Here is a 495000-nt window from a genome sequence, read left to right as displayed (position 1 = left end):
CACAATCACAAAAGACACCTGAACCGAGTCCGTCTGTACCGCAGTACGCGCCCGTGATACCGCGGTAAAGCGAGGACAAGTCCTTCATCGCAGGGGGTCAGAGAGCGACACCCATGTGTGAAAAACCCTGCGGTTTACAGCGCTTTAAAACACAATAGAGAAAAACAGGACTAAAGTGCAGGAATGTCAGACAGAAGATGAATGAGACTTAAGACATTAGATGTGAGGTGTTAAAGGAGGACAAAATAAAACCCTTTAATCAACCGTCCGTCTGCTGTTTGCTAAATTTGAGCTTTAATAACTACTGACACTGATTCAGGGTTATAAGAGTTAGAACTAAAACCATTAAAACACACTTCGTAACTTGAAATAAATGTTTAGGCAAGGCAAGTTTATTTATTTAGCACGTTTCATACATAATGGTAATCCAAAGTGCTTTACATAAAAGGAATTAAAATAATCATTAAAACAAAATCATTACAATAAAAACAAGGAATTTAATATTTTTAAAATAATTTAAAATTTGATTTAAAATGAATGAAAACAGTTAAGAATAGAAAATTATTATATTGAAATCTTATTGAAACTTTAATATAAAGTATATCAATCCATGTTATTTCATTTCATTTTCATTATAGTAAAAGTATATTAAACTATTTGAATATTTAATTGCATATTTATTTATTTTTAATTTATTTTCAACTTATAAATATTTAAAAAAAAAACACACACAACAAAATTACTTTAACATGTAATATTTAAATGTGTTATTTTTTATTTTTATTATTTGAATATTTATTTGTATTCATTATAAATATTTATCATATGTATTATTTATTATTTACAAAAGGGCACAAGCACACCAAAAAATTACTAAACCTTTAACTAAAGATGAAAAGAAAACAAAAAATAAAATAAACTTTAATAATAGAGAAGAATACAATAGAAATGATTACAGTGCATCATTTCACTTATTATTTAACTTTGGTAAAATAAATAAAATATGACAAAAAAAGGTAATTTATTTCAGCTAACCCAAATAAATCTACACACATATTAAAATAATAATAATAATAATAATAATAATAATGACACAACAAAATTACAGAAAATTACGTTATTTATTTAATTTCATATCCATTATAGTGAAAGTATTTTTAAAATATTTATACATTTTATCATATTTTTTATTTACTTAATAAAAATGAGTAAAACTAGACATTTTTATAAATACAAAAGACATGCACAACAAAATTACTAAAACTTTAACATATAATATATAAATATGTTAATTATTTTCATTATTTTAATATTTATTTGTATTTATTATAAACATTTATTATATGTATTTATTAATATTATAAATACATATTAATATTTATTAATTATAATTAAACCTAAAGCTAAACTTAAAAAGAAATAGAAAATAAAATAACTTTAATAACAGATAATAAAATAACTAAAATGTAAAAAATAATAATAAAAGTAAAAATGACACAAATTACTGAAACTTTAATATAAAATGTATAAATCCTTGTTATTTCATTTCATTTTCATTATAGTGAAAGTATATTAAAATATTTAAATATTTATTTATTTTCCATTTATTTGCAACTTTTAAAAAAAAGAGTAAAACTAGACATTTTAAAAAATACAAATGACACGCACAACAAAATTACTAAAACTTTAACATAATATATAAATGTGATTTATTTATTTTTATTATTTTAATATTTATTTGTATTTATTATAAATATTTATTATGTGTATTTATTCTCAGTGTGTAATCTATATAGTGATATTACAAATGCACATATACACAAAAAAATTACTGAAATTTGAGCTAAAATTAAAAAGAAAACCGAAAATAAAATAACTTTAATGACAGATAATACAATAACTAAAATTAAAAAAATAATGTTAAAACTAAACTTGACACAACAAAATTACTGAAACTTTAATAGAAAATATATCAATCCATATTTAATTTAATTTTCAAAAAAAAAAAAGAATATTTGAATATTTATTTATTTTCAATTTATTTTCAACTGTTAAAAAAAAAAAGAGTAAAACTTTTTGTAAATTTTTAAATACAAATGACACACACAACAAAAAATTACTAAAATGTTAACCTAATATATAAATATGTGGTTTATCATTATTTGAATATTTATTTGTATTGTAAATATTTATTATATCTATTTATTCTCAGTGTAAAAGCTACTTAGTGACACTAACTAAAATTAAAAATAAAATAAAACTTTAATAATAAAATAGCTAAAATTAAAAATAAATATTAAAAACTGTTTGTATATACATGACAAAATAACAAATAATAAGTCTGTTTTTATCTACTGTGATGATGTTTCAGAGGTTTCATTCTTATATTAATAATTAAATGCAATAGTTCATCTTAAGCATTTCATCTTATCCTTATGTTCACAGGTGTTTTTGCTTTGTCTGATCATTGTTGGGTTTTGTTAATAATCTGAGAGTGTGATGCTAATCCCGATCTGAGGACAGAAGACCTGCTGAGACAAAACCACATGAGAAACCAGAAAACAAAGAGGTTAAAGATGCACTAATGACTTTATAGCTCAGGAACCTCCTCAAACACACGGTCTCAGAAGCGTGTGTGTGTGTGTGTGTGTGTGTGTGTGTGAGTCAAGGCTGAATGTAATTCATGTGTAAAATGAGAACAGAGGGCTTCACAGCAGGACGGGCGATGATGTCATCGCAGGTGCTCAGAGATCAGCAGCGTTTGTGCATTAGCGTTTGAATGGAGCAGATTATCAGCGCAGCTTAGAGGTGACGGAGATTCACTCGCTGCACTCGCTGCACTCCTGCCATTCAATGCGCTGGAATGCTGATGTTTGTCTGTAATGACCGGACAAAAATTCACAAAGCGTCTTACTTCACTTCAAGGAATAAAGAGAGAACATTTGCATGTACTTTCCACTCTTATATTCCTTTGAAACGTATTTTGTTTCACAAGTATTTATCTTGGCAGCTGTATAGGAATGAATTTTTTTAAAGAAATGTCCAGGTCAATGAATTACGAAATCACAGTCAAATAATTATAAATAAAATACAGTATTTTTCCTTTTAAAAAATGGAGACTGCACTGGAAAAAAAATCATAAATTTCACAATTAATTACAAAGAAACTGTAAGTAACACTGAAATAAACAGGAAAGAAAACATATCTATTAATTTGGATTATTTGGGGGGATTTTTAATGAGAAACTTTTCCAAGCAGACAAGGATTTGCTATATCTAGCTTAATGTAGTTTTAAAGTAGCTGAAGTTTTTGTAACTTTTGTCATTTTATTAGTTTTCATTTATATTTCTGTTTAGCTTTAATTTCATTGCAATTTTAGTTTTTAATTAGTAATTGATCTGAAGATCATTTTATTTCAGGTAGCTGACAAGGCAACATTTCTCTTTATTTTTATTTTTATTTTTTAGGTTTGTCATCTGATGTTTTTATTGATTTCAGCTTTATTTCAAATGTAATAATAATTATTATTATTGTAATTGTTATTATTTTGTTATTTTATTCTTAAAATATGGCTCCAACAGTGTTTGTTTGTTTGTAGTATTTACTATTACAGTGTTTAGAAATATTTTGAAATTAGCTTTCATGTACAAATTTTTAGTGTATATTTAATTTTGGTGTTTTGGCAGTTTTTTTATGTGGCCTTGTCATTTATTTATTTTTGGGTTTTTTTTCAACTTTATTTTTATTTCACTTTAAAGTCATTTTAGTTACTTTTAATAATACTAATAACTTTTAGTAATAATTTAGTTATTATTTTGTTATTTTATTCTTAAAACATGGTTAGGTTCCACCAGTGTTTGTTTGTTTGTTTGTAGTATTTTCTATTATAGTGTTCAGAAATATTTTGAAATTAGCTGTTATGTTCAGAATTTTAGTTTTTATTTAATTTTGGTTGAAGTTTTAGCAGTTTTGTTATGTGGCTTTGTCACATTTTTTTTTTTTTACTTAGCTTCAATTTATTTTTTATTTCACTATATTTTTATTTCACTTTTAAGTCATTTTAGTTACTTTTAATAATACTAATAACTTTTAGTAATAGTTTATTTATTTATTTAGTTAGTTATTTTAAATGGCTTGGTTCCACCAGTGTTTGTTTGTTTGTAGTATTTACTATTATAGTGTTTAGAAATATTTTGAAATTAGCTTTTATGTTCAGATTTTTAGTTCTTATTTAATTTTGGTTAAAGTTTTAGTAGTTTTGTTACATGGTTTTGACATGTTTTACTTATTTAAAAAAAAAAAAAAAATTGTGTTTACATTTAGTAATTTAGTGCTCCAAGGCACCATTTCTAATATGTGACCCTGGAGCACAAAACCAGTCTTAAGTATCACGGGTATATTTGTAGCCATAGCCAAAAATACATTGCATGGGTCAAAATTATCGATTTTTCTTTTATGCCAAAAATCATTAGGATATTAAGTAAAGATCATGTTCCATGAAGATATTTAGTAAATTTCCCTCTGTAAATATATCAAAACTTATTTTTTGATTAGTAATATGCATTGCTAAGAACTTCATTTGGACAACTTTAGAGGTGATTTTCTCAATATTTAGATTTTTTTGCACCCTCAGGTTGCAGATTTTCAAATAGTTGTATCTCAGCCAAATATTGTCCCAAATATTGTAGAAACATGCTAACAAATATAAAGCTTATTTATTCAGATTTCAGATACGTATATATCTCAGTTTTTTTTAAAAAATTACATGTATGACTGGTTTTGTGGTCCAGGGTCTCATATATATTATTGTAATTGTTATTATTTAGACATTTTATCTTTAAAACATAGGTCCCGGGGTTTGTTTTTTTTTTTTTTTTTTTTTTTTTTGGTTTGTTTATTGTAAGATTTTCTATTATAATATTTAGAAATATTTAGAATTTAGCTTTTGCACTGTAAAAAATAAAAAACACAATTTGTTGAGTCAGCTTAAAATAATTTGTTACCCTTCTGCCTTAAAATTTTAAGTTCAGTCAACTAAAATAAGTTTATTCAACTTGAAATGTTAAGTTGTACTAAGTAACAACTGAGATATTTGTGTTTGCTAAACTTAACAGATGGGGAAGTAACCCAGCTGCCTTAAAATGTTAAGTTGGTTCAACTCAAATATCTAAGTCACTTAGTATAATTTAACATTTCAAGTTGAATAAACTTTTTTTGAGTTGACTGAACTGTTACAAATTATTTTAAGTTGACTCAACAAATGGTTTTTTACAGTGTGTGTTCAGATTTAATTTTGATTGAAGTTTTAGTAGTTTTATGTGTTTTTTTATTTAGCTTTGATTTTTTTTTATTTCACTTTTAGTAATTTTAGTGCTGAAAGGCACCATTTCTAATATTTCAATTCACTATAATTCTCATTAAGTTTTTCATTTAGTATTTTTATTTAGTTTCAACTTTAATTCAGTAAACAAAAGAATTTTTAAGAATTTTATTTTCTTATTTATTTAACTGTAACACCGTTAGACACACACACGAATAGAGTTAGAAGAGCAAAAATTGATCCAAAGAAAGTTTTCATTTGAAGCACTTTGGAGTAAACAAGCGCAGTCTGCAGGTGGAGAGTATTGAGCGTTTGGGGAGATGAGGGGATATCGTCTGTTTATGCTTTATTCTGCGAGGACGCTCTCTTTCTCTCAGCTCATATTTGCAGTTGGCCATAAATCAATATTGCTGCTTTCATCTGCCTCCTCAGGACACGCAAACACACACACACACACACACACACAGAGCTGGAGGAGTCCAGCTAGAAGAGATCAAGGCGTTCATCTCTCACACGTCTCACATGATTTAGCTTCTCCAGCAATTTCTGTTTTGCGATAGAGTGTGTCAGAATGCCATTAGTGACCACACATGTAATATTAATATATGTCAGAAGTTTCCAACTGAAGCGCTCGTGCTGTTCATGTAGTACAAAGTCAGACAGATATTCTTCTGGAAACTGCCCGAGGCCTCAGTAACTGATAAAATCCCAGAAAACAAAAGATGAAACCTCATTTAGATCAAACGGGCATCAGCTATTGATTGAGCTGATGGAGGCCGAGCGGGTCAGCAGAAAGCGCTGGCTGTTTTCAGAAGTCCTGAAGGATCCCTCATCAGCATGTGTGGAGATGCTGCAGATGCTGCTCTCTTCTTCTTCTTCTTCTTCTAGGTCTGAACATCAGAGGAGATCACAGAACTCCAGCTGAGTTCAGATGAAAGACGCCAGCAGAGCAGCGACACTCCATGAGCTGAACATCTGAACATGTACTCTGAGTGAGTTTGACTGTGGAAACACCACCGCGCTCATGCTAGAGCAGCGCTTTTTTAGAGTGTGAAGCAATGAAGGGGTAAAAATAAATAATTATTAATTAGTGATGAATAATTTCAGTCAATACGTTATACAGGCAATAATACTTCAAAAGTTTTTTGGACAAGAGACGTCTTGTTTCCGCTCTTGTGTTTGCAATCAAATCATTATAAACCGGTAAACTCCTGCACTGCGTCCGAAATACTGAATACTCCCCTACTATATAGTATGCAAAAAACTGAGTAGTGTGTCAGAATTCATAGTATTCGAAAAACATGCAATGTGGATGACCAAGAACATGCTAATCATCCTAACAACATGTTAGCAACACATTATTTGTGTTTCGAGCAACATATCATGCTCGAAAAATGCTAGCAGCACATTAATCATGTTGGAAACCTTCTAGAAACATGCTAGCATCATGCTAGCACTACTGTACTCATGCTAGGAGTACGCTAGCAACATGCCAGTAAAAACACATTAGCAACATGCTGATCATGCTATCATGCTGGCAACATGTTTAATCATGCTAGAAACATTCTAGAAACATGCAAGTAACATGCTAATCATGCTATAAACATGCTAGCATAAATTTAATCACATTAGGAATATGTTAACAACATGCTAATTATGTTAGAAACATTCTAGAAACATGCTAACAACATGCTAGTAACACTTTAATCACGTTAGAAGCATGCTCGCAACATACCAGTCATGTTGGAAACATTCTAAAAACATGTTAGCAACATGTTCATGCTAAAAACATGCTAACAACACTTTAATCGCATTAGAAATATTAGAAACATGCTAGAAAACATGTCAATCATGTAAGAAACACAATTTGTTAATAGTACTGAAAATGTTCTAGAAATATGTTAGCAACATGCTAATCATTCTAAAAACATGTAACATGTTAATCATGTTAGAAACATAATCATACAGGAAACCTAGAAATATGCTAGCAACATGCTAATCATGTTAAAACATGCTAATAACACTTTAATCTCATTAGAAACATGCTAGCAACATGTCAATCATGTTAGAAACACATTAGCAACATGCTAATCATGCTAGTAACATGTTAATCATGTTAGAAACATTCTAGAAACATGCTAACAACATGCTGGCAACACGTTAAGTGTGCTAGAAACATTCTAACATTCTAAACATGTTAGTAACAGTAATCAAGCTAGAAATATACTAACAACATGTTAATCATGTTAAAAACACATTAGCAACATGCTAATCATGTTAACAACATGCTAGTAATGCATTAATCATGCTACAAACGTTCTAGAAACATATTAGCAACATGCTAATCATGCTAACAACATGTAAGCAACACATTAATTGTGCTAGAAACATTCTAGAAACAGGCTAACAGCATGGCAATCATGTAAGAATCATGCTATCAACACTGTAATCATGTTAGAAATATGCTAACAACATGGTAGCAACACCGTAATCATGTTAGAAACACATTAGCAACATGTTGATCATGCTAACAACATGCTAGCAATACATTAATCATGCTAGAAACATGTTAGCATAATACTCATCAGGTTAGAAAAATGCTAACAACATGCTAAATGTCAGAATATTAATTTACAATCCAAATATTTGGGGACAAAAGCACCTGTAAGTCAGTTATAGAATGTATGAGATGAATAATTATACAAATTACTAAACACTGCCAATAGTTAAAATCTGGAGGTTGTTACCATGTCATTCCTCTTTGTTTTTTGTTTTTGTTTGTTTTGTTTATTTGTTAAATGTCTGTTCATGTCATGCAGGTATTGCCAGTCAAACCCCTCTGACCTAAAATATTTCCTTGAAATCTTTCAAATTAATATTTCATTCAACAACACATTTGCACGTTCTCTGATGTCGGTTAATTGTCATGTATATATTTTTTCAACAACAATCAAAAGTAAATGTAAATCTAAAAGTCATCCCAAAGTAATCAGAATACATTAACTAAAATGGGTGATCTAGATTACATTAGTAACTATGATTTTCATCATGTAATCTATAATCAGTGAAAACACAAAACGTGCTCTTGGTTCACTGATCACTATAATATCGTCTTACTGCATGAACACAATTTAAAATATCTGCTTAGTTGTCAAAATCCACCCTAGTGGTTACTAGAGTACTGCTGTGTGGGTACCATGGTGTGTGTGTGTGTGTGTGTGTGTGAGTTCCATTATTTGATTTTACTGGACTTCAAAGCATTTTTCTGATTCTTAACTTACTAACCTCATGGCAGAGTTTGATATTTTAGACCTGGCAGCATGAATCCCTCAACTGTGATTATCTGTCCAGATTTGCTTTCTAATTTGTTGAGGATTTAATGTGTTGTAAGACTGGACCGTTCGTGTGTTGAATGTGATGTTTCCTGAGGTGCGGATTAACGAGCGAATCATGTGAATGTGTGTTTGCACACTGATGCGCTTTGATGTTGGGTTTATTTGCCATCAGCGCGTCTATCGATCGGCCGTTAGATAGTGCAGCTCACATCAAAGACTAGTTAACAGCATCACCTCATCACCCAAGAATGGGGTGAAACGCTGGTCAACGCTTGCGCCACACACACATAAACCACTGTTTCCCTAATCACACTGACTTTGTGTGTGTTGTAAAATTTACTGCTTATTGTTGAGAAGACAGCAGTGAGACTTGCTGAAATATCTCGATTTAGATGTTTCAAAAGAGAAGCGTAACTCAAAAATTTTAAACATTTAAAATAATAAGAATCAATCAAAACTTTAAACACATTTATAATTTTCTTGTGCTAAAGTTTTTTTTAGGTGTGCTAGAAACATTCTAGAAACATGTTAACAGCATGCTAACCATGATAATACATGCTAGCAACACTGTAATCATGCTAGCAACATGTTAACCAATGCTATAAACATTCTAGTAACATGCGAGCAATATGTTAATCATGCTAAAACATGTTAACAATACTACCATTCTAAAATTATGTTAGCAATATGCTAGCAACATTGTAATCATGCTAGAAATATGTTAAAATGATATCAACATGCTAATCATGTTAAAAACATGCTAGCAACATTAATCATGCTAAAATATGTTAACAACATGCTAGCAGTGCATTAATCATGCTAGAAATATGTTAGCAACATGTTAACCATGCTAAAACATGCTATCAACACTGTGATCATGCTATAAATATGTTAGCAACATGCTAATCATGCTAAAAACAGGCTTTCAACATTGTAATCATGCTATAAATATGTTATCAACATGTTATCAACATGCTAAAACACGTTATCAACAGCAATCATGTTAAAAATGTTAGCAACATTCTATCAACATGCTAATCATGCTAAAACATGCTATCAACACTGTGATAATGCTATAAATATGTTAGCAACATGCTATCAACATGTTAATGTTAAATATAGTATAACATTTAGTGAGTTCTTACTTAAAACAAGAACAAATATCTGCCAATGGGGCAAACAAACAGGAAACAAGATTATTTTTCTTGCCCCATTAGCAGTTTTTTTTTTTTTCTTGTGCTAAAGTTTTTTTTAATTGTGCTAGAAACATTCTAGAAACATTTTAACAGCATGCTAATCATGATAAAACATGCTAGCAACACTGTAATCGTGCTAGAAATGTGCTAGCAACATGTTAACCAATGTTATAAACATTCTAGTAATATGCTAGCAATATGGTAATCATGCTAAAACATGTTAACCAATGTTATAAACATTCTAGTAATATGCTAGCAATATGGTAATCATGCTAAAACATGTTAACAATACTGTAATCATTCTAAAATTGTTAGCAACATGCTAGCAACACTGTAATCATGCTAGAAATATGTTAACATGTTATCAACATGCTAACCATGTTAAAAACATGCTAGCAACATAAATCATGCTAAAATATGTTAGCAACATGCTAGCAATGCATTAATCATGCTAGAAATATGTTAGCAACATGTTAACCAATGCTATAAACATTCTAGTAACATGCTAGCAATATGTTAATCATGGTAGAAACATGCTATCAACACTAATCGTGCTACAAATATGTTAGTAACATGTTATCAACATGCTAATCATTCTAAAACATGCTATCAACACTGTGATCATGCTATAAATATGTTAGCAACATGCTAATCATGCTAAAAACATGCTTTCAACATTGTAATCATGCTATAAATATGATAGCAACATGTTATCAACATGCCAAAACATGTTAGCAAAAGTAATCATGCTATAAATGTTAGCAACATTCTTTCAACGTTAATCATGCTAAAAACATGCTATCAACCCTAATAATGCTAAAAAATGTTAGCAACATGCTACCAACATGCTTATCATGCTACAAACATGCTATCAACACTGTGATCATGCTATAAATATGTTAGCAACATGCTAAAAACATGCTATTAACACTGTGATCATGCCATAAATATGTTAGCAACAACATGCTATCAACATGCTAATCATGCTAAAAACATGCTATCAACCCTAATAATGTTAAAAAATATGTTAGCAAAATGCTACCAACATGCTAATCATGCTAAAAACATGCTATCAACACTAATCATGCTAAAATATGTTAGCAACATGCTATCAACATGCTAATCATGCTAAGATTTGTTATCAACATGCAAGCAACACAGAAATCATGCTAGAAATATGCTAGGACCATGCTGATCATGCTAACATCATGCTAGCAACACATTAATCATGCTAAAAACATGCTAGCAACATGGAAATATGCTAGCAACATGCTAGTAATGTTAGAAACACATTAACAACATGCTTGATCATGCTAACGTGTTAGCAACATGTTAATCTAATTAAAAACATGAAAAAACAACAGAGTAATCATGCTAGAAATATGCAGCATTCTAGCAAAAACAAATACCTGCCAATGGGGCAAACAAACAAGAAACAAGATTATTTTTCTTGTTTTAAGCAACAACAACAACAACAACAAACTCTTAAAACTGAAAACTATAAAGTAAGAACATCATTTTTTGAAGTGTGGTTCTGCTGAGTAATACAGTTCTCTTAATTTTAGGCAGGATGAGTTGAACGAGTCATAACTTCCATTTCGCACGTTGAGACACTAAACCACAGCGTAATTTTCCAAAAGAAGTGACATTTGGTCACACACGCTTTACTGGAGCGCAGCAGGTGATGTCATGCATCACATCACCGCTCGTACACTATGCAATGTGGTTAAATGTTGATCTACCACCTCATGCTCAGCATCATCCTGCCTGACACACGGTATTTCCCCTCGCACACATTGAACTACGGCTTGTGGTTGAAGTCAAACTCAATTCAGCAGAGCGTTTAAAAAAAAAAAAAAAAAAAAAACTCCTAAAGAGTGTCTGTTCACCTCAGCCACCTCAGGGAAAGTGAAAGGTTCTGACCCCACTGGCTGATATTCACGTATGTTCTCATTTTTTATATACTGTATGCAGAGTTTATTTACAAAAACAGAAAACTATTTTTTTATGTTATCATGTGTTTGTGTTTTATTGTGTTAGTTAACTGTATAATTTAGTTATTTTTACTTAACCAAAATAACTGCAGTTTAACTAAGATTAATTGGAATGAATGAAAATTGTTAAAAACAGAGTTATTTGTTTTTCCAAACTTTCTCTCTCTCTCTCTCTCTCTCTCTGTATATATATATATATATGAAGAGTTCAGATGCAAAACTAGCTAAAAGCCATCTTGGTCAAAAATGAGATAATGATGAGTGAATGCTCTCAACACATATTATACATCCATCAAATACTTTTACTTCAAACTTGCTAAAATACCAGCCTCAGCCCAATCAGAAGTACCGGCACTTACATAGAAACTTATACTGTACATCTGAGCCTGATAAAAATGTAATTTTTAAAGAATGACGTCAGATGGATTTAGCTGGTTTTGCATCTGAGCTATATTATATATATATATATATATCTGTGAAAATTGATCAAAATATAGTGCTCAAAAACAAAACAAAAAAAAACAAGAAAAAGCAAGAAAATATGACTCATGTACAGTGTCGAAAGAGGCAGAAAACCCATAATTCACACTGTGTTGAAATCAGGTTACAAATTTATGTTGGGGTCAAAATTACCCACATTGTTTTCCATGCAGTTTGCCAAAAAATTACACTATGGTAAAGAATAAAAGATTCATATAAAAACAGAAAAGTTCTGTTGTAGCTTGTCAGGGACAAAATTCTGAAATAAATATCCATTATAAATATCTGAAATAAACATCTGTAATATCTGTTGTGTTAAAAACAAAAGTTACACCCTTTGTGTTCAGAATCAATCTGACACACTTATGTTTGTTCAAAATTAACAAAAAAAAAAACACACACACAAGATAAAAACATTTAATTATTTTATTATTTATCTATTTATTTATTTATTTATTTTGCCATGATTATTTGTAATGACTGTTTGCACAATATATCTATTATTATTTGTACTTAAAGTAGTATTTATTCCTTTCACTGCCTTTTTGTCAATTTTTTTGGAATTTTCTCAATTCCTTGTGAGGGTAAAATGAGTTTCTCACTTTTTTCAGTGCTATGACTTTAGCAATTGAGAAAACTAAACAAAAACACAATTTCACAGATTTTTGGACTGTGAAACTCATCTAGATACAGAAACTGTGAATTTTCCATGGATGATTCAAAACACGAGTATCAATTTCGAATACACTTTGAGTCTTAAATTTCATAAGTATTTTAGTGTCTGACAAGCTACAACAAAGGTTTTCTGTGTGTTACCTCACAGTCATTTTGATTCTGACTCAAAACTCTTAATTATTGTACAGCCTTTCCAACACATTTATGTGTCGAAGCTTTACATGCACATTCATGACCCTAAATTATTATCGTCCCTGTTTGGATTTTAGCAAATCGGTTCGAGCGAACGCAAACAATGTGATTAATATTCATGAACCCAGCAGCTCATTAATCCTTAGTGCGTTTTATATTGTTATTAGTAGTTTTATCTTATCAGTATTATTTTTAGTTTTTTTTCCTCTTTTATAGAAACACTAAAAGACAAACAATATCTTAAGCACCACCAGTCCTAAGTTCATTCAACATGACCAATATACATTCATACATGTATGAATTACTAAAGTTCTAATTACTAAAGTTTAATGCTAAATGATCATAATATCATATTATAATGCTCGACTGACTGATGCTAAATGTACTTTAAGATATTGAAAAAACTGTGCCATTAAGCTTATATATAAAAGTATATCAGATATTGAATATTAGTCTGGTGAGTAAAAAAAAAAAAAAATTTACTAGCCAATGGCAATTCTATTGCCAAGGTTTCCATAGAGGGTTGATAATATTTACAATAATGTGTTGAATTTGATAGGTGTCTCTCACATTGTCCCACAGCAACATGAAATAGTGTAGATTACTGTACAATGTTTTATAATAATAATTTATTCTCTTTAGTGTCCATTTAATTCATTTAACATATTTAATATTGGGGGCATCCAAGTTATTTGACATATTTGAACTTTTCTTTATTAAAAAAAAAAAACTAAACAATAAAAATCAAGAAAATATGACTCATATACAGTGCCGGAAGAGGCAGAAATCCTATAAGAGCTTATTTAACTTATTTACTATGTTGAAATCTGGTTACAAATTTATGTTGGGGTCAAAATTACCCAGATTGGTTTCCATGCAGTTTGCCAAAACAATTACACTAGATTCATATAAAAGATTCATATAAAACAGAAAAGTTCTATTGTCGCTTGTCAGAGACAAAATTCTGAAATAAATATCTGTTATAAATATCTGAAATAAATATCTCTAATAACTATAAAATAATCAGTTTGACACACTTATTTTTGTTCAAAATTAACCAAAAAAAACAAAAACAAACAACAAGCAAACAAATAAAAAAAACACACACACACACACACACACACACAAAATAAAAACATTTAATTATTTTGTTTATTCTTTCTTTCTTTATTTATTTATTTTGCCATGATTATTTGTAGTGTAGTATTTGCACAATAGTCTAATCTATTATTATTTGTGTCAATTTTTCGGAATTTTCTCAATTCCTTGTGAGTATAAAATGGGTTTTTCAATATTTTTTGTGATGCAACAGACTAAAGCATTTGAGAAAACTAAACAAAAGCACAATTTCACAGATTTTTGGACTGTGAAACTCAACTAGATACAGAAACTGTGACTTTTACATGGATAATTCAACACGAGTCTCAGTTTCGAGTACACTTTGAGTCTTAAATTTCTCTAAATTTGAAGTTCTCATGTATTTTAGTATCTGACAAGCTACAACAAAGGTTTTCTGTTTGTTATCTGACACGTTGCTGTTTTTCAAAGTGTTGATTTTTGGCAAATTGCATAAAAACCAATGGGACTCAAAAGTCAAAAGTCAAAACACATTTATGTGTCGAAACTTTGCATGCACATTCATGAGCCTAAACGAAGAAAAAGTCACAAAATTTTGATGAAATAAATTTTTTATATTTTCAACACAACAGAAGGGGTTAAAACCTTTATCTGTACAACATTAACTGCAAAGCTTCTAGTTAAAATCTTGAGTTTGTAATCCATAGTAACGCTTCAGTGAAAAAATGGTCTTGTCTGAATCAGGAGAGAAGTCTGCACAGCTCAAGCACTGTTTACAAACCAAAACAGTCCAAAACAGCTCTAAACAAATGGCTGGATTTTGATGTGAGAGACAATAGGAGATGGACTTTTTCTATTGGAGGAAGCGTTATTGTGGATTATGGACTCTTAATGATGGATTTGTTTCAGCTTTTGTCTTCTCAAGATGTTAACTGATGGACTGGAGTGGTGCGGATTACTTGTGCATTATTGTGATGTTTTTATCAGCTGTTTGGACTCTCATTCTGACGGCACCCATTCACATGCATTGGTGAGCAAGTGATGGAATGACACATTTCTACAAATCCGATGAACAAACAAACTCATCTACCTCTGGGTTGGCCTTGGGGTGAGCACATTTTCATTTCTGAGTGTGCTAACTATTGCTTTAAAGGAGTTGGTTTACTCTGTCTAAACGGAGCTCATCTGAGTTGTTGATGATCTGTCTAGCCGCAGCTGATTGACAATACTTTTGTTTTCCACGTGTTAAAGAATCTGACATCATTTCTTTGCCCTACAGGTCACTGCAGACCAATGACCCTTCAATAACGTCTGTCTGACCAGCGGCGGGTTGGACGAGGACGCACAAACATGATCAACACGTCCTCGGCATGAAAACCCAACTCCATCACTAACTAGTCTAGGGATCTTGAAGGGTCTCTCAGCTGCTGGTTTGAATAATTAATGCATATACATTAAGAAACCTTCACGGAGTGAATCCCGCTAATATTTCACTGACTCCTGATTGATTTTCCCTCTCCGTCTTTATTATCGACAGTCGTTCGCAGATGAATAATTCAGCGATATAGCGCCCAACACCTCCGCCATATTCATTACAGTAACTCAAGCATGTTTTTTATCGTTGCAGCATGATAATATGACCATTATTTGAAACTGAGCGAACTGAATAAATGAACAGTCTTAAGATCATCAGCGCAGATAAACGTGCATTATACATGGCACATACTGAGTCGCTGCGATTGTGTGTGAGTGTCTGTGTGTGTGTGTGTGTGTCTGGCAGGGTGAGTGACTTTCTCTCTCGGCCTGTCGGCAGTCGTCTTGTGATGGTATTACTGTGGTGAAATGAGAAGCGGCTTTACTGAGGTCAGTCTCTGATTACCTGTTCCCTCCTCGGGTCAAATGACACTTAAATGTGTTGTTTACACTTCTACCTCATCTGACTTTGGTCTGAGCCCAAACATCTCATACGTACCTGTCCATCTGATCCAGACGTTTGCATAACTGAAATGACGTTGAAAGTATTATTGTAACTTCATTTGTATGCTGATGTAGAAACATGCTTTTTTTGTGAAATTGTTTTGAAACAATATGTGACTCTGGACCACAAAAGCAGTCTTAAGTATGGGTATAGTTGTAGCAATAGCCAACAATACATTATCCATTTTTCTTTAATGCCAAAAATCATTAGGATATTAAGTAAAGATCCTCCCATTAATATATCAAAACTTAATGTTTGATTAGTAATATGCATTGCTAAGAACTTCATTTGAACAACTTTAAAGGTGATTTTCTCAATATTTTGATTTTGCACCCTCAGATTCTAGATTTTAAAATAGTTGCATCTTGGCCAAATATTGTCCTTATTTATTCAACTTAAGGAAAATTTCAGTTTCAAAAAATGGACCATTATGACTGGTTTTGTGGTCACGTATGTAACGATATGTATTAAAACAATGATTATTTGAGTACATTTTGCAAGAAAGTCTTTCTACATCAGAATTTTCAGGCTTTCTACATAAGAATTTAACATTTAATTTAATGTTACTTGCAGGGTAAATTTTAGTAAAATTAAAAATTTTAAAAACTTTTTACTTACTTGAAATAAAATAAAAAAGATCTGACAATAAAAATAATAAACATTTTATTTCACCTAGTTGCCAGAGGAAACATTTGTAATTTTTGTATAGTTTAAGTTGAAATACTAGAAAAAGTAAAACTGTTGCTAAATTTGAAATGAAAACAAAAATTATAAAATTAAAATCAAATTTAAAATATCAACAAAATTAATAATACTACACTGTAAAAAAACAAAAATTATTGTTGTAAATTTTACAAAAAAAACTAATTTTTAATTACTTAAAATAAAATAAAAATGAACTAAAATGTATATTTTAAAATAATTTTTAAAAATGTAATTTCACCTGGTTGTCAGTGGAAACATTTCTAATTTTGTTTAGTTTAGACTAAAATACTAGAATAAGTAAAACTCTCTCTCTCTCTCTCTCTCTCTCTCTCTCTATATATATATATAGTTTTTTAAAATAATTGTTCAAAATATAAAACAGTAACTTTAATTTGAAATGAAAACAAAAATTAAAAGATTAAAATCCAATTTAAAATATCAACAAAATCAATAATACACAGTAAAACAAATATATTTTTTATTTTTGTAAATAAAATAAAGATTACTGTAGTACATTTTACACAAAAAAAAAAAATACTAATCTTCACTAATTATTTTCAAAATTATACAAAAATTACCAAGTGATAATTTTGATAAGTTAAAATTATGAGATATAAAGTCAAAGTTTGCATAAAAAGTCAAAATTCTAATGTCAGTAAAAAAATAATAATTTTGTAAATAAAATAAAGATTATTGTAGTACATTTTACCAAAAAATACTAATCTTCACAAATTATTGTGAAAAAAAATAAATAAATAAATATATATATATATATATATATATATATATATATATATATATTGGAGTATGGAGTATGAATTTACTTGCAATTTCTGAGTGAAATTTACTCACAGTTTCTAAGTGAAAATAGTTTCAAAGTATTCTTTTTTTCTCAGTTTAAAATAAAATTTCTTTGTAATTATTTGTGCAGCTTAGTAGCAATTTCTGAGTGAAACCAGCTAGCAGTTCTTACATTTGACCAGTCTAATTTTTTATGCAGTACCAGTCATACAGAAAAAATGATTGTTCAGAGTTGTAAATGAAGATTATTGAAGTACATTTTAAAAGAACTATCATCACTTATGACTTGTACAGTATTAAAACAGTTGTGATTGAATGACTTGAGATTCTAAGGGGAATGCTGTCACGTTTAACTTCAGTTCTCTGTAGAGGAAATGAGCTCATCCGTCATCCGCCACAACACACAAATACATGACCTCATCATGAATGAGTGAGGTCTGTGTATGATAATCACCTATGATTAACAACAAAACGGGAGTTTAGTGGATGCATTTATTAAACAGAGATGTTTGGAAAAAATATTTATGAGATCATTATGTGTAAATCAAGCTGTAAGAGATCAGTTTGTTCCCAGAATAAATTCTGTCATCATTCACTAAATCTCATGTCATTCAAAACCTGTGTGACTTCATGCACTGAAATAAAAGAATTTTCAAGTTTCCACTCATAAATTGTTACTAAATTTCACAAAGAACACACTGAATTAAATGTGAAATTATTAAGTAGAAGCAATGAAATTGAATTTTCTTTTAAATTGTAGATGAGTAAGCTTTGTTTTATTTCCAACTTAGAAAAATGCTTGTTTTAATGTTACAATCAACAATCAAAATCAATTATATTTTATGTTTATATGCTTGCATATTCAAAATATTTTATTAATTCTAAATGTTGACTACATTTTGATCTTGTCTTTTCACACATCATATGTGACCTGGACCACAAAACCAGTTTTAAGTACTATGGGTACATTGTGTGGGTCAAAATTATAGATTTTTCTTTTATGCCAAGAATCATTAGGATATTAAGTAAAGATCATGTTCCATGATGATATTTAGAAAATTCCTACTGTAAATATATCAAAACTTAATTTTTGATTAGTAATATGCATTGCTAAAAACTTAATTTGGACAACTTTTAAAGGTCTAAATTTTTTCAATATTTAGATATTTTTGCACCCTTAGATTCCAGATTTTTAAATAGTTGTATCTATTTTGAGTTAATTAGTAAATGACAAAATAAACTAAATAAAAATAAACCAAGGCAATATTTCTCATTTTTTGTATAGTCTAAGTTGAAATATGAATAGATTAAAATAAATAACTAATTACTTCTAATTACTTACTTAATAACTGAATAACTAGAACTAAAATAAAATTCACAATATCATGTTATTAATTAATTAATAATAAATTAATGTAATATAAAAAAAACTATAAAAATGCACAGCAAAATAACTAAAACTTTAAAATTAAAATTAAAATAAAAAACTTAAATCTAATTCAATATATTATCAAAAACTAAAATATAATATCAGTAATACTAAAATAACACTGAAGTAGTATGACTTGAGATGACTTTTTATTTTATTTTATTTTATTTTATTTTTTAACTTAAACTTAATTTATTTCAGATAGAGGCCAAAAGCAACATTTCTCATTTTCATTTAGTTTAAGCTGGGATATCAAAATAACTAAAACTGAAAGAAAAATGTATAGGGAAAAAAACTATATATACTTAAAAAAAAATAATACAATAAAATAAAATAAAATAAAATAATAAATAATTAGTAAAAAAAAAAAAAAAAAAGTTGTTAAAACTGAACTAAAATTGAATTGAAAATTTAAAAAAAGGATTCAAAATATTAACAAAAAATACAACACTATAAATGAAGTATGAAAATAGCTAACAATAACTAAAACTTAAATAAATGCTTAATTAAAAACATAATAGAAAATAAAATAATAAAAGAATAATAAAATAAAATAAAAAATCTAAACATTAACAAATTATTACAAATTTGACAAAGTATATACAAATTTTAACTAAAATTAAAATGAAAAGAAAAGTGTAAAAATAAAGTCTAATTAAAAAAAAAACATTAACAAAAACTATAATAGTACGCCAAGGATACTAAAACGACACTGGTTACTTACTGTCTCTTTGTAATTATTTGTGAATTGTGTGATGTGATTGACGTGACGTGTTTTATTTTGTTTTGTTTTTAGAGCTTGGCATCTCTTTAAAATGTGATTTGATTAGGAAAAGTGCAGTGTGAGCATTCTTCTAAGCATCTTTTCTTTTGTTCTCCAGACAAAAGAAACTCCTACAAGTCTGGAACGACATGAGGAACAACATGAGGGTGAGTAAATAATTTTTTTTTTGCATTTTTGGGAGTCCAATCCCTTTAAGCATATGAGGAGGAGAGCTATCTATAGCATATTACTGGGAAATTCCCGAGACAAACACAAGGAGAATATTTGGAGAGCCGGACTGATCTGCTATTCACCACACAATGACTCATCAGATGCCATTAGTATGTGAATATGCCGCTAACCGCAGCCTCTCTTCATTTACACACTCACACACACACACAGATGCAGGTAAACACCCCTGGGACAGGTAAACCTGTTGACTCACAGCTAGAAAGGAGATATTAGAGAGCTTTTTTGTTTAATAGCTCCTGCATTTTTCAGCAGTCGGCTTTGAGTTACTGCTGGCAGAGAGCCGGCATCGTCTGGCCGAGGAAAGGTGGATAATTATTCTCACGGCTGTAAGTACAAATTGCCCAGAATCACTCCGGGAGAAGCTGGCGCTGGCGTCCCGAACACAAACGTATGCACTTATCGTAAGAGTGAAAAAACATTACATGACATATTTAGAGCTTATAGAGGCTAAAAGATCCAAATACTGGGTGCTTCTTTAATTAGGGGTTTTAAAGTCAATATTTAAACATTTAACTCTTTTAACACTAAAAAAAAAGCCTGACATATAAAATAATAGCCATAAAAATATTTTTGGACAAATTACTTTATATGGACTTTATATGGACAAAAAAAGTGATGACTGAGAGATGAACAAATAAATGTTTCTCAAATGTCTGATGATTATATATGACATACTAAGTCATAATTAGGAGATAAAAAGTCAGAATTACTATATACTAAGTGATACTTTTGAGATAAGTTAAAATTATGAGATAGAAAGTCAAAATGATAAAATAAAAAGTCATAATTATGTCAGTAATTGTCAGTAAAAAAAAAAAAAAAAAAAAGTGTAAATAAGATCAAGATTATTGTAGTACATTTTACAAAAAAATACTAATCTTCACAAATTATTTTCAAAATTGTACAAAAAATTACCAAGTGATAATTTTGAGATAAGTTATGAGATAGAAGGTCTAAATTTGCATTAAAATCATGTTAATCATGTTAAAAATCTGCTAGCAACATGCTAGTAACTTGCTAATGTTAATGTTGATAATGTTAGAATCATACTAACATGTTAATTATCTGTCTATTTATCTATCTATCTATAATAGAAAATAAAATAATAAAAGAATAATAAAATAAAATAAAAAATCTAAACATGAAACAACAAATTATTACAAATTTTACAAAATATGTACAAATTTTAACTAAAATTAAAATGAAAAGAAAAGTGTAAAAATAAAGTCTAATTTAAAAAAAAACAGGATAAAACCAGGTAGTACACCAAGGATAGTAAAACAACACTGGTTACTTACTGTCTCTTTGTAATTATTTGTGAATTGTGTGATGTGATTGACGTGACGTGTTTTATTTTGTTTTGTTTTTAGAGCTTGGCATCTCTTTAAAATGTGATTTGATTAGGCAAAGTGCAGTGTGAGCATTCTTCTAAACATCTTTTCTTGTAATGTTAATGTTGCTAATGTCAGAATCTATTTATCTATCTGACATAGATAGATCTGATTCAAACTTTAAAATTTTAAAACAATTTTAAACTTCAAACTATTTCAGACTGAAAACCATCCAAAATTAAATCTTTTTAAAACTTCTTAAACTTCTTAAACTTTTCAAACTTTTTTAAACTTTCTGGTCCGGCTTTCTCAAGCCAACTTAAAGTTTGTCTTTTTTATCTAGTTTTACTTACAACTTAAAAATAAATAAATAAATAATTATAAAATAAATAAATAAATGAATTAGATAAATGAATAAATAATAAGTATATATAAATAATAAATAAATGAACCAGACTACAATAAATAGTTTATTTTAAAAAAATAGTTTGTGTCAAACACAATGTTAATTTTTTTATAAGACATTTTACTGTGTGTTTTAAGCTAAATATTGATGCCACAAAATGTTAAATTCAAGTCCTGACGTAAACCAGAGGACAACGGCTGCTCTAGATGATAATTATCTACATTCCAGAGAACAATAAAACAATTAGAGGACGAATCTACACAATGACGCACTCGACAGCTTTTGTCTGGACGCTTTATAGACCTGTCAAACTCACCTTTAACCTTTCAAGTTCTTCAGTTGCGTAGCTAAAGTTGATCATACAACCCAACCCTCGGGAACGAGACAACTGGTAGACTGCAAACAAAGGTATCAAACAGAATCAAAATCACATGCCTTCTGTTTTCTGAGTGATATGTTTTTTAATCAAGTAAAAGGTCTTTTAGTGTAATTGTACAAATGTCCACATTTGGCTTGTTTTGCTGTCAAATCTCAACTGATTTAATCAAGTAAACGTCTGAGTAACTGTATCATATTTCCAGACGAACAATTATTGGATTAAAGCAGTTTCACTTTACTTGATTCTCCATTAATTAATTTTTAGAAAAATCAGTGTCAAATCTGATCATCAGGATTTTTTGAGGAATGTTTGTTTCCAGAAGCTTTCTTTTCAATGATCTTTCCAAGCCTCCAAAACATCTCACATCTTTTGAGGAGCGTTTATTGGTTCATCTCTCAATCATCATTGGATTGCATTGCATTATATTTTTGGATCACTTCAATCTCATCTAAGACACATTATTGGCGATATAGAGTGACCACTGATATTTACATCATTTTATGTCAGTATCTGCTCTACTGTTATAAAGATCTCATTGATTTACATCACAAGCAGCAGAATTTCTTCATATTCTAGCATGATTAGCATGTTACTAGCATGTTGCTAGCATGATGAACAAGTTGTTAGCATGTTTCTAGTATAATTAGCAAGTTGTTAGCATTTTGCTAGCGTGTTTCTAGCATAATTAGCCAGTTGTTAGCATGTTGCTAGCATGTTTCTAGCATGATTAGCAAGTTGCTAGCATGTTTCTAGCATTATTCGCAGCTTGTTAGCATGTTTCTAGCATTATTCGCAGCTTGTTAGCATGTTTCTAGCATTATTCGCAGCTTGTTAGCATGTTTCTAGCATAATTAGCAAGTTGGTAACATGTTGCTAGCATGTTTCTAACATCACTGACAAGTTTCTAGCAAGTTTCTAGCATGATTAGCAGGTTGTTAGCATGTTTTTAACTTGGTTAGCAAGTTGTTAACAGGTTTCTAGCATGATTGGCCAGTTGTTAGCATGTTTCTAGCATTATTCGCAGGTTGTTAGCATGTTTCTAGCATAATTAGCAAGTTGGTAACGTTGTTAGCATGTTTCTAACATGATTAACATGTTACTAACATGTTGCTGGCATGATGAACAAGTTGTTAGCATGTTTCTAGTATAATTAGCAAGTTGTTAGCATGTTGCTAGCATGTTTCTAGCATGATTGGTAAGTTGTTAGCATGTTTCTAGCATTATTCGCAGCTTGTTAGCATGTTTCTAGCATAATTAGCAAGTTGGTAACATGTTGCTAGCATGTTTCTAGCATCACTGACAAGTTTCTAGCAAGTTTCTAGCATGATTAGCAGGTTGTTAGCATGTTTTTAACTTGGTTAGCAAGTTGTTAACAAGTTTCTAGCATGATTGGCCAGTTGTTAGCATGTTGCTACCATGTTTCTAGCATGATTAACATGTTGCTAGCATGTTTCTAGCATTACTCGCAGGTTGTTAGCATGTTTCTACCATAATTAGCAAGTTGGTAACATGTTGCTAGCATGTTTCTAGCATGATTAGCATGTTACTAGCATGTTGCTAGCATGATGAACAAGTTGTTAGCATGTTTCTAGTATAATTAGCAAGTTGTTAGCATGTTGCTAGCATGTTTCTAGCATGATTAACAAGTTGCTAGCATGTTTCTAACATTATTTGCAGGTTGTTAGCATGTTTCTAGTATAATTAGCAAGTTGGTAACATGTTGCTAGCATGTTTCTAGCATCACTGACAAGTTTCTAGCATGATTAACAGGTTGTTAACATGTTTTTAACTTGGTTAGCAAGTTGTTAACAGGTTTCTAGCATGATTGGCCAGTTGTTAGCATGTTGCTAGCATGTTTCTAGCATGATTAGCAAGTTGCTAGCATGTTTCTAGCATTATTCGCAGGTTGTTAGCATGTTTCTAGCATAATTAGCAAGTTGGTAACATGTTGCTAGCATGTTTCTAGCATCACTGACAAGTTTCTAGCATGTTTCTAGCACGATTAGCAGGTTGTTAGCATGTTTTTAACTTGGTTAGCAAGTTGTTAACAGGTTTCTAGCAAGATTGGGCAGTTGCTAGCATGCTTCTAGTATAATTAGCAAGTTTTTAGCATGTTGCTAGCATGTTTTTAGCATGATTATCAAGTTGCTAGCATGTTTCTAGTATTATTCGCAGGTTGTTAGCATGTTTCTAGCATAATTAGCAAGTTGGTAACATGTTGCTAGCATGTTTCTAGCACGATTAGCAGGTTGTTAGCATGTTTCTAGCATGAATAGCTAGTTGGTAGCATATTTTTAGAAAAAGTCTAGCTTTAAAAATTTTTTCACTTTTTTTAGACCACTTTTTTTCACATATCTACTTTATTAGAGTAGTTTTATTTTTATTAAGTTTTTAATATAAGTTTTGGTAATAATTTGTTTTTTTTATCTCATTTTTATATATTCTGCTTTCATGTTGATTTTGATTTTAGTAATTGTGTTGTGTTTTTGTAATATTTTTTTTGTTTGTGTTGTTTTAGTACTTCAGTATGCACTGGAAAAACTTTTTGTAATTTATTTCTATTTTCTATTAAATAACTAATGCTAAAATAAAAATGTATTTAAAACAATAATACAGCAAAGATACTAACAAAAATTATATTATGCTGATTATTTTTATTATTATTTTCAGTAAACCTAAGACTTTTATTTAAATTGAAAATGAGTGCTTGATTTGTCTGTTTTTTCTGTGTGTGTGTGTTTGCAGTTGGACTTTTAACTACATAATTTGGCATTGAGCTTTTGTGTTTATGTGTGTGTGTGTGTGTTTGTTTTCAGTGTTTGGACTCTTGTGTGGTGTCAAGACTGGGCCCGTCTCCTCCTAACAGTGTTGGCCAATAATGTGCCCCATTAAATATTGATGGTGGCAGATACATGTTTAGTAGCTGGACTAAAGCCTGACACCAGATCCGACAGTCCGCTCCAGCCAGAATAATGAGCAGCTGTTGAGAGACGCTCTCACAGGGGCCGTATAAGCAATACAGAGCCCAGCGCATGTCAGCTCACTTCAGACGTTCACAGAGAATTAACCCATAAATACACTTCAGCAGAGTTACTAAACATGCAGCCTCCACATAATTCACACAAAAACTAAGATGTGCTGTAAATATCCTCACCCTCAAACCATCCAAGATTAGGATGCGTTTGTTTCTTCATCAGATTTGGAGAAATGTGTCATTCCATCACTGTCTCAACAATGGATGTGAATGGGTGCCGTCAGAATGAGAGTCCAAACAGCTGATAAAAATCACAGTAATCCACAAGTAATCCACACCACTCCAGTCCATCAGTTCACATCTTGAGAAGACAAAAGCTGAAATGAATCCATCATTAAGACATTTTTAACTAAAATACCCAGAGTCCAGAATCCATACTAACGCTTCCTCCCGTGAAAAATTGGTCTGGTCTGAATCAGTAGTGAAATCTGCACAGATCAAGCACCGTTTACACAACAAAACAGCTCTAAACAAATATGTGGCTGGATTTTTATGTGAGAGACAACAGGAGATGCACTTTTTCACTGGAGGAAGCAACATTATGAAGTAACAGTTTGAAGGCAAAAACGTAGTATGTTTTTAATCATAAATGTAAAATTAATGTATTCAGACTAGACCACTTTTTCACTGGAGGAAGCATTATTTTGGATTATGGACTCATATTTTAGTTAAAAACATCTTAATGATGAATTTATTTCAGCTTTTGTCATCTCAATGTAAACTTGCATCACAAAAACAGTTGTTGTTTTTTTTTTCATTAATTTCTACCATATTTCAAATATTGTTTGATAACATCCTGTGGTAGAAATGTAATTTTTAAACTTTTTTTTTTTTGCTCTTTTTTTGCTTTTAAATTTTTAACAGCTTTCAGTGTTATTGTAGTAACACTGATATACAATTATAGTTTTGCCAAAAATTTGAATTAAATGTTATTTTTATATTTATTTTTACTATTTTTACGTTTTTCTAATTTTATTGGGGTTTTTTGTCATTTTTATTAGTTTTTTTAAAACATCTATATAGTTTTTTTTTTTTTAACCGTGTTTGTGTGTGTGTGTGTGTGTAAGAAAACAATCTGCCATTAAGACATTGGACTGTTTTGGCTTGTAAACTTTTTTAGTAATTTCCGCCATATTTTAAATATTGTTTGATAACATCCTGTGGTGGAAATTTAATTTTTAAACTTTTTAACTTTTAACTTTTTAACTCCTTTCAGTGTTATTATAATATGACTCATATACAATTATAGTTTTTTTAATATTTTTAATAAAATGTTATTTTTATATTTATTTTTACTATTTCTTTGTAATTTATATTAGTTATTTATAGTTTTATAGTTGTTGTTGTTGTTGCTTTTGTTTGTTTTTGTTTTTTTGTTTGTTTGTTTGTTTGTTTGTTTTTTGTAGTTTTTATTTATTTTTTATTTATTTTTTAAATCACTAAACATAAAACTGGACCCTGCTGTGTTAATATGAACAAATTTTCAGTTTTTTTATTTTATATGTACTGTATATAAATATGTGTGTGTGTGTAAGAAAACAATCCACCATTAAGATGTTATTGGTCTGTTTCGGCTTGTAAGCAGTGCTTGATCTGTGCAGATTTCTCTCCTGATTCAGACCAGACCATTTTTTCATCGGAGGAAGTGTTATTATGGATTATGGACTCAGACTTTAGTTAAAAACCTCTTAATAATGGTTTTTGTCAATATTTGGAATTAAATTTTATTTTTATATTTATTTTTACACATTTTTTTTTCTAATTTTATTATGCATTTTGTAATTTTTATTAGTTTTTTTAATGTCTATATAGTATTTATTTATTTTTCCTTTTTTTAATCCCTAAACTTTATGTGTGTGTGTGTGTAAGAAAACAATCCACCATTAAGACATTATTGGACTGTTTTAGCTTGTAAACGGTGCTTGATCTGTGCAGATTTCACTTCTGATTCAGATCAAACCGCCTTTTCACTGAAGGAAACGTTATTATATATTTTGGACTAGTATTTTAGTTAAAAACATCTTAAGGATGGATTTGTTTCATGTTTTGTCTTCTCAAGATGTGAACTGATGGACTGGAGTGGTGTGAAATACTTGTGGATTATTGTGATGTTTTTATCAGATGTTTGGACTCTCATTCTGATGGCACCCATTCACATCCACTGGTAAGCAGGTGATGAAATGACACATTTCTACAAATCTGATGAAAAAACAAACTCATCCTAAGTTTGGATAGCCTGAGGGTGAGCACATTTTCAGCACATTTTCATTTTTGGGTGAAGTATTTCTTTAATTTAATAAGGATTATGATCAGTATTAGCAGCATTAGTAAAGCATTAGTATTCTGCTGTGTAGTCCTAATTTTAGTTTGTTTAACTCCACTGAACCCTCATGATGGACAGTCCTCTCTGGTGGTCTATTGTTAAAACTCAGCGGTGTGTTCGACACCTTTCATGTGCACACAATACACTCGAAAGTGTCTTTTTAAAGGAGGTTGATGGGTCAAAACACACACACACATTCACACACACACACATTCACACACCCCACTGTGCATCTGATCTTCTTAAACTCTTCAGGCTTCAAAGCATCGCACTTTCCTCTTAGTACTTTCAAGCTCAATATTAGCAGCATGGGTAAAAGTTAAAAGAAACACACTGATTTAAAAAATCGCTTTTTCAGTGTAGTAATTATTTAAATGATTTATTTTGATTAATGTAGTTTCAGAAAAGCTATTCTTCTGTTATGCTTCCTATTGTTTACCGCTGTTATCTTACAATTCAAATCCAAGTGTTTTGTAAATCAGTGTTTGTTTGTAGGATTTAGGATGATTAAAGTGGGAAAAGCTGGAGCGGGAAATCAGGAGCACTTCAAACCTGTAAATCCAGTTCTGATCTTCTCAGGGTCATAATAAGAAAGGAGCAAACAGTTGGTGGTAATTAGTGTGAGTGTGAATCAGATCTGTGAACATGACAGAACAAGTCCGACTGGAAGTACAGCAGAATTAAGATCCTCTACATCACACATGAGCGTCAACCCCCGTCAAAAGACTGAATGAACAAACACATTGAAGAGTGTCAGAGAGAGAGACTGAGGTCAGATATTGACCTTTGACCTGCAGCTGCTTAAACACAAATGCAAACACTTGATTCAGGAGGAGATGCTTCAGTGTCATTTCAGTCAGTATGAGGGTCAATGATAACAGTGACTATTTCTCCAGACGTTTAGAAAATGAACTTGCCTACAGTTTCCAATGACTCACAAAAACAGTCTGTTTATATTTATTTATTTATTTGTAATTTCCACCATATTTTAAATATTGTTTGATAACATTCTGTGGTGAAATTTTCATTTGTAAACTCATTTTAACTCCTTTTAGTGTTATTATAATATCACTGATATACAATTATAGTTGTTGTTAATGTCTGGAATTAAATTTATATTATATTTATTACATTTTATATTATTATTTATAGAAGTTTCATATTTATATTTATTTTTACTTAATTTTTTTGTAATTTTATTGTGCTTTTTTTGGTCATTTTTTATTTATTTATTTATTTATGCATCTTTTAATCCCTACACTAAAAAGAGGGACCCTACTGTGAACAAATTTTATTTATTTATTCATTCATTCATTCATTCATTCATTTATTCATTATTTTTATTTTATTTTATTTAGAAACAAAATTGCTAAGGCAACATTTTACATTTTTCCTTCATTTTTAGTCAATTTGTTGTGTGTTTTTGCCATTGTGTTTATTTGTGTATTAGTTTGTTTGTTTGTTTGTGCTTGCTTGTTTGTTTTAAATATTGCTATTTCGGTTTCATTTATTTTTATTTCAGGTTTATTGTATTTTATTTTATTTTATTTTATAAATAAAGTTACCAAAGCAACATTTCACATTTTTCCTTAATTTTTAGTCAATTTGTTGTGTGTTTTTGTCATTGTATTTAGTTATTTATTTATTTATTTATTAGTTTGTTTGTCTGTGCTTGCTTGTTTGTTTTAATTTGCTATTTAGGTTTACTTTATTTGTATTTAATTTTATTTTTTAGTTTTAGTTTTATTTTTTAATTACTTCCATTAGTAGTTTCAGGACTACTAGGACTTTTAGGTTATTTGCCAAAGTAATATTTTAAATTTTTGTTTAATTTTTAGTAATTTTGTTGTGTGTTTTATTTTTAACATCACTATTTTTTTAATCCAGTTTTAGTTTCAATTTCATTTTAGTTTTCGTTTGTATTCATTTTTTTTTCATTAGTAATTTTAGTGCTGCAACTTAAACTTTTACTTTTAGTTTTTTTTTTTTTTTTTTTTTTAAGTTTTTTTTCATCTGAATTTTATATTACGCATTGCACTCTGTGTTTTTTTTTTAGGTTTAATAAAACTTAACAAATAAAGTCCTGGAAGAAAATGTCCAGTACCATTTCCTTTTTTCTAGGGATTTTTCCTTCCAGCGCATCAATTCAGACAAAAGCATCACACTGAGCAAATGTGATCATAATTTGTGCTGCTCTGGACTGATCAGATTTGGTCCAGAGATGAGTGTAATCAGTGCTGGTCTGCACGTAATCTCAGTGTGTGTGAAACGGGCCGCGTGTTTTCCAGACGGTCGCTGTTCTTCTGTCTGGCGCTCTGTTACCTGCTCAGATCAGGTGTCATTGCTTTAATAAGAGAGAGACAGACAGATCTCCAGCCGCTATCTGTCTGTCTGTGTGCGGGTGGCCGCGGTCACAGACCCACATGACCCTCCCGCCCGCCCGCTTCAATTATTCATACAGCTTCACCCGAGATGACTGACAGCCGCCCGTTTGTCCCGGCCTGATCCGCTCACGACGGGTGTGTTTATGTGTGACCGTCTCCATAGAGTGCGCAGTGCTATTTTTGTGTTGTTTATATACTATTGTAGTTTAATTTTATATATTAAGTTTTCTTTTTGATGTTGATTAGTTTTTAGTAATTTTGTTATGTGCTTTTGTCATTTTCATTTTTTAAATATTACTATTTAGGTTTCATTTATTTTTATTTCAGGCTTAGTTTTAATTGTAGTTGATTTAGTTATTTATTTATTCATTTATTTGTTTATTTATTTGTATTTTATTTTATTTTATTGTATAAATAAAATTGCCAAGACAACATTTCACATTTCTGCTTAATTTCTGGTCATTTTGTTACTATTACTATTCAGGTTTCAATTATTTTTATTTCAGGTTTAGTTTTAATTTTAGTTTATTCATTTATTTATTTGTTTGTTCATTTATTTTATTTTATTTTATTTTATTTTATAAATAAAATGGCCAAGACAGCATTTCACATTTTTGCTTAATTTTTAGTCATTTTGTCATCTTTTTTTGTCATTTTATTTATTTATTTATTTAATTCATTCATTCATTCATTTATTCATTATTTATTCATTATTTTATTTTATTTTATTGATAAAATTGCCAAGACAACATTTCACATTTTTGCTGAATTTTTAGTCATTTTATTGTATGTTTTTGTCATTTTATTTATTTTTTTATTTATTCATTATTTTATTTTATTGTATTAATAAAATTGCCAAGACATTCACATTCACATTTTTGCTTAATGTTTAGTCATTTTGTTGTGTGTTTTTTGTCATTTTATTTATTTATTTATTTATTTATTCATTCATTATTTTATTTTATTTTATTTTATTTATAAAATTGCCAAGACAACATTTCACATTTTTGCTTAATGTTTAGTCATTTTGTTGTGTGTATTTGTCATTTTATTTATTTGTTTTTTTGTTTTAAATATTGCTATTTATGTTTACTTTATATTTATTTTTTAATTACTTCCATTAGTAGTTTTAACACTACTGGGACTTTTATGTTATTTGCCAACATAACATTTTTAATTTTTGTTAAATTTTTAGTAAATTTGTTATGTTTTTTTTTTTTTATATATCACTATATTTTTAATTTTGTTTTTCTTTTAATTTTATTTTAGTTTTCGTTAGTAATTTAATTAGTAATTAGCAACTTAAACTTTTTTTTAATTCTTTCCCAAATAAACATTTCTAATTTTAGTTTAGTTTATTAATTAGTTTAATTAATTTTTTTTTTTTTTTAAATGTTTGGATTTATATGATCATTGGATCATGTGCATTAAATTATATTTAATGAGTGGCCAAAAATCACACAGAAGTTATGTTTCTCTTCTTTTTGTGCCAGTATTTTCACAACAGCTGCTAATGCAACTAATGAGAGTGCTGAGCGCTGTGTGTATTTGTAAAAATGTAAATATTACCTTGCATAATTAATGTTCATTAATATGTTATGAAAGATATAATGATGTAAAAGTATGTGTATAATTAATATTCATGATGTAATAATTCTAACATGCTGAAGGCTTCACACATCTAAGAGCATCTTTAAATGAGCAAACACACCAGATCTGTTCAATATTACACTAGAAATTCATCCACATGTGTGTGTGTTTGTATTTGTGTGATATCTTCACTGAATCCCTCTCTTTCACACACAGATTTCAGCGTATGACGTTTCGCAGAGGACGAGAGTCAAGCGTGAGTGAATGAAGCTGCAGGAGTGTGTGATCAGCGCCGAAGCGATCGGACGGCTGAAGGCTGATCTCAGGTCAGTGTGTCTTCACTCTTCTGCTTCACCTGAATGGTGGATGTGCTTGTGCGGTTGCTATGGAGCTCGACCAATTAGAAGAGCCGAAAAACCCTTGACTGGTCTCCAGGCAGGATTCTTGTGATTTAGTGGCAGCTGAGGAAATGTGTGTGTGTGTGTGTGTGAGACAACCAGCATAAAACTTTTTATTTTATTTATTTAGTATTTTATTGCATTGATTTGCATTTTATTTCATTTGATTGTGATTTATTTTATTTTATTGCATTGTTTGTTTTAATTTAATTTATTTGTTAATTTAATTTAATTTTATAGCATTTTATTTTTGTATTTTTATTATTCATTGCTTTTGTGTGTGTGTGTGTGTGTGTGTGTATTATATTCCATTGCCCCGCTTTGCATTGTACTGCTTCATGTTTTATTTTTTAATCTTTTTTTTTTATTTATTTTTGTATTATTTTATTATATATTAATTTTATTTTTATTTTCATTGCATTGCTTTGTTTTGCTATGCAAGTTTTGTTTTATTTTCGTTTTCGTTTTTTTTTATTGATTTATTAGCATAAAAGCAATAAAGCATCTAGTAACAAACTATTCATTTTTTCAGCTGTCATTGCGTTTTTTATGTTATCTCATTTAATTTTTTTTTTTTGCATTTTAGTGTAATACATTGCATTGCATTTTAGTTTTGTATTTTATTAATGAATTTTTATTTTTTATTTTTTTATTAAATAGAAGATTGTGCCTGTAACTGTAAATGTATATTTAAAGTTAGTAATGATATTTATAATTCATGCTGTTGTATGTTTACATGGATTCCCAGTATTTGGCAGAGCAAGTTTCAATGTCTGTTTCTAAATATTATATATATTCCAAATATTATTATATATTTATGTTTTATTTTTATTGCATTGCAATATAATGTTTTTTGTTTTATTTTATCTTATGTTTTATTTTTTATTTTTTACTGATTTATTAGCATAAAGGCAATAAAGCATCTAGTATCAAAGTATGCCTTTTCAGTTTTTATTGCATTTTTTATTTTATCTCATTTTAAAATGCATTTTTGCTTTTTAGTGTAATACAGTGCATTGCATTTTAGTTTTGTATTTTATTAATTGTACATGCTATTTACATTATTCAAATTATAACATTATTTATATAGTTTTTATTCTGTTTTTTTTTTCAAATCACATTTTAAAATGCTTCAATTTGCATTGCATTACTTTTTTTTTTTGCATTGCATTGCATTGCATTGCATTTTATTAAATAGAAGTGTGTGCCTGTAATTTAAATGTATGATTTCCAGAATTTGGCAAAGCAAGTTTCAATTGCATTTTGACTTTTTTTTTTTTTTAACATTTATTTTTGTTTGTATTGCATTGCATTACTTTGCATTTTTTATTTTATCTTATTTATATATTTTTTATTATTGATTTATTATCATAAAGGCAATGAAGCATCTAGTATCAATGTATAAATCTAGAATTTTTTTGCAATTTGTATTGCATGTTTTATTTTATCTCATTTTAAAATGCTTTGCATTTTATTTTTGCATTTCAGTGCAATACACTGCACAGCAGTTTAGTTTTATGTTTTATGAATTACTTTTATTTCATTATTGTAACTATTTTATTTTATATTTATTTTTATTTTTATTGCATTGCATTTCTTTGTTTTTTGTTTTATTTTTTTGTTTTATTTTATTATTTATTTTTAATTTTATTTTTTTTATTCATTAGCATAAAGGCAATAAGGCATCTAGTATCAAAGTATGCATTTGTATACTTTTTTAGTTTTTATTTTATCTAATTTTACAATGCATTGCATTTTATTTTAGTGTAATACATTGCATTGCATTTTAGTTTCTTTTTTATTAATTAATTTTGTATTTAATTTTTGTATTTAGAGGTGTGTACATGCTAGTAGGTGTGTGCATGTAGTTATTTTTTAATTCTATTTTTGTATTATTTTATTATATATTTATTTTTATTTCATTGTATTGCTTTGCTTTGCCTTTTAATGATTTATTTATTAGCATAAAGGCAATAAAGCATCTAGTATCAAAGTCATTTGAATCTTAACACAGAGTTCAAAGGGTGCACAAGCTGTGGAGGAAGTGGAGCATGTGATGTGTGATGTGTGTGTGTGCGAGTTCTCTCTTCTCTCTCTCTCTGTGGTTTCTGATGCAATCATGAATGATGTGTATAGCCTTATCTGACTGCGCGACCTGCGGAGGAACCGTGTTTACATACGCCGTCCTCCGCCGTCACACCGGACCAATGATGGAGCTGTTGCCATCAGAGCAGAGCGGCCATCAGACGGCTTTATTTCGCCGGGGTCTGCTGTTGCCATAGTAACAGAGTTTAAAAGTGACAGAGTTTGAACAGAGTGAAAGAGGCCCATCAGTGATTCAGCTCAGTTTCAGCTCTAAACTATTAAGGCAAACATATTAATGACAGACATTCAGCGGATTACAACCGGCAAATCACATCAAATCCAACATTCATGATCCTCCGCAGCGTCATCCGTGCCGTGAAATGTATTATTTGTGCTGCTGTATGTTTACATGGACATCCAGTATTTAGCAGAGCAAGTTTCAGTGTCTGTTTCTAAATGTAGTTAATTTTCTTAACCACATTACATTGCATCAATATTTCTTTATTTATTTGTTTGTTTATTTGTTATTTATTTACTTATTTATTTATTTATTGCAGTTTACTTGATTCTATGTAGAGGTGTGCACTTTATTTTAAACATTAACTCTTTTTTATTATTACTATTATTATTTATTTATTTTTTATTTTAATTTTTTTGCCTTGCATTTTCTCAGATTTTTATTGCATTTTTTATTTTATCTCGCATTTTATTTATTGCACTTTAGTGTAATACATTGCATTGCGTTTTAGTTTTGTATTTTATTTTTTGTATTTCATTATTGTATGTAGATGTGTGTACATTTCTAACATTTTTTTCTAGTTTTATTTTATTCTTTTATTTATTATGTTATATTTGTTGCATTTTTTTCCATTTATTTGATACATTTTTCGTTTTTGATTTGATAATGTTTTGCATTGCATTGCTTTTTTTTTTTTTTTCTTTTTGCATTTTATTTTATTTTATTTTATTTTATTTTATTTTATTTTATGTTATTATATATTTATAATGTTAGTAATGCATTTGTAGTTAGTGTTTGTGATTATTTATTATTCATGCTGCTGTATGTTTACATGGATTTCCAGTATTTGGCAAAGCAAGTTTCAGTGTCTGTTTCTAAATGTTATATATTTTCTTAACTACATTACATTGCATTTTTAATATATTTTTTATGTACTTTTGTATTATTTTATTATTACTATTATTATTATTATTATTATTATTTGCATTTTACTTGATTGTATTTTTTATTTATTTTATTTTGTTATTGTATTTAGAGGTGTGCCTATTATTTCTAACACAAACTCTTTATTATTATTATTAGTTATTATTATTATTTTTATTATTAAGATTATTATTATTATTAATATTATTATTATTATTATTTGTTGGATTTTCATTTTACTTGATTGTAATTTTTATTTATTTTATTTTATTATTGTATTTAGAGGTATGCCCATTATTTCTAGCACGAACTCTTTATTATTATTATTATTATTATTATTATTATTTGTTGATTTTCATTTTACTTGATTTTTTTATTTTATTTTATTATTGCATTTAGAGGTGTGCCTATTATTATGCCTAATATTATTATTATTATTATTATTATTATTATTATTATTATTATTATTATTATTATTATTATTATTATTATTATTGTTATTATTCTTATTTGTTGGATTTTTATTTTACTTAATTGTATTTTTTATTTATTTTATTTTATTATTGTATTTAGAGGTGTGCCCATTATTTCTAGCATGAACTCTTTATTATTATTATTATTATTATTATTATTATTATTGTTGTTGTTGTTGTTGCTGTTGTTATTATTATTATTATCATTATTATTATTATTATTATTATTATTATTTGTTGGATTTTCATTTTACTTGATTTTTTTATTTTATTTTATTATTGTATTTAGAGGTGTTCCTATTATTCTAACACAAAATCTTTATTATTATTATTATTATTACTGTTATTATTATTATTATTATTATTTGTTGGATTTTTATTTTACTTAATTGTATTTTTTATTTATTTTATTTTATTATTGTATTTAGAGGTGTGCCCATTATTTCTAACACAAACTCTTTATTATTATTTATTATTATTATTAGTTTGTTGTTGTTGTATTGTATTTTATTGTATTCATTTTTGCATTTTAGTTTTGCATTTTATTAATTAATTTTTATTTTATTATTGTATATAGAGGTGTGTACATTTCTAACATTATTTCTAGTTTTATTTCATTCTGTCATTATTGTGCTTTATTATTTGAATTTTTTTTTTATAATTTATTTTATTGATTTTCTATTTTTGATTTTATCACATTTTAAAATGCTTTGCATTGCAATTTTTTTTTTATGATTTTTTTTATTAAATAGAAGTGTGCCTGTAATTTAAATTCATATTTATTTGTTATTTCTAATGTTTTTAATGTTAATCTCATAATGTCATATAATGTTATTTCAACCAGGGTCTATGGACTTTTGTGTATTTTCATATATTCATATAATCAGTATATTCAGTATGTTTCAAAGTCTTCAGTTGGTTAATTTTGTTCTGTAGTTTTGTATTTATTCTTAAGAAACTTCCTGTTCTAGTATCTTTGTTTGATTTGACTGCTGCTGTTGCGTGTAAAAGCATCATTAAACGTGTGAATGTCTCTCTGTCTCATAATCCGGTGTCTCTAATGACGGTAACCTCTGATCTCAGTCGCCATCTGAAGCCGTTTAATGATTTGCTCAGTGAAAAAGCCCATCAGGATCTGATGTAAACACTGAGCGATTGATCAAACTCTATAGCTGTTGTAGAGGAGTCAGTCTGTGTTTGTTCTGTCGTCTGCCGCTGTGCTGCTATTTCATCTCATGCTTATGAATTTATGATTGTGGTGAGCCAGATAAGACGTCTGTAATAGATGCGTGCGTGACGGCTTATTGAGACGGTCACATGCACTTATTGCACTTCTGCAGTCCCAAATGACCAATGGCAGTCATAAATGACTGCAATACACCTGATGAATGATGACACTTTAGTGTTGACCGAGTCCATCAGCATTTACTGGAGACCCGAGTCGTATCTACAGACCAGAAGACACAGAGACATGGGGATGGACTTTGATTTGAGATCAGAAACACCCTGGAAATCACCTGGAACGTCCTGACAGACGCTTCTGAACAAACAAACACAGCAGATTTTCAATAGAAAATGTTGAAATCTAGTTTCAACTGTGATTTTACTGATTGAGCAAGAGGTACTACGAACTAGGTTTTTACTGTATGTGAATTGTGTTTTTGCAAATAAACTCTTCAAATACATACAGTGTTACAGTAACTTACTATAAGTTTCACATTTAAGAAAGTTTTATCAAAAAAGAAACATTTTATTTGTATTTATTTTATTTTTTGCATTTGCATTGCATGTTATTGCATTGCATTACACTGCTTGTGTTTTTTATTTATTTTTACATGTATTTATTTTATTAATTTATTTTTTTTAATTGCTTTTGCATTTTAACGCATTGCGTTGCTTTTTGTTTTGTGCATTTCTTGCTTTGCATTGCTTTTTTGTTTTGTTTTAGTTTTGGGGGGGGTTTTGCTATGCATTTTCTACAAAAACATTTGTTTTATTTATTTATTTAATTGTTTTTGCATTTTAATGCATTGCTGTGCTTTTTGTTTTGTGCATTTCTTGCTTTGCATTTCTTTTTTTGCTTTTTTATGGGGTTTTTTTTGCAATGTATTTTCTAGTTTATTTTATAGCATTTTTATTGCGTTTTATTGCATTGCATTTCACTGCTTGTGTTTTTTTTATTTCATTTTATTTTTACATTTGTTTTATTTATTTCTTTTTTTATTGTTTTTGCATTTTACTGCATTTCATTGCTTTTTGTTTTGTGCATTTCTTGCTTTGCATTTCTTTTTTTTGTTTTTTTTTTTTATGTTTTTTTTTGCTATGCATTTTCTAGTTTATTTTATTGCATTTTTATTGCAAGGCGCCTAAACTAGAAAGACCAAAGAAATCGACCTGGAAAGATGACGGCCACTACTGTTAAGTGACGTGCCGCTAACCTCAAAATGAAATGTGAAGGCAATAAATAAATGCATAAATAAATAAATAAATGCATAAATAAATAAATAAATAAATACATATTTTAATAAATATGTATATATAAATATTTTAATATTTTAATAAATAAGTAAATATTTTAATAAATATTTAAATAAATAGTAAATAAATAAATATATAAATGCATAAATTAATAAATGCATAATTAAATGCATATATATTTTAATAAATATGTATATATAAATATAAATATTTTAATATTTTAATAAGTTAGTAAATATTTTAATAAATATTTAAATAAAATAATAAATAAATAAATAAATAAATAAATAAATAAATAGCAAATAAATAAATATTTATTTATACATTTATCTATGCTTTCAATAATAAAATTATGCATGTAATGATTCAATTATTTAATTTTGAGTAATTTGGCCCTCCATATTTTATTGCATTGCATTTCTTTTTTGTTTTGTGCATTTCTTGCTTTGCATTGCTTTTTTGTTTTGTTTTTGTTTTTGTTTTTAATGTTTTTTGCTATGTATTTTTTTTTGACTTTATTTTATTGCATTGCATTACACTACTTGTGTTTTTTAAGTTAATTTTATTTTATATAAATTTTATTGATTTATTTATTTATTTTTAATTGTTTTTGCATTTTACTGCATTGCATTGCTTTTTGTGTTGTTTTGTTTGCTGTGTATTACATTTTTGTATTTTACTGCATTGTATTGCTTTGGATTTTTATTTATTTATTTATTTTTTATTTATTTTTTTTTTTTTTTGCATTTTCATGTGAATTTATTATCACTCTAGGTCTACATTTAAGATTTATGTGTTTATGTATTTATATATATATATATATATATATATATATATATATATGCATATATGATTTAACACACAAGATTTTTTTACCTTCAAACCCTTGCTTCTGGGTAAAATACGAGTACAAGTATTCTCTACGTTATGGGGACCAAATGTCCCAACAAGTGTTGAGATTTTGAGAATCTAAAATATCAGAAAGTTTAGGGTAAGGGGATAGAAAATACAGTTTGGACATTAGAAAGACCATTGTGTTTGTGTGTGTGTGTGTTCTATTGAGATCTGTATCTGTGTCCCAGGCATGAACTTGATCAGAGCCCGATGTTTTGGCAGGACTTCAGCAAACTCCATGTGAACTCTGGAGTCAAACCCGCATCTCTGGTTCAGGAGGGAAGGAGGCAGCAGGAGGAATGAACAAAAGGAGTAAGATTTCACTGTGTGTGTGTGTGTGTGTGTGTGTATGTGTGTATGTGTGTGTGTAGGACTGAAAGAAAAGAGGTAATGTTGTCATATGGTTCTTGCACAAATTGAATTTTAGGTCTTTAAATAGCATTGCAGAGTTTGTCAAGTGTAACGATGAGTTCTGCTTAGTCAAGAATGTTTAGTTAACAAGACCACAGCCCAGCGATATTCATTATCGATATTCAGAACTTCAAAACGAAAATTTTATTCATTTATATAATTCAAATAAGAATAACTCAAGCATAAATGATAAATTTGAGTCATAAAAATGAGTTCATTTGCAAAATCAGATAACTCCAATTTTCAAAAAGCATAAAACAATAAAAACATGATAACATAAAAAAACACGATTTAAAAAAAAGAAGGAAAGAAAGAAAAGAAAAGAAAAGAAAAGAAAAGAAAAGAAAAGAAAACGGTTATGTGTTTTTGCAAATAAACTCAGTGCTACAGTTACAGTTACACTTACCGTAAGTTTCAAGTTTCATAAAAAAAAAGAAACATTTTATTTGTTTTGTGCATTTCTTATTTGAATTGTTTTTTTGTTTTTGCTTGGGTTTTTTGCCATGCATTTTTACTTTATTTTATTAAATGTTATTTTATTGCATTGCATTATACTGCTTATACTTACTTTTTTCATTATTTTTTTTGCATTTTACTGCATTGCATTGCTTTTTGTTTTGTGCATTTCATGCTTTGCATTTTTTTTTTTTTTGTTTTTTTTTTTTTTTGCTATGCATTTGTACTTTATTTTATTGCATTGCATTACACTGCTTGTTTTTTTTTTATTTTATCTTTACATTTATTTTATTTATTTAGTTTTTAATTGTTTTTGCATTTTACTGCATTGCATTGCTTTTTGTTTTGTTTTGTGCATGTCTTGCTCTGCATTGCTTTTTTGTTTTGTTTTTGTTTTTCGCTATGAATTTTCTACTATTTTATTACATTTTATTACTTTTTTATTGCATTGCATTGCATTATTGCTTGTTTTTTTATTAAGTTTTATTTTACATTTATTTTATTCATTTATTTATTTATTAAATTGTTACTGCATTTTACTGCATTGCATTGCTTTTTGTTTTGTTTGCTGTCTATGACATTTTGGTATTTTATTGCATTGTATTACTTTTGATTTTTGTTTATTTATTTTGCATTTTTCTGTGAATTTATTACCACTCAACAAAATCTAGGTCTACATTTAAGATTTATGTGTTTAAGCATTTATTATTTTTTTTTTATATTTATGTTTAAACACAGATGTTTTTACCTTCAGACCCTTGCTTCCGGCTAAAATACAAGTCCGTTATTGTGGATTATGGACTTGAATTTTAGTTTTAAAAAAAAATGTCTTGATGGATTTGTTTCAGCTTTTGTCTTCTCAAGATGTGAACTGATGGACTGGAGTGGTGTGGATTACTTCTGGATTATTGTGATGTTTTTATCAGCTGTTTTGACTCTCATTCTGACGGCACCCATTCACATCCATTGGTGAGACAGTGATGGAATGACACATTTCTCCAAATCTGATAAAGAAACAAACCCATCTTAATCTTGGATGAGCACATTTTCAGCAAGTTTTGGATGAACTGCTCCTTTAATGTGTAATAAAACTGTCCTCCGGCTGCTGTTGGAGTTGTCTTTGTCTGTCCAAACACAGCTGATGCAGTGGTGTGTCCCGGCCCGTTCGGGGCAGCAGGGCAGCTGGTGAGTGTTATGATCTGCCCTTCTCCACCCTCGGGGGTTTGGACCGATCAATAAACGCTCGGACAGCTGGGTCACACGATGACCCCACATTCCCTCACAGAAGGCCGTTCCCCGCCGAAACACTGCAGCAATTACAGAAGCGCAAAGACTCGCGACCAAATGAATATTTCATGAGACTTCAGCATGTGTTCAGAAAGAGATGTTGAGAGAATGAGAGTTTGCACAGTGTTTGTTATCAGAATCAAGATTACATTCGTCTGGCCTGATAGAAAACCAAACAAACGTGGCTTAACAACCAACAAAACAAACACTCATGGCTGACAGGGTTTACACAGGTCAAACCGCACAATCGCTTAAATATATTAAGTTACTTTTACCTGCGCTTACACGAGTGACGTGTTTCAGCAACAAAACAACTCTGGCGTCATGTGTTTTACATAATGCATTACAGTATTTCACCATGTTTTAAGTTTAGTTTTACTCTTAAACATTACGCTCAACAAACATCTAGGCCTAAATTTAGGATTTATATTTGAATTGCATATAAAATGTCAATGCATTTGGATTAGACTGTTTTAACATAAGCTAATAAACTTCATGTGATTCATATTTGTCAGTCATACATCAATAAAAGATTTCTGTAATAGTACTAATAAACTGAATTTATTATGTATATATAAATACACACATGCATGTATATATTTAAGAAAAATATGTTATGTTTATATATTAAATATATTTATATATAATATAAATTATATGAATATAAGCATGTAAACGTAAATATTTTCAAAATATATACTGTATGTGTCTTTATATATACATAATAAATATGCACAGTACACACACAAATATTATATAACTTTATTAAATTATATATACAGTGTATGATTGATACACATAATAAATCCTTTACATTTAGATAATGTTTTTCTATACTGTTTTGTTTTATTTTACATGCATTTATTTTTTAATATCTTTTATACATGCATTAATTTATGCTTTTATACGTGCATTTATTTATTCTTTCATGCATGCATTTATTTATGCATTTATTTAATTTTATTATTTAATTTAATTTAATTTATTATTTACTATGTACCAGTACATCAATAATGATAATAATAATAATAATAATAATAATAATAAAAACCTTCAAGTTGGAAAAAAATACAATAAAAAATCCAAAAGATATTTTTGAAAAGGTAGTAAAAAAAAGTTACCCTGTTTGCTGGCATTATTTTTTTATGATAAAGACTGACAAACTGTACATTTTTTTATTTTATTTTATTTTATTATTTTATATTATTTTGGATGTGATTAATTACGATTCATATTTTAAACATTTTTACTTTTTAACTGAATCATTTATTTATTTATTTTATTTATTTATTTTTTTTTACAAAAATTGGATTTATGTTGATTCTAAGTTGTTTGAATAAGTGCATTTAAAATTTGTTTCAAATAAATGTACATAATAATGTTTTTGTTTTTATTTGTTTGTTTAGTGCAGAAATTTGGCTAGTTTTGTTTATTATGACTATGAATCATTAATTCTGTGCAATCCAAATGGATGGAAATTATATTATTAATTATTATAATTATTATTATATTTAATACAAATAAATTATACATTTATAAAATAATTTATGTTAATATATATATATATATATATATATATATATATATATATATATATATTATTTATTTTATTTTTTTTTTTTTACTTACGTACTTAATGTCATAAAATTGTAAATATTATTGTAAGCTTGAGTTTGTGCTAAACACGGACCTTAATTCAGGCATTGAACCAAAACCACTTGACACTGCAACTTCTTGGTTTTGACCTACAAAATACGTCATCTATTAAAGACAGCCTCGTTTGTAAATAAACCTTAACCCTATGAGAAATAAATTTGGATCTATTTCCTGAAACAAAGACGATGAGAATGGGAAAACCTTCCACGTGTCATTTCAGGTGACACCTACATGACTTTCACAAACCCACCGCACTACTTTACTAGCATCATTACATTTTTCCTGTTATGGAAAAAGAAGCAAGATGAAGTGACGTTTAACCACAGACTGATCTAGAATGTCAAAGCATCTAAAACAAAAACTTTGGTGCATTTCCTCCATTGCAAAACCACTTTTTTTCACTGTTTTACTGTATGTGACCAGCAAAAAAACCCTGTTATTAAGTTGGTTTCCCAAGTAAAACTGATTCTGTAGTAGTTTTTTCCGGTGTAGTGAAATCAGGCAGCTCATATGAAGTCTTTTGTGTGTCGGAGTAAAACATCATATGATGAATTCACAGCAGCGAAACCGCAAACACTACAGCTGTGGGAATTTCCCATCCACGTGTGTGAATACAGCACAGCAGGGCCGGACCAAAACAAACGCTCTGATTGGCCGCAGATCACATGATTGACAGTCTTAAAGGCACATGTGCAGAATCTTCCTGAATGATACATCACAGTATGCCAGGAATGCATGTCCTCAGTAGAAGTGTAATAATCAGTTCAGCTGTTCGTCTTTCTAAGAAGTATTAGAATAATGACTAAGGAGTGTAACTTATAGTAAATAAATAAGACTTACAGTTGCACATTAGATTATGAATTAAGGAAATAAAAGCTCCTGTCAGCAAAGTAATTACACAGGCCATTTGTGAATAATGCATAACAATAGCATTGCACACAAAAGCACAGCAGGATGGCAATTGTGAACCCACTCTTACAATGACATGAGTTAAGTGTGTATTTTAACACTGTTTGTCTAAAGTAACACCTTTGTGTCAAGTTAAGCAATACTCCAAATCATGAGTAATTTAACTTGTTAATCTGCACAACATATTATTGGACATATCACAGATTTTCTATACAAAAAACATCACTGCTCTGTTTTCTTTATTCGCTCAGTGTCTGTATATGTCTAAAGAGGAGTATGATATTAGTGCTCATTAAAGCCTTGTTTAATTTGCATTAATTTATGCATTCAGATATTTTTGCACTAGTATTAATGCACTACAGTGTATAATTGATCTCACATAATAAATCATTTACACTCAGATCATTTCCCCCTTTATTTTTATTTTTATTTTATTATTTACTAGGTGCCAGTGCAATCAACCAATAAATAAATACATCAATAATAATAATAATAATAATAATAATAATAATAATAATAATAATAATAATAGTTTTTGTTTTAATAATAAAGATTGACAAACTGTACATTTATCCCTTATTTATATTATTTTATTTTTTATTTATTATTTACTATGCACAATCAATCAACCAATAAATAAATACATCAATAATAATAATAATAATAATAATAATAATAATAATAATACACCTTCAGGGTGGGAAAAAATAAATAATAAAATTTTTTAAAAAGACATAAAAAGGTAAAATAAATAAATAAATAAAAATAAAATTAAAAATCCAGTTACCCTGATTACTGTCAGTATTTTTTTAAATAATACAGACTGAAAAACTGTATGTTTATATTTATTTTATTTAAATTTATTGTATTATTTACTATATACAATCAATCAACCAAAAATCCAGTTACCCTCATCTTTGTCAGTATTTTTTTTAATAACAAAGACTGACAAATTGTACATTTATCCCTTATTTATTTTATTTTTTATTTTATTATTTACTATGTACAATCAATCAACTAATAAATAAATACATCAATAATAATAATAATACACCTTCAGGGTGGGAAAAAATAAATAATAAAATAAATAATAATAAATAAATAAAAATAAAAATAAAAATCCAGTTACCCTGATTACTGTCAGTATTTTTTTTAAATAATACAGACTGAAAAACTGTATGTTTATATTTATTTTATTTAAATTTATTGTATTGTTTACTATATACAATCAATCAACCAATAAATAAATACATCAATAATAATAATAATAATAATACAACTTCAGGGTGAGAAAAATAAATAATTAAAAAATACATGAAATGGTAAATAAATAAATAAAAATCCAGCTGTCCTGATCACTGTCAGTATGTTGTAATAATAAAGACTGACAAACTGTACATGTAACTGTTATTTATTTTATTATTTTATTTTATTTTATTTTATTTTATGTAATTCTGTATTTACATTTTGACAATGTTGTGTATAAAACACACGTCTTTAGAGCCTCTTCAATAAAGTGCTCCTGTCCCTTTTAGAGAGTGTGTGTGTGTGTGTGTGTGTTTACACACAGTGCGTGACGTGGTGCAGGAGGCGGGGCCACGCCGCTGGAACACGAGAGCAAGTTCGACGCCGACAGCAGAATGAAGTGAACCGACGGAGAGCGTACAACGAATGAGCGAGTGGCTGTTATTTGTGAACTAAATGCGATTATTTTCACTTAAACATTTTTATTGAGCTGGAAAAGAGACAGACACAAAGGTAAGACGCGCTTACTCATCATGTAGTTTGTCAAAAGGTGGTGCAGTAGGGAAATACCGTAGTATTTGTTTTATTATTGATTAGTCTGGGTGTAAATACAGTATTGTTTGTTGTTGCTGATAAATGTATTTGTGTAGACACTCGCGTTTATGGGGAATATTTCATGTGAGCTGTCATATAAAGTGTATATTGTATAAACAAAGCATCATTTAGCTATAAAAATCACTGAAGCTGTTGTTGTTGTTGTATAAACCGGCACATTGGTGGTGTTTCAAATCCTAGTGAGCTCCCTGTTTAGACAGCAGCGTGATTGGTCGCGGTCTGTTCACTATGTTTTGAAACTTCTGGTTTTAACACAAGTCTGTGAGGACCAAAACTGCTGCTGTCTAGAAAGGTAGCACGCTAGGATTTGAAACACAGCCCTGTAATTCTCATAGCATATTTAGATTACATCTCAAATGTGATTTTTATTAATAATGACAGTCAAAAGTGCTGAAGACATGTGTCATAAACACTTCTTTATCCATGTCAGTGTGTTTTATTGGTATTTAGTGTCAATTCTAATGTCTAACTAACAGACTTTATGATAAGATAACAGTGTCATAATGACATAATGGTGTTGTTGAACTACTGTAATGTTATTAAGATATGGATATGAGAAATATAATAACAAGAGAACGATAAATGTGGATGGTGATAATGGGAAGACTAAGAACTGAACATCTGAATACTAGTTATAGTCACTCATTCCTCAATTCTGTTGGACTTCAGTTTGTTTTCAGTAAGAAGTCATGCAGTATTGAAGCAAGGCAGTTTATAGCTGTGCTGTGCTGGATAGTGTGCGAGTGTTTTGTGGTGTTCAGGCTGGTGTGTGTGTGTATGTGTGTGTGTTTCCTCACTGGGTCAGTAGTGCTACAGAAGCTCTATGGGAGGCGTCAGTCACCGACTAACAAATCACTCCACCACCACTGCCGCCAATAGACGACTTAAAGTCGAAGTTTATTGGCCAAGTCTGATTGCTCTTATAAAAATGTGTCTTAAATACACCATACAGTACACTACAGAAAAAAAAAACAGCATGCAAAATAATAAGTAGCATAAATTCCACTGGTTGATCCTACATTAAGTACTCTCAAATGTAGTATTTCCATGAAGTTATTTTTTTATGCATTTATTTATGCTTTTATGCATGCATTTATTTATGCGTTTATGCATGCATTTATTTATGCTTTTATATATGCATTTATTAATGCTTTTATATATGCATTTATTTATGCTTTTATGCATGTATTTATTTATGCATTTTTGCATGCATTTATTTATGGTCTATTTATAACATGGTATTTACATTATTGAAGAGTAAATAGCATTTTAAAGTTAAACCTAGCTTTTTGTCATGTTCAGAAATGCATGGTGCATTTTGTTAGTGGTGGTAGATGTGAAACTGTGGTTTTAGTCTCTTGTGGGTCAGTTTTGGTAACATTGTTGGAGTTGTTTGTCGAAGAGGTCAGGTGGAGTTGAATTAGCAGGGCCGTGGTGATTTTGGACTGATTCCACGCTGCGCTCATGAATGGATTCTCGATTGTCTGTTTGTGTGTGTGTGTCTGAAGCGGTAGAGGGAGCTGCGTGTTGCTCTGCTTTTCGCAGCGTCATTTTTACTCTCATTGAGGAAATCAGATGTGATAGTTTGTGGTGTGTGACATGTTACTGCTCATAAACACACTCGACACAGGACGTTCACACGCACCTCTGAGTGCTACACTTCCGACTGATGAGATACTGTATGGCCTGAGAGTATTACTCATAAGTGACATTTAGGATTTATTTGGAAACTTAACTCAAGGTTTTAAAGAGAGTACAGGGAGGTTACCGGGAGAGGTTGACAAAGAAGATACCGGTATGTACTAAGTTGTTACTTGGCTGAAACTCACATAAAAAGACCTGGGTTGACAGAAATAATTGTATTATTATTATTATTATTATTATTATTTTGCATTTGGAAATTTTCAAATGACAGTTGAAGCATATTTTCTTCTAACAGTTCCCAAATTAAAATTAAATAAAAGTTAAAATAAGGAATAAATTAAATACTATTCATATGTCTGATTAATATGTATATATACTTATATATATATATATATATATATATATATATATATATATATATATATATATATATATAACATAAGTGTTTATAATAATACAGTGATTTGCGGCTTTGTTTATTTTCAGTATCCCATCCTAATGTGCCTATAACACTGGCTGGGCAAACATTATGAGCTCCTGACTTTCAGAGCCATGGTTTTTTTACCAACCCCAATGCTTCACCACAGAACATGGAAAGTGTAGGCGAGATGGTTTCTGTCTTTGCCTCGCCAAACCTCGTCCAGGTTAAATATAGCAAACCAGTCGTCTAACCGCAGCCGAGCGTGTGGTTTCATCACTGCTATTTATCTAAATCAGTACGGCCAGTGGCCACAAGCGACACTAATCTTTACTCTAATTATCCCGCTGTTAACGGGCCATAATCGGACGCCTGGTTGGGATGAAACACCCCGTTATTACTCTGAGATGTCATTTGTGTAAGTGTGTGTGAGCGTCTAAGAGCACGTATTCACACATCTTTTGTGTGCTGTTTAGCGAACCGAAATGGGTTTTTCATTGGCTGATGCTCTTGACAACTGGTTTTACTTCAGATTTTACACTGAACATTCAGTGTTGACATACAATAGTCCAGCAGTTTATTTATATCACTATGAACTGGATAATCCTAACCACATGCAAAGTGATTACCGTGATAGAAGCTGAAAAGAAAGTTTGCCTGAACTCATAAATTTGTATTTAATGTCTTAACTCTGAGAAACTTACAAAGACAGACCTTTGTTGCCGAAAATAAATAGGAAACTAGATAGTAAAATTCGTAGACAAACTTTAAGTTGGCTTGAAAAAGCCTAGCCAGAAAGTTTGAAGTAGTTTTAAAAGCCTGTTTGTTTGAAGATTTCCAGTTTTAACTAGTTTGAAGTTTAAAGTTTGAAGTTAGTTGCTAGGCTACCTGGGGGGTTGCTAGGGTGTTACTCTGTTGTTGCTAGGGTACCCATGGTGGTTGCTAAGGTGTTGCTATGCAGTTGCTAGGGTAATCAGTAGTTGCTATGGTGTTACTAGCACGTTGTTAACATGTTTCTAGCATGATTAGCATATTGTTAGCAAGATTAACCAGTTACTAGCATGTTGCTAGCGTTTTAAAAGGATGATTAGCAAGTTTTTAACATGTTGTTAGCATGATTAGCTAGTTAGTAGCATGTTACTAGCATGATTAGCGGATTACTAGCATGATCAGCAAGTTAGTAGCATGTTATTAGCATGCTGCTAGCATGTTGTTAGCATGATTAGCAAGTTACTAGCATGATTACCAAATTATTAACATGTAGCATGATTAGCAAGCATGTTGTCAGCATGGTTGACAAGTTAGTATCATGTAGGTAGCATGTTAGTAGGGTGATTGGTAAGTTACTAGCATGTTGCTAACATGTTTGTAGCATATTGATAACATGATTAGTATGTTACTATCATATTAACATTATTAACGAGTTACTAGCATGATACTAGGATGATTAGCAAGTTAATAGCATGTTACTAACATGATTAACAACTTACTAGCATGTTGTTAGCATTATTAGCAAGTTAGTAGCATGTTACTAGCATTATTAACAAGTTACTAGCATGTTACTAGCATAACTAGCAAGTTACTAGCTTGTAACCATGATTAGCAAGTTACTAACATGTTTCTGACATGTTTGTAGCATGTTGATAGCATGATTGGCGAGTTACTAGCTTGATTAGCGAGTTACTAGCATGTTACTAGCATGATTAGCAAGTTGCTAGCATGTTACTAGCATTATTAGCAAGTTAGTAGCGTGTTACTAACATGATTAACAAGTTACTAGCATGTTGATAGCATGATTAACAAGTTACTAGCATGTTGTTAGCATGATTAACATGTTAGTAGCATGTTACTAGCATTATTAGCAAGTTAGTAACAGGTTACTAGCATGATTAACAAGTTACTAGCATGTTGTTAGCATGATTAGCAAGTTAGTAGCATGTTACTAGCATTATTAGCAAGTTAATAGCATGTTACTAACATGATTAACAAGTTACTAGCATGTTGTTAGCATGATTAGCATGTTACTAGCATTATTAGCAAGTTAGTAACATGTTACTAGCATGATTAACAAGTTACTAGCATGTTGTTAGCATGATTAGCAAGTTAGTAGCATGTTACTAGCATTATTAGCAAGTTAGTAATAGGGTACTAGCATGATTAACAAGTTACTAGCATGATTAGCAAGTTACTAGCATGTTGTTAGCATGATTAGCAAGTTAATAGCATGTTACTAACACGATTAACGAGTTACTAGCATGTTACTAGCATGATTAGCAAGTTAGTAGCATCTTACTAGCATTATTAACAAGTTAGTAGCATTTTACTAGCATGATTAGTAAGTTAGTAGCATGTTACTAGCATTATTAGCAAGTTAGTAATAGGGTACTAGCATGATTAACAAGTTACTAGCATGATTAGCAAGTTACTAGCATGTTGTTAGCATGATTAGCAAGTTAATAGCATGTTACTAACATGATTAACAAGTTACTAGCATGTTACTAGCATGATTAGCAAGTTAGTAGCATCTTACTAGCATTATTAACAAGTTAGTAGCATTTTACTAGCATGATTAGCAAGTTAGTAGCATGTTACTAGCATTATTAGCAAGTTAGTAATAGGGTACTAGCATGATTAACAAGTTACTAGCATGATTAACAAGTTACTAGCATGATTAACAAGTTACTAGCATGTTGTTAGCATGATTAGCAAGTTAATAGCATGTTACTAACATGATTAACAAGTTACTAGCATGATTAGCAAGTTAGTAGCATCTTACTAGCATTATTAACAAGTTAGTAGCATGTTACTAACATGATTAACAAGTTACTAGCATGATTAGCAAGTTAGTAGCATCTTACTAGCATTATTAACAAGTTAGTAGCATGTTACTAGCATTATTAGCAAGTTAGTAGCATGTTACTAACATGATTAACAAGTTACTAGCATGTTGATAGCACGATTAGCATGTTACTAGCATTATTAGCAAGTTAGTAACATGTTACTAGCATGATTAACAAGTTAGTAGCCTGATTCTAGCATGATTAGCACGTTGTTAACATGATTAGCATATTGCTAGCATGAATAAATAGAAGGGAAGCTTGTGGCTTGTCAGTGAGAGTTTGACTAGTGTTGCTTATTTGAACATTCCGTCAATGTAAGTCTATGTGATTTTTGGTGGTTTTAATAGTCTGGTTTAAGGAAACCGTAAGGCGGATCAGTCTGAAAAGATACAGCACACCGAGTCGGACCAGTCTGAAGGTCTGGGCCGAGTTGGTGGTTGTAGCTTTAAAAGTCCAGGAGTGTTTTTCAAGCCAACTTAATTATGCACTTAATCCGTGTCGTTGTTTTGATTTCGCGTGACCAGCGTCTTCTGCTCTTGTGTTCAGGTGAGGAGCTCGGCTGATGGATGAGGAGGAGGATGATGTGCGCAGGAAGGGTGTACAGCGCTGGCCTTCCTCCCACCTTCAGATAAAGCAGACCGAGACAGCAGGGCGACCCCCTCTATCGTCCAACGGCATGCTGCCCTGCCGGGTGCGTGTCGAGCCCACACGCTTTCTCTACGGTAAGCCGCGAACACCCTAGACAGGCGTCGCATCTGTGTCACATATTCCTGACCTCAGTGGCTTCATCACCTGTGTGTGTAACCAGTCGCTTTGCAATGCAAACCACTTCAGCGTTCACGTGTGCTCACACAGTGCATGCCTTATTTGATGAATATGAATGCTGAATCAGTGCTGGTGGGAAGTCAGTAAAGCACGGCGCTTGCAACACCAGATACGTGGGTTCGATTCCCACGAGCTGAACTGTTGAAACTTGAAGTTACTTTGGATAAAAGCATCTGTCAAATGCATAAATGTAAACATAAACAAAGCTTTCAAAATAAATGAAAACGATTGTATAATATAAAACTATTTTGTTTTATAGTTATTATGAAAATAAAACTGTATATTTTATATTTTTAATATAAATATATTAAAATATATTTTAATATAAATTATTATATAAAATTAATTAAAAATATTTTTATAATAAATAAATAAGAATATTAAACTATAAAAAAATAGGTCTAAATTCAATGATACAAATTAAAAAAAAATAAATAAATAAATAAAAATAAAAACAATGTATTTTATACTTTTGATGCTACTATACTTCAGTACCTAAACATATTTACATATGATATTCATGTATAAGTACTAATTATATTTAAGTTGAAAACACGCTGACTTATCAACCCCAGAGCTTTGATTTAAACCAAAAAATTACATGACAAAAATCTGAGAAAAAAAAAGAATAAAAAAGCAATGACTTCATTTTGATAGTTATTTATTATAATAATAAAAACAATATATTTTATGCTTTTAATACATATATACTTCAAATATATTAAAATATTTAAAATAATAACTCAGAGGTTTGATTTAAAGCAAAAAATAATGATTAAAAATAAATACATAAAAAGCGATGATATATAATTTTGACATTTATTATAATAATAAAAACAATATATTTATGCTTTTAATATGTATATAGTTCAAATATATTAAAGATATTTAAAGTAATACTCAAATATAAAAGTCTTATTTATTTTTAAGTTCAACCTCGGAGGTTTGATTTGAAGCAAAAAAATATTAAACAAAAATCTGAAAAAAAACAACATAAAAAAAGCAATTATATATAATTTATTATTTGTAATAAATAATAATAATAATAATTTATAATAAATAACTATCAAATTCGAAGTTTGATTTGAATAAAAAAAAATATGACAGAAATCTGAAAAAAAAAAAAAAAGCAATGATATTAATTTTGATAGTTATTTTTGATAATAATTTATAATAAATAACTATCAAATCCAAGGTTTGATTTGAAGCAAAAAATTATGACAAAAATCTGAAATAAAAAAAGAATAAAAAGTGATGATATATAATTTGATAGTCATTTATTATAATAAAAAACAATATATTTTATGCTTTTAATATGTATATACTTTAAATTGATTAAAATATTTAAAGTAATACTCAAATATAAAAATCTTAATTATATTTAAGTTCAACCTCAGAACTTTGATCTGAAGTAAAAAATTATTAGACAAAAATCTGAAAAAAAAAGAATAAAAAAGCAATGATATATAATTTTGATAGTTATTTATTATAATAAAAACAATATATTTTATGCTTTTAACATGTATATACTTCAAATGTATTACAAATATTTAAAATAATACTCAAATAATAAAATATTTAAGTTGAAAACACTGAGTTGTGGCCTAAACTGTCACTTACCAACGCTCATCAGATTAGCTTTATGTATTGTTGCAAAACAGGCAGTTCTTTTTGTAGAAACTGCCTGTGATTTTAGCGCCTCTTTCTATTGCACCTGATCAGTACGTGCAGCAGAGTCGGCGCATGTGGCGAATCTTCAAAAAGCACTTTGTTTCCCAGACGCTGTGTTCGTGCCCGGCAGCTTCAAACAGCGACTTCCTGTTTGACTTCTGTGAAAATCGACGTCACGACTTCATGACTCATGGCTTTCAAACCGCAGAGGCCTTTTCTCTCTCCGCTGTTTATTTTTAAACATCTCTGGTTTTTTAGCACTTGTGCCAAATCGTAGAGAACGTCTTTGGGGAAGGTGGTTGAAAGACACTTTCAGCACTTTAACATGATCAAAACATAAACTTCTTTTCTTTGAGATGCTGTTGTGAGATGGAGATGTACAGCATTATATGAGCTTGTTTTATGAACAGAATAATCTTTTCATCAGGGATGCGAACGCTCAATAACACTCGCTTGTTGGCAGTTATGTGGGAAGTTCATTATCAGCATTGACTGTGGTGATGAACTTAAGTGTCACTTAAGGCAGCTGTGTGATGTTGAGGTGTTTCTGAAGTGTCTTGATGTTAATCTACTACTATCAAATTTTTTTAGTGAACAACTATAAAGTCTGTCAATTAAAAAAAAAAAACAATGCAAAAAAGTGCAATTTAGGGTAAAAACCAGCAGCTGTGGTTTACCGGGAAAAAAAATGTTTTACAGACTGAACTTACATTTGCAGTTAAAACAATACAATTCATGTTTGTGTTTTATGTTTATATACCTGTTTTTTTTCTGACAAATTACTAAAAATCTTCTACATTTTGTAAAAAAAAAAAAAAAAAAAAAAAATATATATATATATATATATATATATATATATATACATGACACATTAAAATGATGCGATAAACATTTATTTAACAACATTTATTTAAACCTTAATGTACATAACTCATAAGAATATTGTACTTTAAAAAATAAATTAGACTTCTAAAATTCATCTTCTATTTTTAAAAATTAATCAAGGGTTATCAACTAAAACTGAAAGTATTAAAAATGTTTTTGAAAACCTAAAAAAAAATAAATTATAAATATCAGATGAAAACGTCACATTTTTTTTTCTAAAAAATATGTAGTCTTAAGAAAAAAATAAAAAAAAAGACAAAAATGTTAAAAATCTAAAATATTTAATATAAATATTTTAAATATTTTTAAATTATTTAACAAATTACACAAAATGTATAATATAAAAATGTTTCAGTTTCCATTTAAAAATATACAATATTACAAAAAAAAAAAAAAATATATATATATTTTTTTTTTTTTTTTTTTTAATTGTAATATTGTATATTTTTAAATGGAAAAATTACACTACCAGTCAAAAGTTTTTGAACAGTAAGATTTTTAATGTTTTTTAGAAGTCTCATTTTTTTTAAATTCCAAAGTACAGCAAAAACAGTAAAATAATGCTTGAATTTATCTTTGATCACAGGAATAAATTACATTTTAAAATATATTTAAAATTTATTTTAAATGGTAAAAATCTCAATATTACTGCTTTTGCTTACTAGATACTATTATAGTTTTTATTTTATTTTTTATTTTTTGGCTTTTTTTTACATTTTTATATTATACATTTTGTATAATTTGTTAAATAATAAAATTTTTGTTTTTTTTTTTTTTTTTTTAACTTAAGACTACTTATTTTTGGAAAAAAAAGTGTGACACGTTTTCATCTGATATTTATATTTTATTTTATTTTATTTTAGGTTTTCAAAAACATTTGTAATACTTTTAGTTTTAGTTGATAATAACCCTTGATTTTAATAACCAGCTCTATATTTAAGTTAATTTTTAAAAATAGAAGATGACTTTTTTCACTACAGTTTTTTATTGTACATTTAACAGTATTTTACTGTAAAATTACACTACCAGTCAGTAAGTCATACGTTTTTGGACAGTAAGATTTTTTAATGTTTTCCAAAATACAGCAAAAACAGTCAAATCATGCTGAAAATTTTGCTTTTATCACAGGAATAAATTCCATGTTAAAATATATTAAAATAGAAAGCAGTTGTTTTAAATGGTAAAAATATTTCACAGTATTACTGTCCAAAAACGTTTGACTGGTAGTGTACATGAAATGTCCTGGTGCCACTGGAGGTTCAGAAACGAAACATTTGATGTTTAAGTGTAGTAAAATAAACATTCTTTGTGCTGTATGTCACCTATGATGATCTCTGTAATATTGTTTTCCGTGAATAGGTAACGCAGGACTGCTACTGCTAGCGCCGCCCGGCCGCTCTCAGCCTCCAGACGTGGTGTTACGGCAGAACCTGCGGACGATGGATCCAGTGGCGCCGCGGCCCGAGCAGAGCGTGGAAACTCTCATCGGCCAGAAGCTCCAGCTGATCGGAGATCAGTTCTATCAGGAGCACATGACGGTGAGTCTGCGCTCGGTTAGGAGAGACTGTTTTTGTGCTCTGGATCATAATCGCATTATGTCTTGCTTTAGTGCTCGTTTACACAAAAGCGGTTTCCGTGTCCAGTGTTTGTTTTGGCCGGACTGTTTCCTGACTGTAGTCTAGTTGTTTGACCCCAAAGACACTGGGGCAACCCCTCTCTCACTTCCTGTTTACTGCGCTCTTTTCCTCCGCTGAGTCTCCATGTGTGTGTGTGAGTGTTATTGTACTATCATTGAGATACTATTATACTATTATAGTTTTTATTAATATTTTGACATTTTTATCTAATAAAAAAATCTAAATAATATGTTGTATAATTGGATCATTTAAAATATTTACAATATTTATATTTTTACTATAAAATATACATTTTTAAATATATATATATATATTATTTAAGTATATTTTTATAATATAAAAACATTAAAATATAAATATTATAGTGTACTAGCATTGAGATCCTATTATACTATTACAGTTTTTACTCATATTTTGACATTTTTATATAATTAAAAAAATCTAAATAAATGTTGTATAATTGGATCATTTAAAATATTTACAATATTTATATTTTTACTATAAAATATACATTTTTAAATATACATATATATTATTTAAGTATATTTTTATAATATAAAAACATTCAAATATAAATATTATAGTGTACTATCATTGAGATACTATTATACTATTATAGTTTTTATTCATATTTTGACATTTTTATATAATTAATAAAATCTAAATAAATGTTGTACAATTGGATAATTTAAAGTAGTTTAAATAATTATATTTTTACTATATTTTTTAAATATATACATTTATTTATTTATTTATTTTTATTTAAATATATTTTATAATATTGAAACATGATTGAGATACTGTTATACTATTATAGTTTTTATTCATATTTTGACATTTTTATATAATTAAATCTAAATAAATGTTGTACAATTGGATCATTTAAAATATGAATATTTTTACAAGAATTTTTTTTAAATAAAAATTTTGCCATTTTTATATAATTAAAAAATCTAAATAAATGTTGTATAATTGGATCACTTAAAATATTTACAATAAAATAAAAAAATTAAATGTATATTTAAATGTAATTTTTGAAAATGAAAAATAGAAAAACATTCAAATATAAATATTATAGTGTACTGTCACTGAGACACTATTATACTATTATAGTTTTTATTCATATTTTTATATAATTAAAAAAAATCAAAATAAATGTTGTATAATTGGATCATTTTAAATATTATTATTATAATACTATCTTTTGTAATAAATATTCTGGTATTTTTATATAATTAAAAAATCTTTAAAATTCTATGAAGTACATAAAAAATATTAAATATTATTATTTATTATTTCTGGTTTCTATTATTTTTATATTTTCAGTTACACACGTGATCTTTTTGTTTTGTATTTATATTTAGGTTTTATTATGTTTTAGTTCATTTTTAGTTTTTATTTATTTCCACTTAGTAATTTTTAGTGCATAAAGGAAGCGTTTCTAATTTTCATTCCATGTTTCATATTTCAATTTATTTTATTTTTGCTTCAGTTCAATTTACAATCATTATAATAGCTTTAATTTGAATGATAATAACCCTTGATTTTGTTCAAGAGGAATTGAATGGAGGGTGAAAGTGTCTTATGAAGCTGATTCATTAATAACAGGATTGATGATGTTAAACAGGAACGTAATTTCATTGCTTTTTTCTTAGTTTACATTGAGGATCACAGACCAAGAGCATGTGTTGAATCTAGTTTGTTTTGATTTGATGCTGATGAGCAGCTACTATTAGTCAAGATGAGTCAAAACACTCTCTGTGATTATCTTGATGCGTCTTTCCCACTTTCTACGTCTCAGTCATTCATGCACACACATAAACCCACACAGTCTTGAACAGAAGTGGCCTGACTAGGTAAACATGCTGGTGCGGGAGCCCCGGGGAGCAGCGGTGGTTAGGGAGACTCCGGCGAGACGCACCCGGCGTCACAAGCGCCCGCAGGAGACGCACAAATAAGAGGCTTGAGAAGCCACGGGGGTGAACGCAACACACACACACTCATTCAGAGCTGATAGTGCAGTCAATCTGCTGCCAGCAGTGATAATACGACACTATTTCTGCACCGCATCGCCATTAGCATGTCAGTCAAATGCGGTGGATCTCATTCTGTCGTATTGCAGAAACTGGCCTTGTTTGGTAGCTTGTGCCTCAGACTTCATATGAAGCGGTTGTGTTGTGGGAAGTGAAGTGTAGGTGCTGTTTGGTGCTGGTTGGTTTGTGTTTCAGAAACATTAGACGTAGTGTTGAGGATGAAGACTGTGGTTAGTCACTGGATGATGTTCAGATACACTTGAGGAGAACTGACTTCGTACTTGCACTAAACAAATCACCAAAACACATGAAATAAAAATGTGACAAAAAACACCCAACAAAATTACTAAAACTGACACAAAAAAATTACAGACAAAAATTAAGTTAAAAAAAAAAAAAATATATATATATATATATATATATGAACATTAAAAACTAATTCAAAATATGAATAAAATATAATAATTTCACAATATAGTAGTTTAGTAAAACTAAAAGCATATATATATATTAAAAAATAAAATTAAACAATATTATAAAAAAAATTAAAAAACTATTTCAAAATAATGGTATTTCTATCATACTAAAATAACACTGAACTAAAACTGAAATAAAAATTCAGAAAAACTATTTTTTAAAATATTACAAAAAACACACCAAATTAATAAAACTTAGATCAAATAAAAAATAGAAAAATATTAAAATATTATTATGCAAAATAGTATAGCGATATTATAGTTAACTAAAACTAAAACCATAAATAAAAAAACATTTTTGTTACTTAACCTAAAATAAACATTAACTGAAAATATATATATCTATATATATTAAAAAGATATTTAAAACTTACTTTATTTTATTTATTATATTTTATGTATTCAAATAACTAAAACTCAAATACAAATTAAAATAAAAAATTTATAAATATATAATTTTATATATACATTACATATATATATATATATATGTATGTGTGTGTAATTTATTTTATTTATTATATTTTATGTATTCAAATAACTGAAACTGAAATAAACATTTATAAAAACTATACAAACATGTTTAAACAACTCATAAAAATGAAAAAAACATAAGCTCTCATTTTATTTTATAGTATTTTAACTTGATGTATTATAATAACTAAAACTGAAATAAAACTTAAACTATATAGACATACTTAAAAATAGTAAAAAATACAGAAACACACCAAATTACTAATACTTTAACAAAAATTAAACAAAAATATAGACACTTTTTTAAAATATTTTTTTTACTTATTAAAACAAACATTAACTGAAATAAAAAAATATAAAATATAAAAGAAAAGCTATTGAAAACTAAATAAATAAATTAAAATGTAAAAAATCATTTTATTTATTAGATTTTGTGTATTCAAATAAGTAAAACTGAAATAAAAATGTAAAAAAAGAATTAAAATTAAAATGCAAACTGTAAAAATAAAAAATAATTCAACATATTAATAAAAACATTAACTGAAATAAAAAAAAAAAATATAAAAGAAAAGCTATTTAAAACTAAATAAATTAATTTAAAAAAATAATTGTATTTATTATATTTTATGTATTCAAATAACTAAAACTGAAATAAAAATGTATAAAAACTATACAAACATGTTTAAACAACTAATAAAAATGGGGAAAAAATTCAAAAGAATTAAAAAACATGAAGATTTCTAAAATTAAAATAAAAATGCAAACTATAAAAATAAAAAATAATTCTAAATATTAATAAAAACTATAATTGACACAGCGGCATAGATATATATAAAATAATTAATTTTTAATAAATAAATAATTTTGTATTTAATTATACATTTTTTTTAACAAGACCTGTTTTGCACGAATGATGAATTTGAAGATCACTTTAGCCGGTTCACATCTAGATGTCGTCATGTTGCGCTGTGTTTCCAGTTGAGATGTTGATTTATCAGGAGACGTTCGTGTGCGTTCGGTGTGTTTGCGTTTGCCGCCGGTGCTGATCGATTGTGTAACTTCATCTTCAGTTTCAGAGCAGGTAAAACACCACAGTCTGCTCTCCTTTCTTGGCTTCTCTTCCTCGTTATCTCTTTTTTTATTTTGTCTTTCTCTTTATCGTGTTCTCTCTCTCCGACCTTGATTTCTTTCTCGTCTCCGTTGCGTAACTTGGAGTTCAGCCTCAGTTGTTGCAGCTGTAGACGCTGCTGGTTATTTTAGGATTTCATGTTGCTAATTATGTTATTTTCAAGCTGTAAAGCCTCTTTATGTGTTGAAAAAGGTACAAAACGGCTCCGTTCCAAACCCTAGTGAGCCGCCTCGCGGTCTAAAGCAATGAAACCTCGTAAGTGGATGATTGATTCCAGTAGAGTTTGATGTTAACAAGAGTCATGTGTCTGAAACTGATGAATATTCAACGTTTCTCTCATTTTTAGTGAGCTAAATGCAGTCTATTATGAGATTTCCTTCTTTGTGAAAGATAGATTTGACCTTGCCTTACAATTTGGCCAAAAACATCTACTTTTGCCTGCTTTTTAAGACCTTTAACTATGATGCCTTATGAGGTTTTTGAACATGATGCTAGTCTTTGTGAATATTATGTGACATTGAGATGAGAACAAGAGATGTTTGTTCAAAGGCTGTTTTACTGAAGTTTAGTGCTTTTCATCAGCACAATTAGGCAAGTCAAGTCAAGACATTTATTTATTTAGCGCTTATATAGAGCTTTTAACAGCTTTACAGTATTAAATAGGAAATAGCAAAGCATAGCTCAGACATAAAAATGCATGTATACGGTATACACAGAGTGTGTGTGTGCATTAAATATTAATAATTGTATATATTTTAAAAATAAAGCAATTTTCAAAAAATAATAATAAATCTTATATATATATATTAAAATATAAAATAATTAGAATAAAAATAAATGATAAATTCAAAAATAAAGATTATTTTATAAAATTTGAAATTAAAATATGTATATAATACATATATAATTTGTAAATATGAATATATAATACTTTTTCAAAAAAATAATTATTTATTATATAATAAAAAAGTTATAAAAATTTTCAATAAATGTTAAAAAATCAATAATGCTATATAATTAAAATTGTAATATAATAACAATAATTGTAAGTTTAAAATAATAAAATACATATGTAATACATATATAAGTTTTAAATAATTATGTACCTTTTCAAAAAAAGTTTAAAAAGTTAATGTATATATTTAAAAAATAAATTATATAATAAATAAAAAAGAAAAATCAGAAATGTATATAATTTAAAAATAGTAATAATAGTAATAATTATTATTTATGTGTATATATATATATATATATATGTGTGTGTGTGTGTGTGTTTGTGTATACATATTTTTAAATATTTGTTATTAAAATACACATTTTTTAATAATTATATACATTTTTAAAAAATAAAATACATGTTAAAAAATTAATAATGGTATATATTTTTTAAATAAATTATATAATAAAAAATCATAATTGTATATAATTTTAAAATAAAAAAATACATATATAATACATATATAATTGTAAAAATAATTATGTAAATTTCCAAAAAGTAAAATAAATGTTCAAAAAATATAATGTTATATAATTTAAAAATAAATTATATAATAAATTAAAAACTAAAAATCATAAGTGTTTATAATTTTAAAATAATAAAATACGTATAATACATATGTAGTTTTAAAATAATTACATACATTTTCAAAAAATAAAATAAATGTTTAAAAAATGAATAATGATATATCATTTTAAAATAAAAGATATCATAAATTAAAAAATAAAAATCATAATTGTATATCATTTTCAAATGATAAAATACATATATATATATATAATACACATATTATTTTAAAATAATTTCATATGTATATATATGTATATAATTATATATATGTATATATATGTATATATATATATATATATATTTGTATATAGTTATTTACAATTTTCCAATTATTTATATTTTCCAAAAAAAAAAAAATAATAATAATAACTGAAAAGGTTGTTTCACTGAAGTTTAGCTTTTCATCAGCACTCAGAGCTCAAACTGCAGTGGTGTTTAATGCCTCGCGGCGCTGACATTCGACTACGGCCCCTCTTTCATCACTGTTGCAGTTTGGCCGATTGATGCAGATCCTGCAGCCGGCGGGTGACAAATCCCGGCGCGCCGGTCTCCTCGCTGCCTGCGCTGCGTCGGGTTCAGATGAAGTGCCTTCAGAGGCTGCGATAGGAGCTGCTCTGCTGACAGATAAATTACTGCCTGCTCTCGAGCCCGCTGAGGCCCTCAGGGGCCCGAGAGTCAGACGAGAGATGACTACTGCACAGGAATCAGGAGACTGATCAGTGCCGCTTTCGTTCATTTGAGTCGTGTGCGTACATTAGGAATGGGTGTTGTGGTCTTTTAGTCTACTTGAGTGTAGAAATCGATCAAGTGCATGTCTTTTTGAGATTTTTTTTAAGCTGAGTTGTCTATAGATGAAAAATACTCTTTTTGGCTAATTCTGGCACATTTACTGTCATGTTTATTAATGTGCATTGCTCCTGTAAACAAATAAACTTAATTAAGCTGAAGATGATCTGTGCAGATTTCTCTCCTGATTCAGACCAGACGACTTTTTCCTGTATTTAGCAATGGGTTGAAGCAGAATTCACACATTATTTACTGCAAATACATAGTAAATGAAACCACGGTGCTTCCGAGTAATCATAGTCTCATGCCCTAATGTGATTTTGTGTGTGTTTGTGTTCGAAGGAAGCCTCGCTTCCTCTTCATTGTCACAAAGATAAAAACCCACCAGCGTGACAGAGTCTCACGAAGGTGTGTATTTATGCAGCGCCGCACAGACATACGCCTGTGTTTACCAGAAATGCAGCGTTACCCGCTCCTGAGTAAAGGGGATGTGTTTTGATAAGACACGTTTCCTGTGAGACGCTCGTCTGTCCGTCGCTCACTCAACCTCACAGAAGCGCAGCAGCGCCTCGAACAATACCTACTGAAATCCTCAAGAGAGCCGCTGCCGTTCCTGCGACAGGAAGGTGACACGCTCTTTATTCTCCAACTTCATTAGTGTTTCCTCATTTTTGGGGGTAAATGGTTCGTGGTGATGGATATGTGGGTCAAACACTGTCAAAACCTCAGTTCCTTGGGAGAAATAAATAAACAAGCCCAAATGAGTCAAATCGTTGTATACATGCATATATGTGTGTATACATTTTCAAACCAAAAATATAATTCTATATAATTTAACAATATGTAAATTTGTAAAAGAAAATATATTTGTAAATATAAATATATTTATATATATATATATATATATATTAATGATAAAGATAATATAATTTTATATAATTGTAAAATATAAAATCAAATTTTCTAAAAATGATATACATTAATTAAAAAAAAAATAAAAAATTAAGAATTGCATGTCATTTAAAAATATTTTAAACATTTGAAAAAAAAAATATTGCATATCATTTTAAAATAATAATATATATAATGCATACCTACTTCTGAAATACACACATATACATATATATATATATATATATATATATATATAAACACATAGACAATCATATATGTGTGTGTACATTTTCAAAAATATATATAATTCTATATAATTTAACAATATATAAATTTTTAAAAATATGTAGTTTTCTATAATTTTAATATATAAAATATAAAAACATTTTTTTTAAATTCTGTATAATTTAAGAAAAATGGTAATATATAATTTAGAAATTAATACATTTAATACATTTTAATACATGCATTAAAAAAAATGTAAGAATTGCATGTCATTTCAAAATATTTGAAATATTTGAAAATAAAAAATAATATAAAAAATAATTGCACATTTAAAAAATAATATATATAATGCTTACCTAATTCTGAAATATATATATATACACACACACACACATAAACATATGTGTGTATCCATTTTTATATATAATAATTTATATAAAATAAATATAATAATAATTTAACAATATATAAATTTGTAAGATTTTTTTATTATTTTAAAATAATAATAATAATATAATTTTATATCATTTTAATATATATAATACATTTTCTAAAAATGGTAATAGGTAATTTAGAAATTAATATATTAATTTTGAAAAAGAAAAATTTAAAGAATTGTGTGTCATTTAAAAATATTTGAAAAAATATATTGCATATAATGTTAAAGCAATAATATATATAATGTACACCTACTTCTGAAACCTACTGACTTCACTCATGCTCATCATATTATTGGACATTCACTGATTTACTCAGCGAATCCTCATGCTGTGTTTATGACTGTTATACTTCATTAACAGACACTGTGAGTTGAGTTTGGAGCCGCTGTCACCTGATAAGCAGTGAGTCTGGGGATTTCAGCAGCTGATTGTTCGGCTGCACGCAGAGCTGATAAACTCTCGCCAGTGACGACACCGTAAACGCGAGCGCGCGCGTGTGTGTGTGTGAGCGTCTGCTTAAACTCCATTTGTTATCTCAGGCTAAATTTAGCCGCTGACTCATTTGTGAGAGTTAGCAGTGAGAGCGAGAGCCACACGCACGCAAACGTCCACACGTTCACACTCAAACACAGCTGCTGTGTTCTGCTGGTTCTTTGGTTCATCAGTTAATCATTTTGGCTGAAAATGTTCTTGATTAGTCGGCTCTGTGATTCCCAATACTTGTTTTTCAGATCAGTGTTTATTTCTGGGTTCTGCTCAAATGTTGGTGTTGTGTATCTGCTTCGTTTATAAATACGGCTGATTTGATCTGAACTCTGAGAGTATGAATGCTGACGCTTGCCCTAGAAAACTAAATATGATTAGATAAGTGATGTTTATTGAGTGCTAATGGTTAGTCATAAAGGCTGCGGTAATTGCCGGTTTTTCCTTATTACTTTAAGGTCAAGATGTTGTTCGTCTTTGCGTAAATATCCTTGAGCTGTGCTTTATAAAACGGGAATAAGTGTGTTTTCTGAGGCACCGTACCAACCTCACGGCTGTTTCTGCTGCTCGGCGCGATTGTAAATTGGTCTACGAGGGCACAGAGAGACGCGTCTCGAGCTTATGCAACGCACTGCAATCTGCAGCCGACAGCCACTGCTATCTGAACTACAAAGAAAGAGATCTTTGTATACCTGACTTTATTCTAGAAACATCATTAGATCAAGTTGCAACATGTAATAATGCATGTTTTGCAAGAAAATGCTCAGTTTTTCTACTTTGTGTTTGTGTTACTTGTCATCTCTGTGAAAATTAATAGCAGTTTCTGAGTTAAAATTGTTTCTACACCAATGCACTTACACTTTCAGCACAAAATTTGTCATTAAAATTAAATTTCATAAATAAATAAATCAATAAAGCAAGTGTGGCATTAAAATTTATTTCATGCCACACCCGCTATATTTTGCATTTTCATGCACATACATGAATTAATTAATTTAGCTATTTTACCTGCTTAATAGTGACAGTTTGAGAAATAAAAAATCTATTTATTATCCACACCTGCTGTATTTTGAATCATTTTAATGTAAAGAAAAAAGCACTTTCATGCACATAAAGAAAGAAAGAAAGAAGTAAATAAATAAATAAATACAGCAAGTGTGGCATAAAAATAATTTCATGCCACACTTGCTATATTTTGAATTATTTTTAATGTTAAAAAAATGCATTTTCATGTACATAAATAAATAAATAAATGCAGCAAGTGTGGCATAAAAATTAATTTCATACCACGCTTGGTGTATTTTGAATCATTTTTAAGGTTAAAAAAATTATTTTCATGCACAAAAGAAAGAAAGAAAGGAGTAAATAACTAAATAAATAAATAAATAAATACAGCAAGTGTGGCGTAAAAATGAATTTCATGCCACACCTGCTGTATGAATTTTGAATTATTTTTAATGTTAAAAAAAATGCATTTTTATGCACATAAATAAATAAATAAATAAACAAACAAAGCAGGCATTATTAAAAATAATTTAAAATACACCAGGTGTGGCATGAAATTAATTTTTGTTTTTTAACATTAAAAATATTTTTTTTAACATTAATAATAATTTAAAATACTAAAAAAAAAAAAAATTAAATTATGTAAATGTAAAAAAATGCATTTTCATGCACGTGTGCAAAAGTAAATAAATAAATAAATAAATAAATACAGCATTTTTATTTTGTTAAAAAATGCACATGCATAAATGAATGAATGAATGAATAAATTTAGCTGTTTTACTTGCTTAAATAGTGACAATTTGAGAAACAAAAGCTAAAAATTAAAATCTAAAACCTTTCTCAAAAACATAGGAAAATATAATGAATATATGTTGTAAAGAGCCTGGCTTAAATCTTATTAAAAATTATCACTGAAAAAATGAACACAAAAAATGCTTTTCCAATTGTAAAATACATTTTGGTTAAATGCAGTTTTATTTTGAACAATATAAATATATTTACACTAAAAGTGCAATAAAAAATAGCCCTGAACAGTCCACTGAAATGTGAAAATATATAGTAATTTTTTTAATAACTGCAGATATATTTTATAATCTGATTTATATATATTTTAAATAATATATAATATGTGACCTTTGACCACAAAACCAGTCTTAAATAGCATGGGTATATTTGTAGCAATAGCCAAAAATACATTGTATGGATCAAAATGATCATTTATATATTTTTAAAATTATATATTTTTCTTTTATGCCAAAAATCATTAGGATATGAAGTAAAGATCATGTTCCATGAAGATATTTAGTAAGTTTCCTACCATAAATATATCAAAAGTTCAAAAGTTTTTTTTGCAGACTACAGATTTTTATATAGTTGTATCTTGGCCAAATATTGTTCAACTTTCAGATGATGTATAAATGGCTTTGTGGTCCAGGGTCAGATATAAAGCATTATGCATATTTCTTCACAAAACTCAAAGTAATTAACATGTGCTGCAGTGGTTTTGACTGCTAGTGTATGTTTTACGGCTCTGAAAGTGCATGTACGTGTTGTCGATGGTGTGTGTTTTTTGTAATGCGTCTGACAGCTTTAGAGAGCTGAATTACGGCGAGGGCTTCAGCTCGTTCTTTACGGCTGCTCTGTGAGATACAGATGTGTTATCAGCCTCTCGTCTCTCTAGAGCGCTGATCCAGCCAAAATACAGCTGTGTGTGTGTGTGTGTGTGTGTGTCTCCACCCTGCCTCGAGAGCACCGTAATCCTATTTAGTGAAATTATCTTATCTTCCCTCCCTCAATGACAGTGCTAGTATTATCCGCTTAATCTTCCCAAATCCAATTCTCCTCAGTGCCAGGAAGAGCGGCTGGAGAGCGTGAGAGTCGCCCATCTATCATCTGTGATATATTTATGATCACGTGAGTCTGATGACATCATGAGACGAAGTGTGACATCAAACTCTGACGGCTTCACCGTCTCACGGGCCAAAATTTACTTTAATGGACACTTAGAGGCGCGAATCGACACACTGGTGCTACTTTGCAGGCAGAGATAGCTTTATAATACTATTTTCCAAAAATGCAAGCATTTTCTAAATAATACTAAATAATGCAAATGTTGATATATTTTGAAATCTTGCATAATTTGAAATATATTTTTAAAAATATATGATTTTTTTGCCATATGATTATATATTTAAAATTCATAGTAGCAATATATTTTGGCCATTTTATGCATAATTAGAAATATTTTCTTTAAAATATATAACATTTTTGCCGTATGATGATATGATGATATATTTAAAAAATCCATATTAGCAATATTATTTTGTCCATTTTTTGTGTGTAATTTGAAATATATATATTTTTTAATTTATGACATTTTTTGCAGTATGATAATATAATATATTTTAAAATATATATGAAATATTTTACCATATGATTATATATTTTAAAATCTATATTAGCAATATATTTTGGCCATTTTATGCATAATTTGAAATATATTTTTAAAAATATATGATTTTTTTCCCGTATCATAATATAATATATTTTAAAATCCATATTAGCAATATATTTTACCCATTTTTTGTGTGTAATTTGAAATATATATTTTTTAAATATATGATTTTTTTTTTTTTTGCTATATGATAATACAATATATTTTTCAAAATATATAAAATATTTTGCCATATGATTATATATTTTAAAATCTATATTAGCAATATATTTTGGCCATTTTTTTGTGTGTAATTTAAAATATATATTTTTTAATTTATGACATTTTTGGCAGTATGATAATATAATATATTTTTTTAAAATATCTGAAATATTTTGCCATATGATTATATATTTTAAAATCCATATTAGCGATATATTTTGCCCATTTTTTGCATAATTTGAAATATATTTTTAAAAATATATCAATTTTTTGCCATATGATAATATAATATATTTTAAAATCCATATTAGCAATATATTTTGCCCATATTTTAGCATAATTTGAAATATATTTAAAAAAAAAAAAAAAAAAAGAAAGAAAGAAAGAAAGAAAACATAATGAAGACAAATGTGTTTTCTAATTCAGTTTAAACCTATTTACTCTTTATACCCCATGGCTATTCTTATTTTGTCGTAGATTTGGATTTTATGTGGTTGTGAACATCCATTTAAGGGCCAAAAATTTTACTTATTGACCTATATTTTGCATTATTTTTATTGTTAAAATTTTTTAAAATAATATTTAAACCCTAAAAACTATTTAAACCTATTATGTTGCAGTTCCTAATAAATGTCTGTATACATATTTAGTCACCAAAGCTTATTTATTATTGTCATTGATGGTGTTAATACTTTGATGTAATGTTGTATTGGTTGTTGCGTGTGAGCATCGTTTCTCGTCTCAGCGTCTGTAAGTGAGGGTGACTGCTGTGTTTGGGATTGCGTGGCCTCCATGCGTCAGGAACAGACAGCGTTTGTTTTGGAAATATGTCGTGTTCCGCTGTCTGGATTTGACTGTGTTTACCCAGCTATTACATCACTGCGTCCTCACGCTAGCCACACGCTCAGCTGCTCACCAATATTACACCAGTGTCATAAGATGTGATAAGACAGATGTTATTTCAATAGATTGTGTCATGCAGCAAACAAATAAATAAATATATATATATATATATGTGTGTGTGTGTGTTGTAAAATATGGCTTTAGAAAATACATGTTTCATCAAAAACGGTTCTATAGGTTCTAGGTGCACAAAAAATGCATTTGTGATTTTAAAATACATTAAAATAAAATCAAATGTATTTTTAATATCAATATGCATATGTTTAGACTGAAAATACATATAAAATATAGAAATATTTATAATAATATATTTTTAAAATATTTGCCGTATGTTAATATAATATATTTAAAAATATATATATTAAATATTTTAAAATCCATATTAGCATGATATTTTGGCCATTTTTTGGCATAATTTGAAATATATTGTTTAAAATATATGATTTTTTTTTTTGCCTTATGGTAATATAATATATTTTAAAATCTATATTAGTAATATGTTTTGTCCATTTTTTGCATAATCTGAAATATTTTTTTAAAATATATAATGTTTTTTGCCATATGATAATATTATATATTTTTAAAAATATATTAAATATTTTGCCATATGTTTATATTTTTTAAAATCTATATTAGCAATATATTTTGTCCATTTTTTTGCATAATTTAAAATATTTCTTTTGCCGTTTGATAATATAATATATTTTAGCAAAAATTTTAAATATATTTTTAAAAATATATGATTTATTTGCTGTTTAATAATGTAATATATTTTAAAATCCATTTTAGAATATTTAAAAATATATACAAATTTTTGCTCTATGATAATATTATATATTTTTAAAAATATATTAAATATTTTACCATATGATTATATATTTTAAAATCTATATTGTCAATATATTTTGTCAATTTTTTTGCATAATTTAAAAGATTTTTTTGCCATTTGATAATATATTTTAAAATCCATTTTAGCAATATATTTTGCCCATTTCTTTGCAATTTGAAATATCTTTTTTAAAATGAATTTTATTATAGATATTTGTAATTTTATATATTTATAATTTTAAAATTATTTGCCGTATGATAATATAATATATTTTAAAATTCATATTAGTGAAATATTTTGCCCATTTGTGCATAATTTGAAATGTGTTTTTAAAAATATATTTTTTATATATATTATATATTATATATATTTTTTACTGCATGATAACATATTTTAAAATCCATATTAGCAATCTGTTTTGCCTATTTTTTTTTTTTTTTTTACATAATTTTTAAATATTTTAATTTATATTTTAATTCTATTAATAATATTTTAATTATTTAAATATTTGTATTAATTTTAAAATATATTTTAAATCTCGGATAAATCACTGGCTCGTATTTTCCCCCAAATAAAAACAAAGAAAATGAGAAAACCAAATTTTTGGGGCATTAAGATTATTTTGCATTATGACATTATTTTAATTCCAAATGTAATTCCAACATGTACCCCCTAAATCTCATTTCCTCCGTAAGTGTCATTGCTGAAATGCTGTTTTTCTGTTGCAGCATCATAGAAACCAAAGGAACCGGGATCCGCTGTGGTGGCGTGTGGCGGTGGCGTTCTACACGCTGTTTTTCGGCAGAGAGGCCGACGCCAGGGCAAACCGCAGGTGAAACGCCTCGCAATCACAAACTGCCATCCGTGTCCCAGTCCTCACGACGGAGCGGGACGTTTAACGGCACTGTCTGAAATCTAACACGGGTTTTGAGGGGGAATATCAGAGACTGAAATGAAGACGTCTCCGCAGGACGGGGACGGTTTTTAACGTATTTTTCCCCCCATGAAGATGCCATGATGTTCTTGAGATTCTAACAGGAATATTTTCATAAACATGAGGTATTTTGTACAGAATGCTGTTTAATTTTCTTTGCACTTCCATACGTGTATATCCGAATGACCTCCACGAGTCTTGGGAACGCCTTACTGTCCCACGCCACCCATAAACGCAGGAGGACGGTGGACGGGATTTTCCTTCAGAAATCTCCCAAGACGTCCAGCAACTTGACAAATCTCCAAAGAGGCCGTTTTTCAGAACAAAGCTTTTTGCACCTCATTTCGTCCAGTTTTCTTGATGTTTTTACTTTTTTAATTACGTATTTGTTGGATTTTTTTTATTGTTCTTCCTAATTTTGGGTTTAAATATTTGTCAGAAGAGCAGGCGAGGACGAGCTAGACGTCTTTGAAGAGGGTTTGATGAAGTCAATGATGAGTTGATGTACTGCTGTTGTTGAGTTTTCTTTATATTTCATTTGATTTGATTTGTTTTGATGCAACAGCATGAAATATTACTGAATTGGCTGTGTTGTTTGCTTCAAAATCATTAAATAATGATCTTATCATCTACGTATGATTTCGGGGAAGCAACGGTGGAGGAAAACTGTTATCAGGTCTTAAAAATTCACCAAATTTTATAAAACATTAGAATAAAAGTTGTAAAAATGTTGACTTTAAGTCTCACTCAGGTACTTAAAGGGACAGTTCACCCAAAAATACACTTTCTGGAATCGTTTACTCACACTCACCAAGTTGTGACATGATTGACTTTCATAGTATGGAAAAAATATATAATGGAAGTCAATGGGTACCATCAGCTGTTTGATTTCCAAAACTCTTCAAAATATCTCCATTTATGTTTAACAGAAAAAATTATGACAGAATTTGTTTACCTGAACCAAGTTGTTCCATCATAGAACCCATTGACTGCCATTGTATGAATAAAAATACTTTGGAAGTCAATGGGTACCGTCAGCTGTTTGGTTACCAACATTCTTCAGAATATCTCCATTTATGTTTAACAGAAAAAAGAGTAAATTATGATAGATTTTTTTTTTTTCACCTTAACCAAGTTGTTCAAAAATGGAAACTATTGACTTCCATGAAAGTCACCATGAAAGTCACCATGAAAGTCAATGGGTACCGTCAACTGTTTGGTTACCAAAATTCTTCAAAATATCTTCTTTTGTGTTCAACAGAAGGATGAAAATAACCTTTCATCATTTACTCACCCTCAAGTTGTTCCATGATGGAACCCATTGATTTCCATTGTATGGATTAAAATATAATGAAAGTCAATGGGTACCATCAGCTGTTTGATTTCCAAAACTCTTCAAAATATCTCCATTTATGTTTAACAGAAGAAATTATGACAGAATTTTTTTTCACCTTTACCAAGTTGTTCCATAATGGAACCCATTGGCTTCCATTGTATGGATGAAAATATAATGGAAGTCAATGGCTACCGTCAACTGTTTGGTTAACAAAATTCTTAAAAATATCTCCATTTACGTTTAACAGGAGACAAAAGACTAAATTATGGCACTTTTGTTATGACAATTTTTTTTTTTTTTAACCTTAATCGAGTTATGTATAGGAACCTATTGACTTCCATAAAACCCGCCATGAAAGTCAGTGGGTACCGTCAACTGTTTGGTTACCAAAATTCTTCAAAATATCTTCTTTTGTGTTAAACAGAAGGAAGAAAATAATCTGTCATTGTTTACTCACCCTCAAATTCTTCCATGATGGAACCCATTGACTTCCATTGTATGGATAAAAATACTATGAAAGTCAATGGGTACCATCAGCTGTTTGATTTCCAAAACTCTTCAAAATATCTCCATTTATGTTTGACAGAAGAAATTATGACAGAATTTGTTTACCTGAAGCAAGTTGTTCCGTCATGGAACCCATTGATTTCCACTGTATGAATAAAAATACTATGGAAGTCATTGGGTACCGTCAGCTGCTTGGTTACCTACATTCTTCAAAATATCTTCTTTTGTGTTCAACAGAAGGATGAAAATAACCTTTCATCATTTACTCACCCTCAAGTTGTTCCATGATGGAACCCATTGATTTCCATTGTATGGATTAAAATATAATGAAAGTCAATGGGTACCATCAGCTGTTTGATTTCCAAAACTCTTCAAAATATCTCCATTTATGTTTAACATAAGAAATTATGAAAGATTTTTTTTTCACCTTTACCAAGTTGTTCCATAATGGAACCCATTGGCTTCCATTGTATGGATGAAAATATAATGGAAGTCAATGGCTACCGTCAACTGTTTGGTTAACAAAATTCTTAAAAATATCTCCATTTACGTTTAACAGAAGACAAAAGACTAAATTATGACACTTTTGTTATGACACTTTTTTTTTTTTTTAACCTGAATCGAGTTATGTATAGGAACCTATTGACTTCCATAAAACCCGCCATGAAAGTCAATGGGTACCGTCAACTGTTTGGTTGCCAACATTCTTCAAAATATCTTCTTTCCTGTTCAACAGAAGGAAGAAAATAATCTGTCATCATTTATTCACCCTCAAGTTGTTCCATGATGGAACCCATTGACTTCCATTGTATGGATAAAAATACTATGGAAATCAATAGGTACCGTCAGCTCTTTGGTTACCAGCAAATATCTTCTTTAGTGTCCAACAGAAGGAAAAAACTCGTACAGGTTTGGAACAACATGAGGGTGAGTAAGTGAAGGCAGAATTGTAATTTTTAGGTGTACTGTCTCTTTAAATCCACTAAACTTCAAATGGCCAATAGATGCAAACCAGTTTTGACATATCATAACGTTTCTGTGCCTACAACACAAACAGATCGACCTAGACTGTGTTTACACTCACATACAGCAAACATATCAGCCTCAGCACCACAAATCTCTTTTCTTAAGTCGTTTTGTTTTTATACATCATCTGAAACTGTGGTTCTCTTGCCTGTTGAAGATAATCCAAGCAATACTGTGTAAATCTGTGAAGTTTTCTTCTCTCAGGACTCTTGGCGCTTTTGATTTTCCTTTGTTTGTACTTTTATACCTACTCTGTAAAGTTACGGTGGTGTACATTTCTTTCTTTCGTTTGCTTTTTGTTTTGTTTTTTTATATGACCACTACTTTGTAGAAGACATAAGGAAGAACTTCTTCTGAAATTTGTTAAGACTGTAATTATTATATTTGAAGACACTGATGCATTCAATGCTGTTCCTCTGATTTGTCTGTCCTGTTTTTTGTTTTTTGTTCATCTTGAAGGAGTGCTCATATATTGTGAGACTTTGATTCAGATTGACGTCACATCTCTGAAATCATGCAGTTCGTTCGTTTCAAATCAGAGATGATGGCAGACGATCAAATGAAGGAAAACATACACTTTTTTTAATGAAAGCACATCGTTTTTAGTCTTTGAAGACAAAAGTCATCATCATTTATTAGAACCGTATCAAATGTTAAATCCACTCTCATTCACCCCAAAGAAATCAAAAGAAATAAAATTATTAAATTGATTTTTAGGACCATTTAGTTTAGTTTTATACCTCGTTTGTAAACTTTAATTGTAGATATACATCATGATAGTAATTTTTCTACCACCTTTTTTATTTTTATGCTTTTAATATTTATTTCTTTTGTTTCTTTATTTTTCTATTGTTTATTTTTCCCATTTTGTTACTATTTTAGATATGGAATAATGTAAAACATTGAAAAAAAACTCAGAATTCTAAGAAAAAGGTCAGAATTGTAAGATTTAAACTTAGAATTGAAAGAAAAAAGTTTATTTCTCACAATTCAGATTTTTTTTTCTGTTGGTTTTCTTCTTTTGTTACTTGCTCCCTATTTTAGGAATAATGTAACAGATTATTTAATTTAATTTATGTTTGAAAATCTTGATTTCATTACTTAAATACATTATAAAGTATTAAATTGAATAGAAAACATGCTTGATTGTCTTAAAAGTAATGGCGATGTCACAATGCATGATGCTCTTAAAAAATAGGCTTCAGTTTCTTTATTGAAAACTAAGATTTCTTCTGATTTTGAGGTGAGATGTGACTGGGATTTGCCGTATTTTTGTAGGTCTGGTGTTGTAAAAGTATTGGTTTTTAGGAATGTAGCCTCAAACTCCACTGGTACATCAGTACGGTACAGGTTCAGTCATTCATTAGTTCTCGTTGAGGCGGAGACGGCGGTTGCATGATGTAGCATGTCGAATGTTGCGCGAGCTGAACGTGTGTTTCCTGCGGATTGTGAACGCTGAGCCAGCGCCGCTCGTTCTCCCGCCTCATCCAGCCAGCCGCTCACGTATGTGCACTCCTCGGCTTTCCTTCATGACGTTTTTAATTTATTTCTTCTTATTTATTTTGTTTCTCTTTTTTGTATATCAGCTCATTGCTACTGTATAAATTTTATTGTGCAATTCTTTTCTTTATACGCCTTTATATGATACTAATGTTTTGTCGTGCATTTCTGGTGTTCGTTGTGTTGCTGAAGGAGCTTTTGGATGCTCAGTCATTTTAATCTCCAGCCGTCTGTGTGTTTCGGTGTCTCTCAAATCGAAATGCCATCAGATGAATTGAGCTTGAGGAAAGTCGGCGATTATGTGCAATCAGGCGAATCTCACGAAAACACGGCCGGGTTGTGTTTCACTCCAAAATCCCAATTTTTTAAAATACATTTTTATAACAATTAAGCACCTACAAATTCTACTGTGGTGTGAAACATTTGACTTTTGGGTTTGTTTGTAATTGTTTGCTTCTGATTTTGGGGTAAAATATATGGAAGCTTGTTTACGCCACAGGATAAAAAATTTAAAAAAAGTGATTGCACTGATTAAAACATTTTATCTCAAATTAGCATGAAAAAAATTGTTTTTTTTCTGAGTTTCTAACACAATTTGGACTTTTTTGCCCAATGCTAAGTTTATGCCTTGCAATTCAGACTTTTTTGTTAGTTACGTTAGTATGACACGTTTCTGATTTTATACGTCGCAATTCTGGCTTTTTTACACAATTCTGATTTTATGTCGCAATTCTGACTTTTCCGCGCGTTTCTGAGTTTATACGTCGCAATTCAGGCTTTATTAACCAATTCTCATTTTATACGTCACAATTCTGAGTTTATACGTCACAATTCTGACTTTTTGCGCAATTCAGATTTTATAAGTCTATGTCGCATTTATATCACTTTTTTTGTACAATTCTGAGTGTATGTCTTGCCATTCTGGCTTTTTGCTTAATTTTTTATTTTATATGTCGCAATTCTGACTTTTTGCACAATTCTGATTTTATACGTCGCAATTCTGACTTTTTGCTCAATTTTTTATTTTATATGTCGCAATTCTGACTTTTTGCAATGATTAAAACATTTTATCTCAAATTAGCATGAAAAAAATTGTTTTTTTCTGAGTTTCTAACACAATTTGGACTTTTTTGCCCAATTCTAAGTTTATGCCTTGCAATTCAGACTTTTTTGTTAGTTACGTTAGTATGACACGTTTCTGATTTTATACGTCGCAATTCTGGCTTTTTTACACAATTCTGATTTTATGTCGCAATTCTGACTTTTCCGCGCGTTTCTGAGTTTATACGTCGCAATTCAGGCTTTATTAACCAATTCTCATTTTATACGTCACAATTCTGAGTTTATACGTCACAATTCTGACTTTTTGCGCAATTCAGATTTTATAAGTCTATGTCGCATTTATATCACTTTTTTTGTACAATTCTGAGTGTATGTCTTGCCATTCTGGCTTTTTGCTTAATTTTTTATTTTATATGTCGCAATTCTGACTTTTTGCACAATTCTGATTTTATACGTCGCAATTCTGACTTTTTGCTCAATTTTTTCTGACAATTCTGACTTTTTGCTCAATTTTTTATTTTATATGTCGCAATTCTGACTTTTTGCAATGATTAAAACATTTTATCTCAAATTAGCATGAAAAAAATTGTTTTTTTCTGAGTTTCTAACACAATTTGGACTTTTTTGCCCAATTCTAAGTTTATGCCTTGCAATTCAGACTTTTTTGTTAGTTACGTTAGTATGACACGTTTCTGATTTTATACGTCGCAATTCTGGCTTTTTTACACAATTCTGATTTTATGTCGCAATTCTGACTTTTCCGCGCGTTTCTGAGTTTATACGTCGCAATTCAGGCTTTATTAACCAATTCTCATTTTATACGTCACAATTCTGAGTTTATACGTCACAATTCTGACTTTTTGCGCAATTCAGATTTTATAAGTCTATGTCGCATTTATATCACTTTTTTTGTACAATTCTGAGTGTATGTCTTGCCATTCTGGCTTTTGCTTAATTTTTTATTTTATATGTCGCAATTCTGACTTTTTGCACAATTCTGATTTTATACGTCGCAATTCTGACTTTTTGCTCAATTTTTTATTTTATATGTCGCAATTCTGACTTTTTGCAATGATTAAAACATTTTATCTCAAATTAGCATGAAAAAAATTGTTTTTTTCTGAGTTTCTAACACAATTTGGACTTTTTGCCCAATTCTAAGTTTATGCCTTGCAATTCAGACTTTTTTGTTAGTTACGTTAGTATGACACGTTTCTGATTTTATACGTCGCAATTCTGGCTTTTTTACACAATTCTGATTTTATGTCGCAATTCTGACTTTTCCGCGCGTTTCTGAGTTTATACGTCGCAATTCAGGCTTTATTAACCAATTCTCATTTTATACGTCACAATTCTGAGTTTATACGTCACAATTCTGACTTTTTGCGCAATTCAGATTTTATAAGTCTATGTCGCATTTATATCACTTTTTTTGTACAATTCTGAGTGTATGTCTTGCCATTCTGGCTTTTTGCTTAATTTTTTATTTTATATGTCGCAATTCTGACTTTTTGCACAATTCTGATTTTATACGTCGCAATTCTGACTTTTTGCTCAATTTTTTATTTTATATGTCGCAATTCTGACTTTTTGCAATGATTAAAACATTTTATCTCAAATTAGCATGAAAAAAATTGTTTTTTTCTGAGTTTCTAACACAATTTGGACTTTTTTGCCCAATTCTAAGTTTATGCCTTGCAATTCAGACTTTTTTGTTAGTTACGTTAGTATGACACGTTTCTGATTTTATGTCGCAATTCTGACTTTTCCGCACGTTTCTGAGTTTATAAGTCAATTTTGACTTTTTGTTCAATTTTTTATTTTATATGTCGCAATTCTGACTTTTTGCTCAAATTTTTCTTTTTATGTCGCAATTCTGACTTTTCCACAAGATTCTGAGTTTATGACTTTTTATTTGCATAATTGCATAACAGTTTATATGTCGCAATTCACAATTTTTGGGGGCAATTTTGATATACGTTGCATTTCTGACCTTTTGGCGCAATTCTGATTTTATACATCGCAATTCTGACTTATCCACGCAATTCTGAAGTTATATCTTTTTTTGTGCAATTCTGAATTTGTTGCAATTTTTTTGCGCAGCTCTGAGTTTATAGAGATATGAAGTCAGAATTGCAAGATATAAAGTCAGAATACAATGTAAACTAACAGAAAAAAAGTTTAAATTGTGAGATAAAATGTCACAATGACCTTTTTTATTACATTGCAGGAAAAAAACAGAATTGTTTGATGTAAATGGAAAAAGTCAGAATTACAAGTTTATATCGTGCAATTCCTACTTTTCTTCTCAGAACGGCTTGAAAAAAAGTTAAAATTGTAATTGTAACATTTTATTTTTTATCCTGTGGCAGAAGCAAACTTCCACATAAACATAACCTGCTCGTGTCCCTGATGGCTCTTATGAGCGTCACGCAATCCTGTTGGAGTTTGTCATGAAACTAATGCTAAATTCTGCTTCTGAGGATCTAAAACCTGGTTTAATCTTTCCAGTATCTTAAAGATCTGATTCAGAATCATTGCATAAAATCAAAATACTGGAGGTTTTGAAGACGTACGCGGTGGACATGGGATGTTGTGAAGTGCTTTATCTCTGATTCTCTTTTTACATGCACTGGAAAGTACTTTGTGTTTGATTGAATCTCAAGGGTTCTCGTATCCCAGTGTTATCGTCTCTCTAACTCTTCTGAAGTTCTTGAGTTGTCAGGAATATGTTTTTGATGTTTTTTTGGCTTCTGACAATGTGTTTTTGACTCATAGGGTAACAGTATTAACCCATGATGAAACCAATGGTGTCTTTAAATGTACTCCAGTCCTTCATTGTTTTCTCGATTTTGATTGTTTTTGTTGGGGCTCATTGGTTTTGGGTTTTCCAAATGGATTTTTTTCTAAAAAAAGTGTGGCTTTTTGAAGGCAGATGTTTTTAACTTTGTAATTTGATCAAATGTTCTCCACTGAATGATTTCAAACTGTGATCAAGGGCTTTTTTAATCTTGAAACATTCCTTAGTCAGTCCGAAATGATTTTAATGCATGCATTTAAGACATTTTACCATGTTAAAATGCATTCTGCACATTCTGCAGATTCAACCCCACCGATTTTCCATCCAGGCCTTCGTTTATCCAACAGTTGATGGTTTTTATTGAAACGATCCCATTGGGAAACACGTTGATTGTGTATCTGAGGTCTCGCTGCCTTTCGTGAAGTCTTGAGGTTCACACACACTCACTGTACACCGAGAAATGAGACCCAGCGATGATGTAGCATGTGTGTAAACATTGACTGTGTGTCTTCGGGACTGTACTGTGCACTTCCTCACCTTGGTTTTGTTTCTCTGATGTTTTTAATATACAGTATGGAAGTTCTAGGTTTTGTTATATAGTGCAATATGCTGTACATAAGAGCTTTGCTCTACGAAATACTTTTCTGAATTTTTTTGGTTGTTTCATTGGTACACTTTTTTTCAATAAAAACATATTAAAGTCTGAACGCTTTTGATCATTATTTTCAAAATTGTGTTGATCAGCGTTAGGGAACACAACGAACTAAAATTAATTGTATTTAATTAGTGTGTTGAATGTAAATTTATTATGTAACGTGACCCTAATTTTGTTTCAGATAAATGTTTTTTTTTTAAGTTAAACTATAGCAAATTTCTTGTTTAGTTCCTTAATTAACAAAATAGTTCATTCTGAGCTCAGATTGGTGTTATTTTAGTTTATTTAGTATTATTTACACATACATTATTAGCTTACATTTTTATATTTTCAGTTTAATTTAAGATAGTTTAAAAATATATATATTTTCATATATATATATATATATATATATATATATATATATTTATTTATTATTATTTTTTTTTTTTTTTTTTTTTTACTTAAACTTATTTCTGTCAGTTTCCAAAACAACATTTGTAATTTTTATCTAACATTTATATTTTGATTTTATTTCAGTTACCCAAAATGTTTTTAATAGTTTTAGATTTAGACAACACTGTCTCAGGTTCAATTTGGCAGGAAATTTCATGGGAAGACAAAAAAAAAAAAAAAAAAAATCCAAAGATTTTTGGAGTATGTTTTACAAGAAAATATTATTTCAGTTTTTTCTACTTCTTGTTTACTTTTTCAGAATTAACAAAATAATTTTAATTCTGAACTGTCAGGTGAGTTGTTTTAGTATTATTTATATAATATCAGTATGTATTAATATTTTAAATTCACTTTTATTTTTATTTTTAATTGTAGTGATTTTTTTATGCACTTTTATCTTTTTATAGGATTTTTTTTTTGTTTAGTTTTATTTTTAGTAATTTCTGCACTTCAACTTATTACAGTTATTTTCCAAGGCAATAATTTAATTTTTTTTTAAGTTTACAATTTTCATCCAATATTTATATTTTATTGTATTTCTTCTTAATTTCAGTTACTGTCATGTTTAATTCAATGTGCTGTTTCTTTGTAATTATTTGTGAATTTTACTAGCAATTTCTGAGTGAAAATGGTCTTTTTTCAGTGTACTCGTGTCTGTTCTTAACAGCAGTTCAACTAGTGTAAGTAATGAGTATGTAGTAGTTTGAGTCCAGCAGCCTGAGGCTGTTTATTGGCGTCATGTTGTGTGGAAGCGTAATGAATTGTTCAGTATTGGGGCTGCTGGAGACTGAAACTAGCCAGGCGTTTGGCAGCGCCACTGCCCGCTGTTTGCCTCTCCCAGAGCGAGGTCATTAATTCAGCCACGCTGCTGCCCACACTAATGACCGCCTGTCACACGCGTCACGTGACCTGAGCCGCTGGCATATTACAGGCCGTTTGGAGCCTCGTACCCATTTATACGGCAAACAGGAAGGTTCTTCCGAATTAATGTCGGTTTTCATAAGGTCACTGCTTTGCTCGATGTGCAGCTGCGGGAGGGAGATGATTGTAATGTTCCTGTAAAATAAAGAGCTGATTAAAACACCAATGACCTTCTGAGAGTGACAGAGGTCTTCCACCTTAAAAGTGAACTCTTTATTTACTAGTATCAGCAGTACTAGTGCTGCTAGTGATGAAATCTCTGACACAAGTCAGTAAAGTTCAGTCCGTCATCAAAAATACTAAAACAACATACAGATAATTGATCCAAAAGGGTATTTTATCTAAATCTTTAACACCTGTATCATATTTTATTTTATCTTAATAAATAATTATTTTATCTTAATCTTTTATCTGTTCTCAATTTCTCACGTTGTTTTCTTTGGATTGTCTGACTACTCAAAAGAGAACATAGGAAAATACAACTTAACTAAATTTCACATACATAAATAAAAATCTGCTTCTATACCTCTCTAGACAATTACATTAAAACTATACAAAGTTCTGTTAATCCTGAACAAAAAAAACAAAACAAAACAAAAAAGCAATATCTTTATATTTGTCCTATGTGTCTTCTAAGGTATAATTGCATTACTTTTTTGGTATTTGTTTAATTTAATTTAATTTATTAATTTATTATTTTATTTTATTTTATTTTATTTGTTAACCTGGCAACACATTGCTTACTCCAAAAAAAAAAAAAAAGGTTAAACCATGCTAACCACAAATTAACCATGCTTGTGCTACACTAACCATATTTTAACAATGGTATTTGTAGTAGCCTATGCAAAAAGAAAAAAAATATATAATATATATATATATATTGTTACAACACTTTTACTATAGTAAAACTGAGGTTAGTTTTCTTAAGGGATTTGTATTTGCATATACTTTCTTAATTTTTTCTTTGTTTGTATAACTGTACAGTGTTGATTTTTTCATGTTTTCTATTGTTTAATTAATTTTTTTTTTTTTTTTTTTTTTTTTTTTTTTTTTTTTTGTGTGAACCCACTGGACTCCCGATCTGAATCAAATGATTCGCGATCCGCGCTCCAAAACCCCTCGAACCCATCATTTCAGGACATCATTTCGGATCGCGAGTCATTCAATTCGCAAAATGACGAATCAAATGCTTTGCGAAGCGCGCTTCAAGGTTCCGATATGAATCAAAAGATTCGCGATCCACGTTCCAAAGCCCCGCGAACTATTTCAGGTAAGGGGCAAATTTAAGGACTCGGAGCGGGGATCGCGAATCCCGAATCATTCAATTTGCGAAATGATTCGCGAAACCGCTCCGATGTTTTGATCTAAATGAAATGATTCGCGAACCCGCAATTCGGTCCCGATCTGAATCAAATGATTCACGATCCGCGCTCCAAGGTTCCGATATGTATCAAATTATTCACGAACCCGCTCCAGTTCCGATCTAAATCAAATGATTCACGATCCGCGCTTCAAGGTTTCGATATGAATCAAAAGATTCGCAAACCCGCTCTTTCGATCTAAATCAAATGGTTCGCGGGGCTTTAGAGCACATTTCAGGTAAGGGGCAAATTTAAGGACTCGGAGCGCGGATTGTGAATCGCGAATCATTCAATTCGCGAAATGATTCGCGAACCCGCTCCGATGTTTTTATCTAAATGAAATGATTCGCGAACCCGCAATTCGGTCCCGATCTGAATCAAATGATTCACGATCCGCGCTTCAAGGTTTCGATATGAATCAAAAGATTCGCGAACCCGCTCTTTCGATCTAAATCAAATGGTTCGCGGGGCTTTAGAACGCATTTCAGGTAAGGGCGAATTTAAGGACTCGGAGCGCGGATTGCGAATCGCGAATCATTCAATTCGCGAAATGATTCACGAACCCGCTCCGATGTTTTGATCTAGATGAAAAGATTCGCGAACCCGCTCTAGTTCCGATCTAAATCAAATGATTCGCGATTCACGTTCCAAAGCCCCGCGAACTATTTCAGGTAAGAGGCAAATTTAAGGACTCGGAGCGCGATCGCGAATTGTTCAATTCGCGAAATGATTCGCGAACCCGCTTCGATGTTCTGATATAAATCAAATGATTGGAACGATTTGAAGTCCCGATTTCTGAATCAAATTCACGATACGCGATCCGTTTGGAGCGCTTCGAAACAGTGAATTATTTTGCGACACAATGATTTAAATAATTCAGAGTTTCGAAAAGTTCCGTTTCAAATCATTATAAGCGATTCATTCGAAAATGATATGGATTTTGCTAGTGAATCGCTTGATGAAAAACACGAGTTTGAATCACTCAGAGCGGTTCCAGCGTAAACGACTCACTCAGTTGATTCGGTTTGTCTGTTTCTCCTCTTTCCGCGTGTTCAGTCATGTTTACACGACACTGTCAGCACTACTACTGTCTTATCTCGCTAGTTTGATGACATTAACTGAAATAAGCGAAACAAGTCTGATGTTTACAAATGAAATATCCATATTTCCAACACAAATCTGCTCCATATTGAGGTGTGGTAACCGGTTTACTGCTAACTAGTGAAACACTCCATTAATATGACGAGCTGCAGCTCAAAATACATGTTAGATGGAAACATTGTGCATTATGATGGAGTTTGTAGCTTCATTCACTAGATTTGAAATAGTTTGAGCTGCAGTTCAGCTGAAGTGTATTACCTTATTGTTGAGTTAAGGAAAGTGATCATGACTGTAATGTTTTTGCATCAAAACATATGTGCTTATTGAAAAAAATTTAACACTTATTTCATATATACATTGTCTTTCAATAATTCAAGCACTTTTCAGGTACCTCTTCAGGAACGTTGCTATTTTCAAGTGTTTTTCAGGTGTTAAATTTCAAATTCAAGTACTTAAAGCATTGTGCGTACCTTGTTTTTATGTCAAAATGGTGATTTAGCATCATAATTACTACTTTTTTTTTACTCATAATTGACATATCATAATTTTGACTTTTATCTCATAAAAGTGACCTTAATTTTTAAAATTGTGATTTAATATTTCATTTAATATTTCAATATTATTTATTGACTTAGTATGTCATAATATAATAATTTTGACATTTTATGTAATTATTTTGACTTTCTATCTCATAATTATGCCTTTTTTCTTTCATAATGACATTTTATTAGTTTGACTCTTGATTTCACATGCAAACTTTTTGAAAATATAAAATATTTTGTTTAAAATACAAATACCTATTTTAAACAAAACATTTTGTTTAAAATAGGTATTTGTATTTGTTTATACTTTCTTTTTTCCTTTGTTTTGTTTTTTATAACTGTACTGCCTTAATGAAAAAAAAGATTTGCTGTATCCTGATCTGAATCAAATGATTCGCGAACACGCACCAATCCAATATGAATCAAAAGATTTGCGAACCCGCTCCAAAGTTCCAAACTAAATCTCATGATTCGCATTCCGTGCTTCAAAGTCCCGAATCCAATCTGAATAATAATTTGTGAACCATAATTTCAGATAAGGACTCAAATCACGGATCGCAAATCATTCAATTCATAAAATGATTCACGAACCCACTCCGAAGTTCCGATATAAATCAGACGATTCACGAACTGAAGTCCCGATTTGAATCAAATGATTCACAATGTTCCAATCTAAATCATATGCTTTACAAGCCCGTTCCGAGATCTAAATCAAATGAATTGCGAGTTGAAGAGCCGATCTAAATCAAATGATTCGCAAACTAAATCCGCGGATCGCAAATCATTCAATTCATAAAATGATTCACGAACCCACTCCGAAGTTCCACTATAAATCAGATGATTCGCAAACTGAAGTCCCAATATGAATCAAATGATTCATGATGTTCCAATCTAAATCAAATTATTTGCAATTTGAAGAGCCGATCTAAATGAAATGATTCGCAAACTGAATCCCGATATGAATCAAATTATTCGTGAGTCGCAGTTTTCCAATCTAAATCAAATGATTCGTGAGCCTGTTCCGAGATCTAAATCAAATGATTCGCGATCCGCGATTTAAAGAGCCGATCTGAATCAAATGATTCCCAGTCCATTTAGAGCGCTTCAAAAAAGTGAATCGTTTCATGACTTATGTCATAGTTTTGACTTTTTATTGCGTAATTATGACTTTTTATCTCAAATTTATGACTTGGTATGTCATAACTTGGACATTTTATCTCATAATTATGACTTTTCATGTCATAATTTCAACTTTTTTAATGACATAATTTCAACTTTTATTTCAAAACATACTTTTTATGTCAAATTTTTGACATTTTATCTCATAACTCAAGAATATGACTGGTCTCATGTCATAACATGGACATTTTATCTCACAATTATGACTTTTTGTGTAAAAATTTCAACTTTTTATTTCAAAATTTACTTATGTCATAGTTATGCCATTTTAGTACTTCATTAAAATATTTTAATATTTTTTATTATTATCATTTTGATATTACTTTAGTCATAGTTTTGACTTAAATCAAATGATTCCGAACTGAATCCCGATATGAATCAAATGATTCGCGATTTGCGATTTTCCAATCTAAATCAAATGATTCATGAGCCCGTTCCGAGATCTGAATCAAATGATTCGCAATACACGATCCGTTTGCAGTGCTTCAAAAAAGTGAATTATATCAACCATATCTATGTTTAAAATTTAAAACCATGTTTAAAATTTCAGTAAACTTAGATTTCTCTGACTATTATTTCATGTCAGGCTTCGCAGGGGTAAAATTAGAAATGCATTTTGTAGCTATGTAAGTGTCAGGAGCAGCATATGAAGTTGTCTGCAGCGCGTTTGTTTCAGGAGAGAGAGACGGCCTGACGGAGGGGGTTGTGGGATTGAACGCCTCCGGCAGCGGCTCTGCTTGGCTCAGCACTTTTCAGTGAGGATGGAGTCTTGGCAGCTCTGCCTCACAAACAATGGCCCCTGTGTTCTCCAGCCGTTCGCTCGCAGAAAGAGACAGCCATTAGCTCCAGCGTCTATCTCTGAGGTCAGGCGCGGGGTCGCCGACAAGTGCCGATCTTGTTTACGTCTGAGGAGCCAATCAAAACACGAGCTCGCCTCCACGTTAACCCTTTACTGTCTCTATCTACGTGTTATTTAGGAGACTGAATGGCTAATGTTTTTCCTGATGCCATATTTAATAAAACAATCACTGTTTTCGCTCGCCGATATGAAATGGCTGTTGGCACTTTAACACGCCTCGTACTGACAAACCACAGAACACACACTGGGAGGCAATTGCTTAATTACTGTCTTTAAAACTTGCACTCGTTCAGTCAGAAGCGCAAATAGCAGTTTGTGACTGACTGTAGCAAATGCTGTTTGATCACATCTCACGGAACTTTTCATCACATGCTTGAGCTCGTATCTGATGTTTCTTTCACTACTAATGTGATTTTGCTGGTTTTTGGTTAGTGTTCGGTTAAACGACTGTTTCAGTTTCAATATAAGAGACTAATAGAGTGTGGTGTGGATTGGATTGAATTGATTTGGACTGAACTGAATTTTATGGAAGAACATTTCTGCCACATAAGAAAAAAATACGCTTTGGTACACCATATTTATGTTTTTTTTTTTTTTTTTTTACTTTTATCTTACAATTTTGACTTTTTATGCCATAATTATGACTTTTTGTGACTTTTTCATATTTATGATAATATATCAATTTCAACTTTGTATGTCATAAATAGGATAAATATAATAAATATCTCATACGTTTCTTTTTTTTGTCTTATAATTATGACTTGGTATCTCTTAACTTGGACATTTAATCTCATAATTATGACTTTTCATGTATATTTAAAGTCATAATTTCAACTTTTATTTCAGAATTTACTTTTTGGCATAGTTTTGACTTTATATCTCATAATTATGAGTTTCTTTCTCATAATTTAAACGTTTTATCTCATAATTATGATTTTTTTTTTTTTATCTCAAATTTATGACTCGGTATGTCATAACTTGGACTTTTTTTTCAAATTTATGTTTTATTATGTTTTATCTCATAATTATGACTTTTTGTGTCAAAATTTCAACTTTTATTTTCAAATGTACTTTTATGTCAGTTTTGCCATTTTAATTATCATAGTTTTGACATGAAAAGTCATAATTTTAACTTTTATAATGACAAAATTGCAAGTTTTATTTTAGAATTTACTGTTTGTCATAGTTTTGACATTTTAATTATGACTTGTGTCATAGTTTTGACTTTTTATCTCATAATTATGAGTTTCTGTCTCTTAATTTAAACTTTTTTTATCTCATTATTATGCCATTTAATCTAAAATGACATTTTGTGTCAAAATCCCAACTTTTATTTCAAAATGTACTTTTAATGTCATAGTTTTGACATTTTAATTATGACTTGTGTCATAGTTTTGACTTTTTATCTCGTAATCATGAATTTCTTTCTCATAATTTTAACTTTTTTGTCTTATAACTATGACTTTTTATCTCAAATTTATGACTTGTCATAACTTGGACATTTTATCTCAAATTTATGTTTTGTATGTCATAATTTGGACATTTTATCTCATAATTATGACTTTTATGTCAAAATTTCAACTTTTGTTTCAAAATGTACTTTTATGTCACTTTTGACATTTTAATTATGACTTGTGTCATAGTTTAGACTTTTTATCTCATAGTTGTGAGTTTCTATCTCATAATTTTGACTTTTATCTTAAATTTGTGACCTTGGTATGTCGTAACTTGGACATTTTGTCTCATAATTATGACTTTTCATTTATATTTAAAGTCATAATTTCAACTTTTATTTCAGAATTTCTGACACAGGCAATTTTATCTTGTAATTATGAGTTTCTCTCTCATAATTTAAACTTTTTATCTCATAATTATTACTTTTAATCTTAACTTTATGACTTCGCATGTCATAACTTGGACATTTTATCTCAAATTTATGGTTTGTGTGTCATAATTTGGACATTTGATCTCATAATTATGACTTATGTAAAAATTTCAACTTTAATTTCAAAATGTACTTTTATGTCGGTTTTGACATTTTAATTATAGTTTTGACATGAAAAGTCATAATTTCAACTTTTATAATGACAAAATTTCAACTTTTATTTTAGAATTTACTTTTTGTTGTAGTTTTATCATTTTAATTATGACTTGTGCTTTTTATCTCATAATTATGACATTTTATCTAAAATTTATGATTTTTGTGTAAAAATTCCAACTTTTATTTCAAAATTTACTTTTAATGTCATACTTTTTGTCGTAGTCTTAACATTTTAATTATGACTTATGTCATAGTTTTGACTTTGTATCTTATAATTGTAATTTAAACGCAATTTAAACTTTTTGTCTCATAATTATGACTTTTTATCCCAAATGTATGACTTGGTATGTCATAACTTGGGCATTTTATCTCATAATTATGACTTTTTGTGTCAAAATGTCAACTTTTATTCCAAAATGTACTTTTTATGTCAGTTTTGACAGATTTTTATGTCAGATTTTAATTATGACTTGTGTAATAGTTTTGACTTTTTATCTCATAGTTGTGAGTTTCAATCTCATAATTTTGACTTTTCTCTTAAATTTATGACCTTGGTATGTCGTAACTTGGACATTTTGTCTCATAATTATGACTTTTCATGTCAAAATTATGACATAAAAATGAAAAGTCATAGTTTTTTAAATAACATAATTTCAACTTTTATTTCAAAATTTACTTTTTTGTCATAATATTTCACTTTTTATCGTTTTTGACGTTTCATAGTACGTCATAATCAGGATTTACCAAAGCATGTTTTTTTTTCTTATGTGGCGAAAATAAGCTTGCATAGAATTTTGACTTTATCTTGATGAAAATGTTCTCATAATGGGTCCTGTGGGGCAAAACACTGCATGATAAACATTAAAACACATGGTTTTGAAAGTATAACCACATTTTAACCAGACTTTTGTATAAGGTAACGTGAGAAAAATGTGACAAAATCGCTGTCACAGAGTTTATATCGTGCCACAACCATGTAAAAGTAGTAAATCAGCAAACTTTTACATGTTACAGAAACCTGATGACTTTCATCATAACTGATAACTAATTTTCCACAGGAATTAACATCATATCACAGATTCTGATTGCTTTAATAAAGCACAGCTGATACGGTGCAGAACTGCAGTTTAGTTTTTTATTTTGTTTTGCCCTGCCGAGACACGAGAGAAAAGCCAAAGCATGGCAGAGGAGTAACAGGAAACCACTTCATTAACTCTGCAGCATCTGTGTGCGTGCGTGTGTGTGCGTGTGTGTCGTATGGCCTGGAGGCTCCGTGAGAAGATCCTCATATAAACACAGTCTCTGTTCATGCTATATTAAGCCGGTAGCGAGCGCCTATCTTCTCCATACTGTTTTGGTGGTGGTGTTTGAGGTAGTGTTTGAGGTGTTGTATCCAAAACAAAGCGTTCGGCAAAGATTTCTGACTCACTCTGTTTGTTTGGCTGCTCATTTATTTGAAACGATCTAAAAGTAGCTGAGAGCTGCAGACGTGCTGCCATCAGCCCAAAACCTGCAGATTACAGCGTCTGAACCAGACCGGCTCAACTGGTTCTGCTCACGTCTATGAACTCACATTCAGAGACAGTCAAAACACAAGCCCTGAACCCAAGTGACATTTACATCATGCTTTTGCCACTTACACTGCATTCAATATGTACATTTGATCAGTTCATGCATTCCTGTGCTCTTCTGTTTGATTTATTTTACAAAATGATTATTATTGAGTTTAATTAGTTTAATATTTAACATTGCAACAGACAATTATCACTCAATTTAGCACTTTCAAATGACATTTTATATTAATTAAATTAATAGTTACAATGCCACTATCAAAATTGCAGTTAAGTAAGATAAAATACACATCAGATATAAAATTACATTCAATTTAGCATTTTCAAATATTTTATAATAATTAAATTAATACTACATATATAGCCTATTATATAAACACACTTGGGTGTGTTACATTTATATTTATTTACAGAAGTCATTCTACCTCGAACTAGATCCCTCTGCGGGACTGTTTTCTTAATTTTGCTATGGCTGACCATTACAGACCACTTCCACAAATATTCAGTTTTTGCGCAATCAATATGCAGACTGTTGAAATCGCTTTTGAATCAGCGCTCGTTGTTTACTTTCACTTTCGATTTTGTGCGCACTCTGTGTAAAGTAGCCCATTTTACAAGATCAGATATTTGTCAGTAAGCTCAGGATTTGTTGAGCAACAAATCCTCCAGCATGGTCTGTCAGTCATCTCTCCTTACTCTCCACCCGTGTTCAGTCAAATCTGCAGGGTTGCCAGGTTTTCACGACAAAACCCGCCCAACTGTTACTCAAAACTAGCCCAATTCCATTTCGAGGGGGATCCCTCATTTTATCCCTTTGTCGGGATAAAATGCACATTTTTGGTGGGGTTCCCCTGGATATCACTTTTTCTGGGTCGCTTTAACCCGCAGACATAAAAAACAACCCGTGGCAACAGAGTTAAAGTAGCCCATTTCTGCAGGAAAACCGCAGACTTGGCAACACTGCAAATCTGACTCCCGCAGCTGGTGTTGCCAAGTTGCCAAGTCTGCCATTTTTCCGCGAAATTAGGCTACTTTTAAACTGATTGTTCCAGTAGGTAAAAAAAAATTGACTAAAATACTAGTTTTGAAATATTTTGCAGTCTACTTATGATAAAACTGTGATAGACATTACGTTTTATTAAGGAAGGCCACTTTAAGCTTGTGTGCCTGATCAATGTGCATAAAAGTGACTGTAAAATATATATTTTAGGAATGGAAATTACATATTTTGCATTTTGATAATTTGAATATGGTCATTGAGCTTTTCAAAAGTATGGGCCAGTTTTGTCACACAGGCCTGGCAACCCTGGCAGTATGGAGCAGAGCAGACACTTTCAGCTTAGAACTGTAGTGTACGTTTTCCAACTAAATTATTTTTATTTCTATAAAAAAGCGAAATGACGGTGGGGGGAGTAGTGATGGTTGCTTTTCAAACTGCCAAAGTCACGTGATTTCAGTAAATGAGGCTTCATTACTTCATAACTGTTGGGGCAAACCATTGAACCAGCATCTATGGTTTTTACCTGATCTCGGATCAGTTTCATCAATTTGTAGACATTTTAAATAAGCCAATTGTGTAATTAAAATGATAAAAACATTTGCAATGGGTTTTTAAAAGTTGTTTTTATGCATGTTTTAGCTTGAGTTACTGTTGCATTAGTACACTTTTGACCAGCAGGCATCACTAGCGTGTGGTATTTCGAGTGCTTTGAAACAGTGAATCATTTTGCGAAGCAATTGGTTCCCATCATTAAGGGTAGTACCGCGGTGGGCGAGTAATGTAATCGGTGTACGCCCAAACCACAGCAAGCCTAAATGATTGTGTAACTCCATCATTGTTATTCACCAAATCACAGTATGGAGGGACTCGCATTATATTTTGTTGACCTCCCGCAAGATTCAGGATTGCCAGGTTTTTACAACAAAAACCCGCCCAATTGCTACTCAAAACTAGCCCAATCGTGTTTCAAAGGGGGTAAACCTGCATTCATGGGGGTAAAATTCACATTTTTTGGTTTCTCTTGTAAAACTCGCATTCAAAGGGCTAAATATCACTTTATTGTGATCACTTTAACCAGCAGACAGTGTTAAAGAAGCCCAATTCCGCGGGAAAACCACAGACTTGGCAACACTGGGTATGGGCTAGTTTTGTCAGGCAGACCTGGCAACCCTGACCGTAGGGCAGACACTTTCAGCTTAGAATTGTGGCTTATGTTTTCCAGCTCAAACTAATTATTTTTATTTCTATAAAAAATGCAAAGCGACAGTACGACGGTGGGCAAGTAATGTAATCGGTGTACGCCCAAACACCATGTAATACTGACTACCTCAACAAGTCTAATGATTGTGTAACTCCAGCATTGTTACGCGCCAAATCGTGGTACACTGTAAATTCTAATTAGTAAACCTTACTTAAAAAAAGCATGCAAACCGATTGCCTTGAAAAAACCAAGTAAAGTGAAATAAGAACAGTATTTTGTACATACAAGGGTTTATTTAGTGTTGTAAACTTACACGCAAGTTCTGGTAACTCAGAATCACTTAGTTGTATTTACTTGAACAGAAATCTAATTTACTTGCTAAAACCATGCAAACCGATTGCCTTAAATAAATCAAGTAAGCGTTACTCTGGTGCTAGAGTAATGCTTACTTGGTTTATTTAAAGCTATCGGTTTGCATGGTTTTAGCAATAAATTAGATTTCTGTTCAAGTAAATGCAACTAAGCACTTAAATTACTAACTATTAATTTAAGTAGTAATAGTAACTAGTAATTTAACTAGTCTAGTAACTTAAGTGCTTAAAAAATCCATTACAAATTAATGAAAACAATGTTCCATTCATATGACACATAAATTTAAGGCAGTGACAATTCAAAGTGAAAGGTAATGTATTACACAAACCAACAACAATCTGATACAAACCAACAACAATCTGATTTAGGGTATGCTTAGTGTAAGAAGTGGAGGTAGCAGTAGGAGGATGAGTTTAAGTATGGCACTGGGTAGGCTGCACACGTTGCCAATGGTTTATATAATTAAAGTTCAAAAAGTCACTTTAGTTTCAGGGTTTTGTTTTGTCCCAAGTAAAGCACCACACTTTGAATGAATCTCCAAGTGTTTTTCATGGTATTAGGTCAATCCAAATGTAGCAGTAATCCAAATGTACCAAATGACATTCCAGAAGCAAACAGTTGATGTAGATTCTACAGACTGTTCTTTGCAGTACCACCCTGAACAATGATGGCAGAAGACACAGGGTCAAGGCAGAGAAGATTTGGAGAAATACATCATCTTCAATGATGGTCAGCAATCCAACACATATTAGTGTCCGGACTGGATCAACATCAGACACCTGCATAAAAAACAAACAAATAAAATATTAAGTAGGGCAATGTGATGGTTATTTGTCAGTGTTATCTGTCCTGCCTGCTTCACCAAAAATTTTAATTTGTTATCATTTACTCACCCATGACTTTTGTTCATTTTGGAATGACATGAGGGAGATTAAATGGCATAGTTTTCTTTTTTGGGTGAACGAGGTATATAATCAACAATAATCTTATAGAAGAGTCTCAGTAATATAAGAGCAAATACACATTACATTTTCACACAATTAAGTGTTTGTTTAAGGTGTTTTTTTTTTTTTTTTTTTTTAGAACTCACAAAGCGGGTTAGTAGTAGAAGTATCTGGGGTAATCGCATAATGAAACAGGAAGGCCCGAGATGGGTGTGCAGTGCTGTCAAATCTGGGTTCTAGAAGAAAAAAAAAAGAAAAAAAAAAAGTCATTCAAGTGTTACAGTACAAATGTTTTTGTCAAAGTGTCAATAAAGAGGTCATTAACTGTTTATTTTAAAAATTTTGAAAACAATTAACGTAGCAACATACATTTTAGGGGTTGTAGGGTGTGAAGTGTCCTCTTAAATCTGCAAAAAAAAAAAAAAAAAAAATAAAAGTGGTTAGAGGTATACTGCATATGCAAGACTTTTTTTAAATGAAATTGTAAATAGTGTAGCACAGTGAATACTGAGTAAAAAAAAAACTGCTGTACTGCTGTGTATTAGCTTGAAATATCTCACCTCCAATGTACTGAGGCCTGTGCTGATGAGACTGCTGTTCAGAGAAGGCAGTTGCCACAAACACTTGTCCTAAATATGACAAATAAAAGTAAGTTACACTAGTGTTGTAGCTTCAAGATTACAGACACATTCATTCCTTGATAGTTGCATGTTTTAGAAGGGTTACATTAAGAAAGAAAGAAAGAAAGAAAGAAAGAAAGAAAGTGTCCACATTTCTATACATATCTATTTGAGGCCACAGTCATAAAATCAATTCAAAAGCAGCATTTCCTCTGTATTACTGTAGAAATAACAATTACTGTGACACAAAGAGCTCATTTAATTTAAACCACAAAGGTTTAATCATGCAATGGCAATAATTGTGACGTATTAAAACATATATGATGATAAAATTGTAAATTGAAAAATTAACTTAAAATCAACATGGGTTTGCGGCATCAACTCTGGGCAAAACAGAAAACTAACTACAAAGTTTTACATTTGTAAAAGTAAAAAAGCATCTAGTGTAAACAGAATCACTTGTCTTTTGTCTACTTTACATGCAGCCCATGCACAAAATAGGGCTAAGTCAGTTAAAATTAGCAGCAGACACAAAGACACATTTACACACAATTATTTTTTTGATAACTTACCTTAGTGTCTTTGTCCAGAGGTAAAAATGCAAGCAGTCTCTGCTTCTTTTCCCAGTTTCAGCAAATTCTTCGCCAATTAGCTGGAGCCAACCGATGTCAGCACAAATTCAAAACATTGCTTGTTGCGCATGCTCTAACTGTCCTAATTTCTTCTTCTGTGGTTTTGTTGCACATTAGCAACACATTAGCGCACTGCTGCCTCTCACTGGTGTATTCATGTCATTGGTTTTGTTGTGACTACTTGAATATTTTAAGTAAGCCTTACTCAAAGCAGCAAGTAAACTGTTTTTTTCGCCTTGAAATTAGCTGTAACTTGATAAAACCTAGTAAGTAGAGCAACTAAGTAAAGATAACTAATTATATACAAGTAAGGTACACTATTGGATTTTACAGTGTATGGCGGGACTCACACTATTTTTTTTTTTTTTTTTTTTTGTCCTCCCGCAAGATTTGCGTGGGGTCCCGCGGAAACCCGGTTGCCAGGTTTTCACAACAAAACCAGCCCAACTGCTGTTCAGAACTAGCCCAATTGCATTTTAAATTGCTTTCCTGGGGGTAAAATCACATTTTTTGACGGGGTTCCCCTAGTAAAACTCGCATTTCAGGAGCTAAATATCACGTTATTGTGGTCACTACAACCCGCAGACGTGAAAAACAACCCGCGGCGACAGTGTTAAAGAAGCCAATTCCACGTGAAAACCACAGACTTGGCAACAGTGGGTATGAGCTAGATTTGTCAGGCAGACCTGGCAACCCTGACTGTAGGGCAAGCACTTTCAGCTTAGAATCGTGGCTTATGTTTTCCAGCTCAAATTAATTATTTTTATTTCTATAAAAAATGCAATGCGACAGTGCCGCGGTGGGCAAGTAATGTAATCGATGTACGCCCAAACACTGTGTAATACCGACCACCGCAACAAGCCTAATGATTGTGTAACTCCATCATTGTTACGCGCCAAATCGCGGTAGGACTCGTGCTTTTTTTTTTTTTTTTTTTTTTTTTTTTTTTTTGGACCTTCCACGAGATTTGCGTTGCGTCCCGCGGGAACCCGGTTGCCAGGTTTTCACAACAAAACCCACCCAATTGCTACTCAAAACTAGCCCAATCGTGTTTAAAATCGCTTTCCTGGGGGGTAAAATCAAGTTTTTTGGCGGGGTTCCCGTGGTAAAACTGGCATTTCAGCGGCTAAATATCACGTTATTGTGGTCACTACAACCAGCAGACATGCAAAACAACCCGCGGCAACAGTGTTAAAACCGCGGACTTGGCAACACGCGACTCGCGTTTTGTTTTGCGTTTGATGACGCGCAGTGTTTTGGTTCTGAATTAAAAGCGTTGTGTCAAGTGAAGAAAACAGCTTGTTATCAGGTAACGTTGTAATGTTTACCTCAGAAAAGACATGAAACTTGAAAATAGCAGTTTGATTAATATATATTCACATATTTTTTATATGCTTAATCTGTTCGTTATTGAATATATCTGTCATGTAAACAAGTTTTTATTACAACCACCATTTCAGTGTTTATATTCCAACAACGAACTGGAGTGTAGAAATGTGATTATATCATTAAAACGTTTAGGTAAACTGTTTTTATTTGAGAGCTGATTATGAAATGAAATTATGGAGTGATGATTAAATAAACAATTTTCAGTTTAATGTAAACTTTAATTTCAGTGTTTTACTAAAACATTTACTTAGTCAGACTTTATTTGCACATCTGTCTTGTGGTGAAACACAAACACACACACACACACACAGTGAATCACTGCACAGTCAGTGTAAAACAATGAAATAGACACAGGATTCAGTGAACCATGATTTATTTTGAATATTTCACTGTCTCTTCTGTATAAATCCATGCGCATGTCTAACACTGATGATTATGGAGTTTCATTACTTAAATAGCTCTTAACTCATTTCATAACACAACGTTTAGTATTAGTAGTATGGGGTCAGTCGAGTTGTTTGAGGCACTGGATGCATCACATATGGAGCGCATGCAGCGGTCAGAGGGAGTCGGTGGGTGTTTGCTGAGTTCTGCAAGTCACTCCCTCTCACAGCTGTGGCAAACACACACACACACACACACACACACACACGCACGCACACTGAAAACCCTCCAGCGGAGCCATTATGAACCCGCTGACCTCCTCCGTGGGACTCATGCGCTGGTGCCATTAGAGATGGCTGATTTTTATGGAAGCTTCTTTCTGCAACAGAATTGAAACTTTTTATCTCACAATTCTGAGAAAAACTAATAATTGTGAGATATCAACTCAGAATTGTGACATATGAACTCACAAGATATAATCACAGAATTTGCAGAATTGTTTTTGCAATTCCAAGTTTGCATTTTGCAATTTCATTTTTTTTTTTTTTTTTTTTTTTTTTTTGGAATTTCAAGATATAATCTCAGAATTGTGAGAAATAATAATAAGGGTAATAATAACTCAGAATTGCAAGAAAAAAGTCATAATTTAAAAAAGCACAACTTTTTTTAGTTTATATTCTGTGGCTGAAAAAAAAAGTCAAAATTTGGAGAAGAAAAGTAGGAAGAAAGTCTTGATTGTGAGATGTACACAGAATTGTGATTTTAAAAAAATCATAGTTGTGACTTGTGAGAAGAATTTTGAGGAAAAAAAGTCTCAATTGTGCAATAAAAGTCCTTTTAAATTTTTTTTTTTTTTTTTTTATTTGTGGTGGAAACTAAAAAAACAGAATTGTGAGATATAAACTCTGTAAACCTGGAACTGCAAGAAAAAAGAGTGACTTTTTATTCTCAAAACTGCACGTTTGTATCTCACAAAGTTTATGTCTTACAATTATTATTTTCTCAGAACTGCAAGATATAAACTCAAAATTCTGAGAAAAAAGTCAGAATTGCAAAATATAAACTTGCAATTGCAAGAAAAAAGTCAGAATTGTGAGGTAAAAAGTCAAACTTTTTTTTTTTTTTTTTTTTTTATTCAGTGGTAAAAAACAAAATAAAAAAACAATTGTGAAGAGTAGAGATATAATCTCATTATTGTGAGATGTTCACTCAAAATAGCGATTTAACAATCATAATTGTGAGAAGATTTTGAAATGTAAGCTCACAGTTGTGAGAAAACGTTTCAATTGTGTGATAAAAGTCACATTTATCTTATTTATTTTTTATTCCATGGTGGGGAAAAAAAAACTGAATTGTGAGATTTAAACTCTGTAAACATGACATTGTGAGATGTAAACTTGGAATTGCAGGAAAAAAATAGTTCTCATAGTTCTGACTTTTTTTTTTTTCCTCAAAACTACGAGTTTGTAGTCGGCTTGACAGCTTTGTGGGAAGTGCGCCGTTGCGCTACGAGCGCCCTGTGTTCGAATCCCGACTCGAGGACCTTTCCCGATCCTGCCCCCTATCTCTCATCCACTTTGCTTCCTGTCCATTCTGATCTGTCCTGTCATAATAAAAGCTAAAAAAGCTTAAAAAAAAAAAAAATGTGAGTTTGTATCTCACAATTCTATAGAAGCCCGTTTCCACCACTGAATAAAACATTTTAAAAAAGGTTATTGCGACTTAACTCGTATTTCTGATTTTTTTTCTCCGAATTGTGAGATTCTGTAAACATATCAGTCTTTTTTTCTCTTCTCAGAACTGGACTTTATATTCTGAGAAAAAAAAGTCAGAATTGCGAGAATAAAAGTCACAATTACCTCTTTAAAAAAACAGAATTGTCAGATATAATCTCTGTATTGCAAAATGTTCATTCAGAATAGCGATTAAAAAGTCATAATTATGAGAAGATTTTGAAATTTTGAGATTTTTGTAATTTCAAATTGAGTAATTTGTAATTTTTAAATTGTGTGATAAAGTCGCAGTTATCTGTCTATTTTGTATTTCATGGTGGAAAAAAACAAATTTGTGAGATATAAACAACTTGAAATTGTAAGATGTAATTCCATGTGAATTGCAAGAAAAAAAAGTTTATATTTTGCAGTTCTGACTTTTTTTTTTTCTCAGAACTGTTGTTTATGTCTTACAATTATTATTTTTGCAGAATTGTGAGATATCCACTCACAAATTGTGAATTATAAAGTCAGGATTGTAATATATAAATTTGTAATTGTGTAAACATATCAGTCTTTTTTTCCCTCCTCAGAACTGGACTTTATATTATGAGAAAAAAAAGTCGCAATTACCTCTTAAAAAAAAAAACTGAATTGTCAGATATAATCTCAGTATTGCAAAATGTGCACTCAGACTAGCGATTAAAAAGTCATAATTATGAGACGATTGTGAAATGTTTGCAATTTCAAAAATTACATTTCAGAAAACGTTTAAATTGCGTGATACAGTCGCAGTTATCTTTTCTATTTTGTATTCCATGATGGGAAAAAAAACAGATTTGTGAGATATAAACAGCTTGAAATTGTAAGATGTAAACATGGAATTGCAAGAAAAAAAAAGTTTATATCTTGCAGTTCTGACTTTTTTTTTAAAACAATTCTGAGTTTATGTCTTACAATTCTTGTTTTCTCAGAATTGTGAGATATCAACTTGCAGTTTATCCTGTGGCACAAACGGGCTTCCATAGATTTCACCGCGCTGCTCTCAAACCCGATCAGATGTTGTGTTTGTGGGAGCTGCAGACACATGTGGATGCTGGAGTTTCTCAGTGTTGGCAGGAGCTGCAGTCAAACGAATCTCTCCAGCAGTAATTAGAGCGAGTTCTGCTGGCGCGTGTCTCACGATTGGACAGATGAAGCAGACGCGCCCGCAGGCCAGAGCCGGTCCACTTCAGCCTGTGTGTGTGTGTGTGTTTGTGAGATTCAGTGAGCAGTACATCACTGATAAGACAAAGGGAATGAGGGGAAGAACAGGAACTGCATTACTGTAACATGTAACTGTGATTATTAATGTTTTACAAGATTTCAGTTTTTCGACGTCACAATTTCACATTTAATTGAATGCATCAGTTGCAGTTTCTTTGTAGTTAGTATTTACTAGCAATTTCTGGTTAAAAACTACTATGGTTTCTACACAGTTCAAATAGAACATGAATAACTAAAGTGTGGAGAACAAGAGTGTGTGTGTTAAATAACAGCAGCAGAAATGTGTTAAATGCACCAGTAAGTTTCAGGATCCTTCATTTCAAACATTTAATTTAGCTAATAATCTATTGCTTTTGACAGTCAAGCCTGTTTCCCAGCTAGTTAACAAATGAAACTTTTTGTTTTCTTTCCTGTCCTCCCCCGTCTCTCCCTCCTAGCTCTCGCTTGGCCGTCGTCCAAAGCTCCTCAAACAATCGCCTGAGCGGCTGCAGCCAAGCCCTGATGGCCATAAACAAGATTGTGGAGCCGTTCGTCTCCACCTCCTGCAGGTCCTGACAGCTGTGGCGCAACACAACCGCTGGCAGCCGCCGCACCTCCACCTGGACGCCAGCGTGCGTGTGCGATTACTGCGATATGAGCCACTTCTCATCTGCGGATCAGGTTCGAGTCGCTTCACGAGCACGTAAAATAAACTAGAGCTGCTCCATTATGGCAGAAATCATAATTATGGTTATTGCGGTCGATACTGAGATCAGGATTATTTCACATGATTACTCATTGACTTTGGAAACATCATGCATGTGTTGAACTTTTAAAAAAACATGCCTTCACAAAAATGGATTTCCTCAAACTTTACATTAAAATAGTGAAATATTTACAAATATTACAAGTAATATTAATAATAATGCCCATTGATAAATAATATAAACAAAGGTAGATCAAAATAAATAATATTTATTAGTAAATAAAATTACACGAAAATACAATTTCAGTTTTTCTACTTAAAAATTTTCTGTCCAATGTGTCACGTTATTTGTTATTTGATTGAAAATGGTTTCAAATAAAAAAAAAAACCACTAAATTTTTATTCAATATAAAAAATAATAAATAAACCTAAACATTAAATATGTTGTAGTGAACTGCTACAGCTTGAAAAGGCTAAATATTTATTAAAAATATAAAAACAATAAATACAAATAATTTAGATCAAATATGTTGTAGTATGCTGCAACAACCTGAAATGACGAAATATTTATTAAAAATATAAAATTATTAAATAAAAATAACTAAGATTAAATATGTTGTAGTGTACTGCCACAACCTGAAAAGAATAAATATTTAAGAAAAAAATATACAAATAATTAATAAAACAGTTAATGTCAAATATGTAATAGTGCACTGCCACAACCTGAAGACTAAATATTTGTTAAAAAAAAAAAATATATATATATATATACATGTATGTATATATGTATATATATATACATATATATATACATTATAATATAACATATAAATATTTTGTAGTGCACTGCCACAACCTGAAAACATTTTTTTAATTAAAAATATAAAAATAATTAATAAAACAATTAATGCCAAATATGTTGTAGTGAACTGCTGCAACCTGAAAAGACTAAACATTTATTAAAATAGTAAAATAATAAAAAAAAAGATCAAATATGTTGAACTGCCACAACCTGAGAAGACTAAATATTTATTAAAAATAGTAAAATAATAAATAAAAATAATTTAGATGAAATATGTTGTAGTGCACTGTCACAACTTGAAAACTACTAAATATTTATTAAAATTTTAAAAATAATAAATAAAATGAATTTTGGTGACGCATTGCCACAACTTAATAAAAACTTCTAAACAATGTACATTCAACCTTTTTCGTAGCCGCCGTTCATCCAGCATGACGTTCTTGTTTTGAAACACCTGCTGCTTTTAGCTGCAGGAGATAAAACAATGATGAAGATGTCAAAAACCTTTCCTGCAAGCTCATGTTTAACATCAGAAGGCGTGTAAGGTGCAGCGAGCGATAACTAACACAACTCACATCACAATGAGATCTTTTATTCGAGTGGTAATTTGAGCAGGTCTATAATGAATCTGTAACTAGAGCCGATGAGAGTTGAAGAGTTCATCTTGAGCTCCTCAGGCTGATTTTGACACATTTAGCAGACCTTTTCATTGGCTGTGATGGTCAAAATAAGAATCAAAACATGATTTATATGCAGGATTACACACCTCAAAACATTCACCTGTTTGATTGAGCAGCCTAATAAGCCAGTACCTGTTCGAAAACAATAAAATAAAAATATCTGTCGTCTTTCTATGCAAATAAAGCTCACTTTGTAGGTGTGAAGCTGATGTAGTGATCAAGCGGCTGAAGCTCTTTCATGTCAGGCCTCAGAACAGCAGATGTGGTCGAGCTGAACCCGTGGCCTCTCCGCACGCCACCGCTGAGGTCGTCTGCTGCGAAACGCTGGTGGTTTTTCACCGAACTTCTCATCAGGGTTTAGATCAAGGACTGCAGAGACTCGATTCAGTGTAAAGACTTACTGAGAAACACACAAGAAACCGCACATGACCTGCAGGGTTGAACTCCAGATTACCTTTATTTATACAGTTAAAGGACTTTTATCGAACCCAGTACGGCTGAAATGTTTCATTTTAATTTGGGAATCTACATTATCTTGCAAGGTACGCAAGCATTCACCTTTGTGGTTGCCAGATTTAATTCAAATCCTCCAATCAGAGCTTTTCTTTTAAATCTGTGTTCTCTGCACTTGCATTGTCACTTTATAGCATAATCAGTGAAGCTATTCTATCTACATCAAGAAGTGTTGAATGTTGCAGGATGTTTCTGGTTTTACAGCGCAAAATAAACAAATGTTGATTATCTGTTTTGTTATTTTGGCTACAGTTACAGTCTGAACTAGATAAGAAAGTTCGTCAAGACAAACTGTGAAGTTGGTTTGACAAAGCTAAAACAGGAAGCTAGAAAAAGTTTTGAAAGCTAGAAGTTTGAAGGTTTTCAGTTTAAAGTAGTTTAAAGTTTAAGATTAGATGTTACTACCATGTTGCTAGCATGTTTTTAACATGATTCACATCTTACTAACGTGTTGCAATCATAATTAGCATACTGCTAGCATGTTACTAGCATGATTACCTTGTTGTTGACATGTTTCTAGCATGATCAACATGTTTTCAATGCGTTGCTAGCTTGATTAGCAAGTTATTAGCATGAGTCTAGCATGGTTAGCATGTTGCTAGCATGATTCTAGGATGATTAACATGTTACTACCACGTTGTTAGCATAATTAGCAAGTTACTAGCATGTTTTTTCTATGATTAACAAGTTGCTAGCATGTTGCTAACAGCATGTTGCTAGCATGTTTCTAGGATTATTAGCATGTGGTTAGGATGAATAATAAGTTAGCATTAGCATGTTTCTAGCATAATTGGCAAGTTACTAGCATGTTGTTAACATGATTCTATCATGATTAGCATGTTACTAGCATGTTGATAGCATTTTGCTTGCATGATTCTAGTATGTTGTTAGCATCATTAGCAAGTTACTAACACATTACTAGCATGATTAACATGTAACTAGCATGTTGCTGTAATGATAAGCAAGTTACTGCCATGTTGCTAACATGTTGATATCGTAATTAGCATGCTGCTAGCATGTTACTAGCATGATTACCTTGTTGTTAACAAGTTTCTAGCATGATCAGCATGTTGTCAATGTGTTGCTAGCTTGATTAGCAAGTTATTAGCATGAGTCTAGCATGGTTAGCATGTTACTAGCATGTTGATAGCATTTTGCTTGCATGATTCTAGCACATTACTAGCACATTACTAGCATGATTAACATGTAACTAGCATGTTGCTGTAATGATAAGCAAGTTACTGCCATCTTGCTAACATGTTGATATCGTAATTAGCATGCTGCTAGCATGTTTCTAGCATGATCAGCATGTTGTCAATGTGTTGCTAGCCTGATTAGCAAGTTATTAACATGCTTCTAACATGGTTATCATGTTGCTAACATGATTCTAGCATGAATAACATGTTACTAACATGTTGTTAGCATAATTAGAAAGTTGCTAGCATGTTGTTAACATGATTAGCATTTTGCTAGCATGTTTCTAGCATGATTAATGTGTTGTTAGCATGATTAACAAATTATTAGCATGTTACTAGCACGATTGTAACATGATTAGCATGTTACTAGCATGTTGATAGCATGTTTCCAGCATGATTCTAGAATGATAAGCATGTTAACATGCTTAACAAGTTACTAGCATAATTAGCAAGTTACTAACATGTTGATAGCATGAATCTATTATGATGACCATGTTACTAGCATGTTGCTAGCATGATTCTAGCATGATTAACAGGTTACTAGCATGTTGTTATCATGATTAGCAAGTTGCTACTAATTTGTAGAGTTAAATCTCTAGGAGTTAGAGTTGATAATTTAGTCTATGATAATTTAACATGTTACTAGCATGATTAGCATGTTTCTAGCATAAATAGCAAGTTACTAGCACGTTGCTAGTATCATTCTATCATGATTATCATGTTTCTAGCATGTTGCTTGCATGATTCTAGCATGCTTAACATGTTACTAGCTTGTCGTTAGCATGATTAGCAAGTTACTAGCATGTTCCTAGCATGACTTACATGTAACTAGCATGTATCTAGCATAATTAACGAGTTACTAGCATGTTGTTAGAATGATTATCATGACCAGCATATTGCTAGCATGTTGCTAGCATGATTACCAAGTTGTTAGCACGATTAGCATGTTACTAGCATGTTTCTAGCATAATTAATCAGTTACTAGCATGTTGTTAGAATGATTCTATCATGACAAGCATGTTACTAGCATGTTGATAGCATGTTTCTAGCATGATTAGCATGTTAGTAGCACGTTAGCATGCTTAGCAAATTACTACTAACTTGTAGAGTTAAATCTCTAGGAGGAGTTAGAGTTGATCATTTAGTCTCAGAAGAAGAAGTTTAAATAGGCTTTCAGTAAGTTGGCTTTCTCAAGACAAAATAAGCATCTCCTGCTCATTTTTCTGTCTGAAACCTTTGTTTTAAACTTAATGCACTTTACACATCCCATGAAGATTTTTGTTTAACGCACCAAAGCCAAAGCACACATTTATTCCTAACTGAGTTGTCATATTTTACTCTTGAAAACATTAAAGTCTTGTTTTGAGAGGAGAGCTGGAGTAGCAAGCGCTGCAAACGCTTATCCAAAACACGAGATAAGACTCGCTGTAAATAATCGTAGGAAAGCCAGACGTAAGACTATTGTTTTGGCAACCGCTGACCTGTCATAATTCTCGGGCTCTGACGGGATTAGCAGACCCTCGATAAGCTCGTTCATGCCGTCGCTGGTTCAGACAATAACTCATATTATCTGTCCACCGGAGCGCTGGCATCTTCCCTCGAGGCCCGGACGAGTCAGATGGCCGAGATTAGCTCTCGTTGACTGCAATCCATTTAGTGACCTGTGGAACAAAGACTGGGGCTCTAGTTTGTGACATCTGATGGGTTCAGAAGCTTTAGGGGGTGATAAGCATGAGTATTTCTTCTGGCAATCAGACCGCTTTACTGTCATGGTATCGTAGGGAAGTTAAAAGGCAAATAACTAATGAAGTTCTCAGACCCGCTTCAGCTTTTTGGTCCAAACACAAGACACTGCAGGAGATGAGAAGAATGCAGTATATGTCAATTACGGCTCACTTCTCTGCATACTGACTGACAGTTCATGAACCGAAGCACAGATGCACATCAGAAAAACAATGACATTTTTGATATAGATTTTTTGATTTGTAACTGCATATGTAATGAAAATCACAGGCAATCTGTTATTAAAGCCAGCATTGTTATTACAGGAGAAGTCCACTTCCAGAACAACAATTCACAAATAATGTACTCACCCCCTTGTCATCCAAGATGTTCATGTCTTCCTGTCATCAGTTGTGAAGAAAATATGGTTTCTGAGGAAAACAATTCAGGATTTTTCTTCATATAATGGACTTAATTTGTGCCCCCGATCTTGAACTTCCAAAATGTAGTGTAAATGCAGCTTCAAAGGCTCTAAACGATCCCAGTCGAAGAAGAAGGGTCTTATCTAGCGAAACGATAGGTCATTTGTTTCAAAAAATAAAAATTAGTATATTTTTTAAATACAAAAGCTCGTATAGCACAGGCTCTGGGATTCATGTTCACGTACTGTTGAATCATGTCGAAAGGTCACGCCGAACGTAGGCGGAACTACAGACCCAGTGTTTACAAAGCAAACGTGCAAAGACCAAGAAAGTGCAAGTAAGTCAAACACTGTTTACAAACAAAAAGCTACAACGATGTCGGACGATTCTGAAGTTGTAGGAGAAAATAAGATGGAGTTTTTCAACATACTCTACCTTTTTGAGCTGGAGTACACAGACGATGAACTTAGATGTGATTTGTAGTAGTGATGGGATGTTCGGATCATTTTACCGACTCGGACCTTTGAGTCTCGTTCAGCAAAATGAACAAATCTTTTTTCGAGTCATTTCGTTCATTTTAGCAAAATCAGCATCACGTGACAGCCCCATAAGATGAACAAACCACTCGAAAAACAGGTGAACTAATTCCAGTACAGAACCTAATAGGACGTTGCGCATGCGCGACTGAACGAATCACTCCCCGAGACGACTTGTTCTTCCTGAGTCACATTAAAGATTCATTCAGAATGAACAAATCATTCAAGAACGCGCATCCCAGAGCCTGTGCTGCACAAGCTTTTGTGCTTAAAAAGTATAACAAATTTTATTTTTCGAAAACAATGAGCGATTGTTTCACTAGATAAGACCCTTCTTCCTCGGCTGGGATCGTTTAGAGCCTTTGAAGCTGCATTTAAACTACATTTTGGAAGGTCAAAATCGGGTATTAATGAAGTCCATTATATGGAGAAAAATCCTGAAAGGTTTTCCTCAAAAACCATAATTTCTTTACGACTGAAGACAGAAAGACATGAACATCTTGGATGACAAGGGGGTGAGTAAATTATTTGTAAATTGTTGTTCTGGAGGTGGACTTCTCCTTTAAGGCCTTCAAAATGTCACTTTTTTGCTGCACATCAAATAAATGCAGGCTTGGTAAGCAGAAAAGATTTCTTCAAAAAATATTAAAATTCTTACTGTTACTGGTATTGTACATTATTATCTGCCAACATCAATCTGAGAACTTAAAGTTAAAAAAAAGTCTCTCAACGAATATTTCGGTTACAACTTTTCATGCATGAATGTAAAATGTAAATTAATAAATATTGACAATTAAAAATAGTGTAAAATTTATTATCAGGACAAATTTTCTTCTTATACTTTCAGTCTAATTTAAACAGTAATTGTTTAGAGAGAGTTCTCTGATCTCACCTGGATTATAAACACATCAAATGGATGTTAGAAATGCACTGAAAGTAGTTTGTGCTTGTCAGTGAAACCTGCCAAAAGCTGTCAATAATGATCTATGGTGCCTGTACACCAGTCAACATTTTTTGAATCATAAGATTTTTAATGTTTTTAAAGACGTCTCTTCTGCTCACCAAGCCTGCATTTATTTGAACCAAAGCACAGCAAAAACAGTAAAATTTAGAAATATTTTTACTATTTAAAATAACTGTTTTCTGTTGTAATATATATTAAAATATAATTTATTCCTGTGATCAAAGCTGAATTTTCAGTATCATTACTCCAGTCTTCAGTGTCACAATAAGAAATCATTCTAATATGCTGATTTGCTGTAAAATCAGGGGATTAATATAGAAATCAATGATCAAAAGTGATTATAAAGACATTTATAATGTTACAAAAGAACTTTCTATTCATCAAAAAACCTGAAAAAATCTACTTGAGTAGCAAATCAGCATATTAGAATGATTCTGAAGGATCATGTGATTTGAATAATGATGCTAAAATTCAGCTTTGAAATCACTGGAATAAATTTAATTTTAAAGTATATTCAAATAGAAAACAGTTATTTTAAATAGTAAAAATATTTCGGAATTTTACCGTTTTAGCTGTACTTTGAATCAAATAAATGCAGGCTTGGTGAGCAGAAGAGATTGCTTCAAAAAAACATTTAAAAAAAAAAATCTTTTGACTGGTAGTGTACATTTTCACCTAAATGCATGAATGTAAAATGTAAATTTATAATTACAGTAAAAAATGCATTGCCAAAACTGCAATCAAATGAACAATAGCATAATCATAACAAAACTTTCAAGCTGTTTTTGTGTTTTCTGCACTGCAGTGATTGTCACGAACCTGTAGCTGGCAGCTAATGTGCTTTTTTTTGCTGAAAAAGAAAAACCAACAATATAAAGAAACTCGTTCCCGGATGAACAGAGCGTCAGTGTTCTCTCAGACTCGGGAACAAAGGCGTGTGACGGTGATTTTCCTGACGCCGGGGGGGTAAAATCAGCATGAATGCGGTTGGCTTGTGTCCAGAGGTTTGGGTTAATCATTAGTGTCCACCCAACACTAAACGTCCCTCATGTGAGACTGAGACAATCCCACAACCTCTGCTGACTTTCTCTTTATGGGACGGCTTTGATTGAGCTTGCCCGCTAAGTTGCTTAGACTTTATTTTTAACTTTCTTTCAGCTGTTTTTTCTTTGGACGAGGCTAATTACTCCAGCGTGGATCACAAACAGCAGTGGAGAAACGTGATCTGGTCGGACGCCACATGGGACAAATTTATTTGTTTGTCCAGCAGGGGTTCACGGTTCTCTCAGCGATACTCGCCCGAGGGATTGTGTAAACCGAGACGAGGCAGAGATGTTTTGTCAAGCGTGCGGACGTGTATTTGTTAACAATTCCACAAGGATACGCCACTTTGCGAAGTGTAATACCAAATCAATCATTTTAACTGTTACTGAGTAAATATTTTGTGCGATTGATAAAAACAAGATAAACAGAAAACTAGATGTCGTGCTGGTCGTCAGTGCAGAAGAGATCCAGGTCAGAGAGATTAGCGTTGAAAACGCAAATATAAACGCATCCGAACAGTGCTATAGCTCAGCAGTTTCTCTTATACATCTCAGAAGACGTTAGGGAGCTCAATGCACCAACTTTGTCTCAGGTGTTTCTCCTAACATTAAGGAAAAACCCCAAATAAGTCACATTCAATACAAGTAAATGGGCCATTCTGCAGAAATAAATACATTTTTTGTTTTCCCAAAAAATGTGTATGTATGCAAATTGTATAATATCCATAATACACATTTGTAGTAATTGCGCAGTTAATTGTATTTTCAGGAAGTTTTGGAATATTTGTCCTCTCCCCAAATTTGTCACTATCGAAACACAGTAATAATAATTTAATTAGAAGTGTTATATTGACCTATAAAGATTTTTGCTTACATCTAAATTGTAAATATATTTTTTTGCTATGTTATTAAAATTTCCTCAGAGGTAAATCCATAACGATTACATTTTAAACAATATTTCAATTGCAATTTATGAGATTTTTTTTTTTTTTTTTTTTTTTGTATTTTGAATCCAAATTTTCTTTATAACGTCGATCATACTGATTTCAAAGTAAAGGATTGATTAGTTTGAATATACATTGCACCAAAAACTATCATAACATCTTAGCTGATCATTTAGTACACAGGTGCATCTCAATGAACTAGAGGAGTAAAGTTTGACAACAAACTTTAAGTTGGCTTGAGAAAGCCTAGCTTGAAAGTTTGAAGCAGTTGTAAAAGTATGAAAGCACCTAGCATGATTTAACACATTTCTTACATGATTTAACATGTTGTTAGCATGTTTTAGCATGATTAGCTTGTTGCTTGTATTTTTATTGGCTAATTACAATGTTGTTATCATGATTAGCTTGTCGTTAGCATTATTAGCAAGTTACTGGCATGTTTGTAGCCTGATTAGCATGTTGATAGCATGTTTCGTGCATGATTAGCATGTTACTAGCATGTTTCTAACATGACTATAGTGTTACAAGTTTGTTTTTAACATGTTTCTAGCATGATTAGCATATTACTAGCATGTTGTTAACATGATTGGCATGTTGATAGCATGATTAGCATGTTACTAGCATGTTGCTAGCACGATTAGCATGTTACTAGCATGTTGTTAGCGTGTTCTAGTATGATTAGCATGTAACTAGCATGTTGCTAGCATGATTACCAAGTTACTAGCATGTTGTTAGCATGATTAGCAAGTTATTAGTATGTTGTTAGCATGTTACTAGAATTTTGTTAGCATGTTTCTAACATGGTTATCATGTTACTAGCATGTTGTTAACATGATTAGCATGCTACTAGCATGTTGTTAGCATGTTTCTAACATGATTAACATGTTACTAACATTGCTAGCATGAATAGCAAGTAACTAACATGTTGCTAGCATGATTAGCATGTTACTAGCACGTTGCTAGCATGTTTCTATCATGATTAGCATGTTACTAGCATGTTGCTATCACGATTAGCATGTAACTAGCATGTTGTTAGCATTTTTCTAACATGATTAGCATGCTGCTAGCCTGATTACCAAGTTACTAGCATTTTGCTAGCATGATTAGCATGTTACTAGCATGTTGTTAACATGTTTCTAGTATGATTAGCATGTAACTAGCATGTTGCTAGCATTTTTCTATCATGATTAGCAAGTTATTAGCATGTTGTTAGCATGTTACTAGAATTTTGTTAGCATGTTTCTAACATGGTTATCATGTTACTAGCATGTTGTTAACATGATTAGCAAGTTACTAGTATGTTTTAACATGATTAGCATGCTACTAACATGTTGTTAGCATGTTTTAACATGATTAACATGTTACTAACATGTTGCTAGCATGATTATCAAGTTACTAGCATGTTGTTAGCATGATTAACATGTTACTAGCATTTGTTGACATGATTAGCAAGCTACTAGTATGTTTGTAGCACGATTAGCATGTTACTGGCATGTTGCTAGCATGTTCGGCATGTTACTAGCATGTTGCTAGCATGATTAGCATGTACAGGTGCATCTCAATAAACTAGAGGAGTAAAGTTTGAGAACAAACTTTAAGTTGGCTTGAGAAAGCCTAGCCTGAAAGTTTGAAGCAGTTGTAAAAGTATGAAAGCAGGTAGCATGATTCACTATCTCAGCAAATTAGAATACTTCATAAGACCAATAAAAAAATCATTTTTAGTGAAATGTTGGCCTTCTGGAAAGTATGTTCATTTACTGTATATGTACCCAATACTTGGTAGGGGCTCCTTTTGCTTTAATTACTGCCTCAATTCGGCATGGCGTGGAGGTGATCAGTCTGTGGCACTGCTGAGGTGCTATGGAAGCCCCGGTTTCTTTGACAGTGGCCTTTTTTGGTCTCTTGTTTCTCATTTTCGTCTTGAAAATACCCAATAGATTCTTTATGGGGTTCAGGTCTGGTGAGTTTGCTGGCCAGTCAAGCACACCAACACCATGGTCATTTAAACAACTATTGGTGCTTTTGGCCGTGTGGGCAGGTGCCAAATCCTGCTGGAAAATGAAATCAGCATCTTTAAAAAGCTGGTCAGCAGAAGGAAGCATGACATGCTCTAAAATGTCTTGGTAAACGGGTGCAGTGACTTTGGTTTACAAAAAACATAGTGGACCAACACAGATGACATTGCAGCCCAAATCATCACAGACTGTGGAAACTTAACACTGAACTTCAAGCAACTTGGGCTATGAGCTTCTCCACCCTTCCTCCAGACTCTAGGACCTTGGTTTCCAAATGAAATACAAAACTTGCTCTCATCTGAAAAGTGGACTTTGGACCACTGGGCAACAGTCCATTTCTTCTTCTCCTTAGCTCAGGTAAGACGCCTCTGACGTCGTCTGTGGTTCAGGAGTGGCTTAACAAGAGGAATACGACAACTGTAGCCAAATTCCTTGACACGTCTGTGTGTGGTGGCTCTTGATGCCTTGACCCCAGACTTAAGTCCATTCCTTGTGAAGTTCACCCAAATTCTTGAATCGATTTTGCTCGACAAGCCTCTCAAGGCTGTGTTCTCTCGGTTGGTTGTGCATCTTTTTCTTCCACTCAACTCTCTGTTAACATGCTTGGATGCAGCACTCTGTGAACAGCCACCTTCTTTGGCAATGAATGTTTGTGTCTTACCCTCCTTGTGAAGGGTGTCAATGATTGTCTTCTGGACAACTGTCAGATCAGCAGTCTTCCCCATGATTGTGTAGCCTAGTGAACCAAACTGAGAGAGCATTTTGAAGGCTCAGGAAACCTTTGTTTTGAGTTGATTAGCTGATTGGCATGTCACCATATTCTAATTTGTTGAGATTGGTGGGTTCTTGTTAAATGTGACCCAAAATCATCACAATTAAAAGAACCAAAGACTTAAGCTACTTCGGTCTGTGTGCATTGAATTTATTTAATACACAAGTTTCACAATTTGAATTGAATTACTGAAATAAATGAACTTTTCCACCACATTCTAATTTATTGAGATGCACCTGTACTTTATTTTTGACAATACATCCCCTGTTTTGGTAGCGACAGCACATTTTTGGTAGTGACCACATCACATTGCAGAATTTTAACTCCCATACTAAAACACTACTAAAAAACTTTGTCCCTTTTTTTTCTCAAAAAACTATTAGTAAGTTATTAGTAGAATATAGAGCTATAAAATTAAGGTCATTTGATCTTCTCAGTTTGATGAAAAATGCGTCATAATTTTGAGATCTCTGAGTTTTGATTACAGACTTTGGGATCAAATCTGAGCAGAGATTGAGACACTGAGATCTCGTCTGAGACTCTTGAGGAGATGCTTGTGAGATTATTGGATAAAGCTAGGAAAAACATCTGAAAAGCAGGTCTCCAGAAGTCTCCATGTGATCTAATTTCATTTAACTGTAGTTATCAACTTTTCTCAGTTGCTTCTCCTAAAATATAAAAGACAGAAATGAGTTAATAGTCATAAAATAAAAATATACAGTAGAGATATCACATCATTCTGAGTTCTGTGTTTTGATTACAGACGTTAGTTGTCTCCATCTGAGCTCATCTGAGGCTCTCGAGAAGACACATGAGATTGCTTGGAGCCTTATACTCAGAAAAAGTCTCCATTTGGTCTCACTGCAGTCTTAAAGAATGATGTTACTAATATGAGATATTAAACAGACCTCATTTGTGTTTTTTTCTTTCTTGTGGGAAGAGTTTTCTCTCAGAAAATGGCAGTTTAGCTTCAGACACAGTGATTGTGGTGTCCATGCTTGAAGAACAAGCATTTTGGACTCAGCCATTATCTTTGTAAGTGTGCTAGCGTGCATCATGACCTCGTGCTGAACCGCGCGTAGTCTGGGGTTTTACGATCTACACATCATGGTCGTTCACCCCAAACCAAACTGAGTTGGCAGAGTGGCGTCGAGGACAAACTACACGAATCCACCGTGAACTCTTGAACCCGGAGAAACACGCTAAACATGCGTTAAATGTCGCTTGTTGACTCGCTCGCGTGGTTTTGAGAAACTGGGTTTTGTGTCTGCCTGTGCTTGTAGGTAGAAGTCCAAAATTATGAGCATCTTTTTGAAGCCTAGGCTTCACAAGCTATAGTTAACTAAAACTTAATCCATGAAGAAACTCTTTTTGTATCTTGAAATAAAATAAATGTTAACTGAAATGGAATATACAAATATTTAAACTTATTTTAATCTACTAATTGCCTAAGCAACATTTCTTATTTTCATGTCGTTTAACTTGATGTACTAAAAAACTAAAGTAAATTAAATATAAATATATAGACATTTAAAAAATAAATAAAGCTAAAAAAAATGGCATCTAATAATAAAAATATGCAATGAAATATAAAAATTAATTTGTTTTATTAATAAAAATTATAACAGTGGTTATTTAGACACATGCACACAGAGGTCAAAGGTCAGATTAATATAGACTGACAGTCTATATTATTATATTATACATAGCTCACTGGGTTTTGTGTCAACCTGCGTTTATAGGTGGACGTCAAAGATTATGAGCATCTGATAAATTTTCATGAAGTCTGGAGGGAGGGTTATTATAGTTAACTAATCTAAATCCATAAAAAAGCACTTTTTGTTACTTGAAATAAATGTTAACTGAAATAAAATATAAAAAGTAAGCATTTTATTTCAGCAACATTTTCATTTAGTTTAATTTGTTGCACTAAACTAACTTAAACTAAAACTGAAATGAAAATAATAAAAAATAGATATTTAAAAATAAAATGAAACTAATAAAGTGACAAAAACGCACATCAAATTTGTTTAAAAATGTAAAATAAGAATAAGAATAATAAAAAATAAACTACAAACAAATTGAAAGTATTAATAAAAACTATAACAGTTGTTAGCAGCTGGTTGTTTAGACACATGCACACAGAGGTCAAAGGTCATCTAGGGGTGCAGGGGTCAGATTAATATAGACAGACAGGAATGTATCAAGGAGTGTATCAAGATAAGTTAAATATTAAAAAAAAATTTCTCATTTTTATTTATTTTAACTTGAAGTACTAAAATAACAAAAACAGAAATTAAAATGAATAAAAACTATGGAATATTGCTAATACAAAATTACAAAAACAACAAAATCACTAAAACTTAAACTAAAACTAAAATGAAAACAGAAATCTTTAAATAAAAACTAATTGAAAATGTAACAGCAGTCAGCAGCTGGTTGTTTAGACATGCTCACAGAGGTCGAAGGTCATCTAGGGGTGCAGGGGTCAGATTAATATAGACAGACAAGAGTGTGTCAGAGCAGGATAAATAAAATAAGAGAAAATTATGTATTGCTTATTTATACAATATAATTTTATTTCTTTTAGAAATATAGTTATAAAATATATAAATAAAATGTTAAAAAATAAATACTCATTTTTATCACACACTCGTCAGTGATGCCAGAAAGTATTTAGACACTTAAGTCGCACTTAAACATGTCTCAATATCTTATCTCTGTCATGTGGGTCAGATAGAGACTATCATGTTTCAGACATAAATGAGTGCACTACAGTTAAACTCTTATGGGGATTTTGCTGAAAGGCAGATTGTTTGATTCTGCCGGTAGATTCGGCCTGTTTGATTGCTGCAACACAAAGGTACAAAAGTGAATCTAAAACCCCAGAATTAAGGCCAGATAGACTCCCTGAACCCACAGTTATAAACGGAGTAATAATAGCTAGGAATAAATGAAAACAGAAAAAACTCCATCCACGGTTCAGAGGTGGCAGCTGTGTGTCTCTCTCAGCACGAATCTTTTCTGGAGTCCGGCCTGAAACGCAAGAGCCAGAGAGTAAAAACGCTAGAAAAACAATCACGGGCTGAACGGTGAAAGCCGGAGTTTGGCGGAGAGCCAAGAGCAACATCTCAAGCGCGGAGAGACGGAGAGAGAGACGGTCAGGGCTGTTTGTAAAGTCAGCCGTCACTAGTACTAGTGCTCGTAGTGTTTAGCGTTCGAACAAACCCCTGACACTAAGTGTTAAACGTCACGCAACACACGCACACACAGACGACAGTGTTTGATCAAGTGCACGATCACTTTGTGCGGACCTGGTGGGCATCGACTCAAGGGGGCGCTAGATTTTCCTTCAAATTTCTCATAAAGTGCTTTTTGTAGCACAAAACCCATAAACGAGTTGCATTTTAGCATTTCCAGTTCCTTCATCCAGAAGTCAGTGGGGTTTTGAATGTTTTTCTGGTTAAATGCCTGAAATAAAGTCTGTTTAACCAACATGATCTCACAATAATTCGTTTGTATTTTGCGTAAAATGTGGTTCTACATTTCAGACAATACGGCCGTAAACGTACAAAAACACTTGCGTATTTTCAGCATCTAAACGTACAATACTGACATATTTTCAGCATTTAAACATACAAATACTGACAGTAAAACTACTGACACATTTTCAGCATACAAAGCGTACAAATACTTCTGTAATTTCAGTGTTTAAATGTACAATACAGACATATTTTCAGCATCTAAAGTGTACAAATATGTATTTTCAGCATTTAAACGTACAATACAAACGTATTTTCAGCATCTAAAGCGTACAAATCAGTGTTAATTTTGACAACAAATTCTGATTTAGTCTTAGTCTTAGTCTTAGGAATAATACACCATTTAGTTTTAGTCCTATTTTAGTCATCTGAAATCTTTTAGTCTTAGTCTAGTTTAGTTGACTAAATATCATAAGAGTTTTAGTCTTAGTTTAGTCTTAAGTCTTTTAGTCTTAGTCTAGTTTTAGTAGACCAAATATTAGCATATTTTTCTCCATAATTCACGTAATTGTAAGTATATTACAATATATGGAAGCATATAGAGAATACAGGCACATATCTAATTGTTGTAATAAAAAACATTAGCCTTTTTCACAAAAATAACCATAAGACCTGCTCTCCCTGAACAATATACATGCTCCCTGAAAAAGATATGCATTGTCCCTGAATTATATGAAACGCATATGACATCCTAGACCAAGCTCTGACATTTCTGTCTGTCTGTCTGTTCATGAGACATACCGCTGCCCTCGGACCGCGTGCACAAAACGTTAGCGTGTTGCTAACGAGAAAAGTCAACTTAAATTAACCAAAGCTTTGTAACCAAGACTGTGCATCCAAGTATAATGTATAACTAAATATAATGTATAACAAATGTCCTCATAACTTGAAAACCACGGCTTTTGAAAATGGCTTTGCCAAGATCAACCTGCCCTCAAAAGATTCGCTCTGATTGGATTTCCCCACAAAAGGGTAGTTCTTATTGGATCTCTTCTCCGTTCGTCCCGCCCCAACATTTTCCTCTCGTTTTTATTCGTTGACTAAAGTGTCAGTTAAATTTCGTCATCGTCTTCGTCATCATATCTGACTTTTTATTTAGTTTTTATTTAGTTTTTGTCTGTAAAAAATGTTCGTTGACGAATATTTTTCGTCATAGTCTTCGTCAACGAAATTAACACTGGTACAAATACATATTTTCAGCATTTAAACGTACAAATACTTACATATTTTCAGCATTTAAATGTACAATACAACATTTTCAGCATCGAAAATGTACAAATACATATTTTCAGCATTTAAACGTACAATACAGATGTATTTTCAGCATCGAAAACATACAAATACATATTTTCAGCATTTAAACGTACAAATACTTACATATTTTCAGCATTTAAATGTACAATACAACATTTTCAGCATCGAAAACATACAAATACATATTTTCAGCATTTAAATGTACAATAGACATTTTCAGCATCTAAACGTACAAATACTTCTGTATTTTCAGCATCTAAAGCGTACAAATACATATTTTCAGCATTTAAATGTACAATACTGACGTATTTTCAGCATCTTAACGTACAAATACATATTTTCAGCATTTAAATGTACAATACTGACGTATTTTAAGCATCTAAATGTACAAATACGTATTTTCAGCATTTAAATGTACAATACTGACGTATTTTCAGCATCTAAAGCGTACAAATATGTATTTTCAGCATTTAAACGTACAATACAAATGTATTTTTAGCATCTAAAGCATACAAATACATATTTTCAGCATTTAAATGTACAATACAATGTATTTTCAGCATCGAAAACGTACAAATACATATTTTCTGCATTTATGTACAATACTGATGTATTTTAAGTATCTAAATGTACAAATACGTATTTTCAGCATTTAAATGTACAATAGACATTTTCAGCATCTAAACGTACAAATACTTCTGTATTTTCAGCATCTAAAGCGTATAAATACATATTTTCAGCATTTAAATGTACAATACTGACGTATTTTCAGCATCTTAACGTACAAATACATATTTTCAGCATTTAAATGTACAATACTGACGTATTTTAAGCATCTAAATGTACAAATACGTATTTTCAGCATTTAAATGTACAATACAGACGTATTTTCAGCATCTAAATGTACAATAGACATTTTCAGCATCTAAACGTACAAATACTTCTGTATTTTCAGCATCTAAAGCGTACAAATACATATTTTCAGCATTTAAATGTACAATACTGACGTATTTTAAGCATCTAAATGTACAAATACGTATTTTCAGCATTTAAATGTACAATACTGACGTATTTTCAGCATCTAAAGCGTACAAATATGTATTTTCAGCATTTAAACGTACAATACAAATGTATTTTTAGCATCTAAAGCATACAAATACATATTTTCAGCATTTAAATGTACAATACAACGTATTTTCAGCATCGAAAACGTACAAATACATATTTTCTGCATTTATGTACAATACTGATGTATTTTAAGTATCTAAATGTACAAATACGTATTTTCAGCATTTAAATGTACAATAGACATTTTCAGCATCTAAACGTACAAATACTTCTGTATTTTCAGCATCTAAAGCGTACAAATACATATTTTCAGCATTTAAATGTACAATACAACGTATTTTCAGCATCGAAAATGTACAAATACGTATTTTCAGCATTTAAACGTACAATACAGATGTATTTTCAGCGTTTAAAGCGTACAAATATGTATTTTCAGCATTTAAACGCACAATACAGACATATTTTCAGCATCTAAAGCGTAAAAATACTGATGCATTTTCAGCATACAAAGCGTACAAATACTTCTATTTTCAGCATCTAAATGTACAAATACTTACATATTTTCAGTATTTAAACGTACAATACAGACGTATTTTCAGCATCTAAAGCGTAAAAATACTGACACATAAAATCTTAACTGCTTGATTGTTTGTATTGTCACAAAATCTAAGCTCTATTATCATCCAGCTCTAATCTGGTAAATATGACTGTAAGGCATGAAAATATGAAGGTATTATAAACATGAATAGCATGATTTTCTGTAAAGCTGTTTTGAAATGATGTATATTTTAAAAAGCTCTGTCCAAGTGATTTGACTTGAATTTCCTTGAGTTTTAATTTCATTTCTGCATCATTGCTTTTAAATTGGAGTTGCAATTCTGCATCCTGTTTGTTCTCAGCGCAGACTGGGATTTAGATCCTGCACATTTCTAAAAATAAAAAGCAGGTTGTTATTCTAGTTTTCGCTAGAGCATGACGGTTGGCATTGGCCTCATAGTTTGATCCCTTCAGCTGCTGTGAGCATCGAGAGGTGTGGGAGATGTTTTACGAGTCATGAATTTCTCACGAGCAAATGTGCAGAGAATAAAAATACCCACTCATTTGCCAGACTTCAGCAGAATTAGGAAGTTGTTTTTGTGGCTGTCTGGTAATGTACAGTAAGTAACATCAGCCTAAAGAGAGAAAAGCATCTCACGCATCACGTTATAAACAGATCATTCTGGCTCTGAAATCTGGTTGGAAGCAGTCGAAGCTAGTAAATGAACAAAATCTGAATTTACTAGTTTGGAAACCGCAATAGTTTACATTTATGCTTTAGTTAAAGTTTTAGTAATTTCATTGTGCACTGTAAAACATGATGTAGATAAAGATTATTGGAGAACGTTTTACTAGAAAATTTCACAAATTCATTGTGTTACTTTAAGTTTATTTATGATTATTTGAGAAATGTACAAAAATGAAAAGTGTTTACAAAATATTTTTTAATGTGAATGTCATTTTTTATTAGTTTTTGATTTATTTTACATGTATTATGTCTACTAGCAGAAATAAAATAAAATATATATATTTTTAGTTAGCATTTATTTGTGTTTAAAGGTTTTAGTTTTAGTGCACAATCTGAATGTAAATATAGCTGTAATAATTAGATAATATATAATTAAAAATACAAAATCACAAAATATATATATTTTAAAAATGTAAAAGGTGCCCTGGAGTAAAAAGCACCTTTGATGGCAGAAAAACAATGCTTTCTAAAACATTCGCTTTTCAAGATGCACGTGCAAATTTGTCTGGTTCTTGACGCGATCGCAGGCAGCAGCGCAAAGTTGATTCTGTGCTTACTTGATCTAATATTTGATGTTTTTTAAATGTTGTAGATTTAAGTAGCAAATGAGAATCACTAAAATGAATACATATATTTTGAGACAAAGGTCTCTTTAATGATTTTCAGTTTTTTCAGTGTTTAAGATAATCAAAGCAACAGTTTTTAAATAGCGAAAAAATATGTAAAAGTATAGTATTTGGGGTAAAAAGTGCCCCTGCTGTTGGGGCTAAAAGACACAATAATTAACATGATATTGAATAAAAGGCTGATTTTTCCATTTGTTGACATAACATTGTTAAATTCAGATGGTAAATATCATATATTATGTTGGGTGTCCATTTTAGAGATAATCACAATGTTTAGAATGAAACCATCATATTTAACAACATAATATTAATCATATCATATAATAAAATATCATTTGCTGTTACTACTGTACATCTATATTAAATTATTATGGGATCTCCTTCAATGCAATGTCAAAATTTTTACTTTTTAAAAAGATTTTGTTTATGCCTTTTAAAATATTTTTTATATTAACATATTTTAATGGCAGTATATTTAATAAATAAAAACAAATCTTTTATTTATCAAAATAAGCAGAAAATATTATAAGTTTTGCTAAAGTGGTTGTTTCAAACAAGTATTAACTTAAAAAAAAAAAAACATTATTTAAGCTAAAGTATTTATATCAATACTGTGTCCCTTTTGCCCCATGCTGGTGAGATTTTTAAACAAAATACATGACTTGTATGATTTATTTTCACACAAAATCTGTGGCTGCATAAATGTTCAATACAGTGTGTGCCTTTAACCCCATTGTACACTATCATTTTTCTTATTTTTTCGCATTTTGTTATGTTGCAGCCTTACGTTAAACTGCTTTAAAGTTTTTTCCACATCAATCTACACTCCATACACCATGACAAAGCACAAAACAGGTTTGTAAAAACTTTGCACATTTACTAACAATAAAAAACGTAAATGATTCCATTGCATAAGTATTCATACCCTTTTCTGGGACACTTAAAATTTAGCTCAGGAACACTCATTCACTTGTATAAATTACTAGACTTCGAGTGCAGTTAACTTGTGGCAAATTTAATTGTTTGAGTATGATTTGGAAAGTTACACACCTCGTAATAAAAAGTCTAGCAGCTGAAAATGCACATCAGACCAAAAACCAAGCCCTGAGGTCAAAAGAACTGCCTGTGGAGCTCAGAGACGGGACTGCATCAAGCCACACATCTGGGGAAGAGTTCAGAAGAAATTCTGCAGCATTGAAGATTCACAGAAGCCATGTAGTCTCAGTTACCATTAATGGAAGAAGTTTGAGAAAACAGGACTCTTCCTAGAGCTTCCTAGAAGAATGGCAGAAAATTGCCAAATGCTGATGTGCAAAGATTTTCCCATCATACTAAAAAAGACTCGAGGCTGTAAAGGTGCTTCAACTAAGTACTGAGTTAAGGGGGTGAATACTTATGCAATGTACTTATTTTTAGTGTGTTTTTTTTAAATTGTTTAAATTGTGTTTTTTAAAAAAAGTTGTCACAAACCTGTTTTGTGCTTTGCTTTTGTTAAAGCAGTTTAACATAAGGCTGCAACATAACAGAACATGGAAAAAAGGGGGGTATGAATACTTTTGTATAGCACTATATATATAATTTGCTTGGCAGTGAAATCTGGTAAAATAGATTTAAATAGTTATTAATACATAAATAATAAATGCATAATTACCTAACTAAAATTATATGTTCTAAATTAATTTTTTGCATTTTTTCTAATGTTGTACAAAGATTAAACATAAACTGTCTAAAATGACCCAAATTGCATAGAAATCTATTCCAACATTCTGCAGTGGTCGCACCACATGATATTTCAAATTCAGTCATAATTGACAAGCACAGAATTGACCGCCTAAACAAAACAAGCTAGCTTCCCACAAAAGGTCAATATAAAATTTATAAAAAAAATAAATATTTATAGTCATTGTTTTTTGGTTTTTTTTGAGGTCATACCACATGATACCCAAATGTGGTAACTACATACCAACCGTTAAAAAGGTTATTTTTCTTCCGAATTTGAAAGAGAGTTACACACCTGCTTGATGATTCCGTGGGATTCATATAAATTATAATTTTTTTTTTTTTTTCAAATTTTCTTTTCTCATGTTGTACAAAGATTAAACATAAACTGTCTGAAATGACCCAAACTGTATAAAAATCTATTCCAAATGATACTAAAATAAAGAATTTTATGTATATAAACCACCAATTGAATATAAAAACACAAAAACTGCCAATCTGAGACATATATCTATAATGGAAAACACTCTGCAGTGGTCGCACCACATGATATTTGGTCGCACCACATGACATTTCAAATTCAGTCATAATTTACAAGCACAGAATTAACCGCCTAAACAAAGCAAGCTAGCTTCCCACAAAAGGTCAATATGAAATTTATAATAAAAATAAATACTTTGTCATTGTTTTTTTTGTTTTTTTGAGGTCATACCACATGATATCCAAATGTGGTAACTACATACCAGCCGTTAACAAAGGTTATTTTTCTTCTGAATTTGAAAGACAGTTACACACCTGCTTGATGATTCCGTGGGATTCATATAAATTATAAATGCATTTTTTGCATTTTTTCACTCATATTGTACAAAGATTAAACATAAAACTGTCTGAAATGACCCAAATTGTATAAAAATCTATTCTAAATGATACTAAAATAAAGTATTATATATGTGACCCTGGACCACAAAACCAGTCATAAGGGTCAATTTTTCGAAATTGAGATTTATACATTATCTGAAAGCTGAATAAATGATCTTTCCATTGATGTATGGTTTGTTAGGATAGGACAATATTTGGTTGAGATACAAATATTTGAGTATGTGGAATCTGAGGGTGCAAAAAAATCAAAATATTGAGAAAATCGCCTTTAAAGTTGTCCAAATGAAGTTTCTAATAATGGATATGACTAATCAAAAATTAAGTTTTGATATATTTACAGTAGGAATTTTACAAAATATCTTCATGGAACATGATTTTTACATAATTTCCTAATGATTTTTTGCATAAAATAAAAATCTATAATTTTGACCCATACTATGTATTTTTGGCTATTGCTACAAATATACCCCAGCGACTTAAGACTGGTTTTGTGCTCCAGGGTCACATATATACCATTAATTGAATATAAAATCACAAAGACTGCCAATCTGAGACATATATCTATTATGGAAAACACTCTGCAGCGGTCGCACCACATGACATTTGGTCGCACCACATATTTCAAATGCAGTCAAAATTTACAAGAACAGAATTGATTTCAACATAAAAGTCCCAACACGGTAGTTTCTTGATGGTCGCACCACATGATATTTCATAAAATGGAAATCAGTGGACAAAATTTCTTTGTGTATTATGATGGAAAGATAAATACAAATGCTTTGCAATTTTATACAGGATTACAAAACACTTTGGAAATCATGCCAAATAGTGCAGATAATTAATCTGAATAAATTAACGGTCGGACGGTCGCACCACATGATATTTTAAAAATGTATATTTTTTGAAATGTTAAAGTGGGTCCATACTTAAGAGAGATACTTCATATATATGGCATCTTTTTAATGCATTTAAACCAATTTTTAGCTGAAAAAATGCAATCGGACACAAAATTTAGACGTCACGTGATTTATCATTAAAACTCAATTCCCTGTGGAGAAAATGAACGGGATTTCTACATCCGGGCCGTTGCACTCTGTGACACCGTGAAAGTTCTCAGTCGTGCGTTATTGTAAAGGACGACGTGTTTCTGTGTGTTTTCCTCTAATAAAAGCCGGAGCGCGTTATTCACTGCAGCTGTGAGCGTCTATTGTCCTGCCGTCTCTCTGACAGATCCTCTCAACAGATGAGACGCTCTCTGACCTCACGCTCAAACCCAGGTGCTGCTGGGAAACTCCTTAGAAACTCTTGAGTGTTTCCTCCTGTTCATCTGATATCAGAGGTGTGAGACTCCATAATCTCATTAATGCTGATGTCTGTCTGACACTCAGTCTGGTGGTATTAGTATAGATGTTGTTCAAGATATAAGACTTGGCCAAGATCACAAGTGTGTGAATTTACATCCGTTTCCTCATGAAAGATGCTTATTTCTGTCCTTAAAGCTGCAGTTGCATTCAGTGTTGTTTTAGCATAATTTTAGTACTAGTATTTTTTTATTTGCTTTTATTTTTTTACATTTTCTGTTTTTATTTAAATTTTAGTTAAAGTTTTTACATTTTTATTGTTTTTTATGTGTATATAGTTTTTATTTATGTTATTTATTTTAGTACAAGGAAATGTGAAAAAGCAGCTTGGCAACTAGCTGAAATAAAATAAGTTAATATTAAATATAATAATAATAATAAATTAATATTTTTATACTTTATTTTAGTTCACATTTAAGTAAAGATTAACTTTTTTTGTATGGTTTTAGGTTTAGATGACTATAATAACCCTAATTGCATAGAAATTAATACAAATGTTTTAAGTTGAAAATAAAACAAATATTGACAGATGACAAAGTAATATTTACTTCTGTTTTGTTTTATTTTAATTTAATTTTATTTATTTTCTTTTTTGATAATGAACTGATGACAGATGACAAAGTAATATTTACTTCTGTTTTATTTTATTTTAATTTAATTTTATTTATTTTCTTTTTTGATAATGAACTGATGCAGAAAACTATCAAATGCAAGTAAAATGAACACTGTTATTTTAGTATCCTTTTATTAAAATTTTGAATTAGTTTTTATTTTTATATTTTTTTATTTTATTTACATTTACCACTTTAGTATTTTGTTTTACATTATTATTAGTTTTTTATGTGTATTTTAGATATTAATTAATATTTAAAGATTAGTAAATGTTTAAAATAAAGAGAAGTAAATGTTTAAAATAAAATCTCACTTTTTACCAAAGTACTTACTTTAAAATATAAATAAAAAAATAAATATTAAAATATTATTAAAATTTGGTAAGATTTTACCAAAGTACTTCAGAATATAAAAAAATACTAATATATGTTGTTGTTGTTGTTGTTGTTTTTACTAAAGTACTTCACAATCTAAATCACCAACAAAAAAAGTAAAAATATTTATATGTATTTAATTTAAGTAAAAATATTTTTATTATTTTTATTTTTTTATATATACTTTATTTTAGGTTACTTTTATTTTAAGTAATGATTTTTTAAAATGTGTTAGTTGGCTATAATAAAAAATAAGTATTAAAATAATATTAACATTTGGTAAGATGCTTTAGAATATAAAAAAACGAATAGATTTATAATTTAATAAATAAAAGTTGTTGTTGTTGTTTTACCAAAGTGCTGCACAATCTAAATAACCAAAAAAAAAAACATATTAATAGATTTATGTTGATTAAATATAAGTAAAAATATTTGTATTTGTTTTATTGGTTTTTATTAGTTTTATTTTAATGCATATAAAGGTTTGATTTTAGTACATTGTTAAAATAAATGTAAATTTTTATACTTTGTTTTCTTGTTTTTTTTTTGTACTTTATTTTATTTTTATACTCTTTTTAATGGTTTTAGTTAACTATAATAACCCTGGTTGCATATATACATTTACTTTTGTGTGTTTTATTTTTTTCTAATGAACTGATGCTGAAAACTGGCAATTCTTAATACTTTATTTTAGGTCACATTTATTTTATTTGAGGTAATGTTTTTTTTTTATGGTTTTAGTTAGCTATAATAATCCTGGTTGCATATATATAATTGACGACAGTTTCATGAGTGAAAATCATTTTTTCTAGCTTTTTATTCAGGGTTTGATTCTCAAGGAAAACATCTCCAGATGTAGTGTTACTTTACATATGATTCATGCTTTTGTACAAACTGAGGGACGAGTCTAAATGATTTTCTGTGGTAATTGATGCTGCTCAGTTGTTTTGAACCCTGAACCTTTCAAAATAAACACACGCGTTGCACATTACACATAAACAACATTAATTATGTTTGTGTTTTTAACTGGAGGTGCTGTTACAGTCTTTTAGTTTCATGCATAATTGTGTTTACATCCATCTAATGTGATAAAGCAACAGCGTAAGATACGAGAGGTCAGAGTTTCCTGGTAAAGCTCTCTCTGTCTCTCTCTCTCTCTCTCTCTCTCTCTCTCTCTCTCTCTCTCTCTCTCTCTCTCTCTCTCTGTCTCTGTGTCTCTCTGCAGTTGTCGAGCGGCAGCTTTGACCCGCCGTGACCTCAGAGCCGAGTTTGCGCTGATCTCAGCAGATTTACTGAGCACACTCAGACACACAAACCCACCCGCTCCTTAAAGACACAGACACAGACTGCTTGCCCGCTCAAGTTTAACCAACAAACCATCAGCACCAACCTCATGGACAAAATAACACCCAAACCACTCGCTTTGACCTCGTTCAGAAGAGAAATCGCATTTGACTTCACAGAAGACAAACCCACAATTAGAAATGGACTATTTTTTCCATATAAAGTAATATAAATATAGTGTAGTAATAACGATTAGAAAGTAAATATTTAAAATAGTAGTTTAAAATGTTTTGACCAAAGCACTTCAAAATCTAAAAAAAAAACTAATATTAAAATAATATTCAGATTTGGTGAGATTTTACCAAAGTGCTTCAAAATATAAAACCAAAAACAAAATTAGTTTTTGGTTTTATACAAAAAAATACAAAAAAAAAAAAAAATTCACAATTGTTTCACAATCCAAATAACCAACATAAAAAGCAAATATATATATTAAGTATCATTTTATAATATTTTTTAAATTAGTTTTTATTTTTATATTTTCTGTTTTTATTTAGTTTAACTACTGTTTTAGTTTTTTTGCCATTTTTGTTAGTTGTATGCATATTTTAGATTAGAAAGTAAATATTTAAAGATTAGAAAGTAAAATTAAACAGCTCACTTATGTTTTTTTGAAAGTACTTCAGAATATAAAACAAAAAATAAATCTCAAAATAATATTCATATTTGGTGAGATTTTACCAAAGTGCTTCAGAATCTAAAAATAAAAAGAAAATATTAATAGATTTATATTTTATTAAAAATGTAAAAAAACAAAAAAAAAAAAAACGGTAATTATATATATATATATGTGTGTGTTTTATTTGTTACATTTTTTAATTAGTTTTTATTTTTTACCAAAGTACTATTTATTATTTTATATAAATAAATAAATATTAAAATAATATTACAACTTGGAAAGATTTTACTAAAGTGCTTCAGAATCTAAAAATAAAAATAAAATATTAATAGATTTATATTTTATTAAAAATGTTAAAAAAAAAACAGTAATTAAAACAGTAATTATATATATATAATTACTGTTTTAATATATATTTATATATATATATATATATATATATATATATATATATATATATATATATATATATAAATGTTTTATTTTATACATTTTTGAATTAGTTATAATTATATGTGTTATTATTATTTTTATTGTATTTATATATGTTTTAATTACTGTTTTTTTGTTTGTTTGTTTGTTTGTTTTTAACATTTTTATTAGTTTTATTTGTATTTTAGATTAGAAAGTAAATATTTAAAAATAAGCAAGTAAATATTTAAAATAAAAGCTTTTTTTTTTTCTTTTTTTTTTTTTTACCAAAGTACTTCAGAATATCAATAAATATTAAATATTAATATTACAATAATATTACAATTTGGCAAGATTTTAACAAAGTGCTTCAGAATATAAAAAAATACTAATGGATTTATAAATAAATAAATGTAATAAATATAAGTAAATATTTATTTTAATAAATTAATTAATATATTAATTAATATATAAAATATTTAAAAATTAATATATAAATAAATACATTATTTTTATTTTTTTTCCAAAGTGCTAAAATTATATTGAATTTTATTCAATATAAGTAAAAATGCTACAGAAATAAAGAATAGAAAGTACAAAGAACACAACTTTTTTGGAATAAAGTGCTGCGCATTTGACAGTAAACATACAAAAAATAAAATAGCACAGAAATAATAAAGAATATAATGTAATAGTAGAACAAAAGTGCTTCACAATATAATTAACCGACATAAAAGTAAAAGCAAAAGATTATTAGACTTACGTCTTATTCAGTGTAAGTAAAAAAAAAAAAAAAAAAAAAAAAAAAAAAAGAAAAATTAATAGATTCATATTTTATTCAATACAGGTAAAAAATATAATTGAAATTGATTTTGTTTTATTTTTTATTGCATAATTAGCTTATCAACATGTTATCAAACTCTTTCCAAATCAATTGTGGGTCGAGTCACAGCTTCAAGTGCTCATTTCTGTCATTTCAAGAGAGAATGAATATCAAATATAAGAATACATTTACAAAATAATAACAAGAAACTCACAAACACCATGTTGTATGGTATTTTAGGTGGTTAACCAGGCCTTTCTGAGCAGCTGTGATGGTCGTCTAAGTGCTTTTCATCTCGCTGCTGACGTTGATGTTTGTGGTTTGAGGATATTGTTACTAAACACCAATAATATTAATAACACTGAGAGCACATCAGAATTTAGGTCGAGTACAAGCCGTGGATGGTGTAAATGTACCTCCAGACACAGAACCCGTCTGACGCCCGTCTGACACTCTGACCAAACACACTGATGGGTGTGTGACGTGTCCTGTGTGTCTGTGGTGAGGAGAAAAACATCACACACATCAGGGTGGGACTGTTAGTGTGAGATCTGCTCAAAAACAACTCGACAACACACAACAACAAGTTTTATGGAAGTTAAAATGTTGCAAAACTCAAGAGCTCATAGATTTGAATCTCAGAACTGATACAATAAACATTCGTACTTGTGTTTTGAAAATTACACTCTCAGTTGTAATGTGAAAACATTAAGGAATAGTTCACCTCCCAAATAATAACCAAAAATATTTACTTTTTGCATCTTTTTTTTTTTTCTAGTGGAACACAAATGCATGGATAAAAAACATAAATGAATCATTAAAAAATAAAAGAATAAGTATGTGATTAAATTATATTATATTATGTGAGTAGCAATGTCCTGATCAATAAAAAGTATGAAAAAAGATAAATCAAAAAATACATTTGAGCTTAAATTATATTATGTGAATTAACAAGTGTGCATTTTTATATATATATATATATATATATATATATATATATATATATAATACATAACAAATAAATTAATTTAATTAATTATAATAATTAATTATATAATATAAATTGTTTTATTTTTAAATTATTTGATTATAAATATTCTGTCCCATTAAATAAATATATAAATAAATAAATGCAGGTTTGATTTGTTGTTGTTGTTGTTGTTTTTACTTAATAATGCTTAAGAAAATATTTATTTGAGTTTAAATTATACTATTTATTTGATTTTTAAAATATATTGTTTGAGTATCAGTATTCTGACCAGTGAAAAGTATGCCTGAATAATGAAATAAATTAGTTTAAGTCTAAACGATATGCACACATATACACAATTTAAAAAAATAAATAAATAAATATATAAGTTTTGTGTGTTTATATAAATATTTTTTGTGTGCGTGTGTGTGTTTAAATGATTTGAGTATAAATATGCTGTCCAATGGAAGGAAGGAATGAATAAATAAATAAATACAGGTTTGATTTTAAATTATGCAAGTATCAATATTCTGAGCAATGAATAAATAAATAAATTAATTAATTAATTATTATTTGAGTTTAAATTATATTATTTATTTGATTTTTAAAATATATTGTTTGAGTATCAGTATTCTGACCAATGAAAAGTATGCATGAATAATGAAATAAATTAGTGTAAGTCTAAATGATATGCATGCATATACAAAAAATAGTAATTAAATAAATATAAAATTTGTTTGTGTTTATATAAATAAATTGTTTTGTGTTTAAATGATTTGAGTATAAATTATGGAGGGCCAAATTACTCAAAATTAAATAATTAAATGTTGAAATATATAAATAAATCGTTAAATGCATAATTTAATTATTGAAAGCATAAATAAATGTATAAATATTTATTAAATATATATGTTTTTATTTAATTAATTATTTATTTATTTAAATATTTATTTATTTATTTCTGCATTTATTTATTGCCTCCACATTTCATTTTGAGGTTTGCGGTTGTCGGCACGTCACTCAACAATAGTGGGCGTCACCTTTCCAGCTTGATTTCTTTGGTCTTTCTAGTTCAGGCGCCTTTTTCATGTTTTTCGCATCACAAACTACGGCTGATCGAGGATGCTACAGTAAAAGATCTGTCGCTGACTCTTGCGGATAAAGTGACATGACATCTGACACAATCCATCGGCACATGTCACGCAAACAAAGAAACGCGTCATCAATGAAATTCGTTCTATCGTTTTATCGTTCTGCCGTTAAGTGCGTGTGTTTCACAGACAGTGTTATACTCCAGCTGTCAACAATACAGTGACATGTTCCGCAAGCGTGTCAGTGGCAAATGCCACTCTCTGCTGATTCATGTCAGTGAAAAGCAGAAGTGTCAGCGGTTGTGACACTGAGCACTGTGGCGTGTGTCAATGGCTTCCGTGCATCAGATGCCGTGTCACTTTATCCAACGACAGATCTTTTACTGTAGCATCCTCGATCAGCCATAGTTTGTGATGCGAAAAACATGAAAAAGGCCCCTTGAACTAGAAAGACCAAAGAAATCAAGCTGGAAAGGTGACGCCCACTATTGGTGAGTGATGTGCTGACAACCGCAAACCTCAAAATGAAATGTGCAGGCAATAAATAAATGCAGAAATAAATGTGTAAATAAATAAATATTTAAATAAACAATTAAATACATAAATATTTAAATGAATAAATGTTTAAATAAACAAATATTTAAATAAATAAGTATTTATGCTTTCAATAATTAAATTGTGCATTTAACGATTTATTTATATATTTCAACATTTATTTAATTTTTTAATTTTGAGTAATTTGGCCCTCCATAATAAATATGCTGTGCAATAAAATAAATAAATAAATAAATACAGGTTTATTGTTTTATTATTATTTTTAAGATACTTATTTATGCATATTATTTATTTATACTTTTTTTTATAAATATGCTGTCCAATAAAAAGAAGAAATAAATAAATAAATAAATTAGGGCTGTCAAACGATTAATCGCATACAAAATAAAAGTTTGAGCCTAATAAATGTGTGTGTACTGTGTGTAATTATTATATATATATATATATATATATATATATAAATACACACAAATTAATGTGTATATTTAAGATAAATGTATTTATGCACAAAATATTTTTATTTTATAAATATAATAATTTTTTATATTTATAATATAAATTATAATAAATACATATACTTAATAAATATTTCTTAAATATATACATGAATGTGTTTGTATTTATATATTCATAATAATTACACACAACACACACACACATATTAGGCAAACTCAAACTTTTATTTTGTTTGACAGCCCTAAAATAAATAAATAAATAATTACAAGCTTGATTTTAAATAATGCAAGTTTCAATATTCTGTCCAATGAAAAATATGCATAGGTAAATAAATATTGATTTGAGTTTGTTATAATTTGCAAGTATCGATATTGTAAGCTTGCATAAATAAATAAATAAATAAATAAATAAATATAGTTTAAGTCTAAATGATATGCATGCATGTACACAAGAAAAAAATAAATAAATATATAAAATTTGTTTGTGTTTAAATAAATAGTTTTGTGTTTAAATTATTTGATTATAAATATGCCGTCTAATGAAAGGAATCAATAAATAAATAAATAAACAAATGTTTGATTTTAAATTATGCAAGTATCAATATTCTGTCCAATAAAAAATATGCATAGGTAAATAAATATTGATTTGAGTTTGTTATAATTTGCAAGTATCGATATTGTAAGCTTGCATAAATAAATAAATAAATAAATAAATATAGTTTAAGTCTAAATGATATGCATGCATGTGCACAAAAAAAAAAATATATATAAAATTTGTTCGTGTTTAAATAAATAGTTTTGTGTTTAAATTATTTGATTATAAATATGCTGTCTAATGAAAGGAATAAATAAATAAATGTTTGATTTTAAATTATGCAAGTATCAATATTCTGTCCAATGAAAAATATGCATAGGTAAATAAATATTGATTTGAGTTTGTTATGTTTTGCAAGTATCGATATTGTAAGCTTGCATGCATAAAGAAATAAATAAATAGTTTTGAGCCTAAATTACGTGAATAAATTGGTTTGGGTTTATATGAATATATTTGAGTTTAAATTAAAATTGTATTATGATTATGTTATAAAGCTATAGCAATATTCTGACCAATGAAAATCAAATATTACAGAGCAGTATGTCATAATCAGGTTTGCGGTGAGGTGATGTATTTGTGTTATCGTTGATGAGTCAGATGTGTGTGTTAGGTGGTGAAAACCCCATTAATGCAGTAGTATTGATGTAATATTGGTGTGAGTGTCATCAGTCTGATTTACTCCATATTTATGTGTGAGCTAAACATTTACTGGCCTCAAGTTCAAGTGTGTTGATCTGGCTCTCGTCCAGCCGTCTTTAATCATTAATCCGTCTGACTTTAACCTGCTCGTAATGAGCTTCGCATGAAATCCTGAACGCAACGATTGGGAAAAACAGGCGCGAGCCGCGTCGACTCGTTTGTGAGGTTGTGTTGGGAAAACATGATGAGGGGATGTCAGTACGCTTGTCTTTCCCTCTGGAAGTGTTTTAGATGTCAGTCACTTCTGTAGCGTTTGTGGAGTGGAGAGCGAGAGCGAGAGGGAAAGAGGGGCTGTTTCTGTTGGCAGAGATTTGGGAAATCTGATCCAAGATCTGGGATGGGTTTGAACAATAACACGAGCCCCGCGAGGTCATTTGAGGACGTACGCACTCGCTCGCAATATGTCCGCTCGCTCTTTGTGTTGTGTATCGGGACGCTGCCCTCAGACCTGACGTGACCTGCGCTGAAGAGCGTCTGTGTAATGGTCTGGCCGTTTTCCATCGCTTTGACATATTCAAGAGCATTGCTGGTGAAATATGAGCGTAAGTGAGAGATATTATGAGTATGAGTTATTAATGACAGCACAAATGACTCGACTGTTATGACTGAATACAAACAAGCTGTCAGTCGGGACATACACCTAGATTTCACAACAGATGACAGAATAATGAAGCGTGTATCTATAAGAAATGAAATGCTTTTTTATCCCACATTCTATCAAACTGGGTTCAGACTTGCCGGTCTGCAATCAGAAGTCGGAGATCTCAAACATTTTCTCATGACAGCTATTCATTTAACAGCAAAAACATGTGTCTTACTCAGTATTTTTGTCTTGTTTTCCAATGTCTAATCACTGTTTAAAGGAGAAGTCCACTTCCAAAACAACAATTTACAAATAATTTACTCACCCCCTTGTCATCCAAGATGTTCATGTCTTTCTGTCTTCAGTTGTAAAGAAATTATGGTTTTTGAGGAAAACATTTCAGCATTTTTCTCCATATAATGGACTGATATGGTGCCTCGATTTTGAACTTCCAAAATGTAGTTTAAATGCAGCTTCAAAGGCTCTAAACGATCCCAGATGAGGAAGAAGGGTCTTATCTAGTGAAACGATCGCTCATTGTTTTTGAAAAATAAACATTTGTATACTTTTTAAGCACAAAAGCTGGTGTAGCACAGGTTGAATCATGTCGAAAGGTCACACGGAACTACAGACCCAGTGTTTACAAAGCAAACGCGCAAAGACTAAAAAAGTGCAAACGCTGTTTACAAACAAAAAGGTACAATGATGTCGGACGATTCTGAAGTTGTAGGAGAAAATAAGATGGAGTTTTTCACCATACTCTACCTGAGCTGGAGTACACAGACGATGAACTCAGACGTGATTCGTAGTAGTGATGAGGAGTTCGTATAATTTTACCGACTCAGATTTTTGAGTCTCGTTCAGCAAAATGAACGAATCTTTTTTCAAGTCATTTTGTTCATTTTAGCAAAATCAGCATCACGTGACAGCCCCATAAGATGAACGAACGACTCGAAAAACCCAAAGACTCCAAACAAGTGAACTAATTCCAGTACAGAACCTAACAGGATGTTGCGCATGCACGACTGAACGAATCACTGCCCGAGACGACTCGTTCTTCGTGAGTCACATTAAAGATTCGTTCAAGAACGTGCATCCCAGAGCCTGTGCTACACCAGCTTTTGTGCTTAAAGTATACAAATTTTTATTTTTCGAAAAAAATGAGCGATCGTTTTGCTAGATAAGACCCTTCTTCCTCAGCTGGGATCATTTAGAGCCTTTGAAGCTGCATTTAAACTACATTTTGGAAGTTCAAAATCGGGACACCAATCAAGTCCATTATATGGAGAAAAGTGTGGAAATGTTTTCCTCAAAATGTTTTCTTTTCTTTACAACTGAAGACAGAAAGACATGAACATCTTGGATGACAAGGGGGTGAGTACATTATTTGTAAATTGTTGTGTTGGAAGTGGACTTTAAGCTTAAGTCCAATGAAATCTGTTTTATTTTTTCCCAAATTCTGTTTTTTCCATTTAAATTTTTTTTTAAATTAGTTTTTTAAATTTTTATTTATTTTTGTTTTTTTAATTTTTAAATTAGATTAATTTTAGATATTAATTAAAAAACGTGTCAATTAAACGTACACAGTTTAACAGTAATTTATTAAACATTTTTAAAAATTAAATTTTTAAGGCTGCATGAAATTTCTAGCATGATTACCATGTTGTTGTGTTTTTCTCAAATTCAGATTTTTGTTTTTATCGAATTCTGTTTTCCATTAATTGTCTGAATTCTATATTGATTAAATTTTAATAATCAAAAGCATCTCTAGTTAATTAATTTATATGATAAATGATATGCATGCATATACAAAAACAAGTCTATAAATATATTGAATTTGTTTGTGTTTATATAAATAAATTGCCTTTTTTTAAATTATTTTAAAAATTTTAAACGATACACAATTTAACAGCAGTTTATTAAATGTTTAACAAAAATTTAATTTTTAAGGCCGCATGAAATACATTAAAATTAATTTTTTTTTTTAAATTGAGTTTTTATTTTGACCAAAATTTTCAATTAATTGTCTGGATTCGATTTTCATTAAATTCCAATAATCAAAAACATCGCTAATTAATTAATTTATTTTTAAAAAATGTTTGTTTTTTTCCCCAGAAATATTGTGTTGTGCACTGAAAATATATTTTTGGTTAAATTAATTTTAAAATTTTGAAACCGTACACAATTTAACAGCAGTTTATGAAATGTTTAACACATTTTTATTTTTACTTTTTTTTATTTTGTTTTACCAAATTCTGTGTTTTCAATTAATTGTCTGGATTCGATTTTCATTAAATTGTAATAATCAAAAACATCTCTAATTAATTAATTTATTTAAAACGTGTGTATTTCTTTTTTTCTTTTTTTTTTTAAAAACCATGTTGTGAACTGACATGTTTCTGGTAAATAAATTCTGGTAAATAAATATATAAAATTTGTTTGTGTTTATATAAATAAACTGTTTAGTGTTCAAATGATTTGATTATAAATATGCTGTCCAATAAAATGAATAAATAAATAAATAAATAAATACAAGACATTTTAGATACTTATTAATGCATAAGTAAATAAATATTTATTTGACTTTAAATTATACTATAACAGTGTTCTTGTAAGAAAAACATCCATATTTAAAATGTTGTAAACATTTTTCTATGGAGCAGCATCATGTTTTGCAGTGATAATGTGGTCAGAAACATCTGAAACAAGCGAATACATGCATAAAACATAAATGAGTCCCCTATGATATGAAAGAGCCACTTCTGAGCAATAACAAGTGACTCCAGTTCACACACACGCACGCACACTCGCTGCTGTATTTATTGGAAATGAAGCTCACATTCAGTTAGAATAATAAACTCAGATGCTCAGAGTCATTAATGAGCTTCAGCACATAAAACCACATAGTGAGTCAGCAAGTGAGGAAGAGCACAAACACACACACAGATGTACAGCACATGTGCGTCAGTCGCTATAGAGTCTGTGAACAAGTACAAACACACACACACACATCATTAGTAGTTGTTTTACACAAGTTTCAGTGTGGGAACATAAATACTCATCCCAAAATACAGCAGAGGTTTGTGTATGAAGTCAAGCAACATTTATTTCTATAGCGCTTTATACATTACAGCTTCGCAATGTTAAACAGGACAATTTCAGTGTGAAATGTCTTAAAACAAATTGAGTTTCAGCTGTAAAGCAGCTCTACAGAAGACAACAGAGTCCATTCCCCTTTGAACTGCGCAAACTGAAATTGTGAACTAGATTTTAAAAAAAGTTAGCAAATGTTAGCAAATTTCCATCATGCTGTTAGTATGTTTCTAGCATGTTGTTAGCATGATTAGAATGTTGCTAGCATGTTGTTAGCATTAGTAATGCTAAAAGACGCTAGCGTGTTTAATTAGTAAAAAACACTAGCGTGTTTCTAGCATGATTAACATATTGTTAATATGTTTCTAGCCTGATTAACCTGTTGCTAGCATGTTTCTAGCATGATTAACACGTTACTAGCATGTTGTTACCATGTTTCTAGCATGATTAATATGTTGATGGCATGTTTTAGAATGTTTCTAGCATGATTATCAAGTTACTAGCAAGCTGCTAGCGTATTTCTAGCATGATTAACATGTTGCTACCATGTTGTAACATGATTAGCCTGTTAGCATGTTTCTAGCATGATTAACATTTTGTTAGCATGTTTTTAACATGATTAACGTGTTGATAGCATGTTTTAGAATGTTTCTAGCATGTTTCTAGCATGATTAACAAGTTACTAACATGTTGCTAGCATGTTTTTAACTTGATTTGCATGTTAACATGTTTAGCATGTTGCTAGCATCATTATCAAGTTACTAACAAGTTGCTAGCATGTTTTTAGCATGATTAACATTTTGTTATCATGTTTCTAACATGATTACTGTGTTTTTAACATGATTAGCATATCAAGAGCATGTTAGCATATATTTTAGCATGTTTCTAGAGTGATTAACAAGTTACTAGCATGTTGCCAGCATGTTTTTAACCTGATTTGCATGTTGCTAACATGTTTAGCTTTTTGCTAGCATCATTATCAAGTTACTAGCAAGTTGCTAGCATGTTTTTAGCATGATTAACATTTTGTTATAATGTTTCTAACATGATTACTGTGTTTTTAACATGATTAGCATATCAAGAGCATGTTAGCATATATTTTAGCATGTTTCTAGAGTGATTAACAAGTTACTAGCATGTTGCTAGCATGTTTTTAACCTGATTTGCATGTTGTCATGTTTCTAACATGATTACCGTGTTTTTAACATGATTAGCATATCGTTAACATGTTAGCATATATTTTAGCATGTTTCTAGAGTGATTAGCAAGTTTCTTGCATTATTAACATTTTGTTAGCATGTTTTCTAGCATGATTAACATGTTGATAGCATGTTTTAGCATGTTTCTAGCATCAGTAGCATGTTGCTAGCATGTTTCTAGCATGATTAACAAGTTACTAGCATGTTTTTAGCCTGATTAACATTTTGATAGCATGTTTCTAACATGATTAGCAAGTTACTAGCATGCTATCATGTTTTAGCATATTTTAGCATGTTTCTAGCATGATTGACAAGTTACTAGCAAGCTTCTAGCATGATTAGCATGTTTTTGTGCATGATTAGCATGTCACTAGCATATTGTTTACATGTTTTAGCCTGTTAATAGCATGATTAACAAGTGTCTAGCATGTTTTTAACATGATTAGCTTGTCATTAGCATGTTGTTAGCATGTTTCTAACATGATTAACAAGTTACTAGCATGAGTCTAGTTGCTAGGTTTGGCTATTGAGATTTTTCCCAGTTTTAATCATCATTTTTAGGAAAACTGTAAGTCGGATCAGCTAGAAAAGATAAAGCACACTCTGTCAGATCAGTCTGAAGATCTGGGCTGAGTTTGGAGTTTTTTAGAGTTAAAGCTCCAGGAGGAGTCACAAATTTTAGTCCCAGAAGAAGAGTAAGTTTTAAGCAAAAAAAGTTTTTACGCTCTCATGAAGTGGTTTTTCAGGCAATTCGAAAAAGGAATATTTTGCAGAAATGCAATGGAAAAGTTTTTCACATTTACAGGTCACATGGTGTATGTGAAAAGTCATATGATCATTCTTTAATGTGCTATAACCTTCAAGAAACACATCATACGTTTAACACTTGAACACTGTCAGTGCTCTGTTTAGCAAACAAAAGCACACTGATCTCTTAATTCATCTGCAGTAAAACGGCAGTAGTTGAACATCTGTTCAGTTTTATTTCTGCAGATGCAGATTTCCTGCATCATTTTCCCTGCAGCTGCTGACTCACACAGGACGGCCATCGAGAGTTCAACAAACTGTCTTCCCGTCTGCGCAGGAAACCATCTGAGGCCGAGCCCACCTGCGAAACCACCACACCTTAGACACTCTGGGAGATTTGATCAAAATGCACCCGTGCAAAACTTTTGCATTCGTTCTGCAGTTTTTAAATGAAAGCATTGCCTTCAGATGGCAACTGCAAAAAAAAAAAAACTCTTTCTTTTGTCTTAGTAGAGCATCCAATCTTGTGACGCCCTCAGCCTGACCTCTGATTGGTTAGAATCATCAAAGTCTCCTGTGATTGGCTGACCTGTAAACAGCAGCGTCTGCTGCGGGACTCATGTCTTCAAACATACAGATACTGAAACGCCTGCGGCGGCGACTGACCGAGCGCTCGTGAGGATCTGAAGTGTGCGTCAGTAGATAAAGACAGCGGGAGTGAGACTAGAATCCATCCTCCCTTAAGCTAAACCCAAAACAAAACACCTCCATACTGATGCAACACCATATTTTAGCTATAAATCGATATGAAAATAAGCATCTTGCTGCAGTTTGTGCCTTTGAGTTTCACAGGAACCTCTGGATGAGCGTGTGGCTGTTGTGAATACTAATTCTGAAAAGTAAGATTGAAACTAAATAAAATTAGTATTAATTTAATAAAGCATTTCACGTTGAATAGCTCCTATATCATATAATATTAGTGGTATTATTACTATGTTATATTCAGAAATACAGCATGCCAATATAGGTCAGATAATTCATCACAAATCATTTTGTGATTCTGTATGTTCTTTGTTTTTTAACAAAAACAATAGTTATGAAAGGAAATAAAGAAATATGATTTCAGTTTGCTTCTTAATTATATTTGATATATATCTGTTTTTTATATAATTTTAATTAAGATTGTTTTAATTATGAAGAGTAGTATTAATATATGTTTTAATAATTTCAATTTATATTAAGTTAAATTAAGTAAAATTTTCATTTTTTGCATGTCTGATCGTTTAAATTAATACAATTTAATTTATTAAATAATTTAAATAATTAGACATGCAAAAAAATTAAATGAAAAAGGCTGTTTTCTTCTCTACAATAATAGGACTAATAAATATTTTTATTTCATTTATTTTATTTTATTCTTTAATTTTAAAAATTTAACATTTGTATTTTTGGCAAACACTGTGCTGCACAGCAGAGAAATAAACAAATATGATTTCAGTTTGCTTCTTGATTATGTTTGTTGTATATCTGTTTTTTGTAGCATTTTAATTGTGATTATTTTAATTATTAAGATTTCATGTTTTAATTATTAACTTATATTAAATGAAATTAATTAACATTTTCTCTTTTTTGCATGTCTAATCATTTAAATTAATAACATTTAATTTATTAAATTAATCATTTAAATGAATAGACGTGCAAAAAAAAAAAAAAAAAAATTTTAAATGAAAAATGCTGTTTTCTTCTCTACAATAATAGGACCCTATTGTCACGGTACGTGCTGGATAGATGAGTCGAGAGACGAGATACGATACAAATAACAATTTAATATAACTCTTAGGCAGGAACAGGCAGGAACAGAACGATAATCCACACACATCCAAATAACGTCAAGGACCGACAGCAAACTCAAATCACAAGCAGACTTATAAAGGGTGGTGATTAAGACACAGACAGGTGTAGTAAATAAACTAATCAGGACAAAATGAGGACAGGAAGAACCAAATATGGGCACAATGGGAAAAACAAACAAACAGTCCAAATGGCACACAGAACTCTGACATTACTCCCCCCTCCCGGAAGGCGCGACCTCGCGGCGTGGAAAGGGAGTGAAAATAATAAAGTCATTGTGGGAGGAGGCTCTGGTGGCGGACGGTCTTCCGGGAGGAGTCCTAATGCTAAAGTCCAGGGTGGTGACGACGGAGGGAGGAGCCAGGGAGAACTCAGGAGGGACCCGGAGCAGGAGGAGCCATGCGAGACCCAGACCACAGCCATCATGACGACCCACGGTGGAGCCGACGGAGGGAGGAGCCATGGTGGAGAAAAGGCTGACGACTCCAGGGGGCGACCGACGGAGGCGGAGCCGCTGGCGGAGGAGCTGGCGGAGGAGCCCGAGGCGGAGACGGAGAGCCGAAGATCCAGGGCGACACCGAGGATCCGGAGGGCCAAGGCGGAGCCCTAGGCTCTGGCGACCGAGGCGTAGGCGGAGATCCGAAGGTCCGCGGCGGAGCCGGAGCGACAGAGGATGGAGGCTGTGCCAGAGGGAGGAAGGAGGTCCACAGAGCCGGTGGGACGGAGTGACGAGGCGCAGCCGTAGGAACAGAGTCCTGAGGTGATGAAGGGCCGACGACCGACCATGGCGGAGCCGGAAAGACGAGGGAGCCCGGTGGAGCTGGTGGACCGATGGGCGACGATGGAGACGAGGGCGCTGAGAGCCGTGGTGAAGCCGCAGGGTCGGAGGGCTGAGGCGGAGTTCTGGACTCTGAGGCTGGAGGCGGAGATGAGGGATCCTCCAGCCCTGACGCCGATGGAAGCTGGCAGACCCGCGGCACACCCACTGCACAGGTGGTGGGCTGAGGGTGAGCAGAGGGGCTGTCAGGGGACAGCGGTGAGCAGACAGATGTTGACATAGGCAGAAGAGGGAGGGTGGGTGGGGATTCCATACAGGCAGGCATAACGAGACAGGTAGATACTTCTGTAAAGAAGTCTATTAAATCCCCAGAGTTATTCTCTAGATCTTCCGTAGAAAAGTCAATCAAGTCCCCAGAGTTATCCTCTAGATCTTCCGTAGAAAAGTCAATCAAGTCCCCAGAGTTATCTTCCAGCTCACCCCCAGCAGTGGTGCAGTGGGCAGGGCTCTCCATAGCCCTCACTTGCTCCATCTTGCACTCCCCGTCATGGTAGATGTAGCCGGCTCTCGCACCTGATCGGATGTGTAGGGCTCTGGCTCTGTGGCGATCTTTAGCTCTGTCGCTCGTGGCTCTGGCTCGTCATCCGCGGTGGGCTCGGGCTCAAACTCCGCGTGTCGGGGTGCTGGTTGGCTGGGCTCTGGGTCTTGAGTGGGGCTGGTGTCATCCTCCGCGGTCAACGAAGATCTACAGGACACCAGCACCCACTCCATGTAGTCGGCGAAGCTCTCTCGTGGACCCTCCCCGGACAGCTGCGCTTTCGTGGCGATGTTCAGTCCTGCACGGTAAAATGTGCAAAGGCTGCTGTCCGGGAAGTGTGTGAGTGGTACGAGGTGGACAAAGTCTCTAGTGTGGTCCATGAGAGAGCGATTCCCCTGCTCCAGGAGAAGGAGGAGGACAGCAGGGTTATCCATAACGAAAAAACAAAAAAACAAACACTGAGAAAGAAAAAAAAAAAAAACGGAAAAAATAAAGCAGGGAAACGTCAGGGATAAACTGTAGGGTCGGTCCTTCTGTCACGGTACGTGCTGGATAGATGAGTCGAGAGATGAGATACGATACAAATAACAATTTAATATAACTCTTATTAGGAACAGGCAGGAACAGGCAGGAACAGGCAGGAACAGGCAGGAACAGGCAGGAACAGGCAGGAACAGGCAGGAACAGGCAGGAACAGGCAGGAACAGAACGATAATCCACACACATCCAAATAACGTCAAGGACCGACAGCAAACTCAAATCACAAGCAGACTTATAAAGGGTGGTGATTAAGACACAGACAGGTGTAGTAAATAAACTAATCAGGACAAAATGAGGACAGGAAGAACCAAATATGGGCACAATGGGAAAAACAAACATAAACAGTCCAAATGGCACACAGAACTCTGACACCTATGAATATTTGTATTTTATTTTTAAAAACTTAACATTTGTATTTTTTGACAAATAGTGTGCTGCACAACAGAGAAAGTAAATAAATATTATTTAAATTTGCATCTTGATTATATTTGTTGTATGTTGTATGTTTTTATAGCATTTTAATTTAGATAGTTTTAATTATTAAGAATAATATTAATATATATTTTAATTCATATATTCATATACATTTCAATTTATATTAATTGAGAAGAAAACAGCATTTTTCATTTAAAATTCTTACATTTTTTGCATGTCTAATCATTTAAATTAATACAACTTAATTTATTAAATTAAAAATTTCTTAAATATTTTTAAAACAATTTTATTTTATTTTATTTTATTTCAGTTTGCATCCTGATTATATTTGTTGTATATCTGTTTTTATAGCATTTTAATTTGGATAGTTTTAATCATTTAGAGTAATATTAATATATGTTTTAATAATTTCAATTTATATTGAGAAGAGAACAGTATTTTTCATTTAAAATTTTCTTAATTTTTTTTTGCATGTCTAATCATTTAAATTAATACAGCTTAATTTATTAAATTAATAATTTATTAAATTTTATTTTGTATGATTTCAGTTTGCATCTTGATTATATTTGTTGTATATCTGTTTTTTATAGCATTTTAATTTAGATAGTTTTAATCATTAAGAGTAATATTAATATGTTTTAATCATTTTAATTTATCTATATATTAGGAGAGAAGAGAAGATTTGTGTGTCTTAAACATTTAAAATTCATAAAACTGTTTAATAAATGTATAAATTATTAAATATTTATTATAATAATAGGGACCTATGAATGTTTTTTTTTATTTAATTTAATTTTATTTTTTAGAAACTTAATATTTCTATTTTTTGCCAAACAGTGTGCTGCACAACAGAGGAAATAAAGAAATATGATTTCAGTTTGCATCTTGATTATATTTGTTGTATATCTGTTTTTTATAGCATTTTAATTTAGATAGCTTATAGATAGTTTTATTCATTTCAATTTATTTATATTAAGTGAGAAGAAAACAGCATTTTTCATTTTAATTTTATTTTTAATTTTAATTTTTATAACCATTTAAAATTCAAAATTTGTTATTTATTTTATTTATTTATTTTTTTTTTTTACAATAATGGGGCCCTATGAATATTTTATTTTATTATTTTATTTTATTTTTAGAAACCCAACATTTGTTTTTTTTTTTTTTTTTGTTTTTTTGGTAAACAGTGTGCAGAAGTTTACCGTTAAAATTAAAACATGAAAGAAAAAAAAATAAATAATTTTATACAATTTAATTTAAATATTAAAAAGAAAAAAGAAAAATTGTGATTATGCCTTAAAAATAACATTTTATTATTATAATTATTTTTTATATTACCACCACTACTACTACTACTACTCCTACTCTGACAAATGCATTTTACTGTAGAATACAGTAAAAGTGATTTATTTGTCATAATTTCTTCAAGTTAAACAAACTTTTATTTACACATGAGTGATTTAATATTCACAAATACTAGCCCATATCTGCTATATATCTAATATCCACTTTGAATGTGCCGCTCACATCTGTGTGCTGATGAATGGAGGTACACGAGAAAACGACACACTTTCTTGAGGGGTGAAAGGTGAGAAGACGTGCGGCGGAAGAGAGCGAATAAAAGCTGATGAAAGCTGATCGCTGGTGTTACAGGTAGACGAGAAAATCAGACAAAGAGACAGACAGAGAAAGGAAGCATGTGAGATCCAGCGCAGGTGAGCGTGTGCAGAAGAACACAATATGTATTTCAGCCGTCGCTCGGTTTGATGTATTAATCTGGTGACAGGTCCTGCGAGAGATCCGCGCTGCAAACAAATCGCTCGTCCTCTTCACTGAAGCTCGAATCCGGCGTCTTCTGTGTTTCTTCGCCTCGGGCCGGGCGAGATCGGCTTTATTCTGCTTCCCTCTGAAATGACAGATGCTTTCATCTGCTGCCCGAGGCTATGGTCTCACAACTCACACTCAGAACTAGTCTAAAAGCCTCAGTGTTGTGAAACTTCAGCGCATTAAATGCAATTAAATAAAGTCTATTTACACTATATGACAGCGGTTCCTGGCAACAAGTTTGACCAGAAAATATTATCTTTTAATTCTTCCAGTATGTCACTCGCACATTATCGCTTCCAATTAAGTAATTATATTATTATATTATATATTATTATTATTAATATTATAGTGTTTTTTTTTTCAGTAACACTTTACAATATAGTCTGGTTTGTTAATGCATTATAGCTAAGATGAACCTACAACGAACAGTTTTGTTTTTGCTTACAGCTTGTGAAAAACACTATAGAGAAGAACTTGAATTAAAGTGTTCAAATTAATATCAAATAATTGAATCTAAAATTAATTAAATTAATATTAAATTATTATTAATTAATATTTCATCATAGTTTTATTCTAAATGTTTCATTTTAATCAATTATGTAGAATATTGTTAATTATAACGGCATTTTAGTGCCACGTTAAAAAATGTAAAAAAAAAAAAAAGATAAGATAACAAGATTGAAGTCATAATATTTCGAGAATAAAGTTGAAATTACGAGAATAAAGTCTAAATATTTTGAGAGTAAAGTCAATATACTACAAGAATAAAGTTAAAATATAAGAATAAAGTTGAAATATTTTCAGAATAAAGTCAAAATATTTCGAGAATAAAGTCGAAATGTTACGAGAATAAATTTGACATGTTTTACGAGAAAAGTCAAAATACTACAAGAATAAACTAAATACTACAAGAATAAAGTTGAAATATTTCAAGAATAAAGTCGAAATGTTACGAGAATAAAGTCGAAATGTTACGAGAATAAAGTCGAAATGTTACGAGAATAAAGACGAAATGTTACAAGAATAAAGTCAAAATGTTACAAGAATAAAGACGAAATGTTACGAGAATAAAGACGAAATGTTACGAGAATAAAGTCGAAATGTTACAAGAATAAAGACGAAATGTTACGAGAATAAAGTCGAAATGTTACAAGAATAAAGACGAAATGTTACGAGAATAAAGACGAAATGTTACGAGAATAAAGTCGAAATGTTACAAGAATAAAGACGAAATGTTACGAGAATAAAGTCAAAATATTTCGAGAATAAAGTCGAAATGTTACGAGAATAAATTTGAAATGTTTTACGAGAAAAGTCAAAATACTACAAGAATAAACTAAATACTACAAGAATAAAGTTGAAATATTTCGAGAATAAAGTCGAAATGTTACGAGAATAAAGTCGAAATGTTACAAGAATAAAGACGAAATGTTACAAGAATAAAGACGAAATGTTACGAGAATAAAGACGAAATGTTACGAGAATAAAGTCGAAATGTTACAAGAATAAAGACGAAATGTTACGAGAATAAAGTCAAAATATTTCGAGAATAAAGTCGAAATGTTACGAGAATAAATTTGAAATGTTTTACGAGAAAAGTCAAAATACTACAAGAATAAACTAAATACTACAAGAATAAAGTTGAAATATTTCGAGAATAAAGTCGAAATGTTACGAGAATAAAGACGAAATGTTACGAGAATAAAGTCGAAATGTTACAAGAATAAAGACGAAATGTTACAAGAATAAAGACGAAATGTTACGAGAATAAAGACGAAATGTTACGAGAATAAAGTCGAAATGTTACAAGAATAAAGACGAAATGTTACGAGAATAAAGTCAAAATATTTCGAGAATAAAGTCGAAATGTTACGAGAATAAATTTGAAATGTTTTACGAGAAAAGTCAAAATACTACAAGAATAAACTAAATACTACAAGAATAAAGTCGAAATGTTACGAGAATAAAGTCGAAATGTTACGAGAATAAAGACGAAATGTTACGAGAATAAAGTTGAAATGTTACGAGAATAAAGTCGAAATGTTACGAGAATAAAGACGAAATGTTACAAGAATAAAGACGAAATGTTACAAGAAAAAAAAAACGAAATGTTACGAGAATAAAGTCGAAATGTTACGAGAATAAATTTGAAATGTTTTACGAGAAAAGTCAAAATACTACAAGAATAAACTAAATACTACAAGAATAAAGTTGAAATATTTCGAGAATAAAGTCGAAATGTTACGAGAATAAAGACGAAATGTTACGAGAATAAAGTCGAAATGTTACAAGAATAAAGTCGAAATGTTACGAGAATAAAGTCAAAATATTTCGAGAATAAAGTCTAAATGTTACGAGAATAAATTTGAAATGTTTTACGAGAAAAGTCAAAATACTACAAGAATAAACTAAATACTACAAGAATAAAGTTGAAATATTTCGAGAATGAAGTCAATTTTTTAAATTATTTCAACTTTATTCTCATAATTTTGACTTTATTTTAGAAATATTACGTCTTTAATCTCGTAATCTTAGATTTCATTTATTTTTTATCGTGGCACTAAAACGCCATCATACTTAATTTTTAGTTCATGTTAAATAATGTAGTTTATTAATGAATGAAATCGTAAAGTGTAAAGTGTTTTTAAAATGATTTGCTAAATGTTGTAGAAATGTTAACATAAATATATTCTAAGATTTTTTTTGAAAATGTTATTTTTGAATGTTCTCTAAATATCCAGTGTTTTAACATATTTAAAAACACATTTTTTATATATAAACATTTTAAAAATCATCCATTATATAATAATAATCCATTTTATAAGTTATAATTTTGGGAATGTTACTTTTGAATATTTTCTGAACATTCTGAAAAAAAAACATTAAATGCATTTCTAAAACATTTCAGAAAAAAATATGAATAAATGTATGTAAATAATGTTTTTTTAAAAAAAATTATATACATATATTTTATATAAATATTAAAATATATATATATATATATTTTGGGTGAAAATAAAGTTAGTAGAACATTCTAATAAATGTTTTTGTAGCGTTTAAATAACATTATATTCACAAGAAGAAAACTGGACATTTTAACATTCTTGGACAATTAAAGATGTTAAAATAACATTATATTTTGGGTCAAACTAACTTTAGTAGAATCTTGTAAGAAATGGTTTTGTAACCTTTAAATGACATTATTGTCAAGAGAAGAAAACCGGAAATTGTAATGTTTTAGGAACATTTCAAAACATTTTATAACCTAAAGTAATTACCTGGGAAAGCAGATCTACATGTTCTCACACACACACACACACACACACACACATACTCTGTTATATTCATTACAGTCTGTCATCAGTACACACAAACACACACTGCAGGGAAGTGAATGATCGTGTCCTGTATTATCCGTGAGTCTCTCCTCATCCAGAGCTCAAGACTGCAATTATGATGAGCTCCTCTGCAGTTCATCATCCACAAACCGTGTGACGAACACTGACAGACTCTCATTACGCCTTACCAGACGCTAATGCACCTCGAGATCTGTGCAGTTTCAATCAGAAAATACTGATGGGTGCTCATTAAATGACAATTGTGATTACATTTCAGTTTCATTTGAGGTTAAAGGAATAGTTCATCCAAAAAAAAATAAAAAATGCTGATTTGCTCACCCTCAGGCCATCAGATTTGTAAAAATGTGTCATTCCATCAGTTGCTCACCAATGAATCCTCTGCAGTGAATGGGTGCCGTCAGAATGACAGTCTAAACAGCTGATAAAAACATCACAATAGTTCACAAGTAATCCACACCTCTCCTTCATTAAGATTTTTAGAAGTTTTTTTTTTTAACTAAAATACCAAATTCCAGTGAAAAAGTGGTCTGATCCGAATCAGGAGAGAAATATGCACAGATCAAACACTGACTTTTATTAAATTAAAAAACGTCTTTATGATGGATTTGTTTCTTCTTAAGATGTGAACTGATGGACTGGAGTGGTGTGGATTACTTGTGGATTATTGTGATGTTTTTATCAGTTGTTTGGACTCTCATTCTGACGGCACCCATCCACTGTCTGACATGTATATTTGTTTACAGTGTTTCATTGTCATTGATGTACTGTAATAGTTTTTGTTCATGTTTTGAATTAGTTTTTAATTTTATACATATATATATATATATATATATATATATATTTTTTTTGCATTCATTTTAACTAAGTTTTAGTAATTTAGTTTTTTTATTACATTTTAGTTACAGTTTTTATTCATATTTAATAATTATGAAGTTTTATTTTTATATTTTCAGTTTAGTTGTAATTATTTGAAGTTTTATTTAAAGTTTTATTAAATTTGTTGTTTTTATTAGATTTTTTAAATGTCTGTATAGTTTTTATTAATTTTTGTAATGATAAATGATCAACTTTATTTTTATATTTTGTTTTTATATTTTGCATTTTTATTTTAGTTAAAGCTTTTGCAATTTTGTTGTTTCTGTATATATGTCTATATAGTTATTTTAAATTATTTTTTGTTTTTATATTTTCCATTTTAATTTTAGTTAATATTTTAATCATTTTGAAGTTTGTTTTTGTTATTTTTATTAGATTTGTTTTTTTGTATGTATATAGATTTTATTTTAGTTTTAATTAGTTAGCTTTAATTTAGTTAACAGAACCCTGCTGTATTATGAGATGTTTTAATTGTCCGTTGTGTACTAATAATAATTATTTGTCGTTTCTGTGTGCGTGTGACTCCAGGCGGATTTCGAGCTCCGGATTTCCAGGTTTTCATTCTGACGGCACCCATTCACTGCAGAGAATCCATTGGAGAGACAGTGATGGAATGACACATTTCTACAAATCTGATAAACAAACTCATCCTAATCTTGGATGGCCTGAAGGTGAGCACGTTCAGCACATTTTCATGATATTTGATGCCACTGACATGGTGTTTTTTTTTTTGTCCTTTTGTTGTTCCCGATTGTTTGTCTTTTTGTATCACTCTCGAAAAAACGTTCTCAAACAAACAGTTTGATTGCATTGCAATTCAAGCTCATATTGTCTGTCTGTGCATCATATTGTTTTGCTCATTAGGTAAACATGTTATGCACTGGTGAATGTTGTGATATTTCTGAAACATTGTGGTTAAACCACGATAAATGTGACTAGAGAAATTTTGTACTGCTGTCAAAACTCAGTCGCACTTCTGGTATTAAATTCCCAGAGCGATATTGATTTTCACCTGCAGTAAACACACAAACACACACATTTGTCAAGCTGTACCTGGTTATTATGGGTTTAATCGCACATGAGGTTTGCTTGCGTTTATGAGGAGGGCGTTTATGCCGCTGCGACAGACTGAATGTCTGACGAGAAACAAAACAAAGGAAATTAGACATTTGCCTTTAATTACGGTCGAAGCGTCTCTGACAGTCTAATTGCTTCCACGGTTGCTTCTCATTGTCGTTCGACCACATCAAAGCTCTGGAGAAGATGTTTTCCTTTTCATCCGAGAACTTCAAAACCACAGAGACAAAGCAATTAATTTTTACATTTGACCTCTAATCTTTTATATTTAATAAGCTGTGACTCATCTTCATGACTCAGTCGCAGGGTCAAGTTGCTCAGAATCATTTCCGTGAACTACAGAAACCTGAGCCTGTGTTTCTTCACAAATGAACTATTGTGGACGACAACTATTGTTTATAGGCACTTTAACGCGCACACGCGCTCCACACTTCATTCAGACACTTAAACACTTGAAGCTGTAAGACAACAATAATGGACTGGCTGAAAAGTTTGAGTATGTGCTTTTTGTTGAGCGTCATTTTTGATCCATCAAGCTGCTGTGGCTCATATAGTCTGATATAGTGAGATATGTTTTTATTCAATTATGAGATAGAAAGCCATAATTATGACACACTAAGTTAGTTATGAGATAAAAAAGCTATAAATTATGAGTCAAATAGGACACAAGTCATAATTATGAGATTAAAAAGTGAAATTTGTAAAAGTTGTGAGATGAAAATATAATTATATACTATGTAATAATTTTGAGATAAGTGTCAATTAAGATAGAAAGTCATAAAGATGAAAAAAGAAAACAAATACAAATTATGAGATAGAAGTCAAACTTATGACATAATTATAAGATTAAAAGTTATTATATACTATGTGATAATTTTGAGATAAGTAAAAGCTTAGAAAGTCATATTATGACAAAATTATGAGATAAGAAGTAAATTATGACACACTAAGTCAATTATGAGATAGTCAAAATTATGGCGTCGTAATTATGAGATAAAGTCAATTATGACACACTATGTGACACACATATGAGATAAAAAATAAAAATTATTAAAAGTCGAACCTATGACATACGTCATAATTATGAGATAAAAAGTTATAATTATTATAAACTAAGTGATAATTTTAAGATACAAAGTACAAATTATGAGGTAGAAAGTCAAACTTATGACAAAAGTCATAATTATGAGATTAAAAGTTATAATTATATACTATGTGATCATTTTGAGATAAGCAGAAATTATGAGATAGAAAGTCAAAATTATGATGTCATTATGAGATAAAAAGTCAATTATGACACACTGAGCCAATTGAGATAAAGTATTACAAATTATTAGATAAAAGTCGAATTTATTGCATAAGTCATAATTATGAGATAAAAAAGTGAATTATGACACACTAAACCAATTATGAGATAAAGAAGTACAAATTATGAGATAGAAAGTCAAACTTATGACATAAGTCATAATTATGAGATGAAAAAGTCATAACTATAAGATTAAAAGTTATAATTAATATATACTATGTGATGATTTTGAGATAAATAGAAATTAAGATAGGAATTCAAATTATGACTTGCTCACATTAGGACAGTCGTAATTATGAGATAAAAAGTCAGTTATGACAGTCAATTAAGATAAAAAAGTACAAATTATGAGACAGAAATTGAACTTATGACGTAAGTTATTATGAGATAAAGTCATAATTATGAGATAACACTAAGTCAATTATGAGATAAAAAAAGTACAAATTATGAGATGGAAAGTCAAGCTTATGACATAAGTCATAATTATAAGATTAAAAGTTATAATTATGATGTACTATGTGATCATTTTGAGAAGTAGAAATTTAGAATTTTGAGATAATTAGAATTTACAATAGAATATCAAAATAATGACAAAGTCACAATTATGAGATAAAAAAGTGAATTATGACACTAAGTAAATTATGAGATAAAAAGCACAAATTATAAGATAGAAAGTCAAACTTATCACCTAAGTCATAACTGTGTGAATAAAAAGTCATAATTATGAGATTAAAAATTACAATTATTATATACTATGTGATCATTTTGAGATAAGTAAAAATTAAGATATGTAGCAAGTTACATGATGACAGTCATAATTATAAGATTAAAAAAAGTGAATTATGACACACTAAATCAATTATGAGATAAAGTACAAATTATGAGATAGAAAGCCAAACTAAGTCATAGTTCGGAGATTGACAAGTCGGTTATGACACACTAAGTCAATTGAAATAAAAAAGTACAACTTATTACATAGAAGTTAGATAGAAACTATTAGTCATAATTATGAGATAAAAGTTATTATTGTTATATACTAAGTGAGAATTTTGAGATAATTCAAATTTACGACAGATAATCAAAATTATGACAGTCATAAAAAAGTAAATTATGACACACTAAGTCAATTATGAAGTAAAGTACAAATTATGAGATAGAAAGTCAAACTTATGACCTAAGTCATAGTTGTGAGATTAAAAAAGTGAACTAAGATAAAAAAAATACAAATTATTAAATAGAAGCCAAACTTATGACATAAGATATAATTATGAGATAAATTTTTAGATAATTAGAATTTAAGATTAAAATTATGACAGTCATAATTATGAGATAAAAAAGTGAATTATGAGATAGAGTACAAATTATGAGATAAAAAGTCAATTATGACACTAAGTCAGCTATGAGATAAAAAGTAAAAAGAAGCCAAATTTATGATATAAGATATAATTATGAGATAAATTTTAAGATGATAATTTTGAGATAATTAGAATTTAAGATAGAAAGTTAAAATTATGACAGTCATAATTATGAGATAAAAAAGTGAATGATGACACACTGAGTCAATTATGAGATAAAAAGTACAAATTATGAGATAGAAAGTCAAACTTATGACCTAAGTCATAGTTAGGAGATTGACAAATCAGTTATGACACACCAAGTCAATTGAAATAAACAAATTATTACATAGAAGTTAGATAGAAACTATTAGTCATAATTATGAGATAAAGGTTATTATTGTTATATACGAAGTTATAATTTTGAGATAATTCAAATTTACAATAGATAATCAAAATTATGACATAAATCATAATTATAGCACACTTAGTTATAATTTTAAGATAAAAAGTCATAATTATAATCTTATAAAGATACCCCGATGCACACACACACGTTTTGAAACTTCAGATAAAATATTTCATACAAATTTGAAAAAGTTTGTCTACATGTTTTTTGTTGAGTGTCGAATTTGATCCATCAAGCTATTATGGCTCATAAAGTCTGATATAGTGAGAATATGGAGAAAGAAAAACAGCTCAATTTCTGAGCAAAAAATATGTATTTACTGCAGATGCTGATATTTCTATGATGAAATTCTGCTGCTTGTAATGTAAATCAATGAGATCTTTATAACAGTAGAGCAGATACTGACATAAAATGATGTAAACATCAGTGATCACTCTAGATCTCCAATAGTATGTCTGCAAATAATACTAAATATACTATAACATCATTTAAAGGCCTTAGAAATGCATCAAATATCATTTGTATGGTTCATATGGAGGTCTTTTTAGCTGTGCAGTAGTTTGTGATTCTTACAGAAGTACTGTGATGTACCAGCAATACAAACGTGATTTATATTGCGCAGGTCTGATGACGGACGTAACGCAGATGTTTTGAGTTCACTTACACTCACATGACATTGTTTTTTAATAATTACTTCTATCTCGAGCGCTTGGATTGCTCGACGGCCAAAGAAAAGACAGGAATCAGTGTTTACCTCAGCGTTCGCCAGAGGCAGAAGTGAGATTAATGGTTTACAGACTCTTATTTTAAAAAGCAAGAAACGCTGCAGCACATAAAACAGAGCCTGGAGAAATTCACAGCAGTTTGTTTTAATGAAGTCTTTTGACACAGTGTTATTCGGCGAGGACGGCTCTGGCCTCCAGTCGTTTCAGATGGCCGAGTGTGATCCTCCCGTCCGCTCCGATAACGTTTAATTACAGATACGGCGCGAAGGCCTCGGGCTGCTGGGATATTAGCCGCTTCAGCGCTGCGGTAATTGATCTGTCTTGAGAATATGTGTCGACACTCGAGCCTCTGGCCGTCAGTTACGGCTCTGAATCGGTTCGCCGTGACCTCAGGTGATTTACTGATGATACGCCACTCATACAACATCGTTCATCGTGGAACATAAAGAGGTGAATGTTTTATGTGAGAGTTCTGCTTTAAAGCATATGGAAACAAAAAGTTGTTCATTTGTAGGTTTATTTGCACTTGTTTTCACAGGTGTTTCATACTACAGTATATAAAGATAAAGCACCTTTAGTGCTAAACTCACTTAGCCAATGGAGTGAGTTGGGGGTGGGGCTTTCTGTTCATCTGACCAATAGCAGGAAATATGTTTATCAAAGCTCATAATAACACTTTACCTGATGCCTTTATGTATAATATAATATAAAAGTATTTTATATTTCTAAATTGTGTCATTTTTAGTAAATTATTATATTTTAATAATTTATTAAATTTTTTAATAATTCAGTAAAAACTATATAAATACATTTTATAATGCATTTTACATTCTAAAAGCATTTTGCTATTTAATAATATAAAAACAAAAAAGCTGCTAGAATGATTGCTTGATATATAATGCGTTATACATAATGTATTATAAAAGTATTTTATATTTTAAAATTGTGTAATTATTAGAAAATTATTATATTTTAATAATTTATTTAAAAAAAATTAATTTATTAAAAATTATATAAATACATTTTATAATGTATTTTATGTTCTAAAAGTATTTTGCTATTTAATAATATAAAAACTAAAAAGCTGCTTGAACAATTACTTGATACATAATGCGTTATATATAATGTACTATAAAAGTATGTTATATTTTAAAATTGTGTAATTTAAGTAAATTATTAGATTTTAATCATTTATTTACATTTTAATCATTTAGTAAAAAAGATCTAAATACATTGTATTTTACATTATAAATGTATTTTGCTATTTAATAATATAAAAACAAAAAAGCTGCTAGAATGATTGCTTGATATATAATGCGTTTTACATTATGTAAAGTATTTTATATTTTAAAATTGTGTAATTTTTAGTAAATTTATATTTTGATCATTTATTTACATTTGTAATAATTTAGTAAAAATCACATAAATACATTTTATAATGTATTTTTACAGTATAAAAGTATTTTGCTATTTAATAAAAACTAAAAGGCTGCTAGAATGTTTGCTTGATATATAATGCGCTATACATAATGTATTATAAAAGTATTTTATATTTAAAAATTGTGTAATTTTTAGTAAATTATTATATTTTTATCATTTATTTAAATTTCTAATAATTTAGTACAAATTTAATAAATACATTTTATAATGTATTTTACATTATAAATGTATTTTGCTATTTAATAAAAACTAAAAAGCTGCTAGAACGTTTGCCTGATATATAATGCGCTATGCATAATGTTTTACAAAAAGTATTTATATTTTAAAATTGTATAATTTTTAGTAAATTATTATGTTTTAATCATTTATTTTGTGTAATATTAAAAATGTAATAATTTATTAAGAATTATATAAATACATTTTATAATGTATTTTACATTATAAAAGCATTTTGCTATTTAACAATATAAAAACTAAAAAGCTGCTATGATTGCTTGATATATAACGTGTTATACATAATGTATTATAAAAGTATTTTATATTTTAAAATTGTGTAATTTTTTGTAAATTATGATATTTTTGTAAAATTATGATATTTTAATCATTTATTTAAAAAAAATAATAATTTATTAAAAAATTGTATAAATACATTTTATAATGTATTTTACATTTGTTAAATTACTTTGCTATTAAAGAATATTAAAACTAAAGAGCTGCTAGAATGATTGCTTGATATACACAAAGAATTATAAAGTATTTTAGATTTTAAAATTGTCATTTTTAGTAAATCATTATATTTTTGATCATTTATTTAATTTTTTAATAATTTAGTAAAAATTGTATAAATACATTTTATAATGTATTTTACATTACAAACAGAAATACTACAATCACAATGTATTTTATTGATAATAAAATTAAAAAGCTGCTCGATTAGGATTACCTAATACAGTGCATTTTACAAATATTTTATATTTTAGCATTATGATTTTTAATAACATTGTAACATTTTATTTGATTTTGTAATAATTTATTAAAAATTAAATAAGTTTAGGTTTTTATATTAATAAATAGTAGTTTAATATTAATATAGAATTATAGAGTTATATTAAATAATTTTAAATTAATTTTACATTATCAGTTTTTTGCTTTGTAATGCACCTTATAAAGTATTGCATGTTCTCCATAATATAAAAAAGCAGAAATAACACTTCACAAACCACAATAATGGAACAAAGTAAAAGCTAAAAAGTTACTAGAAAGATGAAATACCCCAAATATGTAACGTCCACAAACAAAGGCCTCAATGCATGTGAAATATGAGTTTTGCATGCAGTTGTGTGAGTTTGCAGGTTTGGGGAGAAGCATGACGTGTCTGTCTCTGACGCACAGGTGTGCATCCTCACCACTCTGTGGTTTGAGCAGCTGCATTTTCCTGTGAGAAACACACAGTCGAGATGTTTTCTTTGAACTCTTCACCTGCTCAAAGCCACATTTGATTTTCACCGTAACCCGCTTCAGTAAATACAGCAGCTTGAGGTTTGACCTCAATACAGTTTAGACGGGCCTGAGCAGAATTGTGCTTTGTGAAATTACGCTGTTGTTCTTGGAAAAAAAAAAAAAAAAAAACTTGTGGTTTCTGACCTTTGACCTTACAAAAGATGAGAGCTGAATGTTACAATTTTGGATTAGCCTAATATAGTATAATATAATATAATATAATATAATATAATATAATATAATATAATATAATTTATTTCAGCTAGTTGCTAAAGTATTAGGGCTGGTAAACGATTAATTATACAAAATAAAAGTTTGTGTTTGCCTAATAAATGTGTGTCTACTATGTGTAATTATTGTGTATATAAAAACACACAAATTAATGTATATATTTAAGAGAAATATGTTATGTACAAAATATTTTTATTTATATATAATATAAATTATATACAAATGATAATAAATACATATACTTGTAAATATTTCTTAAATATATACATGAATGTGTTTGTATTTATATATAAACACATTTATTAGGCAAACACAAACTATTATGTTATATGAGATTAATCGCAGCCCTGTCATTTTAAGTTTAAGTTAACTAAAACAAAATAAACTATTGCTAAAAATGAGAAAACTTTAACTAAAAATAAAAACAAAATATAAAAATGCAATTATTTTGCATTTAAAATAAATATTGTAAAAATCACTTGAGCAAATATTGTTAATTTAAAGTATTAGCAAAGAAATAATCTTTGTTAATTTGAAGTTGAAATAAAAGACTTTAACAAAAAAAAAATAATAATAACTTTAATAATTGAAAATAAATTAAGCAATTAATTTAAGTAAAATGACAAAATGAAAAAGAATATTAATAAAATTTATTTAAAGATAAATAAAAATAAATACTAAAAATAAATAAATTATTAAATAAAATATTTTTATTTTAAAAATAAATAAATACTAAAATAGTATGTAAATAACACTGTGTACAATGCAAATAAAATAAACAGTATTTATTGCATACTTCAGAATTGTGTAAATAGTATGCTAGTATGTCACTATGAAGTTTTAATCAACACACTTTCATTGCTTTTGTCTTTAAACAATCACAAATGCAAACAGAGCAGCAGCTTGACCTTTGACCTTTATGCCCAGAGGCTTTATCCTGCTCTATCTGCAGTGATTAATGAGCTGTCAATCAAGTGCAAGGCCACGCCCTCAGGCTGATCAGAACAACATAAAGCCGCATTGACTGCAGGTCTGCAGCGAGAGACATCAAGCGCTTTTATCTTCAAATATCAAGGACACTTAAACACTTTTAATGAGTTTTCATGGACACATCATATAGTTGACAGATGATCTTTGTGGGCGATTTGTCTTTTATTGTGTGTGTGTTTTGAGGGTGAGGTTGAGTTCTGCGTAATCACAAACCCACAGTGCGTTTTTACTGTTATTACTGAATGTGGATGTGCCGTCGAATGCAGCTGCGGTCGGTGTGAATGTGAAGGGTTGTGCGGACGAACAATGAAGCGGCTCATCCAATCATGCGCAGCACCACGACGGCTCTCCCAGCATGCCGAGCGGGTCGCCTGATGAGCGGCGTCCAGCGGCGGACAATGAGGAGCCGCGTGCATTGAGTTTGGGACAAAAGCGGCCTGTGCTGAAGGCCTGTGCAGTGAATGTGCTCTTGACCTGCACATATGCAAACAGCGTCTCATGATGAGCTGAGTCACATGCTCACCGTACACACACACACACACACACACACACATAGTCTGGTTTATTATCCTTGTGGGGACTCTCCATAGGTGCAATGGTTTGTATACTGTCCACACTGTATTTTCTATCCCCTTACCCTAACCCTACCCCTAAACCTAACCCTTACAGAAAACTTTCTGCATTTTTACTTTCTCAAAAAAACTCATTCTGTATGATTTATAAGCTTTTGTACCCATGGGGACCTCAAGCCAGTCCCCACAATGTCAAAAATTTCAGGTTTTACTATCCTTGTGGGGACATTTGGTCCCCACAATGTAGCAAAAACAAGTACACACACACACACACACACACACACACACACACACACATATAATGAGCAAAACTCAGCCTTTCAACATATAACACATTAGATTTGATGCACACAATGTGCACTGACATTTCGCATCACTGTTAAAGGGATTATTCACAAAATTACTCAAATTAAAACTGAAATTTAAAGCTAAAAACAAATATTTAAAAAAAATAAAACAACGAGAAAATATTAACATAAATATTAAAACAATTGGTCATAGTTAAATGATCATTCAGCCTAAAAATTACTAAAAAATAAATCAATAAATAAACTAAAGTTAAATCAAATCTTGATAGAAAAAAATAATAAAAATGACATAAGCTTAAACTATAATTAGTCATAGTTAAAGGAATCTTAATGGAAAAAAAATACTAAAAACCAAAACTGAAAAAAATAAAATCTAAAGCTAAAAATACATATTTAAAAAAAATAATAAAAATTACACAAGCTTAAGCTAAAATTAAAAAAAAAAAAAAACTAAAAATTAAAAATTAAATAAAAAAAATTAAAAATAAAAACATTTATAAACATGATCAACATGGTCATAGTTGTTCAAAGTGATTACAAAAAATTACTAAAACAAAAAACAAAAACGGGAAAAAAAATAAGAAGAAGAAGAAGAATAAAGCGAAAACATTATATATATACATAAAACATTATATATATATATATATATATATATTATTATTATTATTATTATTTTAAGTGGTAAATGTTTAAACTAAAATTAAAATGAAAGCAGAAAATATAAAAAAAACAATTGTCCTAGTTAAAGGGATTGTAACTCAAAAAAAAAATACTAAAACTGATAAAAAGAAAATTAAAGTTAAAAACAAATACTTAAAATATATATAAACTAAAATGAAAACATAAAATATAAAAAGAATCAGTCATAGTTAAAGGGGTAGTAATGAAAAAGAAATTAAAAATTAATTAAAACTGGTAAAAAAAAAGTAAATATTAAAACAAATATAAAAAATAATAATAATGGCAAAAGCTTGAATTAAAATTAAAAATAAAACAGAAAATATTAAAATGTTCAGTCATAGTTAAAGGGGTAGCAATGAAAAATAAATGAAAAATTAATTAAAACTGGTAAAAAAAATTTAAAAGTGAATCTAAAAGAAAAGTAATAAGAATAGCAAAAGCTTGGATTAAAATTAAAATTAAAAAGAAAACAAAATATTAAAATGTTCAGTCATAGTTAGAGTTTGTTCACTGAAAAATAATAATCTAAAATTTTTCCAAAATAACAATAAAATCTTTTCATTTTTGCATGCACTCTCCCTTTAACTGTGCATCGCCTTTTAAACAAACTTTTTTGGTGAAAACAAAAGTTTCTGTGGATCTATAATCAAATGAAAGCACTTGTTGTGCATTATCATTATTCTGCCTGAAAATAACCAAATGCATATTTAGTTGTATGCATTTAACAGCAAATGAATCACATTTTGACTGACTTTATAATCTAACTTTTATGAGGCGTGTTGCAATAGCCAAAAGACATTGTATATATAATAGACAAAGTCAAGGATGAACAGGTTAAAAGACAAATTCATGAGTTAATAAGAAAAAAAAAACCTTCTGTTGCAACAAACTTTGACAGCAGTCAAAAAAAATACACTTCGCATTTAGCAATTTGATTCCAGACAGTGATTATTTACAGCAGAGGGTTTAAATGGCTGAATTTGATGGTCTTTGTTGATAATCAGCTAGTTGATTGTTGCGTGACTAGTCAGCTAGTTGACTGACCTGACTCACTGCTAACGTGCGTGTGTGTGTGTGTGTGTGTGAGGTGTTGAGCGCTGGGCTCAGTGTAATATATGAATGTGGATTAAAGTGTAATGTGAGTTGGAGTCAGAGGAGCGTGTTCAGATTACCCATTAATAAGCGTTTCATTTCACTCCTCTGGCCACGGCACGGGTGCGACAGGCTTTGGTTTCACCCTCTTCCTCCGCCTTTATTCCAGTCTTTCTTTGTCTGACGACCTGCGGGAAACACATGAGACAAACCTCAGGAAATAAAGCTGCTTTCATTTTTACTAGTTCTTTGGTTCAATGCGTGTTTTTAACTGTAACCTACAGAGTTATGAGATTCAGTGGAAATTCTGTCATCATTTACACTTTCCTTCATGAATTTTAAAACTGTCAAGCTGCAAAAATGACAAAAAAAACCATCATAAATGGTGTCCATATGACTGTGTTTAGTCTTCTGAAGACAAATCTAAACTTTGAACAAAAGAGACGTGAGCTCAACGACAGAGAGGAAAAATAATGACTGAAAATTCAGGCCTGTTTCTCACACAATGCATCGTATGACTTTAGACAAAACTTATGCAAATGCATTATTGTACAACTTTTTTTTTGGTTGATGCTTTTCAAAAGACAATAAATGTGTTTTGTTTTGATTTGTTGAGATCAGACTAAAAAAGTGACAGATCAAAAGTGATAAAAGCTTAAATTAAAAATGAAAATGAAAACAAAAAATATAAAAATAATCAGGGATCGTAACTCAAAAAATTACCAAAACTAAAACTGAAAAAAAGAAAATTAAATCTAAAAACAAATATTTAAAAATATGTATAAAAATGACAAAATCTTAAACTAAAATGAAAACAAAAATATAAAAATAATCATTGTAGTTAAAGGGATCGTAACTCAAAAAATTACCAAAACTAAAAATAAAAACAAATATTTAAAATATTTAAAAAATATATAAAAATGACAAAATCTTAAACTAAAATGAAAATAAAAACATAAAAATAATCATCATATTTAAAGGGATCATAACTCAAAAAATTACCAAAACTAAAACTGAAAAAAAAAAATTAACTAATTAATTCAATCTAAAAACAAATATTATAAAAAATATATAAAATGACAAAATCTTAAACTAAAATGAAAACAGAAAATATAAAAAGGATCATCATAGTTAAAGGGATCATAACTCAAAAAATTACCAAAACTAAAAAAGAAAGAACAAAAATCTAAAAACAAATATTTAAAAAAATATATAAAATGACAAAATCTAATTAAACTACACTGAAAACAGAAAATATAAAAAGGATCAGTCATAGTTAAAGTGGTAGTAATGAAAAAAAGTTACTGAAGTAATTTTAATAACTCATTAAAAGATAAAAAACAAAAAAAAAGACAAAAATAAGAATGATCTGTAATTTTTATATAATTTGTGCTCTATATATTACAGTATTACACTATTAAATTATTATTCACATATTTTATTATTAAATTACATTATAAAAATATATTATTATATATATTTTATAATATAAATAAATATATGTGAACCTAGACCACAAAACCAGTCAAATTTGAGTTTTAAATTGACATCTATGTGTCATCTTTAATAAATAAATAATAAATATTTTAATAAATAAACTTTCCATTGATGTATGCATCTGGAATCTGAGGGAGCAAAACAAAAATCTAAATATTGAGAAAATCACCTTTAAAGTTGTCCAAATGAAGTTCTCAGCAATGCATATTACTAATCAAAATTAACTTTTGATATATTTACAGTAGGAAATTTACAAAATATCTTCACGGAACATGATCTTTACTTAATATCCTTATGATTTTTGGCATAAAAGAAAACATGTTCATGTTTGTTAATAAATCAGGGCTGCTATGATACTTTTATGTTACTTTTGCTAGTTTCACCATCACCATCCGCTTTCGTCACCTAGAAAAAAAGCTGCATAAACATTCATCTAAACATCTTTGTGTTCAACAGAAGAAAGTAAGTCATACGGGTTTGAGTTGACATGAGGGCGAGGAAATGATGACAGAAAGATGATTTCTGGCTGAACTCCAGATGCTAGAGTTACAGCAAACGCATGTTTGGAAGGACGTGCAGATACACACACACACACACACACACACACACACAGATGATGCCCGTGGTGTAGAATCACTTAAGGAGGCCCCGGGCAGCAGGAGAGCCTGTTTAAGGACCTTTAATCCGTTCCCAGTGGGAGGTTACGGATGGCTGTGGCCCCGGGGCCCCGCTGATAGGAGAGAGAGTGTGACAGCTTCTCTGGAGACACGTCAACAGCTGTGTGTGTGTAGGTTCTTGCTCAAGCGTGTTGTTTTCATGCTTGGAAATACACACGACTGAATGTGGCACGTCTGTAAATGAGTCTGATAGTAGCGTTGTGTTTCATAACATTGTGAACTACTGATGAAATGATGGGAATTACAGCTTCTGCTCTACTGTATTCCTGAAGAGCCTGTTGATTTGATTTGGCATTGATTTTACAGTGGAGTTTATTTGATTTTGGTTGGTATCCAGTTGGACACGGTTAAACAAATCTGGAAAAATCAATACAGGCTAGAACAAAACCAGAGAGCCAGTGAGAGGATGTTTATTATAATAAAACCTGCTGTAAAATCACTGCAGTGCATGTCGGATTACTGCTTTTATAAAATTATGGCGACAGCAGAATGCGTAAAGAAATCAAGGTTCTCCTTGAACTCTGTGTATTCTGACTCAAGACAGTTAGGGTATGTCTCAAAACTCCAATCGTATTTTCTCCTTCAACTTCAAAAATCATTTCTAAATCATCCTACATCGCTGCAGAAGAACAGACACAGTGTTTGCAAAGTGAACATGCAAAGAAGATCAAACACCTTTAACAAAAAAGGTAAAACAGCGATATAGGATGATTTTGAAGTTGAGGGAGAACATGAGATGGGAGTTTTTCGACATACACTAACTGTCATGAACCAGAACAAAAACAGTCCAGGCAGAGTAAGACAAGACGAACGTTTGGCATTAAAAAGTATATAAATTGTATTATTTTTATGAAAATAACCCATCGTTTCGCTAGATAAGACCCTTCTTTCTCAGCTGGAATCGTTTACAATCGCATTTGGGATCGTTTGAAGCTGCATTTAAACTGCATTTTGGAAGCACAAACTCGGGGCACCATATCGGTCCATTAAATGGAGAAACATGCTGAAATGTTTTCCTCAAAAACCATAATTTCTTTACAACTGAAGACAGAAAGGGGGTGAGTACATTATCTGTAAGTCTTTGTTTTGGAAGTGGAGTTCTCCTTTAAAGTAATTTTTTTACTTTAAAACTCGTTAAAGGGGTCATCAGATGCCCGTTTTCCACAAGTTGATATGATTCTTTAGGGTCTTAATGAAAAGTCTATAATATACCTTGGTTAAAAATTCTTAATGGTTGTGTAAAACAACACCCTTTTTACCTCAAAATCAGCTCTGCAAAAATCAACCCATTCTGATGGATTGTTCCTTTAAATGCAAATGAGCTCTGCTCGCCCCGCCCCTCTCTTCTCTCTGTGGAGTGACGAGCCTGTTTACTTTAGCCACATTTAGCCACGTTTAGGCACTAAACTTGCTAACTAGCACATTATAAGGAAAGGCGATCGCAAATGGATTCGCTTATACTTACTTCTGCTGTGAGTGAAGCTGGATCACGAATGATTTGCGTGAACATAGACGAGTATATGTAGATCGGGAGGCGCATTCCCTTCACAAACAAACGTAATCCACTGCATCTTCAGCGGCTCAGATGTCGGGAGTAAATGACGACCACTATGTTCATAATTACATCCAGCAACACAACACCTCAATCACTCAATCGGAGATATTCTTGTCTAACTTACATCCCTGCTCCGGCATCAAAACAAAGAGGGCGGACTGTGACAGCTGGTCTGAGGTAAGACGCTGATGTCAATCAACTATTGTGGGAGTGGCCTCTGTGGGTGTGACGCCACAACGACAGGCATCTGAGAACGGCTCGATTTGAAAAAGGGGATATTATTTTTACAGATTAATTAAAAACCACTGCATGGATTTTACACATTAAACAATGTGTAAAAGTGAATTTTGCATCCGATGACCCCTTTAAAAGATTAAACACAAAAACAAAAAAATAAATATGATCTGACATTTTTATATAATTTGTGTTTGATGTATTAAAGTATTATTCTATTAAACTATTATTCAATAAAATATTTTATTATTAAATGACATTATAAAAATATATTATTATTATATATTTTATATTATAAATAAATACATGTGACCCTGGACCACGAAACCAGTCAAAAGGGTCTGTTTTTTATTTATTTTTTTTAATTTATTGAGTACCCACTCCCTTGTCATCCCAGATGTTCATGTCTTCGTTGCCCATTCCTGGTTTACAGCTGTTCTGAGTTTGGTGAAGACATCTCATTCTGTTCAGGAATTATAGGCATTTTACTAAAAGTGGCCCAAACGTCTTTGTCGAAATTTAAACTTTTTTTGTTAATTATTAATATTCACTCACCAGAGAATCTTTCTACAAGGGTTTTGGTTCGAATTGGTGAAAAACCTAGGACTAGTTCCAAAAATAGTTAAAAAAAAAAAAAAAAAAAAAAAAAAAAAAAATTAGCCAGGCTCATGATCGAATCTGAAAAAAATGCATTTTCCAATGACATAAGACACTTGAGCCTGCGACTGACAATTTAGGAGTTATGAGCCATTTCGTAGGGAAGCGCAAGGCACAACCTAACACTTTTTGAATTTATCAGTTTGTGGGGTTCAGAGTATAACTTTTTATCCATGTTAATTTCACACTTGTCTTGTACAAATATGTAGCTTTGTTTCATAATTACAGTGTACACGTTTTTTGTTATTCACCTCAAAAGAAAGGAAGTGAAAAGTGACAACATGCCCCGTATGTGGGGTACATTGTAACATGTGAGGGGCACGTTGTAACATGACAGCTTAAAATGTTGTCTAATTGAATGAAAAAAATATACACGACAAACTAAAATATTTTGTCAATAAAATAAAATGATTAACTTTTTCAAATAAAATAATGGCATTTTTTAAGAATAAAAAAAAAATCTATTTTTTGAGGTTCGCAACGAACACACCCCAACCATGCGTGGGCCGACCCTGGTCGCAAAACACAGCTATACAGTACAATTCAAAACAATGTGTGCAATAAATGAAACACATTCAGACATTCAAAAAAACACTCCCCTGCCCCCAAACACAGGGGGACACATAAACGAGCCAAAATGCTTTACATTTCTTGAAATAATTTCTCAACATTAAACGTCAGTTGTGAGTCTTTATTCTTGTTTCTTGTGGTTTCTTTTTAAAATCTGTAAAAGTAAATAGTGAAAATTACATCGCTAATGTCATAAAAAAGCATAGTTTAATAATAGCGGGGCAGATTGTAACGCAGTGTTACAACTTTTCCCATCAGCGCAACTGGAATATAAAACTGGTTCGTGTCTTCCGCTGGTTTGCCAAGCATTAATAAACTAATCTAAACTGATAAACAACCGATTGGCGATTAAAATAATAGCAGATTTGTCTCATTTTACATGAATACTAAAAACTGCTTCAGCCAGAAATGTACTTTTACTATGGTAAAACAAATACTCAGCGATATCATCAAAAGGCTTTTGAATTTTGGCGGAATTTTCTCTCTATATAGTGTTGCTATGGCAATTAGTAAATACAGTAAATTTGGTTAAGCTAGCGTGTGTGGAAATATTTAAACCCCGCGTTAGTTTGTGCCCCACACACCCCTTCTTTTGATCGCTGTAGCGCCTCTGTCTGTCCAATCTGTGACATTGTCGGTGGTGTGAGTACTACCATCCCTCCAACTTTTAAGTCTCTACGACTTACAGTTTGGTCTGGGCGACCATTTTTACATGGAGATTGCTGATCCGTGATTATACTAACAATTGCAATAGAGTTTCAGCACTACGTGCTGCAACCCCTAATTATTATACCGAATTTTCAGCATCATTACTCCAGTCTTCAGTGTCACATGATCCTTCAGAAATCATTCTAATATACTGGTTTGCTGCTCAACAAACATTTGATGATTATTATCAATGTTAAAAACAGTTGTGCTGCACAACATTTTTGTGGAAACATGATATATTTTATTTTTAAGGGTTTACAGATGAATTGAAAGTTCAAAAGAACAGCTTTTATTTGAAATAAAACACTTTTGTCACATTATAAATGTCTTTAATGGCACTTTTGATCGATTTAATGCAGCCTTGAGGAATAAAAGTATTCATTTCTTTTAAAAGTAAAATCTTTGGAGCTGATTTGCAGCAGACTTTTTAGTTGTAACGTATTCATTCATATTTGCAAACATGTTTGCATGGGCAGTGCTGCCTAGGTAGGCGTCTCACTATGTTTTGGCACAGAGCCGCAGTATCACCGCTGTAAGATGTTGTGAACCCTGAGTGAAGCTCACAGCTGCTGCAGTGATGGTTTCCAGACGCACGGAGCTGTCAGGATGACTGTTTTAATGTGTGTGTGTGTGTGTGTGTGTGTGTGTGTGTGTATCTGCTATCACGTAAATGCTGAAGCAGAGAAACACAACAGCCAAGTGTAGCGATACGATCAACCCTGGCTAACATCCTCACGGCTCACGCTGCGTTACGCCACTCCCTCGAGCTTCACTTCACTCTCGTACAGCGAAAAACTGCTGTAACTCAATCAGCCCGGCCCTGTGTGTGTGTGTGTGTGTGATTGCACTTTGGCAGTGGACTAATGAGAAACACACCGTCTCGCTCTTTCTCTGTTTCCATCAGGACATGCAATGGAAAAAGAGCCGGTGCCCCGGAGCAGCGGTGATTCATGGACGGGACGGTCTGCATGATAAAAATACGGCAAAGTTTTGGTGCCACACCAAGCATATGATTTATGAGGGGCTGAAGCAGATCAACTGACAAGATCCAGAACAATGGAAATGCATGAATAAAGGAGTCATAGAACAGACCTGAAATAATAAGAATTAGCAGTAGTACCTTGAAAAACCATGACCATGTCTTTGGAGAAACCGCAGAGATGTGGGCAGCATTTGTAGCGCCACCTATGGGTGAAAACTGTTCCTTTGTTCATCAAGGATGCATTAAATTCAGAGATGGGAAGTAACGAAGTACAAATACTTTGTTATTGTACTTAAGTAGATTTTTCTGGTCCCACGATAGTTGATTGACATGAGCGTCTTACCTCAGGTCAGCTGTAACAGTCCAACCTCTTTGTTTTGATGCCGGAGCAGGGATGTAAGTTAGACAAGAATATCTCCGATTGAGCGATTGAGGTGTTGTGTTGCTGGATGTAATAATGAACATAGTGGTCGTCATTTACTCCCGACATCTGAGCCGCTGAAGATGCAGTGGATTACGTTTGTTTGTGAAGGGAATGCGCCTCCCGATCTACATATACTCGTCTATGTTCACGCAAATCATTCGTGATCCAGCTTCACTTACAGCAGAAGTGAGTATAAGGGTTTTTTTATGAATCTTTGCGATCGCTTTTCCTAATAATGTGCTGTTTAGCAAGTTTAGCAGCTAAACGCGCTAAATACGGCTAAAATAAACAGGCTCGTCACTCCACAAAGAGAAGAGAGGGGCGGGGCGAGCAGAGCTCATTTGCATTTAAAGCAGCCTCGACCAGAATGAGATGATTTTTGCAGAGCTGATTTTGACAAGGTAAAAAGGCTGTTGTTTTACACAACCATTGAGAATTTTTAACCAAAGTATATTATAGACTTTTCATTAAGACCCTAAATAATCATATCAACTTGTGGAAAATGGGCATCCGATGACTCCTTTAACTAAGTAAACAAAGACAAAACCACGGCAGTAGTACTATAAACAAAACTACACTAAATTACTATCATCACTCAAAATACTCTATGCTAAAGGACATCATTATTATCTACTGTAAAGTTACAGTAGTAATTTAGCAAAGAAAAATGTTATAAAACATTATGTATATAATACATTCAGAAGGAGCTAGGGCAGATAACGACACAACCCTTACGAAAATAAAAACCAAAATGCATGGTTACTATAGTTAAACCATTGTAACCACAAATGAACCATGGTTTTGCTACACTAACCATAGTGTAACCATGAGATGTGTAGTAAAACTATGGTTGTAAATGAAATCAGATTGTAATAAAAAAAAAAAAAAACATGGTTTCTGTACTTTTACTGTAATAAACCATGGTTAATTTTGGTAAGAGAAAAATACGACTATGATAATGCAATAACATGTCCATATTACTGAAAAATAAAATGCACAGTTTATACAAAAATATTGTGAAGAACAACTGTTTCCAACCTAATAAGAAATGTTATGCAGCAAATCAGCATATTAGAATGATTTCTGAAGGATCATGTGACACTGAAGACTGGAGTAATGATGCTGAAAATTCAACTTTGATCACAGAAATAAATTACATTTGAACAGATATTGACATAGAAAACAGTTATTTTAAATTGCAATATTATTTAACATTTTTACTGTATTTTTGACAGAGTACAAAAATAAGATGGAAGCAAAGGCAGAGTTTCCAGTAGGGGTGGGCGATGTAGCAAAAATATCATATAAAAATTCTGTCATCTGTCTGTCAATTCTGTCACTGTGTTTTATTTTAATACCATTATTTACTCACTCTCAGGTTGTTTTAAATCTGAATGAGTTTCTTTTTTCTGTTGAACATTGTATATTTGATCATTTCTATTATTAAATTCAATGGAGGCCAGCTACTGTTTGGTTATCCACATTCTTCAAAATATCTTATTTTGTGTTTAGCACAAGAAAGAAAGTAATACAGGTTTGGGACAGCATGAAAGTGAGTAAATAATGACCGAATTATAATTTTTTGTTGAGCCATCCCTTTTATTACAAGCAGCAGCATGTTTAGTACAATTAGTCTGCTGCCCTTGTAAGAGCTCTGTGTTTACAATTTTCTCTCAATTGTTTACTTTCACTTTAGACATAAGCTTCTGTAAACTGTTTTTATATGCAAACCTTGTGTGTTTTGACAATATTAGTGTAATCAGACGCGATACATAACTTCAGTGTTTTGGTGCTATTTGACACAGGATTTTAAAGGTGAACTCCACTTCCAGAACAACAATTCACAAATAATGTACTCACCCCTTTGTGATCCAAGATTTTCATGTCTTTCCGTCTTCAGTTGTAAAGAAATTATGGTTTTTGAGGAAAAGATTTTAGGATTTTTCTCATTGGACTTGATTGGTGCCCCGATTTTGAACTTCCAAAATGTAGTTTAAATGCAGCTTCAAAGGCTCTAAACGATCCCAGACATTTAAGCGAAATGATTGCTCATTTAAAAAAAAAAAAAAAAGAAAAAAGAAAAAGTATACTTTTTAAGCACAAAAGCTGGTGTAGCACAGGCTCTGGGATGCGCGTCCACGACGCTACAAATTAGTAATGGGTCGTTCTTAAACAATTCTTTCATTTTGAACGAATCTTTAATGTGACTCGGGAAGAACGAGTCGTCTCGGGGAGTGATTCATTCAGTCGCACATACACAACGTCCTGTTAGGTTCTCTACTGGAATTAGTTCACCTGTTTTCGAACGACTCAGACCCGAAAACTTGTCAGATAAGAGGTGAGGTGAGCTAATCATAGACTAAAGACCCAGGTAAACAATGAATGAATCTTTTCTGTTTCTTATAGCATTATAGTTTTGTCTTGTTTGTAGTGTGATCAACGTTTGTGTAAGCAGTAGATGTGTTCGGGAAGTAACGTAACATTTTAATTATATTTTGCTAAAATGAACGAAATGACTCAAAAAGATTCGTTCATTTTGCTGAACGAGACTCAAAGGTCAGAGTCGGTAAAATGATCCGAACTTCCATCACTACTACGAATCACGTCTAAGTTCATGGTCTGTGTACTCCGGCTAAAAAAGGTAGAGCATGGTGAAAAACTCCATCTTATTTTCTCCTACAACTTCAGAATCGTCCGACATCGTTGCACCTTTTTGTTTGTAAACAGTGTTTGACTTACTTGCACTTTCTTAGTCTTTGTGTGTTCGCTTTGTAAACACTGGGTCTGTAGTTCCGCGTGACCTTTTGACATGATTCAATAGTACATAGCGTCGTGGACGCGCATCCCAGAACCTGTGCTACACAAGCTTTTGTGCTTAAAAGTATACTCTTTTTTATTATCCGAAAAAAATGACAGATCGTTTCACTAGATAAGATCCTTCTTCCTCAGCTGGGATCGTTTAGAGCCTTTGAAGCTGCATTTAAACTACATTTTGGAAGTTCAAAATCGGGGCACCAATCAAGTCCATTATATGCTTTCAAAAACCATAGTTTCTTCACAACTGAAGAAAGAAAGTCATGAACATCTTGGATGACGTGGGGGTGAGTAAATTATTTGTGAATTGTTGTTTTGAAAGTGGACTTCTCCTTGTGCACACGTTTCAGTGGAAACGCACGTGTCGGAGCACGCAAATAAAATGTTTAACCGTGAAGGCTTTAAAGCAAAAAATAACCTTTTGTGATTGTGAATAAGTGCAGTTTCCCGTGAGTGTAACTCTAACACTGAGTTAACACTGGTGTGAATGTATGTCGCGTTGTGCAGTATGAGACGCAGGTGCCAGAACTGCAGCTGATACTACAAGATTTCTCAAAAAGTAGATCATGGAGACATTTTTATCGTTCACGATCAAAAATCAACATATCGCACACCCCTAGTTTCCAGCAACTTCATGCAGAGACAGATGTGTTATGAAGTCATACTAATCAAAGTGAATAATCAAAATCAACATGAGTCTGTATATTTCAGTCTCAGAAGTGATTTGTGTGTGTGTGTGTGTATCCTCTATTGAAGTCGTATGTTGGGTGCAGATGTGCTGGAGTTACGCAGGGATACGGTCCAGCTGTGTCTTGGCATCAGAGAGACTAGAAATCACTGCATTTAATCAGAAAAATGACACTGAAAGTTAAAAACACTGGAGGAGCCAGAATGAACGACAGCTGGAAATCACATTTCAACTCCAGCTGAGCGTCACGTCGCAATTCGGCAGGTGCAGAGCGATTACTGTGATGTGGAAAACATTAAATATAACAGAAGAAGGACTTTAATGGGAGGAGGACAAGATCTTTCATGTCTTCATGTCAGCCTTTCTTCAAACACAACAATGGATCAATCAAACACAGGCAGAAAACAGCTTAAAGGAAAACTACACCCAGTGTAGCTGAGTTTGTTTGTTCATCAGATTTGGAGAAATGTGTCATTGCATCACTTGCTCACCAATGGATGTGAATGGGTGCCGTCAGAATGAGAGTCCAAACAGCTGATGAAAACATTACAATAATCCACAAGTAATCCACACCACTCCAGTCCATCAGTTAACATCTTGAGAAGACAAAAGCTGAAACAAATCCATCAAGACATTTTTTTTTAACAAAATACAAGTCCATAATCCATAATAACACTTCCTCCGGTGAAAAAGTCCATCTTCTGTTGTCTCTCACATAGTTTAGAGCTGTTTTGTGCTTGTGCAAACATTTTTGTATTACAAGTTTTCTAAAAATGTTAGGTTTTAATATGCAAATGAGGCATTATTTATTGAAATATGCACTAATTTGCATACATTTCTAGTACAAAAATCTAAACAGCAGATGAAGTCAGTTTTAAAATTCTTGTTTTTTTTGACATATTAGAGTCAAATGTTTTTACAGAGGGAATTTGTCTCATTTTTGTCACTGTATAATTTAGAAAATACTTGGAACAGACAGAAAACAATACATTTTCACAATATTTGGGGGAAAAAATTGTTGTAAATTATCAAGCAAATTATATATGAACAAATCTCTCTGTAAAAACCTTCAGGATATAGACTATAAAAATGTATAAGAATAAAAATGTAAAGTTTGGTGCGTGTAAATGCTACTGAAATGGAGATTTATGGCTCCGTGTAGGAGAAAAAACTAATTTTGAGAAAACAGTTTTTAAAAATGTGCATTGTAATTGAAATCTATTGACAAAAATAAATAAAGTGCTATAAAAGAAACACTTAACAGGGTCTATTGGATGTTTTCTTTTCATTAGTCTGAAGAAAACACTTTAGGAGAAACCAAAAAGCCCTAAAGTCTCAAACTTGACAGGTGCATGAAAAAACAGCATTTTGCCTTCAGTGTCTCCCCATAATGATGGATTTGTTTCAGTTTTTGTCTTCTCAAGATGTGAACTGATGGACTGGAGTGGTGTGGATTTTTTGTGGATTATTGTGATGTTTTTATCAGCTATTTGGACTCTCATTCTGACGGCACCCATTCACATCCATTGGTGAGCAAGGGATGCAAAGACACATTTCTCCAAATCTGATGAAGAAACAAACTCATCTACATCTTGAATGGTCTAAAGGTGAGCACATTTTCAGCACATTTTTATTTTTGGTGTAACTGTTTCTTTAAGAGAGCATCAGGTTTAAGCATGATTAAGTTTGCGTTTTATCCACTGGGTTTTCAAGGGTGGGTGATTGAACGTCTAATTCGTACACGCATGTAAACACAAGCAGTTTTAGCCCGAGGGAGTTGAGTCTCACGCGAGCCGCTTCACCGTGTGCTGCTGCATGCAGCGGGACCGACGCCAGCGACCGCAAGAGCTTCTCTCCAGAGACACACAGTGAGAGACGGCTTTCAGCTGCAGGTGTTTGAGGGGGGAGAGTGACGTTTGGACGGGGCCAGAAAAATAAAGAAACACCACAACAGACAGACAGAAACTAAAACTGCTCCAACAGCCCCTGACAGTATAAATGAATCCCAGAATGCACACGTACAGACACAAACACATATGATACACTTGACTGCATTCAAATTTGCATTCTACTTCAGTTAAAAACTGGTTTTAATGCATTAAAAAGATTTCATATGAAGTACCTCTCTTATGTATGGACCCAATCTTTCAAAAAGATGAATTCATTATATAATTCTGTCATTAAAAGTGTCAAAATATCATGTGGTGCGACCGTAAACGTCTTTGAAATTATTCTGTATTAATTCTGATTAATTATCTGCACTATTTTGCATGATTTCCAAAGGGTTTTGTAATCCTGTATAAAATTGCAAAGCATTTGTATATATATTTCCATCATAATATACAAACAAACGTTGTCTGATATTTCCATTTTATGAAATGTCATGTGGTGCAACCATCAAGAAACTACTTTTGGGACTTCATTTTGAAATCCACTCAAATATATGATTTTGCATTACATAGCAAATGACCCATGGAAGCATCAAGCAGGTTTATAACTCTCAAATTTGAAAAAAATAACCTTTTAACAGCTGGTATGTAGTTACCACATTGGATATATGCGGTATGACTTAAAAAAAAAAAAAACTATGAATATTACGTTATTGCTACAAAGATTTATTTTTATTATAAATTTCAAAGTGACCTTTTGTGCTTGTAAATTTTGACTGAATTTGAAATATCATGTGGTGCGACCAAATGTCATGTGGTGTGACCACTGCAGAGTGTTTTCCATTTTATGTCCCAGATGTCCCGACTGTGTGTTGAGTGAGACGAACGAAAACGGAATATAATGAAAAGTCTTTAATAAATTCTACAAATGGTAACTCCAGACAAGAACAGAAGGGAAACACACACGCCAACATAACTTTGACATCCGACAACCAAACAATGAACAGAATCCAACTTATAAAGGAGTGCTAACGATACAAAGACAGGTGTGGGTGATTAACCAATAATGACTTGACAAGGAACGGAACAGGAAAAACCTTATATGGACACGAGAGGGAGAAACCAACAAAACAGTCCAACGGGGGTGTGACAAAGGGCAAAACCAACACAAACAGTCCAAGGGGTCTGACACCAGATTGGCAGTTTTTGTGCTTTTTTATTGAACTGATAGTTTATATACATGAAATACTTGGAATAGATTTTTATGCAATTTGGGTTATTTATTCTGTTAATAAATTAATTTAGAGCATATAATTTTAGTTTGGTAATAATGTATTTATTAGTAATTTATTATTCATTTATTAATAACTATTTTAATATATTTGACCAGATTCTACTGCCAAGCAAAGTAAAATAAATGCTTGCCATAGGCAACACATCTGACCCTGCAGTCAAGCACAAACTCCAGATTTCATTTTCTACTGTAAGAAAGATGTTGATGCTGTGATCTCAGAATCTGAGCCAGCAACCTCCCATTACTCTAAACTGACCCTTCGCGAAGACTCGCCCCCCTATAGTTACTGCTGCTGTGTCCAACAAACCATGGCACTTTTATGCCACACATCATGTTCTCATGCAGTGAAAAATACATTAAGCAGCTACTGTTTTGTGGCTCTTTAATGTGTCCTGACAGATCGCCGTAGTGTATCTCTTCATTTGTTCTAGTTATAGCACGAAATAAACATGAATGAACATCAGAAGGTATCTTGTTTCACCCGTGAAAAGATGTCAATACACACCATTTTTTAAGTTCAAATCCACCAAATTTATTCTGCTTTCCTGTCTGGTTTGTTTGTTGGACAAAATGGTGTATTTGACGTAATGATTAGTCAGATCGCCTGTTAATCAAACTCCCAGCGAAGGGTCAGTTGAGCAACCAAGATTGGGCAAAGTTCAGAAATAACTGAGGCTAAAGAAATGCCTGTAGTTAATGCCATGTACTGCATTTTTTTTTTCTTTAAATAGATATTTAATGATATAAGGCCTTTGGGTCATTTGGAGCAACCACTCGTCATGTGGTGCAACCAATAATAGAAATAACTGTATTAAACTATATTAAATCAAAATAAAATATCTAAATATCTGTGGTTGAAATATGAATCACTGCTACAGCAGTAATTTACAGGGAAAAATAAGTCTACATAAAAATAACTACAACTCTGAAGTTATAAAACCAAAATATAAAATCATTATTTAAAAAAAAACTCAAAGTAAATGCAAATACTTTGTTTCTAAACACTTTGATTACTGAGAACATCTTAAGAAATGTTAAACATGTTAAGGAAATGAATTAATTTATATAAATCATGGTCGCACCACATGACCTGTTTTAAGGCTATGGCCTAAAATCACTTCATTTTAAATTTTAATATGAATTTATGTGTACACAACATTCCTAATGTTTGAACTATTACAACAGATATTATTATTTTTTTGTATTTTAATGACCCGTATATATATATGGACCACAAAACCAGTCTTAAGTCGCTGGGGTTTATTTGCAGCAATAGTCAAAAATACATTGTATGGGTCAAAATTATTGATTTTTATTTTATGCCAAAAATCATTGGGAAATTAAGTAAAGATGATGTTCCATGAAGATATTTTGTAAATTTCCTACTGTAAATATATCAAAACTTAATTTTTGATTAGTAATATGCCTTAGTAAGAGCTTCATTTGGACAACTTTAAAGGTGATTTTCTCAATATTTAGATTTTTTTGCACCATCAGATTCTATATATTCAAATAGAGTATCTCTATATTTGATATTTCTATATTTTAATGTACTATACATTAAAGTATAGTATAATATTTAGTATCTCAACCAAATATTGTCCTATCCTAATAGACCATACATCAATGGAAAGCTTATTTATTTAGCTTTCAGATAATATATTAATCTGTATTAATATGTAATAATAGAATATGTAATATGTAATAATTTCAAAATTGACCCTTATGACTGGTTTTGTGGTCCAGGGTCACATATATGCATATAGAAAGGGTTATATATAAAAGGTCTTTAAGGGTTAAAAGTATAAATAACTAGCTTATCTGACTCATTTCTCTCAACTCATTCACATGATTATGCTGTAGTGTTTAAGCTGGTGCGCTTCATTTACTGAGAAACACAATTAACATTGTGGGAAATTCAGTTGCACAAGCCTGTTGCCTAAATGAGTCGTAGAAGTCGAAAATGCAACAAAACTGATTGTTTAATCGACGCCCTTAACTCATAAAGTCAGTGCTAGTCATTTCAACATCATGCTCTGCTTGTATATAGAATCAATGCTGTTTACAACAAACATTGTGTCTTGTGCTCATCTAGAACGCTTACACTTATTACTCATTAAGTTTTGGAACACAAACGCACACACACACGAACCATGAGAGAATTATTTACGCTCTGCAAGGCAGAATAAGCACACACACAGAGACTGTGGTCAGTGGATTAGAGTGGTTTTGGGTGGACGGGTTGTGTTTGCTCAGCAGAGGTTCATCTGAAGCCTTAAAGACACATTCATCTCACAGCCAGCACCTGATAAAAGCAGCTGAGACACACAGAGCCTGGGTGACATGAGAAAACACTGAGTCACCGCCGTCTATGCGTGTCTGTGGGTGTGTGGGAGTGTTAGAGAGAGAAAGGAGACTGCGGAGGAGGCCGTTATTTATATATTTAACCCTTAACGCTGTTCTGTTCGACGACGGTTGAGGAGTTTCCACTTCACAAACCAACTTCACTTTTTGTCACGCGAACACCATAGACTTGAGATATGGTGCTTGTGTTTTATAGACTATGATAAAAATAAATACATACAAAAAGCAGTGAAATATAGGGTTTAGGTTTTATGAATATGTAAATATTTCATGTTTGTAAAATGCTAACCTACTGAAGTGCTAAAATCTGTCCAAAGCACATTAAATGTAAGTAAATGTTTTTGGAGAATAAAATGTCAAAACTTGGTTGAAATAATGTTACATTGTCATTCAGTGTAACAATATTTATGTACAAATTCAAACAGCATGCTTATTCTGACTTGTACATACTAAAATATATTAAAGAGTAAGGGAGCATGTTGCATTTTATTGTTTTAAATTAGTAAAAAAAAAATCTTACTGACAAATGGGCAAAACCTAGCTGCAAATGTTAAAAAATGTAAAAGTATTTGGGGTGAAAGTAATTTGTCATTTAATGTCATAATGTCACGTATCTGGTCGGTGTCCCGTTGTCCACTCACCACCAGATGTCACTCTCGCTTCACCTACACACTCTTGACTGTTACTTTGCATCTCGGACTGCATCTCCCATCCTCCACCGCTCTGATTGCGTCAGCCCCCGTGACCAATCAGGCGTTCTATAAAAACCCCGGTCCTCCCCAGTGCACTTCCTGGATTGTTGTATTATTGTATTATTGTATTCCTATTGTTAGCGTTTCCTAGTTTCTTGTTCCGAGTTCCTAGTCCCCAGTGTCTTGTCTTTCCCGCCTGGTTTTCTCGTTCTGACTGTCTAGCCGCCTGCCTTTTGTACTATCGCTCTCGTTTATTGGATTATTCTCTCCGACTGCCTGTGATATTCCTGTCTGCTCCCGTCTCGACCCTGCCTGTGCGACCATGTCTTTGTCTCGCCCATATAATAAAAGCTCGCGTATGGATCCGCTCGCCTCTCGTCTCGTTCATCCGGTTACACATAAATTGATTTTTGTTGTAAATATGCCTGACAAGATTGTTAGACTCAATGACGTTTTAGTGGGTGTCTTCTGTAAATTAGGGAAAAATGTATGATATTTATTTTTATGCTCAGAAAAACCATAACCAAAATGCATTTAAATTTTTTTATTTTATTTTATTTTTTTATTTTTTGGAAAAACAACAACAATTTAAAGCAGCCCTTAAACCCTTTTTCATCTTTGACCCATGTACATGTTTGCATTTTTTAGAATTTTTTTAGAAAATGCACTAAACATAACTTAACAACATGAGATGTCACGTAAAACCCTAAACTATGTAACTTATAAAAAACAACAACAACAACATTCAAATGTAGTGTCGCACTGGGAATTTTGGGAATGTAATTTTACTGTTTTATCACTGTAAATTATAAAAAAACTGTTCTATAAAAAAACTGTACTTCCAAAAACTGTTAGTTTAACAGCATTTTTACTGTAAAATATATTTTTCTAGACCTTCTCCAGTCTAGATTTAATTCAGTGTTCGACCAGCAATCTCGCTGTTTGCTTTCTTAAAAATAATAAAAATTAAATAAATATTAATTAAATTAAATAAAAAATCAAATCAAATAAATTAAATTTAAAAATTAAAAAAATTTAATTTAATTTAATTTAATTTAATTTAATTTAATTAAAAATCTATCTTTTGCCTATTTTGGACGTTGCATAAAAAGTGTTCAGCTTTTCCAGAGAAGTAAAAAAGTCATGCAGGTTTGCAGTGATATGAGCATGATTAAATGATGACAGAATGCATATTTCAGGGTGAACTATTCCTTTTAGTGTGGTATTTTTATCTGCTCTGGCATGTTTACATGATTGTTGTTATTTGAGTACCTATTAAAATAAAACTAATGAGAGATTTATGACTTAATAAGGCATCTTGAGAGTGCAGTCATGATTTGAGCAGTTCCACATGGATATAATGGCAGGATGAATTGAGGAGAGCTGCTGCTGACATCATTTCCTCTCTAATGAGGGTAATGAGCGCCGCTACACACACACACACAATAACCCCAGGAGGATGCCGTGCCATCAGAATGGGTGTGTTATGTATTAGTTAGTCAAGCTAAACTCATTTCTGCAGATTCACAGCTGAAAAATGCTTGTGAGCACTGAAGAACTTCTTTGTTTTTGTTTTTGTTTTTCTTTCTGTAGTGATTTACACAACATGTTTTGTTTCAAAGCAGCTTTGCATTAATACAGTTGAGGTCAAAAGTTTACATCCCCCTTTTAGAATCGGCAAAATGTTAATTGTTTTACCAAAATACAGTAGGAGGGATCATACCAAATGTGTTATTGTTTATTTTGTATTAAGATGTTTATATATAGTCCACAAGAGAAAATAATCGTTGGATTTAAAGTTTAAAAGTTTACATTCCCTTGAGTCTTTATACTGTGTTGTTATCTGAATGATCCACAGCTGTGTGTTTTTTGTTTAGTGATAGTTGTTCATGAGTCCCTTGTTTAGCATTTGTGTATTTGAACTCTTTCCAACAATGACTGTATGATTTTGAGATGCATCTTTTCACACTAAGGACAACTGAGGGACTCATATGCAACTATTACAGAAGGTTCAAACGCTCACTGATGCTCCAGAAGGAAAAACCATGCATTAAGAACTGGGGGGTGAAAACTTTTGAACGGAATGAGAATTTGTGCATTTTTCTTATTTTGCCTAAAGATCATATTTTTTTAATTTAGTACTGTCTGTCAGAAGCTACAGAAGATATTTACATGTTTCCCAGAAGACAAAATAAGTTAAGTTGAACCTGATCTTCAAATTCCAAAAGTTTTCCTAATGCATGGTTTTTCCTTCTGGAGCATCAGTGAGCGTTTGAACTTTCTGTGATAGTTGAGTCCCTCAGTTGTCCTTAGTGTGAAAAGATGCATGTCAAAATCATACAGTCATTGTTGGGAAGGGTTAAAAAAAAGTCTCTTGTTTGTCCTGAACACTTAAACTGCCTGCTGTTTTTCAGAAAAATCCTTCAGGTCCCACAAATTCTTTGGGTTTTCCACATTTTTTGTGTATTTGAGCCTTTTCCAGTACTCACTGTATGATTTTGAGATTCATCTTTTCACACTGAGGACAACTGAGGGACTCATATGCAACTATTACAGAAGGTTCAAACACTCACTGATGCTCCAGAAGGAAAAACCATGCATTAAGAGCCGGGGGTGAAAACTTTTGGAATTTGAAGATCAGGTTCAACTTAACTTATTTTGTCTGCTGAAAAACATGTAAATATCTTCTGTAGCTTCTGACTGTCAGGCATTCACCACAGCCACCTCCATCTGTCACGTCACCCACAGCTCCACCCACTCGTTCTGCCTCACCGGAGTTCTGATTCGTATCACCTGACTCTCGTTACCACGCCCTATAAATAGACTGCTCCCTCACTTTGTTGTTGTCTGGTCTACCGTTCACTACCCTGATGCTAGCTCCAGACCCTCTCCTGCTCAGAAATCTCTGGTTTGTGCTCCTATTGCTCTACTCCACTCCCAAGGCTACATTTGGACCCTTATTTCAGGAAAGTCATTTCAACTACTAACCATTCCCATTTCATACTTGCTGTTCTCCACTTTCTGTTAAATAAACACTCACTCATACTGTTTTACTTCCGTCTCTGGTCTCTTCTATGTGCAAGCGTGACACTGACAGGCAGTATTAAATTTAAAAAATGACATTTAGGCAAAATAAGAAAAATCCTCATCCTCATTCTGTTCAGAAGTTTTCACCCCTGGCTCTTAATGCATGGTTTTTCCTTCTGGAGCATCAGTGAGCATTTGAACCTTCTCTAATAGTTGCATATGAGTCCCTCGGTTGCCCTCAGCGTGAAAACATGCATGTCAAAATCATACAGTCGTTGTTGGGAAGGGTTCAAAAAAGTCTCTTGTTTGTCCTGAACAGTTAAACTGCCTGCTGTTTTTCAGAAAAATCCTTCAGGTCCCACAATTTCTTTGGGTTTTCAGCATTTTTTGTGTATTTGAACCTTTTCCAGCACTGACTGTATGATTTTGAGATGCGTCTTTTCACACTGAGGACAACTGAGGGACTCATATGCAACTATTACAGAAGGTTCAAACACTCACTGATGCTCCAAAAAGAAACACAATGCATTAAGAGTCGAGGGTGAAAACTTTTGGAATTTGAAGATTAGGGTAAATTTAACTTCTGGGGAACATGGAAGTATCGTCTGTAGCTTCTGAAGGGCAGTACTAAAATGAAAAAATATGATATTTAGGCAAAATAAGAAAAATGTACACATCCTCATTCTGTTCAAAAGTTTTCACCCCCAGCGAGTGAGCGTTTGAACCTTCTGTAATAGTTGCATAAGAGTCCCTCACTTGTCCTCAGTGTGAAAAGATGCATTTCAAAATCATACAGTCATTGTTGGAAAAGGTTCAAATACACAAACATGCAGAAAAAACAAAGAATTCGTGGAACCTAAATGACTTTTCCTAAAACAGCGGGCAGTTGAACTGTTCAGGACAAACAAAGAACTCAAGAACAAATATCACTGAACAAAAAAATAAACAAAAACACAGCTGTGGATCATTCAGGTAACAACACAATATAAAGAATCAAGTGTATGTAAACTTCATAAATTCAGCTATTATTTTCTTTTGTAAACTATATTTTAACATCTTTTATGTGAAATATCTTCAGGATATTTAGGATATATAGCTTATTCAGGATATATAGCTTATTCAGGTCAGTACTAAATAAATAACATGCATTTTGTATGATTCCTTTTATTTTGGTAAAATAATTAACATTGCAGATTCTGAAAGGGGGGTGTATACTTTTGACCTTAACTGTAAAATCTGCATTAATAATGTTGTAAAACTCATCAATTCTGTAAAGGAGACAATAGAGTCATTATTCAGATCAGGTCAATGTTGATTCAGTTCAATAACAGTATTCTTAAACAAGAATGAAATCATATGACTATAGGATATCACAAACAGCAATAAAATTGTATTATGGTAACCACAAATCATAGTTATGAGTTCAGTATTGTAAAATCACAAAAAATTTAACAAAGAAAACACTGTAAAAAAAAAAAAAAAAAAAGTGTTTTTTTCAAACACTGTCTGTCATTGGTCAGTCAGACAGATAGTCCCGCCTCAAACTCAGGTGATTGTTTGAGTCAGAGATTGACATGTTGAGCCACTCAAATATAAAACAGCTTCACTCTTCAGGAAGCCAAACTACTGACTGACTCACAGCAGCTTTAAAACGAAAAATGGGAAAGAATAAACCAAAGGTTTTCATTGTATATAGTTCACCATGTGTGAGGTCAGAGGTCAGCACGGGGTCAGTGTGGGATCATCTGTATTTGACCCCTGTGCAGGTGTCAGCAGAGCCAGAGAGGTTGAGCTGTGTGAATCTCCGCAGCTGTGAGCAGGTGCAGTAGATTAGAACGATGCAGGCCTCTACACGCACACTTACACACACTCATACTGTCTGTCTGTCCTACTCACACGCCTCTCTCTCTCTCTCTCTCTCTCTCTCTCTCTCCCTCGCTCGCTCGAGTGCTTGAGGTTTGGCTGAAATCGGATCTGCTCACTGGAGTAATTCCCCATATTGTGTGAGGAGGTGCTGGAAACAAAATAGCAAGTGTAAACAGCAGGAGACTATGTGTGTGTGTGTGTGTGTGTGTTTGTTGAAAGTTTGAAAGAAAGAGAAAGAAAGACAAAGAAAGATTCGATTTAAAGCAGTAGTTCACCTGAAAATAAAATTGTGGTGAAAATGTGTTCACCCTCAGGCCATCCAAGATTAGGTTTGTTTGTTCAGCAGATTTGTAGAAATGTGTCATTCCATCACCGATGGATGTGAATGGGTGCTGTCAGAATGAGAGTCCAAACAGCTGATTAAAACATCACAATAATCCACAAGCAATCCACACCACTGCTAAACTTAAGTTTTAAAATTTTTCACCAGTTTCAACTTAAAAACTTAAGTTTAGCAGCTGTCTTAAAATTTAAATCAACTTAAAAATACAAGTCATTTTAACTCATTCTGATAAAATAATTGTAAGTTAATTTAACTTGTGAGTTGAAATGACTTGTATTTTTAAGTTGATTTAAACTTAAGTTTTTAGGTTGAAACTGGTGAAAACTTTTAAGGCAGCTGTTAAACTTAAGTCATTTTAACTCATTACAATTTTTAGGTTGAAACTGGTGAAAACTTGTATTTTTAAGTTAATTTAACTTAAAAGCAGCTGTTAAACTTAAGTTTTTAAGTTGAAACTGGTGAAAACTTTTAAGTTAGCAGCTCAACTTAAAACTACGTCATTTTAACTCATTACAATAAAATGAGTTGAAATGACTTGTACTTTTAAGTTGATTTAACTTGTGAGTTGAAATGACTTGTATTCTTAAGTTGATTTAACTTACAATTTTAAGGCAGCTGTAAAACTTATGTTTTTTTAGGTTGAAACTGGTGAAAACTTTTAAGTTTAGTAGCTGCCTTAAAATTTTAAGTTACATCAACTTAAAACTACGTCATTTTAACTCATTACGATAAAATGAGTTGAAATGACTTGTACTTTTAAGTTGATTTAACTTGTGAGTTGAAATGTCTTGTATTCTTAAGTTGATTTAACTTAAAATTTTAAGGCAGCTGTAAAACTTGAAATGACTTGTTTTTAGGTTGAAACTGGTGAAAACTTGTATTCTTTTTAATTTTTAGCAGTTGCCTTAAAATTTTAAGTTACATCAACTTAAAACTACGTCATTTTAACTCATTACAATAAAATGAGTTGAAATGACTTGTACTTTTAAGTTGATTTAACTTGTGAGTTGAAATGACTTGTATTCTTAAGTTGATTTAACTTAAAATTTTAAGGAAGCTGTTAAACTTAAGTTTTTAAGTTGAAACTGGTGAAAACTTTTTAAGTGTAGCAGCTGCCTTAAAATTTTAAGTTACATCAACTTAAAACTACGTCATTTTAACTCATTACAATAAAATGAGTTGAAATGACTTGTACTTTTAAGTTGATTTAACTTGTGAGTTGAAATGTCTTGTATTCTTAAGTTGATTTAACTTAAAATTTTAAGGCAGCTGTTAAACTTATGTTTTTTTAGGTTGAAACTGGTGAAAACTAAAATTAGAAAAGTTGTCTTTAGCTGAAATATAAATAAATAAACTAAAATCAATAAATGTAAGAAATGATTTATATTAATTAAATTATTTATAATAACGCTTCCTCCAGTGAAAAGTGGTCTGGTCTGAATCAGGAGAGAAATCTGCACAGATCAAACACCGTTTACAAGCCAAAACAGATCTAAACAAATATGTGGCTGGATTTTGATGTGAGAGACAACAGGAGACGGACTTTTCCACTGGAGGAAGCAACACTATGGATTATGGACTTGTATTTTAGTTCAGAACATCTCAATGCACAACCAACTGTTACTTTCTTCATCATCAAAACAGATCAAATCACTGAATCGAATCATATTTTCTAAGCATAGCTAAGAGAGCATGACTCCAGCGATGCAAAGTCAAACCTGAGGCTTTGATCTCAGAATCACAATTAATGCAGAGCTTAAATTTACTGTAAGATGTTTTGAATAAGAGTCTGTCAGATAAACACACAACCTCCGAGGATCAGTCTGAACGTTATGTTTGTTTGATCAGTGTCATCCTCTATTAATATTGCTGTACAGTAGGAGCTTGTTTGGATTCCCATCATAATATGACACGCTTTACATATCGAGTGATTTATTCATGCAGATGTTTAGTGTTTCGAGCGTCTGAACTGAGCTGCTTCCCAAAGCTTTTCCAGGAGTACAATAGGAAAACTGCTGAAGTGTGTGTCATCCTGCCCTCTGCTGGATGTCACAAACACGTCAGACACCGATGATGATCACAGAGGCCTACTAGCATACCACTAATACTGTATTTCTGTAGTATACAGTATGCATACTGTGCAATGCATGCACCAATATAACAGACGACACTGTACTCAAAACTGTATCCCACAATGCAATGCTCAGCTTAGCCTATTTCCAGTGAGGTGAATTTTATCTCATTCCACTGTGTCGTTATTTGTTTGGGCTGGCAAAAAAAACATGTTATGACCAAAAATGTAACTAAAAATGCAACTATTATTTTCTGTATAATTGAATTCATATTAATATTTTAGATAGGTTTTATTTTTATGTTTTCTTTGCCCTTTTTAATGAATGGTTTAGTAGTCTTGTTCTGTGTTTTTGTTGCTTTGGTGTACTATTATAACATTTATTATTATTTTGAGTTCTGTTTTAGTTGTAATTTTAATTTGAGTAAATTTTTTATATATTTGCTGTTCTATATATTTTTAAAATATGTCTATATAGATTTTAATTTTATTTAAATGAGAAATGAGAAATGTTGTCTTGGCAACTAGCTGAAATAAAATAAAACGTAAAAAAAGAAAGAAAGAAAATACGATTTTTTATATTTTCTGCATTTCAGATAAAATGTATTTAATAAATAAATTAATTTAATTTATTTTGTTTTAAGTAACAAAGGTTTATGAGTTTTGATGAGTTTGTTTTTGTTTTGTTTTTTAAATTTGTCTATATAGCTTTTAATTTTTTTCGTTTTAGTTTTTTAGTATATCAAATTAACCTAAACAAAAATGGCAACTAAATAAAATAAAATAAAATAAAATAAAATAAAAAAGTTATAAGTGAAACTAAATTAAAATGGGAAATGTTGTCTGAGCAACTAGCTGAATTAAAAATTAATAAAAATTTTATTTATTCATTTATTTATTTTTTTTTTTTTTTTTTTTTTTTTTTTTTTTTTTTTTTCAAGATATTAGCTTTAGTTTTCCATTAACTATAATAACCCTGCCACTCACTGGATTAAGATTTCTGTATTTCAGATCAAATGTATTTAATAAATTAATTAATTTAATTTATGTAGTTTTAAGTAACAAAAGTTTATGAGTTTTTATATTTTGTTTTGTTTTTTAAATTTGTCTATATAGCTTTTAATTTTTTTCATTTTAGTTTTTTTAGTATATCAAATTAACCTAAACGAAAATGAGAAATGCTGTCTTGGCAACAAAATAAAATAAAATAAAATAGAATATAAAAGTGAAACTAAATTAAAATGAGAAATATTGTCTGAGCAACTAGCTCGATTAAAAATTAATAAAAATTGTATTTATTCATTTATTTATTTATGTTATTTATTTATTTATTTTAAGATATTAGCTGTAATTTTGCATTAACTATAATAACCCTGCCACTCACTGGATTACGTTTATAAAAAATATTTATTATTGCATAATGTGTTTTGTTTTGCAATGCGTGAGTATGTCGAGTATGCAGTGCATTACGTTGCATGCTGTGAGATGCAATCGTGTTTATTTTTATCTTAGTTGCACATTAATATATCAAAAAAAAAAGAGAAGGGGTAGTGGGGGGGGATTAGAAAGTTCATATAAGACACAAGACGCGGAAGAGAAATCATTAATCAGACCGATGAGTCGTAATTCTCACGACTGCTTGCGTCTTTGGGCTTGTGTCTTCCTGTTGTGGTGAACATCAGACAGGTCTTCTTCTCGGTGGTTCACCACGACGGGTCATTTTCACAGCTGAGGCATCATTTGCTGATATTCATCAGCCTCCAAAGCAAGATTAGACAACCCAGACCGAGACGAGCCGCCCGCAGCCTGATAGACGGCCGTCTAGACACTGAACGGGCTCTTTTTCCGAGCATTGTTTGCTGGCATTTAACAGGACCGAAAACAGGAAACCTGCCACAGAAACACACACACACACGCACACGCGTGCACAATGAGTTCCCCAAACGCACGTGATGAAGAACCAGAGGGATTGTGTGAAAGTGTTTTCACAATTACTGACATATCTAGGTCAGCTTTTACTTTGAGTGGCACTTTATTTAATTGTTTTTTAGTTTTTTCACTATTAGTGCATATTGTAAATTAACTGTGAAACGCCACTTTACTGCAATCTTAGCTCTTCTGGGAAAAAGCATCATCAACAGCATCAGTGTTAGTGGTATCTGATTACATGTAGTCTGGTTTACATAATCAGATTCCAAAAATTAAGTACTTTTAGTTAGATTATATTACATTTTAAAATACTTTAAAATAATCAGACTACAGATACCTTTTTATTGATTAAACAATTACATAATGTTCACAGAATAACAATAGATTATTCATGTATTATTATGTCTTTGGAAGGATTTTGTCTTTCAAACAGACTGAAATTCATGTTATTTATCATTTACATGCAATGCAAGGTACACAGACTTTTTTTGTCATCTGAACTTCTTTCATCTAATAGATTTATTTGAAGATTTTGAATGTAATAAAGCTAATAATGCACATTTGCATATTCATTGTTCAAAATCTAAAAGTAGTCTGATTCTATTATCTAAAATGTGTAATATAATGCATTATGTGAGAAACTTTCCTAAACCATGATTGTGCTGCAATCTGAGCATCAAATCACCAACAACAACATCCAAAAACATGAGTCAGTGATATTTTAAAACGCCTGTTATCGTGCATCTGCAATAAGGAGCACCAGGGGGCGTCACAGACGCACTAATCACTGGACCCTACACAGGTCAATAGATTTTTCTAAAATGTTATGTTGAAATATGGAAATGCTACATTAATCTAATTAAATATGCATTCATTTGCATGCATTTCTAGAATGGAAATGCATAAAGCCAGATTCACAATTCTTGTTTAATTGTGTTAAAATATATCACAGTTAAAAGTTTTCACTGAGGAAAAACAAACACAGTTTCACCATGTTTTTAGGAATAACATGTTTTATAAATCAGTATTAGTGAAATATGAACAAACCTTCAGAATATAGAGAGGAATAAAACTGTGAGGTTTGGTGAATGCAAGAGAAAACAAAACTCTTTTAAAGAGATGGATTGAGATACATTTACACAAATAAATGTACAAAAATGTACACAAATAGATTAAGTGCAATAAAATAAACTCTTAAATGTGTATTTTGGATGTTTTCAGTCCACTAGAGAAGAGACATCATATGGAAGCAAAACAGATCAGGATCTCAAATGGTTTTGCATGGATTTTACAAGATGTCCTAGAAACATGGCAGTATCAAGGCATTTTACTTTATTTGATTTTATTTAACATCTAGACACCATTAAAATAGCAATCACTACATATATATATATATATATATATATTTTTTTTTTTTTTTTTTTTTTTTTTTTGTCATATTTAACATCTAGATACCATTAAAATAGCAGTCACTTGTAATAACCATATGCATGCTATTTATTTTACCATGTAATTTTTAATCAAGAAATACTGTGGTATTACTATGGAAGATGGGATTTTGATGCTGTTTTCAGTAGTTTTTAAAGTTAAAACACTTAAACTAGGTCTTTTGCTAGTCTTTCCCAGGAAAAAATTATAAAAATGTGGTGGGAACATCATTTTGAAATGTTTGTTTTTTATTTATTTATTTATGTATTTTGAAAATTATATATATAATTTTGAAATGTTTCTAAAATGTTTCTTTTATTTTTATTTTTTATTTATATATATATATATTTTATTATTATTTATTTATTTATTTTTTAGTATTTAATACTATATTTAATACAAGAAATACTGTGGTATTACTATGGCAGATGCGATGTTCATGTTTTCGGTAGTTTTTCTTTGCTTGCATTGATTTATTTAGTATTTAAAGGGAAAACGCTTAAACCAGGTCTTTTGCTAGTCTTACCCAGGTAACAAATTTAGGTTATAAAAATGTGGAAACATTATTTTTAAATGTTTCTAAAATGTTTATTTTATTATTTTATATATATATATATATATATATATTTTTTTTTTTTTTTTTTTTTTTTTTTTTTTTTTTTTTCATATTTAATACAAGAAATACTGTGGTATTACTATGGAAGATGGGATTTTCATGCTGTTTTTGTTTTTGTTTTTCTTTGCTTTCTTCGTTTCTCTACCCGGTCATTTGTTAGTCTCACCCAGGTAACAAATTTAAGTTATAAAAATGTTGTGGGAACATTATTTTGAAATGTTTCTAAAATGTTTCTTTTTTAAAAATAATATTTTAAATATAAATAGTTTAGAATATTTTTTATAATATATTTTATTTTGAAATGTTTTCTTGTCGTGATTCTAATATTATTTAACGTTTGCTAAAACATGTCTTAAACATTCTACTAATTTTATTTTAACCCAAATTATGTTATTTGAACATTAATTTTTTTAATATTCTAAAAATGTTAAAATGTAGTTTTCTTGTCATGATTGTAATGCTATTTAAGTTATGTCAAATACAAATGACATCATAAGGACGTTTTGATAATGTTGTTTTTCTCAGCGTTGTAAGAATGTATATCAAATATTAATCAAGTTGTACAAACATTAGGAATGTTTTGTTCTAACTTTTGGGTAACGTTGTGAAAACGGTTCCTGTTAGCTGTGTTGTTGGCCTCTGCTGAGTCTGGTTTGATGGTTTTTAAAGGGATTCGGGTATTTGTCAATTGACTGTGTTGGGATTAAACTCATTCTGAGTGTGTCTGAGCTCAAGTTTCAATAGTTTTTCATTTAGTTTGCACAATAAACCAGTCTAAGTTTCACTCTCTTGAATTTGTCTTAATCATGAATATTGGCAGAAGAGTATGTTTTCCACAGAAGCAAAATCATCATCTGCTCTGGTCCTGGTAAAGTGCCGGTTTCACCTTCATACTTGAGCTGATGACACTATAATTACGGAGGGTTTTAACCGCCCTCAAACGAGCCGATTGGCATTCCTGAAGCAGATGGGAGCGCGGCTGTAAATCCGCTACTTTACCTGAGGCTGATTCCTGAAAAATGAGCCTTTACTGACCCTCACACATTCCCTCATCGCTGTTTACAAGTGTTTAAACCATCAGTTTCGGCTCATCTCAGCATTAACTGGCCACAGGCGACGGCGATGTCGATCTGAGAGTTTAACGCCAAACGTTTCTCCAATACACATTGGAATTTGCGCCTTCAACACGTCGGAAAGATGTTGAGATACTGAGAGGACCACTTAACGTTCCTCAAGTGTGAGGCGAAGGACGAGGGCGGACACTTAAAAAAACGTCAAACAAACCGAGTTCAGACAAACTCAGTCAGCGGATACTAACATGATGCTCAGTTGAGATGAACACGAATGTTTTACTCTTTTACAAAGAGTTAAAACATGACCTGTGTAGCCTGTAGTCTTTGATTTTTGTCTCTTTTCATGGACTTTCTAACAATGCACACAGCATTGCTAGTGCAGTGGCTCTGAATTTCCACATTCCATTGCAAATTAATGTAAAGTTTCAAAATTGCTCCATTTCATCCATTTATTTACATATGAGTGAAAACATTTCATTTCATCATTTGAAACAAGTATGAGAATGTTACATTTAACTGTTCTTCCAGTGTTCAAAATGTTTTTTTTAATGCATTAAGAACATTTCTTCTTGGTTATTTGAAACATTAGAAGAACATTCCATTTAATCATTTTTAAAAAGTTACAAAAAATTTTTTAAACTTGTTAATATGAATGTTAGAGGAATGTTTCATTCTATCATTTTGAAACATTATGAGAATGTTACATTTGAATGTTCTTTCAACACCCATTGTTTAATATTTAAAGAACTATTTTTCTTTATGTGAACATTAGAGGAACATTCTATTTTAACATTTTGAAAATGTTACAAAAACATTATTTCTTAATTTTTAACATTTGAAATGTCCCGTTTTTTAACGTACTAAGAACGTTCTAAGTTATACAAACGTTAGAGAAACTTTTCATTTTATTATTTTGGAAAACAGTATGAGAATGTTATATTTGACAGTTATTCCAGTGTTCAAATTTTTATTTTTTTTTTGTTTGTTTGTTTGTTTGTTTGTTTTTATGGATTAAGAACATTTCTTCTTGGTTATCTGAAACATTAGAGGAACGTTCCATTTAATCATTTTAAAAAAGTTACAAAAACGTTATTACTTAATGTTTTTTATACATTCAAAACATCCAGTTTTTAATCTTGTTTATATGAATGTTAGAGGAATTTTTCATTATATCATTTTGAAACATGATAATGTTACATTTGAATGTTCTTTTTGAATGTAACAGCATGGTTTAATTTTTAAAGAATGTTTTTCTTTGTTATGTGAACATTAGAGGAACATTCCATTTCAACATTTTGAAAATATTACAATAACGTTATTTCTTAATTTTTTTAAAAATTCAAAATGGCCCATTTTTTAATGTTCTAAGAATGTTTCTTCTTGGTTATACAAACATTAGAGAAACATTTCATTTTCAATTTGGAAAACAGTATGAGAATATTACATTTGACTGTTCTTCCAATGTTCAAAATGTCTTTTAAATATTGTTTTACAATACAGACATTAGAGAAACACTCCATTTAATTATTATTAAAAAGAAACAAACTTATTGCTTAAAGTTTTTTAAACCTTCAAAACGTTCGGTTTTTAATCTTGTTTAAATGAATGTTACAGAAATGTTTTTTGATTCTATCGTTTTGAAACAATGTTACATTTGAATGTTCTTTCAACTTTTGAAACACCCGTGGTTTAATATTTAAAGAACGTTTTTCCTTTGTTATTTGAAAATTAGAGGAACATTCCATTTTAACATTTTGAAAATGTTACAAAGACGTTATTTAAAAAAAAATCTTGTTTTTTAATGTATGTTAAAGAATGTTTCTTCTTGTTTATTTAAACGTTAGAGGAACATTCCATTTTATCATTTTAAAAATGTTATGAGAATGTTACATTTGAATGTTCTCTTAACATTTAAAATACCATTTTTTATATTTAAAGAACATTTTTATCGGTTATACGAACGTTACAGGAACATTCCATTTGATAATTTTGAAATGTTATGAGAATGTTACATTTCAGTGCTCTCTTAACATTTAAAACACCCCATTTTTATATTTAAAGAACATTTTTTCTTGGTCATGGGAATGTTAGAGGAAAACTCCATTTGATTGTTTTTAAAAACTGTTATGAAACTGTTATGTTTTTTAAACATTCAAAATGTACAGTTATTTTTAAACGCATTAAGAACATTTTGTCTTGTTTCTGCAGTTTTATCATTTTGAAAACAATATGAGAATGTTTTAAAAACATTTTTTTCTTGTTTATGAGACTGTTAGAGAAACATTCCTTTTTATAATTTTGAAAACATTATGAATATGTTCTTCAATATAGTTCTGAACAAGTTCCAAGTATCTACATGCAATATCATTAGGACGTTCCAAGAACGTTCTAGGAATGTTTCCTCTTAACATTACAGAAATGTTACACGTTTAAAGAATGACAAAAATAATGATCTAGAACTGATCAATTACTACGAATTAATGAGCAAAATGCTGATTAATAAATGCATTTACATCCATGCATTTAACAGACAGTTTTATTCAAAGCGACTATCCAACAGTTTACTTAATATACAATGCCAGGTTTATTAGTCAGCTAGAAGTGCTTTTTTTTGCATGCACGCAAAGCAAGATTTGATTTTATTTATACAGAATTGTACGCCAGCACATCTTTTTCCGGTTTCGCAACTTAAAATCGTCCAAGCGCTCTGATGCATCATCATTTCTGAGTTCCATTATGCAGAACAAATCTGGCTGAACTACAATGCCAGTGATTGTGGCGTTACATCCTGCAGCACGTTTATAAAACACCAGCAACAGTTTTACTTCCACACAGTTACGTGAAGCGGCTCAGAGCCACAGAAGAAACAGGAAAACAACACTTGTTAGTTCCCATGAAGAGCAGTGATTGATGTGATGTTTGTTGTGTGAATGTTTAGCGTTCAGAGAGAGAATTTCCACAAGAAATCGCAGATTTAATGACGATCGCTATCAGGGTCCCATGAAGCGTTGGTCCGCAGCGTCTTTGAACTCTCTGACCCCTGACTCTGACCTCTGCGCTGCCGCATTCTTCAGCTGCTGATGTAGTTGCTGTTCACCTTCAACCTACGAAACGAAACGTCTCAATACAAGAAGTTACACTAAAAAAAGACTTGTTTATGATCTCTATGTTGGCGAGAAGTGGCCTTTGATGCATTCAAAGCGCAGTGGGAAGACGCCAATTGTTTTTCTCAGTGTGAGAGCGGATGATTTGAAGTTATTTCTGTGAGTTTTTCCTGATTGCACAATCTCCTGGCACACATGCCACTGTACTGGGGGGTAAAAGCCTCAGATTTATGGGTGAATGTTTCAAATAAAACCCTGCTCTGACAATGAGAAACCACATCACTGTGCTGCTTTTATTCAGAGACCAAATAACAATAATTCACCTTAAGAAATTATGCAAAATGTAGCTTGCGTTGCATTCGGTTATGTTTGTAAAAGCACACCCGCCTGTGTTCGCAGTGTGCATACAGTATGCGCATAAAATGAGATGATCTACTGCATTTGACAAAATGTGCAATATAACATGCAAAACATGACTTTTGTGTTTGTCAACTAAATGCATAAATGTAAGTAATCGGAGCAAAAACATGGTATTGCCATAGTTGCTTGTCCAAAATACAATAGTATCGCCATTATACATGTCCAAAAACATGGTATTGTCATAGTTCCTTGTCCAAAATACTATAGTATCACCATGGTACGTGTCCAAAAACATGGTATTTGCCATAGTATGTCCAAAATACTATAGTATTGCCATTATACATGTCTAAAACATGGTATAGCCATAGTTAGTTGTCCAAAATACTATAGTATCACCATGGTACTTGTCCAAAAACATGGTATAGCCATAGTATATCCAAAATACTATAGTATTCCCATTATACATGTCCAGAAACATGGTATTGCCGTAGGTACTTGTTCAAAATACTATAGTATCACCATGGTACATGTCCAAAAACATGGTATTTGCCATAGTATGTCCAAAATACTATAGTATTGCCATTATACATGTCTAAAACATGGTATAGCCATAGTTAGTTGTCCAAAATACTATAGTATCACCATGGTACATGTCCAGAAACATGGTATTGTCATAGTTAGTTATCCAAAATACTATAGTATCACCATGGTACATGTCCAGAAACATGGTATTGTCATAGTTAGTTATCCAAAATACTATAGTATCACCATGGTACATGTCCAGAAACATTGTATTGCCGTAGGTACTTGTTCAAAATACTATAGTATCACAATGGTACATGTCCAAAAACATGGTATAGCCATAGTATATCCAAAATACTATAGTATCCCCATTATACATGTCCAAAAACATGGTATAGCCATAGTATATCCAAAATACTATAGTATCACCATGGTACGTGTCCAAAAACATGGTATAGCCATAGTTGTCCAAAATACTACAGTATCACCATGGTACGTGTCCAAAAACATGGTATAGCCATAGTATATCCAAAATACTATAGTATCCCCATTATACATGTCCAGAAACATGGTATTGCCGTAGGTACTTGTTCAAAATACTATAGTATCACCATGGTACTATGTCCAAAAACATGGTATAGCCATAGTATATCCAAAATACTATAGTATCCCCATTATACATGTCCAAAAACATGGTATTGTCATAGTTAGTTATCCAAAATACTATAGTATCACCATGGTACATGTCCAAAAACATGGTATAGCCATAGTATATCCAAAATACTATAGTATTCCCATTATACATGTCCAGAAACATGGTATTGCCGTAGGTACTTGTTCAAAATACTATAGTATCACCATGGTACTTGTCCAAAAACATGGTATTGTCATAGTTGTCCAAAATACTATAGTATCACCATGGTACATGTCCAAAAACATGGTATAGCCATAGTATATCCAAAATACTATAGTATTCCCATTATACATGTCCAGAAACATGGTATTGCCGTAGGTACTTGTTCAAAATACTATAGTATCACCATGGTACATGTCCAAAAACAAGGTATTTGCCATAGTATGTCCAAAATACTACAGTATTGCCATTATATATGTCCATAAACATGGTATTGCAATAGTCACGTGTCCACAATACAAAAAAAAATTATAGTATTCCCATAATGCCATATACAGAAAATAATACCATGATACTTTTAGTATTTTTAGTTAGTTTACGCTTATATATATATATATATATATATAGAATTTCAGCTACATTTATTTCAGCTGCATTTCTTATTTTTGTAGCTAAAATAAAATTTTTATAAAATAAATAAAATTTAAAATGAAAATTATATATATGTATACACACACACACACACACACATATATATATACAGTTTGTATAAAAGTTTGTTAGAATTTTCTATATTTCTGCATAAATATGACCAAAAAGTTTTTCACACCCGATAGTTGACATAGAGAACCCAATCAAACAAATGTGATGAAAATATATAGTTTGTCATTTATTTTATTGAGAAAAATGGTTCAGTGTTAAATATTTGTGAGTTGCAAAAGTACGTGAATCTGTTTTTGTGTCTTCCCCAAGTAATTTTCTAAATGAATGACCACAGATTTATTTAGAAAACAGTTTATCTTCAGAAGTGACATTTGTGTGGATGTCATGCCCTTTCTCCTAAACCTCTTCAAGTCGTGACACGCGTGACCAGCCGCTCCACCCTCAGGTCTGTGATCTTCTTGCTCTGTGACTTTTTCAGCTGTTTTGCGGTCCGGCAGGTGAAAACGGTGCATCAGCAAAACTGATGATTGACTCAGTAAACAGCACTGAAATGTGTAAAAGCAGAAGAAAGCAGAAAGCTGAGCAAACCTTACGGGAAGACATTTGTCCTCTGTTATTCCTCCATAACAGGCTCCTGTGCTCTCTGACCCTGTGACCTTTGACACAGAGGTGGAAACTTGACCCTTAACATCACCAGAGCAGAGGTCAGAGGTCATATTGTGTGTGTGACGGATGACTCTATCTGTGCCGTAACACTCCAGTTTCTCCTTTAGCCTGATAACTGCAGTCTGACATGCGCAGGCGACGTGTCCATGAGACGAGCTGATGGACATCTGACAGCATGTTAGTGACGTGTGTGTGGAAGCGTCTCCTTTCGTCTCCTCTCAATGTGAAGTGCTGCTCGACTCGCACTCAGCTCAAATCCTCAACTTATCTCCGTCAAGAGCTAGAAGACTTGTGATGGAAACTCTAAGTAAACTCTGAGCTTGTTTTGCTTTCAAGACACAGATTTTCCAGAGGACATCAACACAGATCAGAAACATGGTATTTTCCATAGTTACTTGTCCAAAATACTAAAGTATCACTATAGTACGTGTCCAAAAACATGGTATTCACCATAGTATGTCCAAAATACTTTAGTATTGCCATTATATATGTCCATAAACATGGTATTGCCATAGTTCCTTGTCCAAAATACTGTAATATCACCATGGTACATGTCCAAAAACATGGTATTTACCAAAGTATATCCAAAATACTATATTATTGCCATTATATATGTCCATAAACAAAGTATTGCCATAGTTCCTTGTCCAAAATACTATAGTATCACCATGGTACGTGTCTAAAAATATGGTATTTGCCATAGTATGTCCAAAATACTATAGTATTGCCATTATATATGTCCATAAACATAGAATTGCCATAGTTCCTTGTCTAAAATACTATAGTATCACCATGGTACGTGTCTAAAAATATGGTATTTGCCATAGTATGTCCAAAATACTATAGTATTGCCATTATATATGTCCATAAACAAAGTATTGCCATAGTTCCTTGTCCAAAATACTGTAATATCACCATGGTACATGTCCAAAAACATGGTATTTACCAAAGTATATCCAAAATACTATATTATTGCCATTATATATGTCCATAAACAAAGTATTGCCATAGTTCCTTGTCCAAAATACTATAGTATCACCATGGTACGTGTCTAAAAATATGGTATTTGCCATAGTATGTCCAAAATACTATAGTATTGCCATTATATATGTCCATAAACAAAGTATTGCCATAGTTCCTTGTCCAAAATACTATAGTATCACCATGGTACGTGTCTAAAAATATGGTATTTGCCATAGTATGTCCAAAATACTATAGTATTGCCATTATATATGTCCATAAACATAGAATTGCCATAGTTTCTTGTTCAAAATACTATAGTATCACCATGATATGTGTCCAAAAATACAGTATTTGCCATAGTATGTCCAAAGCACTGTAGTATTGCAGTGGTACATGTATAAAAATATGGTATTGCCATAGTTCCTTGTCCAAAATATTATAATATCACAATAGTATGTGTCCAAAAAAACATGGTATTTGCCATAGCATGTCCACAATACTATAGAATCACCATGGTACATCCTAACAAGCCGTACATCAATGGAAAGCTTATTTATTCAGCTTTCAGATTATGTATAAATATCAATTTCAAAAAAATTGATCCTTGTGGTCCAGGGTCACATATATATTTGTTTAGAGAATATGACCTGAACTCTCTCTGATGGAGGAGATGAAACGAAAACAGAGCGTTTGCAGGCGAATCGTTCATGTGCCTCATGAATCAGACTGTGAAAGATGGATGTTTTGGAAACACAGATCATTTGACATTCATAATGTTCATGTCGTCATCCATCACTGCTGATTACTGCAGTCTGTGTTCACATATTAAAAAAAAAAGCAGAAACTTTCTGTGAACGCTTATTAATGGAAAGTGATTTAAAGTGAAACTTTGATTATAACAGAAAGAAAGAAAAAGAAAGAAGGACGGGCAAAGCAGAGAAACATAGACAATTGATGGATGTAGTTTAACATTTCAGTTCATTAAATAATGGTCAAAATGAATTATACAGAAAACAGGACAGAAGTAAAACAGTGCAACAGAAAAAATGAAAAGCAATAATCCACTGATAAACGTGATGCTTCATTCATCTGTATTGTGATTGGATCGCTGCTTGTGATTGGACGAGCTCCGCGTCAATCATCGCGAGGGGGGCGTGGCTTTGATATCTCTCTCCCTGTAACGCGTGTTTGAGACTCAGTTTGAGTGTCAGTGATTCAGTGACACGGACAGAATCATCATCATCATCATCATCATAATCACTGTAACAGCTTTACGAACACGTTTCACTCACTGGAAACTTGTATCAGTCCCAGCTCGGATCGTAAAACTGAAAGTGTGTGGGAAGTTTGTTGAACACTACATTTCAAGAGTCTCATTTTGGATTTGTTTGGATTTGCGCGTCTGCGCCTTCATGTTTGAGACTCTGTGAACTTCATCAAAGCGCGTCACGATGTGTCAGCAGAGTTTGTTGTGGCTTTTCAGTGTGTTGGGCTTCTGCGCTCGGACGATTGGGGCTCATGAGTGCGCACCGTGCGCTCTGCGTTCGTGCCCGCTGGTCAGCGCGCTCGGGTGCGGTTCGGGTCGGGTTCTGGCCCGTGACCCGTGCGGCTGCTGCGAGCAGTGCTCCCGGCTGGAGCTCGAATTGTGCGGCGGGCCGGACTGGACTCTGGGCTACTGCGGACACGGACTCACCTGCGCGGCGCTCAACAGAACCGGACCCGCGGTCATACCTGAGACAGGTGCCTGCAGAGGTCAGTAGTGACGCGTGTGAGCTTTAACTTGAGTTCATGACACGGAAAGCATGTTTCTAAAGTATATAAGACCACCGGTGATGAGGATGGTTTTGGATTTTGGCTGAGTTTAGAAATTTGTCTTGTGCATCACCTCATGATTGATTGTTTGATATTCTGATATGGTCAGTTGATTCTGACAATACCATGGTAGGTATAGTGATGGTATTAGTTGGTAATACAATTGTACTTTGATATGTACCATGATTTGATTGATATGTACAATAGCACATGGGACTCCAACAATTACATGCTAAAACCACGGTACATGTCCAAAAACATGGTCTTGCAATAGTTGCTTGTCCAAAATACTATAGTATCACCACGGTACATGTCCATAAAATATTGCATTTGCCATAGTATATCCAAAATACTATAGTATTACCATTATACATGTCCATAAACATGGTATTGCCATAGTATGTCCAAAATACTACAGTATTGCAATGGTACATGTCTAAAAACAGGGTATTGCCATAGTTACTTGTCCAAAATACTATAGTATCACCATGGTAGATGTCCAAGAACATGGCATTTGCCATAGTATGTCCAAAATACTATAGTATTGCTATTCTAAATGTCCAAAAACATGGTATTGCCATAGTTGCTTGTCCAGAATGCTATAGTGTCACCATGGTACATGTCCGAAAAACATAGTATTTGCCATAGCATGTCCAGAATACCATAGTATTGCCATTATACATGTCCAACAACATGGCATTGCCATAGTCACTAGTTTAAAATACTAACAAATCACAGTACTGTCATAATGCCTAATAATACCGTGGTACTTTTTAGTTAGTTTACACTTATTTTGATTTACGCTTTGTTACTATCAGGTTTCTAATGTCCAGATTATGAGGTGGTCAAGAATAGTCTAGTTATTAATAAGATTTTCTCAGTTAATGTGAATCTAGGTTCAGCATCTCGTGCCAATCTAAATTTTCATTCAGTTTGCAACTCACTGATTTAATAATGACGGTGATTTAACTGCACGAGATGATTTGGCTCACGACCGACCACAGTGTCCTGTGATTTGATCCATGATGTGACATTAGGCTCCCGTCCAAGAGTTTAGTCAGGAAAGGTTATAATGGCAGGCTGGAGCTGGACTTTCTCCAGGTCTAAACACTTGGATTGCTCCGGACGGCTGAGCGAAAGCAGAAGTCGGTCTGTGGGAAGGTTCCGGAGATCAATTAGTCCTCGTCTTCATCTTCCTCCTGTGGGGTCTGTGGGTCATCCCAAGGGATCGCGTCCTTGATTGGGTTTTATTTACTGGGCAGTGTTGAGGTTAATTCCTTCACAAATGATCCGCTTTGAAAGACTCTGACTTAATGGATGCTGTGAGTGAGTTTGTCTGTGGGGTCTCGATCCTGAAATCAGCACCTATGTTACGTCTGAGAGCCAGAGCTGTTCAAGTAAAAAGTCTTTTTACTGCCTGTGCTTTCAGGTTGAGTTATTCTCTGTGTGGTCAGTTTTCAGAGTATGCTCATGGGAAATAGATGCAGATGTAATATGAGCACGGCATGGATTTGAGGTTAAATAATTATTGTCATTTTTCAGCCACTGATTAACCAGCATCTCTTTAGCATAGTAATACATTATTCATGATTGTCATCATTAATTACTTCTTCCCCCCCATTAGCAAAGAAATTAATGAGGCTATTTATATTCTGATATGGCTGAAGGCGAACAGAAGCTGTGAAAATGAAAAGAGCTTGTTTAATATTATACATTGGTCTTTTTTGGGGTACATTCATTTGTCATACGTTCTTGAAAATAATCTTGTCATTGATGGTTTCATGGAAAATCTTTTGTTCAATGGAAAGGTTCCATGGATGTTAAAGGTTCTTCAGTGAACCACATATGTCAATCTTTACTTTTTAGAGTGTAGATTTTGTTTGTATACCATCAGGATATTTACATTGCATTTATGGATTTGTTGGACAAAAATAATGACAATTTATTTTCTGCAGTTTATTCTGTTTTACAAACAAAACATGCAGATATGCTGATTAACTACATCATCAGTACTGCATATTTAAAACAGAATAATGACTGTTTTCAAACAGGTTTCCCAAACACTGGTCTAGTACGAACCCATCTTTGCTGTTCAATCACTGTCAGTCCGAATGCCTGTTTAGTCTTGACTATCAGAAGTCTCAAAGACTTCCTCTAAAGGTCAGTCCTTGATGTGAACTGTCTCGCTTTTTCGGTCTTGTCGCCAAGAAAAACTGTCTTGTCCTTCTGTTTGCCTTTTTGTACAGATAAAATATCAGCTTCCCACATTTGACCTGTAACTATTATAAGAGAAACAACAATAGTGAGAACGACGCAACATGTTTGCAGTCAACCTCCTTGAAACTGATTAAACTAGCTATCCTGTGGACTTTAGATAGCAACACTAGACCAGACTGCTTTTATTATAGACTAATCTGTGTTCAACAAGTATGTTTCTTGGGGAAAATCATAGTATTGCAATGGTATCATGTCTAGACGACCTCTGATAAGTGGAAACACTTTTACACTTCTTTTGATATTTTAATTTGAATTTTATTTCAAAGTCAACTTTATAGTACCTTTTCCAAAATACTATAGTATTGCCTTGGTACATGTCCAAAAATATGGTACTGCCCTCAAAATACTGTAGCATTGCCATAGTACATGTCCAAAAAACATGGTATAGCCCCCAAAATGCAATATAGTATTGCCATGGTACATGTCTAAAAAATATGTTATTGCCCCCAGATTGCTATAGTATTGCAATGCTACATGTCCAAAATCACTGTATTGTCCAATAAATACTATAGTATTGCCATGGTACATGTCCAAAAACATGATACTGTCCAGAAAATACTATAGTATTGTCATGGTACATGTCCAAAAATATGGTATTGCTCTCAAAATATCGTAGTATTGCCATAGTACATGTCTAAAAAAAAAACAGCCCCCAAAATGCTATAGTATTGCAAAAATTGGTATTGTCCAGTAGGGTGAATTGCCTTAATGTGGGACATTTTTTGGTGTTCTGTGCTTCCTGTTTGATGACTGCTCCACCCTCATATAAACTGGACATTTGAGAGGTTATGTGATTTTGATCACATGACACCACAGCTTTGTTACCTCATAGTTTCACTGGCATTCATGTATTTATGGGGGAGTTACAAACACTAGACCTCAGGTGTCCCACATAAGGCAGTGTCCCACTTTAGGGCAATTCGCCCTAAATACTATAGTGTTGCCATGGTACATGTCTAAAAACACAGTATTGGCCAGTAAAAACTATAGTATTGCCATTGTACATGTCCAAAAACACAGTATTGTCCAGTAAATATTATAGTATTGCAATCGTACATGTCCAGAAAATAAGATATTGCCCTCAAAATACTGTAGTATTACTGTAGTACATGTCCAAAAACGCAGTATTGGCCAGTAAATATTATAGTATTGCAACGGTACATGTCCAAACAATAAGAAATTGCCCTGAAAATGGACTACTTGCACTGAGCCTCGTGACGTACTTTCGTTTTGAAATCGTAGGGCTCAGTTATTTCCGGTTATGTACATTTTCAATGCGCTGTAATCATGTAGTTGACTTAAACGCCTATTAAAATGAGATTTCGCGGGATGATTTCAAATTCGCAAATTTTCGGAGACGGGAGAAAACATATTCTGATAATTATTGCGTATAGAATTTTCAAAACTCAATGGAACGTGAAGTTTTAATGCAACATAAACCGATCTGAGAAAGCAGTGACTGGTAATCATACGTGATTGTTCACCACAGGGTGTCAGTGCTCTATAGTGACCTAATCGCGACGCTGCAGTTTGTGAAATCTGATGAATAAGATCATAATGAACCTTTATTTATCTGTATTAAATATGTTAGTCACTGTTCTGTGTCATATTCTGTCATCATTTCACTGTATGTAGACTAATGCCAAAATATGAGTATTCAATCGTCGCACTGTCAGCGTGTTACTGTTAAAATTATTTTAAGGTTTAACATCGTTAAATAAGCCAGTTACCGCACATTCATTCAGCCATTTTAAACAATGGAATAAGCAGTATGGGCTCGGAATAAGAGCGCCAAGGCAAACAAACAAATTAGCCATGGTTCTACTACAAATAAAAGCAAAAAATGCAATTGAAGTTAAACCATATAACAACAAATTCATCAGGTATGAATTATGATCAGTAAAAGAAAAATGCTGTCCATGAGAATGCGGCAGATTAGTGGGGAAATGTATTTATTTATTATTCAGAATGCACATACCGAAGGGAAATATATTCATAGTAACCTTTCAGCAGGTTGAATATGATTCATTTTAACGCAGAGAATATGATTAATTGTTTTTTTTAAAGAAATGCCAGCCCTAAAATGTAGTAATAATCTGCGTCCTTATGAGAAACTGTCTGTATGTAGGTGCGCTGAACGCTAACCGGAAACTCCCGAGCCCTAACAAGTAGAACGCGGAAGTAGTTGTGCAAGTAGTCCATACTGTAGTATTACTGTAATACATGTCCAAAAACACAGTATTGTCCAATAAATACTATAGTGTTGCTATGGTACATGTCAAAAAACACAGTATTTCCGGTAAATACTATAGTATTGCCATGGTACTTGTCCAAAAGATAAGATATTGCCCTTAAAATACTGTAGTATTACCTTGGTACATGTCCAAAAACACAGTATTGTCTAGTAAATACTATAGTATTGCCATCGTACGTGTCCAAAAAATAAGAAATTGCCCTCAAAATACTGTAGTATTACTGTAGTACATGTCCAAAAACACAGTATTGTCCAATAAATACTATTTATAATACTAGTGTCGCCATGGTACATGTCCAAAAAAAACACTTTATTGTCTAGTAAATACTATAGTATTGCCATGGTACATGTCAAAAAACACAGTATTGTCAGGTAAATACTATAGTATTGTCATGGTACATGTCCAAAAAACATGAAATAGCCCCCAAAATGCTATAGTATTGCCATAGTATAAGTCCAAAATAACATGGTATTCTCCCATAAATACTATAGTATTGTGATGGTATATGTCCAAAAAATATGGAATTGCCCTCAAAATACTGTAGTATTACCATGGTACATGTCCATAAACATGTTTTTGCCTTCAAAATACTGTAGTTTTATCTTGGTACATCTCCAAAAAACATGATATAGCCCCATAAATACTTTAGTATTGCCATGGTACATGTTGAAAAACGTGGAATTGCTGTAGCAACTTGTCCAAAATACCACAGAGTAATATTACCATGGTACTTGTCCACAAATCACGGTAATGCCATAGTACCTTGTCCAAAATGCTATAGTATTACCATATTTAGAAACCACTGTTTGACTATTGAATATTAGTTAGTTGAGACATGTTTATTTAGATTATTTAGATTACCATTTTCTTGCTATGAAATTTAAAACGTCCAAATAGTCAAATAATCCAAAATTAGGCTTCTAAATGAGACTTTAGATGGCAGAACAAGTTTCCTGTGTTTATTCATCCTCCTGGATCTTCTAGTTTGATCCAGACTGTGTTTGGTAAACCTGTGCAGATAAATACAAACCGGTCTCTGATCGGTGGACGTGAACAGATGTGCTTTGTGGGCTCCAGTGTTTGGGGTCGTGTGAAAATATGAAAATATCCTCACAGGAAGTATTCATATGGAAAAGACGTTGGCGGAGCGGATCATACTGAGGTGACAGGAAATAATAGGGAAGGTTTTGGCAAGGGCGTCCGATGGTTGGTTTGAAAAGCCTGTTTGTGATGGCGCTGTCTGCGTGAGAAGAACCACGACGTGGGTTTCCACAAATGGGACGTTTCTGTGCCAAATGCACCAATATCTGGCTGCTTTGGTTTCAGCGCTCAGTCACATCTAAGAATGAGGTTACTGTACTGGTCAGTTTGTCCCTCATAATAAATCAAAGAACATGTTGTAGCTCAATTGTTTCTCGTAGACAACAGTGAGATCAGTGGAAGAGTTGAGCTGATATCCACATCAGCTCTCACTGTAGGTCTATTTTTGCTTGTCCTTAAGACTGTTAGAATAGAAACACCTCTCTACCCCCCAAATGCTATAGTATTGCCATAGTACGTACATGTCCAAAAACATTGTCCTGCCCCCAAAATACTATAATATTACTATGATACATGTCCAAAGACATAGTATTGCCATAGTACCTTGCCCGGAATACTATAGTACTGCCATGGCACCTGTCCATAATATGACATTGTCCCCAAAATACTATAGTATTATCTTGGTACGTGTCCAAACACATGGAACTGCCATAGTATTTTGTCCAGAATACTATAATATTGCATGGCACCTGTCCAAAAAACATGGTATTACCCCGAAAATACTGTAGTATTGTCTTGGTAAATGTCCAAAAACATGGTATTGTCCCCAAAATACTAGAATATTGCCATGGTATAATGGTATAATGTCCAAAAACATGGAATTACCATAGTACCTTGCCCATAATACTGTAGTACTGCCATGGCAGTCATCCAAAAACATGGTATTGCCCCCAAAATACTATAGCATTACCATGGTACATGTCCAAAAACATGGAATTGCCATAGTACCTTGTCCAGAATACTATAGTATTGCCATGGCACCTGTCCAAAAACATGGTATTGCCCCAAAAATACTGTAGTATTACCTTGGTACATGTCCAAAAACATGGTATTGTCCCCAAAATACTATAGTATTACCATGGTACATGTCCAAAAACATGGTATTGCCCCCAAAATACTATAGCATTACCATGGTACATGTCCAAAAACATGGAATTGCCATAGTACCTTGTCCAGAATACTATAGTATTGCCATGGCACCTGTCCAAAAAACATGGTATTGCCCCAAAAATAGTGTAGTATTATCTTGGTACATGTCCAAAAACATGGTACTGTCCTCAAAATACTGTAGTATTGTCTTAATACATGTCCAAAAACATGGTATTGTCCTCAAAATACTGTAGTATTGTCTTAATACATGTCCAAAAACATGGTATTGCCCCAAAAATACTGTAGTATTGTCTTGGTACATGTCCAAAAAACATGGTAAAGCCATAGTACCTTGTCCATAATACTATAGTACTGCTATGGCACCCATCCAAAAATATATATTGCCCCCAAAATACTATAGTATTACCATGGTACATGTCCAAAAACATGGAATTACCATAGTAACTTGTCCATAATACTATAGTACTACCATGGCACCCATCCAAAATATGTGTTGTGCCCAAAATACTATAGTATTGCTTTGGCACCTGTCCAAAATATGGTATTGCCCCCAAAATACTGTCGTATTACCATGGTACTTGTCCAAAAACATGGTATTGCCCCTAAAATACTATAGGATTACCATGGTACTTGTCCAAAAACATGGATTTGCCGGAGTACCTTGTCCAGAATACTACAGTACTACAGTATGCCATGGCACCTGTCCAAAAAAAAAAACAAAAACATGTTATTGCCCCCAAAATACTCTAGTATTGTCTAAGTACATGTCCAAAAACATGGTAAAGCCTCCAAAATACCATAGCACTGCCATGGCACCTGTCCAAAAACATTGTATTGCCCCCAAAATACTATAATATTACCATAGTACGTGTGCAAAAACATGGAATTGCCCCCAATATTGCCATGGTATATGTCCAAAAACATTGTATTCCCATAGTACCTTGTCCAAATTCCCACTTTCCTATTCCCACTTTGTTACTGATATCAAATAATTCAAAATTAGACTTTAGATAGCAGCACTGTTTTTATTGGAGAATGTCTAAGAATGTGGTTGCTCTTCTAGCCAGTTTGGGCCTCGTAATAAATCAGTAAACACATCAGCTCAATTGTTTCTCCTAGATGACAGTGAGATCAGTGGGAGAGTTGAGTTGATATCCACATCCGCCCCACTGTAGGTCTGTTTTTATTTCTCCTCAGTAATTGTAGAATAGAAACATGTCTCTATTGTGTCTCCTGAGCAGTTTTCTTCTGGTTTGTTTGGTGAGCGTTTGTGAGCCAAGCCCCAGGAGAGCATCATGGGGGACCGTAGGAGCCGCTGAAGCAGTTTTGTCTTTGTTTATTCACATGCGGCAGGCTGGGGGGTCTTCAGCCAAAACCTGCTGGAGCCAGAGGGGTTCTGCTTCTGACGTGGATACTCTAGACTTATTTAACACACATGCGGACGGCAGAGGAAAAACACATGAGATCCATGTGAAGGACATGGAGACTCAAAGAGAGCTCACGAGAAACCTGAGGCAAATTCGTTTACAAAACAGGTTTATTATGATAAACTGAAACTAAAACTAAAACCATAAAAATTGTTCAAACAAAATAAGCATTAACCAAAATAAAGCAAAATGTTAAAAAAATGTATATAAAAAAAGAAACAAAAAATATAAAATAAACTTTATTTCAGCTTTATTTCAGCGAAACTAAAACTAAAAAACTTTAGACATATTAAAAAACAAATAAAAATGACAAAGACACATTCCAATAAAGTAGAAACAGAAATAGTAATAGTATATTAGTGATACAAAAATAACATTGTTAATTAATTTAGTACCTAGTAGTGTTATTTTAGTATAATTTATATGGTATTATAGTATTTATTCATATTTTGAATGGGCTTTTATTTTTATATTTTCAGTTGTTATTATAAGATTTAATAATAGTTTAGTGTGTGTGTGTTTCTTTATTTTAGTACTTATAATAAATTTAATAAATATAATAAATATAATAAATATAATAAATTTTATTTTAGTTAGTTGCCAATGCAACATTTCTATTTTTTGTTTATTTTAACTTGAAGTGCTAAAATAATTCAAACTAAAACCAATAAATGAATATTTGAAAAAAATACACAAACACAATAAAATTACTTAAATTTTAAAATAAATAAAATTTTATTTAAAATATTAACAGAAACATAACAGTATATCATTGTTACTACGTATATGGTTTACTATGGTGTTATTTAATCATTATTTATATACTATAATAGTATTTAATTATATTAAATAGTAGATTTAATTGTCTTTTTTATATTTTCAGTTTTTTATAGGATTTAATAGTTTTCTGTGTTTTTTTTTTTATTCTTATTTGAGTACTTTAACTTAAATTAATTTTATTTCAGCTAGTTGCCAATGCAACATTTCTCATTTTTGTTTATTTTAACTTGAAGTACTAAAATAATTAAAAGAAAATTTAATAATCAACTAAAATCAATAAAAGAATATTTTAAAAATGACAAACACAATAAAATTACTTAAAATTTAACTTAAAATAAAATGCAGTATGAAAAAATATAAAATATAATTAAAAATATTAACAGAAACATAGTATATCAGTGTTACTACATGTATAGTTTACTATGGTGTTATTTTATTATTGTTAATATACTATGATAGTATTTAATTATATTAAATAGTATATTTAATTATATTATTTTTATTTTTTCAGTTTGGATTTTAATTTAGTTTAATTTTTAGTAAAAAACAGATTATTTCAGATTATTTGTAGTTATTTTAGTACTTTAACTTATTTAATTTCAGTAATTTGCTAAGACAACATTTCTATAATACAACATTTCTATAAAATTTTCTTTTTAATCACTAATCGTAACTATAAGCAGTAATAATGGTAATAATTGAATGCTTGACGTACATTACAGGACATGTGAAGCTTTTTAATGAAGGTAAATCTGAGAACAACCAGCGGAAGTCTCCGCTTTCTCACTGCTGTCTCTGAGAAACAATTGAGACATTAAAGAGATCTTTCCAGGCATGACATTAAGCGCCTTTGTTTGTCGTCATTCTGTTGAACGAAAGCAAACAAATCTCAGCGACAACCGAGACGGAGACTAAACGAGCTTGACAGACGAGTCTGGGTTACCATGGTAACGCTGTCTTCTTCTCCGCAGCGGTACCCGACGCGACGGATGCGGACGAGGAGGACGAGCGCTGCCCGCTGGTGAGCGGATGTGAGCGTGTGGACGGACAGTGTGTGTGTGAATCCAGACGCTCCTGCATCCGGGCATACAGCTATTCTGACAGAGACGCGTGCTTGCATGCTGGGAAAACAGGTGCGTATGTCATTCTGAAAATAACAGGGATTTTTTGGGTCCTTGAGAAGTCTGAAATTTGGTTTGATCAAATGTAAGCCCGTGAAATGTCTTAAATAGTATAACAAAGTTTATTTATAATTATAATTAAGGTCACTCATATAGCAAAAAAAATATTTAAAAAAATATTTCAAATTATACCAAAAATAGACAAAACATATTTGCTAAAAATGTTTCAAAATATATTTGTATATATATTGGCAGAATATATATTTGCCCTCCATATATTTCAGTCCAAGAAAATACATATATTTAAAATATATTTTAGCCAGAAAAAAAAATGCCATGGGGGTAAATTGGGAAAACAACATTATGATATGGATGTGTGAAACTTAAACTTCAGAAGGGTGTGATTCAATTAAATAAATGTAAGTGCTGCATGTTTCAAAGTCAAAAAAATATATATTTTAAAAAATATTTCAAAAAGTACCAAAAAAAGGCCAAAACAATATATTTGCTAAAATGTTTCAAAATATATTAATGTATAGATTTTTTTTCTTCCTATATATATATATATATATATATATAGGCCCTTTTTATTTTTGAATAAAATAAAATAAAATAAAATATTTTTCTAAAGCATTTAAAAATATATTTTGCCCTTCATGTGTGTATTTTCTTGGACTGAAATATTTCAAAATATATTTACGTTTATATTTTCTATTTTATTTTTCTATTTTTAATATTTTTGTCCTTTTTTTTTTTTTTTTGAATAAAATAAAATAAAATATATACTTTTGTTTTTTTAAAGCATTTAAAAATATATTTTGCCCTCCATATATTTCAGTCCAAGAAAGTACATAAATTGAAAATATATTTCAGCTAGAAATAATATGGTAAATTTTGGGATGGAAAAACTGCATCATGATATGGATGTGTGAAACCTAAACTTAAAACCTAAAGGCTGTGATTCAATTAAATAAATGTGAGTGCTACATGTTTCAAAGTAAAAAAAATTATATATTTTAAAAATATTTCAAAATATACCAAAAATGTCCAAAACAATATATTTGCTAAAAATGTTTCAAAGTATATTTATGTATATATTTTCTACCAATTTATATGTTTTTTTTTTTTTTTAATGTGAGTGCTACATGTTTCAAAGTCAAAAAATATTAAAATAATAAAGTCATAAATAAAATAATAAATATATTTATTTGTTTCATATTTTTGAATGAGCATCTAGAAATGGTAAAGTATACATATTTCAAAGTAAGAGTCCTTGTATAATTCAAACATGGTTACAATTAAAAATAAATATTTATTATTATACAAAATATCATATTTTGGTTCTCATAATTCTCATCATTTTGGATGAGCAGCTGGAAGTAGTAAATAGTAGATATTTCAAAATAAGAGTCCTGTTGTATTTCAAGCAGGTTATTGATTAAAATCCCCTCATTATGTATAAAATCTATTTTTTTAATTGTTATTACTATTTTAGTTACACAGTAAACAGTATCTAGCATTTAAATCAACATAAACTCATGTATTTTCTCTCTTAACGGCCCCGTCACAGGAGAGAAAGACTAAGAATATTATTCAGTGATTTATTAGTATCGGCGCAAAAATCTTTCGATTGGAGCACGTCCCAAAACAGACATGTGCGCTGCTCTTCTGGGACGTGTTTTACCAGGTTTACGGGTGATGTATCTTTACATAAACTGTCATGTCACATCGTTTATGTTCAGCATGAAGTTATTTGCACTTAAATTTATTAAATTCATTCGACCAGAAACACGTCCAAGTTTACATTCGAGTAAGTGGCGATTTATATGGCGCATTACTCACTGTCTATTAATCATCGCTAGCCAGCGTTTGACCTGCAGCTCTCTCTGTGTTTCTCAGGGTCTCGGCGTCACGATCACAGACACAGGTTTGTGGGTCCCGTGAACCCGGCGTGTGTGTTCTCCGGCTGTAATCTGACGGCCGACGGCTGCGTTTGCTCGTCTCAGAGCTGCGTCGATCACTTCACGTACGCCAACCGCAGTCAGTGCCAACGAGCCGCAGGTAACGCAGCGTTTCCAGCTCACTCACACTAAACAGGATGTTTGAAGCATGTTTGATGTGGATGAAGGTTTACAAACATGCTGGATTTTTCCCAGCTAACAGGAAATGTTCTCACAACTTTCACTAACATTTGTTAAAAGTTATAAGATGTTATCATGAAAGGAAAGCTTTTAGAATATGAAAAATAAATGTTCAGTCAGTGTTATCTTTTGGGTGAAAATAAAGGTCATAGAATGTTATTAAAAAAAGCTTTAAATAACATTCTGATCATGACTAGAAAAATGGACATTTCAGCATTTTTCAAAGTGTTGTTACAGTGTTTTTATAACCTGTTATTTTTATAATTTTTTCACTGGGTTGTTGCGAATCATCAGCTAAAGCGTGATTAAAGCATGATTTTATAATGTAAATTTACATGAAGTTTAAATTATGAAATTGATTGCACTGACTTAAAGTCATTGTTACTTTGTTGTAGTTATTTTACTATTAATGTGATACTATTATAGTAGTAGTTTGAATTAGTTTTTCATTTAAATTTTTGTTAAAGTTTTAGTCATTTTTTTTGTGTTTTGCCATTTTTATGAGGGTTTTTAATGTCCATTTTAATTTGGTTTAATTTTAGTATTTTAGTTAGATATGTTGTCTTTGTAGCTATCTGAATTCGAATCATTTTTTGCATTTATATTACTTTAAATAAGATTTTTTTGTTTTGTTTTGTTTTGTTTTAAATAAAAGTGATCAGAAACTCAAAGCTATTGTAATTTTGTTGCATTGCTACATTAGTATCAATAGTTTACTATTATAGTTTGTATTTTTAGATTTTCTATTTTTATTTTAAGTTTTGTTAACGTTTAGTCTTTTTTTGTGTGTGGTTACGTCTTTTTTTTTTTTTTTAAATATGTTAGTATAGTTTTTTTTTTTTAAATTAATTTTAATTTCCATTTTAATTTGGGTTATTTTAGTAGTTTTAATTCTGGTTTAATTTTAGTATTTTAGTTAGAAATGTTTTCTTTGTAGCTATCTGAATTCAAATCATTTTTTGCATTTATTTTATTTTAAGTAAGAATTTTTTTGTTTTGTTTTAAATAAAAGTGATCAGAAAAGGTATTGTAATTTTGTTGCTTTGCTACATTAGTATCAGTAGTTTACTATTATAGTTTGAATTAGTTTGTATTTTTAGATTTTCTATTTCTATTTTAAGTTTTGTTAAAGTTTTAGTCATCTTTTGTGTGGTTTTGTTATTTTTATTAGTTATTTTTTAATATGTCAGTATAGTTTTTTTAATTAATTTTAATTTCCATTTTAATTTTGTTTTTTTTTAGTAGGTTTAATTTTGGTTTAATTTTAGTATTTTAGTTAAAATGAGAAATGTTGCCTTAGTAGCTATCTGAATTAAAATAATGTTTTGCATTTATTTTATTTTAAGTAAGAAATTTTTTTGTTTTGTTTTGTTTAAATTAAAGTGATCAGAAACTCAAAGCTATTGCAATGTTGTTGCATTGCTACATTAGTATCAATAAGATACTGTTATAGTTTATTCATAGTTTAAAATAGTTTACTATTATAGTTTGAATTAGTTTTTATTTTTAAATTTTCTATTTTTATTATATTTTTTGTTAAAGTTTTGTGTGGTTTCATAATTTTTATTAGGGTTTTTTAAACATGTCATTGTAGTTTATTATTAATTTTAATTTCCATTTCCATTTTGGTTATTTAGTACATCACTAAACTAAATTAAAATGAGAAATGTTGCCTTGGTAGCTGTCTGAGTATAATATATGTATATTTTGTGCATTTATTTTATTTTAAGTAAGAAATAAAAAATAAAAGGGATCAGAAACTCAAAGCCATTGTAATTTAGTTGCAATGTTATTTTAGCACCAATAAGATACTATAGTTTGAATTATTTTTTTCTCTCTGTTTGTTTAATTTTTGTTAAAGCTTTAGTCATTTTTAGTATTTTGTTTTTTTTGTTGTGTTTTGGTCAATTAATTAGTTTTTTATTTTTATTTCAGTTTTAGTTATTTTAGTACATCAAGTTAAACTAAACAAAAATGAGAATGTAGCTGAATTAAAATAAGTAAATAATAATAAGTAAATAATAATTTTTTTAATTAAATTGTTTTTTAATTAATACATTTTTTTTTTTTTTTTTTTTTTTTTTTTTTACATTTTATTTAAGTAACAAAAATGTTTTTATAGTTTTATTTTTATTTTTATTTTTAGCTAACTATAATAACCCTGTTTGGTTGATAAACACACCTGATGTGCATTAAAAACAGCATAAATCAGCTTACAGTCAGACTAATAAACCTGATTAACTGTCAGAAGAATAGTTTATTCTGATTATTACTAGTCTCAGATGGCATGTACAGACTTTTGACCACATTTACTGTGGGAAACTCTAGATTAAATATAGTAAAATATGTTCATGCATATTAGTAACTAAAAACATCATCAGATCAGACTGAATATTTAATAAACAAACAGATGCATATGGCAAAAGATTAATGGATCTTTGAATTCTGTGCCTATTTTCTGCAAAGCAACAATTAGTACTATAAATAATTGTAATTTGATGTTTCTGTGATTTTTACCTAAAGTAACCCTTTACCATGGTAAAATCACTATGATACACTATTATTGTTGTTAATCCCTCTCACCAGATTTTTTAAATATATCAAATAAATGAATAGCCTAATAGCCTAATATTCATCAAGGTGCATTAAATGAATCAAAAGTGGCAGTAAAGACATTTATAATGTTACAGTAGATTTCTATTTCAAATAAATGCTGTTCTTTTGAACTTTCTATTAATCTGTGAATCGTAAAAAATAAAACGCATCACGATTTCCACAAAAACTTTTTGTTTTTAACTGTTTTTAACATTGATAATAATCAGAAATGTTTACTGAGCAAATCAGCATATTAGAATGATTTGTGAAGGATCATGTGACACTGAAGACTGGAGTAATGATGCTGGAAATTCAGCTGCGCATCACAGAAATAAATTACATTTTAACAGATATTCACATAGAAAACAGTTATTTTAAATTCTAATAATATTTCACAATTTTTACTGTATTTTTGATCAAATAAATGCAGCTTCGATGAGCGGAAGAGACTGTTTTCTCATTTCTTTGGCTTGGACACTCGACTGAAATTAGTTTAATGTGCTTTCAAATTTTATGCGTATCATTTCTCATGGTTTTGTCGTTTCACACAGCTCTGCAGGTGCTAAATTAAAACATTTTAATGCATGTTGAGTTTATTTAATAGCATCTTTTGTTTGGATAATGAGCTTTGCTTTAGTGTTATTCTCTCCACACCTAATTATTCCTGATATTCTCCTGGTTTATTGTAATGGTAATCAAAGCGAAGCTGTTGACATCGACCTCTTCTGCATGTGATTTATAATAATTGCGACGACGCACGGCCCGTTTCTCTGAACCGGACAGAATTTAAACGTTCGGCTTGTCATTTAAGTGTTTGTAAAAGGCTTGTTGAAGAAATCTCTCAAGGTTTTCAGTGAAGTCATGGCTTCATACAGTAACTGTCAAAGCCGCGCCGGATCTGCGTGTCGTTCCAGCGATACAGTGAACGGGGTTTCTCAGCGTTTTTTCTCCTTGCGCTCAGCGACGCCCCTTCAGCAGCCAAACACTGAGCGCCGCTTGTGTGCGATTACTCAAGCGCACATCTGTTGATCATTAGCTTGTTTGCGCGAGTGTCCGAGTGGGATGTGAGTGTCTGTTTGTTATCAACGCACAAGTGTGTAGCTTATATAACAGACTCGTCCCTGAAAACCAGGTTTCCGCCACATACGGCGCACATGTGATCAGGTATCTGGTTTTCCCCTTGACTACAGGCGATTCACACGTGTTCCTGGGCAGATATGCCTCATACTAAATTATATTTTAAAATATGTACATTAATATCTCTCTATCTATATATATATATATATATAGATAGATAGATAGATAGATAGATATAGATATGTGTTTTTTATATAATATATAATATATTTTTATATATAGTAATATATTTTTGTAATATGTAAATATATATTTTTGAAGCATTTAAAAATATATATTTTTCTGTGTTACAATATATTTAAAACGTAATAAATACATTGTAATAAATACATTTTTTGACTTTTTTTGGTAATATATAATATGTAATATGTCCCATATGGAGGGAAAATATATTTTAAATGCTTTAAAAATACATATTTATATTTTTTAAAATATAAATATATTTTTGAAGCATTTAAAAATATATTTTCCCTGTGTTAAAATATATTTAAAACTTAATAAATACATTGTAATAAATACATTTTTGTAATATATAAGTTAATATGAAATATAACTTAAAGGTTTTGCAAGAGTTTTTTTTTTTTTTTTCAGAAAACAGAAAATGTTTGTGAAAAAATAAGATAGAAATAAAGAAATAATATTTTATGTTGATAGGAAAAACATGAGATAGGAAAAAAATTGCGAGCAAATGCAGTGTTTCTTGAAGGAGCCCAAAAAGCATTGAAAAGTAATAAAGCATCGAATTATATTTTGCGTTTCCCCAGGAAACTTTACATTTACGCACAAAGGACACAAAAGTTTTAGAAGCAAATGCAAAGTTTTGTAAAACATTAGTAAAAGAATGCAAAGCACTTTTTTCATAATATGTGGAGGGGAAAATATATTTTTAAATGCTTTAAAAAATTATATTTGTAAAATATATTTTTAAAAATATAAATGTATTTTTGAAGCATTTAAAAATATATTTTTCCCTCCAAATATTTCTGTGTTAAAATATATTTAGAACTTACACATTGTAATAAATACATTTTTGGACTTTTTTGCAATATATATTATGTAATATAACTTTAATGTTTTGCAAGAATGCAAAACATCTGTGAGAGAACAAAAAGCATTGAATTATATTTTACAGTGATAGTAAAAATATGAGATGGGAGGAAAAAATATGATTCAAAGCTTTTTTTCTCGTTCCATCGCAAAAACCTTTTGAGTTTTTGTGCACAGACACAGTTTCTTCAGAAAACAGACAGTGTTTGTGAGAAAATAATAAAGCATAGAATAATATTTTATGTTGATAGGAAAAAATATAATTCAATGTTTTTTTCTTCTCTCACAAAACCTTTTGCATTCCCCCCAAGAATTTTATTTATTTATTTATTTATTTTTTTTGCGCACAAGGCTTATGAGCGAATGCAACGTTTCTTTAAGGAGTGCAAAAAGCATCGAAAAGTAATAAAATGATTCAAAAATCATCAAAAAGCATTGAATTATTTTGCCTTTCCCAAGGAAACTTTGCATTTATGCACAAAGGACTTAAAGGTTTTAGAAGCAAATGCAAAGTTTTGTGAAACGTTAGTAAAAGAATGCAAAGCAATAAAAAATTTGCAATATATGGAGGGAAAAAATATTTTTAAATGCTTTAAAAAACTGATATTTTTAAAATATATTTTTAAAAATATAAATATATTTTTGAAGCATTTGAAAATGTATTTTTCCTCCAAATATTTGTTTAAATTTATTTAAAACTTAATAAATACATTTTTGGACTTTTTTTGTAATATATAATATGTTATATATCTTAACTTAACTATAGAAGAGTTTCTTGGGGCAATGCAAAACATCTGTGGGAGAACGTAAAAGCATTAAATAATATTTTACAGTAATCGTAAATATATGAGATATGAGGAAAAGATATATACATCTCATTCCACTGAGTTCTCCTAAGAATTTTTGTGCACAAACGCAGTTTGTGAGAAAATAAGAAAGCATAGAATAATATTTTATGTTGATAGGAAAAATATAATTAAATGCTTTTTGCTTCTCTCACAAAACCTTTGCATTCCCCCTGAGAAATTTTGTTTTGTGCACAAAAAACGAAGAATGTTTCTTGGAGGGCAAAAAGCATTGAAAAGTAATAAAGCATTGAATTATATTTTGCGTTCCTCAAGTAAACTTTGCATTTACGCACAAAGGACTCAAAGGTTTTAGAAGCAAATGCAAAGTTTTGTGAAACGTTTGTAAAAGAATGCAAAGCAATTTTTAATGTATACAGTGGGTACGGAAAGTATTCAGACCCCCTTAAATGTTTCACTCTTTGTTATATTGCAGCCATTTGCTAAACTCATTTAAGTTCATTTTTTTTCCTCATTAATGTACACACAGCACCCCATATTGACAGAAAAACACAGAATTGTTGACATTTTTGCAGATTTATTAAAAAAGAAAAACTGAAATATCACATGGTCCTAAGTATTCAGAACCTTTGCTCAATATTTAGTAGAGGCACCCTTTTGACCTAATACAGCCATGAGTCTTTTTGGGAAAGATGCAACAAGTTTTTCACACCTGGATTTGGGGATCCTCTGCCATTCCTCCTTGCAGATCCTCTCCAGTTCTGTCAGGTTGGATGGTAAACGTTGGTGGACAGCCATTTTTAGATCTCTCCAGAGATGCTCAATTGGGTTTAAGTCAGGGCTCCGGCCGGGCCATTCAAGAACAGTCACAGAGTTGTTGTGAAGCCACTCCTTCGTTATTTTAGCTGTGTGCTTAGGTTCATTGTCTTGTTGGAAGGTAAACCTTCGGCCCAGTCTGAGGTCCTGAGCACTCTGGAGAAAGTTTTTGTCCAGGATATCCCTGTACTTGGCCGCATTCATCTTTCCCTCGATTGCAACCAGTCGTCCTGTCCCTGCAGCTGAAAAACACCCCCACAGCATGATGCTGCCACCACCATGCTTCACTGTTGGGACTGTATTGGACAGGTGATGAGCAGTGCCTGGTTTTCTCCACACATACCACTTAGAATTAAGGCCAAAAAGCTCTATCTTGGTCTCATCAAACCAGAGAATCTTATTTCTCACCATCTTGGAGTCCTTCGGGTGTTTTTTAGCAAACTCCATGTGGAGAGGCTTCCATCGGGCCACTCTGCCATAAAGCCCCGACTGGTGGAGGGCTGCAGTGATGGTTGACTTTCTACAACTTTCTCCCATCTCCCGACTGCATCTCTGGAGCTCAGCCACAGTGATCTTTGGGTTCTTCTTTACCTCTCTCACCAAGGCTCTTCTCCCCCGATAGCTCAGTTTGGCCGGACGGCCAGCTCTAGGAAGGGTTCTGGTCGTCCCGAACGTCTTCCATTTAAGGATTATGGAGGCCACTGTGCTCTTAGGAACCTTAAGTGCAGCAGAAATTTTTTGTAACCTTGGCCAGATCTGTGCCTTGCCACAATTCTGTCTCTGAGCTCTTCAGGCAGTTCCTTTGACCTCATGATTCTCATTTGTTCTGACACGCGCTGTGAGCTGTAAGGTCTTATATAGACAGGCGTATGGCTTTCCTAATCAAGTCCAGTCAGTATAATCAAACACAGTTGGACTCAAATGAAGGTGTAGAACCATCTCAAGGATGATCAGAAGAAATGGACAGTGCCTGAGTTAAATATATGAGTGTCACAGCAAAGGGTCTGAATACTTAGGACCATGTGATATTTCAGTTTTTTCTTTTTTAATAAATCTGCAAAAATGTCAACAATTCTGTGTTTTTCTGTCAATATGGGGTGCTGTGTGTACATTCATGAGGAAAAAAATGAACTTAAATGATTTTAGCAAATGGCTGCAATATAACAAAGAGTGAAAAATTTAAGGGGGTCTGAATACTTTCCGTACCCACTGTATATATGGGGGAAAATATTTTTTTTTAAATCCTTTAAAAAAATAATATTTTTCAAATATACTTGTAAAAATATAAATATAATTTTCAAGCATTTAAAAAATTTGCCCTACATATATTTTAATCCAAAAAACACATTTATGTATATCATATAGGGCAGCATCTTGAGAGCGTCTTGCAGACCATGCAGAAGTTGGAAATGTAGATGTACATATTAGAAGGAAAAACTGAATGAATGCATGCATTAACTGCAGGTTCGTACTTCCAGTATGTGCTGAAATATAAAAGCTGATGTGTTCAGATGTTCTGCTGAGGTTCGTGGCGGGTCAGACTTGGCCTCTGTTCTGCAAATGACCTCATTTAAACTAGTAGAGCCACCGACAGCATCACAGCGGTGAAACGGCCTTCATTAGTTCTGCTCGGTCAGCGTGTCTTTGTGTCGAGACTCTTCAGAGCGTCCGTGTTTGAGCAGACGACACGCAAACACACATGTGAACACACAGACTGCAGCTCTACCAGACGCTGAGGTGTGTGAGTGTTTACTGAGCTGTAGTGGATTGCAAACAGAGCTAAATTTGACCAAACCCTACTTCAGAGACATTTGGGTCATCCTCCTTTAGAAAACACCAAATGACCAAAAAGAAGAATCGAACTGAACTTTAAATGCGTGTACTGCTGACACTACAGGAGGCCTAAAGCGATCGTTCACCCAAATATGATCATTCTGTCAACAGTTTCTCATGTTGTTTATTGCTTTATGGCTTTCCTTCTTCTGTGAAACACAATAGAAGATATTTTCACCCATACATTGAAAACCAATGGAGTCCAATGTTGTTTGGTTCCCAGCTTTCTTCAAAATACCTTCTTTTGTGTTACACAGAAGAAAGAAAGTCATAATGGTTTGTTTGAAGCCCTTTAAGGTTTAGAAATATAAGATGGGAGGAAAAAGGTTTTTGTGTGAAACATTTGTTCTTTTGAGAAACTCAGTACAGTTTCTTGAATGAACGCAAGGCTTTTGTGAGAGAATGAAAAAGCATTGAATAATATTTTATAGTGAATATGAGATGGGAGGCAAAAAATATTTCAAAGCTTTTTTTCTTTCTATCGCAAAACTTTTGTGTTCTCCCACAAAACTGTGTTTGTGCACAAAGAAGTTTTGCGAGCAAATCCATAATTTTTTGGGGTAGAGTTTGTGAGAAAAATGGAAAAATGCTTGAAGAATGAAAAAAAAAAAAACAATAAAAAGTAATAAAGCATTGAATTTAGTTTGCATTTCCTCATGAGACTTTGCATTTGCACACAAAGAACTGAAAGTTTTGCAAGAAAAAGGCAAAGTTTCACAGAGGAATGCAGAACAGTTTTGAGAGAATGATAAAAGCATTAAAAAGTAAAATTGTTGAATTGTATTTTGTGTTTGCACACAAAGAGCTCCAAAGTTTTGCAAGCAAATGCATAATTTGTTCGGGGAAGAGTTGGTGTGAAAAAGTTGCTTGAAGAATTGAAAACATTGAAAAGTAATAAAGCATTGAATTTATTTTGCATCCCCCCATGAAACTTTGCATTTGTGCACAAAGAACTTAAAAAGTTTTTAAGCAAACTCAAGAGTTTCTTGGGGCAACACAAGACATCTGTGAGAGAACGTAAATTAAATAATATTTTACAGCGATAGTAAAAATGACATTTTGATTTAAAAAAAAATATGATTAAAAGCTGTTTTTGTTTTACCATAAAACTTTAGTTTTCTTCCAAGAAACGTTTGTGTTTGCTTGCAAAGAAATTAAAAGTCTTACGAGCGAATGCAAAGTTTCGTAGAGGAACGCAAAACACTAAAAAAGTGTTGAATTGAATGTTGCGTTTGCACACAAAGAACTCGAAAGTATTGCAAGTAAATGCAAAGTTTTTTGGGGTAGAATTTGTGAGAAAAGGTCTCTTGAAGAATGAAAAAACACTGAAAAGTAATAAAGTGCTGAATTATATTTTGCATTCCCCCATCAAACTTTGCATTTGCGCACAAAGAACTCAACGTTTTGCAAGAAATCACAAAGTTTCTTGGGGCAACGCAAAACATTTGTAAGAGAACAAAGAAGGAAGGAAGGAAGAATATGAAATAGGAAAAAATATAATTCAGTGCTTTTTCCTTCTCTCGCAAAACCTTTGAGTTCCCTGCAGGAAACTTTGTTTTGCGCACAAAGAACTTGCAAGCAAAATGCAAACTTTCTTGGAGTGAATTATTTATATTTTACGTTCTGACAAGAAACTTGCAAAGAACACAAAAGTTTTATGAGCCAATGAAAAATGTTTTGCAAATGAACACAAAACACGTGAGAAAACTAAAAAGCCATTAAAAAGTAAAAAAAAACAAACAAACAAACATTGAATTGTATTTTGCGTTTGCACACAAAGAACTCAAAAGTTTTGCGAGCAAATGCATCATTTTGTGAGAAAAAGTTTGAGGAAAAAGTTGCTTGAAGAAAAACATTGAAAAGTAACAAAGCATTGAATTTATTTTGCATTCCTACATGAAACTTTGCATTTGCGCACAAAGAACAGCATTTGCAAGATATCACATTTGTGAGAGAACGAAGAAGGAAGGAAGAATATGATATAGGAAAAAACATAATTCAGTGCTTTTTCCTTTTGTCACAAAACCTTTGAGTTTCCCCCCAGGAAACTTTGTTTTGTGCACAAAGAACTTGCAAGCAAATGCAAACTTTCTTGAAGGAGCAAAAAAAGCATAGAAAAGTAATAAAGCATTAAATTATATTTTACGTTCTGACAAGAAACTTTGTGTTTGCTTACAAAGAATCCAAAAGTCTTACAAGCCAATGCAGTTTCGCAAATGAACACAAAACACTTGTGAGAGAATTAAAAAGCCATTAAAAGGTTAAAAAAAAACAAACAAACATTGAATTGTATTAAGAACTTGGAAGCAAATGTATAATTTTGTGGGGAACAGTTTGTGAGAAAAAGTTTCTTGAAGAATGAAAAAAACATTGAAAAGTAATAAAGCATTGAATTTATTTTGCATCCCTCCATAAAACTTTGCATTTGTGCACAAAGAACTGAAAAGGTTTTTAAGAAAACTCAGAGTTTCTTGGGGCAGCGCAAAACATCTGTGAGAGAACGAAAAAGCATTAAATAATATTTTACAGGGATTATAAATATATGAGATGGGAGGAAAACATATGATTAAAAGCTGTTTTCGTTCTACCGCAAAACCTTCGTTTTCTCCCAAGAAACTTTGCGTTTGCTTGCAAAGGACTCAAAAGTCTTACGAGCAAATGCACAATTTCATAGAGGAACGCAACACACTAAAAAGTGTTGAATTGAATTTTGTGTTTGCACACAAAGAACTTGAAAGTATTGCAAGTAAATGCAATTATTGGGTAAGAATTTGTGAGAAAAAGTCTCTTGAAGAATGAAAAAACACTGAAAAGTAATAAAGCATTAAATTATATTTTGCATCCCCCCATGACACATTGCATTTGCGCACAAAGAACTTGCAAATGCAAGCTTTCTTGAAGGAGCACAAAAAGCATTGAAAAGTAAAAAACACTGAATTGGATTTTATGTTCTGACAAGAAACTTTGTTTGCTTGCAAAGAACGCAAAAGTCTTACAAGCCCATGCAAAGTTTCGCAAATAAATACAAAACACTTGTGACAGAACTAAAAGCCATTAAAAAGTAAAAAAAAAAAAAAAAAAACATTGAATTGTATTTTGTGTTTGCATACAAAGAACTTGGAAGTTTTGCAATTAAATGCATAATTTTGTGGGGAAGAGTTTGTGAGAAAAAAACATTGAAAAGTAATAAAGCATTGAATTTATTTTGCGTTCCCCCGTGAAACTTTTCATTTGAGCACAAAGAACTGAAAAGGTTTTCAGGAAAATTCTGATGATAGTAAATATATGAGATGAGAAGAAAAAATATAATTCAAAGCTTTTTTTGTTCTATCACAAAACCTTTTGTGTTCTCTCAAGATACTTTGTGTTTGCTTGCAAAAAACTCAAAAGTCTTACGAGCAAATGCAAAGTTTCACAGAAGAACGCAAAACACTAGAGCGATAAAAGCAATAAAAAGTAAAACTGTTGAACTGTATTTTGTGTTTGCACACAAATAACGTTTTGCAAGCAAATGCATAATTTTGTGGGGAAGAGTTTGTGAGGGAAAAGTTGCTTGAAAAATGAAAAAAACATTGAAAAGTAACAAAGCATTGAATTTATTTTGCATCCCCCATGAAACTTTTCTTTTGCATTTGCAAAAAGAACTAAAAAGTTTTGCAAGAAAATACAGTTTCTTGGGGCGACGCAAAACATCTGTGAGAACGAAAAAGCATTCAATAAAATATGAGATGGGAGGTAAAAATATAATTCAGAGCTTTTTCTCATTCTATCGTAAAAACCTTCGTGTTCTCCTGATGAGAAAAAAAAACTTGAGGTTTTTGTGCACAAACGCAGTTTCTTCAGGAAACAAAAAATGTTTGTGAGAGAACGAAGATGCATTGAATAATATTTGATGTTGACAGGAAAAATATGAGATAGGATAAAATATATTTAATGCTTTTTCCTTCTCTCGCAAAACCTTTGCATTCCCCCGAGAAATTTTGTTCTCAAAAGTCAAGTTTTCAACTCAAAAGCATTGAAAAGTAATAAAGCATTAAATTTATTTTGCGTTCCCCCAAGAAACTTTGCATGTGCGCACAAAGCAAAATGCAAAATTTTGTGAAACATTTGTCAAAGAATGCAAAGCAAAATTTGCATGAGAGAACGAAAAAGCATTGAGAAATATTTTTTCCTTCCATTTCGTCATGTTTTATTATCGTGTGCCTTTAGTGGCCATGTTTGGATGAACGATCGCTTTAAAAGTCATTGTTTTGTGGGGTCAGATAATTAAACTGTGGTCACAGAAACAGGATTGGAGCCATCTTTGCAGAGTTTATATTGTGTTGAAATGTTCCTGCCGTGGTTTCCGAACAATAGAAAACAGCAGCGGCGGGTCACCGAGGACTCGGGCTTTTCCGTATCTCACCGGACGTCTGACTCACACGTTGAAGTAAAGTAGGTTGCAAATGGCACATGATGTTTTTGTTCCAGACTTTCAGCTCTTTTTTCCCTGCGAAGTTGTGCTGGAGCTGGCCTCATTGTTTCTCTTCACGTGAACTATACCGAAAATCGATGTTAAACCAGAGGGCTTACCCCAAAAAAAGCCACACAGGGGCCGCTGGACTGAGCTGGCTTTGTTCTGCGCTGACTAGCATCCAAAGTCAGTCTCTGAACAGAGTGCGCATTGTGCGCTTTTTCCATGAGTAAACCCTGCTTGTCAACACAGCCTCCTCTGCCTGCGAGCCGCTCGCCACGGAGGAAGACTGCCGCCCTTGTGCCCTCGGCGCAAAGAAAAACACGTTCACAAAGAGCCGCTTCACTTTCATGAAAGAGCGTCTGAGATCTCAGATATATGCATTGTTTACAAAGGGCCTTTCTGCGCTTATAAAACCAATTTCCGCTTACCCTGGAGGGTTGCTGCGTGCGTGTGCGCTGCCCAGACGTGATGTTAGTGTTGCTAGGCACTTCATACTATTACACCATTCTGCCCGTGACACATTTGAGCCATTTTCACAAGCAAATATATCACCTTAAATGAAGGCTTTGTGCTTTTGTGTGCCGGACGCGAGAGACGGCATTGTGATGGGGGAAATTTCTCCCGTTGCCAACGACTGGCTAATTATCCCCGAGTGAGGATGCAAATAATGGCATATGCATTAGCCACAGAATGCGTCGAATTACCTGTTGTGATCGAGACGGACGGGCGTCGTATGAATGACAACAAAAGCTCTGATTGCTTTGATCTCTGATGCTCATTACTGAATCAGTCTGCGTGAATATGAACATGCACACATTGATGCGCTTTTACATAATGCTGTTAATGGAGTTTGCAGATGCTAAAATATTCTACTGGTAATTTGCTGTTGCTTTAGACGTCCGATGGTGCTTTAACATCTTTATAGAGGAAATTGTACTGCTCAGAAGTTGCTCTAGTAAACCTCATGGTTGTTGTTTTATTGACGTATCAACTTTGTCTCATGTTTCTCCTTAAATTTTCTGCAGAAAAATAAGAGCCTAGAGCTGTAAAATGAGTGTGGAAAGCAGCTCAAAATGTTTGAATGTCTGACTTTTAATCGCAGACTTTGGTATCTGAGCACACTTTGAGACATCGTTGAGATCACTTCTGAAACTCTAGAGGAAATGTATGAGATTATTGGAGTCTTTCTTGGGAGAAACATGTGGGAAAGTCTCAGTTTGCTTTCCATTTAATCTCATTCATTAAAATTACTTCTGAGAAATAAATACAGAGCCAAATGAGTCATCGTCCAGTAAGAGTTTTGAGCTGTAAAAAGAAATGTGATGCAGCTTAGATTGTTTGTTTGATGAGAAGTGATGGAGTTCATATTGACATCTTTGACTTTTGATCACGGAATTTGATATCCAAGCACACTTTAAGACATCGAAACGATGGAGTTCATATTGACATCTTTGACTTTTGATCACGGAATTTGATATCCAAGCACACTTTAAGACATCGCTGAGATCACTTCTGAAACTCTAAAGGAAATGTAAAAGAGTATTTGAGTCTTTCTTGGGAGAAACATGTGAGAAAGTCTCGGTTTGCTTTCCATTTAATCTCATTCATTAAAATTACTTAAGAGAAATAAATACAGAGCCAAATGAGTCATCGTCCAGTAAGAGTATTGAGCTGTAAAAAGAAATGTGACGCAGCTTAGATTGTCTGATGAGAAATGGAGTTCATATTCAGATCTTTGATCACAGAATTTGGTATCCAAGCACACTTTGAGACATTGTTGAGATCACTTCTGAAACTCTAGTAGAATCATGTGAGATTATTGGAGTCTTTCTTGGGAGAAACGTCTGAGAAAGTCTCGTTTTACTCTCCATTCATTTAATTTTTTTCTGAAAAATAAATACAGAACCAAATAAATCACCATTTGTCATCCAGTAAGAGTTAAGAGCTCTAAATTGAATGTGGAGCAGTGATTAAATTCATGTTGAGATCTCTGACTTTGAATCGCAGACTTTCGTATCTTGGCAAATCTGAGCAAACTTTAAGACATGAGATCACTTCTGAAACTCAAGAGTAAATATATGAGATTATTTGAGTCTTGAAACATTTGAGAAAGTCTCAAAAAGTCTCAAAATTAAAATTCCATCTGAGAAATAAAAACAGACCCAAATGAGTCACTACTCATCATCCAGTAAGATTATAAACCTGCAAAATGAATGGAAATCAACTCAGATTGTTTGATGAGAAATGACTGAGTTTATATTGAGACCTCTCTTGATTGCAGACTTTAGTATCTTGGCAAATCTGAGCACACTTTGAGACATTTTTGAGATCTTTTCTGTAACTCTAGTGGAAATGTGTCAGTCTTTTTCGTGGGAGAAACATCTGAGAAAATCTCATTTTGCTCTCCATTTTATCTCATTTATCAAAATTCTTTTGGAAAAAAAAATACAGAGCCAAATGATTCAGTCATTTTTATGCAGTTGAAATCTTGAGCTGTAAAATGAACCTGAAGCAGCTCAGATCATTTGATGAGAATTTTTTAAGTTCATGTTGAGATCTCTGACTTTTGTTTGCAGACTTTGGTATCTGAGCACACTTTGAGACATTATTGAGATCACTTCTCAAATTCTAGAGAAAATGTGTGAGATTATTTGAGTCTTTCTTAGTAGAATCATGTGAGAAAGTCTCAGTTTGCTTTCTATTTAAATACAAAGCCAAATGAGTCACTAATCATCATATAAAATGAATCTGAAGCAGCTCAAAGCGTTTGATGAGAAATGACTGAGTTAATATTGAGATCATTGGCTTTTGATTGTAAACTTTGGTGTCTTGGCAAATCTGAGCACACTTTGAGACGTTGTCGAGATCTTTTCAGAAACTCAAAAACGTGAGATTATTGGGAGTCTTTCTTGGGAGAAACATCTGAGAAAGTCTCAATTTGCTCTCCATTTAGCCTCATTCATTAATTTTTTTCTAAAAAATAAATAAAGACCCAAATGAGACACTGCTTATTCAGTAAGAGTCTAGAGATCTAAATTGACTGTGGAGCAACTCAGATCATTTGATGAGAAACGATTGAGTTCATATTGAGATCTCTGACATCTCTCTTGATTACAGACTTTGAGATCTTGGCAAATCTGAGCACAATTTGAGACATTGTTGAGATCACTTCTGAAACTCTATTTGTGAGATTAGACTATTTTGTGAAAAACATCTGAGTCTTCATTTGCTCTTCACTTAATCTCATTGATTATAAGTCTAGAGCTGTAAAATGAATGTAAAGCAACTCATATCATTTGATGAGAAATTAGTTATTATTGAGACTTTGGTATCTGAGCACACTTTGAGACATTGTTGAGAATGCTTCTGAAACTCTAGATTAAACGTGTTAGATTATTGGAGTCTTTCTTGGGAGAAACATCTGAGAAAGTCTATTTTTGCCCTCCATTTAATCTCATTCAGTAACATTCCTTTGGAGAAATAAATACAGAGCCAAATAGATCAGTAGTTTTCACAGTATCACAGTATTGATTGAGTTCATATTGAGATCTCTGACTTTTGATTACAGACTTTGAGTTCTTGGCAAATCTGAGCACAGTTTGAGACATTGTTGAGATCACTTCTGAAATTTAATTTGTGAGATTACTGGAGTCTTTTTGGGAGAAACATCTGAGTCTTTATTTGCTCTTCATTTAATCTCATTAATTAAAAGTCTAGAGCTGTAAAATGAATGTAAAGCAACACATATCATTTCTTTATTATCGTTATTATTGAGATCTCTGATTTAGATCACAGTCTTTGGTATCTGAGCACACTGTGAGACATCTCTGAGATTCTTCTGAAACTCTAGATTGAATGTGTGAGATTATTTGAGTCTTTCTTGGGAGAAACATCTGAGAAAGTCTCATTTTGCTCTCCAGTTAATCTCATTTATTAAAATGTCTTTGGAGAAGTAAATACAGAGCCAAATGAGTCAGTAGTTTTTATCCAGTTGAAACACTGAGCTGAAAAATGAATCTGAAGCAGCTCAAAGCGTTTGATGAGAAATAATTGAGTTAATATTGAGATCATTGGCTTTTGATTGTAGACTTTGGTGTCTTGGCAAATCTGAGCACACTTTGAGACGTTGTTGAGATCTTTTCAGAAACTCAAAAACGTGAGATTATTGCGAGTCTTTCTTGGGAGAAACATCTGAGAAAGTCTCCATTTAGTCTCATTCATTAATTTTTTTCTAAAAAATAAATAAAGACCCAAATGAGAAACTGCTTATTCAGTAAGAGTCTAGAGATCTAAATTGACTGTGGAGCAACTCAGATCATTTGATGAGAAATGATTGAGTTCATATTGAGATGTCTGACTTTTGATAGCAGACTTTGAGATCTTGGCAAATCTAAGCACAATTTGAGATATTGTTAAGATCAATTCTGTAACCCAAAAAGAAAATAATGTGATATTAATTGGAGTCTTTCTTGGGAGAAACATTTGAGAGAGTCTTGATTTGCTCTCCATGTAATCTCTTTAATTAAAAGAGAGAAATAAATACAGACCCAAATGAGTCACTAGTCGTCATCCAGTAACAGTATAGAGCTGTAAAATGAATGGAAATCAACTCATTTTGAGAAATGATTGAGCTCATATTGAGCTCTCTGACTTTTGACTGCAGAATTTGGTATCTTGGCAAATCTGAGCACAATTTGAGACATTGTTGAGATCACTTCTGAAACTCTATTTGTGAGATTAGACTATTTTGTGAAAAACATTTGAGTCTTCATTTGCTCTTCACTTAATCTCATTGATTATAAGTCTAGAGCTGTAAAATGAATGTAAAGCAACTCATATCATTTGATGAGAAATTAGCTATTATTGAGACTTTGGTATCTGAGCACACTTTGAGACATTGTTGAGAATGCTTCTGAAACTCTAGATTAAACGTGTCAGATTATTGGAGTCTTTCTTGGGAGAAACATCTGAGAAAGTCTAATTTTGCCCTCCATTTAATCTCATTCAGTAAAATTCCTTTGGAGAAATAAATACAGAGCCAAATAGATCAGTAGTTTTCATCTAGTTTGTAAGCATCACAGTATTGAGCTGTAAAATGAACCTGAAGCAGCTCAGATCATTTGATGAGAATTTTTTAAGTTCATGTTGAGATCTCTGACTTTTGTTTGCAGACTTTGGTATCTGAGCACACTTTGAGACATTATTGAGATCACTTCTCAAATTCTAGAGAAAATGTGTGAGATTATTTGAGTCTTTCTTAGTAGAATCATGTGAGAAAGTCTCAGTTTGCTTTCTATTTAAATACAAAGCCAAATGAGTCACTAATCATCATATAAAATGAATCTGAAGCAGCTCAAAGCGTTTGATGAGAAATGACTGAGTTAATATTGAGATCATTGGCTTTTGATTGTAAACTTTGGTGTCTTGGCAAATCTGAGCACACTTTGAGACGTTGTCGAGATCTTTTCAGAAACTCAAAAACGTGAGATTATTGGGAGTCTTTCTTGGGAGAAACATCTGAGAAAGTCTCAATTTGCTCTCCATTTAGCCTCATTCATTAATTTTTTTCTAAAAAATAAATAAAGACCCAAATGAGACACTGCTTATTCAGTAAGAGTCTAGAGATCTAAATTGACTGTGGAGCAACTCAGATCATTTGATGAGAAATGATTGAGTTCATATTGAGATGTCTGACTTTTGATAGCAGACTTTGAGATCTTGGCAAATCTAAGCACAATTTGAGATGTTGTTAAGATCAATTCTGTAACCCAAGAAGAAAAGAATGTGATATTAATTGGAGTCTTTCTTGGGAGAAACAGAAATACAGACCCAAATTAGTCACTAGTCATCATCCAGTAACAGTATAGAGCTGTAAAATGAATGGAAATCAACTCATTTTGAGAAATGATTGAGTTCATATTGAGATCTCTGACATCTCTCTTGATTACAGACTTTGAGATCTTGGCAAATCTGAGCACAATTTGAGACATTGTTGAGATCACTTCTGAAACTCTATTTGTGAGATTAGACTATTTTCTGAAAAACATCTGAGTCTTCATTTGCTCTTCACTTAATCTCATTGATTATAAGTCTAGAGCTGTAAAATGAATGTAAAGCAACTCATATCATTTGATGAGAAATTAGCTATTATTGAGACTTTGGTATCTGAGCACACTTTGAGACATTGTTGAGAATGCTTCTGAAACTCTAGATTAAACGTGTTAGATTATTGGAGTCTTTCTTGGGAGAAACATCTGAGAAAGTCTATTTTTGCCCTCCATTTAATCTCATTCAGTAACATTCCTTTGGAGAAATAAATACAGAGCCAAATAGATCAGTAGTTTTCACAGTATCACAGTATTGATTGAGTTCATATTGAGATCTCTGACTTTTGATTACAGACTTTGAGTTCTTGGCAAATCTGAGCACAGTTTGAGACATTGTTGAGATCACTTCTGAAATCTAATTTGTGAGATTACTGGAGTCTTTTTGGGAGAAACATCTGAGTCTTTATTTGCTCTTCATTTAATCTCATTAATTAAAAGTCTAGAGCTGTAAAATGAATGTAAAGCAACACATATCATTTCTTTATTATCGTTATTATTGAGATCTCTGATTTAGATCACAGTCTTTGGTATCTGAGCACACTGTGAGACATCTCTGAGATTCTTCTGAAACTCTAGATTGAATGTGTGAGATTATTTGAGTCTTTCTTGGGAGAAACATCTGAGAAAGTCTCATTTTGCTCTCCAGTTAATCTCATTTATTAAAATGTCTTTGGAGAAGTAAATACAGAGCCAAATGAGTCAGTAGTTTTTATCCAGTTGAAACACTGATCTGAAAAATGAATCTGAAGCAGCTCAAAGCGTTTGATGAGAAATAATTGAGTTCATATTGAGATCACTGACTTTTGATTGTAGACTTTGGTGTTTTGAAAAATCTGAGCACACTTTGAGACATTGTTGAGATCACTTCTCAAACTCTTGAGGAAATGTGAGATTATTGGAGTCTTTCTTGGGACTTTCTTGGGAGTTCATATTGAGATCTCATTTGATTGCACACTTTAAGACATTGTTGAGATCACTTCTGAAGCTCAATATGAGATTACAGGAGTATCTTTTTTTTTCAGGAGAAACATCTGAGAAAGTCTCCATTGCTGTTTAGGTACTTAAAGTCTCTAAATATTGTCATTGGCAAAAATTGCTCTTACTTTAATGACAGAAACACTTCTGTTCTTCTGAGAACACTGTGGTTTTTTTTATCATGATAACATCTGGAAAACCGTAGCAGTACCGTGCTACTGTAGTTAAAAAACATGGTAATACTGTGTTACTTTGATAAATATTATGGTACTTATATAGCATGGTATTTACATGGTACTTCACAGAATGCTTTATGGCAGTGTACCAGAAACCACACCATTACCGTGGTACTTGTGTAAGAGTCTTAATGGATTTATTCAGCTACAAGACAGAGATGAATTCAGAGAGCGTTTCAGCCGTTAACGTGAGCGTCATTTTCCTCTGTGACAATATTCAGAGAGGAAGTTGATCAATGTGCGCTTTGTGTGGAGCGGAGCTAAAGCAAACACAGCGCTACAGATACTGTATTTATTCAGCGGTTTCTGCGGCTCGATCGCAGCCGACACATTTCCTATGAGCCGCACGCACACTGCCTCTATTCTCTGCTGCTTTTTTGGTTTAATAACCTAATTTTCTGTTAATTAATGGTCTCTGTGACCCACAAACCTATTCGGGAACATCCCGTTGTGGGATTGTCGTCTTGTTCCAGTTATGTGGGATTATCGGGGATTCAGACGGCGAGATTTGAGACGTGCGATCGGCTCAGTCGGTCTCTGCTCTTTTTGAGGGGTGAAGCAGCTCTTCTTACATCGTCGGCCAGCGTCAGGTTGCATGCGGGTCGGACGGGGAGGGAAAGGGCTGGAAACTCCATCAGTAAAGCTGCTGACTTCTGGAAGATACCGCTGTGCAAATCATGTTATGCAATTTCATTATTCATGCTGTTTTAGTTTCTTTCCCAGCGGTAGACGGAGGATTCTGAGCTATGCAATGAGCTTAGTTTGTAAACAAATGTTTCTGAGGCTTTTATTAGGGGCGTTCACTTCACACAAGAGGCACTGTGTTCAATAACAACTAGACTGATTAGAAATGATCATGCTTGAGATGTTTTTTAAAAGTTGATGTGCGTCTTTTTGCAATGCAACAGGCCACAATCATTCAGAAAAAGTCAGACAATAATAACAACCCTCCATCATTCTGCTGATTTGCAGAAAATGCGTAATATTATCTAGTTTGATGATGCTTATATTATCTCATAATGCGTGATAATATCTCATTTCATTTGATTTGATATATGTATGCGTGTGTATAATGCACCCATCAAAATAAAAGCAGTCAAAAGCATCAAATGAGATAATATTACACATTTTCTGCAAATCAACAGAATGATGGAATGCATTGCAAAACGATGCACATCAACTAAAAAATATCTCATGCATGCTCATATATATATCCACCTTAATACACTCATCAAAATAACAAAAGCAGTCAAATTATGAAAGTTGCAAAAATGACATTGTAGATTTAAGGAGTAGAAATCAGGATTCAGTTTAAAAAATGCAGTCAGAATCATTCATACATGTAAAAATGTGCTCATAATTAAACAAATAGTTGTGGTCTGGCTCAGATTCAGACACAGTCATGTGTTTGTGGTGTTTTTCTGCTGATTAAGGGTGAATGCAAGAATTCTTCACCTTACAAATGATTGTCAAAAGCAAAATGCTATGAAATGCGTCATATTTTGTGAGAAAGTGTGACGTAAAAGAACAAAATAAACGCTATTTTTGGGGAATCGGCAGCATGAAATTAGTAAGAAGCAGTTATTGGAGTTCATACAGCAAATATGATGCAAGACATTTCTTTTATATCGGATCTTTAAACCAAGTTTCTTAAAGTGCAGTAAAAAAATAACCATGCATAAGATAGGAACCTAAAAATACTACTTATGTCTTAAGATAATATGTGACCCTGGACCACAAAACCAGTCATGTAAGTACATTTTTTTAAAATTGAGATTTATACATCATATGAAATGTGAATAATTAAGCTTTTTATTGATGTATGGTTTGTCAGAATATGACAAATATGACTATTTGAAAAGTTGAAATTTGAGGGTGCAAAAAAATCAAAATATTGAGAAAATCGCCTTTAAAATTGTTCAAATTAAGTTCTTAGCAATGCATATTACTAATCAAAAATTAGTTTTTGATATATTTATGGTAGGAAATTTACACAAAATCTTCATGGAACATGGTCTTTACTTAATATCCTAATGATTTTTGGCATAAAAGAAAAATAATTTTGACCCAATGAATGTATTTTAGACTACTGCTACTAATATACCCATGCTACTTAAGACCAGGGCCACATATTTAAATAACTCTTATAAGAAGAGAGAGTGCATTGAATAGTTTTAAAGCATGAACCGAAACTGTGTTACAAATAGTGCGAAGACACAACATAATTGTTCTCATTCAGCTGTTGTTGTTAGTGAACTGTTAAATAAAGTAAATCAACTCATGATGTATTATTTTCCTCATTAGCAATGCTAAGCGGTAGATTTGTGCAGCTGTCATTGCATTTGTCAGATAAGTGTGTTTGTGCTGCACGTCTGATTCCACACGGCTGCTGTTTTATTTTCAGTACATCCTGAAGTAAACAGTGTTTCAGTGCCTGTAGTAGCTGTTCCTGTAATAGCAACACAGCAGAGAAACTCCATCTCCCACTTTTCTTTTCCTGAACAGCGTCCAAAATACACCCTGGAGAATCGCAGCGTCTCCACAGCGTATCAGAGCATCATATTCCCGACCGCACACAATGAGGGAATTACATACACAATGCAGTCAATGAGGAGAGCGTTCACGAGGGGCTGAATGATGCCGATGAATGAACGAATGAGCCAATGAAGGAATTGTATGGGTTAGTGATTAGATAAATAGAGTGCTGCAGTGTTTCCCACAGGATTTTGTAAAACTAAGGTGGGTGGAATTCTGTCCCTCTAAGATGGGTGTGGAAGAATATTTTGTGCATTTTAAAGTTAAATGCCTCAACCTTGTGCACTTTGAAAGCAAAATTAAGAGCTTCAACCACTTTTCACTGACCAAATTGAACAGAGTAAAAAAAAAGTCTTTGTATTGACTTTCTGTTTTTACTCTGTATGAATATTTTCAGTTCATTATGAAACTGAAGAGTCTGTGTAATTAATGGAAAACACTGATGAAACACTGATGTACTTTTGCAAAACTTTGTTCTCTCTCAATACTTCTGAGAAACTTTACGTTCGCTCACAGTACTTTTGCAAAACTTTACGTTCACTTACAATACTTTTTAAAAACTTTACATTCGCTTACAATAAAATTGCAAAACTTGACGTTCACTCAATATTTTTGCAAAACTTTGTTCACTCACAATACTTTTTAAAAACTGCGTTCACTTACAATACTTTTGCGACACTTTATGTAAACTCAGTAATTTTGCAGAACTTTACGTTCACAGTACTTTTGCACAACTTTACATTTGTTCACAATACTTTTGCAAAACTTTACGTTCACTTACAATACTTTTGCAAAACTTTACATTCGTTCACAATACTTTTGCAAAACTTTACATTTGTTCACAATACTTTTGAAAAACTTTACGTTTGCTTAAAATACTTTTGAAAAACTATGTTCACTCAATACTTTTGCAGATCTTTACATTCACACAATACTTTTTAAAAACTTTGCGCTTGCTCACAATACTTTTGTGACACTTTATGTAAACTCACAGTATTTTTGCAAAACTTTGTTCGCTTACAATGCTTTTGAAAAACTTTACATTCACTCACAATACTTTTGCAAAACTTTGTTTGCTCACAGTACTTCTGAAAAACTTTCATTTGCTCACAATACTTTTACATTTACATTTACATTTGCATTTGGACAACGTTACATTTACTCACAGTACAAAACTTTAAGTTTGCTCAATACTACCAAGGCATAATTCTGTCCCTCTAAGATGGGTGTGGAAGAACATTTTGTACATTTTAAAGTTATATGCCTCAACCTTATGCACTTTGAGAGCAAAATTAAGAGCTTCAACCACTTTTCACTGACCAAATTGAACAGAGTAAAAAAAGTCTTTGCATTGACTTTCTATTTTTACTCTGTAAGGATATTTTCAGTGCATTATGAAACCAAAGAGTCTATGTAATTAATGGGAAACACTGATGTTTACGTGTTTCTGTGGAGATGAGTGTTCAGGAAGCTGTAAAACTGTCAGTGAGTGAAAGTCGATGACAGGATGAACATCTGCCAAACCTGCAACACGAGTGTCCTTCCTCTTGCTCTGAACAGTATGTTCACTCGGAGGCAGGTGTGTGAGCACCACACTGTATCTGATGTGTGTATGTGTGTGTGTTTGTTCTCAGAGGATTTGAAGTGTGCTGGAATCACATGCCCGCCTCTGCCCGTCACCGACTGCCCATCTGATTCAGTTCTGACCCGCAGTTACACGCCGCCTGCTGGATGCTGCCCGACGCTCCCTGCTCAGTGCGCATGTGATCGCTGTCCGCCTCCTCCGGCCTGCAAAGACGGGCGTGGGGCAGTGCTGCTGAAGGAGGGCGCCGGAGCACCGGGAAACTGCTGCCACACCTACACGTGCCAGAGAGGTAAAAACAACCTGAGAGATGTTTGTATTAAGGGCCTGGAGAAAAAACACTGCATATATTAACACTAAAGTGTGTTTATAATCAACTTAAGTCCATGTTCATTTTAAATTAATCAGTGTTTAAAGCATTCTTAATGCTAACAGCTGCAGCCATAAACAGTGATGAGCAACAGGATTATTTAGTCCGTCTGTGTGTTCTGGCTGTGATTTACAAACATGGTAGTGAAGAAATGGTGAGATGGGAGAAAACATGATTTTTCAATGCACACTTTTGCATTCTCCTTTATGTTAGTTTGCAAAACTTCACATTTTTTTTGCATACCCCTTTACTTTTTTTTGTTCACAGTGCGTTTAATTTCACACACAGTAATTTTGCAAAAATATGTTCGTTCACAATACTATTGTAAAACTTTACATTCGCTCACAGTACTTTTGAAAAACTTTACGCTCACTCAATTCTTTTGCAAAACTTTACATTTGCTGTAAAAACTTTTGCAAAACTTTACATTCACTCACAGTACTTTTGCAAAAATTTGTTCACTCAATACTTTGCAAAACTTTACGCTCACTCACAGTACTTTTAAAAAACTTTACGCTTGCTCACAATACTAGCAAAACTTTACATTCGTTCACAATCCTTTTGAAAAACTTTACGTTCACTAACAATATTTTGCAAAACTTTACTTTCATTTACAGTACTTTTGAAAAACTTTACACTCGCTCACAATCCTTTTGAAAAACTTTACATTCATTCACAATCCTTTTGAAAAACTTTACGTTCACTAACAATATTTTGCAAAACTTTTCTTTCGCTCGCAGTACTTTTGCAAACCTGTGTTCACTCACAGTACTTTAGCAAAAAATTGTTCGCTCACAATACTTCTGCAATACTTTGTTCGCTCACAGTACTTTTGAAAAACTTTACGCTTGCTCACAATACTTTTGCAAAACTTTACATTCATTCACAATCCTTTTGAAAAACTTTACGTTCACTAACAATATTTTGCAAAACTTCACTTTCATTTACAGTACTTTTGGAAAAACTTTACATTCACTCACAATATTTTGCAAAACTTTTCTTTTGCTCACTTCTGCAAACCTGTGTTCACTCACAATACTTTTGCAATACTTTGTTCGCTCACAGTACTTTTGAAAAACTTTACACTCGCTTATAATACTTTTGCAAAACCTTTAGTTTGCTAAAAGTGAACTGTGAACCTTTAGTTCTCAGTATTTTTGCGTTCCCCTTTACATTAGTTCACAAAACTTTACATTTCCTCACAATACTGTTGCATTCCCCTTTATGTTAGTTCACAAAACTTTGCGTTTGCTCAAAATACTTTTGCAAAACCTTTCTTTTGCTCACAGTATTTTTGTGTTCACCTTTACATTAGTTCACAGAACTTTACATTCACTCACAGTACACTTATTTGCAAAACTTCGTTCACTCACAATACTTGGAAAAAAGTTCTCGTTTCCCAGAGAAACATTGCACTTGTTCACAAGACTTTTGCATTAACTTTTTTTCCTAAAACTTTTGTGTTCTTGAGTAACTTTGTGTTAACTTGCAAAACCTTTCCATTCTCCTGAGTAATTTTGTGTTTCCCCAAGTAACTTGCATTCTCTTCCAAAACTTTGCATTCCTGAGTTACTTTGTGCTCCCCTCAATAAACTTGGAGTTCTTTCCTAAATTGTTTGCATTCCAAAAACTTTTACATTCTCAATAGAAATGCTGTGTTTGCTAATAAAACTTTCACATTCCCTCAAAAACTCACAACACTTTTGCATTTCCAAGAGAAGCTTTGCATTCACTCGTAAAACTTTTGTGATGTAAATAAAATTAGGTGAGAGGAAAACTGTATTTTATTGCTTTTGCTTGCCAGCGCAGAATTTCTTGGGGGAACTCGATACTTGTGTGACTAATGGCAAACTTTCTCTGGAAAACGGCAAAGAATTAAAATATAATTTGTCATCTCATCTCATATTTATTCCATCATCAGTTCCCCTTAGGGGCTTCGCGGTGATCGTTTAGTGTCAGTGAGGACAGACGTGTTATTTGGAGCTGGTCTGCAGCATCACAGCTGGTCAGGATGCGCTGCTAGTTACATGAAACACTGTGAGAGCTGGACAGACAGGAAGTGATGAGGTGTGAAAAAGGGGCGGGGTCAGTAAGACAGGGCCTCTGGGTTTACTCTGTGTCGCCGTCAAATATTCCCTGTTTTACCAACAATCCAAATTCCCGTGTCGGCCTCTTGGCCCGGTGGTGAATGTGTGCTGCCTTCTGGAACTAATGGACTTAAGGAGAAGCGCAGCGGCGGAGGAAAAACTGCTTACGCATCAGTCTGAAGAACAGAAGCACAGGATGATGGGAAGGTTCAATAGGTCACTGATAGGAATTTGTGTGTCTTGAGTCAGTGTGTGAGAATAAGAGAGAGTGTGTTACAAAAAAACAGTTTGTGTGTTATTTTTTTATATGTAATATATGTGACTTTCAAGCGAGAAGAAGTCATGGAAATATATTTGTAAATAAATAAATTTATACAAATATATTTTAGAAATATAGTTTGTTATGAATAATGTAAATATGTTTTACTTTAATTTTATAAATCCTTCCATTTTCAAATTGCTTTAAAAATACTATAAAGGAACATGCTAATATAATGGTGAATTACCAGAAAACTAATGACAATAACATGCCTAGAAAGCTTGCTAATATCATGTTGTGATGGAGTGTGTGTCTTTGTGTCTGGGTCGGGTGGCGTTCCTGAGCGGCAGGGTTTTATGGGTCTCTAATGAGCCGTACGGGAGCTATTGTTCGTATTGTTGATGCGTCGAGGGTTTCCGGCTCTGCCGCTTGGACATCTCCCGCCCGTCGTCCGTCTCTCTGGTTTTCTTTGACCTCACGTGTGCAAGTGTGCGCGAGTGAACACCGATTACTCTGCTTCACACGCCACGTCTGAGAATCTCAGCTCACCGGAGCTGCGGGATTGATGGGATCCGAGGCGCCGCGGTAGTGCTGAGCTCAGCGATATCCAGCGTGGTCGTGTGTGATTGTTGGTTTTATGTAGTTTCAGTTTAATGAAGGTTAAACCCACTTTACTATACAATGAACAGCAGCTGATTCAGTGGAATCTGAAAAAACGTTTAAATTATTTTGTGTAGTTTCTCCCAGGTGCGTTCATAACGGGAAGGAGTTTGTGGAGGGCGAGGTGTACCGTATGGACCCGTGCTGGTTGTGCCAGTGTCGAGGTGGAGTTTCGTTCTGCTCTAAAGTGGAGTGTGCCGAGCTGGACTGCGACAACTTCTATGTTCCTGAAGGAGAATGCTGTCCCGTCTGCATAGGTAATGAACATCATCTGCATTCACTGAATGCATGCATTTTTTAACCACTTCATGCATTCTTTAGGAATCAAAGCTGTAAACTTAACATTGCATAGTTGCACCTGAAATCATCTTGCATTTAAAGATGAACAAAGTGAACAAAACAGGCGGTGAGTAAAAACCAGCAGAGACCAATGAACACACAAACCTGACATTCTTCAAAACAGTTACTGACGGTTTTCTGTCCACACGTCTCCTCGCGCTGGAGCTTCAACTGTGAACAGAAGCTCTTGATTGTCTTTCATCACAGAGACTTCAGTCACAGGTTCACAGCAGCAGATCTGTGTGTTTACAGCCGTGACCTTCTGCTCCTAAGGGGCAAAGGTCAAACTCATACAGTTTCTGTGGGAAAGCTGTGGTCAGCAGTTCATATACCAGTAAATTTCTATTCATTTTTGTCATGCTCAGTGAAATTCGAGTATTATTTATGTACTATTATAATATTTGTTCATCATTTGAATGAGCTTTTAGATTTAGATTTTCAGTTATATTTTAATCTTTTTAATTTTTTTCTTATTTTAATCTTTTTAATTATTTTAATCGTTTTTTTTTTTTGTAGTTTATATAAGTTATGCACGTTTTTAAATATTTATTTTCATTTATTTGTTTAATCTATTTCTACAATTATATTTATATCTATTTCAGTTTTAGTTTGAGTACATTTAGTACTTGAACATAGTTTTATTAATATTTAAATTTTACTTTACCCAATTAGATTTTTTATTATTTAGTTTTTTGTTTAGCAATAACAACACTGATAATTCAAACATTTACATTTATATCAGTTTTCACTATTATATTTATATCTAGTTTATGTCTACATGTATCTATGGAAAATAAAAGAAACTAAATAAAAAATAAAAAAGGTAATTGCGACTTTTTATCTCACAATTGACTTTTTTTCTTGCAATTTCGAGTTTACATCTTGCAATTCTGACTTTTTTTTCAGAACTGTGAGATATAAATGCACAATTGTGAGTTATAAAGTGCGTTTGCGGGATATAAACTTAAAATTGTGAGAAATAAAGTCAGAATTGTGACATATTGTGGAAACGGTCTTCCGTAGGTATCTCAGTACGTCAGTGCCAGTAAAGACATTTATAATGTTGCAGAAGATTTCTATTTCAGATAGTGTAAATGCTATTATTTTGAAATTTCTATTCATCTGTGAATCCGGAAAAATAAAATGTATGACCGTTTCCACAAAAATATTGGGAAGCACAACTGTTTCAACGTTGCTAATAATCAGAAATGATTAGAAATTATTAGCTAGAATGTTTTCTGAAGCATCGTGTGATACTGAAGACGAGTAACGATGCTGAAAATCCAGCTTTGATCACAGAAATCAATTACAGTTTAACAGATATTTACACAGAAAACAGCTATTTTAGTAAAAATATATCACAATATTACTGTTTTTATCGTACTTTTGATCAAATAAATGCAGCCTTGGTGAGCAGAAGAAACTCCTTTCAGAAACACTAAAAAATTTTACCAATTTAAATCTTTTGAATGGTAGTGTGTCTATTTCAGTTTTCGTTTGAATCTAAAAATCGAATATTTTCAATTAATGAAAATGCCTTTTAATAGTTTTATTTTAATGGTTGTTAATTGCAGCACTGATAATGCTAACACATTTCTCATTTGGATGTGCTGTTGTGTCTAGATGTGGAGCTGCTGTCGGTGGAGAGCACGAAGGCGAGCTGCTGGGTGAATCACAAACTGCGGGCGCACGAGGAGCAGTGGAAGGAGGACGACTGTACCTTCTGCCAGTGTGTGGACGGAGAGCCGCACTGCACCGCCATGGCCTGCAAACAAAGCTGCCAGAACCCCGTCAAGATCCCAGGAGAGTGCTGCCCCTTCTGTGAGGGTACGAACATACACACACTGCTTACATATGCGTATTCATCAGGCTTTGGAACATCAACACTTGTGAAACTCACTGATCCACACATCACTTGTGAATAAAGACGTGTCGACACTTCACTGTTTTTGATGATCAAGATATTCCAACTATTCAAAACAAAGTCATAAAGGTCACGACCCTTCAGTTGGGGGTTCTGACCCCTGTGTCAAACAGGAAATGACCTCAGGGTGAGAGAGATATACATATTATCAGTAAGTGAGGACATTTAACTTTATTAATTAGCATCTCGATATTTTTTTTCACAAAGTGTATGCTAATATGACAAAAAAAGTAATAAATAATATATAAATTATGCATTAAATGCATAATGCATTTATATATAATATTTAATGGAAGCACAGGTTGAGTTTCTGCTGCAGGCTGCAATCTGTCTCTGTTTAGCGGTAGCTGCAGATATTGCCAGAGGTTTATTGTATCTCGAGCTCTTGAAACACACACACGCAGCCCATTAAAGCTCAGACCGACGCTCCACTTACGTGTGCTCAACAGCGTCGAGCAGCAGGCGTCTGCGGACTACAGAAGCTTTGCCTTTTACTGCTCCAAGCAGCCAAATGGAAGCCACCTGCTGTCCTTAATTATACAGTATTATTTTCTGGAGGAATAATTAGTCACACCTCTTTAGCTCCGTACGTGCCAACATGGTTGCAATTGATGCTTGCACATGTGGCATCCCAGCGTGTGGCTCACCTTCGTTGAGGTTCGGCGGCCGCGTTTGATTTCGAGGTGACAGGAGAAATGAAACAAGCATTTTTTTGTAGTTTTCCTCACGCTGCTTTGCTTCATAAGGCGACTTTAAAACAAAACCCGTTCGTCATGGCTGTCAGATGTGGAGCATTGTGGTAATTGCGGCTGTGTTTATGTGTAATCAATGCAAAGCGGACGCTTCTGTTTGCAGTTAAACTGCATTGTACAGTTGCGTTTGGAGCGAACGACCCCAGGAGCGGCTCGCATGATCAGAGCCAAACGACAGATGACTCTGCACGTCGACACGCAGTTCAGTTGAGCACATGAGGATGCATTTACTAGAAACATCTGAGTTTGCATCACAGCTATAAATCCAACTGAGAAAGTGAAATAGTGAAATCAGTCTCTTTAAATCCCTAATTTATGTTTCTGTTTGTGAATCAAATCAGTGCATGCTGTTCTGAAGAATAATGTCTTTAGACATAAAATATAGGAGCTGATGGAGAATGTGAACTAGTGGTGGGTGGTATGACTAAAATGTTTAAATGTCAAAAACAAAATGCATGTTCTGGAAAGGTTCTTTTAGAGTTCTGAACAAACATTCATCCAGTAACTTTAATAGAACATCGATTCAGAGTTATCTAGTCTTTAACAATGTTCTCAAACATTGAAAACATTTTAGATGAACGTTCGTCTGATGTTTTTTAAATGTTAGTTGTTTTGTAACGTTCAGAGAACATTCAAAAGTATCTTTCCCATAAATGCTAAATGTTTCCTGTTGTTCATCTTTCTGATAACGATGTATATTGCAGGAAAAAAACAGGAACTGACTAACTTTCTTTTCTAGAGCCGTCATATGAGACGGTGAGCCCGCTGCTCTGCCCACCGTTGGAAAACTGCTCTCTCTCTGGGCACGACTGCCCGTTCGGCTTCCAGCAAGACCCCAGCGGCTGTCTGCTGTGCCAGTGTGTCAGCAGTGAGTGCAAACATACACAAACACGCTCAACACAAACCCATGAGAACTGTGTTGCGTGCAAGCCGCTCCAAAATACTCCCAGTTCTGTGTTTGAGAATGTGCCAACGGTCCGCAACACAAGCAAACCCTGACTCTGGACATGAGGAGCGTGTCCACGAAATAATGATCTCAGACACAAATCCACCTCACAAAACTGCGCAGTCCTCCTCATGACTGAATGGAATCTGAAAGTTTTTCCCATGCGAATTAAAGTCAGCATCAGGGGTCAGTCTGACGTTTTGGCATCATGGAGCTCATGGGATTGTGAACTGCTCTAAATCATTATGTGTAGTTCTTACAAAACATGCATCGGTTTGGGGTTGCTTCACCACTAGCAGCATTGAAAGGTTTTAATTTAGCAAGTTATATGGTTGAAACTAAAGTACACACCTTTAAAAACATCAACTTTAGCTGACTTTCTGTGTTTCACTCATGACAAGGTTAACCCAGGGTTAAAAATTACATCAGCACAGGGTTAAAAAAGTGTTAAGCCAGGGCTGAATGTAGTGCAAACCTATTTTAACACAACTGGGTTAAAATTTTCTTGATCCACGGTTAAAAGTGACCTAAGCACAGGGTTAAAATGGTGTTTACCCAGGGTTAAATGTGGTGCTATAACCTCCATCTAAATACAAGAGTGAGATGTTGTTTAACCCAGGATTAAAAGTGACTTCAGCACCAGGTTAAAATAGTGTTAAACCATGGTTAAATGTTGTGCTAACCTCTGTCTAAATACAAGAGTGAGATGTTGTTTAACCAAGGGTTAAAAGTGACGTCATCATGGGGTTAAAATATTGACCCAGGGTTAAAAGTGACCTAAGCACAGGGTTAAAACAGTGTTAAGCCAGGGTTAAATGCGGTGCTAACTTCCGTCTAAATACAAGAGTGAGATGTAGTTTAACCCAGGGTTGAACATGATGTCATAATGAGGTTCAAATAATCTTGACCCAGAGTTAAAAGTGACCTAAGCACAGGGTTAAAATAGTGTTAAGCCAGGTATAAAAGTAGTGTTAACCTCTGTCTAAACACAAAAGTGAGATGATGTTTAACCTAGGGTTAAAAGTAATATCATAATGGGGTTAAATATGATGTTGTAATGAGGTTAATATAATCTTGACCCAGGGTTAAAAGTGACCTATGGACAGGGTTAAAATAGTTTTAAACCAGGGTTAAATGTAGTGCTAACCTCCATCTAAAAACAGGAGTGAGATGTTGTTTAACCTAGGGTTAAATGTAATGTCATAATGGGGTTAAAATAATGTTGACCCAGGGTTAAAAGTGATCTCAGCACAGGGTTAAAATATTGTTAATCCAGAGTTAAATGTAGTGCTTACCTCAGTCTAAATACTCATGTGAGATGTTATTTGACTCAGGGGTAAAAATGATGTCATCATGGGGTTAAAATAATGTTGAACCGGGTTTAAAGTTATGTTGGCCCAGGGTTAAACGAAGTGCCAACCTCTGTCTTAATAGAAGTGCAAAATACAAATAAGGTTGACTTGACTGTTCACTGATCATCTTTTGTTTGTAAACGATTGTGTTTTTCAGATGAAACCTGTCCTGATGTGTCTACGTACTGCTCTCTGGAGTGTCCCATGGGCTATGAGAAAGACAACTATGGTTGTGAAGTGTGTGAATGTAGTGCATCTACACCAAAGTGCCGCCCCATGACCTGCAGCAAGACATGCCCTTATGGACACATGTAAGTTTATTTCTCTGTTCATGAATAGTAACATTATCATAGATCCAAATATCTAAATATAAGTGTAAAACATTGTTTAACATGGGGTTAAAAGTGACTTCATCACATGGTTACAATAATGTTAACTTTTGCTTAAATAGAATTGGTAGGCATTGTTTAATCCAGGGTTAAAAGTGATATCAACCCAATGTTAACCCAGGGATAAAGTGACGTCAGCATAGGGTAAAACTAGTTTTGACCCAGGGTTACAACTGACCTCATCAAAGGGTTAAAATGTTAACCCAAGGTTAAATTTGACTGTATCTCAGGGTCAAAATAATATTAACCCAGGGGTAAAATTGGCCTTATTACAGGGTTAAAATAATGTTAAACCAGGGTTAAAATTGACCTCATCATAGGGTTAAAATAATGTTAACCCAAGGTTAAACGTGACCTCATCAGAGAGTTAAAGTAGCGTTAACCCAGGGTTAAACATGGAGTCAACACAGGGTTAAAATATTGTTATTCCAGGGTTAAAAATGAAATCAGCACAGCCCGACCCCCTGTAATCCATGACCCTGGTCAAACATCTGGGAGCTTTGCTCTTCTCATAAGACTGTAGGAGCCAGTGCTTTCATTTCAAAACCATCCCTTCAACGATCAAATGCACATCCACACAAAAGCGTCTGTATGTGAGCGTGAGGTGCAATTCCGCTGGTATCTCATCCACAAGCTCCCAGTGGAGGATGGAGCAGATAGATTTTCACTGGAAACCTGGTGTCTGAGCTCCCTCAGGGGGGATGAAGGGTTTCCTGAATCATTTCAGAAGATGTTTGAGTCCTCTGAGCCCCGTCTCTCCATCTTGGTCTAAAGGAAATCCCTGTTTATAGTGGCTCATGTTGAGATCATCTTCTGCTCAGAGCGTGTTTGTTTCTAGCGTTTAGATAAACAGATGCTACAAAGATCTGGAAACAAATTCAAAGATTAGGATCACTTAAATGAAGATGACCCTCTTCTGTTTCTAAAATATCTGCAGCTGGTTGAAACAAACCCTTTCAGTTCAGAGATCATGTGTTCATAATTAAAGGTTTTCTTAGCTCTTGTACGCTTAATTTGTCCAAATTAGGCATGACGTAATTATAATAGTGATGATTTAAGATAACCACATTTTGCTTATTGTGCACTTTAAATCCAATTACATATTAACATCACAATTAGGGAATTTTAAAGTGAACTTATAAGCTATGAAATGCGCATTTGTGCGTCTTGTTTAGGTGCAGTAGTATGTAATGTATAATACACCAAATTAACAAAGCACTAATTAACTAATCATTCATTTTATTAATTCCTATTATTTGGGTTACATAATTTGCAATGATTTGAATAGGAAAATATATTTAAATATTATTTAAAATACAAATTGTGATATTATGAATATTATTGTTAATGTCACTTTTCCCGCTGCAATATTTAATTTGTTTAAAGGAAATCCTAGATTTTATGTTTCCATTCAGTGCAGTGTTATTTTTGTATCATTGAGATGATTTTTATAAATATTTAATAAATATAAGTCATCATTATTTTTATATTTTCTGTTTTTATATTATTTTAGTTAAAATGATTTTAATGATTTTGTTGTGCTTTTGTCTACAGGTAAAAGTGACATCAGCACAGGGTTAGTTAACCCAGGAGTAAAATTAACCTTATCAAAGGGCCAAAATAATTAAAATTAACCTTTATCCCAGGGTCAAAATAATGTTAACTTGGGGTTAAATGTGACTTCATCACAGGTTTAAACTAATGTTAACCCAGGGTTAAAAGTGACATTAGCACAGGGTTATTTAACCCAGGAGTAAAATTATTCTTATCAAAGGGTTAATAAACCCAGGGGTAAAATTGACTTAATCCCAGGGTCAAAATAATATTAACCCAGGGTTAAATGTGACCTAATCACATGGCTAAACTAATGTTAACCCAGGGTTAAAAGTGACATCAGCACAGGGTTAGTTATCCCAGGAGTAAAATTAACCTTATCAAAGGGCTAAAATAGTGTTAACCCAGGGTTAAAATTGACTTTATCCCAGGCTCAAAATAATGTTAACTCAGGGTTAAATGTGACCTAATCAAAGAGTTAAAATAATGTTAACCCAGGGTTAAATTTGACCTCATCAGAGGGTTAAACTAATGTTAACCCAGGGTTAAAAGTGACATCAGCACAGGGTTAAAGTTAACCCAGGAGTAAAATTAACCGTATCAAAGGGTTCAAATAATGTTAACCCAGGGTTAAAAATGACTTTATCACAGGGTCAAAATAATGTTAACCCAGAGTTAAATGTAGCCTCATCACAGGTTTAAACTAATGTTAACCCAGGGTTAAATTTGACCTCATTAGAGGGTTAAACTAATGTTAACCCAGGGTTAAATGTAGTGCTAACCTCTAAGTGTGAGTGAGAAATGTTGTTTAACCCAGGGTTAAAAGTGACATCATCATAGGGTTAAAATAATGTTGACAAAGGGTTACATGCAGTGCTAACCTCTGTCTAAATACAAGTGTGTGAAACTTAATTAAAAGTAATTAAAATAATCCTATCCCAGGGTTAACTGCAGTGCTATCTTCTAAGTTGGTCATCATAATTTTTGTGTGACAGTGAATTGCCAGCTATAACTTCATCATGGTGCAAGCGTTAACCTTGTGTTTCTTGATTATGTGAGCTGTGGCTCTGGAAAACTGAATTCTGGTTCATGTGAATGATGAAACCTGAGGACGAGCGGCTGTTTACATTTTCCATTTTACACAGTCGAACGGGTCAGACTTCACACAAAAGGGGTCTTAAATCGCTTCCCCTTCTCAATGGGGCTCAAATGTCATTGGATTTGACAGGACGTAAAGGAATATGTGTGGAGTCAGCAGTCGTCCTGACTCAAAACTTTACACAAAGACGGCCGGCCCGGTTCTGTGCTTGTGTGCTGCCTGCTGTCTCAGCAGTGAACCACTACTGTACTGCTGCCCGGTGAGGGGACGTGCTTAATTCATGAACAACAGACACACGACTGACAGTATAGTGATCTTTGGCTGTTTCGTTAATGAGCTTTCATCTGTGATTTATGACGAAGACTCTATTATTACTCATTCATTAATGTTTCATCTGACGCTTTAATTTATCAGCAGCCCTAATGGTTCAGCTGTGGTTTGAACCTTCAACCTTTCAGTCATCAGCTCAGATTTGACTTTCACATTGTGACTGGAACTAAATTAAAGTAGGCGGGTCTTGGTTGTGTCCACTGTGAATGGATTGGCCAGTGCAGGTGTCCAAAACACGAAAGGCTATTATTTTATTAAATCAGTCATCGCTGTTCATACTGATTTGATCTGAACAAACTTCCAAGCATATTTATTAAACTTGTCCTAAATTATAGGACACTTTTTTTGTGAAGGGACTAAAAAACTTCTGCAAGCTAATAATCAACAATAAAACAAATCATATTATTAATATTATAATATTTATATTATAATTGTGTTAATTAAATATTAAATATAATATAAATGTATTATTATAGTGTTTAATATTATATTTATGTATGATTTATTTATTTATTTATAGTTATAAAATGTTAAATATATTAAAGATTAATAATTGTATATTCAATGTATTTACAATTTATAAATATAAAAAAATATATAAACATAAAAATAGCATTTTATATTAATTAAATATTAATATTAATGTTAAAAATAGTCAGCACTATGTTGGCCACTGACTCTGGTGGTGCACAACTAATAATACTAAACAAAAATTAATTTTAATAATAACAAATAAAAACTAAATATTTATTAGTATAATTTTTATGCAATAAAAAATATATTTTTTTATTTGAGCATAAATATACCTAGTAATTTTTAACCCACATATATAATATTAAATATAATTATATTAATAATTACAATTTGTATGTATTATTTGTTTTGTATTACTTATTTGTTACAAAATGTTAAATATATTAAATATTAATAATTTTATATTTTTTTATAATTACAATTTATAAATATAAAATGTGTATAAAATATGCAATTAATATTAATATTAAAAATAATCAGGATTATGTTGGCCACTGACTCTCTGTTTTGGGAACATATACTGGTGGTGCACAACTAATAATAATAAAAATAAAATAATTTTAATAATAACAAATAAAAACAAAATAAACCACAATATTTTATTTTAGAATAATATAGTTTTTATGTAATAAAAAATTATTTGAGCATAAATAAACCTAGTAATTTTTAACCCAAACACATAATGTATTATAAAAATATTATGTATTATTTATGTATTATTAATTTGTAACAAAATGTTAAATATCTTAAATATAAAAATATAAAATTATTAATAATTACAATTTATACATATAACATTTATATAAAATTAAATTTATATACAATTTTATATAGATTAAAGATTAATATTAATATTAAAAATAATCAGCATTATGTTGGCCACTGACTCTTTATTTAGGGTAACTTATACTGGTGCTGCACAACTAATAATAATAATAATAATAATAAAAATAAAATAATTTTAATAACAAAAAATAAAAACAAAATAAACCACAATATTTTTATTTAATAATATTATAGTTTTTAATGCAATCATTTTTTTTTGTTATTTAAGTATAAATAAACCTAGTCATTTTTAACCCAAATATATAATATTAAATATAACTATATTAATTATTATAATATTTAGATATTATTTTTAATAATTTAATTTTATTATATAATCCTAAATATGATTAATTAATAATAATATTAAAAACAGGCTGTAGTTAATGAGCTCATGTTGGTGGTGCACTAGTGAGGGCACTAGAGGTGATGTGTGTGTGTTTTAAAGCGATCTGACATGTTTCTGGTGCTGCTTATACCTGGACTCTTGAAGCTCATGTTCTGTGGAGCAAAACAGAAGCAGATGGCCGTTGGACGGCGGTTTGAGCATCTGGATCCGGTGTATCGCGCCTCAAACAGCAGCTCAGAACAACGAGAAACTTTAATGAATCACAACGTTATAAGCATAAAAGTGTCCTGTGTCGTTACGAGCTCTCGTGAGACGTGCTTTCATCCGCCTTTAGACGTTAAAGTGCATGAGAGCGTTAAATGGGAATCAAGAGCTGCACCTTAGTACTGGTTGACCAGTTCACCAGTGTCATATGCGTTGTTTCTGCTCTCAGGAGGAATAAGCACGGCTGTGAGATGTGCCGCTGCGTCCGCTGTCCGCCCTTCACCTGCGACAAACACTGCAGCGACGGATACAGGAAGAGCAGGAAGGGCTGCAGCGTCTGCGAGTGTAAAGGTGAGTGACTGCGCAGACGCATCACAGCAGGATGTGGGACGGTTTGAGCAGAGGTCAGAGGTCATGAGGCCTCACTGTACGGAATGTTCCTACAAGCAATTTATAAATAATTATACATGGAAAAATGCAAGGAAATCCAAGTGTACTCTTGGAAAACACGTGTTATGAGTGTGGTTTCTGCCCAAACATTTCATGTGTGTTTATACATGCATGTCAGCTTTATTATAGTCATCTAAAACTAAAACTGTAAAAACACATTTTCATTACTTGAACAACTGAATATAAATAAGTGAAATAAGATGAAAAAAAAAAAATCAGCTATTTAAGTTGACTAAAATAACTAAAACTAACCTTTCCTTAAAAAAGAAATTAAATTTAAAATTGTTTAAAAATAAAAAGTAATAATAATAAAACAAAATAGAACAGAATTAAAACTTTAACTAAATGCAATATATATATATATATATAAAATTGACTAAACATTAAATTACTGAAACAACTGAATATAAATATAAACTGAAACAAATTAATATAAATAATTAAAATAATATGATATAAAAAACAACTGTAGTTTACCTGACTAAAATAACTAAAATTAATTTCATTTAAAATTAATGTAGTAATTAATTTAAAAACTAATAAAAAATGTCAAACGCAACAGAATTACTAAAACTTAAACTAAAATCAAAATAATATATATATACACTATAATAGTATATAAATGATACTAAAATAACAAATATATTATAATGAAAAGTAAAACTAAAAGCATAAAAACACATTTTTGTTACTTGAAATAAAGATATATTTTATGTCAGCTAGTTCATTTAGTTTTGCTTGATGTATTGCAATAATTAAGACTAATTATGTTTTATTTATTTAAGAATATTCGTAAAAATTGATAAAACAAAATTACTAAAACTAAAATCAAACTGAAACAACTGAATATAAATAACTGAAATAAAATAAAAAAACAGCTATCTGACTAAAATAACTAAAAGCAATTAAATGTAACATTATTTAAGAATAATGTTTAATATATATAATATATATATATATGTACAATATATATATTGTTACTTGAAAGAAATAAAAAAAATCAACTTTAACTGAAATAAAATAAATAAAAATATTTTATTTCAGCTAGTTCGTTTAGTTTTGCTTGATGTTCAACAATAATTAAGACTAATTACATTATATTTAATAAAAAATAATCTTACAAAAAGAGACAAAACCAACAGAATTACTAAAACTTTACCTAAAATCAAAATGAAGACAGAAAATATAAAAATAAAAAATATACATTAATAAAAGCTATAATAGTATATCAATGATACTAAAATAACAAATATATATTATATATTATAATGAAAAAATAAAATAAAACTAAAACCATAAAAATGCATTTTTGTTAAAATAATAAAATAAAAAATAAAAAAAATAAAAAAACCATATTTTAAAATGCATTTAGTTTTTTTGTTAAAATAATAAGAAAATATATTTAAAAAAGTAATCTAAAAAAAAAAATGAAAATAAAACCACAGAATTTTTTACCTAAAATAAAAATGAAAACAGACAAAAAAAAATTAATAAAAATTTTATATTCAATGATACTAAAATAACAAACATATATATTAATGTAAAGTAAAACAAAAACTATAAAATGCATTTTTATTGAAATAATAAAATAAAATAAATAAAATGAAAATAAAATATATTTTAACTGGAATAAAAAATATATTTTATGTCAGCTAGTTCATTTAGTTATTTAGTTAAAAATAGTACATTATATTTAGTTAAAAAATTACACAATTACTAGAACTACAATGAAAATCAAAATGAAGTATGAAAAACTTTAATAAAAATATTAATAAGAACTATTCATGTAACTTTCTGTCTTTTGTAATCCTGATTTGTTCCTTATTTTGGGTGTAGGATGAAATAGTGTGTTATAAATGAGTGTGCTGGTTCACATCATCACTCATCCGCTTTAATGGTTTCAGTGTGAGCAGATGAACGTGTTTATGACATCTAAACGCTGTGATTATGTGTAGTTTGAGCAGTGATTTGCAGTCATTTTCACCTGATGATCCGTGTTTACACGAGTTAAAGGACTCTCTCGCGGGTCACGAGCGGTTTGCGGGCAGCTTATTTTAACTCTGTCAACTCCATTTCATGCTTTCGTTGTGTTTGTCTGTAAACGTGGTGTGTTTGCGCAGTGTATTTTAGTCGTGTTCGTTCTGTGTTCGCTCACACGCACGTCGTAAAATCACAGCAGCTATTTTCAAACATCTGGATCAGTTTTTAGCTTGAATATTTAGAGATGAAGACTTCACTAAAACACTTTTAAAGAAGACAAACACACTCGGACGCAGGAAAACGCCTCCTTCGGTTTGTCTTGCAGTCGCGTGTGTTGCTTTAACTGGTTCATTCAGTTCAGTTTATCCTCGGCATAATTATAAACTCATTATTGGCAAAATATCCGACGTTTAGAGGATGTTATTTCAGCTGGAGACACAAATCAGGGATTATATTCATATTACACTAATCATATCATATTAGACTGATTCTATCATAATCACACATTTAAACAATATTTGTACATTGAGTTTTAGTTACACTTCCTTTGTTGATGTACATTTAAACAAAAAAACATTGTATTCAGGGTTATCATCGTTAACCAAAACTAAAACCATAAAAAATTCATTGCTTGAAATAAAAGAAATGTTAACTAAAATATAAAAAAGGCTAAATTTATCTTTTCGTTTACTTAAAGTACTAAAATTGCTGAAACTGACAATAAACAGAAATGAATAAAAAAACTATATAGACATATTTAAAAACTATTAAAAATGACAAAAACACACATTAACAAAAATAAAAACATAAACATATATATATATATATATATATGTATGTATGTATGTATATATGGGTGTGTGTGTGTGAGTGTGTATGTATATATATTTATTATTATTTTTATTTATTTATTCATTTATTTTACTAATTTAAAAAATGACAAAAACACACAAGAAAATTACTAAAATGTAACTTAAATTACTCAAATTAAAATGAAAAATATTAAAAGTGAACTGACTTTTGATACTTTTGTAAAACTAAACTCACAATATTAATAAAAACCATAATAATACAAACTATATAGATATATAAAAACTAATAAAAAAACAAAAACACACAACAAAATTCTTAAAATGTTAATAAAATTAATTAAAATATTAACAGAAATCAAAATAGGAAATATACATAAAAGGAACTCCAAATTTGAATTCAAAACATAATCATAAAAAGTATACAGATACATTTTTAAAAAATAAATAAATAAAAGAAAAAAATGACAAAAACACCTAAGTAATACAAATGAAAAAAAAAAAAAAAAACAGAAATAAAATATGAAATAAAATTAAAATGGAAAATATAAAAACGACCTCAAAATATTAATAAAAACAATAAAGATATGTTAAAAAAAAAACTAATAAAAATGACAAAAACAACAAAATTACTAAAACAATATCTTAAATAATAAAAAAGCTCAAAATATTAATAAAAACTAAAATAGTGTATGAGTGATACTAAGATAACACTGATTGTGTTCATTCTTTGTTTCACCATAATTAAGTCAAAAATCTGATCGGTTTCAATATTGAGAATTAGAATTACAAACATAAAAAACAAAGTCAAAACATGTAGAAACATTACAGTAACAAACCTAAATGAGCCTTAAAAAAATGTGCATGGTTTTATATATGCAAAATGTATAATTTTATTTTTTATTTAATTAATTAATTTATTTTTCATTGAAATTTGACCTGGACATATTTTCTGTGAAAAAGGTTTACTCATAATCAGCTGACCAGTTTTGTTCACTGTATTTTTTTTTTTTTTTACAATGTTTACTGTCATTTATAATCTGTTCGTTGGTCGTTGGTGTGATTGTTGTTTGTCTGTGTTGTTCAGATGCAGACAGACGTGTTTCCAGCACCAGCGTCTCCGTCACCGTTTCTTCCAGCTTCTGTCTGACGGCCGGCGGGCGGCGATTCGAGGAGGGCGACGGATGGCACGACGGCTGTCGGGACTGTTACTGCCACGCCGGTCGAGAGATGTGTGTGCTGATCACCTGCCCCGTACCCACCTGCACACATCCTGTGCTCCGACCGGACCAGTGCTGCCCCGCCTGTGAGGGTACGACACTGAAAAAACTCTCTGATATTCACTGAGGCTGCATTTATTTGATCTAAAATACAGTGAAAAATTGGAAATATTATTAGAATGTAAAACAGCTGTTTTCTATGTGAATATCTATTAAAATGTAATTTATTTCAATGATCAAAGCTGAATTTTCAGCATCATTACTTCAGTCTGTCACATGATCCTTCAGAAATCATTCTGATATGCTGATTTGCTTCTCAAGAAACAGTTCTGATTATTAGCAATGTTGAAAACAATATTTGTGTTGAAGCAGACGAGTCGGGCAGCGGTCAGCCGGAGGGTCCGGATCTGGTGGTGTGTCGTGCGCCGGGCGGTGAGCTGTACGTGGAGGGAGAGACGTGGCGTCTGGACGAGTGCACGCGCTGTACGTGTCGACAGGGACGCGTGTTGTGTGATTCTGAAGCGTGTCCTCCGGTTCTCTGTCACACGCCTGTCAGGAGCAAAGACGGCTGCTGCTACGTCTGTCCAGGTAACACACACACACACACACACACACAAAATTTCAGGTTTTACTATCCTTGTGGGGACATTTGGTCCCCACAGCGTAGCAAAAACAAGCACACACACACACACACACACACATGACTGAAATAAAGCCCTCAGCATTTATAACACCATATTCTCTGGAAAAACACAACTCTCGTAGAGTTTGCTAATAGTAAAGTTTGAATAATTAAAAAATAATAATAATTATTATAATTATAATAATAAATAATAATTAATAATAATAATAATTAAATTATATATTATTTACTAAAATAAATGAGAATAAAATAAAAATAAAACTCTTAATAAATAAAATAAAACACTTTTTATTTATAATATATATAAAATATATTTTATAAATATATTTTTAAAATATATTTATAAAATATATTTTCATTTTGCACTTTGATGCCATTAATTTTCATTATTTATTTAAATTGATTTACTTTAAAAAGTGTTTATTTTTTTTCATGATTAGTATATATGTATATGTATGTATATGTACACACATAATATTTATTTATATATATATTATGTATTTATATATATATAATTTTATATATTTAATTTTTTATTATTATATATATTTTATATATTATATTATATTATATACTACAAAATAAATAAATTATAAAGCATGTCAGATTAACAGATAATTTGAAAATTTACAAAACTAAATAAAAATGTATTAGTACATTTATTAAATCAGTAAAAATTTGTTAAATCATAGTTTTAAAATTGTAATAATTAAAAAAACAAAAACAAAGTATACTAAAAAGTGTTTTAATTTAATTTATTTTATTATTTGGATTTAGTTTTTTATTTATTTTAATTAATACTAAATAATAATTATTTTTATGTTACTTTTTTATGTTGTTAATAATGTTAATAACTTTTATTATTATTTTTTGATCATTTTTGAATTGTATATATTTTATTCTTATTCATATTGATATATGAATAATATATGATAATTTTAAATGTTTTATTTAAATGTTTTTAGTTATTTATTTTAATTAACCCTAACCCTATTTATTTTATTATTTTGGTTTAGTTTTTTATTTATTTTAATTAATGCTAAATAACGATTTTTTTTTTTTTTTATGTTGTTAATAATGTTCATAACTTTTTTTGATCATTTTTAATGTTATTTATTTTATTCTCATTCATGTTCTTATGATAATTTTTAGTGTTTTATTTTAATTATTTATTTTAATCAACGAGGTATACTAAAAAGTGTTTTATTTTTATTTATTTTTTTGTTTTAATACTAAATAATAATTATTTGTATTAATTTTGATTACATTTTTTGTTGTTAATAATGTTCATAACTTTTTTTTGGATCATTTTTTATTTGATTTATTGTAATTTTACATTCTTATAAGATTTTTATTTTTATTTTTTTCATTTGTTTTTCATTTTTAAATTATTTATTTTAATTAGCCCTAACCATTTTTTATAAAATATCTTTAAAAAAAATTTAAAAATAAAGTATACTAAAAAGTGTTTCATTTTAATTTAGTGTTTTTATTTATTTTAATTAATAATAAATAATAATTATTTTATTAATTAATATTACATTGTGTTTAATAATGTTCATGACTTTTTTATATGTATTTTTAAATGTTATTTATTTTAATTTTACATTCTTATGATCATTTTTTGTGTTTTATTTAAATCTTTTTATTATTTATTTTAATTAACCTTAACCTTAACCCTATTTTGTATAAAATTATCTGTTATTTAAATTTTTTTATAGAACTACAATAGAAAAAACGTGACTAGTTGCAGATGTGATTAAATAGTGAAGTGTAAACGTACCAAGAAAGGAGCACCGAAGTTGTTTCTTCACCTGTCGCTGGTTAAGTTTGGGTCCAGATGACGTTTGTTTTATGAACATGTGCTTCTTCAGACACACAAAGCTTCTCCTGAGGCGAGTTTCTATCAATAAACCCACTGGACCCTTTTACATGTGACCTGCAGGCCACGAAACACATGTGTGTCCCTCCAGCGGCTCATTTAACACGTCTCACCCCTCAAACACACGTTCGCCTGTGGGTGATGTACACTAATAGATCAAGCGTGTGAACGTTTGTGTGTTTTTGCTCACAGAGGACAAACTGGAGCCGCTGCGTCCGGTCAACGGCAGCCGACAGCAGTTCTGCGTCTCCGGCAGTGGAGAAATCCTGCAGGACGGGGACTCGTGGAAACCCAACGCCTGCAGCAGCTGCGTCTGCCGGAACGGGAGCGTCCGCTGTTTTTCGCAGCAGTGTCCGGCCGCCGACTGCAGGATCCCGGTGCTGCGCAAGGGCCAGTGCTGCCCGCAATGCATGCTGGGTATGTGTGTCTTATTAGAGCTGCTTTACAGCGATTGAACACTACGAACGCACAAACTCACCAACAGCAATATAAGATGCTACATTTAATAATCAGAATTTGAGTTTTTTTAAATTATTTAATTTGACATCTTTAAAATTAATTTTAGTATGTGCTCTAATTTGATTGCGTTTATTTATTTATTTATTTAATAATTTATTTATTTTTTTATTTTGTATAACAATAATACATTTTTAGTGTTTTTTCATTTTAAAGTAAAACTATTTAATTTTTACATTTATTTATTTTTATTACCTGTTATATTTTGTGTTATTTTTGTTTTAAAATTATTTATGTATTTTAATTTTAATTTTTATGATTTTAATTAGTAAGTGTTTTAATTCATTTAATTGTTTTTAAATTGTTTTAATTTTACATTTATTATTTTTTTATTTGAATAGTTTTATATTAATTTTTGTGTTTTTAAATGATTGTTTTTGTTTTTAAATGTATTTATTTTAATTTTAAGATTTTATGATCATTTATGATCATTTTAGTAAGTGTTGGCTTGAGTTCATCTTGCTGATCTAAGAACAATATTGATATTGTTTTTATTTTTATATTTATTATTTTAATAAATAAATTCATTATTGGCAAATATATCAGACAATAATTTTTAGTGATTTTTTTTTTTTTTTTTTTTTTTTTTTTTGCATTGTAAATTAAAATTATTTTAATTTTACATGTATTTAATTACCTGTTATATTTTGATGTTGTTTTTATTTTGATGTTTATTATTTTAATAAATTATAAATTCATTATTGCCAAAATATCAGACAAAAATTTGTAGTGTTTTTTTTTATTTATTTTTATTTTTAAATTAAAAATATTTTAATTTTCCATTAATTTTTATGACCTATTATATTTTAATATTGCTTTTATTTTTATACTTATTATTTTTATAAATTATACTTTATTAAAATAATAGTAATGTAATTTATAAATAATTTATAAATACTGCATTTTAATAATTTGTTTCATTTTTAATCAGTGTTTTGTTTTTTGTATGATTTATAATTGTTTTTTATTTAGAATGTATTTCTTTTATTTATTTATTTTAAATTGTATAATTTAATGGTTAATGTTAATTGTTTTATTAAACAATTATTTTATTAAAATGATATAGTTTATAGAAATTGTTTCTTTTAATTTTTTTATAATTCAACGTAGTGTTTTTTATAATATTTTTATTAATTTGTTATTAATTAATTAATTATTAATTTTTCAGTCAATCAATTATTTGTTTATTTTAAACTAATTAATAATAAATTAATATTTTATTTTAATTAATTTATCAAATGAATTAAAAAGGATAATCACAGTAATGTTTACAAAGTTTATTTTTGTTTTATTTTTAAATTACTTATTTCAATTTTACACTCATTTTTATTAGCTATTTCGATTTTTTTTAATTATTTATTTTATTTTTACAATTTTTTGTGAAATTGTATTTAATTTTTAATTTAATGTAATTTTGTAAAATTTTAGTAAGCTTATTTTTATTTAGTGATTACATTTTTTTATTGATTCATAAACGTGTCAGTCAGTCAAAACATTAAATAAATCTGCACTGAAGTGTTTCCGACCCAATGGTCCGTCAGTGAAAGGCAAACGCTGAGTTTGATCTGTGTTGTTTTGAGTCTCGATGGCAGTAAATCCAGGCAAACATTGGTGCCGTATCGATTCGCTCACGTGTGTTTCCTGAGCCGTGGCTTTCAATGTGAGGAAAGAACGAGCAAATCACTCCGTCAGCTTTTCCTTCACATGGAGAAAGCCAATGCCATTGTTCAGCCTCGTGTTTCACCTTTTGAAGCTTGTTTTTCTACATAAGAAGTGATCAGATTTTCCTTGTGCTGTTTGAGAGAGACTGATTTTGTTTTGGTTTTGTGTGTTCACAGAGATCACGAGCACGTCAGTGCCGCTAATGCTGTCGACGGCTGTCACCGAGAGCCGGATCACCGCCGCTCCACCCATTCTCAGCGCCACAGGTAATCACAGTCTCATCATCAGCTGTGTGTCCACGTCCACGGCTTACAATCGTATCACTGATCTGAGAACAATACGAGATGCAGCGGCCAATGAAAACAGCAGCGCAAGAGAAATCTGAGCTCATTTCATTTCAACTGATTAGATGAGGGAATACAAAAAAATATTTATTTAAATTATTTTTAGTAATTTTTATTTTAATTTAACTGTACATTTTCTAATTTAAGTGTTTTATTTTTTAATATTATTTAAATGTAATTTTTTATAATAATTTTTACTAAGTGTTTAATTTTGTATTGTTTTTATTTTAAAATGATATATTTTAATAATTTTGTAGTAATTTTAATTTTTATTTAATTGTACATTTTCTGGTTTAAGTGTTTTATTTTTTTATATTATTTATTTAAATGTACATTTTTTAAATAATTGATTTTAGTTTTATGATTAATGTTTAATAACTCTATTTCTAAACATGCATTTTTAAAAATAATTTTTTGTTTTTTGTTTTAAAATAATTTATTTTAGTTTTACAGTTTAATGATTAATTTTACTGTTTTATTTGTGTTAATCAGAATACATAATTCTTCATTTTACTTTTTTATAATTGCATTTTTAGAATGTTTTTTCATTTATTTTATTTTGCATTTTTATTTATTTCAGTTTTAGTGATTAATTTTTACTGTTTATTTTTGTTAATCAGAATACATTATTCCTAATTTAACTTTTTATAATTGCATTTTTAGTATGTTTTTTCATATTTATATTTTATTTTACATTTTTATGATTTAAATCGTTCTTAGTAAATGTTTTATTTTGATTGATTTTAAAGTTATGTATTGTAGTTTTAAATTTTTGTAATTTACATTTTGTTTTTTTTTTAATTTGGTTCTTTTTTTAAAAAAAAAATAGTTTATTTTAATTTTAGGATTTTAAATTTTAAAGTATTTGTATTTTTTATTATTTTATTTAAATTTTTGTACTTTTATCGTTTTTGTTTTTTTAAATTTTATGATTAATTTTAGTGTTTCATTTCTGTTTTAAAATTATTTATATATTTATTTAATTGTAATTTTTTATGCTTTTGTTTAGAGTTATGTTAATTTAATTTTATGATTTTAATTTAAGTATTTTAATTGTACATTTTTATGATTTTGTTAAGTGTTACGTTTATTTTAATTATGATTTTACTTTAAGTATTTACATTTTTTGTTTTATTATTTTATTTTCATTTTTGTTTTTTATTGTTTTTTATTTTTATGATTAATTGTAGTGTTTTATGTTTAGTTTTAAAAATATTTATATATTTTAATTTTACATTTTTATGAGTTTGTTAAATGTTATGTGTTTATTTTAATTTTATGATTTTACATTAAGTATTTTAATTAGATTTTTTAATTATTATTTAAATTTTGTGGTTTTATTGTTTTTGTTTTTTTTATTTTTATGAATAAATTTAGTTTTTTATGTTTGTGTTTTATAATTATTTATATATTTTAATTTTACATTTTTATGATTTTTAGTTTTTTAATACAGGTTTTTAAAAAATAGGTTTTTGTTTTAAAATTATTTTAATTTTGTTAGGCTTAGCTTAACCCTAACTCTAGGTTTTTATATGATAGATTATTTGTGATTTGTTTTTATTATTATTATTTTTTTGTTTGTTTTTAAGTATGTGTATTTTAATTTTAATACTTTATGATTCATTTTTAGTAAGCGTTTTCATTTTAAGTTTTTAAAATTATTTTAGTTGTGCGTTTATGATTTTTTTATTTTATTATTTTTTTTATATTTTATTTGTATTATTTTTGTTTCTAAATGTGTTTGTTTTAATTTTAAGACTTTATGATTGTTTTTAGTGAGTTAGTGCTGGCTTGTGTTCGTCTCACTGATCCGAGAACAATACGAGACGCAGCAGCCAATGAAAACAGCAGCAGCAGCGTCGGAGGAAAATCTGAACGGTTTCATTTGCACAGATTAGACGAGGGAATACAGCGCTGCAAATATTGCCATTAGACACGATGGATGGTTTGTGATGTCACTGTTCTCTGCTGTAGATGGTGACGGTCTCTCACGGAACGTCCCGAGTCAGACGGAGATGACGCTCATCTACCAATCGGCCGCCTGGATTCTGGCCGGCATCCTGCTGGCCGTCGTCATCTTCCTCATGGTGGCCGTCCTGGTGAACCGGAGGAAGAACTGGGTTCAGATGTCCTGCTACGGCGCGCCCAAGAAGGTGAGCGACTCGCAACTCGTTACTCAAGAACTAACGACGTCATCAGAGCCAGTAAAGCTGGAATTAAGGAAAGTGTTTTGTCTGCCAAGAGTCTCTGAAGAGGAGTCTGCGTCATCAAATTGCAGCACATGAGTGTCATTTATCATCATAATACTAAAACACTCCTGCAAAACAAGTGCTTTTGTCGTAAAGTCAACATCAACTTCATTTGCAGACCATTTAAACTCTGACGCGTTTCTAAACAAAACAATATTTCATGAGGAAAAAAAAACAAAAGGATTTTTTTTTCACTCTCCAACAAATAGTTTTTTTGCACCCCAACAAATCACTTTTTATTTATTTTTTGCACTCACAAACAAATCATTTTTTAATTTATTTTTTGCACCCCAGCTAATCATTTTTCTTAATTTATGTTTTGCACTCAACAAATGTTTTTTGGTTTTTTTGCACTTCTCAGCAATTAATTTTTCTTTTTTTTTCTTTTTTTGCACTGTCCAACAAATCAGTTATATTTTGCACTCCAACAAAGCTTTGTTTTTGTACCCCAACTAATCATTTTTCTTTCTTTATTTTTTGCGCCACCAAATTATTTTTCATTTTATTTTTGTGCACTCCAGTTAGTTCTTTGCACTCCCCAACTTTTTTGCAATGTCCAACAAATTTATTTTTTTGTTTTGTATTTTTTCACCCCAACAAATCATTTTTTTTGCACTCTGACAAATAATTTTTTGTTTATTTTTTTGCACCCCAACAGATCATTTTTCTTTTTTCCACTCTCCACCAAATTTTATTTTTTCATTTTATATTTTTTCACGCCAACAAACCAGTTATTTTTTTATTTTTTGAATTCCAACAAATCACTTTTTTGCACTCTCCACCAAATTATTTTTTATTTTTTTTTTTGCACTCATTTTTCAAATAATTTTTCTTATTTTAATTTGTTTTGTGCTCCCCCAAAAGTTTTTTCTTTAATTTTTTTTTTTGCACATTCTTTGCAAATACAAATTTAAATGTATTTTTTTGTGCTCCCGAAAAAGTCGAGATTAAATGTTGAGAATAAACTCGTTAAATTGCGAGAAACAAGCCATTAATTTGCGAGAAAAAAGTTGTTAATTTGCAGAAAAAAAGTCGTCAAATTGAGAGAAACAAATCGTTAATTTGCAGGAAACAAGTCGTTAATTTGTGGAAAAAAAAAGTTGTTAAATTGCGAGGAAAAAGTTGTTAAATTGAGAGGAAAAAAGTCGTTAATTTGCGGGAAAAAAGTTGTTAAATTGTAAGGAAAAAGTTGTTAAATTGCGAGAAACAAGTCGTTAATTTGCAAGAAACAAGTTGTTAATTTGTGGAAAAAAAGTCGTTTAATTGCGAGAAACAAGTGGTTAATTTGCGTGAAAAAAGTTGTTAAATTCAGAGAAAAAAGTTGTTAAATTGTGAGAAAAAAAGTCGTTAATTTGCAGAAAAAAAGTCGTCAAATTGAGAGAAACAAATCGTTAATTTGCAGGAAACAAGTCGTTAATTTGTGGAAAAAAAAAGTTGTTAAATTGCGAGGAAAAAGTTGTTAAATTGAGAGGAAAAAAGTCGTTAATTTGCGGGAAAAAAAGTTGTTAAATTGTAAGGAAAAAGTTGTTAAATTGCGAGAAACAAGTCGTTAATTTGCAAGAAACAAGTTGTTAATTTGTGGAAAAAAAGTCGTTTAATTGCGAGAAACAAGTGGTTAATTTGCGTGAAAAAAGTTGTTAAATTCAGAGAAAAAAGTTGTTAAATTGTGAGAAAAAAAGTCGTTAATTTGCGGGAAAGTCATTAAATTGCGAGGAAAAAGTTGTTCAATTGCGAGAAACAAGTGGTTAATTTGTGGGAAAAAAGTTGTTAAATTGAGAGGAAAAAAGTCGTTAATTTGCGGGAAAAAAGTTGTTAAATTGCGAGGAAAAAGTTGTTCAATTGCGAGAAAAAAGTCGTTAATTTGCGGGAAAAAAGTCGTTAAATTGTGAGGAAAAAGTTGTTCAATTGCGAGAAACAAGTCGTTAATTTGCAAGAAACAAGTGGTTAATTTGTGGGAAAAAAGTTGTTAAATTCCAAGGAAAAAGTTGTTAAACTGTGAGGAAAAAAGTCGTTAATTTGCGGGAAAAAGTCGTTCAATTGCGAGAAAAAAGTTGTTAAATTCAGAGAAAAAAGTTGTTAAATTGCGAAAAAACAAGTCGTTCATTTGCGGGAAAAAAGTTGTTAAATTCAGAGAAAAAAGTTGTTAAATTGCGAAAAAACAAGTCGTTCATTTGCGGGAAAAAAGTTGTTAAATTACGAGGAAAAAAGTCGTTAAATTGTCAGAAAAAAGTTGTTACATTTCGAGAAAAAATGTTGAGATAAAAAGTTGAGATTAAACTAATTTTTCTTTATTCATATTTTAGCACTCTCCAACTAATAATTTATGTATTTTTTGCATTCCCTAACAAATAAGTTTTCTTTCTTTTTGCACTGTCCAGCAAGTCTTTTTTTGTATTTTTTCACCCCAACAAATCAGCTTTTTTACTTTATTTTTTGCATTCTTCAGCAAATGTTTTGTCAAATTTTTTATCTTTTTTTTTAGTTTCTTTTTAATTTGTGCTCCTCAAAAAAATCTTTTCACCCAATCATCCAAGAATTATTCTTTCCAAACATTTCCTATTCACATCACCTTGAGAAAACAGTACAAAGTAAAATGTGACATGTTCTGTCCTGTGTGTGTCAGACGGTGATCCTGCAGAAACACGTGAACAAGAGTTCGCTGGTCTACATGGAGCCGTCCAGAGAGAGTCAGTTCCAGAGCGTGAAGAGCGACGGCGCCGCGAGCTTCCCGACGGACGCCAGCGGAGAGCGAATGGCCATCCCGCGCGCCAGACTCGCCAACGGACACGTCCAGCGCTAGCGTCGTCTCGCGCCTCGTCTGGACGCTCTTCAGAGGCCCGAAACTCCACCGAACGCCGGCGACTCCTGGAGCTTCGGCCTCCGACCAAGTACTGTGAAGCGACCGACATCTCGTGCTTTATTTCGTGTTTTTGTGATGTCGGGAGCGTCGGGACGGCAGTTTGACAGACGTGGAGATGTTCGTTGCGTTCCGTGATGGACAAACAAACCAAACGGACCTTCAGAGACATTGGTGTGATTCATACGGACCAGAGAAAAGAGTTTTTGATTCTATTCCGAGGCCTTACGGGACAGACGCGTTTCCTGACCTCTCCGGTCTGTTTATTCATTTGTATTCGTTCAAGTGTTTTACTTGTAGTTTGTTGTTAGTCGCTCGTAAGCCTCGTGACGGAGCGGCGGCCGGACTAAAAACCTTCCCTGTGCGTTCGAGACATTTTTGCAGTTTAGTTTCAGTTATTGGACCGAGGACGTTTGGCATCGTGAACAACAGGAAGTTCGTATAACGTTTGAGCCGCTCGCAGGGGATTTACAGCGAATGAAAAATGTACAAAAACCATAAAAATAGTAGAGGAAAGTATCTTATTTATTTTTTCACATTTATTTATTAATACTAAACTCTAGTAAGTGACTGATTTGTGTCTGGTCTGTGAAGTTGCAGAGAAACCCAAAGCTGCTGTACAGATTTTATAAACCGTCTGTGCTTTATATCGCATCTTATTTATTTGATCTTTGCCACGACTCAATAGATGTTCAGCTGTAACATGTACACTTGTTTTTGAAATAAAAATGGATTGTGTGACCAATCTTTGTGTTGTGTTGTATTGCGTTCATTTTATTTTTCCTGAAAATGTTCGTGTTGTCAAACTGAATCACAACTTACTGACCAAGAATCTGATCATTTTTGTTATTTTGGGGTTTTTTTCCCACTTTTTATCAGCCTATAATTTTTTATTTTTTTTACTTTTGGAATAGTAAAATACTTCACTATTTTTTTTTTTTGCACTCTCCAAAATTTTGTTTACCTTTTTGTTTATTTTTTGCACAATTTTTTTTTTTTTTAATTTTTTGCACTGTCCTGTCTCCAACCAGATGAAATAAACATGACACAAGTGTTTATTTTCAATATTTAACAACTTTTTTCTCGAAAATTACCTATTTTTTCTCTAAATTTAACGACTTTTTTTTCCTCTAAATTAATGACGTTTTTCTCGCAAATTAACGACTTTTTCCTTGCAAATTAATGATTTTTTCTCACAGTTTAACGAGTTTAATCTCAACATTTAATCTCGACTTTTTTCTTGCAATTTAACGAGTTCAATCTCGAGATGGTTTTATTTTTTTATTGCGTGGCCCTAATCCTCCGTACACTCCCCAGAGCAAATCATTTTTAAAATTTATTTTTGCGCTCTCTAACGAATTATTTTTTTCTTTTTTTTGTTGTTTGCACTCCAATTTTTTTTGTTTTTTTTGCACTCACAGCAAATTATCTGCTTAATTTTTTTAAGCACTTTCCAATTTTTTTTTTAAACTTTTATTTTTTGCACATGGAAAAACATTTTTTTATTTATCTTTTTTTCACTGTCCAACAAATCATTTTTTGTTTTGTCTTTTTTCACCCCAATAAATCAGTTTGGGTTTTTTTTGCACCCCCCAACAACTCATTTTTCTTTATTTTTTACACTTTCCACCAAATCATTTTTCTTTTAACTTATTTTTGGTGCTCCCCTCAAAAATATATATATTTTTTTTTTTTTTTGCACTGTCCAACAAATTATTTTTTTACTTTTGGTATAGTAAAATACTTTACTATTGGCAAATACTGGATTCAGTCTTTTCATCAATGTTTTCAATTCGAACATATTTCGTATTTCATATTAAAATATATATTTTTTAGAAATGTAGTTACAAAATTATCCACAAATGTTCTGTTCACTCAAAAATGAGACACATGAACTCAAAACATTGTTGTTACATAAAATAAAGCTGAAATTGATTAAATTCATGAGATGAAAAATGTTAAATTTTGTGAAATATTGCTTTAGCAACTAACTGATCATTTAAAGTCCAAGCACTAAAATGACTAATTGAAAATTAAAGTAATACATTTAAACTAAATAGTAACAAAAACTAAAATTACAAGCAAAGATCATTAAAAAAAATAATAATGAAAAATAGCTATTATTAATACTATTAAATATTAATACAAACTATAATAGTAATAGTAACTATAACTACACAGTTTTGCATGTTAAAAAAAAGACAATGTGATACAGGAAAATATTTTATTTCCTTCAGTTGTGGACTGTACAGTATTTAATCATGTCAATAATATGATTGATGACTGGACCCTTCGGATGACACTCGTATCAGGCTTTGGCATTGAATCCGCCGTAGGAGAACAGCTCGGTTGAAGCGTAGAATCTGTAACGTGTTTAAAACGTCCTGTTTCCTTCATTCTTACAGGAAGTGTGTTTGTGTGGGCAGTGAAATTGGAGATCAGAGCAGAATCTTGTAATAATCGTCTCTGTAGCTGTAAAGAACCACCACAGCCACCCTGAAAACACACAAACAACCACACAACGTTAAACTCACATCCTACAGCTCAAGGCATGCTAATAATAATAAAAAAAAAAAAAACTAAAGACTTGATTGTTGATTTTCATCAGTTGTAGAATTTTAGGTGTCATGAGATTTTAGAAATTAAGAATGAAATATTTCACTGCTAGTTTCTATAGAAGCTTGATTCCACCAAAATAAAAACAGCAAACTTACAATTTTGATAAAAAAATGTGACAAGATAGAGATGCTGCATGAACTCCATTCTAAGAAGCCCAAATTGTGAGAAAGTCAGAGAAAAAGTCAAAATTGTGACAAACTTGAATGTTATAAAAAAATTCAAACTTTCAACAGTTTGTAAACTCACATTTGTAAAAAAAATAAAGTTTAAATTGCAAGATGTAAACTCATAATTGTAAAAAAAAAAAAAAAAAAAAAAAAAAAAAAAAAGTATTAATTGCACGATGTGAACTCATATTGTAAATTTGCAATTGTAAAAAAAAAATGTATGAATTGCGAAATGTAAACTCAGATTGTAAACTCACAACTGTAAAAAAAAAAAAAAATGAAATGCGAAATGTAAACGGACTGAAAACTCACAATTAAAAAAAAAATACAAATAAAATAAAATATGAATTTCGAGATTGTAAACTCTGACTGTAAACTCACAAAAAAAGAGAAGAAAAAAGATTGTAAATTTGCAATTGCAAAACCAAAAATTAATAGGAAATTCAGGATGTAAACTTGGATTGTAAATTTTGCAATTATAAAAAAATAAAAATTAAAAATTATGAAATTCTGGATGTAAACTTGAGTTGATGAATTGTGTGATTTGATGAACTCTGATTGTAAACTCACAATTGTTAAAAAAAAAAAAAAAAAAAAAGAGTGTAAACTCAGATTGTGAATTCGCAATTGCAAAAAAAAAAAATTATATGAAATTCGGGATGTAAACTTTGCAATTGCGAAAAAAAAAAACTCACAATATATATATATAAATAATATAAAATATATGTAAATATATAAAAAAAAAAAAAAAATATATGTAAACTCAGATTGAAATTTGGGATGTAAACAAAAAAGTTGATGAAATGCGAAATGTAAACGGACTGAAAACTCACAATTAAAAAAAAAAATACAAATAAAATAAAATATGAATTTCGAGATTGTAAACTCACAATTGAAAAAAAAAAAAGTATGTAAACTCAGATTGTAAATTTGCAATTGCAAAACAAAAAATGTATATGAAATTCGGGATGTAAACTTGGATTGTAAATTCTGCAATTATAAAAAAATAAAAATAAAAAATTATGAAATTCTGGATGTAAACTTGAGTTGATGAATTGTGTGATTTGATGAACTCTGATTGTAAACTCACAATTGTAAAAAAAAAAAAAAAAAAGTTTGAACTCAGATTGTGAATTCGCAATTGCAAAAAAAAAATATATATATGAAATTCGGGATGTAAACTTTGCAATTGTAAAAAAAAAAAAATATATATATATATATATATATATATGTGTGTGAAATTTGGGATGTAAACTTGAGTTGATGAATTGCGAGATGTAAACGGACTGAAAACTCACAATTAAAAAAAAAATACAAATAAAATAAAATATGAATTTCGAGATTGTAAACTCATTGTAAACTCACAATTGTAAAAAAAAAAAAAAAAAAAAAAGTATGTAAACTCAGATTGTAAATTTGCAATTGCAAAACAAAAAATGTATATGAAATTCGGGATGTAAACTTGGATTGTAAACTTTGCAATTATAAAAAAATAAAAATAAAAAATTATGAAATTCTGGATGTAAACTTGAATTGAAAACTCACAAATGTAAAAAAATAATAATATAAAATATGAATTGAGAGATGTAAACTCAGATTGTAAATTCGCAATTGCAAAAAAAAAAAAATATATGAAATTAGGGATGTAAACTTGGATTGTAAATTTTGGAATTGAAAAAAAAAAATAAATTATGAAATTCCGAATGTAAACTTGAGTTGATGAATTGCGAGATGTAAACTCTGATTGTAAACTCACAACTGTAAAAAAAAAAAACAGTATGAAATGCGAGATGTAAATGGACTGAACTCACAATTTAACAAAAAAATACAAATAAAATAAAATATGAGTTTCGAGATGTAAACTCTGATTGTAAACAATTGTTAAAAAAAAAAAAAAAAAAAAAAAAAAAAAAAAAAAGAAGAAGAAGAAGGATGTAAACTCAGATTCTAAATTTGCAATTGCAAAAAAAAATTAATATGAAATTCAGGATGTAAACTTGAATGTAAAAAATAAAATTATAATAATAATAATAATAATAATAATATAAAATATAAATTGTGAGATGTAAACTCTGAATGTAAACTCACAATTGTGTAAAAAAAATAAAAAAAATAAAAATTAAATGTGATGTAACCGCGGATTATATGTTTGCAATAGTAAATCCTCCAACTTGGATTGAAAACTCACAACTGTAACAGAAATTTTTTTTTTTAAACTTTGGATTGATAACTTGCAATTGAAAAAAAAATTATGACTTACAAGATGCAAACCTAGATTGTAAATTGCAACTGTAAAAAATATATAATATATACACACACACACACACACACACACACACACATATATGAAGATGTAAACATGGATTGAAAATTCACAATTGTTAAAGATTAATTGTAAAAACATGAAAAAAGTGTGACTTGCAGGATGTCAACTCAGACTGAAAACTCAATTGTAAAAAACCAAAGTATTGCAAGACGTAAACTTGGATTGAAAACTTGCAATTGTAAAAATAAAATAATAAAAAGCATGATTTACAGGATGTAAACACAGACTGCAAATTTGCAAATCTGAGCGAGATTGAGTTTACAAAATGAAGCAGATTCTAAAGCCGCAATCCGAACAATCGCAAGTCTGAATTGCGAAATGTAAAATCCTGGTGAAAATGAGAAATCCAATTGCGAGTTTTTAGGAGTAAAATGTTGTGCAAATCAGCGTGAATGAAATATGAACAAACCCCCAGAACACAGAGAGGAATAACACAGTCTGCTCATTATCTGCTGCACAATCTCTCCATTGTTCCTAAATGACGGCACTCTGACAATCAACATGAGCTCCATAACACAAAAAAAAGAGAAAGAGCTCACGAGGAAATTAGAAACAACTGTTGAGAGAATCCAGCGAGACTCTATTGTTCCCAAACACACTGATTTCTCCACAGGAGGAGCAAAACCGGGGGTAAAAACGTGTTCATTTCTGGATCACACATGGATTCAGAGAAAGCAGACGTGACTTCAGCACCTGCGCGGAGAAGAAAGAGCTTCTGATGAGCATCAGCGCTTGGATCCAGTTTTATGACCGTCAATAAAAGTGTCTGGAAACACTTGAGTCTCGCTGTCAGATTAACACGTCAGGAAATCCAACTAAACTCTCACACGCTCCGTTTGCCAACACACAAGACACTCCTCATTAAACCAGTCAACACAACCTCGGATAACAGTTAGACACACTGGAAGCTGCAAAGGAAAAAAATGATAAATAAAAATGTGTTATTTAAAATAAAATAAATACTTTCTGCTTTTTTGGTAGAGCTACAAAGGAACAGAAACGTTCCATCATTTTTGGGAACTTTTGGAAAGCTTCTGGAAATTTACTGGACCACTTTGCAACCCTACATGGAAGTCAAAATTATTATTATTTTTTTACTTTAATAAAATTAATGCTCTATTTTTAGTTCAGCAGCTTTTTTATTTAATATTTAGTATTTTTAAGGGATTTTAAGGTACTAGTTTATATTTATGCAGTATTTATGATCCACTTATTATCTGTTAAACACTTTTTAAGCAACTTGAAAATTTAATTTCTAGTCTAAACTGTTGTAAATCTGAATGCTTTTAAGCACAGACTTACATTTAAGTTTATGTTATGAAAAATGCACAAAAACACTTAATATTTGACATGAAATACATACTTTCCAGAACATGTTTGACTTTAAAACTGTGAGAAAATCAAATCTATAAATCTAAAGTTGTGTTCTAAATTTGAGGTTGATTAAAAAAAAATAATAATATTATATATATATATATATACACACCGAAAAATTTGACTTCAGTAGGATTTTGTTTGGGCGCAAAATATTAAAATTATATATATACACACACACTTAATAAATAATATAAATTAATAATAATTTAATAAATAAATAAATAAATATTAATTGCAAGATGTAAAAAAAAAAAATTAATTGCAAGATGTAAACTTGAATTGAAAACTCATAACTGTCATATACATTTATTTATTTATTTATTTATGTATTTATTTATTTATTTTTTATGTATATATGTATGCATTTTTTGTATGTATATATATTTTATTAATTGCAAGATGTAACTTGGATTGAAAACTCATAACTACAAAAAAAAAAAAAAAAAAAAAATCTATATATATATTGTGAGATGTAAAATTGGACTAAAAACTTGCAATTAAAAAACAATAATAATTGTGAGATGTAAACTCGGATTGTTAACTCAGACAGCTAGTTTCCAAGGCGACATTTCAAATATTTATTAAGTTTAACTTGATGTACTAAAACAAATAAAACTAAAACAGAAAAAAAACTTAATAAAAAACTCAACAGACATATTTAAAAACAGCAAAAACTAATACAAATGACAAAAAAAAAAAAAAAAAAAAAAAAAAAAAATATCAATCAACAAAATGACTAAAAATGTCACTAAAATGAATATTAAAGCAGAAAATGCACAAATAAATTCTACAAAAACTACAGTATCTCAATGATACTAAAATAACACTGCATTATATAATGTACTTCTACAATCTGAACAGTATTTCTAGGGATAGTGCACCCAACAATGAAAGACAATGACTTGCTTTCTTCTGCTGAAAAAATGAGGTTTTGAAAAAAATAACACTGGACTTAGAACAACAAAAACAACAATTAGACTTAAACATATAATATTTGTTAAACTTTTAATAAACTGATGCTAAATTAAGTTTCATGATTTTAATTGATTAGACATGCTCTTTGATTAATACAATTTAATTTAACCATTAAAAAGGAATACAGAAAAATTGAAACAGAAAAAAAATTAATTTGGAAAAAAAAAAAAAAAAAAAAAAAACGGAATTTTGGAAAAAATAAAATGGATTTTAAACAGGGATTCAAATGAATCTCTGATTCATTCGAATCATTCTCAGTGGTAAACACAGTTGTTCAGATCCATTTACACCTAGAGCAATAACTAATCACTTTCACAATGTTTTCCAGATCATGATGACAAAACTGCAGTGTGAGCTTATAATAAACAACACGATCATCATCTGATGTGGATATGATTATAGATATTTGTCTTTAAGCTCATTACCTTTTGGAGATCTTGAAGTGGTGGATCTGCTCACAGATGCATTTGAGGTACCGCTGTTTGGGCAGCCGAGAGAGAAGCGTCTTCACGCTGAAGTTGAACTGCTCCTCGCCGTCAAACTGAGAGACAAACGACAGCACATTCAGCGTTAAACACTCCAGCTAGCACAGGAAAGACAAGGAATCACTCATTCGATGGGTAGAAATTAAAAAACACAATATGTAAGAACCGAAGTTATGTTGAGACCTAAAATGAATCCATTTCTAACAGATTATCGAGAGACCTGGCTGGAGTAGTGTCATTTTAATCAATTTTTAATGCATTTATTTGATCAAAACTACAGTAAAAATAGTAAAATATAATTATAATTTAAAACAGCTCTTTTCTATGGGAATATCTGTTAAAATGTAATTTATTTCTACGATCAAAGCTGGATTTTCAGCATCATTACTCGTCTTCAGGGTCACATGATCCTTCAGAAAACATTCTAACATGCTGATTTGCTGCTCAACAAACATTTATGAATATTAATGTTGAAAACAGTTGTGCTGCACAATATTTACGTGGAAACAACAGGCAAGTTTCCCATCCAGTTTTTGGCGATGTTTTGTTATCGACAAAGAGAACATGCGTAAAAAAAAAAACACCCTGTTTCTGTCCAACTGGCTTTTTACCTATAAAATGGTGTGCGTGATGATGTCATCCCTAAAAAACGAATTGTCGCGTATGTTTTGGTGTATCACTGTTTCCATTCATAATTTCATTTATTGCATAAATTACGGCTAGTAGTCTGTTCATTCATTTGAAACAAAACTTTATTATATAGGCTCTTATTTAATTGCATAGGCCTACATTAAATTATTTTTATTAACAAGTGTAACAGACCTTTTTAAATAAAGAGTTAAAATAAAGATTTTTTTTCTTGTACTTAGTCCTATAGACTATTTAGCTACTTGAGCATCAAGCAATATTCATAAACAGGTGCAGTTGTATAATTATTATTTTTATGATTAACTTTATTAGACTGTATTGGAAATAGAGCTCTTTTTGTTCATTTTGGTTATTTTATTTCTCCTAACCAACAACCGACGGTCGTTAAGCCATTATTACCCGTTAACCGACAAGACTATGTTAAATTACAATTACGTAGCTGTGACTTATTAAAAATACCTACATTTGTTTTCCAGGGATTAATTTTACACACACAACAATCAGCGTAAACAACAGAACATGAGGATTCACATAAAATATAATAAAGCTATATATAAAAGAAAGAAATAGGCTTAAATGCAAAATGTATTTTTTCTAAATAATAAATTTACAAAACGAAAGAAAAAGCCTGCAACAAGTATCAGCCTATATGCAGAATTTAGTTTTTGTGATCCTGTTTGTTTCCTTTATTTTACAAAAGCACGGTGTTTTGATGTTATTGTGAATGTACACAAATAAAATATTTTAAATAGTTTTTTCAATAACGTCATACTCTTGTATGACCACAAAAGGAGTATTGTAAGTTGTTTTCACTTTTATAAGGGAAAACAAACAAACAAACAAAAAACAACACAACGCAGCCTGTTCATTGTCATAATAAAATACAGTCAGCCAAACATATTAAAAAAACACGCTATTTTACTTTCCCTCACTCTACGACAAATCCTTTAAATTTAACGCTAGAACAGAACTGAGAACAAAACAAGAATGAAAATAGAATCTAACAAGCCAAAACTAATTAATGTAACATTGTGTACTTTTTGTACAAAATGAATACATTTTAGTTTGCAACGTACTAAAGGAACATCAAATTAATATATGTATATCTGAAAGGTAACTCGTCTTTTTCTTACCATATATAAAATAATTTTAGATACAATTTAATAATATTAATATGATTTAATGCTCTTTGAACTACAGAGAAACGGTGCTTTAAGATGCGCAACAGCACGAACGCTGCCTACACTGCAGAAAAACATTTCTTAGATTTTTTGTCTTGTTTCCAGAAGGATTTTCTAGACAAGCAAACAAAAACTCACTTAATTTCGACTTCTTTTTTTCTGAAAACAAGACAATCATTTTTGCTTCCTACATACAAAAAAACTGCTGTGGTGTAAAAATAAATAAATCGGTGCTCTTTGTGTGGGATTCTTTTAGGCTAATTCTGTCATGTGACACCACATTTATTTGCATTAAACCCCAATTTCTCTACAAAAAGAGTTTCCAAACATTTTTGCATAAACTATTGATATAAAATTTATGCACTAAAGTTAAACGGAAACATTTAATTTGATAAATGGGATTTCCATCAACGATATCAGTCAAAATTTTGAAGCGCTATATATTTTTTCACCAGAAAATCCTTGGAAATCTGGCTAATGATAAGTGAAATAAAAAAAACTTTTAGTACAAACTTTTATAATGTTCCAAAACAATTCTATTTCAAACTAGATTAAAAAGTTTGTCAATTTCAAGGTAATTAAGACATTATGTGATAACAGAATTGTATGTAATACGTGGAAGGCCTGGTCTATTATACGTAAAATAGAGGGCAGGGCTAACTTGTCTTCTTCTCTAACCCCCATTTGTAATAATCCAGAGTTTTTGCCTAGTCTATCAGATTCGGGTTTTAAAACTTGGAACTCTTATGGGATATATAGACTTGGTGATTTGTTTGTTGAAGGTTCTTTAATGTCTTTCGAAGATTTGGTTATAAAATATAAGTTGCCCAGATTTAATTTCTTTAGATTCCTTCAAATTAGGGATTACATTTTTAAAAGTACTACTCTTATTAGTTACTCCTCCATGTCAGTTATAGAGAAGATTTTGCTGAATCCCCCGTCGTGTAAGCAGATTTCGTATTTTTATATCAGTCTTTGTTCATATGAAGTCGTGAACACCCAGGAGCTTAGAAGATTATGGGAGGGGGAGCTTCAAGTGACCATTGCAGAGGAGGAATGGGAACTGGTCTGGAGTCAGGCAAATAAGATCTCTATTTGCAATAGGGCCAAAGCTATTCAACTTAGGATTGTGCATAGATTGCATATTACACCCCTTCTTATGGGATTATTTTTGTGCCAATAAGAATGAACGTAACTTTGTAAAACTGAACGTAACTTTCCAAGAAACGATTAAAAATACGCCACTGCAAAAGAAGAAAAACACAATGAAAATGAAAAAATGAACTCAGTCGCACGAATTTAACATGCTCTTCAAATATGCTTCATTCTTTGTTAATGATTTTCAAAGAATCGTTTTCGCGAATCATGGATTCTGAATGCGTTGCCACAGCTTTCGCTTACGCTTCGCAAATTTTCGTTTGCTATTTTGGCACAAACCTCTCGTGGGGGCGGGCTTAACAGCGATCTACTCTGATTGGCTAATGAGCTTTTGATGGACAGTTGCTCTCTGACCTGGAATCACGGACGGTGACGTCAGTGGCGCGCATATTGCGGTGTGCAATACATCGTGCTTTGTTTATATTAAGTATTAATGTTATTAGTATTTCACCTACAGTCGTCTCTTAGTTTCTAAAGATGAGCTCCCAGGAAAGACACGGAGCGGCATCATCTTCCACCTCAGCTTGTCCCTCAGGGCAGCTTGAAGTAAGTTCGTGTTGCTAAAGTAACGTTAATCAATAACATCGATAAAAGTTTTATTCATGTACAGTGTGCAACAGTTCTGATAGTTTCTATAAACAAAGCACGACTTATTGCACCACTGACGTCACCATCCGTGCTTCCAGGTCCGAGAGCAACTGTCCATCAAAAGCTCATTAGCCAATCAGAGTAGATCGCTGTTAAGCCCGCCCCCACGAGAGGTTTGTGCCAAAACAGCAAACGAAAATTTGCGAAGCGTAAGCGAAAGCTGTGGCAACGCATTCAGAATCCATGATTCGCGAAAACGATTCTTTGAAAATCATTAACAAAGAATGAAGCATATTTGAAGAGCATGTTAAATTCGTGCGACTGAGTTCATTTTTTCATTTTCATTGTGTTTTTCTTCTTTTGCAGTGGCGTATTTTTGATCGTTTCTTGGAAAGTTACGTTCAGTTTTACAAAGTTACGTTCATTCTTATTGGCACAAAAATAATCCCATACCTTCTTAGAAGCAAGTTTGACTCAAGCAATTCACCATTATGTGTTAAATGTAAGGTGGAGGTGGGAGATTATACCCATTTATTATGGAACTGTCCTGTTATTAGAGCTTATTGGTCGAAAGTTATTGTTTGTATGAGCCGTATGTGTGGACTTGAGCTACAGTTGGACCCATTGTCTTTGATTTTAGGTCTTCCAGTTGGACAATTGCGGAACAAATTCAACAGACGTTTATTTGACATTCTAGCCTTTGCTGCCAGAAAAAATATATTGTTAACTTGGATCAGTGACAGACCCCCATCCTTGAAAGGATGGCACAAGATTATTAAGGAAATGATTCCCTTAGAATTCTTAACTTGTCTTATTCATATGTCTACTGAAGCTTTTCCTCAAGTTTGGACTCCGTACCTGGATTATATTGATGTCTCGTTAAGCAATATTTTGAGTTTTGGTATGCAATAATGTCCTTTTTTTTGTTTGTTTGTTTTTTTTGTCTCTATTTTCTTTTCTCTTCTTGTCACTAGCATTGTAAAAGATGGGCATTGTTTGTTTGTTGTATGTTGTTTGTTGAATTGTTCATAAAAAGATGCAATAAAAAAAAAATTTAAAAAAGTTTGTCAAGACAAACTTGACTGATTGGCATGTTTGACATGATTAGCATGTTAATAACATGTTGTTAGCATGATTAGCATGTTGCTAGCTTGATTAGCTTTAGAATTTCTCAAGCCAACCTAATAAATGTTGTTCTTTTAAACCCGAGAATCCTGAAAAATGACGAGCATCAGAGTTTCCACAAAAACAGCCCATGGTTGCGTGTTAAGGTCATGTTTGTTCCTCGTGAACGACGTGAACAGGCTGTTCTTCCCGTGGCCGTGACTCATGTTGATGGAGAGGGTTTCCCTCATCACGAGGAAAACCCGCGTCCCGCCGTCAGCCGACAGGATCCCCCTCTCTTCCGCTTTATCCCGCCGTTTTCCACTGGAATGCCATTTATTTACTCAGAATAGCTCATAATAATAGCGGGCGGTACAAACCTCGAGGGACAGGAAGTTGACGAGCGTTTCCTTGGGCAGATCGACCTGCAGAGGAATGCGACAGGAGAGATTGGGAAGGTCAGGTTCGCAGACACAATGGAGGCTTATCTAGAGAAAACCGCAGACGGACGCGGTGCCATATAAACACGGCGTACCAGTCAACAGGAAGGGCTCGAAATGTGCGTTTAAAGGGTAAAAGTTGGAGTAAATATGCCACAGAAGAAGCATGAGAGGAAACGGGTCGCGTATGCGGCGTTAGTCTCTTTGTTTTCATATCAGTGCATCATGTTGTTTGTGTTATTGCTCTAAGAGACCGTCTGAAAAGCTTAAGGTGGTTCTACTTCCTGAACTTGAGATTCTGGCTCAAAGACAAAATCATATTTGAACTCATGACTCAGGGTTAAAGGGAGTTTTGTAAACTGTGTAATAACAGAGAGAAACACCAAACCACTTTATTGCCCACAAAACCACTAATTAACTAAATATGCAAGCGATGAGAATCTCGCTGTTTACAATTCTCACATCATTTCATCATTTCACTGGGAGAATTGAAATGCCATGAGAAATGGTGCAATGGTGCAATGGTGCTTGCAACACTAAGGTCACAGGTTCGAGTCCCAGGAATCACTGATATGAATTCAAATAAGATGCATGAAGATTGCAGCAATGAAATTTAGATTCATATTTACTAAAGTAGAAATACTTCATTGTGCATTAAATTAATTTGAAAAAACAATTAGAATTTGATTAAAAATTGTAAATGTAAAATTAACAGATTTATGTTTTCACATAAAGAAATGGTAAAAAACACAAATAGGAAAAAGGAATGCATGAATGCATGGAAATTTAATTTTCAAGTTGCTCAAAAAGTGGTTAACAATTAATAAATGGATTATAATTACTGCACAAAATTAATTTAGTACCATGAAATCCCTAAAAATAAAAAATAAAAATAAAGAATAAAAAATAATTTTAGTTTAGTAAAGTTAATAATAATAAAAAGAAAAAGTTTTATTTTATTTTATTTCACTTAACATTTATTTTATTTCAAGTAACAAAAATGTTTTTTAAATGGTTTTAGTTTAGTTTTAGTTTTAACTTCTAGTGTATCTATTTTCCAAGTTTAATACAGGATAAACAAACAGGAAAAAGAAATGCATGGAAATTTAATTTTCAAGTTGCTCAAAAAGTGGTTAACAATTAATAAATTAATTATAAATACTGCATAAATATAATTTAGTACCATAAAATCCCCTAAAAATACAAAATATTAAATAAAAAACACACAAATGAAATAAATTCTTTATATTTTAGATTAGTAAAGTTAATAATAAAAAAAGTTATTCTTGACTGCCACCAAAGCATTAAGCTTTATTTTTATTTTATTTTATTTTATTTTATTATTATTTTTTAATTTCACTTAACTTAACATTTATTTTATTTCAAGTGACAAAAATGCATGTGGGTGTTTTTTCTTTTAATGGTTTTAGTTTCCTTTTAGCTTTTTCCTTAGTAGCTTTCAGTGTATATTACTATTTTCCAAGATAATCTTGACAAGTTTAACTTACATTCTGTAACAATATAACAGCATTTTCACAAATAAAGAAATAGTTAAAAACACGAAATGGAAAAAGGAATGCATGGAAATTTTAAGTTGCTCAAAATCTGATTAACAATTGATAACAATTATTACATGAATTATAAATGCTGCATAAATATAATTTTGTACCATGAAGTCCCTTAAAAATACAAAATATTAAATTATACTACTTTATATTTTAGGTTAGTAAAGTTAGTAATAAAAAAGTCATTCCTGACTACCACTAAAGCATTAAGGTTTATTTCATTTTATTTTTTTTTAATTAACATTTATTTTATTTCAAGTAACAAAAATGCGTTTTTAATGATTTTAGTTTAGTTTTAGTTTTAACTTCCAGTTAACTATTATAACTATTTTCCATGGTAATCTTGACAAGTTTGATTTACCTTCTGTAATAATATAATAGTATTTTTTTAATGACCAGTACCCAATACCGATATTTTAAAGAGCTGATGGCCGATAAGCTGATATAAGCTGTTATATATGATATTATACTATTTAATTTAAATAAGATGCATAACATTGCAGCAATGAAATTTATTGTTATAAATTTATTGTAAAATTAATAAATATGAAAAAATGAACTAGAAATAAGTAAATGGATATATGCTTGAGCAACTCGTTTTTGTTATTACAGCATTTAAAAAATTAGTTAAAAACACACAAAAAAGGAAATAAATACTATAACCAAGTGCACTCAGTAATCTAATGAGTTTATGTGAATTGGGAATCATACTTTCTCAAATAAAGTGGAGGTAATGCAAATTTAATTAAATTATCGGTACCGATAATTTAAAAATGGCAAATATCGGCCTTGGAAATATATTGGTTGGCCACTAATGTAAATCTTAATTTCAATGTAAGTTGCACCATTCTTGTTGCCGTCAAAATTGAAGATGCTTTTGAGACTTATCGGCCATGCAGAAAAATTATATAAACCGATAATTCAAAAAATGGCAAATATATTAGTTATATTAGTTGACTACTATTATATACATTGAACGCAATGTAAGTTGGTGCATTCTCTGCACATTCTAATGCCAATCACTTACAATGACGCAAGTCATTTTGGATAAAGGCATCGGCCTAATGCATCGATGTAAACGTGATGAAAGCAGGAAGTGACATCATATACTCACAGCCAGCACTTCAATGTCATTGCTCTTGTTCTGCAAGTTACTGCTCAGATTCTGCAATCGCGTCTGGATCTGAAAGACAGAATTTCTCTTAAGTTCATACTGCACATGGAGAGAAAACAAAAGTTTTCATTGTATGTAATAAAGCTGAGCACAGAACAGCAGGGGTTCAGATTGGCTGGATCATCACTAGAAGGGCGTCAGCGTTGTCCTGAGGGCTCTCGCATGCCGAATTAAACCCCAATTGAGCTGAATCAAACATTGGGGTCACCGATTCAAGACGTCCTCCATGTTTGATTGTGATGGAGTGTGAAAACTTCAAGGGTAAATTTGGCCAAAAGCAACACTGGGATTTACTGTGGATCAACGGGAAATTCATAAAACAAACGAGCATGTGTGATCGTGAGGGAGAAGGACGTTCTCTACAGGCCTTAAAGGTACAAAACGAGGAAGAAAGCACGTTTCCCATGATGTCAGATGTGAGATCACTTTGCTGACCTGCGTCTCGTATCTCCGTCGGGAGCTGGCTGAGATTTTCTCAGGCGGTACGAGGTTCACGTTCATGATGTTGCTCCCGTGCGACTCCGACAGACCTGATGGACACCGAACACACAAGACGACAGAAGCGTGAGGATTCACTCCAACATCTGTTGGACTTTATTTTCATTTTTAAGGTTTTAAGGCAATATCTCCCAGAGTTAAGCAAAATCACTGTCTCAATAATGTTTTTAATGAATTATTGAAGCAGTAAGCCACGATATTAGATTGAGAATGAATAAAATTGTGTTTTTATGAGAGTCCATAATCCACAAGTAATCCACACCACTCCTGTCCATCAGTTCACATCCTGAGAAGACAAAAGCTGAAACAAATCCATTATTAAGGGAAGACACTGCAGGAAAAAACACAGTTTTTCTCCTAAAGTGTTTTTTTAGACTAGTGGAAAGAAAACACTAAAAAGACACTGTTAAGTGTTTCTTTTATAGCACTTTATCTATTTGTGTCAACAGATTTCAATTACAATACAGATTTTTAAAGGTACTTTTCTCAAAATGAGTTTTTTCCTCCTACACTGAGCCATAAATCTACACTCCAGTAGCACTAAAGGTCTTTCCACACTGAGCGCAAAAGAGCAAAATGAATATCGCACGCGATGACGTGCTGGAATAAGGGTTGGGAATCGATTCCAAAAAGAATTGATTCCTCGATTCCGAGGCGTTGGGAATCGAGAGTCGATTTGATTCCATCAGGGGAATCGACTCCCCATTCAGAGCCGTTTTCAGTTCAAACAAAGCTTATATATGGGCGTCTCTCAAACGAACGGCTGCAGATATCGGCTGCTGTCATCAAACATCGCTGAATGTCGAGTCACGGTCGGTACTGAGCATATCTGAGTTTAATGAACCAGTTCAAAAATGATTCAGAAGTTATTATATGGTGGAACTGGCTAATATTGTCCACATGAGCGCTGCACAACAGGATAGATCATGAATGTTCAAGGGTCTTGGTCTTATTTCCATCTTAAATAAATACTATTTTTAACCTTTATATCATCCTGTGATCATTTTAAAAGAAAGCACAGAGAGCACAGATCAGTGGCCGAGAGTGTGTCTGACTGACAGATAAATCTGTATTAATGTTCTGGTTATTTTGTTTCAGTGTCCAGTTTGTTAATTTTGTGCAACGCAAACGGTTGACGTAAACATCATTCAGCTGAACTGTACACGTCTTGTTTCATTCACGCAATAAATGTATGTACACTGCTGTGGGCTGTAACTAATTTCATGGGCAATGCTGATAAAAAAATAATTGAAATACAGAAATGTATCATAATTTATAAAAACAAAGCTTCATATTATGAAAAGGTCACTTTCTAAGACTTTTATATCCTACAGTGACGGCGAAATTAGGTTCCTAGAAACTAAAACTAGAATTGAAAAAGAATCGAAAACAACAGTGAGGAATCAATTCTTGGAAACGAATCCCATCGGTTCCAGAACCAGGAATCAGAATCGGACTTGTTTCTGAAAATTTTGGAATCGAGTCCGATTCCAACTCCTGGTTCTGGAATCGATGGGATTCGATTCCAAGAATCGATTCTTCACTGTTGTTTTTTATCCTTTTCGATTCTTGTTTTTTAGATGTTAGATGTGAACTGATGGACTGGAGTGGTGTGGATTACTTGTGGATTATTATGATGTTTTTAATCAGATGTTTGGACTCTTATTCTAACGGCACCCATTCACTGCAGAGGATCCATTAGTGAGCAAGTGATGAAATGATATGTCCAAGACAGCTCTAAACAAATATGTGGCTGGATTTTGATGATTCTAGATTGAGAGACAACAGGAGATGGGCGTTTTCAATGAAGGAAGCGTTATTATGGATTAAAAATGTCTTAATGTTACATTTGTTCCATCTTTTGTCTTCTGAAGATGTGAACTGATGGACTGGAGTGGTGTGGATTATTGTGATGTTTTTATCAGCTGTTTGGACTCTCATTCTGACGGCACCCATTCACATCCATTGGTGGGAGAGTGATGCACTGACACGTTTTCTTGTATCTGATGAAGAAACGAACTCATCTTCGTCTCCGAATTTTAAATTTTATGTTGTATACAGCAATATTTTTAAAACAGGGAGATGAGTTTGGCTTCACTGCTCAATAACTTGTGAAATAGGCCTAGAAATCAAATTAAAAGACAAAAATGTGGATCATGATCCTGTCTGAAAAACTGCACCTGAGTTTCCTTGTAATGATCCCTTTGGATTCTGAAGAGAAGCGCTTTCAGAAATCTCTCTGACGGGTGAAAATGAGAGAAAGAACAGCGTTAGATGTTTCCTCTGGACTCTGACACGTTCTACGGTTGCAAACATCTGTGTACGTCACCTGTTTCTCTCTTCGGAGAGTTTGGTCCGGCTCTTTTGGATGAAGTGATCGACCAGCTCAGATTCGGGAATTCTCTTCTCCGACTGACGGTCTTTCTCAAAAGACTTCACCTGATAAGAACAGACGAGAGCTTGTCAGATCGCCGCACTCGTCAGTGTCTTCAGCGCAGGTGTTGATGTGATTTACCTTTAGGTAATTTCCTTCTTTATCCGACACCAGCACCATGAACGTGATTCCAGCTTGTCTGCAGTGCTCCAGAAGAGCTTCCTGTGACTGTGACACAAATGGAGAATATTTATCTTTATCACAAACATCTGACCGCGTTCATAAGAGCGGATTCATTAGTGTCGTGTTGTCAGATATTGACGATCAGTAAAAGCTCATTCTCCACCCAGAAATGTTACGAGTGTGGTTTTGAGTTGAACGTCATAAAAATAATGAGTTGTGGTTTAGTAAGGGAGGAATCGCTCTGACGGATTCACTGGCTATTTAGATATTTAGAAATAGTGTTCAAATTGTGTTCAGACCAGCATTAGAGATCATGTCTGCTCTGTATGAGACTGTGAGTGAGAGAAACAGACGGATGACAGAATAGAGAATCACTGCAGATTTGACACAGGAAACATCAATGATGTCTAAACAGCCATTCACTTGTGTGTGTGCGAGTTGATTCAACCCTCTGACTCATGAGAAACAGACGTCTCTCTGTGCCGTATCACACACACACACACACACACACACACACACACACACACACACACACACACACCTCAAAACTGTGACTGTGAAACTCAGCTAACAGCTCAACGACATCCAAACCCGAAAAACACACCTTCATAAACTCCACCAGCAACCAGGAATCATAAACAGACATTCATTATCAGAAATGTTTAATTTCAGAGCAATTAATAAATAAAATTGTCCTAATTAGGGCTGTCAAGGCATTAAAACTTTTAACCTAATGAATAAATGAACTGATGTACTGATTAATTCATCTAATTAAATCACTAATTATTCACACATCTATTTTGGGTGGGAAAATGCTTCCCAAAAGATCAGTTAACATTAAACACTGCATAAATAACGATAATAATACATTTTAATTTTTTATTAAAAATAAATAAATAAAATCATACTAATGTAAATTAAAATAAAAAAGTAAAAACAAAACATGAATACTGAAATATGAAATCATTCTTTAAAAAAGACAAATAATACTCTAAATATGAAACTAAAACAGCCATTACTTCGAGTCAAGTCATAAATGTTTCTAATGAATTATACTTTGTTTGTTTTATACTTAAATTTAAATACTTCTTAAAACACTACATACTTAAATACTTAGTTTTCATTTCTGTTCTGTTCTGTACACCATTAAAATTAAATGTTTGCAAATGTTTTTTTTTGTTGTTTTTTTTTTAAGTACTGGCATTTTACATTACTTCTGAATGTAATAATATCATATACACATATGCAACTTATCTTAGTTTTTTTTTTCCTTCTCAACAATGCAATTTTGACCCAACTTATAGTCATGTGCAACTTATTTTCTAGAAAATACGGTATTAAAAATGTATTAAAATCAAAATGTAAATTAAAATTAAAAATGTAAAAACAAAACATGAATACTGAAATATGAAATGATTCTTTAAAACAGAGAAATAATACTCTAAATATGAAACTAAAACAGCCATTAGTTCAAGTCGAGTAATACATGTTTCTAATTAATTTTAATTTGTTTATTTTATACTAGAATTTAAAAACTTCTTAAAATACTACATACATAAATACTTTTCATTCTTGTTCTGTTCTGTATCCATTAAAATTAAATGTTTGCAAATGTTTTGTTTTATGTACTGGCATTTTACATTACTTCTGAATGTAATAATATCATATACACATATGCAACTGATCTTGTTTTGTTTTTTTTTTCCTTCTCAACAATGCAACTTTGACCCGACTTATAGTTACATGCAACATATTTTCTGGAAAATACGGTATTAAAAATGTATTAAAATCAAAATGTAAATTAAAATTAAAAAATGTAAAAAAAAAAACCTGATATTGAATACTGAAATATGAAATGATTCTTTAAAAAAGAGAAATAATACTCTAAACATAAAACTAAAACAAATGAATTATAATTTGCTCATTTTATACTTAAATTTAAGTATATTTAAGTATTATTACTGGTAATTTGCATTACTTCTGAATGTAATAATATAATATACACATACGCAACTAATCTCAGTTTGGGTTTTTTTTCCTTCTCAATAATACAACTTTGACCCGACGTATTTTCTGGAAAAATACAGTATTAAAAAATGTATTAAAATCATAATGTCAATTAAAATATAAAAAAAAGAGTAAAAACAAAACATGAATACTGAAATATGAAATCATTCTTTAAAAAACTAAGTTATACTCTACATATGAAAACAGCTGAAACAGCCATTAGTTTGCGTTATTGAGTCATTCACTCAATCGATTCGTTCAAACAGCAGATTCATTCAGAAACAAAGCAAGTGACTGTCTTTATGAATGAGTCACTGAATCATTGACTCACTTGATTCGTTCAAACTGTGGATTCATTCAGTAACACTGCTGTGTCTTTCTGCTGTAACTTTGATTGCAGTTGCGAAATTGATCAAAAACACAACATTGACAAGACCGTCACATCTTAAATTTTCGGCTCCTATAACTGCATCATGTTCATCAGAAACCGCATCAATGAAAGATGACTGCCGGAGCGCTGCATTAATGAGTTAACCATTTTAACAGGTTAGTTTTCCTTAATTATTTGCACCAAACTAAAGCTTTAAATCAACAACCCGAATCTTTACGCATCAGATTTGAGTTGAGCTGTTATTTTTGTGACCTCTAAACCCAGCTGCCGTGTTTGTGGATTCTGCTAATGGTGGATCCAACTCCTCACAGCTTTTGGCCACATGTCCTTCACGGGGAGAGAGATTTGGGCCTGTTTGTGTAGTGAAATCAAGCACTGGAACGACTCTGTGCTTCATTAGCGCTGACCCTGATCCTCACACGTCAACACACTGGGAATCATCAGACGGAAGCGTTTCATATTTCATATTCCAGCCTGCAGAGCTCAGAAACGAGCACTGATATGCCAAATCAGTTGCATTTTCACCGCTTTATCTTCAGTGAGCTAGCCCAAATTAATAAAATCATATTGTAAATGATTAATAAAATTATATAAAACAATCCAAATATAACACTCACTGCATTTTCTGGAATATAAGTCCAATTTTTTTGTTAGCTGGCACTTCTATTCTAAAACGACTTATAGCACGAGTTACAGTCTATTTCCCACATGTTTCAGTTTTGCTTTAAATTCAATTAGGTTTGCAGTTTATAATAAATATTGTTTCTAATGAACTATGATTTGTTTCTATTATACTTAAATTAAAATATTTCTAAAAACACTACATACTTAAATACTTTTCATTTTCATTTCTGTTCTGTTTTGTATACCGTTAAAACTAAATGATTGTAAATGTTTTGTTTTTTTTTACTGGCATTTTGCATTACTTCTAAATAAAATATAATATACACATATGCAACTTAGCTCTGTTTGTTTTTGTTTTTGTTTTTGTTTTCCTTCTCTACAAAGCAATTTCGACCTGACTTATAGTCATGTGCAACTTACTCTCTGGAAAATACGGTATTAAAAATTTATTAAAATCAGAATGTAAGTTAAAAAAAAAAAAAAAAAAAAAAAAAAGTACAAATAAAGCAAATCGAAATGAAACACTAAAAATGATTAAAATCATAAGAATGTACAATTACAATAAAGACATAATTAAAAAATAAAACAATAAAAATACTAAAAATGAATGACTAATAATAAAATTACTACAAAATCTCAATAATTTTTTTTTAAATAAATTAAAAATGAAATATCTCCTAAAAATGATCAAAATCATAAGAATGTACAATTATAATAAAGAACTAAAAAAATAAACATCAAAATTTAAAAATACTAAAAAAGGATAAACTAATAAAATACTTAATTATTATAAATTATTTTAAAATAAAACAATCAAAATGAAACATCCACTAAAATGCTAAATTATAAGAATGTAAAAATTACAATAAATAATTTGTAAACAAAATAATCAAAATGAAACATCTACTAAAAATGATTAAAATCGTAAGATTGTACAATTACAATACAAAAATCATTTAAAAATAAAATAATAAAAATAAAAAAAAATACTAAAAACGAATAAACTAATAAAAATGCAAAATTATAATAAATAATTCTAAAATAAAACGATCAAAATTTAACAAAAAAAACTATTTTACTTTTTTACCTGCGTGGATGTTTTAAACTAAACAGTAAACTGAAACATGTTAAATATTAGTAAAATGAAATGTTAAAATTATTCAATTTTAGCTAGTTGTCAAAGGCAACATTTATCATTTTCATTTAGTTTAACTTCAAGTACTAAAATAACTAGTACTTCCTAAAACTAATAAATAAAAAAAATTATAAAAACTATATAAAAGGAAAAAGGAAAATTACAAAAACACAGTAAAATTGTAAACGAAAAAAAAAAATACAAATAAAAATCTAATTCAAAATATTGAAGTATAATATTAAAGTATAATAAATAACACTACCTGCATGTCATGTGACACTAATATCAGAAAAGCGTAAATGTGAATGTTTTGCTCAATTATTGATTATGAATGTAAAATCTCATTGGGACTTTAAATTACTATTATTTTAGCTCAGAGGGTTTCGGCTGATGAAAGTTTCAGAAAGACTCAAGATTCACAGCGGCTGCTGAATCTCACATTAATGTCATTATGATACAAAACAAACTCAAACTAACCAATCAAAGCAAGTTTGTTTGTTTTTTCAGATTGGTACAGTCGAAATTTCCTAACAGTGTGTGAACACTGACCTGTGAGACGTCATACACGATGTCTGAAGAGACTCCGGCCGCCCAGAGTTTCTGTGTGACTTTAATGGCTCTGCTGGTGCAGGACTGACCCACAGGAACCACCAGAACGTCACACGAGCTCACAGGAGGCTGACAGACACACACAGACACAGACAGAAAGATGAGACGTGCCACATCTGAAGCCTGGCATCACACGTTAGCGTAACACTGGCCTGACACTCACCGCTTCCTCCATACCGGCCACGGCCGAGCAGATCTTATCCAGAGCGATGCTGGCGCCGACCGCCGACGGGACGGAACCGGACACCGCCGGTCCGCGAAACTCCAAGATCTGATGTGGAAAATCAGCACGTTTCAGTCATTTATGCTTGAATGCTTTCAGAAGCGTTAAATGTGACTCGTGTTCACGTTACCAGATGATCGTAGCGTCCGCCCGCCGCTAAGATGTCAGGAACGGTGCGTTTGCGTCTCCTGATGAACGCCACAAACTGGAAGATGACGCCGCAGTGATGCTGGACCTTATAGACCAAACCCAGATTCACCACCACCTATAAAACACACAAACGCTCAAATGAGGAGGAGAGAAGCAGGGCTGCAGGATTCTGGGGAAAAAAAATCTAATTGTGAATTTTTTATAAAAAATTGCAATTAAAATTTTTTTTTAGGTTTTTGTCATTACGTATCAATTTAATATATAGAAATGATAAAACTATTTATATCTATATAATAATAATAAGAAGAAGAAGAAGAAGAAGAATACAAAACAAAATATGAAAAGTTCTAAACAAAAAATATTAATAATATTATTGGTAATAAATATATTAAAAATATTAATGGTAATATTTTATTTAAAAAGACCTCACTGAGATTTTTTTAAATAAAAAAAAAATTGCAATGAAAAAAAATGCACGTTTTTGTCATTATGTATCAATATAACATATAGAAATTATACAATTATTTGTATTTATATATTATAACAACAACAACAATAATAATACAAAAAATATAAAAAATACTGAACAAAAATATTACTATGTTAATATTTTACTCAAAAAATAATTTATTTATTTTAATAAAAAATTTGCAATGAAAAAAATCCATGTTTTTGTCAATATGTATCAATATAATATAGAGAAATTATAAAATTATTTATATTTATATAAAAATAATAAAAATACAAAATAAAATATAAAAAATGTTCAACAAAAAATATTACTATGATAATATTTTATTTAACAAAAGACCTAATTGACTTTTTTTAATTGCACTGAAAAAAATCCATGTTTTTATCATTATGTATCAATATAATATATAGAAATTATAAAATTATCTATATTTATATAATAATAATAATAATAATAATAATACAAAATAAAATATAAAAAATGCTAAACAAAAAATATTACTATGGTAATATTTATTGTAAAATAAATAAAAGTGTGTAAGAATAATAATAAAGAATAATTTGACATTACAACTGTAAAATTACAATACTAATATTTATAGCTGTCTTAATTTCTTCATTTTAAATGCATCTTTAAAGCTTTGATTCATTTTTATTATAGTTAACTAAGACATTTTGTTAAAATAAATGTTACCTGAAATATAACAAAAATATTTTAAAAACCTATTATTTATTATTTATTTCAGATCAGTTTAATTTAGTTAAACAACTGAACAATTAAACAACTAACACTAAAATAATTAATACATTAAAAATGTAAAAAAATTGATAAATTAATCAAAACTATATACATGTAGTTATAAAATATAAAAATATTTAAAAAACATAAAATTACTAAAACTTAAACAAAAATTCAAATTAAAATGGAAAATATATTTAATGTAATATATTTACAATAAAATAGCATCTCAGCTGTACAATTTAACAATATTAAATTATTTTTCATATTAATTTCATATTAATTTTTAACTATATTAAATATAGCAACTCTGGATGGAAAAAAGCTTCGCTTTGAAACATGTAGCATGTATGTTCGTTTCATTAAATTGTAACCTAACTCATATCATGATTTCAGTTTTATTTTGATTAATTGTGCAGCCCCGGAGAGAAGAAAATCAAACATTACGCTCATTCACGATCATCTAAATGAATGAACACATAGGCGTCACACCTGTAGTTTAATGGACAGTTTCTTGAGGAGGTTCATGACCTCTTCCAGATCTTTCTGGCCCTGTTTGGCCATCTGAGCGACGGCTGAACTCTTCTGTTTGGTCAGTGAGTTTATGAGAGGAAGCAGCTCCTGCAGGTCGCCCTTCTGCTCGATGAACTTATACAGCGTCTGCAACTGATTACACAAACAAAACAGTTTTATTTCAGTCACGTGTGAACAACACAAGCCTTCATCTTTATATAATGCATTATGGAGTGATTCACCTTACAATGCTTGAGAAAGAAAACTTACTGAAACACTATTCAAACTGATTCTAAAGACTAAAATGATCAACTCGAACTAGAAAAAAAAAAAAAAAAAAAAAAAAAAAACACAATTTGTTGAGTCAGCTTAAAATAATTTGTTACCCTGCTGCCTTAAAATTTTAAGTTCAGTCAACTAAAATAAGTTTAGTCAACTTGAAATGTTAAGTTGTACTAAGTAACAACTGAGATATTTGTGTTTGCTAAACTTAACAGATGGGGAAGTAACCCAGCTGCCTTCAAATTTTAAGTTGATTCAACTCAAGTATCTAAGTTGTCACTTCAAGTTGAATAAACTTTTTTTTTTTGAGTTGACTGAACTTAAAATTTTAAGGCAGCCAGGTTACAAATTATTTTAAGTTGACTCAACAAATTGTTTTTTACAGTGTACCCTATCGTACAGAAAAGCGTTAAAATCGGCCAGATCTGACTACTTTTCGACTCTTTTAGAAGAAAACAAACATAACCCTAGGTATTTATTCAATACAGTGGCTAAGTTAACAAAAAATAAAGAACCAACAGGCACTGACTATGCCCATCAGCATAGCAGTAATGACTTTATGAACTACTTTACTTCTAAGATCGATACAATTAGAGACAAAATTGTCACTATGCAGCCGTCAATTACAGTGTCGCATCAGATAGTGCGCTATAGATCTCCTGGGGAACAATTCAACTCATTCTCTACTATAGGTCAGGAAGAATTGTATAAACTTGTTAAATCATCTAAACCAACAACTTGTATGCTAGACCCTATTCCATCTAGGCTACTAAAAGAGATGCTTCCAGATCTCATAGATCCTCTGCTAAATATTATTAATTCATCACTGTCATTAGGATATGTCCCCAAAACCTTCAAACTGGCTGCTATTAAGCCTCTAATTAAAAAACCACAACTTGACCCCAACGAATTAACTAATTACAGACCTATCTCGAATCTCCCATTTCTGTCAAAGATATTAGAAAAGGTTGTATCCTCACAGTTATCTTCCTTCCTACAGAAATATGATATCTGTGAGGATTTTCAGTCAGGTTTTAGACCGTACCATAGTACTGAGACTGCTCTTATTAGAGTTACAAATGATCTACTCTTATCATCCGATCGTGGTTGTATCTCTCTGTTAGTGCTACTGGATCTTAGTGCTGCGTTTGATACTGTTGACCACAACATTCTCTTGAATAGACTTGAGAATTATGTTGGCATTAGTGGTAGTGCATTGGCATGGTTCAAATCGTATCTATCTGACCGCCATCAATTCGTGGCAGTAAATGATGAGGTATCATATCGATCTCAAGTGCAGTATGGAGTACCACAAGGCTCAGTACTAGGGCCGTTACTCTTTACGCTTTACATGTTACCCTTGGGTGATATCATCAGGAAATATGGTGTTAGCTTTCACTGCTATGCTGATGATACCCAGCTCTATATTTCTTCGCGGCCTGGCGAAACGTACCAATTTGAAAAACTAATGGATTGTGTAGTTGAGTTAAAAAATTGGATGACAAGTAATTTCTTACTGCTAAATTCTGAAAAAACAGAGGTGTTAGTTATTGGGCCTAAAACCTCAGCGTGTAATAACCTAAAACACTGTCTAATACTTGATGGCTGTTCTGTCAATTCTTTGTCATCAGTTAGGAACCTAGGTGTGCTGTTTGATGGTAATCTTTCCTTTGAAAACCACATCTCTAGTATTTGCAAAACTGCATTTTTCCATCTCAAAAATATATCTAAACTACGACCTATGCTATCAATGTCAAATGCTGAAACATTAATTCATGCGTTTATGACCTCACGGTTAGATTATTGTAATGCTTTATTGGGTGGTTGTTCTGCTCGCTTAATAAACAAACTCCAGCTGGTCCAAAATGCAGCAGCTAGAGTTCTTACTAGAACCAAAAAGTATGATCATATTAGCCCGGTTCTGTCTACACTGCACTGGCTCCCTATTAAACATCGTATAGATTTTAAAATCTTGCTAATTACTTATAAAGCCCTGAATGGTTTAGCTCCCCAGTACCTGAGTGAGCTCTTATCGCATTATAGTCCCTCACGTCCGCTGCATTCTCAAAACTCTGGCAATTTGATAATACCGAGAATATCAAAATCAACCGCGGGCGGCAGATCATTTTCTTATTTAGCGCCCAAACTCTGGAACAATCTACCCTACAATGTTCGGGACGCAGACACACTCTGTCAGTTTAAATCTAGATTAAAGACCCATCTCTTTAACCTTGCTTACACATAACAAATCCACATTCTTATAATTCAAATCCGTTAAAGGATTGTTAGGCTGCACTAATTAGGTCAACCGGAACCGGGAACACTTCCCATAACACCCGATGTACTCGGTGCATCGTCAGAAGAATGGCATCTACGCTAATATTAGTCTGTTTCTCTCTTATTCCGAGGTCACATCAACCACCAGATCCAGTCCGTATCCAGATCAGATGGTCACTGCAGTCCCCCGGATCCAGTCCGAACCCAGCCCAGACGGTGGATCAGCACCTAGAGATGACCTCTACAGCCCTGAATGTCAGCGGAGTCCACATCAACTAGATGAGCCCCAGAGACGGATCCACATTAAAGACCACATCACCTAGACGGCTGTCGGCACAAGACCACGGGAACTTTGGCCAGAGGAGAACTGGCCCCCGACTGAGCCTGGTTTCTCCCAAGGTTTTTTTCTCCATTTGTCACCGATGGAGTTTTGGTTCCTTGCCGCTGTCGCCTCTGGCTTGCTTAGTTGGGGACACTTTCTCTTAACACAATATTGCATTTTATTTTATTGTTTTTGATTAACTACCTTTACCTATAATGTGAGTGTTTAATGTTGCCTTTGGCATTGTTGATGTACTGTTTCCTATTTAATACTGTACAGCCGCCTTGTCACAATTCTGTATTGTTAAAGGCGGTATATAAATAAAGGTGACTTGACTTGACTTGAGTGTAGAGCTTAAACTCTACAAGACTGATCTGACGGAGTGTGCTGTATCTTTTCTAACTGATCCGACTTACGATTTTCCTAAAAATGGCCATTAAAATTGGGAAAAATCCCATAGACTTACATTGACGGAATGTTCAAATGAGCAACACTATTCAAACTCCCAGAATCCCTTGAGACTCAATCAAACTTCCCTTCTGTGTACTGTATTTATAATCCATTCAAACTCATTCAAACTAACATGCTAATCATGCTAGAATCATGCTAACAACATGCTAGTAACATGCTAATCATGCTAAAAAACATGCTAGCAATTTGCTAATCATGCTAGAATCATGCTAGTAATCTGCTGATCATGCTAACAACATGCTAATCATGCTAAAAACATGCTAACAACTTGTTAATCATGCTAGAATCATGCTAGCAACATGACAATCATGCTAGAAGTGTTAATCATGTTACAAACATGCTAGCAATTTGCTAGTCATGTTAGAAACATGCTAGCAACATGCTAACAACTTCATAATCATGTTAGTAACATGCTAATCATGCTAGAAACATGCTAGCAAGATGCTAACAACTTCATAATCATGTTAGTAACAAGCTAGCAACTTGATAATCATGTTAGCAACATGCTAACAACATGCTAACCATGCTAGAATCATGCTAGTAACTTGCTAATCATCCTAGAATCATGCTAGCAACATGAAAATCATGCTAGAAATGTGTTAATCATGTTAAAAACATGCTAGCAATTTGTTAATCATGCTAGAAACATAATAGCAACATGCTAACAACTTGATAATCAAGTTAACAACATGCTAATCATGCTAACAACATGCTAACAACTTGTTAATTGTGCTAGAAACATGCTAGCAACTTGTTAATCATGTTAGCAACATGCTAGTAACATGCTAACCATGCTAGAAACAGACTAGCAACATGCTAGCAACTTGCTAATCATGTTAACAACATGATAGTAACTTTGCTAATCATGCTAGAATCATGCTAGCAACATGACAATCATGCTAGAAGTGTTAATCATGTTACAAACATGCTAGCAATTTGCTAGTCATGTTAGAAACATGCTAGCAAGATGATAACTTCATAATCATGTTAGTAACATGCTAGCAACTTGCTAATCATGTTGACAACATGCTAACAACATGTTAACCATGCTAGAATCATGCTAGTAACTTGCTAATCATCCTAGAATCATGCTAACAACATGACAATCGTGCTAGAAACATGCTAGCAACTTGCTAATCATGTTAGCAACATGCTAGTAACATGCTAACCATGCTAGAAACAGACTAGCAACATGCTAGTAACTTGCTAATCATGTTAGCAACACGCTAACAACATGTCTCTATCTATCTAATATTTGTAACTACTTCAAACTGAAAACCTTCTAACTTCTAGCTTTTAAAACTTTTTAAACTTCCTGCTTAGATTTCTCAAGCCAACTTAAAAGTGTGTCTTGACAAACTTTATCTAGTTAATAACTGTACCCACTAGGGATGGCCTGAAGAACACAGATAAACCATATATTATTGCAGACAAGTGTTTATTGTCCTTACATTTTATCATTCAAAACGTTTAACGTTATATCTTGTTTTTATTCAATTACAGCAATAGCGATGCCTTTATCCATATTAGAAAAGCTGCAACAGAACGTCATCAGTGATACTTCTCTGAAGCATATGTGGATTTTCTGCACGAGGGCGCCCTCTGGTGTCCAGTATGAATGAAACCCATTGTATTTTATGTAAAAATCGAAAAAATAAAACCTCTCTCAAAAGAAAAAATAAGCAGACATATACTAAACCACACTTTTTCCAGTGTGCTGAGGTTTACGGGAGTATTTTGTTCATTTATTGGCAAAAAAATTCACACTGAAGTGGCATGATATCAGAACCGAACCAAAAACCGTGGTTAAAAACCGAGGCACATATTGAACCGCAGACTTTTGCTGCATCCCTAGTACCCACAGTTATAATACTCATCTATTCATTGTTACACCTTAAGAAAGTACAATGCATTAAAACATTTATACTGCATTATATATAAAGGCATCCCGTGTTACCCAACACTGTTCAGCATTAAGAGTGAAAGGTTTCCAGCTGTGTTTGATCAGAGAGGACAGCGTGTAGAGAACGGTGCTCTGGCTCTGCATAAGTGACTTACGCTGTTGTTGGACAAGGACAGGTTACAGAATTTGGCTTCCACTTCGCGCTTCGTCAGTTTCTCACTCTGCGTGTGAAGGTGAAACAGAGACAGACAGAAATATATTCCAGGTTACATAAGAGCAGAATGAACCCATTGAACCTGCAGTCGCTGCCACTCACACACATCACACAGGAAAGACACTTCATCATTTTGCTCTGTGACGGTCATTTGTATAAGAGTTTTGCATTAGAAACATCATTTCCACCATCGCTCTGATCATTATTGTTTAGTTTTGAGACTTTATATGTAAATGCCTTATGCAGTCATTTTTATTTTCTCTGCTTTGTTTACATTAATTACCTAGACTTGCAGCGTAATTAGACACGTCTATAAAACTACTTTCACAGGCAGTTTTCTGCCAAAATAAAAGGTGGGTTCAATGCTTGCAAGTTAGGAAACGAAAACTTAAGTACAGCCATTCTACTGCAGTGTAAAGATAATAATATAATGTGTTGCTTTATATAACGCAATTAAAGTCAAACACACAAAGAACGCATAAAGTGCACACATTTGGATTATTTGTACAGTGCATTTCCCAGATGCTTTCACTGGTTTATAGCGTTCATAAAGTTATTTTGCATTATTTATGAAAGCAATAATAACATGTAATGCAACTGTGTGTTATGTTTCACTCAACAATAAAATTTTGACCTGTTGTGGCTGGTAATCACATGCAACATATTTAAAAAAAAAATGTTATATAAAATTATTAAAATCTTAATAATGTAAAATTAAAATAATTAATTGAAAATAAAACACTTACTAAAAATTATTACAATAATATAACTCAACCTAATAATGTAAAATTACAATAAACAAAATTTAAAAATAAAACACTAAAATACTAAAAATTAATGTACTTTTAAATAGGTACAATTACAATAAATTTATATTCATTAATTAAATAAATATAATTAATAAAAAATATATATTTTAATATTTTATAATTATTTTATAATTATAATTATTTTAATGCTGTATCTCGTGTTTCTCACCATGGCGTCGCACAGTATGTTGGAGGCCTGTGTGAGTTTGTCTTCTGGGACGCCGCTGTGCAGCAGAACGGCCTTCAGCAGACTCGTGTGGTTCAGGTGGATGGTGTAGTTTCTGTCCTAAAAACCGATCACAGGTCATCAGATGCATTCAGAGCATTTCTAAACCTATGTAAATGTATGTTAATATGGGTAACAACATAATGAAGTCGTGTGGTACCTGCAGTGCACTGAACTCTTGTATGACCTCAGAGACGGCGTAAATGGCCTCGGCGTCCGGCAGCAGACTGTTGCTGATGGGAATCACGATGTCGAACGCACACTCCAGCAGCTCTCTGGGATGAACTCGATTCAGCTTCCTCGGCCTGTAGACGCGCTCCACACTGTACCTGCAGGAACAAACACATCACATCAGGACAGGATTAGATATGCACTTCATGTGCATTACTGGTCGACATTTTTAATGTGTCTGAAAGAACTCTCTTCTGCTCTAGACTGCATTTATTTGCTCAAAAATACAGTAAAAACTATGAAATATTATTAGAATGTAAAATAACTGTTTTCTAAGTGAATAGCTGTTAAAATGTAATTTATTTCTACAATCAAGCTGAATTTTCAGCATCATTACTTCAGTCTTCAGTGTCACGTGATTCTTCAGAAATCATTCTAATATGCCGATTTGCTGCTCAACAAACATTTATGATTATTATCAATGTTGAAAACAGTTCTTCTGCCCAATATTTGTGTGAAAACTGTCATACATTTTATTTTTCAGGATTCACAAATGAATAGAAAGTTCAAAACAACAGCATTTATTTGAAATTGAAATGTTTTATAACATTATAAATGTCTTTACAGGCACTTTTGATAAATTTAACACATCCTTGATGAATAAAAGTATTAATTTCTTTGCACCACAAAAATATTGGGTTTTTAGCATTAATAATGATCAGAAAATCAGCATATTAGAATGATTTCTGAAGGATCATGTGGAGTAATGATGCTGAAAATTCAGATTTGACCACAGAAATAAATTATATTTTAACAGACACTGACACAACAAATAGTTATTTTAAATAGTAAAAATATTTCATATTTTTCACTGTATTTTTGACCAAATAAATGCAGCCTTGGTGAACAGAAGAGACTTGGTATAAGCATCTAGATAAACTCTGTGAACAGCGGTAAAACTGAAGTAAAATAAAAGTAAAATGCATTTAAATGCAAAAGCAAGAATTTATTATTTATTTTTAAAAGAAATTAATATTTTAATTCATTAAGGGTGCAGTAAAATTGCAAAAAAAAAGTGACTTTATAATTTTACCCAAATAAATGCTTGTTCTTTTGAACTTTATATTCAACAGAAAATCCTGAAAAAATAAAACTTTTATGTCATGTTTCCACAAAAATATTGGACAGCACAACCGTTTTCAACATTACCACTAATCAGCAAATCAGCATATTAGAATGATTTCTGAAGGACCATGTGACACTGAAGACTGGAGAAATTCAGATTTGTTTATAGAAATAAATTACATTTTAACATGGACTCAAATAAAAAACAGTTTTTTAAATTGTTAAAACATTTTACAATTTTTACTGTATTTTTGACCAAATAAACATAGCCTTGGTGAACAGAAGAGACTTGGATCTAGATAAACTGTGTGAACAACGGAAGAGACTTGGAAAATGCATTTAAATTACACAATTTTATGTGCAACACTGTTCAAAAGCAAGAATTTATTATATATTTTTAAAAGAAATTAATATTTAAATACATTAAGGGTGCATTAAATTGAAGAAAAGGGACAATAAATACATTTAAAATTTTACCCAAATAAGTGCTGTTCTTTTGAACTTTCTATTCATTAAAAAAAATCTGAAAAAAAAAAAAAACTTTTATATTATGTTTCCACAAAAATATTGGGCAACTGTTTTCAACATTGTTGAGCAGCAAATCCGCATATTAGAATGATTTCTAAAGGATCATGTGCCACTGAAGACGAGTAATGATGCTGAAAATTCAGCTCTGAGCATGGAAAAAATTACATTTTATCAGATATTCACATAGAAAACAGCTGTTTTAAACTGCAAAAATATTTCGAAGTGTTTTTAATCAAATAAATGCAGCTTTGGAGAACAGAAGAGACTCCTTTCTAAATCTTTTGACCAGTAGTGTATTACAATGAGTCAATATATAAACAACAGACCAAAATATGAGAATTTCAAAAGATTGTGAATTGTTGGAAAGTACCTTTTCAGATGTGAAATGTTGTTTCTGGCCACAAATCTAGCAAACGCCAGCTGAAGAGAAAAAATAAGAGAGAAATGCTTTGAAACGTGATTTTGAGCATTTTTATGCATATTACTACATCGACTTCTGACTCATTCACTGGTTTGGCACGAGCTGCGTCGAGAGCGGGAACGATTCATCTCACCCTCAGATCGTACGGCAGAGAGACCAGCATGCCGCTGTGATCCATGAAACAGGCCGTCTCACATCCTTCATACAGACGTTTGTTCCTGGGCAAGAGCAGCGGCGTCTGGAGTCGAACCGCACCTGGAAAACGAGACGTGTAGAATCATAACAGGTCATCACCACAACACTGTAAATAGCAACAGGATTCACTTTAGCAAGTTTGTTCAGAAAGTTCATTTCCATGAACAAAAGATAGTTCAAAGATTCACTGATTCATTTGATCATTACTCAGTAGTGTTTCCAGAAGTATATACTTTGTAGCACAGTATCTAACTACGTTTGCTAAATGTAACCAGTGTAGTTGAGTATCTAACAACATGATTCATTTTAGCAAGTTCGTTGAGAAAACTCATTTCTGTGAACAAAAGTTAGTTTAAAGATTCACTGATTCGTTTGAATCATTACTTAGTTGTGTTCCCAGAAGTATATATTTTGTAGAATCATTTTGGAGGCAAATTTAACCAGTGTAGCTGAGTAACAAACAACATGATTCATTTTAGCAAACTGGTTCATTTGGAAATAGATTGCAGTGAACCATTTTTTAAAAAAAGCTCAAAGATTCACTGATTCATTTGATTCATTACACAGTAGTGTTTCCAGAGGTACATACTTTGTAGCATAGTATTTAGCTCCTTTTGTTAAATTTAACCAGTGTACTTGAGTAACTAACAACATGATTCATTTTAGCAAGTTCGTTCAGAAAGTTCATTTCCATTAACAAAAAACAGTTCAAAGATCCACTGATTCTTTTGATTCATTACTCACTAGTGTTTCCAGAAGTATATACTTTGTAACATCATTTTGTAGGCAAAATTAACCAGTGTAGTTGAGTAACTAACAATATGATTTATTTTGGAAAGTTCATTTCTGTGAACAAACGACAGTTCAAAGATTCACGGATTCTTTTGATTCATTACACAGTAGTGTTTCCAGAAGTATGTACTTTAGAGCAAAGTATTTAACTACTTTTGCCAATTTTAACCAGTGTAGTTGAGTAACTAACAACATGATTCATTTTAGCAAGTTCGTTTGGAAAAAGTTAATTTTCGTAAACAAAAGATAGTTCAAAGATTCACTGATTCGTTTGATTCATTACTCACTAGTGTTCCCAGAAGTATATACTTTTTGTAGCATCATTTTGTAGGCAAAATTAACCGGTGTAGTTGAGTAACTAACAACATGATTCATTTTAGTAAATGAATTTGGAAAGTTCATTTCCGTGAACTAAAGATAGTTCAAAGATTCACTGATTCTTTTGATTCATTTCTCAGTAATGTCCCCAGATGTATATACTTTGTAGCATAGTATCTAACTACTTTTGATAAATTTAACCAATGTAGTTGAGTAACTAATTACATCATTTATTCTAGCAAATTGGTTCATTTGGAAAGTAGATTGCAGTGAACCAGTTAAAACGTTCACTGATTCATTTGATTCATTACTCAGTAGTGTTTCCAGAAGTATATACTTTATATACTTCTGCACCCTATAAGCACATATTGTTCCTGTAAATAACATCAATGCCGTTTCTTGCAGCGTAGCCAACTCATTTTCCCCTAAAGGGCAGTTTAACTACTTTAAACGAACAGTAGCACAGCAAGATTTGTTTTTAAAGTCTTTTCCAGCACAGATTTCTGCTGTTTACAGCCATACATTGCTGCACAATCAAAACCAAACAAAATATGCTGCAAATACAGATTGTTCTCACAGGATATTAGAGAACATTTCTTCACTTCCCTTCATCTCCACAATATACCAGCTTTATAATTCGTCATAAACACAAACAATGCCAGACATGTTTTCCTCTGACATTTATTGTGCTCATAAACGCACAACGGCAGCGTTTCATCCCCTTTGACCCCTGAGCGACGGCAAACAGACGCGGCATTTCCGTCATGTGCGCTGCATTTACAGCAACAATAAAACCGCAACACCTTCAGCGGAGACACGAACAGCATCGGTCCTGTAAATAACACTCATAATAAAAGCGTTCTGAGATTATAATGAAAGATTAAATTATTATAATATATAGAACTGATGAGCGTCTCTAGAACTGATCAACACACAATGGTGATTCCTTAATTAATGAATCAGCTGTTTGAATGAATCAAAATGATTCAGCAACTCATTCATAAAGACAGTCCCTACGTCCCAGTGTGCACACTATCCACCCTATCTGCCCTAAATAGTATTGAAATTTACTTGTATCACATTAAATTTAGGATAGACAGTATGCACGTTGGGACGCAGGCAGTCACTTGCTTCATTTCAGAAAGAATCACTTGTTTGAATGAATCCAGTGAGTCAATGATTCAGCAACTCATTCATAAAGACAGTGCCTGCGTCCCAATGTGCATACTATCCATCCTAAATTCTATGTGATACTAGTAAATTTCAATACTATTTAGGCGGACAGTGTGCACACTGGGACACAGGGAATCACTTGCTTCATTTCAAAATTAATCTCTTTGAACAAATCAAATGAGTCAATGATTCAGCAACTCATTCATAAAGAAAGTTTCCTAACTTAATGAATCAACTGTTTAAATTAATCGAGTGAGTCAATGATTCAGAGACTGCTTAATTTCAGAAAAAAAAAAATCACTTGTTTGAATGAATCAAGTGAGTCAATGATTCAGCAACTCATTCATAAAGATGGTCACTTGCTTCATTTCAGAATGAATCACTTGTTTGAACAAATCAGGTGAGTCAATGATTCAGTGACCCATTCATAAGGACAGTCAGTTGCCTCGTTTCTGAATGAATCGGCTATATGAACAAATCGGTTGAATGAATGATTCAATGACTCACTAATTATGACAGCGACTCACTGCCACCTACTGGTGCTTTTAGTTTCATTCTTAAAGCATTATTTAGTTTTTTTAAAATCATCTCTCATTTCAAAATAGATTTTTTTTTAAAAACACATTAATACACATTTTCAATTATTTATGTAATGTTTAATCAAAATATTTATTTATAGAGCTACTTTTGGTACTTTCTTGTGTAACATAATAATGACTAATAATGACTAAATGATCTTTTAGGGGGTGACTTCCAAAACTGCTGTGTAATTAATTTGATTAATTAATCAGCATATTTAATTACATAAAAAAATTTAATCACCTGGCAGGCCTATAATAAGCACATATCACTGTCTTTGTACCAAATGCAAACTTCAGCTCTTCGAATCAGGTTTTCTACGGTTCTTTTTAGGTTATAGGGTGATATCAGGATCTTTAGTAAAGCAGTAAAACACAAGAGGCCGTATGTCACTGTGATTTTACTGTGGTCCAGGGGTCATTTTAGAGCCAGAACAGGCCGTTTTATTGCTTTTAAGTCTTCCAACATCCCACTTTTGATGCAAATCATAACTCCTGCACCAGCATCGGCTGGCAAAGCAGAGGAACAGGAAGTATCAGAGCCGAAACCTGACCCAGAATACATGAATCTCCTGCTGCGTGTCTCACCGTGTCGCCTAAAGATCCTGGTGACCGTCTCGTACACGTACTGCTGGATCTTAGCAGTGGTGAAATGAAAACTGCCCTGCAGACAAACACAGGAAACAGAGTCATTGATGGGGCTCTTACAGGATGAAGATAAATAACAGCACAGCGACATCTGCTGGTGTGGACAGACTCATGCATGTACAACCTAAACCACTTTAATAGATAATTTCAGATTCGTTTTTATTATTACAATTCCATATTTTTTTATTAATATTTTAAATATTTTTTTCTTTTTGTATTTCCGGTTTTAGTAATTTTGCTTTTGCAATTTATTCATTCGTTTTTCTTGTTTTTAAATATGTCCATATAGTTTTTTATTAACTTTTATTTCAGCTTTTGTTTATTTTAGTACTGTTTTGTTTGCTTGTTTTCATTTCATGCCAGCTTTACTGGCTATTTTCACTAAGAAAAACATACTTATTAAGTTATTTAGAATTTTAAATTTAAAGCAGAATTTAAAATACGAAATTTCAGAATATTTTTCCCCGTAAAAATTCAAATACGTTTACATTTAAAGAAGCAAATTTGGGCTTCGAGAGATTTTAATTTATGCTGACTATCTATTATAGCTAAAAAAATACAGAATTATTTAAAAATGATTTAAAAGTTTTAAAACATATACTTTATTAAATAATGTATTTTATTTTTAATGTATTAATAATAATTAATATTATTAATTAAAATAATTAACATGGAAGCTCAAATGTGTAACCATATTTGATGTTTTTTGTATGTAAATCTAAAATTAATCAATAAACTAAAAAAAAAATATATATATATATTTTTTTTTTCCTTTTAAGTTAACATTAATAATTAATAAACATGGAAAATCAAATGTGTGAGCTTCCGAGTCTATCATATTTGATGCACTTTGTGTATGTGCATTGATCATAATTTGATCACTGATCACTAAATTATTATTGATAATATTAACTAAATTAAAAAATATAAGTCTTAGGACTTTGGGACATTTGTTGTGTTTACATATTTTGTTTTATATTGTGCTTTATTCGAAATAAAAAATGAAAATGTAACTTTCTATACACAATACATACAGTCATGATCAATGTTACATATTGTTGCACATTGTTACACCACTATCATTCATCAAAACTGGCTGTAAAGTGACTTTTGTTTTGCATTGACATAACGTAAGCTCTCAAATTCTATTGGATAATTGAATGTATAAAAGTCTCGATCAGTGGTAAATGTGCACTTGTTTCATTCTGTGAATCGTGTTTTCAGCTCTTGTACCTTGTGAATGTCGTCGTCGTATGTGAAGTCTATGACGGGCGAGATGTTCTGTGAGAAGAGCTGGTTGACCATGGTGCGGTAGGCCTTCCCGTTGACGTTGGCCATGGTGTGCTGCAGCACCTCGTGCAGCTCGGACTCCTCCATCTGCGGCGGAGGAAGCAGGTCGCTCTTCAGCAGCTCCACCGCCGTCGGACGCAGCGCCGGGTCGTGATTCAACAGCCAGCTGATCACCTTCCTCTGCAGAGAATCATGGGTAAAATGAGGAGCAATGACTGGGAGAACACAAATATGGATGTTTCAAATGTGTGTGTGTGTGTGTGATGTTCACCTGTGTTCCACTCTCATACTGGCAAAAGTCTTCAGGGAAATTAATGGACTCCTGCAGGACAAACACAGATGCATTCATTACACACTGCACTGTTATTAAATTGGTCGAGAAACACAATTTACTGTAATCAGACTTAAACTTACAGTTATGATTATTATTCGGAGACTAAAATTTCTGATTCTAACTACTCCTAGAGCTTTAACTCTACAAACGCATGCTAAAATCATGCTAGCAACGTGCTATTAACTTGTTAATCATGTTAACAACATGCTAATCAGGCTAGAATCATGCTAGCAACAAGCTAGTAACTTGCATATCATGTTAAAAACATCCTAATAACATGCTAATCGTGTTAGAAACGTACTAGTAATGTGCTAGTAACTTGCTAATCATGCTATTAACATGCTATTAACATGCTAATCATCCAAGAATAATGCTAGCAACATGCTAGTAACGTCGAAATCAGGCTAACAACATGCTAGCAAGATGCTAGTAACTTGCTAATAATGCTAAAATAATGTTAACAAGATAGTAACATGCTAATCATGTTAAAAACATGCTAATCATACTAGAATCATGCTAGCAACAAGCTAGTAACTTGTATATCATGTCAAAAACATCCTAATAACATGCTAATCGTGTTAGAAACGTACTAGTAATGTGCTAGTAACTTGCTAATAATGCTAGAATCATGCTAGCAACATGTTAGTAACTTGCTAATAACACTAAAATCATGTTAACAACAAGCTAGTAACAGGCTAATCATGCTAGAAACATGGTAACAACAAGTTAATCATGCTAGAAACATGCTAACAACATGCTAATCATGCTAACAGCATGATAATAATGCTAGAAACATGCAAGCACCTGGCTAATCATGTTACAAACATGCTAGCAACATGCTAACAACATGCTAGTAACATGCTAACATCGTGCTATTAACACGTTAATCATGCAAGAATAATGCTAGCAACATGCTTGTAACATCGAAATCAGGCTAACAACATGCTAGCAAGATGCTAGTAACTCGCTAATAATGCTAGAATCATGTTAACAAGATAGCAACATGCTAATCATGTTAAAAACATGCTAATCATACTAGAATCATGCTAGCAACAAGCTAGTAACTTGCATATGTTAAAAACATCCTAATTACATGCTAATCGTGTTAGAAACGTACTAGTAATATGCTAGTAACTTGTTAATCATGCTAATAACATGCTATTAACATGCTAATCATCCAAGAATAATGCTAGCAACATGCTAGTAACTTGCTAACACTAGAATCATGTTAACAACAAGCTAGTAACAGGCTAATCATGTTAGAAAAACGTTAATAATACTAGAATCAAGCTAGCAACATGGTAGTAACTTGCATATCATGTATGAAACATGCTAATAACATGCTAATCATGCTACAAACATACTAGTAATGTGCTAGTAACTTGTTAATCATGCTAGAATCATGCTAGCAACGTGCTAGTAACTTGTAAATTATGCTAACAACATGCTAGTAACACGCTAATCATGCTAGAATCATGCTAGCAACATGTTAGTAACTTGCTAATAACACTAAAATCATGTTAACAACAAGCTAGTAACAGGCTAATCATGTTAGAAACATGCTAACAACATGCTAATCATGCTAACAGCATGATAATCATGCTAGAAACATGCGAGCACCTGGCTAATCATGTTACAAATATGCTAGCAACATGCTAACAACATGCTTGTAACATGCTAATCAGGCTAAAAACATGCTATCTGTCTGACAGACTGTTTTGCCTACAAAACATTCAAAATTTAAGCTTCAAAACTACGTAAAACTTTAAACTATTTCAGACTGAAAACCATCAAACTTTTTGAACTTTCTGGTCCGGCTTTCTCAAGCCAACTTAAAGTTTGTCTTAATCTTTTTTTATCTAGTTATATATTATCAATACTCCAGTCTTAAGTGTCACATGATCTACAGCACAGCTGTTTTCAACATTGCTAATAATCAGAAATGTTTGTTGAGCAGCAAATCAGCATATTAGAATGATTTCTGAAGGATCATGTGACACTGAAGACTGGAGTAATGATGCTGAAAATTCAGCTGCGCATCACTCAGACACATTAACAAAATCTTAATTCTTTACAAACACACACTGGTCAAAAGATTGGAACAATTAATTTGAAGTCACTGGAAAAAATGAACACTGGAGATGTAAAACATTAGTTCTAAGACACAATCCATCCGCTGAACAGACAAAAAAAAAAAAAGAAAAGTTTTGTTTGATGACTCACTTTCCTGAGTTGACTGAGCACAAATATGCGTTCAGACGCCGTGCTCATGGGTCTGTAGGACATCTCGAACAAAATGATGCCCAGACTGAACAGATCCACTTTCTACAGAGACACAAACACCAGGGTTATTCTTATTATTAAATAAAAAAAGTAAAACCATTCAAATATATTTTCATTACTTAAAATAAAAATGTAACAAAAATAAATTAACACAAAGCATTTTATTTCAGCTAGTTGCCAAGCCGATATGTCTCTTTTTCTTTTAACCCTTGTATTATGTTTCAGATTGACCCAGCATTCAATGCAATTCCCCAAATATCACATTATGAAAAGCAAAAAGAAATCAGGTATGAACAAGACAATTTTAATATCAGTACCTTTCACACATTACAAACAATTAATATCAAAAAGCACGATTTTTAAAATTTTGTTTAACCACAATTTTCTTACATGTTTGTGTAAATGTTGAAAATTCAACATCTTTTTCTTTTTCTGTTTTTTTTTTTTTTTACGTTCAAAACATCCTAAATAAACCATCTGAAATCACTGTGAAATTAAATTCAACTCTATGTATTAAAATAACTAAAACAAAAAATAAATATAAACATATTTTAAGTTATAAAAATTAGTATACAGCTAAAATGTTAACTAAAATTGAAATAAAAACAGAAAATGACATGAACAGTAATGGAAAACATTATATACAGATATTAGGTCTGGATGAAGACTTTCCATACCTGGTTGTAAGTGGCTTTAGTGTTTCCTTGAACCTCTGGACCGACATAAAGAGCCGTACCAACCATACCGGTCATGTTATCTGGGAAATCAAGTTAAAAGCAAAACAACAATTTGTTGAAAAACTAATATCTTAAATTTTATGGAATTGTTGCCCTGCATCATATTTGTCAACAGTATGAAATATAAGATAACGTGACAGTTCTACATTATTTGTATTTGGAGGAGACTAATATGAACAGAAGAAAAGGAAACATTTAATCAAAGTAACTGATCAGGGGGTTTTTTACCTGTTGGATCTGGTTTTGGGACAAACCCTGAGTTGCTTTCTTCCACCTCTAGTTTACCTGCAGCCTGAAACACACATGAAACAGCACATTATACCAAATGGCATTATGAAATAGATAATAATTCTCATTCATTTCATGAGTAATGCATTTTTGATCATACATTTGTTCTGTGCTTGCTTAAAAGATCAAAACTGTTTCTATAAGTCAATCTACAGCACACTTATAGTTATTTATCAACACATGCATGCAATGCATGCAGAAAGCACATGCAGTACCACATTAGCGGGGTGATCCGTCGCCAGGCCGAAGTCTCCAATCTTCACGTGATCCTGAGAGTCCAGGAAGATGTTGACAGGCTTCAGGTCTCTGTGGATCATTCCCTGTTAAATGAGACGTTACAGCACTGTCATTTCTCACAAGCTGAATGTCAAGATAACAACACATCTGATGAAGCGAAAAAAAAAAAAAAAATACATTGAATAAAATAAATAAATAAATAAAATAGAATAAATAAAGTATTAATTAAAAGTAAATAAATAACTGAATTAAAAATGTAAAATAAATAATCAAGTAAAATAAAAAATATAACAAAATACGTTTGAATTAAAAAAAAAAAACCATTTAAAAAATAATAAATACATAAAAATAAAATAAAGCATTGATTAAAAATAAATTAATTAAATAATTAATTAAAAATTTAAATAAACAAATACAATTAAAAATAACAAATAATAATACATTTGAATAGAAAATAAAAAAAAAAAATACATTTAAAAAAACAAATAAAAAATTAAATAAATAAAGTATTAATTAAAAATAAATAAATTAATTAATTAATTAATTAATTTAAAATTTAAAACAAATAATCAAGTAAAATTAAAAATAAAAAAATAATTAAAAAATAAATAAAGTATTAATTCAAAATAAATAAATTAATTAATAAATTAATAAAAATTCAAAATAAACAAACAAGTAAAATAAAAAATAATAATACATTTAAAATAAAAATAAAAAAAGTGACAGATTTTTGAAATACTTCAATTTTTCTCAGTTCACCTGTTCGTGGATGTATGACAGACCGTCCAGGATCTCCCTGAAAAGCCTCCAAAGGCGACTGATGTCCTGATACAAGCCCTGATCGATTGTGTCTCTTAAAGTGCTTTTTTCACAGTATTCCATCTGAGCAAACAGAAAAGGACAATTAAACACAATTCAGCTGCTCCGCAGCCTCATACTGATCATCAGCGTTCATGACGCACCTGTATGTACAGGTAATGCGCTATCAGGAGCGGCTTCTCCGAGTCGGAGCTGTCCAGCGTATCTGCTGCTTTCCTGCTGCTGGGCTCTTCCTGCGGAGAAACACATCAAGACAAGACTCACAATCCAATAGAATCCCATACTGATGTGATTTAGAAACTAAATCTAATAATAATGGTTACATTAGTCAAATTTCGCAAAAAGCTTATGGACGTAATTATAATATCAGTCAGACATTGAAGTGAGTTGCTGTTTTTGTCTCTTCTGAGTAAGAGTCATTCACTTGTTTGCCAGTGAAACACAGACACATTTGGATCAGATTTATTCATGTTTTTGGTTTTAAAGATGTTTTCTTTGGATTGTTTCACTACTCAAAAGAGAAAATAGGAAAACAGAACTGTATTAATCTGTGTTTCACATACAAAAACAAACCTCTAAACCGCTCTTTTCTTTATTCAAAGTTGATCTAGACAAACACATGGAAACATCTACAGTTCTGTCATCCTATGTGTCCTCTATAACATAAATGTATTACTTTTTTTGTTAACCTGGCAACACATCCCTTACTCAAAAAAAAAAAACACATGGTTGCTATAGTTAATCCATGGTAACAACAAATTAACTATGGTTTTGCTACCACGTTAACCATAGTTTAACTATGGTATTTCTATTAAACTATTATTATTATTCTAGAGGTTAAACAAAAACCATGGTTACTACATCTTTACTATAGTTAATTTTCTTAAGGGAACTGTACTTTCTTCTTCTTTGTTTTGTTTTTATAACTGTATTGCCTTTTTGATTTTTTCTACTGTTTAATAAGAAAAAAATAAGAAAAAAAATTTGCGAACCCGCCCTGAAGTCCAAATGATTCGCAGACCCGCACCGAACTCGAGAACTGAATCAAATGATTCGCGAACCCGCACCAAACTCCCGAAACTGAATCAAATGATTCGCGAACCTGCACAGAACTGCCGATCTGAACTAAACGATTCGCCAACCCGCACCGAACTCGCGAATTGAATCAAATGATTCGCGAACCCGCACCGAACTTCCGAACTGAATCAAATGATTCGCGAACCCGCACCAAACTCCCGAAACTGAATCAAATGATTCACGAACCTACACAGAACTGCCGATCTGAACTAAACGATTCGCCAACCCGCACCGAACTCGCGAACTGAATCAAATGATTCGCGAACCCGCACCAAAATGCCGATCTGAACTAAACGATTCGCGAACCCGCACCGAACTGCCGATCTGAACTAAACGATTCGCGAACCCGCACCGAACTCCCGAACTGAATCAAATGATTCGCGAACCCGCACCGAACTCTCGAACTGAATCAAATGATTCGCGAACCCGCACTGAACTCGCGAACTGAATCAAACGATTCGCGAATCCGCACCGAACTCCCGATCTGAATCAAACGATTCGCAAACCCGCACCGAACTCCCGAACTGAATCAAATGATTCGTGAAACCCCACCGAACTTCCGAACTGAATCAAATGACTCACGAACCCCACTGAACTCCCGATTTGAATCAAATGATTCACGAACCCCCGCCGAACCAAATGAAATGATTCGCGATCCACGATCTGAAGTCCCGATCTGAAACAAATGATTCACCATACGCGATCCGATTGGAGCGCTTCGAAACAGTGAATCATTTTGCACGCAATGGTTCAATTGATTCAGAGTTTTGAAACGCTTCACATGCTTTCGCACATCATTATACATGCTTTTTAAAATCATTAGGAGCGATGTCGAAATTCGAAAATGAACGACACTTTTAATTTGATCAGCTTTTTGCTAGTGAATCGGATGAACTGAACGATCGAAGTCACAAGTTTGAATCAACTGGAGCGGTTCCAGCGTAAACGACTCACTCAATTGAATCGGTTCATCTGTTCAACCGCTTTTCTCGTCTTCAGTCATGTTTACACGACACTGTCAGCACTACTACTGGTTTATCTCGCTAGTTTGATGACATTAACTGAATAAGCAAAACAAGTCTGATGTTTACAAATGAAATATCCATATTTCCAACACAAATCTACGGAGCCCCTTAAGGGACATGGTGGTGAAAAAAATCAGAGTGAGTGAAAAAAAATTCAGGGTGGGAGGAAAAATATTTTTCAGATTTTTTTGCGTTCTCTCGCAAAACATTTGCGTTCCCTCGCAAAACTTTGCGTTCCCTCGCAAAACTTTTGCGTTCTCTCGCAAAACTTTGCGTTCCTCGCAAAACGTTTTTGCGTTCCCTCGCAAAAACTTTGCGTTCCTCGCAAAACTTTTTTGCGTTCCCTCGCAAAACTTTTGCGTTCTCTCGCAAAACTTTGCGTTCCCTCGCAAAACTTTTTTGCGTTCCCTCGCAAAACTTTGCGTTCCCTCGCAAAACTTTTTTGCGTTCCCTCGCAAAACTTTGCGTTCCCTCGCAAAACCAGTTGAGTTCGGACAAACACTATCTGTTTACTTTACAGCTTGTAGTGGTTCCTACATTGCACGTTCGCAATTGAGCGACTCATAGAGTTTGATTCTGAACTTGGACTCAAGTAGGCTATTATATAAATACATCAAGGCACGATTTTGGGACATTCTAAAATGTAAAACACTGTAGGACCAAGTTCAGTACACACCTTATATACCAGAATAGCTCAGTATATAAACGTAACCCGCTAAATTGCACGTTAAGCGTATCCCCCAGAAAGAAAAATTAACGGGATAATAGAGTATAAAAGGCCGAACTCGGTATAGAGTTTGTTATACATTTTAAATGTAAGAAAGCAGGTAAGCCCCGAATATGAACAGAAAGCTCTCCAATGTACCTTAGCTTAATATAAGAAGACAATGATATAAAAAGCCAACATTTTATGTTTTATTAAAAATAGGCAATTAATGAAGTAATCCATTAAACTAGTGGTTCTCAAACGTTCCAGTAGGTGGCGGCATGTCACTGTCTTAATGAGCAAGGCGTCCCGTCATTCATTCATTCATTCAATAACTAAGCAAATGGTTGTAGTTATGAATGGGTTATTAATCACGGACTCTCCGAATGGTTCAAAGCTGCAGATTAATTCAGAAACGAAACACCGCTGTTGCTTGGAGACACGCCAGTTCTGTTGCGGATTTCGTTGGAACTATTATTATTTCGTTAAATATAACAAACATCATGTGTTTAAAATGTAGGCTACATTTAAAATGTCACTTAATATTACCCTTTTTGTTGAACTGCTATAAAATAAATGTTGCATTTGCAGTCGTTTGGATATTGCATTCTCCTATTTTAAACATGAAAAACAATAACTCGCACAGGGTATTTTTCTGTATGGAAGACAGTTTTTATATTATATATATATATATATATATATATATATATATATATATATATATTTTTTTTTTTTTTTCAGTTTTTATATATCAGCTATTTGATCGCGCCGGCGCCTCGCAGCCTGTTCATTATTTAAATAATACACAGAATCACCCAAACAGATACAAAGTTACACTAGTCAGTTTAAATAGTCTGTATTAGTCTGTGTCGTACAGCGTGAGCACCGGTCCAATCCACTGCGGCACATTTTTGTTCACTATGATTTTTTCATGTCGATATTGGAACGTACAAAGCCCGGTTAATTTAATGGTTTAGCTGCAAATACATTGTGAATATGGAAACATTTGGATTTGTGCTGAAGGAGAGCCATACGTGAGCCCATACTTTCAGTTTCGCTTTAAATTATTTATTTTAGTTTATTTATAGCTATAAGCTTATACCTATTATTATATACTGCATTATATTATATGTATTCATTAAAAATGAATAAGTTATAGTTTTTTGGTTTTAGTTTTTGGTCTGTTCTGAATACGGTTAAATTTAAAGGATTTGCTGTGAAGTGCAGGGAACTAATGGCCTAGGCTATGTGTGTTTATAATGTTGGTATTATAACACGCTGTAGGCCTGCTGGTAGTATTATTTCTGAATAAAATGGGACTAACAGGCTACGTGACTTGTTTGTTTTATTTTTCCTTTCAAAAACTTATAATGTTTTTTTAAACAAGCAGCAAACAAATTAACCATGGTTACTATACTTAAACCACTGTAACTACAAATACCGTCTTAATTCGTCCATTAGCTTCCATTAAGCGTTTTCTGTATCCTAAAGGTTTTCTGTGGGAAGAAAAGCAAGTTGCATTTATGACTGCTTTATTGAGAGTAATGCTATTAATATTAAAATTTTTATTAGTATGAATAGCATTTATTAATACCGAATTGGGCCTCCGCTGTCACTGTTTTATTACATTAATCCACATTAAGCGTTTTAGGATTTTCCCAAATCGTGCCTTAAACTATAAGCAATTAAATGACTGTATTTCTATAATAGGCCACTTGAGTTCAAGTTCAGTATAAAACTTATATGAACCGCTCCGTTGTGAACATACTGAGCTGAGTAAACAGGAAGTGTTTGTCCGAACCCAACCGGTTTTGCGAGAGAACGCAAAAGTTTTGCGAGAGAACGCAAAAGTTTTGCGAGGGAACGCAAAAAACTTTGCGAGAGAATTTTTGAGAGAGAACGCAAAAGTTTTGCGAGAGAACGCAAAGTTTTGCGAGGGAACATAAAAAAAAAAAATCTGAAAAATATTTTTCCTCCCACCCTGAATTTTTTTTTCACTCACTCTGATTTTTTTCACCACCATGTCCCTTAAGGGGTTCCGTACAAATCTGCTCCATATTGAGGTGTGGTAACCGGTTTACTGCTAACTAGTGAAACACTCCATTAATATGACGAGCTGCAGCTCAAAATACATGTTAGATGGAAACATTTAGTAATAAATATTTGAGAAATGATTGTTGTATGTGATTGTATTAGTCTGTTATGGCATCGTGTGGAAGAACTGATTTTTATTTACTATCCAAATGCATGAGATTATAAATGATAGACATTTTTTCAGTAAATTTTCAGCAGAAGGGTCCGACCTGCAGCAAACTGTCTCTGCTGGCGTCGCCGTTGTCAAAGATGATGTCGCTCTCCGAGTCGCTGTCGGGAGGTCTGTGTGGAAACAGAAGCAGGTCAGAAACGCAAACATTCATCATCGTTATACACACAGTCTCAGCAGAATCTCACAGGAAGGAAGGACAGAACACATCCTGTTCTTCATCATCCTCCTCATCGTCGGTGGAGTCTGCAGCGCTGCATTTGGCGCTGGACGATCTCTCCAGCGAGGTGCTCCACTCCACGGAGCTGGCGAGCGCCGGCGGCGGCGCGTCGTCCTCGACGTTGTCCATCAGACCCAGTTCGTTACGGCGCGCCGGGGCCGCGGGTCGCTGCGGTCGCTCGGGGGTGCTGAACGCCTCGGAGCTGTCGCTGGTTAAGACTCCGGTGGCCGGCGTCTCGTGCCGCTCGATCCAGGCGTTGTAATAACGCACGATGTTCTCGTGGTTGAGTCGCGACAGCAGCGTCACCTCGCCTTTGATCCGCCGGAACTGTTTGCTGGCCGGGTTCACCTGGATCCGCTTCACCGCGTAATAACAACCGTCCAACTTATTCTGGACCTGAACGAGGAGGAAAGACAAATAAGCACATTTACAAACCAACTTACACATATCTTAGATATTTTCTACCAAAATAAAACAGTTGAAAGAACAAACTAAGACTAAATATCAGCATTGCCATTGTGCTATTGTGCCATTAAACTAAATACTACATTATAAACATAATAAATTATATTATAAATGATTATGAAATACATATTTTTACTTATTAATATATAATAATATTTTCATTATATGATACAGACTTACAATAATTGTGTTTATTTTCCATGCAGATACATAACTGTATCATACATTTTATTATAAATTATTATTTTTTCCTTATTATAATAATAGAATAATACTTCTCAAGATTTATATCAAAGTTAAATAAGTAATTAAAAAAATAGAAACTTTACATATAAACTATAAATTTTATATATATATATATATATATATATATACACACACACTACCGTTCAAAAGTTTGGGGTCAGTAAGACTTGTAATAGTCTTGAAAGAAGTCTCTTATGCTCATCAAGGCTGCATTTATTTGATTAAAAATATAGGAAAAAAACAGTAATATTGCAAAATGTTTTTACAATATAAAATAATGTTTTTTATTTTAACATACTTTAAAATAGAATTTATTCCTGTGATGAAAAGCTGAATTTTTATCAGCTGTTACTCCAGTCTTAAATGTCACATGATCCTTCAGAAATCATTCTAATATGCGGATTTATTATTAGAATGATCAATGTTGGATAATATCAACAGTTGTGCTGCCAAATATTTTTTGGAACCTGTAATTTTTTTTTTCAGGATTCTTTCATGAATAACAAGTTTAAAAAGTACAGTGTTTATTCAAAATATAAATATTTTATAACAATGTAAATTATTTATTATTAACTTTTAATAAACTTTTAATTATTAACTTAATACATCCTTGGTGAATAAAAGTATTAATTTCTTAAAAAAAAAAAAAAGAAAAAGAAAAAAAGAAACAATAAAAATGTACTGACCCCAAACTTTTGAACGGTAGTGTGTGTATATATATATATATATATAATTTTTTTTTTTTTTTTTACTTCATAGGAAAATACTAAGTAATATAATACTTCTAATAATAATGAGTTCAAAATAAATGTTTATTTTCTATATAGATTATGAAATACATATTTTTACTTAATATATAATACATAAAAAATAATAATAATATTTTCATTATATGATAAAGATTTATAATTGTTTTTATTTTCCATGCAGATTTATAACTGTATCATACATTTTATTTTAAATTATTATTATTATTATTTTCCTTAATATAATAACATATAACAATACTTTTCAAGTTTTATGATGTCAAAGTTTTAATCTCAATTAAAAGAGATTAAAAAAAAATCTCAATCATTTTACAATATTTTTTAAGGAAACAAAATTATGATTTTATTACTAAATAATTTTTTACTTAATAAGAAAATAAAAAGTAAAATAATACTTAGAATAACAAGCAGTCCAAAATATTTTTTTTCTATATGGATTATGAAATAAATATTTTTACTTAATAATATATAATATAATACATATAATATAATAATAATAATAATATTTCATTATATGATACAGATTTATAATATTTTTTCATTTTCCATGCAGATACATAACTTTATCATACATTTTATTAAACATTTTCCCCTTAATATAATACTATGTAACAATACTTTAAGATTTATATCAAAGTTTTAAATAATTACTACATTATAAATTATATTATCAGATTTTTTTACTTAAAATAAGAAAATACAAAGTAATATAATACTTATAATAATAAGCATATGTAAGCATTTTCCATGTAAATACATATCTGTATCATACATTTTATTATAAATTATTATTAATGTTTTTATTTAATATAACAATATATAATACAATAATCAAAAATATCAAAGTTTAAAATAATTAAAAAATATTTTTTATTATTTTAGATGGAAACTAAATTCTAAATTATATTAAAAAAAATTCCTAACAAGAAAATCCAAACTAATATACTATAATACTTCTAATAAGAAGCATCATATGTTAAAAATACTGCAGTTCAAAATATTTTTTATTTTCCATGTAGATTATAAAATACATATTTTTTCATAATATATAATACATATAATAATAATAATAGTTTCATTATATGATAACGACTTATAATAATTGTTTTTATTTTCCATGCAGATACATAACTGTATCATGCATTTAATTATAAATTATTATTCTTTTTTTAATTTAAAATAATATAACAATACTTCAAGATTAATAATATTAAAGTTTAAAATAATTTTTATTTAAATGGAAACTAATTTATAAATTATATTAAATTATTTTTACTTAAGAAAATACAAAGTAATATAATACTATTACTACTACTACTACTAATAAACATCATATGTTAAAAATATTGCAGTTCAAAATATTTTTTTATTTTCTATGTAGATGTATAACAAAATTATACTATTATATCTTCCATTTTTACTTGATATAATTAATTATTATCATAATAATAATTAGCATTACAGTTTAGGGATTTATGAGATTACATATATAATAATAATATTAGTAATAATAATAATAAGCTTTTTTATGTTACACTATTGAAGTTCAAAATTAGTTTTACGTTTGGTGCAGATGCATAACAAAATTATAAATTACATAAATATACATTTTTGTAACTTTATTTTTTTCTGACCTTTATAACAGCACCGAAAGCTCCTTTGCCGAGCAGCTGCAGCTCTGAGAACTCGTTGTAGTAGCGCGAGAACTGCTTCTGCACCTCCGTACTGAAGGGGGCGCTGAGGAGGTGACTGTGCGGGACGACCGTGGAGGCGAAATCAAGGCCTGTGTCTGAGGAGCAACACGTGAAGGGCTCATTACAGAGACGTGTAATGTGTCATGTAAACTCATCGTGTGTTTGTGTGCGTGTTTCACCTTCTGGACTGGACTCCTGACTCGGAGCGACGCTCTTGGGCGACGGAGGACGCAGGAACGAATGATCCAGGAGCTGATGAGCGTGCCAGCGATCAGAGTCATTCAGACACACACACCTGCACAAACACACACACACAATAAATACAGCTACAACCATCATATTACAGAAAAAACACAGATCGTTCATACACAGCAGAGCATTTGTATCTAAAAAAACCTTGTTTTTAGTTAATAATTAAGGTAAAATTAAAATAAATAAAATAAAAATTAATATAGAACATTTACTAAAAGAGAGAAAATACAATGTCATATTCATTAATCAACATCAGAAAATTGTGAACTTGTGAAAATAAAAATAAAAATTAAAATTAAAATTAAATTAATTAATTATAAATTATTGGGTTTCCCAATAACTTTTATAACTATATCATCATGTAGAATGTAAATAAATAATTAAAATAAAAACAAGTAAAAATAAAAACACTTTCTAAAATATAAAAAATAAGAATGTTAAATTAAATACTGAAATATTTTAAAAATGAATTGAAAAAAAAATCTTAATTACAATAAATAAATAATTTAAAAATAAAAGAAGCAAAATAAAACAATAAAAATAATGTTTAAAAATGAATGCAACTATATAAAAGTCAAATTACAATGAATAAATAATTTTAAAATAAAAAAAATGAAAATAAAACAAAATGAATGTCTAAAAATGAATACAATTATGAAAATGTCAAATTATAATGAATAAATAATTAAAAAAATAACAGAATCAAAATAAAACAATAAAAATTAGTGTCTAAAAAAAGAACACAATTATATAAAAAAAATACAAATTATAATGACTGAATAATTTTTAAATAAAGAATCAAAGTAAAACACTATAATTATAAAAAACATAAGAATTTAATATTAACTAAACCGTTAAAAATTAAATCTAAATTAAATCATTTTTAAAAGTGAACAAAAATAAAAACGTAAGGTTAAAACGAATAAATAATTTTGAAAAGAATCGACATAAGACACTCGATTAATTAAATAATTCAAAAAGTAATTTCTGAAAAGAAAATTAATTAAATAATAAAAATCTAACAATCAAAAGATCAAAATAGAGCACCTACTACAATTATTATATATCACTAAAGTTACTAAAAACAATGCATTAGTAATTAAATAATTAAAAATAAAAAATAGAAACAAAATTTCTAATAATGATTAAAATAATACATTCTAAATTATAATTAATACATAACATTAAAATCAAAGAATCAAAACAGAACACCCACTAAAATGAGTAAAAACATATTAAAATATTCATAAGAATCCAATATTAATCAATAAAAAATAAAAATGAAACCATTTCTAAAATGAATAAAATAAAAGAAAGTTAAACTTGAATTAATAAATTACTTTAAAATAACTCAATAACTAATAACCTTAAAATAACTAAAATAAGTTAACCGTTTGATAGTTCACTATCCAAACTTAAATTGCTATAATTCATTAACCAATACATTTTGTAATGATTTTGAGGTACCATTTCCATGGTAATGCAATGTCCAATTTAAAAAAAAAAAATTTTCTCAGCATGAATTTAGAGTTTTTAAGCTTTTAATTAATATATCATTTATGATGATTAGTAAAACATGATTTTTTAGTGACAAAGGTGCACTCTTGTCATAAATTAATCTATTACTGTTCCTATTTAGGAATCTATAGTATATAGTTTGTCATGATTAGATTAGGATTTATTTCACACTCACTTGTCGAGGAAGTCGTGCAGGTCCGTGGGCAGATTCGACGGGAGCGTTACGGGATATTCCTTGACCTCCCGACCCTGAGCGAGCGCCAGCAGCAGCAGCCCTAAACTCCAGACGTCTCCCTTCTTCCCGAAGCGCGTGGGCAGCGCGTCCTCGCTGAAGCGCACGTGACCCTGCTCGAAGATGTCCTCCTTACAGACGTCGGCCAGACGCTTGGCCAGACTGTAGTCTGCGAGCCTCACGTCGCCCTGAGAGTCCAGCAGCACGCAGGACGGGTTCAGCTGCTTGTGCACGACCGAGTTAGCATGCAGATAGTCGAGGACACTCACTAGTTGGACGGCGTGACGCCGCAGCTGATCGACGGGCACCGGAGCGCCGCCGGACAGGACCCGTGCCAGACTGGAGCCGGGAACGTGTTCGGCCAGCAGATCCACCACCAGACAGTCGTCCCGCTCCGTGCAGCTCAGCGCCTGGTAGTGAACCAGATGAGGGTGACTGAGCTTCAGCAGAGAGTTCAGCTCACTCTCCACACCATGGATCTGAAAGCAAATTATAAAAAAAATAACTACATTTACATATAAATATATATCTGGAATCTGAGGGTGCAAAAAAAAATCTAAATATTGAGAAAATCACCTTTAAAGTTGTCCAAATGAAGTTCTTAGCAATGCATATTACTAATCAGAAATTAAGTTTTAATATATTTACGGTAGCAAATTTACTAAATATCTTCATGGAACATGATCTTTACCTAAAAATGGATCATTTTGACCCATACACTGTATTTTTGGCTATTTCTACAAATATACCCGTGCTACTTACGACTGGTTTTGTGGTCCAGGGTCACATTTATTGCTATATCAGCAAAACTCTAAACTGCTAAACTCATAGTAGAAATTAAAATAATTATAAACCTTAAAAAAAAAAATCCATTATAAAAATGATGTAAATATAAATATATAAAAAAATTATATATATTAAAAATATAGCAATTATAAGAAAAAATATCAATCCATGAAAAATGTCCATGAATATTTCTGAATAAAATCCAGTGAAATATGCCTTATTGTCAGACATTTTTATCCATTCACCAATTGTGCCTATGTATTAATATCTTTATAAAACTAAAATATTATAATCAATATATTAAAAATTACAATGCTTATTACAATAAAAAAAACAATACTTTTATAGTTTTTTACAATAAAAAACAATACCTTCCCTACAACATTAAAATATAGTAAATATGATTTTTTTTTGTTTTCATTTAATATTATTAATAATAAAATAATTAATATAATATATAAATATAAAATATTTATAAAATATAAAATAAATATTTTTTATAATATAAAAATAACAATAAATAAATAAAAAACAATTTTTATTTAAAAACTGTAATTATTAATTTTTAAAAAGGCTTTTAAAGAATGTCCATGAATTATTTTCTGAACAAAACTATTGCCAAGGGCTGGGAGATATGGCAAAAAATTAAAATCTTGATTTTTCAGAATGTTTTTTTTATGATTTTTAATTAGTCAACTTAAAAATGTAACTACAACATGATTCAAGTAACTTTTTTTTTATTAACCCTTTAGTTAAAGAAACTTCTATTCCAAGTGCACCAAACATGAAGTTGTCAACATGATATAAATGTGATTTGTAAACAAATCACTTGTTAAATATCTTTGCAGAAAAGATGCATGAACTACAACTACATCTTGTACAAACTCGCCTTATACATATTATATGTTAAGAAATAACTACATAAAAAATGCTACATAAAAACATAAAAAATTGAAAAAAAAAAAAAAAAAAAAAAAAAAAAAAAAAAAAAAAACTCCATGCATTTATCAACTGGGCCTATGTTTGAATTTCTTTATAAAACTACAATTTTATATCAGATATTTAAAAATCATCCATGATTTGTTGACTTCTCTACCTGTTTTTTGCATTTCTCTATTTTCTCTTTCTCCTGACTGGTGAAGAACTTTCCGACTGACAACATAAGAATGTAAAATTAAATTAAAAAAATAAATTAATTAATTAATTAAAAAGAAATCATTTCTAAAAAGTAAATAAAAAAATGAAAAATTTAAAACTACAAATGAATAAATAATTTAAAAAATGAAATAAAAAAACTAAAATGATTAAAAACATGACAATGTAATTTTTATTACATAATTAAAAAAAAAAAAACTAAAGTAAGCAATTTATAAAAATAAATAAAATAATAAAAATGTAAAATTACAATGTATTCAAAATAATGATTCTTTCAAAATAAAACAAAAATAAAAGAATTATAAAAAAAATCTAAAAATGTAATGTTAATTAAATTTGAATAAATAAAATCAGAAAAAAAAAAAAAAAAAAAAAAAAATCGCCCAGCCCTGCTATTGCCTAATATCATTTAATGCAGGATAATCCAATAAAATCTGCTTTACAGTCAACAGGTGATTTCATGCATTTATCAACTGTGCCTGTGTTTGAATGTTTTTATAAAACTATTATTTTATATCAGATATTTAAAAATCAACCATGATTTGTTGACTTCTCTACCTGTTTTTTGCATTTCTCTATTTTCTCTTTCTCCTGAGTGGTGAAGAACTTTCCAACTGACTTCCAGCGAAGGATCCACTCGTAGACCACGGCGAAATCTCCAGAGGTGGAATTGAAAGCGTAATACACACTGCGGCCCAGACGCTCGCTCTCACCTGAGACACAGAAAGATATAACAAACTACATCCGCATCCAGCAGGAAATCTTAAAAAGTGTAGAGAAACTACTTCAGGGTTTTCCAATCTGGGCTAATAATTAATGAAATCATAAAAAATGTACATAAATAATTTTACACATTAATTTAAACATAACAACATAAGAATGTAACATTAAATTTAAAAAAATAATTAAATTAAATACATTGAAAATAAATAATTTCTAAAAAAGTAAACTACTATGAAAAAATTATTTAAAAAAAAATGAAATAAAATAAAACTAAAATTACTTAAAAAAAAAAAAAATGAGAATGTAATTTTTATCAAATAATTTAAAAAACATCAATATTAAGCAATTTCTAAAAATGAATAAAATAATAAAAAAAGTAAAATTACAATAAATTTAATATAAAAATTTAGATTCTTTTAAAACCAAACTAAAATACACAAAATATATAAGAATTATAAAAAATAATAATAATAAAAATACAAGAATGTAATGTTAATGTAAAAAAAAAAAAAATCAAATAAAAATGAAAAATTAAATAAAATAAAATAAATATATTATTTTAAAATAAAACTAATAAAAATATTTTTTACTTGCATGTCATGTGACCATTGACAAACATCATAGAAAACTGTCAAATGCTGATATTTCACCGATCTTACCTATGCACTTTCCTCTGTGAACAACGACCTCCCCGAGGAAGCTGCTGCTGAAGTGAAGCACTTCCTGCTGCCGTGCATTATCTTCATTATACGTGTCTCGCCTGGGAAGCGAGAAGAACGGCACACGTCAGATGTCATATCACATATAAACGGTGACGTGTGTGTGTGTTTAATGATCCAGACCTGTGTCTGCTGCTGGATGTGGTTCGGCGTCTGTTCATCAGCGCTTTCTTTCCGTCAGACGGATCCACCGGTGACCCTGACGAGGCTGAAGCTTGTCTCTCTAAAGCAGGCGGGACGGTGACGGCGGCGCTCTCCAGACGCTCCTGAATCACACAGTCACACAATAATACAATAATACATTACTGACGTGCTCATATTACATCAGCAATTCTGTGCCAACCAATAACTGTCATGCAAATAATTGCAATTAATGATTTAATTAGGTTTTGTTCATGATGGAATGCAAACGTAACATTTTTGTTTTACTTGTAATTGTATCATACGATAATAAAAATGATAATAAAATGATCCACATGATTTACCTCAATGCTGTGAAAATGTTTATGTAATTTATTAAGTATAAATATTAGAATAATTATATAATATAATAATATATAATTTTACAATATAATAATAAGAATTAAAATAAAATAGGCCCATGTAATTTACTTCAGTGCTGTGAAAAATAAGTTTAGATTATTATTCAAATATAATATAAATATAAAAAAATTATAAAAAATAATATATAATTTAACTAGCATTAAATAAAACATCAGTGCTGTGATAATTTGTTTATAAAAATAGTTATTAAAATGAGATAACTAAAATAATATAATAATTATAATACAATACATGACTTACTTCAATGCCGTGCAAATTACTGTTTATATAATGAATTATTTAAATATAATATCTATAATATAATATTATATCATTTTAAAATGTAATAATAAAAATTATAATAAAATAGGCCCATGTAATTTACTTCAATGTTGTGAAAATTTATTTTGTATAATTATTCAAATATAATATAAATATTTTAAAAATATAAAATTAAAAAATATATATATATATTAAAAATGTTTTAAAAATCTATAATTAAAAGAATATAGTAATAAATAAAACTTCAATGCTGTGATAATTTATATTGTTTATACAATTAGGTATTTAAATGATGTAACCAAAATAATATGATAATTATAATACATTGCATGATTTCAATGCAGTGCATCTATATAATTATTTAAATATAACTATATATATAATATAATAATAATAATATATCATTTTAAAATATATATAGTAAGAATTCTAACAAAATAGACCTATGTAATTTACTTCAATGCTGTGAAAAAGTATTTTATATAATTATTCAAATTTATAAAAAATATAAAATAAAAATATATATATTAAAAATGTTTAAAAAAAAATCTATAATTAAACAGAATATAGTAATAAATAACACTTTAATTCTGTGATCATTTATATTGTTTATACAATTAGTTATTTAAATGATATAACAAAAATAATATAATAATTATAATACATTACATGACTTACTTTAATGCAGTGCAAATTATTAATGTTTATAAAATTAATTATATTAAATATAATTATAAAATAATATTAAAAACGATAATTAAATAGGCTTAAATTTACTTAAATGCTGTGAAAATTAATGTTTATGTAATTAGTAATATTATTTAATATAATATAAGACAATATAATATCATATATTTTGTATGATAGAAGACAAATTATTGCACGTTATGGCATTTCTTTAAGTACTTAAATTGCCTATAATTGGACTGCAATTTAAACTGCGATGGTTATGGCAAATAATTGGAATTGCAGAAAACTAAAAACAAAGATCTCACCAGTTTGGCAATCTCTTTCTTTCTCCTTTCTTCTCGTCTCTCCTCCTCCCTCCTCTGGATTTCTGCAAGAATCTCATTTTGCTGTGGGAGAGAAATAATGAACATGAAAAAAAAACAATCTGAACCATAAAGAGTTACAGCACTGATATTAATAAAACATGCATTTATAAAACAACAATAAAGAGTGATGGAGCTGTTTTTCTTTCCTTTAATCAAAGCTGCTCTTTAATAATTGAAGAGGACGGTTTAAAACTGCACAAGAGGAAGTGACACACACCATCTGCTCTTCCTGTTTGCGGCGCTGGTCGATCTTCTGCTGCTCCTCCAGAGCCAAACGCTCCTGCTGACGCCGCTGGTTCTTCAGCATCTCCTCGTGGAAGGAGCTCGAGGGAGGAACGTTGTGCTCCGTCAGAAAACCCTGGACGAAATCCGCCAACTCGTAGATCATCACCTGAAACAGGAAGAGGAAGATAAAGATACGACCACACACATCACAAAGCAATACCGTGTGAAACAGATTCGTCCTGTTCTGCAGCACCTTCTGAACTTTCTACTCACTTACACATCATATATTTACATCTGAATAATTATATAAAAACATTATTCATTTTCACAGCATTGAAGTAAATAATAATACTATTTTATTATTATATTTACATCGTATGTAAATACTTAATCTGATAAAGATTACACATTTTCACAGCACTGAAATATATCATATGGGCCTATTTTATTAGAATTTATATTATTATATTATATTTATAATATTAATGTTGTATTTATAGTATTAATATTTTATAAACTATTAATTTTAACAGCATTAAAGTAAATAATATGGGCCTATTTTCTTATTATATTTACATAATATTTAAATAAATTATTTTTAAAGATTACACATTTTCACAGCATTAAAGTAAATTATATCTGCCTATTTTCCGTTTATATTATTAGATTATATTTATAATATTAATGTTTTATTTATAGTATTTATATTTTATAAACTATTACTTTTCACAGCATTCAAGTAAATCATATGAACCTATTTTCTTCTTATTTTATTATTATATTTATATTATATTTTTAAAAAATGTTATAAAGATTACACATTTTCACAGAATTGAAGTAAATAATATGGGCCTATTTTCTTATTATATTTACATTATATTTAAGTAATTAATTTTATAAAGATGACACATTTTAACAGTATTGAAGTAAATTATATCTGCCTTTTTTGAGTTTATATTGTTAGATTATATGTATAATATTAATGTTTTAGTATTTATATTTTATAAACTATTATTTTTCACAACATTCAAGTAAATCATATGGACCTATTTTCTTATTTTATTATATTTATAATATTAATGTTTCATTTATAGTATTTATATTTTATTATTATATTTACATTATATTCAAATCTTTAATTTTATAAAGATTACACATTTTTTACAGAATTAAAGTAAATAATATGGGCCTATTTTCTTATTATTTTTTTATTATATTTACATAATATTTAAATAATTAATTTTATAAAGATGACACATTTTCACAGCATTGAAGTAAATTATATCTGCCTTTTCTGAGTTTATATTGTTAGATTATATTTATAATATTAATGTTTTAGAATTTATATTTTATAAACTATTATTTTTCACAACATTCAGGTAAATCATATGGACCTAATTTCTTAATAGTTTCTTATTATATTTATATTATATTTAATTTTTATTTTAATAAAGATTTTCACATTTTCACAGAATTAAAGTAAATAATATGGGCCCATTTTTTAATTATTTTATTATTATATTTACATTTTATTCAAATAATTAAATTAATAAAGATTACACATTTTCACCGCATTGAAGTAAATAACATTGGCCTATTTTATAAAATTTTAACTAATATATATATATATATATATATATACATATATATATATATACATACACATATATATATATATATATATATATATATATATATATATATATTTTTTTTTTTTTTTTTTTATTCTGATAATAATAAGAACCATTATTAATAATTGAGCAGCAATACGACAGCAGCAAATCAGCATATCAGAATAATTTTTGAAGAATCATGTGACACTGAAGACTGGAGTAATGATGCTGAAAATTTAGTTTTGATCACAGAAATAAATTACACTTTAACAGATACTCACATAGAAAACAGCTGTTTTAAATTGTAATAATATTTCACTATTTTTACTGTACTTTTGATCAAATAAATGCAGCCTTGTTGAGCAGAAGAGACTTTTTTCAAGAACATTAAACAATCATAATTATTCCAAACCTCTGACCAGTCCTGTATATGCATGCATATTGCAGAAAATGGTGTTTGTGAGCATCTCACCTCTCCACATCTGTCTTTGGCCAGCTTGTTGAGCTCCGTGTGGAGTTGCTGTAGTTTGTCGTGAGACAGGCCTTTAGCATTCTTCAGATCCAGCTCTGGAGGCCTGATGACAAACCATGAAAACACAACAACTGAGAAATCATGTATGGTTTAGTGTAGACCAGAAATAAGCATCTTTAGAGACGTTTGAACCCTAAAATAATCTATAACCTGTACAAATGACCTTTGGCCCAGGCTTGTAGTGAAATATTGTGCTTGTATCACACTTGTGTTTTGTTAACCAAATTAAAACATTAAAAAGTGTCACTTGAACATTAACATTACATTTCATTCCTGCTGAATAATTTGTATACTTCACGCAGAGTATTGACGCAACAAAAGAATCCACCTTTAAACAGAATAAGACATTAGTAAACACAATGTGAATCATTAATGTCACTAAGATTTTGTTGGAACAGCCTACAGTATTCTGATCTCACTGATTGAATAAATATGAATTTGACATATAAAAGATATTAAAAACTCACACATCAGGATATGTCGGTGGACATTTGACCTCCAGGTCCACTGAGACGTAACTGGTCTGTCCGTAACTGAGTCCCTTCGGCCGCAGGTACAAATAAACCTCTGGAGGAAGTTTGACCTACAAACACATCACATACACACTTTAAAGAAGAAGTTCACTTCCAAAACAAAGATTCACAAATAATATACTCACCCCCTTGTCATTCAAGATGTTCATGTCTTTCTGTCTTCAGTCGTAAAGAAATTATGTTTTTTGAGAAAAACATTTCAGCATTTTTCTCCATATAATGGACTGATATGGTGCCCTGATTTTGAACTTCCAAAATGTAGTTTAAATGCAGCTTCAAAGGCTCTAAATGATCCCAGACGAGGAAGAAGGGTCTTATCTAGTGAAACCATCGCTCATTTTTTTCGAAAAATAAAATTGTGTATACTTTAAGCACAAAAGCTGGTGTAGCACAGGCTCTGGGATGCGTGTTCACGTACTATTGAATCATGACGGAAGATCACGCGGAGCTACAGACCCAGTGTTTACAAAGCGAACACGCAAAGACTAAGAAAGTGCAAGTAAGTCAAACACTGTTTACAAACAAAAAGGTGCAACGATGTCGGACGATTCTGAAGTTGTAGGAGAAAATAAGATGGAGTTTTTCAACATACTCTACCTTTTCAAGCTGGAGTACACAGACGATGAACTCAGACGTGATTCGTAGTAGTGATGGAAGTTCGGATCATTTTACCGACTCAGACCTGAGTCTCATTCAGCAAAATGAACGAATCTTTTTGAGTCATTTCGTTCATTTTAGCAAAATATAATTAAAATGTTACGTTACTTCCCGAACACATCTACTGCTTACACAAACGTTGATCACACTACAAACAAGACAAAACTATAATGCTATAAGAAACAGAAAAGATTCATTCATTGTTGACCTTGGTCTTTAGTCTATGATTCGCTCACCTCACCTCTTATCTGACAAGTTTTCGGGTCTGAGTCGTTCGTTCATCACGTGACGCCCCATAAGATGAACGAACCACTCGAAAAACAGGTGAACTAATTCCAGTACAGAACCTAATAGGATGTTGCATATGTGCGACTGAACGAATCACTCCCCGAGACGACTCGTTCTTCCCGAGTCACATTAAAGGTTCGTTCAAAATGAGCAAATCATTCAAGAACGCGCATCCCAGAGCCTGTGCTGCACCAGCTTTTGTGCTTAAAAAGTACACACATTTTTATTTCCCGAAAAAAAATGAGCGATGGTTTCACTAGATAAGACCCTTCTTCCTTGTCTGGGATCGTTTAGAGATTTTGAAGCTGCATTTTGGAAGTTTAAAATCGGGGCACCAATGAAGTCCATTATATGGAGAAAAATCCTGAAATGTTTTCCTCAAAAACCATAATTTCTTTACGACTGAAGACAGAAAGACATGAACATCTTGGATGACAAGGGGGTGAGTAAATTATTTGTAAATTGTTGTTCTGGAAGTGGACTTCTCCTTTAACCAGACAGTAGTACAGTACAGCATAACACAGTGTTGTAATGTGAGTTACGTAATCAGATGACTTTTTTTTTGTTATGAGTTACTTTTTAAAAGTACACAAGTTACTTTGTTTTTTCATTTTCAAAGCTCTCCTGTCCCCATGTTGAAAGAAATCAGGAGTAAGTGAAGAGGTGTTCATGTATTCATTCATTCCACTTGCACAAAAACAGATTGAGTATTCCTCAAAATGAATAAAAACAGCAAAATCCAACTCAGAATATGACTCAAACCTGCAAAAATTAAATGTTAAATAACACAAATGTGACCCTGGAGCACAAAACCAGTCTTAAGTATCACAGGTTTATTTGTAGCAACAGCCAACAACACATTGTATGGATCAAAATTATCAATTTTTCTTTTATGGCAAAAATCATTAGGATATTAAGTAAAGATCATGTTCCATGAAGATATTTTGTACATTTCCTACTGTAAATATATCAAAACCTAATTTTTGATTAGTAATATGCTTCATTAGTAACTTCATTTGACCAACTTTAAAGGTGATTTTCTCAATATTTTGATTTTTTTGCACCCTCAGATTCCAGATTTTGATATATTGTCTGTTCGTAACAAACCATACATCAATGGAAAGCTTATTTATTTAGAAAATTAAACCTTATGACTGGTTTGGTGGTTCAGGGTCACACACATACATATATATATGTATTCTATATGTATTTAATCCCATTTTATTAACCAATGTAATATGCAAAACAGCAATGCATTTCTGTATTTAAAGTTAAGTTTTTCCATAGATATGTGCAGTGTTTAGTGCAAAAAGAAAATGAAAAGACAATTATAACATTTAATTATACATTATATTAATTGCATTTTCATTTTCAAAACGCAATCCTAATTGTCCCACCCGTAATTCTAAATGCATTTAGGAAAAATAGCATTTAAATGATAATTTTGCTACAGTTTTTGCTTGGACATGTTAAACATATTTAATCAATTTGGGTAATACATGTTTGTTAAAATGTCTTTGCATGTTAAAACTAGTGTAGGAAATGGCAAGTGTAAATTATTTAATTGAATTTTGATTTTCTAAGGGAAAATGTACATTAAAATACAGAAATGCACTGCCATTGCATATTCCATTACAAAATAAGATTTGCCACCCGTATGCTTCCATCCAACTGCACAGACATGAGTGTATTCATTTCACTTTCATGGTGTGAAAGGGCTTTTACTCCTGGTTTAGTTCCTCAGTAGTTGAGTGAGCTCTTATCGCATTATAGTCCCTCACGTCCGCTGCGTTCTCAAAACTCTGGCAATTTGATAATACCTAGAATATCAAAATCAACCGCGGGCGGCAGATCATTTTCTTATTTAGCGCCCAAACTCTGGAACAATCTACCCTACAATGTTCGGGACGCAGACACACTCTGTCAGTTTAAATCTAGATTAAAGACCCATCTCTTTAACCTTGCTTACACATAACAAATCCACATTCTTATAATTCAAATCCGTTAAAGGATTGTTAGGCTGCACTAATTAGGTCAACTGGAACCGGGAACACTTCCCATAACACCCGATGTACTGAAGAATGGCATCTACGCTAATATTAGTCTGTTTCCTTCTTATTCCGAGGTCACATTAACCACCAGATCCAGTCCGTATCCAGATCAGATGATCATTGCAGTCCTCCGGATCCAGTCCGTACCCAGCCCAGACGGTGGATCAGCACCTAGAGACGACCTCTACAGCCCTGAATGTCATCAGAGACCGGATTTGTCACCAATGGTGTTTTGGTTCCTTGCCGCTGTCGCCTCTGGCTTGCTTAGTTGGGGACACTTTATCTTCACTTTATCTTCACTTTATCTTCACTTTATCTTCACTTTATCTTCTCTTTATCTTCACACTTTTTAGGGGTTCGAGCATGTAGTGCTGAAACCCTATTGTAATTGTCCTGACTTTTTTTTCTTCTTCTTCTTCTTCCCTAAAACTGATCGTGCAGCCCAAACCGTAAGGGCTAGAGAGCTGAAACTTGGTCAGATCGTAGTCGTCTTGACCGCTACTCAGATCCAAAGCCTCGCCCCAATCGGCCTATAGGTGGCGCTACAGTGATCAAAAATGCAAAAATGCTCATAAGCTCCTAGACCGTTTGTCGTAGACTCAAAAAATTTGATATTTGGAATCCTTAGGTCAAGGCGATAAAAAGCCTAAAAAATCAGATTCACTCTACGGGGCCCGGTTTTTCCGCCATTTTGAAGTAAATTCAAAACCCACTTTTGCGAACTAGTCCTAGGTTTTTCGCCCGATCGGAACCAAACCAGTGCAAAAATGTTTTCTGGACAGTGAATACCAATAATTATCAAAAAAATCTCAAATTTCGACTCATCGTTGCGAAAGGGCCCCAAAAAGTTTGTAAGGTGGGGGGCCATTTTTACTAAAATGGCTGTAACTCATGAACCAAATGAGGTATCTTCACCAAACTTGGTACACATGTGTAAGAGCTCAATCTTTGGTCAGGCTATAAGCTTGAAAAAACATAAAAATGATTATAACTATGCAATCGTTGGTCCGATCGACCTGAAAATTGGTATGCAGTGTCTCTGTCCAATGTGCCATAAGGGTCTATGAGGACATTGGCGTATCTCAAAAAACATGGCCGCCATCGGCCAATGAAGTTTGAGCACCTATTAGACAAGGTTAACGGAGGCCGATCGGAACGAAACTCACTGGGCATATTCGACTCATGGCCCTAAAGGACTGTAAGAATTTTGAAACAAATCAGCCACTAGTTGGCGCTAACGAGTTTTATGGCTCTGTAATCACGTGGTGTTTCACACATCCACACAATATGCATATCATTTGATAGAGCTCCTCATAATGAACAACTTTGCTTCAAGAACCATTGCTGTCAATCAAATCGTTCATTAAATATTCACAAATATGTTAAAAAACTACTTTTGCAAACTAGTCCTAGGTTTTTCACTCAATCTCAATCAGACCACTGCAGTAATATTCTCTGGACTCTCTAGATCAATAATTATCAAAAAAATGTTGAATTTTGTCCTTTGGTTAGCTATAACGGGGTCATTTAGAAAAGGGGCGTGGCCATGTATAACCAAAAGCCTATAAAACCTAAACAAAAACTCAAAACTTTACAAAAATTGGTGAAAACATGTGTCAGATGATTCTTAACAAGCATGGAAAAGTTTCATGGAGATCGGACCATAGGTGGCGCTATAACAGTTAAAAAGGCTCTAAAAACACAAGATTTCTATGGTAAATGGCCTCAAACTGTTAAAAAAATGCTCATCTATTCACACAAACACTAGATCTTCATATCATATGATATATTCCCTTATTCTGAACAACTGTGCATAGCACCTTAAAGGCCTTATTTGCTCGAACCCCGGTAATTGCTGCTTGCAGCTATATTTATTTTATTGTATTTGATTAACTACCTTCACCTGAAAATTGAGTGTTTACTGTTGCCCTTTGCATTGTTGATGTACTATTTCCTATTTAATACTGTACAGCCGCCTTGTCACAATTCTGTATTGTTAAAGGCGGTATATAAATAAAGGTGATTTGATTTGCCAAAACTTTTTATAGAGTTTAAAAGCAACGTGAAAGTAACGTAACGCATTAGTTTCCATAAAAAGTAACTCAATATTGTAATGCATTACTTTTAAAAGTAACTTTTCCCAGCATGATGCAAGTCAAAACACTGAGCTCATTAACATATGACACGCCCACACGCACACGTTCACAGCCCGGGGTCCAGAAAGTGAAGTGCACAACTAAACTATGACTGTTTTTGCTGTGAGAATTTAGTATTCTAAATATATAAAAGGAAAACGTGTGTGTGTGCATCTTTACATACATACATACATACATACATAGAGCTAATTAACATTCGACACGCCCACGTGTGTACATGAAAGTGCTTCAACGGGCAGAGTTGTAGGAAGTGAAATGAAATACTTAAATGATGCTGTAGGAAACACAGCGAGTCAACTTATAACTCAAAACGAGCTGTTAAAGACAGAATCCTGCTTATTACTGAGAAGAATAAACGCTTCTGCTGCAGATTATGGCATGAATACCTTCCACGGATGTTGTGGTCGGATGTCTCTGAAATCCTCCCCGTATATTGATGCCAGCGCCTCGAGCTCATTCTCCTGCTGAAGAGAGTAATCATTCATCCTGCATCGTGAGCTCCGGCACCAAACTCGAGCTCAGCACTCACAGACGCTCCTCGACACCATCGCCGGTCAAACGCGATCGGAAACACGCGCTGCGAGGCCGTAAAAGTCAGAAATAAAACTTGTCATGTGCAGGCATGTAATCATAACAGCTGTCGCGTGGCAGCGTCACACTCCCTCGTCGCTCTGATGACGTGTACAGCGCGGCCCGCACTGCGTCATCACGCCGCTGAGAGGCGCTGCTGCTCTTCGCGAGCGTCGGTCTGTGCTCTAGAGAGAAATTTGAGAAACTTTATTAGGCACAAGAGGGTCTTATCACCAACTATTTATATTTGACATTACGATTGTATCGTTCTGAAATTGAGACGCCGGACTGAGAGATTATCAATCATGCTTTTTCAATGTTAAACTATTCGTGCGGAACATAAGTTCATTATTGCTTTATATATATATAGTTATATATATATTATGGCATGCCGTTCAAGAAATAAGTATATTTATAATATGAAGTTTGAGTATATGGAACAAAACTCGGAACAAAACAATACGGAAAGAAAGTATAAATATATAAAGTGAATGTCTGAATATATGGAATGAAAGCCTGAATATATAGAATAAGAGTCGGAATATATGGAATAAATGTATGAATATATAAAATGAATGTCTTAATTTATGGAACAAAATTTGTAGCTACCCCACTAAAAATGTTTTGTTTAGTCATCTTGAAATTTTAAGTTACTTAATGTTAATTTAAGTGACAACCGGAATATCACTTAGTTTTTTTTTTTTGTTCGTTTGTTTTTTTTTTTTAACAGTGTGTTTGTGTTGTTTGGAGTATGACCAGCTGCTGTAAAAAAAAGTGTTGTAGCTCAACAAAGTATTGGAAAAATTCTGGGAATGACATTTTAAATGAATCACAACTCAAAAACCTATCGCTCTGATAATGAGGATAAAGCATTCTATACATTACTCAGTGAGAATTGTTTAATTTGCACTTTCTTTGCATATATTCACAGTTTCACATACATTCAGACTTTTATTCCATATATTCAGACTTTGATTCCATATACTCAAACTTCATTATAAATATAATTATTTCCTGAATGGCATGCCATATATATATATATATATATTTTTTTTTTTATAAAGATTCAAGTAAATAATATGGGACTATTTTCTTATTCTTCTCTTATTATATTTACATTATATTTAAATAATATATTTATATTTTTTACAGCATTGAATATGGCCTAATTTTATTAGAATTTATATTATTATGTTTATATTATTAATGTTTTATTTCTATTATTTCTATTTTATAAACTATTAATTTTCACAGCATTGAAGTAAATCATATGGGCCTATGTTTTCAAATTTGTAACTAAAACATTTTATTATATATAATGTTTAAATTATTTGTATAAAAATAACTGACTGAATTAATTGTGAATAACTGTTTCAGAATATATATGTGTGTGTGTGTGTGTGTGTGTGTGTATATATATATATATATATATATATATATAGTTCATCTGATTTTATTTTATAATTTTTATGTAACTAAAATAATATTTTTTATCATTTGAAATTGAAATTATTAATGAAATAATTAATTATTAATAAATAAATACATAAAATTGACATTAATTTACTAAAATGAAGAATAACTTGGTTTAAATATATGCTAGTGATCAATAATTAATAATAATTATTATAATATTTAATGTAATGTTTAATACTTCTTAATAAATAGCTCAAATGCACATTCATTTACTAAAATGAAGAATAACTTTGTTTGAATATATGCTAGTAATCAATAATTAATAATAATTATTATAATATGTAATCAAATGTTTAATTAATAATTCTTAATATATAGCTAAAACATCAATTTATTAAAATGAAGAATAGCTGGGTTTGAATATATGTCAGTGTTCATTAGCTGTTAAAATGATCAATAATTCATAACTATTTTTAATATTTAATTAAATATCTAATTAATAAAACGAAATAAATAACTAAAATTGACATTAATTTACTAACATGAAGAATAACTTGGTTTAAATATTTGCTAGTGATCAATAATTAATAATAATTATGATACTATTTCATTAAATGTTTAATTAACAATTCTTAATAAATAGCTAAAATTTAAATTAATTTATTAAAATGAAGCATAACTTTGTTTGAATATATGCTAATGATCAATAATTCAAAATAATTATTTTTAATATTGAATTAAATATTCATTTATAATATAATAAAAAATGACATTAGTTTACTAAAATAAATAACTGGTTAGGAAAAAACATTTATTTTTAAAAACAATTTCAAAAAGTATTATATATTATATTATAGAAAAATATTTTACTATTGTAATTAAAAATATCATTTTGAATTATATAATAAATATAAAATATTATAATATATATAATTATATAATAAATAAATATATAAAAAATCAAAATTAATTCATAATTAAATAACTTTTAAAATAATTATCTGAAATATTAACTGACATTTTACTAAAATGACATATATGACATATGGAGAATAATTTCACGTCACTGTTGACCTAAACGTCAGCTTGAGATTTGCTCTGCTATTTGTGTCCAGTGTGTAATATGATGCACATATTAATTGGCTAACAGTAAAAACGGATGCAAACCGGTTTAATGCTCTTCAAATGATATGAAATGAAGATTTCCCTCATTAGATCGCATGTGCCTTATTAAACAAGGGCTGTGCTGATTGACTGTATCGGTTCATCAGTAAAATGCTGTGGAATCCTGGACGCTCCTTCATTCGCCTCTATGTGCAGACAGAGCAAAACAGCTATTAATAGTCAAACTCTCAAGCAGTGGACTATGTGAAGAAGGAACGAACCCTCATAACCTACACTGACATAAAACCACAGATCGGACGCCTCCATCAAACTCTCATTCAGAACCATGCGGCTTAAAAACACACTTTCACAGCTCTAAATGTTTATTCTTATTTTTACATAGTTCACCCATTCTTACACTTGTGAGGATTTGATTTTAATCACATTAATAGACAGATTTACATTTAAATAATAGATACAAATCAATTTATTTGATGTTTTTATAAAATAAAAAATATTTTTAGAATTATATATATTTAAAGTAAATTAAATATATTAAATATATATATATATATATATATATATATATGTTTAAGAATTTAAAAACATAAATAATTAATATATATTATATATATAATTCAAAATATATTTAAAAATATATTTATATTTTTATATAAAAATATTTCTATATATATTTTTTTCATTTGTATGTATAAGAAACTATCTATATATATATAATTAAAAATATATTTTTCACATGTTTTTATTCATTCTAATATATATATAAAATTATTAATATATTTATAAAAATATATTTATATTTTTTACTTTATTTATTTTTCATTTGTGTTTAAGAAACTATTTTTTTTCACATTTTTTGAATTCTAAATTATATATAAATTGATTCATATATTTATAAAAAAAATATATTTATATTTATTTTTTTTATTTATTATTTTCATTTGTTATACTCACTGCTGAAATTATTATTATTAATGAATAAATGATTAATTAATAAATTGAGATTAATTTACCAAATTAAACAAGAGCTTTTTTTTAACTAAAAAATGTATGTACACATCCATCACATTTTGATAGATATTGAATGTATTTCATTTTTAATTTAATGATATTGTAGTCATTTTTAAGTGAGCATATAACCCAGATAGATCCTTTATGAATGTGTGTGTTTTTCCCACTGATCTAGTTCTATTTCAGTTCTCAGTTGCAGTCCATGCACCAGTTTGGAGATGTGTCTAAGAAAGTTGATTTGCGTGCACAAACGGGGCTCCCAGACGTCCATATGTTGCCATAGTAAGGGAGCATTTCCTAATGGGGTGCTGAGGATCAGGGTCTTAAGACTCACACCAATGGGAGATCCGCTCACAAACGCTCGACCGGCCTCACGTTCATAACACCTGATGAGAACTATGACCCTAAAAGGAGAGAGCTAAGCCAATCAGAGCGCAGCTACTACTAGGTCCCGGCCAATGGGAGCGGCGTGTGGGGGAGAAGGCCCGGCTGGCGTTACCCCTCAGCTGTTAAGCACATTTAGGGTTCGAGCCCACATGCCAGCACATTGGCCCATTGACATATACAGTATTCATCCTGGAGAGAACGAGGAGCCTCTAAGATGTTGCTAAAACGAGAGCCGGCAAACCCTGGTTACGGTTGGTTGACATCTTTAGGCAGCCTGTGTTCGTAAAAAGCTGAATAATCACAATTATATCAAGAGACTGCTGACTATAGCCTAGTAAATCTCACGCCGTTTCCAACAGAAGCCTCACACTTCACACTGAAACTGTGGCAAAAATCAGACTGAATGAACAAGATTTGAGAGCAATTTAATGCAAAGAATGCAGGAATGATATGAAAATTAGGGGGATAAATTAAGACATGATTATGTGCCATATCATAATTATACCCTACAAACGGACGAACGAATGTCTAAATGTTTAAAACACATTTCCAACTGTGATAATGCATGCTGCAACCCTGCTTTCACCCAAATAGTAGTAAAAAAGCAAACATAACAGATAAAAAGTAGTATAAAAATTATAAAAGGTATTTTTTGTAGATAAAATAAAACATATACACACTACATATATTAAAAGCATATTAAAAAAGTAAATTTTTAATTACATGAAAATAAAAAAAGATAACAAAGGTGCATTTTATAGTATGTTAAAAAAGCATATTTTTAATTACAAAAACAAAGGAAAAAATAAAAGTAGACGAACATTACATATAAAAAGTATATAACTACTTTAGAATATGCTTTTTAAATAAATATATAAATATATATTTAATTTTAAAATATATATAAAAAGTATATTTTTAGTATGATATATATATATATTAATTACATTTAAAAAGATCAAATAAAAGCATATATAACATATATTAAAAATATATAAAAAGTATATTTATTTATTTTAGTAGAATAAAAAACTTCATAACATACTTTTTAAAAATATATATATTTTTAATTAAAATAAAAAAAGATCAAATAAAAGCAGAACGCTATACATAAAGTGTATATTTTTAGTAGAATAAAAAAAATACTAAATAATATACTTTTTAAAATATATATATTTTAATTACATTCAAAAAGATTAAATAAAAGCATATATAAAATATATAAAAAAATATATAATATACTTTAAAAAACAAATTATATATATATATATATATATATGTATATATAAATTACATTTTAAAAAGTTTTAAAATCAAATAAAAGCAGAACACTATATATTAAAAAAAAGCAAATATTTTATAAAAAGCATATTTTTAATTATATATAAAAAGTATCGTTTTTTTCAAAAAGCACATATATATGAACCATGCACATTATAATTTGTTATTTAAATAATCATTGCATGAAATACGCAAAAAGTGCTATTTAAGCACTATTTAATTTCAAAGAAATAGTCAAATATGGCATCATTTTATATGGCATCTTAAAGATTCAAGACGTAGATGGCTGGCACTCAGCCCGCTATTTCTAAGGAAGCCTTTCTTAATTTTAGGGAGGCCCAATCCACCCGGAGATCAGGTTCATGGGTGGAGAGGGTTATTTTCTGGTTTTTATTTTTTCTTGGCTGCACTTATTTGGGCTTGTGTGAACCCGATGCTCCGCCCCGGGCCCCGGGAGCCGGTCTTATTTAAAGGGGGCTCCTCACCTTGTCTCTCTGTCCCAGTGGAAGCATCAGTTCTTGTGATAACAACTTGGTGAGTCCTACCAGCTACTGGAGAACCTACTGCATCTGAAAACCTCTCTAGATCTTTTAGTCCGAGCTTTGAGTTTGCGAAGACCTGATAGTTAGACTTCGGAGAAAACTTTCAGCAATTAAGTTTTTAGAATAGTCTGCGAATAGCAAGCGAACGGTAGATTTAAACGCTTTTTTCGTGAAGCATCAGCACGGCATGAATGAAGTCCGGCAGGTGTGACGCAATGCGCTGACAGCTGCGAGCAGAGGACTGACTTCTCAAACACGTCAAAGCCTAAATAGAGCGTCTGTCCTCCAGTTAAACTCTAGCCTTTCTTTGGCATTTGTGAATCCGGCTGGAAGTCTTGAGCTGCCATGAGGAGATATGATTTCACTAACCCTTCATGGGCAGAGCCGGGAGATGAAACACGTGTCGCCGATCGCTCTAGCGTATTGTTATTTAACAATTATAGCCTAAAATGTAAGTTGTAGACGATTTAAACTGAGTAAATACACTATTTAGGTGAGTTTCTAACAAGGATGCAAAAATGTAAGTGCAAAACCAAATCCAGCTGCATAAAGAAATTTCCAGCGTTTTTAATTTTAACTTTTTATGTTTTTATTTCAGTTAATGTTTTAGTCATTTTTACTGTGCTTTTGTCATTTTTATTAGCTTTTTTATATTTTTAACTTCTTTTTTATGTTTCCATTTTAATGTTTTAGTCGTTTTGTTGCGCGTTTTTGTCATTTTTATTAGTTTAGTTTTTTAAATTTGTTTACATTTTTATCATCCATTTTCATTTTAGGTAAAATTGTTACATTTTTAAATATTTTAAACTCCTTTTTATGTATTCATTTTAATGTTTTAGTAATTTTGTTGCATGTTTTTGACATTTTTACTAGTTTAGATTTTTGTTTTCCATTTTCATTTTAGGTAAAATTGCTATATATACATATTTTTAAATATTTTTCCTAAACTCCTTTTTCATGCCATTTTTATTAGTTTTTGTAACATCCATTTTCATTTTCATTTTAGGTAAAATTGTAACATTTTAAAATATTTTTAACTCTTTTTTATGTTTTCGTTTTACTGTTTTAGTAATTTTGTTGCGTGTTTTTGACATTTTTATTTGTTTTTGTAACATTTTGAATTTATTTACATTTTTGTTATCCGTTTTCATTTTCATTTAAGGTAAAACTGTTACATTTTTAAATATTTTTAACTCCTTTTTATGTTTTCATTTGAATGTTTTAGTAATTTTGTTGCATGTTTTTGACTTTTTTTTTTCATTTCGAATTTGTTTACATTTTTGTTATTCATTTTCATTTTCATTTTAGGTAAAATTGTTACATTTCATTATTTTTTTGTCATTTCCATCCATTTTTTGTTTCAGTTTAATAATTTTGGTACGTACTAGCTGTAATTTTTTTTTTTTAAATAGTTAAAGTAAGATAGCAGTTTGACCTAAAACTAGACCAATTTTTATGTAACTGAAATCAATTAGATGACTAAGTTTTAAGACCAGTGTAGTCGGTTTATTGACTCGGCCAGTGTAGTGTTCATCAGTGTAAAAGTGCAAGCAGACTCTCCGTTTCTGACCGTGTTGTGCTGTTTCCTTCGCAGACCAACCAGAAAACCAACCATGTGCGACGACGACGAGACTACCGCCCTTGTGTGCGACAACGGCTCTGGCTTGGTCAAGGCTGGATTTGCCGGAGATGACGCTCCCCGTGCTGTCTTCCCCTCCATTGTTGGCAGACCCCGTCACCAGGTGCGAACACATCTGCTACACAATCGCAGACATTCGAAAGGAAATCCTGCACTAGTACGGTCACTAACCAAGCTTCTCTCTCCATCAGGGTGTGATGGTGGGTATGGGTCAGAAGGACAGCTACGTAGGTGATGAGGCTCAGAGCAAGAGAGGTATCTTGACCCTGAAGTACCCCATTGAGCACGGCATCATCACTAACTGGGACGATATGGAGAAGGTGCGATTTTTACGGTCAAATCTTACAGTTCAATACGTGCATCTCGCATTATGATTGACACAATAACCTGCACTCTTCAGATCTGGCACCACACCTTCTACAATGAGCTGCGTGTGGCCCCCGAGGAGCACCCAACCCTGCTCACTGAGGCCCCTCTTAACCCCAAGGCCAACAGGGAGAAGATGACTCAGGTATTGATGAAGACTGATGATTTCTCAAAGAGTCAGATGGGTTTAGACTCAAAATGGTTCATAACAAACGCCTGCTTTGCTCTTGCAGATCATGTTTGAGACCTTCAACGTCCCTGCCATGTATGTGGCCATCCAGGCTGTGCTGTCCCTCTACGCTTCCGGCCGTACCACTGGTTAGTTCTTATTATCAAAATTCAAACTTACGCAAGTTAAGCCTATTATAGTCAAATTATAACTCTAATTAGCTGTAAAGAGAGTTCCCTAGTCAAAAAAAAATTATTTGGCACTTAAAAAATCTAAGATCTAAAATTCTTAAAATTAAATTATTTTAAATGTTTTGCATTGGAATAATTTCTTCAAAACTTAAAATCAGATTTTTAATTGTAATTCCCTGTGATGTCCAGCAGGGGCATCTTGAAAACTTTTTTTATTATGATTATCATTTGTTTTGTTGGAATCATATACTATTATAGTTTTTACTAATACAATTTTTTACTTGCAACTGTAAAGTTTTAGTAACTTTGTATGATTAAAATTCTTTTTTTTTTCCATTTTCATTTTAGTTAGATAGCAATTTTGCTGCCTGTTTTTGTCATTATTATTATTTTTTAAATTTCTTGATAAATGTTGCTTTTTGTATTATATTTTGTATTATATTAGTTCAAGCAATGAAACTTTTTTAATGGTTTTAGTTTATTTATAGTTAACTATAATAACCTAATGTCCAGTATGATTTTTTAATTCACTGGTTAGTTCTTCTAAACAAAATTTTGCAAAAACGTATGCAAGTTAGCCCTATTATAGACAAAATATCATAACAGTTACCTTAGGATCTTAGCTCTTAAATCCAGTAGTATCTAACTGACACTTAAATATAAAATCTAAGATGTAAAATTCTTAAATCAAAACTGTTTTGCATTGGAATAATTTCTTCAAAACTTCAAATCAGATTGTGTTTAACTGTAATAGCCCGTGATGTAAAGTAGGGGCATCTTAAAAACTTCTTTAATAATTATTTAAGTTTCGTTGGAATTACGTAAGAATTATTATCATATACTATTATAGTTTTATAGTTATTAATACCTTGAATTCGTTTTTTTTGTAATTTTTAAAATAATGTAAATGTAAAATAATAATCTGTTGTTGTTTCAATTACAGTTTTAGTCATTTTACAGCGTCATTTTGTCATTTTTAGTATTTTTTTTTTAAATATTTCTATATAGTTTTTTAATTAGAAATGATGAAATACGTTTTTTATATACATTATTATATATTACTAATGCAAAAATGTCTTATTGCATGTCCATTAGGGCTTATTTGGGGTTGCATGTTTATCACTAGGGCTCTATTATTTATGAAACTGCATCTCCCTTGTATTACATTTATCACTAGCTGTATTATTTCTGGAACAATAACGCGCGTCGATAACATGACCGCTGTCTGCATTGTGTAAGATTATCGGAACGCTCCGACTGACAGGTGTGAGCGATACATCAGAGACTTGCTGTTGTCGGGTCTTGTTCATTGACGATCCTCGCTGCTCTCCGCAGGTATCGTGCTGGACGCCGGTGACGGTGTGACCCACAACGTCCCAGTCTATGAGGGTTACGCTCTGCCCCACGCCATCATGCGTCTGGATCTGGCCGGTCGCGATCTGACTGACTATCTCATGAAGATCCTGACCGAGAGAGGCTACTCTTTCGTGACAACCGGTGAGTGGCGGTATAGTCCGCTGAGATGCGACAGGTGCGCAAAGTAACACGAGTTAACGCGCAAAACTTGCTTCTCCGCAGCTGAGCGTGAGATCGTGCGCGACATCAAGGAGAAGCTCTGCTATGTGGCTCTGGACTTCGAGAACGAGATGGCCACCGCCGCCTCCTCCTCCTCCCTGGAGAAGAGCTACGAGCTGCCCGACGGTCAGGTGATCACCATCGGTAACGAGCGTTTCCGCTGCCCCGAGACCCTCTTCCAGCCTTCCTTCATTGGTGAGCCTCACTCGGATGGTCTTCGATTGTGTTTCATCAACTCTGTCACTGACTAAACGCACTAAAACTTTGGCCTCACCTCTCAGGTATGGAGTCTGCTGGCATCCATGAGACCGCCTACAACAGCATCATGAAGTGCGACATTGACATCCGTAAGGACCTGTACGCCAACAACGTCTTGTCCGGTGGTACCACCATGTACCCTGGTATTGCTGACCGTATGCAGAAGGAGATCACTGCTCTGGCCCCCAGCACCATGAAGATCAAGGTGAGATGCAATCAAAAGTGAAACAAAAATGCATTTTTTTTTAAGTAAAAAATCTGAAACTAAGGAGTAACTCTTACCATGTCAGACCGGCTGCAGATCAATAGTTCCTCGAGACGCTCAATATTTCTCTTGTCTCTCTGTAGATCATTGCTCCTCCTGAGCGTAAGTACTCCGTCTGGATCGGTGGCTCCATCCTGGCTTCCCTGTCCACCTTCCAGCAGATGTGGATCACCAAGCAGGAGTACGATGAGGCCGGTCCATCCATTGTCCACAGGAAGTGCTTCTAAACCAACAACAATCTCTCAGTCTCAGCCGTACATTTGTACCGTCTCTTTTACTGTATATACATGTAATGTTGTAATAAAAACAGATAACTGATAACAGAGAACAGTGCTTTGAGTGATCACTTGCATGCTTTTTTGCATGACTGCATCTTTTTTAAAATGCATTAAATACTGAAAATGCATAATAAAATAAAAGAAAAATAAAATGCATTGGAATAAATAGTGCAAAAAATAAATACGTAATAAAAGTAAAATGAATTATAATAAATAAATAAGTACACACAAAAGTGGCAATGCCATGGTACAGTGTTGGTAAAAGCATACATGATATATACTATGGTACTGAATTACACACATCACTGCATTTACAAAGTACTCAAGATTATTCAAAGAATACCATGGTACTACCACATAATTCCTAAACTAAAAAAAACAGATATAATACATTGCATGACATTAAATATGTATGGAAGCCTGTTTCCACCACAGAATAAAAAGGGATACATGTATTTTTTTTTTCTTTTTTTTCCAATTCTGAAAATAAATAAATAAACAAACTCAGAATTGTGAGACATGAACTAGCAATTCTGAGAAGAAAAGTCTGAATTGTGAGATTAAAAGGTCAGTTTCTTTTAGGTTTTATTCTGTGAAGGAAACTACAGAATGTAAACTCAGAATTTTGAGGGGGAAAACTTGCAAGAATTGCAGGAAAAAGGTCAGAACTATCAGATAAAAAGATAAACTACCTTAATTGCCTCTGTTTTATTATTTATTTATTTTAATCCTGTGGCAGAAAGGGGCTTCTATACTTAAGGAAATGCAAAAAATAAAATAGTAGTGGTATATAAGGTACTCAAAGATTATTTAAAGAATACCATGGTACTACCACATAATTCCTAAATTAAAAAATACATATAATGCAGTGCATGACATTAAATATGTATGGAAGCCTGTTTTCCACCACAGAATAATAATAATAATAATAATAATAATAAAAAGATAAATGTGATTTTTTTTTTACAAATAAAATAAAAACTGCAATATATAAACTCAGATTTGTAAGATATACACTAGCAATTTTGAGAAGAAAAGTCTGAATTATGAGATTAAAAATCAGAAAAAAGTTTTTTTAGGTTTTATTCTGTGATGGAAACTACAAAATGGAAACTAATTGCCTAATTGCTTCCATTTTATTTATTTATGTGTTTGTTTATTTATGTATTCATTCATTTCTATATATTTTGTGGTGGAAAGGGGCTTCTATACTTACTTAAAAAAATGCAAAATATAAAATATAAAACATAAAATATGTTTGGTGTATATGGTACTCAAACATTATTTAAAAAATACCATGGTACTACCACATAATTCCTAAACTAAAAAATACATTTAATGCAGTGCATGACATTAAATATGTGTGGAAGCCTGTTTTCCACCACAAAATAAAAAACAAAAAAGATAAATTAGATTTTTTTTGTACGTTTTGCAATTTAAAAAAATAAATAAATTGCAAAATATAAACTTTTATGAGAATTATGAGATATAAACTAGCTATTCTGAGAAGAAAAGTCTGAATTGTAAGATTAAAAAGTCAGAATTTATTTTATTTTATTTTATTCTGTGATGGAAATTTAGATTTTTGATAAGGAACAACTCGAAAGAATTGCAGGAAAAAGGTCAGAATTGCAAGAAAAAAGTTGCAACTACCTTAATTGCCTTCACTACTATTAATAATTTTAAAATTAAATAATTTTTTTATTTATTCTGAGGTGGAACAGGGCTTCTAACTTATTTAAGGAAATGCAATGCATTATATATTTTGTTTTATTTTGGGAGAAAATATACTATGGTAGTACCATGGTATTCTTTGAAAAACTTTTATCATGCTAATAACTAAATTACATATGTAATGCAAAACAAACGTTACAATTAAAAAAAAAAAAAAAAAAAGATACAATGACTCAGATTTGGTAAAATATACTACTACAACCATGGCATATATAAACATGTAGCAGCCTTTGTAAAACGAATCTAGGTCTATATTTCAAATCAGCAGCTCATCTGAAACACATGGCGCGATTATGGACAATTATCCAGCACTAGTGCTGACTTGTCGAGCAGCGCTTTCAGCACCGGCGCTGTTGTTCGTGAACTGCATGTGATATTATGTTGCAGGTCAGAAACAAACGCGCATGAGTGTCGCTTTAACACCTCAACATCTGCTACGCCATCAATCACGCGTGTCACGCTGCAGACGGAAGCTGAAGGGGCGGGTCCAGTTGTCACGTGACTCATCATTACCCTATCAGAGTGCAGGGAGCGCTTGAGTGACGTAGGCAGGGCGAAATTTGAACGTCTTTTTCCGAGCTGCCGTTGTGAGGACGGGAAATAAAGAGGACGGACAGAAACAAACACCGGATTTATATGGCGATCTTTAGGCGTTGTTGTATTATTTAAAATGCGGTTTAGGCGCAGCGGAGGCGGGAAACGAGATATGAGAGGAGTTTGGTGACTTTGATCGGTTGTTTTTATTTATACGTGTCAAGCGGAACTCTGAGGGAAAATAAGCTAACGTTAACGTTAGCCATCAGAGTTCGTCAACGTTTATTTCGCTTGTTTTTAAATCTAAAACACCTTTTAGCGTATTCCCTCTCAAATCGAGCCGCTTTGAAACGAAATAATGAAGGTTTTGGAGAGAAATGTGGTTCGTCTGGCCGTTGTTCAGCATCTTCGGTCGGTTTATGGAATAAAAATTAAAAACTGGAACAAAAACAGAAACAAGCAGACATCGTTGAACACGGTGAGTTCATGAAACATCACGAAATATTGGTTTTATAATAAAAATGCAGCTTGTTTTGTCGCTTTATGGCGGTGTCTCAAAAGTTAGTGAGCTCACTAAGTAGACAGCAGCATTTCTGGGCAACGTAATTCAGCTATGATTAAAAAAAATGCTGTGTATCTGTCACATTCATTACTAAACAGGCATATGCACATCTTAAAATGCTGTCTGGATATGCAGATCACTAATTATTGTAACTTAATATCTGTGTTTAATTATTAATGCACAATAGTCATTAGTTGGAATTATTTTGTTGCATGTTTTTCTATTGCTGGGTCACAGTTACAGATATTTATTTGTTCAAATTCTATCAAGATGCACCAAATTGTTGATCAACTTCCTGTACATGTGGTTTTTGTCATGCAGAGATGAGTCAACACATTTAACACAAAAATGTGCAGTGTTGGGGAGTAACTAGTTACATGTAACGGAATTATGTAATTTAATTACAAAATAAATGTAATTGTAATTAGTTACAGCTACTGAGAAAAAATATGTAATTAAATTAGTTACTTTTAAAAAATGCCAGTAATCACAAAGGGGGTTACATCTGAATTTTTTCACACACCCACCCCCACTTACAGATTTAATTTACTTCTTTCAGAAATTGCATTGACTGCTCTAAAATGAGACACCAATGTTTCAGGAGTTTAGGACACAGAATAGGACACATGCTTATTCAATAACTGTTTTATTTCCTGTTTGGGTTTATGCATAAACTTTATTTTTTAAGATTGTTTTTTCCAAGCCATTGTTAGATGCCAGTGTTTTCTGTCATAATGCAAACATTTGATTTCAAACCCAGTATCACAGCTATTAAACTATTTCTTGTTATGATGTTATTTATGTTATGATCTTGTTATGACATGTAGTGCAACTGCGCTCACGGTGACCCGAGTTCGATTCCCGTCTCGAGGTCCTTTGCCGATCCCGCTCCCCTCTCTCCTCCAGCTCTTTCCTGTCATCTCTCTAAAAAACAAGTCTGAATTTGTGGTGGCCGTGCTTTAAATTCAGTTATTACACAGCTCAGACTCATTCAGGGCAACTTAAGTCAGTGCTATATGCTTGATCATTTTTCTTGGCGGAAGCTTTGCTTTTGGTTAGCTAATAAAATATTAAAGCTTATTTCAGTATTATGTGGACAATTTCTTAATTCTGTCATCCTGGTATTGTGGACTTGCTCTATTGTTTCATACAAACGCAGGTGCTGCCATTTTTTTTTTTTTTGTACACTGTAATGGATTATAAGATAACTAACAAACTAGTACTACTACTTAATTATTTATGCGGTGTAAGAAAAGTGGTATGACTGCACTGTATCCCTAAAATGCCTAGTTTGAACTTTAAAACTAGTTTGCTAGCAACTGATTTCTTCATGGAAGCTTTGTGTTCAAATATTTCAACTCAGATCAGTGTTTCGTGTCTAATAATTTTGACACGAAACATCTAAATAATCTATCAAGCAGCTGTGTAATAAGTGAGATAATGTACATCCAGCCAGTTGTTATTGCAAAAATAAAGATGTATATTATCCCTTACTTATTATAATCTTAATTCAAGTGATGAAGGATTTTGAAAGTCTGACAGTAATCAGTGTTGAACACTACTGTAAGGTTCACTCTGCCTGGTTTAAATGTTTCAAAATGATTAACAATTGAAAATATTAGAAATTTAGAAAAGTAATCAAAAAGTAATTAAAAGTAATGTTACATTACTTTAATAAAGTAATTGAAAAGTTACACTACTTATTACATTTTAAATCAAGTAACTTGTAATCTGTAACCTATTACATTTCCAAAGTAACCTTCCCAACAACTAAAATAATGTGTCAGAGAACACTCTTCATTAATATATTGCTGCATTAACATTTATAACAGGTCTGTGTTTATGGCTTGTTTATTGGCTGTAAAATCACACAAGGAAATCTGATTTAATTACAGTAATGGTTAACAATGCACAGTCAGTTTGATTCAGGTCTTATGAGATTCATTTGTGCCCTAGAAAGTCTGTTTGGCTCCTCTGATCGTTTCTTCTTCAGGTCAGCTGTGTCAAAATGACATGAAGGGGAAATGTTGTTGATTTTCAAACGCACAGAGCTTCCCTTGTTCATGCAGTCCGTGTGTGTGCCGCTCCATCATTACCTGAACAGATCTTTCTTGTCTTTCTAGGTGAGGGTGTTTGGGGTTGCGCTTGAAAGTCTGCCACACTGTCATGTGCTAGACTACGGTGATGTACCCTGGTAAGACTGAGTCAAACATTTACATACATACAGATGCATTTCAATAGAAGTAAAACAAACCTTCCTGTGAAACAAAGAAAGAATACCCTGGTTAATTTGAGACAAAAACAACTGAGTGCATGTCTAAACGGCACCATTAATCAGCTGTTTACAACATCCTGAGGTGAAAAGATGCATACGCCCTGCAGCAATTCCACTGGTGTGAATGGCTTTAAATGGAGCTGACTGACATACATGATTGAAGTAAAGTTGTGTGCAGCACAGACATGCATTACACTAAAATACAGTTAAACAATGCATATAAATGGCAAAACATGTAATTAAATGATTTGTAACAAATTCATATTTTTTTAATATTTATATTTGCTATATTTTAATTAAATGTTTTTAATTATTTTATAATAGATCAAATATAATTTTTACTTTTTTTTTAAATATAATTTTTGTACATTTTCATTTTAGGTTTTTTTTATTTCCATGTATTAATTTATCATTTATTTCCCTGTTTTTATTATACTTTTATTATACCATTTATATATTTGTACGCATTTACAATACATTTTATAATATAATATTTATAATATATATTATTTATAATATTTTTATAATTTGATTTACACTTTTTATTTATACTATATATATTTATTTTTTGTACATTTGATGTTTTATTATATAATTTTCGTTTCAGTTTTTACAAATTTTCCCAATATATATATATATATATATATATATTATTTATTTTCATGTATTTGCAGTTTGCAGCGTATTTTCATGTATTTGCAGTTTATATATAATTTTTTTTTTTTTTTTTTAAAGTATTATTTATTTGCCCTGTATGTGTATGTAGAGTTAATGTCTCGATCTCTTTCAGCTTTATAGTAGATGTTTGTACGAGTCTCATGGAGCATTTGGACACAGAGGGCCTCTTCAGAAAGTCAGGCTCTGTTGTGCGGGTCAAGAGCCTCAGGGTGAGTGATCTCTGCTTCGGTTCATTGGAGAGACTCTGACTGGTGACATTATTTAACAACGACCGTATTGTTTTGACCCTGTAGGCCAAACTGGACCAAGGCGAGGACTGTCTGTCCACTGCTCTCCCGCTGGACGTTGCTGGACTTCTAAAGCAGTTTTTCCGGGAGCTTCCCGAGCCGGTTCTGACCACAGACCTGCACAGTGCTTTCCTGAAGGCCCAGGAGCTGCCCACAGAAGAGGAGAGGACCTCAGCCACGGTCCTGCTGTCCTGCGTGCTGCCCGACAGGAATTTAAACACGCTGCGTTACTTCTTCAGTTTCCTGAAGGCCGTCTCCCAGCGGTACAACGCCAAATGGAGCAATGTCTCTGTTTGTCTCAAATCTCTTGTTATGCTAATTTATGGCTTCCCTCTGAATAGCAAATTCTTTTCAGGAGCAGTTCAGAGGTTCTTTTGTGTTTAAACACATGTAAAGTGTCTGTGTGTGTATTGCGTTCTGCCTTTCAGATGTGCTGAGAATAAGATGGGCAGCAGTAATCTCTCGGTCATCTTTGCACCCAATCTCTTTCACTGTGGAGATGGCGGGGACAAAATGAGCAGCAGCACAGAAAAGAGACTCAAACATCAGGCAGCAGCTGTGCAGTGTCTCATAGATAACGCTCAACACCTGGGTATGTGCGCCTTTGTTTAATTACATAATGAAAACATTTGTTTATTAAGCACATAGAGGTTTGGACTTATCTGTCTGTTATCTGATTCGTCCATAAAGTAGTCAGTCAGTTCAATCTTGCTGAACATAAAAATAGTGCAATTTAAAAGTTTGCACAAATGCATAATTGAACTCATTTCACGGTTTTCATCAATTCATCAACCACAGTTTGTGAATCCCTGATGTAAATACATCACAGCCCTGCATCATATTTGCATCGTATTGTTTCTTACTAATTTTATGCTGCTGGTTCAAAAGTGTCTATAGTGTTCTTTCACAAAAAAATATATTTTATTTATCTTAATAAATATGTAAAAAAATAAATGTATAAATATTTCTATTTTCTGTTTCTATTTATTTATTTTAAAATCTAAATTGTTTTTTCCCTCTAACCCTTACTTTCTCACAAAATATGATGCATTTTGTAGCATTTTTGCTTCCAACAATGTTGGAAGGTGAAGAAGTTTTGCGTTCTCCATTAATAAGCAGAAAAACACCACAAAGATATGATTACAACTATTTGATCAATTCTCAGCCCATTTTGCATGTATGAGTGGTTCTAAAGACATTAATTTAAGCCTAATCCTGACTTCCAGATTTATTTTTAAATAATACATTTTGAATATTTCTTTGTTGATGCATAATTTAAAGAAAAAAAACTCTACATGATGTAGTTTCTCCATTATTATTGTTATTTTATTATTGTTTTTAAATGTATATATATTTTTTTATAATTTATTTTATATTTTACATATATTTTTAAACCAGCAGAATTTTTTTTTCTCAAGAAGCATGCATATGAATTGGAATTGAAGCTTTGATGTTTCATATGCATTCGTAGATCTCAGTTTCAGTCATCTAATTCTGTGAATCGCAATGGGAGGAATTCTTTTCAAAGTGAACCCACCTGATAGAGCTGTTGTTGTTTATAGGTGTGGTTCCTCAGTTCCTGATGGAGAAGGTTCCAGCCATGTTGGGTTGTGATGCTGGAGTGTTTTCTCCATCGTCTTTGTCTCTAGAGGACAGTAACGCTCACTCAGACCTGAAGAAAAACAACAGACGGAGTTTAGGAGGTAAGAACCATGACTTGCCTTTGGGCGACATAACATGCCTTTGGGAAAATCACATCACATGACTGGTTTGAAGGAAGGTGAATACACTCAATAATGATTTGAAGGCATATAATCAGAGTTTATTAGTTGAGTGAGTTTGTTTTGTATTCCAGACATGGTAAATGGAGCTTTGAATAGATTTAAAACTAGTAGAACCCCAACAAATACCCCTCAGTCTGATGGAGCAGGTGGGTAAATGTTCTCATCAGACTTCACTGCATGTAGATCAGCTGCAACTTCTCCTCTTCACGTCCTACATGTAATGAACACTTGCTGTCTAGTTGAATTATTGAGTTTAAGATTGCTTTGTCTGTGCCTGCTTTCATGCATCATGTAAATGGGTCTCTGCTTGTTCTTGTTTTACAGCATGGATAACATACAGCAAGATATTTCTTTTTCAGAGCTTATAAGAATGTTTCTTCTACATTTGTTCAAATGATTTCTGCACAATTCTCAGTCAGTCTCTCAAAGCTTTGTTTGTCATTCTGAATCTTTTGCTTTAAAATGGCTTCTCTGTTTAATTTAGCTTCAGTCGAAGCATTTATCCTCTCGATCAGCAGTTTGAAATGATTACAATTTAGTCTCTTCTGCTTATCAAGGCTGTTTACTTGACCAAAAATACAGTAAAACAGTAAAATATTATTAAAATTTAAAATGTTTTCTATGTGAACACCTAGTGAAATGTAATTTATTGCTGTGTTCAAAGCTGAATTTTCAGAATCATTTTAACATGTATATTCACATAGAAAACAGCTGTTTTAAAATTGCCTTGATGAGCAGAAGAGACTTCCCCCCCAGTAATAACTCTTCCAAGTAAACAAGTCTTTCCCTCAGTTTTCTCCTTAGCCACTCCTGTCATCATGACTCCAAACTCCAAGCGTAAACTTCCTCTGGAGTCGGCACAGACCCATCACGGCTTCTCCAACAAGAAACGCAGGTCCATCAAGAAGAACCTGGGCCTGGAGCTGTTCCCAAACACTTTGTTTGGAGGAGTATCTACACCTGGATCAGGTAAGATTTATGCCATGTAGCTCCAGGACTCTTGTGTGATGTGTTTTTGGGCCGTTCTGTATGTTCATCTGTTGGCATGGTCTCTCAGCACACAGCGCAGCGGGAGCTCTGGACTCGTCTCACAGCGGTTTACTGTCTTCTGTGGGCAGAAACACTCGTCTGTCCTGCAGCTCTGCCAGGAGGAAGAGCAGACGACTGAGAGACCACAGCGTGAGCAGGTACGACACACAGTGATATTCTCATCTGAATTTGTAGCGAGTATCAGGTACATTGTCTACTGTCGTAGTGTAGCGACATATGAAGCACAACTCAGACAGAAGCTGCTTTTAAACCAAGCAGCTTTCTATTGGTCAACACGGCTAATTTGCATGACCAACTTGAACCCATTGCGAAATCTGGGTAAAGAAATCTTGCAAAAGTCCTGATTGCATGAATTCCTACTGAAACGACTAGATTTTGCCAAACAACAGTAAATGCAACTGCATTTTTAAGCTACAGTGATTCAGACTGTACACCATGTCCTCAGCAGCTGGTTGCATGATTTCTATGTTTTAAGCATCAACAAAATCTCATTTTATCCACATAGCATAGTTATTGAAAAAGATGCACATAAAGTGTTTCGTGATTGCGAATTATTATTTATTTTTTTTTTTGGTTGCTCCACAGTGTTTTTGCTTTTAATGAGAATGGAGAAAGTTGCTTAACTTCATGGCACATCTAGTTTCACTGGGATGTTAAAGGATTTTGTTTAGTGATATAAGACTTGGTCATGGTGTCAGGTTTTTTTTTTAGGTCTTACACTCATTAAGTCATGGCAATTAAATGTTAAATGCAAAAAAAATTATATTCCACTGTGGTTTTGTCTCTCTTTTCAATACAAATACCTTAATATAAATACCTAATTACAAATAAATGTACTGGAGATGCAAAGTGAAGATATTAAGTCTTATTTTATAAGAAACTAAACCAAATTAAGTGCATTTATGCATTAAAACAAGAACAAATTTGTCAATGAGGTATGAAACCCGCTTTTCCTTAAAATTCAGTTGTTGTTTTTTTTTTTTTTTTTTTTTACCCCGTGTTTTAATCGTAAACTCACTTCATTCTTGATCAATTTCTCCAAAGAAAAAAAAAAGTCATATTGTTTCTCTAGTAAATGTATCTTGATTTAAGAATCCTTAGAAAACGTTGTATTGGACTGTCTCGCTTTTAATGTATGTAGAAAACTCTCTTATGAAGTGAACTCACTTAAAGCGTATAATTTTGTCAAAAAAAAGTTTCAGAATTTTTAATCATATGTTAAATGTAAAAATCCTGTGTGTGTGTGGGTTTTTTTTTTTGTTGTTGTTGTTTTTTTTGGGGGTTTTTTTGTGCCATGAAAATAGCCTAAGATGTTAACATGTCATTAATGAAAATACTACTACTAAGAATCTTCCATTTGCACTGGAAAACAAGACAAAAATACTGAGGGAGAAAAGCAGTTTTTACAATGTCATCAGAAGGTACATTAAAAGTTATTTATAATTAACTGAAAGTTTGTAGGAAGTTGCGTTTTCAGAACATATTAATGTGTTCTGTTCCCTTTCATTTATTCCTCATTTTCCTTAATTGTGACCCTGGACCACAAACCAGTCATAAGGGTCATTTTTTTTTTTTTAAATGGAGCTTTCCATTGATGTATGGTTTGTTAGGACAGGACAATATTTGGTCAAGATGAAACTATTTGAAAATCTGGAATCTGCAAAAAAAAAAAAAAAAAAAAAAAAAGAGAAAATTATCTTTAAAGTTGTCTAAATAAAGTTCTTAGCAATGCATATTACTAATCAGAAATTAAGTTTTGATATATTTACAGTAGAAAATGTACAAAATATTTTCATGGAACATGATCTTTACTTAATATTCTAATGATTTTTGTCATAAAAGAAAAATGTATCATTTTAACCCATACAGTGTATTTTTGACTATTGCTACAAATAAACCTGTGATACTTAAGACTGGTTTTTGAAAAGGGCTTAAATTAACCTTCATTAAACCTGCATAAACCCTATTTCAGAACTATTGTTTTTGTCTTTCATACCCATTTCTAATTATGATTTGTCTCTCTGGTGGGTTTCAGAGTTGAATCGGGGAAGGCGGGCTGTTTCTCGCCCAGAGTCGCTAAGAAAGAGCCTGTGAGAAAGTCTCTGCGTCTGCGCTTCAGTTTGGGCAAATCCAGCCGAGAGTCTGTAAGTTCAGATACATCATCTCTGTCAACCTCCACCAGAGACTGAACAATCAACCGCTTAAAAGCCACTCTCTGATATGCAACTGTGATTTGCATGCTTATAAATTGCATGATGCTCATCTAACTTTATATAAATAATATATATTCGTGGGGAAATAATATAGCACTTTAAGAAGTTATGTTAACAGAATTGAGGGCTTGTGTTTTATGAATCATGAGTACTGGGTGACTCTCGTCTCTCTTGCGCCATCTAGTGGCAGTGTAATGTAGGTACATGCTGCTATTAATGATGCAGAAGATCTGAGGAGAATATAGCAAAATCAGTCCATAATCAAAATATTTTAATGTATTCTTTAACTGGTCTTGATTTGAGGGTTTTGCTCATGCATGATTTGCATTTTATGAAAAAAGAAAAGCCGCTGCTATCCTCATCAGCTGCTGGAACTGTTGCTTTTAGCAATCAAGAAAATAACAATTTTACACTTGTTAATTTTATGACACTAAGGTGATGTGATGTGATGTGTTTGTTCTAATCATTGTGTTCTCAATGACTTGCTTAATATTGCACATGTTGTCCAATGTTGTAACATTGTGACTTTAGAAAAGGAAATATCTATATTGTTTTATATAAAACCTGATATTACTAAAATATTTGTAGAATAATAAAATGTTTTTAGAACAAACAAACAAATATTAATATTATATTAACCGTTTTTATTTTCCTAATTAAAATGTATCCTTGTGGTTTTGGGTTCTTCCTTGCCATGACATGGTCATTATTTTCTGCATGTGTATATGCTCAAATAAAAAAGATGATTGACCAGAAACGCTTTTACTATCAGTATTTCTTCTGTCTTAATTCAACACTGACATGATTCAAACAATCACAAACCAATGAGTAAAAAGCAGCTGCCTCTATTTCAACAGAACGTCATTACACATTCACAACTGGGGCCAAAGGGGTCAGAGGTCATAGGTTGGCGCCTAGCAACACAAGAGAGCTGTTCTGGGTTTCACTTCACCAAGGAGCTCAGTCCGGCCGTTTTGAACAAGAGCCCCTCCAAAGGTCAGTATGGTTATTTCCATGCTTTTGGGATTTTATTACATTGCTCAAACTTTCCTACACGCTTGGCTAAATTCAGCTTTGAAAGCAGCGGTTGTGCCTGCAGGAATATTTCAGGTTAAATACAGTTATGCATTTACGGTGGACGTCTGTGTGGCTTTGCTTCATGGATTTTCAATTTTAAGCCAATGATATTGTGTGTTCATTATCATGAGGCCACAGATGCTGGACAGAACATGTATTGAACCTGTAATATTACTCAAACAAATACATATTCTGAAGTTTGTTTACCTATTTTTAAAGTCAGTACGAAATCAAAACTCATCCTATTTGGGTTAATGGACATTTCTGATCTTATGAACAATGCATGTCATCCCAAAGACAATTTTTTTTTTCTGGTTTATGTTAAAATCACATTCTAGACCTCATTACAAAAGTAATGCGTTACAATATTCCATTACATTCTAAAAAAGTAACTAATTATGTTTCTTAGTTACTTTTTATTGAAAGCTTATGGAAAGTGTTACGTTACTTTTTAAAACTGGGCAGGGCTTGCTTGTTTGTTCTTAATATAAAAAATGTGCATTACTTGCAATGCGTTATTCCTAACACTGATAATTACAATTTATTTGATTGCTGTTATTAAAGCTGAATTTTACACTAGTCTTCAGTGTCACATGATCCTTCGGAAATCATTCTAATATGCTGATTTGCTGCTCAACAAACATTTATAATTATTAGCAGTGTTAAAAACAGTTGTGCTGCACAGTATTTTTGTGGAAACCGTATTGCTTTTTATTTTTCACGATTCACAGACTAATAGAAAAGTTCAAAAGAACAGCATTTATTTAAAATAGAAATCTTTTGTAAGATTATAAATGTCTTTACTGGCACTTTTGATTAATTTAATGCATCTGTGATAAATAAATCTTTCTTACCCCAAACTTTTAAATGGTAGTGTAATGATTTCCACAGAAATATTGTGCAGCACAACTGTTTTTAACATTGATAATCAGAAAAGTTTCTTGAGCAAATCAGCATATGTGACGCTGGAACACAAAACCAGTCATAAGGGCCAATTTTTTGAAATCATCATCCGAGTTAAATAAATAAGCTTTCCATTGATGTTTGGTTTGTTAGGACAATATTTGGCTGAGATGCAACAATTTGACAATCTAGAATATGAGGGTGCAAACAAATCGCCTTTAAATTTGTCCAAATAAAGTTCTTGGCAATGTATGTTACTAATCAAAAATTAAGTTTTTATATATTTACGGTAGGACATTTACAAAATATCTTCAGGGAACATGATCTTTATGTAATATCCTAATGATTTTTGGCATTAAAAAGAAAAATCAATAATTTTGACGCATACAATGTATTTTTGGCTATTGCTACAAATATACCAGTGATGCTTAAGACTGGTTTTGTGCTCCAAGGTCACATATTAGAATGATTTGTGAAGGATCATGTGACACTGAAGACTGAAGTAATGATGCTGAAAATTCAGCTGCGCATCACAGCAAACGATTACATTTTAACAGATAGAAAAGTGATTTTTTTAAATTGTAAAAATATTTCACTGTTTTTACTGTGTTTTTGATCGAATGAATGGCGAGAAGAGACTTTTCAAAAACATAAATCATGCATGTTTTGTTTTCCAGGCTCCAAATTCATCAGTAAATCAGAGGATAACCTTTTGACCCCGCAGTGTGATTCTACAGACCACAGGAGCTCATGGAGCGGCGACACTCCTGACGTCGGCCTGACCTTCCCAACAAATTCATTCTCAGAGACTCCCGTGAGCATCTGCATGAAGAGCAGCTACCGCTCCGAGCCCACCATCATCGTGAGCAAACCTCCGACGACCAGCAGCGTCATTCCCAAAAGCCTTTGCTGCGCCTCCAGTGACGGCAGCGCTCTGGATTCATCCAGTGACGAACGCTCTCACACTGGACCCACGCTACTAAAAATCAAAGAAGCTTTCCGTGAGTCTGGCAGTGACCTTCACAGCATCGTTAAACAGCAGAAGCACGACGAACCGCAAGACGACCTTGGCGCAAACTCCGAAGTGCCTTCGGAAACCTCAGACAAATCTGAATCCAGCGAATCGAATGATCACAATGTGACGTTCGGCCAAATTGAGATCGTTCCTTTGTCGCCTCTACATATAGACAGCGCTCTGTTTGACGGCGGACCGACACGGTATGTGGAGACCAGCGCTAACGGGTCTCTGTGTCTTGAAAATGAAAGCCACTGTTTCCTAAAAGACGTCACTGGAGATTGCAGTCAACTACTCAACGCTTTAGACATCCAAAGCCCTGTGACTTTCAGACTGGACACTTCCAGCAGGGTCCAATCAACTCCGTATGCAACAAGAACGCAAGCGAAAGCCAACACGTCCCTGCCGAGTGAGCTCAAAGAGGTAGAGAAGACCGATGCTCCTCAAGATCAAGCAGAGACGTCACAGAACCGCCTTGAAATGCGCCGAATGAAGGTCGCCGAGCAGATTAAACTCTTCAACATGATGACGCTGGATTCACCCAAAGCCACAGTGGTCCGACCTCCTCTAAAGTTCCAGCGGACGCCGGTTCGACAGTCTGTTAGAAGGATAAACTCTCTGATTGGAGATCGGAAGGACACCAGGATGGGATGGTGCGCCGCCACTCAGGTAAAGGCTGTGAGTTTAGAGAGCGGTTTGCAAACTAAACCCAAACCTCCAGTTCCTCCAAAGAAACCTGCTGTCAAAGCGCTGGAAGACGTCACCAATAAAGCACCAAACAAGACAAAGGGTGACCAAGCCAATAAGAACGCTGCAAATGAACGTCCCAAGTCTGTCCTGCTTCAAGTGTCTGAAAACGATACCAGTCGCTATAGAGGTTCACCCAGAAACCCTCTTGTGGAGGGAAGACTGCTGTCAGCGATGAAACCCATTGATTTATAAGTTGCTGTAACTTTAAACGCTTTCTTTGAACTTGTGTATTCAGGGGTCTTAATTTATTTCGCTACGGTGAGCTTTGATTGTTTTACAGGTGAATGGTGCGATTGATGTTTTTACAATATTAGAAAATTGCTGAATTTGTTTCAGCATATGGGTTGGATTTGAGTCACAATCTGAAATCCATAAGTACGAGTATCTTAGTTTTGCTGTAAGTGAAAAGACGAGTCTATGAACGTGTAAAGAGTGTAAGAATAGTTCACGAGTGTATTTAGAGTGAAAATGGATGTTTGTAAATTAGATCAGAAGAGGCTGGATTTGGGAAGTGTCTTATTTACTGTTATTTATGTTTTATGCAAAAACTTGATTTTTCTGCTAAAAGCCTTAAAGACAACGTTCATGCTGTAACTCATTGAAAAGTATGTTATGTTAAGCAGTATTATGGTCTAATGTGGTTTATTCTCAATGCTGTTATTTTTCACCCATTTATGAAGATGTTCTGCTTTTGTACATGAGGTTGTCAAACTAAACTCTTTGTGTTTAAATGATGTTTTGAAGTTCATTTCTTCACCACCTGGTGGCGCACTTTGTTCAGCAGGGGCAAGATTCAGTATTAAAGTTCACTGGTCTTACGTCACACTATTTGAATGGTTTTACTGCCAAACAATACACAGAAAGATAGTTGGGGGTGAAGGTAAACTTGACTTCAGTCTGTTTATTATAGTCTGAAGCTGATTTGATAAACTTGAAACCAATGCAATACTTTGGCATGAATGAGAAGAGTTAAATCTAGGTTATATGTAAACTTTTCAGCATGAACGCGTTTCTTTTTTTATAATATACCCTTCTATCATGCGTCTGAGTTTTGTTGCATTTTAGTGGTTGATCATGTCAAGATTTACTGATTTACATAACAACTAGTTAGGATTAACCTCCTGTTGTTCAAAACTGGGTACAACATTCATGTTGGAGGTCAGATAAACCCACATTGAAAAGATTCATATAAAACCAAAACATTTATTGTACACTAAAAATATATAATATGTGAGAAATGTAATAATTTTCATCTAAATATTATTTTCATCATGTTAGGGGTTAATTTGACCAACACATCTGAACACATGACTACTTTAAATATTAGTGAGTAGTATAAATATGATTGTCTAACATTATTTATACTTGGTGTAGGTAGTATTTATTGCTATTTGTACTTTCCTTGCCTTTTGTGATGTCTTTTTCTCAAGCCCTTGTAAGGCTGAAATCAAATGGGGTTTTCACTTATTTTTTTCCTCACTTAACAGATCCACAAAGCTAACAACCAAAACCTGATTTTTTTGATTGTGAAACTCAACTCAATAAAGAGACTCAGAAGACAGGTCTTCAATTTCATAAGTTCTCATGTGTTTCATATTTGTGAAATAAGTGTCATAAGTATAAATTTCTTGAAATCGGACAATATTTGGCCGAGATAAATCTATTTGAAAATCTGGAATCTGTTTCCAAAAAATCAAAATATTGAGAAAATCACGTTTAAAGTTCATAAGTTCAAAAGTCCAAATGAAGTTCATAGCAATGCATTTACTAATCAAAAATTAAGTTTTGATATATTTACGGTAGGAAATTTACAAAATATCTTCATGGAACATGATGTTTACTTAATATTCTAATGATTTTTGGCATAAAAGAAAATTTGATAAATTTGACCCATCTGATGTATTTTTGGCTATTGCTACAAATATACCGATGCAACATAAGACTGGTTTTGTGGTACAGGGTCACAAATGAGCTTTCCATTGATGTATGGTTTCTTAGAATAGGACAATATTTGGCCGAGATAAATCTATTTGAAAATCTGGAATCTGGTTCCAAAAAATCAAAATATTGAGAAAATCACCTTTAAAGTTGTCCAAATTAAGTTCATAGCAATGCATTTTACTAATTAAAAATTAAGTTTTGATATATTTATGGTAGGAAATTTACAAAATATCTTCATGAAACATGATCTTTACTTAATATTCCAATGATTTTTGGCATCAAAAAGAAAAATCATGAAACATGATCTTTACTTAATATTCCAATGATTTTTGGCATAAAAGAAAAATCGATAAATTTGACCCATCCGATGTATTTTTGGCTATTGCTACAAATATACCTGTGCAACATAAGACTGGTTTTGTGGTCCAGGGTCACAAATGAACTACCCATTGGTGCATGGTTTGTTAGAATAGGACAATATTTGGCTGAGATACAACTATGTGAAAATCTGGAATCTGAAGGTGCAAAAACATCTAAATACTGAGAAAATCACCTTTAAAGTTGTTCAGATGAAGTTCTTAGCAATGCATATTTCATAATCAAAAATTAGGTTTTGATATATTTACAGTAGGAAATTTACAAAATATCTTCACGGAACATGATCTTAATATCCTTACAATAATTTTTGGCATAAAAGAAAAGTCTACAATTTTGGCTATTGCTACAAATGAGCTATTTAAGACAAGGGTCACATTTTAGTCTCTGCCAAATTAAAATAAAGGTTTTCTGCGTCTTACCCGATTCTTTGGTGTTGATTTTTGGCAAACTGTATTGAAGCCAATAGGGAGTAAATCATTTTTGTACAGCCTTTTCAAAACACATTGACGTGTTGAAACTTTGCATGGTTATTCGTGACCCCAAATGAGAAACATTCACCAAATTTCAAGAAGAAATAAATAGTTTAACCAGTATTTCAAGCAGTTTGAAAAATCAAGGCCGCGTCAAATTGACGCGCAACACAATCAAGCTGCTCCGATTGAGAAATCATCACGACTTGTGTGAATTTCTGGACTCGTTTTCCCTCAAGACAGATTCAAACACACACACAGTGTGTGAAGGATGGCAATTGAAATGCTTTCATCTCCATTAGAGAGGATTTGGAAGAATTTGGCCTTGAGAAAAACGCAAACTAAAACAGTTGAGGACAGAAGAGCTTATTAGATCCTTGTACATGGATCATGTATATGTGGCAGAAAGCGATGCTGTGGCGTGTTTTATAAACGACAAAACGTTCATATTTGTGGTCAGTTGTTTTGTAGCCAAGAAAGGGAATAAATGAGAAACACATGCGGAGAATAAACTGACGTAACACACCAACTCTAAACAATTATGAACTGAATTAATGGCTCCGAATCGATCAAACAAGAGCAGATGTGTTGCTAAAGAGTGCGCTATAGTGAAACAAATTAATAGCAGCTTATTTCTCTCTTAAAGGATTAGATTATACAGAAATAAAGATTCTGTCGTCGTTTACTCATGCCGCCTCATGTCGCTCTTCTGTGAGGAAAAACGGCCCAGTCGCTCGGTGGACGGACACTTTGACAATAAAAGTGTCATAAAAACAGTTCATATGACTCATATGATATATTGCTTTAGTAAAATGATAGTTTTGTGTAAAACCAAAGCGGCCGTTGCTGTTAAACCGCCGCGCTCGTGTTCGATTTAAATTGGCGCCTTTTGGACGTCCGGCGGGTTTCGCTTGTCACGTGGCTCAACACTGTTGAGATTTGAGGAAAACTTGATTATCATTACTCAAAGATTTTTCTTTTAAACATTAAAAAAAATAAAATAAAATAATAATAATAACTAAAATAATTAATAATAATAAATGTGTGATGTACTCAATATTTATATTTTTTACATCTTTAAATTTTAGTTTTTTGTAGAAAATAGTTTGAACACATGAATACAAAATTATGTTTTTAAGAGGGAAAAGTATCACATGTTCCAAAATAATATTAAGCAGCAAAAACTGTTTACAGCGTTGATAACAAAGAATGATTTCTGAAGGATTATGTGACACTGAATGGAAAAATGACAGGTCGAAATTTAGCATTGCATTACAGGAATAAATTATATTTTGAGCCATAATAAAACAGAAAGCCATAATTTTAAATTGCAATAATATTTCACAATATTACTGTTTTTAACTGTACTTCGGTTTGTCAAATACATGCAGAAAAAAAAAAAAAAAAACATTAAAAATCTACTGATTCCAAACTTTTGAATGGCTATACACCAGTCAATATATAATATAATATAATATAATATACACCAGTTTTTGAGCAGTAAGATTTTTAACATTTTTAAAGAAGTCTCTTCTGCTCATTAAGCCTGAATTTATTTGATTAATAATACAGCAAAAGCAGTAATAGTGTGAAATATTTTACTATTTAAGATACCTGCTTTCTTTTTGAAAATATTGTAAAATGTAATTTATTTCTGTGATGCGCCGCTGAATTTTCAGCATCATTACTCCAGTCTTCAGTGTCACATGATTTTTCAGAAATCATTCTAACATGCTGATTTGCTGCTCAAGAAACTTTTTTATTATTATCATCAATATTTGAAACAGTTGTGTACATTTTTTTTCAAGATTCTTTGATGAATAGAAAGATCCAAAGATCAGCATTTATCTGAAATAAAAAGCTTTTGTAACATTATACACTACACCATTCAAAAACTTGGAGTCAAGGAGTCAGAAATTGTAGAAATTAATACTTTTATTTAGCAAGGATGCTTTAAATTGATCAAAAGTGATGAGAGACATTTATAATGTTACAAAACATTTCTATTTTGATAAACGCTGTTCTTCTGAACTTTCTATTCATCAAAGAAACCTGAAATGAACGAATGCTTTCTGAAGGATCATGTGACTGGAGTAATGATGCTAAAAATTTAGCATTGAAATCACAGGAATAAATTGTATTTTAAAATATATTAAAATAGAAAGCAGTTATTTTAAATGGTAAAAACATTTACATTTTGTACTGTTTTTGCTGTACTTTGAATTAAATAAATGCAGACCTGGTAAGCTGAAGAGACTTCTTTAAAAAAAAAAAAAAAATGTAAAAAACATTTTGTGTATACACACACACACACAGTTTATATCTCAGGATGCACAAACCCATCATCATCATCATTTAGCTGATCAACAGCAGCTCTTCGTCACCAACATGAACCATCATAAAAGTTTCCATCCATAAATGTCGTATTGTTCTGTTTCAGTTCTTGTTGAGATCCACTGATGAGATCTCCAGCAGCAGGAGTCTGTACAAACAGACAGACAGAGCCCTCCTCTCTCTCTCTCTCTCTCTCTCTCTCTCTCTGCATGAGTGTGTGTGTGTGTGTGTGTGTGAGGGGCCGGACAGCTCTGATTCTCCAGCGTTGTGTCTGAGAGCGTGGAGATGTGGTGCTCATTTAACAGCAGACGCTCAGCGTGTGTTTGTCTATGGGACGGATCGCTGCTCCTCTCCTCACACTGATCTCCTCTGCTAGAAGCTCCTCTCCACTGACAGGTGAGAGATCCTCACTCCTTCACTGATCAATTGACGTGTGTTTGGAGCAGGTGCCCTTCTTTCTCTCTGCACATTTATGCATTATGCATTGATCAGATAATTTTATCCAAAGTGACTTGCATTCATGATAGATGTGATCAGCTCATGCATTCTCTAGGAATCGAACCCATGACCTTAGCGTTGCTAGTGTTTGAGCTACAGGAACTATGTAATACTGTCCTGATGTTTTTTTGTGATGTTTAACATCTGGATCACAAACTGAAGATCTCATGCATGACTAGATTTCTCACGAATCTCATCCTTGAATTTAAAAATGCATAAAAACAGACAATTCTGCTGTCGTTCAGATTTAACAATTGTCTAAATATTAAAAAATTAAGAATGTTTGTGAGATTTAGACATGGTTCCATGCTTATTTGATCATGTATCATGGTCTTCTCTAAAGTTCCCCGGAGTAATAATGCTCCAGACTTCTATATTCTATTCTTCTATTAACTCTATATATTTATATGTAATTATAGTCAACTTCATGTATTCATATATTCATTCATTCCCTGGAGCACAAAACCAGTCTTAAGTAGCACGAGTATAATTGTAGCAATAGCCAAAAATACATTGTATGGGCCAAAAATTATTAGGATATTAAGTACAGATCATGTTCCATGAAGTTCCATTTCCTATCATAAATACATCAACTTAATTTTTGATTAGTAACATACACTGCTAAAAACTTCATAAGATGATTTTATCAATATTATGATTTATTTGCACCCTCAGATTGTAGATTTTCACATAGTTGTATCCTGGCCAAATATTGTCCTATCCTAACAACCCATACATCAATGGAAAGTGTATTTATTCAGCTTTCAAATGCTATATAAATCTCAATTAAAAAAAAAGACCTTTATGACTGGTTTTGTGGTCCATGGTCACATATATATTATTAAAATTAATAATACAGGTTATATTAAACCTTATAAACCTTATTATTAAAACCTCAAAAACATTTCTAATTTATGAAGATGTTTTAATAATGAGAGGCCAGTGTACAGATTATTTCTAAGTACTTTTTTACTCAACATTCAGCATTAAACGTTTTTACAACGTTGTTTCAATGTTGAAACAACAAATTTCAAGCACATTTCAAATTTTAAGGTAGGTTTATGGAGATGTTAATCACTCAGTGATTAAAAATAGGTAATTATAATAAAGGATGAATCGGTGGGACCAGGAAAGAACCTTTTAGTGCAAAAGAACATTAAGTTCTGGAACGTTTGTGAATACTCACAGCTAACAGAGAATGTTCTCAAAACGTTCTGGCAAGGTTAGGAACAAACGTTTTGCATTATTAATACTGTAAAGCTGCTTTGACACAATTTGTATTGTAAAAGCGCTACAGAAGTAAAGGTGACCTTTACGTTCTGCGACAGAATGTTCTCACAATGCAACATTTTTTAAATGTTACTTGTTTCAGAACGTTCGGAAAACATTCAAATGTAGCGTTCCGAAAATGTTTGCGAAATGATACAATGTAACGTTCGCTTAATGTTCTCCCGCCAGTGCCGATGGCCTCCTCCGCTCGGATCCTGTGCGCTCTGCTCTTCGTTTGGGTTCTTCTCTCGACTCCCACCGAATGCAAGCGGAACCGAGGCGCGATCCCTCACCCGGACAAGAGCAACCCGAACGAGTCGGACCAGCAGCAGCCGGCTTCGGGCTCGAGAGGTAGGAGCCGGGGTTCGGAGGAGGTTCTGGAGTCCAGCCAGGAGGCGCTGCACGTCACCGAGCGCCGCTACCTGAAGCGCGACTGGTGCAAGACGCAGCCGCTCAAGCAGACCATCCACGAGGAGGGCTGCATCAGCCGGACCATCATCAACCGGTTCTGCTACGGACAGTGCAACTCCTTCTACATCCCCAGACACGTGCGCCGGGAGGAGGGAGCGTTCCAGTCGTGCTCGTTCTGCAAACCCAAGCGCTTCACCACCATGACCTTCACCCTCAACTGCCCCGACCAGCAGCCGCCGACCCGGAAAAAGCGCGTCCAGCGGGTCAAACAGTGCCGCTGCATCTCCATCGAGCTGGACTAGAACCGACAGCGAAGCTTCAGTAAGAACGCACGAGTACGAGACACGCTTGATCTGCTGGAACTACATCTGTCACCATTACACACCATTTACATTCGTCTACAAATTCACTTTCAGGCAATAGTCCAGTCCAGTTTTTACCTAGTAGTGCACGTGGGTAGTTGACATGAAAAGTGTCATTTTAAATATCAATCTTGAGTTTTAAATGCAGTTTTATGAGTGAGAAGGCATGCAGTATTTCTACTTTTATAAACGAAGTTTAATTTAAGTATTGTTGAACACAAGATTTAAAACCTTAAAATGGTCAAAAAAGGCGAAAAGCATCTTAAAATTTTGACTATCCTTTTATGCAACCGTTTAAAGATTTTTGATAATATTAAACATGCATTTTGTATAACATTGAGAGATGCATGAGTATTTGTATATTTATAAACTAACTGCAGGAAAAAGGACCTTAAGATGGTGAAAATAGTCAAGAAGCACCTAAAAATGTTTAGAAAATTGCAACCACATGATGCATGCAGTACTTGTACTTGTATAAACAAAGTTTAACTTTAGGATTATTGAACACCAGTTTAAAAAAAAATCTAAAAATGCAAAAAAACACCTAAACATTTTGACTAGCAGTGGATGTGGGTAGTTGATATAAAAAGTCTCATACTTCATCTTAAACTATTGTTTTACACAAACATTTAAATATTTTTTATGATATTAAACATGCATTTTTTATGACATTGAGAGATGCATGCAGTATTTGTATATTTATAAACTAACTAAAAAACTTAAAATGGTAAAATAAAAAATAGTCACCTAAAAGTACCTAAAAACTGTTTTTTAAAAAGTAGAATGATCAATGACAATTGTTTGCATTCATTTGACTGGTCACAGAAATGATTTGCATTCATTTTTTACCACATGAATTTTGAATTAATCCAAATGTTGAGTAGTAGTGCATGAAAAGTGACATGAAAACTCATTTTTTAATCAAAAAACAGTTTGTAAAATGTAAATACTCTTTTATGATTCAACATGTTTTTTTGAGCTCATTAACTGAGAGATGCATGCAGTTATTTGTACTTTTATAAACTAAGTTTAACCACAGGACTGAACACCAGCAGGAAAAGAAAAAACATCTAAAAGTGGTCAAAAACACCCCAAAATGTCAAATGATTAATGACAGTCATTTGTGTTAATTTGACTGGTCACACAAATTATTCTGCATTTTGTACCACAATCATTTAAAACTTATAATACTTAAAAATTCTAATACCAATTTTGTAATTAAAACAATTGTTTTAAACAATATTTAAATTGTTTGATTATTAAACATGCAGTTTTTGAAGCTTATTAATTATTAGTGTTTTTACTTTTATAAACTAAAATCAATTGCAGGAACACCAGTGAAAATCTACCAAAAAAAAAAAAAAAAGATCATTGTTTTCACTGGTAATAATAATAATAATACCTAATAAAAAAAATAAACAATAACCCCAATTTTTGATCTTAGAGTTTTGTGAAATGTTCTAGTGAAGTGTGTGTTGTAATGGTGACAGATGCAGAAGAGCATCATTCCTCATGGTGAATGTCTTCATTCATCTCCAATTCTAGAATAAAGAGAGTTTAAGGACTGATAGTTTCCACTATGTGGAACGACTTTATTTAATGTGACTGAATGAGACACTGTTCTTCATGTTTCTGCTGGATTGCTGTGAGTTTCTTCATGCTATTCATCTATTTATATAATATCAGTCATAGAGATTAAACATGGAAAGATTATATGCAGTTTGATCACACGTTTTGTACAGATGTTGTGTATAATGTTGTATGTAGATAGTGCTTGTACGAAGATGTTCAAGGCCTGCGGGAAGATCGTATTAATAAAAGGTCAAACATTTTGACCCCCGATCTCTCTCTGACAAACGCACGATTAAACGCTTCATAAATTACCACACGAATCAATTTCACGCTGCGCGTTTTACGCACTGAGCTCGACCGCATACGCAGCCAAGCTTACGAGGCAATTTAGAGGAAAAGCAGTCATTAAACGCAGGAACTGCGGAAACGTGGACAAACTTCATCAAACGGACTGAATTTCTCATGCAACAAAAACGAATCAAATCAAGTGTGATTTAAATGTAAATACCTTTAATAATACAACAAAAATAATATGCAGACTTTTGAGAATCTTACGTTTCCTTTTGCAGACGCTGATGTCCAAAACATTTATTGCACCTAATAACTGTACAAATTATCACAGGAAATTAAAAAAAATGTCAATAAAAATCTGACACTGTAATAATGTTCCAGGAGGTTTGATGTGTTTAACAGTGAAAACACCTCGGGTTTTCAACACATTTGGGCCTGAAATAACTACATAACTGACTGAACTGATTACATATGAACCGATGGGAAAACAATATCATTTTCATCCTCAATAAAACCTTCATTCTGTTAATAAATAGGGCTTTGACTGACTCATTTACACATGAAAATGTCATCACTGTAGGGTAAATATGATTCATTCCTCATCGTAACATACATCATAACACATGAAACGGATGGATATGATCGCACGTTTTTCTTTTTAACGCAGGATATTGCATAGGCTTCACCAGTGAGGAGTGTGAAAGTGCCTCACGTTTTGGCAAAAGGAAAATGTGGTGCAACACCAAGGCAGAAGCGAGTGACGTGATTCAAGTACAAACACAGATAATATTTTTCACCAGTTTGGATTGGATGAACATGAGGCACTGCTGATTAGATATTACCCATGTCAGATGTTCATAGGAGGTTTCTCTCGTACTGAAGTGGTTCCAAACACTTTTCCTGTATCTGATGATGAACTGATCTTCAGTACCTCCTGTGGAGCTCAGCGTTTCTGTCCTGACGGATGCGACGAGACGCGTTTCCCGTCGTCTCAGCTGGATGACATGTCGGCTTCTTTCTTTCGCAGTCGCTCTTTCTGTCAAACAGATTTTTACAAACAATTTCATCCTTTTGGCTTTTATCCAAAGCGTTGCATTCAAAGTACATGTGTGATCAGTTCATGCATTTATGGGAATGATCACACAAACCTACTGTTTGAGATGCAGGAATGATTGACAACAGATGCAATAAATTTAACACTGGAAAAATTCAGTCCGCTTCCACAATAACAGACGCTTTTAGCACACAGATATTTCTCAGTTGTTTCTAGTGAGTTCATATGTGAACAATTTTATGCATTTTAATGATTCTCTTCTTCAGAAGAGATACTTGTGTTGTTTTTGGTGAGAAAATTATTAAACTATTAAACTCTGCATTATTTCTCTGTGTGTGTGGGAATATAAGAGCAGAAATTAAGGAAATGAGCAACTAAAATGACCAAAAACAAAAAAAAAAAAAAAGTCAAATTGCATCGACATTTATTTTGATTTTGATTGATCACAGAAATGATTTTGCATTCATTCACAAATTGTTTAGATAAAATCATAATACTTTAAGTGTATTCATTTCTGCTATTTTATTGCTTTTTATTTTTTAGGTTAAATAAAAAAATATTATAAAACTCATTTGTTTTTGTTAAGAGCAGAAATGAAAGAAGCAACTAAAATGATTAAAAAAAAAAAAAAAAAAACCTGAAAATGGTCAGAATTTGTCAAAAAATATATATATATATATATTTTGACTAATCACAGAAATGTTTTTGCATTCAGTTTATATCACAATGTTGTAAATTTTTAAATATTGCTAAACTATATATTTTCCTGATTTTTCATCACATTAAAAATGCACTGTTTTTGAAATTCTGCTTTTTTATTTTTTAGGTTAAATAAAAAAAATACGATAAAATGCATAATTTGGTTTCTGTGTGTGAATGTAAGAGTGTAAATGAAGGAAACAAGCAACTAAAATGATCAAAAATAGTAAAAAAACTAAACAACAACAACAACATAAAATGGTCAAAAAGCACCTAAAAATGGTCAGAATTTGTCAAAAATAGTCAAAATGCAATTATATGTCAAATGATCACTGACATTTATTTTGATTTTGATTAATCACAGAAATGATTTTGCATTTAATTTATACCACCATGTTTCAAATATTTAAAAATCATAATACTTTCAGTTTTCTTACAAAAAACACTAAATATTTTTCTGATTTACAGTTACATTAATAACCTGTGGATCATAGGCACTGTTTTTAAAATTCAGCTTTTTTATTTCTTAGGTTAAATAAAAAAAAAAAAAAATTATAATAATAATAAAATGTGTATGTGAATGTAAGAGCAGAAATAAAGGAAACACGCAACTAAAATGATAAAAAAAAAAAAAAAAAAAAAAAAAAATTCACTGAAAAGCATCTAAAAATGATCAGAATTGTAAAAATAATTGTCAAAATGCAACTGTGTGAAATGATCTTTGACATTTATTTGGATTTTGATTGATCACAGAAACTATTTTGCATTCATTTTATACCACAATGTTTTAAATATTTAAAAATCATAAAACTTTCAGTTTATTTATGCAACATATTAAATATTTTCCTGATTTACAGATACTTTAAAATTTGTGAATCATAGGCATTGTTTTTGAAATTCTGAAATTCTTTAGGTTAAATAAACAAAATATGATAAAACTCTTCATTTGGCTTTTTTTTTAAGTTATTTTTTAACTTTATTTTTTAGGTTAAGTAAAAAAAAAAGAGATAAAACTCTATATATTTTTCTGTGTATGTGAATGTAAGAGCAGAAATGAAGGAAACAAACAATGGTCAAAAATGGTCAAAAAGCACCTATAAAATGTCAGTGATCAATGACACTCATTTACTTTGCTTTGATTAGTCACAAAAAATTATTTGGCGTTAAGTGTTTTAAACATTTAAAAATCATACTTTCAGTTTATGTAAAACTAAATATTTTTCCTGATTTTTCGTTACATTAAAAATGCACTGATTGTAGGCACTGTTTTTGAAATTCTGCTTATTTTTTGGTTAATTAAAAAAATATGATAAAACTCTTCATTTGGTTTTCTGTGTGTGAATGTAAGAGCAGAAATGAAGGAAACAAGCAACTAATAATGATCAAAAAGCACCAAGAAAATGTCAATAATCAATGACGCTCATTTACTTTGCTTCGATTAATCACAGAAATGATTTTGCATTAATTTTATACCACAATGTTTTAAATAAATTGACACTCATTCTTTAGATTCTGCGGCCTGATGATGTTTGACTTTATTGCGTGTGTTTTACATGTGTGTTATGAATGTAATGAGCCGTTTTCTCACCAGACTGTTTGCATTGATCTTCTTGGTCTCCACTTTCTTCTCAGCTGTGATTTTCTGGACGGTTTGCTGAGCTTCTTTGAGTCTGAAATAAAAGAGCACAAATTAAAGCAAAAATATAATTGCCCGGGTTTCACCTGATAAACGTAGACAATGTTTTTTTTGTGAATGGAGGTCAAACTTTAGAGTCACCGTGCTCATTCTGAGTCAACTTTTCCTCTTACACAAGCTGTTTTTGTTTTTATACTTCAGCAAAGTTTGTTAGATTTATGCTTAAAACAAGAAAACACCACAGAGAAACAAAAATAAACTGAGCTGATAGATGATATCTTCTCTGAAACACGGCATTTTTGCTTCTCAAGTAAATGTTTGGATATCTTGACTGAAAAACAAGAGCAACGGTGACTAATGACCAAGATGTTTTGTGCATTTTAAGTGAGAGCTGAATATTGGCAGTAGGTTTGATCTGTAAAAGCTTCACTGAAAACGCCTGCCAAACGAATCGTGTGGACAAATACAAATAATCAGTACGAGCTGAATTTATGACGCTGCCCTCGACCCGTGATGTCCAGTTAGCAGGACGTCCCACTGAGGGACAACATCCCTCTGCTTTTACTGCATTTGCACGGCAGCCCATTAGAGCAGTGCGTTCTGGGAGATCGTTAAACGAACAGTTCAGACAAAAATGACAATTAGCTGAAAATATTCACGCCCTCAAACCAACCAAGGTTAGGATGAGTTTGTTTCTTCATCAGATTTGTAGAAATGTGTCATTCCATCACTGTCTCACCAATGGATGTGAATGGGTGCCGTCAGAAACCAGCTGATAAAAACATCAAAATAATCCACAAGTAATGCACACCACTCCAGTCCATCAGTTAACATCTTGAGAAGACAAAAGCTGAAACAAATCCAGTGGTCTGTTCTGAATCGGGAGAGAAATCTGCACAGATCAAGCACCGCCAAAACAGCTTTAAACTTTGACACTTTTGTCTTCTCAAGATGTGAACTGATGGACTGGAGTGGTGTGGATTACTTGTGGATTATTGTGATGTTTTTATCAGCCGTTTAGACTCTCATTCTGACGGCACCCATTCACATCCATTGGTGAGCAAGTGATAAAATGACATTTCTACAAATCTGATGAAGAAACAAACTCATTATAATCTTGTATTACTAATGATCTGAAAAGATGACATTTCATAGCAAAAGAAATGTGTCATTTCATCACTTGCTCACCAATGGATGTGAATGGGTGCCGTCAGAATGAAAGTCCAAACAGGTGATAAAAACATCACAAAAGCTGAAACAAATACATGTGCATCATCCATAATAACGCTTCCTTCCAGTGAAAAAGTAGTCTGAAGCAGGAAACAAATCTGCACAGATCAAGCACTGCCAAAACAGCTCTAAACTTTAACATTTTTGTCTTCTCAAGATGTGAACTGATGGACTGGAGTGGTTTGGATTGCTTGTGGATTACTGTGATGTTTTTATCAGCTGTTTGGACTCTCATTCTGACGGCACCCATTCACATCCATTGATGAGCAAGTGATGAAACGACACACTTCTACAAATCTGATGAAGAAACAAACTTATTCTAATCTTGTATCACTAATGATCTGAAAAGATGACATTTAATAGCAAAAAAAAAATGTGTCATTCCATCACTTGCTCAATCTGCAGTGAATGGGTGCCGTCAGAATAAGAGTCCAAACAGCTGATAAAAACATCACAATAATCCACAAGTAATCCACACCAATCCAGTCCATCAGTTCACATCTTGAGAAGACAAAAGCTTAAACAAATACATGTGCATAATCCATAATAACACTTCCCTTCAGCAAAAAAGTGGTCTGAATCAGGAGAGAAATCTGCACAGATCAAGCACCGCCAAAACAGCTCTAAACTTTGACACTTTTGTCTTCTCAAGATGTGAACTGATGGACTGGGGTGGCGTGGATTACTTGTGGATTACTGTGATGTTTTTATCAGCTGTTTGGACTCTCATTATGACGGCACCCATTCACATCCATTGGTGAGCAAGTGATGAAATGACACATTTCTACAAATCTGATGAACAAACAAACTCTTCCTAATCTTGTATGACCTGAGGTTGAGCACATTTACACAGCTTCAGTCTCTAAACTTCAATCTCAGCGAGTGATTGTGAGACGTATGGTCCTCACCTTTCTTTGGAAATGTTTTTATTCTCTCGGTTCCAGATGTTCTTGAAATCATTGCAGAACTCGTACCACAGCATGAAGATGTAGTTTGGAGAAACCTCCTTCTCTCCAGACTTGGGTTTGAGCCCGAAGTACATCACCATTTCCTGGAAACTATGAGAAAAATATGAAAAATCAATCAACATGACATCTGTTCTCACAAGAGAATCAAAAGATGCCACATTCAACATATTTTACACTGAAACAAGTATATTTGTAGGTAACACATTTGGGTTATAAAACATTTCCTACAACATCCTACTTAACCTTATTTTTACCCAAAATATAATGTTATTAAAAGTTTATTTGTAATATTCTAAAACATTAAAATGTCTGGTTTTCTGGTGCATAAAAGTAAGATCCTACAGGATTTTTATTTGGTTGTTTTTTTGTTGAGGATCCGATCAGGAATGTCTGTGAAAGTGTTGTGGCTGCTGTTGTGACGTATGGTGACAAGATTTACCCCCATTAAGGGTAAAACAGCGTGAAAAGAGACTTAAACACGATGTGCCGTTAGTGGCAGAAAATCACGCTCAGCGGCCGCAAATCAAGTGGAACGGCGAGATTAACGGTCACGCGTGTGACAGATCACACATGACATGAACCGAGGAGAAACTCAATGGAGCGTTAAACACGGACACGTCAGGAACGCTCAGGAGCGTATCAGTGCCGCAAAACACAGATTCATCAGCCTCCTGATGGCACGACAGATATATTACAGCGCTCATAAACTAAAAATAAAATAAAATAAAATAAAAATACTAGATTCATCAAACTCTTGATGGCAGTAAAATAAAGTAAAATAAAATAAAATAAAATACTAGATTCATCAAACCCTTGACAGCAGGACAAATATCTTACAGCAGTCAAAAAAAAAAAAAAATTAAGTTAAATTAAATCGATTCATCAACCTCCTGATGTCAGGACAAATATATTACAGCAGTTAAAAAATAAATAAATAAATAAAATAAAATAAAAAATAATAGATACTTCAACAAATTAAAAAACTTAAAATAAAAAAAATAAATAAAAAAATAGATTAATCAACCTCCAGACCTCAGGACAAATACATTGCAGTGGTCATAAACTGAAAATAAAATAAAAAAAAAAAATAATAGATACTTTAACAAATTAAAAACTTAAAAACTTAAAAAAATAAATAAAATATATTTATCAACCTCCTGACCTCAGGACAAATATATTACAGTTGTCACAAACTGAAAATAAAATAAAATAAAATAAAAATACTAGATTCATCCACCCCCTGATGGCGTGGCAAATATATTAAAGTGGTCACAAAATGAAAATAAAATACAGAAAAATGTTAGATTCATTAAGCTCCTGATGCCAGGAAAAAAATATTCCAATTCCAAACAAATATATAGCAAATAAAAACTAAAAATAAAATAAAATAAAATATTACAATTAAAATGTCTTAAAATACATCAGAATAAATAATTTATAATTAGAATAATAAATGTATGAAAATAGGGCCAAATAAAATTAAACATATCAGATAAGTCAAAATTACAGTAAAAAACATGACAATAAAAAATGAAATAAAAATATAATTTATTAATTATAGATTGTTAAATTCTTTATAAATTATAAATTGCTTTAATATAGGTGAAAGCATCAATATATTACAGCTGAGAATATCTACCAGTCAATTAGTCTTTAGTAAAATCCCTCTCAACTTTAAAATTTCCTGATAATTCCCTGAAAATATCACTTCACACACAAATTCTAAAATAAATAAATAAATAAATAAATAAATAAAACCACTAAATAACAAGCACATGTGTTCTGTTTTACTAGAGTGAATATAATTTTAATATTTAAGATAAAGTGCAAACCAAAACTGACACACACAGTCTCTCTCTCACACGCACACACACGCACACACACGCACACACACACACACACTGGTGTCACAGTGCGTCAGTGATTTATACAGTCGATGTGTGAGCTGTAGCTGCTGTCTGCTGCTGCGCCGCTGAACGGCGATACTGTGCGATTTGCGCAGCATTAAACTGGAATGAATGAAATGTACACAGTGATTTCTGCTGCTCTCAGACTGAGTGTCAAAACCTTAAATAAAATGCAGATAACGCAGACGTGCTCATCTCTCCTCATCTCATATAATATAATCTTATATAACGCTTCATCACACTGAACAAACATGATCGATTACAGACACGCACTAACAAACAGTCACAAATTCAGGTTAGAAAAACATTGTGGGAAACATTTTGAAATGTTTCTAAAATGCTGTTTAAGTGTTTGTTTCTTACACAAACAATTATTTTAACTTTATTTTCACCCAAAATAGAGTGTTATTTGAATATTTTAATAATCTAATGTCCAGTTTCCTAGTTAAGTTGGCTTGACAAAGAAATTCTTCTTCTGAGACTAAATGATCAGCTCCAACTCTTAGAGTTTTAACTCCACCTTCTGTGCACTATTTCTGATCCACTGAGACTCAAACTCATCGATCTCACTAACCAAGACTAACAACTACAATCATGCTACTAACTTGCTAATCATGTTAGAAACATGCTAAAAACATGCTAGTGACAAGCTAATCATGCTAAAAACATGCTAATCATGCTAGAAACATGTTAACAAAATGCTAATCATGCTAAAAACATAATAACAACTTGCTAGTAACTTGCTAATCATGCTAGAAACATGCTAAAACGTTATCAGCAAGCTAGTGATATGCTAAAAATGTTAAAAACATGTTAGCAACATTCTAATCATGCTAGAAAAATGCTAGTAACTTCTTAATCATGCTAACATCTTAGCAAAATGCTAATCATGATAACAGCATGCTAGCAACAGGCTAGTAACTTGCTAATCATGTTAGAAACTTGCTAGTAACTTCTTAATGCTAACAACATGCTAGTAACTTAATAAACATGCAAGAAATATGGTAGCAACATGCTAATCATGTTAAAACATGGTACTAACTTCTTAATCATGCTAACAACATGTTAATCATGTTAACAACATGGTAGTAACTTGGTAATCATGCTAACAACATGTTAATAACTTGCTAATCATGTTAACGACATGCTAGTAATTTGGCAATCATGATAGCAGCATGTTTTTAACATGCTAATCATGCTAGAATCCTGTTAGTAACTTGCTAAACATGGTAACAGCACGCTAGTAACTTGCTAATCATGCTAGCAATTTGGTAATTATGCTAGCAACATGTAATTAACATGCTAATCATGCTAACAACACGCTAGGAACATGCTAGTAACTTGGCGATAATGCTAGCGACATGTTATTAACATGCTAGAAACATGCTAGCAACATGCTATAACTTGTTAATTATGCCAGAAACATGCTAGTAATTTGGTAATCATGTTAGCAATGTGTTATTAACATGCTAATTATGCTAACAACACGCTACTAACATGTTAGTAACTTGGCGATAATGCTAACGACATGTTATTAACATGTTAGAAACATGCTAGCAACATGCTATAACTTGTTAATTATGCCAGAAACATGCTAGTAATTTGGTAATCATGTTAGCAATGTGTTATTAACATGCTAATCATGCTAGCAACACGCTACTAACATGTTAGTAACTTGGTAATCATGCTAGCAACATGCTTTTAACATGCTAATCATGCTAGAATCATGTTAGTAACTTGCTAATCATGGTAACAACACGCTAGTAACTTGCTAATCATGCTAGCAATTTGGTAATTATGCTAGCAACATGTAATTAACATGCTAATCATGCTAACAATACGCTAGGAACATGCTAGTAACTTGGCGATAATGCTAGCGACATGTTATTAACATGCTAGAAACATGCTAGCAACATGCTATAACTTGTTAATTATGCCAGAAACATGCTAGTAATTTGGTAATCATGTTAGCAATGTGTTATTAACATGCTAATTATGCTAACAACACGCTACTAACATGTTAGTAACTTGGCGATAATGCTAGCGACATGTTATTAACATGTTAGAAACATGCTAGTAATTTGGTAATCATGTTAGCAATGTGTTATTAACATGCTAATCATGCTAACAACACGCTACTAACATGTTAGTAACTTGGTAATCATGCTAGCAACATGCTTTTAACATGCTAATCATGCTAGAATCATGTTAGTAACTTGCTAATCATGGTAACAACACGCTAGTAACTTGCTAATCATGCTAACAATTTGGTAATCATGCTAGCAACATGTAATTAACATGCTAATCATGCTAACAACACGCTACGAACATGCTAGTAACTTGGCGATCATGCTAGCAACATGCTATTAACATGCTAATCAAGCTATAATCTTGTTAGTAACTTGCTAATCATGGTAACAACACACTAGTAACTTGTTAATCATGCTAGCAACATGCTAGTAATTTGGTAATAATTTGGTCATGCTAGCAACATGCTAGCAACTTGTTAATCATGCTAACAACATGGTAGTAATTTGCTTATCATGCTAGAAACATGATAACCATGCTAGCAACATGCTAGTTATTTGCTATATAATTTGTTATAAACATGTTAGCAACAATATCAGTGAAATCTATCCAAATGTTTAAACTTCAAGCTTTTCCAGCTGCTTTAATCTTTCAGGCTCGGCTTTCTCAAGACAAACTTTTAGGTTTTTTTTTTTATCTAGTTATAATTAGAATGTTACTTAAAGGTCACAAATAACATCATGAGGACATTCTGAGAATGTTGATCTCAGGGTGTTTTTTCAATATTATGACATTATAATTATACAAATATTAATTATAGCCACGTTCCAACTTTAAGAGTGTTTTGTTGACTTTTATTAACACTTCCATAACCCGTCTGTGACAGTTGTGAGAAGGTTCCCTGTTAGCCGGTTTGTAAGATCAAAGCGCCGATCGTGTTTAGCGCGTTTGCCGCGGAGGACGAGCGTGTAAAGGTGACGGCCCTCAGGTTGGGACACATGTGGACGCCCACCCAGGTCCGGAGGAGCGCCCGCGGCCCGAATCCATCACCCGCGTGTCACTTTAACGAGGTGCGTCCATGGGAACTCTGGGAAAAGCCTCACTTACCGCTGCTCCTGCGGTCCGAGCGCCCGGCGCTTCTCCAGGACCAAATTAAAGGGAAATTAAACGGCTCTCGAGCTGCCGGGCTCTTTTGATCAATATTGGCCAATTCAACACCTTCATTAACGTGGAGTCGAGCGTGGCGTCCGTTCTGCTCTTTCAAACGCCACCACGTCGACATCTGCGGTTTATACGCGCTGCTGTGTGTGTGAGTGTGTGTGTGTGTGTATTTCATTTCACTTTGTTTTGTTTCAGGTTACAAAAAACCTCTCAAATCTAAACAAGGAAAAATAATCAATATGCTTTGTTTGTCCTTTTCCCCTCTATGAAAAGTTCCAGATATTTTCCGTCGTGCAGCATCTGGCAGCCGAAGCTTTGCACATAAATCAGCACAAACAGTTCGCAGTATTACTGTTGGGAGTCTGACGCGCTCCAAAACACACGATAAGAGCGGACGATAACACGCAGACGCTCCTGCGGCATCGCAGACACCTGCTCCTCACACTCAACGCAATCCCACACGTCATTAATAAACACACAAACGTTCAGGAAGATTAATACACACAAAATCAATCAAAAGTGCATTTTATAATGTCACAAAAGATTTCTATTTCAAATAAATGCTGCTCTTTTGAACTTTCTTGTCATCCGTGAATCTTAAAAAACAAAATACATGATGGATTCTACAAAAACCAACATTGCTAATAATCAGAAATGTTTCTTGAATAGCAAATGAACATATTAGAATGATTTCTGAAGCATCATGTGACACTGATGCTGAAAATCCAGATTTGATCAATAATATAAATTACATTTCAACAAATATTCTTAAAGAAAACAGTTATTTGAAATTCTAATAATATTACACTATTTTTAAAGTATTAGTTAATCTGATTAAAAAATGCACCCATATCTGTTTTTAATGTAAAATGCACTTCAAATCGAGGTCACATTAGTCATGGTGCGGCCTATGTAGGTTTCTTATCAGGTGACACTGACGGCTGAAGGAAGAGCAGGTGTGAGTGTCCTCATCACACATCAGTCTCACATTCACATCATCATCATCAGCTGGTGTTTCTTACCTCTTCTGTGCCGCCTGCAGCCGCTCGTCTTCAGTCTCGTACTCTGATTGCGCTGTGAATGAAAACACAACAACATCAACAACAGAGAAAACAGCTGGACATCAGATCATCACAACTTCTCAATTATCCTTTCAATGAGATCAAGCTGACAGTTTTGTTTCTGCTTCTCATGATGTTTCTCCTGAGAAAATAAACACAGTAACCTACAATAAATGATAACTGAAATAAAATAATATACTATAGACAATGTACATTTTTTCTGTTTCAGCTTTCGTCAACATTTCTTATTTTTAAATGTAATAAAACAACTAAAACTTGAAAAATAAATAAATACATACATAAAATTAAAAAAAATAAAAACTAATAAAAATGATCAAAAAAAACCACAAAATGACTAAAACTAACTAAAATTGAAGTAAAAACATAAAATCTAATACAAAATATTTACAATTTACAAAAATTATAATAAAAATACATAATTGATACTAAAATAACACTCAAACTGTGCTCAGATGTGCAAAAATACATAAAGTCTCACATTAAAAATCAATTATCTCAATATGAACTCAAATATTTCACATGAACTGTATCTTGTTACAATAGATGTTTCTCCTAAAACAAAAACAGACCCGAATGACTCACTATTAGCTACACAGATGTCTATTATTTGGGAAAAAAAATGTTTTTATAAAGTTTCAATATCATTTTACTCATTTACTTTTTTATTTTAAATCAAATTATTTTATCTATTTAATATTTGTTTCATTTTTTAAAGTTATTTATTAATTATTGAACTTATTTAATGTAGTATTAGATTAGTAATATTTATTTAGATTTACAGTTTATTTAAATTGTACTATTTATGTTTTCATTACTGTAATAATTATTATAAAATAATGATCAAATAATGAAAACTTTATTATAAGCTTATTTTTATTATCTATTCATTTCCAAGCTGTTTTTCTCTAAACATTTTCATGGACCCCCCTAGATCTCTGTTGCAGACCTAAATAATATATCATAATTTATTTCACACTGAAATAACACATATTAAGTACAATACTCATATTGTACATATTCAGGGGTGACAGATGTGCTAGACATGTTTGTGGGAGATTTTGTGATTCAGATTTAGGTCTTATATTGTCAAATATTGTTCTTTTCCAGAAGACTAAAATTCATATTGAGGACTTTTGATTGCAAACTCAAATGTGAACCTGGAACATAAAACCACGGTATCACGGGTATATTTGTAGCAACAGCCAAAAATACATTGCATGGGTCAAAATGATAAATTTTTCTTTTATGCTAAAAAACATTAGGATATTAAAGTAAAGATCATGTTCAATGAAGATATTTTGTAAATTTCCTACCATAAATATATCAGAAGTAAATTTTTGATTAGTAATATGCATTGCTAAGAAATTCATTTGAACAACTTTAAAGGTGATTTTCTCAATATTTTGATCTTTTTGCACCCTCAGGAAAATAGCTGCATCTTGTCCAAATATTCTCCTACGAATCAATTTTAAAAAATTGACATTTACGACTGATTTTATGGTCCATGGCCACAAACCACATTTGCATCATAGCAGAAGTGACTCTTTTTTATATTTAAGGAGTAACTTGTGAGAAACAGAAGCTCCAGAAACAACAGAGATGTTAAAGCGCTTGTGTTGATGTGTTTTCCTCTCAGCGAGTGTGTTTGTGTGGACGCGCGCGCGCGCGCGCGTGTGTGATGTCGAGTGGCTCCCGTGGAGCTGCTCCATGTAAAAGTGACTAAATGCAAGGCAGATGTGTGCGGCGGCCCGGCCGAGGTGCAAGAATTTATCTCAGGCCAGAGCGCGCCTATGATCTCAGATTTATTGCATTTTCCAGATTCATCCCTTTTTTTTACTGTGATGGGGGACCTTTCCCACTCCCGAGATTTAAGAGGGGGAAGTCGCCCAAAACTGTTCAAAGGCGAGCGTTGGGGGTCTCTGGTGGGGGCGAGTGTGAACAGCGCTCCGTGTGTGTGTGTGGCTAATGAAGGGAAGGGGGTGCGCGGTGTAGCGGGCCGCGCGGGTGAGCCGTGACCAATGGCGTTGGTCTCAGCAGGGGTGGACTGGCGCCTGCGGTCTCCCTCTGCTGTTTGTGCGTGTCGAGCGCGATGTGTGAATTTTCTCCTCAGCTCCGTCTGTAAACATGAAACCAGTAGTGGCTAACTAGAAAGTTATGGGACCTGCACGCTGAGCGGGACAATAAATTCAGCTTTTAAAAGCGACTCGCGGCTCTGAGCGGCCGCCGCGCCGCAGCGCTCTGGAAAGAGCCTCAGATTCGGCTTCATTATGAAGTGCCGCCGCGAGCGACACGTCGCACCGATAGCCGCCGTAAACCACACGTATAATGATATTAACCCTCCGCGAACTGTGGCGCTTTCTCACGCTCAAGCTAATAATCAGAAGCATTAATGATCACAGAAAACATTAAAATAATAACACAACCTGTCACAAACATGTTTAGCTCATATATCACATCTTTTATTATTTAAGGGGCAGCAAGAGAGTATTAATCCCTGGAAAAGCTTTGGAAAAACAATCTACAAAAATGTGTAAATAAACAGATAATTATTATATAATTATTTTAAAATAACTGTTGAATAACAAAACATAAGTATAAATTTATAAGTATGTAAAATTAATAAGTATAAATAAATAAATATGTGATCCTGGACCACAAAACCAGTCATAAGGGTCCATTTTTGTTGAATAAATAAGCTTTCCACTGATGTATGGTTTGTTAGGATAGGACAATATTTGGCCCAAGATACAACTGTGTGAAAATTCGAAATCTGTGGGCGCAAAAAATCAAAATATTGGGAAAAATCACCTTTAAAGTTGTCTAAATGAAGCACTTAGCAATGCATATTACTAATCACAAATTAAGTACTTAAGTACTTAATATCTTAATGATTTTTGGCATAAAAGAAAAATTGATCATTTTGACCCATACAATGTATTGTTGGCTATTGCTACAAATATATCCATGCTACTTATGACTGGTTTTGTGCTCCAGGGTCACATATTATTAATTAAATAATAAATTAGATTAAAATAAAAAAATTAAATATGTAATGAGATAAATATTATAAAAAAAAAACATAAATATATAATAAGAATAAAATAAATTAATTTGCAAGTAAGCAAATAAAAGATTAAAATTAATTTATAAATAAAAATGTGATACAAATAAATATAATAAAATAAATAATAAAATAATACAATACAGTAGAATAAAATAATGCAACTCGATAAAAACAATTTTACAAATATTAGAAATTCATAATATTAATTTTTCATCAGTTGGGTCTTTATACAAAAAAAACTGTATCGATGCCTTATGAATTTTAAGATGTGATTTTTTCCATGAGGATGATCATATTTGTGGGTCTGTGGCATTTAAAGCACTGAAAACCCCTGATTTAACCTTTTTTTACCGTCACCCGTCCCCTCAGAGAGTTTACTTCACTATATTACAATTAAATCCTAATCTAATCATGACAAACTATATATCTTTGGAAAGGTCTAAGACTCCTAAATAGATATTTTACCACTGTTTTTTTGTTACAAATTATGTAGGAACAGAATTAGAATCATTTATGACAAGAGTGCACCTCAAAAATCTACATCATAACATGAGTTCTGACCTTTCGTTGCTTTTTTCGCTATCACGCTTTAGAAATGATCATAAATAATATATCAACTCAAAATTTAAAACCCTCAAAATTCATCCTTTGAAACCCATTTTAAAATCTGACATTGCATTACCAGAAATGGTACTTCAAAATAACTTTAGAAAATGTGTTTGCTCATGAATTATAACAATTTAGATTTGGATAGTGCACTTTCACATCTATGTTCAAAAATGGGGGTGACAGTTAAAGGATTAAAGAAGAAAATATGACGAGCATTACTGTCTTTAATTTATGCTGAGTTAAAGTAATCAGTATTAAATGGTTGCATTAAGGAAATTAGTGTCTAGTGAGAATCACCATTAAAGAGACATTACAGTAATATGAATGTGCTTAACTCTCATGCAAATGTGCAAAAAGTCCCAACGGTCCAAATTACAGGCTTCATTTTCTTTATGACAAATGTAATTTGTACTTAAATAATTCTTTATTTCAATTTTGGAAAAAAAATGTGAGATGTGAGAAATGTGATTGATTTTGATCGGTTGATTGGTTTCCCCCACTGATGATACAGATGACCAAAATACAGTTCGACCAGGTCTGGTCTTACAGTCTGATCTCTATCTAGTCCCGCTGGTTTTTATGAGAAACCCAGTCAAAGTTTACAGCACCACTAAATTCACGCAGAACATTTGGGGGCGACCTGATCCTCATCCATTTATTCTGGATGTGTTTGCTCCATGTTGCCTTATTTCTGTCACAGGTGAAGCTATCATGTACAGAATGAAAGCACAATGATGATGTTTTGTGACTCACCCGTGTTGACGAAGGTCTCCATCTTGTCCTTGAAGGGCTGTAGATGTTCCTCAGATGAGTTTTCACACACCTGCTCAACCTCCTTCACACACGCTGCAGGAAAACACATGAAGAATCACAAATACTGACTGGTTATTCACTGCATACGACCTACTAAAATAAATACACATGTCCGTGAATGGGTGCCGTCAGAATGAGAGTCCAAACAGCTGATAAAAACATCACAATACTCCACACCACTCCAGTCCATCAGTTAACATCTTGAGAAGACAAAAGCTGAAACAAATCCATCATTAAGACATTTTAAGAGTCAATAATCGATAATAACACTTCTCCTAGTGAAAAATCCAACCACATATTTGTTTAGAGCTGTTTTGGCTTGTAAATGGTGCTTAATCTGTGCAGTCCATCAATTAACATCTTGAGAAGACAAAAGATGAAACAAATCCATCAAGATGTTTTTAGCTAAAATACATTGAGTCCATAATCCATAATAACAGTTCCTCCAGTGAAAAAGTGGTCTGGTCTGAATCAGGAGAGAAATCTGCACAGATCAAGCACTGCTTACAAGACAAAGCAGTCCAAAAACAGCTCTAAACTGTAAATCTTTTGTCTTCTCAAGATGTGAACTGATGGACTGGAGTGGTGTGGATTACTTGTGGATTATTGTGATGTTTTTATCAGCTGTTTTGACTCTCATTCTGACGGCACCCATTCACATCCATTGGTGAGACAGTGATGAAATGACACATTTCTCCAAATCTGATGAACAAACGCATCCTAATCTTGTATCACTAATGATCTGAAAAGATGACATTTAATAGCAAAAGACACTCATTACTTACTTCTGATTAGTCACATAGAAATTTAAAAGGCTATTGTCTAATTTGTGATTTAGCTACACTCATTGCATCACTTGCTCACCAATGGATCCTCTATAGTGAATGGGTGCCATCAAAATGAGAGTGAGAAAGTCCATCTCCTGTAGTCTCTCACATCAAAATCCAGCTGTTTTGTCTTGTAAACGGTGGTTGATCTGTGCAGATTTCTCTCCTGATTCAGACCAGACCAGTTTTTGTGGATTATGGTGTTATTGTGGATTATGGACTCAATGTATTTTAGTTAAAATGTCTTGATGGATTTTTTTTTTCAGCCTTTGTCTTCTCAAGATGTGAACTGATGGACTGGAGTGGTGTGGATTACTTGTGGATTATTGTGATATTTTTATCAGCTGTTTAGACTCTTATTCTGACGGCACCCATTCACTGTCTGACATGTGTATTTGTTTACAGTGTTTCATTGTTATTGATCCACCATAATAGTTTTTGTTAATTTTTTTAATTAGTTTTTAATTTTACATATTTTTTGTATTCATTTTAACTAAGTTTTAGTATTTTTTAAATTTTTACTATATATATATATATATATATATATATATATATACACACACATATATAGATAGATAGATAGATATATTGATATAGATATATAATGAAATAAAAATAAAAAAATACTAAAACTAAATGTTAATAAAAAACTATATATATAGTTTTTATTAATTATTATTAATTTTAATTTTTATATTTTCTATTTTGTTGTAATTTTATTTTAAGATTTAGTACATTTGTTGATTTTTAAAATGTCTGTACAGTTTTTATTAATATTTTGAATTAATTTGAATTAATTCATTTTTTTTATATTTTGCATTTTTATTTTAAGGTTTTTGTCATTTTATTTGTTTTTGTCATTTTTATTATATTTAGTTTTTTTTTTTTTAAATATGTCTATATAATTATTTTAAATTATTTATTGTTTTTATATTTTCCATTTTCATTTTCATTTTAGTTAATATTCTAGTCATTCTGATGTTTGCTTTTGTTTTTTATTAGATTGGGTTTTATTTTATAGTTTAATTTAGTTAACAATAATAACCCTACTGTATTGTGAGATGTTTTAATTGTCTGTTGTTCATCTGATAGTAATTATTTGTCGTTTCTGCGTGCGTGTGACTCCAGGCAGATTTCGAGCTGCCTATTTTCCATGTTCTCATTTCGACAGCACCCATTCACTGCAGACGATCCATTGGTGAGACAGTGATGGAATGACACATTTCCACAAATCTGATGAACAAACAAACTCATCCTAATCTTGGATGGCCTGAGGGTGAGCACATTTTGATTTCTTTTAACAAAAGACGTCTTTTTTAATTCAACTTGGCATAAAAATGAGCAGCTGATGTCTGATTCTATGCACTGATGGGCTGCTGAATGAAGCAGTAAGGCGGTGAATTAATGAAGCGCAGGTGACTCGCGCGTATCACGTTACCAGCACATTCATAAACGAGTTAAACGAGAAACATGAGGAAGAGGTGTGTGAATCTCATCTCAAACAGATGAGCATCAAAGACGCGTTTGGAGCGCATTCAACCGAACCAGAGCAAGAATGCTTTTGATTACCGGACCGACTGTTCTGGTGTCAAACATGAGAGCTCGTTTATGAGTTTTCCTAATGATTTGAGAGTATGCGGCTCATTATGATGACGGTGAGTTTGATATCTGTCTGATACTGAAGCATCATCTCAATGACGAACTGCAGGCTTTGCATCTTTGAGCCAATCAGCTGAGCTGTAACTGTCATGTGACGACTTGCAGATATGTAAGAGGATCACACGCGTTTAACGGATCCCATCAGCTCAGCTCTGTCTCTGTCTTAGCACAGATGTGGATGTAGTTTGACCCGCTGTTCGTTTGTGTTGTTTGTGCTCAGAGTCTTTGTTGTGCTGCCAAACAACTGCGTTCACACAAACTCAAAGAAATCAGTCAGCAGCTCCGTTCTCTGCCCTCCAAACATGTACATGCGGCATGTGTGTGTGGATATGTTTAGCATTAATGAATCTAATAAATACCTGCATGTGTTTATCATTGCAGCAGCTATATTTCGGATTTTTATAAAGCTTTGATTTTATGTAGACCTCATACTTTTACAAAAATGGGATTGAACTGTTCTCAAGAACAACAGTCTGAAAGTTCAAATATGATTTATCTTTACATCATGTCTTTACTTAACTCTAGGACAAAAATAAATAAATAAATAAATGTGTGTATATATATATATATATATTTATAGTACTAAATTAACTAAAACAAACAAAAAAAACTAATAATAAATATGTATTTATTATTAGTTTTTTTTTTAGTTTGTTATTTTAGTATTTCAAGCTATATTAAAACTGAACTAGCTATGTATGTATATGTTTTGTTTAATATCTTAAATAAGATTTAAATTCTATATTTTCAGTTTTTTACTTTAAGGTTTTAGTAATTTTGTTGTATTTTTGTAGTGTTGTATTTTTAGTTAAAATAAAAATTAAAAAATAATGTAATGTAATAATTTATGTAATTTTTTAAAATTAATGTTTATTTTATTTTTGTTAATATGCTGAATTCCATTTTATTTATTCATTTTCAGTTTTCACTTTAATGTCAAGTTTTAGTAATTTTGTTGCATTTTTGTTTTAGTTTTTTTATTTTGGTTGCGTTTTTGTTGACCATAGTTTTTTTTATTATTCTTCTTCTTATTATTATTACTACTACTATTCTTTTTAGTTTTAGTTATTTTAGTTATTGTTGTTGTGTTTTTTTCTTTTTCAGTTAACATTTATTTTGTTTTAAATAATACAATATGAATCCTCCTAAACTCCACCAATTTTCTTCTAAAAACACTAAGGTTTTGTTGTATTTTTAGTTAAAATTAAAATTTAAAATATATTTTTTATTAATCTGCATATATTAATGTAATATTTAATTTTTTTGTATTAATGTTTCAGTTGTCACTTTAATATCAAGTTTTAATAATTTTGTCGCTCATAGTTTTTATTTTTTATTAGTAGTATTTTGTTTTGGTTTAGTTATTTTAGTACTTCAAGCTATATTAAAACTGAACTAGCTGAAATTATATACAATTATATACATATACATTTTTTAGCAATTTTTTTAGTATTTTTAGTAATTTAGTTTTTTTTTTATTCATTGATTCATTTGCATATATGTATGATTGATTATTTTACTTTTGTTAAAATGCTGAATTAGATTTTATTTTTATATTTTATAAGTTTCAGTAATTTTGTGTTTTTTTTCTGTTTCAGTTGACATTTATTTTGTTTCAAATAATAAAATACTAATCGTCTTAAACTCCGCCTCTTTCTTCTAAGGACACATTTAGATCCGCCTCCACCCAATCAGCATCTGATTAACGGATCCAAGTCCCGCCCAACATTGCTTGCCAGTGTTTAAGTTCAGCTTTCACGAAAATGAGTTATTTGAAATATAAATATCGATTATTGGCTACTCAAAGCAGAGACGAGGGGAACCAAACGATGGAAATAATGACATCACATTATGATGTAACACGCCTGGGCGCCAAAAAAATAAATAAATCAATAAATAATAATAAACCGAAAATAAACAGACCATCTACTGAGGGACCGCGGCATCACTCATGACATTCCTCATCAGTCCAGACTAAAACAGGACTGAATATTGAGCTTCAGTTCCAGTCCCGAGTCTTCCATCGTTTTGAACAACTTAACTGTGGAACCGCGAGAGCTGATTTATCTGGACGCGTCGGCCTTGGCCAGTCAGACGGGTAACGGCGGGGATTTATACGGCTCTGACAGCGCTCTGAGGTTGTATATAATTGTGGATTATCTACTGAAATTCTTCGGCTTTGCTCCGATGGAAATGATCCACTGCATGCTATATAAATAACTCCGGGCCGTCTCGCCAGACAAACGTCTTGTCTCCCGAAAGGTTTTCCAAAACATGACGTCTAAAGCCCTGTGAGCCGGAGTTTGTATGCGTGTACGAGCATGGTTTTGGTTAATTCTCTCTTTCATCATTGGTAGCAGCGGAGGATGCGAGGAATGCGTCTATTGTCTCCGCTCGTGGCATATGGCCTCCATTGATGCGCCACTTACAAAATTATTGCCCAGCTCACAGGAGACATTCCCATAACGCTTTCAAAGCTTATGTAAATGTTAAGACAAAACATGTTCATGGAGCATTCTTATAATTAACACTTGATAAAAAATCCTCGTAAGAATGCTCTCATACTATTAATGTTTGCTCAATGTTTTTGTAATGTTAGCAGAAAACACTGTGAGAGTAAAGTTCATGGAACATCCAATGATGTTGTTTGTTTCTGATAATTGCTAATAGAAAACGTTCTTAGAACAACTTTCTTGGAATATTATTCATAACTGATGAAAAAGTTTTTTGATTATTCTTAAAATATCCTTTACTCATGAAAAGGATCAGCTAACGCAGAACATTCTCAGAATGTTTTCAAAACATTTTAAAAGAGATCATTCAAATCTAACTAGATCGTACAGTTTGTAGACAAAGTTGGCTTGAAAAAGCCTTGCCAGAAAATTTGCCAAAAAAAGTTTTAAAAGTCGGTCTTCAGTTTAAAAGTCTGAATGTTTTGAAGGCAATACAGTCTACTAACATAGCTATGCGGTTGCTATGGTACCCGGGTGGTTGCTAGGGTGTTACTATGTGGTTGCTAGGGTACCCAGGGAGGTTGCTATGGTGTTGCTATGAGGTTGCTAGGATACTCAGGCTGGTTACTAGCATGTTGTTAGCATGATTAACGAGTTACTATTATGTTTCTAGCATGATTAGTAGGTTACTATCATGTTGTAAGCCAGATAAGCATGATTAGCAAGTTGCTAGCATGTTGCTAGCATGTTTCTAACATGATTAGTAAGTTACTAGCATGTTGGTAGCATGTTTCTAGCATAATTAACAAGCTACTAACGTGTTCTTAGCATGATTAGCATGTTACAAGCATGTTTTCTAGCCTGATTAGCAAGCTACTAGCATGTTTCTAGCATAATTAGCAAGTTACTAGCGTGTTGTTAGCATGATTAACAAGTTACTATTATGTTTCTAGCATGATTAGTAGGATACTATCATGTTGTTAGCCAGATAAGCATGATTAGCAAGTTGCTAGCATGTTGCTAACATGATTAGCAAGTTACTAGCATGTTGGTAGCACGTTTCTAGCATAATTAACAAGTTACTAGTGTGTTATTAGGATGATTAGCATGTTACAAGCATGTTTCTAGCCTGATTTGCAAGATACTAGCATGTTGCTGGCATAATTAGTATGTTACTAGCATGTTGTTACATCATTGTTACAAACATGTTTCTAGCTTGATTAGTAAGTTACTGGCAGGTTGCTTGCATGAATAGCATGTTACTAGCATGACTCTAGCCTGATCAGCACATTACTAGCATATTGCTAACATGATTCTAACATGATTAACAAGTTACTAGCATGTTGCTAGCATGTTTCTAGCATAATTAGTAAGTTACTATCATGTTGTTAGCCTGATAAGCATGATTAACATTTTACAAGCATGTTTCTAGCCTGATTAGCAAGCTACTTGCATGTTTCTAGTATAATTAACAAGTTACTAGCATGTTGCTAACATGATTCTAACATTGTTTGCAAGTTACTAGCATGTTTCTAGCATAATTAGGATGTTACTATCATATTGTTAACATGAATAGCATGTTAAAAGCATGTTTCTAGCATAATTCGCAAGTTACTAGCAGGTTGCTTGCATGATTAGCATGTTACTAGCATGATTCTAGCCTGATTAGCAAGTTACTAGAATGTTGCTAGCATAATTAGCATGTTTAAAACAGCTAAAACCAGCCTAGGCTGGTTGTCTAGTCTTCGATGGTTTAAGGTTGTTTGGTATTTTAGCAGGTCTCACAGATTGACTAGCTAAGACCAGCCTGACAAACTAAAACGTGGCCAAAACCACTTTAAACCACTTTAATCTTAGGCTGGTTTTGCTCTTTTTTCAGTAGTGAGTTGTTAAGCTTTGCTACAGCAATAAACAGCTGAAATACACCATAGGTCTTTCTACAAACGTTTTCACCCCCTCAATGAAAGTCTATGGGGGTTTTGGTGGTTTTGATAGTCTGTTTTACAAAAACTATAAGCCGGATCAGTCTGAAAAGATAGAGCAACCCGAGTCAGACCAGTCTGAAGGTCTGGGCCGAGTTTAGTGGTTGTAGCTTTAATAGTCTAGGAGGAGATACATGCTAAAATTTGGTCTCGGAAGAAGTAGTACATGTTTTCAAAATGATAGAATCGAATATTCCTCTAACATTCATATAACCAAGAAACAACATTCTGTACATAGAAAAAATGGTTGTTCTAAACATTTGTGAGAAAATGTAACGTTCTCATAATGTTTTCAAACTGACAGAATGGAATGTTAATGTAACATTCACATAACCACAAAGAAACATTCATTAAATATACAAAAACAGGTTGTTTAAATATTAAATGTAACATTTTCACAATGTTAAATGTTAAATGTATCATTTTTCAAACAGACAGTATGGAACGTTCCTCTAACGTTCTTAATCCATTAAAAACTGGACTTTTTGACTGTTTAAAAAAACGGTTTCTTTGTATCTTTTGGAGCTTCTGGAACGTAGACAGCTGCTTATGAAACCCTCCAGACCCAAAGATATTCACAGACTGACACTGCGCTGTTTGGAGCTCAGACGTGTGAGTAAATGAGACGCAAAAGCCGCACAAACACACACTTATCGTTCGGCCTGCGTACCCGAGCCCCGAAGAGACGCGACCGAGAGCGCTTCATCTGGAAACGCTCAATAACGGCCAGTCCAGAGCTGTTATTCTTTGATAACCATTACTCATGCAATGATGTTTGTCTCTTGTCATTAAAATGTAAGAAAAACAGCTGTGCTTTCCGTCTCTGAAGTTTTTTTTTGGTCTCTTTTGTGTTTTCATTATTTTGCCCAAAGTTGCCTGGATATTCCCGTGTCCTTCGTGCACGAAACGGTTAGTGGGGTTTTGTTTTCGGAATCGCGGTCGCGCTTCCCAGGGAAATTACACGCCCCACCGGCGGCTTAATCAAAAGAGCGGCGTCTGACTCGCGTCTGGATTCAGGCGGCACACAGGTTCATGTTCCTCTCCGGCCGTGATTAATGCAGACACACTGACACTTCACTTTGAGCTATTAATGTTACTTCGGCTTTTAGATTTAGACTTTGGTGAGCAGGAGAGACTTTCTAAAGCAATCTGAAGATCAGGTAAAGTGAAGTGAGTGCATGCGCAGCATCAGGGTGAGCTGGAGAGAGACTGTAGGTATGAAACCCTTTTAACCCTGAAGAGAGCAAAGGAGCTGAAACGGAGATCGGATTTCTGGTAAAAGTTGAAGAGAGCGGCGCGGAGGGCAGCGGGGCAGTCAGGTTGTCTCAGGGCGTCTCTGTCTCGCTCTGCTCTCATAGTTCAGACGTGTAAGCGGCCCCTGAGACTGACCCCGTGTCGCGACCCCTCCGCCCGGCCGTGTCACGCACCGCGGGTGTAAAATCAGCAAACGCTAACCCTCCAATACACACGAGACGAGCTGGACGTCCGTCCACCTACTGTCTCTGATAACGGCTCCTGTCCAAAAAAACGTACCATCAGTTATTTCTCCTACACTGCAATGTCTGGATTTAAATGAAGAACACTGGAAATGTTTGCTGTATCCAAGATGATTCGTCTGTGAAAAATTTTACTTTAATAAAATCTCAATATTAGGGCCCTTTAAAACATGTTGTATTTTTTGTCAAATTCTATTTAAATTTTTCCCCAAAATTATGTGGTTTCCATTTTTTTTAATCCATCTTAATAGTTGAATTGAATAATAATCATAAAGGAGGTATAATTAACTGAATTAACACATTTTTAAAATAATTTATTCAAATTTTAAAGCATGAAATATCAATATTATTCTGGGTTTTTTTTATTGTGTGGAGTTCAATTAAATTTAATAAAATCAAATGTAATGATCAAAAGGGATGTAATTAATTGAATTTTTTTCCCCAATTGTGTGGAGTCCATTTTAATGGTTTAATTAAATTTTAAAGATCAAAACGGATGTATAATTAATACTGAATTTATACAAATTTTAAAGCCTGAAATATTAATATTAGGGTCTTATTAAGTTATTTTTTTTCCAAAAGTTTTTTAATTATGGAGTCCATTTTAATGGTTTAATTAAATTTTAATGATCAAAATTATGTATATTTAATTTAATTAAGTTAAAACTTCAAGTTAATTTTTTTTTAACAAATTAATAACGGAGTAAAATTTTTAAGTTAGAAATCTCAATATTAGGGCCCTATGAATTCAGTTTTATTTTTTTTTTTCCCCTAAAGTTTTTACTTTATTCTTTAATCCATTTTAATGATTTAATTCAACTTAAATAATCAATAAATCATTTATGAATTAAATTCATAACATATTAACAATTTATTAAAATTTTAACAATAAAATGTGTTCTATCTTTTTTTTTAATTCTTTGTTTTAATTTTTCTGGATTCAGTGTTTTATGATCTAATATAAATGTATTAGCAAAAATGGCCTTAATTTAATGTATAAAACTTTAAGAATTTAATTAATCTTTATGTCATATGTAATTAAATAAAAAAAATGAGAAATGAGAAAAATTGTGTGATATTCCTAAAAAATAATAATAATAATAAAAGAAAAAAAGAAATAAACATTATATTCCATTTAATATTTTAAACAATTTCACTAAAGTGTATTATTATTGTTATTATTATTATTATTGAGTTCTTTCAACTCTAAAACAACAATATATTTCTATTATAACTTCTTCAAGTTAAATCAAAGTTTTATTTTGGTGTGTTGTAGTTAACCGTGCATGTTTTCTGCATTATAGAAATCATTTGACCCTTCAATATTACATTTCTCATCAAAGGTCAAATGATTTGAGCTATTAATATTTGATATTAATTGCACAGCTCTAATGTAGCTGACTAAAAATAGATCTTTTTATTTCTCTTGAATTGTTTTGAAGAAACATCTGAGACTGAAATCTTTGTCTTCTGCCCATTTTATTTATGAGAGTAAAATGCTTGATTTTTTGCAGATTCAATGAGGGAATCCATCGAGTCATCAGCGGTGAGGAATATCAAAGGCTCGGTCGTGTCTACGTCTCACACGTGTACGTCAGATGCACAGACCTCAAATCTCCGTCCAGGAACTCTCAGTGTGACTTTCCTCACCGCCTCGACTTCCTCTGCACTCTCACTTTAAACAGAAATGACTGCAGGAATAATTAGGAACACTTGCAGCTCTTTATGATGGCACGGCATAAATATTTATCCCTGTCTGCTGCCGTCGTAGGTGCGATCTGGTGCCAGCGCCCGAGGACTCGCGTTTAAGGCTTTTTTGTTGTGGTGTGGATCAAATGCTAAGGCCCTTATTCTGTATTTATTGTCTTGCGTTTGCGTGCTAATAAATGAGTGACAGACAGCTCGAGGTGGGGCGGCAGTGGTTTTGTAGCCCGTTTGTATTTTTCCCTCGGGTCACTGAGGATCAGAGTTTTTAACAGCGATTCTCAAATGGAGGGGAATGAGGAGAGAGCATATCTAATTGCTTTCATATGCCATATTATTGGCTGATTTAAATAATTGCAGACACCGGGGGCTGGGGGGGCGCGTGACCTTTGACCCCTGCGGCGGCCCGGAGCACAGCGGAGTACAAGCTACGGTAAAAACGCTCCTTCCAGTGTAAAATGAACATGCTTTTAACTGCATGTTAATTGATGAACATGATCAGTTCACTCATTCCTACTGCTTTGCATCATAATGCTTAACCCTCATAAGCCATTACTGCATTTACCCCTTATTTTGTGTTTGAAATATTATTGTATGAAATTATTAAGACCATATAATCAGAAAATTATCATTATTAACCCCACTGGAATTAATTAAATTAAATTCCCTTTGGATTTATAACTTATAGTTGCTCAAAAACAGTCCAAATTTATGAAACCTACATATTTTTCTTACAAAACAACATAAATGTCTCATAAAAATCATTGTAAAAAATCTGAAAAAATTAAATGTGCAAACTTTCGTTCCCTCACTAAAAATTATGCAGTTGTTTGAAATTTTTATGCACCTCTTCTGGTTGAAATTCGGGTCGATATTGTATTTTTTTTAATAATTCATTTGAACAAATGTTTCAGTGACTCACTTTACACCATCTACTGACAAATAACCTGAGAAGAGTCACTGAATCATTCGGAACATCTCTGTTTAGTGTCAGTGGGATGGAGCTTTCCTTCCAGTCGAGTTTGTATTTTTTAATGAATCATTTGAACAAATGATTCACTGACTCACTTTGTGCCATATATTGACAAACTGACCTGAGAAGAGTCACTGAATCACAGAGTCACAGAGTCTGAACAACTCTGTGAAGAGATTCAAAAGAGTCACTGGAATGAAGCTTTTGTTCCAATCGATTTTGTATTTTTTAATGAAACATTTGAACAAATGATTCAGTGATTCACTTTGTGCCATATGTTGAAAAACTAACCTGAGAAGAGTCACTGAACCAATCTGTGAATCAATCTGAACAACTCTGTTTAGTGAAGAGATTCAGAAGAGTTACTGGGATGAAGCTTTTGTTCCAGCTGAGTTTGTATTTTTTTTAATAATTTGTTCAAACAAATGATTCAGTGACTCACTTTGCGCCATATATTGACAAAATAAATTGACAAACTATACGATTTTGTATTTTTTAATGATTCATTTGAACAAATGATTCAGTGACTCACTTTGTGCAACCTATTGAAAAATAACCTGAGAAGAGTCACTGAACCAATCTGTGAATCAATCTGAACAACTCTGTTTAGTAAAGAAATTCAAAAGAGTCAGTGGGATGAAGGTTTTGTTCCAACTGATTTTGTATTTTTTAATGAATCATTTGAACAAATGATTCAGTAACTCATTTTGTGCAACCTATTGACAAATAACCTGAGAAGAGGCACTGAACCAATCTGAACAACTGTTTAGTAAAGAGATTCAAGAGTCAGTAGAATGAAGCTCTTATTCCACTTCACTATTTTTTAATAATGTTCAAACAAATGATTCAGTGACTCACTTTGTGCCACCATTGAGTAACCTAAGAAGAGTCACAGAACAAATCTGCAAATGAACTTGAATAACTCTGTGAAGCTCTCTAGTAAAAACCTTCTTATTTTACTGTCTAATTATAATAACACAAAATAAAAAAACAGTCAAACGGATGAGATTCATACCTGTCAGCTCCTTCTTTAACTTGCGCAGGTCTTTAGCGAGATCTTCAAACTTGACCTGAGCGGCGTGGAAGAGATCCTGAGGTTCAGGCAGCGGAAAAACGCTCTTTTCTGTTCCTGCGTCCTGAAACGACAACACAATCTTTCAGAGAAAGAAAGAGAAACTGTGCTTATAACTATTGTTGTTTTTACTCAGTATTTGTCTTGTTTTCCAGCACAAATATCTAAACATTCTTAAATGAAAATACATTTACTGGAGATGCAAAATGAAAACATGAAGTACTGTTTTCTGACAAGCTGATCAAGATGAAGTGAGTTTTGCTTAAAACAAGAACAAATAGTGTTTTCCCTCTGAATTCAGTTGATGTTTTCTGACCCCAGTGACTCATATTTGCTCTTTTCAATTAGTTTCTAAAAAAACAATTATTTTTATCCTAAGTCGTTTTGCATCTCAAAACAATGTGTACTGATTTAAGAGTGTTTAGATATTTTATCTAGAAAACAAGATAAAAATCCTGAGTAAGAAAATCATTTTTACAGGATTTCCTCTTCTATATGAAAATGTATATGTTTCAATCAAAGTCAAATCAAAGATTTATGAAGCATTTAAAAAAAAAAAAAAAAAAAAAAAAAAAAAAAATCACAGAATGTACTAGCATAATAAAAAGGTAAACAAAAAAATATAAAATGCAGTAAAATACAATAATAGAAAAATAAATAAATAACATTTGAGAGAAAAATATCATAGAATAAAATAAAATCATGAGGTTAAATCTCATACGGCTGTACCTCGTCCATGTTTCGCAGGTAGTACGACACCACATAGTCCACCAGACTTATACGATTGTCCTGATGGAAAAGAAGGTCATTAGTGTGTAGAATCTGTCTGTAGAAGTGAGACATGTTCAGTTTATGAGTGTTATCTTCATACCCTGCTCTTGACATCTTTTAATTTGGGCAGAATCTCCAATCCGAATCCGTCCGCCTGTCCTCTGGTCCGGTTTCCACCGTTCATGTAGTTTCCGAAGGCCAAGATGACACCGATCACGTCCTTCACACTGTCATTCTCAAGAAAAGTCTAGAAAAGACAGCACACACACACAAATACATACAGTACTTGCTTCAAAATACAACATTGAAATAATATACTGCATCGTGTCACATCACCTCATTTTATCACAGGTTTCATTTTAGAAATGAAAATATTATTTTTTAAATGAATATAATTTTTTTTTTACAAATACAGATATTGTTTTTATTTAGGATTTCAATATTTTTAATGTTGAAATAAAATAAAGGTTTCATTTTTTTTTAAATAACTAGTCAAGATGATGTTATAAATTCATGTTTGTTGTTGCTTCAGGTAGATGCATAATTTTTGAAAATTACTGTATTTTTGAAAATTGAAATTTTTGAAAATACTGTAAATACATATTATTACTAAGTGGTTTGAACATTCATTTTTAATCCTAAAAAATGGTTAAATTTTTTGGCAGTTTAACTAAAAATATTATTTTTATGATTTTTTTTTTTTTTTTACAAATATTTATGATTTCATTATTTTTTATTTAGGCTACATTTTTTAATCTTGAAATAAAATTAATTTTTTCATTTTTTAAAATAACTAGTCAAGGTTTGTTTGTTGTTGTTTCGGGTATATGCATAATTTTAGAAAATTACTGTTACAAAATTACTGTAATATTAAATTGAAATTTTTAAAAATACTGTAAATACATACTAATAGTAAGTGGTTTGAACATCTTTAATCCTTAAAAATGCCTCAATTTTTTTGCCAGTTTAATTAAAAATATTATTTTTATATATATTTTATATATATTTTTGACAAATACAAATGTTATTCTTATGATTTCATTTATGATTTCATTATTTTTATTTAGGTTACATTTTTAATCTTGAATTTTTTTAAATAACTAGTCAAGATTATGTTATAAAATCACATTTTCTTGTTGCTTCGGGTAGATGCATAATTTTTGAAAATTACAGTATTTTTGAAAATTGAAATTTTTGAAAATACTGTAAATACATATTATTACTAAGTGGTTAGAACATTCATTTTTAATCCTAAAAAATGCCTCAATTTTTTGGCAGTTCAACAAATTAATTGCTAAATAAATTGCTTCTGGTCAACAAAACATTCTGGAAATTAAAGAAAAATAATAGATATAGAATATAACAGATATAGAAAATGACATATCTAGTGTTTCACAGATTCTTTTATTTCCAATTTCATTACTTTTTATGTATTTTTAACCCTGAAATGAGCAGTATTATTTTAATTCGTTGGTAATTCAATGCAATAAAGAAATTGTTAATGTTGTTTTTGATTGATCTGTCACTGATTTGTCACTTGATTTGGAAATGGAGAGTCAAACTGAGTGCATTGCATTGTGGGAAACAGTACTTTGGTTGCACTGGTGTATAATGCACATTTATAAAACGCAGTATGTCATCCAGGTCATGCATGCATATTGCAGAAACAGTTCAGAATGATTTTCTGCTGACTTTTTTAGCAAATCAGCAGAAGAAAATCCAAAAGAGAAAGTCAGAAAAGCAGTTTCAGATCTTTATTGTACCTTGCACACAGCAGAGATGATCTCCACCTTATGATGGACGGACGTTATGGAGTCCACAAACACAGAGCGGAATATGATGCAGTGCGCTCGCCGGGCGAAGTCGGGAATCTGGGAAAGCTCGTACAGGAATCTGCGCAGGAAGATGAAAGAGCGAAACCAATGAGATCAAAGCGGTGAGCAACAGCCTCACACGCACCGCACAACATCTTCACACGAACATACAATCTGGATGCAAGTAAGTGCATTTAAGTGTGATTAAGGTGAATATCAGCGGCACGAGTCACAGAGGATCACCGGCTTTCTGTTTGATTAGCATACGAGCGGACTCACGCTGACTCACTACAGTGAGGGTCAAAGGTCACGCACAGCTGATGATTCTGAAGAACGGTCACTGCTTTTACAGGAACACTTCAGATGTTCAGATGTTCATTTCTCACCCTTCAGTTCATAAAAACAAACCAAAGCCACGCTCACATTAATGCACTTACACCGCACACCTGACATTCAGCAGGCTTTGGAAGTGTAAGTTATTTATTATGATAATAAAAATGTGTTTATTTAGAGCTGTAAAGTATTTAATGTTTCTTTTGAGGTGCAGCTGAACGTCTGATGTTGTGTTACTGATGTCAATCCTTTTCTGGTACACTGTAAAAATATTTAAAGATAAACAAAATATAAAACATAATTTTAAAGGTTATTTATTTATGTTCTGCAATCAGCATTTGTTTCAATATTATTGAAATACTAGGCCTATTATAGTTTTTGTTAATATTTTTGAATATTTTGAAGAGATTTGTATTTGTGTATACTTTTTTTTTTCTTTTAGTTTTTATAACTGTACTGCCTTAATGGTTTGATGTTTTCTACTGTTTAAATTGATAAAAAATATTTGCGATCTGAATCAAATGATTCGCGAATCCGCACCAAAGTGCCGATCTGAATCAAATGATGCGCGAACACGCACCAAAGTTCCGATCTGAATCAAATGATTCGCGAACACGCACCAAAGTTCCAATTTGAATCAAATGATTTGCGAACCCGCACCAAAGTTCCGATCTGAATCAAATGATTCGCGAACACGCACCAAAGTTCCAATTTGAATCAAATGATTTGCGAACCCGCACCAAAGTTCCGATCTGAATCAAATGATTCGCGAACACGCACCAAAGTTCCAATTTGAATCAAATGATTCGCGAACCCACACCAAAGTTCCGATCTGAATCAAATGATTCGCGAACACGCACCAAAGTGCTGATCTGAATCAAATGATTTGCGAACCCACGCCAAAGTTCCGATAAGTCAATATTAAATAAGTCCATTTATTAATATCCTATCTGAGCGAGAGAATGACGTACTGTTCAGGTTTATCCAGGAGTTTCACCTCGTCTTCTTTAGACGTCTCGTAATGTTTCTTGATCTTCTCCAGTTCATCAGGCTGAGCTCTCTGTCAACATTCACAACAACAAAAAAAACATTAGAAGTAATACTAGTAATCCAGGATCATAAAATGAGGACTTTGCATGTTTATAATAAAAATAGCACAAAAACACCCATCAGTTTAACTAGAGATGCTGATGATGGACCAAGAGTCAACCAGGCTTCAAATCACTCACTTTGTGTAATATCACAGTTATAATGGGTAATTTATAGGTCTTTCACATAACAGATGATGAGGATCGTTTAACCCTCTGGGCCTCTTCGTTTAGGAGTCACACTTGGCTCCTTCGCAGTCAAAAGTGACCGAAGCCTTGAAACGTAACTTTGTTTTTTTCAGGAAAATCATTGTTAAATACTTTTTTTCAATAATATTTTTTGATTATTATTTAGAATTTTGATGGGATTTTATGACAATATGCAATATTTATACAATTTTTATAATTTATTTACTAAATTATTATTTATTTTTATTTTTTCCCATTAGAACATTTCACATTAAAATCCATTTTTTTGAAGTGAGAATTGTGCCATTTGGTGTCATTAAAAAATAAAAACTTGTGTAATGTCATATAAGCTCCTGTATATATATACACTATATACACATACATATATACAGACGCTTTTGGATTATCATTTTTTACATATTTTATTAGGTTTTGCTTTTAGATATACATTTAGACTTTCTACAAGACTACGTTTTGTTAAGGTTTAGATATTTTTGGTTAGACAAATATCAGGTTGCATTATGACTGCAATCAAACATTAAAATACAACAAAATTGCTCTCCCCATCTCACACATTCTCAAAATTGTCTCTGTTGCAGTCTTACCAGTTAATTTCTGAGTGTGTGTGTTTGTGAGAGACTCTTTTGTATTTTTCCATTTATTCATTTTATTTCACATATTCTCAAAACGTGCTCCGCTGCATTTTTATCAGTTCATTTCTATGTGTGTCTGTGTGTGTGGGTGTCTGTTTTGCACTCTTGATATTTTAGAGTGTCACCCCGTGATTGCTGTGCATTTTTTTTCCTGCACAGCAGCTGATTTGTAGTTGGTACCAGAGGCGTTTCTAGGATATGAAAACATCCAGGGCTTTTGCCAAAACATCAGGGGCTAGTGGTGGTGGATGGGAGCTCACATCATTATGAAAGATTTTGTTAGACACAGGTGGGTGAACCTGGATCCTTCAAGGGATCTCCATTTTATTTTTTCCAAATTCTGTGTTTTTCTGTTTTAATTTGGACTCCTTTAATTTTTTTTTTTTTTTTTTTTTTTTAATTATTATTTAAAAATACATGTCTAATTAATTAAAACAATGAAACTTATACAATTTAACATCAATTTATTAATTTCATTTTTATTTCAAACAAAACATAATTTAAAACAAAAAATATATAAACACTACATGTGTTGCCGCACCAAGAAAAAACACGTCCCAAAGACGTCATACATTACAAAAAATGTTGGAAAGGAGTGGGATGAAGCTAAAGCTTATTTTTCCCCACCTGTTACCAGATTTGTTTTAGCATGTCTATTTATTTGAATGCATAAAACAACTTTTATTTATTTCTACAACAGCCTTATGAAATTCTGTGTTGTGTATTTACATTTTTCTAGTTATCAAATAAAGGCATGAAATATTAATTTATCTTTTAATGAATGAAAATGAAATTTTATTTTTGATAAATAAAGGGGATGTACAATTAAAATTTAAAAGATGGAAGAAATATTGTGTAACAAAGTTTTATTAATTTTTCAACAGTAGTAGCAGTAGTACGTACATTCTACAATGTCTACAAACTAAACCAAACTTTTATTTTGACAGGTTGCCGTGAATACCTTTAAATTTGTGTGAGTATATGACCCTGGCTTTACTCTAATGAAACAGTGGAGATGTTGTTCATGCATTTTTTATGGCAGACGCTGAAATCAATGCGTACAGTGTCACGCTTCAATATGTGTAGTAGTAATGGAAACTGCATGTGTGTCTGCACCATTTCTTCATTAAGAGACACACAGAACATGCAGGATTCATATTTAAATGGTATTTTGCGGCTTAATATCTACAGATACTAGTCTATATCACGATTTGATTGAAGTGTAATAGCCGGCTTTTGATTAATTCATTCAAGCTTTGAAAAATTCTGTGAATTCCTCAGAAATCATAGGGCGATACAAAAACATTCGGGGCTAGAGAAAAATCTCGAGCCCCAAATGATTAGACCTAGCGACACCCCTGGTTGGTACCACCAAAAGATTATCTGAGTTTTCGTATTTTTTTGTATTTCCCATTCATTTCCTATGTCATTCATTTTTGACCGTGAAGGAGCCAAGTGTGACTTTTTTTTGTGACCCTTTAACATACCCGAATCATGTCCATGAATTTTTTGCGTGTTCACATAGCTAATGCAACAAAAGTCACCAAGTGTCAGCTCATTCAGATGAAGCTACGATTTTTAAAATTTCAAAATATTAATTTTTTCAGTCAAAAATGACCAAAGAGGCCCAGAGGGTTAATAGTCCCCATTTACTTCCGCTGTATTGTTTTCTACACTATGGAAGTCAGTGGGGACCAGAAACGTTAGTTTCCCAACATTCTTCAAAAGAAGAAAGAAATACTTTCATTTTTGGGTCAACTATCCCTAGATGATTAGTCTTATAAGCAGCTGACTAGCCTGCTGTACAAAAGCAGTTTTAGTGCACACGTAATGCTCTGATAATATTAAAGGCAGTTTTACTGGCAAACAGCTGGAGCTGTTAAAACACAGACTGTAGAAAATAAACAAAGACTGAAGAACGCGACAGAACGAGAATAGAAATCAGGTGTTAATCCGCACTCTCTGGTTTCATTCAGATACTCACGTTCTCATATAAAGCTTCAATAGTCTCCAGATCCACCACAGAATGATCCACCGTCAGAACAGCTGCAATATACAGCACAAAACAAACAGACTCATTAGAAACACCAGATCCTACAAAAAACACACTTAGAGATTTTCTGTTGAAATGCTTCTTTATGTTGATTTCCAGCTTTAAAGAGAAGTCCACTCCCAGAACAACAATTCACAAATATAATGTACTCACCCCCTTGTCATCCAAGATGTTCATGTCTTTCTGTGAAAAAACATTTCAGGATTTTTCTCCAAAAAACTCAAAAACCCGAAGACTCCAAACAGGTGAACTAATTCCAGTACAGAACCTAAGAGGATGTTGCGTATGCGCGACTGAACGAATCACTCCCCGAGACGACTCGTTCTTCCCAAGTCACATTAAAGATTCATTCAAAATGAACAAATCGTTCAAGAACGCACATCCCAGAGCCAGTACTGCACCAGCTTTTGTGCTTAAAAGCTGGTTTCGCTAGATAAGACCCTTCTTCCTCGACTGGGATCATTTAGAGCCTTTGAAGCTGCATTTAAACTACATTTTGGAAGGTCAAACTCGGGGCACCATATCAGTCCATTATATGGAGAAAAATCCTGAAATGTTTTCCTCAAAAACCATAATTTCTTTACGACTGACGACAGAAAGACATGAACATCTTGGATGACAAGGGGGTGAGTAAATCATTTGTAAATTGTTGTTCTGAAAGTGGACTTCTCCTTTAAACATGAAAACACGTCCGGCCGGTTGCACTAACTTCAGTCACTATGTTAAGACTGTGTCTTATTATCTAGCAGTCCATCAGTCTTACTTTTTTCAGATTAGCCAATCTTCATTTTTATAAGTTATGACCTGTGTTAAACAAATCAGATGACTAACTTGAAGGACTAGTCTTACAAAGCAGAAACATGTCAGATTGTGCTCTAATTCTAGTGACCAATCAGATGTGAGTAAATGAGTGTAACTGATCATGTGACTCTGTGTACAGACGGTCAGATTGTGTTTGTATCCAGCAGAGTTTGTACACAGACACACCAGACTCATTCAGATCTCATGGGCTCTTTGATTATATTAATTTATTATTATGTTTTTTATTTCATTTTTTAATATATTTCTTTTATTATTTATTATTTAATTAAGTCTTTTTATTTTTTTTTGAGAAAACAAAATATGTACACATATTTATTCTATTTTCATTCACAAGTGTCTTAAATATTAAATATTTCTTAACCTTCCAGGCCATTTTTGATGCATTAGCTATGTGAACAAATCACAGACATGATTCTGGATATGTTAAATGGCTGAAAAATGTAAATAAAATAACACCTGGAATTTTCTCAGTCAAAAATGACTGTGGGCAAAAAATAGCTCAAAAAAATTGACTAAATATTGCCAAGTATCATAAAATCCCCTCAAAATTCTAAAAAAAAAACAAACCTTTTGACTGCAAAGGCGGATTGAAATAAAATAAAATAAAATAAAAGAGTCATGAAATGAAAGACACCATCACATGCAGCAGACAGGACAGAAAAATCAAAATCAAATAAAGTCAAGAAATGAAAGACACACCAGAACATGCAGCAGAAAGGACAGAAATAAAATAAAATAAAAAAATAAAAAAAGTCACAAAATGAAGGACACACCAGAACACATGGCAGACAGGACAGATAATAAAATAATAAAATAAAATAAAAAAATAATAAAAAAGTCAGGACAGAAATAAAATAAAATAAAAATAAAAAAGTCAAAAAACGAAAGACATAACAGAACAAGCAGCAGACAGGACAGAAATAAAATAAAATAAAAAATAAAATAAAACAAAATAAGATACGATGGACACACCAGAACACGCAGCAGACAGGGCAAAAAAAAAAAAAAAATAATAATAATAATACAAAAATAATGTTTAAGATGCCAATCTCACCCTGCTGAATGTCCTTCATCTCCAGGTGGAGGCTTGATATTAATATTCCCACAGCCTGAGAGCGTTTGCCATCCAGCAGCTTGATGATCTACAAGAGAAGAAATGAATAGGTGTTATTCATCAAGGACGCAATAAATTAGTCAAAACTTGCTCTTTTGTTGGTTTCATTGCTTCTGTTGTCCTCACCTGTTGTCTCTCTGGACATTTATAATGTTTCAAAATATTTCTGTTTCAAATAAAAGCTGTTCTTTTGAACTTTCTACTCATCTGTGAATCCTAAAAATAAAATATATGAAGGTTTCCACAAAAATATTGTGCAGCATAACTGTTTTCAACATTGCTAATAATCAGAAATGTTTGTTGAGCAGCAAATCAGCATATTAGAATGATTTCTGGAGGATCATGTGACACTGAAGACTGGAGTAATGATGCTGAAAATTCAGCTTTGATCGCAGGAGATTCTTCTTTGAGGTGTGGTAATAAATCTAAGGCGTGTTTTTGTCACGTCGCATCAGAGGAAACATCTCGAAACGATTGCGATACTGTCACAATTAGCAGCTCGCTGTGAGAAGAAGAAAAAGCAGCAGAAAGTGGCACCATAAAAGGCCATCGTTGAGCTCTGGACGAGTGCAGAGGAGATTTTATAACAAACTATAAATTCACAGGATTTTTATTTGTACCTACACATGGTCACAATTACTAATGACTGAATTCCCTCATAAAGGCCACGAGAGTTTTGGCACGCTAAAGAGCCGCTCTAAAACTTAATGTGTCGCTCTTCTTCATTAGGTAGCGGTGCGGCGTTACGCCGTTGAGCTACTGCCGCGTTCAGTGGGAACCAGTGCGACGGCCCTTTAGATGTGAGTATTGCATTACAGCAGGTGAAGAGAGCGTTCATTATTAATGTGAGCAGAGACACGCTAATGAACCACCGACAACCGAACACAACCGTTTCGTACAGGTCTCTCATAAGCTTAAACTTGGAACATCATTCAGGTCTGAAGGGGTTAATAAATGCTGAATATTAAAATAATGAAAATATGAAAAATGTAATAAAAATTGTAAAAATGTTTTTTTTATATACATAAAATATTTATTTATATTTTATAATAATATTGTATACATTTTATTTTTTATTTAATATATTTAATTTGAATATATATATATATATATATATATATATTAGATTTTTCAAATATTTCAAAAATATTTAAATTATTTCAAAATAATATTTTCATTGTATATATAATTAATATATTTATATATGTAAATGTAAGAAATATATGCACATATATAATGTTTCTTAATTTACTTCCTAAATTATAATTATTTGTACAATTTCTTAAATATAACAAATGTAATTTTTTTAACATTTAAGACATTTTATTTTATATATATTTAAGTAAAACTTATTTAAAACATTTTTTCAAACTAATATTTCTCATTGTATATATAACACATATTTATATATGTAAATGTAAGTAATATATACACATTTAATATTGCTTAAATTATCCCTTTATTTCTAATTGTTTTTTTATATTTCTTAAATATATAATAAATGTATTTTTCAAACATTTCAGACTTTTTTATATATACTTAAATATTTTAATTTCAAAATTTAATTTTTTTCTTTCATTTTTTAATTTTCATCTTTAAAGAAAGAAAAAGAAGATACACTTTTAGATATTTATATAATATATTTATAGATGTAAATGTAAGAAATATATACACACATATATAATGTTTCTTAAATTACTTCCTAAATTATAATTGTTTTTAAATTTCTTAAATATATAATAAATGTATTTTTTTATTTTACATATATTTAAGAATAATTTTTTTAAATATTTTTTCAAACCAATATTTCATTGTATATATAATAAATATATGTATATATGTAAATTTAAGAAATATATACACATATTTAATGCTTCTTAAATTACGTCTTAAATTATAATTGTTTTTTACATTTCTTAAATATGTAAAACATTTTAGACATTTTATTTTATATATACTTAAATATTTTAAATTCAGAATGTAGGAAGACACACTTTCAGATCAACTCATTAATAAAATGTATATACACACATACATACATACACGCTGACAATAGAGTCCATTATTAGGAGGAAAAGAAATGGAAAATGATGATAAGTTTAGTTCAGATCATTCAGTATCTGCCACTGTCCTGGAGTCAGTATGAAACCTACTAAACACATTTAACAGCTCCACTTTACTAAACACATCAGGTTTCTAAAGCGCGGTGAGTAGCGGCTACAGTAAACATCATCATTACACTGTTCAGCAGGAGAAGTTCATGAATTCTGGAATTTCAAACACAGAATTCCTTGATCTACAGTCGGCCGTCAAACGCTTCCCAGAATAGACGCCAATAAACACACGGCGTTAGAGACTTAAAGTTAGAAACAATTAAAATGTCAGTTTGTTTAAGAATCATCATTACTGTTCAAGCTGCATATTAATAATGATTCATCTGACCGTGTGATGTTTACATACTTCACAGAGCTACAGAGACGTCAGGAGACCAGAGACACACCAGAACATACAGCACACAGGACAGAAAAAAAGAAATAAAATAAAATATAAAAAAATACATATATATGTATATGTATATGTGTGTGTGTATATATATATATATATATATATATATACACATAAAAAATAAAATAAAATAACATAAAATAATAAAGTAAAGAAATGAAAGACACACCAGAACAGGCAGCACATAGGACAGAAAAAAAGTAATAAAAAATAAAAAAAAAAAAAAAAAAAAAAGTACAAATAAATAAAATAAAAATTAAATTAAATTAAATTAAAAGAAATGAAAGACACTAGAACACTTTTCTGCACCAGACAGGGCAGAAAAATAAAAATAAAAATAAAATAAAATAAGTATTTCATAAAATATAAGAATACATCAAGATACTAGAGACACAAGAACAGGCAGCACACAGGGCAGAAAAAAAGGAATAAAATAAAATAAAATATAAAAATATATACAATAAAATAGAATAAAATAAAAAATAAAATAATAATAAAAAAGTCAAGAAATGAAAGACACCAAAACATGCAGCATACAGGACAGAAAAACTAATTAAGTTAAATAAAAAAAAAGCAAAAAAAAAAAAAAAAGACACAGCAGACAATTAAATAAAATAAAAGTTTAAATAAAATAAAATATTAAAAGATGAGAGAAACACCAGAGAGGGCAGAAAAAAACAAAATTAAAATAAAATAAAATAATAAACGGAGCAATTCCAATAGGGTCCTCACACAGCAGTGCTCGGGCCCTAAATATTTAATAAAATATAATAATGTATCAAGAGACGAGAGACACAGTAGAACGCACAGCAGACAGAACAGAAATAAAGATGATTATTACTATCATTCTGACGTCTAACGTGTTCAGATATTCGGACACACGTTCTTCTGACGCCACCTGTTAGTGATTAGAGCTCGTCCAGTGAGCAGACGGAGATGACAGAGGCTCCGCCCCCTCATGTCATTCCGCCGCGCTTTGATATGATAATCATGTCGAGGAAAGGCGCCGCGGATCCGTGCAGTGGATGCATCCCAACACATGACACAAATTAGCCGTGGAGTTTGACCTCCGCTGATTCCCACCGATTGTGTTTTTGGGAGAGCTGCGCTGCTGATAGACGCCTTTCCGCACACCATTTCTGTATTATCTACATGTGTCTGACACAAACACACACCAGCATTTCATTAACATAATACGTGCACAGATCAAAACTTTCCCAAACACTCACAGATTGCCTCACCTCTCCCAACAGACTCGAACCCGGAGGGCAAAATAAGAAATTAAAAATACATTTAGAATTTGTATTTATAGAAACAAACAAACATACACATTTAAAAAAATATATTAATATAAATATTTATACAAAAATAACTAATAAATATAAATAAATATTTTTACCATAATTTAAAAATAAAAAATATAAATAAAATATTTGAAATAATTCAAAATATATTTAATAAAATAAAATTAGAATACTAATAATTGCATATATTACTGGACCCAGAGGGTTAAAAAAATAAATAAAATAAAATAAAAAAAACATTTATAATTTATGTTCATAAAAATAAACATAGATATTTTTAAAATTATATTAATATAAATATTTATAAAAATAACTAATAAATAAATATTTTAAACATAATTTAAAAATAAATAAAATCATATTTTAACTCATTCAAAATATATTTGAAAATAAAAATATAATATTGATAACTGCATATATTATTGGACCCAGAGGGTAAAATAATAAATTAAAAATGCATTTAATTTATATTCATAAACATAAATAAACATACATATTTTATTTTATGTTAATATAAATATTTATAAAAGTAAATAATAAAATAAAAGTAAAACTTAATTTTAAAATAAACAATATAAATAAAATAAAATCAAATTTTAACTATTTCAAAATATATTTGAAAATAAAAGTAGAATATTGATAACTGCATATATTATTATTATAGTTTTTACTGAATGCTTATGATTAGAGAGGCATCGTTACACGTGTGATCTCAAACACGTCTGGGCTGTCATTAGTCTGAGCTCTCAGACGGGACGCCTCATGTGAGACAGCAGCTCTATCGATCTCGTCCCGACACACCTGACGCTCGCTGTCGGCCGTCGGATCAATGTATTGCTCTGTCAGGACATCGACTCGAGTCTGGTCTGTTTTTTCCTGGAGGCCGGTTTCTCAGAAGGCTGATTCAGAACGTGTAAACACACACACAAATGATGGATCTGCAAACGTGTCACTTGTGTTTATCCGTTCTTTCAGAAATTACATCATCCTGCCAAAACCTGAGAGCTCCAGCATCTATTCATCTCTTCACATTCACTACAGGAGATATTAAAATATATTACAGCCAAAGATAAATACTAGTGTGCTGTGCAACAATTAATCACATCCAAAATAAAAAAAAATAATTTTGGATGCGATTAATTGTGATTAATCATTGCACAGCACTAATAAATATACAAAATGCTAGTTACACGCTCAGAAAAAAAAGAAGAAAAAAACGAATTCATTCAAAATATATTATAAAAATAAAAAAAACATATTTGTGTTGACAGCTATGTTACTTTAATATCACTTAGATACTGTTATAGTTCAAATTCATTTTTATTTTTTGTTTTAATTTTGATTTTATAGTTTTAGTAATTTTGTTTTGTTTTTTATTTTCATTTTATTGTTTAAAATGTCTATATAGTTTTTAAATATTTAGTTTTTATTTTATAAATGAAATAAAATAAAATCAAAAATGAAATGAAATAAAATAATGTCTTTCAAATTAAATAAAAGAAAAAGAAAAATACTAAATAATAACTTTAACAAAATTTTTATTATTGATTTTATTGATTATTTTTGGATTGTTTTTTTTTTTCATTCATTTTAATTTGCCATTTTAATGATTTAATTCATTATTAGCAGGTGTTTTATTTTGATATTCTTTGTTTTTAATTTAAAATTACTCATTTTAATTTGCTATCTTAATTATTAGTATTTTTTATTTGGATTGTTTTTATTTTAAAAACAATTATTGTTTTTATTTATTGTTTTTTTTTTTTATTACTTTAATTTGCAGTTTTAATTATTTAAATTATTAGTATAATGTCTTTTAAATTTCTTTTAAAATTACTCATTTTAATTAGCTATTTTAATGATTTAATTAATTATTAGCATTATATTTAGACTATTTTTATTTTAAATGTATTTATTTACTTTAATTATTTAATTTATTAGTATATGTTTTATTAGTATAATTTGATTGTTCATTTTTAATTTGTAAAATTATTTATTTATTTTAATTTGACATTTTAATGATTTAATTCATTATCAGTTAATGTTTAATTATTTATTTATTATTTAATACTTAATTTGTGTCATTTTCCCAAGAAATGGCGATTTTGTTCTTGTGAACTCATGGGATGGAAATATAGTTAGAAAGGATAATAAATAGTAGAATCTCCCTCTGACAACTGGAGATTAAATGCGTTTCTCCCCTTAATATTGTACATTAAAATAAATAAATAGCACAGTTCACTGATTTTGTAGGAATTTAGAAGATGTACAGAGTGAAAAGCACAATTAAATCTCTCACGGTTTGTTGGAATTGGCCAATAAAGAGCCGACAGGAGCGATGTCTGATGTAACAGGAGCCCAGAGTGACCACACACACACAGGCGTTGTGGAGCCCTGGCTAATTGATCAAAAGTGTCTGGAGCGTTTTGGGTCCAGGCTGAATGTTTAAGTTGTGGGACGCCAGACCAGTGCTGACCTGCACAATCACTCACGACTGTCACTAACACACTGCTGACCAAGCCTTTCGACCTCATCTAACCTACACAGACCACAGAAAACACACCTGAATAAAACCAACTCATGCAGACGGTAAAATGATCTCAGCTCAGTTCAATGATCACAGCCCCACTAAACACTAGCGCACAGGGGGAATTATTGGGGAAAACAGCTCAAAATGATCTTATTATACACAGGCACTAAACCTAATCTGCTGTTAATGGTACATTCAGCAACTCAAATGTCTGGAGAACATGAATGTTTGGCAGTGAGACACAGAATGTGCCTGAAACCCCCTCTAGTGGTACAAACCATGTGACTTCCTTTAATTAAAGCCAAATCTATTCCTGACCTATGAGCATCTCTACAGGAGCCAGTCACATAAACACAGACACTAGCAACCAGTCTGACTAACTAGCAGTTAACCGAGTGATGATCGGACTCAAATTAGACCAAGTTGTGTGCAACCGACTTTTAAAAGCAGTCATGCAGAAAAGTATTAGGGTGTTGCTAGCAGTGTTGGGGGTAATGCATTACAAGTAACGTAATCAGATTACTTTTTTAAATAACTAGCAAGGTAACGCATTTTTAATTTACAAGAGTTACTTTTTCAAATAAGTAACGCCAGTTACTTTGTTTTCCCACTTATTGATTGAAAGCTCTTCTGTCCCCATATTGAGAGAAATCGGGATTAAGAAGTTACTTTAGCTCTAGAATAAATGTGAACATGCATTAATTCATCTCACTCACAAAAAACTTCAGTATTTCTCAAAATGAATAAAAACTGTAAAATGCAACTTAGAATAATTAAATAATTATCCTCTATGCATTTAATACAATTTTATTAAACCAAATGTCTTGGCTGCTGACCTTCAATGATCCAATTCAGCCATACTAATAAGCAAACATTAGATAAACTAATGATAAACTTACTAAACTAACTTTCCTTCTACCTGAGGCTTTTTGTGTGAAATTGTGCAAAAGTAACATAAAAAGTAACAAAGTAACACAATTAGTTACTTTTTTAGGGAGTGATGCAATATTGTAACACATTACATTTAAAAGTAACATTTCCCAAAACTGGTTGCTATGAATGGTTGCTAGGGTATCATGTTATGTTACCTTGGATTCAGATGTTTTTATTTCATTTGTAATTATTATTCTTATTTTAATTTTTTGATATTATTCCTTTTTTTTATTTTGTGTTATTTGTAAAATAAAAACTATATAAACTAAATATTTAAACACTACACAGGCATATTTTAAAAATAGTAAAGTAATGCATTATTTTCTAATTCACAAGAAAATATCTTTAGTTCTAGAAACTACTTTTGGGGGCTTTTGGTGTGAAAGAGCTTTTATTATTTTTATTATTTTATTTTTTTAGCTTTTTATTATGTTTGTTAAAAATGTAACTTTTTATTTTAAAAACAAACAAGGAAGCCCCGCCCAGATATAAAAAGTAACTCAATTAATTACTTTTTTTAAAGAGTGATGCAATATTGTAACACATTACTTTTAAAAGTAACATTTCCTAACACTGGTTGCTGGGGTGTTATGAGTGGTTGCTAGGGTGTTGCTAGACTGTTTTGCCTGTCAGACTAGTCACTGCAGTCTCGTACCTTCTTGGCTTTGTTCTTCTTCTCGTACGAGTCTGACAGCGGCTTCTTCTTGGCTTGGACGGCAGCTTTGGAGAACAGTTCCTCAAACTCTTTGGTGTCTATGATATCAGGCTCTTCCAGTGAACTCCACAGCGTGTTATTACTGTAAAACACACACACAATGATCGGTCAGTGTGTTATATTAGACAAACACTCTTAAAATAACACTGATAATGGAACAGAGTCAACTCGGCTGCGGTTTAAGTTTCATGTTTAGCATTTATTTACACGTTTAAAGTCTCAAGCTGGAAACTGGAGTGAAGTATTTGGCTGATTCAGGCTGCAGTACGGCCTCCGCGGATGAGAATTATTTGGTTTCTGCCGTTGCTGAGAAACACGAGCAACACAAACAGGCCGATGGCGTACGAGCGAGTCTTTAATGGCGCTCCAGCCTGCCTTCGCTATCGCACTTTCCACTCCTTTATCCTGAGGGAAAATCTAATTTCAGACAATACAGATGATGCGTATCCCAGCAGCTCCTGTTTGTATTGAAGGATCGCAGGGTTTTGACATACATATCTGACTGCCAAGTGACAGAGATTAGGAAGGTCACCAGGTCAATGAAATCTACATTAGGTTGATAATGAAATGTTTTAGATCTGTAGTCTCTCCTGAAACTCCTAACCCTAACAAAAAAGTCACTAGTTGTCATTCAGTAGGAGTATAGAGCCATTAAATGAATGTAGAGCAGCTCAGATCATGTTAAAATCTCTAATCTGAACATTGTTGAGAACAGAAAAATATTTCTCAGCTAGTTTTCAACATAAAATTAACTAAAACTGAAATTAAAATTAATTACTATACAGACATGTATATATAAATAAACAAATTGCTAAAATGTAAAGAAAAAATAGAATGAAAATGAAAAACAAATATAAAAATATTCAAAATATTAAAAAAAAACTAAAAATACTACCTCAATTAAAGTAACGTAATACTGGTTTATATCAGCTCAGAGCAGAGTTATTGTTCTTAACTAAAACTTAAAAAAAACATTTCTGTTATTTGAAATAAAATAAATGTTACATGATGAAAATAAAATATTTATAATATTTTTAAAATATTTTAATACTATTAAATTAATAAATATTAATAATATAGTAAATAACTTTTTATTTTAGCCTCTATTTATCTTTTTTGTTTGTTTGTTTAGTTAAAGTTGAAGAATTAAAATAACTACATGAAATTCAAATCAAATAAACATGAACTGAAATAAAATAAAATGAAATAAAACATGTTATTTCAGCTACACTTCTGATTTTTTTTATTAATGGTAAATAATAAACAGTACTAAAATAGTTAATAAACCAATTAACTATAATTAGCAGCGTGTATATATATATAGATAACTGAAAAATCATGTTTTTTTATTATGTTATCATGTTTTTATTGTGTTTTATTGTGTTTATTTTTTGGTTATTTTTGCTTAATCAAATTAAGATTAATTGGAATGCACAATGAAAAAGCGTTCAAAAACACTCAAAAGTTTGGGATCAGTTCGATTTGTAATTTTTTTTTAAAGGAGACTTTTCTGCTCATCAAGGCTCCGTTTATTTGATTAAAAATAAAGAAAAAAACTGTAAAATTGTAAAATGTTAATGCAATTTAAAATATTTTTTAATATTTTTTTTGGAACCTGTGATACTTTAAGGATTCTTTCATATATAAAACATTAAAAAAGAACAGCATTTATTTAAAATAGAAAACCTTCGCAACAGTAAACACCTCATTCAATTCCACTCATTTGGGGTCACTAAATTCTCTCTTTGAAAGAAATTAATACTTTTATTCAGCAATAATGTGTTAAATTAATAAAAAGTGATAGCATAGATTTATATTTTGAATAAATGCTGTTCTTTTTAACATTTTATTCATCAAAGAATCCTGAAAAAAAAAAAAAACAGGTTCCAAAAAAGTATTAGGCAAAAAAAAAAATATTTCCAACATTGATAATTCTAATAATAAATCAGCATATTAGAATGATTTCTGAAGGATCATGTGACACTTAAAACTGGAGTAACAGCTGATGAAAATTCAGCTTTGCATCACAGGAATAAATTATATTTTAAAGTATATTAAAATAAAAACCATGATTTCATATTGTAATAACATTTTGCAGTATTACTGTTTTTTTTTTTCTGTATTTTTGATCAAATAAATGCAGCCTTGATAAACATAAGAGACTTCTTTAAAATACATTACAAGTCTTACTGATCCCAAACTTTTGAGCGGCAGTGTATATGGATTACAAAAATCACACACAAAAACTTACTAAAATTTTAACTACAATTTAAGTGAAAACTGAAAATCTAACAAAAAAAAAAAAAAAAAAAAAAAAAACAGGGTGTGAAATCTCACAGGAATCATGCACTGGTGTGCTATAACTTTAAGTCTATCGTACAGTAAAATATTTGATGAAACACACTGGTAATGCAGTGCAGTGGGCCACAGATGTGCTCGCTGAGGAGCGTGACTGTAATCATGTAGTTTAACAGCTCTACTGTAACGTTTACTGGCGCGTGCCGTGAGTTAGTCTGAGGAATCACTGTACATCCTCCTCTAATCCCACCAACAGTAACACACAGCCATAAAGCTGCAGCCGGCAGCACATATAAACACTCCAACACACAGCGGAAGCTCCAGTGAGTCTGTGACACAGGCGTGCAGATGCATTCACACAGCACTGCAGCGTGGGAATCAACTCAAGCGTTTTACACCGCAAGGCTGCCAATGACACGTCCAAACAGCTGGAGGCGGATTACAGTGTCAAAATCAATAAAAACCTACTCTATTTCAACTGAAAATGAATGTAAAATGGACTAAAACTGATCGTTTACACTGATGCATTTGGCAGATGCTACATCTTTGTATTCTAAGTGCGATCAGTTCATGCATTCTCTAGGTATCGAACCCGTGAGTTTGCCGTCGCGAGCGCCATGATCTACAGTTTGAGCTACAAGTATGATATCTGTAGATAAAAGCAATTTATTTCAGATTAACAAGAAAAAGTAAGTAAGTTGTGCGGCGTGTCAACGATGTCTGAATGTATATTTTAATTGCACCAAAAACATAGTAGGCAACACCAGGCCAAAGCATTGCATGGCTGTACACATGTAAAGAGATATGACATTCAAAAAATGATCATTCTGTCATATAAAAGAAGTATTTTACAGAACATTGGAAACCAAAGAACACTGGCCCTTACTGACTCTCATTATATGCAAAAAAATGATTTTCTTGTTTTCCAGTACAAATATCTAAACATTCATAAATCAAGATACATTTTGTGGAGAAGCAAAATGGCATTGGCTATTAAGGCTTGTTTTCTGAAAAATATATCAAAATGAGAGTTTATGCTTAAAACAAGAACACATCTTTTTTATATATAATCTGTATTAAAAAACTGTAATATATATTTGTATAAATAACAGGTTTTCTATTGCATGTATATAGTGTCTGTACAGTGTTTATTCTATTTTGATTATATTTAAATATTTGAATATGCATTAATATTTTTAAATATATATATATATATATATATATAGTTTTTGTTAAGATTTTGAATGAGTTTTTATTTTTTGTATTTTCTGTTTACATTTAAATTTAACTAAAATTTTAGTATTTTAGTTTCTAAAAGATTTAAGAATATTTAGAGATTTGAACGGTGGAAAAAAAGACAAAAATACTGACTAATAAAATCATGTTTTGCAGTGTGGACATCAGTGTTATTTTAGTATCACTGAGATACGATTATAGGTTTATTAATGTTTTGAATGGATTCTGTTTACATTTTAATTTTAAAGTTTTAGTAAGTTTTTTTTTTTTTTACATTTGTAGTAGTAAATTTTGTATAACATATTTATTGAGTTTTACAAAACAAAAAAAAGAACACGCAAAAACAAAAAACAAAAACATGGTTTTAATTTTAGTTAAACTACCGGTAAATGAAAATGAGAAATGTTTATTTTGAAACTTTTTTTTTTTTTTTCATTGTTATTTATTTATTTGTTTTTTAATTAAATCAAATTTAATTTAATTTTTTTATGGTTTATGTTTTTTTTTTTATGATTAATTTTTAATCTTGTTTTAAGCAAAAATTCTCTTAATTTTGAGATTTTTCTGTCATATATTTTAATTTCAGTTAATGTTTATTTTATTACAAGTGACATTTTTTATGGTTTTAATTTTGTATAACATTTATGATTACAAAAATAATTCAAAAACACAACACAAAACAAAACAAACAAAAAAAAACATGGTTTTAATTTTAGTTTCAGTTTTAGTTAACTATAATAACCCTCGTGGACATTTTTCAAAATATCTTCTTTTATGTTACACAGAAGAAAGAAATAAAGTCACAGGTTTGGACGACATGAGGGAAGTAAATGATGACAGAATGATTAAAATGCGCTCATGTGTGATGTGGAGAGACTTACTTGTTGTCCTGAATCTGGATGCGGCTCCAGTAGAGCGGTTTCATAGGGCAGGCCGGTTCCACGGCAGGCTTACGCGGCGCTTTCTCTGTCGCCTGTCCGAATCCAAACCCGCCGAGACCGGGAGGCGGAGGAGGAGCACCAAAGCCCGGCATGGGCGGAGGAGGGGGAGGAGCACCTGGGAGACCGGGTGGGGGCGGAGGAGGAGGCGGGGCTCCGGGGAGAGGTGGTGGAGGAGGCGGGGCTCCTGGTAGACCGGGTGGAGGCGGAGCTCCAGGAAGGGGTGGAGGAGGGGGCGGGCCAGGTGCAAATCCAGGTAAGGGCGGAGGAGGAGGAGGAGCGGAGCTACCGGGGAGAGGAGGAGGTGGTGGAGGAGGGGCAGAGCCACCAGGTAGAGGAGGTGGAGGCGGCGGCCCTGGACCCACACCCAAACTCATGCTGATGGAGTCCAGGTCGAGTTTTTTGGGCAGGCTGGAGTTGGCGCTCGCCGCCGGTTTGGTCCCGTCCCCCTCAGGGGTTTTGATGAAGGTCTCACGGTCGGTCTGGATGCACACGTTGCGGAAGCTTTTGGGCAGCTGATCGTCTTCAGTCGAGACGGAGATGTCATGCATTTCACCACGCTCCCGTAAGGTGTTATACGTCCGCTCCCGCCGCAACCCGTCGATGACCGACTCCAGACGTGACACCACCTCCGCATGCTCACCTCGAACCTGGAATATCTGCAGCTCGAAATCTGCCTGGAGTCACACAATGGACAATAAGAACATCTCACAACATGTCAGGGTTATTATCGTTAACTAACATTAAAGCTAAACTAAAATATTAAAACTTTAACTAAAATGAAAATGAATACAAAAATTTTAAATTTCAAAAAAAAAATTTATTTAAAACTAATTCAAAACATTACCAAAAACTATTTCATTATATTAGTGACACTGAAACTGCAAAACCTAATTTTCTCTATATTTTTGTCTTGTTTTTCAGTACAAATATTGTATCCAGTACAATATCAAATCAACATACATTTATGTTAGATGCAAAATTACATAGGATAAAAAGTAATGTTTTCTGAGAAATGTATCCTAATTGAGTTTATAACAACATCTGTCAATGGTGTCAGACAAATAAATTGTAAAAATTTTTTATAACAAGTATTATAACAAGTACAGTTTTGCATATCCAGTAAATGTATGTTGATTTAAAAATGTTTGATATTTGTAGCAGAAAACAAGTCAAAAAGTCCTGAGTAAAAAATCCAGAAGACGAATATAACTTTTAGTCAGTCAGTGCGGTCTGTCTTACTCCAGAGTGTTTTTATCACATTCAGACTCTTTGTACAGTCAGAAATAATGAAGAGTTTTCCTGAGTTCAGCAGTACAGCATCATCTTATTTCATCTGAGGAGCTGCCAGGAGCATCTGGAGTCCATCAGAACATCACGGCTTCCTTCACGCGGCCCTCACATTCAATATCACTGTTTACAGTCAGAGGTCACCACATTAAACACTAGAAACACATTAACCTGCTGCTACGAGCAAACGCGCTTATGAAAACGACATGTCTTCGCTGGCAGACTCAACGAACGCGACTGAACGCTGCAGAAAATGATGTCCTTACTCCATATTTCTGTCTTGTCTTCCAGTGCAATTATCCAAACATACAGAAGATACATTTACTGGAGAAGCAAAATCATTTGAGAAATGTATCGAAAATAACGAAAATGACAAAAACAAACAACAACTAAAAAATAAACTAAAATTGAAAACTAAAATTAAAATGTAAAGGGAAATATAAAAATAAAAGCTAATTTTAAATAGTTGCCAAGGAAACATTTTTATTTAGTTTAACGTGTTTATGGTGATTTAAATAAAATTACAATAAAACCTATATTTACACATTAAAAAATAACCAAAAAGAACTAAAATAAAAATCAAAAATCAAAATGTTTTAAGTAAAAAATATAAATAAAAACTATATAGACATTTTAAAAAAAATTGAAAAATTAAAAAATGAAATGAAAACAGAAAACTAACACAAAATGCATTTTAAAAATTATAATGGCATATAGAATAGAAATTATAAAGCCATATTAAAAAAAAAAAATAAAATTAAAATAAAAATGACAAAAAAAAAAATACTTGAGTATTTTTTTATATGCAACTGTAGTTTATTAATATTTTGACTTAGTATTTATGTTTTATTAATTTTATTTCATTTTTAGTCAATCTAATAAAAACAACAAAAACAAAAAACAAAACTACTAAAGCTTTGACTAAAATTAAAATAGAAAATAGAAAAATACAAAATTAAAAATTACATCTAACCTAAAAAATTAAAAAATAAAAATAACAAAAATAAAAAAAATAAAAAAATAATAAATAAAATGGAAAATATAAGAATAAAAACTTATTCAAAACATGAATAAAAATTAGAATGGCATATTAAAAATAAATAAATAAATAAACATAATAAAAATGAAAAAAAAAAAGAAAAACCTTTGACTAAAAATGAACACCAAAAATATAAAAATAAAAACAAATTTAAAATATGGATTATAAAATACAATTGTATATATAAAAAGAAAACACTCAATCTAATAAAAATGACAAAAACAAACAACAAAATTACTAAAACTTTAAGTAAAAATAAAATGAAAACAGAAAATCTAAAAAAAAGAAAAAAAAAAAATACAAAAAAAATACAAATTAAACCTACAACCTAAAATTTTTTCTAAATATAAAGACATTAAAAAACAAACAAATTAATAAATAAAATAAATAAATAAATAAAAATGCTAAAAATAAATGAAAAGAAATTAAAAATTTTAATAAAAACTATAATAGTATATCAGTGATACTAAAATGACGACATGATTTTTCCTTTGTATTTTTGTCCTGCTTTCAAACATAAATGTCAAACATTTTTAAATAAAGACATATTTATTTCAGACGCAGAATGACTGAATGACAGGGGTCAGAAAAATAAACATTTTAACTTTCAATTAAGTTTAATTAAGTTTTCTGATACAATGGGTAAATATTTGTTCTTGTTTTAATTATAAACTCACTTCATTTTGATGCATTTTTTTAGAAAACATACATATAAACATGTAAAATCAATATATATGTTTACACAGAAATACAGAGCCTATTCTCATATATTATGAAATGAAGGCATTTGTTAGGTGGGTATGATAAAAGTGCTGAACCTGAGAGCATCAGCATCTCATCTCGAGTTTGGCTCTCGGCGTGGATCGTAAAGCACGTGTGACGCCGGGCTCGTAAAGCAGTCGCTCGTCGACGTCACTGATTTTCCACAGCAGTCGTCAGAAGTGTTATGGGCTTTCAAAAATGATTAAACTTCATATTGTCCAGACAGCAAAAGCACTGCTGGGATCTGACGTCCTCATATCTGGGATCCTCAAGCTTTGAAGTAAATCTACATTTAGTGCTAAACTGACGGCGGGAGAAAAACTGAGCGCTGTAAATATACGCTCAGTTCAAAATAAAACTGCTGTTCAAAATTTTAGGATCAGTAAGATTTTAAATGTTTTTAAAGCTTTATTATGTTCATCAAGGCTGTATCTATTCGATCAAAAATACAGAAAATATCTGTAATTTTGTGAAATATTATTGCAATTTAAAATAACAGTTTTCTATTTTAATATACTTTAAAATATAATTTATTTCTGTGATGCAAATCTGAATTTTCAGCATCACATGATCCTTCAGAAATCATTCTAATATGCTGATTTATTTTCAGTGTTGGAAACAGTTTTGCTGCTTAATATTTTTTAGGACCTGTGATACTTTTTTCCCCAGATTCTTTGATAAATAAGTTAAAAAGAACAGCATTTATTCAAAAATAGAAATTTTGCTATTCAAAAACTAAATTTCTCTCTCTTTTTTTAAGAAATTAATACTTTTATTCAGCAAGGATGTGTTAAATGGATAAAAAGCGATAGCAAATATTTATTTTTGTACTTGTTGTTAGAAAATATTTCCATTTTGAATAAAAACTGATCTTTTTAACTTTTTATTCATCAAAGAAAAAAGTATCAAAGGTCCCAAAAAATATTAAGCAGCACAACCATTTCCAACATTGATAATAAATCAGTATATTAGAATGATTTCTGAAGGATCATGTGACACTGAAGACTGGAGTAACGATGCTGAAAATTCAGCTGCGCATCACAGGAATAAATTAAATTTTAAAGTATATTAAAACAGAAAACCACTATTTTAAATTGTATTAACATTTCACAATATCACAGTTTTTTCTGTATTTTTAATCAAATAAATAGAGCTATCATTATTAAAAAAAAATTACAAATCTTACTGATCCCAAACTTTTGAACAGCAGTGTATCTACTGCACTCTGAAGTGTTATTTTAGTATTATTGAAATACTGTTAGAATTTTATATATACATTTAGGGGTTAGCTATCTATAATCCTGGAACCCAGAAATAGCTCATTAGAACAAAAAATCTGAAAATTAGAAAAAAAAATCCCTCACATTCTGTTATGGACAGATTCTGAAGACGAACACACTGCAATGCACATGGCTCAATCAGACCGTCTCTCCTGACCTCTAGTGTTTTCTGTCAGTACTGCAGCTCTAATGAGCATTTGATATGGTTCAGATGGAGCAACACTTACATGCTGTTTCTCCAGCTCCTCTTTACACTCTCTCTTCAGCTGAAGGAGGGCGGCCTGATGCTCTGAAACACACAAAACAACAGCAAGAGTTCAATTACACAGAGAAACACACAAACCACAACAGTACAGGTGTTTCACCTGCAATGAAGTAAGATTATAGAGCTGTGAAATGAATGTGGAGATTAAAGTTCAGTTCATCAGGTCAGATCAAAGATCATTTAGGAACTGATGAGAAACTTCTGAGTTCATGTTGAGATCTCAGGCTATATATATATATATATATTTTAATAAAAAATAAAAAATGACAAACAAACAACAAAATTACTAAAACTGTGACTAAAAATGAAAACAAAAAACATAAAAATAAAATCAAATTCAAAATATGAATAAAAAAACTGCAATGGCATATATTTAGTTTTTTTAGAAAACAAGTAGTTAGTAAATAAATAAAGTGCAAGTCTAAAAGGGGCATTTTTTAAGAACAGTAGTTATAACACTAACAAATCATTCATAAAATTATAACACTAAAATAGTGTTATAATTTTATGAATGATTTGAATTGTTTTTTATTTTTATATTTTCTGTTTTCATTTTAACTTTTGTTAGAGTTTTAGTAATTATTTATTTATTTACATATATCTATATAATTTCTATTAATTTTTGTTTAAGGTTTAGTTTTGAAAATGAGAAATGCTGTCTTGGAAATTAGCTGAAATATTATTTTTTAATAGTTTTAGTTATCTATAATCCCGGAACCCAGAAATAGCTCATACTGCATTAGAAAAACTGTTTAATAAATGCAAAAGAAAAGAAAAATGTTTTAATCTTATTCATCAAGCTCAATAAAACTCAACACTTCTTCCACAAACTCTGACTATTCACATAAGCTCATAAAATCAAGTTGAGTCAGTGCATGTAATATGACATAAGAGAGTGCATTTGTGTTTTCTATGATGAAACAATGCGCACACACACACACACGCGCGCGCGTATTTAGATGTGCGGACGCTCACACCCATCAGTAGCTTGAATTTTTCTCCATGCAGCTCAGAGCTGGATGAACCAGAGCGGCTGGTTTAATGTTACAAGTCAGAAGTAATTAAAGGAGAAGTCCACTTCTAGAACAACAATTTACAAATAATTTACTCACCCCCTTGTCATCCAAGATGTTCATGTCTTTCTGTCTTCAGTCCATAAGAAATTATGGTTTTTGAGGAAAACATTTCAACATTTTTCTCCATATAATGGACTTCATTGGTGCCCCGATTTTGAACTTCCAAAATGTAATAATGTTTAAATGCAGCTTCAAAGGCTCTAATGATCCCAGCCGAGGAAGAAGGGTCTTATCTAGTGAAACGATCGCTCATTTTTTTTTTCGAAAAACAAAAATTTGTATACTTTTTAAGCACAAAAGCTGGTGTAGCACAGGCTCTGGGATGCGTGTTCTTGAACGATTCGTTCATTTTGAATGAATCTTTAATGTGACTCGGGAAGAACGAGTCGTCTCAGGGAGTGATTCGTTCAGTCGCACATACGCAACATCCTATTAGGTTCTGTACTGGAATTAGTTCACCTGTTTTTCGAGTGGTTCGTTCATCTTATGGGGCGTCACGTGATGAACGAACGACTCGAACCCGAAAACTTGTCAGATAAGAGGTGAGGTGAGCTAATCATAGACTAAAGACCCAGGTGAACAATGAATGAATCTTTTCTGTTTCTTGTAGCATTATAGTTTTGTCTTGTTTGTAGTGTGATCAGTGTTTGTGTAAGCAGTAGATGTGTTACGGAAAAAACACGTAACATTTTAATTATATTTTGCTAAAATGAACGAAATGACTCAAAAAAAGATTAGTTCATTTTGCTGAACGAGACTCAAAGGTCAGAGTCGGTAAAATGATCCGAACTTCCCATCACTACTACAAATCACGTTTAAGTTCATGGTCTGTGTACTCCGGCTCAAAAAGGTAGAGTGTGGAGAAAAACCTTTTTTGTTTGTACACAGTGTTTGACTTACTTGCACTTTCTTAGTCTTTGTGTGTTCGCTTTGTAAACACTGGGTCTGTAGTTCTGCGTGACCTTTCGATGTGATTCAATAGCATGTGAACGTGCATCCCAGAGCCTGTGCTACACCAGCTTTTGTGCTTAAAAAGTATACAAATGTTTATTTTCGGAAAAAAATGACCGATCGTTTCACTAGATAAGACCCTTCTTCCTCGGCTGGGATCGTTTAGAGCCTTTGAAGCTGCATTTAAACTACATTTTGGAAGCTCAAGATCAGGCCACCAATCGAGTCCATTATATGGAGAAAAATCCTGAAATGCTTTTTCTCAAAAACCATAATTTATTTACGACTGAAGACAGAAAAACATGAACATCTTGGATGACAAGGGGGTGAGTACATTATTTGTGAATTGTTGTTCGGGAAGTGGCGTTCTGCTTTAACAGGTTTTGTGTAATTTGATGAATCAAGCTCCTGCGTTCAGTCCTTTAGTGGCTGCACTTGTCGTCAAAACGGGATGATGCTTAAACAACATTCGACCAGCATCGTCGCATGACACACCGCGATGAGCTTTTAAAGCCCGCATGGGACAGATTAGATTTGGAAAGAGGGTGTGGTTGAGATGAGTGAAGACAAACCCGCTCACCGGCTTCAGTGTAACGCAGGCCCACTTTTTCCTCTCCATCTTCTTTGGGTGGAGGCCACACGGCCTGCAGACGCCCAGGGGTTCGGTCCTCACCATCGGACGGAGACGTCACCTCAGACTGAGGAGAGACACAGAAATTAATGAATCAACGACTCAGACAAGACTAAGGAAAACCACTGCGCTGTGTGTATACAGACACTCCATTCAGCATTCATGTTTAATAATTCATAACTAAACCTAAAAACTAGTAGATTAAAAGTAGACCAAAATGCAGCACGCAGGATCCGATAATTAACACTCACAAAATACCAAATGCAAATAAAATAAAACAAAATAACACTTTACTTGCCAGTTGACCAAGAAATTCACAGATTGACATACAGTACGTGATGCTCAGAGAGTCACAAGCACCAAAAATGCAAAAAAAAAAGATAATTAATAGACTCATTTGTTAATATTTTCACTTATATGACCTTATGAGCAATATATTTTTAAGCATTTGTTAAACTTTGTAACTGTTAATGTTAGTCAATAAAATACTGTTTAATAAATACAAAAATAAAATGATTTATTAAAATTGATCATTAATAAAAAAAAAAAATTTTTTAATTAAAAAATTTCAATAAATATAAAACACTTTTAGTTAATAAACTGTTCACTGGTTGCCTGTTTTATTTCATAGTGCATTAATATAAACAGAATCAATTTTTGATATATATAAATGTATTTGTTAATGTTAATTTATGTTAAACTATTGTTTACTAATGTAAACAACTGGAGCCTTTTGTCAATTAAACATCTAAATAATTATATTTTCAAAGGTACAAAATATACAGTTAGAGAAATACAAATTAATAACCTGCAAACATTTTATTGTGTTTAATGTTCTTAATTTAATTCACTGATGTGGAGCAGAAATGTTGGCTTGGACCCTAAAACAATCTGACAAAAACCTAAAAAAGAAAAAAAGTAGAAATAGTAGAAAAGTAGAAAATTTGATAGTAGAAAAGTTTTACAATCTTTGAATTTATTTCACTAATTATGTTAACAACAGCATGAATTAAAGAGTTTATGTTTTTTATCCATTAATGAATGACTACGTTGATTGAGGTGTCATAAATAATTTGTAACTGTAATACATACTATGACCTCTATGGGATTCTTGATAAAAAAATAATTAGATGATAAACAGTAATAAATAAAAAAAACAGAATATTTGGTAATATATACATATTTATTATAAATACATTTTAATGAATGTAAATCTATTTTATTAGTGTATTTATTAGTTTACTACTTTTGCAAGTGTGTTTGGACCCTTGTTTGTAAAACAAATAAACATACACAAATATTTATATTTTTATAGGAACAAAATTAACATTTTTCTTTGCATTGAAAAAATATTTATTGCCAGTAAATTTTCTTGCATAAATCCACTGATGTGTAGCAATGGACCCTTGAAATCAGATAAAAACAGAAAAATAAATAAATAAATAAATAATAGATTTAGTACATTTCTAAATGTACTAAAGCTAAATCTATTATTATTAATATTTGTTAATATTTATTTTTTTTATAAATATATTTTTATAAATCTAAATCTATTTTTATTAGTGTATTTATTAGTTTACTATTTTTGTAAGTTTGTTTGGACCCTTTTTTGGAAAACAAACAAACAAACAAACAAGCATACATAAATATTTCTATTTTATAGGAACAAAATTAACACTTCTAAATTTTCATTGTACATAAAATGTGTAGCAACAGATCCTTAAAGTCAGATAAAAACAGAAAAATCTAAAAAAAAACAAAAAAAACGGTAAAAGATGCAGTAAAAGATGCGGCAAATATGCAGTAAAGACAGTAAAAAACTATTAATTAGTTAACGGTAAGTTCCCCTACTATATACAGTGAAAAACAGTGGACATTACATGCAATTTTATGGTAGTACACCATTTTTTGGGAGTGAAAAATAATGTATAATTTACAGTAAATAACCATAAATTAACATTCCCAGAATTCCGTTACATTTTACATTTGATGTTTTCTTCTTAGTTTTGTCTTGTCAGTTGTGTACATTAGGGTTGTATGTTACATCTAATGTTGTTAAATTAACATTTATTGCATTATTTTAGATCATTGTTCGTATGTAAAAGCTGCTTGTGATGAGCTTTGGTTAATCATGTGACTTTTTGGTGGTTATCAGTGTATTACAAAGGGACTTTAATCGACATTGTTTATTTTACAGTGTATAAATAAATAACCTAAGATAAATAACTATGATACTAAAAATGATTCAGACTCGTTTAATTTATTTCAGTGAATAAGTATGTAAACAACAGCATGAAGAATGAATGAGGAACGGTCACGTTGACGGCGGTGTTGTAAATCGTCTGTAATACATACTTTCTCTTTCTCCTCTGTCGGACTCTTGGCCTCAGTGACCGGAGCTTTATTCTGTCTCTCAAAGATGGATCTCAGCAGCTCTTTATCGCTCTTCTTCTTCCTTTTGACAGCATCCAGATCCAGCGCTGAATCCACAGGATCCTTCTTAACAGGTTTAGAGCCGAATAATTTAGATTTTAAAGCGTCAAACGACGTATCCGTTGACGCTTTACTACCACTGTCTGTTTTACCATCATCGTTTGTTTTTCCAGCGGTCACTTCATCGCTCGGATCCGATTTGTCCTCATTCTGTTTGACTTCAACGTTCGACACTTTCTGTAACAAACCGGTGATTTCAGACAAACTTCTGGGTTCGCTTTTCTTTTTGGTAACTCCGACGCTGGTGGGTTGTTCGAATTTGGCTTTGTTGACATGTTGTTTGAGGCTCAGCAGCGCTCGGTCGGCGTCTCGCTGTTTGATTTCTGAAAGCGTCTCCCTCTCGTCTCCCAGCGCTCCTTTCTTCAACACCCGTAAGCCGCTGAACAGAGCGGGCATCTGGTATTTGTCGCCGCTGCTTTTAGCCGGGCTGTTGTTTTGTTTGGAGTCTTTTGGAGGAGCGTCTGGCAAGCTTTCAGATCCCGAGAGCGTCTCTGAAAGATCTTTTGTCTCTGGCTGAGGATCTGAGGTGGGTAAAACAGAAGCTGGACTCTCAATATCTCTTTTGTCGGAAGCCGCTGGAGATGTCGGATCTGCTTCTGAATTCCCTTCTTGGTGAGAATCACCTGAAAACGAAGTGACGTCCTCATCTGCTATTTCTGATTCTGAAGCAGGTGAAGGTTTGTGCAGAGGAACGACTCGTCTCCAGCTGCTGACGTCCGACTCGCCTGTGAAACTTCTGTTGAGTAATTCTGACGCTGAATCTACTCTATGAGCGCTCCAAGATGGAACTTCCTTCCTGGAATCATCCAAAAACCGAGATGAGAAATCCAGCGAGCGGTTGAGTTTACCATACGAACCCGCCCGGCTCAGAACCGAAGTGTCTTTAAGCGATCGCTCCACGAGACTCTCGGCTTTAAAGGTGAACGGCTTGAGTTTCTCCTGAGATCCTTCATGTTCCCTGTCAACAACAACAAGATTTAAAGCGGAGTTTTTAAACTCATAATTACTCAAATGGACACTGCAAAAATTATTTTTGTCTTGTTTTCCAGTACAAATATCTAAACATTCTTAAATTAAGATTTATTACAAGACATTTTATTTATTTATTTAGAGTAAAGAGCATCAAAATAAAGTGAGCTTTTGCTTAAAACAAGAAAAATGATTGGTCAGAAGGGTTTGATAATCCTAAATAGTCTATAAATATTAATCTATAAATCTATAAGTAATCTTGTTTTCACTTTTGGATTAACCCGTTTTCCTGAAAATGTCAGGTAATTGTTCAGGTACTGGGCTAAAAATTACTGACTTTGCTCACACAGGGTAAAACAACTAAACTATTTTTTTTTTTTTTTATTATACCTGTCAAAAATTATTTGCAAAAAGATCTAAAAATTGCTTATTAGTAGTATTTATTTATTTAATTTTTTTTCTTCTGTTTTTGGTTATGCTATATTATAATCTAGAAATATTAATCTAGAAATCTATAAGTAATCGTTTGCCATTAAAATAACCCTATTTATTGTGTGGAATTTTCTTTTTTCCTAAAATGCTAGTTAATGTTAAAGTACTGGATCTGCAAAAAAAATCTAACAAAAAATGTATTCTTTTTATTTATTAATTTAATTTATTTACATTTATTTTATTTATTTATATGGAATTTTCTTTTTCCTAAAAATGCTAGTTAATGTTAAAGTACTGGACTAAAAATGACTGACTTTGCTCACACAGGGTAAAACAACTAACCAAAAAAAAATTTTTTCTTACACCTGTCAATAATTATCTGCAAAAAATATCCCCCCCAAAAAAATGCTTCTTATTTTTAGTATTTATTTATTTATGGTTGTGCTATATTATAATCTTGGATTCAATTTATTTTCTTTCAATAAGCACAGGTTTTGTGTTTCTTTTTGGAACTCGTAGACAAAAACTGATGTGCATGAGCTCATATTAATGAACCCTACAATCAACATCAACCACTTCCAAAAAGAAGCACAAAGCCTGTGCTAAGTAAAAGAAAACAAACTGAATCCAAGATTTGCTGAAAGTAAAGCATAACGAGAGATTTACACGCAAAGCTGCTTGAAAACTTTTAACCAGGAACACCAAATAAGTATTTTCAGCACAGCACAAGAGTTAAGTTTATGTTTCTTAAGAGATTTGTTCTTGTTTTAAGCAAAAACTCACTCACTTATACTTTTTTTTGGAAAACAAGAATACAAAAGGTAAAAAGCATCAAAATAAAGTGAGTTTCTGCTTAAAACAAGAAAATAATTTGTCAGAGGGGTGTGATAATCCTAAATAGTCTATAAATATTAATCTATAAATCTAGAAGTTAAGTATTTAAGTTTTTTTTCTTGTTTTGAGTAAAAACTCACATAATTTTGGTATTTATTTTTAGAAAACAAGAATTAGCATCATAGGGGGTGTTTACAAAACACCATTTTTAACTAAAAATTATAATCTTTGTATGCGTTTTAGTCATTCATTTTCACAACAAATGCATTTTGGGGGCCTGAAAATGCAAAGTATTGAAAACATGCACAGTTTTGACTGTTATCATCTTCAAGTAGACAAAAAAAAATTCTCTATTTGCAAAAAGGTTGATGTCATACATGTGAGTATTACGTGTTTGCACAGTGTCAGCCAACCACTGGCCTGGCATGAATAATATTTTTTTTGTTGTTGTTTTGGCGGAGTCATGTGAACAAGGAATGTTTTATATTACAAAATACTTTTTTTTGTTTACATTTATTTAGAGTTTTTGCTTAAAACAAGAAAAATGATTGGTCAGAGGGGTGTGATAACCCGAAATAGCCTATAAACATTAATCTATAACTCTACAAGTAATCTTGTTTGCCCTTTTAATGAACCCAAATTATTGTGTGGAATTTTCTTAAATGATAGTTAATTTTAAAATACTGGACTAAAACTTTTTTTTTTATTACACCTGTAAAAAAAATTGCTTATTATCATTATTATTAGTTTTGCTGTTGTTGTTTTAATGCTATATTATTACCAAATCTTGGGTTCAGTTTCTTTAACTACTGGCCTGGCATGAATAATACAGTTTTTAGTCGTTTTTGCAGATCCATGTGAATAAGGAACATTTTATATTACAAAAAAACATTTTATTTTTTATTTATTTTGAGAAAAGATTTTTGCTTAAAAAAGAAAAATGATTGGTCATTTTTAACCAGGAACACCAAATAAGTATTTTCAGCACAAAAGTTAAGTTTCTTTCTTTTTCTTGTTTTAAGCAAAAACTCACTTAGTTTTGATAATTCATGTTTTCTAAAATAAGTAACATCATGTAGGCGTTTACATGACAACATTTTTAACTGAAACAATAAACTTCTTATTTGCTTTAGTTATTCGTTTTCATGACAGATGCATTTTAGGGGCCTGAAAATGCAAAGTATTGAAAACGTACACAATTTTGACTGTTATTGTCTTCATGTGGACTACAAAATACTAATTTGTGAACACAGTGACATCATACTTGTGCATATTATGTGTTTGCATAGTGTCAGCCGACTACTGGCTAGATAATCCTAAATAGCCTATAAATATTAATCTAATAAATAAATCTGCAAGTAATGTTGTTTGCCCTTTGAAAGAACCCTAATTATTGTGTGGAATTTCTTTTCTTTCTTTCCTGAAAATGCCTGTTAATGTTAAAGTACTGGACTAAAACTTTTTTTTTTTAATTACACCTGTCAGAAATTGCTTATTATTATTATTTTTATTATTATTGTTAGTTTTTTTTAATGCTATATTATCACCAAATCTTGGGTTCAGTTTATTTTTTTGTAGGCAGAGGTTTTGTATTTCTTTTTGGAACCTTTTGGAACATATCAGTGAACGCTATGATGAACCAGCTTTAAAAAAGAAGCACAAAACCTGTGCTAGCTAATAGAAAACAAACCGAATTTGCTGATAATACAGCCTAACCAGAGATTTACAAGCACCTTTTAAAATGCCATTTCTAATTGAGAACACCAAATAAGTATTTTCAGCACAGCACAAGAGTTCATGTTTCTTAAGAGATTTTTTCTTGTTTTAAGCAAAAACTCACTTAATATTGATACTTATTTTAGAAAACAAGAATCAACATCATAGGTGGTTCACAAAACAGCAAATTCAGCTAAAAAAAAGAATCATCTTTGTATGCATTTTAGTCATTCATTTTCACAACACATGCATTTTGGAGGCCTGAAAATGCAGAGTGTTGAAAACACGCACAGTTTTGACTGTTATTGTCTTCATGTAGACTAAAAAACGAAATTACATGTTTAAACATACAACGCTTTGTTTTTAGTACATCATTGTCATGTAAACACACTCTTATGCAAGTAATATCTTTGTAGAACTGCCTATAGCTGATTGATTAACTGTTATTGACTAAATAATAACACTATTGTCTTACATCTGAACTCCATAGCTGAGTTTTCATAAATTTAGATTTTGCTGTTTTTGTGAAACTCCTTTGTAACTTCTTTTACTGTACAGAAATAAAGCTGACTGGAATTTACTTCAAGTAAATGTATCTCGATTTAAGTATATTTAGATATTTGTACTGGAAAACAAGGAAAAAGTCATTTTTTGCAGTGTATTGGTTCCTCTGAGGTGACCTCGTCATCCTGACCTTTCCTGAACGCCTGTCGTGTCCTCCTCGTCGTCGATGTACGTCTCCACCCTGGTCACCTGCACCAGATACGGATCCGAGGGCGTCCATGAAGAGCGCTCTGCATCCCGAACGGGTGAATGATGACGCTCCAGGTCCACGTTTTCCTCCAAACCGTCTCCAGATTTTGGTGTCAAAGAATCTATTACACCATTCTGACCGTTAGCATCTTCATCAGGCAACGTTCGGAATGACGTTAACACAGCCGGCGTCCGATCGGAGATCCTAGTGCGGTCTGAATCCATATTGCTGTTTGCATTGAATCCTATGAGGTGAAATCCAATAGCTGCATAGTTAGTGCGGTTTTACTTCAACCTGCTTGCGCTCTAGTTTCACAGCCTTGGAGAAAACAAAAGGTTTCTGTGCGTGAAAATCCCCGGGTTTGCCTCTCCCTCGCTCCAGTCCTAACGGTGAAAGAGCTGCGAGTCGCTAAAGCATTTGGAAACACTTTGTGCCAGAAGTTTAACAAGCAGTTCTAGTGAATCCAGTGTAAGAGAAAGAAAACAGAGCGAGTCTCAGTGTCTCAGTGAAACTTGCAGACGTAACAGATACGAGCTCCAGATATTTCCCTTAAAGATTTTTTCTGGAATGTGGCAACATGGCACTTCCTGCTCCGGCGGAGTCTGTGAAAGCTTGTGTTTCTCCTGAAGAAAGTTCAGCGCTGTCTTTGGAGAGGAAGGAGTCACGCAGGTTTGATTACCTTTCCCTCTAACCACTCCCTCTGTCTGCGTTCAGCTGTGAACCTGGCAGAAATTCACCTGCGAGTGTCTGGTTACTCCAGCGCAGGAGCTGGAAATGCGAGGCAGAGATTCAGTCTCTCTCTGTCTCTCTGTAATCTCCTGCAGTGTCAGGTGAAGTGGGCGGAGCCACAGTATTACAACAGTGGCTATAATCAGCTCTACTGAGGTCATTGGCCACGCCTCTCTGTTGCTATAGCACTGACCTGTAGTGCCTGAATAAAGAATCAAGTGTGCGGCGAGAATCAGTGACCGAGTAGAAGGTCTGCACACACTTCCTGTACAACTTCCAGTTGTGTGAGACTGGTTAGTTAGAAAATGTGTAAAAAAAATTAAAATGTATTCAGACACCTTTATCACCATTTATTCACTATAGTTTAGAAAATGGTAATATATTATGATAAGAACTCAGAGTTAAACTGTCAGAACAAATTTAGCTTGAAAATGTCAGACAACTTTGATAGAAAGTTAAGTAATGGATTACAATCAACCAAAAAATCAGACAACTGTTAGTATGACAATATTTACATTACTACCAATGCTTTGTTGATCAATTACTGTTGATAATTTTGATTAGTCGGTGGTGTAAAAAGGTCACATTAGCAATTAAAGAAAAAACACTTAAGCAAAACATGGTCAGGTCAAAAATTATTTTTGGTCCCAAGACTGAAAAACTTGAAAATTATTTCATATTAGAAATTCAGTGAGATCATAAAACTGCACAAGACACAACAAAAATGCACTACGAGATGCTTTTTTATTTACACATAAAATCACTATAATCAATTTATAAGTATTTATATTCTATTTATATATTAACATTAATACAAATATTTTTTCATAAAAATATATAAAGAATATAAGTATTTGCATAATTATATAACATTTGCATGATACTTAATAATAATAAAAATAATTATTTTATATCATTATAAGTATGCATGTTTATGTAATATTTCTATAACAAAATATTATAAATAATTTAAAATAATAAAAAGATCATCATAATATATACATAATAATAAAATAGAAATATAAAGAATATAAGTATAAAAATTGTATAATTTATATAACATTAAAACATTTTTAAATAAATATGTATATAATATTCATATATTAAAAAGCAATAGAATATGCATAGAATTAAACAATATGCAAAAAAATGCATATAAAATACAATACAAAACTACATGTTTAAGATCCAAAAATCTATACTTAAAGTATTTGCATATCATATCAAATTAACATGATACTTAAAAATAATAAAAATGTATTATTTTATATCATGTCTACATGTTCATATAATATTTCCAAAACATTAAAAAATATTTAAAATAATAATAAAAAAAAAAACATAATAATAAAAATACAACCATGATATATTTTACATATTTACATAAGATTTTTATAATATGAAAATGTAAAATGATTGATCACAAATGCTGATGCAATTTTCTGCTACAAATCACTCAGGGTGGGTTTAAGCAAAACTATGATAGATAGATAGATACATAGATACCACTAAATACTAGCCTGACTAAAGTAAATAAAAAGTTCTCATGCTTACTAAACACAAGTAAATATTAATAAAACAATAACTTTTTTCTCACAATTGTGAGTTAAGATCTTGCAATTCTGACTTTTTTTCTCAGAACTGCATGATATAAACTCAGAATTGAGAAATAAATTCAGAATTGCGACATAAACACATTTTTTTTGAGTTTGTGTCTTGCGATTGTGACTTTATTCTCGCAATTGTGACTTTTTTCTCAGAATTCTGAGATTTAAGTCTAATAAATGTGTTTTAAACATCCTCTTTGTGACAGACATGAAACCCAAAACATCATGTCTGCGTGTTAGTTGTGTTTGTCTGAGCACATTCCGCTCCAGAACCCAAACGTTCCGGTCGTCACGGTGATCTGGCCGAGATCCCGCTCAAGTTCACGGACTGTTTGCCACATGTTTCAGGATGAAAGGAATTTCATCCCGAAGAAAAGAGTGTCTTAATGAAACTACAACAGCATGTGCCAAAGTTCAGCTGAAACCCACAGTTCAATAGTCCATCTCCCAAACCAGAATATACAGCCATATACACACATCCAGCTCTCATCATTAGAGTTAATATGTGAATGTGTAGTGGCCTACATTAGTGTGGCTGGATTATAAGCACTCCGGGCCTCTTCTGAGCTTTTCTTATGTAAGAGAACCAGCACTTTTGAACACCGAGAGCGATTACTGCTGAATGTTTCTTGAGACTTAAGAACAAGAAACACAATGTAAACTAAAGCTCCTCATCCAGAACTATCAAACTACATCCACACTGAGAAAACGTGTTACTTATTTAGAGTGCATTTTTATATTGGCCTAATAGAAAATCATGGTTTCTGTTTGTCTATAAGCCAACAGCTCCCAATAGAAAAATCAAAAGAAACAATTTTAAACAATATTTTCAGTTGACAACACAGGTAATGTGCAAAACACTTTTTTGTTAGAATGTAACAGAAAATATTAAGAAATATATATCACAATAAGATGTCTTTATTTACAGTACAACAAAATTAAACACTGACAAATAAAAGTACTTTTATAATTCAGAAAGTAATCATTTTAAATCATTTTTATTCTTTGCTTTTAGTGGTATTTTTATTTTTATACATGCTATTTTTATTTATCCACTTATGCATCTGTTGTGATTATTTTGTTATTATTATTTTTTTTTTGTAAAGCACTTCAAAATACCATTTTGTATAAAATGTGCTATATTAAATAAAACTTAACTTGGCTATTATAAGTAACCTGCCTATTCTGGTGAAATTAAGTTGTAAAAAGCCAAAATAATAATAATAATAATAACAATGTTTTGTATGGTCTTTATTCCATTTTATTTGGTGAAATGAAGTTGTAAAAGCAAAATTAATTAATTAATAATAATTTTTGCATGGTCTTTATTCTGTTTTATTTGGTGAAATGAAGTTGTAAAAAGCCAAAATAAATAATAATAATAATAATAATGATAATAATAATAATAATAATTTTTGTATGGTCTTTATTCTGTTTTATTTGGTGAAATGAAGTTGTAAAAAGCCAAAATAAATAAAATAATAATAATAATAATAATAATAATAATAATAATAAGTTTTGTATGGTCTTTATTCTGTTTTATTTGGTGAAATGAAGTTGTAAAAAGCCAAAAAGCCAAAAAAAAAAAAAAAAAAAAAAGCCATAAAAAAGCCAAAAATAAATAAATAAATAATAATAATAACAATAATATTTTTGTATGGTCTTTATTCCATTTTATTTGGTGAAATGAAGTTGTACAAGCAAAATTAATTAATTAATAATAATTTTTGCATGGTCTTTATTCTGTTTTATTTGGTGAAATGAAGTTGTAAAAAGCCAAAATATAAAATAATAATAATAATAATAATTTTTGTATGGTCTTTATTCTGTTTTATTTGGTGAAATGAAGTTGTAAAAAGCCAAAATAATAATAATAATAATAATAATAATAATAATAATTATGTTTTTGTATGATCTTTATTTTTATTTTATTTTTTTTTTTTTTTTTTTTGCTATTTGTTTTTTTTTTTGTAGGAATGGTTTTTGTGTTTGGAAAAAATATACCTTTCTTCTAACTATTAAATCAAATCAAAAGTATATTTTGTCAGTGTAGTGAGCAGAGTCTGAGTCGCCTCTATAAATAACAGTAACCTGTCAGGGAAAGTTCATGTCTATTGTTGATGTTACTGTGAACAACAATGACGAACTACAACAAAGGTTCCGGAGCTGGTGTAAAAGCAGTTAGTTTAACCAGTAGGACCAGATAACATAAGCGCCCAAACTACATGTCTGCTAATTGATTCGAGACAAAGCCTCGAACTTTAAGTCATTTCATCTGACATTTGCTGCTCAGTGTGGTGTGTGTCACGCCCGTCTAATCTGATCTGAGATCAGTGCGTTTTCCACTGTGGTCAGATTCAGGCGCGTCGCGGGTGTGTCGGTATGCTGGCATTTCACTCAACTTTACTGATGTGAAACATACAGACAAACACACGATAAAGAGTGTCTGGCATGACCCCAGTTAACAAGAAACGTTCCAAGAAGGTTCTTTCAAAGTTATCAAAAAACGGTCTGCCGGTAATGTTAATAGTGTGTTTGTTATGGAATGTTTTCCCTGAAACAGTTTGGTTGGATGTTCGAAAATCTTCTGAGAACATTCAAAAGTAACATTCTAATAAGTAACATTCCAATAATGTTACACAAAATAACATGCGTTCATAAAACCAAGAAACGATGTTTCTAAAACATTTTTAAAAATGAAATGTTTTGAACATTCAGAGAGCAACACTTCCTTGGAATATATTTTAGTCTATATGGGGCCAATTAATCAGACGTATGGAGGAAACACAGTTTCTCAGTGCAGTTATTAGAGTTATTAACATGTTCTGCTGCTGAATCAGTCAGACGTGACCTCTAAAAACAAATGAGTCTCCAGCCTCTCGCTGAGTTGAGAAATCTGGATTTGCTGACGTGCCCTCTGGACCTGAAAGACTTCTTACACAAAGACTGTGTGTGTGTGTGTGTGTGTGTTTGTTTAAGCTTTAGTCCACAAATCTAGAGGAACTAAGTGTTTATAAACCCAGAATGAACCTGTATATGTTATATATGTAAGGCACATCAAGTTATTCAGTATGTGATTGTGTTTTGTTGTAACTACGGGGATAAAATTTCTCAGAATGTCCACAGAAGAGCAGCAAAACTTGACAAAACTAAATTAAGAATAACTGATGTTCTACAAGAACAATAATTCTTAAATGTTCTCAATTTTAAGTCACGTATGTATTGAAATTTGTTTCCACCACAGGATTAAAAAAAAGGTAAATAAAGGTAATTGTGACTTTTCTTCTCACAATTCTGACTATGTTTCTTACAATTCAGAGATTCAGAATTATAAACTCACAATTGTGAAAACAAAAGTTAGAATTGTGAGATACAAAATCGATTTTTATTTTATTTTTTATTTTCTGGCAGAAAGCAAAAAAAGAATTGTGAGATATAACCCTAGTGAAAAATAAATACACTAAAGTGTATTTAAAATACATTTATTTCATGCTAAGTATACTACAAATACATTTACATATTATGTACTTAATAAAAATGCACTGCAATTGTACTTTTAGTATGCTAAACTGGTATATTTAAAGTCTGCTAAATTGGAACAACTAATTTTGTACTTAATGCACTTTATTTGTGCAGAAGTAGTGCTGAAGTCCAACGAAAGATATACTCAAATATATTTGATACTGCTAAAGTGGAAACATTGTAAGTATACTTTATTTACACCAATATTGTTATCCTCATCAACAGTAACATTAAAACATATTTTAGGCTTAATATTAAGAAACGTGCATTGTGCACAAGTAATACTCTAAATCAAGTTTAATTACAATTTTTATATCAGTCACTCAAGCGATATTCAGTAAATATGTTAATAGACTTGAAATATACTTTGTATAAAATAAATGCTTTTTAAATCTGTTACTTTTTTTACTAGGGAAGTATGAATTGTGAGATATAAAATCAGAACTGTGAGCTATAAAGTCAGAATTCAGAAAAAAGTCAGAATTGTGAGATCAAGAGGACCATATAATTATTATTTTTGTTTTTTAACGGGCTGCTAACTGAACAGACCTCAAAAATAAGTCTATGATATGTTCATTTCATCACAGCGCTGCTTGACTCACCGTTATTCCGAGTTTGGGATTGTACGGAGTGTCTCCGATGATGTCGTCCTCCGGCGGCGTGATTCTCAGAAAGTCTAGGTGATCCGGTCTGCTGGGACGACGCAAAGCCTCCTGGGTAATGGAATCATCTGCATCCAGCATCCAGATGTCCTCCGGACGCAACAGAGTGTTTTCTGCATGGAAAATGAAAAAACTTTAACTTTGGGTGGAATTCATTCCTTTGATGATAACATTAGTACAAAATAGAGTTTGCATGTCAGGATGTCTAAAATATATGTGTCTTTACGGATACTAAAGTGTACCTGTGCTCAGACAGACTCAGATCTAATGCAATAAAGCAGCTCCAGAGGTCTGATATAATCAACACACACCATCAGTCATATATAATATCATTATGAATGATCACAGACCTGTTGTATTTTGTTCAGCTGAACAACACAACCTGAAGTCTGTTACGGTACCTGTCAGAATCAGAGCTGAATTCATCAGTCAGTTTCAGAAGTGCTGCATTTACTACAAGATTTCATGAATGTGTTTATGTACTTGTAACATTGCAGTTGGTCAAACGTCTATATCCCCCTTTCAGAATCTGCAAAATGTAAAATATTTTACCAAAATAAGAGGGATCATACAAAATGCATGGTATTTTTTATTTAGTACTGACCTGAATAAGATATTTCACATAAAATATGTTTACACATAGTCCACAAGAGAGAAAAAAAAAAAGTTAAATTTATAAAAATGACCCCGTTCAAAAGTTTACATACACTTAATACTATGTTGTTACCTGAATGATCCACAGCTGTGTTTTTTTGTTTTGTGATAGTTGTCCTTTGTTTGTCCTTAGCAGTTAAACTGCCCGCTGTTCTTCAAGTCCCACAAATTCTTTTGTTTTCCAGCATTTTTGTGTATTTGAACCCTTTCCAACAATAACTGTATGATTTTGAAATCCATCTTTTCACACTGAGGACAACTGAGGGACTCCTATGCAACTATTACAGAAGGCTCAAACACTCACTGATGCTCCAGAAAGAAACACGATGCATTAAGAGCTGGGGGGTGAAAACTTTTGAACAGAATGAAGATGTGTACATTTTTCTTATTTTTCTTTTCCATTTAGTACTGCCCTTCAGAGGCTACAGAAGATACTTACATGTTTCCCAGAAGACAAAATAAGTGAAATTTACTCTGATCTTCAAATTTCAAAAGTTTTCACCCTCGGCTCCTAATACATGTTTTTTTTCTTCTGGAGCATCAGTGAGCGTTTGAACCTTCTGTAATAGTTGCATAGGAGTCCCTCAGTTGTCCTCAGTGTGAAAAGATGGATCTCAGATCATACATTCATTGTTGGAAAAGGTTCAAATACACAAAAATGCAGAAAAACCAAAGAATTTGTGAGACCTGAAGAACAGCGAACAGTTTAACTGTTCAGGACAAACAAGAAACTCATGAACAACTATCACTAAACAAAAAAAAAAAACAGCTGTGGATCATTCAGGTAACAACACACTATTAGGAATGAACAGGGTCATTTTTATGAAATCAGCTTCTTTTCTCTTGTGGACTATATGTAAACATCTTGTATGTGAAATATCTTATTCAGGTCAGTACTAAAACAATACCATGCATTGTGTATGATCCCTCTTATTTTGGTAAAATAATTAGCATTTTGGTGATTCTGAAAGGGGAATATAAACGTTTGACCTGAATTGTATTTAATCAAAGTGGCTACAACCGATGTTTAAAAACAAACAAAAAAACTGTATCTTCATTCAAATGCATTCACATGTAGCTACTAGTTTTTAACATTTTGTTATATTATTATTGCAAATTAAAAGTTAACTGAAAAAAAATTCAACAATTACTGTTATGCATGTGTGATTCCTATGGAAGCCCGTTTCCACCACTGAATAAAAAAAAAAAAAAAAGGTTATTGCGACTTGTTATCTCACAATTCTGACTTTTTCTCAAATTGTGAGATATAAACTCTGAAAAATAAAGTTGCAATTGCGTGAAATAAACTCGCAATTGTGAGTTATAAAGTCAAAATTGCATGATATAAACTCACAATTCTGAGAAATGAAGTCAGAATTGTGATATAAACTCGCAATTGCAAGTTAAGTCAGAATTGCATGATATAAACTTACAATTCTGAGAAATTAAGTCAGAATTGTGTGTTATAAACTTGCAATTGAGAATTAAGTCAGAATTGTAAGATATAAATTTTGCAATTCTGTGAACATCAGTCTTTTTTTTCTCCTCAGAACTGGACTTTATAACTTTATAACTTGAAAAAAAAAGTCAGAACTGTGAGATACAAAGTCGCAATTGCAAGAAAAAAAATTGTGAGTATATATCCCACAATTCTGACTATAACTCGCAATTGTGTTTATATCTCACAGCTCTGAGAAAAAAGCCAGAATTGTGAGATAAAAATTCGCAATTACCTTTTTTTTTTTTTTATTCAGTTGCGGAAAAAGGCTTCCATAGATTCCTGTTCAGAGTGGGTATATTGCTGTATTCGTGTCTTATATTTTAATGCAATGTCAGTGTAAAAACATTTCAGTGCTGTGTGTCTATATGAAGACTGTGCGACGCTGTGAATGAATGTTTGATGTGGAGCTGTATAATTCATTGTGTTACTCCCTGTGCCGACCTAAACACATGACACAACACAACACGGCATATACAGCATCGGTTGCTCTCCAGTTATATCTGTCTGATGGGTCACAGCACAGAAATGACTTAGAGAAATTATTAGTCAAGGAGTATTTTAATTCACATACATTTCCTTGGCACAATTCTCAGTCAGTGGCATTAGAAACACGATTGATAATACGAATGAAGGCTGCAGTGATTAATCGCATCTCATTATGATAATGCATGTGCAGCCGGACCCGCCAGACCTCCAAACGCTGACTAAACGCCTGGTTCTGTTCCAAATGCCAAGTCAAATTGATTGCATCTTTCTCAGGCTCTGCACTGAATTACTCTCAAAAATGCCCATGAAATTAAGATGCTCGTCCAGTCCGGCTCAAGCAGACCGACTCCAGCTGCGCTCCTGCCATCAATACTACAGTAAAACCACAGTGAAACAGAAGCAGCTACACTGTTTTCACACTGCTTTCATTTGCACGAGTCACCAACTCAACTAATGAGCTCATTAGCTCAATTAGAAATGAAACAGCGCCACCATGTGAGCACAAAACATTTTTTTGATTGTCAGCAATTATAACGATCAACTATTCAGATGATCACACATCAATCTAAATAATCCCCATGTTATTTTACTATCATTTAAATATTTTGATATTTTGATACCATTATATTTTATTAATATTTTGAATTAGTTTCCATTTTCATCATAACTTTAGTTAAAGTGTTTTTGTTATTTTTTATTAGTTTTTGTTTATTAAGTATGCTTATAAAATTTTCATAACTTTTCAGTTGTATTTTTATTTTTTAGATATTTTATTGTGTTAAGTTAAGGGAAGGCAAAGGCAAAACAAACACTGTTTTTTTATGCACCTGTTAAGTTTGAGATTTGGGGCTTTTTGGATTTTAACAAAGTGTTTTTTCAGACTAGTGGAAGGAAAAGATCCAAAAGACACTGTTAAGTGTTTCTTTTATAGCACTTTATCTATTTGTGCCAATAGATTTCAATTACAATACAGATTTTTAAAGGCTGTTTTCTCAAAATGAGTTTTTTCCTCCCTCACTGAGCCATAAATCTCCACTTCAGCAGCACTTACACACACCAAACTTTACATTTTTATTCTTGTCATATCCTGAAGGTTTTTACTGAGGGATTTGTTCAGATATAATTTGCTTGATTATATACAACATTTTATTGAATGTTGTGAAAATTGTAAAAAATTCTGTTTCTTTTATGTGTTTTCTGAATTATGGAGTGACAAAAATGAGATACCCAAAATTGCCTCTGTAAAAACTTTTGACTCTAATATATCAAAAAAATGAAGAATTTGGAATCTGACTTCATCCGGTATTTAGATTTTTGTACTAGAAATGTATGCAAATTAGCGCATATATCATTAAACAATGCCTCATTTGCATATTTAAACCTTACATTTTAGAAAACTTGTAATACAAAAAATGTTTGCAATTATCAATGTAATCAATCAACTAGGTAAGTTAGGCGATAGCTATTAGTTGTTTTTTTTTTTTTTTACTCTATTCACCTGCAGTGTCTAACCTTTAAATGAAAATGAGAAATTTTGCTTGGCCTAGCTTGATAAATAAAATGCATCATTTATTCCAGTTACAATGTAATTTAAGTAACATTTCTTTATATAGTTTTTTATTTTAGTTAACTATAATAACTCTGCTAATGACTAATTCCTATAAAACAGAATTGCTCTTCCTCCAGGGGGCAATGGTGACTCAAAAACCACAATCTGCCATTGAAAGGCATTCAGATCTCAGTCTGAATGTGTTATTTGAGACTTTTGTACTGTATACAACACTTTAACTAATCTAAAACTAAACATTTAATCAAAAAACTTGCATCTGAAATGCAAATGCAGTCTCTATAGGCCAGACTGGGGCTAGTTGTCACACTTTTTAAACTGCTTCTCGACATCCGTTCGTGTGACACAATCATTGTGTGCCGTGAGATGTACAGTAGGAAGATCAGGGTGTGTTAATAGAGCAGCTGTCAGATAGTGTGTGTGTGTGGTCATATTATAGTACACAGATCTGTCAGTGTGTTTAACAGCCTCAGGCTGATTAGCAGTGAATAAACAGAGCGGTTCAATACATCTGTGCTGATGCCGCACTGATAATATAAGATCGTATTAGAGATTATATTATAGATACTCCTGTTTAGATTACTAGCACCCACCTGTTTTTGAGCTGATTTTGCATGCATAAAGTATGACGACTTCTGCTTCTGATAATCCAGAAGTGTGAAAAGTGTCAATTGAAGGGTGAAAACTGTTTGTCTAAAATGCTACAAGCAAAAATTTCGCTTCATATGTGCAAATTAGTTAAACTGCTTGAGTCTCTGTTGTGCAGATCACTTGCTTTAAATGTATATTTACCTCATCCTATCAACATCAGCACAGAATATACACCGACTTCAACACAAACAACCCAAACTAGTTTCCTCACTCTCCATCAGTGTAAAGGGCCATTCAGCCAAGAATTATAACTTAAGGATTTAACAATCATTTTAATTCTAAGAGAATAGTGAAGTTCACACGTCTATACTGTAATGATAATGATAAAAGAGGAATGATATCATTGGAATCACTGGAATCACTACAGAATAATTTCTTCTTGCTGATGAACGATAAAAACACTGACAGCCAATCAGAATATTTCATGCTTTAAATAGCTTGAGCATTTAACACTGCAGATCACAAAATTGCAATGCGATTATAATAAACAAAAACAACATTGTCCCAATCTGAATCAACTGATCTAAAGATCGGAAATCCTGATCTGAATCAAATGAGTCGCAAACCGGGTCCGAAGTGCCGATCTAAATCAAATGATTCGACATCTGAAGTCCTGATCTGAATGAAATGATTCGCAATCTGAATCAAATTATTCACGATCTAAAGTCCCGATCTGAATCAAATGATTTGTGAACAAACCCGCACCAAAGTTCCGATCTAAATCAAATGAATCACAATCTATAGTCCCAAATCTGAATTAAATGATTTGCGAACCCACACCAAAGTTTCAATCTAAATCAAAATATTCATGATCTGAAGTCCCAATCTGAATCAAATGATTCACAAACCCAACCCGAAGTGCTGTTCTAAAAGAAACGATTCGAGATCTGATGTCCCGATCTGAATCATATGATTCGTGAGCCCGCTCAGAAGTGCTGATCTAAATCAAATGATTCACGAACACACACCGAAGTTCCGATCTAGATCAAATGATTTGTGATCTGAAGTCCCGATCGGAATCAACTGATCTAAACGCAGCTATTCTCTTGGAATTAGAAAGATTAAAACTGCACGCTTATAATAAACACAACAATATCGTTATCATTATAATTACTGTTATTGGTGTGCACAAGCCTTAATAATACTCCGCTGAAATCTAGAGTCTCATCCTAAGCTCATCTCATCTGTGATGTTACAGGACAGATTCAGAATCCAAAGACACATTAACTGAGCTTTACATTCTACAACCCAAAAACAATATACTGTACTTCACTGACACACCTAAATGAGTCAATAGTTGTTTACATGAGAGTTCAGTGCTAAAAAATAATAATCCTGTGAAACCATATTGAGATGTTGAGGAACGTTAGAGGAGGTCCTTTCCTCTGGAGAAACATCAGTAAAGCAGACTAAGCTGTAATCTCCACTGAATCTCAATGAATCTATGAGAAACACCTGAGCTGTGCAGTGTGATGACAGCTTGCTGTGCTCCTGTCTGTCTCTGTGTTTGTCTGTGTTTAGAGTGAACTCATGCTTTGCTGTTTGTGTGATGAAGGACGACATAGAGCTTGCAGCGAACTAACATCAACTGCAGACACACACATCAGACACAACAACACACTTAGATCCGCCTCAATCCTCACTCAAACCAACTCCTGAGGGGTTTTAGCATGTTGCTTTATGGTTGCAGAGCATTCTGAGTGTTTTACACAAATAATTCAAGTGGGAAAACAAAAGGGGAATCAATACCATTGCAAAACTGGGAACATTTAAAGACAGTTTAAAGCAGCATTAGTTTATATTTAAACCCTTGCTCACACAAACACTGGTGTTTAGTGACGTGACATGTAATTACCCACAGCGCTTGACTCATTCAGCCCACCACACACACACACACAGTAAAATGCCGTGCCGTGTTTCCTACTGAATGCCAGACATGCAAAGTATGCAAGAAACCCAAAAGGATGTTCAGTGTGTCTCTGTGTGTGTGTGTGTGTGTGTGTGCGATCAGTTTCATATGACCTCTGGGCTGATTGCTTGATTTCATTACACTTATTACTGATGCTGAGCTGCTGGAACCAGTGCAGACCCAGCAACAGGAAACACTCTCACAACTTTATCCAATGCCTTTTTAAATGTTAGGACAAAATGTTCTTAATGTAATGCTTATGGAACATTCTTATAACTTTATTATTATTTATTATACATTTTCTTAACATTGAGAGAAAATGTTGTGAAAAGGGGCTGTTTTTCCCATTCCACTGCACTGCTTTTCCATTGTTCCCAATCTGAATAATGATTTGTGAACCATCATTTCAAACAAGGACTCAGAGCGTGAATTGCAAATCATTCAATTCGCAAAGTTATTCGCAAACCTGCTTCAGAGTTCCGATCTAAATCAAATGATTCACGATCTGAAGTCCCCATCTGAATCAAATAACTCACAAGCCTGCACACAATCAAATGATTCAAGAACCTGCTTCAAAGTTCCGATCTAAATCAAATGATTCGTGATCTAAAGTCCCGATCTGAATCAAATGATTTGTAAGCACGCTCCAAAGTCTAGATCTAAATCAAATGATTCGTGATCTAAATTCCCAATGATTTGAGTCAAATGATTCGCAAACCCGCTTCAAAGTCTCGATCTAAATCAAATGATTTGTGATCTAAAGTCCCAATCTGAATAATGATTCGTGAACCATCAGTTTTAAATAAGCTCTCAGAGAATGGATTGAAAATCATTCAATTCGCAAAATGATTCGTGAACCCACTCTGAAGTTCCTATCTAAATCAAATAATTTGCGACCAAGTCCCGATCTGAATCAAATGATTTGTGATACACGATCCGTTTGGAGCGTTTTGAAACAATGAATTATTCTGTGACGCAATGGTTAAACTGATTCTGAGTTTCTGTTTCACCAATCACTATATGTGCTTTTTAAAATCATTACAAGCTTTGTCAAAATTTGAAAGTGAATGGCTCTTTTAATTTGATCTGGTTTTTGCTAGTGCACTTGAAGTTTGAATCAGTCAGAGTGGTTCCAGCTTAACATTGTTTTTCAGTGTAAACACACGTGTCTTGCACATGAGCGTAGCGTTTTAAAGATCCCATGTCAAGCAGAAGTTTTCAACTTTTACATGTGGCGCTGTTTATCAACGTCATTTACAAAACAGTAGACCAATCAGAAGACCCGGGGACAGGGCAAATGTTGTTTACAGTAGCAAACTGGCATGGCAACTTTTGTATTTGATGGCAAGTAACATTTAAAAACAATGCTCCCACAGTGTTTTTATAACATAAATTTGTCACCTGATCCCTGAGACACAATCACCTACAGCAGAACTTCACCTGTACAGACGACACCTGCTTTACGTGTGTTTTTAGGCCCAGTATTACTGTGAATGATGCTGGTTTGTCCATGAAAGATCCTCTAAGCACTGAGTAAAAATCATCAGTGCTATGGCACTTATTTCCTCAGGACTGATTCTTTACACACTGTAGGTATTTATAGAGGTTTTATTGATTGATGAAATGCTCTAGTGTAATGGAGCATAGATTAACACAAGGGCAGGAGAGACACAGCTGTTATACAATCTACAGCTTACAGCATCAACTCCTGCCAGTACTAGAGACTTCATCACAATCATCACATGAACGGCTCTCTCTCAGAACACTGAGTCTGTCTGAAACTCAAAGATAAAGAGTGTGTGTCACTGGAGGAAGTTTTCATAGTTCAGAATGAATGAAATTACAACTTCACAATGATTAGAAAACATACATCACAATTACTACTGGGTTTGTTGGTGCGATTTAGAATATCACATAAAACTCATTCTCCTGACTTGAGATGGTAAACAAAACATCTAGCAACCACCAGAACAACCTAGTAACTGCATAGCACCTTTGCAACCACATAGCAATATCTTGGTAACTGCCCAATCACCTTAGTAACTGCATAGCAACATCATTTTAAGTGACTTTCCTTTCTGTTTTAATGATGTTTTATTTGGATTTGACTACTCAAAAGAGAATATAGGAAAAAAACCCTGAATCTCTATATTTATCCAAAGTGTCCTCTAAGGTGTAAATGTATTACTTTTTTTGTTTTGTATTTTTATTTGTTAACCTGGCAAAACATACCATACACAAAAAACAGATGCTTACTATAGTTAAACCATAACCACAGATTACACTAATCATAGTTTAACCATGGTATTTATAGTATTAAAAGTATTTATACACAAAAAAAACATGGTTAATACGCTTTTGCTATCGTAATACCACAGTTAATTTGTATTTGTGTATACTTTTTCCACTTTATTTTCCTTTGTTTTGACCAAAGTCCCGAATTTAATCAAATGATTCGCGAACCCGCACCGAAGATCCGAATTTAATCAAATGATTCGCGAACCCGCACCGAAGATCCGAATTTAATCAAATGATTCGCGAACCCGCACCAAAGTCCCGAATTGAATCAAATGATTCGCGAACCCGCTCCTGATTTGAATCAAATCATTCTCGAATCTGCACCGAAGTCCCGAATTGAATCAAATGATTCGCGAACCCGCACCGAAGATCCGAAATTAATCAAATGATTCGCGAACCCGCACCGAAGTCCCGAAATGAATCAAATGATTCGCGAACCCGCACCGAAGATCCGAATTTAATCAAATGATTCGCGAACCCGCACCAAAGTCCCGAATTGAATCAAATGATTCGCGAACACGCTCCTGATCTGAATCAAATGATTCTCGAATCTGCTCCAAAGTCCCGAAATGAATCAAATGATTCGCGAACCCACACCGAAGATCCGAATTTAATCAAATGATTCGCGAACCCGCACAAAAGTCCCGAACTGAATCAAATGATTCGCGAACCCGCTCCTGATCTGAATCAAATGATTCTCGAATCCGCACCCAAGTCCCGAAATGAATCAAATGATTCGCGAACCCGCACCGAAGATCCGAATTGAATCAAATGATTCGCGAACCCGCACCAAAGTCCCGAATTGAATCAAATGATTCGCGAACCCGCTCCTGATCTGAATGAAATGATTCTCGAATCTGCACCGAAGTCCCGAATTGAATCAAATGATTCGCGAACCCGCACCGAAGATCCGAATTGAATCAAATGATTCGCGAACCCGCACCGAAGTCCCGAAATGAATCAAATGATTCTCGAATCCGCACCGAAGTCCCGAATTGAATCAAATGATTCGCGAACCCGCACCAAAGTCCCGAATTGAATCAAATGATTCGCGAACCCGCACCGAAGTCCCGAATTGAATCAAATGATTTGCGAACCCTTTCCAAAGTCCTGACCTGAATCAAGTGATTCGCGAAACCGTTCCGAAGCCCCGAATTGAATCATATGATTTGCGAACACGCACTAAAATCCCGTGCTGAATCAAATGATTCGCGAACATGTAATGAACCCGCACCGAAGTGACTCAAATGATTCAAACGATTCTCGCACTGCAGTTCAGTTGCTGACAGTTCAATAGGAAATCAGTTGAAAGCATCCAGACATCTCATACCACTTAAGTCAATCTTATATTAGTCAGCAACAAACATTCTATCAAACAACATTATTTTTTCATATTATTTTAATGATGATGATTATAAATATGATTATTTAGACATATAAAACATATCTTGTTTCTACTATAGAAAGCACTCCTCTTATGAGCAGAGAGGATCCGCTGTATTTCAGGTTTGTGTATCTGTCATGTGTGATCAGATCAGCTGCAGCACAGGAGTAGTTTAAACTGCAGACTTCACTGCATCTATTCTGCCTCCAGCAAATGAACTGTGTTTCGCCCCACGTCTAATAGGCGATGATCAAATCATACTATCTGAATTTAGGCTTGAATTTAGAGGAACATCACAGAAAGGGCAGACACTTAATGGGAATTCTTTCTTTTCTCGTCAGCGCAGCCATGAGATGCAGCTTACGCGCTTCTGAAGTCCTGCTCAAAGCACTTTAATCCTTCTAATGTTTGGGACTTCTGAAGCGACCCAAACCAGCCCTCCTCCAGATCAACAGGATGAAGGTGCAGAGCAAATTATGTTCATGAGAGCGGCACCGCTGTTTGAACCCGAGAGCCAGCGCGGCAACTTTGATCTTAGCGAGAACAGGACGGATTCTTCACTCACACATACATACACAGAAAATTCAATAATGAATCTCTGGGAAAGAGGGCCAAAAATTCTTGTCCCATGTCACATGACAAGCCTAAGAAATCAGAATGAATCTGGAAAACTGAGATTTCACATGCTTCACAAGATTTCACAAGCACACTTCCCAGGTGACAAGTTTAGGTTATAAGAACGTTGTGGGAACATTGTTTTGAAATGTTTCTAAAACATAGAAATGTCCAGTTTTCTTGTTGTGATTTTAACAGTTTAAAGGTTACAAAAATGCTTCTTACAAAGTTTATTTTCACCCAAAATGTAACGGTATTTGATCGTTTATTTGTAATTAGAATGTCCAGTTTTCTTGTCGTGATTACAAAGCTATTTAAAGGTGACTAAAATGCTTCTTAAACATTCTACTAGATTTTATTTTTACCCAAAATATGACATTATTTGAAATATTTAATTAATTGATAATAAAGAATGTTACATGATTTTGTGTTATATGAAATTATAATGTTTTTAAATGTTTATTTTTAACATTCTAAAAACACTAAAACGGCCAGTTTTCTTGTCATGATTAGAATGTTATTTAAAGGTTACAAAAACTTTCTTAAACGTTCTAAATTTTATTTTACCCCAAAATATAACGTTATTTGAACACTTACTTTTAATATTCTAAGAACACTAAAAAGCCCATATTTCTTGTTCTGATTACAATTTTATTTAAACGTGACTAAAACGCTTCTTAAACATTCTACTAAATTTAATTTTTACCCAAAATATGACATTATTTGAGATACTGTATTTATTTGTAATATTCTAAGAATGTTAAATCTTTAAAAACGTTATTTAAAAGCAAATGAAATGTTTCTAAACTGTTCTACTAAATATTATTTTTAACCAAAACATTATTTAAACATTTATTTGCAACATTCTAAGAATGCTAAAATGCCCAATTTTCTATTCTTAATTAGAACGTTATTTAAACACTTCCTAAATGTTATACTACATTTTATTTTTACCCAAAATTATAAATTTTTGAATGTTTTTTCAATATTCTAAAAACATTAAAATAACCAGTTTTCTTGTCTTGAGTAGAACTTAAAGGTTACAAAAATGTTTTCTAAACGTTCTAACGTACTAGTTGTATTTACCCAAAAATATAACATTAATTGAACGATTTTTTAATATTAAGAATTTTAAAATACCCAGTTTTCTTGTCGTAATTAGAATGTTATTTAAACATTTCCTAAATGTTCTACTAAATCTAATTTTTACGCAAAATCATACAATTTTTAATATTCTAAAAACATTAAAATGCATAAAAAAAAAAATCAATCAAATTCTCGTAGTGATTATAACGTTATTTAAAGGTTACTAAAACATTTCAGAAAGTCCTACTAATTTCATTTCCCAAAAAATGTAACATTATTTGAACGCTAATTTGTAACATTCTATGAATGTTACAATTATCAGTTTTCTTGTCGTAACCAGAATTTTAATGTTTACTAAATGTTAGAACATTGTTTAAAGGTGATGAAAACTTCTTAAATGTTTACTAAATGTTATTTTTTACCAAAACTATACGTTATTGTATTATTTTATGTTAAAAAGTGTTTCTTAGAACATTCAAGTACAAATAACATCACAGGGACATTCGAGAACGTTGATGTACGACGTTATAAATGCATGAACTATACATAAAGTTATAAGAATGTTTCATAAACATTACATTAAAAACATTTTGTCCTATTAGCTGGGTTTCCCCTTTAGTCTGAACTAAAAGAGCAGTCTCCTACCTGAGGTCGTGACACTCGACGTACTGGCTCCATTCAGATTAAAATGATTGCTGAGGTTCAGGTCAAGCCGTGTGACCGTCCTGCGGTTGCCGTTTTTGTCGATAACCTCTGTGGCGACTTTAGGCTCGTCTCTCGAGGAGCGTTTATTTCCATCATCCTCCTCAGGCAGCAACACAATACGATGATTCATCTGGGGACTCGAAAGTTGAGAAGACAGAGGAGACAGCACAGGAGACATGCTCTGGAGACTGTTGGTGGGAGGATAAGACACATTGAAGACCCCAGAGAGAGAGCTTGATGCGGGGCTTCTGGTCCAGGGGCGAAGGTTGGAGCTTCTAGCATCAATAGGGGGCGATAGGGTTAACCTGGTTTTCTCATTGTTCACCTGAGTAAAGCGCTTGATGTCTTCTTGTCCAGCTTGCTGGTTGCGCTGATCCGTATGGTTGTTGTCTTCAGCGGCAGCATCATCATTTCTCAAGTCCCTTTGGTTGACTTCCAAACTCGCAAAGGCTGATAGACGTCCAAACTTCTCTTGTTGGTTTAGTACAATATTCCCATTGGTCATTAGGACACAACTGCGTTGGTTTTCCAACGGTTTCTCAAATTCCAAAGTGAGTTGGTTATCAAACTCCGACAGCTCGGCACAAAGATCCATTTCCGACTCAAAAGAACGAGGTTCTTCCATAAAATCCCAACCATCACTGGCAATCTGGAAGTGTTCATCCATTGGAAGAAGAGGCTCACTGGAGACGCTGACGTAGGAGCCTGATCCTGGAGTATCCACACCACGGATTGAGATTGGAGTTCCAGGTCCTTTCAGGGAAAACTCGGATGCTCCACTCTGCACTTTTTTCCTCATTTTGCTCTGCAAGAACTCCTCAGCACTGTCCATCTTCTTAGAACCAAGCTTCTTCAGCTTACGAACTCTTGAAGATGCTCTCTTATGCTCCGGAGACAGAGAAATAGGGAAGTTACTGCTGCTAACATCATGTCCGAGATGTTCCCCATGTTCTTCCAGGAGCCTCCCGTCCTGGTTGCCCATCCTGAGGCGATCTGCGCAGTCAATGCATAAAGACAAGAAGTCCGTCAGCAGCTGATGGTGTTCTGCGGCCAGCCAGCGGAGCTGCGCGACCGCTCCTTTTGTCGCCTCGCAGTAATACTGGCCTCTTTGTTTAGCCTTGGCCGCGTCTTCATCCTGAGGCCGGACTTCACGAGGGGGCTGGCCAGCTCTTGAGAAACCTCGCGACTTCCTTGTTGGGAAGTACAGACTGATGAAGCACAGCTCATGGATGGGTTTGTACAGACGCAGCACCGTGTGCGTGCCTTCCATTACGGGGCCCATTTTAATTAATCACACTCTTAAATTAAGTTGGCAGTTGTCTCGTGGGTCTCGTCTCGAGTCGGGGACGGCCCGGGTTGGACTGACATGGCGGGCGTTCATCATCGGGGCGATCGAAGGCCTGTCAAAATGATGGAGGTTTTTAGTGCAACTCATAAATCTGTTTTAAGATGCATGTAGAAAGTAAACATTCAACAGATTTTTAGCTTAAAAACTCATGAATTATTACATAGACGCAGAGCTGTAAAATTCACAACAAAATCAAAAGTTTATTTAAATAATAAGATTGATTGACAGCAAAAAAAAAAAAAACAGTTACTGTTAACATTTTGTCAGTGTTTTTTTTACTGACTTTTCAAGGTCTAGAAATCATACTTTTAAAATCAAGCTCTCTCATATATTCTGGTTCTTCAAAGAGAAAAGATGAATTAAAACAACATTTAAATGTTAAAGCTTTTGTTTTATTTAAAGTCATCTTAATGCCCTCTTGGAACTTTAAAGCAAAAAAATAAAAAGCTATAATTTATTTATTTATTTTATTTTATAATATACAATATCAAACAAAAAAAAAAAACTGATAAACACAAATTATTATACAGACACAGAGCTTTAAAATCCACAATAAAATCAAGCGTTTAAATATAAAATAAGAAGGTTCTTTAAAGTGAAAGGATGAATTATAATAACAATTATTATTTTACATTTTAAATTTTAAAGTTTTTGTTTTATTTAAAGTCATCTTAATGCCCTCTTGGAACTCTAAAGCCAAAAATGCTTTTAATTTATTTATTCAATATCAAAGAAAACTTTAACCAAATAAAAAAAAAAAAACTGATAAACACATGAATTGTTACATAGACACAGAACTTCAAAATCCAAAACAAAATCTAAAGTTATTTAAATAATAAGATTGATTAATAGCCATTTAAAATAGGCTTTAAAGTTAACAATTTGGTTTGCAAATTGAATTCATTTAAAAAAAAAAAAGAAAAACAAGCAAACAAGGCCAATGTATAAAATAAACATTAAAAATTATATATTTATTTGTTTATAAAAGCATGTATTAATAGTCATTTTTAAAAGTAACCTTTGCATGACTATAAGCAAATGTTGTTATAATCAACATAATTAAATCTTTCATGCATCACTGTAAGACATGTTTGAATGCCAGAAAATAAACTGTGGAGATGCTTTGTCAAAAATATCCACTTTATTAGCAGTTTCTGAATTAAAATAAAGTCTGCATCTATTTTTATCAAGAGTACAAAATTGAAAGTAATTTTTAAAAGTGATCTTTGCCTAATCATAAGCAACAGACTTCTCTTGTAATATTCCATGCATCGTAGCTAGGAACATTCAACTCTTTGCCAGACATTTTTACAGGCCAGAAAATAAACTGTGGAGATGCTTTGGCAAAAATATCCATGAATACACAACTAACAGTGGGTCTATTGATAATGTCATTCAGTATGCTTTATTCTGCTAAAGCCTTTGAACTGTATGCATAATTATTTAAATAAGCAGTTGAGTGAGTAGAGCACCCTTCATCATGAGCTTCATAATACTTAACCATCACAAACATTATAATGACACTTTAAAATGATGCAGAAGCTGCAGTGGATGTCCCTTTAAAACGGGACATGACAGTTCAGCAGTGATCAAACCAAAACAAATCAGTATTTTATATCGGTGGATTGTAAGAGAGGTGCATTGCACTGTCAGTGAATAATCTGCACTATACTGAGTATCATTTATTATGCAGAAAGTTATTTTTGCACTGCTGCATCATTGATGCTTTAAACATTCACTGCATTTCTCACAGCCACGGGATCACTTTGCATTCAACAATACGTCTTTAAATTTGCTTAAATATGATTACGATCAATGCATTTGCATGATTTTTTTCATATCTATTATAAAACCCAGCATTAAGTTCTGCGTCTTTTCTGCTGCTGCTCGTCCAGCAAAAAAACACGCATGATCTCGACCGCGTTAAAACATAATTTCAGCCTAAAGTGACGTGTCTATTTTTAATAATCGTGTGTTATAGTAAGTTAATCGTGATAAACTCACCCACCGGAGGTGCATGACGAATCCGCGTCTCTCTCTCGGAATAAAGTGCGTTCTGGAGGACAGCGCTCTCACCTTGTGATTGACAGGCGCGCGGACCAGTTAGAGACGGCAGCGTTTGTATCCTCGGCTGTGATTGGCTGGCTTCAAGGTGGCCCCGCCCCCATCAGAAGTGTGTCATAAAGCTAAGCAGCAGTGCTGCAGAATGTCAGAAAGACAGCAGTATTGACTTAAAGGGGACAAAAGACAAACAGTCCTCAGTTCAATAGAGAATATCTATCAATTTGTCTATTAAAGAATTATATAAACGACTAAATATCCCCACAAGGATAGTAAAACCTGAAACCATCTGAATTAATTTAAAAATTAATTGTAGAAAGGTTTTGTGTGAGGGTTAAAAGTTGATTACCTCATTATAAAGCACATATAAGTCCAAATAAGCACAGTGTATCGCAAAAATAGACTGTAATATGTTAATGTACAATTTATGAGGACAAATGTGTTCATTCTGAGGGAACAAATATATTTTGGCGGTTAAAGTTATTTTAGCGCGTTTGATATACTGAGGTGTTTGTGTGTGCGTGTACCTGAGGTGAGATTAAACTCCTCTTGTCTCATCATAAGTTTATAGCGATGAAAAATACTTAATTACTCTAGTATATCACAGTTTACACCGTTTTTACACTGCGAAAATCAAAAAATGCGCCAATTTCATTTGAGATTCAAACGCCGGCGGCTCGCGCTTTAAAGTTCAAACTGACGCACAAACGTCAACGGACGCACGTACAGGATTACCCGCGATTACCGTGTATTCGACGTTTTATTTCATGAATTAATTATTTTATTTTAAAAAATACATACATACATATATATATATATATATATATATATATTACTGAAACTTATTTTAATAGAAGTATCATTTAGTGACTCCTTGCACACTAAATGCTGGTTATAATAGAAAAAAAACGTTTTTTAAAGAAAGTTTCAGTGTCAGTTTCATCTTAAGTTTAACAATCTACATCATTAGGTTTTCTTGAGAAACATGCTAGCAACTTGCTAATCATGCTAGAAACATGCTAGTAACTTCTTAAACATGCTAGAAACACGCGAGAAACATGTTTTTCGTGCTGGTAACATGTTAATTATGCTAGAAACAAGCTAATCATGCTAGAAGCATGCTAGTAACTTGCTAGTCAAGCTAGAAACAAGCTAGCAACACGTTAGTAACTTGCTAAGCATGTTAGAAACATGCTAGCAACATGTTAGTAATTTGGTAATAATGCTAGCAACATGCTAATCATGCTAGAAACATGCTAGTAACTTGTTAAACATGCTAGAAACATGCGAGAAACATGTTTTTCATGCTGGTAACATGTTAATTATGCTAGAAACAAGCTAATCATGCTAGAAGCATGCTAGTAACATGTTAGTCATGCTAGAAACAAGCTAGCAACATGTTAGTAACTTGCTAAGCATGCTAGAAACATGCTAGTAACTTGTTAAACATGCTAGAAACATGCAAGAAACATGTTTTTCGTGCTGGTAACATGTTAATTATGCTAGAAACAAGCTAATCATGCTAGAAGCATGCTAGTAACTTGTTAGTCATGCTAGAAACAAGCTAGCAACATGTTAGTAACTTTGCTAAGCATGCTAGAAACATGCTAGCAACATGTTAGTAATTTGGTAATAATGCTAGCAACATGCTAATCATGCTAGAAACAAGCTAGCAACATACTAGTAACATGCTAATCATGCTAACTACATTCTAATCATGCTAACAACATGCTAATCATCTAATCTATTTATTTAAAGTTTAAAACTTAAAGCTTTTACTGCTGCTTTAAACTTTCAGGCTAGGCTTTCTCAAGCCAACCTAAAGTTTGTCTTGACAAACTTTTTTTTTATCTAGTTGTCTGCTGTACCAGGCCATATTTTAATTGTTATTATGATTTAAAAACAAAACAAACATTACAAATATATAACTATAAATAAATTAATAAATATACATAGGCCTACATAGAAATCATCTTTGATAAGAACCTGCCTAGAAGACACAAAATTGCTTACAGTGTTTGAAGATCCAGTCCTGTATAAACACACTATGGGTTTATTGTAGTAACAGTAACTATAGTGACAGTATCTTAGCTGAAACCAAAGCTTATAAGCTTATATATGACTTTCACAAGAAAACAATAGACTAATAAATATGAATTCTTATCAAAGATCAAGTTCATCATCCTGTATACCATTTTTATGGTTGCAATCATATCATATGTAGTTTCAGCTGGACACAATGTGTTCAGAGATTGTTGGCTCTATGTACATACAGTGCCCTCCACTAATATTGGCACCCTTGGTAAATATGAGCAAAGGTGGCTGTAAGAATAAATCCGCATTGTTTATCTTTTTAATATTTCATTCAAAAAATTCACAATATTCTAACCTATCATTTAACTAAAACCATGGAAAGCAGGGGGAAAATCTCTTTATGAAATAAATGTTTTTCTGTAGTTCATGTTTACCACAATTATTGGCACCCAATTATTGCAACATCCTTTATTCAGGATGACAGCTCTGAGTTTTCTCCTTTAATGCCTGAAGAAATTGGAGAACACCTGACAAGAGATCAGAGACCATTCCTTCATACAGAAACTCTTCAGATCCTTTAGTTTCCCAGCTCCATGCTGGTGCTTCTTCTCTTCATTCACCTCACACATTTTCTATAGGGTTCAGGTCAGGCAACTGGGACGGCCATAGCAGAAGCTTCATTTTATGCTCAGTGACACATTTTTGTGTTGATTTTGATATTTGATTTGGATCATTGTCCTAATGGAAGATCAAACCACAGCTCATTATAGAACTTCTAACAGATGCAGTCAGGTTTACATTTTTTATCCACAGAACCCATTCCCATTTGAAATTCAAGTTGTGTCTGACAACTGAATATGCTGGAGTTTGTTTTTGGACGATTTTTCTTAAAACCCTCCTGAACAACATGTGGTGACGTAGGGGCTGTTTGAATTTTTTTTTTTTTTTTTAGTCTTTTGGCCCCAAGACTCAACTAATCTCTGCAATTCTCCTACTGTGATCCTTGGAGAGTCTTTGGACACTTAAACTCTCCTCCTCACCATGCATTACAACGATATAGACACACATCCTTTTCCAGGCAGATTTGTAACATCTTTAGTTGATTGGAATTCTTAATTATTGTTCTAATGATGGAAATTGGGATTTTCAATGCTTTAGCTCTTTTCTTACAGCCACTTTCTATTTTGTAAAGCTCAACAATCTTGTTCTGCACATCAGAACTATATTATTTGCTTTTATTCCTTGTGATGGATGATTAAGGAAATTTGGCCTTTGTTCTCCTCATATTTATATTCCTGTGAAACAGGAAGTTATTGCTGGACAGTATCATACTCCTAGTCATTCTAGTGTGCTAAATAAATGCAAATATGAATGGGAATATACTTCAGAGATATTTTACTCATTATAATTTCTAAGGGTGCCAATAACTGTGCCCAACATGCATATGAGAAAAACATTTATTTCATAATGTAAGTTTCCCCCCACTTTTAATTGTTTTACTTCAATGAAAGGTTAGCATTTTGTGAATTTTTTGAATGTAAGATCATAAAGATAAACAAAGCAGAATTATTTTCATAGCCGTCTTTGCTCATATTTACCTAGGGTGCCAATATTAGTGGAGGGCACTGTATGTAAAAAAAAAATAAATAAATAAATAAAGTGAACGAGTTGAGCTTCAGGGATGCATAATGCATAATTCTATTTCTATTTATTTATTTGTATTCATATACGTGAACCTGGACCACAAAACCAGTCTTAAGTAGAAGGGGTATATTTGTAGTAATGGTCAAAAATGCATTATATGGGTCAAAATTATACCACAGATCATTAGGATATTAAGTAAAGATCATGTTCCATGAAGATATTTTGTAAATTTCCTATCGTAAATATGTCAAAACTTATTTTTTGATTAGTAATATGCATTGCTAAGAACATTGTTGGGACAACTTTGAAGGCGATTTTCTCCATTTTTTGCTTTTCTGCACCTGCAAATTGCACATTTTCAAATAGCTGATCAATGGAAAGCTTATTTATTCAGCTTTTAGATGTATAAATCTCAATTTAAAAAAAAACTGACCCTTATGACTGCTTTTGTGGACCAGGGTCACATATGTTTTATGTTGTTTCGCAGTCACACCACTAGGATGCAGCAGAGGATCACAAATCAGGTTCTGGCTCTTGAGCGATTTCACAGCTAATCAAGCAATGACTAACTGCATTGGCCTGTACTTATATTTTGATTGAAGTAATAGCTTATTAAATCATTTAACAATTAATTTCCCAATAAGCTGCCACTAATTTATTTAATTACTTTGTGCAATTAAAAATTATGCTGTCTGCTAAGAGATCTCATTTTGAGCAAAGCAAGATATGAAGTATAATACTACTACTACTAATAAAAACATAGGACTCTGTAGTGTACCATGGGACTTGTATCTCACATAATAAGTGATTACATTACAATGTCATGAAACCAACAAGAAACAAGCAACACTAAAATCTTTCACATGCATGTGCAGAGACATCAGAAATTTAAAAAAGGTTTATAATTAAAATAAGGAGAAGAAAAAGAAAAATCTTTCCATTCTTTGCATTTCTCCTCTGCTTTATAGCTGACTTCCTAATATAGCTTTCTACTAAACCTGGATGATTTGAGGTCACTTCAAAAATGAAATAAAAGCATCCGCTATATATATGGATATAAATCCTTCTATCCATCCATTCTTTAAACCACTTATCCTCTGTAGGGCTGTATGTAAATGTAAATAATAATTTATTTATGCAGGTTAAAAGAGCAAGCATTAATCTTCAAAACTGTCAGCAATGAACGATAAGATTCGTTCTGAAGCAGAAGCTGCATTGTCCTATAATATTGACATGAAAGGTCACATTTGCTGTCAGAGAGGTCACTAGGTCATTATCACTACAGGCTGGGGGAAGAAATCAATGCTACACCTCAATGTGCATGTTGTCTTTGAAATCCATCACTTAATGTGACATTTCACATCCCTGTGTTTTTGGTTTTATTTGTTTCTGTAGCAGTTTATCTGCGGCTGTTACAGCTCATTGTGAGCCTGACATCATTTCACCAGTGAACAGAGCTCGATTAGTATGTGTGTGTGTGTGTGTGTGTGTGCGTTTGACCTTGAAAACAGCAGCAGGCTCAATACAGCGTCCCAGTTATCTACTTTACTCACTGCATGAAGAGCCAAAGTCACTTACCAGCTTCTCAAAGAAGAGCAGACACTGATGCTAAGCTCTCATAGTGCATACCTTTCACTGGGGCTAGTTGTCACAATCTCAGTATCTGATGATGTGCACTTACACATATGCTTGTTTTCTGTAGCCATGCAATTAAATAATACCATAATATGTATAATAATAAGTAAAGATCATGTTCCATGAAGATATCTTGTAAATTTCCTACAGTAAATATATCAAAACTTAATTTTTGATTAGTAATATGCATTGCTAAGAACTTCATTTGGACAACTTTAAAGGTGACTTTCTCAATTTTTTTTATTTTTTTGCACCCTCAGATTCCAGATATTGAAATAGCTGTATCTCGGCCAAATATTGTCCTATCCTAACAAACCATACATTAATAAAAAAGCTTATTTATTTAGCTTTCATATGATGTATAAATCTTAATTTTGAATTGACCCTTATGACTGGTGGTTTTGTGGTCCAGGGTCACATATGACAACAAAATGTGTTGAATTAACTGCATTTTAAAGTCAGCTGACAATATTTTGAGTCAGTGCTCATCAGTATATCAATGTAAATATTATCTCTCATTTTTTAAAACATGCAACATTCACTATTTTTATTTAATGCTATAATAATGATAATATAATAGTATAATAACAATAATAATAATAATTTAAAAATTCAGGCAGCATAGTTTTTTTTTAAATTATTCTCACCTTTTCTCATATTTTTTATTGAATGCTAGGCAAGAAACAATCAGTATACATATTAACATAAGAGAAGCAACAACATTAGTGTTTAGATACAAATATAATAAATAAACATATACAAATAAAATAAATAATAATAACAAAATAAATACATTTTATTGCTTTATAAAACAATAATAATGAAATTAAATTCAGACAGTAAACTTTTTCGGTTCTAATCACCTAAATATAAATAATAATAGAAACATTTATATATATATATATATATATATATATATTAATCAAACGATTTCTCATGAAGATGCAATAAACGAAAGTACCAGAAATACAAAGATTCACACATCATTATTCTTAACACAAGCTAAAACAGGGAGTGATTAAGGAATAGTGAAAGGATTTTTCTTCTCTGATGGAAAATAACAATAAATAATAAATGAATAAAACAATAATAAATAATATATAGTATAAAAAGATATAAAGAGATGATTGAACTAATAAAATTATAGGACTCCATAGTGTACCATATAGGACTTGTATCTCACCTAACACTAATCACAAAAAAAAAAACAGATTTATAATAATAATAAGAAGAAGGAAAAATTAAAATCTCCCCAATCTTTACTTTTTCTGTTATAATCACATTTTTTTTTATTATATTTGTATTGAATGCTAGAGAAAAAAATATAATATAACAAATAATAACACATAATAACATAGAAAAATAAATAATAATAACAACATTTATATTTATTAATTAGCTGAAATACAAAGATTCAGACATAATTATTGTTAATACAAAGCTAAAACAAGGAGTGATTAAGAAACAGTGAAAGTATTTTTTTTTCACGCAGTGCTGTCGGAAACTAACAATAAATAAATAATACGCAACAACACTAGTGTTTAGATACAAATATAATAAATAAACATATACAAATTAATTAAATAATAATTACAAAATAAATACATTTTATTTTTTTATAAAACAATAATAATGAAATTAAATTCAGACAGCAAAGTGTAACTTTTTCGGTTATAATTACCTTTTTTCAGTTCTATTTTTATTGACTGCTAGACAAAGAAATATAATTAAATAAACATATTAAATAAATAATAATAAACATAAAAATATAAAAAATTAAATACTAATAGTAATATAATAATAATAATAGTATATTTATTAATTAGCTGAAATACAAAGATTCAGACATAATTATTGTTAATACAAAGCTAAAACTGTTAAGTGATTAAGAAACAGTGAAAGTATTTTTTTTCACGCAGTGCTGTCGGAAAATAACAATAAATAAATAATATGCAATAAATAAATAATAAATACACACATAAAACAATAATAAATAATAAAGCGGCTGAAAGTTTTACTCTTCGGTTCTATCCACCTGTGTATTAATATTAATATGCGCCAGGCGTGACGTCAGAGCTCAAACCCCAATGCGGTTGAACTGGAAGCGCGCGCGCGCCCCCACTCACTCACTCACTCACACACGCACACACACACGGAGAGAGCGCGCGCTAGAGTGGCGGTGTGCGGCGCGTCTCTATGGCTGCTGTGGACTGACGGAGCTCATCATGGCTGAAGGCGGAGACGCGGAGGATGAGATTCAGTTCCTGCGCACGGTGAGACTGGCTTTTCTGTCAGGATTTCTCTGCTTTGTGTGTTTGTGAAACAATCATCCGCGCGAATCGCGTTCGAACGCCTCATATTAATTGTGTGTGAAGAGCGCGACGCGCCGCGGCCAGATGATCGCTTCATTATAATGCAGTGGCGTTCAGTCAGAGATTGATTATGATTGTACCGCTGATTATTCTCATCCAGTTTGCTGTTTAATTGATGTGGGCACACGATTAATGCGAACTGAAGGTTTTTCTCTGTGATGGTGTTGAATTTGAAACGATTAAGCTAATTTACACTCGAATTAATGGATTATCTGAGGTGATCAATGTCGTTAGTTAAGATAAGTTTCGTTTAATTCAAAAAAAGCTGGTGTGTAGTGTGAGAAATGCAGGTTTTATGTCATTATTTTGTATGTACACGCTTATATATGTATGTTTATATACATATATATTTGTGTGTGTGTGTGTGTGTGTGTGTGTGTGTGTGTGTGTGTGTGTTGTATGGCTATATGTGTGTGTTTGAATGTGTTCATGTTTGTATGAGGTGCAAGATTAAATTCTGATGATCATATTGATCATGTATGTGACCCCGGACCACAAAACCAGTCATAAGGGTCAATTTTTTTTGTAATTGAGATTTATACATAACCTGAAAGCTGAATAAATATAATAATAAATAGCTTTCCATTGATGTATGGTTTGTTAGGATAGGACATTATTTGGCTGAGATACGATTATTTGAAAATCTGGAATCTGAGGGTGCAAAAAAATCAAAATATTGAGAAAATCACATTTAAAGTTGTCCAAATGAAGTTCTTTGCAAAGCACATTACTAATCAAAAATTAATTTTTGATATACGGTAGGAAATGTACAAAATATCTTAATGGAAAATGATCTTTACTTAATATCCTAATGATTTTTGGCATAACCCATATAATGTCTTTTTGGCTATTGCTGGTTTTGTGGTCCAGGGTCATATATGTGTCAAAAAAAAAATGTGTGTGTGTGTGTATATATATATACATATATGTGTGTATATATATATATATATATATATATAGTTTGGAAACACCCTAGAAAAGTGGGGTTTTGGACAATATTGGCATGAATCCTTTTTAATTTGTGATTATTTTGCACTGTTAAGGGACAACACAAACTACGAAAACATATTTTATTGCATAAACAGTTTATACATAGAAAAAAACTTGCATTTTTGATTCATCAAAATATCCAGCATTAGCAAAATATCCAGCTGGGCCTAAATTCATTGTATTCTAAACTTAATCAGTTGTTGAAGCTATTAAGGTGTGCCGACCCAAAAATCTTGTAAAAACCTGGACCAAGTTTAAACCAGTAACCAGGCGTCACAGCTGGTAAAGGGGCATGTCTGACTTTGACGTGTATATATTGCCATTATTATGTCATCAAAATGAAATTTTGTTGTTGCTGCTCTTTAATGATAGTGTCAACTTACTTTAATGTATTTGCACCAAAAAATGATGAGGATTTATGCTGATATCGTCCAAATCCACACTTTGCCAGGGGTGTTTCCAAACTTTTGGAGAGCAGTGTAAATATATAAATATAAATATGTATATAAAAAATGACTTATTAATATTTGCACATTCAATTCTGTTTAAGCACTAAATTCTGGTTATGGTCATATTCTGAATATGATGTTTATAGCTTCCTTGTAGTTCATAGAGAAGATCACAATCACTAACAACGCCAAGCTTGTGGGTTTGACTTCCAAGGAAAGCATGAACTGATACAAGTAAATGTAAATCTTTTTGGATGAAAGTGTCATGTGTGACCAATTATGGGCTGGTTTACGCATGCATGTTTCCTGCTTTGTAGATTTCAGATGCTGCCTTTGGTTATACAGCATGTTCTCAGTTATTTGTTTGATTATTACTTGAAATGCCTGATAACATAATCATTAATGTCAACTTTAAATGAGTCACTTCAGAAATCTGCCCCAGTTTTAGCCTACAGCTACACATCTGTGAGCACCCATGATTCCTTGCGGTCTAAGCATGTGTGTATATCTCCTTTACATGCAACACATTTTCTAAAAAAAAAAAAAAAGCAGGCAGATTCCCCAGAGCTGGGAATGCTGTCAAATTTTGTTTACGTGATTCAGTACTAGTGGGAATTTTGACAAATTCAGATTAATAGGGAATGTGATGAGCGTGCAGTTGTATTGTGAGTAGTATTGTGTTGTGAGTAATGGTGGTGTTGTGTTTATGTTTTAGTGTTGTGACGGATTCACAGAGTCTGTTTCACTGCAGCGTTCAGCACACAGCTGTCTCTCCCTCTCTGTAATACTCCCCATCTCTCTGTTCCTTTTCATAAACTCTTCACAGCTCAGTCTGTCTCATGCAGCACATTTCCATGGCCATGTCTACTCATTTATACTGTTTTATTCTTTAAATGTGTATTATAGAGAGCTTTGGATCAGTGATGATGATGCTCTTTTTTATCATGTCACACTGTGTAACTCACTTGTGCATGTGTCGTTCTGATCAGACGTTCTTATTTGTGTTGCTCATTGTAGTTTCTGTTATTTAATGAGTGTAAATAGATGCATGTTAATTATATTTCATTGCCAGCTTGTGGATCTTGACGTCATGTTCTCAGTACGAGTGGATCTTTTGAAGCTTGATGTTATAGTCGTGTGTGATAAAGGTTTGTGTGACTGTAGAAGCTTCAGCTTGTTGCTTCTCCACAGCGTGCATGTGCATGTGTGAGAGTGTGCATGCACATTTGTGCATTTGTGTGTTTCTGTGTGTACATCCATGTGACTGAGTGTGTGTGTGTCTGTAAGTGTGCGTGTGCATGTGTGCATCTGCGTGTGCATGTTTTGTGTGTGTAAAACTGTGAATGTGCGTGTGCATGCGTTTATGTGCGTGTTCATTTGTCTGTGTGTGCAGTGCAGCATCAGACTGCAGCAGTGAAGTGTGTGTAAGAGTGAGGGCAAGCATGAGTGTGTGTGTTGCACATTGAGTGTGTGTGTGTTTTTCTGTCTGTGTGTGTGCAGTGCAGCATCAGTCTGCGCAGTGGTGTGTGTGTGTGTGTGTGTGTGTGTGTGTGAGCGCTGTCTCACTGCAGAAATAACTCTGTTCTGTGTGTGTCTCTCCATACAAACAGAGTGTGAATTGATTTCATCTGGTGATTGTGTTTGTCTGTGGTTGTTTTTGGTCTTTCAGACTGAATATCTGATAAACACATAAACTGCTTGTGTTTCTTGTTGTGGACGCTGCTAATAAACAGCACAGAGATTGTTTCCCCAGTGAACGTATACTGCCGCTCTAAAGTTTGTAATCAGTGAGATTTTTTAATGGTTTTTAAAGATGTTTCTTATGCTCATCAAAGCTGCATTTGTTTTATTAAAAATACAGGAAAAATTCTAACGTTGTGAAATATTATTTCAATTTAAAATAACTGTTTTCTATGTGAATATATTTTAAAAGGTAATTTATTTCTGTGATACAAAGCTGAATTTTCAGCATCATTACTCTAGTCTTCAATGTCACATGATCCTTTACAAATCATTCTAATATGCTGATTTATTATCAGTGTTGAAAACAGTTGTGCTGCTTAATATTTTGTTGGAACCTGTGAATTTCTTTTTTTTTTCCAGAAAGAACAGTTTTTATATAAAATAGAAATCTTTTGTAACAATATAAACTACTATCTAAAAGTTTGGGGTCAGTAATTGTTTGAAAGAAATTAATACTTTATTATTCACCAATGATGTGTTAAAGTGATAAAAAGTAATAGCAAAGACTTATATCGTTAGAAAAGATTTATATTTTAAATAAATGCTGTTCTTTTAAACCTTGTATTTATCTAGAATCCTGAAAAAACAGGAACAGGAACTCACAGGTTCTGAAAAAATATTAAGCAGCATAACTGCTTCTAACATTGATAATAACAATAGCAATTAATCAGCATATTAGAATGATTTTTGAAAAATCATGTGACACTGAAAACTGAAGTAATGGCTGATAAAAATTCACCTTTGCATCACAGGAATAAATTATTATTTAAAATATATGAATATAGAACGCCAATATTTTAAACTGTAATAATATTTCACAATATAATTTTTATGTATTTTTGATCAAGTAAATGCAGCCTTGATGAGCGTATACAAATTCTTTAAAAAACATTAAAAATCTTACTGATCCCAAACTTTTGAGCGACAGTGTATTTACTGACATATTTGTGAAATTGAGGATAGAATTATTTTAAATATGTGTAGAATAAAACCCCTCGGTCAACCCTTGGTTATTTGTTAGATTTTTTTTTTTTTTTTTTTTTTTACAGGAAGATTTCACTTACTATTTAAAATGAGAATTTTTGAGAAAAATGTGATGTATTTCCATGAAAATAATGTCATATTATAATATGCATGATAACAGGCTGCATTTTCTTTATGCATTTTTTTTCTTTTACTTTTGAGTTAAAAATACAAACAGGACATGTAGTTGATGAGATTCACCATCAGAGCATGTAAATCTTCCAGTGTCTCTTATTTTACATCACCTTCACTGACCAGACAGCCTGTTTACTGTGATTTACCGTGATTTTCTGTCTGTCTGTCTGTCTGTCTGTGTGTGTGTACACCTGTGGCACCTGTAGTTTATCACACACACCTGTTGTGTTGTTTGTGATGTGAATCGCGACTGATATCAGAAGAATAAAGACACGGCGTCTGACGAGTGACATTCAGACCTGCTTCTGTTTATCAGACTCGTTCCTGCTTCATGGACAGACAGATAAGAGAGTGTGTGTGTGTGTGTGTGTGTGTGTGTGTATAAGAGGCGTCATTCGCCTGCTTTAGTGTGTGTGTGTGATAAGGCCACTTCAGGACGGAGTTTAATTCAGTGTGACGGATCTGTGACCGGAACCTTTTCATCCTGAATTAAAGTGAAACTGTTCAAGATCAGATCTGAGCTTCATTTGCTGCAGACACTAGCAAAAGACTTACAGTACTACATTATTTTTGGCATTTACCAGGGTATTTAATGTCAGTCATAGTACAGTCTCAGTCCTTTAGTCAAGTTATTTTTCCATCAAATGCAGCGTCAGTAGTGCAGCTAGATTTGCACATGTGCTAAAGGCCGTGTTTGTTGTGTAAAAGCCCATGTTATTGATAATCGTTTAGTAATATTTAATGTTTTCGGTTGCATTGGGTTAATGTCTTAAAAAAGGTGCTTAAACACGGTAAGATCTGCCTGTTTGACTGTTGTTTTATTAACATATAGTTGTGTATGTGCATAATAGATCAGGTTTTGCATATGTTTGTTGTTCAAATGTCACATTTATCAACTCTAGCATTATATTGTTTCTGTTGGTGATGGCATATTTCTTGCTCACGCTCATATCCAGTGAAATCACATCAGGTCCTGATGGCGACGTGTCACTCTAATTTAATTGATGAGCACACACATGCGCTGGAGCTGTAGACGGTGTGTGAATGTCTGCTGTAATGAGCTATTGATCAGCTAAATGAAGAAATGTGCACCGCTATTGTAAAGCAGCTCTGCTCAACGCTGACACCACTGTATCAAAGGCTTTTTAGTCACACGCACACACACACTGCAGAGATTTATAACGTATAAAACTAATGGTGGGTGATGTGAAAATATTATATATCATAATATTTTGGTCTATGCAGTGACGGTCTTGTCAGACTGAATCCAGGGTAAAAATAGTGTACAATTTGATATATTTTTTTTTGGAATGATTCATTAAAAGAATTGTTTTAATAGTCATTTTGTTGAATCAAAATTCACACAAACTAGGATAAATATAAATTTGTGTGCTGGAGATCATGAGAAGAGCTGCAATAGACACGATGCCAAAAATTTATACTATTAACAAATTTGTAACAGTTTATCAGATTTGTGGAAAAAATCTGATCACGTTTTATAAACGTAAATAATAAAATAATTTATGTTGTTTTTTCGTAATATATAATTATGGTGTATGATAAAAAATGTTATTAAAAAAATTAGGTTTGCTGTGCTTCTTTGCAGGCCTGCACATAATTTTCTGAATGTATTTTAATACTGTGTGGCTAAATAATAATTCATTTATTATTTTTCAAATTGCTACTACTAGTGTTGGGGGTAACACATTACAAGTAACACGAGTTACGTAATAATATACCTTTTTTCAAGTAACTAGTAAAGTAACGCATTACTTTTGAATTTCTAAGAAAATATCGTAGTTATTTTTTCAAATAAGTAACGCCAGTTACTTTTTATCCCTATTTATTGATTGCCAAGTCTACTGTCGGGAAATTGGGAGCAAACATGATGTTACTGTATTCTAGACTAAATGTGAACATGCATCAATTTATCTCACTCACAAAAAACAGATTCAGTATTCCTCAAAATGAATAAAAACAGTGAAAAGCAAACTCAGTATATGATGCAACCCTGCAATAATTATATATGTTAAATAAAACAAATATTCTTTATGTATTTAATCTCATTTTATTAACCAGTGTCTTTGCTGCTGACCTTCGATGATGCAATTCAACCATACTAATAAGCAAAAATTACTTTAGATAAACTAACATTTGTGCTTCATTTTTTTTTTATATCTGAAGAGTGATCTCCTGCATTAATTTACTTTTTTTAAGCCTGAGGTGAATTCATTTCACTTTTGGTGTAAAAGGGCTTTTACATTAGAATTGTTTTATATTAAAAACAAAGCAAGCCCTGCCTAGATTTAAAAGTAATGCAAAAGTAACGTAACACATTACTTTCCATAAAAAATAACTAAGTAACATAATTAGTTACTTTTTCAGGGAGTAACGCAAAATTGTAACGTGTTACTTTTAAACGTAACTTTCCCCGACACTGACTACTACGACCCAAAAAAATGATAACCAGTACTTTAGTAATATTTCACTGTAAAATAAAAAGAAAAATTGAATATTTAAGAAAAAATGATAATAATATAAAAAAAAAAAAGATTTAAAAATCATATAAAAAATTTAGGAGCACAGTCAAAAATTTCAGGAACACCTTCAAATCAATATCTAATCAAAAATTAGCCTTCCCAATACGGGGTGATATTTGACTTAAATTGATTTACAGAGGAATTTTGTAATGGCATTTTTCTAACTTTATTAAAAGTATGTCATCTTTTATGTCCATTTATTTTTAAAAAATATATTTTTTAAGATTTTTAAAATTTCTAATTAAAACAACAGAATACGAACAAGTAGAATAAGAAGAATAAGTTAACTCTGTACTACAGAGGTGCACAGAAGAACTCAAAAGTGTCTTGTAGGTGTATTTTCATGTGTTTAATGAAGCTCAGAGGTGGCATGAGTGCAATCAAATTCATAAATTCATGTTGAGATTAATGTTTTAAATAGAACATTTTGAATATAAATGTTAAATTATTTGAATAACTGAAAAGATGGATTAAAAAATGGAACTAAAATAGCCAGTAGGTGGTGGCGAGTCACTGATTTAATGACTGAATCATTCATTCATTTGATTCGTTCGAACGGCTGATTCATTCAGGAATAAAGCAAGTGACTCTTTATGAATGGAAAATTGAATCATTGACTCACTAGATTCGTTCATTAACGCACGTTCATTCATAAAGGAAACAGCGCTGTGTGTGAATGGAGATGCGCAGCGGCTCAGTTGTGACTGTTTCAAACTATTTTTGACAGCGAAATAGAACAAAATCAGGCAATAGTGTTATAGTCAGACAATGTAAGTCACTTCATATTAACTTCTTGTTTATTTAACTGTTGTATTAAATCAATACCTCATTTACAAACTCTCTTAAAAATCTCAAATTCATCTTAGTTCATCACAAAGTTCCATTATAATGAATGAAGCTCTCTACACTGCACAATCAGTCTCTTATTTACACTCTCTCACACTTTATGAAAGTAGGGCTGGGCGATATGGCTGAAAACTGTATCACGATATCAGCGTTTCATATCGGTCGATATCGATAATTATTGATATTTTTTATGACCCATTTAAAATAAGGAACAGGAGAAAAATATATTACATTTCAACATTTTTATTTTAAACTTAACCTTCCTCTGATCATAACCCCCCCAGTTATTAAGACAGAAATGTCAACAACCATGGAAAACTCAAATAATTAAAATGTAAACATAATTCTAAAGTCACAATGAACACTTAACAATTATCTCTTAACATTTAAGGTGCAAAATGAAAGAAAATGTAAGAAATGCTTAATAAAGTGTAATAAAATAGTGCAGTGTTAAATATAAACAGAGAAATATGCCACTGCCTCCGTTTTATCTTTGTACCATTTAGATTCTTTGTCAGAAGGCACTGATGCAGAGTACCTCTCCATGGTGGTCTGCTGCTTGTGTTCAGGGATCGAAATTAACTTTTTTACTTGGTAGCACTGGTGTTCCCAACTTCAAATAGTTAGGAGCACCAAAACTAAATTTAGGAGCACTAAATGAATATTAAGGTTGCATTAAATACAACTACACAACCTATAGCCTACAGCCTAGATATGTTATGTAGCCTAATTTGCGCACATTGGGGAGTCGCTCTCTAAACGTGGGGTATTAAAACTGCTTTTGAATGCGCGCGCACGTTTTACTTTCGGTTTCGTTTTAACGATGGCGCGAAACTCTCGGCGGTGCTGAGCGTCCATTCTACAATACAAGATATTAATTTAATAATTTTGTCACTCCCACGTTGCTAGGTTATAGAGCGAGTGCCTTTGTTAATGCAACCAAGCTTGCTTCGCAACCTCTGTTTTCTTCCGACGAAGAATAAAAAATATCGAACGTTTTATAGAACACATTTTTATTGATATCGATCACGTGTCTATCGCGATACATATCGTTATCGTTTTATCGCCCAGCCCTATATGAAAGGATTGTTGAGATATGTCTGTGATACATTACTCAATGTTGAAAAAACACCTAGAATCTCCCCTCAGCGCAAACACAAACATGCTGATGGGGTCAGTCGCACTGCTGCTCCTAAATATTTTTTCCATAGTCGCACACGCAGTAATTTTCAGTCGTCCTGTAGAGCCCTGTTGAGATTTGGGTTTTATTATGATTAATCTTACAACCCTAGTTTATCAATTTGAGCAGTGCATCACTCTCCTTACAATCTGAGGTGTGTCTGTTGTTTATATATTATTATAGTGTATATAGTTTCATGTCTGACGTCATGAACACATGTAGAATTCATAGACTGTCTGGGGGCTCTGCTCTTCTCTTGTGTCTGTCTGCAGTGTTGTAGTGCTGTGATTGTTTACGGTCTGCAAGTACAGTATTTGATCCAGTGTGTGTGGGATGGAGTCCGATCTCTCCTCGTTCTCCAGGTCATTGGCCTCATCAGCGTGAGACGCCGCACACTTCCTGTGAAACGCATCTCCCACTGAGTGCTCTTACTGTCGCTCCTGTTAGAACTGATGATGTTTACTGTGCCGCTGCCACTTACGAATGAAATATCTGCATGTAAGATCGTAAATCACAGCGCGGAGTAAAACACTGTACAGTAGCAGAACCTGAGTGAACGTGATTTACTCCACTGATCGTCCCAGTATTACTTCTGTCAAGTCTGTCTCGAAATGTTTTGAGGGATTCAAACTGGTCAACTTCGTGCTGTTTTATTTTCCATTTTTTTGTTTGTTTTAATTGTTACATTTAATTTTTGTATTTAGAAAGCATGTCTAATTAATTAAAATCCTAAAATTTAAAAAAATGTATCAACAAATTGTTAAAAGTTTTATAATTAATAGTTAAAATTATGAAACATCTACATTTTAACAACATGTTATTAAAGGTTTAATGAAAATGTAATTTTTAGGCCCTTATTTAAACTCCTCCAAAAAAATCTTTTTTTTTTTATTATATGTTTGCTGAATTTTAATATAACAGCAATCACATTTTAGCATTAAAACGAGTTTTAATTAATTGAAAACTTGAAATGTATACAATTTAACAAATTTATTAAAGATAAACAGAAAATACATATAATAAAATATTTTTGTACAATAATTATTTTACAATAATTTATTGATTTAAATATTCCAGAAATTCACTTTTTTCTGTTTTTTATTTTTTATTTTTTTATGGTTAAATTAAATTTTGGTAATCAAAAATTGTATCTAATTTATTGAAATTATGAAATGTATATAATTTCACAACAATTTATTAAGGATTAACAACAAAAATTATATTTAATGAAATATTTTCCCCCCCCTTATTTTACAATAATTTATCAATTTTAAATCTTCCAGAAATGCTCTTTTTTTTCCTCTTATTTTTTCTTTAATGGTTAAATTAAATTTTGGTAATCAAAAACTGTATCTAATTTATTGACATTATAAAATACAATTTAACAGCAGTCAATTTAAAGTTGATCAAACATGACATTTTAGGGCCAAATAAAATCTGCTTTGTTTTTACCCCAAATTCGCTGCATTCTGTTTCAATTTTTCTGGATTGTTTTAATGGTTTAAATGGTTTAATTAATATCCTAAAATATCATCAAATTAAAATTGAAATGAAAACTTGAAATCTATACAATTTAACAACAATTTATTAGAGATAAAATTTTTTTTACATTTAATAAAGTCTTTTTTTCTCATTTTACAATAATTTATTGATTTATATCTTGTAGAAAATCTTTTTTTTTTTCAGTTTTATTTTTTCTTTAATGGTTAAATTAAATTTTGGTAATAAAAATTGTATCTAATTTATAAAAATTGAGATGTATACAATTTAACAAAAATCCAGAGTTTATCAAACATTACATTTTTAGGGCCAAATAAAATGTTTTGTTTTTTCTGTTTCATTTTTTCTGGATTGTTTTAATGGTTTAATTACATTTTAATAATCAACAAGTGAATGTCTATTCATAAAACTTTAATTGAATATTTTGTTAATTATTTTACAATAACAGCGCCCCAAGAAATGTTTAATTTTTTTTTCTGTGGTCTTTTTTTTTGGTTTATTATTATTTGGATTGATTGATTTGGTACAAATTTATTAATTTAATTAATATCCTAAAATGTCATCAAATGAAAATTTGAAATAAAACATTAAATGTATACAATTAAACAACAATTTATTAAACAAATTACATTTAATAATGGTTTTTTGAACCATAAATTCTGTTTTCTGCTTTAATTTTTCTGGATTGTTTTAACTGTTAAATGAAATTTGAGCAATTACAAAGCATGTGTAATTAATTTTAAAAGATGCTCATCAAATGGCGTCTGAAATGATGATGTAGTGTCTTTTTTTTGATGATTTCTAGTCATTACCTTGCTGTTTTTGAGCGCCCGTGGAGCTGAAATAATCCCGTAATGCAGCAGCAGCAGCTGATCTCTTCCACTGCTGACATTTAAAGTCTCAGTTTCCACAGAAACGTGGCTCTTGTAGAGCCGCTGTGAGTCAGAATCTCCCGCAGACAGAGAGACGCGGATAACGAGAGCCGTACGGAGTGGATTCGCTGGAGTCTGCTGATCTTCTCCAGCACATCTTTGCTGTGTTTAGTGTGATCAGTGTGGAATAAAGCAGGAGAGGAAGCGTCTCGTTCCTTGTTGGGCCGCTGTATTCATCTTTCATTTAAACTTCATCAGATGTGGAGCGTCTCTCAGTCAGAACTGAATTAAAACCCGTCCAGTGAACGTTTTATCAGATGTGAAGCATTAACACAAACTCCTTCCCCAAATAAATATACACTTATTCATTGAGCAGATGCTTTTATTCATTGTCATGTAGGACGTCTATAGTTCTCTCAGTGCTTACAGCCCCATGAAATCCATTTTATTTTTTCCTGTTTTAATTTTTTACATTTCTGGATTTTGCTTTATTGGTTAATTTTGGGAATGTAAAAAGCATGTCTAATTAACTGAAATTATGAAATTTCCATTTAATAACAGTGTGTTAAACCAAAAAATTGTATTTATATATAATAATTTAGTTTATATATAATTAATTTATTTGTGTATATAAATACAATTTTAGGGCCCTATAAAATTAGTTTTTATTCCTATTTTTCTGGATTATATTTTAATTCGATTTAAATGATTTAATTACATTTTAATAATAAAAAAAAACATGTCTAATAAATTGAATTCATAAAACTTTAACTAGCCATTATTTATTTATTTAATAATTTATTTATTTATTTATTTACTTTATTTATTTATTTATTTATTTATTTATTTATCTAAATGCAATTTTGGGGACCTATGAAATCAGTTTTATTTCTATTTTTCTGGATTATATTTTAATTGGATTTTAGTAGATTAATTAGATTTTAATAATCAAAAAAAAAATCTTATCAATTAAAATCATGAAACTTTAACTAACCGTTTGTTTATTTATTAATTTATCAATTTATTTATTATTTATCCCAGAAATTCAATTTTTTTTTTAAGATTTTGCCAGTGTTTTCAGTTTAATTTTTTCTGGATTGTGTTTTAATTGTTTCACAAAATATTAATAATCAAAAAGCATGTCTGCTTAATTGAATTTATAGAACCTTGTTTTAATACTTTTTTAAAACATTTTCAATGTTCGAGCCCTAAGAAATGTTTTATTTCTTTTTTGTTGTCTTTTCTTTTTTAATTTTTTTACTTAGATTAATGATTTAGTACACATTTATTGTTGGTTGGAATTAACTGAAAATGGAATAAAACATAATTTGTTTTTAAATTAATAATATCCAAAAATGTCATCAAATGAAAATTTACTTTTTTTGGCAAACATTTTTTGGCATTTCATTTTTCTGGATTTTGTTTTGTCTGTTGAAATCGTAAAACTCTAATACTAAAGTTGAACAAAAATTACATTTTATGAAATCTAATTTATTTATTGTTTGCCATTTAATTTTTGCACATTCCATTTTTAATAATTGAATACAATTTTTTATAATTCAGTGTTAAAATTTTTCTAGATTGTTTGTTTTAATGGTTTAATTAAATTTTAATAATCAATAAGCATGTATACTCAATTGAATTCATAGTGCTTTAATTTAATAATTTGTTTATTATTTTCAATAATAGAGCCTGTTTAAACTGAAAAAACAAACAAACAAAGAACCTAAACAGTAAACAAAAACAGTAAAAAAAAAAAAAAAAAAACAGTAAACCTGTTTCAGAGGTTAATAATAATAATAATAATAATAATTTATGATTAGTAATAAATAAATAAATAAATAATTTATGATTTATGATTTATCATCATCATCATTATTATTTTATTTATTATTAATAATACTATTATTATTACTTAAAGTACACTGTACTGTGCAGTTGTAATGTATTTGTTATAATTTCTTAAAGTTAAGCTGAATGTTTAGATGCAGATTTCATATTTACATAGCAGTTTTTGTGCTGTAATATTCATACACTACTGCGTATCTCCATTTGATTCATTGTACAGTCTTACTTTTGATTGAATCATCCAGATTCGGTGTTATGACTGGATTGTGTGTGTGTTTTGGTCTCTTCAGACGGTCATTTGTCTGTGTTTAGTCTGCTGAATTGAGCGCGTCTCACACCAGGAACAGACTGTTGGCGCGGGAATGCTGGCACACGCCGACACAAACCTGCTGCTCTACCTGCGACTGACAAACACCTTTGAAACGGATCTTCAGGTCCACTCTGCCCTCTAAACGATGCTTGTGCGGTGCTTTATAGAGATCTGGTGCTCCGCTGTCAGTGCAGCGTTTCTGGTGCTCCTGGGACTCGTCGCGGGTTCAATCAGAGTGCGCGTGTGTCGTCTGTGAGACATTTGTGCGGTCAGCAGTGTGTTTAATGAAAGCGAAGCGCAGCGGCGTCCTGGCCTCCGTCAGCATGTGCGTTTACAGTCAGGGATAAATGCAGACGCAGTGATTCAGAGAGAGAGAGAGACGTGCTGCTCTCTGTAAACCTCTTCATCAGGACCTGTGTGTGTGTGTGTGTACTTGTTCTTGCTACATTGTGGGGACCAAATGTCCCCACAAGGATAGTAAAACCTGAAATTTTTGACATTGTGGGGACTGGCCTGCACTGGCGATGCAAACATGTTTTCTGTGAGGGCTAGGTTTAGGGTTAGGGTTGGGTTAGGGGATAGACAATATCGTTCGGTCAGTATAAAATCTATAGAAATCTATGGAAAGTCCCCACAATTCACAAAAACAAATGTGTGTGTGTGTGTGTTTATTAGGGCTGGATTGACAATATCAGTTAATCAATATGTGGTTTGATTAGCCAATATAGAGACTTACTATTCCAAAGACAGTCTTTTAGTCTACGCTGTTGTGTTTTTATGATTTGTAGTGCGCCTGCAGTGTTTTTTTAGTGTTATGTCAATATTTCAAAAATGTAATTTTATAACAAACTTTTGTCTTTTTTTGGGAGGGGGGGGGGATTTTTTTTATTTTCTTGATTTGCAATATTACTCATTAGAACATGTAAAAATTAAGAAATTATTATTATTATTCGTATTATTTGTTGTTTAAAACAATTAACTGTCTGTTTTTTACAAGCAAAAATCTGCCTTTAAACTTGAAAAAAATAAAATTTTGACATTTTTTTGTGACGATCATCGATATTAACTGATGTGAAAAAAAAAAAGTCTTTTTTTCTATATCACCTAGCCCTAATTTAAATAATTTTATTATTGCTGTTTTCGTTTAAATTTACAAAAAAAGTGTAATTTTGTAACCTGCTTTTGTCTTTTTTTTTTTTCATCTCAATTTAAACTAGACCAAAGGTTAATTTTTAAAAAGACCAAAGGTTTTTACCGATATTACTGATTTTAATAATGAACACAAGTCTACATCTGCATCCTAACTAAGAAAACTAAGATTTTTTTTTTTTGCATATTATTTTTAGTTTAAAATAATGAACCGTCTGGTTTTTACAACTTTCACATTGGGGCAAAAATCTGGCTTTAAACTTGAAAGAAATAAAAATTTGACATTTATCATAATTATCAATATCAGCTGATATGAAATTTTTTATTTTTTTTGGTCCATATCACCTAGCCCTAATTTCTATATTTTTATTGTTGCTGTTTTTGTTTAAATTTTAAAAAAATTAGTTTACTAAATTAGTTTATTTCAGTGTTTATTTACTTTTATTACTGCTAGTTTTGTTTCAATTTCCAAAAAAAGTTTAATTTTGTAACATGCTTTTGTCATTTTTAATTTTTTTTTTTTTTTTTAGGTTGAATTTATTTTTATTTTACATTTTATTTATTTTTATTTCTAGTTAGTAATTTTTACTTCATCTCAATATAAACTAAAACTATTAAAAACATTATTCATAGAAGTTAAGTTTAAAATATCCAAAACAAATTGGAGTAATTATATTTTTAATTATTTTATTAAAAAGTTGATATAAAACAATGTGCAAATTCAATTATATATAAATTATACAATTAATATTTATTATATATATATATATATATATGTATGTATATATATATATTAGGGCTGCACGATATTGGAAAAAAATTACATTGCGATATTTTTTCCAAACGATATATATTGCGATATTGAGAGCCATCAATCCAAGCTAAAGTCAATAATTACCAATAATTGCATATTAATAATTTCACTAATAAGCAAGCTTCATTACAAGTGACAAAAAGGTCACTTAATATTTTATTCCAAAATTAGAACATTTCTGTAAACACAAAAGCAGAACACATTTTTAAATAAAACAGCAGCTTTACACCAACCCCCCTGGTTGGTTTACAACAATATAACTTAAATATATTTTTTTATAAAACAACTTATAAGCATTTTGGTTCACAATCTTTTAAGTCAACTTTTCTTAGCCAAAGTAAAACAGTGTTGGTGTTGGTCATCATAATCATGGCTAAATATATGAAATAAACAAAATGAAATAAAACTTTAATATATTTTGTATTAAATCTTATAAACAGATTAGAGAAAATATTCCTGTAAACAGAAAAGCTGAACACATTTAAACAGCAGCTTTACAACACCAACCCCCCTGATTGGTTCATAACATAACTTAAATATATTTTTTTTATAAAACAACTTATAAGCATTTTGGTTCACAATCTTTTGTTTTTAAGTCAACTTTTCTTTGTGGTGCCGTTTTAAGTGATCAGACAAATTGGTTGTGTTTCCATGTTTTGTGGCCACAACTTTATGACACTCCATACAAAGTACCTCATTTTGGTCAACATCCTCCTTTTTGTAGCCGAAATAGTCCCAAATAGATGATTTCGACTTTCTTTTTGGTACGAAATCACTTTTTTGCGGCGGATCCTCTTCGTCGCGCATTTTTAGCAGTGAATGTTGGCTGTGAGCGGTGAGCGGTGAGCAGCGGCACAGCGAACCAATCACTGTGCCGGCACGCGGAACGTGCGTGTCACCCCAGCAACAAGCTATACAACAAACTCGTGTTTACTTTGTGCTACCGTTCTCTCAATACACCATGGGCTTCTACCCTTCACATCGTATGTTCCGGCGATGTGACTATCGCTCACGCGCACATCGCGATGTCGATGTGAAAAGAGAATATCGTTCAGCCCTGATATATATATATATATATATATATATATATATATATATATATATATATATATATATATATATATATATATATATATAATATAAAATTAAAAATAAATTATATATAAAATTATATATAAATAACAAATAGTTTATTAAGTGCATATTTAAATGATATATTTGAAAAAATATTAAGCTTTTTCTAAGTTGATTTTATACAGTGTTGAATATTTACCGTAAAATAGCTGATGTGCCAATAAATTAAAATACAAGCATCCTCATTACTGTAGAAACATTAAGGAGATCCTCTGGCTCAAACAGTGTAAAATCATCTGCCAAATCCATAAATATAAATGTGTCTGGTTAGCGATTCCTCTGTCCTTTGGGGAGTGACCCGGATTCTCCTGACAGACGTTTGCTGCCGATGCACTGATGTAGTTCTCATTTGTTTTACTGTCTATTGAAGCATGAATATGATCCTCTGGCTGTATTTCATTTGCATTTCTTTATTTATTCGTTTAGCAGACGCTTTTGCCCAAAGTGACTTATAATTGAGAATAAAACAAGCAGAAGTGATTCATCTAAACTCTGGATCATCTCCGGATGGATGATGTTAAATATGCAGCGCGTAGCAGCAGTTTGACTTTTATTTGGTCTGTAAATGAACCATTATGTTCGTAATAGTCCCACTCTTAAACTTGTGTTTGTTTCCTAATGTGGGCCTTTAAAAGCTCACGGTGACTTCAGTCTCATCACAGCCCAGCGGACGTCATTCTGACTCATTCTCTGATGTTTGAGCAGCACTCAAACTAATGTTTAAGATTTATGGATTTGAATTGCTTATAAAATCTCCATGCATTTGGATTATGCTGTTGTAGCATAAACTAATAAACCTGATGCACATTTGTCAGTCAAACATTAAAAAAAAAGAAAAAAAATCATCCTGTAGTTTATTCTGAACTATTTGCATCTATTTGACATTATTCAAATAATTATATTTTCAGAATGCATGTATTTAAATAGGTTAGAATCGGCATAAATCTATGGAAGCACATTTTCAATATGGAATAAAAAACTTTTTCCTCGCAATTTTAAGAATTTTTTTTTTTGCATGATATAAGTTCTGAAATGTGCAAAGTAAAATTCAAAAGCAATATAAAGTACAAGTTGTGTGATATGGAGTCTGAATTGGTAGATATTAAGTTGCAGTTCTATGATGAAAAATCAGAACTGTGAGGAATAAAGTTGCAATTAGCTTTTAAAGTTTTTTTTTAATTCCATGTAGTAGAAGCAGGCTTCATATACTCTAAATCTATTCATTGTGCACACAATTAAATGTCCATTTAACAAGCAATGTTCAGTTAATTAAAGTGTAAGCTGGAAAGAAATTGGATTGATTTATGCTAATTATATTGGCTGGTTATTGTGTATTTGAAACATTCAGTTTGTTAGTACTATTACAGAAACCTGATTTCATTGATGCATGACTGACAAATATGATCACATCAATTTATTAGTTTGTTTAAATGCATGTCATTTTTATATGCAATGAATTCACTTCCAGTAAATAATCTTTGATAATTTAATTGCACAGATAAGTCTTTGTTGTCGTAGTTTATTATGAACTATTTGCATCTATTTGATATTATTTAAATTCTTTATATTTTTAGAATACATGTATTTAAATAGGTTAGAATCAGCATAAATCTATAGAAGCACATTTTTGTTAAATGAAAAAAAACCTAATTGCGACTTCTCATAATTCAGACTTTTTCCTCGCAATTTTAAGACAAAAAAGGTAAGAACTGTGTGATAAAGTCTGATTTGCATGATATAAATTCTGAATTGAGCGATGTAAAATCCAAATTGAGTGATATAAAGTTTGAAGTGTGTGATTATGAAGTTGCAATTCTGAGATGAAAATGTAAAATTGTGAGACAAATTCGCAACTGCAAAAAAAAAATCAGAATTGTGTGGAAAAAGTCGCAATTAGCTTTTTAATTTTTTTTTTTTTTTTAAACTTTGTGTATTTTTAGCACTATTAATGAAATCTGGCCAGTTTCAGTGATGCATGACTGGCAAATATGATCACATCAAGTGTATTAGTTCATGTTAAAATGCATGTGTCCAAATGCATATAAGTTTTATATGCAATTTAAATACATAAATCCTAAATGTAGGCCTAAATGTTACTTTTTAAAAAAATATTTTGCGTTCAAATTCGCTTCCAGTAAATGATCTTTGATAATTTAATTGCACAGATAATAGGTCTTTGTCAGAGTATTAGGAGGAGAATCATGTGTAGTGTGGCGTTCGCAGTCGTTTCTCTGAACAGATCGGATGTAAGCGTCTCTGTGCTGATCCCAGGCGGTTTGGCTCTGATCTCCAGAGCTGTTTGAGGCAGGCTGGGATGTTAAACGGATGTTACACTAGCGATGAGTGTGTTGTGGTGATTGTAAGCGGTGTTGAGCGTTATTAGCTGATCTGAGTCACAGGAAATATTCTCGTCCGGTCCGTCTGAAGTGTGTGAGTCACGCTTCACTTCAGCAGGACCTCAGAACATCCACAGCTCCATCAATCACCACAAATGGTCAGAAAATGAGCCGTTTTCTCTTTGGGAGTTGAGCTTAGATCCGCAGACACAGGAACACACCCCGATCATTATATTTATGATCGTTTTTTATGATCTGGATTTCATCTCTTCTGGTCATTACATGCGTAATCCAAATGGAATTGCGAATACAGTAGTGAAGTAATATTGTTATAATTTTAGCTCTAATGTTTATAAATGTTTGTTATAGCCTCAATATGAGGTGAGTTTATCTAGTTGCTGCCACCACACTTTTCATAAACATGCAAAAACAGATTTTTATTTGAATTAGTGTTGGGCAATGATTCAAAAAAGTTTTTGTGTGCATAATATTTGTGTGTGTACTGTGTATGTTTATTGTGTGGATATATGAAGACACACACATGCATGTATATTTTTACAATTTTTTTTACATGTATATATTTATATTCATATAATTTATATTATATATAAATATATTTACATATATTTAAAAATATAATATATTTTTCTTAAATACATGCATGTGTATGTATTTATATATACATAATAAATATACACAGTGCACACACATATATTATATACATGAAACTTTTATTTTCGTGATTAAACATTGCCCAGCACTAGTTTGAATTAATACTTTCATAATTGTTTTGATTTTATTTAATTAATTTTCTGACCTTAAACTTATTTATACTAGTTGACAAAGCAATGTTTCTCATTTTTGTGTAAGTTTTTCCATCTAATATTTCTATTTTATTTTTATTTAATCTTTCAGTTACTAAAAAAAAAAGTTACGTTTTAGGTAACGTTAGCAACACTACTAATTTACCAGTGGAAATATTTATTTATTTCAACTAATGTATGTACAGATTTTAATAATTGAATACATCATAGTGTCTGTAAAGTGCATGTATAAATGTGTACTGTTAATTGTTAATTTAATTAAGTTGTGGAACTTTAATTTAAAAACTTAAATAAGTAAATAAAAATATTAGATGGAAAAACTTGAAATGCTGCCTTGCCAACTAACTAAAATAAACTTAAAATAAACTACATTTTAAATATTTATAAAAATTTAATTAATTAATTAAATATTACATTTAAAATAATACATTTCTACTTTTAATTATTTTATTTTCAGTGTTATTGTTCGTTTTATTTCTTTAACTTTAATTCAGTCTAAATTTTTCTGTTTTTTTCCTGTTCATTTTATAGGAATTACATAGTATTTCTACTTTAAATTGATAACTTTCTTATTTTTTTAAATCGAATTGCTTATACTGTATAAAAATAAGATGAAATGAGACGTGACTGTAAACACTCTGTAAACATGCAGATCTGCATAACCCCTCTTTGATTAATTAACCCCAGTGCTGTCATTCTAATCTTCATTAACTCATTGGCAAAGGAAGGTGTGTTATCCGTTGACCTTTGACCCTCAGTGATGTGTCAGTGCAGCACAATGCAGTTGTCAATCAGCGGTTTATATTTAATAAAGCAGGCGGTGTGATGCTGCAGAACTTCCTCTGATTAAATGAAGCATCTGGATATTGTGCTGCGGCACTTCACAACATCAGCACATTCACCAGAGAGAAACACACACACACACACACACACACACACACACTCAATCTGTGCTTCCATATGGACTAATGCAGATTGTGAAACTGCTGAACATTTGATCATGTTTCAGTTATTGAATGTGTCTGTATACATTTATGTGTGTGTTTTTGTAATGCATTTTAGAAATGAGTTTATTTTAACCTATTTTTGTCATTTACTTCAGTACTGTGACAACAAAACATTTGATACTGCTTCAAACTTAATAACTAATCTGACCACGTTTGTTTTCGTCAGGACGATGAGGTGGTTCTGCAGTGTGTGGCCTGCATTCAGAAGGAGAACCGCAAGTTCTGTCTGAGCGCTGAGGGTTTGGGGAACCGCCTGTGTTACCTGGAGCCCACATCAGAGGCCAAGGTGAGTAAAATCATCATTACATAAGAAATCATATCTTCAGGCTGCTTTCACACAGCTTTGAGTGTTCTGAGAAACATCACTGTGTCAGTAGATGCAGCATCATTATACACATCGGCATTCATATCTGAAGTGTGTTTGTCATTCTGTGTGTTTGTGTCAGGTGTATTTATAGAGCTGCTGTTTGCTTTTAATTGTGTAAATGAGTCTCACAGCCTGCTCTCATCATCTTTCTCTGGTTTGAGAGGTTATGAGCGTTTTATTGCTCATGAATCCTCTGATTTAATCAACCTGAGCTCTTTGTTAAGGCCTGTTCACACCATAGATGATAACTATAACCGTATCTATAACCATACAGTTTAATAGTCGCTCTAAGAGAATAGTGAGTCCACAGCACAACTATAATGTCACTAGAATCAATGGATTTCTTCCATTTGACGAACAATAAAAACACTAACAGCCAATCAGAATCTACCAACTTTAAAAAGCTCAGGCATTTAAAGCGACAGACGACAAAACCGCAGCACTTATAATAAACAGAACAAAATATCATCTGCTGGTGTGGATGCTGATATAGTTATTGTTATGGTCATTGTTGTGGTTATTGTTACAGTTATCATAGCTATTGTAATAGTTATTGTTATACTTATCATTATGGTTAACTTTTTGGTTATTGTTGTGATTGTTGAAGTTATCATTAAAGTTAAAGTTGTAAATATTGTGGTTACCATTATGCTTATTCTCATTTTGGTTATCACTGTAGTTATAGTTATTACATATATCATTCTAGTTATTATGGTTATAGTTATTGTCATAGTTATCGTAGTTGTTGTTGTGGTTATCATAATAGTTGTTGTGGTTATTGTAAAAGTTACTGTCATAGTTATCATTAAACTGTTGTTGTAGTTAATAGTTATCATTATGGTTGTCGTTGTAGTTATTACGTTTGTTATAGTTATCGTCATAGTTATAATAGTTGCCATTGTGATTATCATTGTAGTTATCATAATAGTTGTTATGTTATATTACATTTATCATTGTAGTATTTTAGTTGTCATTATAATTATCATAACAGTTCTTGTTATAGTTATTCTGGTTATTGTTATAGCTGTTGTCATGGTTATCATAATTGTCACTGCGGTTATCGTTAAAGTTGTCGTTATAGTTGTCAGTTATTACATTTATCGCTATAGTTATTGTGGTTATTGTCGTTGTTGTGGTTATCGTAGTTATCATAATAGTTGTCGTTAAAGTTGTCATGTTTATGGTTGTTGTGGTTATTGTAGATATTGTAATGGATGTTATTGAAGTTGTTACATTTATCGTTACAGTTATTGTAGTTATTGTTATAGTTATTGTCATGGTTTCAGTTGTCGTGGTTATTGTTGTAGTTACTATAATAGTTGTCGTTAAAGTTGTAACATTAATCGTTATTGTTATTGTCATGGTTATAATTGTCATTGTGGTTATCATAGATCTCGTAATAGTTGTCATTAAAGTTGTTACATTTATCGTTATAGTTATTGTCATGGTTATCATAATTGTTGCTGTGGTTACCGTTGAAGTTGTCGTTATAGTTGTCATAGTTATTACATTTATCATTATAGTTATTGTAGTTATTGTTATAATTATTCTCATGGTTCTAGTTGTTGTGGTTATCGTTGTAGTTATTGTAATGGTTGTCGTTAAAGTTGTTACATTTGTTGTTATAGTTATTGTCATGGTAAACATAATTGTCGCTGTGGTTATTGTTGAAACTGTCGTTATAGTTGTCATAGTTATTACATTTATCATTATAGTTATTGTAGTTATTGTTATAATTATTCTCATGGTTCTAGTTGTTGTGGTTATCGTTGTAGTTATTGTAATGGTTGTCGTTAAAGTTGTTACATTTGTTGTTATAGTTATTGTCATGGTAAACATAATTGTCGCTGTGGTTATCGTTGAAACTGTCGTTATAGTTGTCATAGTTATTACATTTATCATTATAGTTATTGTAGTTAGTTATTGTCATGTTATAGTTACTGTCATGATTATAGTTGTGGTTATTGTTGTAGTTATCGTAATAGTTTTCATTAAAGTTGTTATATTTATCGTTAGTTATTATAATTGTCGCCGTGGTTATCGTTAAAGTTAAAGTTATAGTTGTCTTAGATATTACATTTACCGTTACAGTTATTGTTATAGTTATTGTCATGGTTACAGTTGTCAGTGTGGTTATTGTTGTAGTTATTGTAATAGTTTTCGTTAAAGTTGTTACATTAATCGTTATAGTTATTGTCATGGTTATAGTTGTCGTTGTGGTTATCGTAGATCTCATAATAGTTGTTGTTAAAATTGTTTAATTGTTATAGTTATTGTCATGGTTAACATAATTGTCACTGTGGTTACCGTTGAAACTCGTTATAGTTGTCACAGTTATTACATTTATCGTTACAGTTATTGTGGTTATTGTTATAGTTATAGTCATGGTTATCGTAATAGTTGTCGGCAAAGTTGTTACATTTATCGTTATAGTTATTGTCATGGTTAACATAATTGTTGCTGTGGTTATCGTTGAAAGTGTCTTTATAGTTGTCGTAGTTATTACATTTATCATTATAGTTATTGTAGTTAGTTATTGTCATGTTATAGTTATTGTCATGGTTATAGTTGTTGTGGTTATTGTTGTAGGTATCGTAATAGTTGTCGTTAAAGTTGTTACATTAATTATTATAGTTATTGTCATGTTACAGTTGTCGTTGTGCTTATTGTAGATATCATAATAGTTGTCATGAAAGTTGTTATATTTATCGTTAGTTATCATTGTCGCTGTTATCGTTAAAGTTAACGTTATAGTTGTCATAGATATTACATTTATCGTTACAGTTATTGTTATAGTTATTGTCATGGTTATAGTTGTCGTTGTGGTTATCGTAGATCTCATAATAGTTGTTGTTAAAATTGTTTAATTGTTATAGTTATTGTCATGGTTAACATAATTGTCACTGTGGTTACCGTTGAAACTCGTTATAGTTGTCACAGTTATTACATTTATCGTTACAGTTATTGTGGTTATTGTTATAGTTATAGTCATGGTTATCGTAATAGTTGTCGGCAAAGTTGTTACATTTATCGTTATAGTTATTGTCATGGTTAACATAATTGTTGCTGTGGTTATCGTTGAAAGTGTCTTTATAGTTGTCGTAGTTATTACATTTATCATTATAGTTATTGTAGTTAGTTATTGTCATGTTATAGTTATTGTCATGGTTATAGTTGTTGTGGTTATTGTTGTAGGTATCGTAATAGTTGTCGTTAAAGTTGTTACATTAATTATTATAGTTATTGTCATGTTACAGTTGTCGTTGTGCTTATTGTAGATATCATAATAGTTGACATGAAAGTTGTTATATTTATCGTTAGTTATCATTGTCGCTGTTATCGTTAAAGTTAACGTTATAGTTGTCATAGATATTACATTTATCGTCATAGATATTACATTTATCTGTAGTTATGGTAATACAGTTATTGTTATAGTTATTGTCATGGTTACAGTTGTCAGTGTGGTTATCGTTGTAGTTATTGTAATAGTTTTCGTTATTGTTGAAACTGTCGTTATAGTTGTCGTAGTTATTACATTTATCATTATAGTTATTGTAGTTAGTTATTGTCATGTTATAGTTATTGTCATGGTTATAGTTGTTGTGGTTATTGTTGTAGTTATTGTAATAGTTGTCGTTAAAGTTGTTACATTAATCGTTATAGTTATTGTCATGGTTATAGTTGTCATTGTGGTTATCATAGATATCGTAATAGTTGTCGTTAAAGTTGTTTAATCATTATAGTTATTGTCATGGTTAACATAATTGTCGCTGTGGTTATCGTTTTATCGTTGAAACTGTCATTATAGTTGTCATAGTCATTACATTTATCATTACAGTTATTGTGGTTATTGTTATAGTCATGGTTATCGTAATAGTTGTCGTTAAAGTTGTTACATTTGTCGTTATAGTTATTGTCATGGTTATAGTCGTAGTTGTTGTTGTTATTGTTAATGTCATCATTATAGTTGTAGATATAGTTATCGTTATAGTATAGTTATCATAGTTAGTGGACAGCATTGTATTTCTTGTTGTAGCTATTATAGTTTCCTTTATACCGTTGTGGTTATCATTTATAGTTGCCGTTATTATTATAGGTGTTGTTATAGTTATCATAGCTCTGACTGTAGTTATCATCATAGTTGTTGTTGTGGTTCTAGTTCTGGTTGTTGTTGTGGAGTTTCTGTATCGAGCTCATACAGTAGATGTGACTAACTGGATTCTTCCACATCACTCCTCGTTGACTTGAGCGTGCTTTATCTTTGCTTGCGTGTTTGTCGTCGTGAGCTGTGGATGAAGACGTGTGATGAGGAGTACTGTAAGCTCTTGCTGTCCTCACCAGGTTTAGTTCTGATCCCACAGCAGTGACTGGCGGATGTGATGGTAATTAGCTGAGGTGCAGATGATGTATCGCCGCTCCCGCTGCCGTTTTGTCTTCATTGTGTGTTTTCTATTCTTATGAGAGGCGTCGTTCCTCAGGGAGAAAGAAAACTAATGATCCACTTTCACACCTGATGAGCTGAGCGCTTAAAACACTTTAGCTGGACTCGCTCATCATCCATGACTGTCAGACCATAAACGCATGTACATACACCTGCAGCACCGTCTGCAGCCGCACACAGGGATTCACAAACTTTTCTGAACACCAAATACTCACTTGAAGTCCCACAGAGTTATGTTAATATTTTAATAATGTAGCAACACATTAACTCTAATGATTCTCTTTTGTTCACTAATGGTCACATTACAAATCAAATATTTTATTAATTAATTGTCAGTAAGTGTTTTATTTTGATATATATTTAATGTATTTATTTTAGTTTTTTATTTTTATGAACGAATTATCCATTTTATTTTGAATAAATTTGTTAGTGTTTTTGTTTTTATTCAAATTTATTTTAATTTGATGTTTTTATAAATGAATAATTAGTGTTTTATTTAAATGTTTTTGTTTAAAATTAATTTATTTTCATTAGAGATTTTTTAATTAATTATTAGTGTTTTATTTTGATTTGTTTTTATTTAAAAAAAAAAGTATTTATTTTGATAATTATTTTAAAATTATTTATTTTATCCCTTTTATTTTGTTTTTTTTAAAAGGTTTTATTTTTATGAATTTACTGTTAGTGTTTTATTTTTTTGTTTTTATTCATTTTAATTTTATGTTTTTATGAATTAATAATTAGTGTTTTATTTTGATTTGTTTTTATTTAAAAAATATTTTCTTTTAATTTTACATACATTTCTAATTAATGAATTGTTTTATTTTGATTTTTTTTTTTTTTTTAAATTATTTTAAAAGTATTAATTTCAAATTAAAATTTTCAGTTTTTATTAATTGTAAGTGTTTTATTTTGGGTTGTTTTATTTTGGTTTGTTTTTATTTTAAAAAGACTTATTTAGATTTTATCTTAAAAGATTTGTTGGCAGTCTGTAATCTGCAGTCTTCATCTGATGCGCTGTTTGAAGGCTTCAGCTCCAAAACAAAAAAACTCAAGTGACCTTAAAAGTGATCTAACCCTTGATTTGACGTGATCATCCATCATCCACCGCTGTCTGCTTTCTCTCGGGTCCTTGTCCTCTTATCTGTCAAACAAAAGAGGTCAAAGGTAAACAGACTGTAACAGTGCCACACTACAGCACCATGGCCTTATGTTTTTATGGACATGTGAAAATGCTAATATAAGAGTCCTATTTCAAATGTTTTTCCACATTATTTCTTAATTTTATTTATTTATTTATTTATTTTGCAGCAATAGTGCCATATGACTTTTTGAATTTCTTGATGAATTTATGTTGTGTCTTTAGAATTTCTCTGGTAATCAAATGAAGGCTATACAAACATTATTTTGATTTATATTTTATTAAATGTTAAAAAAAATGACATTTAAAATTAATTGGATTCCTAAAAAAAATAATTTTTCATTTTTCATTTTTTACATTTATTTATTTATTTATTTATTTATTTATTTATTTATTTTTGCAATAATAGTACCATATAACTTTAAATTTCATGATGAATTGTGTTTTTTATTTTTCTGGTAATCAACTGAAGCCCATACAAATATTGTTTTGATTTATGTTTTATTAGAATGAAAATTAAACAAAACCTTTCTGTTTTTTTTTTTTTGACAAACAGAGTTCTGGTTAACAGAGGTTAATTAGTTTGAATATTCCTTAACAAATAATGTTTTCCACATGGAAATCAAAGGGCCTTGGGATGTGTCTGATTTCAAGATCTTGGCAGCACATTGGTGAGATTTCAGCCCTTCAGGTTTGTTTCAGTGTTCATTGACGTCTGTCTGGACGCATCAGCTCCTGTCACGTCTGCAGTCGTTCAGCGCTGCTCTCGTTTGTCATATTGATTTAACAACAACATGTATTGATATTGTAGAAGCTCTGGCTTGTTTGTATCATAGAGCTGCTTGACCTCATGTTATGAGCCTTAAACATTTTTAATTAATATTTAGAATTATTATTATTTTTTATTTGCATAAAAATATGATGTATTAATGTTTTTATATATTTATTCTGTTATTTTTTTTTATATTTTATAAGTTTGTTATATACTTTAAATTTATTTAAATTGATGCAGCAAAAATGTTATTTAATTGTATTAGTTTGAGTTATCTACAATATTTGCAATAATAGTGGCATATGACTTTGAATTTCATGGTGAATTTATGTTGTGTAAAATACAATATTTTATGTAATAAAATACAAAGATCAAGATAATAAAAATACATCAAAAGCATATAAAATACAATAAAATAAAACAAAATACAAGGATAAAGATAATAATACAGCAAAAGCAAAACATAAAAATAAATAATAACTAAAATATTATAATATTATATAATATGTATTAATGTTTTTATATATTTTATTATTTTCTTTTATATTTTATAAGTTTGTTGTGTATGTTTGATATTTAATTTACTTTAAATTTATTTCATTTGATGCAACAAAAATATTATTTAATTGTTTTAGATTATGTACTTTATTTATTTATTTATTTATTTTTGCAATAATAGTAGCATATGATTTTAAATTTCATGGTGAATTTGTGTTGTGTAAAATACTATATTTTATGTAATAAAATACATCAAAAGCATATAAAATACAATAAAATAAAACAATAAAATACAAGGATAAAGATAAGACAGCAAAAGCAAAAAATGCAATGCAATAAAACACAATAAAATACAAAGATCAAGATACAGCAAAAGCAAAAAATAAAAATAAATAACTAAAATATTATAATATATAATATGTATTAATGTTTTTTATATATTTATTTTATTTTCTTTTATATTTTATAAGTTTGATGTGTGCATGTTTTATATTTAATGTACTTTAAATTTATTTCATTTGATGCAACAAAAATATTTTTTATTTTTTTTTTTTTTAATTATTTTTCATTTTAATAAAATATAAACCAAAATAATGTTTGTATGGCCTTTATTTGATTACCAAAAAAATCTAAATACACAACGTAAATTCACCATGAAATTCAAAAAGTCATATGGCACTATCGTTGCATAAATAAAATAAAATAAAATTTAAATAAGTAAATAAATAAATGCACTTATGAAATACATGCCGAATAATAATTGTATAATCCTGGTAAGTTTACAGGTTCAGACTTGGTAAGAATCTCTTGAAGTTCATTCAGCAGACGTTCTCGAGCAGGTCGCGTCCTAATAACAAAGAGCTGAATCTGTGAGAAAGTTTTTCCAGCAGACCTGGATTATGGTGGACATTGTGATCCACTTTCCTGAGTTTTTGTTTGCTGTTCTTGAGTAAAGGAGGCCAGTCTGCTGTCGCGCGTGCTTCATTTATCTTCTCGTTTGCTCACCTCATACTGTCAGCGGGATCTTCTGGCCTCTTTGGCTTCGATCCCAAACCTCCTCCGAACGCACGAGCAGCGCCACTAAATCACACTCGTACTTTCATTTCACAGCCGTTTCCTTTTGCATAATGAACTCTAGTATTGACCTGAAAATGAAGATCTCTGAACGCTTCCGCATGCCAGGTTATTAGACGGAGAACGGAGCGAACGCCGCATGCAGATGGAGCTTACTTTAGGAGATTCATCCAGTTTTTATTCTCGGTGTGCGTCCAGAACTACTTCCAGAGGGTGCAGAGGCTCTTGCACTTATTCCATGTTTTAAAATACACATTTTCACAGTCATGTTTTGTTGTTGTTGTCTGGAGTTTCTACAGTGAAATAAAACACAGGCTTTGAGGTGCATGAAAGATCAAACACACGTGATATTTACAATAGTTTTATGTCTTCATAATCATCATTGCATTTTGTGTGTTCAGTGGCTGTGAAATGAAAATGTGCTGTTTATGATGCTGAACTAGAGTTTACGTGTCATTTGTGTTGTGTGTGTGTGTGTGACTTTGCATTTATGAGTTTTATTTTATTGCATTTTATTTGCTTTTGCAGGGTTTTTATTATTTTGATCTTTTTATTTTATTGCATTTTATTTGCGTTTGCTGTATTATCTTTTTCTTTGTATTTTATTATGCTTTTTTATTGCATTTTTTTCTTATGGTGTATTATCTTTATCTTTGTATTTTATTGTGTTTTATGTTATTTTATTGCATTTCATTTGTTTCTGCTGTATTTTTATTATCTTGACCGTTGTATTTTATTGTTTTATGTTTTATTGCATTTTATTCGCGTTTGTTTTTTAAAATTATTTTGATCTTTGTATTTTATTATTTTGGTATTTTATTGCATTTTATTTACATTTGCTGTATTATTATCTTGTTATTTTATTGCATTTTATGTACTTTTGCAGTATTTTTATTATCTTGATCTTGGTGTTTTATTGTTTTATTTTATTGCATTTTGTTTGGTTTTGCTGTATTTTTATTATCTTTATCTTTGTATTTTAGTGTTTTGTTATTTTTTTGCATTTTATTTGCATTTGCTATATTTTTTATTATCTTTATCTTTTTATTTTATGTTTTATTTTATTGCATTTTATTGTCTTTTGTTGTATTTTTATTTTCTTGATCTTTGTATTTTATTGTTTTATTTTTATTTATTTATTTTTATTTTTATTGCATTTTATTTGCGTTTGCTGTATTTTTATATGTTGATCTTTGTATTTTGTTTTATTTTATTGCATTTCATTTGCTTTTGCTGTGTTTTTTTATTTTCTGGATCTTTGTATTTTATTGTTTTATTTTTTTGCATTTTATTTCGGTTTGCTGTATTATTATCTTTATCTTTGTATTTTATTTTACTTTTTATTTTGTTTTTGCTTTTGCTGTTTTTTTATTATCTGGATCTTTATTTATTGTTTTATTTTTTGCATTTTATTTGGGTTTGCTGTATTATTATCTTTATCTTTGTATTGTATTGCATTTTATGTGCTTTTGCTGTATTTTTATTATCTTTATTTTTGTATTTTATTGTGTTTTATTTTATTTGCTTTTGGTGTATTTTTATTATCTTTATCTTTGTATTTTATTGTGTTTTATCTTATTTTATTGCATTTTATTTGCTTTTGCTGTATTATTATCTTGATTTTTGCATTTTATTTGCTTTTGCTGTATTATTATCTTGATTTTTGTATTTTGTTGTTTTGATGTAATTGTACAGTACTTTGGTACACGCTGTGTTTTTTAAGGTGCTTTATAAATACATGTTAATTTGGTTTGTGTGTTTCAGTATGTTCCTCCAGATCTGTGCATCTGTAGTTTTGTGCTGGAGCAGTCGCTGTCCGTGCGTGCGCTGCAGGAGATGCTCGCCAAAACCGGACAAAACAATGACGTGAGTACAAAAACACACCAAACTCACACAAACGATAAATATTGTAGCATAAAACGGACTTTACATGTGTTTTTAACTAGCACTAATTCATGTGTTTAGTCAGAATATCTGCTGTGTTCAGTAATAAATGAAGCTGTCAGACGAGCTCCCGTCCAGAACATTTTCAGCAGAGTTTCCGTGAGGCGGTCTGATGTGAAATAGGGTCAGACGGGCCGTTTGAAACCAACGCGTCTCACCTCTGTTAAACCTTCTCTTGGTTAACCTGCCATTGACCTGTGAAGAGCAGTGACGTGCACTTCTTTTATATTTAATATTTTGCCGCCTCAGTTGCCAAAGTAGGTGTTTAAATTAACCCAGTTTAAAAACAAGTGGTTTGGAAAATGAATGTATACATTTTGTAAATTAATGAAGTAAATTTATGAAGTAACATTTCTCGGTGTTGATAGTTTACGGGTGGTTTAGTAGCGCAGTTCTTTAAGCAGCATCATCATTCTTTAGGTCGTCAGTGTCTCTTCATGATCTGTTTGAAGCCGCAGGGCTTTTGTTTAAAGGTCAGGCGTCTTTAAGGTCCAGACGATGCTGCTTTTGCCCCCCGTGGATCATAAAGGTCTCCTCATTGGCTGCTGTGAGTCTGATGACCCGTGGCAGCTCTGATCTTTGCCTTCGGTCTCCTGGAGCACGTTTGCCATCGCTGGAGGGTTGAAAGGGATCGCTGAGATACGGCCAAAAAAAAAAAATTCTGGGCAAAATATATTTAATATATGTGCTAAATATATATATTGTAAACCATGAAGCTCAATAAAATATATTTTTGAAATTAAACGTTTATTTAGTTTTAACCTTCACATACCAAAATGTATTTCAAAATGAATTTCAGAGGCAGGAAAATACATTTCCAGTCTTACAGTAGCCTCCATTTAGGCTTTTTTCTAGATTTATTTTGCTTCAAATGTGACTCAAATGTTTTCTTGGATTTAAATATTTTGAGGGCAAAATAAATGCTTTAAAGTATTTATATTTTAAAAATATTTATATCTTTAAAATATATTTAAATATTTATAAGATTTAATATTTATATATTATGTATAATTAATTAATTACTTTTTTAATATAAACAGTAATATTAGCAGTGATATTGCAAAATGTTGTTACAATATAAAATAATGGGTTTTATTTTAATATATTTTAAAATATAATTTATTTCTGCGATGCAAAGCTGAATTTTCATCAGCTGTTACTCCAGTCTTAAGTGTGACATTTTCCTTCAGATATGCATCATTCTAATATGCTGATTTATTATTAGAATTAAGAAGAATCACAGGTTCCAAAAAAATATTTGTCAGCACAGCTGTTTCCAGCATTGATAATTCTAATAATAAATCAGCATATTAGAATGATTTCTGAAGGATCATGTGACACTTAAGACTGGAGTAACAGCTGAAGGAAATTCAGCTTTGCATCACGGGAATAAATTATAAAGTATATTAAAATAAAAATCATTATTTTATATTGTAACAACATTTTGCAATATTACTAATTTTTTTCTGTTTTTTTGAGCAAATAAATGCAGCCTTGATGAGCTTTTCTTTAAAAAAAAAAAACATTACAAGTCTTACTGATCCCAAACTTTTGAGCTGCAGTGTATATATTAAAATATATGAATATATTTTATATATTGTATATATTAAAATAATTATATAAATTGTTATTTATTATATATTAATTAATTAAATATAAATAGAATTAAAAATATTAATATTTTTAATATATATTTTAAAAAAAATGGCCAAAAATTATTGGTAGAAAATATATTTATGTAAATACATTTTGAAACATTTTAGCAAATATATTAGATTTTTTTTTTAATTTTTTTGGGCTGTGTGTGATATGTGTTTAATATTAATTGCCTATGGTGTGTCTGTTGTCGAATGATGAATGAGTGTTTATCGAAAGCAAATGTCTGAAGCTCTTTTCTGTTGTTTCTTCATGCCTCCACAGCAGTTCATCAGAAAGGTGAGTGATTCTCGGTGTTATGTTATTATTTGTGTGTTTGATGATGGAGTGACGGTGATCGTTGTGTCTGCAGGCGGCTCAGGGCGGAGGACACCGGACGTTACTGTACGGCCACGCCATTCTCCTCAGACACTCCTTCAGCAGGATGGTTCGTCAGCCTTCGTCCTTCATCAGATCAGTTTGATGTGAAAACTTGTTACTGCTACTGGATAAAAAAAAAAAAAAATACTTTGTCACTTTTTTCTCACAGTTCTGTGATATGAAGTCAGAGTTTTTAGATTTAAAATGAAGAACTGTGAGTTTTCAAATTAAGAATTATGAAATTTGAAATGAAGAATTATGAGATTTAATATTAACAATTGTGAGATTTTAAAATAATGATGAGATTTAAAATAAAGAATTGTGAGATTTCAACAAGAATTATGAGATTTAAAATGAAGAATGATGACATTCAATATAAAGAATTGTGAGATTTCAACATAATTATACGATTTCTAATTAAAAATTAGTAGATTTAAAATGAAGAATTATGAGATTTAAAATAAAGAATTGTGGTATTTTAACAAGAAATCTTAAGTTAAAATTATGAATTATAACATTTAATATAAAATAAAGAGTGATGAGATTTAATATAATAGCAGATGTATCGCATTATGAAATTTCAAATAAAAAAAAATTAGTAGAGTTAAAATTATGAATTGTAAAATTTAATATAGAATTGTGAGATTTCAACATAAGAATTATAAGATTTCTAATTAAAAATAAGTAGATTTAAAATTAGGAATTACGAGATTTAAAATAAAGAATTGTGAGATTTTAACGAGAATTATGAGATTTAATATAAACAAAAATATGAGACTTCAACGTAAGAATTGAGATTTCTAATTAAACATTAGTAGTTAAAATTATGAATTATAAAATTTAATATAGAATTGAGATTTCGACATAAGAATTATGAGATTTAAAATTATGAAATGAGATTTAATATAAAGCATTATGAGATTTCAACACAAGAATTATAAGATTTCTAATTAAAAATTAGATTTAAAATAAAAACTTATGAGATTTAATATAAAGAATTGAGACTTCAGCAAGAATTATGAGATTTATAAAAAAAAAACAAGACTTCAACATAAGAATGATGAGATTTCTAATTAAAATTCTCGTAAGATTTATGAGATTCAAAATGAAGAATTATCAGATGTAATATTGAGAATTTAAAATGAATAATTGAAATCTATGAAAGCAGAATTGTGGAATTCAAAATTAAGAATTACAGAGTTAAAAATTATATAAACTGCAAGAAAAAGCTGTAAGAATTGTGAGTTAAGTCAACATTTTTTTTCCCAATTTTTATTTTTACGTCTGAAACAAAACAATAGAATTACAACAGAAGAGTTTATATCTCTCTTTTTTTTTTAATTGTCAGAATTCTGAAAGTCTCTCTTTTTTTAAATTTTTTTATCCTGCAGCGGAAACAAGCTTCCATATTTAGTTTTTGTGCAGGTCGAGTGAAAGTGTGATGTTTTCTGTTGCAGTATCTGACCTGTTTGAAGACGTCACGCTCCATGACGGATAAACTGTCGTTTGATGTGGGACTTCAGGAAGACTCGACAGGTGAAGCGTGATTGTTCAGACCGAAGGAGAAACTGTGCCTTCATGAGACGAGATTCGGTCTGACACATCACAGACCCGCACGTGACCGTGATCCGTGTGTTTGTGTTCCTCAGGTGAGGCCTGCTGGTGGACCATTCATCCCGCGTCTAAACAGAGATCAGAGGGGGAGAAAGTGCGTATCGGAGATGATCTCATACTCGTCAGCGTCTCATCGGAGCGATATCTGGTGAGTATCAAGTGCTGAAGACATAATATTGATGTTCTTCAAGTGTGTGAAACATCACACAAAAGCTGACAATTAATTTTTTTTATGCCAAAAATCATTAGGATATTAAGTAAAGATCATGTTCCATGAAGATATTTTGTAAACTTGCTACCGTCAATATATCAAAACTTAATTTTTGATTAGTAGTATGCATTGCTAAGAACTTCA

At 31.9% G+C, this 495000-nt stretch overlaps 8 protein-coding genes across 18 annotated transcripts in view; 6 read left to right on the top strand and 2 right to left on the bottom strand.

The window, feature by feature from the left end:
- Positions 1-45497: 45497 nt before the first annotated feature.
- bmf1 (BCL2 modifying factor 1) lies at positions 45498-76368 on the top strand. The gene is made up of 4 exons (XM_051133486.1): positions 45498-45611; positions 51162-51337; positions 55356-55534; positions 70262-76368. Exons 2-4 carry the CDS (start codon positions 51178-51180, stop codon positions 70367-70369), a joined length of 447 nt encoding a protein of 148 aa, XP_050989443.1. The 5' UTR covers positions 45498-45611; positions 51162-51177; the 3' UTR covers positions 70370-76368.
- Positions 76369-196443: 120075 nt separating this feature from the next.
- On the top strand, positions 196444-262739 carry LOC127179958 (cysteine-rich motor neuron 1 protein). Of its 3 annotated transcripts, none has more exons than XM_051133805.1 (15): positions 196445-197012; positions 206994-207155; positions 209043-209204; positions 233462-233701; positions 236863-237042; positions 238748-238951; positions 240540-240668; positions 242256-242409; positions 247612-247733; positions 251709-251933; positions 252211-252429; positions 254559-254783; positions 256721-256810; positions 258863-259041; positions 261761-262739. In XM_051133805.1, the coding sequence occupies exons 1-15, from the start codon at positions 196712-196714 to the stop codon at positions 261935-261937; spliced, it is 2769 nt and encodes a 922-aa protein (XP_050989762.1). In that variant the 5' UTR covers positions 196445-196711; the 3' UTR covers positions 261938-262739. The 3 variants fall into 3 exon arrangements, with proteins under 3 accessions (XP_050989764.1, XP_050989762.1, XP_050989763.1); XM_051133806.1 differs by having other exon boundaries at positions 196446-197012; positions 252214-252429; XM_051133807.1 differs by lacking the exon at positions 233462-233701 and having other exon boundaries at positions 196444-197012.
- A 1659-nt stretch (positions 262740-264398) lies between these two features.
- Positions 264399-330621, bottom strand: eif2ak4 (eukaryotic translation initiation factor 2 alpha kinase 4). Of its 2 annotated transcripts, none has more exons than XM_051132597.1 (39): positions 330329-330621; positions 324725-324840; positions 324198-324300; positions 322105-322278; positions 321828-321908; positions 320131-320273; positions 319948-320048; positions 319124-319278; positions 316568-317103; positions 314802-314917; positions 314563-314717; positions 311419-311846; positions 311271-311343; positions 306303-306392; positions 306100-306222; positions 305319-305423; positions 305044-305107; positions 304756-304835; positions 304019-304120; positions 301733-301783; positions 301405-301641; positions 300112-300187; positions 296601-296722; positions 296417-296466; positions 294383-294551; positions 294166-294282; positions 293129-293194; positions 287698-287871; positions 285976-286110; positions 285786-285893; positions 285563-285691; positions 280815-280901; positions 280629-280738; positions 280480-280538; positions 278237-278331; positions 277742-277810; positions 275003-275047; positions 269884-269999; positions 264399-264490 (listed from the first exon to the last, which is right to left on the bottom strand). In XM_051132597.1, exons 1-39 carry the CDS (start codon positions 330425-330427, stop codon positions 264433-264435), a joined length of 4917 nt encoding a protein of 1638 aa, XP_050988554.1. In that variant the 5' UTR covers positions 330428-330621; the 3' UTR covers positions 264399-264432. The 2 variants fall into 2 exon arrangements, with proteins under 2 accessions (XP_050988554.1, XP_050988555.1); XM_051132598.1 differs by having other exon boundaries at positions 305322-305423.
- Positions 330622-336113: 5492 nt separating this feature from the next.
- On the top strand, positions 336114-341065 carry actc1b (actin alpha cardiac muscle 1b). The gene is made up of 9 exons (XM_051132601.1): positions 336114-336266; positions 337869-338016; positions 338105-338233; positions 338314-338424; positions 338513-338597; positions 339975-340136; positions 340218-340409; positions 340496-340677; positions 340821-341065. Exons 2-9 carry the CDS (start codon positions 337888-337890, stop codon positions 340962-340964), a joined length of 1134 nt encoding a protein of 377 aa, XP_050988558.1. The 5' UTR covers positions 336114-336266; positions 337869-337887; the 3' UTR covers positions 340965-341065.
- A 2244-nt stretch (positions 341066-343309) lies between these two features.
- On the top strand, positions 343310-356608 carry arhgap11a (Rho GTPase activating protein 11A). 2 transcript variants are annotated; one of them, XM_051132599.1, is made up of 12 exons: positions 343310-343761; positions 345969-346039; positions 346911-347007; positions 347092-347348; positions 347514-347677; positions 348648-348788; positions 348941-349015; positions 349662-349838; positions 349927-350056; positions 351955-352063; positions 352990-353128; positions 354790-356608. In XM_051132599.1, the coding sequence occupies exons 1-12, from the start codon at positions 343642-343644 to the stop codon at positions 356067-356069; spliced, it is 2760 nt and encodes a 919-aa protein (XP_050988556.1). In that variant the 5' UTR covers positions 343310-343641; the 3' UTR covers positions 356070-356608. The 2 variants fall into 2 exon arrangements, with proteins under 2 accessions (XP_050988556.1, XP_050988557.1); XM_051132600.1 differs by lacking the exon at positions 348941-349015.
- Positions 356609-361293: 4685 nt separating this feature from the next.
- Positions 361294-365705, top strand: grem1b (gremlin 1b). The gene is made up of 2 exons (XM_051133668.1): positions 361294-361396; positions 362957-365705. The coding sequence occupies exons 1-2, from the start codon at positions 361330-361332 to the stop codon at positions 363478-363480; spliced, it is 591 nt and encodes a 196-aa protein (XP_050989625.1). The 5' UTR covers positions 361294-361329; the 3' UTR covers positions 363481-365705.
- On the bottom strand, positions 365606-453063 carry LOC127179878 (formin-1). Of its 4 annotated transcripts, none has more exons than XM_051133665.1 (20): positions 452921-453063; positions 452337-452562; positions 448925-450384; positions 436069-436241; positions 422360-422477; positions 419715-419776; positions 415060-415793; positions 410585-410726; positions 402598-402685; positions 400653-400714; positions 397710-397798; positions 396355-396484; positions 394692-394838; positions 394550-394609; positions 393764-393884; positions 381595-381687; positions 377109-377160; positions 370931-371080; positions 368745-368826; positions 365606-366439 (listed from the first exon to the last, which is right to left on the bottom strand). In XM_051133665.1, the coding sequence occupies exons 3-20, from the start codon at positions 450264-450266 to the stop codon at positions 366395-366397; spliced, it is 3690 nt and encodes a 1229-aa protein (XP_050989622.1). In that variant the 5' UTR covers positions 450267-450384; positions 452337-452562; positions 452921-453063; the 3' UTR covers positions 365606-366394. The 4 variants fall into 4 exon arrangements, with proteins under 4 accessions (XP_050989622.1, XP_050989621.1, XP_050989623.1 ...); XM_051133664.1 differs by having other exon boundaries at positions 452337-452531; XM_051133666.1 differs by having other exon boundaries at positions 452341-452531.
- Positions 453064-459853: 6790 nt separating this feature from the next.
- The window catches only part of LOC127180108 (ryanodine receptor 3), a 176289-nt gene continuing 141142 nt past the window's right edge, over positions 459854-495000 (top strand). For 3 of the 4 annotated variants that reach the window (XM_051134056.1, XM_051134055.1, XM_051134053.1), the window contains exons 1-7: positions 459854-459979; positions 480945-481064; positions 490836-490937; positions 492936-492950; positions 493024-493098; positions 494489-494567; positions 494681-494793. In XM_051134056.1, coding sequence (XP_050990013.1) covers positions 459932-459979; positions 480945-481064; positions 490836-490937; positions 492936-492950; positions 493024-493098; positions 494489-494567; positions 494681-494793 — 552 coding nt within the window. In that variant the 5' untranslated portion in view covers positions 459854-459931. The remainder of the gene's footprint in view (positions 459980-480944; positions 481065-490835; positions 490938-492935; positions 492951-493023; positions 493099-494488; positions 494568-494680; positions 494794-495000) is intronic. The other variant, XM_051134057.1, reaches the window with a different exon arrangement.

This window comes from Labeo rohita, chromosome 17, assembly GCF_022985175.1.
Source record: "Labeo rohita strain BAU-BD-2019 chromosome 17, IGBB_LRoh.1.0, whole genome shotgun sequence".
NCBI classification, from domain to species: Eukaryota; Metazoa; Chordata; class Actinopteri; order Cypriniformes; family Cyprinidae; genus Labeo; species Labeo rohita.
This window is presented reverse-complemented; position numbering and strand designations above follow the sequence as displayed.

Bases quoted from the DNA above. Each gene is read 5' to 3' on its own strand.
- eif2ak4 (XM_051132597.1), bottom strand. From the start codon at position 330,427: ATGAATGATTACTCTCTTCAGCAGGAGAATGAGCTCGAGGCGCTGGCA. The intron at 324,301-324,724 runs GTGAGTTTTTAA...GTTTGTCATCAG, and splicing joins CCACCGACATATCCTGATGT to GCCTCCAGAGCTGGATCTGA. The intron at 304,836-305,043 runs GTAAAAAACCCC...TTGATTTCCCAG, and splicing joins CCCAAAACCAGATCCAACAG to ATAACATGACCGGTATGGTT.
- arhgap11a (XM_051132599.1), top strand. From the start codon at position 343,642: ATGAAGGTTTTGGAGAGAAATGTGGTTCGTCTGGCCGTTGTTCAGCAT. The intron at 346,040-346,910 runs GTAAGACTGAGT...GATCTCTTTCAG, and splicing joins GACTACGGTGATGTACCCTG to CTTTATAGTAGATGTTTGTA. The intron at 350,057-351,954 runs GTACGACACACA...GGTGGGTTTCAG, and splicing joins AGAGACCACAGCGTGAGCAG to AGTTGAATCGGGGAAGGCGG.
- LOC127179958 (XM_051133805.1), top strand. From the start codon at position 196,712: ATGTGTCAGCAGAGTTTGTTGTGGCTTTTCAGTGTGTTGGGCTTCTGC. The intron at 237,043-238,747 runs GTAATGAACATC...TGTTGTGTCTAG, and splicing joins ATGCTGTCCCGTCTGCATAG to ATGTGGAGCTGCTGTCGGTG. The intron at 252,430-254,558 runs GTAACACACACA...TTTTGCTCACAG, and splicing joins CTGCTGCTACGTCTGTCCAG to AGGACAAACTGGAGCCGCTG.
- actc1b (XM_051132601.1), top strand. From the start codon at position 337,888: ATGTGCGACGACGACGAGACTACCGCCCTTGTGTGCGACAACGGCTCT. The intron at 338,425-338,512 runs GTATTGATGAAG...TTGCTCTTGCAG, and splicing joins ACAGGGAGAAGATGACTCAG to ATCATGTTTGAGACCTTCAA. The intron at 338,598-339,974 runs GTTAGTTCTTAT...TGCTCTCCGCAG, and splicing joins CGCTTCCGGCCGTACCACTG to GTATCGTGCTGGACGCCGGT.
- bmf1 (XM_051133486.1), top strand. From the start codon at position 51,178: ATGGATGAGGAGGAGGATGATGTGCGCAGGAAGGGTGTACAGCGCTGG. The intron at 51,338-55,355 runs GTAAGCCGCGAA...TTCCGTGAATAG, and splicing joins GCCCACACGCTTTCTCTACG to GTAACGCAGGACTGCTACTG. The intron at 55,535-70,261 runs GTGAGTCTGCGC...TTTCTGTTGCAG, and splicing joins TCTATCAGGAGCACATGACG to CATCATAGAAACCAAAGGAA.
- grem1b (XM_051133668.1), top strand. From the start codon at position 361,330: ATGGGACGGATCGCTGCTCCTCTCCTCACACTGATCTCCTCTGCTAGA. The intron at 361,397-362,956 runs GTGAGAGATCCT...TTCTCCCGCCAG, and splicing joins AAGCTCCTCTCCACTGACAG to TGCCGATGGCCTCCTCCGCT.
- LOC127179878 (XM_051133665.1), bottom strand. From the start codon at position 450,266: ATGGGCCCCGTAATGGAAGGCACGCACACGGTGCTGCGTCTGTACAAA. The intron at 422,478-436,068 runs GTGAGTCAAGCA...GTCTCTCCTCAG, and splicing joins ATCCCAAACTCGGAATAACG to TCTGAGGTGACGTCTCCGTC. The intron at 371,081-377,108 runs GTAAGAAACACC...TTTTTCTCATAG, and splicing joins CTGCAGGCGGCACAGAAGAG to TTTCCAGGAAATGGTGATGT.